The following is a 563,840-nucleotide window of genomic DNA, read 5'->3' as shown; positions in this document are numbered from 1 at the left end:
CCAGAGCCGGCGGAGATTTAAAGGGCCCGGGGTGGTAGCGGCAGCCGGAGCCCCGGGCCCTTTAAATCGCCGTCTGAGCCCTGCTGCCAGAGCCCTGGGGTAGCAGCGGCAGGGCTCTGGCGGTGATTTAAAGGGCCCAGGGCTCCGGCTGCCGCTACCACAGCGGAGCCCCAGGCCCTTTAAATTGCTGCTGGAGCCCCTGGGGTCCTGGCCACCTCCGCTCCCCCGGGGCTCCAGCAGCGGGGCTCTGACAGCAATTTAAAGGGCCCAGGGCTCCAGCCACTGCTGGGAGCCCAGGCCCTTTAAATTGCCACCTGGGGAAGCCAGTCCAGTACGGCGTACCGGCTTACTTTCACCCCTGCATATGACATAAGACAGGTCCCTACTCTTCCAAATATGATTCAACTCGTCTTTAAAACTCGTACTACCTTCTCTCCTGTTCCTTCTTTTCTCTTCAGATAGATGTTTAAACTTTCATTCTAGACGAGCAGGGACAGCTTTCTACTCAATGAGTGAAAGTTACCAAATTTCCAGTAGTCTTGCCTTTCTGAGGTAGTAATAAGCATTGTTCAAAATGAGCAGAGCCAGTACGTGAACCTGTGTCTAGAGTTAGAATGGGGCTTGGAGGGGCTGAAATTTCTCCCAAATCTTGCAAGATTGGGCGAGTCCATGAGATGATTTTTAATCTATTTTTGAAATGAGGTTTTTATCACATCCAACATGGAAACAGAACATAAGCCCTTTTTAAACTGGCTCAATCCCAGAACCAAAATAGGTTCATCTTGAAATTTTGAAGTGGTTTATATCAATTCTAGGTTTTACTCTTCTCTGAAGATGTTATATCAAACCATTCCCAATTCCTTATTTTAAACTGACAAACTCTCTTTTGCAATTATTTTTGGCTGCTATTGAAAACATTGGCAGGATCTAGTGCCATAACAGACCTTTTGTGTGCAAAGCCAAGAAATAGAGTATTTTTCACCCCTAACTTATTCAGCACACCATGAATTCTCCTGGTCGCACAGTTCTGCTCCTCCTCCTCGTCAAACATTTCAAAAAAAATTGATCTCTGCTTTAGTTCAGGTTTAAAGTGTTCTGGATCAGGACCAAGGTTGTGTCTGATTTCCTCTGAATGCCCTTAATTACTCCAAACTCTTTGTGGGTTTTTAGTTGCAACCGTTAGGAAGAAAATGGGGGCAGTGACAAAGGGATAAGGCCATAGAAAAATAAAGGGTTATGGCCTAGGGCAGGGAGAAGTGAAAACAGTCTCCATGGTATTTTTGATGATGGTTATTATTAGTATAAACCAGAAAGTTGCGTTTAAATGAAGGATACACTGACCTGTTATACTTAACCCATCATTCACTCAGTAATACAGTGTGTACTTCCTCTGTACTCACATTCTGCACAGCTAGTTCACGGACATAGCCTGACCACAAACAATGTCCAAAGGTTGAATTTGCTCCTGTTGACGTTTGCAGAAAATCTGTTGATTTAATGGGGAAGCACCAGACCCTAAATGATTAGAAAATGGGTAAGTGGAAACAAGTGTAAGTGTGTGTGTGTGTGTGTGTGTGTGTGTGTAAATACACATACTTATTCCAAAAACACATAAACCAAAACACTTTTTTGTTTTTCTGATTTTTAGGGGTTTTTTTCTACGAAAAGTTGAAACTTTTTGACTTTTTTTTTTTTGGCAAAACTTTTTGTTTAGTCAAAATTGCTGAATGTTTGCAAACAGCGTTACATTACAAATATTTAATAAAGTCTCTTTAAAGTGTTTTTGTTTCAGTGGGAACTGAAATACTGTGTTCCCCTTCAGTTCCATCTTAAAACAGTCAGTCCATGTACAAACTAAACAATACAGGGAATTTCAGCTGACACTGAAATACAGCAGTTATGTGATACTATTTACCTCTTTAAAAGTAGTAAGAGTAGAGGTAGCAATGTTTCAGCTTGAAGGTGCCCTTTGAATACCTTAGCCAAGAATCCCACGGGAACACAAACTCCAATTAAGTTAGCTGCAGAACACATCCATGAAATGGGTATTGTAAGGATTATTATCCCTATTTTATACCTGGGGCAATGAAAACTGTGAGTGGCAGACATGGAGGAGACTGAGGCTGGGATCCATGGGGAGAGGAGAGACTGGAAGCTGGTAAGGAAAAGGGTGGGAAGGGACACTAAGATCAGAGGAGCAGCTTGTGGGAAGGGAGATCAGGACTGGGTGGACAAAGACTAGGGACCAGTGTGGGACAGGGGGGTAAGGGGTGGGGGGGAGGGAAGGGAACAGCTTATGTGACAAAGAGCTGGGAGGGGGGAACTGGGAATGTGTGTGGGGAGGGAGGGGGCGGGGATTCGGATTCTGATAGCAAGCTCAGAGAAGGAGACTAGGACTGTCTGGGCAAGGAAACTGGGTCTAAGATAAGAAGACTGGGGAGTGGATCGTGGGGCTGGGTAGGCAAGCAGAATGGGATGGGGAAAGGAAGAGGTTGGAAGAGGTGGTACACAAGGGATACAACTTGGGAATGGACTGTGCGCACTCGGACACGCTCTCCTCCAGAGCCTGGAATGGAACCCAGGATTCCCAAGTCTCACCATTCCTCTGCTGTCAGCAATGTCTGCGAAACGCACTCTAAGCTATGATTTACATTGATGCCGTTTACCCCAGTTTCAAGCAGGGGTGCACTGCACTGGTGCAGATAGTGGTTTTGCCTGTCTATACAAGGGGTTTGCACTGGGGCAGCTACCTCTGTGGTTGGCCGCCAATGTCTCTGACAAGGACAAATCCTCATATATATCCCTAGACCGTGGTCTCAGGTAAGCACTGTAGGATCGTGGTGATAGTCTTGCGAGCTGGAATCACAGTCCTATCTTCCTTATAGATGTAGGCTTGACAGTGGTGACGGGACAAAGCATTTAGGCAGAAGGATGTAAAGAAAATACTCCTCGTCTGTGGGGTGTCTCAGTGACATACAAGGGTTGTTTTCTGAAATGTTCAGATGGTTTTTTGTTTTTCAGTTTGATTCAGAGCCCTTTGTTCCCTAGAAACTAAATAACAGACCTGACTCAGCAAGAATGTCCCCTGGGCTGGTTAATGAGCGTATTGGTGTCTTGTTTTTGCCATTGTTCAAAACTCTGGCCAGATGTTTTGACAAATTGGTTTTCTGCAGCTTCTCATCATGAGGGGCTGGATGCTCAGAGGGTGTCTGAGTCCAACAGTCAGTTGCTTTACTGGTTAGCTACAAAATACAATCCAAGCGCTGACTAACTGTAAAAGTTGTCCGCCTTTGGCTCTAAATGGGCTTTCCCAGGGCTCAGCAGAAGGAAGCATGGACGGAGTCAGAGATGACTTTGTGCATATCAGTGTAAGTCAGTGGCCTGTATGCCTACAGTGAACTCAGATGTATTGTCATTGATCTAGTTTGAAGTTTTCAGTTGTTTGTATTGCACGTGAGTTTTGTAGCCCTCCTAGCAGGAGGTCTTACAGCTAAAGCATCGGAGTGGGAGTCAGGAGATCTAGGGTTGATTCCCAGCTCTGCCTCAGACACGCTGTGAGCTTGAGTGAGCTCCTTAGGGCTATATTGTGTCTTTAAGTCTCAGCTGTTTGCACCAACCCTGTGGGAGCTCTGGGATGCATTGTGCTTTGAGCGGGGTGGTGCTGACCCCAGTTTCAAGCAAGAGTATTGTACTCCAAGCACAAAGCATCCCAGAGCTCTGTGGGTATGCAGAGGGAGTGTGGCTGTTTGCCCCATCCTCACCAAGTCACAGTATCCACTCCCTTCTCTGGAGTCCTGTCTGGAGGCGGCGAAGGGCAAACCACACTGATGCTGGAGAGGCCAGTAGTGCTAGCCTCACACTGCTGAACTCAGGAGCACACGAGGACCATGCTGTGTCTGGCTTCCATATAGGGATACAAGAAAGAGCAGTTCCTTGTGCCCTTGTCCCTGCTTTCCACACAGCTGGGCACAGTCTTCTCCTTAACTGCTCTGTGCCTTAGTTACTGCACTGCAGATATTTACCGTGCTCAAAGGGCTGTGGTGAAGCTTAATTCCTTAATGTTTGCAGAGGTCCGTGAGGTGTTGGACTAGAAGGGCAAAGCCTTGTTAATATTATTCATTCTTGTGTGTCTGAGATGGTCCTAAGTGAGATAATGGACTCTCTACTGCTATTCATTTGTATGACAGTAGCACACAGAGGCCCTGAATCCAATCAGGTGCTGTATGAACTTTCCCTTTCTGTGTTTGCTCCTCTTGGATAGCTGCTGTGAACTCATGCAAGATGGTGAGTTACCCACCCTAAGCAAACTGCGGAACTGATGCAATACAAACGGAGTAAAGGGTCCACAAAAGAACTAGACCCCCAGGGAGGACTGGTTTGCTTGTACATGCTGTGCTATAGAGCAGGCCAACGCAAGGAGCATGTGTGTGCACACACACAATCACGTGTTGCTGCCGCACGGGTAAGTGCTTTCGTAATGATAGCACAGAAGTAGGGCTGGCTCTCTTTTAGGTATACTGAAGCTATCGAAACATAACCCTTTAAGATCCTACTACTGCAGTATGCAGACTGCAGGATCGAGGAACCATGATCGTAAGCAGTCTAAAATACCGATGTGGTTACACTAGGGCCAACTGTTTTGGAAACACAGAGATGCACTGAACAAGATGTCAGTATTGGAGAACTAGACGATCTTCCTATTATCCCACAAGCTGTCAATATTTGTAGCTTTTTATGGAGGAGACACGTTTGGGAATAGAGCACATACGATTGCCGGTAGTTTTTGTGCATTTTCTGCTGCTAGTTTTTGTGCATCAGTTTAAAGGCACCTTTGACAATGCAATCATACATCTATTTAACTTATATTAATTATTGTATATGTATCCGCCGACAGACCAGCTGATAATGCTTCCACTACTTTCTTCTGCTGCTACAAACCGAAAATTATGCTTGTGCCCAATATTTAAATCCATCAAATGGAAAATATGAAAGACGAGATGGGGGGATAATAACTTTTATTGGACCAACTTCTGTTGGTCAAAGATACAAGCTTTTGAGCTATACACAGCTGCTCTTCAGGTCTCCTGGGACCAACCTGGCTACAACTACACGGCCAACAGCAAAGGAAAATGTGTAATTCTTTAAAGTTTAGCTGTTTGGCTTGTCCAGTATCCTGTGCCAGCACATCAAACAGGCTATTATGCTGGTTTACTGTTATGCTTTGCATTTGATTAATTTTAGTGCTCACAAAAGTGAAAGATTATCAGCCTTAAATAAAGCCAGGCATAATATAGAAAGGTACTATGCATGTTTCTCCATGCTGCATCTCAGTTCTAACCTACCGTGCTCCTATCTATGTCCTGGATATTTTCCCCCTTAGCAAAACCAAATTAAAAGGGTAAATGCAGAACAGAGGCACCACTCATTAACAAGAAAATTTTAATGAATTTTCAAAAAAATGAGACATCTGAGACTGAGCCTATGCTTTGGCCAACAGAACCTTCTTGTCAGCCCCCGCACTGAAGATGCCAAATCTCTCCCCAAGGAGCTATCCGAGTTGGGAAACCATTTAATCAATCCTGAGTGCCTACACCCTGCATCAGAACTGAGCACCAAGTCCTGCAAAGAACGATCATCCTACTTTGCTGAAAAGATCAGTCTCTGCATGTCAGCTCTTGGATGCCTCTCAGAACAACCATGTGAACCGAAAGATTCTTCTTTTTAACAACAGGATGAATGATGGTCACGGGCAGTTTAACTTGCATCTTTACTGTTGGGACTTCTTGAGCTTCCTGTCCTTCCTCGCTGGAGCTTAAGAACAGACAGCGAGCCATCTGTTTTCTGCCACCTTGATGGTGGGTGGACGTGCTTGAAACTGCTGCTGTGACAGTGGCTACATCACTTACCCAACATCTAATTCATTGTTTGTGCCATCAGAAGCCATATGCTAAGAAGAATTGAGAAACAGATGTTAACTGACTTGCCTGAAGCTACACAGCAGGTCAATGGCAGAACCAGTATCCAAACCGAGGAATGTGTGGCACAGGGACAGAAGCCATGTCTTCTAGACCTCACTGCTCATTTAAGTAACAACATAGCAACTCATTTTGCCTGGACACTTTTCCACACAGATGTGAGGAAACGGGTGCTTTATTTTCAAATATTAGAATTATGCTCGCTGAAGGACAGCATATGTCCAAGTTGTATGAATATATATATTTATAATGTACATCTATTGCGCAGTAATTCTGTATTGTGATTCCTTTTTTTTAAAACAAAACCTTCTTTCTAAATGAAAGATGTGGGTCTGAAACCTTTGGGGTGGAAGTCTGCTATTCATCTACGTACAGTGGCAATGCAAGTCATTCCTCAACCTGGTTCTGGAGGGACCTACTTCTCAAGGTGAGAGATTTTCAGTTTCCATGGGCTGCTGGGTCTTTAAACTTTCAGCTGAGAATCCCAACAAGGGTTATGCTGTCCATTCTGATGGCAATTTTTTGTGATTAAAAACACCTAGCATCAAATCATGGCTACATTCATGTGAATGGGAGTTTCCCCCTTTACTTTAGTGGGGATGGGATTTCACCCTGAGTCACTAGATACTGGATTAAGATCTAAATGAAGCTTGCTTCATTTACCATTGAACAGCTGTTGGGTGATGATGACTTCTGTTCAATTGGTTGGAGTGATCTGGTCATGAAGGCCCCACATCCTATTACCTATCTTGTCTTATGAATTTTAAGGGTTAAAGATGAGCACACACTTTCAGATGTGAATTTTTCTCAGTCCCACCCTGAGTCAGAAGTAATAAATCAGTGGCCACTTAGAAATGTCGTGGGGGTCACTATTCTGTGTAGTCCAGTTGAAACTTCAGGCAAGAGCTGGGACCAAACTCTGATCTTCCTGCTTCAAAAGCCCTGCCTCTTCTGACTTCAGTTAAGAGAAGCTGCTAAAACTCTAGTAGTATCCAGAACCTCTGAACTATAGTTGAATATAAATGCCAGCCAATAGGCTAATCACTTTACAGTATGCTGCACTATACTGTGAATATAACCATTTAATTAATGTAGTGGTACTTTTAGACATGCATTATTTTCCAGTGTAAATAAATCATTATATACATACTGCTCCTCTTAAAATGAAACTGTCCTCTCAACCATAGTGCTTATTAAGTACCTCATAATGACTCTTCTCCAGACAGCATCTGATTACTTCTTACAACACACTCAGATTCATAGGACTGGGAATAGATGCGTGTACAATGGATGAGTCCCATTATAATTAATTGCTTGGCACAGCCTAATACCATTAGTAGGCAAAGTCAATTTGTTTTGCCAGTGAGTATGTCCATCAAAGAGATGAACAGTAGTTAATTCACAGTATGGTAGCAATGAGGATAAAAAGGCATCCAGGACATGTATCGGGGAAACAGAGAACATTACTGTTGCCCTTCTTTTATGGTTTGGTAAATGGCTAATACCAAGGACCCGTCCTTGGAATCAGGGCCGGCTCCAGGCACCAGCATTCCAAGCAGGTGCTTGGGGAGGCAGTCAGAAAGGGGTGGCAGAGTTTCTCCATTCCTCCAGCCGCGGCGGCAATTCGACGGTAGCTTCTCTCTCTCCTGCTGTCAGCGACGGCTATTCAGCGGCAACAGGGTTTTTCAGTGCTTGGGGCAGCAAAAACAGTAGAGCTGGCCCTGCTTGGAATGGAGAACACGTAGTGTGACTCAACCCTTTCCATTCTATAGTTAAAACAATGCTCCCCACAAATCTGGTGACTATATCGTGTTAAATATAGTTGTTGCAATCAGTGAGGACAGAGATCTTTTCCCCTAAAAGCCATGTTATTACCATAATATACAACTTGCTCTAGGGTAATCCACAGCACCATTTGGCAAGCATGGCTCTCAGAGAGGTTTTCCGCCATCACACAAACAGGGCTTACAAACACCGTCTGTTTTCGGTATAGAGAGCAATTATGTATTTCTTTCTCTTTCTTTTAGTCTGAGCCCCGCATACCATTTGGTTTCACAAGACATGAAAAGTGTTCCCAGAAAAGTCCTTTTAGTAAAATGAGAGAAACATTATTGCTCAAATATTCTTCCAAGGGAAGCTTCTTGGAATTCAGGAGAGAGATGGTTTTTCCAGCTAGATAGATTAGTCCAAAATCCCCTGGAATGAAAAATAGAAATGAATAAAAATATCTTGGATTTACAGCCATCTGGGCTTGGATTTTTTGGAAATTCCCTTTGTTCCTAATTTTTTTCCTCTTCAGGCACCCGTTTACTTTCTCGGTTTTTGTCTGTAACCAGAGGACACACTGCTCCTTCCCACTGCTTATTACGCTGGATGGAAGTGTAGTAAGTATTCTTGATAAATATGCCATGAGAAGTTGAGCACACCCAATTGTGATTATCTTTAGGGCTTTTCATGCCATTTCTGCTCATAGCTTGACTTTCTTGTCTTTGTTCCTTTTGAAAACAATGACGTTTTAATTGGTCAGTAGTGGAAGGTCTGAACTGTCTACTCATCGCTGTAAATTAGATCTTAGCTAGGAATCTGCAGAGGTGGGTAACAGACTATGCAGTCTTGTACAGCACCTACTGAGGGAGTCAACTGAATATTGCACCAGGAATACTGTAGGTGGGCATGGGGCATTACTGCCTTCAGTGGAGTTACAGCAGGGTGAATTGTGTTTGAGAAGGAGTGCAAGGGCCTGTCTCTGAGTTCAAGTGTCACTGAGTTCAAGGGCCTGTCTCTTTGAGCTACAAAGCAGCCATAGACAGCAGCCCACTTGCCCGATCCCCCGAACCACATGGACAGAACATGGTCAGCATTAAAACAAGAGGGGCCTGATCCTGCTCGCATTGGAGTCACTGGCAAAACTTCTATTGACTCCAGTGGTACGGGAGCCTAGATGGTTGAATGGGAGGGGCAGTACTGGAAGCTTTAGTAACTGAAGGCCAATGCCAATTGTATGTGAGGGTAGCAGAGTCAACTAGAGTCTGGCTGAGCGTTTTGAACAGAGCTGTGTCCTGGGGTTCTGTGCTCCATCTGCACTTCACTTGGAGTGTGCTGTATCTGTTCAGGAGTGCAGCGCCCAACAGGCTGCATTCGGTGTCTGTGGCATTCATTTCTCTCCCTGAAAAGAAAAAATTCTCTGCAAGGGCTGGATTCCAATCTCAGCTATTTGAGTGTAAAAGCAGATCAACCCCCTTGCCTTCAATGTGACTGCTCGTGTGAGTAAAGGCTATACACAGTGTAAGAGTTGCTGAGTCTGTCTGCAATGAGCTGAAGTATTTCCTGAGACGATCCTCTGCTTTACAGTCATCGGAATCCACGTGTTAAGCCAAAGCAGAGAAGCTGTGTGAAAATGCTGCTTACTCTTCAGATCAACTATACAGGCAGCTTCCAAGCAGGGAGGAAGATTGGATTTCTGAGAGCTAGCTTCTGATCTCTGCTATACTAGTGTAAATGCAGCGTGCTTACAAAGTACTACTCAGTGTGAGTCGGGGCAGCAGAATCAGGAGGCCAAATGCTGCAGTCCTCTTTCAGCCCTCCATCTCACAAACGTGCATGCTATTAATTTTGATGTTTTACAAGCTTGGGGCCTTCAAACCACGATTAACTTCCACAGGAGTTCTGTCTGGGGAAGGGCTGCGAGATTTGGCCCTGCAACCGCTCTGGAGACCTAGAGAAGCTGTTAGTTAAGCTAAATCACTTTGTGGGGTGAGCTAAGCAGCACTGTTACCCACAATGGCCTTTATTCTCTGGACACCTGTGTTCAAATACCGATGAGATCACAATTGAAAATGTGTATGCTGGTTCCTCCTACAGCAGCTCCTAGTGATTCACATCACAGAGCCATCCAATAATTCAGCAAAATTGCCATTCTGTGCTCATAGACCCTGGACTTGGGTAGTAGGGCACATTTCAGGTCAGGCTTAAGTGCTAGGGGAGATATTTGGTGAGCTAGGGGAATGAGTTGTGCATAGTTCCTAACTGCCCTATGGCTGGCTCTCAGGCAATTTTATTCGTCTCTTAATCTCACGAGCAACCAGCTCACACATCTACCGAGAGTCCACACAAATTTAGTTGAGGAAAAGGAAGAAAACAGAAGCATCTCCAGGGCTGGTTAGTGAGAGCTCCCCAGCCTAGCAGAGGTGCAAAGAACAGCCCCTCCCCTGCCTGTAGGGGGACTGCTGTATAGGGTGACCAGACATTCTGTTTTTAAAGGAACAGTCCCATATTTAAGCCCTCCTGGAGGTGTCCCGACTTTTTCTTAAAAATGGGCAAATTGTCCCGTATTTTCTGTCTCCTCCCATCAGTACTGGTGGGTCCTGCTGCTGGCCAGATCCCTGCTGGCCAGCTGCCCGCCCACAAGCGGGGAGGGGGTGTCCCGTGGGTGTGGGTGACACTGGGGGGTGGGTGTGCAAGGTTGGTGGTGGGGCAAAGACGCAGCGATGGGGGCCAGCCGCTCTTCATGCTGGTCCGTCAGCCCAGCCCCCGCTGTGTGCCAGCTCTTGGCCAGCAGGGCCCCGGCCCATTTCCAGCCAGCGATGGCTGCGCGATGTGAGCTGCGGTGGCTGGTGAGTGCGTGCGGGGCCAAGCAGCGGCCAGTTACGTGTCGTCCCTGCTGCCCACCCATTGGCCCTTTTATGTGTTCCCCATATCACCCCTGGCAGGGCACGTCCCACTCTCAGTGCTGTGTGGAGAACCAACCCCTGGTGGGAGCGCTCAGTTCACCAACAGCCTGGCAGGCAGGTTTCTTCCTTCCCTCACTGCCTCTGGCTGGGCTGACGCCCTGGGAAAGTCCAAGACCCTCCAGCCTGAGGCGCTGGCCAGGAGAAGCCAAGGTCTGCACGTGCCAAAGCCCACCACAGTGCTGTCATGGGAAAGCCTTTCCGCCCCCCCAGCTAAGCTCTGGAGTGAGGGGGAGAAGCAATTTCCAGCCTGTTCATGCCCCCAAAGCTGCAAGCTCCACAGCAGCCCCCAGGGCAGGAACTTAGCACCCTCTTCACCCAACACCTCCTGGGCCCTGCCCCCAGGGTGCAAGGAGCTGCTCCGTCCCCTAGGCACCTTCCCCTGCTGAGCCTCCTCTCTGGCTGGGTTCGCTGAAGTCCCTGCCGTCAGGTTCCCTGGGCCCTGGTGCACAATGCATCCTGAGGGCTTAACCCCTTCCTGCCTGCCTGCGCTGTAGCCAGAGGTGGCTGGGTTATGTCAGTGCCCAGCAGCAGCCTGAAGGTGTTAGCTGCCTTTTGACAGTGTGCAGGCAGGAAGGGACAAGCTGCTTCCAGCCACATGGGAAAGATGAGCGGGAGAGATGAGCTCTGCAAAGACATGGGCCAGGTCATTTCTCCCCGCCCTTCCCCTGTGGGTGGAAGCAGCTCCTGTCCTTTCCCCCCTGCACAGTACCAAAAGGCTGAGGCTGGCCATATTATGGTGTGAACCCTGGCAGAAATCTGGGGATGGAGGGCATGTGACCCTGTGTGCCCTCCCCCCTACCCCCCCCCCCCCACGTGTTGCCTCAGGAAGACTTAGGTACCAGGAGAGGTGGGTCCACCTCGGGGGCCCTGCTTGGCATGGAGGGCGGAGAGCACCAGGCAGGGAGGATCACGTAAGTTGGTCATCCCCCTCCCCCCCCATGTGAGAGAGGTGTACAGGAGTGTGTGTGTGTCACCTCTCCCCGTGTGGGGGGCGGGAGGGGTGCGTGTGTCACCCCTCCCTGTGTGAACCCTAAAGCCTTAAAGATAAGAAAGTAAATAAAAAGAATCCAACTACGCAGTATTTCTTTTTAACAGGGGCTCAGTCAACTTGATATAAATTTGAATGTTTGTACTGCATAGTTCTGATTGAGTGCCGTTGAACTTGCTTGAATAAGAGTAATTTTAATAGGTGTCCCGTATTCGTATTCAGCATAGGGAATTATGGTCATCCTACTGCTGTACCAACTCTTACCAATCACTTTGGCCAGCATGGACTATCTCTTACTTGCAATCACTTGGGGGTCCGATCCTGCAAGCACTTACATACATGTGTAGCTCCCAGGGATGTCAGCGTAGCTACTCTCAAGGGAGGCTACTCACATGTTTAAGTCTTTGGAGGATTGGGTCCATATGCAATAATATTTAAGTGGCTTCATATAACACCATGGGATAATTTAACCTGAGTGGCTCTTAATGAGCATGCAAAATATGCTAAACTTACAGCGAGCTTTCTCTGGAGACGTGGGGCACAACTACATTGCAACTGGAGGTGTAAATTCCCAGCTCAGGTAGATGACCGCTAGCTTTGATCAAGATAATGCACTAAAAATAGCAGTGTAGCCATGGTGGCATGGGCGGATTGTACTTGGGTGGCTAGCCAGTGCTGCCACCTCTGCTACAGTGACCAGGCCACTATCAACACAGATCGATCAAAGCTAGTGTGTGTATCTGCCAACAGAGACGCACCCTTGGAGTGAAAGCCTGTGCCCATTGAAGTCAATGGGAGTTTTGCGATTGACTTCAACGGAGCTAGGATTTCATCCTTGGATACTATCCTTTCCTCTGTCATAGATGTTCTCTGTGCCCATGAGCAAAATGCTTAATGTCTCTGTGCATCAGCTTCCACATTAAGCTATGAGGCTAAGTTTGTTAATGTTTGCAGAGCACGCCAAGATCTTTGGAAGGAAGGTACCATATAAGTGCAAAGTAGTAGTATATTTCCATGTGTTTTTATTTAGCGGGTAGAAACTAAAAATACAAGCTGTGATGGAACAATAATAATATTAATAATATAATGGGTGATAGATGTCATTAATGCTGTGTCCAGTACAGATAAAATGCAAATTTCAACCAAGATATTATAATCGCTACTTTAATAGATATTTCTGTTTACCAAAAATACATATAATTGTCTGTATCCAAATGTCTTTGCAAAAGAAACAAGGTTCAAGGAAGGGAATTCTGTTCAGATTGTGGTTTGTATTATAGTAGCACCTAGAAGATCCAACTCTGATTGAGGCCCTGTTATGCTAGGCACTGCACAAATGCATAAAAAGGAACAGTCTCTGGCCCAAAGAATGTACAGTTTCAACAGCTGAGAAGTGAGAGGGGGAAACAGAGTTACAGCTGGGGGAAGAGACTAGCCCAAGCTCATGCAGTTGGTCAGTGACAGCGCCAGAAACAGAATCCATTTCTTAACTTCCACTCCATTGGACCACACTACTTCTTGCCTATCACTTTTCTACTTATTTATTATTTTAGGGCTGTCAAGCGATTAAAAAAATTAATTGTGATTAAACATGCTGTTAAACAAGTGCGATTAATCATTAATTTTTTTAATCACAATTAATTTTTTTGAGTTAATTGTGTGAGTTAATTGACAGCCCCAATATATAGCTCTTCAGAATTCCAGTTATTGCCTTGCAAAAACTAAATTAAATCCACTGCTCTAAAGAAATACTTAACCTTCCTGGAAATGGCTGGAAGATACCATTAGAGTAAAGGATTGAATGTGTTCTAAGGAAGTAATTGATTCTCTTGTCATGAGCTTACTGTGGATAAATCTATTCTTGTTAAAGACTCAATCTTTTTTTTTTTAAATGAAAGATCTGTCCTTTTGAGTTTTATGATTGATGCCAGGCATACTACAAAGTAGTATAAGGAAGATCTAGTGATAAGAACAGATGCACAGCTGATCACGCAAAGTACTTAACACAGGGACGGGCAAACTTTTTCTGGCCAAGGGCCACATCTGAGTGGGGAAATTGCATGCAGGGCTGGGGCAGGGGGTTGTGGTGCGGGGGGGAGTGCAGGGTGTGGGAGGGGGTGCGATGTGCAGGAAGGGGCTCAGGGCAAGGGGTGGGGCAGAGAAGCAGTACGCGGTTTAGAGGGGGCTCAGGGCAGGGAATTGGGGTGCAGGAGGAGTGCAAGGTGTGGCGGGGGCTCAGGGCAGGGAGCTGGGGTGCAGGAGGAGTGTGGGGTGTGGCAGGGGGCTCAGGGCAGGGAGTTGGGATGCGGGGTGCGGCAGGGGGCTCAGGGCAGGGAGTTGGGGTGCGGCAGGGAGTTCATTGCCCTAGCCTGTGGATATCTTCCCCAAAGCTCCCATTGGTTCCCTGTTCCTGGCCAATGGGAGCTTCGGGGGAGGTATCGACAGGCAAGAGCAGTGCACAGAGCTCTTTGCTCCCCTCCCCCAGGGGCCGCAGGGACGTGGTGCTGGCCGCTTCCTGGAGCAGCGCGGGGCCCGCGGCGCCACGGGGGTGGCAAAGGCCTGAGGGGCTGGAATCTGGCCCGCAGGCTGCAGTTTGCCCACCCCTGGCTTAACACTTACCACCAAAATCGAGGCCTTAATAACTAAAAGCTCTTGGCCCTCCATTTTCAAAGAATAGAAAACTGGTAAATTTCTAAGCTGTCACTTCCAGAGTAACCAAAAGTTAGTGAGAGGAAATGGAGGGAGAAAGGTGATGGGATTGTCCTGCAATTCTAGTGTGTGTGTGTGTGCGTGTGTAAAATACAGATTTTAATATTGCATTATGTAGGATATTTATAGTCAAAATGTATGGGGGCTGTTTTGTCACTGACACACAATATCAGTTTTTCAAGCATTCATCAAAGATTGCTCTTGAAATTTTTTTTATGAGATACTAATTTAGAAGCATTAGATATTTTAATTAACTTTTAGGGTTGAGGACTAGAATCTCTGCACATCTATTTTGGATACTGATTTGAATCTTTAGTTTCTAGAGAGCATCTACGGTAATGCATTTAAAACATATGAATTAGCTCAAATTATTGATGTGCATGGGATAAAAAATTCTATTACCCCATTATCATCGTCATAATTCTCCTCATCACTAAAGTGTGACAGAATGGATGTAATTAGTATTGATTGTGCAGGAACGGAAGCATAATGGAGGGGGTTTGATGATGCCTCTGTTATATTGAGGGACATCATCTAAATATCGTATCTAGGATTTTTTCTATAGTGCTTCTGTGGTTAGGAATAATACCATTCAGGTTACCATATATTACATCAAATGGTTAACGCAAACAATTTGCAAAGTCAAGCACTCCAAAGTGAAAAAATGCCGGAATTAATTTGCCCCCCTTATGCTAATGCATATGTATTATGATACAGTCTTTAATTATATGATCACATACTACTTTTGTTCCACAGGTCTCCTGCTTCATTCAATGAGTGAGTAGTTTTTCAATATTTCTCTATTATTCTCATTCAATGTGTGGTCCCAGGATTTAGTCATTGCACACCATCCAAGCCCTGCACAGAATGCAAAATTACTAATTTCCTCATGGGGGTTTCTAGAGTGCGCTTCCCCCCTCTGCTTCTATCCAACATTCCCCCCCACATCCCGAGTCTGAGTCCTGCTTCCTTCCCCCTCTGCATTTACAGCCTTCCCCAGCTGGTTTTTGCAATCTCCTCTTCTCCCACTCCTCTTGTCCTACTTCCCTCCATTTCTTACTCCTCTGCATTCAAGTCAGTTTGCTTCCTCCCTTTCTTCCATGCTGCCTGGGGGGCAGTCACGGCAGAGAGAAGGTCTCCCTGCTCTCAGTTCTTGTGCCCAGCCCCAAGATGGAGCAAACTCAATTACTCTGTGGGGATGGCACGTGGGAGTCCCATTTGAGATGTCGGAGCTGAGAGAGCTTGGCACACGCTCCATGCGGACAGAATCTTTAGAGAATTTAGAGGCCCAAATCTAACGTGTCTCTACTGAGAATGTGCAGGTTTTTCAGTGTCTATTATCTTGGCCAAATTTGGGTGAATTTCACAGGGACAGCAAAAGGCACATCCCTGATGCCACAACAACCCACCTGCCAAATTTCATGTCCCTGCTCCAAAGTATAGGGGTTCTAAAGCATCTCAGCAAAATGCATGTAAGAATTGTTTTAACATGGGCAGAACAACTTTGTTTCCCTTAATTTCCTCCTTCAGAACCATTTTAGCTGAAAGTTGTTGTTTTTTTAAAATCCAGCCTGAAGCAGATGACTAGCATGGAAAATTTCAGCCCAAATGGTTCATGTTTGGAAAAGCTATAAGCATCTGGGCCTTATAATCAGAAGGGTCAGGCAACTTGAACTATCGGTGGCATTCCTAGCTCCACCTACAATGAAAATGACCCGGAGGTGACATTTCAACAAGAGGTTTATCACTTGTGATAACAACAGTGCTTGAATAGCGACTTTCATTCAAGGATGCCCAGCTCTAAACAGAGAGGGGGTTTTGGTTGCACAAGTCCTGCAGAATCAGGCGCCCCATTATAAAGCAGTTTTGTACATGAACGAAGTAGTTTGAGTGTAGTTGACACAGAGCCAGATTGTGACTCGTGGTGAGCACCTGCACAGGGGACTATGGATAACAGAGCCTACGGCTTCCTACCTGTATATCCGTGCAAGGGAGAGCAACTTTGGTGGGGCAGTGTCTCGCCCTTCTGGGAAAATGGGTGGGTGGGGATTTGGAATTGGTTGAACCGTTGTCCTGTCCACTCTTCTCCTCGATGTGCTGGCCAGCACAGCTGTACGAGTGTGATTTGCTATTGGCATGAAGCTGAGACAGAATCCCACCCTTCCCCTTCCTCTGCCAGACAGAATGGGGGAAACGGAATTCATCGCGACTGAGCCACAATCTGACACCATGGCTGCTCCACAGCCAACGAGTGTGTCGTACAAACATGGACAGAGGCCAGAATTTTGTTTTGCTTTTAAAACTAACAAAGCAGTTTTGCAATATCCCAGGCCAAAGCCGGCCAAACGTGTTTGTGCTCCTCTGTTTCACGCTAGTTTGCCGTGAAAGTCTGAAACTATTGACATTAACTGATAAACTGTCAAATGTTTTAGTGCTAGGCCCCAATTCTGCAAACACTTATGCACGGAACTTGACTCATGGGAGTAGTCACATTCCATGCACCCAATTCTGCAACCCTGGCTCACACTGTAATTCTGACGTGAGTTCATTGGAAGTGCTCATGTGTAAGAGCTTGCAAGATCAGGTCTTAGTGAAGATGGTTGCTGAGTTTTCTGAATGATTTGCTTGGAAATTGGAGCCTGTGCCATCATTTTACTTTAGAAAAGATTTCTTACATTGTTCTAAATTATTATACTTTCTTTATAAATATTGAGTGAATGAGCTAATCATCCAACAGCTCCAGTAATTTCTGGATTTTATGGGTAAATGGACTCACTGCTTCTACCTGTGGGTTCATTAGTACATGCAAAGTCAGATGAATCTGAATAGTAGTAATAAAATTAATGATTTTACTAACACATGTATTGATGTATGATCCTCATCCAAGGATCTCTAAGGCCCTAGTTCAGCAAGATACGTAAGCAAGTGTGTAACTTTAAGCAAGTAAATATGCTTTTGTGAATCAGGGCCTGAATGCTTTATCAATATTGACCCGATCCTGCAGCTCTTTCTTGTATGAGAAGTCACACTGAAATCACTAGAACTTTAAGGTGTGAAGGGTCAGGAGCATTCATCTAGACTATGCTCATCATCAGTGGGGGAAGTCTACTACAGACACCTGGGGCTCAGTTTTGTGAGGTACTGAGCACACTTTGGTGTCACTGAGAGTTGAGTACACCTAGTGTTGTCTGGCCTTGGAAATATTATTTGAACCTGATGAAGAAAAATGACCTTTTGATGGCTGGTTCCTCAGGACTATTTATTTAAAACCTGACCCAAGATTCCCATAAACTTCAGTGGGTATTGGAGTGGGCCCTTAATTATTATGTTATGGCAAATAGCAATAGATTCTGCTTTTGTTTGGCAGGACACCTGAGGCGTTTGGGGAGGTAACTAATGAATGTCTGTCTGTTCCACTATAAAAATATGGTTTGTGAATCACTGGCTTTAAGTGCGGGAGGTTCTTGCTAATGAAGGTGAGTTATGATCCAACCTTGGTTCTTTAGAGGGTTTTGTTTAGTTTCCAGACTGGACTCTAACCTGGGTATCACTCCTCTTAATACCTAATTCTGTTTTTAAACCTGTATTACATTTTTACACTGTTATTTTCCAAGTTTATTTGATGCATCTTTTATTTATTTTGGTCTTTATGCACCAAGAACATCTATCCTGGGCTCTCAGTCTCTAAACAACTGCTAGAAGCACAATTAACCCCAGAAATAGCAGATTCTGTTCAAAAAGGACAGTCAACCAAAAAGACCTTCCCAAAGATGCTACCTTCCCCAAACATCTTGGCTCTCCCCAGGGCCAGAGTGAATAGACAGGTGAGCTTTGCAGCATGCTCTGAAGATCAGCAAATTCAGACTGCTACTGACCAAGGTTAGCGGTGAATTCTAAAGATGGGGGCCACATAGACAATTACTGCATCCTCATGGAGAACAATTGTGTGGTGTTGTGGAGGTGGCTAATGAAAACTAGCATTCATGATGTTTCTTCCTGCAGTTGCTGTTGGCACCCATTGCTGAGATCAGAGCCAAATCACAACTCCCCGGTATGTTTTAAAAGTTTCTTTATTTCCCTTCCTGGGAGCAGGAGAATGACTGTTCAGACCCAAAGATAGTTTTGAAGGGTATTATTATATTGTGCTACTGTATTCACTCAATAGCAGCACCTTTCTGAGTTCTATCTGGTCCAATGTGTAGCCCATCCCTCTCCTGTTAGCCTTTAACAAAATGTCAGATTCCAGCAAGCTGGTGTCTACATGCCCCAGGAATGGGCACATTAGGAACTGATTGATAGGTTTCTCTTCCAGGCAAAATCAGGTACTGTCTGAGCACTTCCATCTGACCCAGGCATTTCCATAAGCTGCCTTTTGATGGAACTAAGAAAGTATGAACAAACTTTCGTGCCTACATGATCGGCTTTGTCAGCATTTTCAGGGATGGATCCTGTGCTATTCCATATATACTTTCCATTCAAGGCTTGACAGCTTTTATATTATGGATAATTTTATAGTAAGAGTAATAGCACCCGTCAGGACTGAGCTCTTCGACTTGGTATGTTCCCAGCATTACTCTTCTTTTCTGCAATTGTGTGAACAGAAAATATTTTTGCAGGCTAGTTGTGACATGACCAAATCTGCTGTGAATTCTTGTTTGAGTGAGCAACCTCCCCTTTCGTTACTGGAAAGTCTAAATAATATTTGATGTTTGAGCTGAGCAGTTCTGGTCAAGAATGTGAATAGCGGTTCAAAAGTCTTCTGATGGAACAGTTGTCCATCGGACAAAGCTGATTTGATGGTGTAGGCTGCGTGGCTGGCCGTCCCTGTCAGTCTCTGAGGGAGGCACGCAGCCTCGCTGTTGCGTACCTGTAAAGGTGAGCTCAAAGAGGGGAGTTAGCTTCACGTAGTGCTCCGGTCCTTCGGCTAGGCAGAACAGTATGGCAGTCTATGAGCTCCAGGCCCAGTCAGGGTGGGGCAGCAAAGCAATGGGTAGTCTCTGGCCTGCAATCAGAGCAGAGTGGCTAAGCAGTCTGAGTCCCAGTAGGGGTGAGCACCATAAAGTCTAGAGGCTCAGGTAAGGGTGAGTACCAAGAGGGTTTAGGGGCTCTGTCAGGGTTCCCTCCCCAGTCTGAACTCCAGGGTACAAATGTGGGGACCTGCATGAAAGACCCCCTAAGCTTATTTCTACCAGCTTAGGTTAAAAACTTCCCCAAGGTACAAATTCTTCCTTGTCCTTGGATGGTATCGCTGCCACCACCAAGTGAGTCAGACAAAGATTCAGGAAAAGGACCACTTGGAATTTCTGTTTCCCCAAAATATCCCCCCAAACCCTTTCACCCCCTTTCCTGGGGAGGCTTGAGAATAATATACCAGCCAAATAGGTAAACAAGGTGAGCCCAGACCAGACCCTTGGGTTTTTAGGACACTAAATCAGATTCTTAAAAATAGAACTTTATTATAAAGAAAAAGAAGCACCTCTGTAAAATCAGGATGGAAGGTAATTTTACAGGGTAATAAGATTTAAAACCCAGAGGATTCCCCTCTAGGCAAAACTTTAAAGTTACAAAAAAACAGGAATAAACCTCCCTCTTAGCAAAGGGAAAATTCACAAGCTAAAACAAAAGATAATCTAACACATTTCCTTGCTATTACTTTCTATTTCTGTAATTTTTAGATGTATCATTTCAGCAGGAGCTGGATTACTTGCTTGGTCTCTCTCTTTGTCTCAGAGAAAACAACAAAGAAAACACGCAAACAAAACCTCCCCCCACAGATTTGAAAGGAGCTTCTTCCCTTATTGGTCCTTTTGGTCAGGTGCCAACCAAGTTATTTGAGCTTTTTAACCCCTTACAGGTAAAGGAGGGATTTATGCTACCCTTACGTATGTTTATGACATGCCCCCCTCAAATCACAGATGGTGCTGGACAGCCTGCTCCACACTGTCTAGAGTCTAGAGGCTCGGGTAAGGGTGAGCACCAAGAAAGTCTAGGGGCTCAGGCAGAGTTGAGCACCAATAACAGTCTATGGGGCTCCAGTAGGGTGACCTGAGGAGCACAGGCGTCCTGGCCTAAGGAGGGGGAGGACTGTCACTCCAGGGGTAGGATGGCATGGCAGGGTGGGACATGGGTCCACCCAACTCCACTGTGTCCCAGCCCAGGGCCCTAACAATGGCGGAGTGGTCTGCCACTGGATCAGCTGGGATCCGCCCGCAACACGCTGACTTTGTATCAGGCCAGGTCCCAATCAGACTGTTGCCTGGTTTCCCTGCGCTGCTGCTTACTCTTCCCCCTTGGGTGTACCTGCATCTGTTATCTTGGGGAGATCCAGCCAGTCCTCAGGCGGCAGCCCCAGCAACTCCTCAGCGTCTTGGTCGGCTGGTGGTCCTAGGAGCTCTGGCCAGTCCTCAGGAGGCAACCCCGGAAGCCCCGCTGCAAGCTCCAGTAGCAGGCGGGATTCGTCCGTCACCAGTGGTGGCTTCACCACAACTGAGCTGCAGGTCCCGCCTTTTGTACTTCCCCTCCTGTCCTGCCCTTTCGCTTCCGGAGGAGCGGATGAGGCTCTCCTGGTTCAGCCCACTGCGGGGGGCATGTTGTGGTCCCTCCCTGTCACTCTCTGCAGGAGGCCACGCCTCCTCACCACAGATGGAATCAGAATTCTCTGGGAATGTGTGGACTTAGTCAAAACTTTCAGTGGAAACCAGGCAGACAGGCTTGGCGTCCTGGGATCCCATCAACCCACCTGGCATGTGGGTGGGCTCCCTGGCTGTAGCCAGACAGCCAGCCCCCCCTCTCAGACCAGCATTGCTGGGAACACAAGGGAGCCAAAACAACAGGGCACTTAACATAAATTCCAGCACAGCCTTTGAAGCTGTGAGAAGCCCAGGTGTGCTGCTCCAATGTGCCTCTGGGAACATATACAACGATTAGGCTCACAGCAGACAGAGAAGCTGTGACAGACATGGCTCTTAGCCCCTACTAAATAGCGTGATGCACACACCCCAACATCCTAGGTGGGAAAATATTTACCCTGATAAAAGGAATGTCCACTAGTCGACACTTATTGTTTCTCTCCCTTGCAAGTGTAAACTACTCTTGTGAGAGCTGGCGTCGCCCAGACAGACCAGCCCCAATTTGGCATAAGAAAGGAGAAAGAGAATAAAGGAGTACAGAGGTATAAGTATGGGACCTACAGCACCATGATTTTTGAATGCTTTTCACTATCTATCTGCTGGTCAGATAAGTGACAGCCTCCCAAGGCTTCTGCAGCTAAGAGGGTCCCTAAGCCTTGCCCCTTATTCATCTTTCCGCGGAATTGAGTGACCGATCCTGGCCTGGCATCGCTGGAATCGAGAGATGCAAGGAGGGTAAGAAGCACCCACACCTGATCTCCTATCTTTAGTGTACACATATTTTGAAATAGAGCTCTATACTTTGTTTTCTTTCTTTGGGATTGTGGCTTCAGTTTTGTAACTTGTTTGTGTGTGTAACATCTCTACATTTAAATAAGTAGGCACTAGCAATTTTGTAACCACATGATTAGAATCTAGTTTAATAAATTTTGGTAACCATTTGTGCATAAGCCTGACTTGTTTCTCTGGTTTACTGTAAAGCAGCCAACACAATTAAAGAACCTCAGCCGTTTTGGCTATAAAGCCTGACCATTAGGTGAGAGTACTAAGAGCCTAGCATTGAGTTGTGCCGCCTCCACGGGGCAAACTCTTGGGGCACCTGTCAGTCAATCCTGATTGCCCGCTGTGAAGGAGCTCTGAGCTCTAGCAGTTAAAGTCACGGGTGTTTAGGACCTTGGGGCATCCGTCAGCCTAGCCCGGGCTGCCCGCCGCGAAGGGACAGTGCGTCCTAGCGGTTAAAGTCACGGATGGTATAAAACGGGCATAGCTGGCACCTCACCAAACATCCTTGGCCATCAGCTAACACTGGCTCCCTGGTTCACCATGCTACCCAGCTTGCAAGCCAGGCAGGCAGCTGGGGCATGGCCGCCGAGGACATTTTCAAAAAATTCTATTTTGGATCTTCCAAAATGAAAGTTTTTGAAAATTCCCATCCTAAGGGAAAAATTTTCATTTCCAATTTGAAATGCAAAATTTTCCATGAGACAGACATTCTGTTCCCCACATAGCTTGACAGCTGTTTCTGTTGTGAGATAAGGTTTATCTGACTCCAAGGAGGATTTTGTTTGTGTGATTTCATTTGTCAAAAACGACCCCTCACCATGTATCTTCATGAGCATTTCCAGATATTTGGAATTTGTACTGTACTGAGATGCTCAGCTTTCTCAATTTCTCATTGAGTCTGAGAAGGATGCCGTCAGCAATGAAAAAACTCTGGCTGCTTATATAATGAGGGCTAATGTTAATGGGAGTCTATTTTAATTGACTTCATTAAGCTTTGGACCAGGCTCTGAGTCTTGTGTGCTGCATTAAGTGAATGTTGCCGTTCCACGCCACAGGTATCCGCTGTTCACATTGTTTCTCTTTGTCTAAGTAATTTTAGATGCTCAACCCTGTGGTGTGTGAGGGCAAATTGTTTTGGACATTTCCTTTTAGTTAAATTTAAATCACGCATAACAAAAAGGAATTTTCCCCCAATATTTCAGCCCATCCCAATTGTGTAACCATCACCTGAGTGGCAATTGGTCAGCTAATTTTCATTTATCTGTTACATGACTTACAAGAGATTTGTCTGCTGTTTTCTTATCTGTGAACAAAACGGCTTTGCAATCAACAGGTATTGATTTTGTAGGATTTCTTACATGTCTTTGAATGTGTTGCTGGTTGGAGTGTCTGCAGTAAGGGGTCCCAAGCATTTTTATGCTGTGGACCACATTTTAACAGGGGGAAGAAATCTTAAATGGCATCTCCTGTGCCATTCGCGATCAACTTGCTTGTGATTTCATGGATCACCTCCTCTCCCATTGTTAGTCGAATAAGATCTCTCTAAGTAATATTAAGGAAATATTGAATGTATCTTTTTTCAGTACAATTCAACAGCTGGAAACAAGGGACCAGATCCTCAGGTACAGTTAATTTGTATAGTTTGATTAACGTCAGGGATGAGTTGGATCTGGTCCAAGAAGTACAGCCAGCACCATTTGACCACCCAGTCCCTTTCAGACTACCATCAAGTGCTCTGCAGACCACTGGTAGTCCACACACTTTGGGAGCCAGTGGTCTGGAACAACTAAATGTTTGCTCCTACCATGCTTAGGGTAGATCTACATAACAGCTGGAGGTGTGAATGGCAGCTCATGTTGACATCCCTTTAGCCCACACCCTGGCATCCTCACTACTATGTATAGTGAGCTAGCTGGAGTATAGCTAGTGCATGTTTGTCTACACCAGCTGCCATTCACACCTCTGGCTGCAATGTAGACATACCCTTAGAATGGCTGCGTAGTCTTCCCTTCGGCTTCTCTATTATTTGCATAATGGCCTGAGCTTGAAAACCTGTATTTACACAAGCATTCCTCACCCTAAGTGATGCTGCAAATTCAATAGATTGTGAATTGTTTTGGGTAGGAATTAGCTCTATGTTAATGCGTGTACAGCACCTAGCACTGTGGAACCCTGATTCCCGATTAAAGCCTCCAGGTGCTACTGCAGTACAAATAACTGTGCTTTCAGTTAAAGGCTCCAGCAAAGGGAAGGATGAGCCACGATGGTGCGCTTGTGGGGATTAATGACAACTGTTCAGCTCAACAAAACAGCAGAGCAAGTGGGGATACCAAGCCAACTCTAGATTGCTGGGGAGTAAAGCATTGCAGCAGAAATAAAGCAAAACTTGGATATAGAACCAAAGCAATAGTCACCTTTGTGATCACTTTGGGATAAATTCTGCTGTCACTTGCACTTGTCTAGTACTTGAGTAAGTCTTAGTTTAACACTGATGTAAAACTCAAGAGCAAAATGTGGCCAGGTAACTGTTAGTAGCAGATCCTGAGCTGCAAAACAGCCCTGTTAGATGCACATTAGTTATGTCCCATATTTACATAAGTATATCATTATTATTTATGAAAAAGTTACAGTCCCATCCAACTACTTATAAATACTCGTTAATAAATTAATCTGCCACAATGTGTTCACACTTCATCTTAGAAACTTTACATAAAAATAAAATTCACAAACTGTTCCGAATGCATTGGAGTGTCACACCGTAGAACAATTACTTCAGTGGAACCTTCCCAAAACTACAAAGCAATTTCTTTGCTGCTAATTTTCTGTTCACTTTGTCATTATTACTGTGTTTGGATAAAATGTCTGCTTCATAAGCAGTGAAGTCTCAGCCTTGGGTTGCCGACATTGCTCTTTTCCTGGGGTAATGTCTCTAATGTCACAAATTATAACAGTTATTCGTGCAGGATGAAGTGGATTTAATCTCCCTGGGCATTTTAGGTCTCCAAAGACATTTGAGTTTGGAGGAATGTTTTGCTCGCTCACAACACATTTGTTTTTTTATGTGGATTAAGATGGGTATACAGGGTCCAGGGTGGCTTTTGGAGACACAGGCATGGTTCTGTATACCTGAGGGGAGAACTTGGCCTGCAGCGTATGAAAGATACCTGAATTAAACGCTGGATTTTTCAAAGCTCTGAGCTTGTGTAGCTTTCATTGATCAACAGTAAGGAGGACTGTGGTGTGGGTGGGAGATACACAGCTTCTCCAGTTCTGCTAAAAGCTCCCCTTCCTCTCCCGGGCTTAGGTAAACAGTGCTTCCCACAGCTCCCCACCCACCTATCTATCTAGCTACCTACCTGCCACAGAGTTTTGTACTGCCGCACATCACCAGGATGCAGTGGGGGAGGAGAAGAGACAGGAGAAGGAAAGGAAGAATGTGAGCTCTGTGAAAGAGTGAAGGGAATACATTTTACCTTAGCTGTTATCAGGCTTCCCGAGTGTTCCTCAAAGGGATTCAGGTGCAAAACCCATAATTTGCGAAGCTTCTGAGTGTAGGACTCCTTAGCAAAACATCTTAGCAAAAGTCTAAATCGCTATTAGGGAAAGCAAGCCCTGGCCTGGTCTGACCATGCCTGTCCTTGATCACAGAAGTAGGAGTCGTGAGTAGGTTAATTTAATTGACTTTCCTCCTTTATTTTGTTCCCATCAATGAATCTGCTTGTATTTGCGACAGAAATAATTCAATTAAAGGGTATTTTGTTGGATCCAACTCAGTCTAGTGACAGTGAACAAGAATGTGTTGTGCTGTACGTCTCCTAGCTAGCCCAATGCCAGTGAAATTCTGCGGGCGGCCTGGCTCATAAAGTTTCAGTAGACATGGTATTGAAAAATGGTATCAATAATACTTAACTCTTAAATAGTGTTTTCATCAATAGATCTCAAAGCGCTTTACAAAGGAGGTGAGCACATTAACATAAACTTTCAACACATGTCACTGATTTGATGGTATTCTCTACCATGGCTTTATCCTGGTGGGGATGGTGAGTTAAATCTAGTTAAAATTATGCTATTCACTGACTGCAGGCTATGTTAAAAAGGAATATTAAATGGATGCATAGAAATACCAGAACTTCATAGCCAAATGATCACCTCCCTAACAATTTTTACAAGGAAGGATCAATACCACTAGTTCTAACCTTTGCTTTTCTTGGATGAAATACATCAGGCCTGGATATTCGCTGAGCAGATTGAAATAGTTTCTACAGCAGTAAGGAGTTAATCATGACAAGCCTGAGCTTCCACCCCTGTCACCCATCAAATCTGTAAATTATAATAATTGTACAGCATCTGTTTGTTAGTAGTTTTCATGAATCTGTAATTATTTTATTCAAGATATATTTTCCTCCAGAAATTTTGTTTCTCTTACAGATCATTTAAAAAAAAATCAATCTAGTTTACATAGCACTGGTTAGCAAATTTTACAGGTCTCAAAAAGTTTATAAAATCTTCTAGGTAACTGGATGTATCTACCCAGTAATCAGCATCATAATATTTTGAAATGTGGCCTCAATTTATAGCAATTGTATTTATCTTTGAGATAATGGGCCAAATTGAGCTATGTACACTTACAGCAGCTAAGGATTTAGCTCTTTTAGGTAAAGGTAAAGCATATATGTAAACCATGGGACTAGAACTGGGATCTCTAGAGCCTAGGACAGCTGATGTCCCTACATGGCCATTAGAAGGCTTTGTAGAGCCATCTCCAAGGAACACTATGAAGATCAGATGCCATAGGAAGTACCACGCAAAGGGACCAGAGCAATGGCACCCTGTGGCATTCTGATTGGCCTGTGCTCAGTATTTAAACCTGGAGAGTGGCACAGGAAGTTGACTGGGCAACACATTCTGGCTGTTGGCTTGCTCTGACTGCAAACCTCCCCTCGCTTTCTGATCGCCAGTCCCTGACCCCAGCCTGACTCCTGATTCCAGTCTAGTAACTACCTCTGATCTCTGGTTTCTGACTCTTACCTGCTGATCCCAGCTCTAGTGATTACTCTGTTCCCTGCTCACTGACTGCTACCTTGTGGCTGTCCTTGACTTGTGGACAACAGCCCAGCTGTGGCTTCTAGGCCATACTGCCTACACCCTGGCCCCTTACCATATGCAAGCTGACATGGTTATGGTGCTGCTTACACCTGTCTCCTTTCTGGTTTCTCAGTGTGCACTCCCTCAGATGTTTAGCCTTGTGTCCTTATCTGTATGGGGTAGGGGGGAAGATTTTACCACTCTCCCATTCTCAGGGTACATCAACACTTGGAGGAGACATACTTGTGGTAGCTCAATGAAGGCTAAAAATAGTCATGTAGCTGAGGTAGCATGGGTAGTGGTGGGAAGGGCCACTCCCTGTACAAACCTGTCCAGACCCCTGAGTGTGTAGTTGGGCGGCTAGCCTGAGCTGTGACCCATGCTACTGCAGCTATTCTGCTGTTTTTAGCATGCTACACTCATTGAGAGCGTGCACAAGTATGTCTACACGAGCTGGGAATCAAACCCCTAGCTCCAAGTATAGACCAACTCTGAGTGGGCTGTAGGTACAACACCTTGTCTGTGCCTTGTGATCCATGCTATAGAAAGATCAACTGCTTTCAGAAAACAAACACTTTACTAGAGAATGGAACAAAGCATTAGAGAAAATAATTTCAAAACAGCCAACATGTATGGTTAGTCTCCTATAATCTTACACTTCACTCAAAGCTATGTTGGATCGGGCTGCCCTCTTGAGATACAGGGACAGAACAGACCTAACTTGCATTCTTTATCCTACCTAGCCGGTTCTCATTTTGCCTTCCTGAGAATGTGTTCCCCAGTCTTTTTCCCTCCCCCTCCCTCAGGGAAACTCCCTCATCCAAACCCCATCCTCTTTGTGTGAGCCTGAATGCACTTACCACATTGCTTGACGCCATTTTGTTAGCGATGAAGTCTTCCTCTTAGAATCATAGAATATCGGAGTTAGAAGGGACCTCAGGAGGTCATCTAGTCCAACCCCCTGCTCAAAGCAGGACCAATCCCCAACTAAATCATCCCAGCCAGGGCTTTGTCAAGCCTGACCTTAAAAACTTCTAAGGAAGGAGATTCCACCACCTCTCTAGGTAACCCATTCCAGTGTTTCACCACCCTCCCAGTGAAAAATTACCTCAGTGTCTGGATTACCACAATCATATTTTTTTTCTTTTCTTTTTTTTTTTGGATGAGAAATTTAGTGGGAAAATGTTTGAGACCCATTTCCCCCCAACAAGTGAAACTCCCAGTGAGAAGTGGGATTTGGATTCCCTAATCTGAACACTTTCCCTGATTCCTGTTCTGCTGTCTTAACCATAAAAACATTTTTTCCTCTGTACATACATAGTTATATTTCTCCTTCGGGTGAAATTCACCGCTATGCAGAAAGCCAGCCCAACTCCTACGTACCAATTAAGTCCCATTGTTTGTACATTTCAGGTAATGTATCACAACTAAACTAATTGTGAAAAATGTTCCTGCTGCTCCTTGTGTAGTTTTGCTGTCTTGTTTGCTTGCAGTGCTTTGAGAGCTGAGGTTTCTAGGCCCTGGTCTACACTAGGACTTTAGGTCGAATTTAGCAGCGTTAAATCGATGTAAACCTGCACCCGTCCACACAATGAAGCCCTTTATTTCGACTTAAAGGGCTCTTAAAATCGATTTCCTTACTCCACCCCTGACAAGTGGATTAGCACTTAAATCGACGTTGCCGGCTCGAATTTGGGGTACTGTGGACACAATTGGATGGTATTGGCCTCCGGGAGCTATCCCAGAGTGCTCCATTATGACCGCTCTGGACAGCACTCTCAACTCAGATGCACTGGCCAGGTAGACAGGAAAAGAACCGCGAACTTTTGAATCTCATTTCCTGTTTGGCCAGCGTGGCAAGCTGCAGGTGACCATGCAGAGCTCATCAGCACAGGTGACCATGATGGAGTCCCAGAATCGCAAAAGAGCTCCAGCATGGACCGAACGGGAGGTACGGGATCTGATCACTGTTTGGGGAGAGGAATCCGTGCTATCAGAACTCCGTTCCAGTTTTCGAAATGCCAAAACCTTTGTCAAAATCTCCCAGGGCATGAAGGACAGAGGCCATAACAGGGACCCGAAGCAGTGCTGCGTGAAACTTAAGGAGCTGAGGCAAGCCTACCAGAAAACCAGAGAGGCGAACGGCCGCTCCAGGTCAGAGCCCCAAACATGCCGCTTCTATGATGAGCTGCGTGCCATTTTAGGGGGTTCAGCCACCACTACCCCAGCCATGTTGTTTGACTCCTTCAATGGAGATGGAGGCAATACGGAAGCAGGTTTTGGGGACGAAGAAGATGATGATGATGATGAGGTTGTAGATAGCTCACAGCAAGTAAGCGGAGAAACTGGTTTTCCCGACAGCCAGGAACTGTTTCTCACCCTAGACCTGGAGCCAGTACCCCCCGAACCCACCCAAGGCTGCCTCCTGGACCCAGCAGGCGGAGAAGGGACCTCTGGTGAGTGTACCTTTTAAAATGCTATACATGGTTTAAAAGCAAGCATGTGAAAGGATTACTTTGCCCTGGCATTTGCGGTTCTCCTAGATGTAGTCCTAAAGCTTTTGCAAAAGGTTTCTGGGGAGGGCAGCCTTATTGCGTCCTTCATGGTAGGACACTTTACCACTCCAGGCCAGTAACACGTACTCGGGAAACATTGTAGAACACAGTATTGCAGTGTATGTTTGCTGGCATTCAAACAACATCCGTTCTTTATCTCTCTGTGTTATCCTCAGGAGAGTGATATATAATTCATGGTCACCTGGTTGAAATAGAGTGCTTTTCTTCAGGGGACAGTCAGAGGAGCCCATTCCTGCTGGGCTGTTTGCCTGTGGCTAAACAGAAATGTTCCCCGCTGTTAGCCACAGGGAGGGGGGAAGGTTGAGGGGGTAGTCACGCGGTGGGAGGAGGCAAAATGCGACCTTGTAACGAAAGCACATGTGCTATGTATGTAATGTTAACAGCAAGGTTTACCCTGAAAGAGTGTAGCGACTGTTTTATAAAATGTGTCTTTTTAAATACCGCTGTCCCTTTTTTTTTCTCCACCAGCTGCATGTGTTTCAATGATCACAGGATCTTCTCCTTCCCAGAGGCTAGTGAAGCTTAGAAAGAAAAAAAAACGCACTCGCGATGAAATGTTCTCCGAGCTCATGCTGTCCTCCCACACTGACAGAGCACAGATGAATGCGTGGAGGCAAATAATGTCAGAGTGCAGGAAAGCACAAAATGACCGGGAGGAGAGGTGGCGGGCTGAAGAGAGTAAGTGGCGGGAAATGTGGCGGCAGCGTGATGAGAGGAGGCAGGATTCAATGCTGAGGCTGCTGCAGGACCAAACCAGTATGGTCCTGCAGTATGGTTGAGCTGCAGCAAAGGCAGCTGGAGCACAGACTGCCACTGCTGCCCCTCTGTAACCAACCGCCCTCCTCCGCAAGTTCCATAGCCTCCACACCCAGACGCCCAAGAACGTGGTGGGGGGGCCTCCAGCCAACCAGCCACTCCACCACAGAGGATTGCCCAAAAAAAAGAAGGCTGTCATTCAATAAATTTTAAAGTTGTAAACTTTTAAAGCGCTGTGCTTAAAGTGCTGTGTGGCATTTTCCTTCCCTCCTCCACCACCCCTCCTGGGCTACCTTGGTAGTCATCCCCCTATTTGTGTGATGAATGAATAAAGAATGCATGAATGTGAAGCAACAATGACTTTATTGCCTCTGCAAGCGGTGATTGAAGGGAGGAGGGGCGGGTGGTTAGCTTACAGGAAAGTAGAGTGAACCAAGGGGCGGGGGGTTTCATCAAGGAGAAACAAACAGAACTTTCACACCGTAGCCTGGCCAGTCATGAAACTGGTTTTCAAAGCTTCTCTGATGCGTACCACGCCCTCCTGTGCTCTTCTAACCGCCCTGGTGTCTGGCTGCGTGTAACCAGCAGCCAGGCGATTTGCCTCAACCTCCCACCCCGCCATAAACGTCTCCCCCTTACTCTCACAGATATTGTGGAGCACACAGCAAGCAGTAATAACAGTGGGAATATTGGTTTCGCTGAGGTCTAAGCGAGTCAGTAAACTGCGCCAGCGCGCCTTTAAATGTCCAAATGCACATTCTACCACCATTCTGCACTTGCTCAGCCTGTAGTTGAACAGCTCCTGACTACTGTCCAGGCTGCCTGTGTACGGCTTCATGAGCTATGGCATTAAGGGGTAGGCTGGGTCCCCAAGGATACATATAGGCATTTCAACATCCCCAACAGCTATTTTCTGGTCTGGGAATAAAGTCCCTTCCTGCAGCTTTTGAAACAGACCAGAGTTCCTGAAGATGCGAGCATCATGCACCTTTCCCGGCCATCCCACGTTGATGTTGGTGAAACGTCCCTTGTGATCCACCAGAGCTTGCAGCACTATCGAAAAGTACCCCTTGCGGTTTATGTACTCGGCGGGTGCCTGTACATCAAGGAGTATTTCAGGCAGGACTGCACGGAGGGTTCCAATAAGAAATGGTGCACCTAAGTTATCGTTCTTATTGGAACAAGGAGGTTAGCCTGGCCTCTGATTGATACATGGCTAGATTTACCTCGCTGCACCTTCTCTGTGAGTGACTGCAGTGTGATCTAGAGGAATGAGTCCCCTAGACAGGGGAGGAGGCAAATGAGTACAAAACAAATCTGGTCTATTTCTTGTTTTGACCCACTCCATCTATCTTTTACATCTTTGGCTGGCAGCAGACGGTGCAGAAGGACTGCATGCCATCCACATCTCATGGCTGCTCGGCAGAAGATGGTACAGTACGACTGCTAGCCATCCTCATCTCTTGCCTGCCTGGCAGAAGATGGTACAGTACGACTGCTAGCAGTCCGTATCGCCTGCCCGCTCACCATAAGACGGTTCAATAGGACTGACTGCAGGACTAAAGAGAATGACCTGGTCAAGTCACTCCAAATTTAGTCCCTGCACCCATGTCTGCCCAGGCGCTCCCAGCCGACATGGCCAGGAGCACCTCGGACACGACGAGGACGACTACCAGTCGTACTGTACCGTCTGCTGCCACAAGGCAAGGGGTTGCTGCTACTGTGTAGCAATGCCGTACCGCGTCTGCCAGCACCCAGGAGACATAGGGTGACGGTTACCTGAGCGGGCTCCATGCTTGCAGTGGTATGGCGTCTGCACAGGTAACTCAGGAAAAAAGGCGCGAAATGATTGTCTGCCCTTGCTTTCACGGAGGGAGGGAGGGAACGGGGGCCTGACGATATGTACCCAGAACCACCCGCGACAATGTTTTAGCCCCATCAGGCATTGGGATCTCAACCCAGAATTCCAATGGGCAGCGGAGACTGCGGGAACTGTGGGATAGCTACCCACAGTGCAACGCTCCGGAAGTCGACTCTAGCCTCGGTACTGTGGAAGCGCTCCGCCGAGTTAATGCACTTAATGCACTTAGAGCATTTTCTGTGGGGACACACACACTCGAATATATAAAACCGATTTCTAAAAAACCGACTTCTATAAATTCGACCTTATTCCGTAGTGTAGACATACCCTAGGACATTACCTAAAATGTCCCCTCTTATTTCAGTCTTGCTTGTGGTCTTTTGACATCGGGGAGGAAATGCAATTTTAGGTCTTGATCCTATAGCAGGATCAGATAGCACGGACCCCTGTGCTCTGCATGGGTGTGGGGATTGATGTTAATGGGACCTGGGGATCTTTACTTGCATACAACTTAGTGCTGTTCCAGGCATTGTTGTTTGTTTTAATAGCCAGCAGGGATATATAAACAGCATGGACAAAATCAGCTTTGTTCTTTAGCGTTTTCTGTGTTGTGGATTTTACCAGCATCCAGAACCAGTCTGTGTAAGTGTGCTTGCTCCTCTTCAGCTGACAAGGACAGAGGTTTTCAAAAGTTTCTCGCCAAAGCTGCCTAGGAGTGGGTATTTTGTACCACTGCACCAGTAGAATGAGGCTTGGGGCTTATCTGCTGCTAAGTCCCATGGACTTTACTAGGATCAGGACTGCGGTGTGGCCTTTGTCATTCAGTTTACTGAGTCAAGTCCTGTCTTGATAGATTCTAGTTTCTGATAAACCAATCTCTCACTAGCAGGGGGCCCAATCCTGCTCCCATGTAAGTCAAGGTGAGTTTTTTGCAGGGAGCAGGATCATGCCAGTAATTTTTTTTTTAAATTTGGTGTCTTTTCCCAGCCTTTAAGAAGCCCCATCCTGCAACCCTTCTTCACAGATGTAATCCCATTGGGTGCATTAGGACTTCTCACGTGTAAGGGTTTACAGAAGCATCTCTTACTTTATGTATGTGCTTCACCTATTGAGCTAGGTGCTGTGTATATTCATACACAGTGCCTGCCCTAAAGAGCTTACAGTCTAAATAGACAAGCCAGAGAGTGGGAGGGGAAACCAAAGCACAGAGAAAGGAAGTCATGCAGCAGGTCAGAGGCAAAGCTGAGGATAGAACCCAAGGCTTTTGAGTCCCATGCCAGTGCCTTACACTACCTCTTAATATATAGATACGTTCCAGAGTACCTAATGAACTCTATATTTTAGAAGATGTTTGTAAAAGTCCTTCTTTACTCAACAGATTGGAACAGCTCTAAAATTTAAATATGTATTTAAGCACATAATCAAATCACTTGTGTAAATTCGTCGGAGTTGTTTACTGGTTAAACAGGGCAGCCGACTTTTAAATTGCAACAGCTCTGTTCTTTGTTTTCATTTTTTTTTTCAAAAGCGTAAAACTCATTGGACCATGAAATGGGCTATTTGCTTGCAAACTGTCTTTCAAATCAGAGCCATTTTGGAAGCTTACAAGCAGAATCAGCCATCACAACCCGGCCAATTTTTTTTACAATCTTAATTTAAAAATAGACAAAATGTAATAAAAAAAAAAGTGAATCTCAGCTGTAGCTTTTGTTTGCCCAAGTGAATATCTGAGAACGAGTCATGAAACCTGGAAAGTAAAGGCTTCTAATGGCATTACTCAGGTAACCTTAGGTAGTAACATTGCAGAGAGATGCTACAAAAGCTGTAGGGCAATATTAAAGGAATAAGGACTTGCCACTTTCCTGTGTGACTTTCATATAATCAGATGATTTTCATGATCTGTTCAGGCTCATTTGGAAGCATTCAAGTCATTAAGTGTTGGCAATAGGTTGATGTGCCGGCAGACATATCAATACAAGCACAAATGCTGCTGGCAGTTAAAACCTGTCTCAGAGATGGTGTTGACAATTATCCTAACACATCCCTTGCTCCGTTTCTATGTTTTGATAGAATTGTTAATTTTCCTATGGCCAATTGTCAGAAGTAATAATATAGATAAAATTGTGATGTCATGCTCTAAACATAGTATTGCATCAGCCCATATGTAACCAACCACACTTAGATGTTGGGATACAGGATGTTCAGATCGCTCAGCTAGTAAATAAAACATGGTTTTAATTTCCTATCCTAAAGACATAGGAAGTTGCAAGATGTTCACATGGGCTCTTTTGGTTTTTTGGTTTTTTTTTTTTTTTTTTTGGTCATTGCAGTAAGACGAGGTCATCTGAACAAAAACCAGAAGTGCAAAACAGAGAGGAGATGGATATGGATTAAAGAAAGAACAGGTTGAAGCTGGCTAAAATAAGGCCAGATTTAAAAAAAAGAGGAGATTTTTGTGCTTTCAGTATAGATGTGTTTATACATCAGATATTGCCATGGAAAACCCTCCCTTTGCATTTATCTTAATGGCAAATGCTCAGTAGAGCTCGGGGTTCAATCCTGCTTCTACTGAAGTCAATGAGAACAGGAAAACACCTGCATAAGATGACTATGACCCATCCTGAATATAAGTGCATGGGTAACGTGGAGTATTTACAGGTTCCAGATGACTCCAGGGGTGGGGAGAAGAAAGCAGCAGCTCGAAGCATAAGAAGTTTAAATACTAAGTAAAGATGACCCATACAGCTAAGGATCAGCATACGTGCTGATGGGAAACAGTTATACTAGGGTGTTCGATTCAGATCTCAGAGAGACCAATGTGCATGTGGACAGCGGTGAGCTGGGGCCGGTTCGCGCAAACCGATGGTTAAATTTTGAAGCCGTTTTAGAGCCGGTTGTTAACCCGCTTCCCTGCAGGGGGCGCTGAGGGTTTGATGGGCTCCGGCTGGGAAGTGATGTGATTCCTCCTCCGGCCACCGGGGGCGCTGCGGGAGCCACGTGGGCTGCCGCCTGGCCCTGGGCACGAGCCCTGGGGCTGGTGCTGCTGCTCCCCTGGCCCTGGGGCTCCCGCTGCTGCCTGGTGGGTCCCCGGCTGCTCTGCTGGGCTGGGGCTGCGTCCTGCTGCTCTCCCCATGAGCACCCACCACCCTGCCCGCAGCCAGCCCCCGCCTCCGGCCGCCCCCGCCCCCCCGCCCGCAGCCAGCCCCCGCCTCCGGCCGCCCCCGCCCCCCCGCCCGCAGCCAGCCCCCGCCTCCGGCCGCCCCCGCACCCCCCACCCGCAGCCAGCCCCCCGTCTCCGGCCAGCCCCTGCCTTACCTGCACCAGCCCCGCACCCCCTGCCCTGCCCGCAGCCAGCCCCAGCCGCCCCCACACCCCCTGCCCGCAGCCAGCCCCTGCCCACCCCCCGCCCGCAGCCAGCCCCCCGCCTCCGGCCAGCCCCTCCCCTACCTGCACCAGCCCCGCACCCCCTACCCTGCCCGCAGCCAGCCCCTGCCTCCAGCTGCCCCCGCACCCCCTGCCCGCAGCCAGCCCCCCGTCTCCGGCCAGCCCCGCCCTACCTGCAGCAGCCCCGCACCACTGCCCTGTCTCCAGCCAACTCCTGCTGCACTCACCCCCTGCCTGAAGCTAGCCAGCCCCACACCCCCCATCTCCAGCCAACCCCTGCCACACCCCCCTGCAGCCCTGCCCGAAGTCAGCCAGCCCCACATCCCATGTCTCCAGCCAGTCCTGCAACCCCCTGCCCTGCCTGCAGCAGCCCCTACCTCCAGTCAGCCCCTGCCTCCAGCCAGCCCCACACCCCCGTCTCCAGCCAGCTCCGCACCCCCTGTCCTGCCCGCAGCTAGCCCCACACCCCCCAGCCTCCAGCTAGCCCTGGCCCATGCCCCTGTCTGCAGCTGCCCCATGTCCACTGCTGCCCTGCAGTTCCCAGGGCAGTAACCCTGCACACCTGCTTCAATGAGGGGGGCAGTGAGCAGCTGGGACCCACACATGTGCACACCCTAGGGTGACCAGACAGCAAGTGTGAAAAATCAGGACAGGGGGTGGGGGGTAATAGGATCCTATATAAGAAAAAGTCCCCAAAATCAGGACTGTCCCTATAAAATCGGGACATCTGGTCACTCTAGCACACCCCCAGGGAGTAGCGGGGACCCACACATTTGAAACAGAGCTCATTTCTAGTTAAGGCCCATGTTTTTAAAAAAGAACATTTTCACAGCAGATTTGACAAAACTCAAGGTACCGATGTGAGATTTCTAAAGATAGCTACAGCACTCAACCCAAGATTTAAGAATCTGAAGTGCCTTCCAAAATCTGAGAGGGACGAGGTGTGGAGCATGCTTTCAGAAGTCTTAAAAGAGCAACACTCTGTTGCGGAAACTACAGAACCCGAACCACCAAAAAAGAAAATCAACCTTCTGCTGGTGGCATCTGATTCAGATGATGAAAATGAACATGCGTTGGTCTGCTTTGCGTTTGATCGTTATCGAGCAGAACTCATCATCAATATGGAGGCATGTCCTTTGGAATGGTGGTTGACACATGAAGGGACATATGAGTCTTTAGCTTATGTGGCACGTAAATATCTTGTGACTCTGGCTACAAAAGTGCCAGGCGAACGCCTGTTCTCACTTTCAGGTGACATTGTAAATAAGAAGTGGGCAGCATTATCTCCTGCAAATGTAAACAAACATGTTTGTCTTAGCGATTGCTGAACAAGAAGTCGGACTGAGTGGACTTGTAAGCGCTAAAGTTTTACCTTGTTTTTTTTTTGAATGCAGTTATTTTTTGGTACATTATTATACATTTGTAAGTTGTACTTTCAGGACAAAGAGACTGCAGTACAGTACTTGTATTAGATGAATTGAAAAATACTATTTCTTTTTGTTTTTACAGGGCAAATATTTGTAATAAAAAATAAATATAAAGTGAGCACTGTACACTTTGTATTCTGTGTTGTAATTGAAATCAAAATACTTGAAAATGTAGAAAACATACCATTTATTTAAATATTTTTGGATTCTGTTATTGTTTAACTGTGCGATTAATCGTGATTAATTTTTTTAATTGCTTGACAGCCCTACTTCCTATGCATCTGGGCCCAGGAGCCCTGCAGGATTAACATGGCACAGAAAGCCTCATGCTGGACAGCTGCAAATAACTGTGGGTGAATTTATTGCTCCTGAAGAGTTGGACCAGGAGCACTGGCTTGAGCTGTGCACTGTACATCTGCCACATGTTAGCCCATCTCTTTCTATTTTATTCCAGACATTAATTCCACACAACGACTAATCTGGTGCGGGGGGATGAGAACATTATAAATGTGCACCTTGAATTTCTGAGATGCTTTTTGCCTGGTAGCTGAACAAGGGATACTCTTTCCGTGATTGATATGCAGATTTAGCTCAGCTAATTGGTTTTCCCAGCTGTCTCTTAAGACTCAATGTATTATTTCTAAAGTACTGGATACTTCTGCACTGGGAACATTATAACTATAATAACCCTGAAACTCAGTGCATTCTTATCTGCTAATAAGAAGTGAGGCTCCGTGTAGCTCTGACACATTGGAACAAGCCACTGCAATCTGTGCTTATTTGAACTGAAATGCTTTACGGCCCTTTGGGTCGATTCTCACTGGATCTGAAATGCTTTAAAGGCCTTTAGATCTAAACCTGAACGTGGCATGCCGTGTGTGTGCACACGTGGATTAGGACTTTCCCCAAATATGTTTTAAGCAAAAATGTTCCATCCCTGGCCTAAAATGTTAATTTTAATTTGCCAAAAAAACCGGACACATTACTTATCTCCCTAGTCAAGCTTGTAGTATGGGTGATCCACATTCTTACGCCACATAGGAAAATAGCGATTGCTGGGGAAAATAATAGAGAGGATGATTGAAATGGTCTTGATCCTGTGGACCGACGTTTATTTCAAGCCCTCATGCTCGGAATGCATAATTCTATGGAAGTTTCTTGGTCTAAAATTGTTAAAGAGAAAAACAAGCGTGTTGGTTAGAGATGGACTCAAGCTGCAGAATTGTGATCGGGACGCCAATCAAGAAAACGCCAGCGTTTGTATCCAGGCTTTTGGTTAAAACTATTGTAAAGATAGGGACCATTTGTGAAATTCAAATCCATGTCCAGGTTTTGATTCTTCACCCCACTTCTCTCCCTCCAAAGGTTGAGGATTTAGTCAAGTGGCCACCATGGCGTTAACTGGGTTACCCCAGAGTATTACGGGATGGAGCTATGCTTCATTCCTCCCTACTTCCTGTTTCTCAGTGGGAGTCCTCCCCCTTACACATCCCTCCACTACCTCCCAGAAGGCTATGTCTACATTACAAATGCTTCCGTGGCACAGCTGTAGCTATGCCGCTGTAGTGTAAACACTTGCTACAGCTATGGAAGGAGTTTTTCTGCTGCTGTAGTAAATCCATCCCTGCGAGAGGCGGTAGCTAGGTTGATGGAAGAATTTTTCCCTAGCAGGGAGAATTTTTCTGTTGAATTCTTTCCTAGCAGGGTCTATACCAGGGTTTAAGTCAGGCTAACTATGTTGCTCAGGAGTGTCAGGTTTTTCACAACCCCGAGCGATGTAGCTAGGTTGACCTAAATTTTAGGTGTAGACCAGGCTTCAGTTTGTTGCAGGTGGATAAAGCAGCAAATTCCTCAGCTTGGAGTCTTGTGAGCAGAGAGTTCTTTTTGCTGCACTTTACAAAAACTTTGGAGGTGGGATTTTGATATGGTTCCATCTCTAATATAGCACAGAGAATTTGGTAACTGTAACAACTCTCTGATAGCGCTCACTATTTCCACTGATTTCAGTGGGATTGGGCCTCTCAGAAACTTGAAGATTGAGGATCTAGGCAAGCCAGGGCCTATTCTTGCTGCCACTGAAATCAAGGGGAAAAATCCCAGAGAATTATTTGGGGGGCAAGATTGAGACCTGAGTGCTAGGGGAAGGAGGAGAGTATAGTTCTGAGCGTGCCATGGAGGATGTTGTTTCCTGAGCATCAGAGGGATTTGATGCATAAGGGGTTGTTTTTTGATCATATTGTTAATTTGAGTGATGGGGGGGTGATGCTCCTCTAAATCTTGTGCACCAATTCCTTATGCTTTGCTGCCTTCCTTAGAGACATTATTAAAGCCATCCTAGGATGGTGAGCTTGGCAACGTTTTTGCCTTGCCAGGAGGATGTGCAAAATGGAAAAGCAGTATTTAGGCAAAACGTACAAAGAGAGAAATCTCAGTAGTCTTACCCAGCTCTCTACTTCCATCTCCCCAGGCGCTTATATTGGCTTCATCTAAGGTGGATTTGCACAACTCTCAACTTCTGATAAAGCTGCCAGGATAGCAGAGTCCCCATAGCCAGGATCTTTGCTGGTTGGATCTCACCACCAGCTGTAATGCTCAAGCCCAGTGTCCCTGCCTTGCTACAGCAAGTAAAGCGTAATAGCAATTTACACAGACCCCCCCCCCCCCCATCTACTTTGTGTTAGCCTGGTGGTTTTAATGGGTGGAAGGAACCAATAACAAATTGAAGTTATGTGCTCTACATGTACAGTAACCAAGAGTTTAATTTCATCTGATTTGATGAATCAATGCAGGGAATTGCTTGATGAATCAATAAGGGAAGATTAAAGCCTGTTCATTAATGAAAAACGTATTAGAGAGATTTAGAAGGTAGTAAAATGTATTGCACTGCTAAAAAGAAGCAAATAGCCACTGGAGAAGCACATATAAATCTAAGGATGCAACTATTAGATCTAATCTTTTTGGGCAAAAGGTACAAGGGGATCATGAAAATAGAAATACACAACAGATTTATGAGGATTGCTGGGACCTTAATAAATAAAACTATATGGATTGCCACAGACTTCTTCATACTGTCAGGGTCAACAAATGCGTAAAGGAGATATGTAAAAAAAAAAAAATTGAGAAAACAAAATATTTTTTAATCATGAGAAGTCAAATTTCAGCTGGACAGTTATTCCCCCATTTGTGGATTTGGAACCATATGAAGAAACGAAGGGAAGGGAAAAAGCCCACACATTATCACCACTGACACTGCTGAATTTATTTATGAACAATAAATCTACACAGATGGATCAAAAGATGACCGAACAGGTAAAGTGGGAACAACCTTCTGTGTTTCTAGTCTTGTAATCCAGAGATCTAAGAGGCTATCAAGTTATGTGACCATGCTGATGGCTCTCCTAATGGAGATAATGTTGTCACCAACCTGAATTAGAGATGTTCGACGGGCTGCAGCTGTAATTTTATCCAATTCCTTGTCAGGCATTCTGATGATGAGAACAGGGACTTTGGAAACCAGAAACGACATAATAAGTGAAATCGTGTTTCTAACTGTGGAAATAATGCAAGCAGATTTGTGTAACTATAGCACTGATTCCAGCACATAGCAGAATACCTGGGAATGAAATGACTGACAAAGCAGCAAACAAGCGCTAAAAAATGAGGGGCTAGGTATTAACATACCCATAAGTAGTCAAGAATTTAAAAGTGTGGTCCTGAAAGAGCTTGTGAAGAAATGGCAAGAACTATGGACTAAGAAAACAAAAGGATAAAGATTTTATAATATATGCTCAAATCAAAGCTAATGCTATACTCCATAGCCACGATAGAAAAAGTGAAGTAGTCATTTTTAGAGTGTTAACCAGTCATTGAGCCTCAAGTGATCAATTAAACTTATTAAAAATACATGCAGATAGGCTGTGTAATGTGTGCAAAACCAAAGACACCATTGATTGTGTTCTATGGCATTGTGGGTGTGATGAGGTGGCTGCCCCTCACTGGCAGTAAAAGAGTTGAAAGCAGCCCTAGGGAGGCTGCGCTGGAGGCAGGTAATTAGAAAGGGGCTGAGAGCAGCAGCCAATCATGGCCTGACAGGCTCATAGAAGAAGGGCTGCAGGGCAGAGTAGAGTTCAGTAGCTGACTGGAGCTCGAGGGGAGAAGACCAGGTTCCGAGCAAGAGGAAGGAGTGCCAGCACTTGGGACGGAGCAGTGCTGCAAGCAGGGACCAGGAGAGCTCGAGAGAGCTCCCGGCTGGCTGCTAGCACTACAGGCTGTGGCCCTGAGGTAAGGGCAGAAGAGGGTGCTGGAGCCACATGGGAAGCGGCCCTGGGACAATAGGCTGCAGTTGCCACTGAGGGAGTGGCTGGATAGAGATTGCAGATCCCCCAGAAGGGAAGAACACAGAGTGTGGCACAGCCCATAGGGCAGTGTCACTGAAGAGGGCGCTGCAGTCCTGGGAGTGGCGGGGTCCTGGAACAAACGTGAGGGCAACGGGGCATGACCAGAGGAGGGCACCCTGGCAAGCAGAATTAATTCCCATGACAGCCAGCAGGAGGTGCTAGAGTGGTGAGTGAAATCACAGTGGGCAATATTCTAAGGAAAGAAAGTTCCTTTATGAAAAATTGAGTCAGCGTGGAATCAAAGATTTTTTTTTTCACTAAAGGGACTTGTGAAAATGCAGTAATGCAAAAAGAGCCTTGCCAAGTTTTCTTAAGGATAGCAGGCTGATTGAAAGGATATATAAAAAAACCAACCCCCCCCACCAACCAACTGGTTAAAAACAAATGAAGAAAATAGTGCTCATAGCATTCTGTGATGAGGCCGCTGCGTGAAAAAACAAACAGAAAAGGAGGAGGCTGCAGGGAGAAACCGCAATCACTCTCCAGATAGTAAGGAGGAAGAGACGTGTAAGGAACAAGAAGGCTCATAAAGGCAAGGAGAAAGCCAGAGAAATGTTGGGTTGGAAGATCGTCCCGGGAGACAGCGGCAAGTAATCTGGTGGAATGAACCTTGAACGCTTGTCCTAGGATCCTTGGACTAGAACCCAGTGTAGAGGGCAGCCTTGGCTCACTGGTAAGGATGCGTGAAGCCCCTGAGACAAGGATATGGACTAATAAAGGTCTTAGGATGTATGACTCACTGGGCCCAGAATAGAGGGTGGCAGGCCAGATGGAGGGATTCAACATTTGTTTTTGCTGGACTTTGTTGCCCCAGAAGGGATGGAACTAAACATGACCTGGCAGTGGGCTGAGTAGGGAGAGGAGGCAGACCACCGTGGGCCTGGAGAATAACTGTCAGTATGGGTGCTAAGGAGGAGAGAACCTGCTACACCATACCAAGCCACGAGGGGGCTCTCCAGCACTAAATCTGTTCTTCAGTTTGACATGATTTTGAAGAGGCTTGTGACAATTAAACAGTGAAAGTGTAATTTATTTGGTAGTTCAGGGAATAATCCTTTAATCTAATGAGCAAAATTTAGGGTGGGATTCTAAATGCCTAGGGGATTTGGATGCCCTGTTCCCAATAATTTCAATGAGAATTGAGTGACCAAAACCCTTAGCCAGCTTTGAAGATCTCAGCCTTGAACAGGAAATGGGCTGTTACTGAAATCACCCTCTGTCTCTTTTCTCCCCCAACAGTATCGCAGAGAGTGAGTCCATGGCAGAGAGAACTTTTACTACATAATGATAAGGGTGTGGGGCCTGATTCCACACTCAGTGAAGTCCATGGGAAGGGTCCTGTTGATTTCAGTGGCAATGTATAGGGCACATCGATAACAAAGGTACAACGTTAAAAAGCTCCTAAGTCACTTAGCAAAAGTCTCTGTGAATAGCAATTGGACTCTAGCTCCTAATTCACTTAGGCACTTCTGCAAATTTTAGTGAAAACATTAGCAAAAAGTACCAGTATGCGGTTACCCTTCTTATGCACTAGTACCATGTTTGTTTTCTGCCTCCATAATTTTATTCAAGGGCTCTGCAAAGTATAATTCATAAAAACCTTCTTATATTTAAAAAATATTTTGTGGTCTAAGCTTACACCAAATCTCAACTTCTTAATGACTAAGGGTCCAGAGCTGTGTGTTGCCTGATCAGTCTCAATCGTATTATACTTCATTATTATTTACTAATTTTATTTGTATTGTGGTAGCAATAAGATTCCCCAGCCAGGGGTCAGGATGGATGGCTGTGTTTGTGCGTGCGCACGCAGTACCTAACACGGCAATAAGAAAGGAAATCCCTGCCCCAAGGATCTTGGTTTAAACACCCTGCAATGTGATTTAATCTCATAATGACAGATACACACATTGATGCAGTAGGAGCCTTGAAATAATGGCTTTTCTTTTTGCGAATACAGACTAACACGGCTGCTACTCTGAAACCTGTCGTTATGCAAGGCACTGAATTTAGATGTATGGAGTGGAAATCTATCAACTTCATGAAAAAACTCGTACAGATACAGACAGACATCATCTTCCTTTCCAAATGCAAACAGATGGATATCATACCGAAAGGACTGAAGGTAAAAAATCCATTACAATCTACATACCACACCGACTATGCTGACAGCTTGTGCCACACGCTCTCAAAGAAACTGCGGAACCACCCGATCAACATCCTCTACAGCAAACGGGGAAAGATTAAGAATGAGCTCTCAAAACTGGATACTCTCATAAAAAAAATAACCTTCCACACTAACTTCCTCGTGGTTGGACTTTACAAATATTAGACAAGCCATTTACAACACACACTTTACTTCTCTACAAAAGAAAAAGGACACTAAACTATCTAAACTACTACATGCCACAAGGGGCTGCAACAGTGGTTCCCTTAACCCACCCAGCAATATTGTTAATCTATCCAACTATACTCTGAGGACAGATTCTTCTGCTGCGCTATCTCAGGGCCTCTCCTTCTGCCCCTCCACCCCTATGAACATGATACAGTTCTGTGGTGACCTAGAATCCTATTTTCGACGTCTCCGACTCAAGGAATATTTCCAACACACCTCTGAACAACATACTAACCCACAGCGACCTTCCTACCAAGACTACAAAAAGAAGGATTCTGGGTGGACTCCTCCTGAAGGTCGAAACAACAGACAGGACTTCTATATAGAGTACTTCCGCTGATGTGTACGGGCTGAAATTGTGGAAAAGCAGCATCACTTGCCCCATAACCTCAGCCGTGCGGAACACAATGCCATCTACAGCCTCAGAAACAACTCTGACATCATAATCAAAAAGGCTGACAAAGGAGGTGCCGTTGTCATCATGAATAGGTCGGAATATGAACAAGAGGCTGCTAGGCAACTCTCCAACACCACTTTCTACAAGCCATTACCCTCTGATCCCACTGAGGGTTACCAAAAGGAACTACAGTATTTGCTCAAGAAACTCCCTGAAAAAGCACAAGAACAAATCTGCACAGACACACCCCTAGAACCCCAACCTGGGATATTCTATCTGCTACCCAAGATCCATAAACCTGGAAATCCTGGACGCCCCATCATCTCAGGCACTGGCACCCTCACAGCAGGATTGTCTGGCTATGTAGACTCCCTCCTCAGGTCCTACCCTACCAGCACTCCCAGCTGTCTTTGAGACGCCACCAACTTCCTGAAGAAACTACAATCCATCAGTGATCTTCCTGAAAACACCATCCTGGCCACTATGGATGTAGAAGCTCTCTACACCAACATTCCACACAAAGATGGACTACAAGCCGTCAGGAACAGTATCCCCGATAATGTCATGGCAAACCTGGTGGCTGAACTTTGACTTTGTCCTCACCCATAACTATTTCACATTTGGGGACAATGTATACCTTCAAATCAGCAGCACTGCTATGCGTACCCACATGGTCCCACAGTATACCAACATTTTTATGGCTGACTTAGAACAACGCTTCCTCAGCTCTCATCCCCTAATGCCCCTACTCTACTTGCGCTACATTGATGACATCTTCATCATCTGGACCCATGGAAAAGAAGCCCTTGAGGAATTCCACCATGATTTCAACAATTTCCATCCCACCATCAACCTCCACCTAGACCAGGCCACACAAGAGATCCACTTCCTGAACACTACAGTGCTAATAAGTGATGGTCACATAAACGCCACCCTATACCGGAAACCTACTGACTGCTATTCCTACCTACATGCCTCCAGCTTTCATCCAGACCACACCACATGATCCATTGTCTACAGCCAAGCTCTACGATACAACCACATTTGCTCCAACCTCTCAGACAGAGACAAACACCTACAAGATCTCTATCAAGCATTCTTACAACTACAATACCCACCTGCTGAAGTGAAGAAACAGATGGACAGAGCCAGAAGAGTACCCAGAAGTCACCTACTACAGGACAGGCCCAACAAAGAAAATGACAGAATGCCACTAGCCATCACCTTCAGCCCACAACTAAAACCCCTCCAACGCATCATCAAGGATCTACAACCTATCCTGAAGGATGACCCATCATTCTTGGGAGACAGGCCCGCCCTTGCTTACAGACAGCCCTCCAACCTGAAGCAAATACTCACCAGCAACCACACACCACACAACAGAACCATTAACCCAGGAACGTATCCTTGCAACAAAGCCCGTTGCCAACTCTGTCCACATATCTATTCAGGGGACACCATCATAGGGCCTAATCACATCAGCCACACTATCAGAAGCTCATTCACCTGCACATCTACCAATGTGATATATGCCATTATGTGCCAACAATGCCCCTCTGCCATGTACATTGGCCAAACCGGACAGTCTCTACATAAAAGAATAAATGGACACAAATCAGATGTCAAGAATTATAACATTCAAAAACCAGTCGGAGAACACTTCAGTCTCTCTGGTCACTCGATTACAGACCTAAAAGTGGCAATTCTTCAGCAAAGAACCTTCAGAAACAGACTCCAACAAGAGACTGCTGAATTGGAATTAATTTGCAAACTGGACACCATTAAATTGGGCTTGAATAAAGACTGGGAGTGGATGGGTCATTACACAATGTAAAACTATTTCCCTATGTTTATTCCCACCTCCACTCCCCACTGTTCCTCAGACGTTCTTGTCAACTGCTGGAAATGGCCCACCTTGATTATCACTACAAAAGGTTCCCCCCCCCCCACACTCTCCTGCTGGTAATAGCTCACCTTAAGTGATCACTCTTGTTACAGTGTGTGGTAACACCCACTGTTTCATGTTCTCTATGTATGTAAATCTCCCCACTGTATTTTCCACTGAATGCATCCGATGAAGTGAGCTGTAGCTCACGAAAGCTTATGCTCAAATAAATTTGTTAGTCTCTAAGGTGCCAGAAGTACTCCTTTTCTTTTTGAAAAAATGTGGGATTCAAGTTTTCACTGATTTTTAATAATCAGTATATGTGACATCAATACCTGATGGTAATAAAGAGCAAGAGAAAAGCAGGTTTGTGAGGACTTAAAGTGAGTATCATAGCTATCAGTAAAGTACAGCTGAGAGCTATGAATGAGAAAGTTTGCTTTTGGACCATACATGTAAGGTATCTAATGACTTACTGTTTGAGAAACTTTAGAATGCTGCTTTAGCCTAATTAAGGCCAACATCATTAACTAGTCTCCAGATTAACAGTGTTCTTATCGACTTTCCTTTTCCTCTTAACAGCAGCCAGCTAGAGTGGTTACAGTGCAGAATGTTTTTCATTACTCATCACAATTTGTCCCTTCTCCCCACCTCCACACACGGCTCTTCTGATCAATTTGCATCATCATGTTTTATCCTTGTACAATACAAACCCAGCTTGTTCTTCGGTGCTTTCTCCTTTCTTCTCTTAAGCGCCGTCCGCACTGCAACTTGCTCTTTTTAAAACGTTTACTGAAAATTGTTCAGAATCGCACTCCAATAAAATTCCCAAGGAAAATAAATTGGAAAAACCAAACAGATGAGTCAGTGTCAGTATACCCAGGAGAACAGGAGCTCTCTCTTATAGAGCTGACTACTACAGAACTAGACCAAAAGTTCAGGGTTAAGAACCCAGTGTTAGTATAGGGACCTGCTTTTCAGCCCACCCAGAAACATCAGTGCCATCTCTGAAATCAGCCTCATCCGGTTATGCTGGGGCTCTGGCTTCACACTAAAGAAGACCTTAGCAATTACTCAGGATTTTTCTTTTAGGATTGAAAGTTACATGCGTTACCTTGGAAACTGCATTTTTTTTGAAAGCGAGTGTAATTGAGCCATCCAGGATGAAAAAACAGACACTTTGCACTTCAGCTACTTCTCTCCATGAACGGCCAGAGAACAAAATAATCCGTTGCTGTAGAGAATTGACTTTGGAATGAATGAAGAGAAAATTGCTTTGATGCAGCCTGTGTCTGCCAGAATCAAGAGGACGGATGGAAGCCACTCCAGGAGCAGATTCGCTCAATGTGCTTTCGGACACACAAGAGGATAAGGCCCGGTCTACACCTAATTTTGAGCTCAGTCTTTTAGGAGCGCTCTGAGCCCCGAGTTCTGCTCCCACTAAAGCTAATGGGACTCCTGCCTTTGCTTTCAATGGGAGCGCTAGCCGCTCCATTCAGCTGTGCTCAGTGACACCAGAGAGGACAGGAGGAACACGGAATCCCTGTGATGTCATTGAGGGAGTGTTAACGGATTGAGAGTATGAGGGGAGCAGCAGACCTTCACTGGACACCATGACACCCTGAATATTGAAGGGCTTACAGTTATGCTATCATGTAAATACAGAAAAGGAGTGCTCAGGTTATTTGTTTTTTACGGAGCTTGTCAAAGTACAAATGTGTATTATAATTCTTCACAATGTGAGCTAAACAACAACTTTAAGCTTCTTTGGAGCTTTACTAACAGCTTCTTATGTATGCTAACATCACCTCCTCCACCTAAAATATTGTCCTCTCGGTAGACAACGTGTTTAGATGTTTGGCTGAATTTGAATAAGATGCAATTTCCTAGCAGCAAGGGGATTAAGAACTGGACCAGCTTACCAGGGGAGGAGTGGGTGCACCATCACCTGGAGTCTTTAAAATGAGACTAGATATTTTTCTAAAAGAGATGCTTTAATTCATCTTGTGGGAGAAGTTCTTTGGCCTGTGTGCGTGGGCTGTCAGGCGGGATGGTTCTAGTGGGCCCTTGGTATCTGTGAATCTATATATCCCCCTTCTCATCCTCTTCCTCCAGAAGCCATGGGAAGAAGAGGATTGTCTACAGTGCCTTCAGCATGTTCATAACACTTAGAGTTCTGCATTAAGACAATGACTATAATCCAATCTCATGTTCTAGGGCTTCAGCTGGTTGTCTGTAGGGTTCAGGCAAGACATTTTACCCACAATTCCAAATTTGCCAGATGTGTTCTGGATCTTTTCATCTTCCTGTGAAGTAATCCGGGATTGGCCACAGCTGGAGATGGGACACTGGTGGATCAGTGCTCTGAGGTGGGACAGAAAATCCTCCTAGATGCTTGGCTGGTGATCATGTGCTCAGAGTCCAGTTTTGTGGTCTGAAAGGAATTTTTCCTTCAGGTCAGATTGGCAGGGATCTTGGGGAATGTTTTGCTTTCCTGTCCAGCATGGGACATGGATTGCTTGCTGGGATCATCAGGGTATCTCACCTAATCAATCCCCTGCCATTGCAAGGGCCTCTGGCATTGGTGCTCCTTGGTCTCTTCTGTTCTCTGCCTATGGCACTCAGCAGTTCATTCTCTTGAGGAATGATATTCTTTGGTCTAACTAAAGCCAATGAGCTCGATTTAGAGGTATCGCGGTGAACTGTAATGGTTGGTGGTATACAGGAGGTCAGGCGAGATGTCCTAATAGTCCCTTTTGGTCTTAAACTTTATGAAACATAAGCAACACCAAGTCTGGCATTGTTGAAGGCTGCTCCTTGAATATGTTGAGTGTATAATTCTGTTCAACTCCCAAGGCTGTCTTGCGTCATGCTTCCAAATATACCCTTCTCTGTGTAGTGTATTGCCTGCGGTAGCCCAGCCAAATGGCACACCACATCTACATGTACTAGCTGTCCCAGTTACTGGTGTGTCTTGTCAGCTGCAGTGTTTCTGTGCAGATCTCTGTATGTTTCCCCTCTGGCAATGCACAGAAATACCTGCATCACGCTCTGACAGTCGAATGTGAAAACATCAAGTTGCATTTTGCAAGGCGCATTGAGTTATGTGATGTAATGTAGCCCAACATGACTAGCGTACTCTGACATGACCGCTCAAATCAAAATACAAAGTCAGCTGGGAGTTTTTAAAAATTGCATTGGAATTTTTTGCCAATTCTTTGCCAGCATTTTAAAGTCTCCAGCCTGTGAAAGAACATCATTCTGAAATTTCCTTAACTAATTGTTTTAAGAAATTGACTAACTCCTGAGGGATGAGAATTTCTGTATTATAGTGGTGCATACTTGAGATTTACACTTAAAGCAGGGAATACACTTCTCTGGTATGGTGTGTTCTCCCTAAACTTATAGACTCATAGGTGTGACCGGGGTCGTGGGGGAGCCAGCTGAGGTCACTCAATTAGGGTGAACTGCAAAGAATGGAGCAGACAATCTCCAAAGCTGGTGGATATTCCAATACTTAGATTTACCAAGCCAGCACTAAACAGCTTCTATTATATCTTACCAGTTACTCAGAAGTCCAAAACACAGTTCCCTTAAAGTAACCCAGCCTCGGGCTTCCACCTAGTTACCCAAGTCAGATATGATGAGGATTAATGAAAATCTTATTTCATCATATAAAAAAGTTCTACTAGTCCTAAAGGATTGGACTCATTACCTTCCAGGTTAATAAATATTCCAGATCTTACCCAAATAGACACCTACAGCCAGTTCTTATTAACTAAACTAAATTTTATTAAAAAAGAGAGATACTATGGTTAAAAGATCAATATACATATAGACATGAGTCCAGTTCTTAAGGTTCAGATTCATAGCAGAGATGGTGAGCTTTGTAGTTGCAAAGAGTTCTTTTAGAATTTAGTCCATAGGTTATAGTCCAATGTCCAGTATTATATTCAGGATGTACCAGCTTAACTGGGATCTCAATCTTGTGACTCAAACTTCCCCTGATGAAGCTTAAGCAGATCTGAGATAAAAAAGGATTGGGACCCAAGGATCTATCATACAGTTTCAGGCCTTCTTTGACAGGTCGGAGTCCTTTGTCTTACAATAGATAATCAGGGAGACTTTGAAGTAGGTCCCTCACGAGTACTTAGAGACATGAATTAACATAAGGCAGTTTCCTGTTTTTTGACGCTTCGCAGCTGATTGGCTACACATTTCAAAGAGAGATGAATACAGCAACATCCTATGTTTACAGTTCATTTAAATGCTAAGATGTTCTTTTGATCTCTGAATTAACAGAAAACAGCATAGTCAGGGACTGTTGATTACATTGTTGACTACTCCAATATATATGCAAATACACAAACATTATTTCCCCATATGTTTTTAAAGGTTGAATTTGAAGGCATTCATCCTGCAGGATGCTTAACCCTTTCTGGTCATGCATCACAATAGGACTTGGAAGGGACCTCAAGAGGTCTTCTAGTCCAGTCCCCTACACTCATGGAAGGACTAAGTATTTACTGGACCATCCCTGACAGGTGTTTGTCTAATCTGCTCTTAAAAATCTCCAATGACAGAGATTCCACAACTTCCTAGGCAATGTATTCCAGCGACTGGCAGTTCAGAATCTTTTCCTAATGTCCAACCTAAGCTGCCCTTGCTGCAATTTAAGACCTTGCTTCTTGTCCTACCCAAGCACTTACAGCACGATTATGATTTAAGAACAGAATGATTTTTATTTTCAGACTGTTCCAGTAAATCTGTTGTAAGCATTTTAAAGTGACATTGCGATGGGTTCCCTCCCAGGGTGCCACCTGGAACTGGGGTACCACTGTGCCTCCCTGACCCACCAGCCTGGACTCCCTTTACACTGTACTGCTGTGACCAGCCTGCCAAGCCCTCTCCCAGGCTCCAGCCTGCACTTTACCAGTACACATACAGGTAGGGACATACCCAGCTGTAGTTACATACTGTGCTGTGATCAGCTACCAGTTCCTAGGCATGCACCTCCTCTCTGGAGTGTAAACCCAAACTTATACCATCTTGCGCTGCTCAAAGAACTGTAGAGCATAAGCTCATGAAATTCATTTCCTCCCTCCATGTGGAGAGGAAATATACAACAGCTTTCTGTCCCGAGTTATGACTTCCACATGCATTGGTTTTAGACAAAGCAAGAAAATTTATTGACTACAAAAGATAGATTAAGTGATTATAAGGGATAGCAAACGGATCAAAGCAGATTAATGAGCAAATAAACAAAACACGCAAGCTAAGCTTAATATACTAGATAGGTAGGATATGAATTAGCAAATTCTCACCCTGAGTGATAAACAGGCTGCCAGATTATTAAGGCACAAGCTGTCTTGGTTTTGCAGCTTGGGTTTCCCAGGTTTTCATACAGAGGCTAGAAATCCCTTTAGCATGGGACCATCACCTTCCCCCGTTCAATCTTCATTCCTCAGGTGTTTCCAGATGTGGTGTTGTAGGGAGAGTGAGGTCCTATCATGATGTCTTTTTCCCCTTTTTATATCTTCTTCCCACTTGCTAGAAAGCTCTTTTGCTGTGACCTGGGTCAAACAGTTCCCATTGTATAGTGCTATCTCTGAGAGGTTTCTATTGTACACAGTTCCTGGGGTAATCCTTGTGCTTGTGTGCATTTCTTCAGTGAACAATTCACATTATTTGCCCCTTTTTACTGTTGTATCTGAAAGGCTGCTTGTGGGTGTTCTCAACCTCACAACATGTTTCAGTAACACATACAGAGCCAAACTTCATCACTTCACATATGACGATAGCACACACAATCCAACGAGATATTAATGTCTAGCAGATCAAGGCTTTTAGAATGATACCTCACAAGACCTACTTTGTACTAAACGTGTCCTAATTACATGACAGTGGTGAATATTGGGGTGGTAGGGTGTCTCAGACATATTTTTGGTGAGTCAAACCTTGGATTTCAGTGGCAACTAGGTGCCTAAATGACTTTGAGGATCTAGGTGTTGGTCACCATGGCTGCAAGAAAAGCCCATTTAAAAGGCCTTTGAAAAATGTTACCAAAGTACTTCACATATGCACATCCCAGGGGTAGATGAAAATGTGGTTGTCAGAGGTGAGATGTTAGTTCTGTATCCCTAATGCAGTTAGCCCATAGTGGATTTGTGTCTGTTATAAATTTAAGTAGTAGCTTTTGAATGAGAGCTGTGTTAAGGTTTCAGGTGTCTATGAAATAAATGGCCCCATTTATTTCTATTGGAAATAGTCGGTACAAACTTCCTGACCTGATCCTGGAATGAAAGACTGTGTCATATGCATGTAGAACTAAGGTGGCCCAAATCATTTCAGTATGAGAGAGGTGAACCTCTTGTGCTGTGTGATTTGCCAGCTCTCATGTTATTTTGGGGCTTTTCAAGCCTAGTCGGAGTTCCTGAACCCTTTTACTTGGAATCTCAAAGCCATGTTTTATTAAAAAGGGATTCTATTTTTAATCATGCTTTTTTAAATGAAAGGCTGGCTGGGTGCTAGGGATAGCAAACCTTCTGAAAAGTTAGCCTGGTACAGATGAGTGCCCTACAAAAAGCCCACACTGCAGCTACGTGTCCATAAGAACTTTCCTGTCTCCCCAGCTCCTCTGCCATTTTTTCTTGGTCTTTCTCTATTTGTTTTTCACTCCGAAGTTTTTGGCTTCATCACGTTTTTTCCCAATGAAATTTTTCTCTCTGCTTCTTTAGCATCTGATCCACTGACCATTGAAGTCAGTGGGAACTTTTTCATTGACTTTTTAGCAGGCATTGGTCCAGCCCTAAGAAGAACATATGCCCAATAATGTGTGACTTCAAGTCTAGCTTTTGATATTTGCTCATCCCTAGTTACTGTGTAACTTATCACAGTCAGATACTTCAAACATATCTCCCCTATTATCACTAGGAAAATACTACCATATTCTACAGTAATGGTCCAGAGCACTACTGCTGACAATAAATTTATAGTAAGGTCAAAATCCTGCAGATTTTATGTGAAATTCTCCCTAAAATCTAGTAGAGCTGAGATGGTGTAATTATAAAAGCCCACCCAATGATCTAGAAGCTCCAATTATTAAACTTCCCCTTGTCCTCACTAACACTGTAAGAGTTTACCTTCTTACACAGGGCCTGATTCTGTAACCCTTATGCATGTGTATTAGCACTTAACTCACTATTAGTCCCATTGAATCAATTTTTGCCTTCAGTTACACTAGGATAGATCCAGAGCAGCTCCTCTGACCTCTTAGAATATGGGATTTAAGATTCAGATTCAGCAAAGCACTTAAGCACATGCTTAATTTTAAGCATGTACGTAATCTCATCCCTACTCAGCAAAGCATTGAAGCAAGTGCTTAAGTCCCCTTTAGTTCAATAAACCCTCATTTAACTCAATGGGACTATTTCTGTGTGTAAAATTTAAACATGTACATAGGTGCTTGCAGGATTGTGGCCTATTTATAACAAGTTGTGTTTTAGTTATGACTTTGTTTTATGGATAGCTCATGGATGAATTAAAAGTACAGTATGGCATTATTCCTTATAGTTTAATCTCCAATATTTCTCAGAGTCTGGGATTTCTGTGGCTTTCTGAATTGCATGTAGGTTCCATATGTCAGTTAGACGCTCTCAGACATATGACTTTATGTGAGGATTTCTTTTTCTGGCTTCTCTCTAAGCTATTGGGCAACAGCATTTGAAGGATTACTATGAGAGTCTTTTGGAACGAATAAGAAAACTGTCCTTTATTACTTAGGGGCAAGCTCTTTTATCTTGATTATTTCAATGACTTCTGCATCCACTGAGGCTAAAGAAAAACAAATAAAAATTATTCCCTGACTTTGTGAACCAGGAATTAATAGTTAGAAATGCTAAAACAACACAGGGTCTGGGAGACATGCCTGAAAAAATACAGAATGATTAAATATTTACTTAAGGTTTTGTTGCTGTAGTTATTTGATCCACATTTTACATTTAAATAAACTGACAGAAGCCAGGAAATTCGACATTAAGGAAAGCAAACAGTCAACACACTATGTGAAATATGGACAGTTTTTAATCTGAAGTTTAATTTTTTGGGTTTTTTTCCCCCTTGTTGTCGCATTCTTATCTAAAAGACATTTCTGTATAATCACATGGAGCAGGAGTGTCAACCCAGGGAAAGGGGCATCCATGGGGAATTCCTGTGATCTCTGGTTATCAGAATGGCCCTTGGGAGCCATTGTCTATGGTATATAGTAGAGCGCCTCTAAAGGCTGCTCTATGTTGGGGACTGGACCAGTTGTCAGATGGCCCCACGATTAGGAAGTGGGACATACATTTGGCTTTAAGCCACCTTTGGATCCTCTCCTGGGTTGTGTTAAGCATAGCTCAGAGGAATTTGAGCATCTGGCCCATGGTATGGACCTAATAAAGAAGGCCCAGAGTACAGAGAGGTGAAATGGGGGCAAGCAGGCCTGCTGGGCCCTGATCTCAGCGTGGGTGAGGGGCCAAGTTGCAGTTGAGGAGGGATTTAAGATCACCGAGTGAGGGGGGGGGTTGTGTTTGGGGAAGAATTCTGCAGGGTGGGAATTGGAGTGGTAGGAAGCTTACAGCAAGGGATAGAAATTGGATAGAGAATGGGAGCAGGAAATGGGGAGCCCCTTAACTAAAACTTGCCTTCAGCTCAAAGGTTAAGGTTTGATTGAAGAGAGTAAGGGCATCTTAGTGACTTGGATGAGTTCATCCGTCAGCAACAGAAAGGTACACATAATCTGGGGGGATGGGCTACCTCAGAAGACTGCAACATATGGAAAAGTGAATCCATTAAACAGGAAGGAACAAGGCATCTCATTGTCTTATACAAGAAGTCAGGGAGGCAATTTTATCAGCCACATATTACTTGACAGAAAGCCAATGAAACAGTTGCAAAATGGAAGTAATAACCAGATCATCCAGTCTGGTTGAGTATCCTAGTTGAAGTAATCTGAGCCATCTGTAGGCACTTCAGGGCCAAACAGGAAACCCATACAGATACGTGTTTCGATGATCGTAGAATCATAGCATGGAAGGGACCTTGAGAGGTCATCTAGTCCAGTCCCCTGCACTTGTGGCAGGACTAATTATCTAGACCATTCCTGACAGGTGTTTGTCTAACCTGCTCTAAAAAATCTCCAGTGATGGAAATCCTACAACCTCCCTAGGCAATTTATTCCAGTGCTTAACCATCCTGAAGTTTTTCCTAATGTCCAACCTAAACCTCCCTTGCTGCAAATTAAGCCCATTGTTTCTTGTCCTATCCTCAGAGGTTAAGAAAAAACAAATTTTCTTCCTCCTCCTTGTAACAACCGTTTACATACTTGAAAACTGTTATGTCCCCTCTCAGTCTTCTCTATTCCAGACTGAACAGACCCAATTTTTTCAATCTTCCCTCATAGGTCTTTTTTCCTAGACCTATAATCATTTTTGTTGCTCTTCTGTTGACTCTCTCCAATTTGTCCACATCCTTCCTGAAACATGGCGCCCAGAACTGGACACAATACTCTAGTTGAGGCCTAATCAGGGTGGAAGAATTACTTCTTACAACACTCTTGCTAATACATCCCAGAATGATGTTCGCTTTTTTTGCAACAGCGTTACACTGTTGACTCATATTTAGAATGTGGTCTACTATGATCCCAGATCCCTTTCCATAGTACTCCTTCCTAGGCAGTCATTTCTCATTTTGTATGTGTACAACTGATTGTTCCTTCCTAAATGGAGTACTTTGCATTTGTCCTTATTGAATTTTATCCTATTTACTTCAGACCATTTCTCCAGTTTGTCCAGATCATTTTGAATTTTAATCCTTTCCTCCAAAGCACTTGCAACCCCTCCCAGCTTGGTATCATCCGCAAACTTTATAAGTGTACTCTCTATGCCATTATCTAAATCATTGATGAAGATGTTGAACAGAACCAGACCCAGAACTGATCCCTGCGGGACCCCATTCATTATGCCCTTCCAGCATGACTGTGAACCACTGATAACTACTCTTTGGGAGACGTTTTCCAACCAGTTTTGCACCTACCTTATAGTAGCTCCATCGAGCTTGCATTTCCCTAGTTTATTTATGAGAAGATCATACGAGACAGTATCAAAAGCCTTACTAAAGTCAAGATATATCACGTCTACCGCTTCCCCCCATCCACAAGGCTTGTTACCCTGTCAAAGAAAGCTATCAGCTTGATTTGACATGCTGACTGTTACATATCACCTTATCTTCTAGATGTTTGCAAAATTATTTGCTTAATTATTTGCTCCATTATCTTTCCGGGTACAGAAATTAAGCTGACTGGTCTGTAATTCCCTGGGCTGTCCTCATTTCTCTTTTTTAAAATGGGCACTATATTTGCCCTTTTCCAGTCTTCCTGGAAGACAGGAGAGATTCCAGACTTTTCAAAGATAATCGCTAATGTCTCAGATATCTCCTCAGTCAGCTCCTTGAGTATTCTAGGATGCATTTCTTCAGGCCCTGGTGAGTTGAAGACATCTAATTTGTCTAAGTAATTTTTAACTTGTTCTTTCCCTATTTTAGCCTCTGATCCTACCTCATTTTCACTGGCAGTCACTACATTAGACATCCAATCACCACCAACCTTCTTGGTGAAAACCAGAACAAAGAAGTCATTAAGCACCTCTGCCATTTCCACATTTTCTGTTATTTATTCCACCCTCGGCCCCTTATTGAGTAACAAGCCTACCCTGTTCTTGGTCTTCCTCTTGCTTCTAATGTATTTGTAAAATTTTTTCTTGTTACCCTTTGTCTCTCGCTAGTTTGATCTCGTTTTGTGCCTTAGCCTTTCTAATTTTGTCCCTGCTTGTGTTGTTTGTTTATAGTCATCCTTTGTAATTTGACCTAGTTTCCACTTTTTGTGGGACTCTTTTTTGATTTTTAGATCATTGAAGATCCCCTGGTTAAGCCAGGGTGGTCTCTTGCCACACTTCCTATCTTTCATATGCAGTGGGATAGTTTGCGCCCTTAATAATGTCTCTTGCGCCCTTAATAATGTCTCAGTCCCAACACTTGGTGAAACAAATGCCATTGCACCACATCAGTGTTGCATAAATAAATAATGGTTCTAGGACAGCAAACAGATCATGAAACAATAATAGATGAGCCTCAAAAAACAGAATTGGGTTGCTTACTGCATTTTTAATTCTTGGTGGTATTGACAGAGACAAATTGCATACGCTATCACATAAAATTAAGGACTAGAAGTACACTTTGTGCAGGCAGCCAACACTCATAATTTTTTGTTTGTTTCCTTTTATCAACAATCATTCCTTGAAAGAAATTTTGTGGCATCCATATTTTGCTTCTCTGCCAGGCATGATGACAGAAGAGAGAGAGAGTGCCTTGGCTGGGTTGGATGAGACTGAAGAGCACTGAAATGGATCTGGGTGTGATTTGCATGCCAATTATGTGTGGGTTTTTTGTTTTTTTGATTTTTTTAACTGAAAACCAGATGCCAAAGAAAGCACATAGCTAGCCCAAAAGCAGAACCTCTTCATTAGCTGCCACAGGATTTGGGGAACATTTATGGGCCAAACAGGCAATGTGTGTGGAAAGACATAAATCAAATTGTACAAAGAACACATGCAGCCCTTGGATCTACAAAATTCTCTTTTAGGTCTAATGGAATAGAACCCCATCCTTGATCAACTGAATGGAATGTTGCCATAAGGTCTAATAAAAGAAAACATAAAAAACTCCTCAGTCAGTATCAGAAAAGAGATATAATGAAGACTCTCTGCAATCCCAGCACAATATCATGGTCAAATCCAAAGCTCAGATGAATCCTTCAAAGGTAAAATGGCTGTAATACATTGTAATTAGGCAGGGTTAAGACACGTGAGATTAATTCTAGAGCTGGTCATGAATTTTTTGGCAAAATATTTTTTTGTCAGACAATATTCATTTGTTGAAACTGAAAGTGTTCACAGGTTTCAACAAATTTCCTCCTCTTCTTGTTTTTGTTTTGTTTTTAAAAAACAAAAACAACCCTTGAAATTGTCAAAATGGGACACTGAAATTTTTTTGAAATTTGTTGAGACTGGGATATTTTGACATTTTTGAAACAAGTTATGTTTTTTCGTACAAAATGACTTTGTTTTGAAATTTAAATTAGAGGGGAAAAATTAAAGATCAAAACATTTCAAAATTATTGGAACAGTGTTTCTTTTGACCTGATCTGAATTATTTTTGGTTTGTGGGAATTTGGGATTTCAGCTTTTTGTACCGATTTTTGGGATGGGAAAATCTTCTGAAATCTCAAATTCTTGCAAGTCAGGAAAACTGTTTTCCACCCAGCTCTAATGAAATGATCAGTACACACTTAAGCAGTCTATAGAGTAAAATCAAACAAATAGATCCATGTTGACAAGTCAATGACATCAGCTGCTTCAGTTGCCCAACATTCCCACTGTAAAAGATGCATAGGGCCATTGGTAGGTTCAACTTCATTTCAACTTTCATTTAAAAAAAATCAAATTGGAAACTACGTGATGTTAATTGATCTGTACTTTGAAAATGTAAAGTCGATGGAACTGTGTGCATAAAGCATTTAAATCACTGGTTGAGCTGGTACTGCTACAGAAAACCACCTGTTTTATTTGAAATCTGGCCTTCATGAGCTCTCTAGGAGCCTGCATATACTTCAGAAATTGTCTAACTGGTTTTAAAACCGGGTCAACTAAACTCATTTTAAAAGTATTGCCGCCATAATGCAGACCCTCCTTTGCGTGGTTTAAAATGGCATGATGCAATTTCACTGAACTGGCCTCAAGACAGTCTTCAAAGTGATTGTGAAACTAGTTTGGTAAAAATGGCTCAGATCATCTTAAACTGTCAAAAGTCTATACTACAGCTCCAACCCGTCTTAAATAATTCAATTGGAAATGGCTTTAAAATCAGTTAGAAAATTTCCCAAGTCTAGTTAGGCCCTAAAAAGTCAATTATTTTTAGGAACACTTGTCAAGACAAAAGTGATTTTAAAAAAACAAACCCCCCCTCTATTTCTGTTCTTAACAGAAATAAGTGAAACTATACATCTAAAAAATTTTGTTGACTCTATGGAGTGGTTATAGTGTTACTGGTCCTCCACAGTTACCAGAGACGATGTGTTGCAGGAGGAGCTTAATCAAGATAATCAAGCCTTCCCTCTCTTTGTTTTTGTGTTTGTGTCCTCATGCTACACACTCTTCATTTCACTGAGACTGGACAGCAAAACTAGGCTTGTCTTTTTCACTTTTTGTTTATAGGCAGTTTTACTTTCTGATTCTTATGTACTCCTGGCACAATGCTATTGTGTTAGGGCTTCCAAAATTGTAGAGGAATTTTTTAAATTTAAAACCAAATTGTTCTTGCTGATATTTTTATTAATGTTTCATTCAAATATTTCTCTTCGTTCTCTCTCCCACTTTTTTCTACGCAAAACCGTCATGTTATGGTCCTAAAAATCTCATACGATATCAAACTGTGTTTTTACATTTTTGCTCAATGCTTTCCCTTCTCCTGATTAACTATTCTTCCCAGAGGTGTTTAGCTTGTCAAAGCTTTTTTTAAATCAGCTTGTCTTCCTCCTGGCTAATCGACCTCAGTGGTTCACTGAGCCTCAGAAAAGATCATTTTTAAATATGAGTATTTGTTAGCTACTCGAGATCTTTGCGTTCTTGTACCATAACCCGTCTGTGATAATACTTCCTTGTTCATTCTGGGTTTGATATATGATCATCAGTGTGGTACTGTGTGTTAGTGCCATGGTGCCACAATTCTAATGCACAGTACGTCTGCCTGCAGTATTCCAGCAGGGGGGTTCAATACTGAGAACGTGATGTCAATCAAAACATCATCTTTGGAATATTGAAGTGTTGTTATGCTCTGTGATGATGTCGCTGGCCTAGGCTAACATTTTTGTCTTCTCTAAGGATACAGATAAAGCCCACATGAAATTAAAAGGCCTTGACCTGTTTGAGCTTTGGCAAGAAAAACATATGGTTCTTGCTGATATGGTCAAGCTGTCAATTTAACATGCTGTCTGATTGCTTCGATTCCAAAGAGCTTGGTCTACTATCCATGTGCAGTCTTTAATGTTAGAGGCTTCATAGAAAATGAAGAAGAGTAAATTAAAGTAAATTCATGAATCTGTGACATACTCAAACAAAGTCAAGCCACTGAAATGGGGAACCCACTGGGTAATGAACTCAGAGGAATTCTGTTGAACGGTAAATCTCTTACATAGCCTACTGCAACCTCTAGAACAATGTCAGTGATCAACCCATATGCTTGGAAAGTTACGTGTATCTGCTGTGTTCAGCTTTTGAGCTGAAATGTTCTGTGCCTGGCCTCTGCCTGGGTTAATTTTTATTTTAAGTTGTAGAAAACTCCTGTACATTATTTTTTAATTTGACAAAGATGGGAAAGAAATGACCTCTTTTGGGTTTAAAATTTTTTAACCATGGTGAACCACAGCATTACAGCAAGTCCTGGGATCATCTGAATGCTATGCTTTTAATGTTATATTCTAGGACATGCACATCATGGAAATGCAAACTTTGCTATGCTATTAATAGATTCAAGTCAATGTTTGGCTCACTGCTGCTTCTTAAGTCTCTTAATGTTCTGTTTACTAATGACGTTGGTACACACTAGAGCACATTTGTGTTAGAACACTGCAGGAGACTTTTTTTCTGGCTTTTCTGTCACCCTATCTTTTTTCCTTAACAAATGTAGAAAATTTAAATTCAGAGCATTAAAGTTGCACATTCAACCTTAACTTTTCATATTTCCTGACTTCTGCCTTTCCACCTGTGCAACTTCAACTTCCCCTTTGCACGTATGCAGTAAAGAATATAGTCTTTAATGATATCTGTGAGTTATATAGATACACCTATAGGTAAGGGCTAGATTCTGATTCTAAGTGCAGCCCAGGACAATGTGTAAGTTGTATCAACTCAAGATTAGCTTTCCGTAGGCAGTGATCATGTGATAGTTCTAATAGTTTAGAGTTTTTAAAAAATACCTGGTTTCAGAGGAACAGCCGTGTTAGTCTGTATTCGCAAAAAGAAAAGGAGTACTTGTGGCACCTTAGAGACTAACCAATTTATTTGAGCATGAGCTTTCGTGAGCTACAGCTCACTCAGATGAAGTGAGCTGTAGCTCACGAAAGCTCATGCTCAAATAAATTGGTTAGTCTCTAAGGTGCCACAAGTACTCCTTTTCTTTTTAAAAAATACCTGTCGTTTTTTTAATATGATTACATAATAATGTGCCATATACATAGGAAGCTGTGTTACCATATACCTTCAACGTGAAATCTCTCTTTGGAGTGCGTAATTGTGCAACATGAATGTTGCATTAATTTACATGTTTGCATTTAACCTTGACCCTCCTATCTCCCCCAGGAATATCAAATCACGTATTAATGTCATGAATAGCAATGAACAATAACCCCAGCTTCATTCAGTGCTCCATAGTGAATGGTCTGTTTATTGGATGCCCCATGCTGTAGCTACCTGTCCCACTTTTGATATGACCAAGCCTCCCTTTTCGCTGCCACAGAAATACTGTTTCCTCAACATAAGCCTCTTTATTCCTGCAAAGACCATTGCCCCACAAGGAGGCTGTCTGATTCCAAAGCTGATAGGCTGCAGAAAAAAAGAATCGTGCTTTATTTTCTTCCCTGTTTGCTCTCCTTTTTAAATAACTGGCTGCACTTTTGTTCCTAGGCTAGAAGAAGCCTGGAGACGTACTCTCTGCCTGCAGCTTTTGCTTTCTTCTCTCCTGCAGGCAGGGTGATCAGATGTTCCAATTTTATAGGGACAGTCCCGATTATTCAGGGCTTCATCTTACACGGGCGCTTATTACTCTCCACCCCCACTCTGATTTTTCAAACTTGCTATCTGGTCACCTCCCCGGAGCTATCCCTACCCAACATTCTGAACCCTCTTGCTCTCCTGATATGCTAACCACAAATAGCTAGAATGCTAGCTCCGTCTGGGGCAACATCTGATCCACTTAGCCAGTAAACTGAGACCTACTCGCTGTATAGCTGTTTAGGGAAGCATTCCTGATTGTATGACACTCTGTCCGCTCATTTAAATGCAAAAATTCCAACACTAAGCACTACTTCAGCCTATAAAATATTTCACTGACCACGCCATTCACTCTACAGTATACTGTCTAATTACACAGGACACATAAAGAAAAGGAGGACTTGTGGCACCTTAGAGACTAACAAATTTATTTGAGCATAAGCTTTCATGAGCTACAGCTCCAAGATTGTGGAATGGTTTCAGCAGAAGCAAAGACCGGGCTCCACATGCCCACAAGCCTTGATGAAAATCCAGCTGAATTTACTTCATTGTTTATTGGTCCATAAAAGGAGGATAACTGAGAGAGAAAACAAAAATGAGAATTGGTATGGTATGTAAAAAAAAATAAATATACTCAGACTAAAATTACAGCCCGTGGAATGATTCGAGGCTCCATCTCACAAGGTGTTGAGCTTTCTGGCTCCAATGCTGCAAAGCGCTTAAGCACATGCTTAACTTTAAGCACATGAGCAGTCCCATAATGTGCTTACGGGCTTTGCTGGATCAGGCCCAGAGTGCTTAGCACCTTTCAGTATTGAGCCATAGGACAATGGGGTATCGTTGCTTTTCCCCAGGTTTTGGTCTTGTATTAGGCTAACTGCTATGGATGACTAACTTCTGTTCACTAAGATCACATCCTTAAAGGGGTGTAAAGGGGGCCTGAGGATTTCTGGGAGGTTTAACAAAATCAGGGGTTGGTAAATACCCAGATCTAACTAACTCAGCATACTCTGTGTGTGTGTGTGTGTGTGTGTGTCTGGGTGGTGGCAGGAATCTTCATGTTAGCCACCCCTGCCTTCTTAGGCTAAAGTTAGGTCAAGAACTCTGGAGGTTAGTGCATGAGCCTCTACTGCATGAACTAAAAGCCACATGGCCATTAGTTAAGGCTGTAGCAGACTCGTTAATCTCTAGCGGTCTCGGTGCCACAAGAGAGGATAGAACACCACACCCAAGAGGCATGTGGGTCACGTACTTCCCCCAGCTGAGGAAGTGCATCCCAAGCTTCAGAGACCTCCCAGTTGATATCCCAGATGAGCCCCCTACTTGTAACGCTGACAGACCCCAGTGGTTGATGGGCAGGATTGAACCTGGAACCTCTGGATCTTAGTGCATGACCCTCTACTGCATGAGCTAAAAGCCACATGCCACTTAGCTAAGGCTGTAGCAGACTCATTAATCTCTAGTGGTCTCGGTGCCACTAGAGGGACAGAGCACCACACCCAGGAGGTGTGGAGGTTACATTAGCAGTTGTTGATTGTGCTAGGGAAAGTTAAATGGGCTCTAGTGACTCACAGAAGTAGATGACTTACCAACCTACTTGGAGATAAGAGGTAGTAGTGACTCTCTAGAGAGAGGATCTAGAGTATGGACTGAATGGTCCCGATCCTTGGGAGCAGCCAAGCTGGGGGGAAAAATCCAAGCTGAACTTTTTTGTATCCTTGCTTATTTCGTGACAACTAAAGCCAAATCCCAGGAAAGGAGCATGTTTGCTTGACACTGTGTGTGGACTGTTTGAGAGCAGGCTGGAAACAGCACCTGCGCCCAGATTCAAACAAAACCCTAGATTAGAACATGCAGGTCTGAACCTGACCTGAAGTCTGGGGGCCTGTGATAGCCAGCTGACTTCAGACCACAGCATTATGTGTTGTTTCAGGATAGACTAATGGGATCCTCGTGCGCCCATTTAATAATGCTGCTCACACTTGGGGTTTGAAAAATGGTTTTGTTTTTTTTAAAATGCTAGTTAACAGTCAGTCCAATGGTTTCCATTAACATCTTTACTGCTTTTCCTTTACAAGTCCATAACATTACTGCCGTAGTCCTTGTACTTCACTACATGTTATTCGTATTGGGGACGTCTGGGGAATGCTGTGAGAATATGAATCACTTGACGAGGCAGTTATAAAGACTTAAATGGTGACTCTTCTGTCACCATTATCACCTGTTGTCTTCAGTGCTCTGCCACTTAAAGTCTTCAACAGCACAGCCCTGCTTGTCCTCTAGTGACGTGAGCCTTATCCATCCTACCGTACAGCTGCAGACTAGAGGTTAAGAATTTCCAATGCCTCTTCTGTGGAACACTGTTCATATTTTATTCTTGAGCACTGCAGCACGACAATGTCAAGCAGGGACACAGAAACAGAAGTGCTATTAATTCCTTCAATTTACACCTCTGATCAGAAGAGACTTCTAACCACTTGTTATGTAATAGCGGGAATCTTGCATTGTGCCTTCTCTGTCTGTCCTAAAGATAAGGGTATCAATGAGTTTTTCTTTTTTGTCAGATGCTGCTTGTCTCTGAAGGAAAAGGATGTTGACTGGCTTCTTCCTTTCTATCCTCGAGAGATCAGGAGCAATTGCTTCCCTCATCACTTAGAATGACAGACTGCTGGTTGCGATCAATCCTTTGAATTTGCAGTGGTATCTCACTAGGAATTGCAAATAAGAAGACTTCAGCTGCACTTATGGTGACTGACCTCAGTAAAGCCCCAGATGTCCTTTTTTGTATGAAATAGGAACTCTAGCTTACCAGCTAACTCTGCCTGAGGTTCCTCCTTCAATGAAGCCTGGTGAGTATTATGTATAGTAGGTACTGTGAGACCCTAATATTTTACTGCTCCAGCCACTTCGTTTGTAATGTATCGTCTTGTCTTTTCAAGTAGGCTGGGAGTTGGCATGAAGTAGGAATATGAATAGTTGTGAAGGTTTAAAAGTGTATTTCTTCTCTGAAACATGACTGTAAAAATGGCATACTAATGACACTCTGTTTACTGTTTCTCGGCATAATCCATGTCAAAGGTACTCAATTTACAAGTATAAAAATGATTTTTTCCCTCCGCCGTCAACTACCTGCCCTGCAGACTCAGCCTGGGATCTGACAGTCAGTTTGAGGTCTTTCCTTCCCATGTGCAAGATAAAGATCTTGCAGGCCAGACTGGAATACCCAGGCCACCTCATTCCCATCCATCTTTGTACAGCAGTTTTCAGAGCAGAACTGCTCATGAGCAGGACATTTTATAAAAGCTCCCTACAAAACCTCAGGAAACATGCCATTATTATATGACATAGCTAAGTTTTGGTTACGGCTAATCCCCACTAGGCACCGAAGATGGACTGTTATTCAGACGACACAGTGTAGTTCCCGCCTGCCAGTCCGTGGCTTAAATACAGACACACTGATGCATCTCATGAAATCACCAATTTTCAAAACTCCACTTGCTTGCAAGTGTGGATTTCCTCCTGCTAGCTCGACTCCCTTTGAAGTCGATACAAATTGAAAGTACTCAGCACCACGTAGGAGGCATGGATGCAGCACCTGCCCAGACTAGGAACTAAAACTTGAAATTCACTTGGTTGCAGGATTTTTTTTTAATCTGGCATTTATTTTTGTTTCTACACCAGGTTCATTATAGTACCCCAGATTCCATGGGGCAAGTGTGGAGTGTAGTTTAATGAGAATGTGTTGTGCTTCCAAGGATGATAAGAGACTCTCCAGACAACTCCCACTGCTGCTGTTGAAATGTGCCGCACCATGGAGTTAGTTCTAATGAATATCACAATATCCTTTTGGAGCACCTCTCAGTAATTAATTAATGAATGTTCAGAATACCCTCCAGAATAGGTCAGGTGTTATAACGCCCCCTATATAAATGAGAACACTGAAACACAGAGGGATTCAATAATTTTCTTAAAGTCAAACATAACAAATTCGTGGTGGAACTGGGAAGGTAACCTGAGAAGTCCAACTTGGAGTCCCCTGTTCTAACCACCAGAGAACACTCCTGTCTATATGCTTCCTAGGGAAATTTCTGTTGCAATACATAGCATGGTTGGGGATTTTATGGGGCTGATGAATTTACTGATAGAAGCCGGTCTGGTTTTGTTTGTTTGTCAGTTGTTCTGAGCCTACTGTGACGAGTCTGTTTACCTTTATTGATTCTTCCTCTGTGCCTGCATTACCCTGAGGGACACTTATTTTCCTTCTGATGGTGATGCACATGTTTCCATTGTAGCTGGTGTGTTTATTTCCATGGCGTTTCTGCTGTTCGCTTCTGTTTTTCTGCCAAGTTGCAATTTTCCCTTGACTTGCTCCTGCCCTCCTCAGTTTGGGTGGATTTCTGTTGCCATGGCTGTATTGGTGATTCTCTGAATGTAGCTTCACTGGTGACTGTATCCCCTCTGAGGACATTTCATGTGCTGCAGGCTAAATTATAATTATATCCTATTCCTCCTTATTATGTTAGAATGTATATTACGTGCCTGGCGGTCTCAGTCATGATCAGGGTCTCGTTGTGCTTGAGTCCGCACAGGCACATGGTCAGACACTGTCCCTGCTCCTCGTAAGCTTACAATCTAAATACACAAGGAGACATAGAGTAATGAAATGACTTGCCCACACTCACACAGAAGGCCAATGACAGAGCTGGGACTAGAACCCAGGTCTTCTGATGCCTGAATGATGAGTCCACGATGCTTCTCTGTCTATTCCCTTCTAATTCCTCTCCCTTAACACTCTTCATCGATTTGTAGACTGCTATCACACACCCCTTCGCCATAGCTTAGCCCAACTATCTGCAGGGTAATTAATTGTCTTAATCTTTCCTCCAAATCATTCTTCGGCTCTCTGACTAGAATCAGGCCTTGGGACACTGTTGCTTCCTTGGGAGTGGTGCATTGCAGTGTTAGCTGGGATTTCTGAAAGAGGGGACTGCTTGGGTGACCTTTGTGACCGCCTCTGGTAAAGGAGTGGTGTAACTAAAACCGGTCATGCTATGAAAATACCCAGCTGCCACGCCCACTCGCATCTAGTCCCATGGGAGAGCAATCTGCGAGGCCCCCAAATCAGCTACCACTTGGCAAAAGAGCGACAAGGTTCTTTGAGAACCTTTCTCTCCTATCACAGTTTCAAGTTCACATGAAAGTTACAAGCGACTGTGAATCAGTTGCTCGGTCTAAAGAACACTGGTGTTATTAAACGAATAGAGAATTGCAAGCATCCTTCACTAAAAAGAATTGCAAGGGTGCATGGTTTTCCGTGTTGGTCTCGTAATTCTCTTGTTTTGCTTGCATTTAGCATCCCATCATGAAATTACTAGGAAAAGAGAGGTTTCAGCACACCTGCTAAACTAATAACTGTGTATCCATGCAACTCAAAGCCTATCACAAAATGGTTTTAAACTGTCCTCTCTACTCCTGTCAGGTTGTGTAGGTTGCCCACACTCTGTTTTACAAATAATTTTTATAAGGCTTCCTGGCATTTTGCAACATAGTGAAAAATTTAATGAAAAAAGAAAGTACTATAATGATATTCAATGTCCCTAGGAATGGGATTCGGTAGGAATGGAAATCATTACGCTCCAAATGCATTAGTAGTATAGTATAAGAGCTGGATGGAAGCCTATTTGATTTTTTCTGATTTCACCAAGAAATTGTATTTAGCCACTTTTTTTTTTTGCCATGTCTAATCAAAGAATTGAATTGTTTCTGATGGAAGTGGCAGGATAAAATTGGTGTAAGCACAAACATTTCAGTTTTTTCCACATTATACATTGCTGAGTCTTGTTCTGAACTGGCATGGCTGTTCTGTAACCATAGTAGGGCTCTTTTAAACTGTTTCAGAGCTAGAAGCTCAGGTGGTGCAAACATTCCCTTGGGGACAATTCACACTCAGCTGAGAATTTGGCCCTCAGTGGCCATGGTGTCTGGATACCTATAGCATGAGCCCCAGAAGCAGTGGATTTTGGGAGATTTCAAATGGCTACTGAGGCATTGTGGGACAGTAATAGGAGGGATCTTTGAGCCATTTGTGCTATTAGGCCAGCGACCTCCATCCACACTGGTATTAATGTTGTTCAGACTGGAATCGTATTTAAGCCCTGCTGAAAGTAAGTCTAATCCAGATAGCAATTGATCTGCATGTAAACCATTAGAGGCAATTCCATCTGTGGAGACGAGATTTTCTACAGGAGATCTAGGTAGGTGGTTCTGAACCAGGGGCCAGAGCCCCCTGGGGGGCTGCAAGCAGGTTTCAGGGGGTCTGCCAAGCAGGGCCACAGTTAGACTCGCGGGGGCGCAGGGCAGAAAGTCTAAGTCCTACTGTGCAGGGCTGAAGCCTGGGGCCCTGAGCCTGCCACCTGGAGCTTAAGCAGAAGCCTGATCAACTTAGTTTGGTGGGGCACCCTATGGCATGGGGCCCTGGGCAATTGCCCAGCTTGCTACCCCCTAACGCCCTGGCTTTTATATGTAGGAAACAGTTGTTTTGGCAGAGGTGGGCCATGGCGTTTTTATAGCATATTGAGGGGGGCCTCAGAAAGAAAAAAGTTGAGAACTCCTGATCTAGGGGACAAGTGATTCTCAGAGTGACCATCTCTTTAGTGTAGGCAAGCCTGGAGTCTGGCATTAGTACCACAAGTCAAGCTAGATGGGAAGGACAGGAGAATTTTAAAGCATTTAGACTACTTCCAGCAGTTCCGGTTTTTGTGGTGATCTCTTCTGTAGTTCTGTTTACTTTCACAAGCAACACTGATATTATACAACTGTACTCCCTTAAATTCATCTCCGATTATACTTGCTGAATTCTTTTTTTTTTCAGGTTGTCAACACCATCCACCTGAAGCAGTTTGGGGGGATCTATTTATAAAAAGAGGTCTGCTGTAAAGTATCTTGTTCTGCTTAAAATGTGACCAGCCTGAGCAAGCTTCAGACACTCGGCATCCCCAGAAGTTTCTCTGTAATCTAATTCACTGTAGATAGATGGTCATGTGCTAAAACTTTTAGGAATACTTTCCTGGATAGATGCATTCTCAATTTAAATATACAGATCGTGCCTTTCTTAGTACGAGATTGATCTTTCTATTACAATAGTGCCCCAAAGATTGAGTCCCATTGTGCTAGGGGCTGTACAAACACAAAGGGAGGAATGGTCCCTGCCCCCAAAGAGTTTTACCATCTAAGAAAAGTGAAATACAAAGGTTACGAAGAGGCATCGTATCAACCTGTGTAAAGAGGTGGTCATGTGGTAATTGACTGGTCCTGATGCTGTTAAAGCTTCAGGCTTCTTTCTCATGGGCTATGGCATTAAGGCCCAGATCCTCAAAGGTGTTTAGGAACCTAACTGCCATTGATGTCAAGTAGAGTTTAGGTGCCTAAATACCTTTCATAATCTGGGCTTAACTGCTTAATGACCACATAAAATGAGAACAGAATCAGGCCCCAAATCATGGTCTCCACAATAATGGCAATGTGACATAAAAAGGAAGTTGGATCTGGGTTTCTCAGCCCATGGATCATAACCCAAAATTGGGTTGCCAGAGTGTGTTACAGGGTCATGGGGCTGGGTGGGCTCAGGTCCCCTCCACTTCTCAATGCCCAGAGTGGGGAGCTGAGACCCAGCCCTGCAGGACAGGAGCTGGGAGGAAGCAGTTGGTGTCACATTCTCCAGTGAGCACCAGCCCCACTGATATATGCCCTGTGGCCAGGAGACACCCTGTCTTCCATACCCTCTGACCTGACCCCCAGCCTGGGCCTCCCAATCTACCTCTCTTTCGTAGATGGGCAACTTCTCCTCTCTCGTACCACTCATTCTGGCCCCGAGCCCCCCAGATCTTCCTTCCCTGCTCTTCCATCTTCTTCCCCCATCCCTTTACCCTCTGCCTCCAATGGGCCATGTGTGGAGGCTGTGAGTGGTTTTAGGGCACTATCAGCTCGCCATGCCTCCTCCACACCCTGGTGCCCCTATATCCTTCCTCACTACATCCCCAGATCTCCCCACTAGGCCTCTAAATCCCTCCACCCCTTACCTTCTGCCCCCAAGGGGGTGAGGGGACTGTGTTTTTGGGTGGTGTCTTTGCTCACTGCCCCTCCCCCACTTGTTGTTGGGGGGGTTTCTCTAGTTATTCACGTCTGACCATAGTGGGTGGAATGTTAGCTCTGAGGCCCTAGCCAGGGACCCCTGTATGGGACGGGGTGTGGGGGGAGCCCTGGGTTGTGACAGGCCATCAAGGGTTTACAAATGGGTCCCCATCCCGGAAAGGTTGAGAACCACTGAGTTAGACAGTATTATTGTGTTAACAAGTATCATGCCAGTACTACACCTTTTACAATAATTAAAGCCAAACTCAGGGGTAACCATTGCTTAGTCAGTAGCTTCCAGCTAACTCTAGGAGCTGATTTCAGTGGAGTTGCTCCCCACGTTCACGAGTGTAAATGACAGCAGAACAGAAGGCTGGAGGGTTGGGAGGTCAAAGCTAGACTGGGCTGGTTGTGGTAGCAGAGTAACTGACTAATTCCATCAGTACCAGACAGGCTGTGGGCCTGCAGGGGTTGGAAGTCACTTGACAGTGGTCTGGGAATAGAGCTTCCCTGCTGGGCCCAGAGCAGTCCTCAGAGACTCCCATCCCCACTCTTCTTATACTCCGTCATTTTCACTTCTTTCCTGAGCCGAATGTGTCAGCCGCAGCTTGCAGGCAGCATTGTTGTTGCTAGCTAGGGTCACTAGACACACGAGGTCCCATCTGGCATTTTGTGTTACAGAGGCCAGCTGGCCCCAGCTATTTGGACAAATGATCAGTTTGGCAGCTGTAACTTGGTTGGCGTCCAATGATATGTGAGCCTCAGATAATGTGCTTCTGCTTAACCATGCTTCTCGCTTAACCATGGCTGGCATCGAACTCCCCAGTGCCTGGGGCTTCCGGTGAGAAAATTTAAAATAAAAGTAAAAAGTTAAACTTTGTGTCAAGTTCCGCTTCCTTCCTCTTCAGTGTTCGTCTTCATCATGGCAGGCAGTGCTGCTTCATGCTCGCTCTCCACGTTTTGGCAGGCTAGAAAACATCCCTCTCAGCCAACAGTCCATTTGTTCTGCAAATGAGCCCCGGGGACCTTCTCTTCCCAGGGGAAAGGTTGTGTTCTTAACTCAATTTAGCTACCACGAGGTGACATCTAGTGAAGGCACAGCCATTTGTAGTTTTCACATGAGTTAGCTGGTCTAGGTGAACTCTAGGGCCGAGATCCTCAAAGTATATAGGTGCCTAATTCTTGGGATCTGGGCATAAGTTCCTCCATAGACTTTCCTCATGCCTAGCACAGGGGTGTCCCAATTTGGGATGGGCCCTCTAGGCAATACTGCAATATAAAGAATAAAAAATGAAGTCCTGATTGCTGTAGGAAAGAATAATATATTTGCATTTATGACTCTTTAAATGTTCCCTGCTCCATCTCAGCATTGCATTTTTTGCATTTAATAGTGATGAGGATGAGAACATATTCATAAAAATAAGAACCCTAGTGAAATTGCCTTGATAATGATTTATTATAGAAATTTCTGCAGAACCCATCAGCAGTGCTAAAATGCCACTTGATAATTGTCAGCTTAGTAATATTTTCCATGAGGATCGGTTTGCATGTTTGTTTCCCAGTGAATAATCAGAGTTTGGGCTTAATGATATACATGGCAGGGTCTGGCTAATGCAGCAGGACTGAGGCTTATAAGTACATTTTCAGTATGATCTTACATGATCTGCATTCTGGAATCAGCTAAAAATGCTCTTAGATCTGTTTTTAGATCCAGCTATGGTTCTGTAAGGACTAGAATAATGTCTTTGAGGAACCAAGGACATATCTACAGGTCATAAAAGCTATGGAAGAAGGTTGAGACAATTCAATCAGTAAAAAATGTCATGCAAGACAGAAGCTCAAACAAGGCAAAGTTCTGCCTTTACTCATCCACAGTCCATTCAGAAAGGCTATTTTTTTTCTGTAAGACACAAGGAGTAGTGGCGGCCCAAGGAGCATAGCAAGTAATCAAAGTCACCATATTTGTTTCTGCTAAACTCACTGGTTTCCCTGGAATTGACTTTGAGACTTGCATGTATTGTTGCATGAAACCTGCATTGTTTGCTGAAACCTGCAAAGGAGCCAAGCAGGTGGTATGAACTGAACGTGCTGGGTTTGTTTTGCTGGACCTATCTGAATGTAGATCAGTGGATTTCATGGAGCACTACACACTAGACATTCTCTTTCACCTCTTTCAGTGATGAGCTAGCATTTATCACCCAATAAATCAGACACACTCAAAGCATTTCTGCCACCCTTGCTGATGCTGAGTAGTAAGTAACTTACTCTGCAAGTAGTTCCATTGAAATCAATGGATCTACTCACAAAGTAAGGGGAAAGTGTGATAGAATGGGGCCCAGAGGAAATGAACATATACTGTCTCTCTGTTGTGGATACTCCATACTGGATAAGCTTTTTAATGGGGGGGGGGGGACTGAGACAAGAGAACCTGTGTAGTAATCTGGAGAGAGAGATTGACAGCTGCCATTTCAGGCTTAAGAGCCTTTTCTTTAACTATTCTTCATGGGGAAACTCTCTCTCCTTAAGCTAACAATAAAGAGACACTCCCAGCAGCACTGCACTTGCTGTTACGGCTGGAAATTTCAATTTTATGCCAAAAGGATTCCAACACAAGTGTTTGGGTTTTTTCCATGGGAGCTGTCTGTGAGTATGCAATCTACCAGTCTCCTGTCTGTGGGAAAAGAGAGAGCAGACTCAGTGCATTGGCCCGCCAGGTCACTAGCAATGCCACTTAGAATTTATACTGCAATTTGCATCCTTTAAGTGCTAGCTAGGTTTCAAAGATTCCAAGATCAGAAGGGGCAGTTGAGATCATCTTGTCTGACTTCCTGTACAAGACAGGCCATAGAACTTCCCCATTAATTCCTAGAGCAGATCTGTTAGAAAAACATCCAGTCTTGATGTATAAATTGTCAGTGATGGAGAATCCACCATGACCCTTGGTATATGTTCAAATGATTAATTATTCTCACTGTGAAAAATGTACTCCTTGTTTCCAGTCTGAATTTGTCTAGCCTCAACTTCCAGCCATTAGATCATGTTAGACCTTTCTCTGCTAGATTGAAGCACCCATTATAAGATATTTGTTCCCCATGTAGATGCTTATAGACTGTAATCAAGTCACCAGTTAATGTTCTCTTTGTTACACTCAAAGAGCTCAATCTATTTAGTTTTTCATTATAAGGCAGGTTTTCTAATCCTTTAATCATTCTCGTGGCTCTTCTCTGAGCCCTCTTCAAGGTGGTAACATCCCTCATGAATTGTGGTCACCAGAAATAGACACCGTACTCCAGGATCAGTTGCACTGATGCCAAATACAGAGGTAAAGTAACCTCTTTACTTCTACTCGAGATTCCCCTGTTTATGCATCCCTGGATCACATTAGCTGTTTTGGCCACAGTGGCACACTGGGAGCTCATGTTCAGCTGATTATACACTATGACCACCAAATCTATTTCAGAGTCACTGTTTCCCAGAAGGGAGTCCCTCATCCTGGAAGTATGGCCTACACTCTTTGTTCCTAGTTCCATACATTTACCTGTAGCCATGCTAAAATGTATATTGTTTGCTTATGCCTAGTTTACCAAGCGATCTAGCAATGTTTCTGTCAGGAGCGTGGGATGGAAGGGGGTCTATTTCGTTAGACCTTTGACTCACCTGCTTGAGGAAAAATTCCATGTGGAACTTCATGCTGGTGAGCAATGGATCTCTGAACAAAAAGCATAAAAATAATGTTAAGTCTCATTCATTTGACTATAATTCTATAAGGGCAGTGTTTGGACTAAACAGGTCTGGGACACCCATGCGTCTCAGCTCTGCCTCTCCTCTGTACCAGCTCTCTACTTTCATAGCTCCTCTGCTGTGGTGTCGGGGATGTGGCGCTCTTGAGGAGCTAGGCTGAGTGATGGCCAGGGCCACATTGTCACTAGTGCCTAGGGTGATGGTGTAGCTACTGAACTGCAAAGGCCGTGGATACCTTGGGCTGTATTTCAGAGCCATCCCTTTCATTGTCTTTCATCAGCTTCAAGCTGCGATGGTGGCTGGAATGGTCCTGAGATTTGTAGAAAGGCCACGTAAACCCCTTTCATTTCTCATGTGTGAGAAAACACAGCCTGGATCAGCCTTTGTAGAATAAATGGGAAATTAGAGAATCAAACTTAGCTTAAATTTGGTTCAAGAAATATGTGCTGAAAAGGAAGGCCTTGAAGGTGAGTTATATGGCCAGAAGGAATGAAGTTGGGAGGAGGTCTGGTTCAAAGAATAACTGATGAAGTCAGGGCAAGTTTCTAAAAAGGAGACTCTGACCAATAGGGGGTGACTCCAGATGGTTTTAAATAAGACAAAGAGAATCTGTCTTTAAAAAGGGCCGCCCCACATACCAGTGTTATCTCAAAAATTAGGGTTTAGGTGAACTCAGGTGCAAAGGAAAAGCTGTTGGTCAGCAGAAAGGAGGAGGAAGAGATAGGGAGGAATGGTCATGTGGAGAAAGAGGGTTTTAAATCGTATCTGGATTAAAACTAGAAATAAGAGTGAACTGTCTCAAATTGGTTTTTAGCTGAAGTCAGCACTTGGCAATTCCATCACTTGCTAGTTTAAGGGTATGAAAAAGTGAACTCCTAAAGGATTCATTGCTAATACTGCCTGGCCATGCTGGAGCCAACCACTATCACTCTAAGCACCCCTGAGTTTAAAGCCCATTTGTAAGTATCTTGATTAAATGTTTATCAACTTTTTGTTATTGTTTGGATGTAGTAAAGTGCTTATTATTTAGGCTTTTTAGGCATGTTTGGAGCAATTATGTAAATACCATTTGGCCTTTGGATTTAATAAAGGAATTTATGGTTACATTAGTGTTGTGATAATATCCTGCATAAATAATAATTCCAACAGTCTTCCTAGCACATCCAGCAAACGGCAGGCGAGTGCCATGCAGAGTGGGAAATGTCAGCTGGCTAAAGCTTTAAAAAGGTGAGAAAAGATTTTAAAATAGCTGAGGGGTAAGTTGCTAAAGTTTGAAAAAATAGAGGAAGTAAAAAGCAGCCCAAACAACCAGGAAGATAGTTACAAAAGATGTATTCACCTCCAGAATGTTCATGACACTTTGCAATGCCTACTTGTCTGATAATGTCTCTTCCACCTGCCAGCCAAATGGCTTTTTTGGTGTCATCTCTATATTTACTGCTTCACACCACCCTGTGATCTCTATACTGTATCATTACAGCATAAATATTGGAGATAAGCAAACGAGGTAGCACTGTATATTTTGCTAGAGGAGAAAGCTATAAGAGGTACAGTTTTCATAGTGAATGATCTCCTGTCTGTGCTTGACAATCCTAACAGACTAGGAAAAGAGGCAGCATATGTTCAAAGGTGGATTAAAATGGATCTTAGCTTATCAGCCTTCCTAAAGTTGCCAGCTGGCTTTATCAATATGTAGTGAACACAAACATGTCAAGACAAATACTCAGCTTAGACACTGTGTTCCATTCCGGGAAGAATAGAAATGGGCTCCAAAGAGTGACTGTGCTCAGAGCTGGATCAGGGGTAGGTTTAGGCTATGGGTTCAAATCAAGGCCAGAATCCAGGGTTCTGATATGACTGACAGCTCAAGATTTTAGCTGTAGCCAAACCTGTACTGGAAAATAGGCCCTTTCTTGATTTGGATCCAACCTGGAATAAAAATTATGTGGGAGGTGTTTGGATGCAGGGTTTCAAATGTGAAATGCACATACATGTGAGATTCAAAGGGGTTCATGGTTCTTCAGAACAGAAGTTTGCCCTGGGTCTCGGTATAAACCATAAGTTTATTTCCCTCTGTAGAATATTATCTTCCTCTCTCTTTATTTCACAGAATGCTTCTCCCTTCCCATCTGAGTTAATACTGCTTTAGATAGTCCAGTCCTAGCTGTGTGGATCTTCCCTTTGACTGCATATTACACTGAAACAATATTGCCAGAGTGGATTAAGTGTTCTGGGCTCTGACTACAGTGTGTATTCTGGCAAATAAGCTACATTTTCAAGAAGAATTAACTGAATATAAGACACAGGCTCTCAGAACAAATCATTCTGACTATTTTTGCAACAATAAAACCATAGGGTACATTGGAAAATTACCATTCACCAGGTTCTACTCCAGAAGTTAAAAGGAAGGCTCAATCAGTGAATCAGTCACTGGTATTTGTATAATGTCCAGCATGCAGATGCCTTAAAGGGATTGTTGCATCACAACGAGAAAATGCTATCTGGGACTAAACCTGGATCTAAAGTCTGAAAAAGGCTCTAAAACCAGAATCCTGAAGATGACTGGTAAAGCTTGCAAAAACTTAGGGTACATTTTTAAAAGCCTACGTCACATAGGAGCCTACACGTCCTAACCACTTTCCAAGTCACTGTCCTAAGTGCCTAAATCTCAGTTTGAGACTGGGATGTAGGTTCCTAAATCAGGTAGGGCCAGATTGAAGCCCCTAAAGATGTAGATAGGTGCCCAGTAGGTTTGCTTTATTCAAAAGAACCCCAGTGCCTAACTCCCATTGAAATCATGTGACTACATATCTTGCCGTGAGACACTTTTGAAAATTTTCCCTTTCGCCTGCTAGCTGCTTCTGCTGGTGGTGGGCCTCCCTCCCCAGGGGCTCAGCCTATCTATCGCTCCCTAAGCTCCTCCCCAACTCCCACTGCGATTTTCTTCCTCCACGGAAGCCAAGGTCAGGCTCTGGCCCTTTTCCATTGATCTCCTTTAGCACTTAGGAAATCTAGCCTAATTAGACAATCAGGGTAGCTGGATACTTCTGCTAAAATGATCAGCCAGGAAATAGTTAACAATGTTAAGGTTTCAAATGACATCACACTTAGCCCCCACTACTGAGACAAGTGGGCCTAATTCGCACCTCTCCCAAAGCTGTTAGGCCAGCCTTATGTGAAGGCAGGAAGACAGGCTCCTAGCCATTTGCATCCAGAGGGTTTGCTTCACCACTGTAAGGGTTAGGAGCTTCTGCACAAAAGCATACCTTCTGCAGAAGCAGAGGAGTGGCCACTCGTCCAAAACCCAGGCTGTGGTCTGTACACACCACACTTCTAAATGCGTCTGCCTATAAAAGCAGGGTGTTCTCAGCTACATTTAAGAAACAAACCCAAAGGTGATGTCAGTTTGGTGTAGATTTTCAACACAATCCTCAGAGGAATAGATACATAAATCCTATTAGCACTAATTGAAACTGGCTAGCTAATCCATCCACCACACTCACTGCTGAAACTGTGCCCTTTAGTTCACATCCCTTTGCGATGATAACCCTGAATTTGATCTTTATCACTGTAGGGGAAAGAGCTGGACCTTGTTTATACAAAAAGAAAAGGAGTACTTGTGGCACCTTGGAGACTAACCAATTTATTTGAGCATGAGCTTTCGTGAGCTACAGCTCACTTCATCAGATGACATCCGATGAAGTGAGCTGTAGCTCACGAAAGCTCATGCTCAAATAAATTGGTTAGTCTCTAAGGTGCCACAAGTACTTCTTTTCTTTTTGCAAAGACAGACTAACACGGCTGTTACTCTGAAACTTGTTTATACAGGTGCTGCCCAGAAGAAAAGCGTACTCTTTCAAGCCTGGAGAGAAACGGAGTTAGCCGGCTGGAGAGAATCCCAATTTACACTGGGCGCTGCTATTTAATGGAAGAATTAGTAGGTTTACTGTGCATCAGGAATGAATATTTTGAATGAATGGGTTTGGAGGGAAAGGGAGAAGCTAGGTATCAGAGCACCAGTTTTTTAGTGTCAGTTGGTGTCTAATGTAAATAAAATGGGTGGGTTTTATAGAGAAAAATGTATTAAGACACAATGATTTTTGAACCCTGTCTCCCTGCAAGTGCAGAATTATTTAATTTCAAAGTGTGTTCAACATTAGTTATTGAATAACACTTTATTTCTTTTTTTAGACCTGTCTCCTTCTAACCTTGGCCCTATGTCTCCAGCGTGGAGCAGAAATGGAGTCACTGAGTTTTCTCTTCCAAACTCAGCTAAGTTTTAACGAGGTATGTGACTTTTTCTTTTCCTCTTATTTCCTGCTCTCTTTTCTAAAGTCCAGATCCTGTTCCCACTGGATTAGTTAGCAAAGTTCCTATTGATTTTTAATGGGAGTAAAATTGGTTATTCTGGGGCAGGGCTGGTGGTGGAGATCAGGGTTTTTAAAGGACAGGACTGAGGTCCCTGAGGGCTGCGTTTGGAGCCAATCTGCCATCCCAGTAAAATGGTAGGAGTTTTGAAGCCTGAGGCTGCCTCTCAATGGGCCTGATTTTACATGCTGATTAGTACTGACTCATGTGAGCAGTCCCATTGAATCAGCTTGAGTAGGGTTGTAGAATGGAGTCAATGGCAAAGCCTTGTGATGATTCACCAGCACCAAAATCCTGCTGGCCTTACTCGTACACATTAAGTTCACCTGTGTGAGTCATGGTGTACACTTAAAATGTAGGTCAACATTGTTACATTGCTCAGGCATGTGAAAAGTTCACACCCCTGAGTGCTGTAGCTATGCCAGCTTAACACCCAGTGTATTGTTCCATTGACCTAGTTACCGTCACTTGGGGAGGTGGTGTTCCTACAGTGCTGGAAAAACCCTTTCCATCTCCATAGGTTGCATCTATACTACAGGGTTATGCCAGTGTAGCTATGGTGCCAAACCTGCTTTAGTCCCTATGGTGTAGACACGGCCTGAGCAGACCTGTCCCAAGCTCTGACACTTTGCAGTTCCCGAATGGAATCAACTAGTGTTTTTGCATATTCTAACAACTCAGGATTTTTCCCAGGGGCCCCACACAAAGAGGCTCTTGAGATGAATTTAAAAGAAGATTTTATTGACTAGCAGAGGAATCTCCCGGCAGGGTGGTGGATCTAATGAACACAACAGACATGCGTTATTCGCAAACCTATATAGGCATGAGAGGAGGAAGAGAACTATCTGCTTAGGGGCTCCATGAGATAAGCTTGCTAAGTAAGATGAAGGTTAGAAAGACACATGGCTTTCCATGCTTCAGGGAGTCTGCACTTCAATGTTAGAGATTGGAGGCTTGTTTGTCAAGCCAAATGGAAGCTCTGACAATCCTTTTAGAGATGTTTTCTGAAACCTCCAGGGGGAACATACTGAGCAGATCTAACAATCCGGAGGCTATATTTACTTATATAAGGATTTCAGTTAGGCCCACTAGTCCTTGTCCATCTGGGCAAAATTCGAACAATGTTGGGCACATGATTGTTATTGGGTTCACACTCATGTCTATAAGAATTAAAATTCACAAGGGTCAAGATGCTGTTATAGATGCTAAGATTAAGCCTCCAGATGTAGCTGGAAAATTAGATGTTATCTTTAATCTTTCCAATTTATGCCTAGAAAAATGTTCTGACAATATGAATTATTTCAGATGGGAAGGAAATAGACTATTTTCATGATGTGTATATGTAGTTACTGTAGGAGCCCCAGCATCAGGATAGCTGGGGGAGACTGGTGAAGTCTGTTAGAAGTACTATGCAGCTGGGAATTCTTCCTCCCAGGTAGTGACAGTCAGCAGATTGGAGTGGCTGCTTACATTAGGAGCCTATGTACCTGGTTAGACCCTAGTTTGTGGAGTGGCTGGGCCCTGGTTAATTGGGATGTGCCTATCGTAGGACTCGCAGGTAATTATCTCAGATGACTCTCCAGCTCAGGCTCAGGAATGACTGATCATACCCAGTCATTGACCAGGATCTCATTGTGGTAGGCCCTGAACAAACACAGAACAGAAAGATGGTCCCTGCCCCCAAAAGCTTACAACGAAGTATAAAAGCAGAGACAACAGATGAATTCAGACAGATGGGGGAATATAAAGAAACCAATGAGACAATATTGGTCAACATGGCAGGCAGTGGTCCTACCACACCAGGAGCCTAACCGTTACGTTTTTTTTTTTGTAGCTATCACGGCAAAGGAGGGTTTTGAAGGAAAATATTGTGTTTTGTGGGTGTTTCTGGGGAGCTCCTCCCAAGCATGAGGGGCAGCATGAAAGAAAGCACAAAGATGCTGGTTTGAAAATATATCAAGTGGGTGATGGAAATTGATGTCATGAGCCGATTGGAGGTGGGAGTCCACATCACAATAGTGAATGAAAGATGACCAGGGTGGGGGACAGGGCCTTGAGAGTGAAGCTTCTTTAGTCTCACTGTAAGCTTATATTTGATGTAAGAGGTGCCAGTGCGGGAGACGCAAAGAGAGGAGTGGAATGATGCAAGTGACGGGCTAGGAAAGTGATCTTTGCAGCAGCATTCTGAATGGATATGAGTACGGTAAAATGGTATCTGTCAAGGCCAGAAAGAAGGATAGTGCAGTAGTCAAGATGTAAGATGCTGAGAGCCCGGACGAGAGTTTTAGCTGTGTGGATGGATAGGGAAGGCCATATCAGAGATGGTCTACAGAAAAAGGACCTCCAAGATTTAGATCTAGCCTGGATGTGATGACCAAGAGAGAGGTCCAAGTTGAAGATGATGCCCAGGTTATGGGCCTGAGTGGCCAGCAGGATGATGGTGTTGTCCACAGTGATCGAGAAAGGAGGTAGCATGGAGTGTGGAAAAAAAATCAAAATAATCATCAAATGGTTATCAACATTTTTCATGAAATGGAAAAAAAACCTGATAATAAAAAGTTAGAACATTGATCCATATGCATTTGAGATTCTGTGGTTCTAAATGATCAATAACTATAAAGTGGGTAATGGTGCTTTCATGTAGAATGCCACTCCCACTGTTTTACCCACACTATCCTAAACAGGTTGTAACCAGTGATTTTAACATTCCAATTGTGGAACTCATCCCACCAAGTTCCAGTTACATCACATTTCTTCTCTATAACAATTTCTGATTCCCCTTGCTTATTACCCAGACTCCTTGCATTTGTGTATAATCAACGGGAAAATGTCTTCTCTTCATTCTTTGCCACCTCAGTTCAATTTGTTCGCGACACCCTGAGTTTGAGTTTGTACTGCATTTGCACCATTCGTTCTTTCCCCTTGTGTTTTTAGTTTAAAGCACTCCTGGTTACTCAAGCTAGTCTCTAGCCAAGAATAATGGCCCCTCACCTGTGAGACACAAGCTGTCCCATTTGTACAGTCCCTCCACCCCACTGGAATGTAGCCCAGTGTTTCACAAAACCAGAATCTTCAGCTTTATGCCAGTTGTGTAGCCAAAGGTTCACCTCTGGAGTTTTCTGCTTTCTCTTGCTCATGGGACCAGAAGGCTCTGCGAAAAGATAACTTAGACTTTCCTCTTCTTCAGCTCCCTTCCAAGATCCCTGAAGTTTTCAATAAGCTGTGAACTTCCACATGATGTCATATCATATAGAGAATCCACCACATCCTTAGGTAGGTTCCAATGGTTAATTACCATCAGTATTATAAATTTGTGCATCATTTCTGGTCGTAATGTATCTAGCTTCAGTTTCCAACATTGGATCTCCTTATGCCTTTTTAATCATCAGAAATCTCTTCACTGTGTAGGTACTTGTGGACCATGATCAAGTCACCTGTTAACCGTCTTTTGGATAAACTAAATAGGCTGAATTTTTTTAGTCTCACTATAAGGCATGTTTTCTAGAGGCATTATAAAGTAGTGTAATCATTTTTCTAGCTCTTTTCTGAACCTTTTCCAGTTTTTCAACAGCCTTTTGAAGAGTGGATACCAGAAATAGACACAGCATTCCAGTATTGGTCTCATAATGCCATATACAGAGGTAATACGCTTCACTATTACTTAATATTCTCCTGAATATACATCTAAGGATTGCATTTGCCCTCTTAGCTGAGGTTGAAAAGTCAAGCTCTCAAAAATGCAGAGGTATGGTTGAAAGCTCTACCTTAGTTCTTTCCTTCAGCTCTTAAACCTTTAAAATAAGAGATTTTCTTTATCTCATAAGTTATTTGCCGTTTAATAATATATATAATATAATCCTAGTTGGAAAGTTATATAACCTTTCATACAGTGAGTTACAAGGCAGTGACAGCTTGGCTTGATTAAGTTCAAATGAGGTCTTCAAAATGAGCTAAGTCGAAGAAAATTGGTTCATTATCTTTAAAGTTATTAACTAAAGCCCCGATTCAGCCGTAAGAACACATTAAGTGCTTTGCTGAATTGGGGCCGCAAATTCTCCAAACACTCTTGCCACATTCTGGAACTTTCTAATTTTAAACTCCATTGAACTGGAAGCTAAAATCTTGGGCAATGTTACAATTTGGGGAGCATCCAGGGCTTTTACCTCAGTGTTCAATTCTCTCCAGCAAGCTGAAGTTTGTTGTTTTGTTTTTTTAAAGACACACTTGCTAACCAGAGAACGTTCACTGTGAAAGGAAGCAGTGTCATTTAGTAGTTTAGCCTCTTGGAACCAGGAGATTTGGGTTGTAAGTTACAACAGCATCCATGAGTCACAACCTAGAGCTGCCCCAGTCTCCATAGCCTCAAGCAAACCCTCTATGCCAACGTTTGTAAGGAGTGCTCTGCACAAGCCATCCATAGACTGATTTACACAGGGGCATTGGAGGAATTCTCCCAAAGCCAGCAAAGGTTCTTTTACCTCAGCACACTAGTGGAGCAGCATACAGGGGCCATAGTGGACATGGGCATTCCTTCCAAAGTGGGTAAAATAGAGTGATTTTAAAAACTGAAGACCACAGAGTGACAGCCTATATTTATTTGTACTTTGACTTTTCCCTGTTAACTTCTGTTTAATTTAATTAATCGAAAAAAGAATTAAGGGAGGAGATAAGAATAGGGGGAGTAATAATAGATATACAATAAATATACTAAGAGATACAATATAGTATATACTTGTACATCACTGTTTTTCCAACATAAGGAGTCAAAGTATTGTGGTTACTGTGTGCTGGGTAACAAAATACTGAATAAAAATAAATGCTAACTGCCTCATAAAACAGATTAGTTCCATGAAATTAGCCCTTACTGGTAGAGCTGGTCAAAAATGGTAATTATTTTTCATGGGAAATTTTTTAAAATATTCACTTTTTCACCTGTTTCCCACATTTTAGGCTGCTTAGGTTTAGGTTTTTTGACAAGAAAACAGAAACAAACTGAAAACCCTTTCAAAAATGAAAAAAGTTTGGTTTTCAGTACAAAATGTTCATTTTTTGTTTGTTTTTAAATGAAAACCTGCAAAATTTCAAACAACACAAACATTTTCCATGAAAATGCTTTGGTTGAAAAGCCATTTTTCATTAAAAAGATTTATTGATAAAAATAAATGTCACCCAGGTTCACTTATAAATTACTCACCCATGTAAAATCACAAGTGCTCTTAAGTATTTGCAGAAGTATTGAGGCTGTCTTCCAGTTCAGACTTATGTATGTGTTTTAACTTGGGTTCAAAGGAATTACCCAGTGTGTAAAGTTAAACATAAACATAAATCTTTGCCGTGCCAGGGCCTAAAATTTAATTTATTTTGCAACCTATCAATCTAGTGTTTAAAAAAATAATTAGAAACAGATTATTGATGCACAAGAATTAATGCATGCAATTTTTATGCACTCCAAAGGGAGTTCACCTCATAAATTCTCATGCACCAAGACGAGAATATCCCATTTAATTTCCAGTTACTTTATTTCATCTATCTTTCTTTAAGGATAAATATACTTGGCAGAGGTTCTTATCTTGGGTCATTCTGAATTTTTATGACTCCAGGTGGAATACATTTTCCCGAGAAAGACTAAACCACAACGCAAGAGGGAAAATGAATACCGTCAAAAGTAATTTCGTAGTTCAGTCATATATTCAAAGTACAGTGGCCATTATTACAATGGCATCTTTTGCATACAGAAAAACTGTCATTTTTTAACCTCAGTGCCTGCCTCCAAATGTAAAAATGTATAAAATTAACAAAAACTGTGTCATGAATGAGAATCCATGTGAAGCCACAACAGTAAAAAAAGCCCACATGAACCTTTCTCTACCCACAACTCTGTAGCTTTCATGTAATTGCAGGACAATACATGAGAACATATATTTGTAATGTGAGGGAGGTGGTGGAATCTCCTTCCTTAGAAGTTTTTAAGGTCAGGCTTGACAAAGCCCTGGCTGGGATGATTTAATTGGGTATGGATCCTGCTTTTGAGCAGGGGGTTGGACTAGATGACCTCCTGAGGTCCCTTCCAACCCTGATATTCTATGAAACTAACCCTCCTGCACACTTCTAATAGACCCCCCACAGTCGTATTGTTTCAACTCTTGTCCTTCCTTCCCCTACTTGCCTCCTTTGAATTGTGTGCATGTTTGTTGTGCCAACTCTGTTCATATTTTAAATTCTTCAGGGCTGAGATAGCGGTGTGCAGGGACCAGCACAACTTGAGCACTGTATAAATCAAATAATAATACAGATGCTATCACCTTCAGCAAGCCGTCACCATTCATATGAGTCGTTCTGTTCAGCAAGATTACTTGCATGAGGAAGGACTGCTCCTGGGAGTAGGGGTCCAAAGTTATTTACTGTTAGTACAGAGGAAAATTGCAGGGTCTCAGTGTAGAGACTATTGGCAGAAGCTGACCTGTATAATGGTGATCCTGGTAATTGCACACCTGAAGTAATATCCACTCCATGTTCAGGCCATGATCCTGCAGACTCTCACACATGCTTAATTGTATGCACTGTGAATAAAATTCAATGGGACTGTGTGTGAAGTTAAGCACGTGCATAAGTCTTTGCAGGAATGGTGCCTAAATTGTATCTTAATGGAGCATAAAGAGAAGGGAGATTGTAATAAGCAATGCATTTAAAATAGTTTTAGAATTCCTGCACACAACCAGTGTCTCTGAAGGTCTATTTGTTCCCATTTTAAACCCATATTGTAAGCGTTTACAGACACTGTAATGAAAACATGCTCACCATTAAAGGTATAGGTCATGTTTGTTTTTTATTCTACCTATTTGCAATTTGGCAAAAGCAGGGCATTTTCCAGTTAAGGATTATGGTTAACATTTTCAAAAGCACAAAAATGACATAAGCTGCAAAGGATCAGATTTACAAAGGTGTATTTGGGGTCTAAAGATGCAGATAGGTACCTAGTGGAATTTACAAAAGTGCTTAGGGCCTAATTCCCATTGGAGTCAGTGGGAGTTAGGCTTCTAGCCTACTGAAATCCTTTTGTAAATTCTATTAGGCACCTAAGTCCCTTTGTATATGCCCTAAATCACTCAGGTGTATTTACAAACTTGACCCATTGACTTCACTCAATCTAATCTCCATTAGGGGTTTTCCAGTGAGCAAAGGTTTGAAGGGTCAAATCTCCATTCATTAGGTACTGATGGGATTCCCATTTGTGTTTTCCTATAAACCTTATTTGGTTGTAGCTTTGGAGGTTTATTTTTCCTGCACTCCTTGCATACCCCCAAAAGACCACAAGAAATCTTTACTTGATTAAGACTTTATTGAAATCAAAGAGCAGTTGGGGTGTGCCAGGAATGAAAGATTGGGCCCTATGGTTGTACCCTTTTTGAATGGTTATTTTCCACATGTAAAACCTTTAATGCTTTATATAAGTATAATAGATAGTTGTCTCATAGAGTCATAGAATCGCAGGGTTGGAAGGGACCTCAGGAGATCATCTAGTCCAACCCCCTGCTCAAAGCAGGATCAAGCCCCAGTTTTTGCCCCAGGCTCATCATATGATGTCATTTGATGGGAGTTAACTATACTCCTAAGCCACTTTATATTCAAAAATACATATAATGCTGCTTATTAAAGAAACAAGGTGAGTGAGGGAATATCTTTTATGGGACCAACTTCTGTTGGTGAGAGAGAAAAGCTTTCGAGCTTATAATTGGCTTATTAAAGAAATGAGTTCAGGTGTATACTTGCTTGAAAGAGGGAGGTATTTGTCCTCTACAAGTAGAAATACAAAGCTGCTGATCTGTAGTTTGCCTGGCTCTGATACAGTCCCATATGTTTTTTCTCTAATAATGATAAAGTGGTGCAATTGCTACAAGCCTGTCTTCTAGAAGTTGGTAAAAAACAGTGACTAATATGGACGCACAGGGGGTCCACGGATTGCACTTGGATATAGATCATAGAAATCTATCGACTGAAAAATGAGAGCTGAGGAATAAGAAACACATTGATCTCTGGTATTAATCCTAGATTAAATAAACCTGGAGTTTTTTAAATATAAACTTGCTCTAACGTTGCTCTGCTACACCCATGCCAAGATGGCCATCTAGGGGTGGGATCTTCAACACATGTGAGTTACACACTCAACTACTATTGACTTTAGGTGCCTGCTGGGCCTTTGTGACTTTGGATAGGTCTACACTGCAAAAATCCAACCCAACCCACCACAGCAAGTCTCAGAGCCAGGTCGACTGACTCAGGCTCGCAGGGTTTGCGCCTATGGGACTAAAAATACAAGTGTAGATGTTCCTGATCAGCCTGGAGCTCAGGTCCTGAGACCCTTCCTTCACCTCTCTCAGAAGACTAGGGCCCAACCCTGAGAAGTGCAGAGTGTCCTTTCCCAGCAACATGCTGAAAGCTGCCCTCCTGTAAAGGGGTGTTGCGGCTTATTTCCCCCAAAGGGCCAGAAGGGATCAGCTATGACTCTACATCAGGTGTCTTTCTGGGGTGGCAGAGCTATGCAGCACCCTTTTCTCGGGAGTGAGCCTGATGGCTGCACCCAATCCGATGTGATGTTCTGGCATGCATCACGCTACTCTCCTCTCTAGAAGCTTTCCTGGATGTGCCCGACATGTCATTCAGCACTAAGTGTATTAGAAAAGAAAAATCTTTCCCTACGAGTTATGAAATATTCCATAAATTTCCCTCATGTTATGGAAACAGCACGTCCTTGCCAGATCCAATCCACTGCACAAGAGAAGGTTACTACAAAGGTCTGCTAATAAAACAACTGTGGTGTTGTAGCTCAAAACAATTTATTTTATAAAATAAGATTTTTTTCTGTGATAATCAAAAACTTGACAGGCAAGAAATAACTTTTTTAATGACTGTCAAACTATAACCTTGGAAACCTGAGGTTAGCGGCATCATCATGTCCGTCAAAATAGATACCCATCAATCTACCTCTTCTACAACGAAACATGATTACTTTTTGGAACAGTAGTAACAACGCTGAAGAACTGAAAGCTGATGTGGCCTGTTATAAAGTTAATGAAGAACATAAGAACGGCCATACTGGGTCAGACCAAAGGTTCATCTAGCCCAATATCCTGTCTTCAGACAGCAGCCAATGTCAGGTGCCCCATAGGGAATGAACAGAACAGGTAATCATCAAGTAAGCCATCCCCTATCGCCCATTCCCAGCTTCTGGCAAACCGAGGTTAGAGACACTATCCTTGCCCATTCTGGCTAATAGCCATTGATGGACCTATCCTCCATGAACTTACCTAGTTCTTTTTTGAAAGCGTGTCCTGGAACTATAGCTAAAGTGGAATAACCATTTCTACTCAACGTGCTTTAATGACTGTTTCTCAGTTAGGGATGACACAAGTGATGCCTTTATTTTGGTTGACATGCTTCCACTCTGTTACGAATGACTCCAACGTCTCCAAAACACAAAATGAAGCTGAGGGAAAGAAATGAATCTCTTCTTAAACATAGAAAAGAATTTCCTTCCTATATGCTGGTTTGCATTCCACTGTCTCCCTCTATTCCAGCCCAGAATTAGTGGTTTATCTCAGCATCACTAGGTGTAGTAAGATTAATTTGAAACAGCATAAATACAGTTTCAGATAATCTTGTCTTTAGTTTAAAAAACATTTTTTTTAAGTTTTGCTAACTTTTGGGAGGGTTTCTATACTGGTAGAGAGGAGTGTATGGTATAGCTTTATGGGTGGGGAAAACTTCTTGTCTTTCCTTTTAGTGGTTGTCTTTCCGAAGCCTGTTCACGATGAATGGGACTAATGAGCTGTCCCATTTGTCCCAGGAAAGGAGTTTAACTGCTTTGAGTGCCCATCTTCCAAAGAGCGTCTGAACAGTACTGGCAGAGCGAGGACAAAGGGTACAGTAGGCAGCAATCTGGCTGATTTTAATTGTTGAAACCATTCCTGTTAAAGGCTTAACATGCAGCAAGAGCGGTTGCTAAACTTGGCTATGGCAAGTAACACGTGATGGGCTTGAGGCAGCTCTCTGTGCTAAAAGCCAGACCCAGATACCATTCCCATTGGTACACCACAACTGCAGGGACGCAAGGTCTTTTGGCTAGGACCTCTGCTCTCCAAAGGGTGTAGTGCACAGCACAGCCTGGGCAGAGGCTCCAGCTGTTTCTTTTAAAGAGCATCAGTGAGCATCCCTCCATTGTTCTCCCCTGGCAACGATGCACTCTCCTGGCTCTAGTAAGCCCCACGGAGCTCACGCCTCCTGCACTATTGCTGAAAAGCAACTCACCGGGGAGCCCCTTGTTAAAATTCTGCCACCAAACTGAAAGGGAGATGGGGGTGGTTGCATTGCTGTGCTGGAATTCACCCCACTGTCTGAACACTGCTAAATCGTCCTTGCCACTGGTGACTTAACCCTGAGCTTCCTGAAATACTTCTGAAGAGCAACTCTATGACTTTTGGAATGCCTCAGATGTCAGGAATTTGCAACCATTGCCCTAGCGTTTGCCATGCCCCACTTCCAGCATAAAGCTGAGCCCTGAGCTATATGAGCAATATATATGTCAAGAACAGGGTACAAAAATACCAGCGCAAAGCTTAAGATAGGTTCGTGGTGCCCCGTTCTCAATTAGGGCTATGAGGTAGTGTTTCAGATTCAGTGGCTCAATTTAAAAGAAGATCCTTGGTGGAAGGTGCAGTATAGGTACGTATAGTAGGCAGAGAGCCTGAGACATCAGCCCTTCTATCAGAGGCCTGGTAGGAGGCCTGAGCGAAAGTCGTGGGCAAGCTTTGCTGATCTAAAGCAAAGTTAGCACAAGTCAGGCTGTGAGCAAATGACAGGCTCTGCCTGCGTGCAAGTTCACAGCATCGGGCAAGCACAGGGCTGAGGTTGCGGACACACGTGCATTCCGAAGCAGTGCTCAGGGCACAGAGCACTCACGCAAACACATTCCAGAAGAATGGTACCAGAACATCCCGATAGCAAGGATGGTACAAAAACATTCCCTAAGGAGAACAGGAACACACTAACCCCTCATAAAAGATAAGGTCAGGATGACAGTGCGATGAATAGAAATGTTCTAATCGAACCAACATGTACAAGGAGATGGGTAAAAATAACGAGCCTTGTCGGAGGGCAGTAACCAACTATGTCAGAGGGGCAGTATGTAACTTGTTTGTATCAGGGTATAAAGAGGTATCTCTGAGAGTGTGTCTTGGTCAGCTGATAGGGGAATGGAAAGTCCTGCCATTCACTGAACTGTGTCCATTGTCACAGGCATACATGTCTTAGTATCCTCGTAGAGTGTGCCAGGGGCTATTACTGTGCTTTGTCAACAATAAACCTGGCTAGTGCCTTCATACCTTAACAGATCTTGTGGTCATTAGGCGGTTCACTCAAGGTCTGCTGTGCCGGCTGTCTGCACAGAGCTGGGGCAGCACACAGGGAGAATACACACATGCAGCCGAACATCTAACCACACTGGTGACCCACGACTACTGATCTGGTAAGTAAGAAAGCTGTCCTCTGTACCACTCCCGCAGTCCATTTGGCATGCAAACCAAAACAGATACTGGGGAGACAAATTCAGGTTTGCAAGAGCAAGTAACGACCTCCACTCTCCTTTCAAAGCCAGGATAAAAACCAAGGGTGTGAGTTCCCAGCTGTAGAGAGCCATACTCCTTACTTATGGCTAAAGATAGAACCTTCTTTCTCAAATATTTTTACATTCCAGTTAAATTTTCCTTTATATCCTTTCTCAGTTTGCTAAACTTGCTGCTGCTGCCTGTACCTTCTTTGCGATGATGAATGTAATAAGAGCGGAAAATGGACATAGGACAGGAGGTCATGATGTCAAGACATTCTGATTTACAGCCTTGATGTTCTGCTCTTGTCGAGTCCTCTGTGGCTGACTTATCTAAATTTCATCTACAATAATCTTGGAGGAGGAGGAGGGAAGCTTAAACAGAAACTTAATCCATATTGATCATACTTTATTATTACAGCTGTGGACAAACTTTGGATAGTTGGCTGGCAGATGTTTAGAGAACTCTAATGGATACCACCATGCTACGTCACAAGGTCTGCTTTTAGACAGTCCATAGAACATCTTGAGAGTTAAAAATAATTAGTAGATTAAATGATCAAGGTAGTTTATCAAAGAGTGAACATTTTGTGCTGATAGAAAAGCATGAAAAGTGCCAGCCTATTCAACCTCATTAAATCAGTGATGCCTCATTAGGGAGAAGCATTCTTTGTGGGTGATCTCCAGGACTACAAGCCATGTTATTTTTCTCCCTAAAACATTAAAGATCAGCTTAAAAGTCTTAAGTGTATCTGTTCTTTAGAATTCTATTCTGAGGGTAGAGGAACCAACAACACAAATGTGTCTTTATTTTCTTTTTTCACAGTGAAGAATGACACCCGGTGTGACAACAATCACAGTGTGACACCTGGTGTGACAACATGGATGTTGGGGCAGAGTGTGTCTTGAGTCACAATTGTGGGCAAGGGCTGGTGGATAAAGTGGACCACCCCAGGAGTAGCCTGGAGAAAGACCTCGGAGTCAGGATTCCATCCTTGCTGCTGTGATCATTAACTGTTGGTTCTATTCCAGCGCTAAGTTATTACCTGGGCTGGCTCAGTTACCCAGGCCAAAGAAAGGGACCTTCTTGGAGCCAAAACTCGACCCATTCTTTGACCCTCCCTCTCTACTCTCTTCCCACCCACTTTGGCGGGGGGGGGGGTATCCCTGCTGTCTCCACGGCACATGCTCCACAGGTCTGAGTAGACCACAGTGATGGGGAGAATTGTTGCTCCCTTGCAGAGGAGTGTAGTCTGAGTCGCAATCCAGCCCATACAATACATTTAAACGGTACATCCTGTCTATAGAAACCAACAGTGGCAGTTGTTCAAAAAGCTTGTGCCAGGCTTGTGTGCATGTTTAAGAGGACATGCCAGGAATACAGTGTGGTGTATATCCCGAAATAGGTCACTATTGCTAATCCATGTGTGTAGCATTGCATGACTGAGTACATTGCAAACAGGGAGTGAAGCTAAAAAATGAATCTAGGCTTTGCCCCGCCCCCCCACCAAAAAAAGTTCAAAGCAATATGTATACAAATTTAATTCCAGTCAGGCAATTTTAGATATGAAAGTGATGACGTGTCTTATTTACACTTAATGCCACTCTGGCAGCATAAAGGGACCTTAAAGTGGACAGAAATAGCCCCTTGACAGTACCACATGCAGGGTGTCTCCCAACTGGTGTGAAACCAGCATAAAGGCTCTTTGCTGTAATCTGGGAGTAAGGCTAGCAGAGTGGGCATGCTCAGGGTGGGATGGAGGCTGGGAGAGATAGGGAGTGGATGGGTCAGAGTGCACTGCACTGTGGCTATTCTTTGCTTTCTACTGTCCATAGGGACAAATGAGAAGCAGAGCATAAATTAGAAGTGTCACAGTTCAGGGCAACTGTACCTCTATTCCCCATCTGTGGTGCCGCAGGGCACTCACTTTTAGGATCCTGGCTTCTCAGCCATCACCTCTCTTGGGCGGAGACACGCATCTCTCTCCCTCCTGACTGTTATTTCCAGGCTGCGCCATTCCCTGCCTACACTGTGAATTCCCCAGCAAGTCATACTGTCTCAGCCGGTCTGCTTTGCCTTCTCCTCGGAGGCTACAGACAGCATAATTACCCACAGGTAAGTTACCACACCGCCCTTTCTATGCAAGCACATTTGTTCTTATGGTGAAAACATTAAAAACAATAAACTACACACATGCTAATAAGCTTACCAGAGATCCCCCCCAACTCCAACAAGGACTCTGGCAGGTGGTCAGTCCTTCAAACCCCACACAGGGGATTTTATGTAGTTACAAATTCATAACACCTTTTGATCAGAACGAGAGCCTCTGTGAGTCACTCCTTAATACAGTTTGAGTCTCTGATCTTGACCTCATTTAATAGGTGATCAGGTTTCCTCCGCAGGGAGAAGCTTCAAAAGGCTGAGTTCTTACGTAACCAGAAGAGGGTACATTTGTATACACCTTCCTCTAGAGATTTCTTGGGAAACTCACTTAACTTTAAAGTTCATTCTTGTCTGGCTCATGGTTTCAAATAGTTCTTTGAAGTTCTTAACACTTCCCAGTGGTTACTTTAGTCACATCTGCCCCCTGGACAACATTATATACAATCCCACTATAATGAATAAGATTTGCATTTGCGTTTTTAATACAGGTTTCAGAGTAGCAGCCGTGTTAGTCTGTATTCACAAAAAGAAAAGGAGTACTTGTGGCACCTTAGAGACTAACCAATTTATTTGCGCATAAGCTTTATGCTCAAATAAATTGGTTAGTCTGTAAGGTTTTTAATACAGTGATACAAAAATCCTTCAACATAATTCATTAAGCCAGGATATTGTAGGAAATTGACATGTTTGTCACAAGAAGTATCTCTTAACTGTGCATCTTAATTGTTCGCATATGTGTATGATAGTTCCTAGTTCACATAAGGGTTATTCAGCGCTAGACTCAGACATGCATTTACATTTTGAAGGTGCCAAAGTATCAATTACCTTTCCAGCAAAATGGCATGTTAATTTAGAAGGGAAGGAAGCATTTACTTACTAACTTCAATGCAAAAAATGATTTGTACTGTGAAGTCTGCAAAGGATTGCCAGATTGTTCGATCATAAGGAGAAACCAGGGCTGGTGCAGAGTTCCTGAGTGGAGAAAGTTTGAAAATTCCTCCTCTGTAACAATCTATTATATATAATCGTGATGATCAAATTGCTGAGGTTGAAGATGACACTGACCTCCAAAGCCTGCTTACTTCCCACAATTTTAATGGACACTGCCCTTTATTTCTGACAAAGTGGAATCAGGTCTTTATCTATCTAAGGTACTTCTCTGGCCCACTTTTCCATAATATCTGAGCATATTACAATCTTTAATTTATCCTCATAGCACCCCCTGTGAGCTAGGGAAGTACTCGTATCTCCATTTTACCAGTGGGGAACTGATGCCCAGAGAGCAAGGTCCTCAAAGGTATTTAGGCTCCTAACATCCATTGATTTCAATGGAAATGGAAGGTCAGAGCCTCAATTCCTTTGAGGATCAAGGCCTAAGTGACTTGTCCAAGGTCACACAGGAAGGTGATGGCAGAGCAGAGCCTTGAAGCCAGGACTTTCAAGTCTTAGCCTTGACCCTAGCTACTGGATCATCCCACCTCTGTCTCAGTGGATTTACACGTGGGAATTTTTCTGCTTTGAAATTCATTGGGTAATCTCTGTAGGCCAGTATCATACATATGGATTGCTGTGTCAAGAGGGATTTTTGGTTTGGTGGTTCTCTTTTCAATATTGACAATATTGTGTTTGTTTATGCAAACCCCTAGATAACAAGTTTATATATAATATACTAATTGTCATGATCAGCGGTTTCAATGTAACCTTTCCTCCAAAGGTTGTGGTGCGCGCTTGTAAACTACTTCTTGTTCTTCCACTTTGTAGTGAAAAAAGAGACTTCTGGTCTTAAAGGAGGAGAACTGAGGTCCCTATTTTACTACAGGAATAAAGCAAGGACTGAAATCCAGCCTCCACTTGAGAAACGTGCTTGGTCTCCTCCTAGGTTAAAACCTTTCATTACCCAGACACCGACTTTATTCTTTCCGGGTGGGTGCTTCACCCCCACTCCACCCTGAGGCCATGCCCCCGTGCTACCGCTTCCCCTAAGGCCCCACACTCGCTCTACCTCTTCCCTTCCTGCCCTCGCTCCGCCTCCATCCCCGAGCATGCCCCGTCCTCGCTCCGCCTATTCCTGCCCCCACGCCACCTCTTCTCCCAGGACCTACCGAACAGCTGATCAGTGAGCGGCTGGTGGCACCCACTGTTTTCTTTGCCCGTGAGTGATCCAGCCCTGGAGCACCCACAGAGTCAGTGCCTATGTTTCATTATATCAGATGAGTCCTCGTTCTTGAGGGTCAGGTGCCCACATTATCATGTGAAATTAATTGATGGGAATATAAAGGAGGCTCACAGTAATCACTAGGACTGTTTTAAAGTTAAAAGTTGAACTGCATATCTGCACATTGTCACCAGACTGCACATGCTACAGCAACCCGAAGGCCTGATTTCTGTGCTCACCGGCACAGCTTTACACCTGTGTTACTCCAGAGACGTAAGTGGAATTACTTGTGTTGTACACCCAAGTTAATGAGAGCACAATCAGGGTGCACTGAAAGACTGATGTGGAAACCAGGAGGAAAACAGGGCTTTATCCCAAATGTCCTATTAAGTTTATAATACCAGTAAGCTCATTTTTGTTTTACCTACTCAGCACATTCTACAGTGTGCATGAACATTCCTACCGCCCCCTTAAATTCAAGCAAATTAAGGGCACATATAGAACTATTTGTTATTAATATATCAGCTCTACTTTCTAATTCCTAATTCACGCTTGAAATTGATTAAAACTGCTAATCCTTGACAAGGCTGCAAAAATTTATGCTAATTTACTGATGTGCTCTTTTAAGAAACTTTGCGTTTCTTGTTTATAAATTAAATTTAAACAGAACATTCAAGGGCCTTCCTAATTTAGCATGGAGGGGGCAAGGATTTACATGATGAAACGATACATGCCCTTGAGCTTACTGTACAGTAGGGATGAGAAGGGCTGACATTACAGTTTCCTAAGGTTGGGGAAAGAGATGAGGGTGTCATTAAGATTTTAAGTAGGTTTCATTAGCTTCTCTTAGCCTTATGGCAAAGCTAGATACAAGGGCAACCATGACAGAAGGCACAGCAAGAGCAACCTGAATTTCACTGGACAGTGCAGAGAATTGTAAATTTCACCCTCTTTCTCACATGGGGGGGTCCAGCAATTAAGCCCCCTAAGGCAGTGAGTTGGCCTCCATTGGGGGATTCACCAGGGTAAGGCAATGTTAGGATGGCATTTTGGCCTCATACTGCCACAGAAGGGGATCACCGGGAAGCATTGTGGTAGAAGGCCTGGTGCACATGGGGAGGGTGTATGCTGCTATACCCCTGTACGGGGTGCCGCACAGTCTCACACCCCCCACACCATCCTGCATACCCAGCCAGCTCTGCCGGGCAGCACATAGTGGAATGGCCATGGCTCTACCCTCTCCCTCCCTGCCTCCTTTGGCCCTCCTCAGGGACTTGAATTTTGCAGGGGGCTAATGGGCTGTGCAAGGGGGAAGAAAAGCTGTTTACTTTCTCCCATCCCCCCTACATTCTGCATCCCATAAATCCAGGCAGAGATTGGTCTTTCGTCCGTACCGGTAATACTGTCTCATAGCCTATCGTGTCCATTATATTGAAAGAGAATTTATAAATCCCTCAGTCTGCCACCAGACCCACAGGAAGTGTCAGCTGAACAGTGACAATGACACATAATGACAGGTTTCAGAGTAGCAGCCGTGTTAGTCTGTATCCGCAAAAAGAACAGTAGCCCATGAAAGCTTATGCTCTAATAAATTTGTTAGTCTCTAAGGTGCCACAAGTACTCCTTTTAATGACACATAAATGTAACAATCTCTTTAGGTTGGTATTTGCTTCCTGTGCCTTCATCCTGCTACTGTTCATGGCTGTGGGGCACCATATGCAATGAGCACTGTGTAAGCCTACATTGATTCAGATGGTGTGTTAATTGCTAGAGTGAGAAACCCTTTCTTATTCATTTTTGTCTTGTGAATGGGAATCTGCATCAGTTACACACTGCAGGAGCTGGGGGAGAAGGAAACAAGGATGTTTACATGAACGTAAAGTGCTAGATGGCTTTTGCAGCATGAAGGTCAGGGCTGTGCAAAAGTATGAAGGCCCTGTTCTGCCACCATTAGTCTACCAGAGAAGTACATGGAATCCCACTAAAATCAATGGGACTAATCAGCGAGTAAATTGCAACTGCTCATCAGGAGTTAGAGAGGTGGAATCATATTTTTAGCGACTCTGAAAACAAAGAGCCTGATTCTTATCACTGTTACTCATAGTGAGTAGTACTTGCATTTAGTCCTGCACCCACTTAAGTCAACTGCAGTCTTCCCATTCATTTATGGGGGATTTTTCAAAAGTGTCTAGGCAACTTAGGAACACAAGTCCAATTGATCCAACTCACATAAGCATTTTGTAAATCCCTCCCTTAATTGGTGCAGGATCCAGCCCCATGGTACCTCTCAATGTAAGTAGCAGAGACAGACTGCAACATAATATTTTCAAGGTTCAACCCTATGCTTGTTGCAGTCAATGAGGAGTCTAGATGTTGACTTCTGGGAAGTGGTGGACCAGGCTCTGCTTCTGCAAATTTTAAGATGGGTTTAAGCCAGTAGACTCCTGTCATATATTGATCAGAAACACACAGCTAAATCTCCCTTAAATCTTTTCAGCTACCTCCTCCCTTCATCCCTGAATTGTGAAATCTTTGGATGTTCTTTTTATTCAAAACATGTCATCCGCAGAAAAATAAATAACCCAAACATATCCCAACCTAGCAGTGTCTCATGGTTGTTTTTTGGGGAGAAGGAGGAACGTTTTTTAAGGGCCGGTCTATGCTGAAAAGTTACATCGGCATAGCTATGTCTCTTAGAGGAGCGTGAAAAGTCTTCAGCCCGAGAGACTTAGTTAATCCAACTTAACCACTGATATAGACAACACTAAGTCAATGGAAGAATTCTTCTATTGACCTGCCTACTTGCCTACAGTGACAAGAAAGTGTTTCATTTGTATTAGGCTATGCCTACACCAACAGAAGTTGGTCCAATAGAAGATATTACCTCACCTACCTTGTCTCTCTAATATCCCGGGACTGACATAGCTATAGCTACACTGCATACTTATTACGAGGAACATTCTCTAATGAGGTGTCTCAGTACGTGGCAACGTCAACACCAAACCAGTGAGGCATCTCTAGTATTTTGTGAGAAATTAATTTTTAAATCCTTGCATGTTTCAGAGGAACAGCCGTGTTAGTCTGTATTCGCAAAAAGAAAAGGAGTACTTGTGGCACCTTAGAGACTAACCAATTTATTTGAGCATGAGCTTTCGTGAGCTACAGCTGAAGTGAGCTGTAGCTCACGAAAGCTCATGCTCAAATAAATTGGTTAGTCTCTAAGGTGCCACAAGTACTCCTTTTCTTTTTGCGAAATCCTTGCATGTGTTTCATTACTCCCTAGTTTGTTTTAATATAGGTCTGATTGGTTTATATTAGTAACATGCTGCTCTACCCAAGGGTGTTCGTTATCCACTGGAATCTCTCGATTACTTGGCAGTTTTCATGTCCCGGTGTTACTAGCTTCTTGTCTAGGAAGGAACAAATGCCAGGGAAGGGTAAAGAAAACCTATACGAAGAAACAATGTTCTTGTGGTTTATGACCCTGCCCATCGCTATGTTTAAGGTGCCTAGATGTTTCATAGAAAGTGGTCGCTTTTGCTCGTAAACCTCAAAAGGTCATTCTTTTTTGTTCTATTAGTTAGCTATGTTTTCACAACCATAGACTCCCTTCTGACTCTGGGTCTCCCACAGTAATGAGCCTTAGGCACCAGTTGTACGTTACACTTTTACATCCTGTAGATGTGCTGGCTATTTATTATCCTTCTGTGGGAAGATGCCCCCTGCTTAAGAGTGAAGTTACTTGGAAGCTAGTAAAAGCAGGTAACAAATACTTTAATATCTACACATGGCTAATTTTACCATGAGTGCTCTGAGTATGTGGGTTTAGGCCCAGATCCTCAAAGGTATTTTGGTGCCTAACTCCCCTTAGCATAGGCTCTATGACATTTTGAAACAGATAAGGCTTTGGAAGTTGAACGACTATTCACATATTCTGTTTCCATAGTGTTTGATTAGTTCTTGGTAGTGGCAGTATTTACAACTTTGGTTGGTCTAGGTTTCTTTTCACGGCCCATCAAGTTAGCCTTTATGGACTCTCCTGGTTGAAATGTTTACAATTGCCAGCCAACGATCCTCCACAGCCGCAAATGTGTCTCACATATAGTAATAGACTGGCAGGGTTTGCCTGAAACCCCACCACTCTGTTTTCAGGTATTGACCCTTCCAAGGAAAGTGTTAATGGGTTAACCTACAGCATGTGGCTCATTAACTTCTTTGGATATCAGAGAGGTGGGAGTGGAATTTGAAAGAGATGAGATGCAAGTCTGGAGAAGGCTTGAGCTGAATTTTCTTAACATACTGTTTGGTCCTCTGTTAATAAAGCCACATCCCAGAAAGAGGGTGAGTTTTGAAGTGTGCCCAGATTGTGAGCTTTGTTTTAGAACAGGTTGGGAAAGCCCACAGTTGGCATTGTGTAAGTGGGGGAATAGTCCCGCTATTGTGGGGAACTTTCCTGGCTTTTGCACTACCCCAGTGAAGTGGGCTAGCGAAAGGATCTGAGTTCTCGCTCCCACTTTCTTTACCCAGAGGCCTCCCTGCCTTTGAGGTCTCCCCTTCCACTCTCCTGTCTGGCAGAGTCCTCGTAACCCCAACAAGGCTGGGCCCAGGATTCCTGGGGGGCTCGACCCCCAACCCTGCTGTGGTCACCTAGGGCAGGGGCTAGGGTGTCCCCACTCCGGGGTACTCTCTCTGCACTGGGCACTTCTCTGACCCACTGATCATTACATACATGTTAAAGCAAATGCAAGTTATTTAATTAACACTTTAATTTGAAAAAGAATAAGGAAAAATGGGAAAGGTTAAAGGAAACACATCACCCTGCTCTGTGGCAGGGAACATCACACAGCGTCTCTGGAACGTCAGGGCAGTTCACAGTCTGCTCCTTGTAAGTCCCAGGCCTCCTGCTCAGGCCCTGGCTGTGCTGCAGGGATGCTGTGGGTTGGACACTTGCTCTGGTGGTGGCCACACGCTCTCAGTGGCAGGGCCCTTCTACCCAGCGTTGCCCCCGCACTTATTGGAGTTACCAGTCCCCCTCCGAGTCTGGCCTGCAGAGCCTCCTAGCTGAGGCATCTCCCTGTGCTGGGCCCCCTGCCCAGGGTCCCCCCTCAATCTCCCCACCTGCTCACGACACCCGACCCCGGGCTGCTCCAGCCCCAGCTCCAGCTTCTGCTCCATTCTGTCTTAGCTCCAGCTCCACTCTGCCTCCAGCTCCCAGGGCTGCTTCTCTAGCCCCTCTGGCTCTGGTTGCTGCAGCTCTGCTCCCAGGACAAGTCTGCTCTCTCTGGGCTGTGCCTCTGGCTTTGGGGCTGCAGCTCTGCTCCCAAGACTGGGTCTGCTCTCTCCAGATCTGGCACAGCTCTGCTCCCCAGCTCAGTTTGGGCCCCTGCTTTCTCCTTAGCTCAGCCCCACTCTGTCTGACCCAGCCAATTCCAGCTCACACAGAGGACAGGACCTCCCTGGCCTCCAGACTCTCTGATTAGCCTGCTCACCCTGTCATTCAGGCTGACCTGGAGCATTGGCCTCTCCCCATTGTTCCTGGGGACTGTCAGTCTTAGGGTCAAAAAGAAAAGGAGTACTTGTGGCACCTTAGAGACTAACCAATTTATTTGAGCATGAGCTTTTGTGAGCTACAGCTCACTTCATCGGATGCATACCGTGGAAACTGCAGCAGACTTTATATATACACAGAGAATATGAAACAATACCTCCTCCCGCCCCACTGTCCTGCTGGTAATAGCTTATCTAAAGTGATCATCAAGTTGGGCCATTTCCAGCACAAATCCAGGTTTTCTCACCCTCTGCCCCCCCCAAACTCACTTTCCTGCTGGTAATAGCCCATCCAAAGTGACCACTCTCTTCACAATGTGCATGATAATCAAGGTGGGCCATTTCCTGCACAAATCCAGGTTCTCTCACTCCCTCACCCCCCTCCAAAAACCACACACACAAACTCACTCTCCTGCTGGTAATAGCTTATCCAAAGTGACCACTCTCCCTACAATGTGCATGATAATCAAGGTGGGCCATTTCCAGCACAAATCCAGGCTTTCTCACCCTTCCCCGGGGAACACACACAAACTCACTCCCCTGCTGGCAATAGCTCATCCAAACTGACCACTCTCCAAGTTTAAATCCAAGTTTAACCAGAACGTCGGGGGGGGGGGGGGGTAGGAAAAAACAAGGGGAAATAGGCTACCTTGCATAATGACTTAGCCACTCCCAGTCTCTATTTAAGCCTAAATTAATAGTATCCAATTTGCAAATGAATTCCAATTCAGCAGTTTCTCACTAGAGTCAGGATTTGAAGTTTTTTTGTTGTAAGATAGCGACCTTCATGTCTGTGATTGCGTGACCAGAGAGATTGAGAGTGAGTTGGGGGGCAGAGGGTGAGAAAACCTGGATTTGTGCTGGAAATGGCCCAACTTGATGATCACTTTAGATAAGCTATTACCAGCAGGAGAGTGAGTTTGTGTGTGTATGGGGGTGGGGCGGTGAGAAAACCTGGATTTGTGCTGGAAATGGCCCACCTTGATTATCATGCACATTGTAGGGAGAGTGGTCACTTTGGATAAGCTATTACCAGCAGGAGAGTGAGTTTGTGTGTGTGGTTTTTGGAGGGGGGTGAGGGAGTGAGAGAACCTGGATTTGTGCAGGAAATGGCCCACCTTGATTATTATACACATTGTGAAGAGAGTGGTCACTTTGGTTGGGCTATTACCAGCAGGAGAGTGAGTTTATGTGGGGAGGGGGCGGAGGGTGAGAAAACCTGGATTTGTGCTGGAAATGGCCCAACTTGATGATCACTTTAGATAAGCTATTACCAGCAGGACAGTGGGGCGGGAGGAGGTATTGTTTCATGGTCTCTGTGTGTATATAGAAAAGGAGTACTTGTGGCACCTTAGAGACTAACCAATTTATTTGAGCATGAGCTTTCGTGAGCCACAGCTCACTTCACATCTGATGAAGTGAGCTGTGGCTCACGAAAGCTCATGCTCAAATAAATTGGTTAGTCTCTAAGGTGCCACAAGTACTCCTTTTCTTTTTGCGAATACAGACTAACACGGCTGTTCCTCTGAAACCTGTGTGTATATAATGTCTTCTGCAGTTTCCACGGTATGCATCCGATGAAGTGAGCTGTAGCTCACGAAAGCTCATGCTCAAATAAATTGGTTAGTCTCTAAGGTGCCACAAGTACTCCTTTTCTTTTTGCGAATACAGACTAACATGGCTGTTACTCTGAAACCAGTCTTAGGGTCCTGATTTCCCATTGACCTCCCTTTTAGTACTGGGAGCTAGCAACTAAAACACCCCTACTGAATGTTAGTAAGGGGGCAACAGTCCCGTTACTATTGTTTAAAATTCCCTGAAGGAAAGCCAGTGTGTAAGAAGTGTATCATTAATTACAGGTAAGTAGATTTAAATACCAGAGGAGACATGTAGTTGTTTTACTCTTTAGAATCAGGAGGGACTTGTCTTTGTGCCATTAATGTTTAAATGATTTTAATCAGGATAAAATCCCTGCACACTATCATATGTGGGGGGGAGGAATCAGTTTCATTTTTGGAATGTAACCTAAAGGAGAAGCAGGTCATTTCAGTGATGACAAAACTCTTAAATCAGGGTTTTATTTTTCCCATTATCAAGTTCTCCCCGCCCCCGCCCCACACCATTCAGAATTCAGAAGAAGCCATTTAGAGAACAAGCCATTAGATTTTTTTTTTAAAGTGGAGACTGAGACATAATTATCTGTCTTTTCCCCCACCCCCATGAGGCTTTGGGCCGCTTTAGCAACAACTGCAATGCCAGAGCCGTGTGTTAAGATGTATTGTCCTGCACCAAGACGAGGTTTCCTCTTTCCCCTGACGCTACAATTATCTTGGCAAGCAGTTTGTGTGTTCCAGGTCTTCTATGGCTAAACAAGCAGAGCGCACCCACTTTGCAAGATTGGAAATGAGAGAGGCAGCACAAAACCTAATGCATTCCTGTACATCACCATTTGCCAGCGGGCTTCTCATACATTCTTTCTTGCCAGAACAGAGAAGCTAATAACCTTTCAAAACTAGGAGCTGCACCCTACAGGTGTGTGAGGCATATGGCATGGTCCCTATTAGCAATGCAAATTTAATCAGCCGTAATAATATTCAAATAGTATTACTCATCAAGAATCAACAGCCGACAAGCAATTGCTTTGTTCAAGTTCACTTTTCCTGCCTTTGACAAACATAAAGAAGAGCTTTGATTAAAACTTAAGTCTCCTTAAAATATAGATTTCTCTTTGAATGAAAGGAAGTAAGGTCTTCTAGAAAATCTGTTGCTTTTCAGTGATCATTTCCTGAGATAACAGCTTCTTACATCTCGATTTCAGGTACATCAGACTGAGATAGACTTTGACTTTTATTTTCCAGTTTAAAAAAATCAAAAAGCTAAACAGACTGTACAGAAGTTAATGACATGACCAAATTTAGCATGAGCTGCATGATCTCACGTTTTTTTATTTGATTGCAGTCCTGATTTAAGTGCATTGCACAACGCTGTTTGTTGTTTCTAGACGCTTGCTAATGGATTCATATGCTGTGTGTTTAGGATTACATCTTCAGGCACTACCAGATCAGTGGGTTTATAGACTGCCCTGCCCTTAAGGAGCTGTGTGAATAATGGATTTTTCTGTTCACCAGCAATTCCAAAAAGTAATAATAATAATAATTAATAATGTTGGATTGAACAAAGTGCAGTGTCTGAGCCAAATTAAATATTTAATTTTGCTTTTGAGCATTTTTTCACTTTAAAAAATGAAATGAAATTTCTAAACAAAACTCTTTTTTGGAAAAATGTCAAAACATTTCAATTTTGATCGTTTTGGTTTTTTTACTGAAACAATGTAGCAAATTCAACATGAATTTGTGAAAAGCTTCAGTATCACCAATTCTGAATTTTTAACCTTCCGCCACCCCTGTGAAAGTTTCAAAGGAATTTTTTATTTTGCCAACCTCTAATCCTTATTTTAGCAATGATGAGTTTTCCCATATGTCCTATAATCATTAGCTAGTTAATCATCTGAGCAGTCCGGTAAGAGGTGAAAAATTACTATGCCATTTAATGAATGGGGAAACTGAGGCAGAGAATCAAGTCCCCAGAGGGAACCACTGTTAGAGCCAAGATTAGAATTAAGGAGTCCTGTGGCCAGACTACTAGTCCATAATACCTTCTCACGTATTTATCTAGATTAAATAAAAACTCAGGTTATTTCCAGAGGGTGAATCTCATTTCCTTCTATCCCATTTGAGTTATGTCTTGTCTGAATCGCGTGGGCAGGGTAAAGACAAGACAGCTACAGAATAAGAGAGAAATGTTCAAGGTAGAGATTACCTTCTTGGGGACCTAGAAACCCAAACTGTTAGAAATATAGAGAATGGTTATTGTTTATGAATGCCATAACTTTACATTGTACTCCAAAGGCCAAAATTGTGACAAAGGTCACTGTCCTGAGGATGTTTTGCTCGGAGGTTCAGTTGGATCCTGCAGTGAGAACTACACAGGTGGACCCAATTAAGTGAGCTGGACATGGAGAAATGGAAAGCATGGTGTTAATTGGAAAGACTGGAGTAATGCTAGGTGAAATGGGCGTTCCACCAGGGTCTGGAAATGGCAACGTATAAATCATTGTCCCAGAAACTAAGAACAAAAGAGTATGGAAACTTTGAAACCAAGTGGAGGGTTTAATTTTAATTTCAGATAAATGTGTTGGCAGCAAGAATGAGTTGACGTGTGAACCAGCTGGGAACCCAGGTGGTACAAAGAAAACGGAGGCCTGCTATATCATGGGAGAGGACTGTTCTCTAAGATCCTGACTGCACTAGGCAGCTGATCTGTTGCTGATAACTACAGTCAGCAACACGTCCCCTGGAACTGGGGCTGAGAACTGTTTAACTGCTGGACTTAAGCATGCTACCTGGAATGGAGGATGAGCAGGATTTTTGCCCTGTCTACACTAGCAATTAAATAATTTCCAGCACCACTTCAGGGGGACTGGTTGCTAACAGCAAGGTCAATAGGCTTAGAAAAATTTGTGTTTTAACAACACTTAAAAAGCCTTTTTCTCCCTCCTAACTTTTCCTGAATCATTCTGCTAGGCAGTTTTACAAAGCTTTAGGGAGCATGTTGCTATATTTTCGTAACAGTCTCATTAAAAAGTATTTAAAGACCAGTCTGTCTGTCTGTCTTGCACTATAAGGTGGGTAGAAAGTTGGCTAGATTGTTGGGCTCAACGGGTAGTGATCAATGGCTCCATGTCTAGTTGGCAGCCGGTGTCAAGTGGAGTGCCCCAGGGGTCGGTCCTGGGGCCGGTTTTGTTCAATATCTTCATAAATGATCTGGAGGATGGCGTGGATTGCACTCTCAGCAAATTTGCGGATGATACTAAACTGGGAGGAGTGGTAGATACGCTGGAGGGCAGGGATAGGATACAGAGGGACCTAGACAAATTGGAGGATTGGGCCAAAAGAAATCTGATGAGGTTCAATAAGGATAAGTGCAGGATCCTGCACTTAGGACGGAAGAACCCAATGCACAGCTACAGACTAGGGACCGAATGGCTAGGCAGCAGTTCTGCGGAAAAGGACCTAGGGGTGACAGTGGACGAGAAGCTGGATATGAGTCAGCAGTGTGCCCTTGTTGCCAAGAAGGCCAATGGCATTTTGGGATGTATAAGTAGGGGCATAGCGAGCAGATCGAGGGACGTGATCGTTCCTCTCTATTCGACATTGGTGAGGCCTCATCTGGAGTACTGTGTCCAGTTTTGGGCCCCACACTTCAAGAAGGATGTGGATAAATTGGAGAGAGTCCAGCGAAGGGCAACAAAAATGATTAGGGGTCTGGAACACATGACTTATGAGGAGAGGCTGAGGGAACTGGGATTGTTTAGTCTGCAGAAGAGAAGAATGAGGGGGGATTTGATAGCTGCTTTCAACTACCTGAGAGGTGGTTCCAGAGAGAATGGTTCTAGACTATTCTCAGTGGTAGAAGAGGACAGGACAAGGAGTAATGGTCTCAAGTTGCAGTGGGGGAGGTTTAGGTTGGATATTAGGAAAAACTTTTTCACTAGGACTGTGGTGAAACACTGGAATGCGTTACCTAGGGAGGTGGTAGAATCTCCTTCCTTAGAGGTTTTTAAGGTCAGGCTTGACAAAGCCCTGGCTGGGATGATGTAATTGGGGATTGGTCCTGCTTTGAGCAGGGGGTTGGACTAGATGACCTCCTGAGGTCCCTTCCAACCCTGATATTCTATGATTCTATGATTCTCCATTTGTAATTTCTTGGCAGGCAACACAGGTGGGTTGTTATTTCAAAGACAACTGCACTCATTGGTCAGATTTTTCTCTGTGTTAAGGCCCCTTTGCACAATGTTACTAGTACAAAGTGGCCATCAAGACAGTGTGGGCATTCCAGGAAGATCACCCAGTGCAGGGGGACATCTAGTGTGGTAGACACAGCATAGTGTCTCCTTTCTTCATGTGGTTGTGGGGGGCGGAGGGAGAGACACAAGTAGGTTTCTGTTGGGGCTATTAACAGTCATGTAAACTAGAGCAACCTCAGGGCTACTCTAACATGCCAGAGGCCTGGCCCAGTGCTCGGCCAGCCCAGGATTGAGAGAGTCACCTCTGAGTCCCCCTCCTGAATTGTGCTGTTCACTCCTTGGCCACAGCCAAGGAACTGGGCCATTTTGCTGAGGTCAGCGTTCTTCCTATTCTCTGCGTGTATGAACCATGAATTTCAAATAAAATAAAGTTTTATTAATTTAAAGTGAGTGTTTCTGAGCCACCAATAGCATTTACCAGTGTGATCCTCACTTGTGTGGAGAGAGGTGAGAACTAGTTTCCTCCCTACATTACTCAGAAGCAGGCTGTGCTATTTTATATATGATGTTTGAACTGAAGAATTTTTCAACTGCTATTAAATTACTACCACCATTTCTATTAATATGGGAGGCCATAGGGTCTTGCTCCTTCTCCCATTGACTTGAATGAGAACAAATTTGGGCCCACACCTTGGCCACAGATACTCCAGAATTCTAATCCTCACTCTGATACTTACTCCCTTTGAGGCCTTGGATAATCACTTAACCATTATTTGCTTTACTTCCCCTATCTGTCAAAGGAGGAAAATAACACTTAAGTCTTGTCTACACAGTGGTTTAGAAGGGTGTACATTGTAGTTGGCACCAGCATGTCACACACTAACTGGCCTATGTGGACCCTGCTGGCATGCACTTAAAGTTCCCTACTGCGCATTAATGCAGTCCCATTTCAAACAGTACTTCCCACTAACTGATTGCAATAACAGGTTAACCCTTTCTGTTGTCCTAGGCAGAGACTATAAAGGTTGTCTCTCTAACCTGCTCTGCTTAGCAGAAGGAAATAAAAAGCTTGTCCCCACCTTTGAACTTGGCTGTATCTCTGGTAAACAGCCAACGTGTCTAGGACAGTGGTACTGTACCACTACAAATGGGATATAAATATAGATATCCAATTTATAATGACATCACTGTCCTGAACACATTGACTGTTTACCAGAGATAGAACCAATTATATATATTTGCTAGTGCTGGGGGAACTGTTTGTAGTTGTGATGGAGGGAGGGGGAGACTTCATCTGGAAGTGGCTGATGTGCAGAAAACAGCTGGATTTTGTATTACAGAAACAAAATATCAAAGGATGTCACTGTGTCAAACACAACAGCCTGCAGTTGGGAAAAGCTTCCATTGGCTTCCTGGCCCTCAGTAAGGTGAGAATTCAGCCCCTTTTCTGGGAGCTGTGAGTGACTGGATACCAACCATGCTGTCCTGGATGGCTTCACCCTCTTAGAAGAGCCTTTCCCCAATTCCCATCATGCTCTTCTCACAGCTGGGCCTTTAAATCCAGGAGAAATGAGCAGCTGTTGCCTTTAGGTGGCCATTTTGTAGCTGACTTCTGCAGGTTCCAGTCTCCTTGACAAGTGGTATGTATTTTTAGCACCTTATTATTTTCCCCTTTCCTTTTTTGTGTGTCTTGGTGGCACATTCTCACTTTCATGAATGATGTGAATGGATTTTGGTTTTCTCCAGTGTAGTGTTTGTTTTGAATGGGCTGTGGCCTGCATGAGCTTGTTTGCAAACTGTTTATATACCTGTTGCTGGTATCTGACTGCCTTAGTCACATTAAATTGTGTCTTTTCCCTGATCAGATGAATGAAATAGTGCCAATGTATCCTTTCACCCTCACTTTTAAATGCTGGATGTTATCCCTTGCACACTATCACTCTGCACATTTCATCCACCTGCCCCATAGTTTACTAAATTACTGTTTTATGGGAGTATTATGGGGACTCATTAATACACAAGGCTTTGAAGGTGAAAAGTGCTATGTAAGGGTTGGATCCTGCCAACACATATGCACATGCTTTATTTTACATTGTGAAAGTAGAATGTGTAATCAATGCCAAATCAATGTGACTACACGCAGTAGTAAATTTATGGACAAGTGTAAATGTTTGATGGATCGGGCTTAAGTGTTCTTATCAGCGCTGGTTAGAAACTTTTTGACAAAACATTTTTTCATTTGAAAAATGCTGACTTGTCAAAACTGAAGTTGTTTGCAGGAAAGGGTTGGTTTTGATGAATTTCCCATTTCAAAAAAATTCAAGCTTGTCCAACGGTCCTTTTTCAGCATTTTGAAAATGAAAGGTTTCCATTGTGGGGGTTGAAATGATTTTTTGTTTCAAAGTTTAAGTTCATTTATAGTTTAAAAAGGACAAAGTCAAAACATTTCAAAATTATCTCAACAAAACATCTAGCCTGACTCAGTCTGAAATGTTTTCGGATTTGTGGTTTATGAAAATGTTTGAGATTTTGACTTTTTGTCCCAGTTCAGGAGAGGAAAAAATGTCAAAATCTTGAAAATTCTCATAGGATGGGAAACTGTTCCCCACTCCGCTCTAATTATTATGCAAGCAGGATGGGAACTAACTTACTTCATAGTCTCTGGCAAGCAGTTTCCCATGATTTCCTCTGTTCTAGAGTGTGTGGTTGTTTAGTTTGTACTGAGCAGGTGGGACCAGGAAGAGTTGATGATACTGTGTGTACAGACTAGTATATATGTAGTCTTTATTGGTTGGCGTATCAGACCTCCTCTAGAGTGCGTGGATGGTCTGGAGTATCCATAAGGCTTACTACTACGGTATTACAGCTCTTAATAATTTGTTGCACTTATACAGAAACTTTCATTACCCTTTCACTTTTAGTGGAAAGGAGCATTTTGAATCACAAGGCCCTGGATTCTGTGTCCATGAAGGCTGAGAGCTCATGCGGCCATGGATCAGCTGTGTGCATAACATGAACACTAGTTCTCTAAGCTCTTAAAAATACAGGGTTCAATTCTTGCCCCACTGAAGTCCGTGGATATGTCTGAACCTCAAGCTGGGGCTGTGAGTTCCAGCTCGAGCAGATGTACCCATGCTAGCTCTAATCAAGCTAGTGTGCTAAAAATAGAATGTAGCCACAACAGTAATGAGCAGTGGGTGGGGCTAGCCGCCCCAAGTCCCTGCTAGTCTGAGATGCTAAATTTGCATTCGGGGCAGCTAGCCCCTTCCGCTGCTTGCACTGCTGTGGCTATGTTCTGTTTTTAGCTCACGAGCTTGATGAGAGCTAACGTGGGTATGTCTCCTCCAGCAGAGAATCACACCGCCCAGCTCAAAGTGTAGACACATCCAGCATCAAAAACTCCCATTGACTTCAATGGGGCCAGGATTTTAACTGCACTTCTGTCACAACACCTGTAGTAAAGCAGACAAGCCGTCTCTGAAAAAGTGCATGTCAGAATTGTTTTGTCACTTCTTCTTTGAGTCAGATTAGGGAACATGAATAATTGAATACCTCTGTTGCGATTCTGCACTGCAGGAAAGCCAAGCTGTAAGCCCCCTTTTGTGTGCTAGATAAAATTGCTTCAGGACTCACAAGAGTTCAGCAAAGTGCCGGTGGGCATTTTAATTCCCATACGTGCTGCTTTTTGTTTACTTCAGTCTCTAAAAGTGACTCATCTCAGAAATTACTGCTGCACATTTAAAAGTGAGGGATTTGTTTTTTGGTGCCTCTTTATTTCCTTTGAGAAACCATGAAGTAGAATGGTGAGAGATGACACAAAAAACTGAAATCCTTGGACTCCAAAAGCATCAAAGCCTGGATTCTTTGAAAATGTTCCATGGGTTGACTACTGTTAACCTAGGCATTTATAATGCACCCATCAGATAGGGTTTATCTTCCTTTTCTTGATCCTTGTGTCTCTTTCTTTCTTTGATGTGAGCTGTTTCCTGCTTAACTAAATGAGCTAAAAGATACAGAGGAGAAAATCCAGCCTCAGAAATTGGTGTCACAGGAGACAATTGGCTGTACATACAGCTGAGATGCTTAGTGCTGTTGAGTGTATGAGGATGGCTTATGCTTTGAAGCTCCAGGAGACTCAAGAGCTATTTATGCACTTCCTCTCATCCCTACCACCACCAATCACTTCTTTCTCTCTCCCTTCCAACCTCAACTCCAGAACAATTCTTCCATCAAACTCCATGTGTGTGTTTGAATGTTAGGAAAAAAACATGTACTTGTCTCACTAATCAAAACTCACCTCCAGCTCTTTAGACTGGGCCTGGCCTACATAATGAGGTACTTAAAGAGTTAGCTTAAATTCAACACAGATTTTATATTTTTAACTCAGCAAATAAAGAGTAACGCAAATGAAATATCACAGCACCAACAGCATTGGCATGCACTTTATCAATTCAGATATAACAATGGAGCTTGTACAGCGGATAGGGTGACCAGACAGCAAGTGTGAAAAATCGGGACAGGGGTGGGGGGTAAATCAGTGCCTATATAAGACAAAGCCCCAAATATCAGGACTGTCCCTATAAAATCGGGACATCTGTTCACCCTAACAGTGGCGGATCTTATAGATCAGCTTTGTACAATATTTTATTCAGCAGCTAAAGGATTCCATTGCTTTGCACTTAAGTTAACTAGAGCACCATTGGCCTGTTCAATAGATATACCTGGAAACTGTCTCTGCATGGTACATCAATGCAACTAATATTTTCGTTTGCTTCTGTGTTGACTTCAGGCCTTGGTCCTGCAAACCCTTATTCATATAAACTGTCCCACTAAAGGCATTGGGAACCTCATGTGGGGAAGGGTTTGCAGGAGCAGACTCGACATATGATGACATGATCCCATGAGGGCACTCGGCATCTTGCAGGATCAGACCCATGGTTATTTGGAAACCTTTCTTCTCTTTTATGAAAGTCAAGCATCATTGATTCCCTCTTTCTCCCCCTCCCCCCCCAGGGAAGGAGAAACTGAGTTTCAAATCCTGAAGATGTAGTTTGCTCCTTCTGCCCCTTTTCCACAGACTGCTATGTTAATTATAAGACACACGAGAGACACCTTTTATTTACAACATGAGTCAGTCATCAATGTCAAATCATTAAAGATTTGTTACGCACCTAAGTAAGGACAACAGGATTGGGCCCTTGTCTGATCAGTGATTTCCAGAATCTCTCCTGCTGATGGGCTTTAAATATTTGCTTTTAAATATTTTTCAGACAAAATGTTTTCCATTGTCATAATTAAATTATGGAGGAATTTTTTTTTCCTAACTGTGTTCTCCCTCTTATTATTTCCTCCCGACTTTTGATACCTGAGCAAGCCATTTATTTATGTCCAATTCCTTAATTATACTTCTCCCCTGAGATTGCATCCGTGTCAGTGGTTTTGTTTTTTTCATTTACATTTTATTTTTCCTCTTGCAAATTGACTGCAATCAGGATGGCTGCATGCCAGCAGTCAAAATAATGGGATTCAGAACAGAAGTAATGAGATAAGTCTAACTGAGGAATGAAACAGATCCCTGCAAGCAGAGAGGGCTCAGCAAGCAACAAATGCTACTGGCAAATTCTATTCCTTTAACCATGTGCAGTAGCAGATTACTCTGCAGACAGCCCCACTGAACTCAATGGGCCTATTCCTGGTGCATGGTATTATCAGTGGGAGCGAGGGTGGCACAATCCAGCTCACAGCAAAGCCATGGCTTATACTGTGTCATGTTTGGCTTCTTAGGTTCCATTTGCATCTGTAGTCATTGGTAGGGTGACCAAATAGCAACTGTGAAAAACTGAGACTGGGGTGGGGGGGTAATAGGCGCCTATATAAGAAAAAGTCCCAAAAAACAGGACTGTCCCTATAAAAGCAGGACATCTGGTCACCCTAGTCATTGGGCATTTCTGATGGCTCCCCTGCAGGCTTTGCGGGACCCTGGTCTGTGCCCTTTGGACAGAGTTGGAGTGGAGTGGGCTCTAAATGCTGTTCCTTCACTGATTCTTTGTAGAAGTTGAAGACTGGGAACTTCACATCTTGAAGGGGTAAAACCACATGTCTGCAAAAGCAGGAGTTGAAGAAGCAACTCAGAAGATATGGATGGGAATTGCAAATGGAGTTTTGGGTGCGAGGTAGAAAAGGCTCCTGACAACTAAAATAATTCCGGAGCACAAAATGGGCCATGAGTCATTTAGGAAGATTTTGGCCAACCGACAACCTGCGTGGATCGGGAGAGGAAACATAGCAACCAATGAAGTGCCAAACTGTTTTCATTCTGAGCCTGACCTTACCAACAAAATCTGTGGCTGGAGGCTCAGATGCTGAATTCATTCAAAACCTGGGACTAACAGCTATGTGTTCTACACAGCTGATTTTGATGGATTTATTAGTAAAACAGTACATAGATGATTCCAAAAGAGGATTTTTCAAGAAGGAAATTGTTGAGATATGCCCTTTACGCATCACTAGCTAAGTAGTGTTTTTCCCCACTCCGTGCGAGTATGCCAGCTGAATGTCTGCCAGGCTTGAAATGCTCCTTTTAAAGGGATCACTTGTCATGCAGAGTTTTTTTAAATTTTCTATTATTCAGATGAGCACATTTGACTTTTGATTGGTTTCAGGTTGCAAAGGACCCCAATCCTGGGAAGTGCTGAGCACCTTGGTTTCCACAGAAGCCTATAGAAGTTACTCATGTCCTGCCACAGCAGCCTAGTGGCTGAGGGTGTGTGGCACATCACAGGATCAGGTTTTGAGTATTCTAGATGGTTCATTGAGCAGTATGTAGGGAATAACGTTACCATTGTTCTGTGAGGGAACATGAATATCCATAGAAACACTTCTTTCTTCCCAGAAGAGCAGTGCCATGGTGTTGGTGTCCCCTCCTCGCCCAAGAAAAAGCAGACAGCTTGAGACTGTGAGGTAGGCAATTTGAAAACAAACAAGGTTCCTGGGTTTACAGAACTGATGGCATCACGAAGGCCCCAATCCTGCAACTGAGTCCACCAGGGAGGACCACTGGATATGAAGTCAGATTTGTGGTTTATGAACATTTTTGGGATTTTTACTTTGTCCCAGTTCAGGACAGGAAAAAATTTCAAAATCTTGAAAATTCTCATAGGATGGGAAACTGTTTCCCACCCAGAGAGAAGCAACTGGGGCTCTGCATAGGGGCAGAAGTTTGCCTATGCCCCAGCACTTGCAGGTTCGGGACCTAAATCAGCCTGAGGCATGTAAGAACTGTCCAGAGGTCAGAAAGATCGACTGCAGGGAGCTGAAATGTTTGAAGAAAAGTAAGGTGATTAAAAATCAAATTGATATTGTCATGCGCTGGTGCCTTAATGTAACAACATAAAGCCACAACTAAAATAATTACTAATAAATATGTAGCAATGAAGATTTTACATCTTCAGATATTTATGAACATTCACTAACAAATCTTCCTTTATAAGGGATAGAACCGTTCTGACAGTGAGGGAACAATTGCTACCATGTTCAGGGCTCAAGACAGTTTGGGAAGCTGTACAATACAGTAAAAAGAAAAGGAGGACTTGTGGCACCTTAGAGACTAACAAATGTATTTGAGCATAAGCTTTCATGAGCTACAGCTCACTTCATCAGATGCATGTAGTGGAAAATACAGTGGGGAGATTAATATACAGAGAGAACATGAAACAATGGGTGTTACCATACACTCTGTAAGGAGAGTGATCAGGTAAGGTGAGCTGTTACCAGCAGGAGAGCAGGGAGGGGAAACCTTTTGTAGTGATAATCAAGGTGGGCCATTTCTAGCAGTTGACAAGAACGTCTGAGGAACAGTGGGGGTGGGGGGGGGAAGGGGGGGAAATAAACAAGGGGAAATAGTTTTACTTTGTGTAATGACCCATCCACTCCCAGTCTCTATTCAAGCCTAAGTTAATTGTATCCAGTTTGCAAATTAATTCCAATTCAGCAGTCTCTCGTTGGAGTCTTTTTTTGAAGTTTTTTTGTTGAAGAATTTGGGTTAATTCCTGATTTGGTTTTAATTCCTGAATTTGGGTTTAATGCTCAGGAGTTAACGGCGATGGGGAAAACGTTGATGAAAACACCTCTAGGAAAAGGAAGATTACTTGGCTATCAGCTTGTCTTTCAGTGAAATCACGGGGAAAACAACCTCCCCAGATGTTAAGCCCACACAAATGAGTGGTCATCATTCTTCATTTACTATTGCATAGCCCTGCCCCGGCCCCCAAAGGAGCTGCTTTTGACTCAATGCCAGTGGGATCGGAACCTTGGGTAGTAAATACCACACAGTGATTAATGTAAGCAATCTCTGTCTTTTGCCACTGCATTGCTCTCCTGTGCATTGTGTGTACTGAAATGAAAAAACAGCACCAGCGCGCCCCCACACCCAGCCCACCCCGGAGTAGTGAGAGCAGGTTGAATCAGGCAGAGCATATCTAGAAATAATATGTTTGCTCTGAAAAGCCCTGATTAGACAGACTCCTTTGTGGAGATGATCTCATCCCCAAATCTGATTTAATAGTGAAGAGCCCATGCTTTACAGAACATCTATTGTGCTGGGTATTTGCCCTCAGGCACAGAGAAGTGAACAGCAAGTTCCAAATTACAATGAAGGCCATACGTTCCTATGGGCTCTGCAATGGCTTTTGGCCACAGCCCTAAGTAAGGAGTGGGGTACACAGGAGTAGCGTGATGAGGAACACAAGGAGGTACAGTGCCTCCCAGAGCTCTCTGACCTACAGACAGAGCAACCTGCTATTCCAGACATCACGGAGCACAGCTTGATGCTCCCTTGTGCAGCAGCTCTACTGACTGGCACAAAGAGGAGTGGTGTCATGGGCCTACCCCCACAGCCCTCTGCCACTTTTGATGTAGCTTGTGCCCCTTTCCTCACCCCCGGCTTGCTAGCAGGAACCAGTCCCTGCACTCAGGACAAAGCAGGAGGGTGAGTGTGGCTGGCAGCTGGAGAAGATGGGATAAGAGGGAAGAGTCCTAGCATTGTCCTCTACCTCATGCACCCATGCAGAGGCCAGCGGCTATCTGGCCCTAAATCGGCTCCATCCAGTGTAATTCAGAAGCTCTCCCCCACCCCACACACACACTTCTGACTGTTGTTTTGTTTTATCTGCAATTCTGCAGAGACCTATGCGCATATTTAACTTTATGCACATGTGATGGGGGTGTTCACCCCGACACTTGTCCGGAAAGAGTTAATGTAGGCTAAGAAGGGAGCCAATTAACCAAACAGGCCACAGTTGAGAGGAATCAGGTGGCTTAAGCAACCCCCTGACTGTGGGAAGGAGCCCAGTTGGGAAGGAATGAGCTGGGCTGGATTTATAGAGGCAGGAAGCTGATAGCAGAAGGGGCTGTTAGGAAAGTCTGCAGGCACTCCCTGAGAGAAGGGAGAGGCATTTGGGCTGGCAAACCCAGAGAGGGGAGTAAGGTACTAAGGTCTAGAAGGGAACATACCCGTACTGATGGCTAAATGGTCCCTGAGCCAGAACTCAGAGTAGAAGGCGGGCCCAGGTTCCCCTGCCAGCCACTGAGGGGAGTGATACTACAAGGTAGCGAACAGGAAGACTGCCTAGAACTGCTGGTGAGGGGAAAGACTTTGATACCCTGGAAAGGGAAAATGCAGATAGAGAGTCGGCGAGCTCTCACAAAGAAGCAGCAGCAACTTGTGGAACGAGAGAGGGACTGGAGACCCAAAGAGAGAGGCGGAGAGATGGTGTGAACTGGGGAAGAAGCATTGACCTCTCGGGCTATTCCCCAGCATGGCCAGGAAGAGGTGCCATCCGAGCAGTGAGGAGAGCCCCTGTCATAGCACAGGAGAAGTCCCACTGAAGTCAATGGGACACTCAGATGTATAAGATTAAGCATGTGTGAGAGTCTTTGCAGGACTGGGGACAATGACTATAAAAACAAGTCTCTGTGAGTAAAAAGAAAAGGAGTACTTATGGCACCTTAGAGACTAACCAATTTATTTGAGCATAAGCTTTCGTGAGCTACAGCTCACAAATAAATTGGTTAGTCTCTAAGGTGCCACAAGTCCTCCTTTTCTTTTTGCGGATACAGACTAACACGGCTGCTACTCTGAAACCTGTCTCTGGTGAGTGTCACTTGAAAGTTGGCCTGTCTCTCATGAGCTATCTAACTAGACGTCCCTCATCGTCCCGCATCTTCTTGCGATTTTTTATCATGGCAGCCTGTGCTGAAGTAGAGTCCAGGGTGCTGGAGGTTTGGCTGGCAGCCACGTTCTGCTCACTGTTCCACCGGCCTCCATCTGAAATAGCTGCACTGGCGTGTCTCTGCATTTACCCCACAGTAGCAGAGTGGGGTGTATATGGTACCAGTGATGTTTACAAGGAGCGGCATCGTATGTACGACAGCCTCAGAACCCACCAAAATAAGAGGAAAAATAGATTTTTGTAAAGACAATCTGTCTGTCGTCTTCTGCTCTTGTTCACATCAGTGTCACAGGTTCAGGGTCAAACCACGTGTATTTCGCCCCCATGCTCCATTCCAGGCATGCCCAGTCAGGTCTCAGGACTCCAGCTGTCACTTGTCTCTGGGCAGGGAGGGACCCTTCTGACTGGGGTTTTTAAGGCTACACAGCCCCCTGCCATATAGTGGGGTATCCCCACAAGCCAGTCAGCCTAATGGCTAACACCCGGGCTTTGCTCTCTCTGCCAGGGCTATGAATGGCGTACTGCCAGCTGTTACAAGTTACCACACAGCTCTTCCTTGGCAGCATATGTTTATATAAGGACAAAAGCTTCACAGAGGCAACATTAAAAAAAACCAACAGTTCCTCCATGCTTACTAACAAACATCTCCCTTGTGAGGCCCTAGTAGCCACAGTCTCTTCCAACCCTTCCATAAGGGCTGGGATCACCCTGGGACAGAAGGTCTGGTCCCTTTGCTTCCAGACCATGAGCAAGCTGATCCTTTTATGCCTGAAGATCTTCCTCTCTCCCCCAGTCTCCAGATAAGGTTGTAAGGTTATCTTTATTGGAGAACTCTAATTTAGAGAATGAACTTGAACAAAAGAACAGCCATACTGGGTCAGACTAATGGTCCATCTAGCCAGTATCCTGTCTTCTGATAGTGGCCAGTGCCAGACGCTTCAAAGGGAATGGAAAAAATACCAAGGAAATTATCAAGTGATCCTTCCCCTGTTGTCCAGACCCAGGATCTGGTAGACAGAGGCTTAGGGACACCCAGTGCATAGGGTTTGCATCCCTGACAATGTTGGCTAATACTCATTGATGGACCTATTCTCCGTGAATTTATCTATTTCTTCTTTGAATCCAGTTATACTTTTGGCCTTCACAATTTCTCCTGGCCATGAGTTCCACAAGGGTGTTGTGTGAAGAAGTATTTCCTTATGTTTGTTTAAAACCTGCTGCCTATTAATTTCATTGGGCAACCCCTGGTTCTTGTGTTATGTGACTTTCTTATTCACTTTCTCCACACCATTCATGATTTTATAGAGCTCTATCATATCTTTCCTCAGTCATCTCTTTTCCAAGCTGAGTAATCCCAGACTTTTTAATCTCTCCTCATATGGAAGCTGTTCCAGGCCTCTAATCACTTTTGTTGCCTTTCTCTGTACCTTTTCCAATTCTAATAAATCTTTTTAAAGATAGGGCGTGCAGTATTCAAGGTGTGGGAGTACCACGAATTGATCTAGTGTCATCGGGATATTTACTGTCTTACTTATCCCTTTTCTAACATTCTGTTATCTTTTTTGACTGCTGCTGCACATTGAGGTGGGTGTTTTCAGAGCACTATCTTGAGTAGGAACAGCTAATGTAGACCTCATCATTTTTGTATGTATAGCTGAGATTGTTTTCCAATGTGCATTACTTTGAATTTATCAACATTGAATTTCGCCTGCCATTTTCTTGCCCAGACACCCACTCTTCTCAGTCTGCTTTGGACTTACTTAAGTTTGCAGAAGATAGTTATCATCTGCAAATTTTGCCACCTCACTGTTTACCCTGTTTTCCAAACCATTTATGAATATGCTGAACAACACTGTTCCCAGTACAGATCACTGTGGGACCCCGCTATTTACCTCTCTCTACTGTGAAAACTGACCATTTATTCCTACCCTCTGTTTCCTGTCTTTTAACTGGTTACTGATCCATGAGAGGACCTTTCCACTTATCCCATGACTGTTTAGTTTGCTTAGGAGCCTTTGGTGAGGGACCTTGTCAAAAGCCTTCTGAAAGTCCAAGTATCCACTGGATCCCCCTTGTCCACATGTTTGTTAACCCCTTCAAAAAGCTCTACTAGATTGGTGAGGCATGATTTCCCTTTACAAAAGTCATGCTGATTCTTCCCCCAACAAATCATGTTCATCTGTGTGTGTGATTATTCTGTTCTTTACGAAAGTTTCAACCAGTTTGCCGGGTACTGTCTTTTGCTAGTTGCTCTTCAAATTCTTTTTTGGCCCCTGTAATTATGCTTTTACACTTGACTTGCCAGAGCATTATGCTCCTTGCTATGTTTCTCAGCAGGATTTGATTTGATTTCCAATTTTTTTGCCTCAACTGCGTCTTTTTCTTTGTTTAGTTGTGGTGGCATTTTTTGGCGTCTGGGAAATTTTTATCTCTGCATCCCATCCTAAGGTGACATGTACCCAGTCAATATGGGGGTAGTTCAAATCCTCCATTATTGTGGAGTTTTCTATTTTCATAGCGTCTCTAATCTCCTTGAGCATTTCACAATCGCCATCCTGCTCAGGTTGTCCGTGTAATTTGTGAGTGAGAAAATGTTTATCTTTTGGAACTAGGATGCCTCTTTCCAAGGAGGTTAGTTTGGCCTGGATCCAAACCCAGCTGTTTCTTCTTTCACTTCTGGTCCATTTAATATCCATGTCTTTCAAGGGAAATGTGCAGGCTTCCTGGCTTGGGTGGGGAAGGAAGAAAATTCTTGTGGCATTTGCAGTGACCTACCCTGCAAACAACTTGTTCCCAGCATATTTTGTATGGTGGCGTTTTGCCAGTGGGAAAATAATGGACTGGGCAAGGAATACAGAGGGGGAGGAGACTGTACAAAAGAGAATAGAACATTGGGGAGAGAGGGAAGGAAATCTTGAGGGCCTGGAGAATGCAGCTGCAAGGAAGTAAAGTATCAGAGCTAGACAATGTGAGGGGCAGGAAAACAGAAGAGTGTATGGGAGCCAAGGAGCCAGCAACATGGCTGAGATTTAATTAACGGAGACCGTACTACATGTTACACTTAGTGCCTTGCTGAGAGGGTCTGCTTTTGTGCTTGCACAGCTATAATGAACTAAACAAATTCTACTCAGCCAGGGTGATTAATTTTGATCAGAAAATCAAATATTGTTTGTTTTTTCCATCATGGTACAGAGCGAATGAATAGATACTGTGCCATGGTTGGTAATTTGATCATGGTAACTATGCCAACGTGACAACGTAAAGTCTTAACTTGATGAAATCCGAGGTGAGATTGAGTCTCCAGGGTAGAGCTAGGAAAAATCTGAAGGATTCCGTGTAGAGAGGGGTTCACAAACAGAACTCTGCCATTTGGGTCACAGGCGATCCAATGAGTCAACATCTGCAGGCTCCCATGAGGTTTCATGTTCAGGATCTCATCTCCCATGGTGTCCAGATTGATCAGTCCATCACCCCCAGCCACACCCAAGACGTGCCTTCTTACCTTAGATGTCTTGGGGAAGGAAGTATCATAGGGCTGGGAAGAGGTGATGAAGTGGCTATTTAAAGGGATAGGTTAATTAGCGTCATGTGACTGTTGAAATAACCTAGTCCCATGTACTTTTGCACATCAGGGCTGAGAATTGCAAATGCATTGAGCCTTGAATGCAGGACTAAACTTGAGAGGTTTGAGGTTCCATATGAAATATTTTGCACACTTTTAGTAATAATGCAAATTCAACATGAGGGGGAGGCAATTGGCATTTGGATTTTGTTAGCTAGGCCTCCGGCATCTTAGCCAGTAAAATGGACAGCTCTGATTAGGAGGGTGATTTTTTTTTCACATTCCTACCTATAATTCCCCCCTCCCCTCCCATCTTACTGCAAGGAGACTCTAGCCTTCTTAATATCTAAAAAATAAATGAAGCGAAGACTTTCATTTCTTTTTCACAACATGTTCTGATCCCTAGGACTAACTTAAAAATAAAATGACTTTTTAGACTTTGAAATGTGGTGGTGTTTTAACTGCCTATATCTTTTCACTCACATCATGTTCCCTATTGGTCTGCTGCAAAATAGGGGTGTGCAATGAATTCTTGAAGTCATATCTTATGCCCTAGTAATACCGCTGTAGCAGATGGTGACTATAACTGGAGAATCACTGCACACTTTCCAAATGTATAAAACCAGTGGGGCTGCATTGTAGGATCAGGCAATTGAGCAAAGTAAATTAATAGCCTGACTTTCAGAAGTAAAATAAAATGAACTAAAATTATAACTTCTTTATAAAGTTATTTAGCATCACTAAAATTATGGCAAGATTTCTTCCCAGTGGTTTCACATAATTCCAACAACTGCCAATTATACGCTCACTATATGTAGTCCTTATGTCTGCCATTAATGTAAATGAGATCCCTTCTCTATACGGGGCATCTTAAAATGATCTATGTCATTGCATTAAACATGTTAGGGCATGGACATTTCTTTGCAGAAGTTTCTCATCCAGATTTCCTTGCAATGCGTCTATTAAATGTTAAACTAGCAAGAGCTTGTGCAGATCTCTGAAAAAGATTTGGGGGTCATGGTGGCTAATTAGCTGAACATGAGCTCCCAGCACAATGCTGTGGCCAAAAGGGCTAGTGCAATCTTTGGATGCATAAATAGGGGAATCTCGAGGAGGAGTAGAGGTTTTTACCTCTGTATTTGGCACTGGTGTGACCACTGCTGGAATCCTGTGTCTAGTTCTGGTGTCCACAATTAAAGAAGGTTGTTGATAAATTGGAGAGGATTCAGAGAAGAGCCGTGAGAACAATTAAAGGATTTAAAAGCTTGCCTTATAGCGATAGACCAGGGATCGGCAATCTATCGCATGCGGCCTGTCAGGGAAATCCGCTGACAGCCCGGGACGGTTTGTTTACCTGCAGCGTCCGCAGGCTCAGGCGATCGCGGCTCCCACTGGCCGCGGTTCGCTGTCCCAGGCCAATGGGGGCTGCGGGAAGTGGTGGCCAGCACATCCCTCGGCCCGTGCCGCTTTCCGCAGCCCCCATTGGCCTGGAACAGCAACCCGCAGCCAGTGGGAGCTGCGATCGGCCGAACCTGTGGACGCTGCAGGTAAACAAACCGTCCCGGCCTGCCAGCAGCTTTCCCTGATGGGCTGTGTACCAAAGGTTGCCAATCCCTGTGATAGACTAAAGAAGCTCAAACTTTTTAGCATAATAAAGAGAAGGTTAAGGAGTGACTTGACCATAGTCTGAACATATCTATATGGAGATCAAATATTTAATAACGGGATCTTCAAGCTAGCAGAGAAATGTGTAACATCAATGGCTGGAAGTTGAATCTAGACAAATTCAGAGTAGAAATAAGGTGTAATTTTTTAATGATGAGTAACCATTACAGCAATTTACTAACCTGTCGCAGTGGATTCTCCATCACTGACATATTTTAAATCAAGATTGGATGTTTTTCTAAAAGATCTCTAGGAATTATTTTGGGGAAGTTCTCTGGCCTGTGTTATACAGGAGATCAGACTAGATCACAGTGGTCCCTTTTGGCTCTGGAATCTATGAAATCTATTGCATTTTATTAGTAAAAAAAAATTCAACCTTCTCCTTTCTCTAGAATGGATGCTAATGCGTACTATTTCAGCCACTTAAAGCTACCATTGGTTCCTGCTCTTGGACATCAATTTCACACCCGCCAACAGCTTTCTCACTGCCTCCTCCACAATATGGAAATAATTTTCTTCTCCCTTTCCTCCTGGTAGCTCTGAGTCCCCGCCCCCCACCTCCAACTTTTCTTTCTTTCTCTTTCCTCCTTCCCCCCCCCCCCAAGTCATGGTTTATGTAAAACTTGCTAGCATCACCTTTTTTGATGATTCCTAAGACCACTAACATCAGTTGTCTTCCTCTCTTCTACATAACCGCTCCAGTCAAATGAGCTTTCAATGCTGAACATTTCCATGCTCATCAGGTTGTGTTCAGTTCTGTTGGCTCCCTCATGAACATTCTTTGTCATTTATCTAGATGAAACATGGGCCAAAGGATTATTACTGTGAGAAATGTGCAAAAAAAAAAAGGCAGCTAATTTTGCAGAGAAGAAGAATGGTTTACTTTCTCTCAGTGGTTGCCTTTCTTAGTGGTAAAGGGCTTTGACGATAGAATCATAGAATATAAGGGTTGGAAGAGACCCCAGAAGGTCATCTAGTCCAACCCCCTGCTCAAAGCAGGACCAATTCCCAGTTAAATCATCCCAGCCAGGGCTTTGTCAAGCCTGACCTTAAAAACCTCTAAGGAAGGAGATTCTACCACCTCCCTAGGTAACGCATTCCAGTGTTTCACCACCCTCTTAGTGAAAAAGTTTTTTCCTAATATCCAATCTAAACCTCCCCCACTGCAACTTGAGACCATTACTCCTCGTTCTGTCATCTGCTACCATTGAGAACAGTCTAGAGCCATCCTCTTTGGAACCCCCTTTCAGGTAGTTGAAAGCAGCTATCAAATCCCCCCTCATTCTTCTCTTCTGCAGGCTAAACAATCCCAGCTCCCTCAGCCTCTCCTCATAAGTCATGTGTTCCAGACCCCTAATCATTTTTGTTGCCCTTCGCTGGACTCTCTCCAATTTATCCACATCCTTCTTGAAGTGTGGGGCCCAAAACTGGACACAGTACTCCAGATGAGGCCTCACCAATGTCGAATAGAGAGGAACGATCACGTCCCTCGATCTGCTCGCTATGCCCCTACTTATACATCCCAAAATGCCATTGGCCTTCTTGGCAACAAGGGCACACTGCTGACTCATATCCAGCTTCTCGTCCACTGTCACCCCTAGGTCCTTTTCCGCAGAACTGCTGCCTAGCCATTCGGTCCCTAGTCTGTAGCTGTGCATTGGGTTCTTCCGTCCTAAGTGCAGGACCCTGCACTTATCCTTATTGAACCTCATCAGATTTCTTTTGGCCCAATCCTCCAATTTGTCTAGGTCCTTCTGTATCCTATCCCTCCCCTCCAGCGTATCTACCACTCCTCCCAGTTTAGTATCATCCGCAAATTTGCTGAGAGTGCAATCCACACCATCCTCCAGATCATTTATGAAGATATTGAACAAAACCGGCCCCAGGACCGACCCTTGGGGCACTCCACTTGATACCGGCTGCCAACTAGACATGGAGCCATTGATAACTACCCGTTGAGCCCGACAATCTAGCCAGCTTTCTACCCACCTTGTAGTGCATTCATCCAGCCCATACTTCCTTAACTTGCTGACAAGAATACTGTGGGAGACCGTGTCAAAAGCTTTGCTAAAGTCAAGAAACAATACATCCACTGCTTTCCCTTCATCCACAGAACCAGTATTCTCATCATAAAAGGCGATTAGATTAGTCAGGCATGACCTTCCCTTGGTGAATCCATGCTGGCTGTTCCTGATCACTTTCCTCTCATGCAAGTGCTTCAGGATTGATTCTTTGAGGACCTGCTCCATGATTTTTCCAGGAACTGAGGTGAGGCTGACTGGCCTGTAGTTCCCAGGATCTTCCTTCTTCCCTTTTTTAAAGATTGGCACTACATTAGCCTTTTTCCAGTCATCCGGGACTTCCCCCGTTCGCCACGAGTTTTCAAAGATAATGGCCAATGGCTCTGCAATCACAGCCGCCAATTCCTTCAGCACTCTCGGATGCAACTCGTCCGGCCCCATGGACTTGTGCACGTCCAGCTTTTCTAAATAGTCCCTAACCACCTCTATCTCCACAGAGGGCTGGCCATCTCTTCCCCATTTTGCAATGCCCAGCGCAGCAGTCTGGGAGCTGACCTTGTTAGGAACACTTCTTGTGTGTTTGTGGAGGTTCCAGTACGGGGATTTCAACTATTTGTGCTCTTTTGTTTTTGTTTTAAAGGGATTTTTTTGAACCAATAATCAAACAATACTATTCATATCTATTTCAGTTCCTGGATGGTGGGAAACGGCAAGACCACCTAATTTTACATTAGTTGGCCTGATTGACTCCCTGAGGTTACTAAGAAAAGAAACTAGTACAATTACCAAGATATTTGGGTTTATTTGGTTTCTGCCAAATGGCACAATCTAACTCCTTTTTTACTAGCAGGATGGAAATTCCGAGACTTTACTGTTGCATAATTATTTTTTGAGGACTAGATGAAGCCAAAATATCATAGGGAAAAGAAATTTGTATGTCAAGAACAAACAATATAGCTGTGAATTAGTCAGAGCTCTCTACTGCAGGTATGTACTGTATAGTTTTACACTCATAAACTCAATTTAGACCAAGCTACTGGGGCCTGCTTGTTCCTCTGCAAAGTATGAGTAACTCCCATTGATTCAATGAAATTCCCTTGATTGATTTAAAGGGAATTACTTGTATCCTGCAGTCAGAGAACTGGGTCACTGAAGAAAGAAAAAGAGGTTAACATGACTTAATGCAGTAAGGGTCTAATATGATAAGAAAAGCACATGAAGATGTCACAATGCCTAATCTTACTCTGGGAGAGAGGTCATCCAATTAGATAACAGCTAGAATTATACAGATAATGCTTGTTTCACATTTGCACAGATAATAAAACCAAAAGAACAGACATTAAATAGAAACTAAAGAGTGATAAAGAAGCACATTTCAGGAAGCCATGATAAATGTGAGTTTATAATATATATTTGTTGAAATTCAGTAATATGCTCGTTCGATAAGATGCATAGCCTGTCATATTAATTATATGATCAATTGGCCATTCAGCAGGCATAAGAGAGAAGACCTCTTTTAGGCCACTATTTATGCCTGCACTAAAGAGTAGCATTATCTCGTATCAAAGGCTTGCAATGTACTCCTCAGAAGCTGGCTTTTGATAGAACAAAAAGCTTTTCTTCCTCTTAAAATGATTTTATAAGTGAGTTTTTTGTTGAAGAGATATTAACCCATACATCAAAGATTATAGTGTTGTTCACCACCACCGATTGTAAAGGCATTTGGTTATTAACCACAATATTGACTGGCCAGTACTTGTACTGGGCATAAATTGGGGACTTTTGTTCAGGACTGGCAATCTGCCAGCTTGTATCAGCACTAACATCACTTACAAAAGAAATATATCGGACAACAGCAAATTGCTAGAATCAAACATTTTAAATTGAGCACAAGGGGCCGGGCAATTTTCAGCAGGGACCTAGGGGTCACTTAGGCATAACAAAGGGGTGGCAGGGCCAACTTTGAACGACTCAGGTTGCAATGCTACTTGCATATGGGGCGGTCAGACAGGTAACTTAGGCCCCCTCCTTGGCAAAAATTCTGGTTGCACCCTATGATGAAGACTTGAAGTACCACTTCAAGAGGATGTGGAAGTCGGGTTCCACTTCCTTTGGAAGCGATGCTTCCCCTGGGTCAAAGCTGGGTACTGTGGGTGGAAAAAGAAGCAGAAGGGGAGGGTTAAGGCCATGCAACAGGTTAGTTCAACACTGTCCTGCAGACTTTTACCACTGGCTGTGGTACTTACTACCAGGCATAGTCTAATGGGACTCTGTCCTAGATGACACTGCACACAATAGTCCTACAGAAGACAACGATGTTGTGCCTAATAGTATGTCTTTCCTGGAGCATATCCATTACCTAGAAACATTTAGTAGCAAGAATTTAGATTTATTAGAAGCTACAAAAACTGTGTCCTGGATTGTACAGCTGATGTCAGTCAAGATGAACAGATGGTGCTTCTAATGTGTATTGTTACTGTTGTCCCTAATAGGGAGAGAGCATTTCAGGGTGAAAATATACAAACACTTTCCTGAAGATGCTGGGCCCAGAGACTCCACTGGGTTTGTAATAAGGAAAACAATCTGGGTGTTTTGCAACTGTGTTTCCTCCCTTCAGGAACCTGTGACTAATGCTATAGTGACCCTCGGTCTTCTTAAAACAGTATTTTTATTTAGCAGATGAACAAAACAGAGAAAAGGGGATTTTAAAACAAACATTTGACACACATTCAGTCTCATATAAACTTACACTTGATTATAAGCTAAACTAGATAGGCTTTCCACTTAAGTCTGTTCTTCCTGTACCTTATGTTCTCCCAGCCAGAGCCTGATGGTATGTCTACACTGCATAGTAAACTCAGGCTCTGACTCAGATTTACGCCCAACCCCTCCTACCATCCACACACACAGCCTCTGACACTCACCAGAAGCATCTCAGGACAAGATGACCTCAGGTGACTCACCCAACAGTATGGGGCTGAGCCCAGGTCTCACTATGGTGTAGGACCAGAGGGACTCTCCCACTCCAACTCACTCTATTTGGGGCCCTCCCAGGAGAGCCGGCTAGAACCATTAAGGCTGCTATAGCGTGGCCTCCTAATGACTTTCGATTTCAATGAGTTGTAATCACTGACGTTATCACTGTCTCACCTGTGGGTGAAGGTACTGAAGCTGTTTGTTCCCCTACCACAACTGCACCATCCTAAAAGTCTAATGCGCCAAACACCAATTTTGGGACAGAGATAAATAATCCTTACCAAGCACCCCTGCATTCGTCACAGGAACCTAGGGGAGTTGAGTAACTATCTCCTGTTGAGTTTCACTGGGACTTGGGTGCCTAACTCCCTTCGTTCCATTTGAAAATACTTTCTGTAAGGCTGGTATTCTTTCCAAGAGCTGAATGAGTAATTCACACTTAGTCACACTTAGTCAGATGTAGCCTTTTCTACATCTGAAATATCTGCAGGCAAAGACCAAGTCATATGGTGGTCCAAATAATTCAGCAAAGTTTATGAGTCTCTTCATTCTGTGGCTTAATCAAAACATTATGAGAACATTTGATAGTCCAACTATGTTGATTAGTTGTGATTGGCAAGATAAATCAGAGTAATCTTTCTGTTTCCTGACTGGATGAGCTTGCAAACAGTTGTGCGTGTGAATTTACAGTTTGGTGTCTATACGTGCTGTGTATGTGGCTATGGCATTACCTATTGTCAGACATTCATGCCTGTAAAACTGGATCACCCAGATGGTCACAGAAGTGAACAAAAGGGTGAGAAACTGGTCAAAGGTGATTAGTTTAAAATTTAAGCAATTGTGCATTGAAAATAGCTTGCAGTATTTGCCAAGTTGTGTGACATTCTATACCATCTAGACAGCCATGCCCTCCACGAATCTAGGTCATTGCTTCCATGCTGTCACAGAAAAATGTTCGTTTTTTTTTTTATTTAAATCGGTGTACTTTAGATTGCAAACTCCTTGGGGTAAGGACAGCCTTTTTGTTTTCTCTTTGTACAACACCTAGTACACTAGGACCTTGGTCTATGCATGGGGCTCCTAGGTGCTACGATAATACAAATAATAACTGTCACAGTACAGGGCAACTGCACCTGCATTTCCCCTCTGTGTCCAGCAAGGTCACCTACTCTCAGGTTTCCGGCCCCACAGCCCTCACCTTTCTTGGGTGGAGACACGCATCTCTCTCCCTCCTCACTGGGGTATTTCCACGCTGCACAGCCCCTTGTCTACACTCTGAATTCCCCAGCAAGTCAGATTGCCTAAGCAGGCCTGCTTTGCCTTCTCCTCAGAAGCCACAAACAGTGTAATTGCCACAGTTATAAGTTACCACACAGCACATTTAGTCTTAGGGTATGTCTACACTGACAGAGTTACAATCGCCAGTAGTTACAGCACCGCTCAGAGAGCGCTGAAGCGAAACAGCAGTTGTGCGTTCACACTGTCAGCTGCCTGCACAATTGCGTGTTCACACTTGCAGCACTTGCAGCGATATTTGGAGCAGTGCACTCTGGGTAGCTATCCCACCGAGCACCTCTTCCATTTCTGCTGCTAAGAGTTGTGGGAAGGCGGAGGGGGTCGCGGGGCATCCTGGGTCCTGTCCCAATGCCCCATGATGCTTTGCTTCATATCCCAGCAATCCCTGTGCTTCTGTCTGCATTTGGCACCATCTTTCAACAGTTTGTGTACTGCGCACTCTATCTCTTGGATCTGCAGGAATGGATCCTGCACTGTTGACCAATATGTTGCTCACTCTCACTAACACATCATGAGTGTCAGTGGAGTTATTCCTTAAACTACAAAGGCAAGAGGAGTTTGACATTGATCTCGCCACACATAGCAGCTACGACATGAGTGCTTGTGGCATTCATGGAGGTGCTGACCACAGTGGAACGCTGCTTTTGGGCTCAGGAAACAACCACTGAGTGGTGGGATCACATCATCCTGCACGTCTGGGATGACAAGCAGTGGCCGCAGAACTTTCGAATGAGGAAAGCCACGTTCATGGGACTGTGTGATGAGCTCACCCCAGCCCTGTGGCACAAGGACATGAGAATGAGAGCTGCCCTGTCATTGGAGAAGCGCATGGTGATAGCACTGTGGGAGCTGGCAACTCCAGACTGCTTCCGATCGGTTGCTAACCAGTTTGGAGTGGGAAAGTTGACCGTTGGACTCATATTGACAGAAGTGTGCAGGGCCATTAATCAAATCCAGCTCTGAAAGACTGTGACTGTGGGCAACGTGCGTGACACTGTGGATGGCTTTGCACAAACGGGCTTCCCTAACTGTGGAGGGGCCATACATGGCACGCATATTCCAATTCTGCAACCAGACCACCTAGCCACAGAGTACATTAAAGGGATATTTCTCAGTGGTTCTCCAGGCGCTTGTGGATCACCATGGGCGTTTCACGGACATTAACGCAGGCTGGTCTGGAAAAGTGCATGACACACGCATCTTGCTGGCTTGTTCAGGAAGCTGCAAGCAGGGACTTTCTTCCTGGACCAGAAGATCACTATAGGTGATCCTGGGAAACCCTGCCTACCCCTTAATGCCATGGCCTATGAAGCCAGACACGGGGCACCTTGACAGCAGCCAAGGAGTGGTTTAACAACAGGCTGAGCAAGTGCAGAATGACTGTGTGTGCTTTTGGCCATTTTAAGGCTCGCCGGTGCTGCCTATATGGGAGGCTGGACCTGGCTGATGACAATATTCCTATGCTTATAGCCGCGTGCTGTATGCGCCACAATATTTGGGAAGGGAAGGGTGAAAGCTTCACTCAGGGCTGGACTGCTGAGGCTCAGTGCCTGGAGGCTGAATTTGAACAGCCAGAGACCAGCGCTATTAGAGGGGCGCAGCAGGGGGCTATGAGAATCAGGGATGCCTTGAGGCAGAAATTTGAAGCTGAAATCCAATAATAGGAGATGACTGTAATTGGTGCAGACAATGCACTATGAAGGTTTAAGAAAATTGCCTCTTGGTTTGCAGGGCTCTGTTTGCTTTTGGTTAATGGAATAAAGATTGCTTTCAAACCAAAATTCTTTTATTAAAAAAAACCACTTACCAGGGGCCTCCTTTCCTGTTTGTGCTTCGCCAAGCTCCAACAGCTAGCCTCCTCCAGGGTAGAAAAGAGCCTTGTCATAGGCATTCCGCAGCTCCTTCACTTTGACCCTGGACTGCAGTGTGTCCCTTTCTATCATGCATCGTGAAATCTGTCTGTAGGTATCATAATTCCTATGGCTGGAGCGCAGCTGGGACTGCACAGCCTCCTCTTCCCAAATGCTGCTGAGGTCCAGCAGCTCGGCATTGCTCCAAAGAGGGGACCGCCTGGTGCGTGGAGCAGGCCTGGTCACCTGGAAAGATGTGCTGAGACCACTGCATGTGTCACTGAGCAAACAGGAAGGGGACTTTCAAAATTCCCAAAGAATTTAAGGGGTGGGGCTCACGGTTGGTTACCTGAGGGCAGGGCAGCAGCGTTCAAACCGATGACCAGAGAGGCGAGAACAGGCATTGTGGGACACCTGCCAGAGGCCAATTGCAGCGCTGTAATCGACCAGGGTGTCTTCACTGGCACAGCGGTGCTGTAGCCCCAGTGAAGAAAGCTCTACGCCTCTCGTCGGGGTGGTTTTTTATTTTTTTACAGTGCAGCAAGTGTGCAGTTTCTGCGTACTACGTTGCTTGGCAGTGTGTACACCTCGGGAGTTACACCGGAGAAAGTTATATTAGTCATGTCTTCCCACTAGAGAGGTTACATAAAATCCCACAATAACACACACACATTGGCATTTTTAATACAATGACCTCCTAAAATACTTGCATTTAATTCAATCAGCTTTAACTTAATTCAGTAAGGTTTGTCCAGGATATTGCAGAAAATTGACATACCTGTCACAGTAACAATACAGAAGGAGCAACTTAAAAGCCCATGTGACTTAAACTGCTATAAGAAATGCTGTTGGAAAGTGGAGCATGTTGGCAAAGCAAAAGCAAGTGTGCTCGCTCATTGGGATAATAGACTGAACCAGTCCTTCAAGCAGGATGCTGTAACGTTATTGCCTACTACTGCTAGTTCTACTTATCCAAATTCATCTGCATTATGGGTACCTGGCCTGACGTGCATGAAACATTCACATAACCAGAAAAATGTTTCGGGGGCCTCAGTCTGACTCTTCAACTGTCCTTAAGATCTTGTCTGCAAGAATTCCACCCTGGTAATAGATTTGCGTGGATGCCAATGCTAAGCAGATAGCTCGACATGCAACACACTCTTCTAGCTGCTTCTGCATCCAAGTGCTTGAGGAAATAAGGGGCTAGTCATTTATGACTCTAATGTTAAACTTCATGGTCTCAATACTAGCTCTGGAAGGTAGTGGATCTGCAAAGTGCCCAGAAGTCCCAACCAAGTTTAAGACCACATTGTGCTAGGCGCTGTACAAGCATATGAGAGTCCCTGCCCTGAAACGCTTACTATGGTAAATTTATTTTTCTTTCTTTTTCCACCCTCCTGTTTCCTTACTGCAAAGGAAAAGCTTAGAAGATGGTCACTATCCACTGTAATGGGAAGCAAAGTATGTACATAGTGTGTGCAGGGCCAGGGGGAGGGAGAGGTGTTAGTATATACTAGCCATGGAAAGTGAGTCTGATAGCAGAGATATTTCAGCAGAAGAACTTTTCTCTAGCTTCAGAGAAAAATACACCATGTTTGACTGAAAAGTGACTTTCAGGGGTATATGTGCAAGAAGTTGGAGAGAGACCAAACTGGAGGAGAAGAGGGCCTGTTTGTAAAATGATTGAGAAATTAGGTTACACAAGAATCTGATTACATGGAGCAATTGCTCAGGAATAAAACACTAGGGGTTCAACAGAAAAGAATCAAAAAGGTAGCGTGGCTATTAAAAGGTTAATTGTAAAAGGTAAGATAGAGGGATCAAAGTTGCATAGATGTGTTAAGAGCTAAATACTTGCAACAGAGATAAATGGGAGCCAGAGAGAACCCGTTAGGGGGGAAATGAAAACAGAAAAATCTGAGAGAAGGAATCTGTTTGATGAAAGTGTAGGGGAAAAGAATGGTCTGAGTTAAAAGCTACGAGAAAGTGGCTATTGTTCCACAGCTTCCAAACAAAAAATTAAGTTCATATTTTTCACACAAGTCATTTTTGACAAAATCCCAGTTTCCGGCAAAAAGCTATTCATTGAAAAAATGTAAGCCAGCTCTGCAAAACAATGGTAAGCATGTTAGTTTGCACAATTCTCTACCCTTGCATCTATCCCCACCCCCAAGACACACACATACACCTTATCTTTTGTTGTCACATCCATTTGCTTGTGTGTCACCTAGGATTTATATTGTACCCATAGTGTCTCCGCCCCTTTGTTGAGCACTTCACTTGTCTGAGTGCAAAATCTTCTGTAGGGCCTGCTAGCTTGCCTCCGCCTGATCTCTCAATTGTCAGCCCCCCCTGAGATCCTCAGGAATCCATGAGGGGCCATTCTGTCCCCTGGACCCAGCAGGTTCCTGACAGAAGGCGCAACTGGAAATGGTGCCTGCCTGACACCATTTTAACAAGGTCTTTTGCCAGAATGAGCAAAATCTTGACCTTGTAGAAGTCCGGGATCTCCAGCTGTTGCCCTTTTCATGTGTTTTAATCTGTCATTTTAAAATGTCAGTTTAATGACTAAGAAAGTCAGATGTCTCCTGATACCATCTGTCTAAACGTTGCTTTTGCTAGGAAGTCAATTAAGTTATAGTTCTTCCTAGAGTATGATAGCAGCAGCCCAATGAGCAATGTACTTGATAATTTAACAGGCATTTTGTCTTTTTAACAAAGCTTTGTTGTTTTCTGAATGGTTCACTTCGTAAATATTAAAGAAAATGAATAAACCTCAGTAAAAATCTTAGTATATCCATTAATCTGAAAGATGTTTACTCTTTACAAACTAAAAGCGAGTTCCATGAGTTATCTGTGCAGATTATTAGTATCTGAATGATAAAAGTAGTTATTAGTAGAGCTGGTCAAGAATTGCTTGACTAAACATTTTTCTGTCAGAAAGTGCCAATTTGTTGACACTGAAACTGTTCGTGGGATAGAGTCAGTTTTGACGAATTTCCCATATTGAAAATTTTTTGAAAATTGTCAAAATGACCTGTGTTGACATTTTTTTTTAAATTAAGTTCTGGTTTTCTGGTCAAAATGACTTGTTTAGAAATTTAAGATCATTTTACAGTAAAATGTAAAAAAATTTAAATTTAGAAATTATTGAACTGAAGCGTTTCCATTGACCAAATCTGAAATTCGGTTTGGCTTTTCAGTTATCAAAAATTTGAGATTGACTTTTTCCCCCCTGCCCTGATTCAGGTCAAAATTTTTGTAATCGTGAACATTTTCTCACAGGGCAGGGAAACCTGCTCAGCTCTAGTAGTTACACTGCCTACTAGGAGAGTTATCTATATTATTATTATTTATTATTATCATTATTTTATTTATTATTATTATAGGCAGAGCTAATAGTGACACTTAGAGCTAAGGATGACTAGTAATTTCCATGATAACCTGCTGATTTCAGATCCTTATAACTTTGCAACTGTTTGGGCTGAAATTCCGTACCTCTCAGGCTGGATTTTTTTATACATAGTTTGCCAGTGTTAAATATAATTCCAACCATTGTTTAGAGCAGCGGTAGCGTAACTGTGGCTTGGAGCTATAAGATTAATTCTGGGGGTGGGTAGTCAGAGTGATGACTTGCTGTGCTCATGAAAATCTATTCAGTTTAGCTGAATATTAAAACTACAGAAAACGGCCATTTGCACATGTGTAGTAGAACTTGTTTACATTAAGCTTGTGTGGCATCTGCCATCTTGACCAACTCTGGGGACTGAACCAGCTGAAAGCAGAAGTCTCTAGAGCTGGGGCTGAAGAGTGAGATTCTGTAGTCTGGGTCTGTAACAGACTCTCATCCCTATGGCCTAGTGGAAGGAACACAGGTCTGGGAACTTGTTGACCACGGGTTCTTGGCTGCTTGCCCACATGCTCTTCTTCTGTGGGAGCCTTTTCTTCAGGGGCACATTGCAATCCATTCCCTGAATTCTGCCTTTTTAACTGGTGTCTCAGGCCTCACTGACAACTTTATTGCCACTGAAAAATGCAGAAAACATTCTCAAGTTCCCAGGGTATTTGAAAATCCCATTGTGTAGAGGATCCTTCCCTCCAGTCACACTAGCCAAAGAGTAAACATAAAATACCTTGGTACGTCTGAGGCTTTTCCCCATCTTCTAATGAAAACCAGCGGCACGTGGTTAAATTTGTTTTCTGTAGGGCAAGGTGTGTATCTGGCTGAAGGCTGTTACCCATGATAGAGAAGCACTTGGCTGTTAGAGAAGAACTCTTACAGGAGGCTCTGAGAAGTAATAACTATTTAGGTCATATGAGTTGCGGACAAACAGATGAACAGTGAGGAAAATGTAGGCAAACTCTGTGTAAGATGGGGCCTTTGTCTCTTAGTGCCCCTTTGCAGTAGGAAGGGGAGTAACGCCAACCTGACTCTATCCCCCTTATGCCACCGCACTTGAGTCTGTGTTCGTGGAGCCTTTGTTATGACCCAGCCCCTGATAGTCTCTGCCCCAAATAGGGTAATGGCAAGTCAGAAGTTCCCTGGCTTTAGTCGGGGCTAGACAGCCCTAGGTCTCCTGGTTTTAGAGCCTTCTTCTCTGAAGTCATAGGCTGCAGTAGCTAGGGGAATCCAGGGCTGCCTCTGCTGGGTCTCAATTTAGGGCTCTTGGTTGGAACAGTCAGAACCAATCCTTCTCAGTCTCATGCCGCTTCCTAGCGCTCCCCTTCTGTAGGCTTCCCACCAGCCTCTTGCCCTGCCCTCGTCTCTTTGAAGCGCTGGCTTCTTTGGCAGCTTCTCCCCAGTCTGCTGGAGGAATCCTCTCTGGCAGCTTCTTTTCTTCTCCGGAGTTCCCCCTCTGCAGTCTTAACCTTTTATCATGCCGAGGTGCTTCCCTACCTAGTTAACTGCCTCTCAGTGAGTTAACTACTCCCAGGTGAACCTGAGATGTCTCATTTCCCTTCGTGGAGCCTGTCAGAGAGAGGCTGGACCCAGACTCCCTCAGAGGGCCAACTACCCTTTGACACTCTGCCTACGTGAGGGGTGTGTGGTCTTGTGGTCTCTACAATCCGCTGAAATTACAGTAACTAGTATTGTCACATTCAGAAACCAAATGAAACAAGCACAGAACGAGAAATAATGTGGATCATTAATCAGAAAAGTCACATGTGTGGATTTCACAAGGCCTGTTTTGCTTTCCCGTGTTTTAACAATAAATATGTTAACTCTGGCAAGTGACAATAAGCATCCATATGGGGCTACATTTCTGTATTTGCACTAATTCCAAATATGTAGATTGGGAGTCTGTTCCAAAATGGCTAGCGTATCAGAGCCAATTCATTTTTAGACTCTGATAGGGACCAAAGCTGAAAGGAAATATCACAAAAGTGTCCCATCTTTCACCCTGATTCCTGCTGATTTGTATTTGAGTAACACATTGCATATTTCCCTGAAAACATCCACTCAGTGTGAAGCAGCAGCCAAAACAGCTAACCGAATGTTAGGAACCATTAGGAAAGGGATAGATAATAAAACAGAAAATATCATAATGCCACTATATAAATCCATAGTGTGCCCACACTTTGAATACTGCGTGCAGTTCTGGTTGCCTTATCTCAAAGAAGAAATATTAGAATTGGAAAAGGTACAGAAGAAGAACAATTAAAATGATCAGAGGTATAGAACAGGTTTCATCCGAGGAGAAATTTAAAGACTCAGACTGTTCAGCTTAGAAAAGAGATGACCAAGAGGGAATATGACAGAGGTCTATAAAATCATGACTGGTGTGGAGAAGATAAAGAAGGAAGTGTTATTTACCCCTTCACATGACACAAGAACTAGGGGTCACCTGATGAAATTAATAGGCACCATGTTTAAAACAAACAAAAGGAGATATTTCTTCACACAACACACAGTCAAGCTGTGGAGCTTGTTACCAGGGGATGTTGTGAAGGCCAAATGTACAACTGGGTACAAAAAAGAATTAGATAAGTTCCTGGTAGATAGGTCCATCAATGACTATATTAGCTAAGATGGTCAGGGATGCAGCCCTATGCTCCAGGTGTCCCTAAATCTTCGATATCCAGAAGCTGGAACTTGATGACAGTGGATGAATCACTGAAAATTGCCCTGTTCTGTTCACTTCCTCTGAAGCATCTGGCACAGGATACTGGGCTAGACTGACCATTGGTCTGACCCAGTATGCCCGTTCTTATGTAACTCCTTGTAGTATTCCTCATTTCAGTCTTGAAAACATTTATTAGTAGGCATTAGAAACTTATAAAATCATAGGACTGGAAGGGACCTCGAGAGGTCATCTAGTCCAGTCCCCTGCACTCGTGGCAGGACTAAATATTATCTAGTCCAGTGGTGTGCAACCTGCGGCCCGTCAAGGTAATCCACTGGTGAGCTGCGAGACAGTTTGTTTACATTGACCATCCGCAGGCACGGCTGCCCGCAGCTCCCAGTGGCCGTGGTTCACTGTTCCTGGCCAATGGGAGCTGCGGGAAGCAGCACGGGCCACAGGGGCGTGCTGTCCACTGCCTCCCTCAGCTCCCATTGGCCAGGAATGGCGAACTGCAGTCACTGGGAGCTATGGGCGGCCCTGCCAATGTAAACAAATTGTCTCGTGGCCCACCATCAGATTACCCTGAGGGCCACAGATTGCCCACCACAGATCTAGACCATTCCTAATAGGTGTTAGTCTAACCTATTCTTAAAAATCTCCAAAGATGGAGGTTCTACAAACTCCTTAGGCAATTTATTCCAGTGCTTAACCACTTGACAGGAAGTTTGTTTTCCTAATGTCCAGCCTAAACCTCCCTTGCTGCAATTTAAGCCCATTTCTTCTTGTCCTATCCTCGGAGGTTAAGAAGAACAATTCTTCTCCCTCCTCCTTGTAACAACCTTTTATGTACTTGAAAACTGTTATGTCCCCTCTGTCTTCCCTTTTCCAGACTAACCAAACCCAATTTTTTTCAATCTGCCCTCATAGGTCATGTTTTCTAGATCTTTAATCATTTTTGTTGCTCTTCTCTGGACTTTCTCCAATTTGTCCACATCTTTCCTGAAATCTGGCACTCAGAACTGGACACAATACTCCAGTTGAGGCCTAATCAGCATGGAGTAGAGCAGAAGAATTACTTTTCATATCTTGCTTACAACACTCCTGCTAATACATCCCAGAAGGATGTTCGCCTTTTTTTGGAACTGCGTTACACTGCTGACTTACATTTAGCTTGTGGTCCACTGTGACCCCCAGATCCCTTTCCACAATACTCCTTCCTAGGCAGTCATTTCCCATTTTGTATGTGTGCAACTGATTGTTCCTTTCTAAATGGAATACTTTGCATTTTTCCTTATTGAATTTTATCCTATTTACTTCAGATCATTTCTCCAGTTTGTCCAGATCATTTTGAATTTTAATCCTTTCCTCCAAAGCACTTGCAACCCCTCCCAGCTTGGTATCATTTGCAAACTTTATAAGTGTACTCTCTATGCCATTATCTAAATCATTGATGAAGATATTGAACAGAACCGGACCCAGAACTGATCCCTGCGGGACCGCATTCATTATGCCCTTCCAGCATGACTGTGAACCACTGATAACTACTCTCTGGGAGAGGTTTTCCAAACAGTTTTGCACCCACCTTATAGTAGCTCCATCTAGGTTGCATTTCCCTAGTTTATTTATGAGCAGGTCATGCAAGACAATATCAAAAGCCTTACTAAAGTCAAGATATATCATGTCTACCGCTTTCCCTCCCCCTTCCCCCATCCACAAGGCTTGTTACCCTGTCAAAGAAAGCTATCGGGTTGGTTTGACATTATTTGTTCTTGACAAATCCATGCTGACTGTTACTTATCACCTTATTATCTTCTAGATGTTTGCAAATTGATTGCTTAATTATTTGCTCCATTATCTTTCTGGGTACAGAAGTTAAGCTGACTGGTCTGTAATTCCTTGCGTTGTCCTTATTTCCCTTTTTATAGATTGGCACTCTATTAGCCCTTTTCCAGTATTCTGGAATCTCTCCCGTCTTCCTTGACTTTTCAAAGATAATCGCTAATGGCTCAGATATCTCCTCAGTCAGCTCCCTGAGTATTCTAGGATGCATTTCATCAGGCCCTGGTGACTTGAAGACATCTAATTTGTCTAAGTAATTTTTAACTTGTTTTATTCCTATTTTAGCCTCTGATCCTACCTTATTTTCATTGGCATTCACTACGTTAGACATCACCACCAACCTTCTTGGTGAAAACTGAAACAAAGAAGTCATTAAGCATCTCTGCCATTTCCACATTTTCTGTTACTGTTTTTCCCTCTTCATTGAGTAACAATGTCCTTGGTCTTCCTCTTTCTTCTAATGTATTTGTAGAATGTTTTCTTATTACTCTTTATGTCTCTAGCTAGTTTGATCTCGTTTTGTGCCGTGGCCTTTCTAATTTTGTCCCTACATGCTTGTGTTATTTCTTTATATTCTTCCTTATGTAATTTGACCTATAATTTTTTGTAGGACTCTTTTTAGTTCATTGAAGATCTCCTGGTTAAGTCTCTTGTCATACTTTCTGTCTTTCCTACGCAGTGGGATAGTTTGCTCTTGTGCCCTTAATAATGTTTCTTTGAAAAACTGCCAGCTGTCTTCAGTTGTTTTTCTCCTTAGACTTGCTCCCTAGGGGATCTTACCTACCAACTCCCTGAGTTTGCTAAAGTCTGCCTTGTTGAAATCCATTGTCTTAATCCGTCCGGTGAAGTGAGCTGTAGCTCACGAAAGCTTATGCTCAAATAACTTTGTTAGTCTCTAAGGTGCCACAAGTCCTCCTGTTCTTTTTGTCTTAATGTTGCTTTTCTCCTGCCTACCATTCCTTAGAATCCTGAACTCTACCATTTCATGATCATTTTCACCCAAGCTGCCTTCCAGTTTCAAATTCTCAACCAGCTCCTCCCTATTTGTCAAAATCAAATCTAGAACAGCCTCTCTCCTAGTAGCTTTCTCCATCTTCTGAAATAAAAAATGGTCTCCAATACATTCCAATAACTTGTTGGATAATCTGTGTCCTGCTGTGGTGTTTTCACAACAGATGCCTGAGTAGCTGAAGTCTCCCATCACCACCAAGTCCTGTGCTTTGGATGATTTTGTTTGTTTAAAAAAAAAAAACCTCATCCACCTCTTTTTCCTGCTCTGGTGGTCTGTAGTAGGCCCCTACCATGACATCGCCCTTGGTTTTTACCCCTTTTATCCTTACCCAGAGACTTTCAGCAAGTCTGTCTCCTATTTCCATCTCAATCTCAGTCCAAGTGTATACGTTTTCAATATGTAAGGCAACACCTCCTCCCTTTTTTCCCTGCCTGTTCTTCCTGAGGAAGCTGTATCCTGCTATACCAATGTTACAGTCATGTGTATTATCCCACCAAGTCTCTGTATGCCAACTGTGTCATAGTTGTGTTTATTTACTAGCAATTTACTTGTCATCTTTCACCTCAATGCTCTACAGCCAGCTACTCTAATTTTACTTATTTCCCTTGTGCACTTTCTTAGCCCCATTTTGTTAAAATTCAATTGAAGCCCATTCTGTATTTAGTATCTTATGAAACAAACGATAGTCACCACATTAATATATTTAAAAAGGAAAAAAACCCTAAACACTATAAGCTAGAAACCTGTTCATAAATTCTAAATGGAGAAATCTTTGCTCAGATATGTGGGATATTGGCATAGCAATATTAAATCATTTCCCACACATAGAGTAATGTGCAAAGGAAATAAAATGTTAAACACACTCAATCTTTTACAGACCCCATGGAAATTGACTCCTTTTTGAAACTTTTTTTTTTTGATAGCTGCTTGAAGAAACCTGAGGTTTTATATGCTTGCAAATTATTCATTTGTAGGTTATTTGTGATATGCATAGCCGGAGCTCTAGGCACATGTTCAAACTTATTTACAAAGATCAATAATATCAGTATAGTTAATGCCAAACTGAATGCTGTATTCAAGGTGAGGGTGAGCTGCCTGTGTTTATAGTGGCATCCTAACCTTGCCATTACTATTTTCTATCTCTTTCTCAATACAGCCGAACATCATGTTTACTTGCTTTTTAATCAGCACTGGTAGCTGCCCAGTGTATGTTGTAAGATAAATGGAAAAAGGCCTAATACGTAATGTGTTCAAATAATCAAGTGGATGGGTGACAAGGCACTGTTTGTTTCAAAGTCAGAGCATGGAAAACTTGAAATTTAGAAATAAATCTTGGGTAACTCAATGTTATGGTACTGAATAGCCCAAATTTTGACTCATCGCTCACCTGCAGCCAGGAGCCTGTCGAACTCTGTGGTCTGGCCATATTGCAGACATGGAGAAGTGGAATCTAGTATCCTCCATCCCATACAACAAATGCTGATGGGCTGTTCTGCAGCTCCTGGACCCTGTCTACTGTTTCTAAAGGGCAGTCAGTGACTCCATCCCCAGTGATGTACATGAAATGAGGTATTAGAAGTGACATCAGGAGATGGGAGGGGCATGATCTCACTGCCTGAGTGACAGCCAGAGAGACAGTAAAGGAATTGAGCAGTCCCCAGTCTGCAGAGCTGGATGACCCCTGTGAAACTCTGTTGTGAATCAGTGAGCACTGACACATCGGTGCAGAAGGAGGCTCATGTGAATGCAGGAGGAGCAGCACCCTCCAGGACCCTCCCCTATATCCGGTCTCTTCTACAGTAGTCTGTCCCTCAGGCGACAGACAGGGATATGAACTGTAGATGGCCAGTCTGTGAGTACAGGTAGGAACTCTTGCATGAGTTCCCTCCTGCTTTCAACAGCTTTTCAGGTCTGGTAAGTGGAGCTGCTATGGGTCTGCTCTGGGAAATCTTCCAGGTTGAACTCACTGTCTTTGGGATTAGTCAGGCCCATGCAGAGTCTACCCCCCAGCCCCACACACAACCATTATTCCTGCACAAGAGGGTCATGGCACCATGACTGGTGCACTAGAAATACTTAGATTAGATTATATGATAGAACCTGAGCCTGCCTGCTTTATGTCTCAAAACAAGTTGAAAATTACCTATCAGGCAAATTCTGTTCTGTTGCACTGGTGCAAATCAGGATGCAGAATCAGATTCAGGCCTTTAGATGCTTTCAGTAAATGCGGTAAGCCTGGTCTTATATTGTGAAGTATAGAATCATAGAAATGTAGGGCTGGAAGGGATGTCAAGAAGTCAGCTACTCCAGCCCCCTGGGCTGACCCCGGACCAATAAACCTAGACCATCCCGGACTGATGTTAGTCTAGCCTGTTCTTAAAAACCCAGTGACGGGGATTCCACAACTTTCCTTGTAAGCCTGTTCCAGTCCTTAGCTATCCTTATCGTTCAAATTTTTTTCCTAATATCTAAACTAAATCTCCGATGCTGCAGATTTAAGCCAATTACTAGTTCTCCTTCTTTCAGTGGATATGGAGAACAATTGATCACCATCCTCTTTAAAAGAACCCTTAACATATTTGAAGACTGTTACTAGGTTACTTCCCTCCCCCATAGTGAGTTGTTGGTTTTTGGGTTTTTTTTCTTAAGACTAAACATGCTCAGGTTTTTGGGTTTTTTTTTAACCTTTCCTGATTGGTCAGGCTTTCTAAAACTTTTATCATCCTCCGGATTCGCTAAACTTTCTTAAAGTGTGGTGCCCAGAACTGGACATAGTAATCTAGCAGAGGCTTCACCAATGCTGCGTTGAATGGGACAATTACATCCCGTGTCTTATGTACAACATTCCTGTTAACATACCCCAGAATATTTAATCTTTTTCACAACTTCATCACATTGTTGGCTCATATTCAATTTGTGATCCAGTAGAACCCCCAGATCCTTTTCAGCAGTATGGTCTTTCAGTCAGTTTTGCACCCACCTTATAGTATTTTCATCTAGACCACTAGTTTGCTTATGAGAATGTCATGTGTCAAAACCCTTACTAAAATCAATATGTCACATTGGCTGCTTCCTCTCCCCTTCCCCCCCCCCCCATCCACTAAGCCAGTAATCCTGTCAAAGAAGGAAATTAGGTTGGTTTGGCATGATTTGTTCTTGACAGATCCATATTGGCTATTACTTATAGCCCCATTATCCTCTGGTGCTTACAACCTGATTGTTCAATAATTTGTTCCAGTATCTTTCCATGTATCAAAGTTAGGCTCTCCAGTCTATAATTCCCTGCACCTTCTTTGTGTCCCTTTTAAAAGATAGGTACTGTGTTAGCCTTTCTCCAGTTCTCTGGAACCTCACCTGTCCTCCGTGAGTTCTTAATGGTTCCAAGATTGCTTCAGGTAGTTCCTTAAGTGCTCAGGGGTAAATTCATCAGGCCCTGCCAACCTGAATACATCTAACTTACAGTATCTCAATACTCTTTGACTTGTTTTTTCCCCTATTCTGGCTAATGTTTCTTCCCCCTTGTTAATATACATTGTATTAAGTATCTGGTCCCAATTTACCTTTTCAGTGAAAACTGAAGCAACAGGCATTAAACACTTCAGCCTGTTTGATGTCGTCCATTATTAGCTCTCTTTCCCGCTAAGTAGAGGACCTGTACTTTTCTTCATCTTTCTCTTGCTCCGAATGTATCTATAGGACCTATTCTTATGCCTTTTACATTCCTTTCTGGGTGTAATTCATTTTGTTCCTTAGCCTTTCTGATTTTGTCCCTGTATGTTTGTGATATTCTTTTGTACTCCTCCTTAGTAATTTTTCCATATTTCCACTCTTTGTAGGGTTCTTTTTTGATTTTTCAGGTCATTAAAGAACCCCTGATGGAGCCATATTGGCTTTTTATTACTCTTCCTATCTTTCTTTTGCCTCAGGATAGTTTGCTGTTGCACCTTTAATATTGAGTCTTTGAGAAACTGCTGACTGTCCTTGAATTTCATTTTCCCCTAGGTTTTCTTCCCTTGGAGCTAGTTCTCTGAGTTTGTTAAAGCCTGCTTTTTGAAATTCCATTTTCCTTATTCTGTGGCTCTCACTTTTCCCTTAGAATAATGACCTCTATAATTTTGTGATCACGTTCACCTAAATTGCTTTCAACCTTCAGATTCGTTACCAACTCCTCCCCGTTCGCCAGAATCAAGTCTGAAATGGCTGTCCCCCGTGGCTATGTCCTCCACATTCTGAAACAAAAAGTTATCCCCCAATTCATTCCAAGTACTTATTGGACATTTGTGTTTTGCTGTATTTACTTTTTCCAGTAGATGTGTGGGTAGTTAAATCCACTGTTACTGCCAGATTTTATGTTTTAGATATTTGTTGTTTGTTCTAGAAACCACCTTCTCCCCCTGATTTGGTGGTTTATGGTAAATCCCTTCTTTGACACCCTCCTGATTTGATATTCTGAATTAGAATTGTGTTGGCCTGTATGTATCTGGACTGCTGCTGTTCTAACTGAACCCCAAGGCCTCTGAAAAACACAATATAATGTACTAAAATGAACACTGGATGCTCTTTTCAGAAGGCTGAATACATCTGAATGCTAAAGAGAGAATTTATGTTAACATGGTGTCTGCTCAAAATTCCTCTCAAGCATAACTACTGCTCGTGTAGATCTGTAAAAGTGGTGGGTCTTAAACTGAACCCTAGGAAACCTCAAATACAATCAGTGACAATAGGAAGCAAATGGAACAAATAACTACTCCTTACACTGGTGGAATAAGATGCGAGGCAAAAGAACACTGTGCCAGAAAGACTGATTTTTGTATATAAGGCACTGGAGAAAAATGGTACGGTCAATTGTCAGAGACTCCTATTAACCCGAGGCAACAGTACTATAAAGTAACCACAGACGGATATTTGCATTCCATCTTTGCTATTCAAAGTCATAGCATTTAAGCAGAAACCAGCTGGAATTTTCGGGATTTTCACTTTAGTCAACAATTTGCATTCTTATTAGAAAGGTTAGAAATTAGTTGAAAAGTTGTCTGGGTAAGCAGGACTTTGAATTCCAGGGTCTATCTGCAGTACAAGTACTCTCCGTAACATCATAGCTACTTCATAAATACAATTGGCCCAAGTCTTCACATGCAGCTCTCATGGGTGCCAGTGTGAGTTACACCACTTCCTCAACTGTATAACATGGTCATAGTAGTTACGTGATCCTATATGTTGTTTGGCAATTACACTTGTGTCCAAATGTATTTGTGTTATGGTGTAGCCTGCATTCTGTCTTAAAGAGGAGCATTTGCTTTGGTGTATCTAGGTGTTCTCTTTGTATCAAGGGGGCAACGATGTTAAACAGAAGTCAGCCGTTATTGTGTACTGTACTTATTGGACAGCTGTGCTCTCAAGTTTAAAATCCCATTGTCCTTTGGGTCAAGAGGGTGTTTGTTTTTCCAATATTAGCCTTAAGTTATTAGCACTACTGAAAAGACTCTGGAACTGCCCCAATGCACTTTAATTGAAAATTACTTTTTTGCAGAAAATAGCCTGTTAAATGGGTGGAGAAAGGGGCTGAAAGCCACAAGTACTGTGGCTTTATTTGAATAAAAGATGTAATTTAAAGTAGCAGAGAAAGAAAGGAACTTGGGTTGATTGGGGCTTGACACCATCTACAGGGAGATAGTGGCAATGAGGATAAACCTTTCAGATTAGTACCAGAGCTTGAGTTAATGTGCTGGAGCTACATTGTGCCAATGTTTTTTTTAATCTGAACTCAACATTGTTTACCCTGGGAATTTCTGCTTAAATCAATTGTGATGATGACTTTGTTTCCTAAAGTACATTTTTAATAATAATACCTGTCTGACGCCTTTTTGGCTGGCAAACAGCCTTGTTAACTTTTTTTAGGGTAAAATTCACCCATTCAGAGGATTACAAAACACACACCCACTTATTTTAACACACACCTATTTTAATGCTAGCCTTCAGCGCACCGATTAATTTCACTGCTACCAAGGGTTGAAAGCCAACCTACCATTTTAGTAACTCTGATTGATTGATTGATTGATTACATCTGATAGAGATTAATCCACTGGGGGCACATATTAAAGTGGTGTTCAGATGATCAAGTGCAATATCTAATATATCTGATAACTTTAGTTGCAATGATCCATGACCTAGCTGGGCTGGGCAATACTTAACCTGCAGTAGTTTAAGCGACTAGGAGGACATAATAGAATCCACTGTAGGCTCAGAGGGAAATGATTAAATGGAAGTTACCAAAAAGTAGTCAGTAACAAGGTTGAGCCATCAAAGTAAGAATGGTAAGCAACAGCCCTGATGAAATAATCAAACTGAGTGTGTAGGCTTTGTGAGTAGGTGTGGTAATGTAGTGTCACGCTCCCGGACAGTAGAAGCGAAAACAAACGATGTTACAAAGTGTTGGACTTAAATGCACATTGAAATCAACCCAGTTAAGTGGGTTTACAGAACATGTATTTCACAGTACCGGTAGCGTTCTTTGAATATGTCGTAAGGCAACAGATCAAAGCCATGAAAAAGTGGACTGCACGTAGGAGTTCTGTACCAAAAGAGAGATCTAGAATCGAGCCCTCAACAAGCGACCCTTGACTGTCCCACAGACTCTGTGGTTAATAGAAATCCAAAGTCTTACTCTGCTCTCTAACAGAACAGAAGGAAAGAAAAATGTTGACTGTACATCAGAAGATTTCCTGCACACATTGAATGTGTGTGAAACATTCACTATGAAATTTAAAATGCTTAGATTTGGCTTTTTTTTTTTTTTGAGTCTGGGAAGTTTTAAGAGAACGTGCAGTTTTTCATTCTAATTTTCACAATAGTAGTAAGTTTACTGAAGTTGGGCAATAGATGTTAATTTTCACTGTTTGGTCACTGCAGCTTTACATGGCATCAGTTCAAGTTTCAGGATGGCCTGACTGTGTTTTGTCACACTGGCTCCTTGATTGTCTGCACCAACCCCAGGTGCTGTTGTATGGGGTTAACCGAATCTGTTTTAACTAACTTTTTTCTCAGGCTTGTGTGGGGGAAGTAAGCAGGAGACATACCAGAATGAGGTCTGCCATTCACCAAAGCCTCCACAGAGGATGGCAGCTCTTTCCCACATAAGATGCCAAAAGGAGGGACTGGAAGGTCATTTGCTCTGTTGCAGGGCCATCTGGGACAAGGGGGATTGTGTGAGGTCTCCCTACCTTGGGCTAGGTTGACTAAGCACCCAGACTTTGGGGAATATTTTATATGTGGCTTCTAAGGTAAGGCTGGTTTACCACATGCTGTCATGTAAGTGTCAGGGGACTGTTGCCCCCTTACTAACATTCAGTGGGGGTGTTTTAGTTGCTAGCTCCCAGTACTAAAAAGGGGGAAGGGTCGATGGGGAATCAGGACCCTGAGACTGACAGCCCCCAGGAACAATGGGGAGAGGCCCAGGCTCCAGGTCAGCCTGAATGACAGGGTGAGCAGGCTAATCAGGAGGCCAGGGAGGTCCCGTCCTCCCTGTGAGCTGGATTTGCCTGGGTCAGACAGAGTGGGGCCTAGCTAGGGAGAAAGCAGGGGCCCAAGCTAAGCTGGGGAGCAGAGCTGTGCCAGATCCAGAGGGACCAGAAAAGCAGCCCAGAGAGCAGACCCAGTCTTGGGAGCAGAGCTGCAGCCCCAAAGCCAGAGGCACAGCCCAGAGAGAGCAGACTTGCCCTGGGAGCAGAGCTGCAGCAACCAGAGCCAGAGGGGCCAGAAAAGCAGCCCAGGAAGCAGGTCAGTGCTGGGAGCAGAGTCTCAGAAGCAGCCTGCAGAGCAGACCTGTCCTGGGAGCAGAGCTGCAGCAACCAGAGCCAGAGGGGCCAAAGGAGCAGCCCAGGGAGCTGGAGGCAGAGCAGCAGCAGTGCTGAGACCGAGTGGTGGAGCTGGGGCTGGAGCAGTCTGGAGCTGGGTGCGGAGAGCAGTTGGGGAGAGCGAGGGGGACCCTGGGCAGTGGGCCCAGCACGGGGAGACGCCTCAGCCAAGAGGCTCTGCAGGCCAGGCTTGGATCGTAACCCCGACAGGGCGGGGGCGACACTGGGAAGAAGGGTCCTACCACTTAGAGCCTGAGAGCGTGTGGCCACCACCAGAGCAAGTGTCCAACCCACAGCATCCCTGCAGCACAGCCAAGGCCGGACAAGGAGGCCTGGGACTTACAAGGAGCAGACTGTGAACTGCCCTGACATTCCAGAGACACTGTTTGTGATGTTCCCTGCCACAGAGCGGGGTGATGTGTTTCCTTTAACCTTTCCCATTTTTCCTTATTCTTTTTCAAATTAATTGTTGATTAAATAACTTGCATTTGCTTTAACTTGTATGTAATGGTCAGTGGGTCAGAGAAGTGCCCAGTGCAGAGAGAGTACCCCGGAGTGGGGACACCCTAGCCCCTGTCCTAGGTGACCAGAGCAGGGTTGGGGGTCAAGCCCCCCAGGAATTCTGGGCCCAGCCTTGTTGGGGTTACAAGGACTCTCCCAGACAGGAGAGTGGAAGGGGAGTCCTCAAGGGCAGGGAGGCCACTGGGTAAAGGAAGTGGGAGCGAGGACTCAGATCCTTTCTCTGGCCCACTTCACCGGGGTAGTGCAGAAGCCAGGAAAGTTCCCCACAATAGCGGGACTATTCCTCCGCTTACATAAGGCTGCTCTGAAGGCTTTTATGAACATGGGAAGGCTGGCTTGCTGCATGATCTAGTTTCAGAAACATCTGTGGTATCCTGCTGCAGAGAAGGCCAGCTTATCCACTGGTGCTTGCTTGCCATTTGCTATTTTTTTCTTTCTGCGTTCATTGCACAATTCTGAACAAGTCACATTCAGTAATGCACTACCTACGCATTAAACCTGTGGGATGAGATATTGGCTGGAGTCTCGGCTGGTGTTGCCGGGGGGAGGTATCGGTCACACCCTACCCTTTCTGTGACTGCATTTGTGCCACATGCAAGATGGCATGTGTACGTGGCGCTATTTGTCTCTTGGTGGGTTGCATGGGATCAGGCAGCAATTTTCCTCTGAGATTCATTCTGTTAATTCAATATTAATAAAAGTCCATTAAATTGAGTGTAACGAACTGGTTTTGGCATTTTGTCTCATCAGTCACGCTACTCTTTGCCATTCTGTGTTTTTGTTTTTTTTAATAGCATCCTGCTAAAGTAGGAGCTGAATGTCTGTATGCTAGACCAGTCTCTGTGCTAGGATGTCTGGTGCACAAAAAGAACCAGTAAGAGTGACAGGCACAGAAAAAGACTTGGTCATTTATTTTTAATAGGCTGGTTTATACAGTCACCTGCCCCTCGTTTTTAATAAGCTCTCATACGATCAAAGCTGCACTTGGCTACTTGCTTATTTTTATGTATGCTTATAAAATGCGCATATTAAAAATAGAATCATAGAATATCAGGGTTGGAAGGGACCTCAGGAGGTCATCTAGTCCAACCCCCTGCTCAAAGCAGGACCAATCCCCAACTAAAAGAGGATGATCAAAGGAGGAATCTGACTGAGGAAGATTTGACTGTGCAGGTAGCCAGTATAACTGTCCTGCTTATGCAGCAAGCTGTTTTCGTTTAGTTAGGGACTAAGTTTGTATGTTATCTACTGAAGAATCATGACTTGATTCATTTGGTAAATCAAAAGGATTCCTGAAGACACAATCCTTTATTCCTTCTAAAGGAGTCACTGGGAGTTTTGTCTGAGTAACGAGTGAGTAAGCAATGCAGGCTGAGGCCCATATATATTCTTCGCTTGAATTTATTGGTGTTTCACTGGTGAACCGAAAGGTGAATTTGGTGCATGATTTGAATCCCAGGTGGGTAAATTATGTGTATGTCGGTCAATCATTTTAGCAAACCGTCTTCTGTTAAGTACTTGGGTGCAATATAAAATTAATATGGTAATAATAATATATTAATATCAAATCAGAAAACTCCACAATATAAAATGGGGGTTGAGAGGGGCTGTTGTCCAAAACTCTCAGAAATGCATTTAAAGTTTATTTACCAACTTGAGATGTATAAATTATACAGCAGACGTTCTTTTCCCACTTGCACTGAAACTATTAGTCACACAGAAATGAAGTCATTCAATTAAAAAAAATATCATGTGGGAGTCGGTGGAAGAACAGAACTTAGTTTTCATAATGTATGATGTTTGCCTGTGGGAGACCCACTTTTCAGTGTGCACAGTTTTAATAGCAGGCTTTCCGCTCTCTTATTCTGCACTTTTTCTTAGCCTGTCAAAAGAGAATAGTACTGATCCCACAGACCAAGCTTTCATTGTCACCAACAGGAGCCAGCTGGAATCAGTAAATTCAGATGCCATGGTGATGGGCATGTTACAGGTACACAAATACAATAGGTAGGAAGTCTTGTCTGTGTTCGGACTGCTAGCTCTATTTCAGTAGTTGGATAATTTTGGTTGAGGTTTCTGTAATTTAGTTAAATGTGGTCTCATCTTGGAATTAATCCTCAAAACCTATTGAAAAATGTATATTTGGGACAAACTGCCCTAGGTGTCTAATCTGTAACATTCCATTTAATCTCTTGTGGGCAGAAACTAGCTCTCACTCTATACAGCATCTAGAACAATGGGTCCCTGATCTTGGTTGAGGCTTCTGGAATACAAATAATAAATACTTGCTCACACTGTTTTTATATGTCCTGTAAAAATAGTTCATTTTGATGTCTCAGTGGTACACCCTGAGAATTCTGCTTTGAACTTGTTCTGTCTATATAATTTACCTTGTTATCCCATAGCTCCCAACACCATAAGCTCTAAAGGGAAGATTTTCCAAGATGCGTAGGGGAGTTGGGCAACCAATTCCCATTGATTTTTCAATGGCAGTTGAAAGCCTAACTCCTAGGCGCTTCTGGAAATCCTAAATGCCTTTCTGTGCTTCCAATCAGTTTGCTGAGCAAGGTGAATATGGCACAGTCATTAGTGTTCTTCAAGATTAAATATAGACCTATCGACAGAGGTAACAGTAGTATAGGAATCTTAGAATTCGCAAGGACCTTGATATATTGGAGAATTGTTCTGAAATCAACAAGATGAAATTCAGTAAAGACAAGTGCAAGAATTACACTTGGGAAGGAAAAATCAAATGCACAAATACAAAATGGGGAATAACTGGCTCGGGAGTAGTGCTGCAGAGATCAAGGTGACTGCTTTACGAAGAGCAAGCAGAAGGATGCAATGAAGGGCAGAAGCTAAGGAAATAATGGAGAGACTGCAGTGCATGTGAAAGGCTCCTGTAGGGAAGACCCTGAGACCAAGGGAACTATGATAGAGAGGAGCTGCAGTGAGTTCTTGTTAGAGACCCTGCCTGTGAAAAGGGTTTGGAAGCCTGGAAACCAGAGGGCTGACCTCCAGCTAGCTAAAGCTGAAGAGACTTTGAATTTGAGTATAGCTCTGGGAAGAAGGCCTGGTGAATCCCTGTTTAAAGGGAATGAGTGAGTGAACTGGGATTGGTGCCTGAAGGGCCAGTATGTAAAGACTTAATAAATGGGATTTCAGGAGGGGATGTTGTAATTACCTGTGCGACGGTGAGTTAAGGGGCCCTGAAGAAGGGAGAAATTGGTAGCAGAGCACTGCAGAGTGACCTCTGGCCATGAGGGGGCACTCAGGAGGCAGCTAGCCCTGTTACAGGTATAACAGGAGTGTTGTATGTAAAATATGGGAGGTCATTGTCCTGTTTTGCTTGCAACTGGTGAGGCCTCCAGCTGAAGTACTGTGTCCAGTTCTGTGTGCCACCAGACTTTCAAGCTCCACTAGTATGAATACTTGTTAAGCTTGAATTTTTCTATGTTTGCTAAAAGCAAATTTTGAGTTGTGTATTCAGTCGCAATATTCATAGTTTGCACTGATTAGGGACGGCTGTTATCCAATCAAGGAATGGAATCAATGTCATGTGACTTGTGTAAATTGCCAGTGCAGAACATTTCACCAAAACTTGAATACTGAATTTTCACAATGAATTTTCATGAGCTATTCAAACAGGGAAAAATCCTGAAGAAATTCACACATTGTCTTAAATACTGGACATATTCAAAAAGTTTACAATCATCTTACAAATGGAAATTCACTTTTTTCTGTTCATGAATGAAGAATAAAATGTTTGCATATGATTCCCTCAGCTCTAATATTAACAGGTTTTATACAAATGCGTATTTACTTTGTTGTGTCTCATAGTGAAACTTCATAGCAAAATTATGAGATTAATTAGCAGTTCTGCTAAAGAAAATTGATTTGGGACTTTGAATTACATGTCTTGTGTTTAATTCATAGCAGCTTCATTTTGTAACTCTGCATGTAGTTTCTGGGGATAAGAGTGCTTTCTATGGCCTCATCTGGAGTACTGTGTCCAGTTTTGGGCCCCACACTACAAGAAGGATGTGGATAAATTGGAGAGAGTCCAGCGAAGGGCAACAAAAATGATTAGGGGTCTGGAACACATGAGTTATGAGGAGAGGCTGAGGGAGCTGGGATTGTTTAGCCTGCAGAAGAGAAGAATGAGGGGGGATTTGATAGCTGCTTTCAACTACCTGAAAGGGGGTTCCAAAGAGGATGGCTCTAGACTGTTCTCAATGGTATCAGATGACAGAACGAGGAGTAATGGTCTCAAGCTGCAGTGGGGGAGGTTTAGATTGGATATTAGGAAAAACTTTTTCACTAAGAGGGTGGTGAAACACTGGAATGCGTTACCTAGGGAGGTGGTAGAATCTCCTTCCTTAACGGTTTTTAAGGTCAGGCTTGACAAAGCCCTGGCTGGGATGATTTAACTGGGAATTGGTCCTGCTTCGAGCAGGGGGTTGGACTAGATGACCTTCTGGGGTCCCTTCCAACCCTTATATTCTATGATTCTATGATTCTATGGACTGCCTTGCAATTTAAGAAAACCAATTTATGAATCTCTGCTCCAAATATTCTATAACAAAGAGAAGTAACATTTGAGCAATGAAACATTTGAGCAATGAAAGCTTTCCAAGCTATCATCAAAATTCACATTTTTCAAATGTCAAGGTCACCCAGAGGTTCATAAATTAATTCATGCCAAGAGAAATTAATGAACCAGTTAAAAGATTAATACTCATGTCTGGCTCTGTCAACACTTTGGTTAATCATGTCATCACTGAGAGTCAACTAAATATGCTTTAGAATACTCTTCTGAATTTACTTCTACATTTACTTTGAATAAATCTTTATCCAAAGTTCACTGTGGTATATCAAGCAGATTCCTCCGCTGGGTCATCTTGAACATTTTTAATATTTATATTAAGGAATTGGTAGCATAAATGTTCTGTAACCAGCGTATAGGATAGTCACTGGAGTTAGAACAAAGACCTTCTAGATACTGACATAGTCACAATGTAAAATAAGGATATAAATTGTACCCTGGTTCCAAGAAATAAACCATTAAAGACAAACTTCACAAATGTGTTGGGGGATCATCTCCCATGGATCAGCACATGAAAGGTTCTTCCTCCTCTCCAGCTCTTTAGGACTTCTCTCCCCTTTTTTGAGACAGGTGGAAAAATGGGGTCCAGCCACATCCATGGCACCATTGCTCCCTGTCCCCCACCCTTAGGGGCCTGTTGTATGTCCAGGGATTCATACATGAGTGTGGGCAAAGACCAGGGATGGGTATGCCAAGTGAATTGTCCTACCCAGGAAACAGCACTTCTTTGGTAGTTAATGTTAAAGTTAATGTCACTGAAGGCTGCATTAGTTTTCCCTTGCCTCCTTCTGGGCCACGGAGCATGCCTTTTCAAGAAGCAAGTGCTGAGGGCGGCAGCAGGTGAGGGAAATTGATGTCAGTATGGGCCTCGCCTGGAGCTGATAGTGAGTGCAGAGGGGAAGGGAAGCATAGGGTTCACAGCTGGTGTGGAAGCAAAAGACCAGTGTGTAAGAAGGCCCTCTACCTCCACCAGGTCCCTGAAATCCACAAGTTTGTAGCCAAAGGCTCATTCTCTGAGAGGAGGGAATGGGGGGAAACAAGGACCCACACCACTACCCTACTGATAGCAGAATTCAGAAGAAACTTCATGAGGGGACTCTCACAGTGACGTCTACTCTGCCCCACCCACAGACATCTCTCTCGGAAGGGAGCTATCATCCCCAACCACCCCAGCAACAACAAAAAAATAAGTTAGTAAATTGCTGGATTTAGACAACAGCTAGTCAACGATTTCTAAAGCTGATTTCAATGTTGTAAGGCTTCCAGAGAAACCTGACTACAAAGGTTGTGCAGAATGTATATATTAAATTACAGTTCTTTTGCCTCCATTAGTACATTTGGCTTTAATTTACCTGCTTTGTTTATTACGGTCCGATCCAGTTAAAATAATGCCTGCCATGCTAATTGCCTAATAGTTAACCCGGAAGACTTCTGTCAAGGTTCCTTCCCCACTCTGAACTCTAGGGTACAGATGTGGGGACCTGCATGAAAGACCCCCTAAGCTTATTCTTACCAGCTTAGTTTAAAAACTTCCCCAAGGTACAAACTTTTTGCCTTGTCCTTGAACCCTATGCTGCCACCACCAAGCGTGTTAAACAAAGAACAGGGAAAGAGCCCACTTGGAGACGTCTTCCCCCAAAATATCCCCCCAAGCCCTTCACCCCCTTTCCTGGGGAAGGCTTGATAAAAATCCTCACCAATTTGTACAGGTGAACACAGAGCCAAATCCTTGGATCTTAAGAACAATGACAAATCAATCAGGTTCTTAAAAGAAGAATTTTAATGAAAGAAAAGGTAAGAGAATCACCTCTGTAAAATCAGGATGGTAAATACCTTACAGGGTAATCAGATTCAAAACATAGAGAATCCCTCTAGGCAAAACCTTAAATTACAAAAAGACATAAAAACAGGAATATACATTCCGTCAAGCACAGCTTATTTTACCAGCCATTAAACAGAAGGAAATCTAACACGTTTCTAACTAGATTACTAACTAACTAACAGAAGTTCTGAGACTGCATTCCTGATCTATTCCCGGCAAAAGCATCACACAGACAGACAGACCCTTTGTTCCCCTCCTCCAGATTTGAAAGTATCTTGTCTCCTCATTGGTCATTTTGGTCAGGTGCCAGCGAGATTTTCTTAGCTTCCTAACCCTTTACAGGTGAAAGGGTTTTGCCTCTGGCCAGGAGGGATTTTATAGCACTTTTATAGACAGGTGGTTACCCTTCCCTTTATTTTTATGACAACTTCTTAAAATAATATTTCAGGGATTCCATTTCACAGAACTTCCAAAAAGGCTCGCTCTATTTAAATGGCCTCCATGGCCATACCACCTCACAAACTTTAATGTATTTCTCATCACAACACCTCTGTGAGGTAAGTAGAGGAATTACTCCTATCTTACAGAGGGGAAACTGAGGTACATAGAGATCAAGTGACTTTTCCCAAGGTCTGTGTCTTCCGCCTCTGGATTTTGCACAAAACTCCTCTTGACTTTAATCTGTGCACAGAACAATTGCAAAAGATGGTTCCAAATACCAAACAAATTCCTCTTGTCAGGGCTCTGATAAAGCAAATTATTTCAACCTGTTTCATAGTCCAGCACTGCCAAACATGGTCTCGCTCTTCTTACAGCAAAGTGGGAGAGGGCTATTAAGCCAATAGCTTGGTAATGAGCGATTAGAGAACATCTAATATGAATTGATGTTATAAGCAAACAGCTGAATACTGTGCTTGAGCAGCGTTAGTTCTTTAGGGAACTGAAATATGTTCTTTCAACCTCTCTTAGGGGCATGCATTATCTAGTATAGATTTCACTGAGGCAGTAAAAATAATATTGATTAGCTTCAATTTCAAAGGCGTAAGTCCCAAGTTTAGTCTGTTGAAGTTGATCCAACAGGAGTGTAAAGGGCCAAAAACTACGTGGTGAGGGGTTCAATGCACAATAAGTCCCTGATTCTCTAAAAATTTAGTTTTCTCAGGCAAAATTCCCACTGATGTTGGCTCAGGTCCTCAAAGGCATTGGGGTTTCTAACTTCCATTGAAATCAGTGGACGTTAGCAGCCTAAATATCTTTGGGGATCTGGACCTTTGTACTTAATTTGGCCTAGGCTTCACCTAAAACTGAGGTTGACCTACCCACGTCTCTCAGAGCTGTGAAAAATGTTGTGTCCTAAGCTCTGTATTTAGGTTGAACTAACCCCCCATGTAGATGCAGCTAGCTCAATGGAAAGATTCTTCCCACCAACGGAGCTGCCACCTCCTGGAGAGGTGGATTTACAACAATGACAGGAAAAACCCGTCTGTCAATGTAGGAAGTGCTTCTTGTGCTGGACCAACTCAGAGCCCTTCCTGTCCTCAGTAAATGAACATCCAACCTGGCATATGGAGAAATTAAGTTTGTTTGTCTCTTTATAGAGGCGCATTCAAGACTCAGCCCAAAGGTTCATACTATCTTTAACTCAGGCTACACATCCCATCCCAGCCTCAGTCTGCATTCTTTTATCAGGCAAAATTCCCACTGATCTCAGGAGCACAGATCGCTGGTCTGTTTTAAAGCTTTGTGAAAGGAATGATTTAAACAAACAGGCAATGTGACCTCCAAAAGGAGGGCAGACAATTAGGCATTAAGCTGAGTAACATTTTAAAAGCCATTATGAATTTTACTTGCAGATCAGTAGTACCAAACAGACAGCTTTAGGGCTGGAGTGTCACACTCATCTGCTAGGGGAGACCACATTTGAACTAGTTTTTGGTTGCATAAATAAATAGTTTTTTAGCTAAACCATCTAGTGATTTGGATGCTTGCCTGACTGCATCAAAGAAATATTTTAATAATGGCTGCTGATGAAGTCATTTGATATGCTGACTTAGCAGCAGCATCACTGGTGTGATCAGACTAGCATTCCTAAAATATGCTGTAAAAGAAAAGCCTATACGTTAGATACTGTGGGGAGACGGTAGTGCCCACTTCTCATTTACATAAAGGTCTCTTTAATCATTATGGCAGTTAATTATATATGGTTTTAAAAAAAACAGAGTACTATTTAGAGTCCTATGTAAATTGCTTGCCTCTCAATTTCATTCAAAAGTCCCCTTTATTCCTGTGTTATGAGATGATAAATAGGATTACTGAATTATCGTCTTGAAAATATTAATTATTTTGTATACCTCTGTCATATTCTCTGTCATCTGGCTCCTCTCTCCATTAAACGTGTCCCTTTTTTCTAGTCTCTGTGCATCGAGAAACTGAACGATTTCCATCCCCATCTCTGAACTCCCTCTGTTTCTGCTATTGCCTCTTTCGAGACTGGGTGATGCGTGGAAGCTTGGTGCTGCCTGGGCTCAATCTGTTGCTCAGATAAAGAGCATCTGTAGGGCTCAATCTGGCATGTTTCAGCAGCACATTTGCTTAAACAATTTAAAGCAGGAGGGTGGGAGAGTATCTAGCCAATCCTGGGAGTCCCAAGAACCATTAAATGGGGAGTGATAAACTGCCCGATTTGTGCAATAACTGTAGAAAAACTCTCCAGGAAGAGTGGGTGTCCAAAGGCCTACACAGCTGCACTTTAAACCATATCCACAGACAAGTGTTAGCATACAGCAATATCCAAATGTGACAGATAAAGCAAGGGAAAAAATGCACATAAGTTCACAGCCTCTTTCACATTAATCTTTGACATTCAAAATATTTTTTTATTTAAAAAAATACACTAAACTGAGAGCGGCTGTATCTTAAAAGAAATAATGGAACCATTTATGTAAAGAACCACAAGAATTGCTTACTCACATCTCAAGTTAAATATGCCTGGATTCCCTTCATAGGACTGTATAATTATGATGATAAAATTAAAGAGAAATGTAGTTTTGTATTAAAGCCAATAATCTAAACATCTGTGGGTTAATGAGTTAAGGAGGGTTACAGCTGGCGCTTGTGTGTTTTGAGACTAGAAGTGCAGACGTATTGACTGATTAGTTGTCTTCACGTTGGTGTGGTATTGTATTTTTCTTCCACTTTGGCATTTTTTTATTTATTTATTTTTGATAGGTCATAAAGGACTGAATCTGAGTCAGACACTCATCTAAACTGAGCATGCCAGAGTGCACACCTGTCTTTGTATGGGTGTCTACATGTCTGGACTGAGTGTGTGCAGTGATACGTGTGCAGGCTAATCAAGCAGGCTTTGGGAGCAAAAGAGGGCACATACACACTTTTCAACAAAGGCTTCTCTTGGAGGAGGGCTGGAGTTTATTTGGGAGGTTGTGAAGGAGGCAGGGAACGCAGCCTCCAAATCCCAGGCACCTGGAATGAAAGATCCTGCACCACAGTGTGCTGACCATTCAGGAATGCTGCCTGGCTTGCCCTTCCCCCAGGGTGCCATGACGTCCATAGACACTGTACTACCATTGGCTCCTCTTCCTTTATGGGTGATACAACCATGGCACATTAACTTCCACATGGGTATCCGCCTGGATAGCCACTGGCTTCTGGTGGCAGCCTGCCTCAGAGAGTGGTTATTCCCCAGCCCGTCTTTCCAGGATGACTATGCTTGGTTGGTGTGAATAGGCTGCCAAAGGTTCTTGGGGGCAGCATGCAGTGGAGATGTTGCTGCTGCTTGCCCCACAGTCCATGTGCTTGTACCCCTTTCTGTCCATAGAGATGGAGGGGATCATTGGTCTTTCTCCTGTTGAAGCAAACTCCCATGAATCCTTTAGGTTTTATTCATCTGAATAAATTAAAAATAAGCAGGAGTACCTAGAGAATATCTGGCTTAATTCAGGGGATCAGTTGAGGATTGATGAGATCATGCCTATTAAATCCGATTGCATGTTGGGACAAAGTAAAAAACAGCTTAGAAATCAACAAGAGCCCTCCCCTCTTCATGCTTTGTTCTTCTTCCAGAATACAGAACAGTCCCGCTAAGTGCTGTGACAGCGTAGGTGCATGGTTAGGCCGCTGTAGCTGCGGAAGAACATAGCGTCTAGGTCTGCTCTGGAATGGAGATTTCACCGTCGTGCATTTTGGATTCAATACATGGAAGAAAAGAAAAAGGAAGCAAAAATAGCTTGTGCCCTCAGAACATCCCAGCTGTGAGAGCAGGGATGAGTGAGCATCAAGGGCTAGGCATGTGAATCCCTGATTCAGTCTGGCACCTCTGATATGGGTGCTAAGTAGGCATGAGGTAGACTTGTTGTTTGCTGTGTTACAGACCAGGAAAAGGATTTTATGGGCTAGGGGGTGGATGCACAGGTGGACGTGAACCGGGGCCAATGACTGGCTTCTTCTATCCAGTAAAGTGGCAGGTCATATAGTGTCAGCTCTGATTTTTTTTAAGGACTTATAATTTTGCCGCTGAATGAGGTTTCTAGCTTCTAGAACTGATCCGTTTAGTCTGTCTTGACAAAATACGCCTGGCTTGCCATTGTAGCCATGTAGCAAAAGGGAAACAAATGACTATCTTTCTTCCCTCTCTCTTCCCCACCTCCCTCCCCACACCACACCACACCACACCACACACACACACATACACAGGTGTAAATAACCGCACAGAAATCCATGGAATTACATTGGCATAAAACAGATTAAATGAGGGGAGAACTAGGTCCATAATGTCTAGTTTATGTCTAGTTTATGGAGTACACTCATGCAAGGGGAAGATGGTGGAACTACTCTGGGCTGGAGGATCATGCTTTACATTGCCTCATGCAAATTAGCCCTCTTGATTTTTATTTTTTTTTTATTTTTTTTTTTCAGTGCCCTCAGGTTTGGAGAACTACCTGGCTTCACCTCTGTTACCACCTCTGGTCAATACAGCAGCAGATGCCAAAGAAAACAGGAAGGTGCTACTCAGGGTGATGTAGTGACCACTTTACATTAGTGGAGGTGGTCCCAACACAGCTGTAAGTGCCTCCCCCTTTTCCCAAGGGTAGTCCCAATATATAGAGCCTCCCTGAGAGGCATAACATCCACCTCTGCAGGAGCCATGTCTTCTTCTCTCATCCCCTTCCCCCTCCCCCCGCATATGTGGCCCACTGGGGATGTAAGAGGGCACCATTGGGGTGTTCTTACACCCAGACATTTCTCTGGTAGTACAGGGGCCCAGAAGGGACATAGTAGCTGAGTCACAAATTGGGCCTCAGGTCTGCTCTATCCTGGATCAGGAGCTCAACTATGCCTGGGCAGGCCCAAGAAAGGGGAAGCAAAAGCTGCCCTCAGCCTCTGCAGTGGAGTCCCCCAGCAAAAGACGGCAAGCCTGACTCCCTTCCCCTCCCCACACATATCCCCCTAGTAATGTTGCAACAGTGAAAACTTCCAAGAGTAGAGCAAACCTCAGTGCTTTAATTTCAGCTGCTTCCTATTTCTTCAGTTTTCTAATGGGTGGAGACATTGCGCACCTAGAAGGCTAAGAACTATGCCATGAACAAAAACAGTGCAAGAAATACAGTGTTTAGAACTGAGGCAATGGAAAAGATGTGTGTCCTCATTTGGAACTTCTAGAGGCCTTTGAACATTGTCCTCCGCTATCAAACTTTTAAAGTCTCACCACAGCATACAGGTAGCAGTTTGTACTGATGGGGCAGCATAATAAACATCAGCTAAGCTTACAAAAACGAAATACCTACAACTTCCAGCTGTGGAACAAATCAATTAACACAGCTGACCCAGAATAGAGACCAGCAAGCAGAACGGAGGACTGAACATGATATGAATAGCAAAGAGGGATAGGAGATCAGAAACTCATCTGATCTGCAAACTTCCCTTGAATTTACTGTGCAAAGTGTGGCTGGAAATCCATATGATCCAGACACGAGGAGACAAGAAGTCCCATTTGTTTAGACCTCTACTGTGATCAAAAACCTAAGAAAATGGGATAGGAGGGTAGATGGGGAAAGCTGCCAGTCTGTGTCACTTACTGGACCCCTAAATAGTTTAAGAGCTTGGGGCACTGCTGGAAAGCCACAGAACATAAGTACCCGCACATGTGTTGGTGTTATCCAAAGGCAGAAAGAACGCTGAGGGGAGCTATTTTTTTTTCAAATAAGGCCCATTTGAAAACATCTATCAACCTGATGACAATATTTGTACATTCAGAGTGAGAGAGGAGAAAAACTCCACATATTGACTCCGCCCTGCTGCTGGAGAGGTGTGTAATTGTCAGACCTCACTCCAGGGATTTCTCCCTGGGGGCAAGCAAAGGGAGGGCACCATCCCCAGAGGAGCCTTAGGGATGTGCTGTATCAGGAACCCTGGGCATGCCCTCTTCCCAACCAGTGCCACCTACTTTGGGGGCTGAGATGACTAGCTCTGGGCCCCAGGTAGAGCAGGGCTTGCAAGTGCTTTGCAATACTGTGAGTAGCCCTGTGGACTTTCTGCCCTGAGGAGGCAGTGTCTCCGGTAAGCTATTAGTTGTCAGTACTTAGACACCGGATAGTTCAGCTCTTCAGTGGCTGATTTGCAATGGCCAGTGCCCTCCCCCTCTCTCCCTCGCAATAGAATGATGAACAGGAAATTCCTTGAGTTAAACTCAGAAGCTTCCAGGGGTCTTTTTCCTGTATCAGGAATGAACTGCTTCCTGAGCTGAAACATCCATTGCCCCTCGTATTCCTTCTGTAGAGCAAGTACTGAGGGAGGATTGCAGGGCTGTAGTGAGGTAAGTGTTATTGCAGTACCTGAATCTCCTCTACTTCAGAATGGTTGCAGAAGTAGACTGTGTGTGCAGAACGTGAATAGTTCTCTTTTCTCTTGCACCAAGTCCTTACCATAATGTAAGCAGGTTCTGCATACAAAGCAGGTTCTGATGTATAAGCGGGTTCTGCATACAAACAGTAACAATTTGGTGCAACAGAAGGGGCCCTAGGTTTTGCCTGGGGCAGGGGGCGGGAAAGCCCTCTGTGCAGTAAGTGATGTGCAGCCTCAGCATCACCCACACAGCACAGGGATTTGACACCCTGGTGACTGCGGGGCTGTGGGGGAGGGTGTCACATGCTGGTAGGGGTGGATCAGGGAGTTTTGCTTCGGGGAGATTACACCATGAAAGAGAGATTATCAAGAGCCCAAAGAATTTAAAAATGAAGGCAGGCACTCTTGCTCCCGTTATCGGGGGGGGGGGGGGGGGGAAGAATTCCAAAGGGAGCCCAGGCTAGCCGGGACACTAAACTACCGGACACAAGTTCTGAAGTATTAATATCGGGCTTGCATCTGTGCTTTCAAACCATTCGTTTTCTCACTGAGGCATAGGCTCAGCTGTAGGAGAGAGAAGACACAGTCCTACATAAACAAACACATGGACTTAAAATGGCTTTGCAAGGAGAGAGTTTCCTGATATGGATGAAAAGAGGCAGAGGTTTGAATGGCACAGCAAGGAAAACTGAAAATAATTCCTTGTTTGGTTCCAGGCTAGCCTTCATCCCCAGCTGTCCAAACATACATCTTTCTCCACTTTGACTCACATAAAAATAAAACCAGCTATTTCCCAGTCGGTTCTTTTCTTTTCTTATTCTCAGATTCAAATGTTCACGTTTGAAACCCTAAATTCCTGAGGAGGTTATGTGAATCGTCTAGCCACACAAGTGATTTGCAACATGTACCACCGGAATAAACTTCTTGGGTATGTACAGTATTAGGAATTAGTAAATAATAGCAGAAGGAGATATCTTCTGGGGGGGAGGGATAGGTCAGTGGTTTGAGCATTGGCCTGCTAAACCCAAAGCTGTGAGTTCAATCCTTGAGAGGGCCATTTAGGGATCTGAGCCAAAAATTGGGGATGGGTCCTGCTTTGAGCAGGGGGTTGGACTAGATGACCTCCTGCGGTCCCTTCCAACCCTGATATTCTAGGATACCAGCTAAGGGGTAGAGACAAGGGAGGAGGGGCAGGGGAAAGAAGAGGGGAGGCTTGGTTACTACCAGATGAAGAGAGAAGAAGCCAGTCAGTCCTTCCTTGAGATATGATAGAATATGGATTAAGTTGAAGAGTTTTTAAACACAAAGGTACAAATACACGCTCAATCACAACTCAGGTCCCATTTGGCTGCCCCAGCGAATGGCCTACTCCCTCCTCTCCACTGGCTCAGCTGCACCTGCTGGCGTGTTGGGGGAGGGTAGAGGCAGGCTCCATTCCCCCAACCACCAGCATGGGAATGGGAGCAGCCCAGAGTGGCTTCGCTCGCACGCCCACCCACCACACAGGTAGCAGCTGCCTGGGCGTAAGGGGACTTTCTGTGCCCCTTTAGTCCTTTGCACAAGTTCACCGGTCGCAGTCTGGCCTGGAACTTTGAAAGCCGCATTGAGACTGGCACTCCTATACCTGAAAGCCCGCGGGAGGCATTCTCTCTGGTGGCAGAGCTGTAATGACCAGTGCGTGGCTTGTCTCACAGGCACTGAGGACAGTGTGTATGTGGACAATAGCGAAAACACTTTAAAAGCGCTCAGATGGTGCATTGTCACCTGTGGCGCCTCCTCCATATGGTTTTAAAATGGAGCCAATGTGGTGCTCAGAGAAGAACAACAAACTGGACTAACTTTACGCCGGGAAGAGCATGAACAATCGCAGGCCGTGCTGTTCCCCCATCCCAGCTCTGCCAGAGCACCTGAGTCTAACACCACTGCTTTTCCAAAGCAGCCATCTGTTGCTGCATTGTGTGATACCATGTGGTAGGTTTGGATATGTAGGTCTTTAAAAAATAAAAAGACACATTAAAATACACTGTCCATTGTGAGCTAAGTCGGATTCGAACCAGGGTTTCATTCTGATTACTCTTTCTGCACTAGAGGGGTTCCAACACTTGCTGGAATAAAGCTGATTGCATTTGGAGACCATTCCTTGGGCTGAGAGCTGTGGCCAATTCCTTGCTTGACACGGCTACTGGACGGTGCACCCTCATGTACTTTGGACAAGACTTTCATCCAGCAGCTACTGGGTTCATATTGAGTTCTGGAGCACAGTAGCTTAATTGGAGCAAGGTGAGCTTGCCTTTTTCTATTGGCTAGAGGTGCCTGGAGGTAAGCAGAAACCATAGTTGGTGCCTTTGGAATCTCCTGGTTGGACCCTGGTTTTGCCCATTGAGAAGACTGAGCTGCTTCTGAGCCAGAAAGACCCGGTAGGGCCTGAGAGAGGTTGCTCTCTTCCTCTCCTCCCACTCTCCTGCAGCTGGGCTCAAACTCCATGTGGTGCTTTGCCTCTTGCCCGAAGAGGTAGGCTGAGCCAGCAGGCCTGGTGGGGATTAGTGTTCCACACACCAAATAGGACCTTTCTGGTTGCACAGGTCACTAGCCCCAAAAGGAGTGTTTAATGAGAGGTTAGCAGCAGGCCTACAAGACTCTGGCTTCATATTGCTTTTTGACTGGGCCAAATATTGACAAGTGAGTGACAGTAGTAGTATTCATATGTGAATCTGTGGCTTCCTAAACTCCCAAATGAATGAGATGCCTGCACATAGCCCTAATAGTAATATCACTGTTTAAGAGTCATTCACATCTCCTCTTCATGCTGGAGTCAGAGACAGAAGGCAGACTGGGTTCAGGACTATGAAAACCCTATTTTCCTTTGCTGAAGATGTGAATTATTTTATTTAGAGGAATAGTTTAGAAACAAGCTGGTGGGGGGGAACAGATTTTTATCCACTCATGTCTTCACTGTCCTTTTTCTTAAAAATAAGCCGATTCTTTCTATATAAACATTGACATTTCTTTCAATAAACTTCCAGTGGCGGTCTGAAACAGTTGTCTCTCCAGAAAGTTACTGATTATTTTAGTAATTCCAGCATTTGACAGGTATTTATGAGTTAGAAGGCAGTATAAAGTTTAAAGTGAATCCAGGGATACTGGAACAATTTGTATAGTGGGGGTGCTGAGAGCCGTGGAACCAAACTATAAACCCTGAATATGATGGAAATCACTTAAGCCAGGGGATAAAGCAGCACCCCTAGTTTCAGGACCTATGAGTGAATCCATTCTTACAGTGAACAAAATAATACTCCAAAGACTGAAAATGGCCTTGGAATTACTGGTTTCAGAGTAGCAGCCGTGTTAGTCTGTATTCGCAAAAAGAAAAGGAGGACTTGTGGCACCTTAGAGCCTAACAAATTTATTTGAGCGTAAGCTTTCATGAGCTACAGCTCACTTCATCGGATGCATTCAGTGGAAAATACAGTGGGGATTCACTTCATCGGATGCATTCAGATAATTCAGATTATCCCCACTGTATTTTCCACTGAATGCATCTGATGAAGTGAGCTGTAGCTCATGAAAACTTACGCTCAAATAAATTTATTAGTCTCTAAGGTGCCACAAGTACTCCTTTTCTTTTTTCTTAGAATTACTGTTTCTGATTGCTACATTTAAAGTTTTAGTTACTCTTCTATTGTTATGCTTAATGGGTTGGCAATTTTTATTTGTGTGGAGTTGAACCAGGGCAACATGTAGCTATTAGAGCTGGGTTGGTTTTTTGTTTGTTTGTTTGTAGGGGTTTTTTTTTTAAATCTCATCCCATGGGAAATTCTGAGAGTTGGAAACTCCATTTTGCCGCATATCAGGACAAAAAGTAGAATCTTGGAATTTTTCATGAAACTAAATATTTTGAAATACCTGGTGAAGTCAGAGGGGATGGTAAGGGTGTTCTACTCTGGATCCAGTCTTCCCATTGAGAATTTGACTTCAGTTGGCTCAGGGACTGACCCAATGGCGCCGCCTTTGGGCTTCCACAGCCATGCCTTTTTTTTTTCTTTCTTTCTTTCTAAAGGTGTCTGTCTTCCTCCTTTTTTCCTGGGGCCTGACACTGAAAGCCACCCAATGCCATTTGAGTGCTGAACAGCTGTTCAAAATTATTCTGTAAATTGCAACTCCATGGCATGCAGCAGAAGAGTGGATCAGATGGGACATTCCAATGGGAGATTAAAAAATATTTTAAAAAATTTAACCAATATTTTTCCTCATCTTCCACTACCTCTGCTGCCCCCCAGCTGAAGCCTGTGATTGCTCCTATTTTATCCTGCCTTTTAACAGACAAATACAAAAAAAGTAATTCGCCCAAAGAAGGTATTGAGGAAAAGAATTTAATAGGATTCCAAAATGGATTAGACACACTTTTATCCTTTAATATTTTTGTATCTGGGATACCAACCCTCATGCTTCAGGACATAAGGCAACATTTCAACTGTCTGGGGGTAGGAAGAAACTCTGCACCCCCACCCTGGGAAACATGCTGTTATATAGTTGTCTATGTGTATTAAGGAAGGGGACTGTGACAGAGAGTGCTGGAGGCTAACAAGCCAGCCAGCTTTCTGATCACTTACGCACCAGTTAGTTCCCCTGGAGAAGGCTGATTGGTTCATCAGTTAATATTCCCCAATTAGCCATCAGCTGAGGGGAGAGAGGATTGGGTTAGCTGAGTTCAGTATGTTCTGAGATCCCAAGGGAGGGAGTTCTCTGTTCCTCTCTGGCCCTGTGGGGCAAGCAACCCCTGTAAATACTTTGCTGCACAAGATTGCATAGGGGTTGGTGCCAGGAATATAAATAAAGAACATGGAGGTGCCACTCACTGCAGAGTCAGAGGCTTCTGGGCATCAGAGGGCAGGGATGGAGCCTGCCCATTACAGGGACTTACAGCTTCTTCTAAAGCATCTGGAGCCAGTAAGTACAGAAGATAGGCTAGCAGAGCTGTGATCCGGTATGGGGCTGCTACTGTCTTTGGCTAGTGCAGCCTCTTCATAAAGAAAGGGATTTATAAAAGAAATTGAGCCAAGAGGTGACCTGCCTTTTTGTTCTGTTTGTACAGAGCCTAACACAAGAGGATTGTCGTCCAGGAACAGAGCTGCTAGGCACTATGGTAATACGAATCAATGCATAACAGATCTTTGGGTAAAAGTACTGTGTGCTAATCCCCCTAGCAGACAAGGAGGATGAAGCCACTGAGGACAGCTCAGTCACATGGGCTTACATTATGGCATGCACTGGGGAAAGCATGTGAGTGTAAAAAGAACTACCTCAATCAGTTATTTTTGTGGTGCAAACGTCAGTCACTTGTAAATTCCCCCAAACTTTTAAACAGATGGCAATTATAAGCAGATGGTGGTGGGGAGTGGAGAGAGTTTTGTCAGATGATTTTCTAACTGAATTAGTCCATAAATATAAATGAAATCCAGGCTGCATTCTGTTCACCTCTCTTCATCCTCCTACAGAGTAAGGTCTATTGGTTAACTTATATGAATTAGGGACCAACAGATCTGGGGTTTATTCCTGATTCTGCCACTTCCTTGCTCTCTGATCTGAAACAAAATCCTTAACTCTTCTGTCCTTCAGCTTTCCTTTTTGCAAAATAGGGGGTGTTGTAAAGTTTAACTAGTCGTTGTAAAGTGCTTTGAGATTGAAGGTCCTAGAAAAGTGCATTGTGTCTCCATAATAAAGAATCTGAATTAGAACATCTGGAAATGGCTATAGAGTAGACTGCAGTTGCTTGATCCTTCTGTTGTCCAAAAACTTTGCTCAGCATGTGTAAGGGTATATTTTCTATTATAACTATTTGTATTACCGTAGCACCCTTATCATGGGCCAGAATCCCATTGTGATAGATGCTGTACAAACACAGAACAAAAAAAAAGACCCCCCCAAAGGAGCTTACGATTGACGTATAAAACAAGGGACAGACGCATATAGACAAACTGAGTACAAGGAAACAATGAGATATTAGCAGGCAACGGGCTCAGCACACCAGTGGCCTAACTGTGTTGTCAAGGCTTTTGTGGGCCTCATGGCAAAGGAGGATAATGAGAGCTCTGCAGATGTTTGAGGAGTACGACCTCCCAGGCATGACAGGAGAAAGCACAAAGCTAGTTTCCCTGCACTGTCCCCAGTAACGGTGGTACCATTACTGCATTCCATCTGCATTCCAAACAGGTTTCAGAGGAACAGCCGTGTTAGTCTGTATTCGCAAAAAGAAAAGGAGGACTTGTGGCACCTTAGAGACTAACCAATTTATTTGAGCATAAGCTTTCGTGAGCTACAGCTCACTTCATCGGATGCATACTGTGGAAAGTGTAGAAGATCTTTTTATATACACACAAAGCATGAAAAAATACCTCCTCCCACCCCACTCTTCTGCTGGTAGTAGCTTATCTAAAGTGACCACTCTCCTTACAATGTGTATGATAATCAAGGTGGGCCATTTCCAGCACAAATCCAGGGTTTAACAGGAATGTTGGGGAGGGGGGGGTGGTAGGAAAAAAAACAAGGGGAAATAGGTTACCTTGCATAATGACTTAGCCACTCCCAGTCTCTATTCAAGCCTAAGTTAATTGTATCCAATTTGCAAATGAATTCCAATTCAACAGTTTCTCGCTGGAGTCTGGATTTGAAGTTTTTTTGTTGTAAGATAGCGACCTTCATGTCTGTGATTGCGTGACCAGAGAGATTGAAGTGTTCTCCGACTGGTTTATGAATGTTATAATTCTTGACATCTGATTTGTGTCCATTTATTCTTTTACGTAGAGACTGTCCAGTTTGACCAATGTACATGGCAGAGGGGCATTGTTGGCACATAATGGCATATATCACATTGGTAGATGTGCAGGTGAACGAGCCTCTGATAGTGTGCCTGATGTTATTAGGCCCTGTGATGGTGTCCGCTGAATAGATGTGTGGGCACAGTTGGCAACGGGCTTTGTTGCAAGGATAGGTTCCTGGGTTAGTGGTTCTGTTGTGTGGCATGTGGTTGCTGGTGAGTATTTGCTTCAGGTTAGGGGGCTGTCTGTAGGCAAGGACTGGCCTGTCTCCCAAGATTTGTGAGAGTGTTGGGTCATCCTTCAGGATAGGTTGTAGATCCCTAATAATGCGTTGGAGATTTTAGTTGGGAGCTGAAGGTGACGGCTAGTGGCGTTCTGTTATTTTCTTTGTTAGGCCTGTCCTGTAGTAGGTGACTTCTGGGAACTCTTCTGGCTCTATCAATCTGTTTCTTCACTTCCGCAGGTGGGTATTGTAGTTGTAAGAATGCTTGATAGAGATCTTGTAGGTGTTTGTCTCTGTCTGAGGGGTTGGAGCAAATGTGGTTGTATCGCAGAGCTTGGCTGTAGACGATGGATCGTGTGGTGTGATGTAAATACGTTCTGGCTAGTGTTTGTTTGAAAGCACCAGAGATTGTGACACTTCTAATCCAGGTCCCAAGATTTGGAGGAGAGAACTTGGGGCTTCTTGCACAGAGGCATATGGAATCTTGGGGCTTGTAGTTCCTGAACAAGAATTGCGGGGGAGTTAGAAGTCTGCCAAGGTGTTAGGCTCCCTAAATGCTGCAGGATAACAAGACACCACACTCCCTCTCTCCCCTCCCTCTGTGCCAGCCGTGGTGTAGACCCAGTATGGCACTCTGATAAGATGTAGCAATCACCATTCCTGTGTGTGATCCCCAACCACACCTAGATATGTTGTGCTTTCTGCCTCCAGCCATGAACTCCACAAATCTGGCCCTTGGCTCCAGTCATTGCTTGGTGGTGGTAACACATGCATCCATGAATGCAAAACTGCCAAATGAAACCAGGAAGCCTTCTGTTCTTTAAAGCTTCAGCTTTATGTATTGGCCTATTTCAGGTATTTTTAGTACTCAGAGGGCTTAGTTCTTCTCTCATTCCAGGGAAAATCAGAAGACACTTGTTTGAAGTCATTGGCTTATAAGAAGGTATAAATGAGATGAGAACTGGGCCAAATATATTCAAGGAAACATGACAACAAAACTGGCTTTATTACCATCTCTCCCATTTGTAAAATGATGGAACTGATGATACTTTGCTTCATAGAGTGCTTTGAGATCTATGGATGAAAAACAGCACAAGTGCTGAGTATGAATAAATACTGTCCCTCCTGCGATAGTTAAACACCTTAAGGAGCTGTCTTTGAGATAAGGCTTTCTTGCCCACTCTTCTCCAGTAGCTGATATGGAATACTAAGCATTAGCTGAATCAGTATTGCCTTTCTAAGGCTTGTTACATACCCAATCCAAAAAAATCCCATACCAGTTACATACCCAATCCAAAAAAATTTTCAAAATCTGAGCACAACCAGACCCTGTTGTTGAATAAAGCCAATCTGTCCCATTATTAAGCACTCCCACCCAAAAGTGGTACTTCTATTGGAAGTCTTATCAGAGGGAAAGAAGCTGCTCTGACTCCCAGGAAAGGATGGAGACATATTGAAGGAGAAGCTTGTATTTCTGTGTCCTGTACTCCATGTGTTTTGGAGACGGAGGACTCTGTCTCCAGGTAGATGGTTGACCCAGCATCTTTGATAGCGTTTCCGCAGCAAGTACTTTAACTGTACCTTTGATTTGTTGTCAAGTTTGAAACACTTGCCATTGTAATGCAGCAACATAGCTATTCAGTTGAATGCCTGACAAGGAAAGTATTTATTTAATTTATCCTAGTGTTATCAAAGATCTGAATACCATACAGGCATCAGACTTAAACCTCTCCAGCTGACTGCCTCTAAATTGTTCTCAAGCATCTATAATGAGCTATAAGCTCTGCAATCAGAGATTCTCATATAAAACACATTTGCTTTCTAAATACTCTGCTTCAAGTTTTAACACTTGATAGAAATAATGAAAAGTACGTTTTTAAATTATCATATTTGTGTATGATCATGCATTAATATTAACAAAAACATATGCTAAGAAAAGATCTGAAAATACTTGCCTGCAAATCCAAAGTTGCAGCATTTATCTCCTTCTATACTTCAAAATTAACACTGGCTGCTAGCAAATAATAATGTAACACCAATGTATAGAGCATTACTTGCAATCACTAGCAAACACTGTCCTAAGAAAGAATAAAGTTGCTTTGACAGCAAAAATCCTTAGATACTGTTTTTATTATTTCATGTGCCGTTAGCCCTGGATTTGTGGGAGGTGTTGCCTAATTAAACTAGGATTTTTAAGCACCAGACATCACAAAGACCAGCAATAGGCAATCATCCTGATGTCTCTGTCTGACAGATAGAACTTGATCGTATGGCTCTGGGCAAATTTTAATTGTGTCTTTACTACACTTTTCTCCAGCTGGGGAAATAAATTGCAGAGTTATTTATTGCTCTTTTTCCCCCACTCTGAAGTCTGTAAGATGTGTCTGAGTATAAAGCAACTAGAAATACACCGGTGATTTGCCCAGACTGGGAGGGGAGCTTGCAGGAATGTAACTTTTTTGTCTGTTTGACATTCTGGAAAGTAGGTTTGATTATCAACTCTGTGTGCCCCCTGTCTCCCCTCTTCCCCCCCTCCCCCCCCAAGGGGAGGAAGCACACTAGTCTGACGCAGAACTGTAGTGATCCAGAAAATTCATAGATTCCAAGGCCAGAAGGGAATATTATGATCATCTAGTCTGACCTCCTGTATGACACAAGCCATAGAACTTCCCCAAAATAATTCCTAGAGCAGATCTTTTAGGAAAACATCCAATCTTGGTTTAAAAATTGTCAGTGATGGAGAATCCACCATGATCCTTAGTAAACTGTTCCATTGGTTATTTACTCTCACTGTAAAAAATGTATGCCTTCTTTCCTGTCTGAATTTGTTTAGCTTCAACATTATACTATCATCTATCCATCATCTAGCATCCATCCTCTATCTATTATACATTTCTGCACTAGGCTGAAGAGCCCATTGTTAAATATTTGATCCCCATGTAGATTCTTAGACTGTAACATCACCCCTTAACATTCTCTTTGTTAAGGTACATAGATTGACTCAAGGAGCTCAATCACTGCAAGGCATGTTTTCTAATCTGTAATCACTCTTTTCTCTAATTTATCAATATCCTTCTTGAATTGTGGGCACCAGAACAGGACACAGTATTCCAGCAGAGGTCACACTGGTGCAAAACAGATTCCCTTGTCTATGCAAGCTGGAGATTAGATTAGATTAGCTGGTTTGACCTCCTCGCGTCAGGAGGTCATGTTCAACTGATTATCCACCAACACATGCCCCCACGTCTCTTTCAGCATTACTGCTTGCCAGGATAGTCTGCCATTTTGTAAGTATGGCCTACATTCTTTGTTCCTAGATGTATGCATTTACATTTAGCCGTATTAAAACACATTGCTTGTACCCAGTTTACCAAGACATCCAAATCACTCTGAATCAGTGATCTGTCCTCTTAATTATTTAACACGCCAACTCTTGTGTCATTTACAAACTTTATCCGTGATTTTTGTTTTCTTCCAGTACATTGATAAAAACATTAAATAGCATAGGGCCAAGAACTGATCCCTGCAGGACCACACTGGAAACACACCGATTCAATAATGATTCGTCCCTATTTATACTTACACTTTTGAAACTTAGCCAGTTTTTAGTCCATTTACTTTTGATATCCTTCAATGTTTGGGTTTTTTTTACCAAAATGTTGTACAGTACCAAATCAAACGCCGTACATAAGCCTAAGCGTACTATGTCAACACTATTACCTTCATCAGCCAAACTTGGAATCACATTAAAAAAATATCGCAAGTTAGACAGGATCTATTTTCCATAAACCCATGCTGATTTCCATTAATTCCATTACCCTCCTTTAATTCTTTATCCAATATCAGCCACTCCATTATCTTGCCTGGGACTGATGTCGGGCTCACAGGCCTATAATTGCCTAAGCCCATTCCATTTATCCTCTTAAATTGTCACAACATTAGCTTTCTTCCAGTCTTCTGGAACTTCCCCAGTGCTCCAAAACTTATTGAAAATCAACATTAATGGTCTAGCAAGCTTCTTGGCTGGCTCTTTTAAAACTCTTGTATACAAGTTATCTGGAGCTGCTGATTTAAAAATGTTTAACTTTTTAGTAGCTTCTGTTTAACATCTTACAGAGATACTAGTGGAATGGAATGAGTGTTATCACCATATGATGAGACTGCATCACCTGTTTTCCGCCCCTCCCCAAATACAGAACAGAAATATTTATTGAACACTTCTGCCTTTGTTGTAGTCCTGCACTATCAGGTTTCTCTTTGTTTCTAGTATATTTAGAAAATTGCTTCTTATTGTCCTTAACTTTGCTGGCCATAGATTTCTCCATGTGTCCCTTGGCTTCCCTTGTCAACTTTCTACAATTCCAAATTTCTGATTTATATTCATTACTATCAACTTCCCCTTTCTTCCATTTGTTATATATGTTTCAGCTGCTTTCACTTCCACTCCAATCCAGGTCAGTTTTTCAACCAGTATGGCCTTCTTCCAGGATTGTAGCTTTTTGGGCACCTAGTAAGGTGTTCTTAAATAATTTCCAATGCTAATTTTTTCTGATTTAAATTCTTCCTCATGGCTGATTTGGCTGATAACTGTTTTCAACTTTGAAATTGGCCCTGTTAAAGATCCAAGTATATATATTACTGGTCTGGACTTGATTCTGCTTGTACATTATAAATATGATCAAGTTGTACCTAAGCCAGCATTAAATTTTTAGGTTCTGTGGTCCATTTCAAAGTTGAATAAAGAATTCCCCCATCCTCAATGTAACAGTTCTTGAGACAGGAAATTGTCGTCTATGTTTAGAAATTTTAAGGATGTTTTAGTACTGGCAGCATGAGACCTCCAGCTAAAAGTCTCCAGTGATCACACAGCTTTTTTCCTACACATTGTAGATAGGCACATAAGGGGCGATTTGGTGGGCTGTAGCAAACACCAACTAGTACCCCCATCTTGTGCTTTATCTGTTCAGACACTGCTCTATTAGCATTCAAGATCACTTTCTTCTGCGTTATCGGTGACTCAGAAACAGGTAATGCCCTGTCTGACAGAGTGCCACTCCTCCGCCCCTTCTGCACACTCAGTCCTTCCTAGATAGGTTAGGCCATTGGTTTTACAATGCCAACCATATGAATCATCTCACCAGGTTTCAGTAATGCCAACTAAATTGAATTTATGCTCATAAATGAGCGATTCCAGTTCCTCGTTCCCCAGGCGCAACTCCTTGCAGTGGTGTATAGATAATTCACAAACTTCTTCTCCTCATGTCCTTTGGTTCCTTGATTAATTCTGTTCTCAACATCTCAATTTGGGGTTCTTATATTTTTCCCTTTTTACTCTTCCATTCTGCTATTCGTTTAACCCTCTCCTGATGACTTTAGCCAGCCTGTCCCCGAGGAGATTGGTCCCGCTTCTACGGAGGTGCAGGCCATCCAAACTGTACAGCCACTTCTCCCCCTTGGAAATGCACCAGTGTTCCACAGAACCAAACCCCCTGCCCTACACCACTTAGTTAGCCAGTCATTCACTTCCAGAATCTTCTGCCTTCTGTCTCTCTGCTCATGGGACAGGGAAGATCACTTGGACATGCTTCTTGAGTTCCCCTAAGTGATCTACCATCTGCAAGATATCCTTCAATGCAGTGTCATTAGTGCAGATAGGAGCCATCACCAATGGATCCTTGCCTGTTGATTTCAGAAACCTGTTTAATCTGCGTGACCTCTTGTGTCTTGGCTTCAGGAAGGGGGCACACCGTCCCGTTGTCCACCTGTCCCTCACAGAATGTTCTTTTGATTCTTCTGAGTAGTGACTCTCTAACAAGGATAGTCTGACTTTGTTCGTTTAGACCTTGTGCAATCTCAGTTTGAAAAAACCTACCAAGTAGTGTTGGACCGGGTCAGCATTTGGATGGGTGACCAAATACTCTGAGAATGCTATAAGATGTAGGGCTGCCTGATGACCACCAAGGACTCAGGTGGCACCCTTCCCTCTGTACCCATACTGAATCAGTGCTCCAATGGCGTTAGAGCATGCTGATGCTGGAGGTGACCTTTCTTGGATGAGCTGGAAGGCTGAGATCCTAACCACCCACAATCATTGAGATATCAAAGAGCTTTTGTCAAGGATTAGACTGTTCACACAGTTGTCATGGACATATTCCAGTTGGGCAATTGTTTGTGTCTGAGTTACCAATAAAACGCAGAGAAGGGAGTGAGTGGGGATACTAAGGGTTTGATCCAAAGCCCACTTCAATAGGTTTTGGTTCAAGCCCTAACTCAGTGTCTGCATCTTCTTAATAGCCTTCTGTTCCTGCAGTAATTTTTTTCTTAACGTGGCAGAATAGAGGGAGATGTATGGGTTAACTTCTGGATTCAGTTTGTCTTGTATTTTTGTTATTACTAATTTTAAAATCCTGGGAGAGAAGGGAGCAAGATGGCTTGGATTTGTATCAATTACAATGGAACTCTGCAAAAAATAGAAGTGGTTTTAAACCACTTTCATTACATAAAATGTCATTCATGCAGATAGAGCAGAAGATTCTCCTATATTTATGTGGCTGGCATCCTTGTGTCCATTTCATAGTAGCCTCTAAGCCTTCTATTCCATGGCTGCACGCAAATAAAACCCAGGCCAGATCTTTTACAATTCCATAGGGTTAATTCTGCACCAGAAAAACATCGTATTAATGGGTAATTCTATCCGCAAGTGTTCCTTCTAATAATAATTTAGTAACCAACATGTGCCTTCAGTTAGTGGTCATTTAAGATACATGGTAAGACACTAACAACAAAAAGATCCCAAAGCTTTACTCTGAGGAAAAGCACAACTACTACCCTCTAGCAAATTCACACAAGTGTAGCAAATCTTCAAATAATAATTAATCTCCTGTTCCAAATCAAAGTACATATCATACCGTACATATTCAAGACCGTAAATACAAGTAAAGCAGAGTTGAAGTATTACTTATATCAAGGCAGGAGATGCATGCAATTAGGTACTGTAAAATACAAAGAGATCATCACATCTTAAGTGATGTAAGGCTCTAGTTTTAAGAAGGGATTTTAAGTGAGTATAACAGTGCTTTTATATGTTGGAAGATTGTGTTTGTGTGTGTGGCTTCATTTTCAGAGTACAGCATGGCATATTTTGATATTTAAATACCAACAAAATACAGATTTATTCATTTACTTATAGCATTTTGCTTTTCAGTTTTCAGAAGAATGTGCCTAACAAAATCAGATATAAAAAATTTTGTAGCATACTTCCTGCAATTGATAGCAGCCAAAGACAATCCCAAGTTTAGAATTCAGCCGCCAGACAGGAGAGCAAAACCCAGACATGCTCATCAATCAGTTGCCTTGCCAAATCCTTTGGATAAGACTCTCTGCTCACACCAAATCCATCTCAGGCAAAAGCCTCAATAAACAGATGCTCCTTGCACTGAGCCCTGAAAAATTAGACTCTGGTGACCTAAAGAGAAAAGTGCATTGCAAATTCAAGGGCCCTCCATCCACTTGGAAACAAATTCAGTAGCAAGCTAATGCAGCATGCAGAACACATGTGTAATACATTGAACGTCACTTGCACCATTCTGCAAGCACGCTGAATGGGACAATTCAGGTTCTTAAAGCTAGTCCTGTGCTTAAATACCTTCTACAAGCAGAGTACAAATGGTTTGGATGAGAAACTTTCAGACTCTGGGTCATTCAAAAAAATATTCACTTTGTCTTACTATTTTTGCAGCATACAGCGATCATTTCAGCTTCTAGATTGGATGGACGAAACACTTAAACAGGAGAACAGACTCCAACGAGAGACTGCTGAATTGGAATTAATTTGCAAATTGGATTCAATTAACTTAGGCTTGAATAGAGACTGGGAATGGTTGATTCATTATAAAAAGTAACCTATTTCCCCTTGTTTATTCTCCCCCTTATTCCCGCCCCTCCCTTCCTCAGATGTTCTTGTTAAACCCTGGATTTGTGCTGGAAATGGCCCACCTTGATTATCATACACATTGTAAGGAGAGTGATCACTTTAGATAAGCTATTACCAACAGGAGAGTGGGGTGGGGGTGGAGGTGGGGGAGAAAACCTGGATTTGTGCTGGAAATGGCCCACCTTGATTATCACACACATTGTAAGGAGAGTGATCACTTTAGATAAGCTATTACCAACAGGAGAGTGGGGTGGGGGGAGAGAAAACCTTTTGTAGTGATAAACACCCATTTTTTTCATGGTCTGTGTGTATAAAAACGTCTTCTGTATTTTCCACAGTATGCATCTGATGAAGTGAGCTGTAGCTCACGAAAGCTTATGCTCAGATAAATTGGTTAGTCTCTAAGGTGCCACAAGCCCTCCTTTTCTTTAAAGAGGAGAATAACAAATAATCACAAGTAAATGAGCTCATGAAACTTTTTCAGGATTCACAAACATTTTCTGGAATTCCCACTAATCGCTGAATGCTTCTGAATAATGAATAACAGAACCTCTCAAACAGCAAAGAATTGATGTCAAGCTGTTAGGTTTGCAAATCAGTTTTCTGTTGTTTGACCAGTTCTAATGCTAACCCTAGTGTCTTAGCCATGTACCAGTCAGAAGAGTTACAATCTTCCTATTTAATTTCCCCAGCAGTGCCCGTGTTCCAGTGAAGGGTGAAGTGATTTTTTTTGGTATGTCTGGGTTTTTAAGCACTTTGGGATAAACGACACTATATTAGAGTAAGCTGATCCTGTTGTTGTTAGTGGAGTATTACTTCTGAGAATAATTTGAGGCACTACAGTAAATGGCTTTTAAAATATTAAGGGATCTATTTTCCCCTTAGTACAAGTGCTCTGAAAAGAAGCTTAGGATTGCCTCTAATGTATACGGATACTTTTCCTACCACTCCAGAAACTCTGGAGTGCTTTGTGAGAAGGTAACGTCAGAGATTGTTGATAACCTTTTCAGAGAAGTCCCATCATCCAAGATACCCCAGGCCCTCTTGAAAACAAATGTTAATCTTTATTGTATATTACGATAAAGAAGAAAAGCTAAAGGGGAAACACTCAGTTGTAAACTAATGCTTAATGCATTTTTTTGCTCTGGAATTGTTGAACAGAGAATTTCTCTATACTCCATCAGGTATGTGCAGATTTCCTCCTTACTTCAGTAGGGGTTTTGCCATTGTGGGCATTGGAGGACTGGGCCAGAGAGCAGATCAATGGGAATTGAGGGCCCCCTGTGGCTAGAGACTTATTCTGAGCAGAAACAAGCAAGGGAATAAGGGAGGCTGAAATTTCTTATTCCCCTGTGTGACTGGCTAAGGTCTCTGACAGTTTAGCCCTATCAAGGGCGCTGGAACTTTTGTAGAAGTGTGGGGAGGACACTGGCGCTGGGATGGGGGGGCCATTCCCCCACTTTTTAACTCAGGTATAGTTTGGGGGGTAGGGGATGGTGTGCTCCCCCAAACTGTAAGCCTCAGGCAGGCGCAGAGCAGCTTGGGCAGGGACTGCACTATGCAGCAGTGTTGCACCCCCCAAATTATGCCCATGTTAAAAAGTGGGGGATCATGGCCCCCTGCCACCTCCGGGTTCTGTCACTGTTGAGCCCTGTGTATTTATGGGTGTGGGCCCTCAGTGTCCATGCATGGTGTAATTTGTATTGCTGTCAAACAGCAAAATTGTTAGCAGTCCCCTCATTATTCATGTAATGTTGAGCTAGTTTAAATGAATTGTCTGTCTGATCAGAGAGTAATATAGGGAAAAGGCAGATGATGGTAAGTACAGGAAACAAGCTAAAGCACTCTCCAGAAGGCACTTAGCACCTCCCAGGATCAGGTCTATAAAGAGAATGAAAGGAAATCTGAGCAGCTGCAACTCCCACTGAAATGAATTAAAAACTTCATGAGTCATTTAAAAAAAATTCATAATGCAGGCCACAGTGACTGTTTCCTCATCAGTCTCTTGATAACACCTGTAGAACTGTCTTGGGATAGGCCCTGCCCACACTGCTGTCCAGCAATACTAACAACAAGGCAGACTGAGTACAGTTTCAGACCCATGTGGAGAAGGACTCTCCTACCAGGTTGTCGACAACCGGAGGGATGTGGCTGGGCTTCAAGTCATGAACAGGAATGAATGGTGACAGTGTAGCTGCTCCCTGTATCTCTGCAGATGCTCTGGGATGAAAAGGAAAAGAAGAATGGACACCTAAGGTTATAAGCAAAATATCCCATTCTGCACGTCTGGGTATCAGAGCTAGGACCCTGCTAATATCCACCCAGTTTACACATAGATGGAGAGCACAGACTCACTTACTCCTATAATCTGCTTTGTGGAGGTGCCGGAAGACCACCGTTCCTGTGACCTTTCCCCTGCTTCTTGTGATCTCTGCCAGTGTAAAGTTGGACCGGAGCACATTTAAAATGAAGCTGTTCCAGGCTGTGCAGAAAAGAATAGGTTCTTCATTCTGAAACAGAGAGAGTGTGAAGATTTTTCTGGGGTGGATGGAGCTTGAGTTTAGTACGCAAGGCTTTTGAAAGGATTTTGCTAATTTAATATTCTGTTCAATAATCTTGTCTCTTTTACCCTGTGTCAGGGTTCCTTCCCCACTCTGAACTCTAGGGTACAGATGTGGGGACCTGCCTGAAAGACCCCCTATGCTTATTCTTACCAGCTTAGGTTAAAAACTTCTCCAAGGTACAAACTTTGCCTTGTCCTTGAACAGTATGCTGCCACCACCAAGCGTTTTAAACAAAGAACAGGGAAAGAGCCCACTTGGAGACGTCTTCCCCAAAAATATCCCTCCAAGCACTACACCCCCTTTCCTGGGGAAGGCTTGATGATAATCCTCATCAATTGGTACAAGTGAACACAGACCCAAACCCTTGGATCTTAAGAACAATGACAAATCAATCAGGTTCTTAAAAGAAGAATTTTAATTAAAGAAAAGGCAAAAGAATCACCTCTGTAAAATCAGGATGGAAAATACTTTACAGGGTATTCAAATTCAAAACACAGAGGATCCCCCTCTGGGCAAAACCTTAAAGTTACAGAAAACAGGAATAAATCTCCCTCTTAACAGAGGGAAAATTCACATAAAACAAAAGATAAACTAATCCGGCTTGCCTGATTTACCTATACTGGTTGCAATATTGGAGACTTGGATTAGGATGGGTTGGAGAAGATGGATTTCTGTCTGGCCTCTCTCAGTCCCAAGAGAGAACCAACACGTAAACAAAGAGCACAAACAAAAGCCTTTCCCCCCCAAGATTTGAAAGTATCTTGTTCCCTTATTGGTCCTTTGGGTCAGGTGCCAGCCAGGTTGGCTGAGCTTCTTAACCCTTTACAGGTAACAGGATGTTGCCTCTGGCCAGGAGGGATTTTATAGCACTGTATACAGAAAGGTGGTTACCCTTCCCTTTATATTTATGACACCCTGATTTAAGGTTAATCTGCATAGCCATCCAGCTTAGAACCACCATCCCCTGGAAATACCTCTATATTAAAGAAAGGCCAGGTGCCAAGCTAACACATAGTGACACATTAATCTTGTGCACAGGCTTATTAATTAGCTGTAAATTCAAATCTCTCAATATCTGCCCCACTTCTGTGAAATGGAGTTCCATACATTCCTTCCGAACCCACGTTAGGCACCCATCATGTGCATTGTCCATTTTTTCAAAATATGAAACTTATTTAACATATTTAGCATAAATAAACATCTGGATTCTGATTTTCTTCTCTCCTGATATTTACAAGTTCCACTGTTTAGTTCCCTCTTAGTTCCTATTCATGTTCATGGCTACATTTCTTAATCTTAAGCCTGGCTGAGTGTGAAAAGTCTTTGGCGAGTTAAACTTTCATTATAAATGTGACTTAGAAACTCTCCCTTGACTCTCAGCTCTTTCTCTGCATTAGACAGTAGACACCAAACACCAAAGAACAGCTGTTTAGGAATCTCGCCTTGTAATATTTTAAGCCATTCTAACTTTTTTCTGCATTCGCTCTCTCTCTCTTCATTGGGCTGATTCAGACACTCCTGGACTATGGGGAATTTCAGATTTGGGTCCGACATGGACTCAACTAATGAGAAGGTAGAATTCTGTACATGCTGAAGCCCTGGGACTCTGAGAGGCACAGAGCAGGAGACAGTGTGTGTGTTGCAGAAGTCAAGGTGAGAAGTGACCACAGCATAGACTTTTTTCAGAGTAACAGCCGTGTTAGTCTGTATTCACAAAAAGAAAAGGAGTACTTGTGGCACCTTAGAGACTAACCAATTTATTTGAGCATAAGCTTTCGTGAGCTACAGCTCACTTCATTGGATGCATACTATGGAAAGTATAGAAGATCCTTTTTATACACACAAAGCATGAAAAAATGGGTGTTTACCACTACAAAAGGTTTTCTCTCCCCCCACTCCACTCTCCTGCTGGTATAGACTTTGTTAGAGGGAGTTGAGTACACAGGCAAAGTTACAGAGAGGCAGATTTGCAGGCATAGATTCTCCTTCTTTCATATGATATCACAAGTCGATATCTAGATTGTTTAGCCATCTAACTGCTGCATCATCAAGGGCAACAAGGTGTTCCAGTCCACCCTCCAGTCATCTAATCATGCACTCCTCCACCACATCTGACTGTCTGCATCACAGCCCCACAGTCATGCTGTGAAGATGGAACTAAGCCACATTTCTGCATTGTGGCAGCCACTCTAGCCATTCCAGTCACAGCCTGCTAAGCCTTGTACTGGATCTGTGACCCAGGCTGCAACGTGGTGGGTGTAATTTGAGCTTCTGAAGTTCATCATCCACATGCCTGGCTCTCTATCCCAGAGTTGCTGGCGCTCTGTGAGGACATAGCTGTCGGCCCCTGTACACCATTGCAGGCCTTAGGTGATGTGCAAGAAGAAAAATTCAGATCCGAGTATGAAGATCCCAAGGAAGATCCCAGTATGAGGGACCTTGGAGGCAAATGGAATCCTTTCAAAGAGGCTTTCGTTAGTTTCTTAACTGGCAGGTGAGCTTCAGTGGTAAGTGAGAGGAAGAAAACTGCCCATTTAAAAAAAAAACAAAAAACCAGGAAGGTAATAGATGCTCAGTAACTCTCTGATACCACAACTATTAGAAATGGGAGTCCCCTGCACCAATGGGGAAAGTGATCTTCTGCAGAAGTCCTTAGAGATCAGAGGGAGAATTTGGGGGGGGGGGGGACTCACCCAGATAACTAAACATCATTGCCCATAAGCCATACTCCCAGTATCTCTACCCATGGCTGTACAGGGCAATTAGCAATAGACACACCCCTATGGCTCTATGTAGCCAGGGACTGATGGCCCTGAGAATTGGGAGTTATTGGAGCTTCACAAGTGGGGAGCTGATTAGCACAAGCTCTGCCGCCTCCGGGGCAGCTCCACAACTTGTTGATGTGAGGCTGCGTTATTTTTAGAGATCCAGCCCACAGATGCGATTGTAGAAATTGGCCCCTCAAGCTCTAACTGAGTGGGTTGTCACTGTCAATGCAGTTCCAAAGTGAAAACAGCCATGCTAAAAAAAGCAAAACTCTGTCATACAACACAGGGGGAAATATAACCGGGGGGGAGGGTTCCCTTTCAAGTTTTATTTATAAGAACAACACGAGATGCAACAGTATGTGTAAACCTCCTTATGCATCATATGGATTCTGTAACCCTCTTTCTCTTTGGTCACATGGACTGAGCCTGAAAGGTGTGGATGGCCGTCAATTCCAGTTGAGGATGAGAGACTGGAACAGAAATCGTGGGCGTTGAAGGTGCTTAGCAGCATGCAGGTTTGGAGCCACAGGGCTTGGGCACAGGATCTCCAAGCCAACATGCCTTCCACCCTGGATTATTTGCCTACTGTTACCTCCCTGCTTTTCAATCATGAACCTACTGATCTCCTTCCCTGTTTATTGACAGCCTTCCCTGGGAATAAATTGTATAGGGTTTATTATCCTTTTGAGTAACATAGTTCTGTCAGAGTTCCTACTTTTGACTCGTAGGATACCTGCAGTGGTTGCCACTTAAAAAGTCTGTGTTAGCAGTTGCTACACTATGGCATGCAAGATGTTTGTTGCTCTTTCTCTCTGAGATCTTCTCTGTTGATACCATTCCCATCTTTGTGGTGGTGTGGTAACTGTCGATAACTGTTGACTTTTCAATAGTACACACAGCATCGGAGTTTCGTATTTCTGAGATGTTCAGAAAAACATGTCTCTGTCTGTCAACTTCCTGCACGGAATATCTCTCTCTCTCCTCCCCCGCTTTCAGTCCAGATTGTATCCCACCCCTTTGAGTGTGCAAGGGAGAGTACCCCAGGAGCCTCCATTCTTTGTAGCCATAGAGGCTCGCCACAACTGCAGTCCTGGTGCTACCTGAATGTGGCTAGACCGATTAGGTGAGTTCTGGCAACCTACAACACAAAGGTTTGAATGACTCAGAACTGAGTTTTGCTTTGGAAACTAATAGACACTGGTGGTTTTGGTTTAGGGTCACTTTGCATTCTGGGGTTCAGTCTAATCAAGACTAAGAGTGCAGACTCTCAAAAATGTCTACACAAAACCCCGTGAACCAATCCCCGACAGTTCTGTGTCTACACTATATATTGCATTTGCCATCTGCTGCTCAGTCATCTAACCCATCCCAATGCTTTTGAATCTGGTTGCATTGTTTCTCAGCATTTGCTCTGCCTCCAACCTCATTATCATCTGTAAAATTGGACACTGGGCCTGCTTTTGATCTCACTTGTGCCAGTAAAAATCAGGACTAAACATTGCCATAAAAACAACATAAAATGAACTCCGAACCAGGCTTATTGTCAATATCCAGCGACAAACCAAATACCTTGTCCTTGACTTCTTTTTACTCCTGCTCTGATGTCAGTTTCCTACCTGGTACTATTTTAATTCCTACACCATGACTTTACCTTAGCACCTATTATGAACATCCCATTTTCCGAGAACAATGTTTCACTTACAGTAACATACTCCCTAGAAAGTGACACTTAAGAGAGGTCTGTGTAGATGCGTTATTCTTATTAAAGGGTAGGATGGTATCTTACCTTTAAAAGCACATCTACCTCACATAAAGAATAGGCCTTTTTTATGAAAAAAGCTATGTTTCTTATGAGGAAGAATTCATGAAGCTTGTAACTAGATCTTGCTTTTATGCTATGAAAGTCAGTAATAACCCTTCCTCATTCCAGCCTGTGCTTGAATAGAGCTGTACTACCTCCAGTCCGCTCCAACGGTCTGCACTCTTTCAGCCATGTCATCTCGAGCTGCAATCTAATCAGATTTCCTAAAATGAAGCAGGATCAGCGTTGGTTTGTTCTTGGATAGGAGACATCAAAGGAAGAAGCCCAAGTTGTTGCAGAAAGTGATGTTTCCTTTGATTTCAATAGAGAAACACACCATGCTGTTTAAAGGGCACTGTGCTATCTTTTGGATGAGCCATAATGCCACATTGTTCATCATTTGTGCTCATTAAAGATCTCATAATATACATCACTAGAGTTGGGGTTTGAATCCCAATGTCCCGGCCAGGTCGCACTTCAGATCATTACATTCTGCCTTAAATTCCCATAGCAGTTTCTATTGCATATTATGTTATTTCAGTCACCTAACTATTTTGAATTGTTGCTGCTGTGTGTTGTTGTTAGGTGCTCTGTTTTATCCCCAGAGATGGGTGCAATTTAGTGATAGGTGAACTGTTTCCTATCTGCAGCGAGTGTCACTCTTGGATTATGTGGGTTGCAATTAGAGGGATGCAGTTGTTAGCACATCCTGTGTGTTCTTTGGTTCTTAAAATAGGGCTTGGTTCTTTAAAAACCTTCATCCACTGATAACTTTGGTGACAATGTCTTGCAGTGGAAATCCATGTCTGATGAATCCTGCTTTCAAAGCATCAGTGAATTTTGGCTGCCCACTGCTGTGTGCTACAGTAATGAAACAAGCTATTGGTTTGAGGTAAGTGCAGTTACTAGACAGGTAATACAGTTATTCAACTATAAATGAAACTATTGCATTTTTGTAGCACAATGCTCTCGAAACATTTGTGTTTAACTCAGTAAATAGCACATTTCGCTACTATAGATAGATACACAGGCCTACAACCAGCAGCTCAGCTATTACAAAGTAACCCCATAAAGGCCGGAACGCAAAGAGGAGCGTGGAAATGACTGCCAGTCTGTCTGTTGGCTAAATGTTTCTGTGCCACTAGTACCCAGGATTTTAAATGTTCTTTAATAATCTTTAAACTGAAATGCTGTGACTTTCATGGCCCAGAGGCTTTCCATTACGTCCCCAGACTCCCAATTCAGACATATTCTTAATAGAGTCTGATCCGAAGCCCATTAAGTCAATAGAAATACTCCCACTTCAGTGGATTTTGGATCAAGTGTTCAGTAAAGTTCTGCTTACAGAAGTTGCTACCTCCAGTCTTTACCAATACAAAAGAGAGGTAACAGGAAACTGCACTATGCAAAAGGTTCTAGATTACAGAGAGTAAACATCTCTCACAGTGATACAATTACTATACTAACCTGTTGATCTCCCAGTCATTTGAAATGGCATACATTAAGGATGTGGCATGGGATAGGAATGGTTAAAAGACACTCCTCATAATTCAGTCTGTCTAGTGGGAACACGGGGAAGGAAATAGCAACTGTTGTGCATTCCACAGGAAAAAGTCTTCATTGAAAGTTGAAACTAGGGAAATAGCATACTTTGTAATTGTCACCTTTGGATCCAAGGAGAAATTTTTTCTATGGGGATAAGACATTCTCCACAAGGAAAATGTCACCTGTTAGGCTGGTGGCTACAGCACAATGTTGGATTGTTGGCTAGTATATAGATTTCTCCAATACACCTATTATGATATGGTAATCTGTCAATATTCTGAAAAGGCCTGACCCAGAGTACATTGAAGTCAATGGAAAAACTCCAATTGACTTTAATGGGCTCTGGCTCAGATCCTGATTGACGCTCCAGTCTAGTTTGAAGGTACTTTTCACAATATCCATGTCAAGCATTTAGGGACAGATGAGCAGGACTGCTCCATGAATAGTCCAACGTCGTAAGGTACTACTCAGTGTTCGTAAGGCTGGTAGAATCTGTCCCATAACGTTTAACAATTTTCTACTTTCTCTAAAGTCACTTGAGTTATATTTTTTTAAAATGTTTATATCCAAGTGGAACAGCAGGGGAAAGCTTAGAATGTGATTAATCATGTTAGAATTGGTACTGGACACTGACCTTAACAGTCTTGCTCTTGTGACATTGCCATGACGTTTTTAATCAGCACCAGTGCTCGGGACCTTTACTTTTGCACCTCCATCCAGTGTTGATGCATCACTCTTCTTTCGCACTCTTTGCCCTGTTATAAAGAAGTAACTGAGCAGAGAATCATCATTCAGTAATTGAATGGTCCAAGTTTTGCAAGCAAATTGTTAACAAGTATTGTCATGACTTGTAACTGTGCCAGTGTTTAACTGACAGATCACCTGGGAACAAAGCAGGCTGGAACTATAAAATTGTGTCCTAATTCTGTAAATGAAGAATGAATGCCAGGGGCCATAAAAAATGTTCTTCGCAATTTAACTGCTCTTTTATTTAAGATCCAGAAATTAAACTTTTTAGCCCTGGACCTGCTTGTCTACCCCGGCACATTGAAATCAGTGAAGCCTCAGGGACCATAGTACCTGCTCCCAGAAGAAGCAGAGGTAGAAAAAGATCCATCTGGGATGTGAAAGGAATAACCAACTCCTCCTTAGTTGCCAGCTCAAGAGTGCTTGCACAGACTGATCCCAGTAATAACACATGATCAGGCAGAAGGTCTTGGCTACATGACAAATGCATAGCAAATAAGAATTTTAATCCAATTTGTCATAAAAGGGGAAGAAGAAAAAACAGATGGAGAAAACAATTAACTGATGGACAGTTGAACTGGATTAAAATTCTTATTTGCCTTGGGTGAGGACATCAGCGAGGTCTCTTCCACCTCATTGGTTGTTACAAAGCTAAAAAGAAAAGAACTTAGCAGGCAAATCAGAAGATACAGGAGTCTCCCCAAATCTTCCTTAGAGCTGCCTGGCTATTAAGATGGGAGAGTTCCTTTTTCGCCACTTCAGCCATGAAGTGGGACTTGATTTGGATCTAGGAATCTACTTTCAAACCTAGGGGGTTTGATTTTGGACAGAACTGTATATTTCTGAAGTAAAAGTTCCTTTTGCTCTGGCAAGATACGAGTTCTGGGACACTACGTGTTTTTATTTTACAAGCAGAACAAGAATTAGTGTGTTGCACTGCATCGTCTATCTGTGCATTGGAACCCTTTTGTATTTTGATCATCTCCGCCTTGAGGAGGAACTTGTGTCTTACCAACTGGCCTTTAACAACTAGGCTCCAGTTCAGCAAGTTTCTTAAGCATGTTTCACTATGGCAGGGTAAATAATGGGTTTTTCAGTTTGATAGCACTTAAAACAAATCATTTTGGTTGGAACAAATATTTTTGTTTCAATTTCAAGCATTTTTTAAATGTTTTTGAATTTTATAAATAAAATTAAAGACAATTTAAAAAAAAAAAAAGGAAATTCAAACTGAAAAATCAAAACATTTTTGTTTAGATTTTCCAGATTTTTTTTTAACTACCTTTCCCCAAAACAGACACTTTGGCAAGATTGACATGAATTCATGAAACATTTCAGTGTTTACGAAATCTGTTTTATGCTGGCAAAAAGTTTGTCAAAAATTAGCACAGCTCTACACTTAACTTTAAAAATGTAAGCAATCTCTGGCCTTGTCTACACTATGGGGGTAAGTCGACCTAAGTTACGCAACTCCAGTTACGTGAATAATGTAGCTGCAGTCGACATAGCTTAGGTTGACTTACTGCGGTGTCTACACCACGCTGCATCGACAGGAGACCAGAGCACCAATCTGTGGTCGATTTAACGGGTCTCTTCACTAGACCCACTAAATCAACCCCAGTGCATCAATCACCGCAGCTAAGTGTAGACATGCCCCTCTTGACTTCAGTGGGACTAAGCACAAGAATGTGTCTAGCTTTAAGCAATATTTCAGGGATTCTCAAACTTCATTACACTGTGACTCCCTTCTGACAACAAAAATTAGTACATGACCCCAGGAGTGGGGGAACCGAAGCCTGAGCCCACCTGAGCCATACTGCCCTGATTGGGAGGGCTAAAGCTTTAGCCCCAATGTCCCGGGGTGGGTGGGGGAGGCAAAGCTGAAGCCCAAGAGCTTCAGCCCCAGGCAGGGGGTCTGTAACCTGAGCCCCGCCACCCAAGGCTTGAGCCCTCGGGCTTTGGCTTTAACCCTGGGCCCCAGCAAGTCTAAGCCAGCCCTGGCAACCCCATTAAAACGGAGTTGCGGCCCACTTTGGGGTCCTGACCCACTGTTTGAGAACTACTGATTAGTCCCGTTGAAGTCGGTGGGGGATTGTTTACATGTTTAAAGTCAAATGCATGTTTAAATACGTTGCTGAATCAGGTCTATAATCACCCTCACTAGAAGAAAAATTACTCTCCAAGGAACTGTATTGTGTGCATTATTTATTCTTTATTGTTTGCATAGGCTTCCATGTAGAGATAGATGGGTGTTTTTAAAAACAAAAATGTCCTGTGAAAAACAGTTATTAGAACCAAGGAGGAAAATGTTTTGCACATTCTTTTGCCAGACTCAGAACTTTAAAATAAAAATTTCTAGATGCTTTACGAAACTCCAAACTTCTCAACTATGTAAACTGCAAATAGCTGCAGCATTCCTACCAAAAAAGGGTTGTATTTAATCTGAAACTTCCAAATAGTTGTTCCCTGGGTAACTTGTGCAACCTTGATAACATGCATAACAGAACATGCGTGGGTCTTCTATGACAAACTCTCTGTCGCCTCTATAATATAGATTTTCCCCCCTTTTACTCATTTAAATATTTTGCAGAACTCTATCTGGAAACCTAGAAAAGTGCTGTGGGTGAAGAGTCTCCTGCTGGGAACATCCACTCTCTAGCTGCCAGCACATTTACTGGGGCTTATAATTCAGTTAGAAGTCCCTAGTTAAGAACTCCATCAAACTCCTTGTATGGGACAAACCCCAGGGTTGTTTGAGGAGGGAGAAGATTTTGAACCATGTGTGTTCAATTTAACCAGTCACAAAACAGGCATTCTTCAAAGCCAACCTTCCTCACAAGGAAAACAAATAACCTTATTCCAAATCTAGTTAAACAAAACCGACTGCTTGGAGGGAAGATTCTCAAATAGATGACTTGCACTAGTGCAGTCAGTGATGAAAATGTGCTGGGTACCAAAGACTGTCTTCATGCTGCCCACAGTCACATCTCACTCTAAAAGAAAGTGTTTACTTCTTCAGTGAAACACAGTACAGATTCCCTCTTGCCTTACTCTAGAGCAGCCTGAATGAATCACCTGCAAAATTACCTTACCAGACTTCCTTTGAAACAAACAAAGGCAATTTCCACGGTATACATCTGATGAAGTGAGCTGTAGCTCACGAAAGCTCATGCTCAAATAAATTGGTTAGTCTCTAAGGTGCCACAAGTACTCCTTTTCTTTTTGCGAATACAGACTAACACGGCTGTTCCTCTGAAACAAAATCTGATTTATCATGACAGCAAAATGAATTGAAATGTGGGGAATGACTGGGTACCCTTGGAGTACTTTCTCGTTTTAACTCAAAACCCCCCTACAAGCACATGCACGGGGCCCATGGTCTCTCCTGAGACCGGGGAGGGAAACATTTAGGGAGATGAATGTGTCTGTATGAAGTGGCAATCATTTCCTGCTGAGCAGCACCATCTAGAGGGCTTTGTAAGCCAAGCGGCAGCATAAAGCAGGGAAGAGGGATGACAACATGCATGCCCTCCATGGTGGACTCAACAGAAAAGATTTCTGTATTTTAAAATTTTTAAACTTCTCTCGCATCTTGAAAAGGTATGGGCTTGGTCCAATCCTTTATTTCAGTCTCCCTGCATTTCCTCTAAGGGTGGAGCAGGTAAGTTAATACTGACCAATCCCATGGTGTCTGGTTTGCAGGAGATGATGTCACCGTGAGCGGCCTTCTCCCCGTCCTGCCGCCACCTGTGAATCCCAGTTCCCTGGCAGCACCACCAGTGGGGTGAAAGGAGAAAGGTGAGCAATACAGCTGAGATGATGCTTCCCCATTCTGAGCTGGGATATGTGCTCTCCCCTCCCCCCCACCAGTCTTGCTTTTATGGAAACAGAGGGGATGGGCAGGGCCCACAACTGATCTTAAAGCAGACAGACAGCAGTTTAACAGCCATTCAAATTCATGCCTACTGCACAGGATGTGCATGGAAATAGACCTCGGTCCTGGCTTTTGTTAGTAGATAGTAAGGACTTCCTAGCCAGTTTCAAAAGGGTTCATTATACTGAACTGAGTATTTAACGGCTTTTAATACTTAGAGCATAAATCCCCTTCTTGTCCATGTCAGCTTCGTAATAACGCTTGATCCTTGGCATCAGCCACTGTATATGAAAACCTACAAAACTTCTTCTCCGGCATATGGGCCTAATCCTGCACCACTGAAATCAATAGCCAAACTTCCATCAGCTTTAATTATGTAAGATTAAACCTCATTAAAGTCAATGGGAATTTGGTGACAGACTTCAATAGGAGCGGGATCCCCTTTCAAGGTTAAAGTTATGATCAGAATAAGCATTGCCGCTAAATTCTATATACTATGAGTCCCCTTCCCATTGATAGTCTTAAATCATTCTCACACACACACACCATCTATAAACACACTTTTAGGAATTTCACAACAGTCCCATATAAACTGGCCATCAGGAAGTTTAGACTGGAAATTAGATGAAGGTTTATAACCATCAGAGGAGTGAAGTTCTGGAACAGCTTTCAAAGAGAAGCAGTGGGGCAAAAGACCTATCTGGCTTCAAGATTAAATTCAATACGTTTATGGAGGGGATGGTATGATGGGGTAATGTGATTTGGGCAATTAACTGATCTTTAACTATTCATGGTAAATAGGCCCAATGGCCTGTGATGGGATGTTAGATGGGGTGGGATCTCAGTTACTACAGAGAATTCTTTCATCTGGCTGGTGAATCTTGCCCACATGCTCAGGGTTCAGCTGATAGCCATATTAGGGGTCGGGAAGGAATTTTCCTCCATGGCAGACTGGAAGAAGCCCTGGGAGTTTTTCACCTTACTCTGCAGCATGGGGCATGGGTCACTTGCTGGAGGATTCTCTGCACCTTGAAGTCTTTAAACTACGATTTGAGGACTTTAATAGCTGAGACATAGGTGAGAGGTTTATCGCAGGAGTGGGTGGGTGAGATTCTGTGGCCTGCGTTGTGCAGGAGGTCAGACTAGAAGATCACAATGGTCCCTTCTGACCTTAATGTCTAGGAGTTTCCAAAGACTTTACATTAGAGCTGTGCAAATAACAGATTTTTCAGTTCAGTAGCTGAACTGAAAAATCAAGAAAAATTCATTTCAGGTCCAACAAAACATCTTGTTTGAAATGAAGCTTTTTTGTTTGGGGTTTTTAATTATTTTTAATAGTCCTTTGGAATTGAAAAATCAAAAAGTTTCATTTCAAAAATGTCTAAACTGAACACTGATTTTTTTTGGAAATTTTCACACGGAATTCATTAAATATTTGACTCCACTTTGCATTTTTCATTTGAAAAAATATTTTGTCCGTACAACTTCACCCAGCTCTAATTTCGATTCATAAGGCTTTGATAACAGGAGAGACACCTTGTGCTGGGCTTTGGTATTCAATGGGGAGCTATTGCAGAAAATGTAGCACCAGGGATGTTTGTTTGCAGTGACCTGTGTTGCTAAGCATATGGAGTGCTGGGCTCTTCGGCAGATGGATTCGGGGCTGGGGCGGGGGTTAGTTTAATTCCTAGATATGAATTGTAGTCAAACCTAGAAGTCACAAATGTGCCGATCTCTGTGTCTGATAGGTTGGGATGTCATATACTAGCCAGTTGCCGATGGCAGTGGCTGATTTTTATAGCCATGGCTAACTGGAGATCCAGTAGGACTGAGAAGTCAAAAGGATCACAAGGCCGTGAACTGACTGAGCAGTGCAAGAGCTGCTTTTTATAATGGTGTATATTAGGAGGAACAAGCCATTTCTTCCTACCAGCATCCTCTCCACATTGCCGGGGGTTAGCTTCAGCCAGCTCCACTCCATCCAGGTATTCCTCTCCACTAGGCAGTGGGAAAGCTGGGCATGGGTGCTATTTATGTGTAAGCAGAGTCTGAATGAGCTCTCCCCTGACATCTAGTGATGAGCTGTTGAAGAAGACTTCAGGAGCTGATCTCGTTTGCATGGGCAAACCCACCCTGCCTAGGTGTTCAGCATGATGGGATTGCTTGCCCGTGTGGTCGCTTTTGGCTGGTGTTGGATTCCCAGTCTCCTTGTTATTGGGGCAGGAGTAATCCTTGTTATGTGAATCCTGGGCAGCAGAACTGTACTTGGCATTTCCCAATGGAGAGACTCACCCTCAACTAAGCGCCACTCGCTAGGCAGGCGACATGGGTTCCAAAGCCCAGTGAGGAGAGAGATGGTGGGGACAGGTACTTGTACTTGGTGGTGTGGGCCCTAGACACCATCTGACCCTTCTTCTCTCCACTGTGTAATAACAGAGCTAATTTAGTCTCAATTTAGTCTTGTTACACGCTGCAGAGTTGAAATCACTGATACCTAGCTCTGAATATTAGACTTGCTTTGGGATAATATCTCTGATGCAAGGGACTACCCAGTGTGCACCAGCAGTGAGACTCCCCCACTAACAGCTGAAATCACTGAGAGTTGTGTTGAGTGGTGGGCCCTGAAGACATCTTGGCGAGCGGCCAGCAGGTCGGCTGGCAGAGAGGTGCGGTGAGCGGCCAGCAGGTCGGCTGGCAGAGAGGTGCGGTGAGCGGCCAGCAGGTTGGCTGGCGGAGAGGTGCGGTGAGCGGCCAGCAGGTCGGCTGGCGGAGAGGGCCAGAGCAGAGCCCCACAGAGAGGCGTGGAGAGTGAATGCCCGAGCCGCAGAGCGAGTAAGATGCCTCCTTACTCCCCCTCTCCCTCCCCCCCTCCCTTCCCCCTCCCCCTCCCCCCCAGCTGGGAGTTGAATGCTGCAGATGCAACTCTGGGTCTGTGCTGTCCAAGGACAGCAACTGTGAGTGGGGTACAGAGAAGGGACGGCCACATTAAAGGGACTTTGGGTTGCTGGACTTAAGAACCTGAGGGGAAAAGGACACTGCCCAACTTACTTGCAGGTGGGTCTTTCACTCATGGTTTATGTTTGAGCCCTGTTTGCAGTGTTTCCCCAAATTAATGCAGTTATTTCCCTCCTTTTATTAAAAGTTTTTTGGTACACTCAGACTCTGTGCTTGAGAAGGGAAGTATTGCCTTTTAGAGGTGCCCAGGGGGTGATGTGTAATTGTCCCTGGGTGGAGGCTTGAGGCAGTTTTGTGTTGTATTGTTGAAAAGGAACCCCTAGATACTGAACCTGGCCCTTGTTGATGCCAACTCTGACGGGCAGAAGGGTTACATACGTCTGACACACGAGATGTAGAGCTGTATGTCATCACCATATTAATGGTACTCCACCAGCTTCCTGGCTACCTTCAGGTGGATGCTGAATAAGATGGGATACAGAACTGAGCCTTGTGGAACTGCATAGGCAAGGCCCCTGGAAGCAGAGTGGTCAACTGACCATCGCAACCCTCTGAATTTAGTCTGAGAGGAAAGATGCATGCTGTTTCGGGGTATTTCCATACACCTCTGTGTTCTCTTGGGGGTGGGCAGGAGCCTGTAGTGATCAACTATCTTACGTACTGCAGAGAAGCCCAGCAGGATAAGTATGTGTGGACATCATTCACCAAAGCAGTAAGGGCTGTGTCTGTACCATGTCCTGGCCTGAAGCCTGAGAGAGGTTCCAGGGCATTGGAGACTGGTGTTTTGTGTCCCACTCCCCACCACCTTCTTGATTAGGTTGCTCAGAAAAAGTTAGACATAGCACAGTGACTTGTATGGTGAAAAGCACAGAGTGGTGGCTTTTCTAGTTCTGGTTGGACTATTGTGCAGTTCAGGGTAGTCAGGAGGATTCCCTCTGTGAAGGATGTGTTGATGCTATTGTTAAATCTCAGGTGTGTTCTCTTCTCTCTTTCCAAGCAGAAAGGGCAGGTGGTGCCCAGTACCGGGGGTGGCCCTGATTGCGATGACTTCTTGTGCAATTGGGCTGAATTCTCTCAGGGAGGACTTTGTGCCTTTTTAGTCCTTTGTCAGGCTTGTTGTTCCTACTACCCCATGAGGCCCTCTTGGATGGAGAGATCACCTGTATGAAATAAGACAGTTCCACACAGAGTGAGATGTGAGGTTCTGGGGGGCATGGGGAGGCTTTCTGGGTTTCCGAAATGATTTAGTTTGGAAAGGTCCCATCAGTGTTACTATGCTCCCTTTCTGGCAGAGAAGACATTTCAGGGTAAAGACCTACATTTCTAATGCAGAAAAAGGCAAGTCAGAGTCTGAACTGAGCCCTGCTGTCCCACCTTTGCTAAAGCTGCTGAGTGCTTGGCCTGTTCTAGGCTTGCTTTCCTATAATGTCCTTTTCAGTGAATGGACTGAGAGGTTTTGCCCAGGTGCACTCTGCTACAGGACCGTTCGCTGCCTGTATCTTATTCAGGAAGGGTTAGCATCAAAGTCTAAGCATATCACGTCAAGATTTGAAGTTAACTCTCACCCCTAATAAAGCAAATGACTGTGTTCCTCATCCCAACGCCGTAGGTTCTCTTTCCTGGGAACGATTATTCTTGCAGCCAGTGAGGGCTGGAAACATTTCTGTTGAACTAAAGCTTGATTCCAAATCCATGAGTTAATCACATCTATGGGTTGGCCTTGACATCGGTTTTATAGCTAGCCAGTAGGTTTATGATCATGCTATGCTGAAATCAGGCATTTATCTAATAAACTTTGCTGGACTGCTGGCCTCTGCTGTCTCTACTTTTCATTTCCCACATAAGTTCCCCTGGTGCTTTCCCTTTCTAACAATTCTCCCAGCCCTCCTCCCTTCACCAGAAGGCCAGAATGCTTCCTCTGACAAGCATAGTATAGAAGTGCATCCTGCCTGCATTATTGCTAGGTACGTTATAACTCCAGAGGTAAAGTGGAGTGGTTGTTCTATTGTCCCTCCACATAGCTACTAAATGTAAGGAAAATCCTTTCAAGAAAGAGATCTCTTTTCTCCAGCTTTAGGTGGGTGTCACATATTTAATTATTTTCCTCTTGTTAAAGGGAAGAGGAAGGATGGAGCATGAAATCTCTCCCCAAAAGATACTAATTCAATAAAATGTACCTATTGTATACTTAGGAAATAATTACAGTATCACTGGCAGCAGTTGGCTAAACAGAAGCATCAGTCATTGGGCCTTAGTCCACTGGTGAGCTAGTGCTCTGATGTCTGTGTTATGTACACAGTGTACTTAGCAACATACCATTCACAAATTCCTTTGTAGCCTTAAAAAAGTAATCACCATATTTAGGAATTCTTGGGGGAACTATTTCCCTTGTATATTCTAGTGTGTTTGGTTTATACTCCCAAATATCATCACAAAAAACAGACTAATTCTCACCACAAGAGGAATGTTGAATATACTCTTACAAAGCAACCAAATGGTGAATTACTTTGAGACCGGTTTCAGAGATGTCATAATGCTTAAACTGCTAGGGGAAGATGAGGGGTCATGGTTTTAAATATCTTGCAGGGGTGCTAGGCCAAGGGAAGGAGTAGGATGGCGGAGGGATGGACTAGACTAGTGATTTCTCCACCAGTGGGTCATGATGCCTGGTGGGGGGAGGGGTCATAAGGCATTGAAAAATGTATCACAATCTAAATCAAAGAAACTCTTGTTTTTCCCTTTCCCTGCCCACCCTTACCCTTTAAAGTCAAGTATTCTCTGTCAACCATTTGAAACCCCCTCAAACTATGTAGCCATTGCATTGACACTTTTCTTTAAAAATCTTACAGTAAATGTAAGGAGGTTACAAACACTTTTTTGCTTTTGAATAAGGAGCCATCACCACCCCGAGAACGGCTGAAAAACGATGGACTAGACTGCATGCAACATATCCCAGCCTGCTGGCAGGATCTTTGGAGTAAAGATTTACTGATCAGAAGATACTGTCGGTGTGTCCCACGTGCACAGCATCCTGTGATTGCAGAAGAACCTCAGACAATAAGGGACCTTGGGCCTTTTTATCCTCTCTTTATATGTTTATGAATCAGAATCTTTGTGGGTGAAGAAAATTAGCAGTGACGGGAGATTTTAGTGCTGACTAGGAGGTCTCTGATATTCTGTGTGGGGAAGTTGGGGGGGCTTCACACATTTCTACAGTGCATTCTCAGGAAAACGTGAGCCAGATCTGCACTGGGAAAATGTTGGGTGCATCTGAGGAGGTGGGAGGGGCCTTCTGCCACCTTTCCTCTAAACCCATAGATCCTGGGGGCACAGGTGAATGCAGCCTTAAGGCTGCTCTAATTTGTGCTAGATGCAACAGGTTCCTATGTATGTTTCACAAGCTCAAGATCTCCAGAGCACAAGGCTCTCCAGCCACACCCCTGGACCGCTCCCTAAACCAGGGCACTAAGAACCTGTGGCATGTGGGGTGTTCTGGAGATAAGTTGGTGGGAGCAATGGAATGAGGAGGCATTACTTGTATAAAGTGCCTATTTTATGCTAAACCAAGCATTAATGCAAACACTAAACAATATTACAAACTCTAACCAGTTCAAGTGAGTAAGTTTTGCATATAGACATTCAACTATGTACCTTGTCTCAGCGTCCTCCTGAACGCTGTTTCACCACGCTGGGAGTGCCCGTCGCTATTTTGTTTTTCGTGGGGGTCAAAACAAAGTTCTGTGCTTTGGTGAAAAACAAAGAATTTAGTCCAAGGTTCCTAGAATCTAATCTGGAATGAGCCACAGATTCCCTTGGTGGCCTTTGACAAATGACATTGCCCTAGGTCTAGTTGGAAAACAGAGTAAAGAAAGATTTCCCTGAGGATAAACACGCCCCCACACCCTCATTTAAAATGATGGAGAACTTCTGAACATTGCCATGCAGTGAGCCAGATCAGTGTGGCTTCTGGTGAATTGGGTGCATGCATCTGAATGCTAAATTTGGCCGCCTAACTGGATTTGGGGTACACTTTGTTGTGCTTGTAGAGCAGTAAAGATTTATGCTGAGGAAACTGACCTTGGAGATTTCCTTCAGCTGATTCAGGTGCAGAATGTAAAGGACAGAAGTAAAAACAACCCCCCTCTACTTAAAACTAAGCTAAATTATTACTAAAGTTTGGAAAGCATGGTTTGTCATCCCCCCCATCGCTATATAAATGTTATTCCTTTTATTGGATAGTGCATATAATATAACTCTCATATTGATGAATAGCTTAGCACAAGAGGACAGGGGAAAGATGACTTTTTTTGCAAAAATTTGCATATTGTGACTGAATTGGCTCAGTATGCAAAACCCCTGTACCACATTCAAGGATACAAGATATGAAATGGAATCATCCTGTGTGTAAGTTTTAATGAAAGTAAAACATTCTGGGGAGAGATTTGTTTTCACGTAATTGAGGAAAATAATTTTAAGCTCCTCAGAAATCCTTAATTTCTAGCTGTTTCGGCAAAGAAACTAAAGATTTTTAAATATAATATGATCACACTATATTTGTATGTTAATGTGTTTGTAAGCAGTGTCAGGATGAGCTCCACCCTGACATCTGGTGGTGAGGTGTGGCAAGTCGTGGAAAAGAACTTCAAGGGCCAATCTCATTTGCATAGGCACACCCACCCCGCCTAGAATGAGGCCATTGCTGCCCAAATGGTCACTTTGGCTGCTGTGGGATCCCCAGTGTTTCTGTTATTGGGGCAGGAAGAATAAATTGTTATTACCCTGATTATGGGAACTGTGCTTGGAACTGTACTTGGCCTTTTGTTATGATGGAGGGACTCGCCATCAACTAAGTGGCATTCTCTAGGCAAGGGTCATGGGTTCCAAAACTCTGTGAATTGAGAGTGGCTGGGGACAAGTATTAATACTTGGTGGCATAGGCCCCTTGGTGAGGGCCTTACATGCTAATTGCACTTCCTCCTCTCTCCACTGTGGAATATCAGAGCTAATTTTGATTTCATTAGAAGTCTAGTTACAGGCTGCTGAGCTCACTTTGGGCTAACAGTGCACCAGCACTGAGGCTCCCCTACTACAAGCTGAATTCACCAAAGAGCTGAACTGACTAAGAGCTGAAATCACTGAGCGTTGTGTTAAGTAGTGAGGGAGCCTGAAGATATATTGTGGAGCAGTTTGCGGGACGGCTGGAGTGCCTTGTGGACAGGCTGGTGGAGCAGTTCGTAGGACGGCGGGAGCTGCTGGTGGGACGTGGAGCAGTTTGTGGGACGGCGGGAGCTGCTTGTGGGCCGCGGAGTGGAGAAAGCTGAGCAAAGGAGTTCTTGGGGCGGCTGGCGGAGTGAAGGCCTATGGAGCTGTGGGGCAGTCAGCTTCAGATCATGTAAGGTGCCTCTTACCCCCATCCCATCTCCACCCAGGTTGGGAGGTAAAGCTCCGCAGATATACTTTTGAACTCTGGGGCTGCCCTCAGGGACAGAGACTTTTGGGTCATTGGACTTTTGGGACTTTGGGTGATTTGGGGTTGCTGGACTCAAGAACCAAAGGGAAAGGGGCATGCCCCAATTTGCTTGGGGTGGGATTTTTTTGCTCATGGGTTGTGTTATGAATCCTGTTGGTGGTGTTTCCCCAACATAATGCCACATTGTTTCTCTCTGTTATTAAAAGGCTTTTTGCTACACTCAGACTATGTGCTTGCGAGAGGGGAAGTATTGCCTCTTGGAGGTGCCCAGCGGGGGTGGTATATATTTGTCCCAGGTCACTGGGTGGGGGCTCAAGCCGGTTTGCATTGTGTTATTGGAATGGATCCCCTAGATATTGAACCCGGCCCTTGTTGCTGCCAACTCTGACAGGCAGAAGGGTTACATGTTTAATTGTTATGGTTCAGTGCGACTGACCTACAAGCCCTGCCTGGCTTTCTTACCTCTAGTTTTATTTATAACACGTTTTTTTAAATTTACTAAACAACTTTTTTTTCGCTTACCTTGTGAGTTTCTTGGTCAAGCTGTACCACATGAGTGCAGAAAACGTTAAGCAACGACAGCTAATTTGAGGGTGCTGTTTCTTTTCTCTTGGGCTTTGGTGCTTTCATGGGTGAGGTCTGATTTCATTCACAATTGGAGAGCGCTTGTCTCACAGAACGCCAGAGCCTGAGGAATCTGGAAGAAGCTGAGTTCCAAGTTTCTGGCCTCTGTTCTGGGGGTGAGGCACTCGATCTAAGTTATTGTTTGCACACGACAACTATCAAAAGCAGGTTCTCCACCAGTTCAGCCAAACAAATAAGTTTGCCCGTATCTTCTCTACTTGCCAGTTCTGCCATCTATGCAGCCTATGACATGGCTTTTGGTGGTTTTTAAAATGCAAAAGTTAGTGACCGGGGCTGATTTTGAGTATAGTTGAGGTTCTCTCTGTCCCAGGTTTGCATCCACAGGGATGTTGTGAGAATAAATACACTAGAGATTGTGAGGCCATAGAAGTAGCACAGATCGAATCAGTCCAGTCTCCTTGCCCCGTCCATTCCTTGGCCTCCCTATTAAGACTTCCAGTGAGGGACTAAGAAGTTTCATTCAGTGTGGTGAGTTTGTGATGTTGACCCTCGTCTGCAGAACTTGAACAAAGACCCAGCAGCTGTGTGGTCCCAGACCAAACAGATGGGAACACATCTCTCCCTGACGGTGTCTAGTTGGATCCTGTGACCCTTGGCACGTTATTGCTTAGGCGTGAAAATAAAAAATGGAGCTCTGTGACGCCCTTTCCTGACTGCAACAATGCCTTTCTTTGGGGTGCTGGATAATACTCAGCACAAGTGGGATTGGTATTCATGTCGCTGAATGGGCCTTGGAAGTACTTTACCTCTGTGTTGGCCAGGCAAGGACTGTACATCAGCAATCGCAGGCATAATTATATTATTCTCAGCCTGCCAAGAACGGCAGCTTTTTTGAGGTCTGTGGCTCTGGTGGTTACAAGCTGGTATGCGGTATTTACAAGGAGCTGTCTGACTGGGAGCCAAGTTGACAAGCCTTTCGTCAACAGGCTACACCATCGGTTTATAACGATGGTGGAATGTACATTGCCACAGTTGCTGCCGTAATTTGGGAAGTGTCCATGTGTCTGAATAATAGAAACAGCATTTATCTGTCTCATCAGCACTTTTAATCCACCACTGCGCATCGCAGTTAGCTGTGATTTTCCATTTCCAAATGGAAATTACCGAACACACTGGAGTTATTTTCTGAAGTGGGATAAATTTAACATAAGTACTTCCTGATCCTATGAGGTGCTGAGGCCCTTTGGTTCCCTTGAGGACACTCAGTCCTGTGGAGGACCGAGGGTTTTTTCTCTCTCAAGGGCTGTGCCCAGCTGTAGCACTGTGTACATAATGTAACAGTCAAGCTATTAATGTAAACTCTTTCATGCTATTGTTTTAAACTATATGTTGGGTGGCGTGGGGATGAGAGCAAATTGTGGCTGATTTGCCGCTGTGACTGAGATCCACTAGGTATAGCAGAAGGGAGGGGATGTAACAGGACTGATTATGGGTCCCTGGATTAGCCCTGGCCCTGTGTAAACTGGTGCAGGCTGAGAGCTTCTCTAGCATACATAAATTGGCAAAAATATCTTTACCAGCTGAGGACAGTTAGGGGACCGGAGGGAGAGATCACAGCTAGAGAACTGCTACACTCTATGTTGGGCTGGGGGATAGACTGTGTAAGGAGTTGACTATCTTGCCTTTTTCTTCTTTCTTCCCCTCCCTATGCTCTCCCTCCTCCCCCTCGAGGGAGTTCTCAGCTGTCTGGATATGACCCCTTAGATACGAAAGGGCTGGAATGGAGGAGGGAAGCTGGTTACTTGTTTTATTCTCTAACTATAATGTTCATCTGGGACATACTCAGCTTACAGGTCAAAGGATAATGTTTCTAACAGCCAGGCCTGAGAACTCCACCTGGGATCTGAAAGTTAAGCTGGGTTCGTCTCACCTTTGATGAGATCCCCCGTTTAAAAAAAAAGAAAAAAAGATGTGGGTGAAACTTTGCTGGTAATTCTGTGTATGCGTCACGAGGGCAGAATTGAATCCCATAGATGCATTAGCTCTGCAGAGCTGAAGCATAAAATTATTATTTAATATTGGTATTACTCTAGCATCTTGGAGCTAGTATGCGGTAGTCATGGACCAGAACCTTACTATGCTAGTGGGTAGTTTTTGTTTTACAAAGATTATCACATCTGTTGTGTAAAGACGTGCCCTTTAACACAGTCATTGTTCTTACTAAAAATAACACCTTTAAAAAATGCCTGACATCCTGTAGTCTCTAAAGTGTGTCTTTAAACAAATGATCTCCATTAACACACTGCTCCAGCTGTTAGATTAATTTCTTTTTAAAAGTGGGACACTGTAATTCCTTGCAATGCTTAATGTAGGAATGAAATTCCTGGAAATAGTAAAGCATGTGTACTTTGACCAACCTCTGTAAAAATCCACTTATTTCCTTATGGTTGGTGAGCCAGATCTTATACTGATTTGGGTTGCCAGGGGTATAAATCAATGGTTCTTTGCCAGTGCACAGTTGTTTTACAGCAGTAACAATTGAGACCCTGATCCTGCAATTGACTGTATATGGCACACCCCTATTGAAGCCAGGAGAGCTTTGAATGGATGCTCTGACCCAGGATCAGAACCTAAATTTGTAATTCTACCAATCTCATATCATACACACGCCTAAAACTGTATTGTATCTGGCACATCCTACACTCTATAAAGTGTTGCCCGGGTGTATGCTTGCAAGTCAAGGTCTCCGCTCTACACAACACTCAGGCAAACCATCAATCACTATATTCTAACTTTTGTGTTGAGTTTCTTTCAGAGGTGGTAGTCTACAAGCCCAGGCAAATCAGATACCCGGGCTGAAGATCTAACATGTGAAAAGACCAGGGTCTTTAAAGTGAGTCCGGCCTGTCTACTTAACTTCATGATTTGGATGTAATAGAAGGAGTCCTTTCTCTCCTTAATCCTTGCCTTCTTTGTGGCACTCCCAGTGGTACTCGATCAGTACTCCCCTCGCTGAAACACACTTTACTCCTGCTCTGTGGTTCCCCCAGTTACTTCCCTATGTGGCAACACCATACTGCTTCAGAGGGAATGCTCACACAGAGAGATGGAGGGGAGAGGAGTGAATAATGAGGGGGCGCGGACAGAGGGTGAAGATAAAGAGCAGAAATTAAAGAGGGGAAGGAGAGTCAGAATGCAGGAAGATGGGATTGATTGACAGGTCCAAAGGATGGGTTCCAATACCAAGAGCTTGGCTGGAAAACTTCATAGGTGCAAGTTGTGCTATGCTAACTGCAGCAGTGAAATGTTTCCCACCATTCAAATGTGTGTATTTACTTCTTCCTTCCTCGTGTGTTTCGCAGTGCAAGTGATGGCGCTCTGTGTCCATTATTGGCCCGACAGTGTGGTGCCCTTCAGGTGTTTCCTTTGCAAACCCAGAGGAATAATATTGGGAGTGAGCTGTGGCCGCTGAGTCCACAAACTACAGCCACCCACTAGCCAGGAAGAGAATGGCAGCTCCTAGCTGTGACTTATCACGGGGCCTGTACCAGTGGCCACAGAATTGCGGGAAGATTTCACCCCGCCCGCCATGGAAGTGGCCTAACCCTGTGCATTAATACTACTCTCATTCACATTCTGTTTGTAACATGGTGATCTGCCTTACATTTTATTCTGAGATTGGCTATATCCTTTGGTGATAGAGGAGAATGGATCAAATGTTTTTTTCTTGTGGGGTGGAAGTTCTGGAAACAAATGAATACATAAGTCTGTAATTCAGCCAATTACAAATGCTGCTCGTTTTTCTTAAGCAACTAGTTAATATTCCCCAGGATGCATATTAAACATATGACAAATGAATAATAATAATAAAAGAAGACATGACAGGTTTCTTGCTTTCTGCTAATGCTCTCTGAAGCTCATGCTTAGTATTGGCCTCTCCAGAGCATCCTTCATCCTCTGAAACCTACAAGCCTGAAATAAAAATCAGTGGCTCTGTCATATGCTCTAAGAGCTCCCCAAATGCAGTGCTTTCTCCCCTCAGCTGCTCAGTCTTACCCAGCGTGATGCTGTAGAACTGAAAGAGACCATTTGTATCATTGTTGCTACCACTGTTCTACAATTGCAACAAATCTTGTACAAAGTATGACACGGACGGTGTGTGACTATCATGTTTATATGCAGGTATCATCTCTGCATCTCAAGTTATGAATATTGGCCATGGACTTGTATCTTATACATGCGACTGTATTCCTGGGTAACATCCACACTGTAGTTTACATCCAGTCTAGCCAGCCCATTGTGAATGGACTAGTCAAGGTTGATGGCCCATTGAGGACACTGCACTCTAGCAATGGGCCATCAAAGAAATTCATCCCGCCCAGCAAACTTGTCTACAGAGCCTTTCCTGTGGATGCCTTAGAAAGTATATGGGTAATAGCTGCTCCTTGAGTCACTCGTGTGACCTTGGACTTCATCTTAAAGGCCAGTAACTTTCCACAAGCTCAGGCTGTGAGCTCTGTCTGAAACAGAAAATTTCCAGGCACATGGCAAAGGGTATAAAAGACCCCGTGGAATGACTCCATTTTTGTCTCTTTCCTGCTTTGATTCTCTGGGAGACTTACAGCTAAAATGAGCATATTATGGACTGAGGACCTTCCAATCTTTTGGAAGTTACCAGAGATGCTAGAAGCCAGCAGTTCATTCCATTACTGCTGCAAACCTGATCTAAGAACTTTGCAATAATGGAATGTATATGATCTATTAACCATTTTAACTCTCTTCTTTTTCTCTTATAAATAAACCTTTTGCTTTTAGTTACTATAGGATTGGTGGCAGCGTGATTATTGGGTAACATCTGACTTATACATTGACCTGGCTTAGTATCTGATCTCTTGAGATCAGAAGAGCCCTTTGCTTAATTAAATTGGTTTTTGGTAACCATTCCTCATAAAGTCTAGTGTCTGGGTTGTGAAATAAGGGCTGGGAAGCCTAAGGAGACTGCATTTTTGACTTCTTGTTAACCAACATGGTGAGACAGAAGCTTACTTTTGTTACTAGCTTGGTATATCGAATGGTAGAATAACCACCAGTTTGATGGGGAGTCTGCCCTGTTTCTCAGCAGTTTGGCCTGAATCTGGTATTCTGAGCTGTGAGCCACTGAAGCACAAGCGCACCCCATCAAAAACTTTTTTTCCCCTTTGAAAATCATTTTGAACCATGTAAAAGTGTTTACAAATTCTAACCAAACAGTGCCAACCCAGCTGCCTGCCTGCCTGCCGCAAGCTGCTGGGAAGTTGCAACCTTGAGCATATTCTGCACCTCACAGGAGGCACTTGACAACTCTGCAGTATAGGGCCCAATTTTGAGTCTTTTCCTGCCTCTGGCATCCCTTCTAGCCATTGCCTCCTTCCCCTGCTCCTACCTTCTTCCCTTTTTCAGTAAATTTCCATGGAAACAAACCTTGATTTTATCCATATATATATTAAATCCTCAATTGTCAAGGTTCCTCCCCCACTCTGAACTCTAGGGTACAGATGTGGGGACCTGCATGAAAAACCTCCTAAGCTTATCTTTACCAGCTTAGGTCAAAACTTCCCCAAGGTACAAAATATTCCACCCGTTGTCCTTGGATTGGCCGCTACCACCACCAAACTAATACTGGTTACTGGGAAAGAGCTGTTTGGACGCGTCTTTCCCCCCAAAATACTTCCCAAACCCTTGCACCCCACTTCCTGGACAAGGTTTGGTAAAAAGCCTCACCAATTTGCCTAGGTGACTACAGACCCAGACCCTTGGATCTTAAGAACAATGAACAATCCTCCCAACACTTGCACCCCCCCTTTCCTGGGAAATGTTGGATAAAAAGCCTCACCAATTTGCATAGGTGACCACAGACCCAAACCCTTGGATCTGAGAACAATAAAAAAGCATTCAGTTTCTTACAAGAAGACTTTTAATAAAAATAGAAGTAAATAGAAATAAAGAAATCCCCCCTGTAAAATCAGGATGGTAGATATCTTACAGGGTAATTAGATTCCAAAACATAGAGAACCCCTCTAGGTAAAACCTTAAGTTACAAAAAAGATACACAGACAGAAATAGTTATTCTATTCAGCACAATTCTTTTCTCAGCCATTTAAAGAAATCATAATCTAACACATACCTAGCTAGATTACTTACTAAAAGTTCTAAGACTCCATTCCTGGTCTATCCCCGGCAGAAAACCAGCATATAGACAGACACACAGACCCTTTGTTTCTCTCCCTCCTCCCAGCTTTTGAAAGTATCTTGTCTCCCCATTGGTCATTTTGGTCAGGTGCCAGTGAGGTTACCTTTAGCTTCTTAACCCTTTACAGGTGAGAGGAGCTTTCCCCTGGCCAGGACGGATTTCAAAGGGGTTTACCCTTCCCTTTATTTATGACATCAATAAACAGGATTTTAAAGACAATCAGTCTTTGAACATTTCACTTCTTCCCTCTTCTCCACCTTTTTCTTTTTCCTTCCTGGTCTTTTGAGATTAGCATCTCTCTCCAGCACCCACTAGATGGTGTACAGAAGGGATACACCAACTTTTATTGATCTGTATCTTTTCGGGAGAAGATGAGGCAGAATATACATCCATTGTGATATCAGCAGTAAGATAAAATGGTTTGGTGAGAGGAACTTCTGGCCGGGGTAAATATAGGCAGAACAATAGCTAAACACGCACACTGTAGAATTTGTCTTGACATTTGTCTGTCAAGTCTGGCATCCATTCCTAGCAAGGGTCAGTATTTGATGCTTCAGAGAAAGGTGAAGATACCTAGCTACTTTCCCATTGCTCTAGGTGGTGTTGGGGAAACTTATTCTGATGTGAGATCTTTACATAAATGTTTCTTAATACATAAGCAACCAATCTCCAAAATAGAAAAAAGGGAAGAGGAAGAATCAACCAAGAACCAATCCGCAGCCAAAGCCAAATATTTGCAGCAAATGAATCAGGCAATTCCTATCTTTTCATGTGCTGTAATATATATACTGCTTACTGTATTTTTCACTCCATGCATCTGATGAAGTGGGTTTTAGCCCATGAAAGCTTATACCCAAATTAATTTGTTAGTCTCTAAGGTGCCACAAGGACTCCTTGTTGTTTTTGCTGATACAGACTAACACAGCTACCACTCTGAAACCTATTATATCCTTATCCATCCAGGCTGGTCCTGTGGTTACAGCACTTCCCTAAGACTTGGTAGACCCAGATTCAATTCCTTGCCCTGCTACAGATTTCCTTTGTGACTGTGGATGAGTCACTTAGTCTCTCTGTGCCTTGGTTCCCCAGCTGTAAAATGAGGGTAATCGTATTTCTCTGTGTCACATGGAGTATTGTGAGGATGTTTAGATTCCACAATAAGAGGATCCATATAATTACCTTAGATGGAAAGGAGTGAACACCTCAGAGATAGAAAGCATTTATCATTTATCAAAAAAATAATCCATGAGAAAGAGTTTGCTGGGCATAGGAGCCAGAGGTTGGACAGTAGGCATTTTAAGAAAAAAAAATACAAGCAGGATTGTGGACGGCATAGCAATAGCAGGGCTTCAGCTAATGGTATTGTATATGTTATGGAGCAACACTCGTTGCTCCATAGTTAGAATTGCAGCAGAGTTTCTGTGTAAGGGCAAATTTTGCATTACCTCTCCAATCCATAAGAGATGGCAGAGCTGCCTGAAATTTGGTAAGCCAGCTCAGGCGTAAGGGTAGTTTCATGCGCAAAATATGAAATAATTTGACAAGGGGTTCCCAAGTTACGGTATCTTTGACTGGATTTTGTTTTTTGAGCAGCTGCTTTTACAGTAGCAAATGTTGAACATGTTCTTGCACATCTGTTAAGCATCTCTGTAAGAAAATCAGTTAAATAAAAAAATGATTCAGCAAAACTTTTATAAGTCTAGCTAACAAGACTTTTGCATTAAAAAAAAAGATATGGGCTGGTGCACCTCAAGTGATTTGTTGCCTTTTAATAATGGATATAAATCTTCATAATAAATGTATGATATGAGCCTGTTCCATTTTTAAGTTTCTTTGCTGTTATAAAAATGTTTTGTGTAGTTACAGTTTTCACTATAGAATCAACCAGCAAAGTGAAACCAGAGGCAAAAGAAATATCCTGTACTTAGAGATAAAATGAGGGTTGAGGGGGGAGGGAATCAAGTGGGTGCTTGTTAAAGCCACCTACTTGTGTTCATTTATTTTAACCACCCAATTTAATTCTTAACACATTCCTCATGAGCAGGATTGTTAAAAGGCCGGGCAGTATTAACTACTACTTACTTTACATTTACAAGACTCATGTACCTCATCCTTTGCCCATGTAAAATATTCCACCGATCAGGAGAAAGTTGTATTTAACATGAAGCCTTGTTGTTAAGCTTCTCAAACACCAGCTTTCATGCTTCCTCTTTAAACTAGAATGTATATACCAGAGAAGTAATGAGACATATTAGGACAAGCACTTTTGCCCTACTGATGGTAAAATCTTTCATCATCTTGTCTTTATAGCTTGTCTCTTTGTTTTCTTGTTGGGTAAAAAGACCAGGAAGGCCAATTGGGTTGTGTTCTTCATCCTCTCTCCTGAACTCTCCTCCCTGATTCCTAGCATGCTTTTTCCGCTCACTCCATCTCAAGCTTGTAGGGGATCCCTTGTGCGGCGCCAGAAAGGGAAGCAAGAGCATACAGTTTTGAGGGGGCAGAAATCAGATATTGTTTGGGGGCAATGGTGAATTTCTCCCCTGTGATCATGACCAGTTAAGGCCTTTGATTTAATATTTTCTGGGGGGTTTTGGCCCATATCCCTAAAAAATGGATGGATTTCCATGACCCCACCTCCACCGCTAAGATCCCCATGGATACTTCAGCAGGGCTTGAGGCAGCAGAGGGTGGACCTAACCCTTCGGACAAAGTCGTGGACAAGGAGTTTGAGTTGGAGGATGATGTGAAACACTTGGCAGAGTCATCTGGTGGTGCGGCGCATCAGGGTCTCTTTTCCAATAAGACACTGGCGGTGTCCAGCAGTCCATCTCCGAAGTGCATGATTTCAGATCTGAACGCAAACTTTCCCCAGGTGTTCGGTTTGGGTCTCTCTCGAATGATGTTATTCTACTATCATCACTAATCCTTAGGCCCCTATACTCAGCCACATGTGTGAGACAAAGGGCTGCCCCGAGGAGCTTACAGAGAGAACCTGGGTGCTGCTGTTGTAGGAAATGTTGGGTAATGAGCCCAGTATAAATGTAAAGGGACTGTTCCCCCTTACTAACATTCACTGGGGGTGTTTTAGTTGCTAGCTCCCAGTACTAAAAAGGGGAAGGGTCGATGGGGAATCAGGACCCTGAGACTGACAGCCCCCAGGAACAATGGGGAGAGGCCAATTCTCCAGGTCAGCCTGAATGACAGGGTGAGCAGGCTAATCAGGAGGCCAGGGAGGTCCCGTCCTCCCTGTGAGCTGGATTTGCCTGGGTCAGACAGAGTGGGGCTGAGCTAAGGAGAAAGCAGGGGCCCAAGCTAAGCTGGGGAGCAGAGCTGTGCCAGATCCATAGGGACTAGAAAAGCAGCCCAGAGAGAGCACACCCTGTCCTGGGAGCAGAGCCATGCCAGATCCAGAGGGATCAGAAAAGCAGCCCAGGAAGCAGGTCAGTGCTGGGAGCAGAGTCACAGAAGCAGCCTGCAGAGCAGACCTGTCCTGGGAGCAGAGCTGCAGCAACCAGAGCCAGAGGGGCCAAAGGAGCAGCCCAGGGAGCTGGAGGCAGAGCAGCAGCAGTGCAGAGACAGAGTGGTGGAGCTGGGGCTGGAGCAGTCCAGAGCTGGGTGCGGAGAGCAGCTGGGGAGACCGAGGGGGACCCTGGGCAGCGGGCCCAGCACACGGAGACGCCTCAGCCAAGAGGCTCCGCAGGCCAGGCTTGGATCGTAACCCCGACAGGGCGGGGGCGACACTGGGAAGAAGGGTCCTACCACTTAGAGCCTGAGAGCGTGTGGCCACCACCAGAGCAAGTGTCCAACCCACAGCATCCCTGCAGCACAGCCAGGGCCGGAGAAGGAGGCCTGGGACTTACAAGGAGCAGACTGTGAACTGCCCGGACATTCCAGAAACACTGTTTGTGATGTTCCCTGCCACAGAGCGGGGTGATGTGTTTCCTTTAACCTTTCCCATTTTTCCTTATTCTTCTTCAAATTAATTGTTGATTAAATAACTTTGCTTTAACTTGTATGTAATGGTCAGTGGGTCAGAGAAGTGCCCAGTGCAGAGAGAGTACCCCGGAGTGGGGACACCCTAGCCCCTGTCCTAGGTGACCACAGCAGGGTTGGGGGTCGAGCCCCCCAGGAATCCTGGGCCCAGCCTTGTTGGGGTTACGAGGACTCTGCCAGACAGGAGAGTGGAAGGGGAGTCCTCAAGGGCAGGGAGGCCACTGGGTAAAGGAAGTGGGAGCGAGGACTCAGATCCTTTCGCTGGCCCACTTCACCGGGGTAGTGCAGAAGCCAGGAAAGTTCCCCACAATAGCGGGACGATTTCCCCGCTTACGGAGGGCTCGATCACAGGATGGATACAGCTTGACAGAGGCTGTCACGTTGCTCTTGGGGCTAAGGCACAGGACCTAGCGGGCCTCACGCCCTCTTGCCTCAGTCGGGCCCCAGCAGCGCCGCTGACCTCCCCGAGCCTCAGTTTCCCTATTGGTAAAATGGGGACAGGGAGGTTTCCAGGTGCTGTATTAGGCGGGGTGCTGTGGCAGCGCTCGGGGGAGCTACGCACCGCGCCGGGGGGGCTGCAGCCACGGCCGGGGCTGGGGAGCGCAGACCGCCCAGCGCAGCCCCGCCCGCAGCCGCTCCCCTGTGGGGGGGCGTGGCCTGAACAGCCCTTGGAACGTCCCCGCCCCCCCGCCCCCCCCCAGTGGGCGGTGCGAGCCTGAGAACCAGCCCCCGACGGGTCACATGATACACGCGCGGGGTGGGGGTCAGCTGACCGGAAGTAGAGCGAGCGGAGGAAGGCGGCGGCTCGCTGCGATGGAGCGCTACGATAAAGCGGCGCCCCCGGAGCTCGGGCAGTGAGTACGGAGCGGGGAGGGAGGGGAAGCCCCCGGTCTGGGCGAGTCTCGGGCCGGGGAGCTGCAGGCCCGAGCCGGGCTCGCCTCTGGCCCAGCGGCTGCCGGCGGCGTTGGAGCCCCCTGCCCTGGGTCCCGGGGTGTCCCCGGGCCTGCCCGGCCCCGCTGGGGTCGCCTGACCGCGCCCGGCCCATGCCCAGGCTGGGGCGCTGGAAGGGAGGGAGGAGAAACCTGGAGCTCCGAGTTGCTGCGTGACCCGGGGCAGGGGCAGGAGTTGAGTACGAGGCACCAGGTGCTTCCCTTGGGGCAGGGGTCGCAGCGTTGCGCGGAAAGCTGGGGCGTGTGAAGGGTGAGTGCTGGGAAGGTCCGACTGTCCCGCCCTTCCACGGGGCGCGCAGCGAGGGGCCTGACCGCATTCCAGCCCAGAGAGCCCGGCTGTGACCCACTGCACGCAGGTGGGTCCGGGGCCTGCTGTTTGACCTGGGGCAGGCTGCTTGAGCTCTTCTCGAGGCTTCTGTACACTACAATATTTGGCTACTTTCAATATACTGGGGTAGTTAAAGCAGGGAGAATCCCCCTTGTTTGGAGGCATTTATACTAATTTAGCTTATCAAATCGGAATAAGCTCTACTAGTGTAAGGCACCTTTATAACCAGTATAATTGCATCTACGCTAGGGCTTTTACTGGTATAATTATGTTGGCAAATTAATGGAAACTTAAAAAAATAGTGTTGAATGGCAGTGATATTGGGATAATAAAAGAGAACTTGAGTTCTAGACAATTAAGGGTTGAAAGTTGTTCTTAGGTACTATACCTGCCTATAAATCTCCTTGTCAATTTTATGGTCCTAATCATATTTTTCAGTCTTACAAACTTTTTTTCTCATCTCTACTTGTGGGAGAGACCCCCCTACTATAAAAGGGGGGAATGATACATAGTCAGCAACATGAACTGATTTGTCTAATGCTTCAAGTAAAAAAGCATTGATAAGAAAGATTTTTTTTCTTGATAAAGGTCCCTTTGATGCTTTAGCAGGCATTATTTTTTTAAAATATACTAAAATAACTTTATTTCTTGTTATAACTGTTTAATGGCAGAATTTGACCCTGAAATAATTCTGAACAAAAAGATGCTCAAATACCAGCTTTGAGTACAAAGCTTAATTTCTGGTATCTTCCAAACAGCAAATGCAAAGAAAGTCCTTTAAAACCAACAATTTGTATTTCTCCCCTTGAAGGAAATCTGATGCACTATGTTAGATGTGTTATGTGACTTTCTGTATTGTTACAGCTGTTCTTGTTCATTTCAGAAATGAGGGCTCCTTAACATCAACTCTAAGAACGCTTCTGTTCTTCACAGCTCTGATGATCTTATTACCTATTGGGCTGTACTTCTCTTCAAAGGCTTATGTATTTGAAGGTAATTCTGTTCCTGCTAAACAGAACGTTTTTAAGAGACAAAGCCTCAGACCTAAAATCCTAGTTTTTTGTCCTTTCTTTCTCTAGTACCCTTTCTTTTCACAAACTGAATGCATTCGATTAGATAGAGAACCCTCTTGGAATATGGGGCTGGAAATGTTAAAGGTTGTGATATTCAAAGTTTTGGGTGCAAACGAGAACAAATTTATTTCAGTGGCTTATGCAGAGTGTAAAATCTGAGTTTCAGCTGTGTAGAGAATACTTGAAAGGCTGCAGTGGTGATGCGCGTGGAAATTGTTCTGTGAAGCTTTTCTTGTAACAGCATAAGCCATCAGGTGACATTCAGAATGGTATAATTCTGTCCTTCTCTAGCTCCATGTCTTTGATTTTTTTTTAAAAAAAATCGCTGAGTATGTTTATAAATATAAACATTTCATTCAAACCCTAAGAGCTTCAGATTTTGAATTCTGTTGCTTGAAGAATTTCATTCTCTCCACCTTCCTGAAGGTTGAGGATGAAACTTGCTGTGGAGCCAGGGCTCCGTTAAATTGCTGATAACCAACCAAAGCCTGTCTCTGATTCTGCAACAGGAAAAATGAACAAACCAGCAGAACTTTCTGATGCTGCATAACTGTCTTTCTGAAGACACAAATAGAACTTCCCTCTTAAGACAAGAGCAGCTGAGGAATATGTGACTGTTTAAAGGCCTCCCAAAAAACACATTGTTTCCTTCAATCATTGTGGTTGTGAATAGAAATGGAATAAAAGATTCAGCAAAAACTGTTTAGTTTCCTATTTTCTTGATATGTTGACTTTTCTGAAGACATTCTTTTCAGTTACAACAAGCTCTACCAACAATGACACTTTGTATTAGGCTGGAAAGAATGATGTATTGGAAATAGCTCTGATATCTTAAATCTTGTATTATATGGGAACCATTCATATAGTTTCCCACTTATCTAATACACACAGTACTTCTGATGAGGAAGCATGGTTTGTCTAGTGGCCTGAGCATGGAAGTCAGGAATCCTAAGGTCTAATCATGGCTGTACCATTGACTCTGTCTGACCATAGGCAAATATCTTAATCTCTGCTCCTCAGTTTTCCCCATCGATAAAAAGAAAACAATACTCAGTTGACAGGGATGTTGAGGTCTGATGTTGGAGGATGGCAGAAGAATATGTGTAGAACATTTAAAGATCTAAAATCCTGTATTTCCAAAAGTTAACTGGTACCTCAAAGGAAACAGGTAAAAAGCAGTTTCGTTATCTTGCATCCCAATTGTAACATACTAGCCAAGTCTCATTAATAACTGTAAATTCTGACCTATTGCTCTTTGTCTATCCTACCCTTGATATAATAATGTAATAAATTGAGCCTCTTTAAACAATTGCAAGTTATTGTTCTGCCTTAATAGAAACACTCAGAATTCCTTTAAATTAGTGTGCTCTTTTTGTCTGTCTTCTCAGGTACCTTGGGAATGTCCAACAGAGACAGCTATTTTTATGCTGCCATCGTCGCTGTAGTTACTGTTCATGTGGTACTTGCTCTCTTTGTCTATGTAGCTTGGAACGAAGGGTCTCGCCAGTGGCGTGAAGGCAAGCAGGACTAAAGCAAGCATCACCATCTGATATCCACAGACTGGAGACTGGATATTTGTGGATGGAGTGAAAAACATTCTTGTGCAAAATAGAAGTTAATGCCTCTGGGCTCTGAATGCCTGTGTGTGAATAGTCCAAGATTCGTGCTCATCTCCGCTGAATACTAGTAATGTGTCGAAGGGTGACCATTTATAATTTAAATCAACCTCAGCTTGGCAAACTTGGAGAAGCCTTTACCTGAAATTGGAGTGGAGTGACTAGAAGGAATGTGTATTTTGTATGTGTGCAACAAATTTTGGGGTTTTTTTACCGTTCTGACCTGCTAACAAGACACAGAGAAATTGAGACACACATCGGTCAGTTATGAAGCGAAATTATGTATTGCTAATGTTAAGTTACCGGTTTAAAAGGCTGAGTAACGTTCTAGTAGGACTAAAACAGAGTAGATTTGGTTCCCACTTGCTCTGGGTGGATGCTCAGTTTTAGAAACATGGAATCAAATTGAGCAGCGCTTTGTGCTCCTCAGCCATAGTCGCATGAGTGTACAGTTTACATTTTTAGTGGAAGAATAGGAAGAGAATGTTTCATACATAATCCTAAAAGGCAGCTCTTGAGAGCTAAAGATCTTGCATATTGGAGAGTGGCTTGTTAATGTTTTATGGGAACTGTGAGCTATCAGAACAGAATAGAGGATGCACTCTTAAAATTTCACTATCAGACATATCTCAAGCTCCCTGAAAATCATTAGCTTGTATCAAAACATTTTCTGACTCTTACCATTCATTTCCAGGAAAAGTTATTTCATAAACTACAAGGAACCATGTAATATGGTGTCTTACTGCTTCAGTAAGCTATGGCAAATGCGTTTGAGGGATTCTGCTGCAGCTGGGGTGGTGTACTTAAGGCTTAAGACCAAATAGATGAAAGTAACCTCCCAAGAAATGCAATAAATCTCCTACAAAGGCATGTTTGGGAGTAATGTCATAGCAGCTTAGCAAGGTGGTCAGAAAATTCAGTTGGTGTCTTCTATTTCATAGTGAACAATTTTTAGTTTTGTCATTTTTAAATTTTGGCTTGTTGCATTTTTTTTTTAACTGACTTTTCTCCCCACTGACATTTTCAATATCTCTAGAAGATTTCGGTAATCCTGACCTGCTCATCCTTCCACTCTTACTACCTTGAAGCTTTGTTGCAAAGGAGAACTGCCTATTGTTTTCTTTCCAATGACCATACTAAATTGCAGTTGCTCCTAAACAAGTCTCGCTTTCAGCCACCTCCCACTGCTACTTGAATGTGTTGGATATTTCTTATGGTGCAATCGTGGACAAAATACATTGAAGAGTGTGTTTGGGAGATGTGCTGGAGGAACAAGTGAGATTTAAGGGGAGAAAGCCAGCTAAAGCAATACTCTTAAAACTTTTGTCCACTATTAAATAAAACATAATGGTGACCATGTTTTGTCATCGCTACCTCTTCCATGACAGATATCCACTTTGCTTATTTTGTTGAATCATGAAAGAAATGAATTTGTTCTAATTTTCTATCCTCTTGGAAGGAAAGGGGCTTTACCTAAAGTCACATCAGGATGAAATATGTCTAACAGATCATTATCCTGAGTTTCATTCTGCTTTTGTATTAACTATATTTTCTGTGTGGAGCAGCATTTTTCCTAAGATTACGGTAATGCATAGCCTTTCCTATACTTTTTTTTTAAAGGCGCTTTGTGACTTTGCTTTTCCTGTTTCACTTGTATCATGTTCCTACAGTTTCAAAGGGATTATTGGTTGATGTGGGAATTGGATAGTTCGTACCCACACTTGTGGTCTGCAGACCACGAATATGGTAGATCAACTATTTGGGCTTATGTGCACAATAGATACAGAAGTATATTAAGATAGACTGTGACCCACCCACCCCTATGTACTAATGTTCAGGAGCAAGCCCTAAAAGTGAAGCATACTGCATGTTAGCTTCAGGTTAGCCACAAATCAATTTTTAAATCTCATGTCTGAAACATTAACTTTTCCAGTCTGCAAGTCCAGTGTTGCTGGCACACTAGAGAAGGATACTGTAGTTATTTGAAATGCAGATTTATTTTGTAAGATGCCATTCTGAGAGATCCCCATTCCCCACTACATGTACCCCCATGTTATATAAGAGCCCTTTAATAAAGAATTATCATTCACTGAGTTCCAGTACCGAGGCTTAGTAAATGTGAATACTTTAGCTGAATTATTTCTCAATCATCGTCCTGCTAATGCTGCTCATGTAAGATGATTTATAATGAACAGATTAGGTACAGCAACACACAGAATTAACTTTACTCCATTTATAACAGTCTGAAAACGAGGGCTCTGCTGTGCTTCATTGATTCTGTGTACAATGTTATATCCAGGTGTTTGTACTGTCAGGGGTCACTAGACCCTAAAATTACATTTCCGTGGAATTATAATTGCTTACCATACTTGGCTAGTCACAAAAAAGTAGAGGTGCTGAAAAGTTCCAGAGGACCATAGCTTAAATATGCTTCAGCTATTCATAGTGAAAATGTGAGGAGTCCGTTGATAAGACTTTTACTTCCTCATAAGCAGAACATCTTGGTTTTTAAAAGGCCTCCTTAAGGAAAGTAAGACCAGAGTTTTGAGTATGGGGACAGTGGAAACAACTGAGCAGAGCAAAGCAAAGAAGCTGAACACCCCATCTAGGCACGTGACACTGAAAAGAGCAATATTGAAAGAAGGAAAATAAGAGGTGTAGAACCTGAGAAGTTACAGAAGAGCTTAAAGAATATAGCCCACATCCATAGTGGGGCTCAAACAGACTTAATGAGCGCTGTGTTAAACTCACTGTAAGAATTGACCTGTTTAATGTGTACAAGGCCAAAAGCATGTTAAAAATGTATAGGCTGCTGCTTTCAAATAGGATCCTCGCCCAACTTGCCCCATTCTGCTTTGCATGGCCAGACTTTTAGAAATCCTTTTAGCTGTTTATATTTCACTGGTGGTTAGGAACCTGGGATCACACTCCGCTAGGCATTGTACAAATGCAGAACAAAACAATGGTCTGTGTCCCGAACAGCTTACAGTCTTAGGATGCTATGCCTCGCTTTGGTTTTAAAGATCAGTGCACTCGGAACAAACGGAGACGCAGCAATACACCAATAAGAGCTTATTCTGTGGATGGATACTAGTTTGTGCATTGTGTGTACAAGAATTATGCTAACCAGCTAAAAGAAAAGGAGTACTTGTGGCACCTTAGAGACTAACCACAAGTACTCCTTTTCTTTTTGCGAATACAGACTAACACGGCTGTTCCTCTGAAAGCTAACCAGCTAGGTACCTGGACCTGTTTGGCTACAACAGGGTTCAAAAAAGAACTAGCTAAGTTCATGGCAGGCAGGTCCGTCAATGACTGTTAGTCAGGATGGACAGGGATGGTGTCCCTCACCTCTGTTTGCTAGAAGCTGGGAATTGGTGACGGGATGGATCACTTGATTACCTGTTCTGTTCATTTCCTCTGAAGCAACTGGTATTGGCCAGTGTTGGAAGACCAAATACCAGGCTAGATGGACTTTTGGTCTGACCCAGTAAGGCCATTCTTATGTTCTTAGAAAATATATACTGCACTAGATACCCTACTGGGAGCCTTCTTGTGCTTCAGCAACATGAAGTTATATTTTAAATCATGGTAGGCTGAGTTTGTATTACAGAGTCCATGCTCATGTCAGAGTAACATCCAAGCTAATTTGTTATCGTGACACAAATTGTCAGTGTATAATAGCCATAGACCCTTTTCTTGTTTAAATAATGCTCTGTAGGCTTTGAAATTATCCTGAATTGTAGGATTAGCGCTTTCCCTTTCCTTGTTTCCTGATTATTTGTGTAAAACTAAATCGTGCAACAAGGGAATATTTTTAATTGGCATTTAGAAGTTTGCCTTAATTTTTTATATTAATGGTTTTCAGTACTTAAACAGGGGTTTGAACAATTGCTGATGAACAACACAATTTACAGTTTTACACAGGACGGTCAAACTAGAGCTGATTAGATAGCATGAATAGATATTTAAGACCAGTTGTTTCTCTAAATTTTCAAAATATTCCCCAGGTCTCTAGCTATGTGGCTCATTGAGACAGTTGGGAATTATGGAGTCAAAAACCCAGGAACTTTCCAAAATTATTCTGTAGTATTACTTGGATAAGTCGACTTTCCTTTCTTTTGTGTGTCCTGCACAGGCTAAATTTTCATCTGATCCTTCCTTTTTAAAATGACTGCAGAGGTGTATGAGGGACACTCAGAAATTGGAATAAGCAAGCTTAATTGGGGTTCAGAACACTTCATTTAGTTTAGACCGAGAATTGCTAAAAGAGTGTCGAGACATCTACGCAGGAAGATGTCAATATTTGGGTTTATCAGTTGTCATTGTTCTTAGACTTGTTCTTTCCCTCTTGTCTGTCATCCCCTAACGCTGGCTGATGTAAATAAGCTGTTAATATGTGGGCAGCACCGTCTCTGTATGCTGAAGTTGGGGGGAAAAAAGTGTAAAATGTTTGTGGGGTGGGTAACTTTCATTTTACTTGAAACTGCTAAAAACCACTTAAATGGACATAATACAAGCTTGTATGCAGTGCTATAGCAGTGTTGGTCTCAGGATAGTAGATATACAAGATGGTGAGGTAATATTTGAAGAACTGAAAGCTTGTCTATCTCACCAACACAAGTTGGTCCAGTAAAAGATATTACCCCATCCACATAGTACAAGATTGTTAGTAAACAGTCTCCAGTTTGTCATACTGCACTAGCAGAGTGACTGACTGGATGGCAGGTTTTTCTGTCTGAAATTCGGTGGGGGGGGTGTGCGTGCGCTCCATTAGCTAGAAAATGGAGGGGAAAATTATATACTTCTCACTTGGTGAACTGCTGGACAGTAAGTGTTTGGGGTTATTGGCATTTTGCTAGCTTTTACCTTGACTAGCTTGGCAGCTGTTTGCAAATAAATTAATCTTGTTATATTTGGTTTGAGGTAGAGTACTTTCAGAGCCTTCCCAAAGGGATGTAGCTGACTCAAGTAGTTTTGTCCAAAGACAGGCAAGGTGTATGTCACAAAGGGTCTTTTCTGACGGCCTTCAATGTGGACACGTGCAGTTTAGTTCAGGGAGGCTGCTTCCTGTATAGGGAGCCCTATGGAAAAAGGCCCAAGGGTGATTGGGGGAAAAACTGACAAGTGGGTGCATGAATGAGAACTGGAATATACCTCTTTTACTGCTCTGTACATGTTGTCCTAAGCTCTTTCTGGACAGCATTTTATGGCATATATTCAATTTTTGAGGATCAGGCAAGGTACCAATGCCATTGATCTCGTATTACATGTGAGTCGTGCACAAAGCAGCAAACCGGCTCTGATTTTATATTTTTAAAACTTTCAGTGTAAATCTGGAAGCAAAAAAGTTCACAGCTTTACATCTTTGTGCATGATTTCACCAGGCATTTGTACGCTCTAGCATTGGATGCATGGGGCACATAGAAACAAGCAGGGTAGCTTTTCCTATAAAATCCCCAGTGATGCATCTCTAAGGGGTGGGTCAAGCCTCTGAACTATATATCTTAAAATCCCACAGAGCAATTGGCACTCTGTTTAGCCCTCGTTATCTCTGATCTAGTACTTGTTTACATACATAAAATCAGTATTTTCAGTGTTAGGTTACTGAATGCATCTTCGCCTATATTGACACTTCAAGAGCCAGCATTAGTGAAGGCCAAATTAGACTTGAATGGTGCATACAAAAAGGAAATATTGCCAAGTGCTGGGGTCCAAATCCAGTCCTGTGTCGGTCAGTAAAGACTTTTCTGTACTAATGCCATGAATTTCTGGTGGTGTGTTCTGCTGTTCAAGGGGAAAGCTCTGAGAGAATTGAAGCAGGAGAAATGGACTATGGTGGTCCTATATGTAGCAGAACTGAGGTTGGGGACAAAGATGAACCTTTAGAGATTTGGTCCTTCCTGTTCCCTTAGAATGATGTCTGGTTGGGATAGAGGAGGTAGGAGGGATGTTTCCAGGAGCATCAGTCGCCGCCTCCTAGTGGGGGTAGAGAAATGCAGTGGCCTTCCATTTCTGGAGGGCAGGGCGGTTGATTGGGATGCTTTTTGATGGGAGGGTGTCCCAGTTTGGGTCTGAGCGTGAAAGGTGGGGGAAAGAATGCTGCCTTACCTGCAAGCTAAACCCACGCCTCTCATACCTCAAATTGAAGTAGAGATGCACATAACAAGAAACACCGATAACACTTTCTGAGACTTACCTAGAAGCGGTTTGATATTTCACATATCTTGGCAGCATTGTAAGTACAACAGATGGAACAGACGAAGACGCTGAAGCCAGAATAGTGATAGCCAGATATGCCTTTGTAACTCTAAAGCCAATTGGGAGAAACAGAAATCTTGCCCTCCAGACTAAACTTAGAATGTTTAGCACTATTGTAACGTTGGTCTTACTCTGTGGTGCTGAAACTCGGAGACTTATTAAAACCTTACTATCTAAACTCCAAGTTTTCATGAACAGCTGCCTTTGACAAATCCTGACTGTCAGATGTCCAAAAAAAAAAAATCACAATTGAATTCTGGACGAGGACAAAATAGAAACTGATAGGTCAGGAAATAATGGAATGAAAATGGAGGTGGGGTAGGACATACATGGAAGGAGGACCTGGAGCACCTAAGACAAGTATTGGACTAAAAGCCCCTCGACAAGAGGTGATGAGGTAGACCAAGGATAACATGGAAACACACAATCGAAGCAGGACTGAAGCTAAAACTGCAGCGGGAGACCAGCAAAGATGGAAGGCAGTGGTGAAGGCCATATATTCTGCATGGAAGAGAGAGGTACTTCAGCTCAATTCCTGCTCCACTGATTCTCTTCCTGTTTGAGACTGAGGCCCTTAGCAGAAGCAATTGTCTGTTTATAAATTTTGGTGCTGGGACTGAAGCTCTCTTTCACAAGAGAACAGACACAGTGTATGTGGTGGCAAAACGCACTGCCCTACCAAAGTGCATCAACCCTGAATTGAAGGGGAGGAGAGCTGTATACCTGATCAATCAATATGTGATCCCTGTCCCCTCTCTGCTCAGACTACCAGCAAAGATGCCAGTTGTGGAAATTCCACCATGTGGACACCTCATATTGAATTATGTGGCCACTGAACCACCATGAGGTGGTAATGACTTTTGGTCATTTTTGCTCTGAGCTAGAATCAAGGAGATGTAATGCTGTTTCCAAGCTATACTGTGATCTTCTACAGTGTAGTCTAATATAATTGATTTCTTGTCTATTTTGAGTGGGAGCCTGAAACCGAATGGAGCAACTCTCTAAAAGGTGTAACTTTACAACAATAAAAAGGTAACTGGTTAAGTGCTATTTTCATTCTGTGACTCACCTGTACTTCTGACAGAAGACAACGCATCAGACTTGTGACCTTTATCTCGATAATGTGCCCGCAAAACAATAATGAAAACAGTGACTAAGCAAGGGAACAAATTCTCCTTGAAAATTAACAGTGGGTTGTCTTAAACTTTGTGTAACCCCCTTCAAGCTCTGTTGTACTTCTTATTCGTTGCTGGAATAAATACTATTTTTGTCAAGTACCATTGGCCTACTGGATTACCAATGTAATAAACAGTTTTGATCTTGTTTTCTTGAGATTCAAGCTTGTGCCTGAAGTTTGTCTCCTGTAGATACTATGCGTTTATTCATTTGTTCAACTAATGCCTACCATTGTGTTACTGTAATAACCTTGCTTTTAAAAAGTACATCTTAGCTGACTTTCCAGGCAGATACTGTGACAAAGTGCTGATTTGATTACTCTTTACCTGAATTATGGTAATGCTCAGAGTCCCAATTGAAATCAGTGTCTCCATTGTGCTTAGAGCTGTGCAGACATCCAAGATGACTACCCCTAAGAACTTACAATCTAAGATCCCAAAATGACAAACATGTACACCAGTGGTCCCTAAACTTTTCAGAATTGTGCTCCCCCTTCCTCACACTCACTCACTCGCTCCTGTCTGCTCCGGGGCTGGGCGCAAGGCTGGGGCCAGGAGCGGCGCACCGGTCAGGTGCCGGGAGTGTGGGAGCAGAGCTGAGTGGTGCTGCTTTTCCCTCCTTCCCCCATTTAGGTTGGCCTGGGCCCCAGCCAAGCCCCCCTCAATGGTCCTCTGTACCCCCCCCCCAGTGGGGCAAGCCCCATAGTTTGGGGACCTCTTGTGTACGTGTTTCACTGTGAACCCAGGAGTAGCCTTTAAATGTTTTCAGGGTCTAAGACATGGTGCATCAAGAAGCTCTAACAAATGCTAGGAAGGAAGGCAGAAGTAACTGATGATCACTAATCAAAGTTGATATTCTTGTCCCTTTTTAACCCATATGGCTAGTCAAAGTTCAAGGCACTGGGGATGTTCCAGCTAGGAATGGAAATTGATGGAGTCTAGTATGTTCGATGCACTCTTGTTCATTTACAAGGAATATACAAAGTCCTGTTTCCTGGAGAAACCAAAAACAAAAGAAGCAGTTTCTTAGATAATAGCCCCAAACCTCTGTAACCAATGAGCCCAGAATCTCTTTTTCCAGGGTCACATTGTGCTCATCAGCTACTACTTGGCTTTCTTGCTTTTTATCTCTGCTTCTCTGTTCTTGTCTGATCTCAGTTTCTATGTTCTGCTTCCCTTACCCCACGTTTACTTAGCAAAAGTCCTCCACACACTCAGTCCAAGCTCCTGGGCAGGTTCACAGCCCTCTTATGTTATAGGTTGGGGGGGAGAGGGTTCTGATTAACTCATCCTGACAATTATGCAAATTGTCCTAGAAGTACGAATTGAATGCAAGTAGATGATACCACAATTTTCTCCAATTTCCTCTGCCATTTTCTCTAGAAAAAGGTTAAAATGAGAACTAGTGGTTGGCATAATGTTCCAAATGTTGGCCATGTAACCAGTCTTTTTTTTTTAAATTTAGGTTAAATCTCTAAATTGGATTCCCATGAGGAATTTTACTCTGTGGATTTCATACTTCTAAGAATGCTTAATAGGATATTTCCATGACGGTGTTTAATACATATTGGTATAAAGAAGAACATGGAAATGAATCCAGTATCTAGGAAAACTTTTAAAGTGATATATTTATTACTTCATAGCTTATGCCTTTGCAAAATTAATGAAGACGGGGCCTACTTGTTTTCAGCTTAAAATGAAACAGTAAGAGCATATGTTTTTCACTGGTAGCTTCCATGTTAACTTTTATAATTGCTAACAGATAAACCAGTTCCTTTATAATTAACAACTATATGTATGCTGTTCAAAATTTAATTTAAGAAATCAGTCACTGTTTACATAAATTCACCGAGTGCATATGTGGCTTCGATGGAAAGCAGTGTTACATTTCTGTTAGCAATGTGTCTGTTTTATCCTGTTGCTATATTAGATTTATGCTTCTGTCATCGATGAAGTACAATTGCTATGCTTGAAAATCTGCTTCTGTGCAGCTGAATATATCAAATCCTACAATGGCAGTTAGAAGGTTGCATTTTCCAGAGCATAATAATGAAGCACACATGTCTCAGTCATGACATTAAAGCAAGCAACAGAAAGTTGCCCATTTGCATTTTTAACAATCCCCCTCCCCTCTTCCTCCCCCAGCTCCACCTTCAAAAGTGATTGTCAAGTACTTTACAAAAAGAAAAGGAGTACGTGTGGCACCTTAGAGACTAACCAATTTATTTGAGCATAAGCTTTCGTGAGCTACAGCTCACTTCATTGGATGCATAAACGTGGAAAATGCAATGAGGATGTTTTTATACACACAGACCATGGAAAAAATGGGTGTTTATCACTTCAAAAGGTTTTCTCCCTCCCACACCACTCTCCTGCTGGTAATAGCTTATCTAAAGTGATCACTCTTCTTACAATGTGTATGATGATCAAGGTGGGCCATTTCCAGCACAAATCCAGGGTTTAACAAGAATGTCTGAGGAACCAGGGGAAGGGGGTAGGAAAAAACAAGGGGAAATAGGTTACCTTGCATAATGACTTAGCCACTCCCAGTCTCTATTTAAGCCTAAGTTAATTGTATTCAATTTGCAAATGAATTCCAATTCAGCAGTCTCTTGCTGGACTCTGGTTTTGAAGTTTTTCTGTTGTAATATCGCAACTTTCATGTCTGTAATCGCGTGACCAGAGAGATTGAAGTGTTCTCTGACTGGTTTATGAATGTTATAATTCTTGACATCTGATTTGTGTCCATTTATTCTTTTACGTAGAGACTGTCCAGTTTGACCAATGTACATGGCAGAGGGGCATTGCTGGCACATGATGGCATATCTCACATTGGTGGATGTGCAGGTGAACGAGTCTCTGATAGTGTGGCTGATGTTGTTAGGCCCTGTGAGGGTGTCCCCGGAATAGATATGTGGGCAGAGTTGGCAACGGGCTTTGTTGCAGGATAGGTTCCTGGGTTAGTGGTTCTGTTGTGTGGTATGTAGTTGCTGGTGAGCATTTGCTTCAGATTGGGGGGCTGTCTGTAGGCAAGGACTGGCCTGTCTCCTAAGATTTGTGAGAGTGATGGGTCATCCTTCAGGATAGGTTGTAGATCCTTGATAATGCGTTGGAGAGGTTTTAGTTGGGGGCGGAAGGTGACGGCTAGTGGCGTTCTGTTTTCTTTGTTGGGCCTGTCCTGTAGTAGGTGACTTCTGGGTACTCTTCTGGCTCTGTCCATCTGTTTCTTCACTTCCGCAGGTGGGTATTGTAGTTCTAAGAATGCTTGATAGAGATCTTGTAGGTGTTTGCCCCTGTCTGAGGGGTTGGAGCAAATGTGGTTGTATCATAGAGCTTGGCTGTAGACAATGGACCGTGTGGTGTGGTCTGGGTGAAAGCTGGAGGCATGTAGGTAGGAATAGCGGTCAGTAGGTTTCCGGTATAGGGTGGTGTTTATGTGACCATCGCTTATTAGCACCGTAGTGTCCAGGAAGTAGATCTCTTGTGTGGACTGGTCCAGGCTGAGGTTGATGGTGGGACGGAAATTGTTGAAATCATGGTGGAATTCCTCAAGGGCTTTTTCCCATGGGTCCAGATGATGATGACATCAATATAGCGCAAGTAGAGTAGGGATATTAGGGGACTAGAGCTGAGGAAGCGTTGTTTTAAGTCAGCCATAAAAATGTTGGCATACTGTGGGGCCATTCGGGTACCCATAGCAGTGCCGCTGATTTGAAGGTATATGTTGTCTCCAAATGTAAAATAGTTATGGGTGAGGACAAAGTCACAAAGTTCAGCCACCAGGTGTGCCGTGACATTATCGGGGATAGTGTTGCTGACGGCTTGTAGTCCATGTTTGTGTGGAATGTTGGTGTAGAGGGCTTCTACATCCATAGTGGCCACTTTTATGCATCAGATAAAGTGAGCTGTAGCTCACAAAAGCTTATGCTCAAATAAATTTGTTAGTCTCTAAGGTGCCACAAGTACTCCTTTTGATTTCTAGTGTATGCCTGGGGCAGCGGGGTGTGTGTACTGAATCTTAATTCTCAGTTAAGAAGCTTGTTATTTTGGGGAAATACAATCATGCTTGGCTAATGCTCTGCATTTGTTCTCCTGCTCTCTGCCCCTCAAGCATTGTGCCATATTAAGTGTTCTATTTTTCCCATATTTAAATGTATTTAAGCACCAAAAAACTACTTTCCATTTTCATTTTTTTCCAGAACAATCGTTGAACTGTTTTTATTAATTGCTTTCATCCTCGAAGAGCCCATATCTGCGACACACAATAGAAGCAAATGAATTGATGTTTTGAGACAAGGATGCTCTTTATCCTACAGAAACGATGACTCATGAGATTCCACAAGCCTCATCTCTATTCCTCCCCCAACTAATACGTTTAATGTAAGTTTTGTGTTTATATTAAAAGGCAGCCGGTGCTTACCTCACCAAGGAGCTTGTTTGAACATTGAGTTCCTGAGGAGAAAAAATTCCCTACCACAGCGAAGCTGCATTTCTAGTACTAATGCAGCCTTGCAAACTTCCCTAGGCAAATAAAATATCATCGGAGATTAACTCCTTGTGGTCGTCATAGTAAGTGTGAGAAGCTAGCTGGTATGCTGGTAAATGTTCAGGATATTTAGGAAGTCTTACTTAGGACTCCACAAATAGATGGCAACAGGCCTGTGCAGTTTCACGTCCAAGACTTGCTATCTTACTGCAAATCAGCATGTAAAATAAATGCCCCTCAGGCGCCATTGTTGTGTTGACTCGAAGGCCTAGCAGTTGGGGCATTTTAAAAAGGAAGGAGAGAGAGTCCTGCGCTGAGTGTTTCTGAGAGTCCTTCTTGCCAAATCATTCTCTCAAACCACAGTAGTCTCCCAAATACATGACTACTGTTCCGAAAAAGCAAATCCTCTTCCTTCCTGTGCAGCAGTGAAAGTTCACTTAGCGGTGGAACTGGTCTGTGTTTTTTTTTGTTTTTTTTGCTGTGTATAAGGGGACCAGGATTGCAGGGGTGCTCACACATGGCACATAACTTGATTCTGCAGGGACCCCGGCATGATAGCCTGCAGTAGCAAAGCACAGGTGGGCGGGGCAGGAGATCCATCACTGTACACATCCTTCCATTTTTACCAGCACCGCCATGAGGGAGGCTATCGTAGAATATCAGGATTGGAAGGGACCTCAGGAGGTCATCTAGTTCAACCCTCTGTTCAAAGCAGGACCAACCCCTACTAAATCATCTGAGCCAGGGCTTTTTGTCAAGCTGGGCCTTAAAAACCTCTAAGAATGGAGATTCCACCCAGGGTCACCCAGAGGATTCAGGGGGCCTGGGGCCTTTGGCGGCAGGGGTCCTTCCGCTCCAGGTCTTTGGGGCACTTCATTGAAGACATGGAGCGGAAGGACCCTTGCTGCCGAAGACCCGGAACGGAAGAAGCAGTGAGGGTCCTTCACTCTGGGTGTGTTTGGTGGCACTGAAGGACCTGCCGCCGAAAACTCTCGTGGGGTCCCCTCCAGGGCCTGGGAAAAATTGACCCACTTGTCACCCTCTTCCCGCCCGCGCCCTGGGCGGCCCTGATTCCACCACCTCCCTAGGTAACACAGCTTAGTGTCATCTGCAAACTTGCTGATAGGGCAATCCATTCCATCATCCCGATCATAAATAAAGATGTTGAACAAAACCGGACAGACTCCTAGGGCACTCTGCTTGATAACTGGCTGCCAACTAGACATCAAGCCATTGATCACTACCCATTGAGCCCAACAATCTAGCCAGCTTTCTATCCACCTTTATAGACCCTTCATCCAATCCATACTTTCTTTAACTTGCTGGCAAGAATACTGTGGGAGACTGTATCAAAAGCTTTGCCTAAAGTCCAGATATATCATGTCCACCACTTTCCCCATATCCACAGAGCCAGTTATCTCATTATAGAAGGCAATCAGGTTGGTCAGGCATGACTTGCCCTTGATGAATCCATGTTGATGGAGGAGAGGAAAGTGCTCAGGAACCAAGTGCTTAAAAATGGATTCCTTGAGGACCTGCTCCATGATTTTTCCAGGGAATGAGGTGAGCCTGACTGGTCTGTAATTCCATGGATTCTACTTCTTCCCTTTTTTAAAGATAGGCACTATATTTGCCTTTTTCCAGTCGTCTGGGACCTCCCCCAATCGCCATGAGTTTTCAAAGATAATGGCCAATGGCTCTGCAATCACATCAGCCAACTCTCTCAGCACCCTCGGATGCATTAGATACTGACCCATGGACTTGTGCATGTCCAGATATTCTAAATATCTGTTCTTTCACCACTGAGGGTTGCTAACCTCCTCCCCATACTGTGCTGCCCAGTGCAGCAGTCTGGGACCTGACCTTGTCTGTGAAGACCAAGGCAAAAAAAGCAGTGAGTACTTCTGCTTTTTCCGCATCATCTGTCACTAGGTTGCCTCCCCCATTCAGTAAGGGTCCCACACTTTCCCTGACCACCTTCTTGTTGCTAACATACCTGTAAAAACCCTTCTTGTTACCCTTCACATGCCTTGCTAGCTGCCACTCCAATTGTGCTGTGGCCTTCCTAATTTGGCCCCTGTATGCTCGAGCAATATTTTTATACTCCTCCCTAGTCATCTGTCCAAGTTTCCACTTCTTGTGAGCTTCCTTTTTGTGTTTAAGCTCACCGAAGATTTCTCTGTCAAGCCAGGCTGGTCATCTGTCATATTTGCTATTCTTTCTGCACATCAGGATGGCTTGTTCCTGCACCCTCAATAACGCTTCTTTAAAATACAGCCAGCTCTCCTGGACGCCTTTCCTCCTCATATTAGCCTCCCAGGGGATCCTGCCCATCAATTCCCGGAGGGAGTCAAAGTCTGCTTTTCTGATGTCCAGGATCTGTATTCTGCTACTTTCCTTTTTTCCTTTTGTCAGGATCCTGAACTCGACCATCTCATGGTCACTGCTGCCCAGGTTGCCACCCACTTCTACTTCCCTTACCAATTCTTCCCTGTTTGTGAGCAGCAGGTCAAGAGGAGCATGACCCCTAGTTGGTTCCTCCAGCATTTGCACCAGGAAGTTTGTCCCCAACACTCTCCAAAAACTTCCTGAATTGTCTGTTCACTGCTGTATTGCTCTCCCCGCTGATTTCGGGGTGATTGAAGTCCCCCATGAGAACCCGGGCCTGTCATCTGGAAACTTCTGTTGTCCAAAGAGAGCCTCATCTACCTCATCCTCCTGGTCTGGTGGTCTATAACAGACATCCACCACGACATCACCCTTGTTGCTCTCGCCTCTAAACTTAACCCAACTCTCAACAGGCTTTTCTCGTTTCATACTGGAGTTCTGAGCAATCATATTGTTCCATTACATACAGTGCAGCTCTACCATCTTTTCTGCCCCATCTGTCCTTCCTGAACAGTTTATGCCCATCCATGACCGTGCTCCAGTCATGTGAGTTACCCCACCAAGTCTGTTTTTCCAATCACATCGTAGTTCCTTGACTGACTGTGCCAGGACTTCCAGTTCTTGCTGCTTGTTTCCCAGGCTTCTTACAATTGTGTACAGGCACCTAAGATAACTAGCTGATTGCCCTACTTTCTCAGTATGACTCAGGAGGTCACCCCTGTTGCACCCTCCTCCTTATGTTTCCTCCTGGTATCCCACTTCCCCACTTACCTCCCCGCTTAGGAGGGAGTTCCTGACCATCACCACCCATCTCCTCCTCTTGGGAGTGGTGGTCGTGGAACCCCCATGATGACTCTTCCAAACTGTTCTCCACCATAGTACCTGTGCAGAGAGCCTGAAAATGGTTTCTTACCTCTATATGCATTGGGGGTACATGGGTTCTCCTTTCTTCTTCTGGAGGTCACATGCTGCCAATTTTCTTCCCCATTCTGCACTACCCTCTCAGATTCTTCAGCATGCTGTGCCTGCAGTACCAAATGCTGACTTCTATCCAGAAAATTTTCTCTGGTGCAGTGCAGGGTTGATACTTGGCTCTCTGGACCTTTAAACTTCTCTTGCAATATGGAGACCAGCTTGCATTTTGTACAGACAAAGTCACGTCTATCCTTTGGGAGAAGTACAAACATGGCACATCCTGTACAGGTCACAACAGCTGATCGCTCACTATCCATATTGTCTTCCTTCTAAGAGCCTCTTCAGATGTTGTATTTACTGCTCACAGAAGCCTGAAAGGCAAAAATAAAAAAAACTCTGTGGGAACTCCTCTCCCCAGGCAAATTCCCTCTGTTTGCCTGTCCTCTGTTTGCTGCTGTATGAGCTCTTGGGATGGAGAAGATCCATGGAGAGGTTCTGTATTTGGGTCTGTAGCCTCTATGAATCGGGGCAGGCGGACATTTTGCTCCTTAAAAAAGCAAATAAAAAAAACCACTCGGGAAGGCAAGAGGTGAGAAGCGGTGGTGGTGTATATATCAGACCTTCCCAGGGACATCTGGTAGTCTTCTATTTGTTTTTAACCTACAGAGGTTTTTCTGAACTCTCCTCATCACTGTGCAGGGGAATGTAAGCTGTGTTTAGCCTGTTCTTACTCTAGCAGGAATAACGAACCCAAAGCTCACCTAATGGTGTATTTTTGCCTTTAAAACCTGAGCAACTCTGTCTCTATGAATCTGGCTTAGAGTTTTTGTGAGGACTTTCTATCTACCTTGGCCCTGATATTTTTTTGTTGCCTCTTTTAATACTGGCTTTTCTGTACATTGTGATCGGCTTCAAAGTTGCTTCCATTTCTGAAGTCCTCTGAGTAAAGTGCACTGGGAGCTGAGTAGGGTGACCACATGTCCCAATTTTATAGGGACAGTTCTGATATTCGGGGCTTTGTCTTTATATAGGTGCCTATTATCCCCCACCCTGCCCCGACTTGCTATCTCTTGCTTCCCTAGCGCTGAGACAGTTTGGGGTGACCAGCACACTCTGACGTCTCTGGGCAGAGTATGACTTGGTTTTGGCTCAGGTATCGTGATCTTTTCTTCAGAACCTGAGATTCCGTTTTGCTGGAAGAGTGGGGACAATATAAGAACCAATTGTGATTTGCCCAAGAAGAATTTGAGGAATTCTCCTCCTAGCCCTTCGCTGTCCCGAAGAGTTCCTTTGGCTTCAGTGACCTCATGATATATGAAATCGTAGGGCTTTTAAATGAGAAGTGTTTATTAAACAAAAGACCTACAGCTACAACAAACGAGCTTCTGCACAGCTTGAGTTCCAGCTTTATCTCCTTTTGTTTACCAAGGAACACACCCTACCTGGAGATCAATACAACATAAAGATGACCACTGGCTGAATAATATATAAACCTATAATTAAAATCAGGGCCGTTTACACGGGAGCTGCAGTGTTGAACCTATTCTTTTAAAATAATAGTCTCCGGGGTTGTTATAAAGTAATTGAGCTATGTTGTCTTTTAATAAATGTGATATATTATGTAGGTGAACTGTCTTTATTTATAGGGATAGGAATAGATAATTCCCACAGTGCTGTCTTACAACAGCATTACAAAGTTATGCAAGAACTAATGAGTCCAATGCTTGTCACTTATATTGGCAGGAGGGGTGGAGGGACTAAGACCAGCAAAACAGAAAAGCATTTGGAGATAGAGCACTGTTCTTGCCCCATAAATACAATCAACCAGAGTCTGCAACTGGATGTTCTGTTTGTAACAACCTCCTTCTGGCCACTGTGTGTCACTCTTGAAGCTCACTCTCAGATGCACAAGAGCATTGATGTCAACAACAGTCTCTTCTCACAGAGGTATCCCCACCTTCTCCGGGAAAGAGGCGAAACCCTGGAACTTGTCAGATGAGGTGAAAGGAAACCAAAATCAGGAATGAACTGGAAGTGGTGTAGACCATTGAAGATCAAAAGGGATTCTGCTAAAATTCCCACAATGAATGAAAAAGGTTAAGCTTAGTAAAGGAGAGACAAGTGCAGAGCTGTGCTGAAATCTGAATCCTACCAAAAAAAAGAAATCTAGTGGGCCACGGGGGGTGCGAGACATCACATGGTGTCAATTACAGCTAAGGAAAAGGTTCCGGAGAGCTGCATGGAGACCTCTGTCCGCATTGCCACATAATCTTCCAACAGGTGTGGCATCCTGTCACCAGCTTCAGGCCAGTGCATTGTAACCACCTCTGGGATGAGCCATTTGAGGCAGTGCAGTTCTTGTGCAAGTTCTTCTTCCTCAGAAGCCAGCAGGCTGTCTTATGGGGGACCTTGTCAGTTCTCTACACTCTGGGCTAACTTGGAATTGCCTGGATGGGATAAGAGTATCTGACATAGTGAGAATGGATTATTTAACCCTGTCCTAATAGTTTATACACAGTTGGGTCTAAGAGTTGTGCCTGATATTTTCTTCATTATTTTAATATCCTAATTTCACTAGGTCAGCTGAGCTGGAAAACAATTGGATCCTATGTTTGCAATTATTTTCATTTTCTTTCCTTTGCTCCAGGCAGTCTGAGCATTTATTGATATCTGTGATAATTAATAAGCTCTTATCTAGTGCTTTACGTTTGCAAAGCACTTTGCAAACATTAATTAGATAATGTCAACTAATGCCTGAGGTTTCTTTGGCTAAAAGCGCAAGGGTAATACCTCCCGTGGACCCTTTCTTACACATTGGAAGGATTTGTATATAGTTGTGTGCGCACAAACCTGTCTTAATTTTTTTTCATTTGAAAGTAAATTTGGTGATTGTAAGAAGTGCCTGATGCTCATAGCTGGAAGCTGCCAGCTATTCTCTGCTCCAGTCCTTTTGTGCTACTCTGATGGTGCAAGGGGAGTGGAAACTTTCCTCATGTCCTCCCACCCTCTCCACAGTGTGGGGAAGTCCTCAGAAGAGCCAGCACCTATGCCTCCCAACCTGTGACCTGCAGTAGAGGGGCTGAGGAGAGTTGGGTATAGAGAATATGTTCTGGCAATCCACAGCTGGCACAATTTAGAGCGGACCTGAGGCCGCTCTAACCTTGGACCAGAGAGAGAATCAGGGAAGTGTAGGCTCTGTGACAGTCCTCCATCTCTGCTGCACCCAATGAAAGCTGGATGTACCAGAGAATGGGCCCTGAAAGTCTATTTGCAGAGGTATGTTATGGTCTTCCACTCACTACACCTTAAACCTCTTGGAGCAAGAGGGGATTTCACCCTCTATTCAGTCCCCAGCAAAGATACCAATTATTGCCATTTGCAAAGGCAGTTCTTTTGTTTCTGGATTTTTTTTAATGTAAACATTCATCAACTAAGAACAGGACTAAACCGCTCATTCACACTGCAAAGGGTGCCAAACAGCTGTCTGGTGACAGCAGCTTTCATTGATTGGTACTGACTGGGCCTCAGTGGAACCGGCGACATGGAGGTGAATTCTCAGGCACATGGACTCTTTCTTTCTCTCTTCCCAGTTGTTTGTTATTCCGTGGTATTAATTCCAGAAGTGAGTTCAGTACCTTGCGTCATTCTTTCTTGTTACTCCAGGGTTTCAAGGCAAGATGAAAATAGTCAAGGAAAGAAAGGAAAAAATTATGGTCATGATCAAATGCAAGCACTAAAGATAAAACTTCATCCCCGCCCCTTCATAACTGTCCCAGGCTTCATACAGTGGTGAAGTTGTGTGTGTTGAAGTGGGAAAGTGAAAATTAGGGACCAACCAGGAATAGTAAAAACTCTGAGCCAAACTATTGTCTTTTTTTGGGGGGGGGGGGGGGGGCTGATTACCCCGCTCTGCTGCCGACAAAGGCTCAATGCAATTGCCTGGACTACCAAATATGCATGCATGTGATTGACTTCTCTGCTCTCAGTTGGCTACATAAGCACCTAGATGTGTGTTTTGTTTTTTTTTTGTCTAGAAAAGTCGAGAGATAAATTTAGTAATGCACCTGCGTGATTGTACCCAGACCTTGTCCAAAAGCAGGTCCTGGTTATCCATTGAATATTGTACAGTAATTTTGTATGTTGAACTATTTTTTAATGGAACAATGCATATGGAATTTGTATTTGTCAGCAGGACTTCTGATTTGCTAGCACTTTATGCCCACTTTGCACAGGGGTAAACAACTGCACAAGTACCTGGCAGTGGAGAATCAAGCTTAACAACCTTCTAAGCAAATTGGTTGAGTATGTTGTACAGCAAAACGATATGTTAATTGTGCTTTGTGTTAGGGCACCCTGTGAAATACCACATACAAGAATACCAATTGAAAACCAACTTAGGTCATAAACTTTTGTTTTCAAATGCACAAATGTTCCCGCTTCCATGGAAGGAGGTTGACAATACAGTTTCCACTATCACAGAAACCTTGGGAAGAAATCAGAGTATCTGTTTATAGGCCGCAAGCCATGACAGGCAATTCATGTTCCGTGTTGGATCAGTTTTGTGAATTTCTGATCAGTCACAAGTCAAAGCACAATGAGTGCTACTTAGGAGATTTGTCTCCATTGAACTGCTCTACTGTTTGCAGGAAGCATATTCTAAATTTGGATCATTGAATAACTCTTTAAAAAAAATTCTTCATGTATCTTTTAGTTCCTCTCTTCTGCCGTGAAGGCAAATCTGAGTAAAAGGAAACCTCATCCGTTCAGTCGGATTTATTATTGCCAAAAAAAGCTCTTCCTCTTCTACTTGCCTTCTGCCATCCCTAAGAATAATGGACCAGATCTTCCACTGGTGTAAATTGGCATAGCTCCATATACACATGCCAGTTCACACTAGCTGAGGAACATCCAGGGTCTGAACCTACAGGCTTTACCCAAGCAAATCCCCCCTCTTGTTGACATCAACAGGAGTTTTGCCTGAGTTAGAATTGCAGGAGTGGTCTGTTGGTTTGACAGGGTCCTATGTACATGGTGAATGTCGCATATTGTCTTGGACATATCACAGTTCAAAGCACAGTGTGTTAATCAGTAAAAAGGTCCGTAAATATTATTGCTATCCCTTTCCATGATGGCAAACTATTTAATATTGCTGTCTTTTACAGTACCCTAATGATGAATATAGTATTAGCATGTTTGTATATAAAACCTCTCTTTTCAGATACAGTTGCTGTTAAAGTGCAGATTTGCCAGCTTCTATGGTGCTCGGTACTATGTGGAAGTCCCTAAGTTATTTTCCCAGCATGCATTCATTATAAGAATTTGTATGGTTGTGTCTTTTTAACATTGCATGCAATAGAGGTTATTTAAAAGCTTCTAAGGGATGAGCATCTGTATTACGAGCTGGGAATCCTTATAAGTTGTTACAACCTTAAAACATAAATGGATTAGAAAATAAAGATTTTGAGAAGAGTGATAATGATTACAGAACCACGAAAATGTACTAGAAACCTAACTAGTAGTATAATCCTTGAGGGGGAAATTACTTCCGCATTCATTTATAATAATGTGTTTGGCTTTGTTTTAGTCAGACTTGGAGTCTGACTCCATGAAAACCTCTTGACTCTCATTCTGAAAAACCATCACAGATGGGGGTGGGGTGAGCTTAATTTAGGAACATTGATCTATTCACTCTAATATGTTGCTGGTGCCCGTTTCTGTGACGAGGGAGGGAGATAGATATCACAATATTTGGTGGAATAATGTGAGGAGGCAGTTGAGCAAGCCCCCAATGCTTCCCCTTTGTGCAGCTTCCCCTGTCCTTCAGGAAGTGTGCGCAGGTGTGAGAGACATCTGCTTCCACAGCACTGTCCTACTCTGGCCTGCACTTCATAGCCCTCTGTGGGGTTGGGGATATTTAGATGGGGAGTGGGCCAGAAGAGAGGGATGTACACCAAACCCCAGGGAAAACCCAGTGTATAATTGATACAAACTAAAGCTGCCCTTCTGCCCTTGGAAACCCACTCTAAAGGTGGGAGGTGCTCTTGGGGTAGCCGTGGATGCCAACTCCTTGGCAACGTGCTTCTGTGGCAACCATGAGGCCTTATAACCAGAGAGGAGGCTGTGGCCCCCCAGAAGCACAAGTCCTTCATGGGGACATCCCTGGCCTCTCGGGACCAGGGAGGGACACAGGGGCTCTGGTGGAGGCTCCCCTTTTCTCTTAGGGGAAACTCTGCCTGGGAATCACCATGTTCTCCTTCTCTCAGAGCTCCTTCCTGAATTTCCACAGAAGGGAGCAATCCAGGCCAAAGCTAACTTCTGAGAAGCAGAGAGGTGGCTGAGTAGGTTAATGCATCTCCAACGCCTCGGGAGCCGGGGGTTAACTTGAGTTTGTTTGGTTTTGTTTTCATATATCTGTATCCTAGTGTCCCCAGCATCACGAGGGGATGTTTTAAGAGAATAACAAACCAAAAGCCTTACCCCCGCATTCCACGTGGGCAGAAGCCCAGCTCTGAACTCCTTCCTAGGCAAAACTCCCACCTCCTTGCTCCCATGAATGATGCTCTTCTCTAGGAGGTGAGAGGTTTCCACCACTCCCGTGCCCTGGGAAAGACAGGGGATGCCTGTGGGCGAGGAAGGACTCCATCCAAGCCCCAGAGGGTGCTGCGGGATTGTCATGTATGCAGCCTGCCTGCCTGGGAGGCACACAATGTTTGTGTCATGATGTGTAGGAGGAGAAAGAGGGTGTGGGAGGGAAAGAGAGGGGCCCTGGGCAGGACTCCTTGTTCTCGGTCCTGGATACCAAACTTCAGTGCGCACAACTATCTTGTCAGTTACTCCTGCAAACTGGTAGTGGTAATGGTAGATAGGCAGCCCCATGGAGCAATGCCACAGTGTGCAGGTATGTCTCCCTCTTCCGCCATTTCATCCATTCCTTGGAGAATTTGCCCTCTTTTCTTCTATTTCCAAGGATCCTTTAACCTACCCAGGGGCCTGTCTGACTGTAGCTGGCACAAGTATGTCTGATGAAACAAACAAAAGAAGGTGAGGAAGGTAAACTAAGGAACAGACAGAGCAGGAGTGAGGAAGGGCAGTATGAGCCAAGGCAGCCTCTGTTTATGTTCATCTGAAGCATAATGGTGCCAATGAATCTGATCAGAAGGTCTTGTAAATACGGCCCAACATTTGTTGTCTAATGTACCCCCCTCATTTGATCTCATTACACTGCCATCGTTGTCGCTGTCAATAATAGCTGCAAACTTAGCAAGATCGTTATATGTGTTAGGAGTGGGCCTGTAATTTGTGTCTAGTAAACTATCTTGTAAAATGGTAATCCCTTTACACACAATGTGCCAGAGCAGAGAGGCTGCAATATATTAACTGTGTTACAGCCTCTCAGCCATCCGCTCCGTTGCCACGGTCTGACAAACACAGGGAAAATAAATGACTGGGATAGAGCAGCTGTGGTTTGGCAAGGTGTACGGGGTTGAAATAAGAAAAGGAGTACTTGTGGCACCTTAGAGACTAAATCAATTCTCTAAGGTGCCACAAGTACTCCTTTTCTTTTTGCGAATACAGACTAACACGGCTGTTACTCTGAAACCTGTCATTATGCAGGGTTGAAATAAGCATTCAGAATTGCATGGCAGTGTAGTTAGAGATGGCCAAATACTAGCTCCTGTGTGATAAGCAATTCTGGGGCATCAAAACCTAACTGTGGAATCCCAGACACGTGCTACCTTTTTCTGCTTAGGTGCTTTTTTTGGTAACAGCTTGTCAGTCATCTGTCTCGTTTGTTTATATTTGTCATAAATATAAACAGAAGGGTAACCACCTTTCTGTATACAGAACTATAGAATCCCTCCTGGCCAGAGGCAAAACTCTTTCACCTGTAAAGGGTTAAGAAACTAGGATAACTTTGCTGGCACCTGACCAAAATGACCAATGAGGAGACAAGTTACTTTCAAAGCTGGAGGAGGGGGAAACAAAGGCTCTGTCTGTCTGTGTGATGCTTTTGCCGGGAACAGATCAGGAATGCTCTTCAGAACTTCTGTTAAGTTAGTAAATCTAGCTAGAAATGCGTAGATTTCCTTTTGTTAAATGGCTGGTAAAATAGGTTGTGCTGAATGGAATGTATATTCCTGTTTTTATGTCTTTTATAACTTAAGGTTTTGCCTAGAGGGATTCTCTGTTTTGAATCTGATTACCCTGTAAGGTATTTACCATCCTGATTTTACGGAGATGATTCTTTTACTTTTTCTTTAATTAAAATTCTTCTTTTAAGAACCTGATTGCTTTTTCATTGTTCTTAAGATCCCAGTGTTTGGATCTGTGTTCACCTATGCAAATTAGTGAGGATTTTTATCAAGCCTTCCCCAGGAAAGGGGGTGAAGGGCTTGGGGGGGATATTTTGCGGGAAGACGTCTCCAAGTGAGCTCTTTCCCTGTTCTTTGTTTAACACGCTTGGTGGTGGCAGCACAGGGTTCAAGGACAAGGCAAAGTTTGTACCTTGAGGAAGTTTTTAACCTAAGCTGGTAAGAAGAAGCTTAGGGGGTCTTTCATGCAGGTCCCCACTTCTGCACCCTAGAGTTCAGTGGGGAAGGAACCTTGACAATACTGCTCATTGGAGAGGAGACTTTGTTTTTGGCTGTACAGGGCCTAGATTTGCAGTGCAATCTAAGTAAATAATAATAGAGCATAAAGTCTGTCCAAGCAAAAGCATATCAAATACTAAATGGGTGCTGTATTAGGTATTTATTTAACATGTATAGCTCACACCATAGGCAAACATGGAGCATTATAAAGAGAATAAAGAAAACACAATCCCTGTCTTAAGGTGCTCACAGGTAGGTATGCTTGATCTTAGACCAAAGGTTGAGGAGAAATGCCTTCCCACCTTTCTCGATACAATTGCCAGCTGTGTGGACTTTGGAGGTGATCCTGCAAGGTATTGAAACCCCTCCACCCCATAGAGAAGAAAAGAGAGCACTGAAAAGCTATTCAATGTCCACTCCCCTGTTTCTGGCTGCTCTGTTTGCCAAAAGATTCTCAGTCAGCTGTGCTGCTTTCTCTCTCACTCTTTTCCATTATGGGATTGGACAGGCTAGGAAGTGGGGTCAGCCATATTTTGTTTTAACTTTCATTAAAAGCCCTTCAACATTTGGGCGGGACTGTGACAAAGTGAAGTTTAGTGCCCAATTCCCCTTACTCATGTCACAAAAGTACCTACGTCCATGAGGAGACTCATTGAAATTTGTGGGATTCCTTGCTGGGATTGTGGGATTCCTCAGCATGAGTAAGGGTATCAGGATTTAGACATTGAAGGGGAAGAGTAGGGCAGCGGACTGGGATAGAGAATCTGTGAAAGGAAGGAGCGGGATATGTGGTGTGAGGGGGACGGGATATCGCCCAAATGGGACAATGAGCAGTGGAAGCTACTTTTCAGAATATTAGACTTTGTGTTTTAGATTCTACCATATGTGCTATGTACGTTCAATAAGATGAACCTGGTAAAAATAAAGCGCAGGCATCCCTTCGAGACCCACACATTGGATTATATTGACCTCCATTTGTTAAATTACAAAGAATTAATTAACTAAATTCAATTGTTCTGACTAGACTCTCTCCCTTCTATAAGGGTAGCTACCTGGCAAGCCTTTTATTACACCGTGTTTTGTGCTCATTGTGATGCCACCAAACCAATCCAAAGATGAATACGTGGCATTAAAAATAGTCAAAACATATTGTTATAACAAGGAAAATCAACACTGTAATCCACAGAACATATTGCTACAATGTATTTACTGTTTTAATAGTGCTTTAAATCAGTGCTTCTGAACCTGTGGTCTACAGTCTAAGGGAGTCTGTGAAAGACTTGGACTGAAAACTGACTGAACAGAATTCAACCACACACAAACACACGCACACGATTTTTCAAAAGGGTCCACAGCTCCATTTGAAATTTTTTAGGGGTCCGCAAATGTAAAAAGGCTGAGAACCACTGTTTGAAATATTTTGTGAAGTCATGAATATTTGTTACTGCCATTTACTGTAAGAGTTGCTACTGTGTTTATAAAAACAATGAGACTAGGTGGGTGAGGGAATATCTTTCACTGGACCAACTTCTGTCGGTGGAAAAAGACAAGCTTTCCAGTTACACAGGACTATACAAACAGTAGCATTTGAATGATCCAGATATGCTACAGTGTCCTTCACTAGTAAAATAATTCATTAAGAAATTTCCTAGTGCTAGGGGAAACTAGGTGTCATGTTAAACTATACTCTGTCTTACGTACTGCTGCCATTTCTATATGGGGTCTAGTCAGTCAGTGCCCACTGAAGTGAATGACACTGTTTCCACAGATTTCAACAGCTGCTGGGTCAAACCCTTGGTGTTAAAATCTGTCTAGGTGGAGCATTATTCTAATCAATTACCTTCTTGTTCTGGAAGCCAAGTTCAAATGTAAGGTTAGTCCTACAACAGAAATGAGTTTGCTGTTCTCTGTCCCAGGTAGTGAGTCTATTTTTTTCCCCGCTTTTACATCCAAAGACTAGGACTGATCTAAAAACAGAATAAAATTTTAATGAACATTTTCACAGAATTTTTTTTTCTCCCTAACATTTGAAATCCCGTTGGAATTTTTCAGTCAGCTGCACAACAAACAAGTTGACATTTTTTGCGAAACTTTCTCCCCCCAAAATGTGACCCTTTTTTTAGTCAATGAAACTTGAAATTTTAATTAAAAATTAATCAGAACAGCAAACTTTTAAAAAAATGTTCAACTAGCCCTACCAAAACTCAGTATGATCATAGCTCTTGGGGGTGGAGAAGCTCAGAATTGGAATTAAGGAGAAAGGGGCCTTGGCTTTTAACAATCTTACATATATGCTTTTGGTGATATTCTGGACCCATTGAAGTCAATGGGATATCTATACTGCCAAAAGAAAAAGCCTGCAGCAGCAAGCCTCAGAGGCCAGGACAATTGACTGGAGCTCATGCTACAGGTCCAAGATAGCAGTGTAGATGTTTCTGCTTGGGCGGCAGCTCTGGTTCTGAAACCCAGCCAGGGGAGAAGGGCTCAAAAAGCCTGGCTCCAGTCTGAGCGGGAACCTCTCCACTGCTATTTTTAGTCCCATATGCAAGCCCTGCAAGCCAGAGTGTGTTGACCAGGGCTCTGAGACTCGCAACTATGTATTTTTGTTCTTTTGTTTGTTTGTTTTTTCCCCCTCAGTGTGGCCAGGATTTCATTCATAATTTCAGTGGCATTGCTCACATGAGTACAATTGAACCCACTCAAGTGTTTTTGGGATGAGGGCTCAACCCTGCAAAAGGTCACCTGCGAAAGCATGCAGCATCGACCTAGTGTGATGGTTCTCAGGCTGCCCATCACTGTCACCTCCCCTGCCTCCAATGAGCGAGCCACTTGCTGATGCTTAACTGGATGTCCACTCCCAGACACCAGCCTTTTAGCCACCCAAACAATCTCCTCTAAGCTATGCCCACCCTATCTTTCTCTTGCAGATTAACAGGTATACCCCAGTCCACAAACCCCTTTGAAACAGCCCCTGGTAGCGTTCAACCTCTTATCCACTCTATGCTCATAAACATACCAGATTTGCTGTCCCAAAAGGAACAATGTCCACACCAGCTTGTTGACTCAACTCCGGGTCAGCTCCTATATGACATCATAGCGCAGAGAGAGACAAAACAATCTTAAATTGATGATCAAAGCTCAAGATTTAAGAGATAGTGAGTAAGGATAATGGAAACAAATGTTATATATAAAATAAAATCTTATCATGCTTGCTAGAGACTAAACTTAACTTTAGCAGGTTAAGCTTCTATCTAAGGAAGTTTCTCACCCCAAATGTGTCTTGCAGCTTTTCAACCGAGGCTGTTTGAGATCCTGTTTTCATGAATATGAACACGCTGTCCATTTACTACTTTGGTGCAATATAAAGGGGTGTCTCCTTGCTTTCTACTTATCTCCCCAAATTTCATTGTCCATCTTCAGAGATCATCTGTCACTCATCTTTTCCCCTACAGGCTCCTTTCCTGTTGATTCTGTTTCTAAATGGGGCTTCCATTGTGTTAGCTTACAGTACTTACTTAATTTACGTTTGACAGAAAGATGCGTATCTTACCTCCTGTCTGGAAGAAACCTGTTTTTCTGTTTGGTTAGTGACAGATTTGAAAACAAATTGTCAGTACATATACACCACTCCTTAAAAATCATCCGTACATGTTTCTCGTGGTGATGATGGGGATTGGTATAACATGAGCTTTCAGCAGAGACCTCACATAATATCATTTCTGGATAAATACCATGAAAGCAATATTCTCGGAGTAGTGAGTTGTGTTAGATGATGTTGTTACACAACAGTGAACCTTTTGCCAATTGGCACTGAGAGGTTCTTAAGGTCACACAGGGTTCTGACTTCTTAGTCCATGAAAAGAAAACTTGAATTCATGCCAAAATTGACACACAATGTAGGGGGTAATAAAGGAGTTAATTGGCATATTTTAAACTCGCACAAATACAAAAATAGTACTGATTGGCACTGCCAACTCTTGTGATTTATTGCAAGTCTTGGTTATTTGATACTTTTCTTAAAGTTCTAGATCTAGTTATATAATTACATGAGAATCTTGGCTTTTATGGGTGAGAAAAGTAAATTTTTTAGCTCTCATGGCTGCAGAGAACAGTTTGAAAATGTGACCTTGAGTTAAAGGCTCAAGAGCCAGAGGGCAAATAAAAAGGAACCCCAAATTCATTATTTGTTAATAAATCTGTTTTTTTTTCTTTCTTTTGAGATCTGACCCTGATTTCCAAAATGTTTGCGGTTGGCATTTCTGAGTTAATATGTCAGCACAAAGCAATTACCTTTTCTGAAACATCTCAATCTCTTCAGACTAGCATTTCAAACTCTAAATTGAGGAGCATGTGCCCAGCTAGTGACAGTTTCGTACCCTTTAAGTAATCATCATTATGGTCCTACAGGATTTAAGCACTACCCATACTTCTCTGTGTAGCCAGGAAGTGATTAAACACCGTGTGGATTTGTTTTATAGCATCCTTACTTTTACGCTTACATTTTTATTTTATTTTGTTTGCTTTATTTTAATCTTGACCACCTGCAGGGGCAAATCAGTAAATAAACAGATCTGCACTCAGGGTTTTAACTTAATTTCTTGTTCCCTCCCTGGAAATTTATTACTTTAGTTTCCTTTGGGAAAAAAAATCTCTTTCATAAGGGTATTAACATTGTAATTAATGAGTTGTATAACAGTACCTAATTAAATGCTGATCTTGTAGTGTAAATTTAACTTGATTATTGTTAGCCTCAGTGAACACCACAGGAGACTAATACTAATGACTCAATCGGTACAGAAAGCAACAGGGTCAGTTATGAGAAGAATCCAAATATTAGCTTACACTTAGACCTTGTACTTTTGAAGCCCTGCAAGATAGCAGCGTATTTACAAAGATAACCACAGGTGTCAGGAAGAGGATTACATTGCAGCTGGAATCTCACAATTTAAAAACTGGCCCAAACCCGTTACAGTGCCAGCAGGCTTCTGTGGCGTACCTCTTAAACTCACTGAATAAGGAGTCTGTGAGAGGATTATGGCTTACATAAGAGTTTTATGTCTGTTAGCGCTACAGGGTCTATATGTAAGTGTACTGGATGCTGTGTATGGCAATAACTAATATATATATGACACTGTCTGAACAGAAAGTTACCTTTTGGTATATCTGTGGTTTCAAATACAGGACCTGATCTTGCTTTCATTGAAGTCCATTGGAGATTTTACCATTGATTGCAATGGAAGCAGGATTGTGTGGAAAAATATAATTCTATGAACTCAAAGTTAAGGTACAGAATTATTTCCTCCCTAGCCTTAAGCTAAAGAATTCTTCATTTCTCCTTGATATCTTGAAATATTAAAGTGACAACTGCATCTTCAGGGGAATGATCCTTTTCCCCATGCTTAGTCAAAAGTACAGGATTTTTCAGATCAGTCGCTCATTAACCACTCCTGACTGTTAATAGTTTTACTGATCAGATGGATTCCTGCACCACTATGATTTTAGACCAAAAGACCCAAACGACACCACTGAAAAGGTCTTTTGGATGCGTCATGTATTTCAGAGAGAACTGCTTAATTAAAAGCAAAGAGGAACTTTCTTTCTCCTGTTTGCATGAATGGTCACTTATCAAACCATAGAGGGGAATCTAGGCCAAGCTGCTTTCAGCAATCTAGGGAACATTAAACTACTGCACTGTGTGCTCTCAAAATTTCAGGGACCTTTTGAACTTTCTTTGATACTATTAACCTCCCTCCTAAGTAGCATAAAAAGCCCACCTTGCCCCTCCCCCTTCGTCATTGAGTGGCTGTTGTTCTCAGATGTGTCTGTGTGGGATGGGAAATGAGAATTATCTCTGAGTGGAAGTGCAATTGGTACATACTCATTGCCTACAGAAATGGTGCCAGTTATATAACTATCTCTATGAGTAATAAGGCAAAACTCTGTCAACTCTTCTGCTGGAGATTTCTGAAGCTTGAGCACTTCTGGCTGATCCCAAGGTAAGTTGGGATTTTTATTTTCTTTTGTGGTGGTTACCAGTGTGTGTGCTTTATATTCCTGAAAAACCCCTTCAAAATGACAGGCTGGCTTAGATGCACTTGCAATCAGCCATTTAAGAGCTGCAGGCAATCAAAATAATTTTCTGTAGATACATGCCTCCCCAAACTTAATTCTAAACATGCTTATTTTAGGACATGCACGTTTCATCCAAGAGCTAAATAACCTCTGTTTTAGTACAAGACTGGCTTCCTGCATGATACCATGTATCTGGAGCATGTAATTGAGTGTTTGCTGCATTTGATCTTTCTTAAGCAGCTATCCCTTAAATGTTACAGTAGTAATACTTCCAGAGAGCAGTTTGTGCCTAGTGGGTAAAATATTGGCAGGCAAATGTTGCAAGGCAGGGAGGGCGTTTAGAATTTAATCTGCCAACATTTTGCTATAACTCTTTGCATCTGTGGAATACAGGAACTTTGCAATGCAAGTAATATGATTTATTGCTTGATCCAGGGAAATGTTAGTGTTATGACTAGTGAGTGCAATGTTGGATAACTACAAATGTTGCAATTTTAGGGTGCTATATAAGCTTGGCTCTGCATGCATGCATGCTGTTTACTTTTGCACTGTTAGAAGCAGATAAGGTAATGTACAATTAGGGTGACTAAATAGCAAGTGTGAAAAATCGGGACTGGGATCGGGGGGGAAATAGATGCCTATGTTAGACAAAGCCGCAAGTATCGGGACCGTCCCTATAAAATTGGGACATCTGGTCACCCTGTGTACAGCCCATGCATTTTGATAAGCACTCAGCAATCCTTTATTGTAGCAAGATGTACATAAGCTTGCAATGAAAGGAGCTCTTGCAATTCTTTGTGTTGCTGAATAGCTTGCTGCATAAACTATGTGTATGCTCAAAGTGTGTGTAAGCTACTGGAAAAATCAATGTGTATTTATCCATGTTGGGATTTTTGTAATGGGATGTGAGCCCAGGTGCATAGCCACTTAAGTACAATCTCAGAAGGGTCAGGAACAGAGGTGAAGTTTGCACCAAAAAGCAAAGGCATCTGAATTTTTCACAAACAAAAATATTTTCACAGAACAGTCAGCTGCCTGAGTTTAAAGCAGCCTCGGGCTACGTTGATGCCACTGCAGGAGCAGTATGTGTCCTGAAATGAACTGCACAGCAGAAAATTCTCGAAGTACCAGGCACAACCATGTGTTTTATCAGGACTATGCATCTTCTGTACCCTTACCTTTTAACTTCTTTTTCTTATTGTGAAAGCCATTTATTTATTGCCAACAAAAGGAAAATTCCCTTCTCCTTTTGTTTTGGTGTGCATTCCCCAGCATCATTCATACAGAATAACAGAACAATAACCCAGCACCTGACCCTATTTAAAATTCAACACACCAGTGCTTTGAATCCCCCTTTTCACTCAAGGTCTTGTTGGGTGACCACCTGTGCTAGTGGTTCTGTAGATTGGGGATTTAAATGAATTTTTGTCATTCCGGGCCCAATCCTAACTAATGAAGAGATTGTCCTGGGAGGAGCCTAGCACCACCAACTCCCAGTGTCAGTCGCTGTCTGCAGTAATTGAGTGAAATTCACCCCTGTGTAGATGGCCAGCCCCAAGGGCTCTGCATCAAGTTAAAACCATTTAAGCCCTATCAGGACTTAATTGGTGAGTAGTCCTTGAGCTGGGCCTGTGATGAAGGGGTGGATTTCACCTGTAACGAATATGCTTCTGGCCACTCACCCAAAATGGCCACTTGCATCAACAGCAGGGAATGTGAAGACAGCAGCTTTACTGTCTGAAGAGACTGAGGCATTTAGCAAAACTAACCCACTTTTGAATCACTGGGCATGGGACTGCTTGCAAGATGTTACATATCCCCAAAATGCATCTCAAGAGCGATGCAGCAATGGGAGATGGCAGACATTCTGGTGCTGTTCCCAGAATTCACACCTGCTGGGGATAAGGGTTCTTTCAAGATCAATGTAAAGTGGTGATCTCCTCTTCCTCTGGTGTAAAGTCCCTGTAGGGGTATGGATGGGATCTCTGCAGGCGTTTTACCTCATCAACCTATTCATGTCTGGACTTGTATGGGAATCCTGTGAAAAGCAAATATGCATCAAAAGTAAACTTCTGATAAAGAGGAATGTTTGATCGAGGAGCCCTATCTTTGACCTATTTCCAAAACCTCCTGTTCCCCAAATCAGAGTAGCAACAGTTCTGGGCTCTTATGTCTTTTAAGATAGCTCACCGTTATCACCAAAGATGTATTTGACCCCCCTCCCCCCTTTTGCCCTTGAAGAATGACAGGAAAGTGTCAATTGCCTTCCAATTTCATTTACTTTAATTTTTGACTTTTTAATATTTGCAGCATAAGAAAATCCTAGAGAAATGTAACTTCTGGTAAGATCAGGCTACTATAGAAATGTCACCCCCCTCTTTGAATCCCTCCACTGACTCTCCCTTCTCTATTGCGTCAAACATAAGCCACTTGTCTTCACTTTCAAGGCCCTTCGCAGTCTATCACTACCCTACATATAATCTCTCCTTCACTATTGAGATGTCGACTCCTGCCTCCGACTGGCCCATGAGCTAACCTCCATCACCCACTTGTTAAATTTTCAAGCCAAAACCTTTGTGCTTTTTCCCATGCTGCCCCTCATGCTTGGGAGGAGCTCTCTATAAACATCTAAAAAGCTATTTCGTTATCTTCCTTCAAATCCCTCCTTAAAACTCCTCTTTGCTCGGACGCCTACAAAAAACCTGGCAGCTAGAGCCTACTGCCTAGCATACCGAACAACATTCTCTCGTACCTCCTCAACCATCCCTGTACGTCTGTATCCATTTGTTGTCTCATGCCTAAAACTTAAATTGTAATCTCTCTGGGGGCATGGATTGTCTTTGTTCTGCGTTTCTACAGTCCCTAGCACGAGGGACCCTAGACCATGACCTGTTGTCCTAGGCACGATGGTAATAACCAACAATATCGAAAATGCAGCATCCTTGTCATCTGTGGTTTAATAGGCCTTCAGTGAACTGCAATGACTCAAGTGACAGCAGCCCCAATAACACTCAGACTTGGTGGGGGGAAATCACATGACTGGCGAAGCTGGCAAAAAATGACATTTACAACCCTTTTACCCAAAATAAAAGTGTAGTTCTGTTTCATCTCACATAATTTTTTGTCATCATCATAGTGAAAAGTCCTTTTCCACTCTCCAAAAATTACAACGTCGGGAAAATAGCAACATTCAGTTAGTTGTCTGATTAGCTTCTGGCCAGAAGTCACTTGTTGCTGAGGAAAGTCCCTCTGCATTGGCTCATGGAGCAGGTTAAAACTCCACCTTTGAGAGAGTTTGCAATAATCTGGAGGAAACTTGTGAAATATTTCAGCTTCCCTCAGCAAAAATGTCCAATGAGACATCTGGGATTTCACACATCTCTGCCTTCTGTGACCACCTCAGATCCTTTAGCAGGATGCTACTACTGGTTTCATAGCTCTTTTAAACAAATAGCTTGCCTCACTTCTAGTTCTGGATTTAGACTTTCAGCATGGCAATCCAGCCATGCTTCCAGCCCACTAATCAAATTCTGACTCAGCAGCCATTTGTGATATGACCTTGTGTATGGCTGGCAAGTTGGTTTTTCAAAACCATTGTGATTAGAGCAAGAATCTGTATGTTTAGAGAACAGACATTCAGACCTGTGATTTAATATTACTATACTGAATCGCAGTGACTCATCGGACAGTGGCCCCAGTAACATGCAGGACTACCCACTGCACAGAAAAAATGTGTACACCGACGATGGTCCTGTGTTCAAGGCACTAGACTGCTTCCCAGATGACATGGGTTCCATTGCAGGCCCTGCCATAGATGTGGTGCGTGACTTCGGGTAAGACTCTTCCCCTCTCTCTACCTCAGTCACCCATCTATAAAATGGGATTAATAATTACCTTTTGCTCACCTTCAGTCACGTCTGATTAGACTGTAAGGTCTCTGGGGACTGTCTCTTACTATGTGTGGATTCTCAAATGAGATTTGGCGCCTTTGGAAGCATTCAAAAAGTACAAAGGGATCACAGATCTCATGCAGAGACCTCCCTTGTCGGAGGCGTTTTCTAGATTGGGTCCTGTGTCTGCCACTCTGTGCTCCCTCGTTATCAAGGGCAGGCACAGGGCAAGGAGGGGCCCTGGCACACCTATGCTATCCCATCCCTATGCGTTTGTTCAATGAGAGCCCCAGTCTCAGCTGGGGCTTCTAAGCACTGTCATAGTTCAAATAAGCAGCAATTGTAATACCAGCAAAATATTGAGGTGGTGAGGTTTAATTAACCCCTTTATTGCTCTTAAACTGTGCACCCACAATATCTTAAGGGTAGTTTTCATGGGTGTATCAAGAAGTGCCAGCAGCATAGGATGACAGTGAAGGAGCATGAAGTCTGGAAATACTTAGAGTATCATTTAATATAAAGGGGAGGGGGGTCAGTAAAAATCTGTAACCAATAAGAGGTAAAAAAGCTGTCTTCTGAACCTTGTGTGGGAGTTTTACTCTGCCTTATCCCCATCAGGAGGGCTTCTCTAGACAGAGTACCACTAAAATGTCCCATGTTGTAATAGGCCTCTTGAATTCTGTCTTCAAATTCAACTCTGTTCCATGCAAATCTAGGCTCGTGATTTGGGAGATTGGCCCTGAGATTAGTATTTGAACAGAGAGCAATTTGTCTGTGGAGGGCCAGTTCCTGTCTAGCCCCAGTCACTTGTGTACAAAAAATGCTCCCGTATCTGCAAGTTATTTGTTAGAATAAGTCCACATCCAGAGGGCAAATGTCTGTCACAAAAATAATCATTGTAATTGAGATTAATTGATAGCCTTGTTGGTCTCTGTGCTGAGGCAACCAAGGACTAAAGGGGCCGTGTAGACTGTGCTCCTCTCGTATCTCTAGAGGTGGTTCCTGCAGCACTGGGCTCAGGAATGCTGGCTTGGCAAAATGGCTGTACTTCCACTTGTGATACCTACGCTGTCTGTCTTCTATGAATAGTAGAAATACAGCACCTTCCATGAGAACCAAAATCACACACACAATAGTCTGGGGTGCTTTGGTGCACCGTCACAAAATGTGTGTGAAGACATGACACAAAGTTGCCATACGGATGAAGGTGTAGGATTCATTAACAAAGTTGCTATATGGCTCCAGTGCTGTAGGCCGCCTTCCACCTTGGGCTCATATGTTCATTATGCCAGCTGCAGTCTTGGGAACAAATAGAGCCACACGCAACTAAACTTATGGTTGTCCCAGCTGCAGCCCAGAAAGCGTGAGTTCCAGTCACAGCCAAGAAAGCTAATCTGTCCTGCTCAACCCTGAGGATGCTAAAACCAGCCAGTAATCCATCAAGATCCAGCCAGGTTCTAATCAGCAAATGTAAGAACAATGCCCTATTTACAGGGTTTGACCAATTTTTTTTTTAATTCCAAGTAGCTGAGATACTGTGATTCAATCGCTGGTGCTAACTTCCATTGCTGGCTAATTTGATGTAAACTTATCCAGATACTTTAGGTGAACTATTGCTGTTCTCTGGGTGGCTAGCTACTTAGTAGTCAAATTTGCATTGCCTTGAGTGCTGTTTGTTGATGACTTCTCTGGATCCTGTGGATGACTGTCTGGGGCTTTCTTAGGCCTTCCCTGCACTGGGGATGTGGGCCACTTGCAGCTATCAGTAGCCACATGCCAGCATAACTGTACAGGTGCAAACCTCTCAGGTAGAAAGGCAAAACTACTATTTGCACCAAGAGCTAATGCCAGCTTGAAGCAAGGCTGCTTTGATATAGACAAAGTTAAGTTCTATCAGTGCAAGTAGCAGCTTTGCCTCTCTCCACTAAGGGCAAATCCCTGTGTAGACAAGGCTCTGGTTGGCTTCTCTAGGTTGTTCTTTCTCATACTTCAGTTAGATCTGTGATAGCCTCGGTGCTGAGCCCCGTGCCTCTTGGCTTGCTGCAGCAGTTACAAAACTAAAAAAATTGCTTGAGCCCCAGCACCTCTTTCGTGACAAATTTAAGCCCTGGATGGCTTTGATGACCACAGACACTGGTAGGCATATATAGTGCTGAACTATTTTGCTACTGTTACTATGGAGGTTTATTAATTAAATGCCATCTCACCAAAGGTACTTGAATTGTATCATTTTTGACAATTCCTCAGTTTTCCCTTATTTTCTTTTAAAAATGACACGATGGTGGATACTAGTGGAACTGAAACTTCGACAGTCCGCTCCCCATCTCTTCTGAGATGCACAGGGGCAGACCCTCAGCTGACTTAAATTCACACAGCTCTATCAACATCAGCCATTTCTACCAGCTGGGCATTTGGCTCACAAAGTGCAGTCTCTGCCAGCTGTCCATACTTGGAGTCTAAATTCTTGTCTGTCTTCATTTTGGGGGGTTGACATCAGCCATGTTCAGTGGCATAATCCAGAAAAATGGGACCTAAGGGCCCTTGTTGGCTTGTCAGAAAAGTAAAATCTCCCCCCTCCCCCAACTGGAAAGTTCCAACCATTTCTAAATAATAAACTGGGCAACTCTTTGGAGTGATCAAGCTGCACCAGAAAGACCGGTGCTGCCCATGTGTACCATTACCATCTATTGAAGAGAATCCTTTACTACATGACTGTATAAACACCAGGCTTTATACTGCTAAAAACTAATGGAGAGTTTCCTTTAGCTCACAGTTAGAATGCATTAAACCAAATGTCAACAAACTAGATCCACTACATAGGTCAGTGCATGACATCATCCCATGTTAATAGGGTTTTGGTCCCGCTAAGCTGGACTAATTAGAACCAGAACCCAGAAATGAAAGATTGCATATCCCATCAGCACTAATCAAATTATAAAAATAAGTGTAAATATGGGACTGTGCAAAGAAGGGAATTTATTTCCCACTGGTCACATGTAAATGGCACAAAGAGAGGCCCATTTTACTTTGGTGTGTGTCTGAACCTGTTCTGCAGCTCTGCTCTGCAGGAAAACATAAGCAGCTGTTATTACGTGCATTTTTCTAGGACAATTAGCACTAGCTAGTACTCCAGATTAGCAGAACATTATATTGTCCATGGTAAACATTCTAATAACCTTAAGAACTTTGGCAGCGTTAACCCAAATCCAAGGTTATAAATAACCCTTGAATGAAGGCATCAGTGAGGAAAAAATGGGCCAGAGAAGAGTCTTTAAGATAATGAGGGATGCTTGTTCGTTTCCTGTTCAGACCTTGACATTTTAATGCGTTTTCCATCCCTCTCTCTTCAGTCTTGTTGCCTGCCTGTTGAATTCTAGCACTGTAAATCTTTGCACCTTAATTGCCACATGGGCAGATTAAGACAAGATCCTTCAGAGGGATCATTGTTGGAGGAAGGTGTGGGATGCCATGTTGATTCAGGCTGGGAGTGAGATGGGGTCTGCCTCGGCTGGTGTTGAAGGAGGAAGTAATATGAAAAGAAAGGAAATAAAGGAAACCTGTAGAGATTTAGAGCATTCAGAAACGAGCACCATCAGAAAAATTCCTATGTAAATCAAGTGGACCATGATGATATGAGAGTGCTCTATGTCTGTACAGAGGTAGATAGCTAGCTAACTATTAGATAAAGTGCAGATAGATGGCACTCAATTATATATAGCATAGTGCCTGGGTTTTTGTAGGACCTATAAAACTTGTGCTGTAAATTACTTATTTTGTGATGCTCTTAAAATGTGATGTCACTGCTGATAACTGCTAGGCTTTTCTAATGCAACAGAAAAGGGGATGCAGCCAAGAACATCAGTGTGACTTCTAGCCTTTTTCCCTTATCCTCTTTACCCATCCTCCTTGGAGCATCTCTGTGGCCAAGAGGGTGGAGTCTGGGGGCACAATCCTTTCCCCAAGACTTCTTCCTTTCCTTCATTCTCTTAGTCCATCTCCTGCCTAATTGTTTCATCTTGTTTCTCTTCCCTCCCATCCGCTCTATTTCTTGCTATTGGCTCCTAGCACCTGCATCAGAAAGATCGTGCCTGCTGTATGTGCTTGACAGTTGTATGGGAGTGCAGCTCCCCTACGCACCCTCATCAGTGTCAGGCCTCCTCAGAGCTGCTCCGCTCTCGTGCGGGGAGGTGGCTCTCATTTCTGGCCGTTGCCACCTTTGGCATCCTCCTGGAGAGTGCAGCTACCAGAGCAGGTGCATTGCTGGAAGGGATGGGGGAGCATGACCAGGGACAGCATGGCTGGGCAGCATGGATATCCTAGGTAGCAGAGAATGTACATCCACAGCAGGATCGTTGCCAACTGAGGAGCTAAAGAACAGGAGTGGAAGGGCGTGGAGGACACCATGGCTGGGAGCCATTTCTGGGGAAGAGGGTATGGTCACAGGCATGGTGGGGCAGCAAAGAGGCCCTTTGGCTGGTGAGGGGGCAGGGAAGGGCAGTGTCTCTTTTTGAACGTAGAAGAGACCTGAAAGGAAGAATGGGCTCGGAAGCTGGGAATCTCTGCGCCCGTCTGTCCCTCCCTTTCATACGTGAAAGCTGTGCTGTCACTTTCCTCTTCTGTTCCACCTCTCACACAGCCCAGTGGGTCCTGCCTTCAAATAAACCCTGGAGCAGGTACCAGGACAGTCAGATCCACTCAAGCTTGTAGGAAGTGCTCTGAGCTGACGAGCGCTCAGGTCAGGTACTGTTTTACCTCAGGCTCAGTGTGGTTTGCGCCTTCAGACGTTAGACATTTTTACATATTTTCCCCCGTGTTAATGTCCTTGGAACAGGCTCTGTGCGCCAGTCCAAGAAAACCACTGAGCTCAGCAAGAACCACCCCGCAGCTGCTGTGAGAAGCAGCCCTTGACCTCTGTAGGGCTGATACTGCTGCACGAGCCTGCAGCCACATTCCTTCCTCGAGCAAATCACAAACGAACGCTGTCAGGGGAGTGCATGCAACAGTTTCTCTACAGTGCGGGCCACAAGAGAGTCCCATGTGCAAAGCTCAAGTAAGCACCCTCTGCGAAGGGGCCCTACTCTGCCCTGCCTCCAGCTTGGGACAGGTTAGCTAGGTAGCCACTCCACAGCTGCTACTACAGGCCATGGGCTGTCACACCAGCTTCTGCCCCTACATGGCTCCTACAGGGAGGCTTTGGCTGCTGGATTCATTTAGCTTGTGGATTAAATAGGTCCCCCTCCCCCACCAGTCCCTTAGCCCTCCTCTCCTCTGCCTTCATCCATACCACCTTGAGGGCCCAAGGAGCGGCACAGAGGGGTACTGAATTCGCTACCTAGCCTGTATCAGCCCCTTTCTGCTGCATTTGGGGTCTTGTGCACCCAGGGAGGGGAATGAGACATCATTTGGCCCAAAGCAAAGTAGGTTACAAAGACAGGTGCTGAGACAGGGACCCCTAAACAGACACCTTCTGAAACTCCCATTTTGTCCCAAACACGTCTTTACTCTCATCTGTGAGTTCCCCAGGGCTGGGGCCGGTGGCCTTCTCTGTTGGCAGAGAGCCAAGCACCTGGCTGGCACTTAGTGAATATTACCAATAGTCAGAGTCAACAGCTCAGCTCCACAAGGCTTGGGTGGGACCTGCGCGCTTCACGGGGCTTTGCACCAACCCTGCCCCTTCCTCAGTTGATTGACCTTGCCACCCTTGTCAAATCAGCAAGGCATCGTCTATTGCCCTCTAGTGGTGGGTTGTTAAAGCAGCCCAGCAAAACCATGAGAATCACGCACTAACTCTCGCCCCTGGGATGATGATAAAGTGATTTTAGTGCTGTTTTACTCACTTACCAGAAAAAAAGACTCAGGGAAGTATAATATTTTCCAGACTGCATTAAAATGGGCTTAAAAGTTTGCTTTAATTTAGAAGCAGCCAGCAAGGTTTTTGCCTGACAGCTTGGCCTCGCATTGTAATTTCAGATTGTTGGGGTAAGACGATGCTGGATAATTTTTCCTTAACCTTTATCCACTTCCCACTACCCCAAGCAGCCTCAGCTGACCTGAGCCATGGAGGGTGCCCTGCTAGAGGCATCAGTGTGTGAAGTGGTTTACTCTAAATTTGGCTCTGTGGCATGACCATATTGCAACTTTCCTGAAGAAGGGGAGTGTGCTCCTGGCTGGCAGCATTACAACAACTGTGCTAAAGGACAATCTGTTTCAAGAGCTAAAACTTTTTTTTTAGGGGCTGATTTTCTTAAAGGCCCATAAAAACTTAATCCAATGAACACTGAGTGTCCTTCTGTTTTCCTGTAGTAGCTCTTGGAACATTTCCCAGAATCTCTTTAAACCTGTTCCTTACAGGTGTGTGTTAAAATAAAAGAACTGTGTTTCTCTGCTTTGAGAGATGACTGCAGAAATGATAGATTTCTAATTTTTTATTTGAATCTCTGCAAAGACCTCCATTGCCTTAGTGAAATCATTCTCCAGCAAGGTGTTAAGTGCTATGTCCATGCAGAGGTCTGCAAGCTCAATTATTTATACACTAGGGAAAGAGACACGTGTTGACGGTAACCGTTCAACTTGGTGTTTTTGCCCAGATATTTGTATAGATCACTGTTTCATGTGACTTTCATTTTTTTTAACCCTCTTTGCTGAGGAAATCAGACTGGTTACATTTCAATGAAATTGGACTCTTCTCTGCTTTCTGAAATAAACCTTGTGGATACTTTTTTAAACCAACGTTAGCCTTTCGCAAACATGGCTTTATTTGCTTAAATCCCAGTGACTCGGCTAGTGTTTTCTGCAGTAAAATACACATACAGGAATTAACATATCTAATTACTACCAAACTTGTTTTAACATTACACGGGAACATGTTTACACAGCAAGCATAGATCTCAATGTGTGTCATCTTTTGATATGTAGATGTGCAGCAAGGTCCTCCTATTAGCCTTGAGCACCTCATTACAGATGCTGAGCACCTTCAACCAGACAATGAGAGCGGAGGGTGCTTGGCAGCTTGCAGGATTGGACCCTAGACCCATACAGAGGGGAACTTTTAAGGCCTAATCCAAAGCCAATTTAATTAATGGGAGCGTTTCCATTGACTTCAGAGGACTTTTGCCCAGATCCTCACTGTCTTCAGGATCTGGCCCTGTGGAAGCGAGAACTTGAATAAGGCGTGTGCAAGGCAAGTGCTGGACATGTTTCTCTAGGCTGGTCTGCCAGCATAGCCACCGCTTTCCTGACATGCTGTTCCACCCAGTTTATATGCACTTTTGATCTCAAGTAAGCTAGAACCTGAACTCAAGTTTCCAGAGGCGAATGGTTCAGGCAGCTGGCTGCTGTGCCACATTAGCCTTCTGTATAATAATTTCCCAGCTGGGCATTATGAATAAAGCTGATTCAGTAAGTAGGTGAAGCACCGTGTCTGAGCAGCAACCCTTAGACGCCAGGTCTCACTAATGACACAGAGCAACTGTCAGTTTGCTAAACCTGCCACATCAAAAGAAGCTGATTGCAGCACGCATGTGAGTTGGGCAAGTACCCCGCCAACCCGCCGTGGTCCTGGCTCAGAGCTCCCACTGACGTAAACTTTGGGGGGCTCTTTCTAAAGAGCCAAACTGTGTGATTACAAACCTCCCGAAAGAAGTATTGTTTGAAGACATTGCCCCGGCAGTTTCCAAACAAGCTGACGTACCTGACTCAGCCTGAGTCTGTGCCTGCAGCTTTGTGGCACAAAGGAGAGTGACAGCACCTCAGCTGATGTCCCTGGCCGTAGTTCCATGGGTGTCACTGGAGCCAGGACAGCTGCCACCAGCTGAGGATCTGCCCCACAGAATTTAGCCCTTTGCCTGTCTGGTTTGTGCCCACAGCTCAGCCTGTCAGAGTGCTACATTCTAGCATTTATGACAGACCATTTTTGAAAACCTAGCCCTTAAAATATAGGGCTAAATCATGGCTTTGCTACCACCCCTGAGCACATGGCAGCGTGTTCTTGCACTGCCCTAGGACTAGGAAGCCTATTCTAACTCTGAGTCACCGTATGCTTTCTAGTTTCACCCTTGCCGCGGCAGCGATGTTCCTGAACCAAGTCCATCCCTGATGCGCTGTATGTTCCTCCAGCACAGCTATGCTTGCTGGTATATTAGAGGGGGTGGGGAAAGAGAGCCCATTCTCCTGCTTCCTACTCATGTCTACTCCCATACTCCGTGGAGGTCACATCTCCCTCTGCATTGCTACCTTGGCTTGGGTAGCCCACACAGGGATGTTTGCCTTATTCCTCATTGCTCCCCTGCACAGCTGTGAAAGCCAGACCAGCCTCCCTTCTCCCAAAATATAACCTGCCGGCCAGTCCCAAAATATCACCATTGCTAAAGAGTATCTCCCTTCCAATGCACAAGAAGAGGGAAGGGGGTCCAGTCCAGCTTTAAAGGCTTATCCTGCAAATCCACTCGGTGCTTGAAACTCCTACAGAAGGCTGATGAAATCTGAGGCGCTTGTCCTTGGAAGACATCCCATAAAGCAACTGCTTCCTCAACAACATTACCTCCTCATTCGCCGAAAGAGAGTCACTGGTGAATTTCAGAAGTGATTTCCCTCTTTTTAGACCTCAATTCAGCACGTGACTAGTTCCACTGATTGAGACACTGATGTCAATGAGGCCACTCACATGCTTAAAGTTAGGCACCTGCTTAAGTGTCAGTGAATCGGGGCCTTAAATATTTATTGACTAATGTGCACCAGCCCGTTCTGTTATGGGAGTGCTCTAGTCCAGTGGTTTTCAGCCTGTGATCTGCTGACCCCTGGGGGTCCACACTCAATGCTACACCTCCATTTGAAATATTTTACGGGTCCACAAATGAAAGGTTGAAAACCACTGCTTTAGTGTATATGGAAATAGTTACCTAACAGGTAGGTTGCCAGTAGATGGTGCTCAAGACTGTGTTGCATAGCTCCTGGGTTTGAAGGGCAATAGCACTTGGGGTTTTGCATTGCAAATGGCTTCCTTTGTGCAGATCTTTACATTCTGCCTGTGTGGCAGTTTAACAAGGGTGGCCACTGATGCATTCCTGGAACACCAGACTTTCCGACACTCCTGGGAATGACATGGGCCTGCCCCAGCCAACGTGACACCATCTCCATCACTGGGTCAGTCACATGGGGGGCACCATTTTGAAGATCATGTGATGTGGCTCCTAGCCTGCCAGAGTGCGAGGTCTTGCCAGTGGAGGTGGAGCGGTGTGCATTTGAAACCGGACAAAGGTTTTCTCTGAGTACCAGAGAGGGACAAACCCTAGGAAAGCAGGACAAGTGGCCAGCCTAATTTTAACAGTTGGGAGTGTGGGGTTATACTGTATATTTTATGATGTCTTTAAATTGTGTTGTCCTGCTGTAGTCTGCGCAGTGGCCAACGTGGAGTATTAGATGTTATTGTTTGCTGCTTGTATTCCAGTCCAACTGGAGATCCCAAATGAGAGTGGGCCCCAATTGCTAGGTGCGGGATATACACACAGTAAACAACAGTCCTTGCCCAAAGATCTTACAACTGACAAGGTACATAAGTGCTTAATATTACACACTTGAATAGTCCCACTGAAGTCCAAGTTATGCATACACTTAAGTAACTTACTGAATCAGGGCTTAATTAGCCAAGACAGACAAATGAAATATTATCATCCACAGTTTATAGATGGTGAACAAAGGCACAGATAGATTAAATGCTCTGTGTCTCCTGGGGTAAATCTAGTATTTGAACCCAGACTTCCTGAGTCCAGTGACATAATTATAACACCACCATTCTTCTCTGATAGCAATATACCATCATCATCATGTTTTACAAGACTTTATAAACAGAGGTCTTGCCTGCTCTGCACAGATGTTAGGGGCATGGGGCTACTCACAAGAATATGGTAAGTACAACTCAAAGTGAGTAAGGGTTGCTGCTCTGGCTTTTAGGTAATTGCAAATAGAATTGTACCATGTCAGATGTTCACACTTCACTGTCATGAGGATAATAATGTTATAGCTTTGGGGTGGGGGAGATCTCTAGAGAAACATGAGATTTCCGATTTGTTTTGGGGTTTGCAGCAACAGGACGCCCTTCAACTGCTGAACGTTGGAGAGAGAACTTGAATCCCACATTACCATTATTCTGAATCTTAAATAATTTACTCCTGAGATTTGTGTATTTTATTTAAGATTGGTTCATTGGTTAAACTTTAAACCAGGTTCAATATAGAGGCTGTTGTAATGACAAAGAGTTTCTTTTCCTACTAGTATTTTTATTTTCTTTCAAAAGGAAATATAATTTAAATGAATTTTTACAAGAGGATTTAATGCCCCATAAGGAGGAAGAGCTTTTTTAAAATAAAACATTATAAACTTGACTTCATATGGATGAATTAGGCAGTTTGCAGTATTTTGGGGACAAGCCAAGGATGAGAATGATCCTGGGGGTGGGCAAGGATCAGCACATTTCATTGCCACCTCGAGGATTTGAGTTCCGCTTCCGGGCTGCATTCTTCATGCCTTGGGCTACTGGATCTGGGAGTGCTCCCAAAGCAGCATGTTCAGCCTCTGCATGGGGAGATCCCCTCTAGCTGATGCTGGAAGATGCCATTGATGGGTTTTGGAGAGACCCAAACAATCCTTCCTAGGAGGGACTTAGGCCATGAGCCTGAAAATGCTTACTCACTCGCTTAACCATATGCACATGAGTAGACCCATTGACTCTGACGCATGTGTAAGAGTTTGCAGAATTGGGGCCGTGTAGCCCTAAGAAAGAGAATGAAAGGGGAAGAAAGAGGGGTACCAAAGAATTCCTCATGGATCAACTCCCACAGAAGACAAGTGTCCCATTCACTGCCATGGAGGTGAAATGGGTTTCATTCCTGTAAATAGGCCTCTTGTCTATCTAAATTAGGTACTTTATATGGCCCCCATCTGACCATCTCAGTCTTTAATGTATTTACGCTCCAACACCTCAGTCAGTTAGGGATGTGCTTTCATTCCCATTACAGATAGAGTACGGAGAGGCTAAGTGATGCAAGAAGTCCATGGCAGAACAGGGAAGTGAACCCAGTCTTCTGGGTCCTAGGTTACTGCCCTAACCACTAAGCCATCCTTCCTCTTGCTCCCTAGAAGAACAAGGCTTCCCCAAAAATTAAGGGTGGGAGATCTGCTGTTTTGCCTTACGGAAAAATTCTACAGTAACATTTAATCGGGATTAAATTGATGTGGTTCTATAAAAATATAATAGCGTGCTATAGACATTACTGGTTCAAAAACTGGGAAATAATTTTGCAAGCAAAATTCAAAATTTCCATGTTTGTTTTTGTTTTGCTGGGTTCAAATTTGGCTCATTTTTCCCACTAAATTTTCTGCCATATTTTTTACCAAAATTTCACTGAAAATTTTTGTTTAACATGGTTTTCGCTACATTAATTATTTTGATTTCAGAAATGATTTTTGGGAAATGTTGTGGTCAAGCAGATCACAAAGGCATTGTCAAAATAGATACTTTTCAATAATGTTGAAAAGTTTGGGCAAACAGTTTCATTTTTTGAAAATAGGCCATTTTTCAATGAAAAATCTTCTTGGATGAAACATTTTGACCAGCTGCAATAATTACCTGCAGAACTTAATAGAGAATGAGCTGATTTGTACAGAGTTTTTGAAGCATCCAATAGGCTTGGTGAAAGGAGATATAATTGTCTACTAAATTCTACAGGATGACCCAACAAATCCAAAGAAAAATGATCATTTTCTATTAAATTCTACAGGAATTTCAAAAAAGGGTTACTTTGAGACCATTTCTTCTCATGTCTATCATGAATTATTCTACTGCTATTTAGTCCTTTGAAAATGTTTGTAAATACTGTTCTACCAAAAATATGAAAGAAGCAGTGTCCGGAGGTTTACTGTGCAGATCACTTGGTTGCACAGTAATAAGGAGCGTATGCAATGCTTCAGCATGAGAGAGAACAAGGTGCAAGCTTCAAAGAACATTAGTAAATTAAATTACCTCACTTGGAAATCTGGCATTACACCACTAAAAATAGCTCATCTCACAATAAGGTGGCACTCATGGCACCACTATTTCGCCAAAAAAGCAAACTGTAGCCAAGACATTCAAAAGAGTCGAGTGACTTTGGGCGTCCAACGTAAGACACTTTAAGATTTTTTTTTTCAGAGGAAGACCATTCAGTGTTTTCTGAAAATTAGGCGTCTTTCGGATGTTTCAAGTTAGGCACTTAAAATCACTACTCCATTTAGGCCTCTAACAACTCCAAGTGCAGCATTACTGATACAAACCAGTATTGGTGTTTGCAGACTGGCAGTTGGGTACTGACCTCCCCTTTGATGGTCACTCAAAGGAGGGGTTTTATATGTGCAGTTTTACACTCTGTGTTTATCCTTCTCCTTTAATTATAAACTCAGATTAGAATCCTCCAACGTTTCATTCAGTGGGGGATATCCTTCCTCTCCTCCTTTAACTGTAAACTCATAATTGAAATTGTTATTTTGCTTCTGCATTTCTGGACTCATGAGTTAGTTGTTGCTCAGGTGGCATTTTTGCAGCTTACGCTACAAACTGGAAAACTTAGCCTTAGAAACAATATGCATAGCCTTTAAAATAAAACAAAGTTTGTGAAAAGCAAAGTCTTCCGCATCCACTACAAGTGCTTTGCTAGCCAGGGATGGACTGAGTGCTTTGCAGAACTGAGACCTATATGACATGCTTGAGGCCACATGGCTAGTGGCAGAGCTGGTCTTAGAATTTAGCAGATCCCGATCTCCAGTCATCTAATAATCTAGTAAATACACCATGTTGTCACTCAGAATGAAAGATCAAATGGATGAATTCACCAGTTTTAAAATATAGTTGACTAAAAATGGAAGTGGCACTGATCAGTAGTGATGTACCAGAGGACAGTGCTATTAAAAACAGAAAATAATATCAGGGTCCGGAAATTGTTCTCTTCTGCAAACAAACAAAAAGCCCTAGCTACACATACTTCATTGTAATGATGGATACAAAGCACTGAAACATACCACAGACTAGAAAGAAAGGCATAATGAACTCTACCTTTGTTGAATGTAATAAAAATTATGTGTAGCAGATATGCTTCCCCTCAAGTTTATTTATCCTTTCCTTAGCATTAAATTGATGGGAATGCTTCTGTCTTTCCTAAGCAATAAGGAAATTGGCCTGGAGATCATTTTAAAAGTGAAACCTGGAGCAATATAATGTCTATTAAAAGTTACTGCTGTGCATGCTCTTTGTTTCTTCATGTCACAAGATCTAACTGGCCGTCTAAAAGCACTTTTGCCACAGTGATGTTTGGAAAGTTTAAAAATCTGTGTTGTGTAATTGTAAAACAAACAAATAAAAAAGACTTTCCCTGAAGTAATGCAAAGAGACTGTTTAAGTTACTTTGCAACTTTTTCAGTAAGGTCTGTATAATTGGTATGGTTCTTGTAAGTCATGATGAGAAATAATGTGTTATAAAACCTTCCTTTTCAGAGAAGGGTGTCGGGGTCTGAGAATAGCTCCCCTACAAAATAAACAAAACTGCATTTATTTATTAGACCTTCATCCATGCAAACTCAGCCATTCCAAATCTAACCCATACTGGGGCTAAGAGGCTTCTTCAGCATGGAGAATGAAGGGTTAACAAGAGTCTGAGAGCTCAATTAGCCCACCTGGCTGCACCTGGAGGGCTTGTCAAGCTTGAGTTGTTATGAGACCCAGCTGGGGAGGATCTGGGTCATCTCCCTAAAGGAAGGAAGTGAAAGCTCTAGGCAGGACACCAGGAGAAAGACCTGGGATGGAGTGCCTTGCTCTAGGAAAGGAGACAGTCACTGAAAAGTTGTAGAAGGGGTTACATTAGATGGGGTTGGTTTGTTTGGAGTCTTCTGCATTGTGTTGGGAAATGCCAGGGGAAAGCTAATCTGAGGCACAGGGGACTGCAGGGGAGCCTGGGATGGGCAGACTCTGCTGGGTTGATTACAACTGGGTGAGCCTTGCTTGAGTGGGACATTCACACCCTTGCAGGGGGTCGGACTTTAAAGTGACCTGGCCAGAGGGCTGAGGTAGACCACCACAGGCGGAAGCAGCTGTCAGCAGGGGAGCAATAGAAGAGGAGATCCTGCAATGCCCTGCCGTAAGGGGATGCCCCAACAATGAGTCTCCTCTTCTACACTGGTTTTATTTGAAAAATTGCTTGTCCTAGAATCTTCAAATAAGGCTTGTTTGAAAGCTCTTGGTGAGATCTAGTGCACAGGACCAGATCTGTGATGAGGAAAGGTGTATTTTGCAATTTATTCTCTGGCATGTCAAAATTACAGTGAATTTCTACACTTATTAAAAAAAAAATCCTAAATATCTCTAGGTTTCACCTTCACTGCATTCCCATGGCTTCCAAGGTTGTGTTTTGAAAACTGCAACATCCTTGCAAGTTGTTGGCTTTAGGGGGAAAGGGTGGAGAAGGTTTAACCTTAATTATATCAATGTTCAACCTTGATGGTTGTTTAGGATACCCCTCTCCTACTGCCAGCATGATCCCAGCATAGCTGGCTTCCTACCATTCTGAGAAACCCTCAGGGCAGCATTAAGATCACTTTGTGTCACTCCGGTGTAGCAAAGAGACCTCTCCGTGAACCAAGATCAGGCCCAGCATGTGGGGTTTGGATTAAAAAAAAAAACAAAAAAACAATGCAGTGCATGTCTTAGGTACTTGAGAGACCTCCTCTCTCCTAATGTTCTTACTGGGTAGCTGAAATCAGCTGGGGGTTCAAATGGACAGATCCTAGATTTGCACATCTGGAGGCAGAGGGCTAGCAACTGAAGGTCCTAAACTCCTTTCCTCCCACTTAGTCTGACAGAAGATTTTTTGCTTTCCGTGCATGTTGCCTGGCAAATATTTGCTGAGTGGATGGAGGAGAGTTCTTATGGTACTGCTGACATTACGTCAGTATAGACTGATGTGTTTAAATGTTTAATGGACATGTTCGGTGCACTATATACACCCTGCAAAGTAAACAATAAATACATTTCATATACAGCAGAATAGAAAAGTTCCAGTGAACTCTTTTTAGTGTACTCCGTAAAAGGTAAGGAGTTCTTGTGGCACCTTAGAGACTAACCAATTTATTTGAGCATGAGCTTTCGTGAGCTACAGCTCACTTCATCAGATGTAGCTCACGAAAGCTCATGCTCAGATAAATTGGTTAGTCTCTAAGGTGCCACAAGAACTCCTTTTCTTTTTGCGAATACAGACTAACACGGCTGTTCCTCTGAAACCTGTCAGTAAAAGGTGGAATTCACCGCTGTGCCAAGGGCTAGCACAAGATCTGAGCATCATTTAACCCCAAGGTGTGCCCTCAAAATAGAGCTGAAGGGAGTGGTGCACAGATCTCCTGCTGAGCCTTTAGACAATGCGTGAATTTCAACCTAAAATGAATACAGTGCAAATGAGAGACCAAGTGGGTGAGTCAATATCTTTTGTTGGACCAACTAATATCCTTGGACCAACACAGCTATAGCACTGCATACTACAGTGCAAGTGAACAGGTCTGCAGCAGATCAGACTGGAGGACCTATTGGTCCTTCTGGTCTTACAGTTTGAGCCTATGAATGTAACATAAGAATGGCCATAGTGGGTCAGACCAATGGTCTATCTAGCCCAGTATTCTGTCCTCCAACGGTGGCCAGTGCCAGGTGCTTCGGAGGCAATGAACAGAACAGGTTATCATCAAGTGATCCATCCCCTGTTGCCCGTTCCCAGCTTCTGGCAAACAGAGCATGGTTTTGCATCCTTGCCCCTCCTGGCTTGTAGCCATTGATGGACCTCTCCTCCATGATGGAACTTGTCCAGTTCGTTTTTGAACCCTGTTATAGTCTTGGCCTTCACAACATCCTCTAGCAAGCAGTTCCACAGGTTGACTGTGCATTGTATGAAGAATACTTCCTTTTGTTTGTCTTTAAACCTGCTGCCTATTAATTTAGTTTGGTGACCCCAATTCTTGTGTTATCAGAAGGAGTAAATAACACTTCCTTATTTACTTTCTCCACACCAGTCATGATTTTATAGATCTCTATCATATCTCCTCTTAGTTGTCTGTTTTCCAAGCTGAAAAGTCCCAGTCTTATTAATCTCTCCTCATATGGAAGCTGTTCCATACCCCTAATCATTTTTGTTGCCTTTTTCTGTACCTTTTCCATTTCTAATACATCTTTTTGAGATGGGGCGACCAAATCTGCACACACTGTTCAAGATGTGGGTGCACCATGGATTTATATAGTGGCAATATGATATTTTCTGTCTTATTATCTATCCCTTTAATGTAGTGCAGTGCCCTGATGAAGAGCATTTCAGGTGCGCAATCAGACTCCATTTTTCAGTTTTATTATCTTAAGCATTTTTTGTATCAAAATTCCCCAAATGAACAAGATATTCTGAATGTATTTTTTTTAAAGCCCTTCCAGGCTGTGCACTTTCCTGCCAACTGAGTTGTAAATCTCCGCTAGCAGGGGGTTTAATAATAGGAGTCCTGAGATAACCTTTGGTAGAGAATCACAGATGGCAACCATATGAGAAGGCTACTGTGCCTTGGATGCCGTCTGCATTCTAATCACCCCAGTAAAAGGGCCTTATTCAAACACTGGTATGTCATCCTGTGACATCTTCTCAGTGATGGTGATTCCCTGCCCTTGATCCACATACAAAATTCCTACTAAGGATAGCCCTGAGCATAAAGAAGTGTCCTCCCCACTAGCATGCTGTGGGCCTGGACTTAGAAATCCAAAATCCAGGCCCCATTACACATGCCAATCCTGCAAATGCATACTTCGCTTTAGGCAGATGAGCGAGGAGTTCTGTTGGCTTGAATGGAATTACTCGTGTGACCAAAGTGAAGTATGTCTGTGTTTGCAGGACCTGGGCCATAATATAGGGAGAGCATCTCATCAGGTGAATGTCTTCCGCACAAAGCTTCTAAACAATGAAATCAGTGTGTCCACCCTGCAGCCGGGAGCAAGACTTGTGCTGGCGGGGCTCATGCGAGGGCCCTAAAAATAGTTGTGAGGACCCTGCAGCACCGGCGGAGGCTTGGGCTAGCCATGGGAGCTCAAGCTCTCCCTATTTCTTGGGTCCAAGCCCTGCCCGTGCCGCAGCGTCCACACAGCACTAGCTCAAGGGCGTCTACCTGGGCTGGGAGGTTCGCTTCCAGCTGCAGTGTAGACCTGCCCTATTCTAATGTCCCAAATGCTCATCTCTACCTTGGGTGCCTTAATTGTCAGATCATCTGTGATAAAGAAGATCATCGTCTCTACTTCATGTGCTGTAGCAAGAGCTTTTGTTTGCTTCTCAAATGGCTGAAGAGTGTATCTTTTTTTCACAAGGTGGACAGAAATAAGCCCAGTGTTCGCTAGTGATACTTGCGCTCCCTGCTTATGTAGTACCCTCTTCTCCTGCTGTGCATTGACTAATGGGTCTTGCTATAAATCTGTCTACACCTGATGTAACCCCAAACTGATTTGTTGGCAGTAACCACCCGTTCTTTGATACAGCTCTCCCAGTGCATCTCCTTTCTCTGGATATATTTGGATGGCTCCCTTCATCTGCCTCATGACTTTCTCTGCCTTGTGAAAGTTCACTCCTTTTTGGGAGGGGGCACATATGCCTGGTATCCCATACGTTTTCATGACAATGACTTTTTCATTGGCAGGGTGCTAAAATTAAGTGAATTTTAAAACCTGATCATGCCCGGATTTGTGTATAAGTAGTAGTTAGTTATAATTTGTTATAAGTGCATTTTTGGATAATCCAGTGTGGATTGTAATATTACAACTTCAGAGAGCTAAGTTATTCATTGTAGTGAAGAAAGATGACTTTAAATGTTTATAATCCTATATCCTGTGCTGTACATAGGTCAAAAAGAGTGAAATGTTTCCAAATGATTTTAAACTTAGTGATGGCTTAAGGCTATTAGTTGTAGAGCTGGTGGGGGGGGGTAATGTTCCCATTCTGTGAGAAGTTTTGAGATTTCAAAGAATGGCTCCTGTCCAATGAGGACAAAGTAAAAAATCTTACTTTTGCAAACTGAATTTTATATATATATTTTTTTAAAAAAAGGCTTAGGTCAATCAACACGCTTCATTTTGACTGTGACTATTTTTTTACCACAATTTCATTTAAATTTCAAAGCAAAAAGTCTTTTCAAATCAGAAGACTAGATATTTTCATTTAAATGTTGGAATGGGACACATGTCAACATCTTTGAAACTTAAAAAAAGAAAAAAAAAGGTCGAGAATTTGTCAAAACCAACCCTTTCCCATGAAATGTTTTGGTTTTGATGAATTAACATTTTCCGACACAATATTTAATCAAATTTCTGATTAGGTCTAGTCAGTAGCTTACCTTACTGATTCTAATACCCTAGTTTCCTTCATTAAAATTTTGAATTTCAAGCTGCCTTTTTTTTTTTTTAAGGGACAATGGTTGTCATTAACTAGTGCTTGCTGAGAATATTCAGGGAGGCAGATGTATTTTGCAACTAAGTTTGGGTTTCCACATTCTCCAATTTTTACTTTCCTATCCAAAACTGCTTGCAAGTTAGACCCAACAGTGCCAATCAAATTTCATCTGAAGTCAATGGAAGAACTCCCAGTGATGTCAATGGGACTTGGGTCAGGCCCTAATGCCCCAGTTAAAGAACTTAAGCGCGTGCTTAGCTTTAAGCAGTCCTGGACTTTTCACCTGCTTAAGTATTTTGTTGAATCTGAGCCTAAGAGGTTCTGTCTTGTCATAATACACAATGTCTTAGTCTCTTCACTGTTTCTTGGCAATACGTAGTTTAGAATCTACACTGTGATCTAAATTCTGATCTCTCTTACCCTGTTGTTTGTTGTACAGCTGCCAAAATTTACATTTGGTTCCTTACCACAAGAAATACTTAAAGTAGAGGATGATGTGAAAACACGTCAACCTTTGTGATAGGAGATTCAGAAGACAAACCAGAGACTCTCTCACCAATGTTAGGTGTCTACACCATTTGTGGATAGCAAGTGTCGAACACAAACTCTCTCTCATTCTGGTTGAACATCAGTGCCCACAAACAATCTGGTATTCTTGTCTGCAAATTGCTAAAACTATATTCAGGTACACTTTTGCTTAAAGTGTCTGGTTCTCTTCCTTTGAAAGACTTTCTTAATTTTACAACAGGATTCACCCTACAGTTCCTGTCCCTCAGTGTCTGAGGAAACACTTTTAAAGCAGTCACACAGATATTAGATACCTGAAATCCTTAGGAATAAATTCTTCCTTCCTTTACCCCCTCATTAGCCTGAATTAGGGGTTACAGGAGGAACTGAAGGCAGTGTGTGGTTGGCTAAGGTTGTAGATAGGTCATGTCCCCATTTCTGCAGAACCTCTGCTGAAGTCCAGTGCAGTGATACTAAAAGTCAGAGTGATACCTTAAACCATCAGTTCCCCTCTGAAGTATTAGTCATGAGAAAGGATGGTTTTCACATCTAGGTCACAGATTCAAATCCATCTTCCTAGCAGTGGTTCTATCCCCCAAGAAGAATGTCAGGGGTGGGAGGCAGGTAGGGTCGGGGGTAACCTGTTATGTACATAAACGGAGGACTTTGGTGGGGCACAGCATAGGTGCTTAGGGTTGTCGGTGTAGCAGCTTTCTTTACATTTGTGCTAACAGTTCCTTGCAGTCTTAATTCCTTTAAAGACTGATCAGTATTATTGCCGAATAACTGGCTTCCATCAGACTTCACTGAGAGTCTGAGTGCAACTGGCCCAGAACAAGCCTTCTGATAAACACCTTTACTCCAGGAAAAAAACAGACCCCGGCCTGCCTTCCCTTTTCTAGGACACCACCCCTGGCTAGTCTGCAGAGAACACATCAGTGATTCAGCTTTTGTGACAATTTCAAACATCACTGATTGGATCGCACGTGTTGCAGCAGTAGCTCTGAACCACTTGAGGTTGGAAGCCACCCTTCATGTTCCTGTCTAGCATCAAAAGATTCTGTGGGCAGAATCGAGTGCATGATGACCACATCTCATCTACTTCTTCCTAGCCAGACCCGCTCTTTGCCTCTGAGAGGTTAAGTAAGAGGTGACGTTGCAGTCTGAGCTGGGGGTGGTTTTAATGTTACGTGGTGCTCAGAAAGTAGGTTACTGGGTCAGGAACAGTAAGTTCTGACTATTTGCCAGCTAGTGCTTCTTTCCCCCCCCCCCTCCCCATGTTTATACTGCTGTGACTTGCCATGCTAAAATGAGTCTAAAATGAATGCAGGCAGTGCTTGGAAACTGTAAGATGTCTGATTGAACTTGTCCTTCTGTACTTGTGTCAGATTATCCATTTGCAGCATGTTTGCTCTGTGCTGGCTTCCTTTCTAGAAAGGAAAAGTAAATCTCAGTGGAATCCTATTGCCATAAAAGGTACTGTTTTTTTTTTTAAACTACTAGCTTGAAGTCCATTTAAAGAAAGAAAGAAAGAAAGAAAGGGTAGGGGCGGGGGGGAAGCTAGTGTCTGAATCAGTTCTTTGATTCAGAGTGATGGGTTGAATCAGAATTCCGACCTGGATTTCCAGCACTCCTAAATTTGGGGATGCTTGGCATCTGGGGCTCTTGTTTCAAGTGCCCCCAACCTTTACAAAGTTTAGATCCATACCTTGGTCTGGATTTTGAACTTCTCCAGAACTGTGGCGTTGTGGAATAAGGAGGGTTTGAGTCAAACCCATTTCTATGTGACACAAACATCAACTGCCTATATTGCTCAGAGTCTTGATTTGGAAGAAGGGAATAGAGGTTTCCCCTGTCATAGGTGCACTGAGATGTAAAAATCCATACAGCGATGGCTGCTGGCTTTGTACTGTCATGCGTGCAGCTCCCAACAGGATCAGATTTCCTAATGAGAGCCAAGTGCCTAGTTCAGTGTGGGAAATCAAAGGGGAGCAATTGTATAAACTTTTGAGCAAAAGAGAGCACTAACTTCGGCAACGCTTCTATCAAATTTTAAGGGTGACATTCACTCATGCTGTGGAGGGTTTTGCACCAGTCCATGGTCAGACCACAAAGGACAAACTCCTGTCCCTATGTCTTGCAACAGGGAGCAACCTTCTGCTACTAAACAAGCTGGGTATAATTGAGAGTCTGGAAAAGAACAATGGGGCCATAGGCTGTGGTGGATCTCATCACCTCACAAAGGGGATATGGCATGACAGCAGCCATTCTTCCTTCCTATGGAGTGGAGTCTGGTCTACCTGTCTAGAGATGCAACCAGGCTGCCTGTGAGTTGGGAGGGTGAATTCTAGTACCTGATCCAACACCTGTTGTTGTCAATGGGAGATTTTTCCACTGATTTCAATGGAAGATGAAGCCATTTACTTGGAATCTCTGCAGAGAGGGGAACTTCACAATTAGATCTTGGCAGCAAATCAAAATCAGCCCTTGGCATTGATCAGTGCCTTTCATGCATGATTTTAGGGCCTGATCCTGCATTCTTTCTGCACCCAGCCACACACCGCAACTGATTTAAATGCAGGGTTTGGGGCTCACAAGAAATGCAGGATTGTTATAAATAGGCATGAATAATACGACCAATAAAATATTCTTTAAACCCCATTTCTAGTACTATGTTCAGTGGCTCTCTGCCAAAGCTGAGTGAAGGGGAAAGCATGTGGACCATTGGGCCAGATGAGTCATCCAATTTTCTGTGCTTCTGGAAACTTGTCTAAATAAAACTTTATTAGGTCATCCCTCCTGAAGCCTTTCCCTTCAATCAAACAGTCAGAGAGCTTTCTGAGATCAACCCAGACATGTCAAGAAAGAGGACAGTACGGTGTCAATGACTGGTCTTTGCTGAGCTCCGATGCCACCGAATCACAATGCATCAGCGCCACGCCATGTAAATGCTTTGTGTGGCGTACAAAGCCTGATCTCAGCATTCTTTACATGCCTCTTCACTTTTCCTGCTCTGGACCTGAAAATATCTTGCTTTCAGTAGCTGTATTTTTTTCGTAATGTACCCTGCCTTGTTCAAAGATGGGTGGGGTGGATAATTTGCCAAGAAAACATATAACTCTGTGTTTCAAAGGGCTGATCTAGCTTGTGCCCTTACGCTTTTCTCTAAAGGGTATCAATTTGCATCATCTGTTAGAAGCAATGTTGTTAATAAAAGACTATCAAACTGTCCTATAGCAAAGTTTCTCTGCTGTCCGTGGCTCAGCAGGTACTGGTTATCCCTACTGACTTAGTTACCCCTCTGCTGGCAATCAGTCCAGATACTGAGAGAGAATGTGTCAAGTCTGACTCTACGGGCCCCATATCTCTGAGGTGCTGAGTATATTGGGCGAGGGGCTGGATTGCAATAGGCAGTGAAGAAGCAAGCAACCGCCAGGACCGGGCCCCAGTTCATTATAATGGTGGGCCACATTCTCAGCTGGTGCAAACTGGCATAGCTCCATTGAAAACAGTGGAGTTCCACTGACCTATACAAGCAAAGGATTTGGCCCAACATAGTTATTTTAAAACCTAGAGCTCTGAAGCTTCAAGCAGAGGTGGCACGTCCGTGTGTAGATAAAATACAGCCTGAATCACATTCCCTCCTGTTGTACGTGCTTTTATTCTCCTTGATTTGAATTGATGCAACTCAGAAGAATTTGGCACTACAGAGATCACAGGAATATCGAATATGCTTTGACATGTTTTAAGGCCTGTCCCAAGTGGATAAGGGAAGTAAAGCTATAAATATAAAAGCAATTTTGCTTGTTATCTGTTCAACAAGAACACCGAGGATTCTCTAGAAGAACATTTAGAATAAAAATAACACCCAGCACCAGCTGTAGAATTAAAGTCAGCCTGTAATAAAGTGGAACCGAATTATTTTGCTGTATCATAGGCACCCACCCTTCTACTTTGGAAAACAATCTCTTCCCTGGAGCCTTTCATTCCTGCAACAATCCAGATCTGTTTTCTCCATTTGACCCCCATGTTCCAGTACATTTTCCATCAATAATTGTACATAGTTCACTCCCGGTCACCACACTGCTGATGAATAGGGGTTTATTAAATGGAAGTAAGGAATGGGAATAGTTTCCAGTGTTTAGAGCAAGGGACTAGTGTCAGGAGAATTGGATTCTCCACTGGCTTTTTAGTTCCTCTTAAGAAAGTTGCCTACCTGGTCTGTACCTTGATTTCCCTATCTGTGAAATGGAGACAATAGTATTTAGCCACTTCTACAAAGCACTTTTTATTTTTAATGGAAATCAACATATAAGAGCAGGGAATTATCATTGCTCTTCATCCCTGGAACACTTAATCCTCTCTATTGTGGGATTCTCAACACATCAATTTTAAAGGAAAACTATCAACCCCAGTGGAAGGATGCTACCTGGGGACTCACAAAATATTATTGATATACAAATGTCCTTTATTTTATTCTTTCTCCAGCCAAAGGAAAAAATATATAGGATTCTGTACCATAAATGTAGCTATACTCTTAAGATGTAGCAGTTGCTCAGGGGATTGATAATCCCCTGCATCTAGTCTCTTATCTCTGTCACTCATTGAAACCCAGACCAGGTCACTAGCAATCAAAAGTTGTTACCATCTGATGTCTCTTCAATAGCCTATGCAAAATGAGTCTCAGTCCAGTAACCAATGGACAAGTGTTTATATCCCAAAATCCTACCCCTATAATCGGCACTCCTTAGCAGTCTCTTCGGAGAGCTCAGGCAAGGAATTAGCCGTGTGTGGAATCTGTATGAGCCTCTTCCCACTAGAGGTGTCCTTCCGGATCAAGGTTGAAGCATATTACTGGGGCAGTTGGTAGGGATGCCAGCACTGTCACTACTTTAGTTGTATCTATTTAGGGGTAAAATAGAAGGCTTTGCTCTCCTGGGCTGATAATGCAGCAACTCCTAATAATATTACATAGTTCTTAGATGCATGACATAGGTGTGTGCACAGGTGCGCCGTCTCTCTCTCTCTCCCATACAATATAAAATCATCAGCTTCAAAGAATATGGGAGATGATAAGAAATTGTGTTTAGTGCCATAATCTCATCCAGAGGCTAGCATGGTTTTTATTCCTTTAATTATGCTTGACGTTTTATTTGCTTTTTACTTTTCAAGAAACCATCCCTCCCACCTCAATGCCATAACTGCCATAATGCCAAGTCCTGTAGCTACCATCCACTCACTCCAAGCCTGGGTGAAAAGGGATTTTTTTTTCTGTAGTTTAGGCCGGACTTAAGTGATTAGTCCACTTGAGACAGTTCATGGAGGCTTGGGTCTGAGACAGTTAAGCAGAGGCAATTCCATCAGTGTTGGACTTGAGCATGGGGTCAAGAGCCAACCTCCCTTGGAGCAGAGCAGTATTGAGATCCAGGTCTTTGACTGAGGCCATCTCTGGTTTTCATGATACCTGTTTTGCTTATTCATGCTGCTCTGCACTCTGAAAACACCAAGTGCCATAAAATAAAACTAGCCAGTTTCACACTGTTCTGAGACCTACTGCCACTAAAAGGGGGATGGAGGGTAATTCATGTCTATTAGTATAGCAAGTGTTTATCCTATCTGCCTTCTCAGCCACCTGTTGATAGCGTACCACTGACCACCTGGTGCTCTTCCAAACGGTCTCCCCCGGAGGAAATAATCACTGGTGTCCCCTTCATGGGCTCCTCTTTAAAGCATTTAAATGGGGGAAGCAAAATCATTACTTGAACTGGAAACCCACTAGAGGACATATAGTGCAAAGAGCATAGGATCTGGGGTAAAGAGAAGCTGGAGAGGTTGTCAAAATCTCTCAAGCCTTTGGGGCAAGTTCCAGAATTCCTGAAAACCAGAGTAGAACTTAAGAGCTATTCCATTGAATTTATTTTTTGCTGAAATCTAAATGGAATGAAAACAGATCCTGTGTGGCTTTAGAGTCTGAGTTATAAATGATGGGCCTTGTCTTTGTATGGAAACATTGCAATAGACGAGGGTTGTCTCTTCCTTCCAGATGAATGGGGGAGGGAGGAAGGTTCATAGGTTCTGTTTTGTTTTTTTTTTTTTGTAAAGAAGGCCCTACAGCTGTAAGTAGGAGTTCTCTTGGGCTGTACTAAATAAGTCCCACAAAGCGTGTGAGTTGCCAAAGGGCACACTGGAATAGTCCTGACTCCAGTTTGGTGCTAGGAGTTCCCTGGGGGAAAAGAAGCTTTTGCTATTGGGGGTGAACAAGAGTGAGGAGAAAGACTGTGTGCAAATGACAAGGAAATACAAAATAGAATTAAAGGGCCAGATCGTCAGCTGGTGTAAAGCACTATAGCTCTAACAAGTAGAGCTATGTTGATTTACACCAGCTGGCCCTTGGCATGTGTTTAATACACCAGTGTTGCAGGTAATATCTTTTATTGGACCAATTTCTGTTGGTGGAAGACAAGCTTCTGAGCTCCACAAAGCTGGTCCAATAAAAGATATTACCTCACCCGCCTTGTCTCGCTAACACACGGTGACATTCAAAAACCTGGCAAAACGACTTCTTTCTGTCTTTGTGGGTCTGACGGAGACTCTCCTATGATAACACGAGAAAGTAATAAATAATACAGAAGGTCCAGGTAGAAGGCAGTTTGTGGCAATGAGCTCTCTTAGAGCTAGCTGAAGAACTGACTTGGTCTTCCATGAACATTTCTTTGTTACAAAAAATGTTCTGGTTTTGTCCAAAATATTTTTGGCTGAGCTTTTCTGCCCTGCTCTAGAGCCTTCGCTTTTGGGTAATTGCAGTTCCTTGAGAAGCAAAGTCAAACATGTGCTAAAACTCTCATTCCTCACCAAAGGATGAGGCTTCCAGTATGGCCCAGAAAGCTCTCTCTGCTCTGAATGATGGCTGAGCGTAAAGGCTCAGCGTAAAGGCTGAGCGTAAAGGCTGGAGCAGAAATGCTGCAGGCTGCTTAATACAAGCAGTACAAGCCTCACTCACCAAAGGCCGGTAGGCTAGGAGCATGAAGCTCCTTCCTTGCAAAGCCTAGAGAAAAGGACTTGGGTCTTTCTGTGTTTTTCGGGCTCTGGGTGAGTGGGTCGGTGAATGTGCTCACAAGCACTGTGGTCTCTTGTTTAGAACAGGACTATCAGCAAGGACTACTAACTTTTCCTGTTGAAGACAACAAGATTAGTCCCTCTGTCAGCTACTCATTGTGTAATCCTGGGCAAAACACTTAAATCTTCTATGGAGGATTCATCCGTGTACCAGTGTAGAACCACTTTCCTTTTAGATGCAGGTGATGGCTGTTTTGAACCCTAGTACTGGTTACAGCACCAATTGCCATGCCCCCTATATGTCTTGTCTTCTCCTGCCACTATACCTCACTGGAACACTCCTCGCGTGCCCCTTACGCCAGGAGGACAGTGTTGTCCTGGGGGAGGTGGTCCCTTGCACCAGGGATGGTTTTTTTGTTTGTTTTTTTGGGGCGGGAGACTTACAGCTCCCTTGTACCTATGTGGCTCACTGCCCCCATCTATGTACAGAGGATAACAAGTCTTTCTTGACTCTCAGGGAGCGTGAGGCTTCATTAATATACAAGTAGAGCAGTGTGAGATCTGTGGATAGAAGTAAATGTATGGTAGGGTTATTTATCACTAGAGGCCGCACAGGAGTTGTGCTAGTAACGAATGACAGCCCTGGTGTCTCTAGTCCTCTGTCAATTCACAGCAAAGCAACAGGAGGTTGCAGGGAGCCAGGTCTTACTCCTGTGTTCAGTTAAAGAGCAGTGCTTAGGCCAGATGTTGCAGCCCCCTGCAGTAATGTTTGGGGAGCCCTGTCTTACACTTATGAATGGCTTATGTATGATTGTTCTGCTCCATGGGAGAGAGTTATCACTGCTCCAAGAACTATTAAAAAAAAACAGGGTGGGGGAGTGATTGCCTCTCAAAGAGAGGTTCCACCCTGGGGCTGATTTGCATATACTGGTTCAGGCTGGGTTTTCCAGCGAGCAGGGGACAAAGAAATGGCTTTTGGTATAAACGGATGAGCTTGATCTGATAAGTGATTTGATTCAACAAACTGACAGGACCTTGGGTCCGAGGGAGACCCTAACCCTTGCTGACGGGTTGGAAAGGCAGACTCCTACCCATGCTGGAGTTGGGAGTAACCTCCGGTAAGCTTTTAGTATGTGTGTAGAATCTCTTGGGGGGGGGGGGGGGAGCGTGTTTCCTTTCTAGTGCTTTCTTTAAAATTTTATACTAAGAGTAAATGTTCTCTGCAGAGAGAGAGAGAGCAAGAGAGCGCTGTAGGGTCACTGGTAAACACACTCTCATGTTTCAGAGTAACAGCCGTGTTAGTCTGTATTCGCAAAAAGAAAAGGAGGACTTGTGGCACCTTAGAGACTAACCAATTTATTTGAGCATAAGCTTTCGTAAGCTCATGTGAGCTCAGCGTGAAAGCACACCCAGGTGCTGGCCTCTAGGCAGACTGGCTTGCTGGAGCTATCACCATTTATGGTAGCTGGTTAGAAGGGACTGGGGACCCGGCTTCTTGCTCAGAGACAGGTGGTGGCTGGAGACCTGACTGGGTCCTCCTGGACCACAGAGGGGGAATATAGGTGCTTGAAACTGACGGGGTGCATTTAACAGCACTTTGTAAATGCTGCTTATTAATAAGCAAGATGACACTACTGAGACCCGGTACATTTGCGCTGATTCCAAGATAGAGGGAAACCTGATCAAGTGAGGCAGTATGACTGAAAGGTCAGCGCTCCTAATAAATCGCAGACATGTGGCAAACTGGGAAACAGCCCTAGTTACAAGAGAAGAGCTGTGCACCTGTTCAGATTCAAAGTAAACAGACTTATTTACAGATATGGGAATAAACCTGGCTTCCCCCAGCTCCTCAGGAGCATCAACGCCCACAATATCACTGTGTCGGTAAACTGCCACCTGAGACAGAGCCTGCGATTCTGCTGCTTGTGTGTCCCTGCTTCAACAAAACCACACTAATTGGATTAATAGAGATGTGAGTCAGTCACTGCTCTTACCTGACTCTTCGCATGGGAAATGCAGTTCTATTGATCAAAAGCTCTGTTAAGGCCTGTTTTTAAAGGACTGCATTGTAACTAGGACTGGGTTTTTCAAAGGAGCTTAAGGGTTTTAGGCACTCAGATCCCATTGATTTGTCACAAACCTAATTCCCTTAGGCTCACCAATGTCAAACACACATCCTGGGATTCGCTTGGAGTTCAATTCAAATGAAACTAATAGCTCACCCACTCCTACTTAGCTTCACATGGCTTTGTCTGATGAGAGTCCTGACCAGGTTAGCATGAGCCTGGGCCCACGTTTATTCTGGAAGTTCAGGGTCCTTTGTAAGTTTCTCAGGGGACTTCAGGTTTGTAGCACAACTGAAGTTGGCAACGTGTTTGTTATTGTTGTTTTCCCTATGGTTTTGGCCTCTGATGTGAACCGTTTTGAAGCTCTTTGGTTAAACCCCAATTTAAACAGGAGGATGCTACTGGCAGGTGTTAGCCAGGAAGACTACTTGGCTGTGATCTGTGCTTCCTTTGGTCATCAGAGTGCAGGTATGGTCTGGGCATGTGGCTCAGTCAGTTTCCCCCCCCTGTTGTCTGAAGTAGGGATGAGTTGACGGATGGAATAGCTGGATATGTTGGTTCATTTGGGGCGGGGCCTCATAAGGAAGTGTGATTTTAATATGCTCATGATTAGAATTTTTGACTGAATTATATCTACTTTTGCCTTTTGAAAAGTGCCAGGGGCAGGAGACTGGAACTATACATTCTGAGTAAATTATTGTACTGCTCTCTCTTCTCATGTGCCCTACTTGCCCATCCATCTCAGACACACCTAGAGCTGCTCCACTTCAACTCTTCCATTTTTTGTTTAATGGACTAATCTGGGCTAACGATGGGCAGAGATGCCACGGGGTTAAGGAAGCCATTGAAGGACCGCAAGCATTCGCTTTGGAGAGCTTTGATCGAATGCTCTGCAAAGATAACGATGGAAGCGAGCAGGATCTTGGCAGAACCCAGAGAGCCCTCCTCTGAGCAGCTCCCCAACTGCTCTTCTGCACAGTTCTGTCTTCAGACTAGACCGTTAGCTGCTGCATTGTATTAATTGTACCACGGTATCCTCGTTTGCCTGTTCCTTAGGAATAGAGCAACTCACATGAATTCCACACTAGCCCCTAAGATTGTGCTGTGGGATCATTAACCCTTTAATTACCATATTATCACAGTCTGCCAAGCCCATAGCGGACAACCCCAGTGCTCGGATGGTTACAGCTGAAGCTTACCTGAATTTTTCTTTAAATCTGCAATGCTGATTGGAAATCTTGCCAGCCAGCCTTTCTGGGCATATTTGAGTACTCCTTTGTGCTCCCTCTTGACTGGAATCATCAAGGGCCCAGCCCTGCAAGCTGAAGAGCCAATGGCTGGCACGCAGCACCACATTGGCACCTTGCAGGATTGGACCCTAAGTGCAGAGGGGTGTGGAAAATACTTAACACTTGGGTAACTCCTTCCCCTTTATCTAACCTTAATAAAAGGTCAGGTTGAGATTTGAAGGCTGGAGTCCATTTTTTAAGTTGTCCAAACAGGTTCACTCATCTCTCTAATTGGAATCCAGTCCAATGGACCTTCACTACAAGCACCTCCTAAAGGGCATGTGGAATAGCTTGATGAACACTGAGTGAGCTTTCAACATGCACGTATTCGGGAGGGGGGGATGCATGCATGAGTAATAACTGCATACATGAATCTAGGTAGGTGTTTTCACGCACCCAGCTCATATGCGTGTATTTGGGGATTTGCATATCTAAGTCAGGCATGTGTAGGCCCCCATCTAAATATATGGACCTCGGCATCCTCTTCCATGAAAGGGTTACTCTGCATCATGCTTTGTCACTACTGATTTCATTGTACAGCCCAACCCTACAGTATACAAGATTCTTACTATGTGGTAGTTCTTTTAACAAGTAAGACATGAGAACCGTTTTTTTTTATATACCAATAAATCTGTTTAGTCTAGGAGAGGCTTTGACAGCAGCGTATGGCATTTTCAGAATGTGTTTAACTGTGGCATTGTACATTATGTGAAATGTGATAACTGGATTGGCAGGCTATTTATCAGGCTTATGATGACTTTTAAAGATAGCAATTTCTTTTCTAAAAAATCAAATCTAAGCAAAAAAAAGTGGGGATCAGAGATTTTGTAAGATAAATACTCGACAGGACAGTCTGAGTTCCCCTCCTTTTCACTAGGATGTGAGTAGGTGTCAGCTTTGGGGGTTTAGCCCTCGGTGACTAAGACAACTTCATAGGAGGGCCAGCAATTCTCCAGCTTTCCAGCAGATCTTTACAAACTGGTCTGCACAGCTGTGCTCTCCTAGTCCGATGCGCAAGGCATTTGGGGGTTTGTTGTGATGAGGACGCCTCAGAAGTGTCTGCAGCTGAAAAGCTCAGCAGCACCAGGCCTAGAAGAGAATTGGCAAGTGGTGGCTTTACCACAGGGTCCAATCTTAATGACGGGAAATTCAGGAGCTGATGGTGATGCTCCTGTGGTTATGGAGGGGAGGAGCCTATCCAGGTGGTGGATCTGAGAAGGTCCTTCTGCAGTGCTGATGTCTCCTAGAACAGCAATTGGCTAGACCAGCTAAACCTGCTGAAGAAGGGTGGGCAGAGGATGACTTTATTTTTTTGCATGTTTTATAACTTGTTTCTAGTGTTCTGATGGTGTTACCGTTGTGTGTCTAGATGGGTTGCTTTGAAACATTTGACTATTATCTCTGCTAATTAGTTGCTGGAGGATTCTGAACTGAAGGGAGCTTGTTACATCAATGAAATGTCTGCTTTCAAAAGGAATAAATGGGGAAATAAAAACACTTGATCTCCGTTCCAGAACATCCGCTAGGTTGAAGGGTGTGTGTACACTACATCTTAAAACCTGTGGCAGAGTCTCAGAGCCCAGGTCAACAGAGCTTGAGCTCAGGAAACCCCTGGGCTTCAGAGCCTGAGCTCCTGCCAAAACCCCCATGTCTACACAGCACTTTTAGCACTGTAGCATGGGCCCTCGTGTGTAGACCCAGGCTGTGCCATGGATTTTAAAACACAGCACAAACATCCCTCCAGGGAGCATTCACCAAGCTCTACCGCCATAGCAGAGCTCTGCATCCACACAAAGCTTCTTGCAGGGTCTGGACCTGCACTCTTAAGATTGGTTTATGGCATCTGGTAATCAGACTCTAGACTTGCCATGTACTACAGCTATTTAGGAGTCTAATCCAGCTCTCCCTGAAGTCCAATAAGAGTCTTCCTATTGACTTCAGCGAGCATTGAGTCAAGCCCTTCCTAGCAAAGATGATGATGTGGTAAGATCTGGCTTCATCCTATGGTACTAGAGGGAAGAGAGAGCGAGAGGAGTTTCTTGTGGTTCCCTCTCAAGCTAAGCAGGGATGAACTGAGGCCTGTGCTTGGATGGGAAGCTTTCAAGGAACACTTAGATGCTTTGGAAAATGGTGCCTGCGAACAACTTCTGAGTCATTACTGAGCCAATTTCATGGTGTGGGGCAAGGCAGCTCTGTGCTGCTGGAAGTGCTCTTTTTTGAGCTGAGATGTAGAGTCATTTGCAGGATTTTTTGCAGGACTAAGGGCATTAACAGGGTTTCGTGGCCAAATCCCAATTTCAATAACTATGCACTGCCTTCCTAAATATCCCCCTTCAATTTTAATTGAATCTGGTATTCATTTCCTGTCCTGAATGGTTGGGGCAGTTCAGTGAACTCACACCTTTCACCCCAGAGTTGGCTGCATTTCATTCACAAATGAAACCTTCCCTGTGTACCTGTACATCAGTTTATGTTTGCTTTTGCCCTTTGGGTTCTTTGTGTTGAAAGGCACTATTTAAATTTACTTATTACATTACTCTCTCCTTTGTGGCTTGGGGTTTCCAATAAGTATGGCACTTGCTATCACTTCCTCAGCACAAGCTGCCAGTGGTTATTTAACTACCCACATCTCTCTAAAAATAGAAATCTATGGCTCCAAAGTACTTACACATTTTCATTACCATATGAACTGTCTTCTCCTGGTTACCCCATCCTATTAATATCCTCTCAAGCCTCTGGTTTCTCTAAGTGTTTAGCAAAAGTCACTTTTTCCAGACTGTGGCTGTTGATATTTCTGTACTCTGAGATCAGAGCTCCTATCCCATCCACCAATGGACACAGGGAGTGCGGATATGGGGGTGTTGATCAGATACACGCATCCATCTTTCTATGGAAACTTATGGCCTGGTGTGATCTGTGGAGTATGAATGCATTAAATATGCCACTCCTTGGTTTGGTTTGTTCTAGATCACTTGAGAAAAGACACAAAAGAGCAGAATCTGAAAGTTCAGGAAGATAGTGGGCTGGCTGAAGTGTAGGAAATGGCAGAATAGATTAAAAGAGAGGGAAAGATACCCTTTTTTTTTTTTTTCATCCAAAAGGAATTAGAGCAAGAGTTGGCTTTCAGAAAACACAATACCCTCCTGCAAAGTAAGGATTCCGGTTATGAAACTCTTTGAAGGTTTTGAGGTCAGAGCTTCTTCTGGCACAAGGAAAGAGACCGTACAGCAGAGATGCTCTTTGAAAATCACTGTTATTGCCAGGTGTGGGCTGTTGAATTAGAAATCCACTGACTAGGTTGTTTCTAATCTTGTACACAAGGAGTCTGTAGGCCTGGAGGTTGGATAATATAATAGTTAGCCTCCATTTTACATAGAGAGGGCCAGATCCTTAGCTGGTATAAGCCAGTATAGGCCCATTGGGGAGGCCCCTTTGTGTGGCCTAGTCACTGTACAAACCTGGGGTGATGTCACTGCAATTTGACTGGGTTCCTATGCAAAGGAATTTTTCTTTCACTCCATTTCCCCACCATGTTCTAGTGGAGTGGTTCTCAACCAGGGGTCTGGGCGCCCCTGGTAGCGCGGGGAAAGGGGGGCGCAAGCAGATTTCAGGAGCCAGCATTAGATTCGCTGGGGCCCAGGACAGAAAGCTGAAGCCCCGTTGCATGGGGCTGAAGCCCAGACCCCTGAGCCCTGCCACCTGGGGCTGAAGCCAAAGCCTGACCAATGTAGCTTCATAGGGGGGCCCCTGTGGCATGGGGCCCTGGGGAGCGACCCTGTTTGCTACCCCTAATGCCAGCCCTGGCAATGGAGTTTTTATAACGTGTTGTGGGGGGGGTGGGAGGGTGCTTACAAAGGAAAAGTTTGAGAACCCCTGTTCTAATGCACCTTCCGCAGAGCATGCCACAGCATGGGCCCTATAGTTAGGAAATAAAAAATTTCCTCATGAAATGTCTTGTCTCCTCTCAGGTCCCTGCTAGGAGAAGAAAGGGGTGGGCTGCCACAGAGTTTGGTTTCCTAATGAACTGCTAGAAGATGCTGTGTCCATTTGTGTTGGAATTAATTCATGCCATGCTCGGGCTACATGTACTCTTTCTGTTTACATTTGTATGTATGTTTTTCTTTCCATTTCGACACATTAATCTTTTTGTTAAGATTCTAACCCACTGTGAACAAACAGGAAGCACAGATGGCTAGATACAGATTTTTATTTTTTTTTTACTGTTTATTTTCCACAGTCCATTGAACGTCCGCAACATTTAAGTTACATAAACCTTAAATATCTTATTTTAAATGGAGATCAATTACTGAGCCTAACCTCCACTAATCACCTTGCATTCAGAATGTTTCCTCATTTGGCTCTAATGAGGAAGAGAATGTTTGTACAGTGCTATAGAAACGCATAAGGTTTGGCTGAAGTAGTAAAGACTATTTGGCCCGGCAAGACTATTCTAGGATGCCATTAGAAATTCTGCATCAGACAGAGGATCATGGGAGTCCATTAAAATCCAGAGGTAACCTTCCCATAGTATGTACCTGTAAGTAGGGGTTGTCAGATTACAGACAACGTAAGATGCCGCTCAATCTTTGGTGTCTGAATGAGCTGACGCTAACAGGAACATTTTCCTGAGGTCCAACACTTAAGTTTGGGTTCTTTGTTTTTACTAAAATGGGGGGGACGACACCTTCTTACAAGATCAGCCGTATGTTTCCTCAGTCCTGTGGTTGAAGTGACTGCAACTCTAGTGATGTGTAAGTGAGTGGAACTCCATTGACCACATCTAAAATTGGACCCATTACTTCGTTAGAACAGGGTTCTCAACCAGGGGTGCACTTACCTCTGGGGGTATGCAGAGGTCTTCCAGGGGGTACATCAACTCCTCTAGATTGGTGTTTCTTAACCTGGAGGTTGTGACCCCTCCCCCCTTCCGGGGGGGGGGAGAATCACGGGATGGATTTAGGGGTGTCACAAATGCAGGGCTGGTGTTAAGGGGTGGCAAGCAGGGCAGCTGGCTGGGGCCCCATGCCATAAGGGGCCCCGTAAAGCTAAATTACATGCTTCACCCCCAGACAGCAGGGCTTGGGCTTAGCTGGAGACTCCTGAAGGAGGTACAGTAGTCTGGAAAGGCTGAGAACCACTGCATTAGAGTAGGTGCCAGTGAAGAGATAGGAGGGGTTACCACCAGTACATTATAGGGCTGGGCTTAGCCTTGAGCTTAACAGTCTCACCTCCAGAGAAGGAATTATAATTACCTCCTTGTCCAGTGAGGGACATGTCATGGAGCCTTGGGAACAACAGACCAGTAGCAGGCACTATCGAGACTGCCATAATGTAGCGTGTCAGGGAATAAAGGTTAATGTGCATTGAAAAAGGACAGTCAGTCAAATACCGTGTCCTGTCCCATCAGAGACATTTCCACTTGTAGGCTAGGTTACCATTATCTAAAACTGAGCAACCAAAGTCCAGATTAATACCTAGTTACCTGCCCATTGCTGCTTTGCTACAAAGAGGTGTTGTCGCTTTAAACACAAATATTTGTTCAGCTAGACCCACCTACATCCAGTTTAGCCCATTTTCATTTATCAGCTCGGTGTATCTATCTAAGTGTGCCTGCGTGCTTTATTGTTTGCCTGATTACAAGTTTTTCTTTGAGCAACTGTCTAAGCCTTCAAGTCAGCCACATTATACAGTGACATTATTCAGAGTGGAGGGAGCCTAGCTTGACCTTTCTTTTAAAGTTGTTCTTTAATATCCATTTATGTTAGACTGTAAGTAGTATTTGGGACTGATCCACTGTATTTTAAAGGTCTGATTCATAATATAGATCTGTCAACATCCATCTTCAGTTACTAAACTTCATAACTGACTGTTTTGACTTTTTGTCATAGGTTGGGTGCAGGGTTTTGTGTTGGGCAGTTCCGTTAGTGTTCCCTACGGGGTCTGATTTAAGTGCAAAAAGGACATGATGTACTTCCAGTTCAAAAGAATAATTTACATGTGTAAGTGGCAAACCAAGAAGGTGAGGAGATAACTCTGCCAACTAAACTGTCCTCACTTGCCTTCTTGAAATTCAGACCCGTTTGTCCATGACTATTTACTATAGCTTGCAATAACATGGAGTAGTAACTGAACTGCTGCCAGCTGATGAAGGCTCTGAAATACAGATCACTTCAGAAAATGTAATTAATAGTTGACAGTCCATACTTTCAGAGTTTCTGTTTGTATTAAAGGAACAACCAGCTAAGTTACATGGGGGAAACTGAAAACCTCTTCACTGATGTCAAAACTACTCCAAATTTACACTCTTGTAAATTAAAATGGATTCTCTCAAAATGTCTTTATGGAAAGCTGGCATGATTTCCTTGTTTCTAGATTATTTTTCTGTTCTTTCAAGATAAAAAAAACAGATTTGGGAAAGTGGAATTATTATTTATAGTAGCACCTAGAGGCCTGAACTGAGAACAGGGCCCCACTGTGCTAGGAGCTATCCAAATATAGTGTGAGGGACTGTGTCTGTTCCAAAGAGTTTACAGCCTAAATAGACAGGACAGACAGTGGGTGGGAGTGAGACAAAGGCATAGAGGGGTCAAGAGGCTTGCCCAAGGTCTCTCAGGAGATCAGTAGCAGAGCAGGGAATAGAACCCAGATCTCCTAGTGTCCCAGTTTAATTAGCATATTCATTGGAGCAGGCTGTGGCTTTGGAAGATAGCAGGCAAAGAAGGGTCCAGGATCAGTGTCTGGTTGGTTCATTTGTTGTCTTGCTCACCTGAGACTACCATAAATGCAATAGCCATTTATTTTGCAGAGGAATGATAGGTGTAAGTACCGTAAGTGCCATTGCTTTGGAAAGCATGGTCATTTCTTGAGGGCAAATAACTGTTAGTCCAAGGTCTGCGAAGAAGTCCTGCTAACCTGGATGTTTGCTGTTCATACCTGACTTTATTTACCATGCGTGAGTCACTGTTATAGCCTTGTGAACATAATTCACTACTTTGAACGTCCGTCACAGCCTTTGAGTTCCCTGTTCCTGCTTTTGGCCTATATCAATTAGCAAAGGGCCAACATCAGACCCTGTGCTCTATGGGACTCCACTTACCAAAAATCCACCTATATACCTTGTGTGCCAGAGCCAGAGTTCCAGAGAAATGGATCAGGTACGTGGTTTGTTGGTTTAATTCCCCAGTTGTCTTACCAACATTCTTCTATTAGCAGCATTTAAAACTGGAACTTCTTTAAATACTAAGGGACAAATTCCACCCATCTCTGTGCATATACATCAAATGAGGCAGCAAAGAAGGCAGTAACAGCTGTGCTGCTTTCTGGGCCTCAACTAAAACCCAGAAGTTAACTCTCCTGCAGGTCCTCCACAGCTGGAAACTGGCACAGTTGGTGTGTTATAATGCAAGTAGTGTCTGATCCAGCTACCTCACAGAGAATGCAAATTACTTCTGACACTAGCAGCAGGAATCTACACCAGGGGTTCTGTGAGTTGATTGGAGGGGGAGGTGCTCGGTCAGAATATAGATCTACTGTAATTCTGCTTTTACTCTTTCCCCATTAATGCTCAACATCTGTGCCATAAAATTTGATTAGAGCTCAAATTTGGCCTGAAGATTTATTGTTTGGTTTTGGAGTGGAGCCACACCCACTAGAACCTGAGTCCTGACTCCGGCAGGGATTAAATGCCTGCTCAGATTAATTGGCTGCTGCCAGCTCTCTGCCCATTTAGCATACCTCCAGCTGTACACGCATTTCAGTGGCTATTATCATCAGTGCCTGGTGCTACTGTCCACTGTGGGATTGCCTGAACACGGGGCACTTGCTGGTAGCATTTCCTTTTTGCATATGTTTTGATACCCCAGGTGACCTGTCTCAGCTGTTATGATAGTCTTCATGGCAGCCAGAAGCACCTCTGAACTCTGCTGATTCCTTTCCTCCTCTGAGTTCAGATATTCCTCTTTTGGCACACCAGGCAGAACAGCTTCAATCGAGTGTGAACGGACATATGGTCCTGATGTGCAATGCTGTTGAAGAGGAGGGACTCCCAGCAGAAGAAATGACCTTGCCGTGGCCTGCAGGCTCTCCTTTATGGGATGCATCAACTGCCCCTCAAAATGGGCATTGTGGCATCTGTACAGATCAGCTGAGCAAATCCCACATGATCAATTTCCTGCCCTTCCCAACTTCTAATGGACAATGTCTCAGCCCTGCAATCTCCCTCTTCCCCTCATCGACAGAAGATCTGAGACCACGAAAGCTTATGCTCAAATAAATTTGTTAGTCTCTAAGGTGCCACAAGTACTCCTTTTCTTGTAGCCACAGGGTTGATCCCTTTTGGCTCATGCTTTTAACTCTGGAGGTCCTGCTATCAGATAATCCCGAGCTCAGTCCCTGCTCCTAACCAAGATGCTGGCCATCCCACTTAAGGCCATGTTCTTCTTCCCATCTCCAGGAGCAGAGGAGGTCCAAACTATCAGAAATCCAGCCAGAAGGCACAGGAGGGGAATGCTGGCTTTCCCCTTTTTCCCCAGGCACCTGGCTGAAACCCCTCTGTGTGAGAGCTCAGGGATGGGATGCAGGTGGGATCAGAAAACAGGCCATCCCCTTGTGGTATGAGACTGGTGCAGCATTAACTCCGACTGAGTCCCTTTTATAGCTGCTGCTGCTGAGCTTTGAGGGAATCGGGCAATGGTAGCACCGCTCCTAAGGAGGCACGAGGCACTGTGAGAGAGATCTACTTGCATTTTAGGAGGCTGACGTCCAAGTGCAAGGGGGAACTTCTAGGGTTTCCTCCCCCATATATAGGGGAGAATATGGCCCTCAGTCTTTCTGGCAGCTCCTGTTGCCTGCGGGGGTGGGGGCTAAGGACTGCAGGATTGGGCTCTATATCAGCTGGTAACTAACGCAAAAAGACATGGATGAAATATGTGTTTAGGCCACGCTTTCCCAAGCGGCTAGCCAGAGCTTTGCCACCCACTCTTCTCGGAGTGTGACATCACTAATCTGGCTCTGAGCTGGATTAAACTTTCAAAAATAATAACAAAAAAGGCTTTCACAGCTGCATTTGGGAGACTCCTACTTGTGTTGACGGAGCGGTTTGCTAGCTAGAATGGTGAGCTGTTCTGGGGAAGCTTCCACTCCTATTTGTGGAGCCGTGAGCTACTTGTTTGCAATGAGCTCCCAATAATCCCCACTTTCACCTTCTACAATCAGAGGCTCTCTGCTTCTGGCCACTTTGTATGTCTCCAGTTTTTTGGTATTCTCTCTTCAGCTCCTTTCCAACTAGTTTAGTCCACTAGTAATTTGACTGCAAAATTATTCTCTGAGAATCTATAACTTTTAAAGGAGAATTATAATGTAATGAGTCCCTGTTTGTTCTACAACAGTAAATGTATTAGGGGCCTCATTGTCCAAGCTATTGTGTATGTATATAGCAGGGTTTTCTCTGCCCGCAAGAGCTAAGAGTATAAAGCTACAAGGATTGGAGAGAAGTCATCATTGTGCACATTTGACAGATGGGGAAATTGAGGCCCAGGGAAATTAAAGGACAGAGTCTCAAATGAGATCCTTTTGTTCAAGTGGCAAAGAAAGGCCTGATTCTGGCCATAAATGGTCCGTGTGGAATCTTCTTTTTAAGAGAGCTTAAAGTGGGCCGGGACTCAGAACATCTCCAGTCTTCATTATTTATGTTCATAGTATATTAGAAACAACTTTACTCTTAAAAATAAACCATAATTTGCGTTTTAAAATAAACACTAAATCCGAAATAACAGAAACCAAATTGTAATAAATGGGAAAATGTACTTTAGGACAAATCCCACAGCTTCTTTCTAGCCTTGCAAATTTCCCCTGGAAATATTGGAACATGGAACTGGAGGGGATCTCCCAGGTCATCAAATCCAGTCTCCTGCTATCAGATAATCCCGAGCTATAGTCCCATTCATAAATTTATCAAATTCCATCCTAAAACTAGCTAGCTGTTTGCCCTGCTACTCTTCATGGGAAGCTGTTCCAGAACATCACTCCTCTAATGGTTAAAACCTTTCTTCTAATTTTCAGACTCAGTGTATTCAAATGGGGATAAACTGGTCATATTTTTGGGCCAGCATTATACTTTAGCTTAAATAGTTCTTCTCCCTCTCTGGTGTTTACCGCCCTGGATGTGTTCACAGAGAGCATTCCCCTCCCCCTCAGCCTTTGTTTTGCTAGTGTAAAAAAAGCCAAGCTCCTTCAGTTTCCTCTAATAAGATTGGCCTTCCTTTCCCCCTGACCATGCTGGTAGCTCTTCCCTGTACTTTTTCCAGTTTAGATAAATTAATCTTGAACATGTGTGACCAGAAATGTGTACAATATTCCAGATGAGCTCTTACCAGTCCCTTGGGACAATGTCATTAATCCTTCTCTATCTCTCCTGCAAATACCTCACCTGATCCATCCTAAAATTGCAATTCCTTTTTGTTTGTTTGTTTTTTTGTTTTTTAAATGACTGCATCACATTGGTGGCTCATGGTCATCCTGTGATCCACTAATACATCACCCTACATATGTTCTCCTCAGTCATTTCCAACTGCTGAGCCCCCACCTCATAGCAGAAACTTTTGATTTGGGGGTGTGTATATGTATGTATATTATCTAATTTAAAAATTTATTATTGGAAGTGCACCATGGGACAGACACAATAAAATTCAACTAATTTGCAATATAAAATGCATCTTCAAATGAATAGCAAAATACTGCCTAGGTACAAGGACTGTGCAGATAATTAACTAAATAAACCCCACTAGCAATTGTCCTCTTGCTGCAAATGCTAGTACATTTTTAAGCTACTCCCAAGCCTGTTAAATAACTGGCCATCTTTTAAGCTCCGGCACCCAGGAGCGTAGGAGGTGAATGATTCACAGAAGGGATTTAACAGTTATGTAAAATAATCTAAAGCCATCTCAGTCGCTCCAGAACTATTATAATTAAGCAGTTTTTAAATGTCTGCTATCATCGGCTGATTTTTCTTTTGTAACAAAAATCACTTCTGTTCCTATTTTTTCTAGAGGTAGTCTCTATTCCACTCCTATCTGTCATTAAGTGGGAAAGATGGATAACATGCCATTAGGATGTACTGGTAGAGTACATTCATGGCATGGCACTATTTTTTTCAGTATTTTATTATTCTATTCTGGCTAAAGTTTAAATGTTGCTGGGATATTTACAAAAGAGTTGTTTTGACTGTGACTTGTAACAGATAAAATTATGGTTGGTGACAATCAAGGAAAATTCAACATGTCTGTTTCAAACAGGGTCACTGTTTAAATCAACACTTACATGTAGAGCTTTTTCACTGTTCCTGCTGTTACTTTTCAACCTGGCCAATTAACCACACACACAAAATTGCTGTGCCACAAAACTCTGTTTCCCTCGTCTACAATAGGACAGAGTATGCCCTGGCATTTGTTGAAAAGAAAGTCTATCGGCACACATGCTTGCCGTTCCATGTACTATACATATTGATTTAGCTTTCCATGAGATTTCATTAATTGACATCCTTGTGTTTGAATCTACTGACATCAGAACTAAACCCTCAGCTCATGTTTAAGCTCCTAAATAAGGCAGATAAGCCACTGCATAGCTGACAGTCTCACGCATTCACAGAGGTAAATGGAAATGACACTAGTGGAATGGAATGCAATGGAACATATCAACTGGTACCCAATTTTGTTATGAAGAGGGTGATGTTTATCATGCCTGAATATGTTGCACTGGGTTTTTATTACATTGTAGCTAAGATCAAAGTCTCCAAGAGCCTTTTGACTATTACTGCACTGTGCCAAGATAGAGTGGTTTAGTGCCTTACAATATGGTCACATTTTCTGACTGATGTTGAAAAGAGAAGCAGGAAGGGTCAGCATGATTCTTGCTCTGCATGTGTGTTTGTCCATGGTCTCTATTCCTGAATGGCTGATTCTCTGTTGTATTTAGTTGACCTTATCCAACCAGTCCCCTCCTAATTAAAAGAATTCCAGAGCCTGACCATCAGCTTGATTAGTAAATATTCCAGGTTAGTGAAGATAAGAGGCTTTAGTTTGGGGGCTGGGGGAAAAGCTGGTCCTTCTTTTCAAAAGAGGTCAGTGTGACTTGAGTAAAAGTGGTGTTCCTGAGACTGGAGAGCAAGGGAAGGAAATGAGCTAGCAACAGTGCAGCAAATGTTACTTACATAACTCTAGAAAAAAACATGTAGGACAACAAATGGAACCAATCGGTTTTTATGTAGGAGAGCTTGCTTCGTCACTCACTGGAAATTTTGTGCCCGTTTCTTTTGGTGAAAGACTAGTGAAAAGAGTCTAATTCTGCTAATCTGCTTAATTGATATGTGATCCATATTACTGCCTAACAATGGACTGAATTAACTAAGCAAAGACTGCACATTTAAAATGAGAAGAAACATGCTATTTGCTTTTCTTGAACTGGCCATTTATTTTCTGAGTGTTTCTCACTTAAAATGAGCTTTCATGTGGTCAGTGTTTGACTGTGTAAATAGATCAAGGAGTTTTAGGTGTATTTCCAACTTTTTTTTTTAACCCACTCTCCTTACCCATTCACACACAAGCCAAATACTTTTTGATCTAATAAAAACATTTTCAAAGTTGCCTAAGTGACTCAGGAACCTGAGTTCCAGTTTTTTAAGTGACCTAGGTATTTAGGAGCTTGTTTCACTGAAAGCTATTGAGACTTAGGACCCTGTCATTAGGTACTTTTGAAAGCTGTAACTATAGTTACAGGGTTTAGAACATTTTATTTGTTTATTTACCCCCTTTCTTCCTACTAATGGAGATTAAAATAGCTGCTTATAAATGCCAGTGACATAACCATAACCATGCATCCAATGAAGTGAGCTTTAGCTCATGAAAGCTTATGCTCAAATAAATGGGTTAGTCTCTAAGGTGCCACAAGTCCTCCTTTTCTTTTTGCGGATACAGACTAACACGGCTGCTACTCTGAAACCTGTCATAAAAATAAAGTCACACTGCTGAGCCAACAGAAATTAAGATGAACATATAACCCTAAACTTGAACACCAGATCCATGCATTTACATTAGTAATAGCAGTTAGTGATACTGCATTGTCTAGGGTCTCCAGTCAGGAATTGGGGTCCCATTATGCTAGGCACTGTACAAAAACTGAACATAAAGACAGCTGTGCCCCCAAAGAGCTTACATTCTATTAAACAAGAAACAACTGGAGGATATAACAAACAGCATGGGGAAGTACAAGGAACCAATGAACAGCGTGGTCACAGCATTACCAGCAGCCGACCTTATAACTCATGATGCGGTAGCAATTTAAAAATCATTTCTGGAAGATGTTGCATCATGATAGGCAATGAGGAAAACGAATAAGATAATAAACGAGGACAGTGATAAAACAATGCATGGAAATCTTAATGGACATTGTTTTTTGTTTTTTTAATGTGCCTCTTGCTCCTGCTTGCTTCATTTTGTTCATTGGTCTTTGTTATTTTATTTTATTTGGGGGGAGTGGAGTTTGTTTTTTCACCCTTTCCTCAAATTTGTGAATTTTCCTATGGGTACCTTTTTAATGAGCCTTCCCTGACATCTGAGGACTTTTTCCATTTCCTTCTATAAATTCCCCTCATTCCAAATCCTGGAGTATTTATATATATATTGTTTCATATTCTCTGTGTATATATAAAGTCTGCTGCAGTTTCCACGGTATGCATCTGATGAAGTGAGCTGTAGCTCACGAAAGCTCATGCTCAAATAAATTGGTTAGTCTCTAAGGTGCCACAAGTACTCCTTTTCTTTTTGCGAATACAGACTAACACGGCTGTTCCTCTGAAACCTTTGCAACACAGACATTTACAGTGGATAGGCCCAGTGAGTCTGAGTTTTATTAGTTTGGAATGCAATGGCCACATAAGATAGTAATCAGTGTGGGGTAGGGACCTTCCTTTTGTTCTGTTTGTACAGCACCTAGCAGAAAGGAGCCTCAGTCATAGACCAGGGCCCCAAGGTGCTGCCACATGAATTAGGACTGGTTTTCACTTATTCAAAACAAAGGCCAAAATCTTCAAGTTTCTCCAGGGAAAAAGACCACGGTCAGTAGGGAAAGATTTGACAGCCCCTATCTCCCCGCCCACCCCCCCAAAAAACCCCACCTTTGAGCTCAAACAATAGAAAATCAAAATGGGAAAAGCAAATACTACTGGCAATGAGAGCTGGCTGATTACTTTTTAATTTCAATAGTTTGACAGTCATCGAAACTTGAAATTTTGATTGGGGGAAAAAATGGGATGGAAAACTGCAATGACTCTTATTTTAAAAAAAACAAACAAACCAAATAGGATTCTATTTTCTCAGCCAAGAAGAGATTTCTTGAAAATATTCAAATTTCTAGCATGTAAAATTGGCCAGTTTCAATGTAAAAGTGATAAATTTTTGAAGATATTTTTGTAGTTTTCCCTGTTTTCAGCCAGCTCTTGTAATGTTAGACTGGACAAACAGTGACCTGATTTTTCAAAGGTATTGAAAACCCACCAGGAGCAAAGATTTGCTCAGCATTTCTGAAAATCAGCCATGACTAATTAAGCCTTGTGAAATACCCCTGTGTGGTTGGTAAGCAATATTCCAGTGCTGAATTTTACAGATTTGGGGGGAGGGGAAGAGAAACAGGATGTGACATGCCCAAGGCTACACAGTTGGTCAGTGGCAGGATTAGAACTCAGAAATTCTGTGCTCAGATCACTAGGCCACACCCACACACACCCCTTTCGGTAAATCAGGGATCTAAACTATTTTGTAATAGTAACTGGTAGCCAAATGCTATGGAAAGAGAACACCTTCAATACATTCTTAAGATCTAACAGCTTATTCACAGTTTAGGTGAGCCAGGCAGGAGCACACCCTGCCTTTAATTACACTGGAGAGAGCTTGGAGATTCGCTGCCCTACATAGGCATTAGGGAACACATGCACTGAATTACTATAAATCAAGAGCTTTGCAGTGCTCACAAGCCCAGTGGGAATCTGACTTTCTCAAGGAGCTTAATTAAAGAGTGCTTATTGTTAACTCACCCTTGTAGGCCATTAAGGCATGGCAGAGGCTTCTGTTCTTCAGCATCCTTTCTAAAACTGGGACAGACCTTGCTTCTAATTCTAAGGAAGCACTAAGTTCAAGTTCATAATTTTTTGCTTACATGTCAATATTGTACATCTGACTTTATATTCATGTTCGCAATTAGCTGTGGGTAACTATTCACAGTACAAATCTAGCACTAGCTTATCCACTTATATCTAGCCAGACTATTAAATGTAGTATCAGCACTTAATTCTTTCATCAGCTATAAATCTCAAAGTGCTTTACAATGGTAAGTCAGGGTTACTAGGTTACATTTTCAAAAGTGCCTAGTGACTTAAGCTCCTAAATCACTTTTGAAAATGGGACTTAGGAGCCTAGTTCTTATTCAAAGTCAATGGGACTTTAGATTCCAAAGTCACTGAAGTGCTTTTGAAAGTGTCATCTATTATGTGCCTCTTACAGATGGGGAAAATGAGGCACAGTGAGGTTAAGTGAATTATTTAAACTGTAAGCCTGCAGGGGAGGAGCTGTCTTTGTTTGCTGTCGGTACACACAGCCCAACGCAGTTGGGTTGGATCCTGAGTGGGGCCTCTGGGAACCACTGAAACACAAATAAACCCCCCATGAGTGGAGTTCAGGCAATGGGTCAATGGCAGCGGCAGGACTATTACTGTCTGGGCTGGATTCTCCACTGCTTTGCACTTTGTGATTTACACCTGTGCAAAGGGAGGGACTTGTTCCCATGCTGATTGGGTAGCATGTTACACCTGCTTCTCTCACTTTACATAGGGGTAAGTGACTATGCAACATGCAAGGCAGCAGAGAATCAGGCCCCTGTTCTCTTGATTCCCAACTCTGTTCTGAGTCCACTTGACCGTGGCGGCTCCTTATGTGCTCTGAGCTGCAGAAAGATGGTACCTGTCCCTGAAGGGGCTACAGTTTGCTCATTCCTGGAACTCTACAATGAGTAAAAGTCAAATGGAAATGGTTACTGGGTGGCATAGGGGAGTGGTCTGTCTGGGTCTGGAGCCTATCACAGATTCTAGTCGAACCTAGGTTGGTGATGACTGAGTTGTTACCACCTGGTGGTTCTTTGAAAGCTTGGGTGGTGATGTCTGGGTCTAATTCCAAGTGGACCTTTGTTCACATTGCAAAAGTGCAACTGGCCATCTCCACCCAAGACAGGCTTGGCAGGTATTGCAGCCTGGAAGCACTTTGCAGGGCTCTGCTGGAAAGCTTGCACAATTCCTAGCTCTTGCTGACCTTTGTCAGGATTAATGTATGACGTTATTGATATGAACTGTGACCCTATAGATCATTGTTGCAACCAAGGTCCTATAGTTGCACCAAATCTTGTACAAAGGAGGTGAAGTAAGGTGTCTATAGAAAAGTTGTAATTTTCTGATTATGATTATTGGCTATATACATGTATCTCAATGTGTTTGACTCTAAGTAGCTTCAGTGAAGCATTTGGTCAGCTTCTTGAGAAAGGACTGTTCTCAGTGCCCAATCAAGAAACACTTGACTGACAATGGACTTTGGGAGACGCCAGTCCACATCTGAGCTTTCCTGGGAATGTTCAAACTAACATGTAAACAATGGCATTGGCCTACAAAAAGCTGAATCATTCATGGACATGTGACTTGTCCAGGTGGCCACAAACTCCATCTTGTTGCTGTGATTTTGCACAGAAGAACAAAGGGGTTTCCACCCACAAGAGAATATAAAAGGCCCTGGAAGCCTCTCCATTTTGTCTTCAGCCAACTCAAGAGATGGCCTCTCCACCCCAAAGAGATGCCTGAAAGAAACTGGAACAAAGGACAGTAACTATGGGGGTGTGAGTGATTGCTGGAACCAGGCCATAAACTACAACGTTGATCTGAAAAGGATTGGTCCCAGACTAGGAAGGAATCCAGTCTGTAAAAGAAGCTTATTGGAATGTCTCTGAGGGTGAGATTTCATCTGTAAACAGTTTCTTAATGTATCAGGCTTAGACTTGCGTGTTTTTGTTTTGTTGTGCTTGGTAACTTACTCTGTTCTGTCCTGTTATTACTTGGAACCACTTAAATCCTACTTGTTATACTTAATGAAATCACTTTTGTTTATTAATTAACCCAGAGTAAGTAATTAATACCTGGGGGAGCAAACAGCTGTGCATATCTCTCTATCAGTATTGTAGAGGGCGGACAATTTATGAGTTTGCCCTGTATACATTTTATACAGAGTAAAACAGATTCATTTGGGGTTTGGATCCCATTAGGAACTGGGTGTCTGGGCGCTGGAGACAGGAGTGGTTTTCAGTTAAAGCCTGAAGCTTTTGGGGATGTGGTTTGCAGCAGGGTCTGTGTTTGCAGTAGGCTAGCGTGTCTGGCTCAACAAGGCAGGGATCTGAAGTCCCAAGTGGCAGAGAAAACGGGCTCAGAGGTAGTCTCAGCACATCAGGTGGCAGTCCCAAGGGGGTATCTGTGACCAAACCTGTCACATAATGATTTCATATCTGTAAACTTCTAAGTTTTATACCTCGGTACGATTATCAACCCATCCTACTTCAGAGTGTCAGTCTCAAGATGGGAGAAGTCAGACATTTGTGGGATGTCACAATATGTTTTGGGACAAACACACACACCCAAAGTGGCCTGGGGAGAAATCCCAAAGACCTGCATGTTGTCCTTCTTTTGCATCTCTCTGTCCTCCCATGACCTTATTCTGGTCCAAAGATTCTAGACTTTATAGTTGATGGAAGCCCGGAGGCATCCGACCACCTCCAACTCACCTAAAACTCTGGGCAACTGAACACTCTTGAGAGGACAGAGCATGGTACAATCCTCAGTGACCATAGTGAAGAAGAAACCCCAACCACCTATAATGCCCATCACATTCCACCTACAGCCATCTAAGAGTTGGGGAAGAGGAGTTTTGGGGCGTTATAGCAAAAGATGCTGAAATCAAGTGTGGCTTTATTCCTCGCTCTTCTACCCTCCCATGCGGGTACCATATGCCATATTTCTTCTTAGAGATCATCACTGCCCTTGCAATTGCTGCCAGCTCTCTCCCCATCTTGCTCCTGATATGCAGGAGCAGATTATTGCAGGATCCTTGACCAGAGCCCTGCATTGGCAACAGCACAGGGCAAAGTGGCTGGCTGCCAGGGTTGGCTGGGCTGTCTTGTTTGGGATGAAGGGCTGTGGGGTGAGAGGAAGACAAGAGTCTCTGTAGAGACAGGACAAGGGCTGGGAAAGATGGTTTTACTAGATTGTGATTTACTCTAGTATTTATGCAAAATATGATTCCATTTTGTAGGTTCTTAGGCAAAGGCCATTCTACTGTTCTCAGAGAAAGAATTGAAAGAGGACAGGAAGTGGAGAGGGTTAATTTCAGACTGAGTTGACTTCTGTAGAGAAGCAGCCTCTTATATTGGCACTTAATTACTGCATGGGAGTGGCTTCTTCAAAATGCATCCAACAATGGGAGTTTATTACAATAAGTTTGTCAGCTCATTTGGTTATAATAATGTAACTGGGCAAACAGCCAACCAAACCAGAATGACTTTTTTTTTTTTTTTAAATAAGACCAAGCTCCCCGTGTTCTACGTGAGGTGCTCCTTTTGCTAATTTTTTTAGTTGGAAGGATGGCCTCTCTTGTGCCTAGAACAGTTCACTACTACGAAGTGCCCTGGCAGGCTTCATCTTGACTTTGCCACAACATGGCCTCCTGTTGTTACTATATTTCAGTGAGTTTTTAATTGGTTTGAAAGTGGTAGCAGGCTGTATCTCCCTTAAGCTGCTGAAGCCAAAATATGGGATGCAATGTATGACTAAGACCCAACATGGTTGAGACACGACTATTAATGTGAGAAACCTGTAAGATTTTTCCCCTCAAATATATCCCCTTCCCACTTTATAGCTTCATGAGTCTTTATTTGATATAACTTTCAATAATGAAACTGAAGAGACACCAAATTTTATGTGGAATGCAGGTTCATTTGGGACTAAAATGAGTGACATCTCAAAGGGACACTTGAGACATAACTAGTACATTGGCTGCCTTGGATACTTACAGTTTTCAAGAAACATAGAAGCTTTTTGGATGAGACCAAGCAAATAGGAATGAAAATCCAGACTCTTTTTAGATATCTGAACTTTGCCAATCCTTTGGTCTGCATTCTCCCAAGGTTAGTAGTGGGGTATGTGTTTGTTTGTTTCCTCCTCATTGTAGCACCTGTAGTATCAGAGACTGATCCTTGCTTTACAGGACCCCTTTTTTGCAAGTAGAGGGCAACATTTCATAGCTGCTGAAATACAGAAGTGATGTAGGTCAGTGTTGTGTGCATAATTGCCTTCCTGACCTATATATTTTGTGAATGTTGTTAAGTGTTAGTCATTGACATAGCAGATGTAACCCAGTGTTTATCAGTAGAAGAAGTGTACTTGTGTGTCACTGGGTTATACAGAGAAGAGAGCTTGAAATGCAAAGAGCAATAATAACATTCGCCTTACCTCTCTCGTTTGAAATCTGCATGAAATACACATTTAGAAATGCACTCATGTAAATAGCTACGGGTGAAAATCACTGATATTGGGTTGAGCTCAAGGATGCTTCTGTTATCAAACTTCCATTTCAAAAGCAACTAATAAAATGAATGTGCATAACTATTCACCCACTATGAAAAGAATTGACTAAAGCATTAGCTTAGCACAAATTGATTAAAATATTATTAATGAGAGCCTCTAGCCAGTGGAGGGGTTTTAAATAGAACATTCTTATTGTCCATCAGCCCTCAGATATAGATCTCTCTCACGCGTACACACACACACACACACACACTCTGGTAAAGGTGCCCGAGAAAGTCCCCCTTGAGTTTGGCACAAGTAGTATGGAAGCCCATCCACAACCACATCTCTCTGCTGTGGAAGTTAGGCTTAGTCTAAACTCAATTTAAACTGCCAGAGCTATGTCTGCAAGGGGTGTGGAAAAAACCACACACCCCAGCAACATAGCTATGGTGACAAATCCCCCAGTGTAGACTCAACTGTGCCAACAGAAGAGTGTTTCTGTAAGCGTCGCTAATGTTGTCTGGGGAGGTAGTGCAGGAACACCAACAAAAGACCCTCCTTTTCTCAGCATACACGGTCTCTTCATTGGGGAGGCTATATCAGCGTAGGCTCTATACTGTAAATGTAGCCCTACTCAGCTGTCTTGATGAGAGAAGAGACAATGCAGTTTCTAATAATACTGGGCCAATGCCTGAAGTGCTTATTTCCTTGTCCTACAGGGACATACTACTGAGTAGAAAATTCCAGACTCGGCCCAATGATCATTCTAAGCATGTAGTTAGTTATTTCCATCTTCCAAGTGCTTTATCAATGTTAATGAATTGCTCTTCACAATTCCCATGGAAGGGTAGGTAGGTAATTATTATTACAACAGTGATAGTGATGGGTAGAGATGGATGAATTGCAAAACACAATTCATGAGTACTTTCACAAATAAGCACTCTTTGGCTTTCTATGATTGACATCACTAGGTTTTTTCCTAGTTATAGACTTCTGCTTTATTGTAGTGTAAATACAATAGACTGAATCTGATCTAATAAATGCGTGTTTCTCCACAGGCAATAACAATGTATGATATTTATCATTCTACAATGCCTGCTGTACTCAATACCAATAGAGAATATTATTCTGCTGCATTTAGACTTTGTAATGCATCCTCTTGCAGAAAGGATAATGACAGGCTATTCAAGACTTATTATTAGACTTACGAATGGAGGTGCTTTTTGTGTCCTGTATTGAATATTATTGATGAATTTTTGACAATGCTCAGAATACTCATTCATTACCAAAGCATTACATACTTTTCAAACATCTTGTGCAGTAACAAGCCCCGAACTACATAAGAACAGCCACAGTGGGTCAGACCAATGGTCCATCTAGCCCAGTATCCTCTCTCTGACAGTGGCCTGTGCCAGATGCTTCAGACAGAATGGACAGAACAGGCAACCATCGAGTGATCAAACCCCTGTCATCCACTCCCAGCTTCTGGCAATCATAGGCTAGGGACACCCAGACTGAGTTGCATCCCTGCCCATCTTGGCTAATAGCCATTGATGGACCTATCCTCCGTGAACTTATCTAGTTGGTTTTTTTGTTTTTTGTTTTGTTTTGGTTTGGGTTGGGTTTTTTTGCCCCTCATTATAGTTTTGGCCTTCACAACATCCCTGGCAACAAGGTCCACAGGTTGACTGTGTTGTGTGAAGAAGTACTTCCTTCTATTTGTTTTAAACCAGCTGCCTATTAATTTCATTGGGGGACCTGTAGTTCTTGTGTTCTTCTTCTTTACATTTGCTTATTCCTTATTCACTTTCTCCACATCATTCATGAGTTCTTTAAGGATAAGTGTGTTTTCTTCCATGGAACAAAAAGCATTGGCATATAAAAAGTTAACACAATGGTAAGATGATAAATTGTGCATGATACTGATTTGTATGCATAAACATGGTAGCATTAAAGTTAGCTAGAGCAAAGCATGATATCTTAATGCCTGATCCAAGGGCTCTCAGGGGTGTGTCTCTTGACTTCAATAAGCTGTGGATCAGATCCCAATTGAATTTAACTTCAGAAGTCTTGTTTTCTTAAGCCCTCCTGACCTCTCCTTAAACATGAATATCCTGGAAGCTTACACTAATACTCTTCATCTATACCCAAACCTACACTTGACAGGGTTTTCTTATGGCATGCTAGGGTAAGAGTTTTCTTTCATTTCTAAACATTAGTAAGAATTACATTTTTGCACAATCACTTGCCTCTGCAAAAACCACACTTCCAGGCTAAAAATATTCTACTAAAAACCACAAGCTGGACATCAGTTCTAGCATTCTGCCCTATCTGCATGCATTTACAATTGTCTGCCACTGACACCAGTGCATGAGGGAAGGCAGAGGCAAGAAGAGAATTATGCCCTAAGATTTCTATTGTAATTATGCTCTGCCACAGGTTATGTTTCTCTAACTTCTCCCATTTGTAAATTGTTACACTATTAGGCACAAAATGAAAACCATTCTCTTGCCCTGAAGCCATAGTTGTACCTTCGGAGTACAGGTGTCTTCTGACCAAGCCCTGCAGCCCCCAAACTTGTACCCAGTGTTTCTACATATGAAGTAGAAACACACTTAGCACATATTTATCACCCTTGCACTTCTTAGAAAAGAGAACTTATGGTCAGGAGAATTCATCTCTCTCATGGTATCCATTATATCTTTGTTCTATATTTTAGGAGGGAATGGGAGCAAATCTCACTCTTTTTGGGCTTTTTCAATTGTTTGTTACCATAAAACGGCTTGTTTTATGACACACCTGGAACTAGATGTCAGCCTCATAATAAAGAGCAGTGAAGTTTGTCATGGGTCACGTCAGTGTGTCTGAAACTATGGAAAGGGCAGCATATAACATTTACAAGGCAACAACATACTGTATTCCAAAAACCTATGCAAAAAATTTTTGTATAAGAACTACTTGCTTAATCTTAATGGAAATGTTAAGTAAACCAGTGTTGCATATTTGGCATCCAGTGACCAATTGATTTTTGCCTTGTCGAATTTATGGCTTTGTTTTTAACATTGCATTCATATCTGTTAAATCAATCGGCATTTTAATTTGTTTATATTCCTCATGTAGGGAGAGGTTCCTGACAGAAATCCGTTATGTCCTTCTGTATCTGCAAACAACAAAGGGTCCACATAAAAGGCAAATGCCTCTTTCAAAATACTATTGTACAACAGTTAGTTAGATAAGCTTCATTTTAGAGTCCACAGATCCATCAACTCTGCATCAATGCTGAGACTTCTGTGACAATCCCAATCTCTAGTATGCAGTTCCTAAGGGTGCAAACATTTCTGCCTCTCCTCTTGTATTACGCAGTGGTCCTCACAAACGCATCATGTCTGAAAACATTCAGGCCCGTGTTTCAAAACCTTTAACTTGATTAGCTCAAAGAGAAGCTTTAATTTGCATGCATGCAGTCACCATAGCATAGCTATGGGTCCTTGATGTTTCAGTTTCAAATTGGTTATGGAGACTGCAAACTTCAACAAGCAATGTCAGATTAAATAACCAATAAGAGAATTGGAGCCTAAGGCTGTATCTTCCCAGGCCCACTTGGCATACCTCAATTCTGATGTACACAATTTTAAAAGCGAGGGAGGGGGGAGCAGAAACCTCCATATTCTGTAGTTACATTTCTCAAATAAAACCTCTAAAGGCTAGTGAGAACAGATCTTGCAATGAGACCTGAGGGTCAACAAGTTTGGGCTTTGGTGAACTGATGGGGACAAGTATGTTCCAGAGTCAAGGATCTGCTTCCTGATTAAACTGAGAGCTGTTAGCATTAGCACCTTAATTGATCTCAGCTGTGGTGGTTTCTTATGAGAAGTAACAATACAGGTAACCAGGACCTGAACAACCTGAAGCTATATCCATTAACACTTTAAACGGCCCCTAGAAATGAACTAGAAGCCAGAGAAGATCCTAGAGCTCAGGTGGAATAGCCTAAAATGAATAGCAGCTGCATCCCCTCTCAGCTAAAGGGATCATGAGGAGTAGACGATCCATACAGAATGCACCCCACTATTCCATTCTTGGGGTGTAAAGGGGGAGATTGGTGTGGCAAGGTCTGCATTGGAAACAAGTAGTTTCAGCCTTCTGGGCTAGAGTTGCTGATGATAAAGCATTCTTGGCTGCTACTCCCTCCTGGATGCACAGAACCCAATCCACTTAAGTGCCCTCAATGAAAATCTGAACAACAAAAAGCGAACTCCTATGTGGGAAAGATGTTGAAACTTCACCAACTCACCCTGTCTTCCCTAACCTACCAGCATAACCTTAGTCTTACTTGGATTGAGTAGCAGCCAGCTTGCCCCGATCCTGGCAAGGTTCACACTAGATTAACCACATTAGTCAGCTTTGATGAAATAGAAATGCACAGCTGAATGTTATCTACATATTGGAGGATCGCCAGCTCCTTCCCTGGGAGGAGAAGAGGAATGGAGCCATTCAAAAATGACTCCATCCATCCCTGCCACAGTCCACAGCTGTGTGAATGCACCTCTTGGTCACTGGTATCAATAGCGGCTGATATGCCTAAAAGGATTATTGTGGATGTGCTATTTTTCCTGCTGTATGCAGGAGATCATCAGCCAGCTAAGCCTATACAGTCCCCCGTAGCCTAACTAGACCTAGAAAAAAACTGACCGTGGTTAAGAAAGATGGAGAATTCCTGGTACTGCCAGAACCTTCCCAAAATAGGTTTCAGAGGGGTACTATGCTATAATGAGCAAGATTATCCATGTCAAGATATGGTTTCTTGCATGAGAGTCTAACAACTGCTTTTTAAAGAGAAGCCAATACCCAGACCTTCTTTGGAAAGGTATTGACAATGCTCCTTTGACCCGCTGATTCGCTGAAAGATTTTACCTGTCAGAAGGGTAAAATCAGCTTGCAGGCAGTAGTTTGAAGCTGCCACATCCCCACCAGAAGCTCAGTGAATGCCAGCTGAAACTCAAGCAGAGCAGACCTCATGGCTTTCTGTCTCCGTTTCTTCTGCATAAACAACTTGGTTCTGTTTCTTTGTTTTATGCAGTATTGTAGCTGTGTTGGTCCCAGGATCTTAGAAAGACATGGTGTAATATCTTTGATTGGACCAACAGCAGTTGGCCAGAGAGAGAGGCTTTTGAGTTTTCACAGAGCTCTTCTTCATTCCTTTGACTTTTAGCTTCCTTGGAGTGTCCAGTTTTACAAAAGGAACTAAGTCCCTGCCCAGCCTAATTGAAAAATGTGGAGAGATGGCATGCTTGAGGAGCAACCACAGATATCGAGGTTAGACTGCTGTCTTATTGGAATCGTTAGGCAGGCAGGCTGCCCCAAGTCAGATGCAAAGAGTAGCCCAATGAAAGATCACATCATTCATTTGTAATGGCTTTTAACACAGTCATCCCTGAAGGCCTGATCCGATGCCCATTGAAGTCCATGGAAAGACTTCCATTGACATCAGTGGGCTTTAGATTAGTCTCAGAATTTATTGACTTTTTTGCACAATATAGCACCTTTATAAAATTGTCATGAAAATTTACCAGTTCCGGCAAAGATATCTATTTGCCCACTCTAGTGGGAAAATCTTATGTGCTTGGGGGTATTTTATTTTGCCCATCAAAAAATATTCAACTGTGGTAGTTGAGTGGAATTTTGCAAGACTGTTAAGAGGTATGTTTGCTCCTTGGAAAGCATAGTGGATCATATATCATCAGAAATGGCAAATAGCAAAAAAAAACAAAAAAAACAACACTTTTTTATTTTTTCCCCCTCCCTCCCTCTTCTCTTCAGATGTGTGTGGGACACAATTTTGTTTATGAAATAAACATTTGCTAATCAGCACTGCCAAGATGGCAAATACATTTAAAATGAAAGTTTGGTTCAGTTTTTTTAAATTTATCTGTAGACAGAATATTTGTTCTGAACAGTAACAATTATGGAAATCCCCAGAAAACTGTATCATTCACATAAGCAGTTTTTGCAAGATTCACATGTAATTGACATCTGCATACATTAAACAATGGGGAAAAATCTGTCAGTATTTTCCTAGTAGGAAAACAGATACAAAGCTAAAAGAAACAACTTCTATGAGGTAATGTAAAGAGCGCGTTCACCTTTAGGCTAAACTTTACCATAAAAATGTCACTTGCAATGCATTTGAGAATGTTTTGTCAGCAAGAAGAGGTAAATAGCCAAGGAAACTATGATCTGTGCTGGTAATGGTTTTCCTACACCTTTAATATCGGTTTCAGAGTAGCAGCCGTGTTAGTCTGTATCCGCAAAAAGAAAAGGAGGACTTGTGGCACCTTAGAGACTAACAAATTTATTTGAGCATAAGCTTTCGTGAGCCACAGCCCACTTCATCGTTTCAGTTTTATTGATAAATCTTGATCACAAGCCACTTTCTTTAACTTACGTATTTCAAGAACAAAAATCATGTGGAGAACTTCTGAAGTTCATTAAACTGCCACTGCTCAACAGGGCTCCTGTAAACTCAAAGGTGTCAGAGTAGCCGCCGTGTTCGTCTGAATCCACAAAAAGAAAAGGAGGACTTGTGGCACCTTATTTGTTAGTCTCTAAGGTGCCACAAGTCCTCCTTTTCTTTTTGTTAACCCAAACACATTTACAGTTGTCTATTCTAACCTTGCAGCTGGTCATTTGCACTAACGGTTGGAATCTGTGACTGCAGAGGAAAAACCAAGGCCCTTTAAGCTAACAAGAGAGACTGTGCGTAGGACAGGGTGTGCTCCAGTACAACAAAGTCCATCTGTCAAAGTGAAAAAGGGTTTGCAATGTGCTCAAAGTTGTATATTGCATGGTGTACGCTGGTCAATAATTTCATATGCTTTTTCGTCATGAGCCAAATTTTGCCGTGCATGCAATTCTAATGGCTTTTAATGGGGGAGGCTGTGCCATTACATCCGGTTCTGAGTTAGGGGAGGTGCGTAGCTTTGGTTCCCTGGTAGCAGCCCCTGAAAAGAATTGCTACAGGGATATTTAATCTGCTACTGCCTTTACCAGCAAATTACTACTCTCCTCCCCCAGCCCCACCCCCGTTGAGGGGGGTTGGCTGTGTGAGCCAGCATAGCACTATCTATTCTCCTCACATCTCTGTGAAGGGGTGGGGGTGCTGGGTAGTGCCCCAGGGAGCCAGCTGTTCCCCACCCCACCCCACCCCACCCCTGGCACATGCACACTGGTGATTATAAATAGCTCGTGCGAGGGAGCAAAGTGGGGCTATTAATGACACCTTTCTTTGCTAGAGGGATGCATAGAGCAAATCACAATTTAAACAGGTGGTGCACCTATGGTAGTGAGCAGAATTAGCCCCCACAGCTCTTGTCTTCATCCTATTGATTTCTCTGAATTACACACGGGAAGCAACACATGTTGGAACAGAGGAGACCTGATAAATTACGTTGCCTCTGCAAGCGTTGCTGTCATCTCAGTTTCCCAGGGACAACAGCTAGCTCACGTTTTTTCCAAACGAAAGTAAAGTCCGGGTCGATATAAGGCAATATTACGCTCCAAATCGTCGAAGAATTACCACTGGTTACGCACAACTCTCTGAAAAATTGAACGAATGGATGTAACAGGTGCCCATTTCTGCCGCACAGCTGAGTGGGAATGTTTCTTTAGGACGGGAGATAGCCTGTCAGCCACAGACTGCTGCAGTTGGCATGGCAAGTATTCATATTTCCCATAGCAACTGAAGCAGTAAATAGTTGTAGAATAGCTGTGTAAGTGACCAGAATACAAGCAAACTCTCCCATGGGCATCCTTCGCGTGTGCATTTTTCTTTCTGTCTTCAAAACAGTCTGCCAACTTGCAGAATGGTCCCTCGTCACAGCTGCAGTGTGATTAATGCAGTGGCAGTTACGCTACCTGGGTAATCTGTGTAGTACCTGGATGGTGTCTGAACAAACAGGTTCCAGAGGAGCAGCCGGGTTAGTCCGTATCCGCAAAAAGAACAGGAGGACTTGGGGCACCTTAGAGACTAACCCATTTATTTGAGCCTGAGCTTTCGTGAGCTACAGCTCACTTCATCGGATGCGTTCAGTGGCTGTAGCTCACGAAAGCTTACGCTCAAATAAATGGGTTAGTCTCTAAGGTGCCCCAAGTCCTCCTGTTCTTTTGAACAAAGAGAGGGTGACAGAGGACCAGGGCTGTAGCTGCTCTTAGAGAGCTCAGACAACTTTTTGTGCCGCTGTGGTCTCAGACAACTGGCGTCCTACAAGGGGAAAGACTGCAGGCCGATAGGAAGTACTGCGCATCATTTGAAATTACTCTTGGCCTCTATTTTAGCACCAACACAAGCACTAAGGACAGGAAGTGGAATTCAACAGAAAAGAAGGGAAAACCCAATACACAACAAAATGCTCTTTATTAGCGAGGCTTAGCTAGTACCACTGTTTTGTGACTGCCACTCCAAAGAATTACTGTGGCTTTTCACTGGCAGCAAAGGCAATATAACATGCCTGCCAGCCCCCATGTACAATATTTGTCAAGGGAACTCCTCAGGGATTTGCCAGAGTGGTTTGCAGGAGGTTGGTTGCTTGCTTGTTCTCTATGCTAGATGACCTCCACATTTGTGGCAGAAGGTGGACTGGATTTCTATCCGTGGAGGAACCCAGAGGGAAAGAGATCGGTCCTGGCCCTGATTCATGCAAAGGTGTGGAAAGACTGGGATATCTGCAGTCACCACCACAACAAGAAAGATGTGGGCATTTCACACAAAACGTTGTCTCATCTTAAGGTAAAACACAACCCTTTCCTGCGGGTCAGTCTAGCGCACACAGTGCACGTAGATTATAAGAGCAAGTCATTGTCACCATGTAAATTCAGCTGCTCTTATTTCAACTCCAGCCCTTCCTTAATAAACTCTGATCAAAATTGCTTATCCTGAAATTCCTGTTTAGGTGGAGAAATGCTAAATAAAAAAACTTTTCTTGGAAATCCCCTTCTACATAGAAACAAAAGCTGTGTTTATCAAAATGTAAGCAGTTGCTTATTGTGAATGGGGTTTGTATAATACACTTTTAGCAGTGTTTTTGTGTGTTTTGTTTCTGCTAACTTATACTGAACCTGTAATGTTGTTAGGAGAAGAGAGATGTCGGCTGACAACAGGAATAGCATTCTACTCCATTTACGAATGCCTTTCAACACCTGCTCTGAGCACAGAGGAATGGTATGCATTTCTGTGCTTGTGACTGCTGTAACATCCCACGCACTTCTGCATATTCCCAGATACTGGGCACATGTAAATACTCTTGAGGTGGTTAAACAAAGCAGGTTTGGGCTCCCTGGCAAGGTTAGTAGGCCTGACCTGCTTTTTATCCACTTACCTGAGCATAATAGCAGTAGAGCGTGGTCAGCTCCTCCCATGAGGCCATAAGGAAGGCATTGCAATCAGCCCCTGTAAATTCAATCGGATTCCCAGTTATGCCCATAGCAAAATTCCTACTGACTTCTGTTGAAGCAAGGTCAGGCCCTTCACTTTCCTACTAATCCATAGATTTCAACTCTTCTGTATGTCTTATTTTAAAATGGAAAAAAGCCTTGGAAGCACCCCAGAAATTATAGGGCCCATTCAAGTAGTGGAAAGATCCCATTGACTTTAATGTGCTTTGGAAGAAGGCCACAGTTGTTCATAGGTGTATTTTAAATTCATGTTAAAGGTGGTGTTTGGAGAACTTGTCCCACAATCTGTGCTCTGGACCCATGTCCTTCCTGACTGGCACTAATACAGATCCTAATGTCTCCCTTGTGGAGGGCAGGCTATTGAGTATGTCTTGTGTTCCAGAGACCCCATGCATCTCTCAGAAGCTATCAACCTGTGCCTTTTGTGGGTGGCCAAGATTATTCAACAGTTTGTGGTGGAAAAGTTCTCACAGTATCCGATTTCCTTCCCTGGGTGAGGTAGAGACTGTGCTTGGTCAATGATCTCCTGGCAATGGATGCAGATAAAGTTCCATGTTGGTATTAAGTCTATCAGCTGCCTTCGGTATGTTGATCACGAGGTGTTCTTGGCTCATCTTTGGACCTAATGGGAAGTAGACATTTTCCCCCAGAGTAAACCCAGAGAGCAACACTGACCAATTGCTTCTCTTCTCTAAGGACAATGTTATATGGTGGTGCTGCTGCAGGAGTTTATCTCATCCTCTGTCCTGCTCAACATGTCTGAGGCTGCCTGGAGGATTAGCCAGGAAGTATGAGCTGCGATGTTTGCAACAGATGATACCCTTCTTTATTCCTCTATCATTTCCAGCTGCCCAGTGTTTGGATGAGACCAAAGCATAGATAAGAGCGAGCTGGCTGTAGGTCAATCTAGATAAAACACCGGTAATAGATGCTAGCAGCTTGGAGGAAAGCAACGGGAAGGTATGGAGATTATTATAAGTGTTTTTTGGCTGGGAGGTTGTCTGTCTGCCACTATTTACTCATGTTTGCAACACGGGAGTCTGGTCAGATTCCCAGAAATTATAGAAAGATCAGATAGCTGGGGATTTGATAGCTGCTTTCAACTACCTGAGAGGTGATTCCAAAGAGGATGGTTCTAGACTATTCTCAGTGGTAGAAGATGACAGGACAAGGAGTAATGGTCTCAAGTTGCAGTGGGGGAGGTTTAGGTTGGATATTAGGAAAAACTTTTTCACTAGGAGGGTGGTGAAACACTGGAATGCGTTACCTAGGGAGGTGGTAGAATCTCCTTCCTTAGAAGTTTTTAAGGTCAGGCTTGACAAAGCCCTGGCTGGGATGATTTAATTGGGGATTGGTCCTGCTTTGAGCAGGGGGTTGGACTAGATGACCTCCTGAGGTCCCTTCCAACCCTGATATTCTATGATTCTATGATTTCTGCAACAGCCAGGGCAGCTTTCTCTCGTTTGTGTCTGGCCTGTAGTATTACTTCTTTTTTTTTTCTTGCTTGCAGATTTTGCTATTCTGATTCATGTCTCTGCCACTGAAAAAATCATCTGAAATCTTTTAACTTCTTGTTTGGCTTGGTTAGTAATTGGCCACTTAAAGCATCAATCAAATATAAATAATGCAATGACTGACTGACCTGTAGAACTCATTGCCACTAAATACTGGGGTGGGTAATTAAGTAGAATTTGAAAATGTAAAACATTTCTATGAATAAGAATAGCCTCAGCCGAAACATTAGGTAGTTAAAAAATGAAAAGGCTTCTCATTCTGGGTTCAGGTCATAAAACTAGTAAGTAAGATCTAATGGCCTCATAAGTCACGCACATTCAGACTTTGGCCAATAATTTTGCATCATCATGGACATACAGCCATCACCCTGTTAACTTCCTCTGTGTTTGCACCAGGATGCTGTGCTCCACATTGTGTCTGAGACTCTAATAATCTCCAGGCACAGACTCTCTAGGCCTTGTGTCTTGCCTTTCAGTGGAGTAACAGTGGTTCCTTTGCATGTTTTGGCTTCTCGCAGACTTTCTGTGCCCAGGAGGTTATGGCCTCTTAACATATTTTATTACTAGATCACTTATTCAGAGTTCTGTTTGTAAAGCTTCTCTGTGGCTAATTTTAGAATAATTGGAGATGATTGTTACCTCTGGCTATTCATGCCCACTTACCCCATATTTAAAGATAGCCGTTTGAATCTGAGATAATATTTGTGTTTAAATCAGCTGGAGACTGTGCTGAACCCAAAGTGAATATAATGCGCACACATACCTACCTCACCCTAGAGTGCTCTGCTATTTGCTCAGACTCAAAAGACTGCGAGTCAAATCTTCACTGTCAGTGGGTGCTCCTGCACACGTAAGGAGAGAAGGATTTGGCCCCATTTTAGCTTGGGTGCATTTCTTGGCCTCGATTTATTATGAGTTAGGATATTGGCTTGAACTGCATCACAAGAATGCTTATCAGAGAACATTTTTATTACCACAAATCTGGCGTGCCAACTCCTTCATTGCAAATAAGATCAGCCACCTAAAATGTGTGTGTTAGCCAGAGTTCTAAGTAGCTTTTTGCAGCTCACAGCTCTTTGTGCAGGAGGCATTCAGCTGTTCCATGCATGATTGCAACCGTGCCACTTGTTCTCATTAGGTGCCACCATTGCATTTCTTTCCCTATTCTTACCCCCCACACAGCAAAAGGCAGGGTTCTCCATGCCCAGAGGGACTGGGCACAGCTATGGCCCCTAAGACTTCTTAAACTGAGTTCTACATGCGTAGGGATATCAGATGATCAGAACTGAAATGTTCTGAGGGATCTGAGAGGAGAACTTTGCCCTAAGTGGTGACTTAGTCCTTTAAATTCCCACGAATTCTGAGTGGTCATCCAAAGATTCTCATCAAATGGGTGCATAAAGATATTACACACGTGGGAAGAGGGCAGAGGCAGCCTTGTCTCCCTCCCACAAAGTAGAAATGTAGGACTATAACCAGGGGAGAAATCATGGCCCTACTGAGGTCATTGGAAGTCTTGCTGTTGATCTCAATGGGGCCAGAATTCCACACCAAGCATTCAAAAAATCAGTGAGTTGAGGACCTTGTTACTGGCCTGGCGCACCATGGCCCAAAGGGTTTAAGGTCAGTCCCTTTGTCCCCATGTTCATATTCCAGCTCTAGATGGTAGTGGATTCACATGCTGCAGCATTAAAGTGTACCCTGCCAATGTCCCTTCCACCCTGGCCCTGCCATGCAAACCTGTCCTACACTGGCATGACCTAATACTCTATTTCCCCTCCCCTTTATGAAACTTTGGGCTGTAGATAAGTAAGGGCAGGCTTTTGCCCAGCTTCTCACATCTTAGCATGTATTAACATGTTAAGCTCACACTTTGGCTTTAAAAGAAAAATGCATGTGACATGATCAGAAAGCACCAGAGAAGAGAACCCCCTCTTCCAAATTTAGGGGGATTGTAATAATTGTAGGCTGTTCCTAAAAGAGTAGATCTAAATTTTGGACAAACTGTCCTTGCAGTGTGGCAGAAATGTAAAAATGTCCTACTGTCTGTTTGTAAATAAAATCAATGTGAAAAAAAATCAATTGATCTTAATAGATTACATTGTATTTCTCACTCAGTGAACTTCCCTTCTTGCCTGTGTAAAGAATCTCTCAGAGGAGAAAATCCAGTATTAATTCTGGGACTTTACGTGATGTTTTGGAATTCCCAGATGCCATCTGTACCTCAGCTCTTAGTCAAGCACTTTCAGGACAGATGAAAAATGTTTGGACTATCATGGAAGTCTCTCAAGGTTATATGTTCCATACAGTCAAACTCTGAGTGTGTGACTAGTGAAACTGACTTGAAAATTCCAGAACCTTCAATATTATCCATAATTTAGAGGCAAGAATTAAACCTATGGGAAATTTTGTCTCTGGAGAATTTCAAAGTGAATGTCCCCATCTGTGTTGTGTACATATATCTATATTCCCTGATCCTGCAAAGACACAGGCATGTATTGAACTTTAGACATTTACTTTAACGGGTCCCTTATGCTGTATAAAGTTAAGCACATGCCTAAGTCTCTGCAGGATCGGGGCCCACGATTTTGCATAGATTTCAGTTCTTGAAAACTGAGATGAAAATGAGTTGATTACAAAAAGTCAGCTAAGGTACCACTGTACTATAATACAAATATATTTGTTCCCTCAAATCCACTAACAAATTCAAATTCAAGATTTGAAATGTCTATAGAGAGATGTGAAAGGTAATGGTGTGCAATAGATTCTAGACCACAGATATGTCCCTGTTATCAAACACTTTAGAATAAATGCAGGGAGCGTAGGGCACTACAGTAACAAGGATAACTTATTTCAGAGGAGCAGCCGTGTTAGTCTGTATTCGCAAAAAGAAAAGGAGGACTTGTGGCACCTTAGAGACTAACCAATTTAAGGTGCCACAAGTCCTCCTTTTCTTTTTGAGGATAACTTAAAATCTTAACTTGACATGCTGTCAACGCAATGATGTTTTGCAAAAATAGTGCCAACCCAGTTAACTCCATGCGGCTGTTGTGCTTTCTAGATCTTCTACTAGCATCACCATTATGTGTATCATTGAATGAGCTCATCCTCCTGAACTCTACAGTAGCAATCATGTCCAGGGGTTAGTGAAGAATGCACAACATTGAGGGCATGTCAACATGGAGACTTAGCCCTGGCCTACACTAGGGGGGGTATCGATCTAAGTTAAGCAACTTCAGATAAGTGAATAACATAGCTGAAGTCAATGTACTTAGATCGACTTACCGTGGTGTCTTCACCGCAGTGAGTCGACTGCTGCTGCTCCCCCGTCGACTCCCCCTCTCACGGAGATGAAGTACAGGAGTTGACGGGAGAGCGCTCGGGGGTTGATTTATCGCGTCTAGACTAGATGCGATAAATTGATCCCCGCTGGATTGATCGCTACCCACCAATCCAGCAGGTAATGTAGACATACCTTAGTGCACAGTAAGCTGAGTGTGAATCCAGGGTGCACTTGCACGCTAGCTGGCCTTGTGGTCCCTACTACCGAGCACAAGTTGAAAGCACACTATGCAGCTTTTAGTGTGTGGTAGCAAGGTCCAGACCACACGTCCAGTTAGTGCATGGCACACTAATGCACTGTAGATTCACACCCTGCTTTGCCACCCACTAAGTCTACATGTAAACAAGCCCCAAACTTTTTAGATGGAGTCAAAGGTACTTTTTCTCCTCTCTCTTATTCTCACTTTCTTTTTTGGGTTTGTTGTCCCTACTCACATGACTAATATTCCTTAATATGCTGGACCCCTCAGAGAACTCACTACAGGCATCCAGTATCAGTAGCAGGAGTTGGTAGGTGCATTGTCCTTCCCCAGTATCCCCATGAGGAACTGTCTAAGCTGGTAATGTTTCAGGCTGTAAATAAGTCCTGACCAGAGGAGTTCCAGGGTTTGAGTGTCATAGGAGAATTCCTGGTAGTGGGGGAGAACAGGTGATCTGGCTATGATTTACTGTTAAATACAAGAAGCTCTGGCCCCAACTGACATTAACAGGACTGTGCAGGGATCCACCCATGTGGTGTTCATTGTAAGATCTAAGGGGCCTATTGATTGCAAAGGCCTATGTCAAATTAAGGTTCCATAAATCACAGAAATTCACAAAATGCAAAAATCCTCTTCTATGTATTTCATACTCAGACATCTGGTATCGACAGTACTTCAGGAGTATCTACACAGTAAGAATTTTTGCACTGCCTGACTTTTTGTGTGAGTGTGTGCTTACAATTTAAGAGCTAGTTTGAACAATCCCTTACTCATGTGAGTAAGTACTTGCTATCTAGTTGCACAATTTCGCCCCTAACCGCCTTTTTATTTCCTTGTTTACAAAAGAAATTCCCTGTGCTTAATTACGTTAGCCCTTACTTATCCAAGTGAAGCTGTGAGGCTCACGGGCCTTTGCAGTGAATGGGGTGAGGATGGGTGTGTGGTTGCTTTGTTTTGTGCTCTGTTTGGCCAGAGACATTTTTCTATTGGTTGCTGTTTGTTTGTCACAGATGCATCTTTGCAACACAGCAACTTTTTCAAAAGAATAAAATATAGCATTTGCCAAACTTAAAATGCAGCAACTGCCCAAGATCTGCAACACTGACACGCATGGGATTTCCCTCTTTCTCCTCCCTCCTGCCCCCCAATCTGATATTTGTTGCAGGATTTAAAATGGAAGGATTTTGCTGCTGTTTTAAATTGAGCTACTTACAGACACCGTCATGGAAACAGTCCCTGTCTCTACCCAGCTTAGGGATAGCAATTGCCCCTCTTCCTGTCCTGCCAGGTTCTGTAGTAGGGCTAGTCAAAAAATGTTGAGTGAAAAATTTTCTGGTTGGAAAATAATAAGGTTTTGCTGACATTTACATTTCTGTGAGGAAAACACTGACTTCTGGTGAATTTTCCATGGAAATTGAAATGAACACTCATTCTGGGTTTACATGAATCTCTGTTTGCAGTGTTGTTTTAGCCATGTTGGTTCCAGGATGTGACACACACAAGGTGGGTGAGGTAATACCCTTTTTTTTTTTAAGTGGACCAACTTTTGGAAGAGACGGAGCTCTCTTCATGTCTGGGAAAAGTAATCAGTGTGTGTCAGCTTAGCTGCATACAAGGTGTGACAAATTTAAGCATAAGGGGTTAACACAGGGGTGGCCAACCTGAGCCTGAGAAGGAGCCAGAATTTACCGATGTACATTGCCAAAGAGCCACAGTAATATGTTAGAACCCCCCCCACCCCCGCCATCAGCTCCCCTGTCCCGCTCCCAGCACCTCCTGCCAACTGGCAGCCCTGCTGATCAGTGCGTCCCGCTCCCTCCCCACACCTCCCGATCAGCTGTTTTGTGGGATGCAGGAGGCTCTGGGGGGGAGGTGGAGGAGTGAGGGCACTGCAGGCTCAGGGGAGGGGGCGGGAAGGGGTGGAGTGGGGGCAGGGCCTGTAGCAGAGCTGGGGTTGAGCAGTGAGCACCCCCCGGCACATTGGAAAGTTGGCACCTGTAGCTCCAGCCCCGGAGTCGGTACCTATACAAGGAGCCGCAGATTAACCTCTGAAGAGCCGCATGTGGCTCCAGAGCCAAAGGTTGGCCACCCCTGGGTTAACACATCTCACCTTGTATGCAGCTGTCAGAATGGTAGCCATGTTAGTCTGTAGCAGCAGAAACAACGAGGAGTCCTTGTGGCATCAAAATTGTTGGTCTCTAAGGTGCCACAAGGACTCCTTGTTGTTTTTGTATGCAGCGGTGACGCTCAGATTACTTTTTCCTAGACCTGAAGAAGAGCTCGGTGTAGCTCAAAAGCTTTTTCTTCCATCAAAAGATACGGGTCCAATAAAAGATATTACTTCACCCACCTTGTGTCTCTTGTACCCTATGAATCTGACTGCCTGAGCCACAGCTGTGACTCATGGGAGTTGTAGTTTTGCATCCTCCCCATGGGCCATGCTCTCCTGGCAGGACTAGATATCCGATGATGCCAGGTGGGATGATCCACCAACTTGCTTGCTTCATAAGAATCCCAAGTAAACTTATAGGGGAATAAGCCATACCAGTACAGTATAAAGCAACAGTGTAACCTGGGCAGTTGCACCAATTTATATACCATTACACTGATGTAGAGTGGTACACAAACTATGTTGACATGTCTGGCCTAAGCTCTCTTCAGTGACACCAATGAGAGTTCTACAGGAGTAAGGCTAGCAGAATTTGGCCAGCAGTTTTTCAATTAACCCATCTTTTTGGGGTTAAACAACTGTTTGTACAGGCTTTCAAAATGAAAAGCTTATAAGGTAGATACTAAGCTTCAGAATGACAGGATAGGGTCCTCCCTCCCCCACCCCCCCGCACTTGTCCTCTTCTTGTTCTGCTTGATTGAACCACTGAATCTAATGTGAATTTAATCTGATCAAACTCGGATCTGATTCCTGCTGGTACCCTGTAATTATTGTCCTTTGAGCCTATCATAATGTCTATTGTTTTGCAGTCTCTTCTCAGTTCCACAGCAAATAAGTAGTTATCCTCAAAATCAGGGATATGTGTTCATAGCTGCAAAAACAGAACCCACTTACACCATCTTTTCAGCATCAGATGTCTGCCTCACTGAAAGGTGTCTATGGGGGAGGGGGGAAGCATTTGCAATGGACGTCTCTCCAAATGACTGCATCTGGAATATGACAGGTTTCAGAGTAACAGCCGTGTTAGTCTGTATCCGCAAAAAGAAAAGGAGTACTTGTGGCACCTTAGAGACTAACCAATTTATTTGAGCGTAAGCTTTTGTGAGCTACAGCTCACTTCATCGGATGCATGCAGTGGAAAATACAGAAGATGTTCTTATACATACAAACCATGAAAAAATGGGTGTTTACCACTACAAAAGGTTTTTTCTCCCCCCACCCCACTCTCCTGCTGGTAATAGCTTATCTAAAGTGATCACTCTCCTTACAATGTGTATGATAATCAAGTTGGGCCATTTCCAGCACAAATCCAGGTTTTCTCCCCAGTCCCCCCCCCCCAAACCCACTCTCCTGAATATGATTTTTCTTTTCTTTGAAGCGATTACTGACTACAAGTGGCACTTCAGTCTGAGCAAACTCACTGCAAGCAAAGTGAAAGCAAAAGGAGACAAACTCCTCATTCAATAGCTGTTTGTACATGGAGTGAAAGAAAAATAGAGGTTATTCTGGAATGGAATAGAAAGAGATGCCCTAGTTTTGCTTGGTCAGGTTTTTGTGTAGACCAGACCTGATAGGATCCACTCTTACAGAAGTGAGAACCAGCTTTGCCAGTTTGTTCAATGAGAATCACCACACTGTATTTTTAATCTCTAACTGGGTTTTTTATAAGACATTTTTACACTTGAGAAATTGAAGAAAATGCTGGGGTACATCTTTTGTTTCTCTATGAGAGAGATTAGCTGACGTGGGAGGTTTTCTTTCTCTAGTGTGCAGTAATAATGATCAGTATCACTAAGGTTTCTTTATTAGAGTAGTAACTTCACTTTTTTTCTTTAGGGCCAATAGATTTTTCTTTTCTTAAGCCATACTCTGTTATAAAACATTCCGTCTGTCACTTTTGGGGTCTGATTTTTTTTTTTATATTCATTAGTCTGCTACCCAGCCTTGTGTGTTTTTTTCTTGGCACAGAACTATTGACTATATCTGTATACAGGTAACAGTACAAATATTACTAATTGATTAGTCACCTACATAATTACTTGTTGGACATAACATCTGTGAATGTATCTAGGTCAGTGAGGGTTATTCACGTCTTTAGAACAACTACCTGTAATTTTACCTTACCACCCAAAAGAAGTAGGGAATGACTGTGACACCCACAGGGTTACAGTAGAGTAAAGCTGGTGTGAGATCAGAATCATGCTCCTAGGGTCTACCTCTCATTCTCACAAGTGATGGCTGAATGCTATTTTTGCACCACTGTAATTCCATTACTTTTAACAAAGATGTTTGTGCTTTACATAAGTAGATGTGAAAAAAAGAATCTGGCCCATTGACTTCACTGGGACAACTAATGGGAGTAAGAATCACTCTCAGGGGTAACTGGTTGCATGACTGGCCTTTAGCTCAGACAACAGAAAGTTACCCAAAGCCCAATCCACTGAAGTTAATGGGGTTGTTGCCTCAGCACTGATGCCAGGATTTGGCCCAATGTTATGAAATTTGCTTCAGACCAGTACTTTATTCTGATGTGAGGACAATATAAATGGCCACACCTGCACCCTCAAAAACATTCCCTTCTTCATCATCAGTATTTTTATAGCAGTTTTTCCTGCCCTCCCTTCAGTGTGTCTATAATAAGATAATAAGAAAAGGAGTACTTGTGGCACCTTAGAGTCTCTAAGGTGCCACAAGTACTCCTTTTCTTTTTGCGAATACAGACTAACACGGCTGTTACTCTGAAACCTATAATAAGATAGTATTTTATCATGACAGCCAAAGCCTTAGCTCCCATAAAACCACCCTGAGCTGGTACTATCCTTATTTTATGTTTACTTTGCATAACAATTTGGCAGTTTTTTTAGTTACTCAGTTCTTATCACCCATTCTAGTGGCTAATATGTACTCTTGATAGGTGGCCATAATATGACTTTCTCCCATTGATAGTCCCGAATAGTGATAGCTTAAGGCCCCCCTCTTACAAATACAAACATGATTAACCTTTAAGTACATTGAATGAGGAGCCTTAACATGCATGGGTGACCTGCTGCCTAATTTGTCTTTTCAATTGATGTTCTCAGTCATCATCCTCCCTCATTTCCTAACCTTTTGTTTATTTCTTGTAGCTGTTGTTTCTTGTCATAATCCTAGATTATGAAGGCTTCTTTTTCTGCTTGTTTGTACAGTGCCTAGCACAATAGGCCCCGATGTTTGCTAAGGTCTTTTAAGTGCTATTGTACTATTAAAATAACGGCATGAAAAACATTTCCAAAGGTTTCTACTTCTCCACTGCAGAGGGGAAGGTGGAGGCACCCCCTTCCCTCGGACATTTGGGGAAGGGTGAGGAGTAAAATAGAAAATTTTGTTGCCAAAGCTTTTGGGCTAGAGTGCTTCCAGAAATAAGAGGTAACAAAAGCAGGGGTAAGCAACCTCACCTAATGGAACAGGTCGAAAACCAGCTCCGCCTATGAGAAAAGGAGAACTTGTGGCACCTTAGAGCCTAACAAATTTATTTGAGCATAAGCTTTCGTGAGCTACAGCTCACTTCATCGGATGCATGGATCCGCCTATGGATCTCCAAACACTCTTGCATGGCTTGGGAGAGCCCTCTGGTTTTCCTGAACCTTCCCCCCCCCTTTATTTAGAGGTAAATGTGGAGTCCTGTTGTTGTGAAAGTGGGAAGATGTCAGATGGGGGGCGAGGGGGGGTCCTACCAGGGCCGAGGAGGGATCCTAGGAGGAAGGCTCTGCTAAAGCACATGTTAAAGCAGTGACTCATCCCCTGCTATGAGTAATCACCGCCTAGAACAGCTTGTTTCAGGGCCGGAATATGCGCAGCGTGTCTTGTCACGGGAGCAGAAAGGTTATTGTGACTTAGCTGGGGGGGGCAGTGTTACCGCCTTAGATCCGCAGCCCTCTCTCCCTCCGGGGGGGGGGAGGGGGCACAGCTCTCTGCGGCCAGGCCAGCGCCCCTCCAGGCTTTCCATCAGGTCACCGAGGGACAAACGTTGCCCACCTGCGCTGCGCCCCTGGAGCTGCTGAGAGCCCCAGGCCCCGCTCTTGCTGCCAGGGGAGGGAGGATGGACAGGCCTCGCCTGGCAGCGTGACTTAATTCTGGCTGGGACCGAGGAAATGCCAAGGGGTCCCCCCCCCCCCAGTCCCAGCAGCCCACAGAGGAGAGGCTCCAGGAGCGGGCCCCTGGGCTCCCGGGGAGGCAGCGCGAGGAGAGGGACCTGTCAGCGACGGGGCAGACTCCAGCCCTCACTTCTGAAGGAGGGAGCCGACTTGCTATTGCTAGGGATGGTGTTAGGCGCTGAGCGTCCTGGCTGACCTATTTTCCGTGCGAGTTCCCCACTAGGGCACTGGCGCTTCCAGCTCACCCGGCTGCCCCCCACCCGCCGTGCCCGGGATCCCTGCACCCTCAGCTACCCCCCTACCCGCCCTGCCCGGGATCCCTGCACCCTCAGCTACCCCCCTACCCTCCCTGCCCGGGATCCCTGCACCCTCAGCTACCCCCCTACCCTCCCTGCCCGGGATCCCTGCACCCTCAGCTACCCCCCTACCCTCCCTGCCCGGGATCCCTGCACCCTCAGCTACCCCCCCCACCCGCCGTGCCCGGGATCCCTGCACCCTCAGCTACCCCCCTACCCGCCGTGCCGGGATCCCTGCACCCTCAGCTACCCCCCTACCCGCCCTGCCCGGGATCCCTGCACCCTCAGCTACCCCCCTACCCGCCGTGCCGGGATCCCTGCACCCTCAGCTACCGCCCTACCCGGGATCCCTGCACCTCAGCTACCCCCCTACCCGCCCTACCCGGGATCCCTGCACCCTCAGCTGCCCCCTCCTACCCGCCGTGCCCGGGATCTCTGCCTCCCCAGCTGCCCCCACCCGCCCTTGCCCAGGATCCCTGCCTCCCCAGCTGCCCCCCCTACCCGCCCTGCCCGGGATACCTGCACCCTCAGCTACCCCCCCACCCGCCCTGCCCGGGATCTCTGCACCCTCAGCTACCCCCCTACCCGCCCTACCCGGGATCCCTGCACCTCAGCTACCCCCCTACCCGCCCTACCCGGGATCCCTGCACCTCAGCTACCCCCCTACCCGCCCTACCCGGGATCCCTGCACCCTCAGCTGCCCCCCTACCCGCCGTGGCCGGGATCTCTGCACCCTCAGCTACCCCCCTACCCGCCCTACCCGGGATCCCTGCACCTCAGCTACCCCCCTACCCGCCCTGCCCGGGATACCTGCACCCTCAGCTACCCCCCCACCCGCCCTGCCCGGGATCTCTGCACCCTCAGCTACCCCCCTACCCGCCCTACCCGGGATCCCTGCACCTCAGCTACCCCCCTACCCGGGATCCCTGCACCCTCAGCTGCCCCCCACCCGCCCTGCCCGGGATACCTGCACCCTCAGCTACCCCCCCCACCCGCCCTGCCCGGGATCTCTGCACCCTCAGCTACCCCCCTACCCGCCCTACCCGGGATCCCTGCACCTCAGCTACCCCCCTACCCGCCCTGCCCGGGATCCCTGCACCCTCAGCTGCCCCCCCCCACCCGCCGTGGCCGGGATCTCTGCACCCTCAGCTACCCCCCTACCCGCCCTACCCGGGATCCCTGCACCTCAGCTACCCCCCTACCCGGGATACCTGCACCCTCAGCTACCCCCCCACCCGCCCTGCCCGGGATCTCTGCACCCTCAGCTACCCCCCTACCCGCCCTACCCGGGATCCCTGCACCCTCAGCTACCCCCCCACCCGCCCTGCCCGGGATCCCTGCACCCTCAGCTGCCCCCCCCACCCGCCGTGCCCGGGATCTCTGCACCACCAGCTGCCCCCACCCGCCGTGCCGGGATCCCTGCACCCCCAGCTGCCCCCCACCCGCCCTGCCCGGGATCCCTGCACCCCCACCCGCCCTGCCCGGTCCAGGCACCAGAACTGCTGCACATCCCGCTCCCTGGAGCCGGGGTCCGTGTAAACCCGGCTCCATCCTGCAGCGCCTAGCTCCGCGCAAACCCCTGCGCCCCGCTGCCTCCCGCCCAGAGCCCGGGGCCCCGATCCCGCGGGCCCCGCAGTCCAGGAGCCGCTTTGGGACCTGAATCCGGGCCCGGGCTCGGCTGGCGGGCCGAGCGCGCCCCCGGGGAGCAGAGCCCCAGTTTCCCGGCGCATTCCCGCCATTCCCTCAAGGCGCGCTCCCGGCCCCCGACTCCCAGCAGGCGCGCTCCCGAGGCGCGGCGCGCGCCGGGCGAGCGGCTCCCGCCCCCGAGCTGGGCGGCGCGCGCCCGGCTCGGCAGGCGCGCGCCCGGCTCGGCAGGCGCGCGCCCCGGTGCCAGGGACCGAGGGAGGGGTGGAGGGAGCGCGCCGGTGCAATGCCAGGGGGACGGGCTAAGCCCGCCGCCGAGTTACACAACCGGCCAGGGCAGCTCGCCCTGCAAATGTGAGTTTCCCCGAGTCAGCCCGGCTCGGGGCAGCCCGCCTCAGCCCAGCCCTGGCCGAGCCCCTGCCCCCTGCTCTGGCTGCGGCGGTGGCTGGAAGAGACTCGCGTGACATGTTCCCTCTGGGCAGGGGCACCGGGTGGCTTGTGGTGACCCTGGAGGCGGGGAGAGCGCCTGGCATGGCATTGAGCCCCCCTGCCCCTGGCAACGCATCCTCCTCCTAGACGGGGTAGGTACAGGGCGAGCTGGGGCGGGGGGCGGGGGGGCTCCTGGCATTGCGGGGCGCAGGGCGGGGGGGTTGCTCTGCAGGGGTAGCCGGAGAGCGAGGGAGATGCCGGTGCCAGACACTCATCCCCTTCCCTAGAGGTGTGTGTGTCACAGGAGTTTCTGCAGGATGGAGGGAATTAGATCAGCCTGGCGGCCAGATTCCTGCTACCTTCGGGCCTGTGCTCCGCTGAGAACACCTCCAAGGCACCCCCCAAGACAATCGTTCCCTTCGAATCAGGACTTTTCGGAGCACCAATCCTGCTTAAACTCCTGCTGAAGCTGGGCACCTTCAGTCAGCCCACAATTAGCTTTCAAACATGTACGTTTCAGCCATAAATTAAACTCTTATTTAAAAAATATAAAAATCCACAGAGTGAAAATGAGAGAACCACACCGGGCATGGAGTCGAGTTTTTGTGAATCAGAGAATATATATATATATTTTTTAAGTCATTCTGGTAGTTTTAAGCTTAAATTTGGCAGCCATGGAAGCAGCAGAGGAGACTCATAACTTACCTGTGGACGGTTTTGGGGTGAAAGTGAGTGACCGTATGAGTTCCAAATGCCAGGCATAGTTGGAATGACAGTGTGTCATGGTGCTGCGAAATCATTGGAGGGAAATAATAAAAGAGCAAGGTTTATGTTATGTTTTGTTTGTTTTAGTGAAAGGAAAATTGATCTGCTCTAGGATTTCTTTCTATTTTGAATTTCTATAATTCTGTGAATCTGGTAGTAGTAACATGCAGCAGGAAGAAAAATTAAAAGCCAAGTCATGTTCCTATATATAGAATCTAGAATCCAGGTTAAAAAGTTACTCCTCCCAACATAGATATTGTGCTTTTTGGTTTTGCAAACTGTTTACATTAAAAGCAAGGGAATGTGAAGATCCAAGTATGTTTGAGAATGATGACACCTAGATGTATTGTTTCTAATAATTGAAATTGTAAAGAGATTGCTCTGGATGGTTTATATTTGAAACACATTTTGAAGCTGAGGTTATGTGACTCACATGGTGTCATACCTATTTTATAGAACATTTGCCCTTTGTAAAATTCCACAATCCTGTGTAGAATTGGAGCCACTGCACTTCCAGCTTTGCCAGTCATCTGAACAGTCTTCAAGGTAGATCCCTCATAAGTAGATTTAAGAGCAATCCCATAGTCCGATATGGGGGCAGAACTGACACTTAAATTGAAGAAGGCTTTATTCTGATGGCAGTTGTATTCCTGAGCTGGGGAGTAACCCCAGAAATTATATGGCTGAAGTCAAAGCCATTAAAAATTTACCATCCTTTATCAATTTACCAGGGTGTGGTTATTTATTACCCTGAATTTTTATTTTGTCTTGGGCAGTGAAAGCAGAGGTATTGATCTAATTAATGAGATGAGATGTTCTATTTGTGTAGATGGTGAAATGTCAAGAGACACTTCATTTCTTAAACAAAAACTACTGAGTCACCTGTGCTCTCCTCCCCTAATTTCACTGGATTGTACCTACTGATACCTGGAACTTTGGTATAGCAACGTGCCTTATGTTGGATACTGTTAATGATAAGTAGGACTTATTCTTTGTAGAGTCATACAAACACTAGGTAATAGTCTTGCTGGTAAATCCACATTTCTAGGTTATACTGTAGAGACCGTTTCAAATACTGAAGAGCCTGAAATGGAATTTTTGTGCGTAGATTATTGTAAATTGTATGCTTTTTTTAAAAACACAAACTACAGATCAGAGTACTTTGCAGTAGTTACTTGATCAGTAAAATCAGTTTGGGCTCTGTGTACATGAGAAGAAGAGGCATTTTATAGGTACACAGCACCCTGTGGACTAATATGCAGTAATAATGATAACACTATGGACTTCTTATCAGACCAGGCTCTGACAAATATAGTAAACTGTAAAGAGGAGAAAAGTATTCATCACCAGTAAAAGAGACGTAATGCTAATGGTTATTAAAGAAAAACCAGTTAAGGTAAAACGAGCCTCCATTAGAATGATATTGATGTGAATCTTTCATATCTCTCCGGTTAACTCTGTTTACAGTTGAAGCTCTGAAAACTGCTAGGAGTTGAAACCATGGAAAATATATAAAGGATCAGAAGAATTTATTGGTTGTTCTGTTTGTTTTACTTATTAAAATATATCAGTTTGATTGATTTTAGTTAGTATAAAGTTAATATGGCTTTTGAGTCTAAAGTGAGTTAGTGTAAGTGAGTAAAGCTGGTGAGACATTCTGAAAATAATTGAAATTTCACTGAAAAATGTTAAAAAATATGTGCCGGATTCTTTTCCTATTTTCCAAGCAGCTCTATATATGACTGTGTAAAATGATTTTACCAGTTTAAGACTCATATTGAGCGTCCACATATTCAAAAGCAGCTCAGGGTTAAAGATTACTTTTGGCATGTGAGTAGTCCATAATAAAAATCGCATGGTATTGGTAGCAAAATCAAGCAGCAGAGATATTGTTATTAAATCCAGCTTCTTCTCAGAAGTGGCAACAAGAATTTGGTAGCAATGCTTTACTATTCAGACTTCAGGCTTGCATACACACACACAAGTTGTACTGCTTTAACCAAACTGGTATAGTTAAAGCAGCGCACCCTCCCTAGTGTGGACTCACTTAGACCGGTATAAAAATACTTATACCCATACAGCTTATTCCTATATGGAGGGCCCTACCAAATTCTCGGCCATGAAAAATGCATCACGGACCGTGAAATCTGCCCCCCTCCCCCGTGAAAACTGGCCTTTTGTGTGCTTTTACCCTATACTATACAGATTTCACGAGGGAGACCAGCGTTTCTCAAATTGGGGATCCTGACCCAAAAAGGAGTTGCAAGGGGGGTCACAAGGTTATTTTGGGGGGTTGTGGTGTTGCCACCCTTACTTCTGCGCTGCCTTCAGAGCTGGGTGGCCGGAGACCGGCAGCTGTTGTTCAGGCACCCAGCTCTGAAGGCGGCACCCTGCCAGCAGCAGCGCAGAAGTAAGGATAGCTGTGCCGCAACCCTCCCCCCCCCATAACCTTGTGACCTCCCCCACAACTCCTTTTTGGGTCAGGACCCCTACAATTATAACACTGTGAAATGTCAGATTTAAGTAGCTGAAATCATGAAATTTACAATTTTTAACATCCTATGACCGTGAAATTGACCAGTACGGACCATGAATTTGGTAGGGCCTTATCTATATGGGATGAGGAATAAGCTATACCTGTGTAAGGCACCTTTATCCTGCATCTATGCTAAGAGTTGTACTGGTATGACTCTTTCAATTAAAAAAAATTACCCCATAGCCAAAATAGCTATACCAATACAAAATTGTGTAGACCAGGCTTAAGTAGTGTGTCGCGTGTTATTGAAATGATATACCGCTAGATCATTCTACTTCCAAACATCTGGTAAGTCAGTAATGCAGAAATTCACTGACATTTATTCCCTGTGACCTGATGAGACCATTCTTACATCCCTATTCATCTGACACACATTAGGTCAAATTCTGCTGTTTTACATATGTAACCTCACTAAAGTACCATTGAACCAAATTCTGCTCTCATTTTCATTGCTGTGACCTCAGTGATTTCAACTGGATTGCGGTGTATAAATGAGAGCAAAATTCGATCCAGGGAACTCAGTTGTGCCTTTAAGGCCCAAGTCCGTGTCGGTGATGGTGCAGAGATACACCTCCCGAGGGAGAGGTCTGTGAGGTATGTGCCTCAGAGAGGTGCAGTGTTACCCAATGCACCCCAGCATGCAGGGGGAGCACAACCATAACTCTTCCCCATCGGGCTAATATTTATACCACCTTCATCACCATAACATCTGAGCACCTTGAGGGGGCGCAGCATACACTCCTGTCTGTGGCCAGCTGTCAGGGTGATGCTGTCCATTTCAGATGAGTGCAAGGATTCAAGTTGTGGCTGGCCCCTGTTTAGGGCAAAAAGGTGATAGGCTCCCTGTATCCTGCACTTTGGATGAAATGCACGTCCATGCAGTGGGCCCACACAATGCCTATTTACCACTTAAATCCCACATCAACCCTGGTTTTTAGTGGGTTGTCCCTCTGCACAGACATGGTTCACTTGCCGTGCATCCACACAGCCCACTCCACAGAAGTACGTGGAATTGCATCGACTGGCATGCAGTTCATAACAGAATTTGACCTACTTTATTTCTCATTCCAGAGCTTCGGCCTTGTCTATGCACAGAAGTTGCACCAGTTCAACTTCAGTCAGTTTTTAAACTGAGGTAATTTAACTGGTCCAACTCTTATTTGCATTTAAAAGTGGCTTATTTGGGTTTAGTTCAAACTTATTCCTAAGTGGCTTAAATGAAAGCAGAATAACCCACTATTACACTGAAATGAAAATGTGCACTGGTTTAACAAAATTGGTTTAAAAATCACACCTGTATTGTAATGATGCAACTTTGTCATGTAGACAAGCCCTTCTACAGAGCCTGAAATAAGGTGTGGATGAGAAGCAAAATGTAGTATTAACAAAATACAGTGTAACTATTAAAAGGTCCTCAGGAGACTGAACATGATTCATAATATAGTGCAAAGATGGTAAATCGTGGCACTAGATTTAAAGTTACCCCTGCTCCCATTCAGATCCAACCATGTTAGCAGACCTCTTGTGGATTGTATGTAGGGACCTATAGAAGTATTAGAAGATTGCCAGCTGCAAATTATAAATTATCATTCTTCACAGGAACAGTTTTGACATAGGAATATTGAATGCGTAACGTAAGTCATGTTCCACTAGAAAAAAGAAAGCCGCCTGGATGAGCCTGAAGCAGCGTTTGCAAACTTGATAAATTCTCTATTCAAAGAGATTCAAATATTGGAAAATGGCAGCACAGATGAGGATAATCCTGAGATAGTAAAAGAAGAAGTATGTTAACCAAACCCCAATGAGTTGTTAAAGTGCAATTTTGCCAACACAATTTTATTTAATTTTGTAGGCGCTTCTATGGTGCACATCACTGCAGTAACTGAATGTCTCATTAATATTTGTGATATAAAACACTGCCAAACATCTTCCCTATGCGGGGGCTTGAAGGATTGGTAATGACAGTAGATTACTGGTTTGAATCCAACCACAGTCACGCACTGTCCAAAGTCATTGCTATAGGATGGCTGTTTAGTGAAGTATATGTAATGAATCCAGTTCCTAGTGAACTGGTGTCACCAGCATATAAACTGCCCTTAAAAACAGTGCTCATTGGTCATCTCTACACACAGGGCAAAAACTGAACAGCCTTCTTGTGTGCTCTCTCTACTGAAGGTCTAAATACTCCAAAACCATCACTCAGTGACTTTTCACAAGCTTTAAATTCATATGGAATTTTATACTCAATGCCTAGAGCTTCAGATTGTAAGTAATATCTGTATTTGTATTTATAGTCTGCATCTGACTGTCGTCTAGCTCTAGTTAGGCACCAGACTGCGATTTAGGAGATCTGTTTCCAGCTCCGCTACAGATTCCTTGTGTGACCTTGGGCAAGTCACGTAAACTCTCTGTGCCTCAGTCCCCCCAGCTGTAAAATGGGAATAGTAATCCTTCCCCATATCACAAGGGTGTTGTGAAAATACATTCATTAATATATGTGAGGTGCTCTGATGAATGCTCTGTGTGTGTGTGTGTGTGTGTGTGTGTGTGTGTGTGTGTGTGTGTGTGTAATTTTGTTTACAAACAGTCTGAGTTCAGTCAGGGTTTCAAGTATGTAGCAATGTAAGGAATCATATCCACAAAAATGCTGATCTTCTCCCTTGTTGCACCTGCTCTGCCTGTAACACACACACACACACACACACACACACACACACACACACACTTAAATTAAATTAATAAGGTTTATTTGTGCTGAACATTTTCTGGGACCTGCCCACTGTAATCTCACCTTAAATCATGGCAGTATTATTGCACCTTGCTTTAGGATAATAAAGTTTCAACCATAAATAATACATTCAAGTGTAAACCATTAAAAAAAAGTAGATAGCAGCACATACTGCCTTTGACTGTTCTGTGGGTGTCTGAGAGAGAGCATGATAAATACACAATGGATTTTAAAATTAATTCAGATTAACTAGAGCAGGGGAGAGGGATGGAATCCTGGCCCCATAGAAGTCAATAGGAAAAAGCCCATTGACTTATTTCGGACCAAAATTTCACTCAGATATAAAGACACATACTGGAATCATCTGAACTAGTAACAGCTTCACTAAAAAGTCCCTTTGAAGCATCACTTAGTTTTAGTCTCTTGAAGAATACAGAGTAAACCCACTGCAAGTCAGTTTTTATTATGGGGGGAGGGTGTTGTGTGATTGGTCCAGTGTTTGCTTGCCAGCAAACGTAGTAATTAAGGAGGTCATAATAATTAAGGAGGATCACACCCCATGTTTAGGAAGTATAGGGCTAAACCTGTTTAGCCTGTCTCTGATTCTAATATACAATAATGTGATTTACAGTAGATTAAAAATTCACTCTGATCAAGCTGTTTTGAATCAAATCGTACACAGTTAGGGGGTTCAACATAAAACTAAAGAAGACTTCAGCCCTCTTTTTTGCCTTTTCTGTACACATTACAGTTTAATATGCATGGTATATTTGTGGTTGCCACTGACGAACTGGAATCAGGGCTATTTTTTCATTCCCCTTCTAATAGTAAGTGGATAGTAGGGGATAGTAAGTGGTGTTAGTGAAACAAACCAAAACAGGATTTCTGCTATCCCTAAACAGATATATTTCATATTTAATCTTACTTATTGCAGAGGGTTGAGTTTTATTGTTTGAGAAGACACTGAGTCAACATAACCAGTGACTTGTTTTTATTGTCTATCAGTCAGAGTGATAACCTTTGGCAATGGCCTCCCAGCATTATTAGACTTTATGTTTGCATAGGGGGCATATTCACCCTTGGGAGTCATTCCTGGGACAGGCGGTTCCTGTTGTCATTGATGCTGCTGCGGTTAAGTACCTTGCCCTATAAGGGCTGTCTCAACAACTCTTGGAACTTGGGTTATCAGAAGCAAGATCTTCTGAAATCTTCCTCCTGGGTCCCATTAGGCTTGAGCTAAAACCTTCAGCTGAGGGACCCCATTGCTTGGGGCAATTTGCAGAACTCAGTGTCAGCTCCTCCTTTCCTTGGTTAAAACATGGGATAAACCTCTTGCATGGTAAGAATCTCAAAAACCAACAACTTCAGAATGGGACAGGGAGCATGATTTTGCAAGAACCTGAGCAATCTCCCCTTCAACTTGGTGGTAGAGCAGTCTTGGGCTTCACTGGGAGCAGAATCAGGTCTCAGGTGTAATGAAGTAATGTTTAAATTGACCCCTAAGCCATTTAGAAATTAGAAATGGGTCTGAACCAGAACTCTGTATATCAGAGACCCCCAACCTTTGGGGGAAGTTCATATTCATATCCAAATCTGGATCCAGACTCCCCTGTTTGGGCCCATTCGCCATGGAAAATGCAGTGAGAGTTTAAAATGATCTACAGTCATGTTTGTTGTTTGTTTTTGTAGCAGTCTCTAGTGAACAGGAGTGTAGAATCGAAGTTGTCACTTGAGGGACAGAAGAAGACTAGCACAAAGGGGACAGCCTCTCTGGTCTGGTTCTTTTGAATGGAAAGATTTGAATATATGTGTGATCCAGCTGAAATAGTGTCTGAGCTGAAAGCTGTCCTCCGATGAAGTCTCTAATGTGCTCATATGCTTGATCCCACAATGAGTGAAGTTTTATAAGTATAAAATGTCTTTTTATTTCAAAAGCTGTAGTGTTTGTGGAAACTGCTGTGGGATTTTCTAACATAGTCCTGTTGATTTATTTAACTGAAGAATTATCAGCGAGTAGATCATTAATTTTGCATAGAAGGCAAGAATCTGATGAAGCAATATTATGATGTATTGAAGCCCCGAAGAGATACGAATTTTCCAGTTAACCTCTGTTGGATTGTTGCTGAAGTCTCCCCTTTGGTGAACCAGGGCTGTCCTTTTTAGTGCTTACCATTCAGACATTTTAAGGTAGATTTTCTTTGTTCTTATGTGATTTACAGATTCACAAGGAACTTTGTAACAAATGTTTGTTTCATGTCATACACTAATGGATGCAGATGTTTGTACTTGATTCTTTGACCTTGAAGTAAATATTGCAGTGATCAGACATATTTTCAAATGGACATTGCCAAAAGACTTATTTTAAATGATCCAATATTGTCAAAACTTTCAAAACATTGCATTGTATTAGATGTGCAGTAGTAGTAAAACCCGTAAGACAAATATTTTGTTTTTGTCTTTCGCAGGTAGGGTGACCAGATGTCTCGATTTTATAGGGACAGTCCCGATTTTTGGGTCTTTTTCTTATATAGGCTCCTATTACCTACCACCCCCGTCCTGATTTTTCACATTTGCTGTCTTGTCACCCTATTCACATCCCTGGCACAGTGTTTAGAAAGTCTAGGGATGAAATCCTGACCCTATTGAAATCAACAGGAGCTTTGCCATTACAAGGATTTCATGGCTCTGTATAATAATGTGGAGAGCTTGGAATAATTATTGCAATAATTACCCCTTTACAAAAAAAAAAAAAAAGAAAAGAGTATGTTTTACTTGTATATTCTTGCAATATAGTTACTGTGGAAAAGAGGATTTGGAGGAATTAAATCAGCTTAGCTAAATGTTAGATTTATCTTTAAAATTTCCAACAGGTCACTGAAATTGAACATTTGACCATAAAATAGTTGTTTTTGAGCAAAACATTGAATTTATTTTTGTGCATTTCCTGACATCAGTTTCAGATTTTCTTAGGCATCATCTCAGTTGACATTAATGCCTGATTCTGCTTCTAGCCTGGCAAAATTCCTAGTGGCTTTGATAGAATAGCATTGAGTCCCTGATTTGGGAATTTTGTTGGCACATAGCCCCACTAAGAGAAAAAATGGCATCACGTGCTTCGCTCTTAAAGAACAGGGGTTCTTAAACTGTGGGTCGGGACCCCAAAGTGGATCGCGACCTCCTTTTAATGAGGTCGCCAGGGCTGGTGTTAGACTTGCTGGGGCCTGTGGCTGAAGCTGAAGCCTGAGCCCTACCACCTGGGGACGAAGCCAAAGCCCAAGGGCTTCAGCCCTGGGCAGTGGGGCTCAGGTTACATGCTACCTGCTCGGGGCTGAAGCCCTTGGGCTTGGGCTTTGGCGCCCCCCTCCCGTGCCTGGGGCAGTGGGGCTTGGGCATTTGGCCCCCAACCTGGGGCAGCAAGCTCAGGCTTCGATCCCCACTCCTGGGGTCGTGTAGTAATTTTTGTTGACAGAAGGGGGTCGCGGTGCAATGAAGTTTGAGAACCGCTGCTCTAGAAGAGAAGTGTTGTTATTCTACAAAAAGGAAGCAAACATCTGCAAGATATTAAAACTTTTGACATTGGCAGAAAAAGAATTCTCAAATTGTGGGCCAAATTCTGCTCTATGTTCCCTGCCAGTCCCACTGAGCCCTAGCTTATAAGGTTAAATAAATTAATTGACTGATTGTACCGTATTTAACCTGTATATGCAGTACACTCAAATTGCAATCCAGGATATCATCACCAGAAATGGATATTCTCTCATTGCCTTAAAGAATGACTGCTTCTAAACCATATTAACATGCCTGTCTGGACTGGATATGGATCAGAGTAGTCTTAAATAATTTTCAGAATGATTGTGTAATACTTAATCAGTTATTTCCTAAGGGAAATGTGTTTGATTGCATGAATAACTGTAAATATTTCATTCAGCAATTCTAATACTACAGTAAAGATAAACAATCCACTGAGATTGAAGGGAGCCAGTTACTTGTTCTGTGCATTATTTCATATTCACTTTAATGTTCGTGTCAAAATGAGGGGTTTTGATGCTCTTTGGTTTTCTCCTTTTGTGACTGCACTAATCGTAACCAAGGGGACCACTTTAAATAAACATTAACACAGTTTAATGCTGATGAGAGTTGCCAGATTGAGAGTGTTTAAACTGCAGCCCTCTGTTTATCCATAGAGAAGGTACAGCCTGGGAAGCGTAGTGCAAATTTCCCTACTCTGCCCAGTGTGCCTTAGCCTTAACATGGGGCTTCAGACTGTTTCTAACTGGGAGACAAACCCATTCATTCCTTGGCCTCTCTGCTGGGATGCCAGGCTTTTGGGACGTGGACATCTGTCCACTAGAAACTGGACCGACACTCATTTCAGACAGGCCACCAAATAGTTGGCATTCTTTCTTTTTAAGACACGAGCCATATATGAATGATAGATGAGGACCCTGTTTTGCTTTGGCGTGTGCTTTGATCTACTCAGCTGTTCATGTAATTTAAAAACCAAAAAGTGTAATGTTACTTTCATGTTAAATTGGGCAGGGTGAAATCCTGGCCCTGCTGAAGGCAATGAGAGTTTTGATTTCAGTGGGGTCACCGTTTCACCTGTCCTGATTCAACATTCTCCTCCCAGAATGTGGTCCACATCCTAGGAAAACAACATTTGAAGTTCACCTGCAATTTGTGAGAGACATGCTCAAAAACGTTAGAGAAAACGGGAAGAGGGAGGAACAGGTTATAAGTACAAATTACTTTCTCCTCTCCAACACTGTGTGTGAAGTCTTGAAGAAACTGGGACTGTTATTTAAAGGTCACAGAGATTTTTAACTACTACTGCTGGCTCCATGTTACCATGCAGATTATCCTCAGAGATCTCATTGATTTGACAGAATTATGGGGTCACATTTTCACAGAAATGAACTCTTTTTGAACCATTTTTGAAGTGCATTCCTACCCACCATCTGGCTGGAATGTAGATCTCCTCTACCTACCTAGTTTTACTGAGTTCTTCAGTGCCTCATTTTACACTGTCTCAGGACAAAACCTGGTTCCATATGGTTGCTGTTTGGTTGGAAACTCTCCTTTAAGTGAAAACTGGTGCCGTTGGTTGTTCATGTCCAGCTCATCTGTGAGTGTGGGACTCCTGTACCTTCAAACGTGGGATCTGGCTGTAAAACTGCAGTGTCATGCAGTCAATTAGGCCTTTGCTAGCATTAGTGATCTTCTTGGGGGGAAGGGTTTATTTCAATTTTTGGTTTCAGAGTAGCAGTCTTGTTAGTCTGTATCCACAAAAAGAACAGGAGTACTTGTGGCACTTTAGAGACTAACAAATTTATTAGAGCATAAGCTTTCGTGGGCTACAGCCCACTTCATCAGATCCATAGAATGGAACATATAGTAAGAAGATATATATATATACATACAGAGAAGGTGGAAGTTGCCATACAAACTGTAAGAGGCTAATTAATTAAGATGAGCTATTAGTAGGAGAAAAAATCTTTTGTAGTGATAATCAAGATGGCCCATTTATACAGTTGACAAGAAGGTGTGAGGATACTTAACATAGGGAAATAGATTCAATATGTGTAATGACCCAGCCACTCCCAGTCTCTATTCAAATCAAAGTTAATGGTATCTAATTTGCATATTAATTCAAGCTCAGCAGTTTCTCATTGGAGTCTGTTTTTGAAGCTTTTCTGTTGCAAAATTGCCACCCTTAAGTCTTTTACTGAGTAGCCAGAGAGGTTGAAGTGTTCTCCTACCGGTTTTTGAATGTTATGATTCCTGATGTCATATTTGTGTCCATTTATTCTTTTGCATAGAGACTGTCCGGTTTGGCCAATGTACATGGCAGAGGGGCATTGCTGGCACATGATGGCATATATCACATTGGTAGATGTGCAGGTGAACGAGCCCCTGATGGCGTGGCTAATGTGATTAGGCCCTATGTTGGTGTCACTTGAATACATATGTGGACAGAGTTGGCATTGGGCTTTGTTGCAAGGATAGGTTCCTGGGTTAGTGTTTTTGTTGTGTGGTGTGTGGTTGCTGGAGAGTATTTGCTTCAGGTTGGGGGGCTGTCTGTAAGCGAGGATTAGTCTGTCTCCCAAGATCTGTGAGAGTGAGGGATCATTTTTCAGGCTAGGTTGTAAATCTTTGATGATGCGCTGGAGAGGTTTTAGTTGGGGGCTGAAGGTGACAGCTAGTGGCGTTCTGTTATTTTCTTTGTTGGGCCTCTCCTGTAGTAGGTGACTTCTGGGTACTCTTCTGGCTCTGTCAATCTGTTTTTTCACTTCAGCAGGTGTGTATTGTAGTTTTAAGAATGCTTGTTAGAGATCTTGTAGATGCCCCAATCTTACCAGATTTCTTCCACGCACACCAATAAAGCTCTCCCACTGCTTGCTGAGCTATACTCATCCCTTCCACCATCCCCTGACAAATCCTCAAATATCATGCAGATATTTAGCATGTGCCCTTTTTTTTACTTCCTAAGTGAATGCACTGGCAGAGACAACAGTTTTTAGGACATGACAGTGAAAGCATTAGGAACAATACTGTGCCTACTTTCTTATTTCCCTGTGCATACGTGCTGGTGGGAACTGCCTCTTTGTGGCCACAATAGTGTAGAAAGTATGTGTGTCATATTCAGACAGAGCAACATCCAGCAGCTCCCATTCCTTGAGCACTCAGACCCCAAGTTCAGTGGGAAGGGGGTGTTTGCAATTACAGGAGTGATCTGGGAAGCAGAGAGCCTTCCAAACCCCCCATGCACATTGTAGAGCCAAGCTCTGTAGCATCCATTTCCGGGGAAGAGCGTTAGGGGGTTTCTGGCCTGACGGGGGGAATAGCAGAGGGGATGGCCAATAACTCTTCAGGGTCAAAACTTTGCTCTGGAGGGGTGCATTGGGCCACAGCCATTTATAGCACATTGCTGGGCTGGTACTCAATGCTCAGGGTCTAACCGATCACCATATTTGGGGTCAGGAAGGAATCATAGAATCATAGAATATCAGGGTTGGAAGGGACCCCAGAAGGTCATCTAGTCCAACCCCCTGCTCAAAGCAGGACCAATTCCCAGTTAAATCATCCCAGCCAGGGCTTTGTCAAGCCTGACCTTAAAAACCTCTAAGGAAGGAGATTCTACCACCTCCCTAGGTAGGAATTTTCCTCTGAGTCAGATTGGCCTTCCTCTGCAGCATGTGGCACGGGTCACTTGCAGGTTTAAACTAGTGTAAAATTGTGGATTCTCTGTAGCTTGAAATCTTTAACCATGATTTGAGGAATTCAGTAACTCAGCCAGAGGTTAGGGGCCTATTACGGGAGTGGGTGGGTGAGGTTCTGTGGCCTGCAATGTGCAAGCGGTCAGACTAGCTGATAATGATGGTCCCTTCTGAGCTTAAAGTCTATGTGTCTATGAGACATATCACCAGGGTAGTGGGGAATAATTCCCCTCTCTCTTAGCCCCCATGTAGTTTTCTATCCCAAGCCTTTTTTTACTTAGGCTTTGTATGGGTGGGGCACATATTTTCCAGCCTTATACAGTTAAAAAAAATCAGAATCCCAATTGTGAAATTGACGTTCTGTGTGTGCTGAGTCATATATTTTGGTTATCTGAGATAATTATCCATCTAGCCATTGCAAATGAACTGTGGGGGGCAGGAGGGAGATGTGTGTGCATAACTTAAACAAGGCGGATTAAGGCCTTGGGTATTTGTATGTAATACTTACGACAATAGCGACCTCCTACGAAAGAGCTACAATGGATGGACGTGTCACTAGCTTCAAAAAGTTCCAAATGGTCAACACAACAAAGTCGCAGAGATATTAAGACATAGAAATGTTGATCTTTATCTTCACTTTCCACTTTCTGAAAAAAAGTTTGGCTTTCTCCCTTGCGTTCTAACAAATCCACATTGTATTTCCAGTATAGACTTGGGTTATTTTGTAGAATGCTGCAAGTTATTACATTTAACAATTTTAAAATTCTAAGGTTTTGAACACAAATGGCCGTCTCTATGAAGGTTAGTTGCAAACTGGTATGTTTAAACAAAGAATTCTTTAATGCAGTGGTACAAAAAAACAAACTGTGCATCAGAAGTTAGGGTACTTTTTTTAGAAAGAAACCTATCAACATTAGCAGGTCCAAGTATATAAGTGGCAGCAATTCATCTTGCAGAATTTTGTAAGCTTCACTGGGTCAAATCTATCCCTGAGGTAACTTCAGTGGACTTACATCAGGGATGGATTTGAGCCAACATCTCTTTCGGTTCTTGAGTCTTCTAGAATTATGTGACCCACATATTACAGATGAGTATTATTTTGTCCAAGATGTATTCACTTACTATATTTATCATATGTCTTATTCATAGTAAACAAGAGAAGACATCTGCGGAGAAGGTCTGGTAGCCACAGAAAAATATTTTTCATCATACTCACTAACTTGTATCATTATTAACTGTTCTGGGCTCAAAGTGCTGTTCTCCAAGGAAGTTGAAAACACAGGCATATATTTTAGCCTTGGGACTCCTTGCAATCATACAATATATTTATAATGCAGTGGAAGTAAAAAATCTGTTTCATGTGGCTGTGGATGGAAAATTGCCACTTTATGACAACTGCAGGCAATTATGGAAATTCTGAGTAAGGGGGATGAGTTTTCTTACAAAAATGCTCCAGTCCGATGCTTAATCATACATTTGAAACAAGTGGGCTTGGAATTTATGAAAAATGTTTACTTATTCAGATGTAAGGCACAGGCCAAGAAATAACTTGATGGAGTTAGTCAAGTTTGAATAGAAGCAGCAGTAAATAGAATCAAGTGAATGAGAACCACTGTAACTAGAAAAACATCTCACGCTTGCAGTTGTGGTGCTCCATCCTGTGAGATGCCGACATCCTCAGCTCCCCTTGTTTGAGGGTACTCAGCAGATTGCAGCATCGGGACCACAATTTCCATAACTCAACTCTGTTTCCGTCTTAAATCCTTCTCTTCTCTTGTGACAGAATAGTTGAATTTTTTTATGTCTCCTCCTCCTTGAAAGGATCTTCACACGTACAGGGAAATGTTGAGGTTTTTTCTTAGCTTTAAGATTGCAGCATCGGGACCACAATTTCCATAACTCAACTCTGTTTCCGTCTTAAATCCTTCTCTTCTCTTGTGACAGAATAGTTGAATTTTTTTATGTCTCCTCCTCCTTGAAAGGATCTTCACACGTACAGGGAAATGTTGAGGTTTTTTCTTAGCTTTAAGATTGCAGCGAAGGCAGCACTAAGGTCAGTGGGGCATGAACATGAGCTCTGCTGGAGAACAGATGTGAGCAGATCATTTAAGGATTGCAGCAGTAGCTCTCAGAGCCAAAGAAGGATAAGGCAAATTTTGAAATGTCAGAGCTTTATTTAAATTCTTTTTGATTTATATGCACATTATACCTGGAATGGAGATGTAATGCTCCAGAGTCAAACATACCAAGGAGATAGAGAAGTTGCTTATACTTGAACTAGGGAGCATAAAGCCAAATCTATAGAGTGAGGTCAGTTAGCTTAGCTGCTGTGAGTCCTTTGATATTCATTTAATGGCTAAGTAGATAAAATTCAGAGTCTCACATGCGAGCGTACTTAGAGTTTTAATGACCAAAGCTCTTTATAATTCTCCCACAGCTCTTTCTCCCAGGGCAGGTGAACAGCTCTGCAGCACACAGTACTGTTCCGCCTGGGTTCCACACCCCTCCTGAGCTTGATTTCTCATTTACTGTAGCTGTGAACCAGAGATTCTGATTTCCATTCTGTTTAGAGGGAGGGCTGAGCTGTGGAGTGCTAAATATGAGAGCCCCAAAATTCCAGTGGCATTTGGATTTGTGGTTCAGGCTTAAGTCAAGAAGTTTAGATCTGAATCAGGAGCTGAACTTCCTTCAGGGTCCGAGAGGGTTTCATCAATCATGTGTCTGGTTTAGGCCCATCCTGTTGCGATGCTGTTGCCTTTTCAGAATAGCTTCCTGATGTTGCTCTGAGTTTCAGAAAGTCCAGCGTGGTGACACACTGAGTGAGCACTCAAAATCGGACCACTTCCCTGAAAATTTTCAGTAACTACTCTCTATGCTGGGTTTCCTTCTCAATTAAAAGCAGTTGTTTACAGGGATATATGTTTAAGGAACATTCATGTCTATGGTATACTATCTGAAGAAAGCTTGTTTTAGGAGAGGCAGGATTATCTGAGGATGTGGGTTCAATCCTGAACACAGAAAGGAGGTCCTGGTGATGTCAAAGAACTATGACGTGATCGGAATAACAGAGACTTGGTGGGATAACTCACATGACTGGAGTACTGTCATGGATGGTTATAAACTGTTCAGGAAGGACAGGCAGGGCAGAAAAGGTGGGGGAGTAGCACTGTATGTAAGGGAGCAGTATGACTGCTCAGAGCTCCGGTACGAAACTGCAGAAAAACCTGAGTGTCTCTGGATTAAGTTTAGAAGTGTGTGCAACAAGAGTGATGTAGTGGTGGGAGTCTGCTATAGACCACCGGACCAGGGGGATGAGGTAGATGAGGCTTTCTTCCGGCAGCTCACGGAAGCTACTGGATCGCATGCCCTGATTCTCATGGGTGACTTTAATTTTCCTGATATCTGCTGGGAGAGCAATACAGCGGTGCATAGACAATCCAGGAAGTTTTTGGAAAGCGTAGGGGACAATTTCCTGGCGCAAGTGCTAGAGGAGCCAACTAGGGGGGGCGCTTTTCTTGACCTGCTGCTCACAAACCGGGTAGAATTAGTGGGGGAAGCAAAAGTGGATGGGAATCTGGGAGGCAGTGACCATGAGTTGGTTGAGTTCAGGATCCTGACACAGGGAAGAAAGGTAAGCAGCACGATACGGACCCTGGACTTCAGGAAAGCAGACTTCAACTCCCTCAGGGAACGGATGGCCAGGATCCCCTGGGGGACTAACTTGAAGGGGAAAGGAGTCCAGGAGAGCTGGCTGTATTTCAAGGAATCCCTGTTGAGCTTACAGGGACAAACCATCCCAATGAGTCGAAAGAATAGTAAATATGGCAGGCAACCAGCTTGGCTTAATGGTGAAATCTTAGCGGATCTTAAACATAAAAAAGAAGCTTACAAGAAGTGGAAGGTTGGACATATGACCAGGGAAGAGTATAAAAATATTGCTCGGGCATGTAGGAATGTTATCAGGAGGGCCAAATCGCACCTGGAGCTGCAGCTAGCCAGAGATGTCAAGAGTAACAAGAAGGGTTTCTTCAGGTATGTTGGCAACAAGAAGAAAGCCAAGGAATGTGTGGGCCCCTTACTGAATGAGGGAGGCAAACTAGTGACAGAGGATGTGGAAAAAGCTAATGTACTCAATGCTTTTTTTTTGCCTCTGTTTTCACTAACAAGGTCAGCTCCCAGACTGCTACGCTGGGCATCACAAAATGGGGAAGAGATGGACAGCCCTCTGTGGAGATAGAGGTGGTTAGGGACTATTTAGAAAAGCTGGACGTGCACAAGTCCATGGGGCCGGACGAGTTGCATCCGAGAGTGCTGAAGGAACTGGCGGCTGTGATTGCAGAGCCATTGGCCATTATCTTTGAAAACTCATGGCGAACCGGGGAAGTCCCGGATGACTGGAAAAAGGCTAATGTAGTGCCAATCTTTAAAAAAGGGAAGAAGGAGGATCCTGGGAACTACAGGCCAGTCAGCCTCACCTCAGTTCCTGGAAAAATCATGGAGCAGGTCCTCAAAGAATCAATCCTGAAGCACTTGCATGAGAGGAAAGTGATCAGGAACAGCCAGCATGGATTCACCAAGGGAAGGTCATGCCTGACTAATCTAATCACCTTCTATGATGAGATTACTGGTTCTGTGGATGAAGGGAAAGCAGTGGATGTATTGTTTCTTGACTTTAGCAAAGCTTTTGACACGGTCTCCCACAGTATTCTTGTCAGCAAGTTAAGGAAGTATGGGCTGGATGAATGCACTACAAGGTGGGTAGAAAGCTGGCTAGATTGTCGGGCTCAACGGGTAGTTATCAATGGCTCCATGTCTAGTTGGCAGCCGGTATCAAGTGGAGTGCCCCAAGGGTCGGTCCTGGGGCCGGTTTTGTTCAATATCTTCATAAATGATCTGGAGGATGGTGTGGATTGCACTCTCAGCAAATTTGCGGATGATACTAAACTGGGAGGAGTGGTAGATACGCTGGAGGGGAGGGATAGGATACAGAAGGACCTAGACAAATTGGAGGATTGGGCCAAAAGAAATCTGATGAGGTTCAATAAGGATAAGTGCAGGGTCCTGCACTTAGGACGGAAGAACCCAATGCACAGCTACAGACTAGGGACCGAATGGCTAGGCAGCAGTTCTGCGGAAAAGGACCTAGGGGTGACAGTGGACGAGAAGCTGGATATGAGTCAGCAGTGTGCCCTTGTTGCCAAGAAGGCCAATGGCATTTTGGGATGTATAAGTAGGGGCATAGCGAGCAGATCGAGGGACGTGATCGTTCCCCTCTATTCGACATTGGTGAGGCCTCATCTGGAGTACTGTGTCCAGTTTTGGGCCCCACACTTCAAGAAGGATGTGGATAAATTGGAGAGAGTCCAGCGAAGGGCAACAAAAATGATTAGGGGTCTGGAACACATGACTTATGAGGAGAGGCTGAGGGAGCTGGGATTGTTTAGCCTGCAGAAGAGAAGAATGAGGGGGGATTTGATAGCTGCTTTCAACTACCTGAAAGGGGGTTCCAAAGAGGATGGCGCTAGACTGTTCTCAATGGTATCAGATGACAGAACGAGGAGTAATGGTCTCAAGCTGCAGTGGGGGAGGTTTAGATTGGATATTAGGAAAAACTTTTTCACTAAGAGGGTGGTGAAACACTGGAATGCGTTACCTAGGGAGGTGGTAGAATCTCCTTCCTTAGAGGTTTTTAAGGTCAGGCTTGACAAAGCCCTGGCTGGGATGATTTAACTGGGAATTGGTCCTGCTTCGAGCAGGGGGTTGGACTAGATGACCTTCTGGGGTCCCTTCCAACCCTTATATTCTATGATTCTATGATTCTATGATAAACCGACTTCCTGTGTGACCCTGGGCAAGTAACTTAGGCCACAACTTAGTGTTCACCAATTTTGGTTGCTGTGGGTGCACAGCACTTCTGAAAAATAGGCTCAAGTTTTTTGGGTTTTTTTTTTTTTATGGTCATGGTGAACTAAAAGTTCAGTTTATTAGCATGTTGACTTACACATGCAGACAGATTTTATAGCTAACACGGAGAGGCTACATTGCACATCTGCAGACCCATGACCTTGTCTTCACTTGATCGTTTGTCCATACAGTTCATCACAGGGCCAATCATCTTACTCCTTTTTAGGTTTCACTATTTTTATAGTGGTCATGGCAGCTTTTTGTGTTGTTGGGCAACCATAAACAGAAGCAGGCTTTTAATGTCTCAAACTCAGCTTCCAAAAATAGAAGGATCCCAAGTAGTGGACAGTTTTGAAAGTATTGGCCTCAGTTTCCTCACCTGTATAATAGGATAATCTTACCTCCTTACTGCCTGTGTGGGGAGGGTGTGTGTGTGGGGGGGGATTTGTAGGGCTTAGCTGATGTCTGTAAAGTACTCCGATGCCCTCTGATGGAAAGCAATGTGGAAGAGAAAATTATTATTTCATCAGTTTACAGTGAGCCTGTCACAAAGTGTGTAAACATTGTACAACAGAAACTAAAGTACAGGGTGTCACATCGTAGAACAAAACTCCGGTAGCTCCAATACCTAGGCTGACAAAGCAAAGGAATCTGGTGGCGCAGAATGGGGGTAGCATATAAAGAAAGAGGGCCTGCCAAGGACATTAATGCCAGTGTTGCATTTTTAGATTGATGGAGTAATTAAAACATGAATAAAAATATATGCAAAATATATTTGCCATCTCATGTCATGCACCTTATGCCTTTGAAAAACTGCCCCTATATTTAGCATAGATAAATAGATCTGTCTGTATCCTATATGTTACAAGAAGGAAACTAAATATCTGATCAGAAATCTGTTATAGCAGCCTAGTTAGGATCCATTAAATAACAAGTCCCAAAATGTAACAAAAATCTGATTATACAGGAAATAAAGAGGCTTTGAGGATTTTATGTATTTATATCTGATTTGTTTAGATTGGGTTGTAGATTGGGTGCAACTCATTGTATTGCTGATGACTTGTTCTCTGGCCTTTAGTCTTACAAAATGGGGATGTGGGCATCTGATATGATTACATGCCTAATTGTGCTTTATTGTTGTATGGCGAGGAATAGCACAAGACCTAAAAATAGTGGGACTTGAGTGGTGCATAGATATTGTGCTGGGTCTCTGCACAAGGGTGAATTCCACCTGTAGTAAATTAGGTAAGGACAAGTTACAAGAAATGTCGTTCAGCACATCAGGACAGCACGTCAGAAGGGGAACCTTGCCATGTAGACAGAAGTATTGATGAGACTTAAAAAACAACCCAACCCAAGAGAGTGGCACAAAAAAGATTTATAGAAGACAAGCTACCTCTCTCGTTTTAATGGGAATAATATGCAGTATCTGCACAGTCTATTTTCCAGCTGCCTCCAGCACCTTTAAGAGGTTACAGCCACTGAGCCCTAAAAAGAGAGCACATTGTGTCAGAGGGCAGAGAGGAGTATCTGACAGTGCTGCAAGCCTGACGTAGGAGGAGATAACACTACTGACTTAGTTGTGAAAGTTGGTTTCCTTTAGAAATGAACACAGCTCCCAGCTGCTTTGTTATTCTAGCATGTTAAGAGTAGTCTGAGCTAGCAAACTGGGAGAGAGATACTTTAAAAATATAGATATACATGTTGCATTCTTGGATCCCAATAAACAACGGTCGGGTTGTGTTCTTCCATGAAAAACCAAGGGTTGGAATTAGTGGAAATATATCCTGAAGTTCCATCAATATAATTATAAGCATAATTTGGCCTAGTGCATCAATATCTTTGTCTTTATTCAGCTTAGTTGAGCCACTTTTCACCGCTATTATTTGCAGTGTTAACCCTTTGCTGCTGTTAGTTTTGTGTTTTGCCAGCTCAGCTAATGTAATAGAGGAGTGCTCCAACGCACAACAGAAAACCACAGCACCCTTCTGACCTTCTTATCATATTCACGTAGTAGGAATGGTTGTTGAATTTGTGTGGTCAGTAGGTCAGCTGTGTAGGAGTCCTCCTTGAATGTCACCAGTAGATATTGTGCTGAATATTTCTTTTTCCAAATTGCCCTGCATGAAAAAATCTGTTTTTGCACAATGGGGTCACTGTTTAAACAAAACCAAATTGTTACAAACAGTAGATATTTTGTGGGAAATTTTGCAGAACATCCTATTTAAGAAGAATTCTGCTCATTACATTTTCAATGTTGTTTTTCTCTCTTTTTTTTTTTATACTGTTGGAAACATTTGTATGAAAACCCACATGCCCCAGTTCTCTCTAAAGGATATAAAGAATTTCCTATACTGCATAGAAAACTCGGTAAACCATTCCATGTAAGGAAGGAAGCTGTTTGTATACTGCTTATTTTCTGAGGACATTTGTATGACAGACACCTGTTTCTGCTTTCACTTACATTGGTTTTACACTAGTGTAATACCACTGACTTTAATGGAGTTACTCCTGATTTACACCAGTGTAAATCAGAAGAGAATCAGGTCCAACTTCTTTATTGCGTAATAGTTTATTTACTCTTGATGCTAGTTTTCAGCCTGGTTTTGTAATACTTCATTACTGATATCATGGTACACTATGGAGGAAATAATTGTGTTAGTATTATAATATCTGTTTGGAAATAGGCCACAAGAGTAGGTGAACTCTGAGGCAACCAAGATTTTGTTTCATACAGAATGTCCTCCGAAAAGATATAAGCAGATTTATTTCTTACGTATTCCCGACTGAGGGCTGAGGAGCGGGGGAGGTTTGTGTTATTAATCTTATGAAGAGATTAATAAAATGGTTCGTCTCTACAAGTGTTACCTTGAGGCTAGGATTGCCTCTTCCTGCTGGAGAGAATGGGCCAGGTTCTCTGCTGAGAGAATTAGAGGGTTAAGCATGCGGCTCAAGATAAGTATAATTAGTAGAACTGTGTGGAATGCACTCGGCCAGCGGGCACCACACTGGTCATGTTTGGCGAAAGCATGAGAGCAAAGGTAGGTTGCAGAGGCAGCGTTGCCTAGTGGCTAGAACACTGAACTGGCACTCAGAAGACCTGGACTCCATTCCCAGCTCTGCCCCTGGATTGTTGGGTGACTTTGGGCAAGTCACTTCCCCTCTCTGTGCCCCAGTTTCCCCTCCTGTCCCTGGGGAGTTTACTGTGCTGAGCTTGAACTTGGCTGTCATTACCCGTCCAAGAATCAAGATGTGAAGACTCAACTTCCTATTGAAGTGCTGACTTTGGAGAAGTGAATGTTTGTTAATGGTGCCGTTGCCATTATCATCTGATAGTGCAACATAGATGTACCATCTCGCTGTCAGAGTGGCCTCCAGTGAATTGAGGAGCTCATCTAAGGGTATGTCTACACTATGAAATTAGGTCGAATTTATAGAATTTGTTTTTTTAGAAATCGGTTTTATATATTCGAGTGTGTGTGTCCCCACAGAAAATGCTCTAAGTGCATTAAGTGCATTAACTCGGCGGAGCGCTTCCACAGTACCGAGGCTAGAGTCGACTTCCGGAGCGTTGCACTGTGGGTAGCTATCCCACAGTTCCCGCAGTCTCCGCTGCCCATTGGAATTCTGGGTTGAGATCCCAATGCCTGATGGGGCTAAAACATTGTCGCGGGGGGTTCTGGGTACATATCGTCAGGCCCCTGTTCCCTCCCTCCCTCCCTCCGTGAAAGCAAGGGCAGACAATCGTTTCGCGCCTTTTTTCCTGAGTTACCTGTGCAGACGCCATACCCTGGCAAGCATGGAGCCCGCTCAGCTCACTGTCACCGTATGTCTCCTGGGTGCTGGCAGACGCGGTTCTGCCACAACCTCATCATCATCATCATCTTCTTCGTCCCCAGAACCTGCTTCCATGTTGCCTCCATCTCCATTGAAGGAGTCAAACAACACGGCTGGGGTAGTGGTGGCTGAACCCCCTAAAATGGCATGCAGATCATCATAGAAGCGGCATGTTTGGGGCTCTGACCCGGAGCGGCCATTCGCCTCTCTGGTTTTCTGGTAGGCTTGCCTCAGCTCCTTCAGTTTCACGCGGCACTGCTTCGGATCCCTGTTATGGCCTCTGTCCTTCATGCCCTGGGAGATTTTGACAACGGTTGTGGAATTTCGAAAACTGGAACGGAGTTCTGATAGCACGGATTCCTCTCCCCATACAGCGATCAGATCCCGTACCTCCCGTTCGGTCCATGCTGGAGCTCTTTTGCGATTCTGGGACTCCATCATGGTCACCTGTGCTGATGAGCTCTGCATGGTCACCTGCAGCTTGCCATGCTGGCCAAACAGGAAATGAGATTCAAAAGTTCGCGGTTCTTTTCCTGTCTACCTGGCCAGTGCATCTGAGTTGAGAGTGCTGTCCAGAGCGGGCACAATGGAGCACTCTGGAGGTCAATACTGTCGAATTGTGTCCACAGTACCCCAAATTCGACCCGGCAAGGCCGATTTAAGTGCTAATCCACTTGTCAGGGGTGGAGTAAGGAAATCTATTTTAAGAGCCCTTTAAGTCGAAATAAAGGGCTTCATCGTGTGGACAGGTGCAGGTTTACATCGATTTAACGCTGCTAAATTCGACCTAAAGTCCTAGTGTAGATCAGGGCTAAGAGGGCTGGGGGGGCGGGGAAAGGGGGCACAGTTTGCACATACGTTTCCATCCTGTGTCAGTATATGCCAGTGGAATTACAGTATAGTTTTGTGCTACTCTAGGAGTTTGAACCAGTGGTTTTGCCTCCTGACACATTTTCAGAATTTTAGGAAATTGATAGAACTAATCAAATAAATACCAGAAACCTTGGAAACACTTTAAATGATTGCTCCAGTATTGTAGCTCTACCAAGGCTTAGTAAATTAGTGTAGCAAAAACAAGGTTGCCCGGTTGTTTTCCCCAGAATCTAAAGTCCCCCAGAACTCAGTGCTCCTCTAATCTTCTTTTCTTTTCAAGCGTGTCTGTTAGTATTTCTAGTCTCTTTTTTCTTTTTATTGTCAGACAACAGCATATACTGGGATAAAAACCCACAGTTCTATATCTCCGTATCTTTCATTTCAATTCTATTTTGAAACACTGTGTTCCAAAACAGCCTTTGATTGTTTTGTCTGATCCATTTTCTTTGGTCACCTCTTAGAAGCCACTTCAGAGTGTTATTGTCATAATGAATGTAGCCAGAAAGCTGTCACAGGTAACAAGTTAAATTTAAATCCTGATCAACCAGAGAAGAGTAGCAACAGTTCCAATTACCCCAGTTACGAGAAACTAACAACAGTACAGAATCAGAACTCATCTTACTTGTTTTTCATGCAACATGAGTTTTGCATAGATGTTCATTCCCCTGCCCCCTACATTCCTACTCATGCTGATATTTCTTATTGAAATAGCTCCATTGATGTCATACAACTGAATACTATGCCACAGATTAGATCAGGTGTTAGACCCCACAGAATAGAGTGAGCAGGACATCAGATGCTTTTTTAGTTGGGTATCTGTCTCAGTCATCCGGGAATGGAGATAGATGAAGAAGGAAGATACCCAGGAAAAGGAGGAGAGGAGAACAAACAGAAAGACCGTGAACCAAGAAGAAAGTGGGAGAAACCACTGGAGGGAAGAGGGCAGGGAGAGACAAGAGCTAAAGGGAGCAGGGAGAGAACACCATATAGGAAGGGGCAGTACTGTGGAATTTGCTAATAAAATGTTTTTACAAAATGTGAATACGAGGAAGGATAGGAATAGTGGAAAAAACAACAGATGGAATTGAAGAGAAAGATACAAGGAAGCTGAAGGAGAGAATGAAATAATGATAAAAAAAGAAAGTGGGTGCCTCTGTGTTCCATTTCATTTGGATTAGTGGTGTTCATTTTAATCCTCCATTTTTTTTTTGCCTTGCATTTCAATGTATCTCTCTGGAAAGCATCCCACAGTTCTGTTGGGGCCAGGAGGAGAGGCCATGGGGTAAAGTTTCTGAGGAAACTTGTGTCAAATTGCTACTTGCTGGTGGTTGTGGTACTAGGTTAGGGAGCCATGTGCTTTTTGGAATTGAGTGTCTCAGTGACAGGTGAATGGTTTTTGGAATGTGAGCCCTCCTAGTGAAAAGAGAACGAGAGAGCCTCCTGCCCCTACTGCTGCCCCGGGTAGGGAGATCTCCACTTTGGCCAGCCCTAAAAGTCATTTGTGATTGGCAAGAGGCTGGTTACAGCTGCAAGAATCTGCAAATGGCAGGCAACCAATTTTAATGCTCTGACATGTAAACTCCATAGTGATGACTCCTTTTTGTGCTAAACAACCATAGAGATGATGAAGCACTGTCTGGTTTTCAAATGTCATTGACATTCACATGGCATAATTGAATCTGTACTTTACTGAAAAAGTTAAATTCAGCCTTTTAAAAATTAAATCAGTTGTTTAGCTGTCAGCCACAGTCATTCCCTCCAGTTGCCTCAAGAAGAATGAAACATTAGCACACAGAAATATAAAACCTATTGCTGGAGAATGCCATCAACTCTCTTATTTATTGTAGCGTCACACTGTGCTACAAAGCTCTGCATCCTGAATTTGAGGGCAAGCTCACAAAATATATTATTTACATGTTTGCTGTGTTGGTCCCAGAATATTAGAGAGACAAGGTGGGTGAGGACCTGAAGAACTGCTCTGTGTAAGCTCAAAAGCTTGTCTCTTTCACCAACAGAATTTGCCCAATACCAGATATTACCTGTTCCACCTTGTCTTTCTATTATTTACATGGGCACACTGTAATAAACAAAATCTCTTTCTACAGTGTATATTTGAGAATGCTAATGCTTCCCTAACCTGCCAAATACTACCTAAGGTCCTGATCCTGCAAAGATTTACATAGGAGCTTAGCTTTACACAATGTGAATAGTGCCATTGAAGTCAAGGAACTACTCACAATGCATACAGTTAAGCACATGCAGAAATTTTTGCAGGATTGGGCCCTAAGGTAGACTTTATCATGAGTTCAAGGAAACTAACTCAAGTCTGGTCCGATGTTGGACTCTCGGGCCGTCAAGCCCTTGTAGTGCACAGGAACAGGCCAAATGGCCAATGATTGTTATGGCCGACCATTCAGCTAAGCGTTGAAGAAGAAGAATAGAACTAATCAGGTGCTTAAAAGTAAGCACATGCATAAGCATTTGGTGGATCAATGCATAAAATCCCAACCAGAAGATGTTTGTAGGGACATCCTTAATTGACCTAGTGTTCCATTAACAGGAAACAGTAATTTTCAAGTTGATGATATACTTTGTCCTTGTGGGTTATATTAATTGCTGATTTGCGGTAGACTAGTAAATATACATTTCTGCAATCAAAGGCCCACAGATCCAGATGTCTCCTGAATTCAGACAAGCAGAGATTTTTTTTTACTTTTGCGAAGCAAAGGGATGTTCTTAATTTTTTTGGGCAGGGTGGGGAGGATTTTGCCAGAATATGAATGCATGAAACAGCATTTCAATTATTCATTGAGCTACTGAGTCCCTTTATCCTGTTAAGACTGTCATACCCCATTCCCCTTTTTGTAACCCTTGAAACTACTTTGAACACTCTGAAGATTGACAGGTCTAAAATGCAATTTACCCTTAAAAATGCTATGTCTGTTTTTTTAAACTCTCCTGCTGATATTGGGGAGAGACGACTCGGGCTGGGGGACCTTCTTCCCCTCTGAGGGCTGCAAGACTGATGAAATCCACATTTCTCTGCTGGGTAATTTACCAGCACATACCTTGGATGGGGAAAAATAACAAATAGTTGGGACCGATGACAAGCTGTTCTATCTCTTTGCTGCATTCTTGGAATCAGGCAGGATACTGAATGGTTCTAGAATCTTTCTGAGTGTTTCAGGAGAGGCTATTCAGTTGGCCATCAACAAATCTTGATTCCTCTGATTATTAATACAGTTAAAGTAAAAGATGTAATTGTTCTATCTGTAACTATTTAAAACACTCTTATATGCAAACCTACTGCTGCTAGTCTACCCCCATTAAGAGTGGCCACAACCCTTATGATATTCTGAGTACTATATTTAGCTCCATCTTACAACAAGACAAAGAGCATTTAGGACTAAATTTAGCTCTGAAGTGCTTAATCCAGTTAAGAATATTTTGTCTTTAAGTGTACCCTTTATGGTAGGTCTTTTTATAGCTCACCATTCTGCTGCATCATGCGAAAAGCTTTTGTGTGTGTTTGTTAACATTCATTCTTCCACAGCCTTGACAGTTAAGACATTTGTATTGATCTGTAGACTCTATTTTCTTTCACCGTTTGCTGCCCAAGTCTCTTGTTGATTCAAACGATCTCTCATCATCGTTGGCTGTATCCCATAAGGATAGGCACATGGAGCCTAATTCTGGCAGCTTGTGTAGTCATTTATGTGTGTGCAAGGTGGATATACAAACCTAACTTGATAGATTTGTCACCTCCACTTTGTAGTGGTATAGATCAGCGTGCATGATTCCTAATTCAGGCTTGATAGGTGTTAACAGACAGTTACATAAAGTATCTTGGGTAGAGCACTGCACTTGGACTGGGAATACTGGGAATGGGCGACGGGATGGATCACGTGATGATTACCTGTTCTATTCATTCCCTCTGGGGCATCTGGCATTGGCCACTGTCGGAAAGCAGGTTACTGGGCTAGATGGACCTTTTGATCTGACCCCATATGGCCGTTCTTATGATTCATGAGTCTTATGACTCATATTCTGTGCCTCTGGCCTGCTGGATGACTTTGGGCAAGTAGCTTCTTGCCTTGTGCCTCAGTTATCCCATCTGTAACATGGGGATAAAGATATTCATCTCCTTTTTAAAGTGCATTGAGATATACTGATAAAAAGTGCTATGTAAGAGCTAGGTATTATTGCTGATTAAGAAGCTTCTCTTTACTTAGCTGTTAAGGCTGATGAGGAAGATGGCCACCTGTGTAGGCTGATGAAAACATCTCCATAGAGATAACTGACGTTGCAGAGAATGGCATTCAATTGCTCATCAACACTGTAGTTAAAGTTATGGGTCAGACTTCCTTATAATCCTTTGGTTTGATTCATGACTTGGGAAAATTCTCCATTTTGGCTGAATTTTTCTATTTGTGGGCTCAGCCCAAAGTTACATTTTTTGGAAAATTTGAATAAAATCCACCATCACCCTATTCCGACCCCTTTTTTTGTTCTCCTAAGTTATTCAAAGGGAATAAAAACTTTTCTCGCTAATAAAAACAATATGCACATATAGCTCCAAAATGCTTGAACTTCAGGAGAATTTCTGGGTGGCTTATTTTTCCGGAGGACTAGTCTCTAAGCAAAAATAAAATTAGTGGAGGTATAAGCAATTTCAGCTAAGAGTAGAAGTCCCAGTACTATTTATAGATCAGCAGGAGAACATAAATACTTTGTGGTCTCATTCTCCTCTCATGCCAGGACAAATCAGGAATAATTCCATTGAAGTAAAAGCAGTTACATTGGTGAAAAGATGATGTAAGTGAAGATAAGGAGTGCCGGACCCATAGCGCTGACACGTGTTATGTAGGTGGTGTTTTCAGCAGCAGTTCCACTGCTATTTCATCAGGAGATGCATAAAGTTTTGTCTGTGTCAATCTGGAAGTACATGTTTCAAACTGGAAACAGTAATAAAACTAGCCTCCGTTAAATTATTAAAGCACTTCGTACTGAAAGAACTCAGCGTAAGCCTTGAATGGTTTTCTCGTGCTCTCCTATTCTTCAGGCGGTCTTTGAGTCCTCTTGAGATGTAGCCACAATATTACAAGTTCACTGAGCTAAATTCTCAGTGCAAACCTAGTGACATAAGTGAATTTGGCACCAATGAACTGGAACTTGGCCTATTGCCTCAATTTACTCATAGACGACCCTCCCCCCCATTCTATGCATGCCCACAGTATCTTAATATCATTGGCTTTCTGTCTGTGTCACTCATGGTATTTAGCAGCGGCCCCCTATTTTCAATCCCCAAATCTTTCTCGTCTGCTTTTTTCAAGGTACTTGCTTTACACTCACCTAAAATAGCAGCCGTATCAGCACTCGGACCAGCCTCATAGTTGTGTCTCCTTCTCGTCTAAGTGCTTTTAATTACTATGAACCACGAACAAACTGCTAGTTTTTTCACATACCCAACATATAGACATCGTCAGTCATTCACCTTCCTTTTTTGCCAATTTATAGTGAATTGGTAATGTCAGGAGCTTGTTAGTGCGTCTCAAATTGATTCTCCGGGCTCAGTGATAATAAGATCAACAGTAACAACCATGAGGCTATTGCACAGAGCTGTCAATTTGAACAGCGTGGTTGGATTAAATATTCTTTAAATTTGGTAAGACAGCAAATGATCATTGTCGATGATGACCCTGAAATTATCAAGAGTTCCGCTGTACTCATAGGGTTGTTGGTTTTGTTTTTTTTTCATGAGAACGTGTCCTTTGAAACAAGAAAAGTCTCAGCTCCTAGTACTCTAGAGACATTAGTGCTCCTGTTGTGGGGGCTATCAGTGGGCTCGCAGAAAGAAGAGAGAATATGACAAAATTGGGTAATTGAGAAATGATGTGCCTTGCAGAGGGACAATGAGACGGTCTGGAGAAAAGAAAAGGGTCGGGAGAATTGAAGTAATTAAAATCTGTGATTTAAAAAGGAGCTCAGAGAGCTCATTAGCATTTATCTCAAAAGCAATTGGAGAGGTGATAATAATGTAAAAGGAATAGCAAGCAATACTGGAGGGGTCCAGTTCCATCTTTGGATGATTATTTATCGCTCGCGTTGACTTCAGTCAGAGATGAACATGGAGATCCGAGGGCAGAGTTTTGGTCTGAAGAATGAGTGAAGCAGATATAAAATACACTTGGAGTCGTACAAGAACACACCATAAACTGTCTTGAACTTCACTGTTTTGGTGCAACTTTTTCCCATCCTGTGGGTCAGACAGTTTAGCTAAAAACCAGTCCAAACAGATTCCTCAGGAATCCCGGCCCATGACCTCTGGGGAGCATCTTTTCAGTCCCCTCTCCTTCCCGCCTCCCATATCTTCCTATATAGTTACAAATACAAATGTGTCTCTGGCCAGTAGGAGAGGGGAAAATCCTCTTTCCGGTTCTGTGTTTATGCCAGTGGTTCCCAAACTTGTTCCGCCACTTGTGCAGGGAAAGTCCATGGCGTGCCGGGCCGGTTTGCTTACCTGCCGCGTCCGCAGGTTTGGCCGATTATGGCTCCCAGTGGCCGCGGTTCGCTGTTCCAGGCCAATGGAAACTGCTGGAAGCAGCGACCAGTACGTCCCTCGGCCCGCGCCGCTTCCAGCAGCTCCCATTGGCCTGGAGCAGCGAACCGCGGCCACTGGGAGCTGCGATCAGCCGGACCTGCGGACACGGCAGGTAAACAAACCGGCCCGGCCCACCAGAGGCTTTCCCTGAACAAGCGGTGGAACAAGTTTGGGAACCACTGGTTTATGCTGTTTTACTGGTCAACAGGTAGGAAGCAACTGTCCCCTTCTTACATGTCTAAACTCTCCTCGAACCCAGGTGGGAGCCGGTGAAGAACCAAGACCTCCTGTGCTGCTTCCAGCTGACCTCTGCAATCATTTACCTGAGCTTTAGTCATGTCGCTTTGGTAGAAAAGAGAGATTCATCGGAAGCACCAACTTGCATAAAAATTCTGTCGAAACATAGAAAAGAAAAAGATTAATGAGACAGTAAAGGCTCATGCACTGAAGTCCCACGTTCGATCCTCCCCGACGAAGACCAGAGTCTGTCGGTGTTACAGGTGGGCACTTGTAACGCCACCAGACCCCAGTCATCGACAGGCGGGATTGAACCTGGGACTTCGTGCATGAGCTAAAAGCCTGCAGTAGGAGGAGGAGGCTGTTAGCTAAGGCTGTAGAGCAGACTCATTAATCTCTCTCTGAGTGGTCTCGGTGCCACTGCATGGGACAGCAGAACACCACACCCAGGAGGTGTGTGGGTTACAATTACATATAAGTTAGTGGTTGAAAGAAAATGGCATAGTAACACTATTACACAATCAGGAAACACAGAGAAAACACATGCATTAAAAACTTAAAGCATGTGTGCCTGTGGGTACGTACGCGAATACAAGTGTAATTCCATTAAAAATAGTGGGCAAAGGGAAGATCAGTGGTGTCCAAATCCAAGAAATGCTATTGCAAGAGGAGCTTATTTTGAATATGTCGCTGAAAATGTATTGAATGTAAAGGTAAAAGTATATTGTAATATAACATGGTGCTAAATTCTGCAGTGCTTCCTCCCTTGCCGTCCCTTCCAGCCAGATCCAAAGGCCTTTGAAGCCCATGGAACGACTCTGAATAGCCCAAAGTGAGTGTTTCAACAGCCCAAGTGACCCATGAGGTTGTATGGAACAACCAGGCCAAGTTCTGCACTGCCTTCCACTCCACTGGGCTTAGTGGAGTGGCATGTGGTGTAAATCAGCCCAGAACATGGCCCAAAATCTTTAGAGGCTTTGCTGAGCTTGGACAGGTTAACAGAGAGCACATTCTTAAGTAAGTGTAATAGGGTTTTTCAGCTTTTAATAGCGGTTGCTTGCTAGTCTGAGTACAGTTGTGGGTTAATTAAAATTTGTTCTCCCTGTAAGGATTAATTTTGCCCCATCTCTATTTACATGGTGATAAGAAGTGCTTACCTTCCCCTGTCAGTCTGCACTGATGAATCTGAGGAATAGAGCAGGTAATTTCTGATTCGGTTATGTGCGCTCAGGTGCACTATCTGATATGGAACCACTCCCTTCCTTTGATGTGCCCTCACCTTTTGGGAAGAAATGAATCCTTCAATTCATTTCCTTTGCCCAGTTTGCCTCTTGCGGTGAGGTCAGGAGCGAGGAGGCTAAGCAGAGTTGGAAAACCTCTGGTTTGCCTTTAATTTAGGCATCATCTTTTGAAAAGCCAGCCATGCTCTTTTCCTGTCCACTGTGGGCAGCTCTATTTCGTGCAACTTTTAGAGCTATTAAGTCATTTGGGGTTGGAGCTGGCATGCAGCAGCAGGGGAAATATTTGGATCTGTCCAATCAAGAATGTTCCTGGGGCACTGGGTGTGTTGCCAAGGGCTTGCCAGCGAAAGTGCTCGTTAGCACCATGGACTCTGATTGGCTGCTAAAGTTAATGACAGGAGTAGATTCCAGTCAATGTGGGGACTGGTTTTGGAGCTCTCTTAGGCGGGCTGTGACTTGGCAAGGCTGGCTCTGGGAGATTAAGGGTGTGGGATGATTGTGGCTGGGTTGTCTGCCTCTGCCCGTTTGACAGATCTGGAACATGACTGGATCCGGATTGGCCAATCTGAGTCACAGAGGGTAAATTGCCAGTTTAAGAAGTTACCCTTGTTGTGTTAAATTTTCCATCACTTTACTGGAATCAAGAGCAGAGGGCTCTTGATGGGAGTTGTCATCCACTGTTGCCCTTACCTGTGCAGTGAAAGAACTTAGAATAAAATAAAGACTGCGGCACTGATTCACCTCAGCTGGTGCAGAGAGGTACCAGTTACACTTCCCTGTGCCCCAGGGAGGCCGCGTGCTGTTGTCTTCCTCTCCCAGGTTTACTGCAGGGTAAGCAACAGCTTTAGCTTACAGCTACTTACCGTGGCAGGAGGCTGCTGAGATGATGCACGAGGAGCCTGATCCAAAGCCCATTAAAATCAGTGCGAGTGTTTCCATTTACTCAATGGCCTTTGAATCCTTTGGCAGGCTTCATCATATCCTATTGTTGCCGAATGCTGCTCCCTTCGTGGACAACACTGGCTCCATATTCCCCTCTCCCACCCTTCCGCTGCAAGGGAGGTTTCCACCACTGCAGTTACATCCTGGTGGATTTACCAGCAACAGGAACTTGTGCCAGCATAGACTGGCGCAGACCCTACTCTGAAAATGGCTCTCCTTTTTTAAGTTTGCAAAATAGAAGTTTATCGATTTCCCCCCCATGCGCCTTGCACCCAGATAAACATGCAAGTCGCTGGGCAGAATTTGCCTTATAGTGTGTTTCATCATTTTTCCATCACACAAAGGTATTACTATATATTTTGAGTTGATAGCCAAACCAAACATCACTTCTAAATGCTGAATATACAGTGTAAAAAGAAAAGCACCATTAAGTAGGGGAGGGTGGGGAAAGTGAAGATAGAATCAAAATGAATAACCCGGATTTTAATTGTTTTGTGCATTAGAGTCAACAGTCCTGACTTGTCAACGTCAGTGTAATTGGACAATGTTTCCCAGGTCTTAAAGGAGGTAAACCCTGCTTTTTCCTTCCAGAACCCTGAGTTGTGTAAACGAGCTGATGGATGAAGATGAGAAGGACAGGGCAAAGAGGTATGGATGGACATACAGAGCACTGGAAGGGTTGTGTGTTAAATCTCTCTCGTATGTGGAAATGGGACACGATTTGCTTGCCTTGTGATTGGAATGCTTTTTTGGGGCCCCATTTGGCTACTGTGGGTTTCAAAGGCAAAACTCCCATTGAGTTCACTGGAGCAAGATTTCATTCTTTATATGTCAGAGTTGGCACAGGGACAAATACGCAGCCTTTTTCATCACCCGGTGGTGCAGCTGACACCTAAGAAAAGGCGAATCAGCTCTCAGAGTTTGCTAGGTTACATTGTCTTGCCCTCAGGATCATTGATCACCCAATTCCTGTTTGATATGATGATTCAGTGCTCCTGGTTGGGAATTTCACTGGTTGGATTTAGTATCTTGTTGGAGGATGGTTTCTCTGTGAAGCTTAGAGGAGGTTCCAGTTTAATCCTGGGTGTGAATTCATTTCTCTTAATAAAACTCTTACCTTTCTAATTTGTCTTTGGACTTTCACTCCAAATACAAATGGGCCCAAATGAAAACACTGGGTCTGAGACACCTCGCCCCCACCCTCTGCACATCTGGTGTGGGGTTTCAGAGTAGCAGCCGTGTTAGTCTGTATTCGCAAAAAGAAAAAGAGGACTTGTGGCACCTTAGAGACAAACAAATTTATTTGAGCATAAGCTTTCGTGAGCTACAGCTCACTTCATCGGATGCATTCAGTGGAAAATACAGTGGGGAGATTGATATACACAGAGAACATGAAACAATGGGTGTTACCATGCACACTGTAACCAGAGTGATCACTTAAGGTGAGCTTTACCAGCTGGAGAGCTGGGGGGTGGGGTGGGAACTGCTGGAAATGGCCCACCTTGATTATCACTACAAAAGGTTTCCCCCTCTCCCCCCCCTTCTGTTGGTAATAGCTCACATTAAGGTATCACTCTGGTTACAATGTGCATGGTAACACCCATTGTTTCATGTTCTCTATGTATATAAATCTCCCCCCTGTATTTTCCACTGAATGCATCCAATGAAGTGAGCTGTAGCTCACGAAAGCTTATGCTCAAATAAATTTGTTAGTCTCTAAGGTGCCACAAGTCCTCCTTTTCTTTTTGCGAATACAGACTAACACGGCTGCTACTCTGAAACCCCACACCAGATGTGCAGAGGGTGGGGGCGAGGTGCCTCAGAGCCAGTGTTTTCATTCGGTAATTAACCATTATTAATGCAGGTTGGAAGTTGGTGTGTGGTTTCTTCGTACATCACATTTCTACTCAGTTCAGATTTTTAAACTATTGTGTGGCCTCAATTTTGTGCAGTTTTTTCACAGCCAAGTTTTTCTGAGCACAAAACTTGTGTATGCATGTTATACTTGTGTGCAGAAATCAGGAAATAGGTATCTCACCCATTTTGGCACACACAATGCAAAAAACCAGTCTCGAAGCAACTACTCGGAAAACTATAAGCATACACAGTCGTGGCTGCAATTTCAGAGGCCAGGTGGAGAGCCCTTTGAAAATAATGCATACATTAGAACTGGGTGACATTTTTCACATGAAAGTTTTTTGTCAGTGAAAAATACGGATTTGGTGACATCAAGATGTTTTGTAAGTTCATATCAATTTCATGGAATTGTTTCAGTCAAAAAAACCCCAAAATTTGGAGAAAGTGAAACATTTCAATTTTTCAGTTTGAAACGACTTTTCAAAATTGTCTTTGATTTTATTTTAAACAACAATTTATTTTTATTTTTAAAAAAGGTCAAAATTGAAATGAAACATTTTGATTTTGTCACAACAAAAATGTTTGGTTCAACCTGAAAATAATTTTTTTTTCCACTTTTCGATTTGCTGCAAAATTGAAACAATTGTTTTTGGTTTGACCCAAAGCAATATTTCAAATATTTCTTTTAGATTGGGCAGCACACCAAAAAATCCGCTATTCACACAGCTCGAGCATATACCAAATGACCACCTCTTTTCAAAAACCCCCACCCAAAACCAACCAACCAAAACCCTACCTAAATAAATAAACATATTCACTCCAAAAAATATCCATTGTTTTTCTCACCTCCAGATGTTCCTTGTTCCTTGTGAGCTTGATCCTGCTGTGAGATGCTGAGCACTCTGGCCCCCATCCAGCAAAGTTCTCAAGTGCATGCTTAGCTTTAAGCATAGGAGTAGACCCACTGAAGCCAATAGCACTGTTCAAGTGCTTTAATTTAAGCATGTGCTGGGCCAGAGCCTCTCAGTGCTTTGCAGGATCGAGACATACACCCCTTGCTTTCCTTAATGGTGCCTGTGTTTTGATCAACCAGGGCATCACGCAACAAATCTGAAAAGAAAAGGCGAGACCAGTTCAATGTCCTCATCAAAGAGCTCTGTACGATGCTTCAGGGTCATGGCCACCCTCTCAAGATGGACAAGTCCACAATATTGCAGAGGACCATTGACTTCTTACAGAAACAGAAAGGTATCGGATAGTGCTCGGCCCGCTCTTACCGCCCTCCAAGGGGAGTGTGAGAATCGCTAAAAGGGTCAGCGGAGGAGCTGGCCGGCACTTTATTTCTGGTGGGAACAGGGACACAGAGCTGCAGAACGGCAGAGTGGTGGGAGCAGTGAGGAGAGGAAGGGCTAATAGCCAGAGTCGGCCTTCAGAGGAGGTTGAATTCTCTGATGCAGGGTTAAACCACAAAGCGCTTGAAAAGGGGAGTGGTTGTAAAGTGCAGCTCTAGGCTAGAGCCTAGTCATGTGTCTAACTACAGATCTCTAGTCCCACCCGTGCCCTCCATATTCCCTTGCATCTCTTGGGTTGGTTTGCTCTCCCTATCTCTTGCTCCCCACTGTACATTTTCTAATTCCTTGCTCCCCTCTGGGCCATCCCGTTGCCTCTTCTGCTCTGCCTTTAATCCTCTTTGCTCATCTCTCCCTCGCTGCTCTGCCAGGTTCTGTTGTCCCAGTTCTCCATCTTTCCCCTCTTTCCCAGATGCCCTGGCCCTTACTATGTGATCTGTTGCACAGTCTCTCCCCACAACCTGGCTCCCTTGGTGCCCATATTTCTTCCTCCCCATGGCCCCTTTGGTGTTTGCTTTCTCCTGACTCCCACCCCTTTCTTTCATTCTCCTGCTTCCCCACAACCACACCCCCCAGCAAAGTCTCATTTTTCCTGAACCTGCTTCTCTGTGTTGATAGGGAGGGGCACCAGATGACTCGCTTCAGAGCTATCTCCTGGTTCCTTCACGCAGTGTAAGACATGCCCCCACTCGTGCAGAGCGCAGGAGCTGAGTGGTTGCACACAAAGCAGAGTTGGTCAGTGGCTACCGGGCAAGGGCAGCAGAAGAGCATTGTGTAGCATGAGGGAAAGGTATTTCCATATTCTGTTGCTTGGAGCCTCATGGAGCATGTCAAACACCCCTATGAACAAGGGACAGCTGGTGTCTGGCCACACAAGTGCTAAGGGATGCTCCAGGTGGCTGCCTATGTTGCACGTGCCCTGAGCAGGTGTGCATAGCACCATGAATTGAGTAATTCCCCTTCCTGTGGGCTCTTAGTAGGTAATTTCAGATTTGAGGTCAAATATTGCTGTCTGTGATGCCACTGTAAATCTGGAGTAACCCCATGGGTTCTGAGGGGATTACTCTAAGTTTACACTGACTTAACTGACCGCAGAATTTGGGCTCCGATCTTCTTTTTAAAATTATTCTCGTACCTCCTTTTCCGCCTCCTTTATGTCGTCCCCTTTTCTTGATCTTCCCTTCATACGATGCTGGAGCTGAGACTTCCATATGAGGAGATTATTCCTTGTGAAAAATCTATCTCTACCTCAAAAATGAAAAACAATTCAGCTGATGTGGGTCCTGTTGCTTTTCTGATATTTTCTCTTTAAGAAATCACAGCACAGACCGAGGCCTGTGAGATTAGACAAGACTGGAAGCCTTCGTTTCTTAGCAATGAGGAGTTCACGCAGTTGATGTTAGAGGTAAGAAGAAGTGAAAGATTTCTGAGCTTGGGGGAGTGGCGGGCTCAGGGGTACAGTGCCTTTCATCTCTCGGTCATTGCATCCATTAGCACTGAGACTACATAGCTCGTTCCTGGAGAGCATCGACTGCCATCAGATTATTACTATTACTGTTATTGCTTATGTTATGGCCTGGGAGCCTCAGTCATGGGGCAGGTCCCCATTGTACAAACCCAGAATAAAAAGATGGTCCCTGCCCCATACAGAGTTTACAGATGATAAACAACTTTCTGTTACTATCCACCTGGTCTGGCTTTGAGCAGGTGGCAAATCCAGTGTGGGGAGAAAAGGGCAGGAAGCCACCTCACAGAACAGCCACCAGAGCTGACAGATGACAAAAGCTGAATGGACCTGGAGATTGAGCGACCCGCTCCCTCCCAGGTCTAGCCTGAAGCCTGTCAGCAGGACAGGGTGAGAAAGCCCACAATGCTGTTGCATGCCCTGTGCTGTACCTGTTTTGTGGCTAAACAGAGAATAGTGAATCCCACCCCATCTGCCAGCAATGCCTTTGCATGAAACATGTAGAGGAGAAAGGCCCTGGTTTTCGCATACAAAAGTTCTTAGCAGGTGGAGACACATCCTGCAGAAGAGCTGAGATTTCTGCAAGCCTTTCTTAGAGAAGGCTGCTTCTGATTCCATGTGGCATGCTACCTCGGCTGTGAGTTATCCCATCGGTTGAAAGCAATTGCACCAGAATAAGGGTGTATGCTGGGCAGCATTGCAGTGTCTTGGTTATTCCTTTTCATCAGGATGTGATGAGTGACCTCCTTGGAAAAGTCTGTTCATTCTTTCCAGGAGTTGCTCTCACCAAACAAGTTAGTTCATTCGGGTTTAATCAAAACAGACACCAGCCTGAGAGAGATGGCAGGGGGAAGGGAGTTTGTAATAGCTCTTTCTCTGTGTGACCGTATCACACCGTGTCCTGGTTTGGTTTTTAGTCACAAAACTAATCTGGGCTGAGACAGTTTGGGACCTTTATTTTCAAGTCTCTATTGCTCTTCATGCTTGAGCCAGGGCTGAGTGAGTGAGGAGGAGAGGTGATCAGGGAAGGGGGAATGGATGGTACCTGCACCACCCATCTCTGCTGCCTGTGAACTAAACTACAGAGCATCATTAGCTTTGGTGTTGGAAGAGATTGCTTTGTTTGTTGTGCTGACTGGAGATAAAACATTCCTGAACTTGGTAGCTGTCCTAGAAGAATAGGGTCCTGGGCTAGTCATACAGGAAGGAAACACACTGACTCGGAATGAAGGGAAAGAGAACTTCAGCTCCAATGCTGAGTTCCCCATCGTGTAAGCTCAAATGCTTCAGGGCCCCGCTAACTCTGTGGAGTTTACACATGCTATTTATACATCAGAGATACAGTCATCCAGCAAGGCAGAAGTAGGGGCAGCCATTGTAGATGAGAAAAGAGAAACCAAACTAAAGTAAAAAACAATAATTTCTGTAATCTGTTAAACAGGTGTAAGTAAAATAAATAACTTTTTAAATCTCGTTGGCTTTAGCTATAAATTGGTAAATCTGTATCTGTCTGTCTGTCGTTTCCATTCTGTGCTCACCGTGATGGTATGTGACATCTCTGTTAGTCAGTAGGTTAACAATTGCGTAAATTGCTACATATAATCGGAGTCACTGAAGTCAGCAGGATTGTATGGGTGGTGAATGAGGAATCTGACATCCTATATCTTGCTTCATGTTAAATCAAGACTCCGTGGATGCAAAATGCAAGTTAAATTAATGCTAATGAGAAAGAAATTAGCTAGAAGGACTCTGAATGAGGCACCATGTTTAGTAATTACTTTTATTCTTTCTATGCTGAACCACAATGGATTTATGTTGGTTGCAGAGTGTTAGAGGCGTCACTTTTGAAAACAATTACCTCTATATTGTATTTGAAGTACAGGTACATTCTTATTTTTCTCCCTGTCTTTTATCATTAGGCATTAGATGGATTTCTCATTGCACTTACCACTGACGGGATTATTATTTATGTGTCTGATAGTGTCTCCTCTCTTCTTGGACATTTACCGGTAAGTTCTAACAACATAACGCTTGGACGCCTGGTTTTTAATTTAGAATGTTCAGATTGTTACACGCCTGAGACTCGACAACAACATCCCTCTGTTTGTGTAGCATGCACACTCCCCCAGCAAGCTCAGGGGTTGTGTACAGAGAGCCTTCACAGAGCTCCATGGGGCTGTGTGATATAGCTCAGTTACATCGTACAGGTGGCCTTGTGCCTGCCATGCACAATCTGACCCGAAGATTGTTATAGAGGAATGAATTCTGCCACCCGCATTGAAATCAACATCAAGATTTCCATTGACTTCAGTGGGGTCAGAATTCGGCCCTGTGCAAGAAATAGCTTTCTGATGCAGCTGCAGTGTCCAAGTGGCTTAGCCAACACAAGTGTGCATGAGGAGGATATATAGTGTGACTGATATTTTCCCTCATTTCTCAAATCATATCTTCCTTTCAGGTTAGTAATACTGTATACCTGACTAATATCCACTGCCACATTGCGAATTGGGAGTTGCAGCATTCCCCACGTGGGGCCTGCTGGGCTGTGAGATGCTTCAGCTGGAGAAGCACTGTGTGACTTCACTTTTACTGAGAAACCTGTCATGTGCTGCAATACACTCACACATCTGGTGTAGTCAATTTCCATTCAGTTGTGCTTTGTCATACACAATATTAGCCATATTGTGTCTGTCATGGAGGCAAGAACTAACTGGATGAATGTGATGCCTTCCTTGGCTTATGTCATAAATATAAAGGGAAGGGTAACCACCTTTCTTTATACAGTGCTATAAAATCCCTCCTGGCCAGAGGCAAAGTCCTTTTACCTGTAAAGGATTAAGAAGCTAAAATAACCTTGCTGGCACCTGACCAAAATGACCAATGAGGAGACAAGATACTTTAAAATCTGGAGGGGGAGGAGCAAAGGGTCTGTTTGTCTGTGTGATGCTTTTGCTGGGAACAGAACAGGAATAGAGTATTAGAACTTGTCAGTAAGTAATCTAGCTAGAAATGCGTTAGATTTCCTTTTGTTTAAATGGCTGGTAAATAAGCTGTGCTGAATGGAATGTGTATTCCTGTTTTTGTGTCTTTTTGTAACTTAAGGTTTTGCCTAGAGGGAATCTCTATGTTTTGAATCTAATTACCCTGTAAGGTATTCACCATCCTGATTACAGAGGTGATTCTTTTACCTTTTCTTTAATTAAAATTCTTCTTTTAAGAACCTGATTGCTTTTTCATTGTTCTTAAGATCCAAAGGTTTGGGTCTGTGTTCACTTATACAAATTGGTGAGGATTTTTATCAAGCCTTCCCCAGGAAAGGGGGTGTAGGGTTTGGGGGGATATTTTGGGGGGAAAGACGTTTCCAAGTGGCTCTTTCCCTGTTCTTTGTGTAACACTTTGGTGGTGGCAGCATAAGGTCCAAGGGCAAAAGGTAAAAGTTTGTACCTTGGGGAAGTTTTAACCTAAGCTGGTAAAAATAAGCTTAGGGGTCTTTCATGCAGGTCCCCACATCTGTACCCTAGAGTTCAGAGTGGGGAAGGAACCTTGACAGCTTATGAACCCAACAGACCCTTAGGGAGTATCCCAAATTGTGTAAAATCCCTCAGTAATAGATTTTGCATTAGGATCTCTGACTTAGCTTAAAAAAAATGCAGAATCATAGTAGCCACAGCTTTCTGTACATCTGAGGCCGCTTATGTGTGTTGTTTGTTCCACCAAATGTCTGGAAAATATTGTGGTCATGGAATGTGCTCTTGATAATGCTGTTTTCAAATAATGTACAGATGGTGTGAGGGCTAAATCTCCCCACTTTTGATCAAACGCACATGGACATTAGACGTGTCTGAAGCCTGAGGTTTCTGGGAAGAATGTGTTACACTAGGAAGCAACAATTTGGTACAGAAGTTGTTTCTATTCCCTCAGAAGTGTAGTTAGTTCTACTCTTTGGTTCCAAGCATGTGCATATATGATAGCATGTCTACCTCTGATTTTTTTGCCATGTTTTAACACATTAACTGATATGATTGTAAATGCTAGTGTAGACAGGGCACAAACACATGTTGCCTTGACTCTGACTCTGGTCAGCAGGTCAGAGAAGCTTAAAAGAAACCACATTCCATTGGACTATGCAGTTCCATTCACCTTGAAGTGCTTTGTGAAATCGGGTTGATTTCACTGGAATTTTGTATCAAAAGAAAACCAGGGGAAAAAGTTCTGATGATGTTGAAATGATGTTTCAGCACTTTTGCACCAAAACGTTTTGGTTCTGAATGTACTTTTTGTTTCCGTTTTCAAATATTGTTGTTATGTTGCATTATGCTATACAAAATATATTTACAAGTTGAAATTGAAACAAAACATTTCAATCCACCTGCAACAAAAGACATTTTCAGAATTTTCCTTCCTGGAGAATTTTGAAATGTTTACCTTTTTTTCCTAATTTGGAATGCAGCCAAATTCTGAAATCTTGAAATCCTTCTTGAAACAGAGCTTCCTTTCTCCACACAGCTCCACTTCCTGTTACAAAACTATCAACAAATGCTTGTTTCCTGGAACAAATGTGTCTGTAGTGTGAAAAAGGGGTAATTACAATCCCCTTGGTTAATCCAAGAAACAGAAAAGCCCTGTGTAGATTCCGGACTTGACACTGAGCTACGGTCTGAAGAGATTTGACATCAGAAATTCACTGACAAACACTGTTAACTTTGAGTTATTGGACACCTGAATGTGAAATGAAGATGTCCGTGAGGGGCTGTACCACAGCCCACTCCCCGTGTGTCTGTTGCTTGATGGAAAGCTGAGGTAAACCCCAATAAACTCTGACACCATTCCTAGCGTAAGCCTCTTCCAAGCCTACTCCTTGGTACGCTTTGATGCAGCTCTGGTGTCAGAGTTTATTGGGGCTTCCCTGGCTTTAATCCTCTGAGTGATGGGGAGATCCAGGGGTTATATGAAAGTCTTTCCTTTGGAGTAGCACAAGGTTCCCCATGTAGTTGTTTAGCTCAGCTGCATTTTACTACAGAGGTTATGATGTGGATAAAAACCTTCATTTTTTTCCATATGGACCACTGATTTTTACACAGAATCCCCTATTTATTTCCGTGGGGAGTATCACGTGCAGACTCATGTCAGGATATGGCCACTTCACCTTGAGTGGTCCCTTAGAATATGCGCTCACTACATAGGTTAAACTATCTGCTCATCCTTGTATTTAGCTGTGACTCTCTGAGTACCTTTCCCTGACCTGAAGAAGAGCTCTGTGCCACTCAAAAGCTGGTCTCTCGCACCAACAGAAGTTGGTCCAATAAAAGACATCACCTCACCCAGCTTGTCTCTCTAATATCCTGGGACCAACACGACAACACTGCGTGCTTTCTATTTATGTCAGACAAGCAGAGAGTAAGATGGATTTTTTCCTGTACAGAAGAAAACACAGGATTAATGTTTCTGCTTATTTAGGATGAGATTGTATCTTTACTTCCTTCTCTCATTAGGGGTGTTGGGAGGATAAATATATTAAACGATTGGGAAGTGCTTTGAGATCAACTCAGGAATAGCAGTATATAAGAAATAGGTATTATTATTATTATAATTATTACAATCTGTCCAAGAGCAGTGCAGAGAATGAGAACCACAGTTCCTCTCTCTGTCTTCCCTGTACCGTTGTCTAATGTAACTTCCTCATGTTAAGTTGTCCTGTTAAAATGACTGCGTCTGCCCCACCGTTCTACCCATTGATCAAAGTGTTTGTGCCTCTGGACGGGTTAATGCTGTACTGTTGAACATGACAAAGCATTCTTTTGTATCAGTCAGATTTGGTGGACCAAAATATATTAAACTTTCTGCCTGAGCGGGAACAGAGTGAAGTGTACAAGCTCCTTTCTCCACATGTGCTCATGAAAGATCCTGTTGCAGCTGATGTTCTAAACCGTAAGCATCTCTCCAGACTATGGTTAAGGGGAAGATTCTAACCAGCAAACGGCTCCCAGGGAGAGTAACGATGCTGGCTTCTCTATTAGATAGTGCCGGTTCTCTTTCACAGGTTTCTAAAAATTCAGCACATCATTAAATCTGGTATTTGCCCTTTGATGTGTCACGTAATTTTTGTTGTTGTTTATTTCTGATCACAATCGAAAAATGAAATGACTCCCTTAGATTACTCTCCTGGGGTGAGATTCGGTGGTGAGCCTCTAAGGCGTGGAATTCACAGCCCAGAGGGAGAGCTGGCTTTAGCGGGGGCTTTTGTTTCCTTTTGATGCTGAGAGCATTGGAGAGGCCCTGGGTGGCTTGTCTATATTACGCGCCTCAGGACTACAGCTCTGCACACTACAGCCCTGTCCCCAGCTTGTGAGGGGATCCTCCAGAGTCAGCCTGATGACTGGCTTCCCCAGTACCTGTGCTGGGGGAGCCCTTCCTCAGACAGATATGGGATTTTCAGGGTCTTTGTATGCTGCTCTTGCCCCTTTTTATGCAGATTGGGGGCCGGAGGAAGGCAGGGTGAGTATATCACCCTCGGGCAGAGAGCCAGCATATGGCCTAATCAGTCCCCACTTAAGTATCATTTAAGCCCTCAAAATAAGATTTACCTGGAATTTCAGCGGTGCTCAGGCCTTGTGCTCATCCTGTGCACAGGGGAAATGTCACCCTTGCTGGAGATTATATAATCCAGGGAGTTTGTGCCTCAGAATATTCATTTGTAGTAGAGCCTGATCAAAAGCCCTTTCAAGTCAATAGAAAGATCCCCAGTGCCTTCAACCAGCTTCACTGGGGCTTGTGTACGTGGCACAGCAGTGTGCCTACAGGGAGGGGAGTGATTTCTAAAGCACGCTAATGTGTTGCATGCTCATTGGTCTGTGTAGACCCTGCTTGTGTGCACTAAAAGTTCCCTAGTGCCCTTTAACATGGTGCTGTTTGAGAGTGGTTGTATGTTAAACTAGGAAACTTGTAGTGAGCACCAGCAGGGTCATGGATCAATTAGTGTGAAACAAATTAGTGGGCTTTAGAAATCACACCCCTGGAGTGCGTACACTGCCACACTGTGTAGACAAGCCCTAAGGGATCTTGAGTGCAATCCTGGTCGCAGGATGTCAATAGCAAAAGTCACTTTGACTTCAGTGGGCCCAGATGTTCAGTCCTAGTACAGCAATATAAATAGGAGGCTATAGAGAATAGGGTGGGGGATACTTTTTCTTAGCCTAGCAGACAGATAAGTTTCTGCAGTTGCTGTTTATTTACTTTGGGATATCGGGAGCATCCCAACAGAATGTGCTCAGATACCACAGTGACGGAGTCTGTATAAAAACCTAGATAGATTAGATAGATGGAGTGTGTGAAAGTGCAAACATAGGGACTATTAAAAATGTTCTTTTCTCTCTCGTTTCAGCTGAAAAGCAAATAGAGTTTTGCTGCCATTTAGCAAGGGGAAGCTTAGATCCAAATGAGCCCCTAACATATGAATATGTGAAATTTGTAGTGGATTTTAAATATTTTACTCATGGTAAGTTATTGCTTCAGTTTACTCTGTCTCTGCCTCTCTCACTTACCCTCCGTCTTTGACCAGAGCCACCTTAAATGCCTTGTTGCACTTTAAAATGACATGTAGGCAGCAGAATGGACTGTGCTACCGATGTGGTAAGAGTCGTTTTCCAGGTGACAGCTGGGGTGGTCATTGGCTGTAAGGGTGGGGGTGGAATCCTCTGATTGTTTTAGTTGATTTCCAAGAGACACTATCAAATAGTTCAGATGCTACATTTGGCCTTGTGGTGCTACACATTTTTGAAAACAGTCCAGTTCATTCAAAAACAACCTAAAATGCTCTGGTTCGCTCAAAATGACACTTGGGAATGTTATTTGTTACCCTCAGTCTGTATAGGAAATCTGCAAAATCTTGAACCTTCCAGGATGGTGGATGCAAAAATGGCCATTTCCTGGAAATAAAATAAAATGAAGAAAGAGAGAGAGAGAGCGAATTTTCTGGATTTAATGTTGAAAATGCCCACATGAAAATGTTCTGCCTGGCTCTAATTCTAACATATAGTACAAGCTGCAGTCCTGTTTACTCGGCAAAATGTTCAGGGTTCAGAAATGGCATCAGTCATCCTTTCTTTCTCCCACTTCCCTTCTGTTCTTCACCTGGTAATTTTAATAGCCGTCATACTTTTGAAAGCCTGTCATAGCATGCTCGGTTCTTGCTGCCAGATTCCAAAAGGACCCCTATTATGAACTACTCTACATCAACAACCTTGAAACAAGCCCTCCTGTCAATCATTTCGAGATACAGGGTTTCTGTGCTGAATTTAAATGAATGGTGTTGTGTGTGTGTTGGTAATGGCATTGATTGCATAATATGTATGAGAAGTTTTGTTCACCATCTTTCCCATGATAGGCAGCTCAGGAAAGCAAGCGCTGTTTGGTTTACCACTCTCCCTCGGGCTGGGCCACATGCAGTATTTCTAACTACCAGCAAAATTAAGGCAAAATTCTCCCCACTAAGCCACACTCCATGTCTCCATTGTATAGTCTGCATCCATTCCTGGCAGTGAACTTCCAGAGATGTCCACATGGTTTTTCTGCATGGAACAAATGCAGAATATGATCCTCTGGATCAATATCATACATGTAGTGCAGCTAGGAGAAGAGAATTTGGCTAATCCACTAGTGAATTGTTTGCAAGTAAACTAAGATTCGTGTTTTCTGCTGTTTTGGTCTGTCATGGTAATTCGAGCTGAGATCTACAACGAACAAAGATCTTTTTCCCTAGTAGGAATGCTAAAGAGATTTTCCACCTAACAGATAGTTGAAAAAGCATAAACAAAATGTAACGAAAGTAATAAACAAGAAACCAACAGCTGAATTTCACTGTCTTTGTTTTAATGAACCTTGCAGTGCTTCTTGCCTTCTTAAGGTGCTTTCAGCTGGCAGGCTTAAGCGCATACACTTCAGTTGAGCTGAAGCTGTTACAAACAGGTTTTCTGCAAAGCCGAGGATTAGTAGTTGCACCTGTGTAACCTTTCCGATGTTTGAGCCAAGAGAGTCTAGATATGGACAAAGAATCCACCAAATAAGTCTTAAATGATCATCATTTGAACAAGTTTTAGGGGGGCATGTCTCTGATTGGCTCTGAGCTGTGCGTAGAAGGAGCTAAATTGTTCTGTTTTGTTGGTTACTGTATCTGCCTTGACATTTTCTTCTTGAAATGCTGATTTGGCTTGTGTTTTGTTGTGTTTGTCTAGTGCCTACACCCTCCTGCAATGGCTTTGAATCAGCTATCGCAAGAGTATTCAGGTCAGCCACAGAAGAGCAGATTTGCCTTGTAGCAACTGTTCGTCTTGTTACGCCGCAGTTTTTAAAGGTGAGAGCCCTCGGGCCATGTTTCCCTTTTCACACCAGGGATCTATAATCTATTTTAAAAAAATGATGCTTTCACCACAAGCGAAGTGAATGGATATTCAAGTCTGCTCATTCCTAAAGGAGAAATCTTGCAAAAGGGCCTTAAATCCTGCACTTTGAGAGCTGGACAGTGAATTATTCAGAGCTGAGGACCTGTGGATGAGGGCTGGGGATGGGAATTAGTGTCTGTAGTTTGCTTAAGAATAGCGGAGAACAAAAGAGGCTCTCTGCGCATTATTGCATTGCCCAGCGAGTGCGGACTTGCATTTGAGAAGAACCATCGATGATAGCACGAGAGGGTCCTCCTTAAGCCATATGTTCAAGAAGTTACAAGGAAACACGGTTTCCAGCTGAACCCCGGGAAAAGCTGTATCTCCGAAAGAAACTTGCCAAACTCACCGACTGTGTAAGAATACTGCCTGCTCTTTTCTGACCATGGGAACCATACTTTTTTAACCCACTGTTTATCCACAGAAGGGCACTATGTATATACTGTAATAAAGATAATAAAATTCAGTTGTGGCCCATTAACTGCCAGAGTGGTAGTTAGCAAAGAAATAACCTGCACCATTGGTTTATTATTATTTGTTTATTTGTATTAAAATAGCACTTAGGAGTCCTAGTCATGAATCAGGACCCCATTGTGCAAGGTGCTGTCAAACACAGAGCAAACAGACAGTCCCTGCCCCAAGGAGCTTACAATCTGCTGGACTTTAACATTGCCGTCCTTACTCAGACAACTCTCATCTAAAGGCTGGTGTACACTGAATGTTAGGTTGACCTGGCTGTGTCACTCAGGGGTGTGAAGAATGCCTTCCCCAAGAGACATAGTTGAACTCACCTCAGCCCCAGAGGAGACACCACTCGGTTGGCGGAAGAATAAGTCAGTTTATTCTCCAAAGAGTCCTTGTACGTGTTATAAAGCTGTGTTGTCACACAAGCCATTTTCCTAAGAGTGAAATATTAAAATGCACCCACTGTTCTGCAGGAGGTGTGCAACATTGAAGAGCCATGTGAAGAATTCACATCGAGACACAGTTTGGAGTGGAAGTTCTTATTCTTGGACCACAGGTGAGAGGATTGTTTTTCAGATATAAATACAACATGTGGTGATTGGAGAATATACAAACCATGGTTTAGAAAAGGAAAACTGTCCAGCAAATGTTGTCTGAGCCCCCAAGCAGAATATTTCACATTAAATGAGAACACTAAGGTGACACTGGTCAAAGCCTACACTTCATGCCTTCTTAAAAGCTTTGCTCTCTTTCATATTTAAGGGCAGTAAGAAACTGTGTTCGTCTTCCATTAATGTGAGCTGGAAATATAGCACATATAAAAATGTCCAGGTTCATTGTGGTACTAAATAAGTTATTAACATAGAACCACGTGGGCCATATTCTCCGCTAGTGTAAATAGGCAGAACTCCATTGATTTCAGTTGGCAGCAGCTGAGAATCTGACTCTGTTCTTTGCCCTGTTGATTTGCATCTTGATATAGAATTAAAGTTTTTTTTTAAAAAAGAAACAAATTAAAAGAATGGATAGTTGTAATTATTGACTTATTTTGACTGAATGGAGATAAGATACTACTGGGGAGTGAAATAGACTGGAGATCACTTGGTAAAACTTTTTTAATTATAAAAGGGCAAGTGTCCTTCAAAAAAAGCATAAAGCCTTTGTACTCTTGCTTATTTGTGTGTGCGCATGAATACCTAACAGTATTACACACGTTCCCTTCTTCCATAATGCACAATAGTACTATCCCCGGAGAGCGCAGACTCTAGCCATGTACTTACCACTGGAAAACCAGGCTGAGAAATAAAATTCCTTTGCTGAAGGCTTATTTTCTAAAGAAACCCAAATACCACCCTGTACATTCAGAGAGAGAGGGGAGATATTGCAAGAAATGAAAATGAAATTAATATATTAATCAGAATAACTACCCTGGAAATCCTGTCTTGAGGTACTGATGAGAAACCACTTCTGCTGCAGTTTTGTTTGCATGTTACTCATGCTGTCGAGGTCTAATTAATGTAACTTTATAAGAATTGAAATTGGTATATGCAGTAGCCTAAATTTTTAAAAGTGGATGTCTAAAGTTAGGCTAAGTCAATACTGAGATATCTAAAGCAGCGACTGGTTCTCAAGGGGCTGAGCACCCAGCAACTTCTGTGAAGAAAGCTACCAGGAGCTGGCCTAAGAGCTTTAGTGAAATATATCCAAGTGCCTTGTGATGAATCTGGGATGTGACTCAGAGAGGAATTTTTCTATTTCAGTCCTGGTGATATCCCCTGTGAGAAAACCATTGTTCCTGAGCGTAAATTAAGCTAACATAGGCGTTTAGCTGGAGTGTATTGCAGTGCCTGATGTCAGCAGTGAACATGGAGCCAGGAGTGTGCTTTCACTCGTTCAGTCATTGGTTCAATGCACAATTTAATAGAATAGTAGGGGCACCGCGATTCTTTCATAGAATATTGTCAGCTATTTCTCAAGGATTATTTTCCACTTTTGCGGGGCTGATCCTGAAAGGTGCTGAGGCCATAGGTGTAGCTGGTGCTGAGCTCTACTCAGAACCAGGGCCTCGTTCGCTCAGACCTAGCGTCTGCAATGGAGCGCAGAAGCAGGTTAGGACAGTTCTGCTGAGCTATATAAACATCGACCAACTAGAAACATCTGGAGCCTAAAATTACATAGAGACATCATTTAAGGGAAAAAACAAACCGGATGCTTTTGTATTGGTCTGTTTCTGTTCCATATTCTACTCCCTCCTCCATCGTTTGTTGCTCTAATTACAGTATTGTTAAAGGATCTTCTCCTGCAATCCCTGCACTTCAGTGATAACTTGAAGTCCATCCCTTTAGCCTTTCACACTGCATGCAGTCACTGATCTCCTACTCAGAAAACTTGAACAGTTCCTTTAGCACAGGGAATTGCAGACTTCCTTAGCAGTGACTAAGCTAGCTAAAAACTTTCAGATTGCTCAGCCAACATGCCGACTCCTTCTCCAATCCCAGGTTAGAAACATTTTGTGGTTACATTCTCAATTAAAGAATCAGTTCCTCTAAATTATGATGACAAATCTGAAAGCATTGCACTTTCCTGAGCTGCTTAAAATGTTTGTCTGACGTTCCTCTGAAAGAATTATTGTCATGAAGATCAGTATGTTATTTCAGGCCCAAAAGACATTGGCTTGGTGGCATAGACAGACAGAAATAAAAGCCAGTTTAATAAATACACGTTCTGTCACATTTAATAGAAATCTGGGTCAGATAAAGAAAAGGAGCACAATGCTCTGTAAAAGATATTTTGGGTAAATATGACTCTCTTGTTTCTATTATTGTAGGGTCCCCTAGGCACTTTCCCCAGCTGTCCCAAAGAACTCACGATCAGAGAACGCTGACATTTGCTTCCCACAGATAATTAATGATGTAGGAGCAGGTTTTCAGAAGTGCTGAAAACCCGTGATGAGAGCTTGTGCTGCCTCCTAATGGCCACAGGAGACCGTTATGGCATTTGGGTGTAAGGGTCTTTGGCCACCCCTCCTTTACCCCAGCCAACCTCCTTTTGCAGGTGCAGGGAGTGTATAAATTGTGACAGCCCTAGGTGATCCTCCCATGGCTGGCTATGCTGTACTTAGAACCACTCGGTGTGGATGGAGTAGTGCAAATTGTCCCTAAAACGGGGGAGAATCTAGCTCTACTCTGGCCTGGTTTACTTGTGTCATGTGGATGTGCATTTGGTGCATTCGGTATGGTCTGAATCTAGTGCAGTGGTTCCCAAACTTTAACAGCCCACGAACCCCTTTCACTAAATTGTGAAATCTCATGAAATCTCATCCTAAAAATGAATATTTCCAGGGATTTAAATTTCCTCCACACTCCGTGAGGCTCCTGCTGCTGGACCCCGTTGACCACCCCAGTCAACTGAGCTCCACTGAGCTCAGGCTGCAGGTCCCGCTGACTGCCGGGGCTCGGGCTGCCAGCTCCAACTGCCCAGCCCCGCTCTCCCTGGGGCTCGGGCTGCCAGCCCCGTGTGGAGCGCTGGGGTTCGGGTGGCCAGCTCCCCCGCTGATGGGGGCAGGGTTCGGGCTGCCAGCCCCAACTTCTCGGCCCCGCTCTCCCTGGGGCTCGGGCTGTCTTCTCTGCAACCGGGTCCCACCTGCTACCTCCAATGCCCGGGGTCCTCTGGCCACCATGAGTGAAATTTTTCTGGCAAATCCCCTGTAATGTTCTGCGAACCCCAGTTTGGGAACCACTGGTCTAGTGGTTGATGGCATTTAGCTCAGGCAGTAGAGGCTCATGCATTAAGATCCAGAGATACCAGGTTCAATCCCCACTCCTGACAACCCCAGTGTTATATTCACCCCCGATCAGAAAGCTCTAACGTTGCTTAAAGGTGGCAGCTGCATTTTGTTTGCTGTCTCATCAGCAGGTGCTATTTATCTCTGAGGGCCAAATCTATCCTCCCTTGTGCCAGTGCAACTGTTCACTGGGAGGAGCTGAGAGAAAACTGTGGCCTTTACTCATTTTCTGTTTCATTATTTCGTCTATTTCGTTAACATGTTAAAAAAATCCAAACTTTAAAAACTGAAACAGTAAAATCCCAACTAGCGCCATATTCTACTTCTGCCTTGGGAGTGTCCCCTATAATGGGCTGCAACCCGCTGTCATGAAGGCCAGTGTGAGGTTTGCCATTGATTTCAGTGTGAACAGGATTGGACCCATTAAGAATGTAGCTGTGCTGTGCTATTGTGTGGCTTGCTCTGCTATCCACGTGAGTGTTTGTATCTCTTTATGAATGTTCTAGCTTAGAACCATAGCAGATGACAAAGATCTATGAAGTTATTCTGGCTATTCCCTTTCCAGGACTGGTTTGCTTTCTAGAACACTTCCTAGTCCTTTGCCATCCTTACGTCCACAGAGTAACAAAACTCACTCTCAAGATGTTTTTCCTGATAGTCACTCTATGTTTCCCCTTTCTTAATTTCTTCCCATTGCTCCTACTGATAGTCCCCTGTTAGTAACAGCATCCTCAGTGATTCTACTCCTTCCTTGACATTTTTGCCTTTCGGATGTAGACAGTTACCATGTTGCATGCCCACCTGGCTTCCTCATCTTTTAGTCGTCACTTAACCAGTCTACACGTATGTAGCAGTTGTAATCTTTTCTCATAAAGCTTAGTTAGGTTTGTTTCTGTTCTCTGAACTCTTTCTAAATCTGTTTGACCATGTGGTGTCCAGAAATGAATGCAGATTGCAGTGGAGCTGTATCATATATCGACCAGGACTGGATCTTTTTCTAAAAGTTACGTTATAGCTCAAGGAGAAGTTATGGGTTTGGTGCAGAAATTACTGTACCATGGCAAGTGTTTTGCAGAGGGTCACACTAGGTGGTCTTACAGGTCTCATCTGACCTTAGAATGTCTGACTCTAGAGAGAGCCCAATCCAGTGCCATGCGTGTCAATGGGAATCTTTCAGTGGGCTTGGATCAGGCCCACAGAGAGGGTTTACCTCTTGGCTCTGTGATGCTGGGCATACAGCCCAAATTCACACATGCCTTTTTCGTGTCCGCTTGCACTGCAAACTCCTATTGACAAAGCGCTGTCCACTCTCCCTGCGGACATTACTGGTTCCCAGGATTCTCCCTCCTTTTAAATCCAGAATCTCTGGTTTGGATTATTCCGCCTCCCCCTGCAGCAGATTAGCTTGCATTTTTCCCAGCTGAATACATTTTGTTATTTCAGGCCCATATTTCAAGCCTATTTTAAGGTCACCTGGTGGCACTGGCCTTCCGCAGAATGGTACTAAGACACACCAGCATAGAGGAGAATGGTCCTCTCTTTTTATGCCTTCAGCCTGTTCCTATGACGTTTAATTTTAAAACATTAACTATTTTGGGAATATATTGCCGTGTTTACTCTAGAGGAGTGAACTGAAAATGCTGCTTGTCATAGTGTTATCACACCCAGCAGCCAAGTCAAATGCACAGTGAAGCAAAGGGAAGGGTAAGAAGCCAAATAAACAGAATACGGCCAAATTATGACTTCCAAAGCAGACACAGTGTTCCCATTGAAGTACTGGGAGTTGCACATATGCAGCCGAGGGCAGAATTAGGCCTGTTCTTATGTGCAATAGGTGTAATAATTAATTATATCTTTGGTCCTGACTCGCAGTGTTGTGCGATGAGAATTATTTCCCAGGTGTTACCATGGCCTTGTTCTAGTGCAGTTCATTTACCACTTCACTATTGTAATTGCACCTTTTAAAAAAGTTCTCATTTTCAGCTTGAAAAGATGTAATTTAGTATTGGATTTCTAAACGCTGAATTGGAATTGGAAGCTTAAACCTGGTCCTCATTTTGTTTCCTCCTCCGTTCCCTGTTCATCTGCCATAGACATCAGAGTCCTGGAAACCAGCTCTACATCTGTTCAGAAGGAAAATCTTTATTCTATAGAATGCACAGAAATCATTTTGCTGGTTTCAGTTCCCCAAGCCATGCCACGGGAATAGATTACTTCTCTTATAACCAAGCGTGTCCCTACATCCACCGGAGAGTCCTGCTTAGGGCTTGTCTACATGAACACTTAGATTGTGGCAAGCTGGGGTGTGAATCTACCCCATGCTAGTCTTCTGTGCACTGAGTGTCCATGGGGACCATGCTGCTGGGCACTAAAAGTTCCCTAGTGCGTTTAATCTACGCTCATTGCAAAGCAGTGTAGATCAAAGCACACTATGGGACTTGGATTGCACGTCAGCAGGATCCACACGGACAGTTAATGTGCGGCAGGCTGCTGCGGGGTAGATTTATGCCCCAGTTTGCCACATACTGAGTGTTCATGTAGACAAGCCCTTACTGTTTCTTCTACAGTTCTTCCCCAGATGACATTTGCACCCTGCCTACTGGATAATTTTACACAGTCTCCAGTGTATTATGCACACGAACATCCATAGCATTTCTTAAGCTAACAAACATGATTAATGAATGAGTCACTTGCATACATACGTGCTTTTCCATACACCCACATAATGAATAGACAAGGAAACAATAAACAGATACCTTCTCATTTACTCAGTTTTGACATGTTTATCTTTATTTCTCACTCAGATACAAAGAAATCAATATCACTTCCAGCTTTCTGGCAAGGAGATATTTGGTTTTTAGTTTGCTAAAGATCTACCAAATGGTCATCCCATCAGGTTTTGTATTTACGTCTTTCTCTTTGCGTTTATTCTAGGGCCCCGCCTATTATAGGGTATTTACCCTTTGAGGTTCTGGGAACGTCAGGTTATGATTATTACCACGCTGATGACCTGGAGCTTCTCGCTAGGTGCCATGAACACTGTAAGTTCCTTTCTCATTGCTTGCAGGGAACTGACAACATGCACTTATGACACTTGTGTGAGCAATAGCTCACGAAAGCTTATGCTCAAATAAATTTGTTAGTCTCTAAGATGCCACAAGTACTCCTTTTCTTTTTATGTTTATTAGGGAAATTCTTTCCTATTCCTGTAAAATATGGCTTAGTTCATGCCTAACTAGGAAAGATGAATCCCTAGGACTCTGTTATTTTATCAGGGCAAGTTTTATCAGTGAGAACTTGCCAAACTGGCAGATATCTGTTGTGTTTGGGTGCTGGAAGTCAGTTGCCCTAGCATATGGTTACTGCAAAACTGAGAGCCAGAGCTCTTGTCCTCCTTTCCTGACTCTGCTGTTGTGTTGCTGTGCGAACAACCTTGATTCTTGGGTTTTTGCTGATTGTCACAGCTGCTGAGCACTCTCCATTCCCATTGTCCTCAGTGGAACTATGCATACTTAGCACCTCTGGAAAACAGCTTATAATTAAGTTCTGAAGCAGGTTATAATTAAGTTCTTTGTGCCTAGATTACCCATCTGTAAAATAAGCATAATAGTGCCACCTCATTAAGTTGTTGTGATACTTAATTACTTACTATTTGTAAAATGTTTCTAACATACTGAGATGGTTTCTCAAGAAATATTGTGCACAGATTCCCTGTTGGCTAAAACGGGTGGTATCTGTCAGTCAATCTCTCTCTCAAATCAATCCGAGAGGAAGGAGTAGTTTTATCAAAAGTGCAAAAGAACTAATTCTATAGGGCAGGGGTGGCCAAACTGCGGCTTGTGAGCCGCATGTGGCTCTTTTACGGTTGAAGTGTGGCTCCCAGAGCGCGCCCCCTGCCCCCATGTCCTCCCTTTTCCACCTATCAGACTGAGGCGGGGGGAAATTCGTGGCTTCTGCCCTGCAGCAGACTGATGGGGCAAGGGGCTTCTGCCACAGATGACTGATGCCTGCTGAGGGGAGGGGCACAATTTAAAGGTTCTCCCCCCCCAAAAGCTTGAGTCATGCCCCACCAGGCACGCTTCCCCCTCAGCAGCCCGTCCCTGCAGCTCCCAGGTGTTAGCTCCCCTTGGAGAAGCAGCCGCAAATAGCTGGGAACTGCAGGAAGGGGCTGCTACTCCCAGCTGTTTGCTGCTGCCTCTCCCCATGGCCGCAGCTCCCAGCGTGCCCACGCCAGCAGCTGCCATGCAGGAAAGAGACCCAGTGGCACCATGTGACCTAGCAGGGCCAGCAAACCCTCTGGCAAAAATCTCAGGGGGTGTGTGACCCCATGTTCCCCTCTCCCCCCAGGCATCATCTCTGGCTTCTGCCCAGGGGGAGGGGGTCTCGGGGCTTCAGCCCCATCGGGCACGGCTGCCAGGGCTCAGGCCTTCAGCAGGAGTGGGGCTTAAGTTCTGAGCCCCAGCAGGTGCGCCCCAGCTCTCGAACGTCTGAAGATCGTTGTATGTGGCTCCGAAGGTCAGTAAGTTTGGCCACCCCTGCTAGGTATAGTTGTACAATAAGGAACTGATGAGGGTGTATGTGCAACCCCTGCCCTCTGCTGGATAGAATCAGAACTGCTCAATGGTGTGTCACCGTCCTATATCGCAGGGACAGTTCTGAGGTTATGTGGACCCCAGGGGATCTGCAGCTGCCCATTGTCATCTGGGCAGAAGCTCTGTGTCTGCACTAACTCTGGAGCAATTAGCTAGCTTCCAGGTGATATGGTGTCATTGGCAAGATGTGGGCAGCTTCTGGCTGGATACCCTGTGGGTGCTCATTCCCACCCCGTTTCAGATCTCTGACCCCACAGAGGACCCTCTGGGGTTGGGGATTAGAGGGTTGGTGCCGAATAGGCAGGGACAGATGCTGCCCCACTCCATATCCTGCACAAGAAGATCAACCCTGCACTGATAACTCTGGGGAACAATCAGGCCCAGTGTGTATGCGAATGTGCCATGTGTGAATGCCATTATTGGGGCAATAAGGTAACAAAAATCAAATGGAGCTCTGCAGGCAAGTTGCCATAGCCCTTGTGTCACACTTCAGGGCAACTGCACCTGTATTCCCCCTCTGGTCCAGCAAAGGCACCCACTTAGGCTTCTGGTTTCCCAGCTCTCACCTCTGATGGGTGGAGACACAAATCTGTCTCCCTCCCGACTGGGGTATTTCCAAGCTGCACAGCTCTGTGAATTCCCCACCAAGTCCGACTGCCTAAACAGGCCTCCTTTGCCTTCTCCTCAGAGGCTGTAAACAGCATAATTGCCAACAGTTAAGTTACCACACAGCCCTTTGTAAGCAAGCACATTTATTCTTAAGGTAAAAGCAGTACAGAGAAAACATTAAAAGCAGTAAAAGAAGCTACACGCATGCTAATAAGCTTACCAGAGATCACCCCAACTCTACTACCAAGGGCTCTGACAGGGGGTTAGTCCTTCAAATACCACATAGGTGGTTTTCTGTGGTTACACATTCATGATGCCTTTTGTTCAGAATAAGAACACCCAGGAACCCTTTATCCAGCCTCGGTCTTTGATCTGGGAGCAAGTACTTGATAGACAATGGATTTCTCCTCAGGGCATAGCTTCAAAAGGTTGGGTCCAGAGGTATAAATTTGCATTTCCTTCCTCCCAAATATTTCCTGGGAAATCCCACGCAACTTCTTTTATCCCAAACATTCCTTCTTGTCTGACCCATTGTTTAAAAGAGTCCTTTGATGCTCAAGGGTTTACATTAATTATGCAATGAACTCCTAAAATACATAAACTGAATTCAGTAAGGTTTGTCCAGGACATTTCAGGAAATTGCCATGTATGTCACAGTCTGGTATTACTGATTACATTTCATTACTGGTAATAATGTGTGCTGAATGTTCTCATTAGCCAGATTAGGAAGAGCACTCAACCTGCTGCTATCTACCCAATGGTTTGCTTTTAAATTCTTCAGGGACTATCCATACCATGGCTGGCTTGCTCCCCGCTACAATATATCATGCTGCTGTTACTACAGAACTCACTGGAGCTTGGAGCTATTCTAAGGAGGGGCTGGGAGGAGGGATTGGGTAAATGGGGTTGTTTTACTACCTGGTGTGGGTTTGTAAAGCTTCTCTGTTATTGTTTTATGACCCCATATTTTTTTCATTTCATCTGAACCCTATAGGACCTGAACCCCTATAAACCAGCTCTCTTCTCCAGCTGGCTTGTGCAGGTGGTGGGAGCATGCTCAGCTACCCCATTGGGGACAGCCAGCCATGACGGGAATGCACACTATAGAACCTTAGATGAAAACTCAGGTTTTAAGTTCCTTCTTAAGCACTCAATTCCCAGTCTCAGCTGCTTCTGCTCTCATCAAGACGGAGCACTATATACAACACTTGTAGCTTCCATGACAGCCATGAGCCTCACATTGTAGTGTCCAAAAGGGTGCATTTTTGACTTTACTAGCATTAAAGGCTGTATACATAGGTGCCGGCTTCCTCCAGGCCCGGGTGGGTGCTCAACCTCCTGCTCCACCCCGACCCCTTCCCCCAAGCCTCCATCTCTGTCCCTCCTCTTCCCGCCCCTGCTCTGCCCCAGGCCCTGCCTCCCCATCCCATCCCCCAAGCCCCCGCCCTCACTCCACCTCTTTCCTGCCCAGTTCCACCCCCTCCCCACAGCGTGTCCCATCCCCACTCCTCCCCTTCCCTCCCAGAGCCTACAGCATGCTGTGAAACAGCTGATTGCGGCAGGCGGTAGGGGCTGGGAGGGAGGGGGAGCGGGGCAGCAGGTGGGCAGGAGGCACTGGGGAGTGAGGGGGAAGCTGGCTGCCAGCGCGTGTTGGAGCACCCATGGTTGTATATGTAATGCAGTGTATGTGTGCAGGTGGGTGACACCTTCCAGTACTATTGCCCCAAGACTGTAGATGCAATTATAGAATTTGGAATTGAGTCAGTTTCCAATTGTGAGTTAAGAGTAGTTTCCGGTGCTACATGTACTTCTCGGTCCCCCCGCCTTATCTTGTGTTTTTGCATCCCGTTTTCCCCTTCCCTCTTGCTGTCAAAAGACCCAGACAAACAACAGGGGAACTGGTTCCAGAGTAGCAGCCGTGTTAGTCTGTATCCGCAAAAAGAAAAGGCGGACTTGTGGCACCTTAGAGACTAACAGATTTATTTGAGCATGAGCTTTCGTGAGCTACAGCTCACTTCATCGGATGCATTCAGTGGAAAATACAGTGGGGAGATTGATATACACAGAGAACATGAAACAATGGGTGTTACCATGCACACTGTAAGGAGAGTGATCACTTAAGGTGAGCTATTACCAGCAGGAGAGCGGGGGGGCGGGGGACGGGACCTTTTGTAGTGATAATCAAGGTGGGCCATTTCCAGCAGTTGACAAGAATGTCTGAGGGGGGGGGGGAGGGGGGAGATAAACATGGGGAAATAGTTTTACTTTGTGTAATGACCCATCCGCTCCCAGTCTCTATTCAAGCCTAAGTTAATTGTATCCAGTTTGCAAATTAATTCCAAATGTCCTTATGTTACCATGTGCTTGCAGTCAGGGGCTTTTTACCAGCCATAAGGGTGAGTGATGGAGGGGAGGGGGCAGAGAGGAGTGAGTGGGGGTCAGGGTCTTGGGGGGGAGGGGCAGCGCAGGAGCGGGGCCTCAGGGGAAGAGGCAGTGCGGAGGCGGGAACTCGTGGGGATGGGGTGTCGTGAGGGCAGGGCCTTGTGGGAATAGGTGGTGGGAGGTGAGGGGAGAAGGGGTCAGGCCTTGGGGAGAAGAGGTGGTGCGGGGGCAGGGCCTCAGGGGTCGTGCAGGGGGCAAGGCCATGGTTCAGCCTATTTAGATACCTAACTCTACTGGATCTGTGGGTGGAATCTGATACTCAGGCATCTAATCTACCTACTTAGTTACTTATATTCCCCATCCCGATATTTTCTGAGCACCTCACAAGTGCTACAAAAGTTATCTGCTCAGCTACCCCAGCATGGACAGGAAGTGTTGTTATCCCCATCTGGCACGTGGGCAATCTGAGGAACAGACGATTAAATGACTTGACTCAGGAAACTCAGGAAAGGTACTCAGGAAATCTGCAGGAGAGCTAGGAAGTGAATCCAGCTGACATGGCTCCCAATACAATGCATTAACCACAAGACCATCCATTCTTCTCTGTGGGCCTCATCTAAAGCCCTTCGAAGTCAATGGGAGTCTTTCCATTGAGCTCAGCAGGCTCTGGATCAGCTCCTGAAAGAGCTCAGTTGTAGGCAGAGTGAATTGCTGGTGCAAAATTGTGCCTTTAGTTTGGGAAGCCCTTTTGAAAGCTTGGTCATTAATATTACATTTTAGTAAACAACCCTTGTTAAATGGTATTTTAAAAGGGAGATGTAAGTGGTTAACTTTAGGCACAACTGGGTCTCAAAGAAAGACTTGGTTCCATTCATATACAGTCTAATCTGTGGACATTTCAATTAGCAGTTAAACAGACTTTCCACTTTCAGATCAGGGTTCTTCTATTATAAGCTTCCTGACTTTAAGCCAGCAATGTCTGAAATGCATGCAGCTAGACTGATAAAGTGCCAATGTACTGTTCGGTAGATGTCATTTATATGTACTGTTTGCTGGCAAAAAGCAGAATCTCTGCCTGTGCCAGCTATGACCATTTATAAAAACGAACCCCAAATCTTGGAGCACTTTCTTTTTAAGTTAATAACCGCAAATCAGATTAAAACTCAGCACCTGGTTGAAAATGTAAGCAATGTTGAGGAAGAATTGATAGCAATGTTCGCGCTGTTAGACGGGACAGAGCTATTCTTCTAATCTCAGTCACAATCAGAATGTAACTGTTATTAACCAAATTGTTTCTTTTCGTTTAACAGTGATGCAATTTGGAAAAGGAAAGTCCTGTTACTACAGATTCTTGACCAAAGGCCAGCAATGGATATGGTTGCAAACACACTATTACATCACGTACCATCAGTGGAACTCCAAACCTGAGTTCATTGTTTGTACACACCTTGTAGTGAGGTAGGAATATGTGCTTAACACTTTCTGTTCATCAGTGTGCTCATCTATTCCATTTTCCATTCTTTTATGTGTTAGCCAAATATTTGTGGTGTGATTCGACTCACTGTGATGATACATAGTTACATAAAATTATTATCGGTGAGAACTTGGAAATGGTTTTTAATGTTTTCATTACTCACTTTTTGGCAACCAAGCCAAAAAGCCTGGAAGCAACATTTGGCTGAGTATATTGTGTTCCACTTCTGTCCTTAGCCATGACACAGATCCATCAAAAATTTAAAGCTGTTCATAACCAGAATGCTTTATGGATGTCAGTGCATCCATACACTTCTTACAAACCTTTTTGATCACAACTTTAGATAGTTGTTACTTGGAGATAGCTGTTTATGAACTGTAAAAATTAGCATATGACACCCCCTAGTGGTGGTTCTGTTGTACTCATGGCATTAAATGGGCTATAAATCTTGTACAGTCTTGTTCTAGTTTTGGAGGTTTGTGATACACAATTATTGGGTTGGAATCTGCTTCCATCTGTGTCAGTGGTAAATTTCCATTGCTGGTTCAAACAAGACTGAGTGTATACTTAGAATGGATTTAGAGGAGGGTTTTAAAAAGAAATGACATACCAGTTTGGGGTCAGCTAATTTTAGTAAAAATGTGAATTTATCCTTGTCTTCCCTGTTTGAGACTATCAAATATTTGGAGAAAAGCCCATTAGTAACCAGTTTTTCTGTTTAGATATTTTGAAATACAACCTTAAGAGCATCGTATCCTAATAAGTAGGCATATGTGGGTAGAATTTTATATGCTGGTATAAACCACACCCTGAGAGCTGTTTTAATTTGAATGCGTTCATGACAGTAATTACATATCTTGAGGCTTGTTGATTCTGCCTTGTTTTGGGAAATTTTTAGACCTTTCTGTCACCTAAGGTTCCGGCCTTATGGAGTGTGAGTGAACGTATTTTTCTGTCTCTGTCTCTGGTACATGCACATCCTAAAGTCCTAGACACACATCAAATAGTTCAGGTTGAACATACATTTTACTTAGTAAAATAGAAAAATTAATAGAACCTTGGATTTGAAAGATGAAATAAAGGAAATTGGTGGCTAAGGAGCCAGATTCTGAAGTGGTGTAAATGGGCAACTCCCAATTGACTTCTTAATGGATCTGTGCTCATTCACCCCCCCTTAGAATCTTACCCCAGCCTTAGTTCTAACACTGTACCCTTGCCCACACGCCATATACATACTGGAGAGTCTCTGAAATATCTCCTGGATTTTAAGAACTCTCATAGTTAAATCTCAGGTCTTATAAATCATTAATGTTTTATTATTTAAGAGACAGTTAGTAAGAGCTGCAAGTGAGCTTACTCTGAGGCACATTCTCCAGGGGACTCAATGGGCTTTAAATTTGGCTTATCACTTACCATCATTCCACATGCACAGCTTCCATTGAAGTCGGTAGGTAGATTTGTATTCCAATCTGTGGTGATGGCTGCATGCTTTGAAAATGTGCCACCCCATGACTGAGAGGAAGGTTCCCGTGCAAGTGTGATATTGTTCAGTTACAAAAACAGGGGTCACAGCCATGCAGGCCTTCCTCAGGCAAAGCTCCCTGGGGAGTAGCTTGAGTCCCATTGAGCGACTGTACCACTGTTATTAAGACACACAAGAAATTGTCTACAGGCTGGAAGCGGTGTGTACCTCCTACTACCACTTACCTGCATCAGGACTGTTTCTCTGACAGGCTGTGGAGAATGGGGAGTTCCTCTGTGAAGGGAATTGTGGTAAGGATGAAGAGGCTCTTTTTCCCTGCTGTTCACGAAGGAACACAGTCACAGAGCTTTGCTTTGAGTATTGTTTTGCTGTCAGACATTTAGGGCCAGAATTTATAAATGAGCATCTCAGTCGGTGCCCCAGATTACATGTGCAGCTTCTTGCATCTGCTCTGCAGTTTTGCATGTGCAAATGGTACATGTGCACCTGTAAATCAGCAATTAGAGTGTAGAATACTGTACCTTTTGCCCACGAACAATTGTGTGTACAAAGCTGGAGGTACAAAATAAGAGGTCCTCAGAGAATTGTATGTCAGCTTAGCTGTCATTAAGGAAGCAGTCATCGTTTTTATTTCACAGCCTATTTTTTACTTCCAATAGGCAATAAGAATTGTGTTCTAAATCTCTCTTTTTCCCCCAATGTAGTTATGCAGAGGTTCGAGCCGAAAGAAGGAGAGATCTTGGCCTTGAGGAGTCATCAATCGAACTGGCATCTTCTTCTTTGAAGGTAGTGCATGCTGAAGGGAGCGAATAAAAGGAACTCATTAATGTTAGAAATACATACGGACTACACCTTCCCTGTTTCCCTTTACTCACCTCCAAACCGAATAGTTCTTTATCTTTCAAACCCACCAGGAGGATTTCCACACTGCTTTGCACTAAAATAGCTCGTTTATAACAATGCAAACTCAATAATTGCATCGTTATTAAACTGTTAGGTCAGATCTCCCGCTCTCTCTGAGACCTTTACTCAAATTATATCTTAAGCCACCTCAGTTCAGCAGAAGAAAAGACGCTATTTTACAGAGAGCAGAATGAAGTTTATTAGATAGTAAATGATATACTAACTCTCAGTAACACCGACATACAAGGCACTGACTACAGATCAGTACCACAGTGTTTGCCGCTTTTATGCTGACTCACCATGGGTAATCAGACAAAGATGGGAAGTGAAGGGAAAAGCATGATTTATTGATTTTTGTTTTCAGGTCTCAGCCATGTTTGCAAGGTTGGGCAGAGCTGTGATCATAGCTATAATTTCCATTGTTTGGATCAATCGGGCATCGTCACTCATGCTCAGTTAACAGGGTCATTTCAGTTTCGTTTAAATATATCCACCGAATAGCTTCAAAACAAGACATTGGAAAGTCAAAGTCATTTCAAGTGGCTCATTTGGTAATCGTTTGGGGTTATCAATCCGCTAGCTTTCTAACTCTTCAGATATTACTTTAGAGAAGCCAGTTCAAGGGAGGTGCAGGGGGGCTGATTATATAATAATAAATCTTTAATACACTGTGATCCTTACATGGCAGACTGCTTGGGCACGGTGGAGCTGATTGCTGAGTATGTGTGTGTACGTGAGTTAGACTGGTTACAGACCATGGTGTATTTTGGAAAGTTTGCTGTCTTAAAGAGCCTCTGTTGCATTCAAGCAAAGACTCATTCTAGCAAACAGCTCTCACTGACCTGCCGGGGCACTGCTTTCCTGCCTTTTCTTTCCCATCCCTATTGATTGCCAAGACATTACTACCCAGACCTCGAACTCGACCTGGCTGGCCTCGGGTGGCAGGGGGGATGAAAAAAGGACAAGCAGCTCTGTCTCTCCCATTGCAGGGAGAGCAGGAGGAGGAGGGGTGCGAGGTTAGCATGATTAGCTCCCTGGATGGGTGTGGAAGGCTGGCAAACAGTGCGGGGAATGTGACTGGCTTGGCCGTCCTGTTGCATGAGAGGAAGGCTGTTTTGCCCTCAGTGTACGTAAACAGTGTGCTGGGTGGCTTGTTCGTGTAAAACCTCGGGCTCCTGTCATGATTGTGTAGGGGGCAGGGATTAGGCCAGTCCCCTCTCCAAATATTTTGCCAGACCCACTGCCTTACTTGCTAGAGTAGCTCCATTGGAGTCAGTGTGACTACTCACATGGGTAAGGAGAGCAGGGATCTCAGCTTAAGCAGACACTCGCCACCTGGCATTGGTTATACAAGCTAATCAGGCTGCGGCCGATATCCCCCAAAATTGGTCTGTATCTCCTCCCAGCCCCCTCCCACCACATCTGCAACAAATGAAATGTTTCCCTTTTCCAGCCAGCCGGTTCCTCCTGCCACGTTCACTCGCTCATTCCCCAGTCACTGCCCAGCGTGTCCGAGCCAATGAGCTGGGACATCCCTGGAGAAATTGGGCAGAAGGAAGCTAATTATAAAAGCGCGCTTCTATTTATACACCAATCAATTGGCAATCAGCAGCGACGGGAAAGGGGCGTGAGAGGACAGCTGTAATGCAGGAGGGGAGTGTGTACAGAGGGTTGGGGGTGACGTGGTGCCCTTCCCATCCAGCCGCCTCCTTCCCCCTCCCCATGCTGATTCTCACAGGCATTGGCTTAGTGTATGGGGTCCAGCTGGAGGTTGAGGTGCCATAGACAGGCACCGAGTATTATTATTAGTCGCTATCTATATTACAGTGATGTCTGGAGGCCCCGTTGTGCCAGGCACTGTAGATACACCTGGGAAGAGACAGTCCCTGCCTCTAAGCATGTACAGTTTCAATAAACCAGAGGGAGTGCTGTCTCCGGTTGACGTGGTGGGCGATACCGAGGTTACCCAGACAGTGTGTGATGGAGGGAGGAGTTGAACCTGGATCTCCTGAGTTCCCAGCCAGCATCTTAGCCATGAAGCCACACTGCACCTGCCCTCACACACACAGTATTAGGCAGATCTCCAGCGAGGGGGCTGGTGAGGAATTTCCCTCTGTGATGCGATGGCTTTGCCACACTGGAGGCTGGGCTGAGGGTGGGGGAGTGTCGCCTTCCTGTGGTGCATCTCGCAAGGCTCAGAAGGGTGTACGTTGAAGCTAGGCTCCAGGAAGAAGACATGGTGCCATAACTGTGGAGTCCATTGCTATCGCCTCTAGGAGCTTGGGATGGGTCCGTGTGATAGCAGCCAGCATCATCCCAAAGCCTGAGACAGGTCCAGGGTCCCGGGAAGGCAGAGGCAGGAAACCGTGAGTGCCCATGCAGGTGTTATGCCAGGCGCAGGCAGCAGGTGCACCCAACGACGAGCCCAGCTCTCACTCGGGAATATGGCTAGGTGAGCGTCTGAGGGTCACCTCTCCAATGAGCTTCCAGGGCTAGTGCTTAGGGCCTCCAAGGCAGGATTGTAGCACAGGTGGGCACACCTGCGTGACCACCGCTAGAAATAACAATATCGGTGCAGCAACACGGGCTTCAGCCCTGGCTGTACCCGCACGCCAGGGACCCTGGGCGTGCACTCTCCTTGCTGGTCCATGCTGAAGACCGGGCTGCTACATCTGCACCTCAGGTGCAGTGTAGACATACCCTAAGGAGTATCTAAGGGTCTCTTTTGGGGCAAGCTGCTGGTTGTTTCCAATCACCCAAATTAATATTGTAGCTGCAGCTGTGGCCCTTTAAGAACCAAAGACCGTTTTTGTCGGAGAAAGAGCCACGATCAAGATTCCAGGGGGTTCAAGCTGATGTTGCTTTTGTGCTGCTAAGGATGTTGCTGTCTGTGTTTTATTCACTGCAGAGTCACAATAGTTACATAGACATCAGGCAATGTGCAAACAACCAAGAAACCAGCAGGGAAAGAGTGTCTGTATCCTCTCCTAGCTCCCGGCGATCTTCGCACACGGCACTCTCCGACTCAGCATGTACGTATCCTAGTCAGCATCAACAGATCCCAGCAAAGGCTGTACTTATATATTGGCAAAAGCTTGGAGCCGCTTTAAAAAATCCCTACACCTCAAATCTCGGTTGGAAGTTTTAAACTATATTGACAGGTTTCAGAATAGCAGCCGTGTTAGTCTGTATCCGCAAAAAGAAAAGGAGTACTTGTGGCACCTTAGAGACTAACCAATTTATTTGAGCATGAGCTTTCGTGAGCTACAGCTCACTTCATTGGATGCATGCCGTGGAAAATACAGTGGGGAGATTTTATATACACAGAGAACATGAAACAATGGATGTTACCATGCACACTGTAACCAGAGTGATCAGGAAAGGTGAGCTATTACCAGCAGGAGGGAGGAATTATAGAATCATAGAATATCATGGTTGGAAGGGACCTCAGGAGGTCATCTAGTCCAACCCCCTGCTCAAAGCAGGATCAATCCCCAATTTTTGCACCAGATCCCTAAATGGCCCTCTCAAGGATTGACCTCACAACCCTGGGTTTAGCAGGCCAATGCTCAAACCACTGAGCTATCCCTCCCCCACAATGTAGGGGGGAACCTTTTGTAGTGATAATCAAGGTGGGCCATTTCCAGCACTTTACAAGAACAGTAGGAGGGGAAATAAACAAGGGGAAATAGTTTTACTTTGTGTAATGACCCATCCACTCCCAGTCTCTATTCAAGCCTAAGTTAATTGTATTCAGTTTGCAAATTAATTCCAATTCAGCAGTCTCTCGTTGGAGTCTGTTTCTGAAGGTTTGTTGTTGTAATATTGCCACTTTTAGGTCTGTAATCGAGTGACCAGAGAGACTGAAGTGTTCTCCGACGGGTTTTTGAATGTTATAATTCTTGACGTCTCATTTGAGAGTCCTAAAAAACTGTGAGGGGACAGTCTGCCGGGTGGCTAGTTTATATCTGTCACACCCGTCTGAACCTAGAGTAGCCCCCTTTGGCATCTTTAGGGTTCCCCGAGCACAAGGATGGGACCACGCTTGGCCTCTGAATGCACCAGCCTTTCCCAGCAGCTGAACCACGGCAAAGCTGACGGGGTTAGTGAAGGTCACCGCCACGGCTGTGTCTTTGCTGACAAAGAAACAGTGTGTTTTTACCATAGGACAACTACCGCGGATTAGTCGCCTTGCTGTGAAAGCAGAATGCAGACAAGGCCCCTACAGTTTTACCATAGGCGGGGCCAAGCCTGGGCGGGAGTTTAGCACGGGCCTTGCCTCGCTCCTCACAGCAGTACAGCGCCTCGCCTCCACTGGGATTTTACAGCGAGGTCACTAGCCCACGTTGGTTATCTCGCTGTAAAACTGCCTTTTTTAAGCTGTGAAGACAAAGCCCAAGAGGCCAGTGCTTGTGAGGAGTTAATCGAGGGAGGAGGCAAGGCCTTCTTGGTGGTCCTCCTTTGTCCTGCGAAGATGCCTAGATACTGCAGCGGCAGGCGCATTGGAAATATACATCGTCTGTGCAGCCAGGCAGGTGGGGTTTGGGCTGTGATCGGGAACGGGACGAGAGCCAGTGAGTGCAGAGATAGGGGAAGGTTGTGCGAGGAGAAGGCTCTGATCCCAAACGTGGCTGGGTCAGAGAAGGAGATGACTATTAAATGAGTAGAGGGGGTGGGAGGGACCAGCCCAGGATGTGTCTACACTAGACATTTGCCCCTAAACTTCCCCACTGGTACAGTTCCACTGGGCACTGTAGCAACTGTGGGCGCTCGAGGGTAGTAGACCAGGGCTCGAGGGTAGTAGACCAGTGCTGGCATTTTAATAGCTGTGTCGTTTACTCCCTGCTCAGGGCAGGTGCAGGTCACACTGGTTAAAGCCCCGACAGCTGTCAGCCCTTAGCACCCAATGCTACTGCTGCTCCAGGGGTGACAATGTGGGGAAGTTTAGGGGGGAAATGTGTAGCTTTTTAGCCTTCCTACTGAGAATCAGACTAGATAGTCATAGCTGGAGCAACAAGATACTGGAGTTCAATGTGACCTTTCCTTGAATGCCCTTAAAAAATGCATCCGTTTTATCCCTTTCAGTAGAAACTGCCTGTCTGTCTGCTCAGCTCATCATTACTGTCTTAGTTTGAGGGCTAAGTACTGCAGAGGCCGCATGTGCAAATCTAACCTGGTCAGACATTTAATGTCTGAATGGAGGCGAATCAGAGCCCAGGAAGATCTGGGAGACTGGCCTCCTGATATGAAGAGCGACGTGGCTGGGATCTCACCTTGTCACATTTGGGCTAAGGACGAGGACTCACAGGGATGTTACATGCATATAATGCACTGGGGTATTGAAAACAAGCCCAGTGGCCCTGTTCGTGCGGTGGAATATTCAGAGTGGGTTTCAGTGCAGAGGTGGTCTGGCTTCGTGCTCTCGTGGGGAAGCTTGTGTATCTCTGTAGGGCTCATGTGGTGTGGCTCATCTGGAGAAACACCCTAGAGAGAATGTTGAAATTATTACCAGAAATGGGCCACCCTGCCCAGAAGGAGAAGGGTAGATGATGGGTAAGCAGGTCTGGGCAGCAGTTCATGGTCATTAATTGCTACCCTCTTGCTTTCTTTGCCACATTTAGGCAATTGTTAGAGCAGATATTTTTGTGAGGTCCAGCAGTGTCTTGGGGCGCTAGGTAGCAGCTGGAGCTGCCATGCCTCCACTCTCCTCCACTCCTATTAGAATAGGAGAGCACGTCTGATGGCCTCATCCCGTTACTTTGTCTAAAAGGAACTTCTCTTTTGCAGCCACCTCATCCATGCGGCATACGGAGGCCAGCACTCCCACCAGGCAATCCGTGCCAATGGGTCAGCAGGAGAAGGCATCGCTGAGGCTGGCCTCAAGTGGGAGCGCACAGGTAGATAACCCTGCGAGCGATGGCCTTTCTAGCGTGCACTTAGCACTGAAAGGGAGACAGTGATTTCGGTGGTGGTGGGTTTCATGTGTGGGTTTTTGGGGAGGGGACACTGCAGACTTACACCCTGGTCTCGTGGTGCCTGGAGTTGATTATGCTTGCCCAGATCCAGGCGAAGCCCAGTTTTCTCAGGTGAAGAGGGTTTCATCCGGAAGAGGCCAGATTCATCCGTCCAGCTGTGCTGACTCCAGAGGAGTTACCTGAGGGCTCGCTCTGTCCCCAGGTAACTGGTCGGCACCTGTTTCAATTGGTAAAACTGTTAGTCGGTCGCTTATTGCAGCCCCACATGGAGCCGTCTCTCAGGTGGTAAAAGTGTGGTACAGGAAGGAAGTGAAAGATCTCTGAAATGCGAGGAATTCAGCCAGGGAGAATGGGCGTGTCCACAGGCCACGTGAGAACGTCTTCCCTTGTGTCTGGCCAGCGCTGATGCTTTGACAGCGGGAGCCCCTCGGGGTAACACATTTGCTCCTGCAGTAGATCTGGCACTCAGTAACTCTCTTGGCCCTCACGTCAGGTGCGCTGTGGTCTAAACCAAACCGTTGTTCTCTTCCCAGGCAACAGTAACTCCTCAGGCACCCGCTGAACATCTCACTCTGCACCAGGTGGGCCAGCCAGCAATTCCCTCGCAGCAACCTGTGACGGTATGTGGTTTGGTTTTGTTAAGATCATGTTAGCTCTTGCATGACCAGCAGATGGTAACATTATTGTAGCAGAAGGGGAGGTCTGAAATCATTGCCCAAGAGACTCAGCTGGCTTGAGTTAGCCATGCTTTACCTCATTGCTGGCTGCACCAGGTTTGAGAGCGGGGGATCTTTGTTCTGGTTCCAGAAACAGCATTCTCCCAGGTTATTTTTTCTGTGTCTGTGCCATCGAGCGGCCCATCAGAGAAGCACATGCAGGCAGGCCCCTCCGATGACGGTTCCTGAGTGCTCTGTGATATGAATGATACTAGCGTTAGCAAGCTACTTGGCTCAGAAACAAGAATTTGACGTGCTCCTAGTTCCACCATTTGCATCCCTTCTTCTTCTTCTCTGGCTCACTCAGGACTAGATCCTGGGATTCCCCTGGGTAAGGGGCATTGTGTACTTGCATTGACCCAGGAGCAGCCCAGGGACCAAACTGTGACTCAGAGAGTCACAACCTGGGGTCCTGTTTCCACCTTCGCTCTAGAGGGAGGAACGGCTCATCAGCTCTTGACCCTGCACACAGGCTGCTGATGTGGGTAGCTGCACAGGGGTGTCGGGGGGCACCTTAAAGCCCCTTACTCCTTGCACGTGTATAAGGTGGCTCATGACTGAGGTCATATTTAGGGCTCAGTATTTCCATTGACTTTTCTGGGAGCTGCATCAGGCCTGTAGCCCATTCAGAATAATTTTTAGAGTAAGGTGCCTTCCATAGTATAAGGCTCATGGCAAGCTCCTGCCATTTAGCCATTCTGCTTTGCAAGGAAGAAATGGAGCAAAGTAATAATAACCAATAAACCTAGGGATGCAAGGTTTGATAGGAAGAGTAGACAGCTTCCTAATTCACCTGACCTTTTCAATACAAGTAAAGAAAGATAACCAAAATCTGATTCACCACTGGGTTACTCCACATCTATGCTCGGTGGAGTAACACCAGTGGGAGATTCTAGTAACGCAGTGGTGCATTGGCTTACAAGTGTCCAACGTGTAATTTTTCAGTATAGTCATCTTTTCCATGGGGGCAGCTTCCCATATTTTGAGAAGCAGTCTGTCCTGCATGAGAGCATTCACTTTTCTGCGGTCAGCAGCAATATTAGTCCATCCAGCTCGGGGCTAAGCGTGAAGTGTTTTCTGTTCTCCGCAGCCAGTGTACCACTTCCCAGCCCAGTTAGGGATGATGCATCAACTGAAAGAACAGCTGGAGGAGAGGACTCGCATACTGCAAGCTGACATCAAGACACAGCAAGAAGAACTCCATGTTATCAAAGAGCAGCTCCAACTAGTGCAAGATTCCAATCTGCAGGTATATGAATCTGTTCCAGTGTCCCCCACCCCCAGTGGTGAGCTGGAGCCGGTTCGCACCGGTTCGCTGGAGCCGGTTGGTAAATTTAGAAGTGCTTTTAGAACCGGTTGTCCCTCGGGACAGCCGGTTCTAAAAGGGTTTCTAAATTTAACAACCGGCCAAAAGTGGCGCCTTAGACACCACCTCCGTGGGTGCTTCGGGGCTGGAGCAGCCACGGGGAAAATTTGGTGGGTGCAGAGCACCCACCGGCAGCTCCTCGCCCGGCCCCATGTCAGCTCACCTCCGCTCCGCCACCGCCTCCTCCCCTGAATGCACCGCCCCGCTCTGCTTCTCCACCCCCTCACCCCCCCCCGGTTTCCTGCGAATCAGCTGTTCATGCAGGAAGCTGGGGCGGGCTGAGAAGCAGGCGGTGGCTTCGCACTCAGGCCCTGGGAGGCAGAGGTGAGCTGGGGCGGGGGGTGCGAGGAGGGCCGCCCGTGCCGCAGCAGGTAACCCGGGGTGGGGGCGCGCAGGGGAACCACAGGGGGCAGAGAAGCAGAGCGGGGCGGCGCGTTCAGGGGAGGAGGCGGAGGCGGAGCAGAGGTGAGCTGGGGCCGGGCGAGGGGCGGGGAGCTGCCGGTGGGGGCTCTGCACCCCCCAAATTTTCCCCGTGGCTGCTCCCCCTGCTCCCCCACTAGCTATGCTAATCTGCCCCTAGGAGCCAGAGGGACCTGCTGGATGCTTCCTGGGAGCTGCCCCAGGTAAGCACTGCTGGGACTCCCCACCTCGCCCCCCGGCAGGTCCCTCTGGCTCTTAGGGGCGGGGCGCGGTGGGCACCCACTACGGTGGCCCACAAGACCCTTCTGCCCGGTTCTGGGGGCAGTCAGGGGACAGGGGAGGGGGGTGGATGGGGCAGGGGTTCTGGGGTGGGGGTGTCAAGGAACATGGGGAGTTGGATGGGGCAGGAGTCCCGGGGGGTGGGGGCAGTCCACAACCTCCTCGTGGGGTGAGGAGGGAACCAGTTGTTAAGATTTTGGCAGCTCATCACTGCCTGCCCCCATGTCTGATTCCCTGGGCCCAAAGTATCATCTGATTTTATCTTAAGCGTCAGGACATTCTAGACTGGTAGGAAAAGAGCCCAGTGGGGTGTTTTATCTCCTGCCACAAGGAAAAAAATGAGAAATGAATCCTGTCAGCAATGTATTCCTAAACTCTTGAACTGCTGAACCGTGATCATTCCTGAAAGAAAGGATGGTTTAGTGTTTGTAGCAGCAGGGCTGGAGGTTCTTGCTTCCCTGTTGTTTAAATATCAAATTGGTAATTGTGCCAGATCAAAAAATTCCCAACGTTTATGTCTAATACAAAGTCACCTACTCAGGAAGAGCTTGGAGTTTTAACGATGGGGTAAGACTGCAGAAACTCAATAGCAGATTTCCACCTAAAACTGACAGGGTTAATAGGGTTGGGGTGGCCATGGATTCCACCTCACTATTTGGGCACAAGCAAACATTTGATTTTCTGCTATTCACAGTTCACTATCTTATTGTATTTTATGATTCTGTTGCAGCTGCTTTATGTGTGTTGACTGACACAGCGTATGAGTTGGAGACACTGGGGCCCATCTAACACAGACAATCGAGGCCTCAGCATTCTCTCCCTGGGTGTGATTGTTATATACCCCAATGTGAAATATACAGGGCCAGGCTGCCAGAAATTGGGGTATAGGATTGCAGAGGGGAAAGAGTAGAGAGAAAGAAGGAAGGGAGAAGATTAAAGCAACAACCCACACAGCCCAACATGCGCAGTGGGAACAAAGGAGACTGTGAGAATGTTGTTGTTTCATGCTACCTTCAACTGTTGTATGTCACTTAAGTACCACAGATAGATAGTGCATTTGTGGCTAAAGATTACGCACCATCTAGTGGCTATTCCAATAATTATGGTAGTTGGCACCAGTAGGTTCTAGCCATTGTAAAGACCTCAGGCAGGTTTCCTCCAAAAGAAATCCATTCATGTGCTGTTAAAGGTCAGCAAGTGACTAACTTTATTCCAGTTAGAAGCTTTCACAGAGGAAACTCCATCACTGAACGCCTCAAGTCAGGGATGGGGAATTTACAACCTTACTGCCAGAGCTACTTTTTCTTAATTTGTTATTTAATCAGAATTTCTGTCTCTTAAAGTGTCTGGAATAAAATTACCTTGTTGCTCCCCCTAGTGGTTCATTACAGTATGAAGCGCTACAGTGGACAGTGATGCCATTATGGAAAATAACATATGCTTTGCTGTTTGAGAAAATACAATATTTGTGTTCCATATTGGCCACAGCATAAAATACACACAAGTTGCAATAAAAGTATCATTTGCACAGACCCATCCTGCAGTAACTCGAACAAAGCAATTCACAACGTTGCACAATCCCCCGTATCCTTAGCTGCCAGACAATTCCATAAAACAAGAGACCAATTTTTAGCTTTGACACGAGCATTTCTGGGTGAAATGAAAGAATTCTGTATCACACTATTCACCGGCCCTGAATGGTCACAGACTCTTGGCAGTGTTTATTTGGGAAGCCAGGTAACAGGGTTTTATCGTGTTATGAGATTATCAAAGGTTGGTTTTCTGTTCTCTCTTAATGTTGTGTTTGAACAAGATAGGATTAGAAAGCAGGCCCAAATTCCTCCTAAGGAATTAGAGGACATATATTGTTAATAGTATTACACAGGATATGTCCTGCTAGTGAAAGCTAGTGCATCATAATTGATGCCAATTTCTGGAAAAAAAACTTCCTCTAATTAAGGAGAGGTGGCTATTCGAATCAAATACGACACTAAGGAAGGCAATAATCACTCTTTATCTGTTAGATTACGCCATGAAAGAAATAAGTAGATGTGACACTAAAATTAATGACAGCGCAACATGGGAAAGCAAATGCTCTTCAGATATCCTGAGCTTGGTGACACTGGAATAACTGAGTATGCTTTAATTCTGGAAATGGAATGTTCTCCAGAAATGATCTACCCAGGAATTTTTGGGGTATCTATGGACTGTCCTGTCATCCTTTTTTTTTTTCTTTCTTTTTTTTTTAAAGAGCTAAATGCAAATCACCCCTTGTGTAAAGTTGTTTTGTGACATCAAAGCACACATGCAGCATAGATCATTTTGTATTTAATCCGTGCCTTGGATTTGTCACTGATTATAACACACTGTGGTGCAGCTAGAACAAGAGTGAGTGCATCCATTTCCTCCTTTTACCCAAAAGTCGACAATACAAATATACTGAAAAATAATCCATTTGTACAAACCAAGAGCTGAACTTTACTGACAATAATCTGATCAGATTTGCTATGCATCACTAACATCACTTTAATTTGCACACACTTTAATTTAAATGTTCACTGTCCTCTAGTCAAAGTAGCAGAGGCTGGAAGAGAGAAAAGTACAATTGGTCATTCTAAGTGGAAATCATTCACCAATGATTCAGTCAAATATGGACCGTGGGCTGGTAAAAATTCAAACTACAGTGCCAAAAATATAGGATTGGGGAATAGCTGGGAAAGGATTGACACAAATTAGATCTACTCCTTAACAAATACGTTACGGGGGAAAAATAAAAACCAGCTCTGTATATTAACCACTTCACTGCTGCAGAATGTACCAGATTCCACCGGCAAACATGGCCTTGTCCATAGTAATATTGGTTTCGTATGCTGAAAATAGCCACATGCACAGAAGCCCATGTAGGGCTTTTTACTGGTGCACGTGGGAATGCTGAGTGAGTAAAGAATGCAGGCTCAGCAACTAGAGATGGTGGTTTAGAAAAGTGTCCGTGTTCCTTTAGTCCTCCTTCTCTGTTGAAGCTGATCCCCTGTGGTGAGTTTTGTGATATAGGCACCCCCAGACCAACATCTGGACTGCAGGTTCCAATTGTTTTGCAAAAGCCATCAGACTCCAGTGACTTTCAGTTTTGACTTGACTAAGCTTCATTAGAACTAGTGAACTAGAGGTGAATCTGTCTGTATCTCAATACCAGGTTGCTAAGCCACGGCAAAGGACCTTGTTTTATTGGATATAGGGAATCCAGCACAGTTTATGTTAACATATCAATTTAATAGATCCTTGGGAACGCTGTCTTTTGCACTAGCAATATTGTACGTTGCATTAGAGCTTACTGTAGCACAGTCAGGTAGATGCATTAAAAAATTAAACGCATAAACTGCTGTACCAGCTCAGGTATCTCTTTTTTGCAGATGTTGATGCAACAACCTATGCCCATAGTCTTTAACAACGTACAGCAACAGAGCCCAAGAAGGCCATCTCAACCACAGCAGCCTGGGGCGACCAGGCAGACCACAGCCAAGAAGTCTCAGCAGCAAGGCCTTATGGGATCCAAACACTACAATGCCCCACACTTACCGTCACCACATCAATTCCTCAGGGAACCTTGTGTCACTTCCTCACAGGTTGCTAACTTCTTGGTTTTCTTCAAGAGCAATTGAATGTTCTTTATAAATAGCTCTTGTAATTATTGTGTGTCAGCTCGTTTAGGGACAGATCCGTCCCTAGGGCAACTCCACGTGGAGTTGCACCAAGGATGACGCTGATGTCCGGGCCGTGTGGCTCCCTCCACTTTAGCCCCCGCTAATGAGCACCATTCTCCTCTTGCCTCCTGAGTCTAGGTTTCATGCTGTAGTGAGTGTGACGTGCTTCACTTAATCAGCTTTAAGATGTTACTTCGTTTCACGTGATAAATGTAGATGACGTCACTCTGCTGTCGTATTTAGAGATTTAATGGCCTAACAGTATTAGATCTAAGGGGGCCAAAATCATTCCTGGTAGAATTCTGTTGAAGTTAGTGGAGATCTTTTTGGTCCTGTCATTCCAGTTCTGCTCTTAGTTAGACCAGAGTCTATCTGGAGTAGCTCAGTGTAATCAGTGGGAGTTACACTGCTATAACTCAGGGAAGAAGGCATATTCTTAGAGGAAGTACAAGAATCCGTTAGTGTGGGCTGCAGATTTTTCAGTCACCTTCTCCCGACAGATCTGCTGTCTGTCTCCTGTTGTATTCAGAGAGCAGAAAGTGCCATCGTCACACAGCCTGCCGTCTGACTGCACGTTAGAGGTAGATGGTCTCTACCATGGAATTGATTTGTCTCATAGGGGACAATTTTTTTGTCTCAGGTACAGCAGCAACAGCACTTAATGCGAGGCTGCCAGGCCCAGCCCACACACCTGCCAGCGCAGACAAGCATTTCGATGCCCCTCTACAACAGCCCCATGGTGTTTTCCCAAACTCATCCCATCACTGTGTCTGCTCAGATGCCGACGGAAATGAGTGAACGGCAACAACCGTCCAACTACAGCCAAGATAGGAGTCTCAGGTAGGAATGAAGTCAGTGCTGGATCCTGATGAGGTCTGAGTGGGAGGAAAATATCATTGTGCACAAGACTGGGTAGCAGTGAAGTCTTGGCTTTCATTCTACACGTCAGGAGCTCTGCTTTACTAAAGCTTTACTCATGCCTTCGTACATGTGCCTCCCATATAACTTAACAGCTTTTTAGGCACGGGATGTACTATATACCCTGCTTCAGTCAGAGGGCGCTGAGCTTTTGGTTTCAGGGGAATAAAGAGGCAAAACTAGCAGTTCCCATAGTTTTCTCTTCGTTGCCCAGGAACTCCAGAATAGCCATTCTCCTGCCAGGATGGATGCCCTGGAAATAGTCCTTTTCAGTGCAGTCCTGCTAACCATCCACATGCAGAACTCCCGTGAAGTCTCAGCAGACATTGGTTATATAAAGGGCTCTCAGGATCAGTCCATTTCAAAAGTGCTTGCAGGATCGGGCCCCTTTAAAATAGGTTGCCTGGAGGCCTTTCTGTCTAAAAGAGGTTTTTAGATCATTGAACATGTTAAGGTCAAATTCCCATGTAATCCAGGGTGGAATTTGGCTCGACTATCGTTATTAATTTTTATGTGCTATGCATTTTACAGACACAGCCCCATCACCACCCAACCCAGCTCCCTAAAATAGCACGCAAACACTTTAAATGTTAGTATGCGTTGTGGGGCACCTGGAACTCTTCTGTGGGCAGATGCCAGCTAAATGTGCATTCGTGTCCAAAGCAAAAGAAAGAATGGGATCCTTAATTTGCATGAGGTGGGCCATGATAATGTTAGCAAGATCAACTGAACATTTGTGATCTGAAAGGCTTAGCCATTTCAGCTCAGATCTGTGGTCTCTTTAAAGCTGATGATAAAATTGTGATCTTATATTATATGCACACAAGTATTCAGGTCCTTAAACTTGGACGGAATGAGTTAGTGAAGATTTGAGAGCTTTCACACAGCTTTTACGGGGATAGGGTACTAGAGATTGACTGTGAAGAATCTGAACATAGGAAAAAACAAATACCTTTTCTGACTGTGCCATGTTTTCATTCTTCTGTAGAATGTTGTTAGATCAGCCTGTCCAAGCCTTGATGCCCAGTGCTAATGGCAGTAATCAGTCATCACAAAACACTGCTGGCAGACAGCAAGCAAAGTAAGTCTTCCCTGTAACTATTGTACACTATCTTAGCAGTGAACTTTCTCTTCAGAGGCTTTGTCCATGTGTAAGATCTTATTGGGGTTCTTTTCGGGGTCATGAAAATGATCAAAAATGTTGGTTACCAAAAAAGAAAAAAAAAATCGGGGGTAAAGAGATAAGTAACTAGTTGGTTGGGGGAAAAAATGAAGTTGGATTGTTTTTTTTAATGAAAAACATCCCTTCAAACAAATTTTTCCAAGTAAATTTCAGTTCTCATCCAGATTTTTCAGGGTTTTATTGAAAACTAAAATCTGACGTTTTGTGGGGGTTGGCAATCATTTTCTGCGTTCAGTTTCAGAAAACTGGCAATAGTCAGGTTCTGGTTTTTTGCCATCCTCCCCAAATTCAAAGTTTTTGATAGAAATGAAATCTTTGTTCAGAAATGTTCACGGGAAATAAAATACATTCCCTGTCCAGCTCTACAACTGACTGTACCGCTGCCCATTGGCGTAGGTAAACTCTTTGCTGTGTTCTTGTGCTCTAACCAGTCCATCTTAACAGAGCTGCACACCTTTCAGTGTGTGCTGGCGCAGAAGTTTAGTACTAATCACCTTATTTCTATTGTTGTTTCAGTTGCACCCAGAGATGCCACCCCAATTGTGCTAGGCACTGTACAAACATACACCAAAGTATTGGTCCCTGCCCCAGACAGCTTTAAATCTAAGTATGCCGATGGATATGGTTGTTTCATTGATCAAAGAGCTGCATCTATTTAGCTTAACAAAGAAAAGGTTAAGGGGTGACTTGATTACAGTCTGTATGTATCTACATGGGGGAAAATATTTAATAACAGGCTCTTCATTCTAGCAGACACAGGTATAACACAATCCAATGGCTAGAAGTTGAATGCTAGACAAATTCAGACTGGAAATAAGTGTAAATTTTTAATGGTGAGAGTCATTAACCATTGGAACAGTTTACCAAGGGTCATGGTGGATTCTCCATCACTGACAATTTTAATATCAAGATTGGATGTTTTCCTAATAGATCTGCTCTGGAAATTATTTTGGGGCAGTTCCCTGGCCTGTGCTATACAGGAGGTCAGACTAGATGATCACAATGGTCCCTTCTGGCCTTGGAATCTATGAATCGATGAATCTCTTATTTAAACAGGCCAAGTCACAAGACTCGTGGTTTCGGTGGGATGGGGGGCAACCATACAGCAAAGCCTTCAGCTTCTCCAAATCAGATACTCTTGTTCTCACATGTGGAGTTCCAGTATGGAATTCCACTTCATTATACTGATAAAGGACATGGGAGACATGGGTGGCCGGTGACCCAGCCACTGGGGGAGGCTAGCCCCCACCTCTTGTGCCTGAGGGCCCCCGGCACCTGGTGGTGCAGTCCCAGTGCCGGCTGGGCAGCACGAGCCCAGTGCCAGCAGCCCTGAGTTCTTGCGGCAGGCTGGCCAGCCCTAGCCCCAGCCAGCCTGGGGCATGGCAAAGAACTGCAGGAGGGGATCTGGGGGCAGAGCGTTAGCGGGGCCCTGCCAGGCTGTTTGGGGAGGCACAGCCGATGCTACCCACCACCCATGATGGGAGATTTTTGCAGCTAGTCTGGTATGTTTTCCGGGCTGTTTTTCCGGACTGTATTTGGTTTAGCGAACTGCATTTTGCTTTGTTTCAATCAGCATAGATCTCTGGCATTTATTTTCATGCTGATTCATTGTTTACCTTCTATTAGTGTTTTATTTTCCTCCTATTTACAGATTTGTTCCAGAACAACAGATGCTGCCTCCCCCATTACAGATGCAGCCAATTACATGTAGCGCAGTCAGGGCTCCTGCCCCTTCTCCTGTATTTACTCCTTCAGTCATGATTCCACAGGCCAACTTCACTTCCCACCAGACGCAACTTCCAGTTCATCTCCACCAATGGCCACCCCAACAGCAGGTTCAGCAGCAGCATCTCTACCTGCAGGTAGCATACTTGGGCGGGGTTTGTAAATGTCGATCAGACAGTTTAGAAGGAAACGCTCTTACATGACTTGAATCTGTCTGTCTTATCTTACATGACCCCCATCCCCACTGTACCTGTACGTACCTACAGCCTGCCCTGTATCACCGGAATTTTCAAAAATGGTCAGCACAGTTGAGACTATGTTTTCAGAAGAACTTAACTCTCATTTAGGCACCAAAATAAGTGGCCAGATTTTCACATGCAGCTCAGCACCCAGTGCCTGGAGCTTTGTGAAAAATCTGGCCGGGAATGTTAAACATTGGGAGTTGCTGGGTTCAAAGCACTTTTGAAAATCTGGCTCCATCTGGCCTGTAGTATCTGAGCAGACTGTGTTGTTGTTTTTTTAAAACCAGCCACGTGCTGCTCTTTATTCAAAGAATTAATTGGGCCACCGAGCAAACCTTTCGAGAAGACAGATTTGATTTTCAAGAACAAGGATCGTGCCCAGCTGATAAAACAGTTAGTGGAAGGAATCACTGAGGCTAATTAATAATTGAAAATAGTTTTCATTCTCTCAAAAACTGAGTGGGTTTACAAAAGCCGTAAGTTTAATGGTTAGTCAGTGAGAGGAGGTATGTAGCAAAGTAATAGGAAGAGATCAGCTACAGGTGGAATTAGTTATGCTGCAGGGCTGGTTGAAAAAGAAGTGATTACATAATAATCCCCTCAAGATGTGGAATAAGACAAATTCAGCACAGGCACAGATACAGCGTTTTACAAGGGGTAACTCCTGAATTCATCCTCAGAGCACTTGTGTAAGGGTAGGTGCCTTCATCCACATTTTGTAAAGACAGCAAAACGGAGAGAGTGAGAAGTCAAGTGATATGTCCAAAGTCACAGCAAGTCAACAGCTGCCTCACACTCAGTCCTTTTGGTTGCCTTGCCGATCACAGACCACATTTATTTTCCACGCCCCATTTGTGTGTCACGCTACAGGGCTGGGTATTTGCTTACAAAGATGAGAATTTCTGTCCATTTTGAGATCAAACTTCAGCACCACCGGGAACTTACCGAGGTCTGGCTATGCTGCAGAGGCCAGGTAGCATGGCTGGTCAAGCCTTATGCCCCGTGGAACCGAGCCACCGTGTACAGGGGGATGGGAGCAGGCTCCTGGAGCTATTGCTATGTGGATTTCCCAGCCATCGCTCCTCGCAAGAGTCTTCTAGACTTCAGTAGTAGCCATTGACAATTGCACTCACCCAGACTGGAGCCTTCCCATATGTTTTCCTGTGGGTTTGGCAATAGTATCTCTAGCCCCACAGGTTGGGTACTTGATTGTCGGTGGTTTAAGGCGTGCAAATAACTTTGGCATCCAAACTGAGTGCCCAGAAACTCGCCGTTATGTTGAAAATTGAGGCCCTCGGGATAAAGGAACAGGGCCTGTATTTCACTCCCAGGCTCTGCACGGTATGTTCCTTTGATAGCCTCTTCCAGAATCAGACCCACCCTTTCCAGAGCACTGCATTGAACAGCCAGAAGTAGCTAGATCAGGGCACAAGGAGCATCTGCATTTGTTGGGAAATCAGTCTGATTGTATCACATTTTCTTTCTACAGATGCAAGCCCCTGAGTCGGTCCAGGGGAGTCAAAATCAGCGTATTTTCCAGCCATCTCATATACCGCAGCAGAATACCATGGGCTACTTCCTCCATCCACAGCAACAAAGCCACCATCCGCAGGGCCAGTCCTGCAACTTACAGGACCTGCCTGAAATGCAGCTGCCGTGAAAGCCAGGTCATGACGAGAAGGTGACGAGTCGCAGCTGCTGTGCTGAGCAGGCGTCGGGGAAGGACGGCGAAATTCGAGGAGAGAAGGCCCTCCTCATGTGCCAGAGGGGTGAGGGTTAGCCCAGAGGGAAACATGGCAGCGTGGAGGAAGGTCCCAGCAGGAGAGCACGATCGCCATATGGGTACCTTGTTGATTACCATTTTTATATATTCAGTCCTTGATGCTGCACAGTGACAGTATCAAAGCAAAGTCTGGAGTCATTAAGCAACGGGACTGTTTGACTAAACACAGTTGAACTGTGAGCAACTAGAACTCCGGTTCATGTACATCCTGTCAAGAGCGGCTATTAAGTGCTAAAAATACCTGGAGGCTGAAATCAGGATAGTCGGAATTGGTTGTGGAGCTCTTGCCTGCCAAAGCTAGTCTGCAAAGGCGGTGACAGACTTGCTGAACAAAAATGGTTGACTTAAGCAGGAAAATGATCGCTGAAGAATACAGTCATATGTGGCTGTTATTGGTCACTAAGCCATACAGCCTTACACAGCACAGCATTGCAATTCCTTTGGACTGCAATCTGGATTTCTAGCTGCAGGCATGCTATTAATCAGGTCAGTGCAAAGCTCGCTTTGCAACTGAGAAAATATTTTCAATTCAGGACATCAGTGCTCCTTTTAAATTTTGCTGAAACTCATTGTGAATTTAAGACCAGTGTTTGGAGCACGGAAACCTGTGAGAATCAGCAGGGTCCCATTTAATTAGCATCTACATCATTTGCTTTGTTGTAGTAGGTTCATTGTGGATTTTGGTTTCCTTTTTCCCTATCCCTCAATCCCATAATTTGTTTTTTCCAGATGATTGAATAATGCTGCTAATTCCTGTACCACCACTCTTGCCTAAATTTCTTACGGTTGTTTTACCGACTCGCGTCGCCATCAGTATGCTACGGGTGCAGATGAATTGCTGTGGTTTTAGTTCCTGGAGCCAAGTATTTTTCAGGGTGTACAGGCAAGGAGTCCTTACATTCCCCAATGGACCTTGCTGTACATGTTTCTTTACACCTGAAACTCAGACAAAGGCAAACTTTGTGGTTTTGCTAGTTCATGTTTCAATTTGGCAAAGCTGAAATTTATACTAAGTGATATTCCAAGCCCATAGGGTTAGCAATAAATTGTATTTTTGTAAATTGTCACTTTTTAACGATGTGTTTATATTTATTAACTGACAAACTGTCTATTCCTCAGTGGGTATATAGTAAAGTGTCCCTACTGTTTGTGTCTTTCCAAAGGAAAATGAATATTTAATCTTTAGATTTTTTTTTTTTTTTTTTTTTTGAAACTGAGTGTTAGATTTGGGTAATGCTTGATCCCAAACTCTGAAGACAATTTAATACCAGCTTTCTGAGACAATGCTTGGATACTTCCTTAAAGGAAAAAAGTGATGGCAAAGTCATAACATTGTGGCTGGCACTCGAAATAGAGTTTAGGGAAAAGTTATTGTCTAACCTCGATCTAACCTAATCCATCTGCTCTTTCTAGGCCCTTTTGGGACCCCTCCGTCACCATGATCGCGGGGTGCCTCCCTCTAGTAGTTGAGATGAAACAGATGAGGCTGAAAGCGTGGTGAGGTCAAGCTGGATCAGTGGAGCTGTGCTCAGCACTGCTTGGAAAAGGTGACTGTAAGTCACCATTGGTCTGCTCAACCTCTCACCCCTGTAAAGCCGGGCACATGCGGGAATGCTTTATTTTAAGCCAGCTCCCAAAGGCACCATGGACTCACTGGGCGTAGGGCCACACATTTCCCCCTCCCCTTCCCCAAGTTGCAGCCCTGTGCCACAGCGGGATTTCCCGAGGCACCCTCAGTGAGGCAGCTCTGCTGGTTTTCAGCCACTTTGCCCCAGTGGCTGCTGCGGTCCAGCCAAGAATCTGCGTTATGATGTTTCTTTGGACACTTTAAAGGTGCATGTTCGTTTCCAAGCCCGCCTGGGCGTGTTTGGTGCCCAGCCACACTCGGCTATTGGGCGCCAGCTTGCAAAACTGTGACCATGGCCTCTGAGCAGAGAAGGGGCTGAGCATGCTTTAAGCGGGGTACCTGGCTTTGCCTAGCAGGGGTGTGGAGCAACTGGCCGGCTCAGGCTCACCACGGCTGCAGTCTGAGTGCCCTGCTGCTGGAGGCAATACTCAGAGTACATTTGTTTTCACATTGCGTGGGGTATTGAGAACCATGTTAATTAGATGTAAAAGTTTTAGCATGAAAACTCAAGTCACCAAAGAGGAGTTCTGTACAGCCATGCCGCTGGCATCAGAAGAGACGTGTGTTATCTATTTTCATAGCCTAGTTGTAGCACAACAATGGCAGGGTGGCGTAAATAGAAAAGAAGGGCGCTTAGCAATGAGAGGTCAAGGAGGCAGAGGCTGCTACACCCCCCCCCCCCCGGCACTGTACGACCTGGGGCAAATGCATGGTGGGCTGGAATTGTGAAATGTGCTGGCTGGCTCAGTGAGTGTAGCTCAAGGCAGCCAGGGGTTGCAAGTTGGGTACCAAAGATTAGCTGGCAAGACCAACATCACTGAGCTGCTGTTTAGAGTGTGTTTACCCCTTCAGCTGCCAGAGATATGTGAATGAGATTGTTCCCCAACAATTCCTTGTGACTGAAGCGTGTTGTAATGTCAGGGACCTTGGCTGGAACAATGATGTGCAATAGTAACCGACTTCCCAGTGACGTCCTCAAACTTCTACTTAGTAAAGCGTTGTTTGTTACTGTCTTTTACCTACAAGTACAAGGGGCAAAAATTGTGCCCAAGGGTGATCCCAGCCATGGTGATAGGCCAAAAAGTGGCCCCACAAGAGGACGTGCCTCCTTGGGAGCCATTGGCTGACCCACAGAGGCAGGCCATGTAGGTGAGTTGAGACACTCGCACTTAGCAGAAGGGTCCAAAGCAGGGGTGGGTAAACTATGGCCCGTGGGATTGCCCCTCACCCCCAGTGGTGCCTCAGGCCCCATGCCGCTCTCAGAAGCGGCTAGCACCACATCCATGCATTGCCCATGCCGCCAGGTACCTTCGCCCACAGCTCCCATTGGCCGGGAACGGGGAACTGTGGCCAATGGGAGCTTTGGGAGGAGGTACCTGGAGGCGTGGCAAGGGCAGCGTGTGGCCAGCCGCTTCCTGGAGCTGCATGGGGCCAGGCCCTCCCCCCCCAACTCCCTGCCCTGAGCCCCCTGCTGCACCTCAACCCCCTCATACATCCCGCACCCCTCCTCTGCCCTAATCCCTTGCCCTGAGCCCGTTCCTGCACACTGCACCCCTCCACTCCCACAGCCCTGCATACACTTTTCCCACCCAGCTGTGGCCCTCAGCCCAAAATGTTTGCCCACCCCTGGTCTGTAACTAAAAAGCACATTGAAGTTAGGGTGTGTTTTGCTCGAGTTCTGCTTCGGGCCCATAAGAGCCTGGTAAGTGAATTCCTGCCTTGTGTCCATTCCAGTAGTGTGTCATACTACAGCAAATGTGGCTGAAAGATTTACTTACAAAGCTAAGGCATGGCCAGGTCACGGGCCATGAATTTTTGTTTATTGCTCATGACCTGGCCATGACTTTTACTAAAAATGCCCAGGACTAAATCGTAGCCTTGGGATGTGGCTTTGGCTAGGAATGGGATTCCACGGGAGACGTTTGTGCTTTCAAATCCTGCTTGATTAAAAAGGGCTGGGGGAGGGAGGAGCCATTGGCATGCAGGGTCCGGCTCCACCCAGCTTGAGGTGAGGTGCACAGTGGCAGACTAGCTGCTGGACCAATGGGACATGTGCCCAGGGGCCCCAGCCAATTAGGATGGTCCCTTGAAAAATGGGCACCTCCACACACACAGACCACTACCCGCTCCACCACCCTGGCTCACCTGCCTGTTGGGGGAAGCCCCCGCATCCCGATAGCAAGTGTGAAAAATGGGGATGGGGGTGGAGGGGGTAATAGGTGCCTATAGCAGACAAAGCCTCAAATATCAGGACTGTCCCTATAAAATTGGGTCATCATGCCAAGACGGGGTGGTCTACAGGCAGAAGGGGTGGGGAGGCCCAGGGCCCCACAAACCCCCCACCGCGGCCGCTCAGTACCTGCCACTAGTTTTGTTAAAATGCTAATGTAGCCTTGGCTGACTTCTGGCCACTTTGGTACAGTACCGCACTGGTGGACCTGTGCTCTTGGCATGTGTTTCACTGGGGCCAAGACATGGACAAAAAAAGTGTTACAGGAAACTGGCCAGTTAGTTATTATAGAGATTAATCACGTTCAAAAAAGAACTAGGTAAGTTCATGGAGGATAGGTCCATCCATGGCTATTGGCAAGGATGGTGTCCCTAGTCTCTGTTTGCCCGAAGTTGGGAATGGGTACCAGGGGATGGCTCACTTGATGATTACCTGTTCTGTTCATTCCCTCTGGGGCACCTGGCACTGGCCACTGTCGGAAGACCGGATACTGGGCTAGATGGACCAATATGGCCATTTTTATGTTCTTAACGCTTGTGGGCTTTCACACACTCTCCCTTGCTAAAATTAAGGTGGTGGCAATACAGGTGAACCCCTGTGACTATAGCCTTGTAGCTGAAACCATCACTGTAAATGCCCTACCAGTCACAGCTCCTTTGGGGGTTTTTTAGCCCGTGTCAGACACGCTTTTGCCCGAAGCATGTTGGTGGTGGACGGGGGCGGGTGCTGCAGCCGGTGTGAAAGCAAGGTGTGCCTAAGGGACTGGGCTGCTGGCTTCAAGTAGCAGCCACACACTCGTCTCTCCATCAGCGACTGCCTGAGCAACCCTTTCAGCAGCTGTTTGTCCTTTGATTAGGTTGGCCCCCAAAGCCGTTCCTTTAACTGGAAAATAAAGTGAGCTGGCAGAGAAGAAAGATGGGAGACGGGCTTGTGCAATGTAAAAAAAATAAAAACAAGGCCCAAAAATTCATCCTCACTCTTTGTGCAGCTGGGCTGCGGTCTCTGCTTTGGCACTGTAAACCACTCTCACTTCTGCTGCAGGCAGTGGGGGGTTCTCTCTGCATGAGACCAGCAGCTGGCTCCAGGCTCTCCCCTCAGGCACGTTGTAGCACCGAGAAAGTCTGTGTTTTATAGAGATATCTGAGGCTGAGTCATGCAATTGCCTTTGCTTATGGAACACAGCTCTGGCCAATTGTCCCGCTGAGACTTACATGGCTACTATGTGCAATATGGCCATCCTTGGCCAGCTCGTTGCAGTTGTGAATGGCTGGGAGCTGTGACAATATGGCCTTGAGGGTAGCCGCTATATGTGGCTGGGGAGATTGGGGTGGAGAAAGGAAAGAGGCTAAATGGTGGCCCTAGAATGCAGGGTTTGGGCCCCTTTTTCGGATTGGCCTTTCAAAAAACATGCACTTTATTAAGAAGAAAAAAAACCCCACCCTTCCTTTCCACTGTCTATCACCCCTGTTAGTGCAATTTGGCCAAAAGAGTCACTGACATATGTTGACAAGTCCTGGCTAACACTGGCCAAGTCACGCTCACGCCTGTGAAGAAGCAGCTTTCATGAATGCACATTCTTTCTTGCTGCCTTCAAGCTGCTCCTGGTTTTCAGACAATCATGAGCGCGCCAAACTGCTGAGGTCCTTACTCAGGTTTTACTCAGTTTCTGTTCAGTCCTTACTCAGGCAATCTCCTGTCAATGCAACAGGAGCCCAACCTGTGTAAATACTGAATCCAGACCTCAGCCATTGGCCCTGAGCTCTCTCAAAGCAATCCTCTTCAGGTTACCGTTGATTTGTTTACCTCTGTGTTAGCTATGACCTGTGTTTTTGTGACCTGTTTGGAATTGCCCATTGTCAACTGGTTTCGGTAAGCAGGTGGGCTTGTCCACTTACAAGGGGATGCACCTTCTACCAGTAGTAGACTCTGGGCTTATTACCGTCCTTTGGACTGTAGGTATGCAACAGAGTGTACCCAAAGATTGGTGCCAGCTCAGAGCGATACCTCCTAAGTCATAAACGTTGTCCAGCTTTCGAGTACACCCGTGTATACACATTTGGCCACACAATTCCAGACCTCTGAAAACACAGGCAGCTTTAATTCAAGTCTTGCACTTTTAGCATATTTGTACATTAAAGCCTGGTACATTATAACCAGGCTGGTTTGACAAACATAGTGAAACATTCTTGTACATATTGTACTATATCCCCTGTAAAAACTTAGACTTGAGTATGAATATTAGTTTATTTTATATGATGTCAAATATAGATAAATTTATAAATGTTAAAGTATTTTGTAATGGAAAAAAGGAAGTGTCTTATGAAGACAGTTAGATTTTGTCGTCGTCTTGCATTACGCATCTCTGAGCAGCTCCATTGGATAGGAGCCGTCGCATCTCGACAAGCTTTAACAGATTGTACATAGTATTTTGGAAGAAAATAAAAGTATACTTTTAAGACCTCTTACACGTATGCTTGTGTTCTTTGCTTGGTACTTACAGCACAGTCCTGAAACTGAAGTTTCTAGGTCTCAATCGGGGCTGTGGCATGTGGCGTAAGAACGCAGCAACTGGCTGATCGTATCAAATTGGGCACACAAAAGCAACAGAGGTGGGTGGCTCACAACACTGGCTGGGCCTGCTGGGTGTAGAGCCCAGAAGCCGTGGGGAATCCTCATGAATGGAGGATAGCAGAAAGACAGACTGCCTGGCTGGAAAAGAAGGGAGGAGACACAAATCCCTTTGGGAGAAGGATGGGAATGGGGTAGTGGTGGGAAAGAGAGAGACAAGTTGTCATAAATATAAAGGGAAGGGTAAACCCCTTTGAAATCCTTCCTGGCCAGGGGAAAGCTCCTCTCACCTGTAAAGGGTTAAGAAGCTAAAGGTAACCTCGCTGGCACCTGACCAAAATGACCAATGAGGAGACAAGATACTTTCAAAAGCTGGGAGGAGGGAGAGAAACAAAGGGTCTGTGTGTCTGTCTATATGCTGGTCTTTGTCAGGGATAGACCAGGAATGGAGTCTTAAAACTTTTAGTAAGTAATCTAGCTAGGTATGTGTTAGATTATGATTTCTTTAAATGGCTGAGAAAAGAATTGTGCTGAATAGAAAAACTATTTCTGTCTGTGTATCTTTTTTGTAACTTAAGGTTTTGCCTAGAGGGGTTCTCTATGTTTTTTAATCTAATTACCCTGTAAGATATCTACCATCCTGATTTTACAGGGGGGATTTCTTTATTTCTATTTACTTCTATTTTTATTAAAAGTCTTCTTGTAAGAAAACTGAATGCTTTTTCATTGTTCTCAGATCCAAGGGTTTGGGTCTGTGGTCACCTATGCAAATTGGTGAGGCTTTTTATCCAACATTTCCCAGGAAAGGGGGGGTGCAAGTGTTGGGAGGATTGTTCATTGTTCTTAAGATCCAAGGGTCTGGGTCTGTAGTCACCTAGGCAAATTGGTGAGGCTTTTTACCAAACCTTGTCCAGGAAGTGGGGTGCAAGGTTTTGGGAAGTATTTTGGGGGGAAGGACGCGTCCAAACAGCTCTTCCCCAGTAACCAGTATCTGTTTGGTGGTGGTAGCGACCAATCCAAGGACAACGGGTGGAATATTTTGTACCTTGGGGAAGTTTTGACCTAAGCTGGTAAAGATAAGCTTAGGAGGTTTTTCATGCAGGTCCCCACATCTGTACCCTAGAGTTCAGAGTGGGGGAGGAACCTTGACACAAGTTAACGGGATTCCCAGCCCTCAACTTTAGAATTCTAAAGGTAAGGATCATACGTTGGGATAAATCAATCCCGGGATTAGAAAACTGGTCTCCTCTTTGACTGCAACTTTCCATTTTCTCCCAGCTTTCTCTTGTTTCTATCTCTACCTGCTGTCAATGACAGGCGGAGGATGGCTTCTTGTGCCTCTGCTTAGTCATGTATTTTGGTTATTGGTTTAGCAAGGACTGTGTAAAAATGGACTCGCTTTTAGTGGCTGAACTGGATCTGCTGTCTATAACTGCTAAAATCCACATGGCCCTGGGAGTACTAGGGTGACCAGATGTCCCAATATTAGGGGCTTTGTCTTATATATGCACTATACCCTCCCCACCCTGAAAAAAAAAAAAAAGGGTCCCGAATTTTCACACTTGCTCTCTAGTCATCCTAGGAAGTACATACCATCCGAGGACTGGCTTCCTGTTTTCCTCAAGGTGCTGGGGTAACATTTAAACCCCAAATGGTCTGGGACTTGACCTTCTCCTTGCATTCCATCAACCGAGTGGTTTTTAGTTCTCAGTTCCAGGGGACACAACATTCTCTGAAGACTGAAGGCAGAGCCTTCTCAATTAGGGTCCCACCTTTGGAAAGTTTCATTTCATTCACTAAGGTCCTGAACCTTGCAATCTTTGCACACCCACAATTCCCATTTCCTGCAGAAGGGTAAGGCTGCCTTTCGCAAAATCCAGTAGTTCACTGCGGCATTCACTGTTACTACTGTAAATTCAAGCGATTCTGCTTTTAGTAAGTCCTAAGGATGGGACTGGCCTTTGGGATCCCGAAGGCACTTTTGAAAATCCCATGCTGGTTAAACATTACAGGAAACCTGGAGCTCAGTGCAAAGGGAACACCATGCCTCCAAAGCAGATTTATTTTTCTTAAGTGAAACAAGTTTATTGACACCTCATTACTTACAGTACTTTTACTGCATACAGTACATTGTATAAAAAGCCAACGTGCCGGCACATAGACATGGTTTGCATTCTTGGTGATATAACTGTAGCAAAAAGACAAAATATCATATTTCTCTGGAAATAAATTGGAATAATTCTGTTAAGAAACTCTTTTACTCAAATAACATTTACAATTAAATATAAGAATTTTGTATAGTACAATTGGATGGAGGCTCTTTTATTAATGTAAACAAACATATCCCTTTCTTAGTTGCCATGCTGGCAAACTACTAAAAACAAGATCAGTATGTTATGGCCATCTACAAGTACTGAACAATTACTGTGTTGGATGGAGTGAACCTTAAGTGCTTTTTAGTACCATATGACTGTGCTCACCCCTAACTTCTTAGAAAACATTCAAGTGCTCGTCTTTTTCAAACAATTACAATATTGGGTTCTGCTCTTCCTTCACTCTGTAAAGGTAACACCCAGTGATTTTAGTGGGAGCGCCCCAGTGAATTTGCCATTCCCAGCTGAAACTATTAAAAAGTCACCAGTGTGTCCGGAATGGTGGTCAATCCTGCCACAGTCCTGACTGTGCTGCTGAGGTAGGTGAAAAAACACCCTAATGAACCTGTTTAGTTCACTTGCCTCAGGGGCACACTACCTTTTTGTTAGCTGTTCCCTTGGATTGGTAGTTTGGCTTTTCTTCACTCATTTTAGAGAGACATTTTATATGCCCAGTAAGAGTGCCCGAGGGAGGGAGGATTACGAAGATCATCCTGATCGCTAAAAGATCATCCTGACCTGCTCTCAGTACCTGACATAGTGGGGTAACCATGTGATTGTATCGTCTTTGAAGTCATGCTGATGTTTTCACATACCAACTAATCCAATTTAAGAAATGAAAATGAATAAAAAAACATTAATATTAGCAAACTCTACCCAGATAAACTTCCCCCAAAATCAATGCCAGTTTTATCTTGGATGCAATATACATTTCCCCCCCAAAAAAGCAGGGAACTTTTTTTTCATGAAAATGCCTGGCCATGTCGGGTTGTGTGTGTGTGTGTGGGGCGGGGAAGGATATTATGGGGCCCTCCCTAGGGTAAAAATCACCTCTAGCTGCCGACCCTTACAAAAGTTACTGAAGATTCCAATGGGAAGTTCCTTCTGGGCAGTGGCTGAGTAGGTTCTGCAACTGCCTGGATCTTTGCCAAAACCTCTGCTCAGGCCAATACTCATCTATATCTGGCAATTGGGCTTATTCAAAAGAAACCAGGGGATGTGCAGTCTCCCACAATATCCTAACCCAGGAGTGTGGGTTACTCTTTGCATCACCACAGAGAATTTTAAAGGGGTCAAAGCTCCCAGGTGCAGATATGCCTGCCTGCTAACTCCGCTAGAGCACTTGTAAGTAGAGTGGTTAGCCCAGCTATTATTCCTTTGTCACCTTAGAGTAGGGACTCCCACAGCAGAGAGTCAATGGGGAGGAGGAGGAAAAGGGTTTTGCCTCCAACTAAGTTTCTATATATTTTGTTAGCCAGGCCATCTCCACAATGAATGGGGTAGGAAAGAGACAGAGGGCCGGATTCTAAACTCACTCAGCACTGTGTGAAGCAAAATCCTCTCCCTTGACCTCATGCAAACCTCACCCACGTGCTTCAATCCTACACTTGAATACTTAGTACTAAATATTAAGGATGTTCCAGATCAGGACTAAGAACTGGTGTGAGAGGGATCAGAAGCTGGTCCGCAGCCTCCAAGCACCTGGAGTCTCATGAGCTCTTCCCACTAGAGCAACTGCGCAACACCGTGCCATCCTACAGAAAGATGATTTCCTCGAGGAAGCTTTGCCCTGCAAGACTGACCCATCAATCATGACTATCTAGAGCTCACATGGCACAGAAGGTCAAGGCAATTTTTTGCTGGACCAGAACACAGGTGTATAAAGGAATGACAAAAACAAACATTACATTTTCTTTGTTCAAAAATCTATAATAAACAAACAACTAAAAAGAATCTCTTAGGATAATAAAAAATAAACGAATGATTACAGCCCTAACTTTTAGTTTTAAACAGATTTTACATGTATGCTGGTCATTCTGTGTATAAACATGTGTGATAATTATACTTTAGATGCAGGTACAGAATTGATATATAATTGGCTTTCTGTATGGTCCTTTTTACTAATATTAAATAGAAAGTGCATGACATTTGTAAAAAAAAGTGCCTATTTTTGCATAACAGCCATTAATATCACATCTACTACATTTTGCAGACTTCTTTAACACCTTCTTCCTGCATCTAATTTAACCTGCGTCTAACTCTTTTTATAACTTGTTTCCCTGCCCACTACAAAAATTCAATAAGCCTTTAACTTATCTTGCTTGGCAAATACGCCATACTTGTTAACCCACAATGAAGCCTGAAATTAAAAACATATGGCTTGATGCTGCTCAGCCTTTCCCACAAGTAGCTGCGTTGACTTCCATGGGGTTGCTTGCACACTGTTTACTCACGTGAGTAAAGGTTTGCCTGATCAATCAAGCCCTTGCCCAGAACATCAAAAGTTACCTGCTTTTTGTTTTTAAAACAGTGAAAATATGCAGTGAAAACAATTAGTAAATATAGATATACAGATCCATGCAGTAGTATCCATCTCTGCCTTAGAAATATACATGTGAAAGGATATAGGATTTTCACACTTCAATCCATGATATACAAATCAAAATTATATAACCTCAAGCCACATTTAAGCTTCTAAAATAAGGTGCCTAATTTCACTTGCTGTATATATTATCATCCAATTTTTTACATTAGTCCTTCAGTTGAGATCAATTTACATTAATTCCTGAGATTAGGAAGAAATGGTTATACACATTCATGGATATTGACCAGGAACAAAACTGTTTCCAGCTTCTTTCAAGGAGGCATGATAACTTTCCTCCCACTCACAGTGACAGAATTTCAACATTGTTTTGCAATATACAGCCAAGTTCAGAAATCTTACTTTTGTTTCTACTCTGTGTAAGCAACATAGAAAAAGCACCTAATACTGGTACCACCTCTTGTCCTAATTCTTTACAAACAACACACACCTTATAAAAACAGTGCTGCTTTTCATGAAAGACTGTAATTCATGCCTTAGAAATATGCACTTTTAAGCAGTTTACTACGTAACAACATTTGCAGCTTATCATTTTTGTAAAAATACAAGGCTTTCCCCCCCCAGTTTCTTCAAACCCACTTTAATGCACGCTACCCAGTGGTCGAGTCAACACTTTTTCTCCGTAACAATTGGCAGAGCTTGCCTCAAAGGATCCTTACAATAAAGAGATAGCTCTTTCGTTGATGATGACTCAAAAAAGTTGCTTTTTTCCAGCGGACATTAAAAAACCTGACTTTCAGACTCCGAAGGATTTTGTTGCTGCTATTTGTCCCGATGGATATAAACTATTACAGTGGTAATAATCCAAAAGGAAAAACCAATGGCAAAAGATGAACAATTACAAGCTTGAGCTTAGATTCAAAGGTAACAAAGCAGCATCTGCTGCAGCAGGTCAGTAACCTGGCTCAGCAGTCATAATTCAACTTATTAGGAGATGGCTATTGATGGCTACTATTGGGTTTTGAGACAAACAAAATCACGTATTTCTCCAACACGGTCCAGATGAGCAAGCTATCCCTCCCCTGCCTACAAGTGGATACAGATAAAATTTTAGTGCTTTACATCACATCCTAATTCCTTATACAGAAATAAAGGATTAGTCATTGTCTGTCAGTTTCTTTGCGACTCCAGCAAGTACACTAGAATACATTTGACTGGAAGTTACACCTTTTGATGATCCATGCCCAGCTTTCTCACCCTTGTTCAACAGGGGAGCCACAAGAGCATCAGTTAACTCCCCCATTCTTGCATCTCAGGGATACAGAATGTTGGCAGGGAGGGGTAACCTACTTATCTGGGTTGATGCAGGAAACTACTCAAATGGAAATCACACCCGAGCTGCAAAATCTGGGTCCCCAAAATCCTAGGGCATACAGATCCAGTGTAGAAATGGTGCCATTTGGGAAATCAGAATTCTGGTCTGAATTTTGCATAGATTCAGGCCCAGCTCTGACACCAGCTATTCACTAGAAGCCAGTGGGGTCTGATAAAGAAAAGATTAACACTACAGTACAGCAACAAGTAAAAGAATGGAAACTTCCTTCTTTATCAACAATGCTCCTGTGACCATCAAGGCTACCAGTCCAAAAACTCTATTCCTCTTAGTACTGAGGCTTTTGCCCTGGGTTGGTGAGTTTACATGCAGATTTAGAAATGGTTACTTAGAAATTAAACCAGCCTGAAAGTAAAACATTTAGATGTCAAGTACTACTTATAAATGAAGATGGCAGAAAATCATCATATTCATCACAACAATGAATTAAGACATATGCAACCAGTAATAGTAGTCGGACAGAAAGTTTTGCAATAGTGCCCTCTATGGGTCACATTTGCTATTCTTTAGTAATATTGCATATTTTGTATAATAGGGTAAAAATTCAGTTTACTTTTCTGTCGTTTTTGAACTATACTGAAACTTATGAACAACACAAAGATGTGATTGTGCTTCAAAGTGTTTTTAATTACTTTAAAACATATTGTTATCTGGTAGTTAAAGCTAAATCCTCAAATCTCATTCTCAATATAAACAATGCTCACTTTCCATAACAATGGCCTTTGTGTTACACAGGGTGCAAAGGTGAAAAAGAACTATACTCTGGTTCTCACTTTTAATTGTGAAGTTTTAGCATTTTCTACTTTGGCTTTTATATCTAGAGGTTTCTCAAAAAATCTCACCAAAGCTGGTTCGTTTAACAAGGATGCCAGGATCTGCTCAAAGGCAAAAGACCATTCATGGTCATCTCTGCGAGGGCTTTGTACACTCCTGCGCTCAGTCTGTTGGGGTGCACTGTCTTTCTTCGGTGTGCTCTGGCTGTCAGTGCCAGATTCTGCTGCAGAAGCTGGGCTTTTGGCTGGTGAGATGGGGCTTTGTAGTCTTCTCCCAACTTCTTCCATCTTCAGCAAGAGGCTGGTGACAGTTGCTATAGCCCAATATAACAACTCCTCTTCAGGGTCCCCGTGGAACAGATTGTATAAAGTCTTTGAGAACTGGATGAACTGGAACTAGGGAGAGTTAAAGAGGAGATTATTCAGAGAACATCAACTCAAAGCCCTAGCAACAGGCTTTTCTGTTTAGCTGGTATTCTTTATTTCCACCTTCTTAAAATAAAACTGATCATGGAAAAGCATCCTCTAAAAGCACAATGACCATTCTCCCTTTGAAACATGCCTAACCTTACACAAAAGGGAGAATGGACCATTATTACATCCATCCAAGAGCTGTTTTGTAATGGCGCTAAAGTCATTCCTATAAAAGGCTCCTAACGGGTAAGTGATTGCCGAGACACTCTTCTAGAACCAAACAAAGGGTCCTAGTCAGGAAAAGACTGACCTTTTTATTCCCCTCCCATTGATGTTAGAATACGTTAGAACCAGGCTGAGTGTTATAAACAGGAATTAAGGTCATGTTCAGAGAACTCTTGCAAACACTTAGTCAAATAACTGAGCATGGAAATGGAATGAAGATGGCAAGATTTGTCTTTTGTCTCAGACAAGGATTAAACAGGGCATTTAACATGCAATATAACTGAAGTGAGCAGTTACCATAGTAACTCTCTCATCTAGACCACCAGAGAAATGGTGACCAAGACGACAACTACTTGATCACATGCTCCTGTTGCCCTGTGCCCTTCTCCCGCCATTAAGTATAACTTCGCATCACCCACTCATCTTATGCTAACTGCAAAAGTAACCTGAACAATAAAAACGGTCTGTATGAAACTCTCAGTCAATTGAGAAATACTCATATAAACCTTTGGGAAATGCATGGGCACAACTCAGCTCACAGGATTGTCCTTAACTAAAGAAAAACTTTATGGAGGTTCCCCTTCTGGTGTGTTTGCTACTGCGATATTTAGAGTTCTGTATCAGGAACAACAGATGAACCCTGTCGTATAACATTTACCATGTGGCACAGCAATTCTGTGAGACAAAACAAGAACTTCTGTCATGGTTAAAGTCTTGATTATGGACTGCAGCTGTTTTAAGAATCAATAGCGATGATTTACTATGATTGGTGCTTTGTACATTGGGGCGGTGGTTTTACAGGAGACATAAGAACATAAGAATGGCCATACTGGGTCAGACCAAAGGTCCATCCAGCCCAGTATCCTGTCTACCGACAGGGGCCAATGCCAGGTGCCCCAGAGGGAGTGAACCTAACAGGTAATGATCTCTTTCCTGCCATCCATCTCTGCCCTCTGACAGACAGACACTAGGGACACCATTCCTTACCCATCCTGGCTAATAGCCATTAATGGACTTAACCTCCATGAATTTATCCAGTTCTTTTTTAAACCCTGTTATACTCCTAGCCTTCACAACTCCTCAGGCAAGGAGTTCCACAGGTTGAATGTGTGCTGAGTGAAGAACAACTTCCTTTTATTTATTTTAAACCTGCTGCCCATTAATTTCATTTGGTGCCCCTAGTTCTTATATTATGGGAATAAGTACATAACTTTTCCTTATTCACTTTCTCCACCCCACTCATGATTTTATATACCTCTATCATATCCCCCCTTAGTCTCCTCTTTTCCAAGATGAAAAGTCCTAGCTTCTTTAATCTCTCCTCATATGGGACCCGTTTCAAACCCCTAATCATTTTAGTTGCCCTTCTCTGAACCTTTTCTAATGCCAGTATATCTTTTTTGGGATGAGGAGACCACATCTGTATGCAGTATTCAAGATGTGGGCGTACCATGGATTTATATAAGGGCAATAAGATATTCTCCAACTTATTCTCTATCCCTTTTTTAATGATTCCTAACATCCCGTTTGCTTTTTTGACTGCAGCTGCACACTCGTGGACGTCTTCAGAGAACTATCCACGATGACTCCCAAGATCTTTTTCCTGATTAGTTGTAGCTAAATTAGCCCCCATCCTATTGTATGTATAGTTGGGGTTATTTTTTCCAATGTACATTACTTTACATTCATCCACATTAAATTTCATTTGCCATTTTGTTGCCCAATCACTTCATATTTTGAGATCTTTTTGAAGTTCTTCACAGTCTGCTTTGGTCTTAACTATCTTGAGCAGTTTAGTATCATCTGCAAACTTTGCCACCTCACTGTTTACCCCTTTCTCCAGATCATTTATGAATAGGTTGAATAGGATTGGTCCTAGGGCTGACCCTTGGGGAACACCACTAGTTACCCCTCTCCATTCTGAACATTTACCATTTATTCCTACCCTTTGTTCCCTGTCTTTTAACCAGTTCTCAATCCATAAAGGATCTTCCCACTTATCCCACAACAAGTTAATTTACGTAAGAGCCTTTGGTGAGGGACCTTGTCAAAGGCTTTCTGGAAATCTAAGTCCCCTATCCCCCTTGTCCACGTGTTTGTTGACCCCTTCGGAGAACTCCAATAGATTAGTAGGACATGATTTCCCTTTACAGAAACCATGTTGACTTTTGCCCAACAATTTATGTTCTTCTGTGTGTCTGACCATTTTATTCTTTACTATTGTTTCAACTAATCTGCCCGGTGCTGATGTTAGACTTCCCGGTCTGTAATTGCCGGAATCACCTCTAGAGCCCTTCTTAAATATTGGTGTTACATTATCTATCTTCCAGTCATTGGGTACAGTAGCTGATTTAAAGGACAGGTTACAAACCATAGTTAATAGTTCCGCAATTTCACATTTGAGTTCTTTCAGAACTCTTGAGTGAATGCCCTTTGATCCCGGTGACTTGTTACTGTTAAGTTTCTCAATTAATTCCCCAAACCTCCTCTTGTGACACTTCAATCTGTGAGAATGCCTCAGATTTGTCACCTACAAAAGATGGCTCAGGTTTGGGAACTTCCCTAACATCCTCAGCCGTGAAGACTGAAGCAAAGAATTCATTTAGTTTCTCCGCAATGACTTTATCGTCTTTAAGTGCTCCTTTTGTATCTCGATCGTCCAGGGCCCCACTGGTTGCTTAGCAGGCTTCCTGCTTCAGATGTACTTAAAAAACATTTTGTTATTACCTTTTGAGTTTTTGGCTAGCTGTTCTTCAAAATCCTTTTTTGCTTTTCTTATTACGTTTTTACACTTAATTTGGCAGTGTTCATGCTCCTTTCTATTTACCTCACTAGCATTTGACTTCCACTTTTTAAAAGATGCCTTTTCATCTCTCACTGCTTCTTTTACATGGCTGTTGAGCCACGGTGGCTCTTTTTTAGTTCTTTTACTGTGTTTTTTAATTTGGGGTATACAGTTAAGTTGAGTCTCTATTATGGTGTCTTTGAAAAGTGTCTGTGCAGCTTGCAGGGATTTCACTCTAGTCACTGTACCTTTTAATTTCTATTTAACTAACCTCCTAATTTTTGCATAGTTCCCCTTTCTGAAATTAAATGCCACAGATTTGGGCTGTTGAGATGTTCTTCCCACCACAGGAATGTTAAATGTTGTTATATTATGGTCACTATTTCCAAGCGGTCCTGTTATAGTTACCTCTTGGACCAGATCCTGTGCTCCACTCAGGACTAGATCGAGAGTTGCCTCTCTCCTTATGGGTTCCTGTACCAGCTGCTCCAAGAAGCAGTCATTTAAAGTATCAAGAAATTTTGTCTCTGCATATTGTCCTGAAGTGACACGTACCCAGTCAATATGGGGATAAATGAAATCCCCCACTATTATTGAGTTTTTTATTTTGATAGCCTCTCTAATCTCCCTTAGCATTTCATCGTCACTATCACTGTCCTGGTCAGGTGGTCGATAATAGATCCCTACTGTTATATTCTTATTAGAGCATGGAATTACTGTCCCTAGAGATCCTATGGAACATGTGGATTCATTTAAGATTTTTATTTCATTTGATTCTACATTTTCTTTCACATATAGTACCACTCCCCGCCCCCCCTCCCGGCACGACCTGTTCTGTTCGTCCGATATATTTTTGTACCCCGGAATGATTGTGTCCCATTGATTGTCCTCACTCCACCACGTTTCTGTGATGCCTATTATATCCATTTGGTTTCAGAGTAACAGCCGTGTTATTCTGTATTCGCAAAAAGAAAAGGAGTACTTGTGGCACCTTAGAGACTAACCAATTTATTTGAGCATAAGCTTTCATGAGCTACAGCTCACTTCATCAGATGAAGTGCATGCATCCGATGAAGTGAGCTGTAGCTCACAAAAGCTTATGCTCAAATAAATTGGTTAGTCTCTAAGGTGCCACAAGTACTCCTTTTCTTATTATATCAATATCCTCCTTCAACATGAGGCACACCAGTTCACCATCTTATTATTTAGACTTCTAGTATTTGAGTACAAGCACTTTAAAAACTTGTCACTGTTTATTTGTCTGCCCTTTTCTGATGTGTCAGATTCTTTATGTGAATGTTTCTCGTCTGATCTGGCCCATACTTTGTCCTCTTTCATCCCCTCCTCCTGACTAAAACCTAGAGAATCTCTATCAATAGACTCTCCTCTAAGAGAAAAGTCTCTGTCTGATCCACGTGCGCCTCTGCAGCAACTGGCTTCCCCCATCTCTTAGTTTAAAAACTGGTCTGCAACCTTTTTAATGTTTAGTGCCAGCAGTCTGGATCCACTTTGGTTTAGGTGGAGCCCATCCTTCCTGTACACGCTCCCCCATCCCAAAAGTTTCCCCAGTAAATCTAATAATCTAAACACCTCCTCTCTACACCATCGTCTCATCCACGCATTGAGACTCTGAAGCTCTGCCTGCCCACCTGGCCCTGCGCGTGGAACTGGTAGCACTTCTGAGAATGCCACCCTAGAGGTCCTGGATTTCAGTCTCTTTCCTAGCAGCCTAAATTTGGCCTCCAGGACATATCTCCTACCCTGCCCTATGTCATTGGTGCCTACATGTACCATGACCACCGGCTCCTCCCCAGCACTACACATAAGTCTATCTAGATGCCTAGAGAGATCCGCAACCTTCGTACCAGGCAGGCAAGTCACCATACGGTTCTCCCGGTCATCACAACCCCAGCTAGCTATGTTTCTAATGATCAAATCTCCCATTACTAACACCTGCCTTTTCCTAACGACTGGAGTTCCCTCCCCCGGAGAGGTAACCTCAGTGTGAGAGGATACCCCATCATCATCTGGAAGGAGGGTCCCAACTATGGGAAGGAGACCTGAATGAACAGCTTGCTACCTGTAATGGACCCTTATGGTGGAACTTTCAGAAGTGCCCTTCAAGTGACTTGTGCTCCTGAGGGCTTCCCCTTATACAAAATTTGTACCGTTTAACTATAGCGGTTCAGTATGAGGTATGCATCCATTCTTGGGGTTGTACTGGAATAACTATTGGCAAAAGAAATCAAACACCTAATTGACACAGTTATGCTGACACCACATGTCGACCAGGCCTAAGTCACTTAGACATAGTGCCCTTAACGAATACTAGAGGCAATGAAAACATTCAGCCAGGATTATAACAGTTTAGAAATACAGTCTAGTGGTTAAAGTATAGGACTCAAAGTGAAGAGACCCTAAGGAACACACTGCATTTTAGCTATTATGCTGATCTCAAGGATAGAGAAAGTGAAAAACTAGACTGACACAGGAGTCAGAGAGACAGTTTTACCTGGTTCATTCTAGGCAAATCCTTAATATTTTCTTCTTTTTTAAGCAGCTCATCTTGCCATTGCTTCAGATAGGCCTGAATATCAATCTTCTCTTTACCTGCTTGAGAGAAAAGAATATTTCAGAACTAATGGATCTCTGACACATTCCACTTGGGAACATCTTCTGCTAAGAAGTCACATGTGTCCTGGAACATTTGGCTTATATTTTCTTTTGGACATGAGCATCATATATTAAAGGAAAGAAATATAACCAGGGCACAAGTTTCCTATACAGAACTATGAAAACACATGGGCTGAGATTTAGGCCAAGGTTTAGGTGAGAAGCAGAGTCGGGGCTAGGGTTTATGTTCAGATCTGACAGTGCCAGTGAGAGGTGCCGAAATCTTGTGAATTTCCACAATCTCAAAATGGTACAGATCTCCTGAGGTCAATTTTCCTTGTGAGATTTTGGCTGTTTGCCAGCCAAGCTCGGGATCCAATTGAAGGGGCAGATTTTGGTCTGAGAATTCAAATCCAACTTCTCTCCAAAGCCTTTATGGAGTTCAGGTTGAAGTACCAATTTTGGCCCATAAGATGAGCAGTATTTTTGCAAAGAGTCAAGGTGATATGTTTCCTCATGAACTTAAACAATGTCTAGTCTGAAATTACTTGACCACACAATCTGTATCAATCCAGTAATAAATGTTCATGGTTTTTCTAAAACATGAATTAAACCATGGGAAGGGGAAGAGAATCATATGATGTCTCAGCTGGTAATAGACGCAGATGTTTCTCCTCCAAGTTATCAGTTCAAATCTACACCAGGTCAGACAGAAATGACAAAAAGTCAACAGGTGAATGTTAGTGACTTATGTGAAATGAGCTGGTACCCTCAGTCAAGTTCCTACTCAACAGTCTTAGTCAGACCAAGGATGAAGTGGCATCGAGATGAATATAACCCCTACCTGTGGACTGCCCTGAGTAAGCCCAACAATACAAAGAGATTAGACATTAATGCTATCATGCAGGAGCAGCCATGCAGCAGAGATGCTACATTTCTCTCTCCGAAAGGCGACACCGGGTCACTGAATGTCTGACTTCGCTGATCGAGATTCTTTACCTTTTTCTGGGCTTCTCTTCAAAGCATCAGCTTCTTGACTATCCACAGGAGAGGAAACTACATTTGAAGAGAAGAAAAAGTATTTGGTGTTTCTTTCACAGATTGAGTTTATACTGTGTTTCCCTTTATCAAAATTCCCTTCTTCAAGGATATTTAAGACACATGCTTGCTTGTATATTGAACTCAGTTGCGTCAAAGAAGCTATATGGATGCACCAAAGAGTAAGAGTTGCTAACCATACTGCAGAGCTAGCTAGAGACTGCAAAAGGAGCTAGAGTCAGCTGCATAGTCTCCGATTCTCCCCATTTCCCCTCTGCCCCCAGGTGTTCAACACTGGTGGAGGCTGGTGGAATGTTTACTGCAGATATTGTACTGCTGCTGTGGATTTAAACCTCTCACACACAGCTTATGAAGGAGAAAAGGGAAGTCAACTCCAAGGAAGAGAAATGACTGAGTTTCCTAAAGGCAATGTTCTGTATAGATCCCCAGCAATTTGGACCCGCCTCTTTTTGCATGGGACTTCAGAAATGGAGGAGGACGTTTCTGAAACCTCACAAGACGCCTCAAGAAGATTATGGATTTAGATGTTAAACTCCCTGGGCCAGGGAGTCTTCCTTTGTTTCTGAGTATAGCGATAAGCGTACAGTCAGCAGTTAAAGAATAACCTAATAAAGATTAGGCTTCTGGTGTGCTGAGACTACTGCCTATCACGCTGACCAGTATTTTCTCATTGTTCCTGTGTTTTCCCATCTGTCTGTATCTACCTGCTGTCTCCTGTCTTAAGACTGTAAGCTCCTTGGGTCTTTTTGTTCTGTATGTTTCTACAGCACCCACCTCCATATCCCATGACTGGGGCTCCTAGATGCTATCATAATACAAATAAACACATGAAATAATAATTAAGCACTGGTTATTGTGGTATTCCACAGAATCTAGCCATTAACCAACTTTTCAGCCTGAGGCAACACATAGTGATACAGAAAAAATAACTCTGAGAAGAGAGTAGGTGGATATTTGTGGAGAACTTCTACACTGCCTTGTGGGATATATATGATCTTCAAGGGTGGGGCTTTTGTAAAAGATTCTTGTCATCGGGGGGTACATTTTACATAAGCATTCTTTGGGGCAGGAATTGTGTCTTCATAGGCATTAATACAGCACCTATTACAACAGGCCCCAGTTCTGATTAAGGCGGCTGAGCTCTACTGCAGTAGAGCTAATAGAATATCACTAATTCTTTGTACTAATCCAAGCATGCTGGGGCTTACCATTGAGTTGACTGAAATGAATCAGCTCTTCTTTTGAAAGATCATCACCTTTGGAAGGGCTTAGAGATTCCACTTCAGTAAAAGCTGCAGGAAAAATTAGTGCAATCAATTGAAAGCGGACATAGTGGTACCTGGGTCATCAACATACTGGAAAGGGCAACATAGTGACAGCCAAGAAACTTTCTTATTGTTTCTCAGTACTACATGAACTGAAGGAGGGGGCAGGGGAGAGAAAAAAAAGGAAACAACAGTAAAAAGAAAAGAATATAGAACATTTAGCACACTCTTCAAGTGCTTGGAGATGAAATTCCTCAGTACAAACCCTACTGCTGGACTAAGTTGTACTCAAAACTAATGGCACCAAAATGCTCAGCAAACAGCCATTAGTAAATGTTTCTGAAAGAACATGGAAACACAAAACATTTTTAATTAATAATAAACAAACCGCACTGATTTAGGCCCTGATACTGTAACAGAATCAGTGCAGGTGGATCCCCACCAGAGTCAGCAGGGCTCCATACAGGTGCAGGCATCCACTCCTCTAGAGATCTGCAAACTTCAGTGGGGTCTGCCTGTGCAGACCCATTTGCAGGTTCAGGGCTTAGTACTTTTCGGCTGAGGATTTCAAAGTGCTTTAGAAACATAAGTGAGGAAAACTCACTATCCCCCTGTGAGGTTAAGGGAATTGCCCAAGATCTGGCAGAGCTGGCGAAAGAAACCCAATTACTTGACTCCCAGACTGGTGGCTAAGCTCCCAAAACATCCCACCTTTCCTCAGAACATTTTCCACATTAAGGCCCAAATTTAGCAAAGCGCTTAAGCATGTTCTGAACTTTAAACACGTGCTTTAACCCCACTGAAGTTACGACAATTAATCACGTGCTTAAGTACTTTGCTGAACAGGGTCTTAGGAATGGGGTTTGCAACTCAGTGAAGTTAATGGAAAGACTCCCATCGATTTCTGTAGGCTTTGGATTAGGCCTTTAGTGAACAAATGTCTCTACAAAAAGGTGCATCTTTAGATGGAGACCTCCCTTCCTAGACTTCACCTGGGCTTTATCATTTGGATTAAGTACTGTTTCAAGTCCTACACCTCTAAAATCAAACCAGATTTTGCATGTTTCCATGTCATCTCCGTCCAGTTTTTCAAGGCAAAACACTGACAAGTCAATACAGAGCTAAGATGCAAATTTAGTAGCAAAATCAGTGTTTGAAAATAATAACGTGAGGCTTCTGAAGAGTGGCCAGAGTATAACAGAAACTCAGTGACAAGTGCTCTTTGATAGTTCAAACAACATATGGGTAAGTCTGTCCCTGTGAATAAAGCAGAAGTGCTCTAGGAACATACTAGCTCCTTCCTGGTCCAGTGGAATACACCACACTGGGTAAAGCAGACCCTGGGACTACAGCTGTGGGTCTGCACTGTGCACTTTGTCCTAGTTAAACAAGAAGGAACATGCAGGCCTGGAAAATCAAAGAATGAAAAAGAGGGATGGAAAGAGAGTAGTAGCCCAGAGAAAAACCCTCAAACACTACTACAAACTTACCTGGGGGAATGTGCAGCTTAAAAAGCAGCTTTAGTTTGTCAGTGAAACTTCCATTATACATGACATCTGTTAGCGGAGAAAGGCAAGACATTCCATTCAATTAGTTCAAAGCTTGGAGAAAAAACCCTACTAGCATGAACACAGAAACATGACTGAAGTTAGACATGTGAGAGGAGGCTGAAAGAAAGTACTATCCCATGCAGCTGAACTTGGGTTTGTCTATACTGTGAATTGAGTGATGTTTTACAACATGTTAACACATTTTAAACCTCCTCTTAGTAACTAGACAAAGAGTCATGTTTATTTAGCTAGAGAATCCTTCCCAGTAATGGTTAAAATTGGAGGCATGGCAGCCAGAAATTTAGGCAGAGCTGAATGCACAGAACAATGTACTTGCCATATAAGGAAATCACATCACACAGTGCTGATGTTGTTTTTTTGATTTTTTGTTAAATATTTATTCCTACACAACAGCATTCTAGAATATCAGATGCAAAAAAAAAATTTTAATGCAACATTAAGATTGCATTTAATTCACAGCTAAATTAATAAAAAGTCAGTAAAAATTATGTTAACTTGGCTGGGATGCATGTACTGTCTGTGTGATGATACATAGCATGCAAAGTATTTTTCATCAGTCAGACAGGTTGTGCAATATGGACAAGTTAACGCTTTTCGAAACGTGAACTTCTGAACTTCCTAGTTTTCGGGAATTTCATACTTAAAGTTGCATTAATATAGACCAACCATGGAAAATTTCAGCCCAATATTTCAGAAAAATTACTAGCATGTGAAGTTAGAGGCTAACAGAAACTGCTTTGCCCACTTTATATATAGATAGCACAGCCAGAGAATGCGCTAATCATTTTAAACCGTTGTCAACCAGCGTACACAACTCCCACATCTGAAGTTATAAATATACTCTGTAAGCCAGGTGGCTCAATTTAGTCCATAGTTGGGCCTGATCCTGAAGATACTGAGCGCTCTCAGTTCCAATGGTTAACAAAGGAATTGAGGGAACCCAGCACCTCTCTGGATCAAGCCCCTTGTCAATACAGTGTATGTATTCGATATTCTCATACCAAGTGCACAGACAAATTCTTTGAAGTTTATAAGGCAATCGGAGTTTTCGTCCAGCAATCTGAATGTCCACAGTGCAAGAGAGTCCCTGTTTGCACAATGTGCCCATGGACTCAAGAGGTGATAGAGGACCCTGAACTGCTGGCAGTCAATCCGATACTGGTCCAGATATGGCAGACTGGGGTCATGGTGTCTCAGGACTGGGCTATTTGCACTCCAGTAACAAGACAGAAAATGCTCCTTCTACAAAGAAAAGGCAAAGAGTTAAACCAGGAGAAAGGAAAATTCTGCTTGGGCAAAAAAAATTTGAATTTGTTTCCAGTGTTATTTGAAGATGACATTGTAAAGTGTATATATTAAATCTTCTTTTTCATTGGGTTGGATCTGTGACGTTTCCTTATTAGACCTGACCCTAAATACAGACATTTTGCAAATGTGGGCATTAAAGAAAAACAGCACGTTACCTTGAATAATTCATAAAGCTCTTCCAGGTCACTAGGACTGAATTTTACATCCTGGGACACAACACGCAGCTAAAATAAATTAAAATAAAAAAATTAAATGGTGACTTTCACCCTCTTTGCTCTACAGTCTTATTCCAATGCTCTCCAAGATTTTAGCTCACATTAAGAGGTTGTTTGAATTTTTCTACAGATTTTTTGCAGCTTACAATTAATTAGGGAATGAGTACAGAATCTCGACTGGAAATAAGTCAAGGACCACATATTAACCCAAAGAGGAAAGAATAAACTCAAATCACATTGCACGTGGGTGTTGATCTTACACTATAGAAACCATAAGCCAACTCTTATATACCAGATTATTTATACTAATGCAATATATGGCTTCATTCATAAGGGACAAATGGCACTTTCAGTACATGCAAACAAAGAGTTTATTTTTCATTACAGAGAATTAGGAATTCAAGTAAACAACTCCTTAATGTCAAGGACAGCTGCAAGACCAGCATCCGCATTCACAATATGTTAACCATACAAAATAAATACAACAGTTATGGTCTCAGTGCTCACAATAGGTTAGTGCAGCATTTACAGTGACCATTTACTATACAAAGAGATATTAGTCTGGTCTTAATGTTATTTACTAGAGGTCAGCCACTGAAGAAATAAGCAAGCAAAGGAAACCAACTGCATTTAATTTCAGACAGGGGAACTATGCAAAAATTAGGAGGTTAGTTAAATAGAAATTAAAAGATACAGTGACTAGAGTGAAATCCCTACAAGCTGCACGGACACTTTTCAAAGACACCATAATAGAGACTCAACTTAACTGTATACCCCAAATTAAAAAACACAGTAAAAGAACTAAAAAAGAGCCACCGTGGCTCAACAGCCATGTAAAAGAAGCAGTGAGAGATGAAAAGGCATCTTTTAAAAAGTGGAAGTCAAATGCTAGTGAGGTAAATAGAAAGGAGCATGAACACTGCCAAATTAAGTGTAAAAACGTAATAAGAAAAGCAAAAAAGGATTTTGAAGAACAGCTAGCCAAAAACTCAAAAGGTAATAACAAAATGTTTTTTAAGTACATCTGAAGCAGGAAGCCTGCTAAGCAACCAGTGGGGCCCTGGACGATCGAGATACAAAAGGAGCACTTAAAGACGATAAAGTCATTGCGGAGAAACTAAATGAATTCTTTGCTTCAGTCTTCACGGCTGAGGATGTTAGGGAAGTTCCCAAACCTGAGCCATCTTTTGTAGGTGACAAATCTGAGGCATTCTCACAGATTGAAGTGTCACAAGAGGAGGTTTGGGGAATTAATTGAGAAACTTAACAGTAACAAGTCACCGGGATCAAAGGGCATTCACTCAAGAGTTCTGAAAGAACTCAAATGTGAAATTGCGGAACTATTAACTATGGTTTGTAACCTGTCCTTTAAATCAGCTACTGTACCCAATGACTGGAAGATAGATAATGTAACACCAATATTTAAGAAGGGCTCTAGAGGTGATTCCGGCAATTACAGACCGGGAAGTCTAACATCAGCACCGGGCAGATTAGTTGAAACAATAGTAAAGAATAAAATGGTCAGACACACAGAAGAACATAAATTGTTGGGCAAAAGTCAACATGGTTTCTGTAAAGGGAAATCATGTCCTACTAATCTATTGGAGTTCTCCGAAGGGGTCAACAAACACGTGGACAAGGGGGATAGGGGACTTAGATTTCCAGAAAGCCTTTGACAAGGTCCCTCACCAAAGGCTCTTACGTAAATTAACTTGTTGTGGGATAAGTGGGAAGATCCTTTATGGATTGAGAACTGGTTAAAAGACAGGGAACAAAGGGTAGGAATAAATGGTAAATGTTCAGAATGGAGAGGGGTAACTAGTGGTGTTCCCCAAGGGTCAGCCCTAGGACCAATCCTATTCAACCTATTCATAAATGATCTGGAGAAAGGGGTAAACAGTGAGGTGGCAAAGTTTGCAGATGATACTAAACTGCTCAAGATAGTTAAGACCAAAGCAGACTGTGAAGAACTTCAAAAAGATCTCAAAATATGAAGTGATTGGGCAACAAAATGGCAAATGAAATTTAATGTGGATGAATGTAAAGTAATGTACATTGGAAAAAATAACCCCAACTATACATACAATAGGATGGGGGCTAATTTAGCTACAACTAATCAGGAAAAAGATCTTGGGAGTCATCGTGGATAGTTCTCTGAAGACGTCCACGAGTGTGCAGCTGCAGTCAAAAAAGCAAACGGGATGTTAGGAATCATTAAAAAAGGGATAGAGAATAAGTTGGAGAATATCTTATTGCCCTTATATAAATCCATGGTACGCCCACATCTTGAATACTGCATACAGATGTGGTCTCCTCATCCCAAAAAAGATATACTGGCATTAGAAAAGGTTCAGAGAAGGGCAACTAAAATGATTAGGGGTTTGAAACGGGTCCCATATGAGGAGAGATTAAAGAAGCTAGGACTTTTCATCTTGGAAAAGAGGAGACTAAGGGGGGATATGATAGAGGTATATAAAATCATGAGTGGGGTGGAGAAAGTGAATAAGGAAAAGTTATGTACTTATTCCCATAAGAACTAGGGGCACCAAATGAAATTAATGGGCAGCAGGTTTAAAATAAATAAAAGGAAGTTGTTCTTCACTCAGCACACATTCAACCTGTGGAACTCCTTGCCTGAGGAGTTGTGAAGGCTAGGAGTATAACAGGGTTTAAAAAAGAACTGGATAAATTCATGGAGGTTAAGTCCATTAATGGCTATTAGCCAGGATGGGTAAGGAATGGTGTCCCTAGTGTCTGTCTGTCAGAGGGCAGAGATGGATGGCAGGAAAGAGATCATTACCTGTTAGGTTCACTCCCTCTGGGGCACCTGGTATTGGCCACTGTCGGCAGACATGATACTGGGCTGGATGGACCTTTGGTCTGACCCAGTATGGCCATTCTTATGTTCTTATATAAGTACACATGTTAAAAAGTGATCCTTTTTATATTGCAATACAGTTATCCCCTCAGTGGTGTTTCATTGGTGGTTTATTGGTTATTAGTACTTTTCTCCATTTCTTCTTTGCAAAACAGAATGCACAATTAAATTAAGTTATTAATTGATTATTATTTTAGTGTTCAGCGTTTCATTGTGTCACTAAAGGCTTTTTACACTACCTTATGTTTTTAAGGGAAGTGCACTAACAATTTAACAGCAGCACACAGAAATACAGGTCAGCCCGTTCTGATCAGTGCAGAGAATCACAGAATGTAGTGCAGAGTCCTTGGAAGCCTACAGTGTTACCAATAACTAGAGCAGCAGCTCACATTGTGATTTTCAGATTCAAAACATCTTGGACCAAAACCCCCATTTACTACAAACACCTATCACAGAGGGATTTCAGCCTTCAAGGAGTTATTCAGTCATCCGTGGATATTCTAGGTCATACTCATTCATTCGTTTGCATCTTCCAAAGGGGAGGAAGTCCGTCAGAGGAAAGGCAACAAATGCTATTGCACATGGTTCACAGCTTCTGTCCTTTCAGTTCACTTACCACATTCTGTTTTGTAGTAACTTCTAGGGTCTGGATCACATACAGCCTGTTCCTGCAGCGCATGCTCTCAACATCCTCATATCGAATATCACCATATTTCTAGGGAAAAAAACCCAAACTTTGTGAAATTGAATTTCAGCTACTTCCAGCCACAGAGCCGCTTATATACGTGGATATTTTTGCTTTTCCCGCCACTAAAAATAGCAGCAGGACCAGCCATATTGATACAAACCAAGCCTGTGCTCTGGAAACTCACTGATGAATAAAGGTATATCTACACTACAACTAGTCACATGCGGCTGGCCTATGCCAGCTGACTGGGCTCGCGAGGCTCGGGTTGTGGAATTGTTTCACTGCTGTGTAGGCTTCCAGGCTTGGGCTGAAGTCTGGTCTCTAGGGCCCTGGGAGGGTCCCAGCACTTGGTCTCCAGCCCAGGCCCGGAAGTCTACACAGCAGTGACCCAACACTGCAGCCTGGGCCCCATGAGCCCACGCTGGCTGGCACCGGCCGCTGCAGGTTTTGCTTTGCTGTGTAGACGTACTCTAAGAGACGGAGGGCAGGACTGTCCTTTTCTCTACACACCAGCACAGGGGATTAAGGGGGTGTAAGGTGCCCCCTTACCCACCCTGCAAGGGGGTGGGTCCTTGCATGTGTGGGGAGGGGGAGGAAGAAGTCATCTCTGATGAGGTGTTACACCCCTCCCACATAAGTGAGGAGGCAGGGGTGGGTAACGAGCAATCCTCCACATGCTGGCCAGCATGGTTGAACTGATGATGGAAGACCAGTAGTAGATTACGTCCTTCCTGGAGCAAAAGAGGAATCAGGGAAGGAATTTCAACTCAGTCACAACAAGGTCCCTGGTCTGTTCCTCTGGCAGGGCTGCAATTCAATGCCCTTCATTAGGGGTAGATTGTAAATTTACAATCTAATCCTGAATAGATGCAATACATTAAGAACTACAGACTCTTCCATGTACAAACTAAAAATTGCTTCTTTAGGATTTAGCCTGAAAAGGAACGAACCTGGGAGTCCACGCCATAAAAGGACACAAACAAAACATGGCTCTCACACAGCATTTTTCATCTTCAGACATAGCCTCGCTCATTTTCACAACACCCAGTAGAGGCAGTAACCACCGAGGCATATTTTCTAGCCCCTTAATCAGAGTTAGTCATTAGAACTGGCTGCAGTATGACAATTCCCTTTTGCAGCAACTTTCAAGGTTTCGAAATCTGGGTTCGTTCCACTTTGGAACAAAACCACAAACTTCTGTGGAAACAATATTGTGTTGAAATAGGCTCTTTCATCAGGAGTGTGGGAGGGGAGACCCTCACCCTCTGCAGCCTGCTGGTTAGGACATTGGACCAAGATGTCGGAGACTCCAGTTCAAGTCCTTATTCTGCTGGATTGGGAGTGATCTGGAATACAAAACTCAGCTCTGAATGAGGTAAAGCAGGGAGTAGAAACCTGGGTCTCCCGGTCTCCTACATCCCAGGCTGGTACCCTAATCACTAGACTATAGCAAGCCTCAGTCTCTCTTTCTGGTCCTTCTTGGCAAAAACTTCACTGGAACACTTTTGTGAAGCAGCATATTTTGATGAAATTTCATTTTGTCAAAAGCATTGCACCTAGCTCTACTAGTGATCCTTTACACAGAGTATTCCCACTGACTTCTATGGCGCTGCGTTCTATGAGCAAGACAGGCAGTCAGGCCTGTAACAATTTGCACCTCTGGTGCTGTCCTTCCAAGGATCTCAAAAATGCTTTACAAACATTAATAAATGTTACCTCTGCTCACCGGAGAAAGTTGAAACTAGACCGATATCTCCATTTCTCAGGAAGGGAAAACTGAAGCATAGATACATTATGCGATTAGTTCAAGAGTCAGAATTAGAAGTAGAATCCTAGCTCCTAGCCCTGTGCTCAGACCACAAACCCATGCCTCTCTTCCTAACAGGAATCGAAAGACTCTGAATTTTATTCTAGCCTTCTCCACAAATTATACCACGAGCAGCTAGCTCCACATCCAAGCTAGTGCATTTCTTCAGAAGCTGCTCTTCAGCACAAAACACTCCACCTTGCTCTCCAATACCCTCATTAAAAAAATATGCTCTAGGCCTTTCACTGGCACAATAACCAGAACTGGAGTCAGAAAGGGTGTCTCAGATCCATGGAAAGAAACAGGGAAAGAGAGAATGTGGATTACTCTTTTCTCTCGTACAGTCTTTCACCATAGATGGGCTCAGCAGAAATTGAAAACAAAAAAAGTGCTTCAAAGCAGAGATTACAGCTTAGTTCCAAATCATCCCAAGGAAGGAAATGCCTCATACAAAATCTGTGCTAGCAAGAAGAGAAAACAGAAGCTAAGTCAATTTCCTTCCCAATCCAGAGAGCCACAGACCAGGAGAAGTTGAAGAAACCAAACCTCATACAGGGAGGGGGAAGAGGAAGTGGTAAAAACCTAAATAGCAGATCATGGTCAATTCTGATTTGGGTATTTCCTCCCCACCAATGTCTATTTCACTGCTGTTCCAAAATACAGAGCATAGGCAACTCCTTAAATTGGCAGCTGAGAGCAGAATGTCAATTTCCACCACCTCTCGCAATCCGCAGAAGTCAGAGTCTTGCATTTGTGAGTTTCTGCCTCTGCCAATTTGCCATTTGACACAAATAATGACTTGGGGGATGCTAGCCCAACTGACTGCTTTGCCTGCCATGTGCCTAGAGGACTCCACTCCCCAGGACTGCCAGCCCAATACATTTCAAGTACAATAAAAAGAAGTACCATAGCCTAGGAAATAAGCTTGGACAAAGCTCAGGGGACAGTCCAGCACTGAGAGGGACTGGACTAGTGATCTGAGTGGTCTGCTGTTTCTCCAGCTTCTATGATTTTGTAACTACTTCAGCTGATGCAAAACCACAATTTTTAAAAAGGGCAAACAAGAAAATGCAAATACATGACACAAAACATAATACACAAAAGAATACACACTTCGTTTGACTCTCTGATCAGGTCAGTTATGTCCACTTTTGGGTGGTAACTCTTTGTATCGTTCAGGTTTGAAGCCTGCTGCACAGCTTGAGGCAACGGACTGTCCTTGTTAGTGACGCTGTCGAAAAATCTGCACAAAAGTGACACAGACATAACGTTAGTGAGATCCAACTGTCAAAGCGAAGTGAAACCGACAACATCTCTGAGTCTAATAAGCTGGGGAAGAAAAGAGTGGATGGAGAGGGAGCACTTGAAAGAGAACATCTGTCTGGGGGCAAATAAAGGCTGGGTTATTTACGTGGGAAAGGAGGACTAAGATTATGGTGAATTGGGACCCTAGTCAGTCTTATTTAACCCACAGGCCTCTGCTAAATTGGGTCCTGATCTGCATGCATTCATAATTTACACATATCCTCAATAAACACTCATGGACAAGGGTAACCATAATCTACAGAGAAACAACTCCATAGAGCAATCATTTCCTATTTGCTGCAAATTACCGTGAGCCCCTTTAAAATGTATTGGACTGCTGCAGGCTGGAGAAATTGTGCAAAAAAAGACCCGTTACAGCTAGGCAAAATTTTAGAAGCTGCAGTTCAAAACAAGTTTACAATGTTTGTTGTTTATCTTTAAATGACAGTTAAGCCAGCATAACAGCAGAGTTTGGTTCCAGTTGAACTATGTATGGATATTGAGGAAGAAGGGATTTCACATTGAGCTTGTGAGTTAAAAACCAAACTCCAACCCGTTCTTTATGCGTAAGCTTCAATAAACATAAGCTGTAAAACTGTCCTTCGGTTACGAGTTTAATTTAGGTGTTAAGAATTTAAATGAGCATAGTTCGGTTCTGAAGTGACTGTTAGCCTATATGGTTTGTTATAACAATAATTAAATTCTCCTTGCTAAAACAGTCAATGGCTTCTAACACCATTTAAACATATAATATGCTTAAGCTCTGGCTGAAACCATCAAAAGTCAGGACATTCATAACCATAAGTCTCCCTGCCATTGCTGTACACTAAATAGGTCTCATTTTTCACATGGTACAGCGTGTGCACTGTTTTACTACTCTGAGGCACACTGACAGAGAAGGATGTCAGCTAGGATATCTGAATTTAGGAAGATGTTCCTGCCTACAGTGTGTCAGTTAAGAATGCATTTTAACATGCATATTTAGTGACATAAATACAATACAGAGCAATAGGGCAATTATCTTGCCTTGATTGTTTTCCAGGTAAAGATTTTTTTTGCCCCGATTGAAATATTAACTCTTAACTATGGAGGAGCCCGTAGGCATTGTTATAAGAACATAATTAAAGGGTCATATTGTTACTAACCTGATGTCTGAATTATCTGAGACACTTTAGTATTCTCTGGGTTGCTTGGATGTTGAGAAAAGACAGGTCTGGAGGGTGTTATAAATGCTCAAGTGTAGGTTTTGTATCCATTTTAAACAGGACAAAGTGCTTATGGTTTTAGAAGAGGAACAACTAAAGCTGAACGAACGAGGAGTCCTTGTGGCACCTTAGAGACTAACAAATTTATTTGGGCATAAGCTTTCGTGGGCTAGAACCCACTTCATCAGACATACTTGGATCGACTTACCATGATGTCTTCACCACGGTGAGTCAACTGCTGCCGCTCCCCCGTCGACTCCACCTGTGCCTCTCGCGGCGACGGACTACAGGAGTCGACGGGAGAGCGCTCGGGGGTCAATTTTAATCGCTGCTCACTGATCCGGCAGGTAGTGTAGATATACCCTAAGATCCCACAAGGACTCCTTGTTGTTTTTGCTGACACAGACTAACATGGCTACCACTCTGAAACTAAGGCTGAGATTTTCAAAGGATCCTAAGGGAGTTGAGCACACAAATCCCATTGGATTTCAGTGTGAGCTGAAGACTTGGCTCCTTTGAAATTCCCAGCCTAATGACTTCTCAGCCATTTTCTAAGAGGCAAATCTACCTGTAACTACATATCTTTCTGAGTTGCATTTATAAATGATGAACACACCGATACCTGTTTAGAACAGTCACTGCCTCTGCATCATCCTTACACGTAAGCAGCTTGTCCATGTTGTAGTCCAGTACTGCCAGACCCAGCTGCAAGATTGCCTTTATCCCATCGTAGAAGAAACAGTCCACCACACTGACTGCACTTTCAATGGGCAGCACGCTGATAAAGAGGGTAAGAAACCAGGAGAGAGAGACAGACGAGAAGAATGTCATGTCTGTCATGTAGTCCGTCAGCTGAGACAGGTGATCCCTGATAAGTTCCTCAAACACTGCCTGATCCACCAAGGCCCCTGCAGGAGGACAACGAAACAGCCACCCAAATTGTAATATAGGAAGTAAAGCAGCAGACATTTCCAGGAATCAGGCTCACACACAACCATACCTTCGTTATAAAATAGGTCAAGCTGTTGCCATGGCATGACATAAGGAATAACATGAACAGGTCTGGGTGAGTGGCTATACCAAACACCTGCATGACCCGAGTATGTTAGGAGCCATCAAGACAACATGTGGGTATCTAGCATGACTGCACACTAAGTAGTATGTTATTGCTTTTGATAGTACATAGTCAGCTCCATTGCTCCTCCCGTGTAGTCAGTGTCCCTTGTTTGCAACAAGAGAGAGAAAACCCAAAAAAAAAAAAAAACAACAGAAACCACCCACGAAACATTGGCCAGCAGAATCAGGGAACAGTATAGGACCTGGAAATATTTTTAATTAAATGTTTTTTATTAAAACTGATTAGCTTTTCAAGTTAATAGTGTGCCTTTAATATACAAATCCAGGATAACGGTAATATGGTACAAGTTACAGTATTTCCTGAATAGTTTCTCTCTACAGCAATAGCCCAGGAATAAAAAGCTACATTAATTCCTGCACAAACAGGAACATTCCTCTTTATTTTCAACTCTTCTTTCTAAACTACAACAGTGAACTAAATCCATCATTTTTTTCCCCCATCCAAACTTTAGCTAGTTCTTCACTTCTGTTTCAGGATGTGATTGATACATTTATTTTTAAAAAACTGATAGACGACAGAAAGATATTACCAATGATTCGACGATTGAAATAATCTGGTAACATTCTTTCACACACAGCAACCAATAGCCAGAAAGCTTCTTCTTCTTTAGCGTAAAGTAGCAGCACGGATGTCAAAATATTCATTGCCTACAACATTCAATCAAGGCAAGAGGTGTTGGCAAGGAAAGACTGTGAGAGCATGCAGTGCATTTCAGGTTTGCTGCATGTTATAATTATATATATTTGTAAAGCACAGTTTACACTGTATCATTTTAAAGCTCAGTTGGGGTGAGCTGCAACTATATCCTGAACCAGACTTCTGCTGCACCACAGTTAAAATGCCTAGTATACCATTTAAGCTATCTAAGGTAGATTTATAATGTCAGCCTAGCATAAATCCAAGATTTACAGCAGATAAAATAATGTCATAGGCACGGGCAGAACTTGGTGACAAACCCTATATAAAAGTCAGTGTTGTATAATGTTTTGAAATTTACACCACAAGTAAACCACTGAAGCAAGAAATCCCCAGGGATTTATGTGACGAGTTTATGAGGTGTGGCATCACTATACTGGTTCCATATATTAGTGTTATGGATGTTTAGAAGACCCATACACATGATCTCAAGAGCATTCTACCTGACAGTATCCAATCTTGGGATTCCTGTACGCATAGGCTGTAAGAACTCTCCTGAGTGCAGAAATACCAGTGTCGCTCTGAAAGGCTGGATGCTCAGGCAGGGAGCGACGCAAATCTCGTTCAATTTCATCAGTAGCCAAAGTGCATGTTCCTAGGGACTTTTCCACCAGTTCAGTGTAATAACCGGGGTTTGTAGCCATGTCATTAACGGCACCTGCCAATATGTTTTATTGCACAGCATTAGAAGACAGAAATAGTGGAATATCTAAATTATTCTTTGCAATATGTATAATAGCTTTTAGTATTTACTGAAGTTTATGGCTTATGATGGAGGCTTGGGGGCCAATTCCCCAGGCCATTACTCCAGTATTATATCAGAGTAACACTTTTGAAATCAATAGGGTTACACTGGCTTTACAGGAGTAGCAAAGTAGAAAACTAGGCTCAAGGTAGTTAAGGTTGTAGGTTATTTCTATTATATATCAGATTTTGACCCTGACCTCTCTCTTGATTTCCACAAAAAAGTCCCCATTCCATCTGTAATTTTACAAATGTTTTCTGATAGAGTCAATATTTTTCTTCCCCTGAAAAGTTGGTAGTGGACTGGCCAAGCCATTTATGAGACACACATTTTCAAAAAGTACTTCACATTTGGATCATTCTAAAATTTTCATGCCATCACATACCATAGGTGCTCAGATACAAAACTGATGAGTGAAGAATAAATGTACAGCTAGATACTTCAACAACAGTTAGCAACTATAAAGAAAAGGAGTACTTTTGGCACCTTAGAGACTAACAAATTTATTTGAGCATAAGCTTTCATGAGCTACAGCTCACTTCATCCGATGAAGTGAGCTGTAGCTCACGAAAGCTTATGCTCAAATAAATTTGTTAGTCTCTAAGGTGCCAAAAGTACTCCTTTTCTTTTTGCAAATACAGACTAACACGGCTGCTACTCTGAAACCTGTCAGTTAGCAACTATAAATCTCTTGCATTCACAACTACTCAGCATGAGCTAAAACATGCTAGATAATTTTACAAGTAATTTGTAGTCATAAACTGAATCTCTAAAAGAGTTGCAAAATCACCTCTGATATTGGGGTAAATAGTCTTGTGGTCAAGGCACTGGATGGAAGGTCAGACAGATCTGTACTCAATTCCTGGCTCTGCCACAGACTTCTTATGCAACTTTGAGCAAGTGATTCGGGTGACTCATAGATTCATAGATATTTAGGCCAGAAGGGACCATTATGATCATCTAGTCTGACCTCCTGCACAATGCAGGCCACAGAATTTCACCCACCACTCCTAAAAAAGACCTCACATCTATATCTGTGCTATTGAAGTCCCCAAATTGTAGTTTGAAGACCTCAAGGAGCAGAGAATCCTCCAGCAAGTGACCCGTGCCCCATGCTACAGAGGAAGGCGAAAAACCTCCAGGGCCTTCCAATCTGCCCTGGAGGAAAATTCCTTCCCGACCCCAAATATGGCGATCAGCTAAACCCTGAGCATATGGGCAAGATTCATCAGCCAGATACTACAGAAAATTCCTTCCCGGGTAACTTGGATCTTACCCCATCTAAAAACCCATCACAGGCCATTGGGCCTATTTACCATGAATATTTAATTACCAAAACCATGTTATCCCATCATACCATCTCCTCCATAAACTTATCGAGTTTAATCTTAAAGCAAGATAGATCTTTTGTCCCCACTACTTCCCTCGGAAGGCTATTCCAAAACTTCACTCCTCTGATGGTTAGAAACCTTCGTCTAATTTCTAATCTAAATTTCCTAGTGGCCAGTTTATATCCATTTGTTCTTGTGTCCACATTGGTACTGAGTTTAAATAATTCCTCTCCCTCTCTGGTATTTATCCCTCTGATATATTTATAGAGAGCAATCATATCTCCCCTCAACCTTCTTTTAGTTAGGCTAAACAAGCCAAGCTCCCTGAGTCTCCTTTCATAAGACAAGTTTTCCATTCCTCGGATCATCCTAGTAGCCCTTCTCTGTACCTGTTCCAGTTTGAATTCATCCTTCTTAAACATGGGAGACCAGAACTGCACACAGTATTCCAGGTGAGGTCTCACCAGTGCCTTATATAATGGTACTAAAACCTCCTTATCCCTACTGGAAATACCTCTCCTGATGCATCCCAAGATGACATTAGCTTTTTTCACAGCCATATCACATTGGCAGCTCATAGTCATCCTATGATCAACCAATACTCCAAGGTCCTTTTCCTCCTCCGTTACTTCTAGTTGATGCGTCCCTAGCTTATAACTAAAATTCTTGTTATTAATCCCTAAATGCATGACCTTACACTTCTCACTATTAAATTTCATCCTATTCCTATTACTCCAGTTTACAAGGTCATCCAGATCCTCCTGTAGGGTATCCCTGTCCTTCTCTAAATTAGCAATACCTCCCAGCTTTGTATCATCTGCAAACTTTATTAGCACATTCCCACTTTTTGTGCCCAGGTCAGTAATAAAAAGATTAAATAAGATTGGTCCCAAAACCGATCCTTGAGGAACTCCACTGGTAACCTCCCTCCAACTTGACAGTTCACCTTTCAGTAGGACCCGTTGTAGTCTCCCCTTTAACCAATTCCCTATCCACCTTTCAATTTTCCTATTGATGCCCATCTTATCCAATTTAACTAATAATTCCCCATGTGGCACAGTATCAAACGCCTTACTAAAATCTAAGTAAATTAGATCCACTGCGTTTCCTTTATCTAAAAAATCTGTTACTCTCTCAAAGAAGGAGATCAGGTTGGTTTGGCACGATCTACCTTTTGTAAAACCATGTTGTAATTTGTCCCATTTACCATTGACTTCAATGTCCTTAACTACCTTCTCCTTCAAAATTTTTTCCAAGACCTTGCATACTACAGATGTCAAACTAACAGGCCTATAATTACTTGGATCACTTTTTTTCCCTTTCTTAAAAATAGGAACTATGTTAGCAATTCTCCAATCATACGGTACAACCCCTGAGTTTACAGATTCATTAAAAATTCTTGCTAATGGGCTTGCAATTTCTTGTGCCAATTCTTTTAATATTCTTGGATGAAGATTATCTGGGCCCCCCGATTTTGTCCCATTAAGCTGTTTGAGTTTCGCTTCTACCTCAGATATGGTGATGTCTACCTCCATATCCTCATTCCCATTTATCATGCTACCATTATCCCTAAGATCCTCTTTGGTCTTATTAAAGACTGAGGCAAAGTATTTGTTTAGATATTGGGCCATGCCTGGATTATCCTTGACCTCCACTCCATCCTCAGTTTTTAGCGGTCCCACTTCTTCTTTCTTTGTTTTCTTCCTATTTATATGACTATAGAACCCTTTACTATTAGTTTTAATTCCCTTTGCAAGGTCCAACTCTACTTGACTTTTAGCCTGTCTCACTTTATCCCTACATATTCTGACCTCAATAAGGTAGCTTTCCTTACTGATCCCTCCCTTCTTCCACTCCCTATATGCTTTCTGCTTTTTCTTAATTACCTCTCTAAGATGCTTGCTCATCCAGCTTGGTCTACAACTCCTGCCTATGAATTTTTTCCCCTTTCTTGGGATGCAGGCTTCCGATAGCTTCTGCAGCTTTAATTTAAAATAATCCCAGGCCTCCTCTACCTTTAAACCCATAAATTCTTCAGTCCAATCCACTTCCCTAACTAATTTCCTTAATTTTTGAAAGTCAGCCCTTTTGAAATCAAAAACCCTAGTTGCAGATTTATTTTTGTTAATCCTTCCATTCAGTTTGAACTGAATTAGCTCATGATCACTTGAGCCAAGATTATCCCCTACAACCATTTCCTCTATGAGGTCCTCATTACTCACCAAGACCAAATCTAAAATGGCATCCCCTCTAGTCGGTTCAGCAACTACTTGCTGAAGGAATCCATCAGCTATCGCATCTAGGAAAATCTGAGCCCTATTATTATTACTAGCACTCGTCCTCCAGTCTATATCTGGGAAGTTAAAGTCTCCCATGATCACACAGTTTCCATTAGTATTTACTTTATTAAAAACATTAAAAAGGGCTCTATCCATATCCAAATTAGATCCCGGCGGTCTATAGCACACCCCAAGCACTATCCCAGGGGAGGCTCTAATAGTTTTCTTCCCCAATTTAATTGTTGCCCAGACAGACTCGGTCATATCCATTTCATTGCTTCTTATTTCTTTACATTCTATCTCATCATTGATATACAGTGCTACTCCACCACCTTTACCTTTATTTCGGTCTTTCCTAAACAGCACATACCCTTCAATACCTGTAGCCCAGTCATGACTACTATTCCACCAGGTCTCTGTTATACCTATAATATCTGGTTTCACTTCCTGCACCAGTAACTCTAGTTCCTCCATTTTATTACCTAGGCTCCTTGCATTGGTGTACAAACATCTTAATTTTTGCTGTTTGGCCTCACTCACATTCTGTACCCTATTAGGCACGGTTATTTTACTACCAGTATAACCTATTAGACTTGTATCTACACTGCCCTTCCTCCTACCTACAGCTGTATCCACTCTTACTTCATTTTCTTTCCACTCTATGCTAAATTCTGGCGTGGAGATTACCTGGACATCTCCCAACCATCTCCCCCAAATTCCTAGTTTAAAGCTCTCTTAATCAGTTGTGCCAACCTCCATCCTAGAAGTCTATTTCCTTCCCTACTCAGATGAAGTCCATCCCGAGAGAACTGTCCTCTATCCATGAATGCCTCCCAATGACCATACATCCCAAAGCCCTCCTTATAGCACCACTGCCTAAGCCATCTATTGATAGTCATAATCTTGTCACACCTTTGTTGCCCTTCTCTAGGAACAGGCAGAATCCCACTAAAGATCACCTGAGCCTCAGCATGAGCTAAAACATGCTAGATAATTTTACAAGTAATTTGTAGTCATAAACTGAATCTCTAAAAGAGTTGCAAAATCACCTCTGATATTGGGGTAAATAGTCTTGTGGTCAAGGCACTGGATGGAAGGTCAGACAGATCTGTACTCAATTCCTGGCTCTGCCACAGACTTCTTATGCAACTTTGAGCAAGTGATTCGGGTGACTGTCTCATGCACTGAAGTCAATGGGAGCTGCAGGAGCTCAGGGCCTCTAAAAATCAGTGACTTAATCGCTCCAGGCTTCAGTTCCCCATCTGTATAACACAGATTATAATACTTCCCTATTCCGTAAGTGTGCTGCTGGGATAAGTTAATTAGTGTTTGTGAGGCATTCTAATACAGGTATTACACCACAGGGATGAAGGCCATAAAAGTACCTTTGTAACTTTCACAAGAGATCACGTGCATCTTTATAAACACTGCAAGTGAAGCACATGATGTCTGTAAGCTCTGTACTTTGGTTCAAGGGGCCTAGTCTAGAAAACAGTTGCAAAGATGGGGAAAATTCTCTGCTACAGAAACTTTATTGGTTTGTAAAGCTGCCATCCCTGACAAAAGATTTAAAACCGGTTTAGCAAATATGTTTTTCCTGCTATGTGAGGACACAGTCTTAAAGGGTACATCTACACTGTATCTGGGAGCGAGTGTCCCAGCCCGGGTAGACAGACTCATGCTAGCAAAACTCAAGCTAGTGCACTAAAAATAGTAATGTGGACATTTCAGCTTGGGCAGAAGCTCAGGCTCTCAAACCCACCCTACCCGATAGGCACCAGAACCCAAGCTCCAGACCAAGCCAGAATGTCCACACTGCTGTTTTTAGTATGCTATCTCAAGCCCTGCTAGCGAGAATCTGTCCACCCAGGCTCCCAGTTGCAGTACATACATACACAGAGAGGCTTTTCCAACTTAACTGTCCCCTTGAACTTTAAGGATATAGCATGTACCTTATCACCAAGGAAACAAACATTTTTAGGACAATTTTAAAAGCAGTTCGAGTCTGCAGCTCTGATTTCCAACTGTAAAGACTACAGATTTGGTTTGGTTTAAATTCCCTGCATAAAAGCAAGATCCTTATCTATTTCTGGCAGAGAACAGCACTTTCTGAAGCAGTCTGTTTGATCATTGACTAGAATATTTCTGTAGTACAACTCCGTAAAGTTAATTCATGCTAATTACTATTCAATACCTGAGAAGAGCAGCCAGAGCTCTCCTCGTAAGGTCTCTGGGATCCCTCTTAAAACTAGATCTCGAGTCTTCTTTGTCCGAAACATGCTAACGCCACGTCCACACTCTACAAAGAGGATATTCCAGGACTGCTCTTTCATTTTTTCTTTCAACTATCAAAACAAAAACAAACGCCCATTAAGCATAATGAAAAAGTCTGCTCACACATTAAGAAGTATAAGGTTAAATTTTGCTCTCAGTATTACTGATATGAATTGGGAGTGACAGAACTGATATCAGTGGTGTTACTCTGGATTTACACTAGTGTAAATGGAAACAGAATCTGACCTACTGAATACAGAGTAACTTTATGTAGACTTTTTCACCCCCTTAAAATCTTTGGTCTATATTGTCTGATATTGCAAAAAGTTTATAAAATCAACATGCAGATAGCCCAGCCTGTTTCTTCATCTTTAACACTGTATCAATAAAGTTCACATAATTCTCAAATGTACAGGAAGTGGTACAGTTCCAGAAAGGATTAACAGTGCAAGGGAACAACACAGCTAACCAGTGTGTATGACAATGCAGACAGGTGCTCTGAAAGCCTGCCCACAAAGTTCTCCAAACGCTCCAAAAAGCATTGTCAACACAACACGTAGGCCACCACTGCCATTCCAATGCTGGACTTCAGAATGGACTAAATTGTGGTGGTGGTGTTGTGATGTTCACAAGGGACTAGAATGAGACCAACAAACCTGTGAGATTCTGTACTTGGTCTCCAGAGGCACAAATCTAGTTTGTTAACCTACTGTGTACTTCCTTAGCCCCTTTTAAAATTAATTTTAGCCCATTAAATCAGCTGTTTGGATATTTTTACAAAATAAAGCAAGCTCTCCTATAGTCTATTCATTTTCTGTCCTGATGGAAGCGGCTAAGTCAAAGCTGTCAGAATAGAACAGCTAAGAACAAGCAGAATCTTAAAGGCTATGGTTATAAAGTAACTATGCACTGGCTGCTGTTGAATGTTTCAGGTAGATTTTGGTAGAAAGCACCATCTGTTTTGCTTCATGTGTCAGGAATGTCCTAAGGGTAAGACTTTGTTGATTTCAACAGAAACTGATGGACAAGAACAACAGAAATGTGTAGCAGAGGATCAGAATCCAAAGGATTAAATAGCAGGGCTAATTAAGAAACATGATAAATTATATCAAAGGTGTTTCTCATTTTAAAATAATCCTTTTAGAAATAAATAGTTCTTTCTAGCATTTTTGTAAATAAAAATCTTTACAAGGGTATGTAACACACCCCCTGGCTGGGCAGTCACAGCTTGATGTAGTGGGTGACCTATTTACCTCATTAGGATACCTCCTGCAACATTTTCTCATACTTGCAATGTAATAACATAGGAAGATAGAATGTCCCTTTTAAAGGCCATACCCAGTACAGACACTGTGACTATGTGATCATTGGCCCACATCTTCCCATTTGACATTGCTATACCAACAACCTGCTGGTGCTTGATCCTTCACCATTCAAATCAAAGGGAAGCTTTTCATTGACTCAGATGAGAGCAAGATCAAGCCCTTAAGCGCCAGCAGTGCAGCCAACAACTTGGGTCCCCACTCATGCTCTTGTGGGACCTAGCAAACTCAAAATTCTCAGCATTGCCCAACTTCTTTCTTGGCAATGACAGAGATGGGGCCCTCTCTCCAACAACTCTCTGGCAGATTAGATTTTGCAAATTTTAAGGCTGGCCTTGGCTACAACTCTATGATGTCATGAACAAAGCAAGACAAACTGGAGAAATTTAGCTCAGCTCAATTAATTTTGGACCATCCCACACTAATGACACTGGTGGACGCTCTAGTGGTGATGAGTGGCTTTAAACTCCTATTGGGTGCGGCACTGTACCTTGCAATATTGAAAATTTAAGTTTCAAAAGAATTATCTAATTATGGTGTTGCTCCTATTGAAATCAGTGTCACACTCCCATTTATTACAATGAGAGTAAGTCTGTACCTTCCATGTTAATTCAAGGATTGCCATCCTGCAGCCAGAAGACTCTGTACATGAGACTGCTGCTAACATATAGTATTCTCTAATGATGATCAAACATGCTGGATTTTAACAAAGAAGAACAAGCATTTTCAGTAGAAATAAAATATAACCAAACCCACAATGGAGAACAAGCCACTTAAGTAACTAAGCTACTAGTAGAATACAAAGCTTCTGTAATTTGTTAACTTTATCTTCGTTTCATTTCCAACACTTACTTGAATGATTGCGCTAAAGCCCTTTGAGGGTCCTCTGACAGCAAACTGCCCCAGGAAAGATTTGCCCCTGGGAAAGTCTGCACTGTGTGAAGAGACAGACAGTAAAAAAGACTGAATAGAGGGCCAGGAAAGTTTGCTGGGGGGGGGGAAATGTCAGCATTCGCTAGACTCTGCTATGAAGAAGCCTGCAGGAAGAGTATCGTCTACCACCAGTATGTTTTCACATCAGCCCATAGGGGTGATGAGAGAATTTAATATTTAAACACAAGGCAGTGATCTCTGTGTTTAAAAGTTAGATGCTCAGTATAGCTCCCTCTGGAATTCTACTGCAGTTTTCCATTTCTCAAGCATGTCTCTCTACGTAAAAAGTCATTGTAACTTGGGCTAATTTTAGAACACCTCACACTATTTTTTTATTAGATCTCACCGAAAAATAAGAAATTCTTCTCAGGGGAGCAATTCAGTGGAATGAGATTTATCTTGAGGTAAGGAAAGGATGAGGAAAACAGGAAGTCAGATGAGAGAATGAGAAAATAACAAGGAATCGGAACAAGAAAAATGGGAAGGAAGAAAGGAATGAGGAAGCAGAAGTAGGATTCAGATTGATCACAAGGCATTACTTGCCTCCAGTCTTAATCTTTTCTTTGTGTAATGAACCTAGTTAAAAGGTTTGAACAAATTGTGGAAGGTATACTGAGGCTCTGATGCTGCAAAGTACTTTAAGCATGTTAGTAGTCTCACTGAAGTCAGTGAGGCTACTCATGTGGTTGAAGTTAGACACTTTACTCTTGGGGAATTCTGCGCCACTGCACAATGCAGAATTTGCACAGAATTAATGTTCTCCGCAGAATTTCATGTTTCTCTTGCAGAACTGGGGCTAGAGCTGCCAGCCACCAGTAGGTGGCTGCTGTACTCTGAAGAGTCTGGCTCTCCAGCACACAGTGAGCGGATCACCCAGCCTGGCGGGGATGGAGGCTCTGCATACTCTGGCTGCTCGGCTTGATCCTCATCTGTCCAGAGATGGGAGAGGGCCGAGGAGACCCAGCTCTGGCAAGGGTGAGGAAGGGCAGGGCTCTGCTGTGTCCCCTGGAGGGACAGTAAAGAAGCTGGAGGGAGGTAACGGCTCTGGGCGGAGGAAGGTACAGGTGTCTGGACCAGGGGTGCACCATGGCTGGGCGTTGGGGAAAGAGGGGTGCAGGTGTTTGGGCTTTGGGGGGACCCACACAGCACTCTCCAGTATCCCCCAACTGGAACTGGGTTATCACAGGGGTTTCTTTAACTCTCTACTCCTTGGGGAATCTTTTTTTTTTGTTTGCATTGTTGACATATTCATTTAAAATAAATTACCCAAATAATTGAAACGGGAGTGATTATATTGTGTTATTTTGACAAATCAAATACGCAGAATTTTAAAATATTGTGCGCAGACTTTTTAGGCATAGAATTCCTGCAGGAGTAGCCACTTGCTTACTTACATCACTAAATCATGGCCTATTTGCTTAAATCATTTGCTTTCAACGTACCACAAACTGTTCCTTACTTACCATAATAATAATCATATTTAGCTCTTACATAGATAAAACAATACGTCCTACAAACCTGGCAGGCAAAACAGGTTGTTCTGATTTTCCCATTTATCACCTTTTGTTGTGTTATCCTAGTTTGACAGATCTGGAACAGTGTTGGGAATGGGAGCTGGAAAGCATGCCAGAGGTACAACTCAGGCACCAATGTCTTTATCATACTGTGGTTTCTTGATCTTTCCTGTCCTCAAGTTTATTTATTTATAATAAGTGTTTTTCAGTACTGAACTGTTTTCAATAACAGTTACAAATAAACAGTACTAAAGATGAATTGATAACAAGAAAATATAAAGCAGGTGGAAGTCTGGGCTAGTTTGAGTAGCTGAACTGATGGCTGAAAATTTTTAGCTCCATATAAAATACAGACTGGATCAAATATTTATCTGCCACGCAATTGGAGAACAATTTTGTACATTGGCTACTTTCTGTCAAAACACAAGGATATATTTCTACTGAAATCCAGTTGAACCTCAGTACCACATGAGTAAAGACTATTTGCATGAGAAGGAGTTGGCAGTTTCAGTTCCTTACTCAGGCAGAACTGAAGTGACGGGGTAAGTAAGGAGTGCTGGATATGGCCCTTTGAAAAGCACAAGACTTACACACTACAAATGAACTCAGTTATGAACACTGCAAACTTAGGGGCAGAGTGATTAATGAATAGGTAACCCAGTACATCAGCTCTTTCCATGGTCTGGGGAAAGTGGTTGCAATGTCGCTGCATTTTGTATAAGCAGCACTGAGAATTTATCCTTTTAAAGCACTTAAAAGTGATCTGCAAAAGGGAAAAGAAACAGCAACTGAAGAGTTTAGGTTCTCTATATCCCCCAGACAAAAAGTTTTTTTCTTTTCAATATCAGAAATGCCATGTATGGTCTTCCCTGGTTTGTGAGGTCTCTCCCCTAGTAAAGGCCTGATCCAATAGTCACTGAACCCAATGGAAGAACTTCCATTGGGTTCAGTGGGCTCTCAATCAGCCCTAATTGAGGAAGCAGGGATGTTGCATCTTTAACAAAGATATCCTTTCTCCCTTTATTAGACATTATGGTTTTATAGGTGAAAATACAAAAAACGGTTTTAAACAGTGACTAAAAACCCCTTCCCCTCTCAATTGTTAAAGTTTTAGCCTCATCTCCTGCAATGTTGTAATCCGCTGGTTCTCAAGCCATCCATAGAGCTCCACTGTTTCCAAGAACTGGATTTCTTATGTGAAAAGCAAAATAATTTTTTAAAAATAAAACCTTTCAGGCCTTCTTCATACTTTATAAAGAAGTTACCAAAAAAGGGTGAGTGGATTTCCCACAAACCCACTTTGTTTCACCTTTAACAAAATGATAAGCTCTGGGCTATGAGAAACTTTTTCTCCAAATCATAATGTTGTGACCAAGAAGTCAGGAGACTGAAAAAGGAGGTAAGCAAATGAAGCTGATGTTGGATCACAATTTTGCTTGTTCTCAAACCATTTCTAGTGGTTTTAAGTCTTGACAGTTCAAATGAATGTGAAATTAAGTACTTGCTCACTGTCACAAAACAAACAGGCAGTTCTTCCCTGAGGAGGTGGAGGAGCAGAAAGAATTTTGCTGTGGGAAGATAAAGCATATCATTATTAAACAAGATGATCAGAAAATTGAATACAGCAATGCATAAGGCCCCTGTGGAAATGTAGAGTAAAATACAGAGTAGGCAGAGAAGAGAAAATTGCCAAAGCCGTAAAAGAAATCAGCTGCTTTCTCTCGAATACGTTTCAATTTTACTTGAATCCTTTTTCATTGGATTCAGAAAGCTGTGGAAAGTTGTTTTCCTTCTTACCATTTTAGAGTCAAGATTATCAGCATCCTGAGGGTGGAATACGGTCATTAGAGCTTCTGTGCTAACAGTCGTGCTGCTGCCTTTCTGACCTGCCATTAACGGTCCTTCATAATAATCCGCCAGATTGTCAGAGTTAGAAGTAGTGGCAACCTGCAGAATGCATTAACAGCTGTCAGAGGTGCTTAAAAAGTCCTGCAAGAAACCGCACTGATAACAGTTGACGTTTCATCCGCAAGCACCACTTGTTATGCACCTTTCAAAATTACAATAGTCTTCAGATGCTTTGTTGTTATTATTTAAACTTTAAACAGCATTAACAAATCTGCCTGGAATCTTACAGAGCAAATAAGATCTGAAGTGGTCCATGATCTGTAGAGCTTCCTATTTACATTTAAGCGGCAGCACTTGGAAAAAAAAAAAAAACCACACATTTCTTTATTGCCACAGCAAGATATTTATTCATACATTAACGAAAACGATAGCTGCAAAAAATATGAGGGCCTGATCCAACTCCACTGAAATGAAAAGAAAGACTCCAATTGATTTAAATGGGAGCTGGATCAGGGCCATGGACAGAAACTGTCAAGTATTGTACTGGCAGTTAAATGAACTGTGTGCTCTCCTACCACAGGATACTACTAACAGGATTTCAGAAGCAAGGTTTGGAGCTTAGTGGGTAAGAAATATTCTACTTCAAAATCTATAAGCAAAACAAAGTAAAATGCCAAAATGTACTGGGTTCAGCAGCTTTGCCGTTCGACATGTTCCCTTCCGCATGCATATGGAGCCAATTATCTTTTTCCACCCTAAAAGCACAGCTAAGGAGGAAAATAGACAAACTGATTATTAGTCAAGTAATGCAGACAAAGGCATGTAACTGGGCGTGTGTGGCCACTCCAAAGATGAATGCTTTTGAGAAGGCATAGCTCAGCACCCAAACATCACAGAACTGTGCTGCACTCCTAGCTAGGGAGCATTTCTGTTCAGGTTAAACCATTTTTTCCCCCTTGTTGTTCACCCCAGCTTCTAACCCTCAAGAATGGAACCTTGAGGATGAGCCTTCCATGACGCACGGTTTTTCTGTGCTGAACCACCGTACAACCTGCATAAGCTCACAGATACTATTTCACAGGTTATTCCAACCGACTCTGCTCCTCTACTATCGATGTTATAAACTACTAGAGCTGACTGCATCAGAGATGGAGGCCCATCTGAACTGTGAGGAAAGTTCTTAACTCCACCCAGCTGCTATACTGTCAGAATATTAGGTTTAGAACTAAAGTTATAGGCAACCACTGGGATAACAGCAACTATCTGCTCAACTCTGGCTCATGTTCCTGTATCCAGGGGAGTATCTGGCAGCATGCCCCTCTGGAAAGGGAAGGAAACCATCCTTACTGTCCAAAAGTGTGTGTTGGAAATGAAAAATGGTACATAATCTCCTGAACAGCTGAAGTACCAAATCCTGGTTGCCATGCTCACATATGCATGCTTGTCGATAGGAGGACTCAGAAGAGTAAATGTGTTGTCTCTAATTGGTAAAACTATAAAGCTTTGCCAGGGTCTACATTTGAGACTTTATATGGTCAGTGATAGAGCAAGCAGAATTACCCAGCATTTTTCATTTGTATTCCTCTCCAACACACATTCAGTTAAGCCAAGGTAGGACTGTCCTGTCGGAAAGTCATGTCACCCCAAAACTAGGGTACGGCAAGGTTAAAGCCTAGCAGACCATGTTCTGTATTTGGCGTCAGACAAAGCAGATGATTACCGATGAAGGGGTTTTAGGAGTTAGCTTACTAAAAGTCAAAAGACAGAAGTCCCATCAATTTCAATGAGAGCAAAGCCCTAAATGCAGAACCCTAGAGGGAAAGTATGCAGAAGCACTATTAAAAATTGCAAGTTCCACATATCTGTTCTGAGGGATACATTCTGAAACTGAAAAGCCTCATACACGACACTATTTGCACAGATCTGTCCACATCTAATAACAGCCTCACAATCATCCTGTAAACATTATGAGCCACCTGGTTAAGTTTACGCAGCTCCACTGACTTCACACTTGATTTTACACCAGGTGGTGTTTTTTGGTTTCTCACGGGAGAGATTATGAAGGGCTTTTTTATTTTTTAACCAAAAAGTCTGACTGTTTGCATTGAAGGAAATGGATCTTAAGTATTTCTATGGTCCCTCTCACCGTAGTATCTGAGCACCTCATAATCTTTAATGTATTTATCCTCACATCTACCCCAGGAAATAGGGAAGTGCTATTATCCCCATTTTACAGATAAGGAACTGAGACAGAGAGACTAAGTGATTTGCGCAAGTGGTAGAAGAGAAAATTAAATGTGGGTCTCTCGAGTCACAGGCTAATCCCCTAAACACAGTACCATCCTTACTGTTCCATTTGGTCTTCTGAAAAAGCAGCTATGATAGGTTTGGGAAGGAATACCTCAAATTCCCTGTGATGGGATTTCTGTTTTTTAACTACATCTAACACAGCTCAGTCCTGTTGGACTCAGAAACAGGAAGTCTATCAGGTTTATTTATTTATTGCTCACCAATCCCAAACCTGATCTCAAACCAGAAAACCTTCCCAGGAGGAAAAATTCTCTTTCCTCTTCCCCTTCCCCTATGAATGCAAAGTCACCATGAAAAGCACATTTATTAGTATGTGTGAACAGTCTGTGTGTCCAGAGAAGCACCCAGCTCACATTTTTGTTCAGTCCTGATGTGTGCCAAGCATTACTTCCTTGAAGCACTACACGAGTTTGAATGATAGGGTAAGTCACTCTTTTGCTATGGGCTGATAAGCTCTGACATGTGCTTATAACTTCCCCTTTGTTATGCATTCAGCACAAACTGTACAGTAGATGAGGCACGGAATGAAGTCTTGCTCAACATCAGACTGCCCCATTGCTATGCAGTGCCCTTTCTCAGAATCTCCCAGAATTCCTGCCAGCTGAAGCAGTGAGAGTCCCAAAGAAACACTTCAACTGGATTTGGGCCCAATTTATGCAAATGAGATCCACCTTTTCAGATTTCAGTATTAGAGTTAGCTGTGCTGTTACCTCCGTACTTGCAGTGTGATGAGGACTTGAAGTTGTACCACTTCTGATCCTGAGCTTTGCTACCAGGTGTTCAAAATCCTTAACCTCAGTAAAACGAAAAGCTCTTTTTCCTTTAGTACTAATGCTGATTCCTTTGTTAGCTGGATCAGCCTTCTCCACTGCTATCACCTGAAGAGGCAAGGACACAGGAATTAGTAATCTCATCTTCCTACCCAATTTTGTCAGCTTGGCTTGCAAAAAAGAAATTCTATTGAGAGTGCATGTGACACATACTGGAAGCTATCTGCATTATTCTTATGAATATTAAGTGTGACGTGGATTCACCATTCAATTTTGTATAGCTGCCTGCCTGAATGCATAGAGTTGAACTGAAGCAGGCTGTAAAGAGAGGTTGTTAAACAGAGCAGGAGAGACAAAACAAAGACACAAATAAGGCAGCCTTAGTTGTACAGCTTCAAAGGAGCTAAGATAACAATGGCTGGGACATCAGTTGGGGAAGAAGCTGCCTAGCTGGCACCATCCTTTCCACCTTTCCTAGGCTGAGCCTAAGATCAAAGAGTAGACACTAAACCCCTATATAGAGGCTAGGCTGCAGAAAAGGAAGGGAGGCTCCCCAGGGTATGTCAATGAAAAAGCTGACAGGCTGGGAAGACTCACTCAGAGACAGAAGGAGCCAGCTGCAAGCGGGCAGGGTGTTTCTCCTGACTTAGAGATGGGGAAAAAGCTGGACTCATGGATAGAGAGGTTAAGCTTAGGTAAGAAAATATGCATGTAGGTCTCTTTTTGTTTTATTCCTTGGCTCTAAGGGCTTTGTATCTTTGGGTGAAAGAATAAACAATGCTTTGTTTTGGAGAAACTGAGTCACTTTAATCAGCTGCTGTCAGAGGCTCCCAAAGGGAAACTCCTCCCAGTTGGACCTACTGAGTCATAGTTGATACCCAAGGGACTATAACCCAGGTCCTGGTTCAAGAGTGGGCAAATTGTGGAATTCCAGCCTGTGGAGATGCACTCAGTGAGACCCCAAAAAGGGACAACAGTGCAATGAGCCTGGTAACCATGACAGCATGCACATACAGATAAACCTGTGAGCAGCATGGAGCGCAGTGGACCATTGTATAAGCAGAATTAACCACACAGACAATTTAAACTATCATTGCACAAAATGGGCTGTTGCTATTCTGGCACAAGACAATGGACTGACATGTTATCCCCATAAAACCTAAACTTCATTATAGGACAGATTTTTTTTTAGAAAAATTAACATATTGGTGCTAAACGCTTTCCAAAATCTGGCCTCAAGTGCCTGCTGAAACGGGTGCATCTTACACAGTTTTCCGAAAGAAGCCAGACTCTGGCTCCTGCAAATAACCACGTGAAGCAGAATTCATGGGAAGGATACTCCACTTAGAATACCCTCCTAGACACATCTGTCACAGGAAATGACAGCTGAAGCTGATCTTAATTGCGATGATGGGATAGTTAGGATTTATAGTGGTAAATACATTTTAATAATATAGTGCTTTTCAGGAAATAATAAATTAGTAACATGACTGTGAACTGCTAGACTGACTACTGTTGCTGCTGCCTTCTGACCAGCATAGGTGAAGGATGAAAACCAGCTGACGTGAAACAACTCTACAAGGGCCTAACAACTCCTAAGAGAGCATTTGGAATTAAGAAGTCAGCTCCTTTAATTCAACCTGTTATGCTTTGTTATTACAGTTTGCAACAGCCTCTGTTTGCAAGACTGCCAACAGAAAAATCACATGAACTGCAATATCTAAGCAGCGTGTGCCAAACATATTCCTGTTGTATGCCCACTGAAGTCAACTGAGTTACATGAGAAATTAATTTGGACCTTTATTATATTATGGCTTTTAATACTTTCAAACACTCAGTTCAAGTGAAGAAGAAATTTGCCTAGGTAATAATGCATGCTCTAATAGCACACAGCAGAGCAGATTTTCAGCTGGAGTAAACTGATATAGCTCCATTGACTTCACGTAGCTATGACAATTCACACCACAGGAAGATCTGTCCCAGCATGTCTAGTAAGCTGCATGCATGTATAGCACACAAAAGTATTAATCGATATCTTGGTAATTTCCAGTGTATCTATTTCATGAACATATCTGGGACTAGTCAGAGACAGACAATGTTAAAGAGACTGATATAAGCTCATTCCACAGAATACATGCCGCATGGAAGGTATAGGGTAATCTTCCCATGCACTTCTCCACAAATGCGTCATCTCTGTCCTAGACCCTTCAAAGCTAGGCTGTAACACAGGGCTAGTCTACACCGGCAATGCTAAAGCACTGCCGTGCCAGCGCTCTAACGTGTCTTGTGTGGTCACAGAGCAGTGCTGGGCGAGAGCTACGAGTGCTGGGAGCTTGGCCCCCGGTGCTGGTGCACTGTCTACACTGGCGCTTTACAGCGCTGAAACTTGCTGCGCTTGGGGGGCGGGGAGTGGTTCACACCCCTGAGCGAGAAAGTTGCAGCGCTGTAAACTGCCAGTGTAGACAATCCCACAGTCTCTATTACCTTATGATCCTTAGTCTGTCTGTTAAGGACGCCAATTGTAATGGTGAACTGACATTTGTCCACTAAGGACCAGACACTATCAAACTCATTTCACATAAGCCTCTGAACAGTTGGTACTCATTAATCACTGTCCACAGTGATTTAAGCTGGTGACCTACAGGCGAAAGACTCCAGAATCCATAACCAATCACTCCAAAATATTTAGCCCCTCCAATTCTTTGCTTTTGACCATAAGCCTCAGGCTACGAAGACAGACTCCCAGTTTAAGTACAAGTTGTGAGACTTGTGCAAGCTGAGACACTAAAAGTTCCTCTGCTCACCCAGAAAGAACAGAGGATAAAAAAAAGAGAGGGACTTGAAGGTTTTCTTTGAGCTGAAAAGTGAAAGGAGTTCTGCACGCAGTGGGATTTAGCTTAATACAGCTGGCACCAGGAAAAAATGACATCATATAAATTGAATAAAAATAGATTCAATTTTCTAATGAGAAACTTGACTAAAAGAAAAGTAAATTGCTAATTACTTTAATCTATACAAATTATAAAACTTTCAGTGTAACTGGCTCTGAAAAATATGCAATTTGCCATACCTCTCTTAGGGGAATGATTATGCTGCAGAGACTGCCATCCTGGCTAGCAAAGCAGATGTAGTTCTCTGAAATGCACATTTTTCCCAGTGTGTTGAAGTGGTAGAAAGGTACCCATAAGAAGCATTCATGCACTTCCTTCAGGGTCTCTTCTTTGGGTAGCCTGAAGAATGCACTAAACTGCTCACTGTGGGCTCTGTTCTCCAGGCCTCTAATGGATAAAAAAAGGGAGGCAGAGAAGGAAAACCAAAGTTATTTTAATATCACTTTACATTTATTAAAACTGAGTTGTGTTGGGATGGGACTATATTAAAACTTTATATCCCACATTCTCAAATACATTACAGGCTCAATCCTGGAAGGCACTAAACGAGGTTATGAACACAATCAATTCCCAAGGGAGTTGACAGTGCTTACACCCTATTTTAGCAAAGTAATTAAGCACATGCTTAAAACACATGCTGAAGTCTAGTTTCAAGTAGTGTGGATTCCACAGCTTTCAGTGGAGGGATTTCCAAGAGTCCAATACATTTCAGTGTTAGCATCATTCTTTTTTCCTCTTAATTTCATTTCATTAATTGCATTACTCCTAGTTGTTATACGTTGTGCCCTAAATAACAAATCCCTCTCTTTAGTTGTTCATCACAACACATATCAGGGGTGGCCAAACAGTGGCTTGCGAGCCACATGCGGTTCTTTTACCGTTGAAGTGTAAACAACTTGGAGTAATAAAAGGAAATTAAGAGAAAGAAAAATTATACTAACACTGAAATGTATTGGACTTCTGGAAATCCCTCCACTGAAAGCTGTGGAAGCCACTCTACTTGAAAAGAGACTTGAGAAAGCACTTCCAAATACGCTACATGGACCAAGCCTCTACTGGCCCAGGAGACAGACTTTAACCCAATGGATATTTTAGATCTGACATTTCATGTTACCCAAAGCAATTCAATAGTAAGAAAACCAGTCACCAGCCTCCAACACATGGTTGCTTATATCATCCACTGCCAATGACATCTGGCTCATGCATTTGTTATCCAATTAACATATGCCGAAAAAATTGTTTGTTGTTCTTCCCCCTCCTTTCCATTCTTTCATCAGCAAGCTACTCTTCAGTGACATCACATCATCACTTCTTGTTTTTTATCCCCACTTGCTGCTAAGACACTACATTTTTTAAAATGAATTTTGCTGTAATGTTTTTCACAAAATATTTCAGAACCTTGAATACAATTATTATCTAGAAAATGTAACCTCTCCAGAGATCTTATTTATACAGGACATAAACAAATGTAAATCCGGGGCTGTAAACCCACTGATGAAATCACTTTAAAGCAGAGAATAAAGCAATACGATTTTCCTCCCTTTTTCTATATTAATGTATTAAATGGTTCTCTCTTAAGGAACCTATCAAGAAACCTATTAATTATTATTATTATTAAACAGCTTTGGTTGTATGACAGTACTGAATAATGCTTTCTGCATTTTTCCTGTTCCAAATGTGCCCTCTGTTTTCTGTGTAAAAATAATAAAAGGTACAGATTTAAAGCCTTGAATTACAATTAATTCTGGCCTATAAATTGTGAAAGGATTTTATAAACCTAAGCCATGAAAACCAACTTGTCAGCTTTAATGATTCGTTAAAATACACTCAGAGAAACTAAGCTTTACCATAGAAGAGCCTCTGAAAACGAAAAACATGCAAATATGCTATATAATAATGCACACTTGGGGCTATTATTTCAGTTACAGCTGTACAAATCCAGAGCAATTCCACTGCCTTTTGTGTGGATGCTCCAGATTTACACTTGTATATCTGAGATCAAAATCTGGCTCTCTAGACTTAAGCCTGCATCGGATCTGACAAAAGTGAATGAGAAGACCAAGTTCAGAGAACTTTCCTACAGAATTTACAATGAAGGCAACAAGCTCCTGCATTTAGTGTACATTCCCTGTTTGAGTAAATGTCATGTAGTGTTCAGTTTTGTTTTAAAGAAGGAGAACCCTGTGCTATTAGCACAGGTTTGGTCAATTTGTGCCTTGATGTTTATTCTGAATGGTGTTTTTGTGAATCTGATTAGCCATGAAGAATTTGAAACAAGATGAGATACCCACACAAGTATTTGTGAATAAAGCTGATATTATTTCTTATAGATCATATTCATGTGATTTCTTCCGATAACTATCAGTAAATTATAACATCGTGCATTACCCAACGTCTAACAGGACACTTGGGTAAAAGACACAAATGTTAGCAAAGCTGTTATTGTAAGCTCCTTCAGACAAGGACTGTCTCTTCCTGTGCCTGGAACTCTACTGAGCACACAGCTGACATTCTACAAACAATAAATTACCTCTTGGTGATTTGCAGAGGATCATGGAGGACTAGGTCACTTTCAAATGTCTCTTTGTCAAAAAGTCTCCTTACTGCGTAGTTTGCCAGCTGCTCCATAAGAAGGAACGTTTCATTAATGTGCAAAAACATGGAAAAGTAGTGATCCTCCCCACGGGAGCACACATGAATACTCTCTGTCAGGATCACATTGGAGGTCTTTTCAAGTTTTGAGATTTCATCCCAGGAGATAACGAGTTTTACTGAAAATATGAGTATAAGCAGGTGTGAGTAACTTCTCACTGCTCGTTAGTCGCCTACACTTTTTCCTTAACACGAAGGGAACAAGCAGTCAACAGCTTTGATAAAATGCAATTAAACAGCACAGTGAAACCACTATTGAGTAGGAAGGTCTAACATAGCCGAAAGCATTAGAATGAGCCACTGAACAGCCTTTATTGCATGTTTCTCAGAAAAAAAGAAGCTTCTGTGTATTTCAATAAGGGCCAAACTGTAATAATCCTTTCTCCTATAGAGTAGTACCTTATTCCACACCTACTCCATTAGCTTCAGTGGAACTACTTGTGAAGTACGGTACTATTTAAAATGGGTTCTATAATCTTGCCTGATGTAGTTGCTTTCTCTGTTTTATAGCCCAATCCTTCCATGTGCTGAACGCACTCAACTGCCATTGACTGCAATGGGAGTTGAGGGTGCTCAGCTCCTTGTAAGACTGGGCCCTCAGTCATTTGTTCTCCTTCAAAAATGAGCGTACAGAAACACGAACTACTGCTATTCCACAAGTACAAAAAAATTACAGGTTATCTTCAGAGTTACAGGAAGCTTGCCAGGTAGAATTTCACCGTTAGAAATACATCAAAAAAGTGCCACATATGTTAGTACTACATTACACTTTCTGTTCTTTGTTCCAATGCAAACCTGCAAATGGCTAAATGAACTATATCATCATGCAGGCTGCTCTGTTTTAATAGTGCATTTAAAATAAAGCTTCGTAAAGCAAGCAGACCATTTATATCTAAGGGGCCTGTGTCTTTCTGATGTACTGCTGTGCCTCCTATTAGCAATCATGAATACTACATGCATGTACTGGCAGGAAAATATATAAATGCTTGTAAGTCTATGCAACTTTCTTCATATTTTCTAGCTTTCAATCACAGAGTTATTACTCACATAAATGCATACTTTTAAATGAGCAATCAAAATGACTTTACACACACAAAAAATGTGTGAAAATATCAGCAATGTATAATGCCTCGATTTGGGAAGATTATTTTTGTTTTAAATTTGTACATGCGACAGGAATTGAACCAGGAGCCTCAAGAGTTGAAAGCATGAATCTCTACAGCATAAGTTAAAGACCCAGGATTTTCAGCTAAGAGCTGTACCAGACCTATAGTCTCTGTGAATCCAGGACAGAGAAAGACAAGTAGCACACACTAGTGGGTTACACATGTACATGCAAATAAAATATTTATAAATAATATATTCCAAATGATTATTTTGATTGCTAATTTTTTCTACACTCTGTTTTTATTTGATGCTCATGCTCCAAAATAACTAAGTTTCATTCTCAAAGGATTATGGGTGTGACATATTACTTCAAACTTGAAAAATATAAAATAAAATGGTGATGAGTGACTGGGCCAACTTACTTTCTGCTCCCAGCAAAAATGAGTAAAAACTAAGAAAGTTGGTACTAAGATAAAGCCATCCCTGACAGGGCACTCGCCCCCTCCAGTAGCTGCAGGAGTAATAGGTCACCAACTTCTCCTGCTCTGCTAATCCAAAGCACTTTTCAAACTTCAGAATAGCTTCACGAAACTTCTCAGGATCTTCTTCTTTTATGAAAGAACCTTTCCCTTCTTCAGCAATCAATCCCTAAAAGCAAAAAAACAAAAAATGATTAAATTATAATTATAAATTATATATAATTTATATATATAAAATATATATATTATAATTTAATCATTTTTGTTTGTATATATATAAAAACCATGCAACATATTTTGTGCTGCCATATGTCAGGGAAAGAATGGTCTTGTGACCAAAGCACAGGACTGAGAGTCAAGAGGCCTAAGTCTATTTCAGACCCTTCTACAGACTTCCTGTATGACCATGGTTAAGACACTTACCTTCAGTTTCCCCGTCTATAAAATGGGAATAATGAGGTTTCCTTACCCCATTAGGGGTGTTGTGAAGCTACATTCATAGGTATTTGTAATGTGCTTTGTCATCCTTTAATGGAAAGTGCTATAAAAAAAGCTAAGTACTGTTACTAGAAGGTCACACACTCCATTGCTTCTGAAGGCCGAGCTCATTGCACACACCAGGGGCTCACTGCATTCTTTCATTACCCACCTCCCCCACAAGCTCCCTGTGTGCCACCCTTCTATCCCCCTCTATTTCAGGAACTCTCTGCAAGCCACCCCTCAGGTCACCCCCATTCGCCACTTACCTGCTCATGCCAAAGTCTCTGTGTGACAGCACATTTCCCCCTTGTACCACTGTCCCCATTTCTCTCCCAATCCCAGGGACTCTCTGTGCCCCCACTCCAGGAGCTATATGCCCGCCCATCCCCCTGTACCCCTCAGACCAGAGTTCCCCATTACTCCCCCCCCCCCGCCATTTCCCCATCATTCAAACATTCTCTGAAATTTTGGAATTGATCAAATGCAGCATTCAAAAGTTATCACATTTGTGACAAAGGGGGCATTTTCTATAATATTTTTATGAATCCTAGGCATGCCTCAGTTTTCCTCTGTGCACAGTGGGTGCAAAAGGGTTAACGCTGCTTCTGGAACAGCGCTGGGGACAGGAGGTGTGTGCACTACCTTGATGCCTGGGTGGAATGACTGAGTCTTTAAGGATCTGGCTGAAACCAAACCCAGAATACAGTAAGACAAAGAGGCCCTCCAGTGACTGAACAATCAACCCCAAACAACAAGAATAACTGGAATAATGGCTTCAGTTTTGGAGGGACTCAGGAGTTCTGACTTGGGAAGCCAAAGAGAACAGGGAGACAGAGCAAGGGATAGAGTCCATCACAGCTTGGCTGATGGCATTGGCTTTGCCAGGATGGACCATGGCATAACATCTGCTTCTGTGTGCCAGACTAAGGACTTTCAGCTTCTGTAGCCAGGTGACCAATAAAGAATTACTTTGTTTTGAAGAGGCTGCCTGTGTTCCTATAAATACGCTGAGTGCTCGGAAGGGCTACAGTCCAAGCCTCCTGCAGGAGTCTACCTGGGCTGGATTCGCTGCAGGGAATCACGGAGAGAGACAGGGAGTGCTGGTGCTGAAGGCCCAGTCTCAGAGTCTTGGCGACTAAGGGCCTGCCCATGTGGAACTGTGTGGATCTTTGGTGCCCGGCACACTAAAGGGGTCCCTGGTTACAGGCTGGGGCACAGAGAAGATCCTGTGTATCTCTGATAGCATTGCATACAGACAGATGGGGAAATGCCCTCGAGATTAGTGTAAGGCCTCATTTTGCTCTGTCAATTATTATTACTATAGTTGTAGAATATTCTTTTTCCACAAGTTTTAAACAGTTAATTGAAGGTAACTGATACATTTTGCTTACCAGCAAGAACAGAATGTGTCTCTATCAATTTTACTTAACTTTGAAGTGAAATAGCTTCACCCCATTCCATTGCTCCTATCTAACTGCAATACAGTACTACATAAAAAGAATTACATTGCACCACAATGTTGTCCCCTAATGTCCTAAAAAAAGGGAATGTTATTGATATATTTCTGAAGAGTGAAAAGTCATAGCTTTCCTCTGTTAGATCACCTACATGCTACTTACTCTTATCTTCCCCTGTACAAAGCTAGTAACATCTTCATTTGAATCAAACACAGATAAGGTCTTCATAAGATTGTGTTCCAACCAGTCCCAGTGTTCTGTTATTTCTTCTCTGCTGGCTCCTGATAAAAGAGTAACAGGTTAATAAAACTTAAGAAATAAACTTCACCTAAACAAAAATCACAAAGGCCTTGTCCACACTGGAAAAATAATCATAACTGTAGCAGTTAGCACAGTGATCATAGTTATTAGTGTTTCCCAAACATTGGGTCCCGACCCATCAGTGGGTCATCAGAAGGTTCTAGTTGGGTTGCCATGTCCAGGGACAGATTAACCCATCACAGGGTCCTGGCCTAGGCAAACATGCACTTCTCCTGGCCCAGTGTGAAGGGGAGGCTGGCAGGTTTGGAGAGTGAGATGTGGCCAGGCCAAACCTGAGTGGTGCTGCGACCCCACGCACCAGGTCACAACATGTGGAGTGAAGAGCCAGGCCCTGCCTTGCGGGATGGGAGCTGCAGGATGAGTGTGGGCAGGTTCGCTCTCCAATCATCCTGAGCCAAGAAGGTCTGCTCTGCACCAGGCCAGGATTAGGGCTGTGGTGCCGGGGCAGAGGGTGGGTATGCAATGGTGGGTTGCGAAAAAGATTAAAAAAATAAAATGCAGTTGGTGAGTCTCCCTAGTAAAAAGTTTGGAAACTACTGTTCTAGATATAGCAAAGTTTCTTCCTCTTCAGATATATTCTATAGATATCTATGTTGTCTAAATAACTCTATTGTAAGGCAGGACCTGATTACCACCTAGTAGCGCTCAACATGGCTATGTCATGCTTCGACCTTGTGATGTAGGACCCAGTCACATTTTAATCATATTCCTAACCATGTTAAAGCTTTGGTGACCACAGTTCAGGAAGAACTGTAGTTCTGTCAACACAATTCAAGTCCCATCGACGCTGCAAGATCAAAGTGGGTACTGTTGTGCTATACTAGGCTTCCACAATTGTAAAGAAATCATATTCCATTCAAAATACAGAATATATGCGGAAGCTACTTCCTAATGTAGAAACCACTGCCTTTCTGATTCATATAAACTGCCTGATCCTTGAAATGTCTTTGAGCCCACCCAGCATCACTGGTCTTTCAGTCTTGCACTTCCTGCAAACCCAATGTACTGAAGCAAAAGACACTTTCTTCTCCTTCTCTGTATGCATGTATGAACAGGAATAATTTGACAATCAGTGTTTAGAAAGAAGTAAGCTGTACAACCAGGATGAAGCTGATCATCCAAAATATGAAGGGCATATAAATGCAGTAATTAAATCATAGAAATGTAGGGATAAAAGGGATCTCAAGAGGTCATCTAGCCTTGCCCCCCAGTGCTGAGGCAGGATTAAGTACACCAAGACCATCCCTGATGAAAAATGTTTATCTAACCTGTTCTTATAAATGACACGGATTCCACAGCCTTCCAAGGTAACCTGTTCCAGCACTTAACTATCGTTATAGTTAAAAAGTTTTTCCTAATACCCAACCTAAACCTCTCTTGCTGCAAACTAAGCCAATTACTTCTTGGCCAACCTTGGTGGATTTAGAGAACAATTGATCACCATCCTATTTATAATAAACTTAAAGATTTATAAACTATTTTCCTACAGCCTTCTCTTCTCTACACTGAACATGCCCAATTCTTTCAACTCCCCTCATCGGTCAAATGGCAAAGTCAGCCTCATTACCTCATTTCCCATGTATTTTTCTGGTGAAAATACTTAATCATTTTATTCTTGATCTCCCCACAAGGATTTTGCTTTCAGAGAGCTGTCACCCATCGTAGAAGGAATGTCATAACAACTTTACAAGAAAGAGAAAGAAATCTGCCACAATGAAACACATGCATTTTCCAGTTAGGTATTTTGATTAGCAGTTTAAATTTCACACAAAAGAAAGGTATTAGCTGCTAGCTAGTTTTCTGATGTGTGAAATGTCAGTCCGTCAAAATGGTTTATGGTATACGCAAAGACTAGGCCCTTTTATACACTCGGTTAGGAATTTTGCCAGGGGTAATAGCTAGTAATCCACAATCTTAAGACTACTGAAGTAAAGATGATGTTTATGAAACAACAGCATTGAGGATTCAGCTGAGTGCAGTACTCGGACTATTCTTAGGGGTTAGGTGGTTTTTCCATAAGGTGGCTTTGACTGTGTAAGAATTTATTCAGCACTTTTGGGTAAGCAGATTCTACAATATAAGAGGCTACAAGTTTTCATACAATACAGGAATTGCTTAGAAATAAACAGGCCCAGTACATGAATGCACTATCATCACTTCCCTCCTCATCAGAAAGCTCCATTGACCACATCTTTATCGTTTTGTTTTATGAAGACTGACACCTTAAGCAGGTTTGAGTGGTTTTCACGGGCTTATTTAATACTGCACTGGGACTGAATAGAAATTCCTCTAGGTACAGTTAAGAAGCTGGACATTTATGATGGAGTTGCACTAGCATTTCAAAAAGGTGAAAATAATGTCAAGAGTAATTAACGCTGCAAAAATAGGGCAAAACTGATTCTCTACCAGACTACGCACTAAGAATCTAGGATAGTTCTCTAAACTCAGGCTCAAAGATTTTGAGGCACCAGATGCAGCCAGATGAAGTATTCTGATGGAGGGATTTTTCTTAAAAAAAGTGTCACTGGCTCTTAACTTACTAGGCTCTTTTGAAAACTCCCCCTTAGAGCCCAGCATTCTGAATGGTTTTTCTATGAGCATTCATATCTGGTACTGTCAAAAATATCTTACAGTAGGTAAAGTGAACAGGAATATTGAAAACAGTTTTGATTTCTTCTCCAGACTAACTGGAAACCTGGTTTGAGAAGTTAGGACTTGTGGATTCTATTCCCATCTCTGATACTGACTTGCTGCATGGTTTTGTGCAAGTCACTTAACCTCCCTCAGTCTCTGGTTACCCATCTGCAAAATGGCATAACACGTATCTACTTCACAGGAGTAATGTATTTTAATGCATTTGTTATTGCAAAATGTTTTCAATTTTCAATAAAAGTAGCCATGTCAAAGTTTTTTGGATACTCTGCAGTATTTAGGTTAAACTACCTTAGCTATCTTTTGAGAATACAGGCCAGCAATTCCAATAGGTAACAGCAAAACTACATATCACTTTTTTCATTTACAGTTATCATCCAGGGTTAATTATGCATGCTCTATTTTTATATTAATAAATTGAGAAGAAGAATTGTGCAGACTCCAGTATTGCAGCATTTACTCAAGTGAGTAGCTCCCTGCAGTCAACAGGGCTAGTTGTGTAAGTAAAGGCCACAGGATTGGTCCCCAATAATTATACCACAAGATTCACAGAATAGGTCACTTTTTGACTTAGTTTGCAATGTCTTCTTACATGTTTCATGAAGTGCTTGTGGAGCTATGTAAATAATAAAAGTGAAGACTTTGATTCACCAACTAGTTGATAAATTGACAAATAAATATTCTTTGTTGGGTCTGTCCCTACCAATCCAAATTCTATACACATTTTCTAAAAAATTCAGACTTTCCTGAAGAACGCCTACTCTCAAAGAATGAGAACTGGCATCTGTCTTTTAAAGAACTGCATCCCCAAGGTGTTTTTAACAGTTATTAAATCTCACAAAAAATGTAATGGGAATAAAGCAATGCTTTATACTGAGCCAATAAATACTGTCAAATACTGAGTTTTCCTGCCAAAAGTTCCCCAACAGTTGCTTTATAATTGTTTGCCCAATTAATGACATCATTATCTCCCCTGTACACTCATGCTGAAACACGAGAAGAATGGTCTTTTCAATAAAATATAAACACAAACACACACACACACACACAATATTCTGAGTACTGCCATCCTACTACCCATCAAAACACCATGAACATAGGCTCTGGGCTTTGTTTCCCACTAAAAGCCTGTGAATACACTTTCTCCCTGGATTACTGTAAATTCTCTGATGGTGACAAAAAAATCTTTCTGACATTACAATGTTTAATTACTCTATTTGATAAAACTGACCACGGGTTTTATGCGAATAACAATCTTGCTCTAAACAAGATTACAGTGAAAAAAACAATAAGACTATCATCATTTGTGTGCCTACCAGGAATCAATTATGCACAAGAAGGGTTACTGTAATAGCAAGTAGGCCTCAGGCAAAGTGAAAATCCCGAGAAAACCTGGATTTGTGCTGGAAATGGCCCAACTTGATGATCACTTTAGTTAAGCTATTACCAGCAGGACAGTGGGGTGGGAGGAGGTATTGTTTCATATTCTCTGTGTGTATATAATGTCTGCTGCAGTTTCCACGGTATGCATCCAATGAAGTGAGCTGTAGCTCACGCTCAAATAAATTGGTTAGTCTCTAAGGTGCCACAAGTACTCCTTTTCTTTTTGCGAATACAGACTAACACGGCTGTTACTCTGAAACCTATCATTAACACACCGGTTTTCGATAATTACAATGTAACAATGGGAAAGCAATTTAGTCTCTTGTTTTTATTAACTGGATACTACCTCATGGAAGGAACAGCCTATATTCGTGCTTTGCATGACAAAGCCATTATACAGCTTTTTAGATTAACTCTTCTATATGTAATACAAAAGTGATAAAATTTCAAGTACTAGCAGGCAGATCCCCTTTTCCTGCTTCCTAAGGGTTGAAGTCATGGCAACAGAATTCTCAAGAGTACATGTTTATTTTTATTCATTTATAGGTATTTTTACTGCACTCATCAACTGAGTATATTTTATGGCAGCCTGTAACGACTTATTATTTCCCCAGGAATATTCCTACGATTTTACTTACCAACAGTTTACAGATGGCTCATTTTCTAGGAACTTCACAATGTTTTCCCCTGTTTTTAAAAGTGCTATGTTTTAGAATGTGATACTCTACACATTGTCCTTTGGACAATACACTATATCATTCGGTCTCTGATTGAACATTATCCTCTAGGGACATCCTTGAAAAGCACGCACAGGAGATTAGATTAGATTAGATTAGATTAGATTGCAGGGGGAGAAGTTTCATATTACAACATAGGGATATGGTATTAATGTCTTTTTAAAGCAGTTGAGGCTACAATAGGATCTGATTCCTTGTCTAACTGAAGAAGAGAAAATTCCGATACATATTGGATACCAAAAATCCATGTGACTATAGCACAGCATTTAACAGTGGAATTATTTGTGTGTAAGTATTTGTGGGATCAGACTCAATAAGGTCTGAAGTATTAGGGGGTAGCCGTGTTAGTCTGTATCCACAAAAACAGCAAGGAGTCCAGTGGCACCCTAAAGACTAACAGATATATTTGAGCATAAGCTTTTGTGGGTAAAAACCTCACTTCTTCAGATGCATGGAGTGAAAGACATAAATATACTGACACATGAAGAGAAGGGAGTTACTTCACAAGTGGAGACCCAGTGTTGACAGAGCCAATTCCATCAGGGTGGATGTAGTCCACTCCCAACAGTAGATGAGGAGGTGTCAATTCCAAGAGAGGCAAAACTGCTTTTGTAATGAGCCATCCACTCCCAGTCCCTATTCAAGCCCAAATTAATGGTGTTAAATTTGCAAATGATTTTAGTTCCGCTATACATACCTACATGTCCCCAGCTTCCATCCAGGACACATCACATGATCCATTGTCTACAACCAAGTCCTAAAATACAACCGAATTTGCTCCAATCACTCAGACAAACACCTACAAGATCTTTATCAAGCATTCTTAAAACCACAATACCCACCTGGGGAAGTGAGGAAACGGATTGACAGAGGGAGAGGGATACCCAGAAATCACCTACTATAGGACAGGCCACATAAGGAAAATAACAGAACACCACTGGCCATCACGTACAGCCCCCAGCTAAAACCTCTCCAGCACATTATCAAAGATCTACAACCTATCCTGGAAAATGATCCCTTATTCTCACAGACCTTGGGAGACAGGCCAGTCCTTGCTTACAGACAGCCCCCCAACCTGAAGCAAATACTCACCAGCAACTACACACCACACCACAGAAACACTCACCCAGGAACCAATCCCTGTAGCAAACCTCGTTGCCTACTCTGTCCCCATATCTACTCTAGTGACACCATCAGAGGACCCAACCACGTCAGCCACACCATCAGAGTCTCATTCACCTGCATGTCTACTAACGTTATATATGCCATCATGTGCCAGCAACGCCCCTCTGCCATGTACATTGGCCAAACCGGACAGTCCCTACGTAAAAGAATAAATGCTTTTGACACGGTCTCCCACAGTATTCTAGTCAGCAAGTTAAAGAAGTATGGGCTGGATGAATGGACTATAAGGCGGATAGAAAGTTGGCTAGATTGTCAGGCTCAATGGGTAGTGATCAGTGGCTCCATGTCTAGTTGGCAGCCAATATCAAGTGGAGTGCCCCAAGGGTCGGTCCTGGGGCCGGTTTTGTTCAATATCTTCATAAATGATCTGGAGGATGGTGTGGATTGCACCCTCAGCAAGTTTGCAGATGACACTAAACTGGGAGGAGAGGTAGATACGCTGGAGGATAGGGATAGGATACAGAGGGACCTAGACAAAGTAGAGGACTGGGCCAAAAGAAATCTGATGAGATTCAACAAGGACAAGTGCAGAGTCCTGCACTTAGGACGGAAGAATTCCATGCACAGCTACAGACTAGGGACTGAATGGCTCGGCAGCAGTTCTGCAGAAAAGGATCTAGGGGTTACAGTGGACGAGAAGCTGGATATGAGTCAACAGTGTGCCCTTGTTGCCAAGAAGGCCAATGGCATTTTGGGCTGTATAAGTAGGGGCATTGCCAGCAGATCAAGGGATGTGATCGTTCCCCTCTATTCAACATTGGTGAGGCCTCATCTGGAGTACTGTGTCCAGTTTTGGGCCCCACACTACAGGAAGGATGTGGAAAAATTGGAAAAATTCCAGCGGAGGGCAACAAAAATGATTAGGGGATTGGAACACATGACTTAAGAGGAGAGGCTGAGGGAACTGGGATTGTTTAGTCCGCAGGAGAGAAGAATGAGGGGGGATTTGATAGCTGCTTTCAACTACCTGAAAGGGGGTTCCAAAGAAGATGGCTCTAGACTGTTCTCAATGGTAGCAGATGACAGAACGAGGAGTAATGGTCTCAAGTTGCAGTGGGGGAGGTTTAGGTTGGATATTAGGAAAAACTTTTTCACTAGGAGGGTGGTGAAGCACTGGAATGCGTTCCTGAGGGAGGTGGTGGAATCTCCTTCCATAGAAGTTTTTACGGTCAGGCTTGACAAAGCCCTGGCTGGGATGATTTAGTTGGGGATTGGTCCTGCTTTGAGCAGGGAGTTGGACTAGATGACCTCCTGAGGTCCCTTCCAACCCTGATATTCTATGATTCTATGACACAAGTCGGACATCAGGAATGGTAACACACAAAAGCCAGAGGGAGAACACTTCAATCTTCCTGGACATTCTATAACAGATTTGAAAGTAGCTGTACTTGAACAAAAAAACTTCAGAAACAGACTTCAAAGAGAAACAGCAGACCTAAAATTCATTTGCAAATTTAACACCATTAATTTGGGCTTGAATAGGGACTGTGAGTGGCTGGCTCATTACAGAAGCAGCTTTGCCTCTCCTGGAATTGACACCTCCTCATCTATTGTTGGGAGTGGACTACATCCACCCTAATCGAATTGGCCCTGTCAACACTGGTTCTCCACTTGTGAAGTAACTCCCTTCTCTTCATGTATCAGTATATTTATGTCTGTATCTGTAACTTTCACTCCATGCATCTGAAGAAGTGAGGTTTTCACCCACAAAAGCTTATAATAAGGTCTGAAGTGTCTCTGGGAATGCTACAAAGTTTATCTTTCCCTAAAGGCATCTAAAGGAGGGGCTAGAAATTGGAGGAAAATTTAACTGGAGTCTTACGACTCAGTAGAGTGTCTAGTTTTTGTTAAATTCTATTAACTTAAAAGGTTTAATTGGGGGAAAAGATGATGAACTAAAATGTGACTGTTAAGGCTGAATCCCCACTCTGTCACTTTGAGTATGGAAGGTGGGGGGCCCATAAGGATTCTAAAAATTAATACTTGCCACTCCAGGCTTGTATTAAACTCCCAAGGCTACAGCTTTTTTCTAACCTTGGCTTGGTAAACGCTGCCACCATCCAAATGCAAAAAAAAAAAAAAAAAAAAAAGCAGCTTTGGACCCAGGAAGGAACACTTGGGAATTCCTCCCTGTGGGGTACCCTCAAGCCCTTTCTCACTCTCACACACACACACAGCCCCGCCCGGGGAAGAGCTGAGAAAGAAAACAAAGGAAATTAGTTGTGCTACCAGCTAATCAAACAACATGCACAGACCTCTTAGGACACCAAAAATTCAATCCTTTTCTTAAAAAAGATACATGTTATTAAAAAAGGAAAAGAATACATTTGGAATTTAGGCGTTCGCTAGATTTCAAAAGAGCAATTCCAAAAATTAAGCACCCAAACTAGCTTTCTTGGGGGTTCAGCTTAAAAGTTACAAGCAAACAAAAGCATCAGGGTTTAGCACAGAGGAGATCCCCAAGCCAAAATAAGAAATAAACCTGACTGTGCTTAACTAAACATTCCCTATCCAAATAATTTCTTCTAGGTATAGAAGATACTTTTTTATACCTGGTTCAAACTGTACACAGCATTTTTGCTTATAGCATTGCTGCTCTGTGTCCCTGCAGCCCAGAAAACAACGGACAAAGGGAAAGTTTCTTTCCCAATTTTTAAAAGTTCTAGCTTTCCCATTGGCTCTTTTGGTTGTTGTCCACTCCTTTTCTTTTACCTATGGGCTTGTTAATGCTTTACAGGTAAAGCAAGCAGAGAACAGACACCAAGAGGGTCTTTTTACAGCTAACTGGGTGGGCTGGGTGTTCATAGAAGGGAGCTACCCCCCACACTTAATTTATCACAGTAACACTGCAAAATTTTAGATTTTAACTGTGCATTTTTAATTTTTGGAGGTTCCCTGAGTTCTAGACAATGTCTGAGAAACCAAATAAATATATAAACATGACATGAGTCGCAATTAGCATTATCTCTTAACTGTATATTTACTAACTGCAAGATAAATATAGTGTGTCTAGGAAATATTCAGTACCGTCAGCAGGGCTCTGAGCTTCTGGAACTGAGAGACTAGACATCTAGACAATTAGAGACTGAGGAACTCATAAAAGAGACAAAAGTTTGGTCTCCTGGGGAAGATGCTGAATGAATAAAATGTGCCCACAAAACGGTATGCTTAGAGAAGGTAGACCTTGCTCTGAAGATCAAACACTGTGCCATCAGTCAGCAGGAAAAACAACACAACAGGAAGGAATGAACTGGTACCTGGAGTGAAAAGGTGGGAGGAGAGGGAACTCAACTTCTGCTATAATCAAGTTTACTTTTACAAGCAAAAGATAAGTTAGAAAAAACACAATTTGTGTTTTCTGTTTATTCCCACCCATGTGGCCATCAGACTTCTTTGTGGGCAAATTTATCATCCTCCTCCTGAACTCTGTTGAGCTGCATGGACCATGCACAGCTTACACAGGAAAAAGCTGTGTACTTGTGCTCTAGGGAGAATAATACCAAAGCAGTTTCATAAAACTAGAAAAACTGAGATGCACTTGAAAGCAGGGAATCTATCTGAAGCCACAATACAAATGCTGCACAGCAGAACCACCGAATACTGGGTCATAACTTGTTTCCTTATCCCACTATTGGAGCTACACGGGAAGGGACTGGGGTCGCATTACGTGTATTTGCCCAGCCCAAAGAGTCAGGGGTAGATTTTCAAAAGCATAAATACCAGTTTTGTACACAATTCCCATTGTACCTCTGAAAAATCTTCCCACAGACCTTTCCCCCCAGGGGCTTACAACTAACAGACACAAACAAACCCAGGGCTGGGGCCAGGGATCTAACAATTGGGATCTAATGATTGGCACAGTTGTGTTTTATTTTGTTGATGGTTTTCTCCCTCCCCCCCCCGCCCACCCCACCCCCTTTTTAATTCAGAGTAGGGACAATTGAGGAAGAATAGCAGGAATGGAGGAGTCAGTACAAGTATGACAGTGACAGCTTGTCACCCTCCTAGATATGATAGCAGGGAGGGTTTTGTGGGGATCATGAAAGAGGCGAGTCTGAAGGAGGGATGTGAAGGAGGATGAGATAGCGTGCCTTTGAACATACTTGCCATTTTTACCTGTACTATACCTGAACAGTTTGTCAGAGTAGCTGCCTATTGAACATTACTGATATTTAGTTATGGAGGAGTTCTCCTATGTTAATCCAAAACTTATTGGAACAGGACAATTGGAAAGTGACTACTGTACTGCTTAAGCACCTGACATAGTTCCAGTGCCAACCCCACCCTAGGAAGAGATGAAGGCTGTGGCACCCATAACTCAGCTTCCATTGTCTCTATATGCTCCTGAGAAAGGCTGTTCCAAGTATGTTTGCATTGAAATAGAAACCTCAGCTATAACATCTATACACCCATAGAAGCCAATGGGAATCTGTCTATTGACTTCAGTGGGTGTTGGATCAGGCCCGAATACTATAAACTCTTTAGAATGTCAGTACTTGTATAGGTGTGTCTATTTGCCTAGGACTGTCTGTAACTAACTGTGTCAATACACTTGGATCTAAATGGTTTAAGGATAAACCGAATGAATGCTGAAACTGAGGTGAATATTAATTTTACTTTAATCCACTAGCAGAAATCTGCTGCTGGCTAAACTCCTGCTACAAAACTCACCAGGAATAAGGGGACAGCTCCACATTATTTTCTCAATACTTTAGCTTTATAACCTGTTGGAGCCTTTTTAGCTGATTTATGCATTTTAGCTATTTTAAAACAAATAAAAGAACAAAGTACTGAAGGGAAAAAGTACATTAATATATTTCCTATAATACCAACAAAATTTAGCTCTTTCATGATAATTAGTGAGTTTGTCAAAGGTTACATTGAAAAAAATTGCCTTCGTGCCTATAACCTTTTATATATGATGCTTTTTATCATGACATCTCAGAGATAAGTAGATCTCAATGTTGAAGTGAAGTGCTGTTTGTACAAACCTGTACTCATTATTTAATAAAAATAACTAAGAGTATAAGCCATGATTTATTAAATGCAAAATCTCTGGAACAAAATGAGACTCGGTATTTGCCATCATCTGTCTGCATGGAAGGTATGTATCTCCATTCTCTGTGATCCACAGACATTCTTAAATTAATAAAAAGGAAAGAAAAAATAGGCCACAGAAGCAAAAATCAAACACTTCATGCTGGACTTTTAAATGCCCAATCCTGCATGGTGCAGATTTTCTCCAACTTCCATTCAACTACTCAGCATTTTGCAGGGCCCTAAATGAGCAACTGCTGGCAGGTTTTCCATTTCCTCAATGTAGGTGAGCAGATTTACTGTTAAAACCTGATGGGGTTTGAGGGAGGAGAGAGAGAGAGAATGATCTTACCAGATGTTTACATGCGGTTCTTAGGTATATTGGCATTAGGGAAAAGATTTGCCACTTTTTAAAACTATTTAGCCTCTCAATAAAGAATCACACTTACCACATGCAATGGACCAGTAGATTTGAGAATCCGGTGTTTGATGCAGGATGCGAAATGGAGCCACCTTTGATGTAGAGTCCAAGACTGCATCTAGTGTCCCCATGAGAAGGCCTGTTGTATTTAAGACACAGTTTTAGACAGTTTATTAAACAGAGTCAAAATTAGGATTTTGTATCATACATTCAGATTCTAATCCTGCATTCCTTACTCAGCATGGCTGAGTAACACACACTTCCACACCAAAAGTTTATCTTTTAGTGGCTATTAATTTTTCAAAATGATTCTGCTGCACTTCCTATCAAGATAAAGCCTCCCAAAGAAAAATACAAAACAAGAGCAATTAAGGATCAGTAAGTAATTTATGTCAAGTAAACTAATCTTATCTTTCAAACTGTAATAATTTTGTAGAATGTAATTGAGCAAACTCACATTTTCTGCTGTTGTAAACCAGCATTTGACAGTTTATACTCTCTACATTGAGAACTAAAATGCTAAATAGATAATGTTTATATTTGTTTGATGAGCTTTTGCTTATTGAATTATTCATAACACTGAGCTCGTTTTACACTTGACTTTGACAGAGCAGATGTTTTGATTGTTAATCTCTCTAGCTATTCTCCCAGTATCCTTGTTTTCGGATATGATATATGGCACAAGGGTATATTTGCAAAGTCACCACTTGCAAAGACTGATGCAAGCACTCATCTTAAAAGGTTTCAGAGTAGCAGCCATGTTAGTCTGTATCCGCAAAAAGAAAAAGGAGTACTTGTGGCACCTTAGAGACTAACCAATTTATTTGAGCATAAGCTTTCGTGAGTTACAGCTCACTTCATCTTAAAACAGTAATTTTATGATATTCTGCTACAAAACAGCACTGCTCCAAATGCCAAAACATTCTCAATATTCACTACAAAGGCTAGCAACATTTCACTAGGTTTTAAGGTTCAAGAAACTAGTGTTGGGTTGATCTCAGTCATGTTATCAGTCCCCAAAACGAGCAGATACAGAAAACACATTATTAAGATCATCATCATAAAGGGGAATTACGGATGCAGGCATAAACTGGCTGAGGGGCAACCAAGTTTCAGCTCTTCAAAAAAAAAAAAAAAACAACCCTACAGTGACTGAAGTCAATGCCCAAAAATCACCTAATCTGAAACCACCATCAAATGAAGATTCTTTGGAAAGCATGGAGGTAAAAAGAGAAATGCAGCAGTTTCTCGTGATGGTCTAGGGTTAAATAATTGGATTGCTCCAATTAGGAAGCCAGCAGACACTGGGTGGGGGAGGGGTTAGGTATGTCCTAGATTAGAGTCTAACCAATTTATTTGAGCATAAGCTTTCGTGAGCTACAGCTCACTTCATCGGATGCATCCGATGAAGTGAGCTGTAGCTCACAAAAGTTTATGCTCAAATAAATTGGTTAGTCTCTAAGGTGCCACAAGTACTCCTTTTCTTTTTGTCTAATCTAGGACATACCTAACCCCTCCCCCACACAGTGTCTGCTCGCTTCCTATGAGCCGCAGGTTTGCCCTGGAGCAATCCAATTATTTAACCCTAGACCACCATGAGAAACTGTTGCATTTCTCTTTTTACCTCCATGCTTTCCAAAGAATCTTCTTGATTTGATGATGGTTTCAGATTGGGTGTTTTTTGGGCATTGACTTGAGTCACTGTAAGGTTTTTTTTTTTTTTTTTTTTTTGAAGAGCTGAAACTTGGTTGCCCCTCAGCCAGTTTATGTCTGCATCCGTAATTCCCCTTTATGATGATGATCTTAATAATGTGTTTTCTGTATCTGCTCGTTTTGGGGACTGATAACATGACTGAGATCAACCCAACACTAGTTTCTTGAACCTTAAAACCTAGTGAAATGTTGCTAGCCTTTGTAGTGGATATTGAGAATGTTTTGGCATTTGGAGCAGTGCTGTTTTGTAGCAGAATATCATAAAATTACTGTTTTAAGATGAAGTGAGCTATAACTCACGAAAGCTTATGCTCAAATAAATTGGCTAGTCTCTAAGGTGCCACAAGTACTCCTTTTCTTTTTGCGAATACAGACTAACAAGGCTGTTACTCTGAAACACATTCTAGTTTCTCACAAACAAGGAGGGTCCATTTACATTTAAAAGGCATGTGTACCACAAACAAGCACAACATTAAAAACAATGTCTTTTACCTGCAGAAAATGTAGTGGCCAAAAGACAAATTATTTTTAAGAGTTGTCCTTGTGCTCATTAGTTAACTTTAGTAATGCAATATTGATAATCATTTACTTAATGCTGCTATTTTTGTTCACTCCCTGACTTTGGACCAGACCAACCCCTAAACCGAAGAGAAGACAGGAAATCTAGCACAACAAAACCCCAAGACCAAGTAGGGCTCTGGGCACAATCATAACACAACTAAATAATGAGGAAGGGCAAGAGACATCTCACAGGCAAATGGAATAGCTTTTGCCCAACGCAAATTCAGCATCCAGAAGGATGCTCAAGTTTATTTCAGGGACTGGTTTAGCATCCGGCCAGCCGAGTATTCAGCTGAGGGGCAAAGGTGACTTAAAGTTGACCCCCAGCTGAACTGCAATGTGTGCTTCTCCACTGCAGCCAATTTAGGAGCATCTGTGCTGCAGAGTTCATCCCTTCTCTCTGTTTATTCTCCACTTGAAACTGTAATTCAGTTTCTGATGACAATTTTCCCAACAGTATATACCATGATGTCACTAACAGAGGAGTGTAACTTCAGACAAGGAAATAAAAGCAGGTGAACCTCAAAAAACAAAGATTCCATTTCATGCAATTATCCCAAGCAAAGTATGAGGGGAGAGTAATACTTCAAAAACAGAATACACGACTAAAAAAGCAGAGTGGCCCAAAACATATTTTTTCCCCCAAAAAACATCCGTAAGAAACACTCTGCCTGCCAGCACTAGCTGCTGAAGCATCAACAAAAAGAAACAAGCTTTCCCAATAGCCTAAAATAAACACTGTCTGCAGTGTTGTTGTCGCTGTTTTGGTCCAAGGATATCAGAGAGACAAGGGGGGGTCAGTAATATCTTTTGTTGCACCAACTTCTGTTGGTAAAAAGACAAGCTTTTTCGAGCTACACAGAGCTGAAGAAGAGCTCTGTGCGTCTCCAGCTTGTCTCTACAATTTTGCTCTCACTCAAGAACTCCAGATGCCATGTGAATGAATGCATGAGAAATCAAGGGACTTTTAAAGTTTCTGTGAAGTAACAGATAGAGAGAATAATTCTGATTAATTTAAAAATAGTTTTAAATAACTCAATTAAAAATAGCACTTTACAACTTTGTAAGACCCTGTTTTCTCCAACCTTCAAACAGCAACAGCAACTGAATTTACTAAGTCCTGCTTTACATCAGACTTAGTTCAGTGCTCCTTATAATAGGAGTATTGGTATCATGTCATCTTCTGTTGAAACAGGTAATGAAACAGTGAGACGTATTTCTAAAAACTGCTTAGAAAATGTATCATAACCTACACTATATTATTATTTATATACTGCAGTGCCCAATATATTTACAGTTACATCATGTTTTAAGTATATTGAGCAATTCAAGTATAGTCTCAGGACTCAGGTTATAATCTATTATTTTCACGTTCATATTTTCTGCAAAAAATGTATTGCCACTGAACTTCATCTCAGCTCAGAGGTGATTTTAAGAGGGGAGCTTAAACAAACCCTTTCAGCTCCTTTGATTTATGTGAATGTAAAATAATAGCCACTTACTGTTTTCTGGAGCTTTCTTGTTCACATATTAGAAGCCAAAATCCTGGTGTATTTGGACTTATAAATACTTTAATTTACACAAATAAACCAACTGGTGAATCAGTCCGTCTACACTACTCCAAGTTAGGTATAAAAATCAGCTTTAAAAAACACTGACCTCATAGGCTTATATACAAGTATTTGTGGTAAGAAGCTGGGATTGGAAGTTGTAAGAAGTTCTGCCTAAAACAAATAGGCAGGAAGACTAGTATTTGCTCCAGAATTAGTGAGTACGAGCAGCTTTACCAGCAGCTCCATTAGACAGAAGGTCTTGACTACAGCTTCAATTCTGAAGAGCATTTAAGCACCACAGATATCACAGGTCCTGCATCTCTCTCCTCCTGTTCAGCTAACATGCTATGGAACAAGGAAGATACTCTAGTCCTACAGAGTGCCACAGGAAGAGAGAGCCTCCAAGACTCCTGCAGAGAGTTTAAGAACTTCTGCAGGATCAAGGAAAACAACGAGGTCCCAGGAGAATACAGAGATGATTAGCTTTCCAGGACTAGAAAAGGTCTTGGTTGTGGCAGCTCTTTCTGACCCAGCAGAATTTAGGAGTTTTGCAGTCCTCCAGGGAGCTCTCTCTGCTGCTTGAAGATCTTTTAAATGCTATGGGGCAGCTTGCAATGTTCTTAGTAGTGCAAATATTCTTAATGACCATCTCCAAAACAAACTATACCAACTTCTAAAACAGGTTTCAGAGGAACAGCCGTGTTAGTCTGTATTCGCAAAAAGAAAAGGAGGACTTGTGGCACCTTAGAGACTAACCAATTTATTTGAGCATGAGCTTTCGTGAGCTACAGCTCACTTCATCAGATGCATACAGTGGAAACTGCAGCAAGGGACAAGATCTCAGTGATCACTAATGAATAAAACAGACAAAGATTCTAGATCATGTCATTTTTGCAATAGCACCTTTTAGTAATCCCTCTGAGGACTTGCTCCAACATGCCTCACCAACCTCACACCCAGCCCCCTCACTCTGCTCCTCCTGCTTTGCCCCCCCCCCCCCCCCGTTCCACAACACCTCCCATAACGCTCAACAGCTTGAAGTCACTTCCAAAGTGCTGGTGCTGCCCCCCATGTAGCTAGAGCAGAATACGTTGTCTGATGATTCAGGAAGTGAAAAACGCTATACCTTACTGGTCTTGTCCTGGTCAAGGTTTATATCTTTTGCACTCCTGTTTTTAAACATGCTTGAAAACAGAAAAAACTTAGCACTACAAAGACTAAATACTATGTACTCCTCAAGCAAAAGTGGTGCTGCCAGTCACACAAATATCTGCATTGAAAAACAGTATTTCCTTATAACTCCCAAGGCTAAATACTGCACAGATCACACAAGACCCTTATCAATGTAGTACGTTTTCATCCTATTTTCTACCACAGTTGGAAACTTGCTGCAAGCCAGACATTTGAAAGGTTCAGTCTAGTAAAACAGCAGTTGGTAAAATCCTTTCTACCATACATTCTGTTACTATACATTTAATACTGCAGCAACATCCATCCATTGAAGTGTTGAAAAGCAGCCATCCCCCTATTACATACCAAATCACTCATCTCCTGTGCCCTGCCAATCATGCTAAAAAAAAAATTCCCAGTAAGATTAAGCAGCGATATCCAAGTACTTCTGAATAAGTCTAAGAGGAATCCTATCAAAGACACGTGCATTGTCACTGAAAAACATTGCCTTTCATTTCCACTAGATGATTACACTTTAAAACATAATTTTCTTTTGATGAAATCACTAGGGGTAAAATCCATGTTCACAGAGGGACAGGAGGACAACACTTCTCCAGCTCATGCAGATAAGTCCAGATCTGCAGCCACTCCTTCCATGTTTCTGGGGTTGTGGACTGTCCAGGAAAAAGAGACAGCAGGGTCACAATATGGATCAACAAGCCATGGCCCCTACAGAACAGGCTACAGCAGTAAGGACTACTACAGACTCAGGACTGCAGTAATGGCCATTAAATAGATCGACACTGAAGGAAAAAGATAATTCCTTTCCCCACCTCCAAGGAACCCCCTTTCTCCAAGCCTGGATGCTCAGGTTCTTAGACTCATATGAGACTCATGACTTAGTGTAGGGAGCAGGGAGGATTTGGTTCCAGAAATGTATATTATCCACATAATCTTTTTTTCTGATTATTCCATCTTGTCTAAGTACGTCAAGTTGAAAGGAAAGCAGCATCCACTTGAGACAGCCAAAGAAATTATATCAGCAAATAAATCATTTTACCTCTTCATTGAATGACTGGTATTTTGTTACAGTGAGTTCTCTCATGTGACTACTGCAGGGATACTACTCTTCTAAATAAGGTCCTGCCTGCATTACAAGTACCACCATGTCTTTGTAACCAGGTCAGGACATTCTCATCTGACCCCAGTTACAAGAAACACTGCTGTATATACCTTGCAGCTTTGCTGCCATCACAACTGTGTTTTTGCATTCACATCTGCCACTCTGACTAAATAGATCTGTTAACAGTGCGTTTTGGAAAAATCTGAGCTGCGATCCCACAATGCCTCTGCAGGGGGCAGAACAGACAGAGGATGAGGACACAGACTGGCACCTGAAGCCCATAAGGCAATGCGTATCCATGTCCTACTGTGCATGGAACTATGAGGAAGGACAAACAGCCAAACAAGTTCCAAGGCATGCTGCATGATTAGGGGGAGGAAGGGGTCTCATCTAAGAAAGGTAAGGAAAAAGGGAAAGGAAAAGAGTGTTCACCGAACTGATTACATAAAGACAATCAAATACCCGCACAGGCCTTTGGCTTCTCACCTACCACGGTTACTAAGCAAGTATTAACCATGATGCTTGTAGAAACAAACCATGATTTAGAGCCAACCATGTCACCAACTGGTTATAAACTTGTGCCCTGATCCTGTAATCAGACTCACGGGGGTCACATACACAAATTTGATTGTAGCACTGGGGTCCTGCTTAAAAGGTGTGGTCTAGAGGAGGCCAATAAGTGGAGCAAGACTGCACTCTGACCCAGGGAGATGTTCACTGTGTTTGATTAAGTATAGCTTTTAAGTGTACGGCACCCAGCAATATAAAGATCTAAAAACTAGACAAACAAACATAGCCAGTTATCTTAATTAACACCTTGAAAGTATATATTTTATAGCTATGAAAGCATATATAACTGCAAACTTCTATTTCACAGACCATCTCTTTCTAAACCTCATTATATAAAATGTTATTTTAAGAATATTCTGCAATTTTATCCTCTGGCCACTCAACAATGACATTTTTTTAAACAAGAGTTGCCACGATACTAATGGTGAAAGAGACAGGCATCAACTGTGTAATGCCACAAGGATTAGGAGAAGGACAGTAGGAATATATTTGGACATATGTCCTTCCATACTGATGAATACCATCAAGGACATGGAACTAGTCACAGAGATGTCACCTTCAGAAAAGACAAGGGCTCAGAACATACACTCGGACAACTATAAATAAATATACGTTATTTAGTGGAGAAAATTCATCTTTAAAAAAGTGAACTTTTAATTCTGGAGTCAGCTCTACATTTTGTAGCAATGAGATTTTTTAAATAAAGAGCAGCATACAGAAAGATAATCTTCGGGCCAAGTGAGTGACACTGGGTAGGGCTTACTTTCGTCTCCAAAGATGCCAGATTCAAAACAAGGATGAGAGAGGGGCCAATGCACACACATGATTTACCTTCCCTCGAAAAGCACTTAACTGCCCAGCAAAAGCAGCAGCTGCCACCACCTCTGCTCAAACCAGTCCTTCCCGGAAGAGTTGAGTTCATAATTAAACAACCAGTTTCAGAGTAGCAGCCGGGTTAGTCTGTATTCGCAAAAAGAAAAGGAGTACTTGTGGCACCTTAGAGACTAACCAATTTATTTGAGCATAAGCTTTCGTGAGCTACAGCTCACTTCATCCGATTAAACAACCAGACACTTTTACAGTGGCGTTTATGACCAGAATCACCCTTGATTCCTAAACCCAAACCTGCTTTTCTCTGTATTTCTTAGAAATCTGTTGCAGCCTTTTTGGAGGTTTATTGGGTTACTAATGATTCCTTTCATACGTCCTTTCTTCCCTAAAAATGACCTGTGTGCCCAACCCTACTGAAGTCTCCAACACAAGGATGGCATATCCAGACCCACCAACGTTCACTGTCTCACAGCTTGGATAGTGCATCTTTCCCCACCAGGATGGAGGATTCTACACTGGTTTTCAAGGAGATGATTAAACCCTCACGTGCACACTTCTAAAAATCTCTCTGTCATTCACAATGCCACAGCTGGAGACTGCCTTGTATAACCCAGAAAGGAGTGACTCGTCCAGAGCATCCTAGAACTAAACCCTCCCAGACATCCAGGGCATTTCTCCTGGGAAGGGGAAGCAAAGAGAAGCCACAATTTAGTAAGGAGGGAATTCTCTGTTTGTACAGCACCTAGCGCAACGCGCTTCTGCTCCATAACAGTAGCACCCAGGAGCCCCAGTTGAACAAACAGATAATAATGAGTAGAGATCAGATTTTAGAGCCTGAAATGTTTATAAAGTGAAGCTTGTTACGTTGAGGACAAAGACCTGTTATCCCCCACAGCCAGTCCAGAAGTGATGTGGGGGGGGGGGAGACAGGAGGGGTCATAGAATCATAGAATCATAGAATATCAGGGTTGGAAGGGACCTCAGGAGGTCATCTAGTCCAACCCCCTGCTCAAAGCAGGACCAATTCCCAATTTTTGCCCCAAATCCCTAAATGGCCCCCTCAAGGATTGAACTCACAACCCTGGGTTTAGCAGGCCAATGCTCAAACCACTGAGCTATCCCCCCCCCCCCCCAATGTCTGTCATGTACCCCTTCAATTTCTGCCAGGGTTTATATGCCCAGCCCTGAACCCTGCTGCACCAGAATCTTTAAATCAGAGGTTTTCAAACTGTGAGGCGAGCCCCCCTAGGGAGGTGCAGAGGATCACTGGAGATGCGGGGAAGCGGCGATGCCAGCTGGCTTGGGCTTTAGCCCTGCACGGCAGGGCTCGGGAGCGCCACCTCCACCCCACAATTCACCTGTTTTTGTATGGGGGTAGGGGGGAAACGCAACGCAAAAAATTGTAACTCAAAGGTGAGGGGCTCAGCTCAAAAAGTTTGAAAACTGCTGCTTTAAATTATGCCCCGCCCCCACTGTCAACAGTTACCCGTCGTCGCTGCCAGCCACCATCTCCTCTGCAGGTGACTCGCCAGCCCCGGCCTGCTACCCCTGGGCAGCAGCTGCCCTAGCAAACTCCCCAGGAGAAGGGACCCAGACATCGCACCCCAGCCAACCCTCCCAAGAGCTATGCCCGGGGCAGGCTGGTCAGCCCCCTCCCCTGGGCGTGCCCGCCTCTGCCCCTGCCCCCGCCCCCGCGCTGCCCCCCGAGCAGCCCGCCCGCCACGCGGCGAACCAACCCCTCAGCCCATCCCCGCCCCACCGGGCTGGGGGGGCTCCTAGGAGCGTCGGCGGCCGCTTCTCACAGGAGCAAACCGGGACAGGGGCGCCCCTCTTCCCCATCGCCCCGCCCCCCGGCGGCGGCCCCAGAGACGCCGGGGCCGGCCCGGCACTGCGGCCCCCGGGGCCGGGCCGCTCACCTGCCAGCCCCCCGCCGTCCTCCCCGTAGCCTCGCCGCCGCTGCAGCACGAAGTAGCGGTTGGAGCGCTCCAGCACCCACAGCTTGAGGGCGCTCTTCAGCAGCACCTCCTCGGGCTTCAGCCACATCTCGCCGCCCGCCTCATGCCCCGCTCCGCTCCCACGTCCACAGCCCGCCGGCCAAGCTCCACCGAGCGGGGGGCGGCGCCCGCGCCGCCGCCGCCGCCAAGCCCGCCGGGAGATGTAGTTCGCTGGCGGCCGGCGGCGGCGGCCCGAGCTCCGCCCTGCACTACCAGCCCCAGCGGCCGGCGCGCCGCCGTGAGGGAGGCGGGTGGGCGGATGCTGAGCGCCGCGCGGGGGCGGGGTCGTTTGCCGAGGGGTGGCCGCGGCGCCCGCCCACTGAGGGGGGCTCGGCTCGGCTCGGCTCGGCTCCCGCTCGTCGCGCGCGCTGTGTGACAGGGCGGCGGGGCGCCCCACGGCTGTCCGCAGCTGGGAGAGGTGCGGGCTTGGGGCCACGCACACCCCCAGCCTGTCCCCCCCCAGCCCCTACACACACACACCCAGCCTGTCCCTGCCACCCCAACACACACACAGCCTGTCCGCCCAGCCCCAACACACACACACAGCCTGTCCCTGCCACCCCAACACACACACACACACACAGCCTGTCCCTGCCACCCCAACACACACACACACAGCCTGTCACTCCCACCCCCAACACACACACACACACACACAGCCTGTCCCTGCCACTCCAACACACACACCCCCAGCCTGTCCCCCCCCAGCCCCTACACACACACACCCAGCCTGTCCCTGCCACCCCAACACACACACACACACACAGCCTGTCCCTGCCACCCCAACACACACACACACACACACCCAGCCTGTCCCTGCCACCCCAACACACACACACAGCCTGTCCCTGCCACCCCAACACACACACACACAGCCTGTCCCCCCAGCCCCAACACACACACACACACACAGCCTGTCCCTGCCACCCCAACACACACACACACACACACACCCAGCCTGTCCCTGCCATCCCAACACACACACACACACAGCCTGTCCCCCCAGCCCCAACACACACACACAGCCTGTCCCTGCCACCCCAACACACACACACACACACACACACACAGCCTGTCCCTGCCACCCCAACACACACACACACAGCCTGTCACTCCCACCCCCAACACACACACACACACACAGCCTGTCGCTGCCACTCCAACACACACACCCCCAGCCTGTCCCCCCCAGCCCCTACACACACACACCCAGCCTGTCCCTGCCACCCCAACACACACACACACACACACAGCCTGTCCCTGCCACCCCAACACACACACCTGTCCCTGCCACCCCAACACACACACACACAGCCTGTCACTCCCACCCCCAACACACATACACACACAGAGCCTGTCACTGCCAGCCCCCCCAACACACACATGCAACCTCTCCCTGCCAGCACCCCCCCATCCTGCCAGCCCCCCAACACACACACAGTCTGCCCCGCCAGCATCCTGCGTCCTGCCAGCGCCCCAGCATAGACCCACAGCCTCTCTCTGCCACCCCCAACACACACACACAGCCTGTCCCTGCCAGCCCCACCCACCCTGTCCTGCCAGCCCCCTCAACACACACACAGCCTGTCTCTACCAGCCCCCCAACACACAGACACAGCCTGTCCCTGCCCCCCACAACCAGTCCTGCCAGCTCCCCAACCTGTACACAGCCTGTCTGTGCCCCCAGACTCTGTCCTGCCAGCCCCCAAACACACACACACACAGCCTCTCTCTACCAGCCCCCCAACACACACACACCCTATCCTGCTATCCCACCAACACACACACAACCTGTCCCTCCCAACCCTCCCCAACACACATACAACCTGTCCCTACCAGCTCCTCCCACCACACACACCTCCTGACCTTGCTAGACACACACGCAGCCTTTGCCAGACACACACACACACCCTGCTCCTGTCAGCATGCGCACACGCACTTGCAGCTCCTGCCAACACGCACACACTGCCTGCCTCTTACAGCCACAGACAAGGATTGTGCATGCAATCAGTGACCTGGCATGAACCATGCATTCCCTCTGCAATGTTATTTACGGACACTGCAGACGCACAGGAAGAACAAATCCATGTCCCCAAAGCACTGTGACAATCTATATTAAAACAGAAGACAGAAAACGATAGAGGCGAAGGAAGGGCAGTTGAGGGTTAACAATAATGCCTGGCTCTTATATAGCACTTTTCATCCGTAGATTTTCATAGAACAGGGAGGGGGACATAGAACTTCCCAGCAAGTTAAAGTATGGATTGGATGAATGGTCTATAAGGTGGATAGAAAGCTGGCTAGATTTTTGGGCTCAATGGGTAGTGATCAACGGCTCAATGTTTAGTTGGCAGCCAGTATCAAGCAAAGTGCCCAAGGGGTCGGTCTTGGGGCTGGTTTTGTTCAACATCTTCATTGATGATGGGATGGATTGCTCCCTCAGCAAGTTTGCGGATGACACTAAGATGCGGGAGAGGTAGATACGCTGGAGGGTAGAGCTAGAGTCCAGAGTGACCTAGACAAATTGGAGGATTGGGCCAAAAGAAATCTGATGAGGTTCAACAAGGACAAGTGCCAAGTCCTGCACTTAGGACGGAAGAATCCTATGCACCGCTACAGACTGAGGACTGACTGGCTAAGTGGCAGTTCTGCAGAAAAGGACCTGGGGATTACAGTGGACGAGAAGCTGGATATGAGTCAGCAGCGTGCCCTTGTTGCCAAGAAGGCTAACGGCATATTGGCCTGTATTAGTAGAAGCATTGCCAGCAGATCGAGGGACGTGATTATTCCCCTCTGTTCGGCACTGGTGAGGCCACATCTGGAGTATTGCATACAGTTTTGGGCCACCCCACTACAGAAAGGATGTGGACAAATTGGAGAGAGTTCAGCAGAGGGCAATAAAAACGATTAGGGAGGTGGGGCACGTGACTTATGGGGAGAGGCTGAGGGAACTGGGCTTATTTAGTCTCCAGAAGAGAAAAGTGAGGGGGGATTTGATAGCAGCCTTCAACTACCTGAAGGGGGGTTCCAAAGAGGATGGAGCTCGGCTGTTCTCAGTGGTGGCAGATGACAGGACAAGAAGCAATGGTCTCAAGTTGCAGTGGGGGGGGGGGGTCTAGGTTGGATATTGGTAAAAACTATTTCACTAGGTGGGTGGTGAAGCACTGGAATGGGTTACCTAGGGAGGTGGTGGAATCTCCATCCTTAGAGGTTTTAAAGCCTGGATTGACAACGCCCTGGCTGGGATGATTTAGTTGGTGTTGGTCCTGCTTTGAGCAGGGGGTTGGACTAGATGACCTCCTGAGGTCTCTTCCAACCCTAATCTTCTATGATTTTATAGCAATTCACAAAGGAGGTCAGTATTAGTATCCCCATTGTACAGATGGGGAAACTGGGGCACAGAGAAGGGAAGTGACTTTCCCAGGGTCACCCAGCAGGCTATTAGCAGAACCACGAATAGAATCCATGTCTCCTGAGTCCCAGTTCAGTGCTCTAGACACTAGGCCACGCTGCTCCTTGCATGTTTAACATCAACCATGTGAAAGCCTTGCATTCTTACCCACACCAGGTGCCTTAAAGCTGCAGCACAGTGTATTTAAAAAAAGACACTAATATGGGTCACTGGGGGACATTGGAGGGGAAAATCTCTCCCCTCCCTTCTTTTATGAAGGAGGCTGGCTGCAACACTAACAGATTGCACACCAATATCAGCAACAATAGATCTTTAGGAGTAGGGGGTGCTTCGGACCGCTCTTTAAATGTAGTTTACATTTAATTTAAAAAGTGGGCTAACTAACGCAGAAAGGTTTCTTTGGGGATGGGTTGAAAATTCAAATTTAATAGCCAAAGAGACCCAGAAATAAACCTTTATAACTCACATAATCTGTAATTCAAATTTTATTACTTTTTTTCAGAATATATACAAAAAGCTGAGCGTGTCAGCCATGAAGAATACATATGGGAAATGGTAACACTTGTAATGTGCTCACATGATCGTATCAGTGCCTGATTTATACAGACCTCTGTCAAGATGATCTTATAGGCAGTAGAAATTGCTGTACCTGAAGGTCAGTATAGCAGATCTACCTAAAACAATAGATCAGATAGGAAGAGGGAGGAGAGACAGTAGTTAGAAAAATTTTAAAAAGGGAAAAGAAACACCAAACAAAGGGGGTGTATGTGTGTGTTTATGTAATAGTAATAACAGTTCTTTACACTTATTTAACACCTTCCGCCTGTGGATCCCAAATAGTGAAATTTGGGGCTTATCAAAGTCAATGGCAAAACTTCTATTGACTTCAATGGGGCCATGGTTTCACTCAAAATGTTTTATAAACTTTAAACAGGGTGGTCTAATTTTTTTAAATTTATACTTTTTTCATTTAAATTTTGAATTCCAATGAAAAGGTCAGTCCATATATGAACATTTCAATTAAAAAAACTGAATTTTTGTGAAAATATCATTCTGTTTTTTGAGTAGCTATAGAGCTGGTAAAAATTAATTTAGAAATTTTGGTTAATTAACTTTCAAATGTCAGCCAGACGGGACTAAATTGTCACAAAAATGGTGACATATTTTCAACCAGCTGTAAGATTATTTAATTAAGCCTCACAACATCTCTGTGAGTAGGTAGATACTACTTTCCCCATCTTACAGACAGGTAAACAGAGGCACAGAATGAATAAGTGATTTTCCATACACAAAAAACAGTCACAATTGGGAATGGACTCCTGGCTTCCTGCTCTAATCACTAGATCACACTGTCTTCGGTGTTTCAGATTTGTTTGTTTTGTTTTAAATGGAATTGGTGCTCCAATTACTGAAATTTGTTGGTGGAACAGTAATGCATCATCAGTTGTGTGTTCTATGCATGAGCAGTGTCTCTTTGTTTAGGATTAATATATGACAGGTACAAAAGAAGGCGCTTCCCACATGCTTGTGGCAATAAATAATTTATCTGACAAATTTTGTCTCTTTGTGAATTGTCTGTGAACAGCTCAGTTTCCCTCACATATGGTTTATTCAGAATTATTCACCAAAGACCTCTTGGCTGTGGTTTGTTAGTGAGCAGTTCTGATTGGTGGAACAGGTCACATGGTACTGCATGTGATTTTATTCTCTGATCTGACCAGTGTAACTCTTCAAATCCAAAAAGAAAAGGAGTACTTGTGGCACCTTAGAGACTAACCAATTTATTTGAGCATGAGCTTTCGTGAGCTACAGCTCACTTCATCGGATGCATACCGTGGAAACTGCAGCAGACTTTATATACACACAGAGAATATGAAACAATACCTCCTCCCACCCCACTGTCCTGCTGGTAATAGCTTATCTAAAGTGATCATCAAGTTGGGCCATTTCCAGCACAAATCCAGGTTTTCTCACCCTCCACCCCCCCACACAAATTCACTCTCCTGCTGGTGATAGCCCATCCAAAGTGACAACTCTCTACACAATGTGCATGATAATCAAGTTGGGCCATTTCCTGCACAAATCCAGGTTCTCTCACCCCCCTCCCAAAAACCACACACAAACTCACTATCCTGCTGGTAATAGCTCAGTGTGAGTATTCATTATGTATTCAGAAATCAGTTTTGGCAAATACACTCCAGTATGCGACTTATTAAGTGTCATCCTGTCCAAGAACACTCCTGCCAGTAAACTCAGTCTCTAGAGCATATGTGAGCACAAATGCAGTCAAAGCAAACGTCAGACAAACATTCACAGAAAACGTCTGGTGGTGTTTGCCCAGCCCTAGCTGCTTGCCCAAGCACAGGTGACTGAAGCTCGGGATCAGTGTAGATGCAGAATTTGGGAAGAAATCAGGTTTAACTCTTATCAAGGGCTTGAACTGGGGTAAACTGCGTGGGTGTAAAGTATTTTTAAACTAGTGCTTCATGTCTACCATAGAGGGGCTGCACTAGGGCAACTATAGCAGTGTAGCTACATCACTGTAAGAAACTCCTGAACAACCATGCTTGAAGAGAAATCCATTCACAGAGTTCGACTGGGTTTAACCCTAAAACAGCCTCAATTTACCCCAGTGTGCCTACAAATGGGGTGCTAATTGACCTGTAGGATGTAGCTTCCCCTTGGAGGTTTGTCACCAGTAGGGGTGAAAAGGTGCGTTTGTCATGTTTTAGCCAATACAGGGTTACTAACAACATAAAATGCTAATGAAGATATCAGAATTGTAGTTTTATATACACATTAATGGTAGGATGTAAAATGTACACTGATATAAAATAATTTATCCTACCCATTTCCAGTGTGGATACACCCTAGGAGCGATTCATACCTGCGGGAGGTTAGGCCAGGCCATGTTTGCTTTTCCTTGGGGGTGTCTACCAGGGGAAGGCAGGTGAAAGTTGTAGGTGGCTTTCCATAGCAACCCTGCAGCGAGAGAGGGCACATGGATGTGCTGAATCCATACATCCTCCAACTGCTATAGCCATGCGCATGCCCCAGCCAGTGCCACCAAGTTTGGGCCTGCCCTGACCAGCTGCATGGCTTCACATGAAGGTAACTTTAGGCATGAAGAACTAAAAAGTAGTCACCTGTCTGAAGTGTTTGAGGATCTCATGGAGAATGATTAGGCCCTCAAGGACATTATGGACTATTTCCTGGAGTGTGACAGAGTGTGTTGAACCAGGAGCTGACTTTTAAAATCCCCAACAGTATACATTAATTGGGACCTGATTGAATGACAGTCAATTGGCAGAGGTGGCTAATTAACTGAGTAGCGGTACAGCTGAGGGGCTAATTGGATTAAAGTAAACATCTCCCCCCCACCTACCTCTATCCCAGAGCTGGGACTATACAAGCAGCCAGGATGCACTGGGGCTAAAGGAAGGTAGGATTGGGGGTGGCATTAAATGATAAGTATACTGTACATCCCTAGAAATAAGCAGGGAAGCTGGCTAGTGACTGTAACTAGTATGTAAATAACACTCTAGTCTGTGGCCTCTTAAAGGGCTCTAATAAAGTGCAGTGGTGGTTCCGAGCACCTGGCATTCAGGTCCTCAGTTACTTAGTCTAGACGTTGGTAATCAGCTATTTAAAAAAAAATTACAATCATATTTTTACAAAAAGCAGAAACCGTTGTTCACCCCTAGCTAGATTTATTTTGTTGTTCAATATCTATTATTTCTTTCACATTCACTTGGAAGTGAATTATGAACTACAGACTGAAAACACACACAGCTATTCTTTGGCAAGTTAATTTATAGAGATTTAAATTTTCTCTCAATGTGTCATTTTCTTAGATCTTTATGAAGGCTGGTTATGCATTCTAATCAATGCATTCAATAGAAAGAGATAAAGCTTGATCTGAGGCAGGAGAACATTTGTTTCAGTGAAAGAATGGTTCTGTAGCAATAGCGGGTTATTCCCTTTCCATAACTGTGATCACTGACATATTTTGGTGCTGGCGTCTCTCTGCATAACCGTTTGCACAAGTGGCATGGCACAGGGGACATCATTTTTGAAGTAAAGTCACGATTTTAGCACCGTGGGGCGGACTTAAGCTAGTATGATCTTAAAGTGGATTTAAACACTTCTGAGAAAAAGCATAGGGAGCTTCAACACCAAGCCCCAGCCTTACGTGCCCTTTAAAGGGCCAATCTTACATCAGTGATCTGAAGCCAGTAAATGCTCATTTATTTTAACGGGAGCAAGGGCTCACGGAAACAGCAGTGATGCTGCTGACCATTGCACCTCTCAGTGAGTGCCTTGCGAGCAGATCAGCATCTATCTCTATGTGAGGACAGCCTGCATTTAACCAGGGAGGAAAGAATAGGGCCAACTCCTCAGCTAATGTAAATCAGCACAGCTCTGCTGAGTTCAGTGGAGCTACACCAATGTTCACAGCTGAGGGTTAGCCCTGTAAACTTCATTTTGGAGTGGTTGGGATCAAGTTGAAGCTGCAGACACCCCTTTCTACCTCAGTTCTGTGATGCCACAGATCCCTCTCTTGTGCTGCTCGGATCTGAGAAGAAGAATCCTTCAGATATTGTTTCCTTGGCCCAAACTATTTGTACAATTTTGCCGTCCCTCAACATGGATCCTGTGTATATCTAGAAAATTCACACTCTGATAACTACATTGTTACAGTTACACTAAGGAAAGTTTCTTTAACATAAGCAGGACCTTAGATCAGTGGTTCTCAAACTTTTTTTTTCCATGGACCACTTGAAAATTGCTGAGGGTCTCAGTGGATCACTTAATGATCTTTCCAAATGTTGTTTGTACCGTTAGCTAACTATTGTAAAACGCTTTGGATAAAAGCACTATATAAAAAAACTTAATTATTAACTTTTTTTGGTTCTACAAATAAAAGCACACAACTCATATTTTAATATCAGTAGTCTTACCTTTCTAATGCGATGGATGTGCCCTCTCTCCCCCGCCGCAGCAGCCCCTGAGCTGGGGCTGGAAGGAGGGCTGTCTCTCCCTGACAGCCGTAACCCTACAGCTGGGGAAAGTTGCCTCTTTCTCTGGCTGCTGCAGCCCTGCACATCCCAAATCCCCCCCTCCCACCTACCCCCTATTCCCCCCATCTCACATGTCTGTCTTCTCCAGGATTCAGGCACCTAATTAGTGCAGCCACACCTGCACAGCTCCACTAATTAGGTGGGTGGCCCTTCAATGTCTCATGTGCGGCCGCCTAGATGCTCACTTTAGAGGGATCTATCCACGGACCACCTGAATGGAGCTCATGGACCACTGGTGGTCCACAGACCACAGTTTGAGAACCTCTGCCTTAGATGATAAATAAATCCGTTCAGATGTTTAGGAACAATACAGTACTCAAAATCTCACTGCTGAAAAGTCTTGGGTTACACACACGACAGTTCACATAATTGACCTACTTTGCCACATCATCTTGTTGAGTAGAAATCTTTCCAGCATGATTTCTTGAAAAGAACTCAAACATGTCTCTGACTCAAGCCTCTTGGGCAGAATTTCTTCAGGGAGTGGAACCACAGGAGCATGAGTGAACCTAATCTGCTCTGGTTCCTCTTGGCGAGCAAAATAAAAAAGGAGATATCCAGATTTCCCAGTGGTAACCTCAATGCTTCTATGGTAGTCATTATAGTCATTACCGCCATTACCATTTGCAAGTACCACAGTATTCCCTGAACTCCGTATTTGCAAAGATTTTAATGGAGCATGCACTATGTACAATGAGAACAAATGAACTGCAAAATAAGACAGAAGCCCACAGTTTTTTAGGACTGTGTGTCAGTTATTGTTCTCTGGCAGCAGAGGACCAACCTCAGGCACATTGTTATTAATAAAAAGGGTTAAAGGACCAACCCTAGCCCCAGGCAGGTTCCTATTTTTAGCTTGTCTGGAGAGCCACTCCTATCACTGCTTGTAAATTACATACCTCCATAATGCCAAAGAATATTTATGTAAATACAAAGTGGGCAGTTCAAAATTTATAAGGGTGTGTACATCAGAGTTGCACAACTTCATAATGTCACAGGTCAGGTCAGTTAACGACTAACGAGAAAGGAAATAAAAATGCAAAGCCTTATGAATAATACAAATACATGGACTATGATGCTGGTAGGGTTAGAATCACAGAAACAGAGGGCTGGAAGGGTCACCCCCCTGCGCTTGGAGTGAGGACCAAGTATACCTAGACCATCCCTGAGAAGGTGTTTGTCTAACCTGTTCATAAAACTCTCCAGTGATGGAAATTCCACTGCCTCCCTTGGAAGCCTGTTTGTATTCTTAGAAAAGTTTTTTTTGTCTAATATCTTACCTAAATCACCATTGCTACAGTATATGAAAATTAGTTCTTGTCCAACCTTCAGTGAACATGGAGAACACTTGATCACCATCCTCTTTATAACTGACCTTAAGCTATTTGAAGACTGTTATTGGTCCCCACTCCCTTTCCTTCAGGCTTCTTTTCTCAAGACTAAAGTTCAGGTTTTGTTTTTTTTTATTAACCTTTCCTCTGAGGTTGGGCTTTCTAAACCCTTTCTCATTTTTTGTTGAGCTCCTCTGGACTCCAGGCAAAGTGAAAGAAAACAGAAAGACCATTGTTTCTCAAAACACATAAGTTAGTGATTTACAGATTGTTGGGCATATGGAAATATTTAAGGATGTAAACATTGTGCATGCGTTTAACAAGAAATGTGCAGAGCTAGAGTATTTACAAATGGACTTTAGCCAATGCAAAAGTGTGTCAATGCGATATTAAAACTAGCCTATTAAGCAAAGGGAGGAAATGGGGTGGGGGGAGGAGAGAGAGGGGGAGAGTAAGCTTGCACAAGTTTAACTCTGCCCTCGTGTGCACATGTATTACAGTAGGAATGCCACTAGCTGTCACCTTCAGCCCCCAACTAAAACCTCTCCAATGCATCATCAAGGATCTACAACCTATCCTGAAGGACGACCCATCACTCTCTCAGATCTTGGGAGACAGGCCAGTCCTGGCCTACAGACAGCCCCCCAACCTGAAGCAAACACTCACCAGCAACCACACACCACACAACAGAACCACTAACCCAAGAACCTATCCTTGCAACAAAGCCCGTTGCCAACTCTGTCCACATATCTATTCAGGGGACACCATCACAGGGCCTAATCACATCAGCCACACTATCAGAGGCTCATTCACCTGCACATCCACCAATGTGATATATGCCATCATGTGCCAGCAATGCCCCTCTGCCATGTACATTGGCCAAACTGGACAATGTACAAACTGGGGGGGGAGGGATAGCTCAGTGGTTTGAGCATTGGCTGCTAAACCCAGGGTTGTGAGTTCAATCCTTGAGGGGGACATTTAGGGATCTGGGGCAAAAATTGGGGATTGGTCCTGCTTTGAGAAGGGGGTTGGACTAGATGACCTCCTGAGGTCCCTTCCAACCCTGATATTCTATGAGTCTATGACAGTCTCCACGTAAAAGAATGGACACAAATCAGACATCAAGAATTATAACATTCAAAAACCAGTCGGAGAACACTTCAATCTCTCTGGTCACTCTATTACAGACCTAAACATAGCAATTTCTTCAACAAAAAAACTTCAAAAACAGACTCCAACGAGAGACTGCTGAATTGGAATTAATTTGCAAACTGGACACCACTACGTTAGGCTTGAATAGACTGGGAGTGGATGGGTCATTACACAAGTAAAACTATTTCCCCATGTTTATTCCTCCCCCCCCGCTGTTCCTCAGACCTTCTTGTCAACTGCTGGAAATGACCCACCTTGATTATCACTACAAAAGGTTTCCCCCCGCCACCACCGCCCCCCTGCTGGTAACAGCTCACCTTACCTGATCACTCTCCTTACAGTGTATATGGTAACACCCATTGTTTCATGTTCTCTGTGTATATAAATCTCCCCACTGTATTTTCCACTGAATGCATCCGATGAAGTGAGCTGTAGCTCACAAAAGCTTATGCTCAAATAAATTTGTTAGTCTCTAAGGTGCCCAAGTCCTCCTTTTCTTTTTGCGGGTACAAACTAACAGCTGCTACTTCAGTCCCTGGAAAAATCATGGAGCAGGTCCTCAAAGAATCAATCCTGAAGCACTTGCATGAGAGGAAAGTGATCAGGAACAGCCAGCATGGATTCACCAAGGGAAGGTCATGCCTGACAATCTAATCGCCTTTTATGATGAGATTACTGGTTCTGTGGATGAAGGGAAAGCAGTGGATGTATTGTTTCTTGACTTTAGCAAAGCTTTTGACACGGTCTCCCACAGTATTCTTGTCAGCAAGTTAAGGAAGTATGGGCTGGATGAATGCACTACAAGGTGGGTAGAAAGCTGGCTAGATTGTCGGGCTCAACGGGTAGTGATCAATGGCTCCATATCTAGTTGGCAGCCGGTATCAAGTGGAGTACCCCAAGGGTCGGTCCTGGGGCCGGTTTTGTTCAATATCTTCATAAATGATCTGGAGGATGGTGTGGATTGCACTCTCAGCAAATTTGCGGATGATACTAAACTGGGAGGAGTGGTAGATACGCTGGAGGGGAGGGATAGGATACAGAAAGACCTGGACAAATTGGAGGATTGGGCCAAAAGAAATCTGATGAGGTTCAATAAGGATAAGTGCAGGGTCCTGCACTTAGGACGGAAGAACCCAATGCACAGCTACAGACTAGGGACCGAATGGCTAGGCAGCAGTTCTGCGGAAAAGGACCTAGGGGTGACAGTGGACGAGAAGCTGGATATGAGTCAGCAGTGTGCCCTTGTTGCCAAGAAGGCCAATGGCATTTTGGGATGTATAAGTAGGGGCATAGCGAGCAGATCGAGGGACGTGATCGTTCCCCTCTATTCAACATTGGTGAGGCCTCATCTGGAGTACTGTGTCCAGTTTTGGGCCCCACACTTCAAGAAGGATGTGGATAAATTGGAGAGAGTCCAGCGAAGGGCAACAAAAATGATTAGGGGACTGGAACACATGACTTATGAGGAGAGGCTGAGGGAGCTGGGATTGTTTAGCCTGCAGAAGAGAAGAATGAGGGGGGATTTGATAGCTGCTTTCAACTACCTGAAAGGGGGTTCCAAAGAGGATGGCTCTAGACTGTTCTCAATGGTAGCAGATGACAGAACGAGGAGTAATGGTCTCAAGTTGCAGTGGGGGAGGTTTAGATTGGATATTAGGAAAAACTTTTTCACTAAGAGGGTGGTGAAACACTGGAATGTGTTACCTAGGGAGGTGGTAGAATCTCCTTCCTTAGAGGTTTTTAAGGTCAGGCTTGACAAAGCCCTGGCTGGGATGATTTAACTGGGAATTGGTCCTGCTTTGAGCAGGGGGTTGGACTAGATGACCTTCTGGGGTCCCTTCCAACCCCGATATTCTATGATTCTACTCTGAAACCCGACCACAGGCTGTTTCTCAATGGAATAAATTTTGCAGCCACCATGTATACATGCATACTATCTTTATTCCCCTTAATCCAGATCTTTCATCTTTCTACTGGTCCATTCTCCTCTGCCCACACCCCAATCTCATGCCTTATGTATGCTAGACACTTTGCAAAACATAAGGCACACCATCCCTACCCGAGAGCTTACAATCTCAGGAAAATCATTTCAACATTATTTTCATGCACACTGACAATGGGGAGATGCATAGCAGAATATTTGCCCCACCTACATGCCCCTGTGGTCCAGACTCTGCCTTTTATATTACGAGCAGAAAGAGAAAAACGTAATTATTGCACTTCAGAGAACTGTAGAATGTTAAACAGGCTTTAACACTCTGTGTTCATATGGAGAAACCCAGTTACAAGAGACAGGAGCAGAAATAGGAAATGTAAAATATATTACTATCAGCTAGACTTCCTGTAGTTTGATGAGTCAGTTTGGGCCAGATTTTGCTTCTATTGAACTGTAGCCAGTGGAAGTTTAGCTACTGCCATAACAGGGAGGATGACGGAGCCCTTAGATAGCAGAGCTGTCATTATTCTCTGGTGCATTTGTTTCAGCTTGCACAACTCCCTCTCCTGACCAGCATCCACGTCATACTGACTCGCATCAGGCTGCCCGCTCTCTATGCTTGTCACATTCCAATCCTTCATTACCAGTGGAGACCCAGTTAGTGGAGACAGCACGCAGAATCTGATTCCACTCAACTTCATTCACAGGTTGAGCAAACAAGATGACTAGTGCTTTCCAGAGCAGGGGTTCTGAAACTGCAGTCCGTGAGCTCCATTCAGGTGGTCCGCGGATAGTTCCCTCTAAGGTGTGAGTCCGGGCGGCTGCGCACACAATAATGAAGGGCCACCCACATAATTAGTGGAGCCACGCAGGTGTGGCCTTGGGGTGGGTGAATAGGTGGTGGATGGGAGGGGGCAGTGGGTGACAAGAGGGGGTGGGAGGAATTTGGGACATGCAGGGCTGCATCAGCCAGAGAAAGAGGCGACTTTCTCCAGCTCCAGGGCTGCGGCTGCCAGGGAGAGGGCCTTCTTCCCAGCCTCCACCCTGTGGCAGGGGAGAGATTCCCCCCTCCTTCCAGCCTCAGCTCGGGGGCTGCTGCAGCGGGGTAGAGAGGGCACATCCATTGCATTAGAAAGGTAAGACTGGTGATATTAAAATATGAGCGGTGTGCTTTTATTTGTAGGACAAAAAATGTTTTTTTTGTTCTACAGCGCTTTTATCCAAAGTGCTTTAAAACAGTTAGCTAACGGTACAAGCAACATGTGGAAAAATCATCAAGTGGTCCGCTGAGATGCTCAGCAATTTAAGTGATCCGCAAAAAAAAATAAAAAAAAATTTGGGAACCACTCTTCTAGAGCTTGCAGATTATCTAGTAATTCTTGCAAAAGCAAGCTGGGTTACCTAATAATGGACTTTCTAGGAAGTGTGACATGTACACAGACTGGGTATGTGTTTATCATCTTAATACTTTATTTTAAAAGGTACAGTAGTTCTTAAAGTTATATGTACCATTGAACAGCCACATGGAATTTTTTAACACTTCTGCCACTGTATTTCAAGGTGTGCAATATCAATTTAAAACATTGATGAAGGGTGCAAATCACCAACATACCGGTTCTCAAAAATAGCATGGCTGCTACATTTGCATATAATCTACAATTGGAGTTAGAGCTTTACCGATCCCTTTTTAGGTTATCGCATCAACTTTTGTTTTTGCTCTTGAAATACCAGCCTTGATTGCCTGTTTCTCCTATGCCACCTCTTTTGTAGGCAAGCTTGTCAAAAATCCTTAAAGCCACTTCCCCCTTCATCAACTCCCTTCTCAAAACTCCTCTGCTGTGGTGCATGTAGAAAACAGACAGCCGCTAGGCTGTTGACAGAATTGTTACAGCTAGCCTATGAATTAGGTATACAGCTAGCCTATGCAATGCATCATACCCCCACCCTCTTTCTCCCCCCCCAAACTCTTCCAGCTTGTTCCATGCACCTGTTGTGGTTTGTCTCTTCAATTGAAAGCAGAGACTATCATTTACTGTACTTGTAGAAAGGTTTATAATGGTTTAGGCCCTCAGCGTGCAAACAGTAAACACGTCAAAACAGTATTACCTATTATGTTATGGGTGATAGGTAGTATGCATTAGTACCTGATATTTAGTAATGTTTTTGGTCTTTGAAACACCATTCGTCTCAGATAGGGACATGAGGGGAAAAAACCCAAACAGTTTTGCGATTGTGGATGGAAAAAGGAATGAGAAGCATTGAAATAGCTGGAAGAAAAGGAGTACTTGTGGCACCTTAGAGACTAACCAATTTATTTGAGCATAAGCTTTCATGAGCTACAATTTATTTTGAGCGAAGTGAGCTGTAGCTTATGAAAGCTTATGCTCAAATAAATTGGTTAGTCTCTAAGGTGCCACAAGTACTCCTTTTCTTTTTGCGAATACAGACTAACATGGCTGCTACTCTGAAACCTGAAATAGCTGGCTAAGTTTCCACCAAGAGGAGGAATTTAGTAATAAAAGTGGTTATGTACAAACATAAATAAGTATCAGACAGGCAATTTGAATATAGTTTTATTTACATTTTCATATTCAAAGAAATTCAGTACAAATCATGAAATATTTACAACATTTTTAATCATACTACACAGAAGTAAGAAAATGCATTGTTTTCTCCCAAGAGATTCAAACAGTAGTACATTATTGCTGTTCTTTAGACTAAATTCTGTTAGCATTAGTATTAGGAACAAAACCACAGAATAAAGAATAAAGACACAAAATAAAAATAAAGTGCATTTATAGATGTACTTAGTTAACTTTGGTGGATGAGGCTTTAGACTTTGTACTAAGGCACCCTTGTGTTCCACTCCCCCCAAATATTAGAAAATTATCAGCCGTAATTTATAGATACATTTACAGGACATCAGTTGAGTCATTGCAATTTTATCCAGTTTGCTAAACTATGCACCCCCCGATACTCAGTAGCATTCTTTATCACCTGTTGCCTTACCATGTTCTAGTTGATGTTTGTAGACCTTCACCCTCAGTTGACAGTCTTCAGCATTTCAGACTCCCACAAAACGTGGACTAGCAAACATTGCTGGTGTTGCAGCTATTTAGACAACCCCTGAGCCATAGGATAGCCTTCAGACTCCATTTAAAAGTTAGAAGAAGTTTGAGAAAGTGAATAGGTTTTTTTTTCTTTTAAAAAAATACAGCACTTCTGCAATTGTTCCCTTTACAATATTGTGCAAGTCAGACTTGACCTGTTATTTAAAACCCTTCAAATAGGTTTAGGAATATATGTTGCATTATATGACTGATTAGAACCTTTAGCTCATCTGAAATAGGTTTAATATTCCACAAAAATATTTGGGGAGCAGGGGAAGGTTGATAGGCATTTAGTTTGTAATTCTGTCCTACTAATTTGGAGCAGTGACAGTTAACATGAACACTGCTTTACATAAAACAATTAAGTATCTATAAGTCCAGATCAAAATTGATTTGGTTGTAATAGAAATCCATCTTTATACTAAATCTGTAAGCTCCAAATCAAACAATTCCCAACAGAGACAGCTACTACAGGAGCATCCGCTTAGTACAATATTTAAAAAAGCAGTATACGTTTTCACAGGCTGAATGGAAAGGTCACTGCACAAGACTGGCTGGGTTAGGAAGGTTTGGTTCAATGTTAAAATCAAATGGTTTTCTTCATACGTTCTTTTGAGACAGTTTTATCTGAAGAATACTTAAACTAAATTCCAACGGAAGATAAAAAAGGTTTAAATTAGCAGAAGGTTAAGTTTTCAAACCATGTAATTGTGATCTATTAAAAAATTTCATTTCATCCCAATATTTCCAATGCAACATTGCTGCTACAGAGTAGTTCATTTGTTACACAGTTTGACGTACCTATGACCACAACTGGCAGTTTGTTACAACAGATTCAGATTCCGCATTGCTTGACAAATTTTTAGGATTTGATTTCTTGAACGCGGGTTTCATCTGCTTCAAAGCTTGGGTTGTCAAGGTGAGGAAGGACTTCCACTGCTGGAGACTGGGACTCATTGTTTACGAGATGCAGATTGTCATCTTTTAGAATGAAACAAACGAAAAAAAAACAATTAATAAATACGTTTTGGGTCACTTAATTATCCTGAAGTATATAACACACACTAACTTTTCCTCTCCCGAGCATCATGCTCTCTACACAAACAGACCTACTTGCCATACACTAACATGTTGCAACTGAAATGTTGCTCTGTACCCCTACATGCAGTACAGACCCTTCTGGGCTGCAGTTTGTCGCCCTCTCCCCACTACTTCACCATTGGCACCTTTGGAAATAAAGGGTAATGCCAATTACACTTTTGTGTTAACATCTCATTGAGTACACCCAATATGGGGCAGAGTGCCAGGTTATAGTTGTGTGGTAGATCCTGGATGAGAGGGTGAAGACAGAAAGAAGCTTAACAAAATGTATCAGGTATTGTAGCCTCACGCTAGTTACAATACACTAAAACTTAAAACAAAAGAAAGGGAATATGAATGCATACAAGAGCTGGGAGGAAATGTAATAAATATTAAGTGGCAAGAAGAGAACAAGACGTTCAATCATTTATGTAAATACACTAAAGTGACATACGTTTGGGGGAATGTAAAAAAAAATGTAGCCTTCAAGAATTCTGAATGAAAGAAAAGATCCACTTGTCTAGTTTGAGCAGAGCACACTTGCTCTTGTCTGAACAATTCTACCTGCATTTTCCAGGGCAAGACACCCAACAGGTGGCAGCAAATACCATGCTTTGCGATTGTTTTAATTATTCATTTGAACCATTTCCTATTACACACACAAAAAAGCACTCTGCTTGTTGCCTTTATCATCATCATTCTGGAGTTCACTGGAAAAAAAAATTATTTTTTCAGGTGGGAAGAGCCCAGATAAAGCAACAGCAAAAATACTGAGCCATTTGGGGAAGTTGAATTTAATAGGAAGATTAAACTTACAAATCACATGAAGGATACAAGTACAGAGCAATTTTGCTACATTTTCTATATCTGTTCTAGTTTATAGACAAGAGATCGATAGCTTACTTCTGATAGGAGAAAGTATGTTATTAATTTGTAGAAGAGACTATAAGTACTTCAAAGGATATTTATAAAGTCATGTTTTCTGTTTTCTATTCAAGTTTGGGAAATCTGAAATTCAGTATGATATTTACCGTTTTTAATCATACTGCACTGCATCATTTAGAGTATTACACTACTCTTCATAAATCTTCCATAACTAGTGCAAAATTTCAAGAATGTAGATTAATCTAGTTATATTGTAGAAACTACATTTGACATGGAAAGGTCTCACTGCCCTTGTAACATGGGCTAATCTAAGAAATTCCTTTGGATCGCTGAAATCCATAGTTTACCAGTTAAACTTACATTCTCTTTTCTTTGACCTTGTTCCTCACTAGGATCAGAAAAGACTAGTTTCTCCTAGCTCTCTTAATGCAGCACAAATGCTAGAAAGCAGGAAACCTGATTGACACCAATGGTAAATTAAGATTTTCTTCTTCATAAGAGTCCTGGGCTTAATGCAACCAAACACCATTAAACTTTGTGGCCATGAACAGATTTTCATATAAGTTACATATTCAGTTCTAATGTTAATACTAAAGCTTGTCAAGCTCCTTCCCAGAGTTAATACACATCTAGTATTTCGGATCCCACTCAGTGCATGGTTTCTTAACCTTTGCTGCACAGAGCATTCAGGAAGGGGAGCAGATGGGTTTCCCTTATACAGACTTCCAGCTTATACGAACAGCCAGTTATTCTGCCCAGCTGAATTTGGTGAGATGGCACCTTGGGCATGGATCTAGGCAGAAGTTCAAGTTGAATCCACTGGTGTTTCCCTTAACTTTAACTTCCGCCTCAAGAATGGAGTCCTACCTTTTGTTTTACTGGTTAAGGGCCTTTTTCAACACTCACAAGACCTATATTCCTATCAGACTTCTTTTTCTAGGAAGAAGATTTTTACTAGACAATAGCCTTTGACTACTAGCCTTCACTAGAATTGGTTGGCCTGAGTGCACTCTGCTTCTGAGTAGGGGCAACTTAAATAGCCATACCAAAACAAAACTTAAGTTGTCCTGCAGCATGAGAACATGCAATGAGGGGCTAATGGAATTTGTATAAACAATTACTGACAGAGACAGGGATCACTGAATACTTACGCTCTGAAGATGCATGTTCCTCTAGAATCGGCTCATCTGTTCCTTGCACTGAAGCATATCCAGATGATGCAGTCTCACTACGATTATCCTCTTCGTTAAGTGAAGCTCTATTTGATGCTTCATTGGACACCGTGGTCTGGAAAGACTCTGCTCCGTCTTCTATATCCACCTTTTTAAAGTCAAATGATTTAAAATAAGGTGCAACTCTAGTTGTCCACTTTATCTATGAAGCTGTAGCCTGCCCAACACAGCTGTCATATTAAACCTTGTGTCTACAGGGCAAGTGGGGCAACGTGCCTGCTGCCTTCTTGGAACAACCCTCCTGAGTAGGGCACAGTGAAACTAAAAGAAGATAAAATATGGAACACAGGCTCATGGGCTAAGCAACAATCCGCTCGAAAGAGCCACCTTCCACAGGGGCTCCTTTCAGGGCCAGTACTGCAAACCCTGGTGCTAGGCCTAGTTCTCAAAGGACAAGTTAAATATTTTTCTACACACCCAGCTGAGCAGAAAGCTAACCTGAGATGATCTAGTGAAGCAAACTGGAAGAGGTTCATATATTTATTACCTTGTGTATTCCTGTTCTCTGCACTCTCCATTCCCCCTTCCTCCAAAACACACAATATAGTACAGTTGATTTCTCAAGTGTCTCACTCTGACACTTCCCTAGGTCAGAGGTGCCTAATAATAAACTGACAGTCTCTGATAAACACAAGCTCCTTAAAAGTATGTTATTAGAAGCCATCTGCTGAAGGGAGGAGAGTGATCTCTGCCAGCCTTCTTGTCATCTAAAGACTCCTGGGGATTTAATTAAATAGCTGCAGGGGTGGTGGAATGGAGAAAAAGTGGTAATTACCTGAATCTGCCAAAAAATGCAGGCCAACCCCACTAACATAACTAATTTATTGCAAGAAGAGTTGCAACTCTCAAATGCACACATCTGCTAGCCTGGCCTGCTATAAGACCCATCCAAATAAGTTTGCTGTTAAAAGCAGCTACTAACTCTTTTTTATGACACTTGTAATCTACAACGGAGTATGTCACGAAACATTTTAAATAGTCAATGAGCAGCTACTAAGCCATGCCAAGTCAGCAGCAGTTTTCACCAAGAGATTAGTCTTTGCTGTTTTAAGTGCCACACAGAATATCGTACTATGGGAGAAATTCACGAAGTCTCAGCACTTATTCTCTACATTCTAGGAGTAGCTAAAAAAAAAAAGTCAGCTGATTCATTATACTAGCACTAACATTTCTGAAGTCATCTGTCACTAGGAAAGCATGTTAACTCACCTCAATTCCCAAAGCTTTGAGTATGTCCAATTTGCACATAGGACATGTCCTGTGTTCTAATAACCAGGGATCAACACAAGTCTTGTGGAAGAGATGGCTGGTAGGAAAAAAGTTAACCATCACTATTTCAGTCTTAACACCGTTTGGTCATCATAGAGCTAATTATTTTAGTCAACCCAACATTACTGAATATCCCAATGGCTCTCATAGCATCTGTTCAATACCATAGACTTTTAGTGCCCCATAATACACTGCAAATGTTTAAGATAGACTTACATTTGTTGCTGCTTACTTTAGTTACACCAACTACAGGTAAGGGAAGATTTAAAGGTGATATTCTAATTTTGAACAGTAATAGCCTTAGAAAGTTTAGGAGCCTTTATATTTTTAAGGTGCAACTAATGAAGAGATAATGCCATATTGGATGGATAAGACCTAGACTATAAAGAGGAGAAATTAATGGAGTGTTACAAGACAGCTAACAGGCAACACAGCTTTCAGTAAAGCCGAAGTAGAGTGTGTGTCCATAATAGATAGTTAAACAGCTCCACCAATGAGTGTAGAAAGAAAAGGAGTACTTGTGGCACCTCAGAGACTAACAAATTTATTAGTTAGTCTCTAAGGTGCCACAAGTACTCCTTTTCTTTTTGCGAATACAGACTAACACAGCTGTTACTCTGAAACCAATCAGAGTAGAGTAATTTGTGGTTCTGTTTATTCAAGTTCAAAATAAGCTTTTTGAAGATTGTCTCCCACAGGTTTGGAAAAGAAATGCTTACATATTAACAGATATTAAGACTAGTTAAGGACAAAATTAACTCTTCCAAGACATGAGAGGTATTACACATGCATTGTGTTGCTTCAAGTTACATAAGTAGTTATCTGAACCAGTTGTTTCTTATGACTAATATATAACTGTTTAAGCCTGTAATTGCTGTGTCTGGTGCTTTCGTTAGTTTCTCTGTTTAAAACAAACAAAACCACACCTTACTAGAGCAAGTCAGCATGTTAGTTGTATCACACCCTTTCTTAAAGCTTGCATGCGAGCACTAATTTCCCCCAGTGGATAAACATTGAACTTATATAAGCCAAGTTAACAACAAAGTCTATACATAACACCGCCCCCCCCCCCACTTGTTTCTGTGAAATCTAAAAAACCTCAGTTATTATCATGCCCTCATCCTGATGAGGAAGACTGCATCCCCACGTGCTTACTGTCAGTACACACTGGCTGCACAGGCATACCAGTACATAAAGTGGGTGCATACACAAGGAATACGTACAGTAGAACCTGATAGTCATGAACTGACCGGTCAACCACACTTCACTTAGAACCAGAAGTATGCAATCAGACAGCAGAGAAAAAAATACAGTACAGTACTGTATTAAACATAAACTACTAAAAAAATGGAGGGAAAGTTTAAGAAAAGATTTGACAAAGTAAGGAAACTGCTTCTGTATTTTTCATTTAAATTAAGATTGTTAAAAGCAGCATTTGTCTTCTATATAGTAAAGTTTCAAAGATGTATTAAGTCAATGTTTAGTTGTAAACTTTTCAAACTACCACAGCGTTTTGTTCAGAGTTATGAACAACCTTCATTCCCGAGGGGTTCATAACTGAGGTTCTACTGTAGTACACTACATGTCGCATGACTAATACACAGGCATGCACATAAGTGCCTACCACATACATATTGAATTGGTGATGGATCTGGGTAAGGAGACGGGGAATGGGGACATAAGAAAAATATATGTATGATTTCATATTAACTGTAGTCTAGCTATAAGTGATTGAAGGTTGAAAGGACAACTAATTTAATCTGGAGTGGAACTAGGTAAGGAAAAGGGACAGTCTAAGAGTACTGTACAGTGCAATCATAAGGTGCAACTGCAGCTTGACTAGACATAACTGAGCTTGCTTATGGACATCGTCTCGTAGAAGAGGGTAGCTGACTTTTCAAGTTACCAACTTAGATGTGTCTAAACCCCTGACTAGATGCCTTTTTACTCTGGGAAGTTGATCCACTGTTAAATACCACTGTCAGCAAGAGGTCCTTTGGACAGTTGCTGAAAGCTATTTAACTGCTAACACATTTAGTACTAATGAAAATGTTAAGTGTTCCTGAGACGTGCTTGCTTTTGCTAACAGTTGCACTGTGCTCAGCACTGGACAAGGGAGATCAGTTGATAATTGCTTTTGTCAACTTCTTGGTGTCATCAAGTCTTAACATAGAGCTCCTATTACATGGTAGTAGGGCATAGAGTGCTTACACAAATACTCACTTATATAAAATTATATATAAGATTCCAGCTTGTATTAGATAATATATTTGACAGTTACATAACACTGTCTCTTCAATGTGGCTATCTTCCTGTTGTTGATGAGAGATCAACAACTTTGGATTTGTCCTATCTTCAGAACTTATTTCTCAGCCTAAACACGGGATGAATGCTATTTTTTGCACGCTTCTTACACAAGAATTATGTTTCCAGCTTTCGAAAGCAAACTCTATCTTGAACATTTAGCCTGATCTCTCTTGTTCCAAAGTTTTCAAAGTTCAATTGCTAACGTGGACCAAGTTCAGGATGCCTGTGTTGAATTCAGATTTTTTTTTTTTTTCAAACTTTACTTTAACCTGTAGATCAAGAGCTGTACAAACCCAGAAAAGCTTCCAGATTCAACTAGTTTAGTTATTAGAACACTAATTTTAGCTTTAACTCAGAGAGCTGGATTATTTTGGCCAACCCTTCCCAAAATGAGAGGTTTAGGCAAGTTATGAGAAAGGGAAGATGGGGGGGATGTTATAAATCAGTTTTAATTATAGAGAAAGTAAGTAGCACACACTGAAGTGGCGTTGTGAAATACCAACAGGCATAATGAAGCCAAAGAAAGTAAGTACTAAAGTACTATTTACACCGAGCTTCTGTAGGGCGTAGAAGACTAGGATATGTAGGGGACATAGGAGATACTGATAAATATTTTCTGCAGAGATCTTATTTTAGTTTGGTCATCACCTTATCCTGAGAGTGGAGGAAGTGGAAGCTATTCCATAACTAGTTTTAATGATAAACTGCAGAGGAAAAACACACTGCAAATACAGACTACACTCAAAAGTGCTGCCCATGAGACACCATAAATCTCAGCAAAAAGCCTTGTTCATTTATACTTTGACAGCCTGGTTTTCAGAGGTGCCAAGTAACCCCAAATCCCAGCAAAACTAGTGGGAGATGCAGGTGGGCAGAACCTCTGAAAAGGAGTCACACCATAAGACCGAGGAGTTTGGGACCATACAGTTTTATACACTAGCATAGAAGTGTTATGCCAATTTGATGTTTAAAAAGACTAGGAAGTCCTTCACACAAGCTATGTGGTAAAATTCTTCGACCTTAAGAATCCATTCATCCTCACTGAAAGTTATTACATGGCAATAAACAACCTTTATTGCACATTTCCACAATTTTTAATGTTTATCTGAGAACCTGACAGTGAGGTTTAAAGGCTATTTTGGTGGGGCAACAGCTGTAGTAAGATTAGACCCCCTTGCATCCTTTACTGTCTTTTAACAAAGGTTTTGGGAAGTATACTTTAGCATTTAAAATATACATGGCAATTTAGCAGAAGATAACCTACTTGCAAGTTAAAATACGCACTACATCATTTGGTTTGTATACTTCAATGCACACTGCACAGCTATCGCCATCAGGACCAATTTCCTAAATGAAGAGCACAAGTCATTAGTTATCCTGAGACAGATTCATGATTGAGAGTTGCACACAGATTTATTCTGGAAATGAATCTCAAGCTGAAGTATTCCAGCCAGAGTAAACTAGAACAGGTCTCAAATACAAATGATGAATTACCAACTCAGTAGGTTTGATATTTAACCTGAGGCATTAAAAAGCAAACCCATGACTTAATCAACAGCAAAATATCTTGTTTAATCAGTGGGTGGGTGTTTAAAACTTTAGAGAAGCCAAAAGGAAGTAAGGGTACGGCTACAGTGAATGTAGTGCAGTGAAGACTACAGGAGCGTGAACTGCAGAGCGCTCCTAAGTGTTGCACTTTAAGCGTCCAGTGTTTGCGTTAACGTAGTCCTCTTTGAAAGAGGACGACGTTTTAACAGGACTAAATTAATGCAAATTGAGGTACCTTTTAGTTCACTCCAGCAATGTCCATACAGGGCAGTTAAAGTGCAACACTTCGGTGTGCTCTAGAATTTGCAACCTGCACCCCAATAGCTCACACTGCGGTGCAGTGTAGATGCTCTCAGTTCCACTAAAGAATGACTTCTGAATCTTAAACCAAAACAAAAAACCCCACACTGAACTAAAATTTAGTTGTCTGCACTAATGCCCAAAGATCAGGAGCATTTGGCACAACTAAAAAACCCCAACCTTTTAAAATGAAGCAGCTGACTCAAGTTACCCCTGCCAACTCCTTTCTGTGACATGGACATTATTGCATCAGTTACATCTGCCAAAATTTCACAGTGAGAATGGAGTGGATTTTGCTATAGGCTACAGTTTTGCAAGTTATATGCCCTTTGGAAGGCTTAATCTCAAAACTGATTTGAGTTTGCACTCCGTTTCATTTGACTTAAGGCAGGAAGATTTTAGGATATTTACACAGCCAACTTTATTAAAAGCAAGAGGAGGAAAGTCTGGACAATGCAGTGTCAGATTACATTTCAAAAGAATGTAAGGAAATTATTTTGTCAATTATACCTTGTCCCCCTGTTTTAATGTGCGCAGTTGTAGCTGTCCAATAGCTTTTTTGGCATCTGCTTTTAATTGTCTCTGTAACAAAAAGAGAGAAGTGTAGATTAAACTACAGTATTAATTTTCCTATAAATAATGACTAAAAAACCCTAGTGTAACCAGGTCTCCCTCTATAATCCATAGGTATTCAATGTGGCTTTTGAAGAGGAAAGTTTGCCTATTTATGCATCAGAAACATTAAGCAGAAAAAACAGCTGAAGCTTAAGTTTGATACTTTATGCAATTGTGCTTTTAAGGTACATACCACATGCTTTCCCCAAAGGTATTTTAAAAGGCTTTTCATTGAGAATACACAAAACCAAGGATTTTCAGGTTTGTAAACATACACAATTGTATCTTGATTAAGTTACATCAAATCTAGCCGTGTCAACCTAAACCTTCAAATTAACTCAACCCAGAAGAGGGAATACTGTAGAACCCAATCACAGGGAGTTAATATAGCCAATTGCTGTGAATTTGTATTGTGACTTCCTAGCACAGACCGCCACTTAGGCGTATCTTAATAAAAGCAAGGTCCTTTACCAGTCAGCTCCTCAACTACTCTCAACATGCCCTCTGAACCAAACCTTTGAAATGAGTTCATTTCATAATGTATACAAACCGCTTAGGAGCCTAGAGCTTCCTAGCACCAACTGCAACTGTACACTGAGAACAATTCAAACAATTTTATCTGGCGACTGACCCATGTTAGCATATGCAATATTTGCATCTTTGTGAAAGCTAGTTTTTAATCTAAGCCTGTGGACAGATTAGGTAGAATCTGTAGACTGTTCTATCAAAGACTAGCCCTAAAAGACTTAAAAGGTAGCTACAATGCCAGCAAAGAAGTGGGACTGCATTCCCCCTCCTTGCCCACCTTGTCAATCACTTGATCTAATTTTGTCAGGCTGCCAAGAGACAGAGGCACACACAAATGGCCAAAAAGTGGAAGCTTTAGCTTGCCTAACAGCTACTGTTAACCAGCTGGTACCGCGGAGGGTTCAATGAGCATGAAAGCCAATATTTCTGCTTAAAATGTCACAAAAGGTTTATCTTCAGTAACATGATGAACCTCTCCCTTCTATGCAGGTAATTACTGCTTCAGGACATGAAGTCATAGCAGGCAGAGCCAGCTACAGTGCTGCAACACCTCAGTGCAGCAATGATAAGGTTCGTTATAGCCCAGGCAAGGTGGATCAAAGTTCGGCAGCAAACTAGATATTCTGTTACAAGTTAAAATGTTGAGTTTATCAATGTACGAATGTAAACACAATCAACACAGAATCAGGGCTATTAGTTTTGAAACTTTATCCCTTCCCTACATTTTCAGTTCTTAACTGAACTAAGATTTTGGTAGTGACAATACATAACTATTGTAGAAAGTCAGGAGGAGGAAAGAAGTCGCTTGAATTTGACAGCTGAATGGAGGGGCACTTGCAGGTTTTGACACGTAGGCCATGTCTACACTAGCGTGGCACAGCTGTGCTGATGCACTCGTGTAGCTGTTCCATACCAATGGGAGCGCTCCCGTCGACATTAGACCACCTCCAACAAGCAGGACAGCGTCTCCCACCGACATAGCGTTGTCCACGCCACCACCTGTCGGTGTAACATATATCGCTCGGAGGGTTTTTTCCCCCACACCCCTGAGCAACAAGTTATACTGACAAAAGCACTAGTGTAGACATAGCCTTAAAGAACTGAGACAATTTGCAGCTGTAATACGAGCCCATAAACAGTCTCTTTATGCTAAAAAGTTATCAGCAGCGAACAAGTCAACAATTTTAAAATGTGTTGTCTTTAGGTTTCACATGAAGCAAACAATTTATACAAAATATGGGCAGTTCATGCATCAGAGTTGACGACTCAAAGGCAACAGGGCATCAGTTTGCATTCCAGTCCCATTTTCAAAGTTAACTTTGCAACAGAAAGGGGGTAGAGGCTTAGTACAATTCTACAGCAAGATGTAAATTTCACAACATATACAGGGGCCATGAACTCAGCTAGAACAGACTGACAAGTCAATTTCATTTTGTTCTTTAAAACAAAAAACCTCAAAAACCACCACAAATTGATTTAAAAGTTTTTTTTTGTTGGTTGAATTAGAACCCCCAGACAATGCCACTTTGCTGTTTCCATTTGAATGAAGATTAATTCCTAAAACGTTAGGCAGAACAAAATCAGATATAATTTTAAGGTGTTTGAGGTTGAGACTGTGACATTTCACTCTGTATGATTTTATGAGAGTATGCTGATGAGCGTGAATATAACTAAAATATACTTCATGCAAAAGGTCTCTCGTAAGGTCTCACTACAAAACTTATAATCTACTGAGTGTGGTCATCCTATCTGTATAAATGTATCACTCTTGTATCTGGAATTAGAAATATGAAATATAATTCTGAGGTCCCACTGTAGTTATGCAAAGTGTGGGCCATTCACGGTGGTTTGGAATCTTGATGGCTCCCGTTAACCAGGACAATTGACTGTAGATGGCTCTGTTTTACTTGTAAGTCTTCCTGTATACCTGTGTGCTGGCAAGTGAGTAATGAAGTCTTACAGTGACATGTGATCATGTCACCTGAACTGGAATCTATCTTTAACCTGGTGCTTTTAGACTGAGAAGGAGGGGGTGGGAACCCAGAGGGACAAAGGATTCTCGCCTTATACCAAAGATATATGAGTGGGTGGAACAGAACAAAGGGAGCAGCCATCATGAGAAATCCTCTAGCTACCACCTAAGCTGGAACAAGGGCTATACCAGGGGAAAGGATTGTGCCCAGACTAGGAAGGTGTCCAGTCTGTGAAAGAAACTTATTGAAACATCTCTGAGGGTAAGTTTTTAATCTGTATTCAGTTTTATTACCGTACTAGACATAGACTTGTGTGTTTTATTTTATTTTGCTTGGTAATTCACTTTGTTCTGTTTGTTACTACTTGGAACCACTTAAATCCTCCTTTCTGCATTTAATAAAATTACTTTTTACTTATTAATTAACCCAGAGTATGTATTAATACTTGGGGGGCAAACAGCTGTGCATATCTCTGTCAGTGTTATAGAGGGCGAACAATTTAAAGCGTATACAGGGTAAACTCATATACAGGGTATAACATTTATTTAGGGTTTGGACCCCATTGGGAGTTGGGCAACTGAGTGTTAAAGACAGGAACACTTTCTAAGTTGCTTTCAATTAAGCCTGCAGCTGTTAGGGGATGTGGTTCAGACCTGGGTCTGGGTTTGCAGCAGGCTAGCAGATCTGGCTCAAACCAGGCAGGGCACTGAAGTCCTAAGTTGATAGGGCAGGAAAGCAGGAGCAGAAGTAGTCTTGGCACATCAGGTGGCAACCCCCAGGAGGTTTCTGTGATCCAGCCTGTCACAGAGACCACGTGGAAGCATTCTCTATTGTGGTCTTATGAGTCAGTCTGTATAACTAACAAATAGATGAAGAGCCCCAAGAATGACACACACTGCCACAGCATTCTCATGTGGAGTATGGTACGATCAATAGAAGATATAAGTATATAGCAATATCAATATTGTCTATTATCTATTGGCCAGAACAGCATATATCCAGTTTATAGTTCTCTGAATCATAACAACTGAAGAAAAGACTATGTAAAATTCACACCAGCATCTAATTCACATGGTTCATGTCAGGGTAGGCACATTACATGAGTTTTGATTGGCTTTATTAGTCATTTTAAAACAAAACATTTTGCATTTGTCTAAGCAATAATGTTTGTTAAACTCACAAACTACACTGACAGAGTCAACTCTAACATCAACATTAACAGGAACAGTGGGCATATGTAGGGAGCTAAACCACTAAGTAACGACCATGTTCTCGAGAGTTCCTGCTTAGGAACTTGCATCTAGATTCTGTGCCTCCATTTTCCTGCCTGGATCTCCAGCTCTGAGCCCTGCCTCTGGATGCTTCACCACTAGGTGTAGTAGTTTCAGTGCTCCCATTAAGATAGACCCTGCCCATGGACTGTTGATCAACCAGAGAACGATACCAGAGAAAGAAGCGGTTTAGAGGCTTAATCTGGAAATATGTTGATAAAAACAGCCACACATGTTCAGACAATTTGTAGTTTAGACCTGGTATCAATGTATGATACCATGTACCATGATAATCAATGTATCAATTTCCAGCTTAGACCTGGTATCAATGCCACAATTCCTAAACAGTAGTTCATCAGCAGACTTTAAATTTAGAAACTCCACAGTCCCTTACTCTGACAATAGTCAAAAATATTTCCAATTGTGCTGTCAGCTGTGCACAAGGAAGCTGCACCAGTGCTGAGAGCTGCACCAGTGAATTACTTCAGACACCCCTTCCCACTGAGCTAGTTTACCTTCTAGCGTAGACATTTTTCTAAGGAGTGTCCACTTCTGACCAAGCTTCAGTACACATTCTCTCTGCTAAGATCCTGTAGGACAGACACAGCTGTACCCTGGTTCTTTCATAAGAACGGCCATATTGGGTCAGACGAAAGGTCCATCTAGCCCAGTATCTGGTCTTCTGACAGTGACCAATGCCAAATGCCTCAGAGGGAATGAACAGAACAGGTAATCACCAAGTGATCCATCCCATCACCCATTCCCAGCTTCCGGCAAACAGAGGCCAGGGACCTGGCTAATAGCCACTGATGGATCTATCCTCCATGAACTTAGGGCTCAAAAAAGAACTAGATGCTATGGACTTGGCCATCACAATATCCTCTGGCAAGGAGTTTCACAGGTTGACTGTACGTTGTGTGAAAAAATATTTCCTTTTGTTTGTTTTAAACCTGCTGCCCTGTTGTAATTATTTAGGAGTTTGTGAAAGAGCAGGAAATAGTCTAGAAATTGTTCTATTACACAAGAGTCCTGAACTTCCGTAGCCTTTGGAGAACCGGAGTTGTGTCACTGTCTGCAGTTACAGTATTTGAGTTTGAAATGAAGTCTGCCTCACATACAGCTCTGAAGTTTTCATACTGTCATTAGAGGCAGTGCAAGTAGAACTACCTAAGATTAAGACTGCCCAAGGTTTTCCATTGTGAGTTCCTTTTTTTAGCTGCATAACTTCGTCACCAAGCTTAAAATGGTGTGAGAACTTACAGCCCACACACCAAGTGTCTGCTTCAGGCTGATTTTTGAAAATTTCAGGAAGAACTATTCAGCCATTTCTTAGAATAACGTTAGGGCAAAACATTTTTCCCTACGTTAAATTAACAGCATTTTGTTAAGCAGCTCCTGTAACTCCATGCTTGGAAAAGGGACTTGAAATTTCGTATTGTAGCTGCCCTAAAGTCAGGGCCTTTTGCTTTTTCTTTGAAAGAGTAAGTTATGGGCCACACATTGGTCAATGAAGATAAGATACTGAATAGTTGCTCATTCAGGGAGTACCACCTATTCTATACAATGATGGAGGCAGTGGTTGTGTGGAAGAGCATGCAGTCCTGTATTTCAAGGCTGCATCATAGTGCATATATAAGGGGGTTAAATTAAGGTTGCACAGGCAACCTTAAAGCTGTTTTCCTAACTTCAGTGCTTGCCTACTTTTTTTTTAAAAGGTATTTTTATGTGAAAATTTAATTTAAGACAAAGTTTATGAACAAGTTTTAAGGGCTTAAATTGACTGTCAAGCTTCAGCAAAAAGTATTTTCATGAAGGTAAATGAATTTTTACCTGGGGTGGGAGAGAACAAGAAGGAGCCAGAGACAGGATGAGTCTGTCCTGGCTTCCATACACGTTTTGACAATTCAGAGTTAAGAATATGCCACAGTCTGCAAGACTATGGATTTGCCATTGCCTGGTCTAAACAGGAGTCAGACCCAGATGGAAGGAAGAGAGGGGAGGAGACAGAGTGGCTTTTATTTCTGTCCCTCCATTCTGGAAGGTAGCACTGATGCTGTCAAGTTCCTTTCCCTGCTCTTCCTCTGAGAGGATCACCACCACTGCTTGGAGATGAAGGAGTTTCAAACAGGTCTGACACTCCTTATGTTCCTCCTATAATCCAAGACAGACATCTGCATGACACGCCGAGCTCCACTACCCTGAGGCGCAGAGATTTAATTATTGTTCCCATGAACTTGAGCATTGCCCTGATGCAGGTCACCTTGCTTCCTGTATCACATTAAGTGGGTCACTTCTGAGGCATTATGTAATTTGTATGACGGCATTTAAGTTTAAACTTTGAACCAATTATGGTGAACTAAGTACTATCACTAGTTATTTCTGGGTGCCAGTAAACTAAATTAGAATGGACTAGATTTTGAAAATGTTAATGTCCTACACTGGTCAGCATCCTGCTAATTAGTACTGGGACTTCCCTCATGGGTCTTATGTTTCATTCTATTTGCCTTTGACAGATTAATTTACTATTATTTCATACAATTTTAAGTGTAAGCAGCCCTCTTCAATTGTTGGAAGTGGTAACATCCAGAAATGCCATCCTTATTATCCTTGCTTACGGATTTGCTGATCAGGCAGATTATTCCTTCTGCACACTCACTGGGCCCAATTCTCATTTACATTTAAGACCCCTTTACTCTGTCAGAGTGCTGTAGAGTCTCCTTGGCATAAATGAGAATCAAATCCTCTCTTAAAAGTCTATTTCTCCAGTTTTCAGATAACAGAAGTTGTCAAGTTTTGTTTTTAAAGGTAGCCTTTTAACGTCTCTCCCGCCCCGCATTAACTATAAACCTCCTGAAAGAACAGTAAAGGACTCTGCAGGGTGAGGGAATCATGTGGTTCATGAGAGATTGCAATGTCTTTTTCTAGTCTTTTCTTTGCTATCCAGCTTTCTACAGTCACTTAGTTTATTTGCTTATTCTGTTAAACTGCTGTATTTACTTGCATAAGAGTAAAGATCGCAACGAGACAAAGATGGACCTCTGCTACTGCACAGAAGAAAAAGAAAAAGAATCGGACCTCTCTCTCTAAACATTAAGGTTAGCATATATACCATTAAGATATCAGTTTGCAACAACTAGGTTCCTGTTTAGATTTAAATAAACTACACAGCTGAAGTCAGTAAACAGAACCTCTTTTTTCAGATGTTTTATTACAAACTTGCAAGATGGACCTGAAGGCATTTTTAGACTATCATTTAATAAATACTGATTCACTAGGCAGACAGCCAAACCCTGCTTTTCCACCAAGGGATGTTCTGATAACTAAGTACTATAAAACAGGTTCTGTGGTGGACAGAAAACAGAAGTCAAGATCAGAGTGTGGGGAAAGAGCAGAGGCCAGCAGGAGACCAGTTCCAGAGAACTACAATTATATGAAGAGTTAAGAATAATCTAACCAAGTAGTCAAAAATGATCATCAGACAAATAATAAAACAGTTTATTAAACCGACTACTCAAATAAGTTCATGGGTACTTCCCTGCTAAGTCAGTTTGGATAAGTCTATGCTAACTTAAAATTATATCCTTTGCCATTTGCTTGGGGGAACTCCTCAATGTTTCAAGGTTTGAAAGCTCACTTGCTTAGCACAAGATGTTAGAATGCCTTCATCCATCCGTCCAATATACAAATTCATTCCAGTTCTTAAAGACCTTCTCTCGAACCCTTGCATAAAATTCAGCTTTTCTGCTTAAGCAGATATTGGAATAAAGACTAGAGTCCAGCAAGAAGGTAGATCTAATGGTGCAACAATATTGAAGGCAAAGACTGTTTACCATCTTCAAAATGACTAGGAGCTGCTATTTGAAGTTGATATACGAAACGGTCTTTCCAGTAATCAAAAATCTTCCATTTTGGTTTGGGAGTTATTGACCACTACTGGGAAAGCTGAAGTTTGGAATATTTAATGATCATCACAAAACTGACTCAATCTCCAAAACACATGTTCACCTAGAGTACTGAACAGTTCCTACCATAGCTGGTATAAAGAAAAGCCATGACATTTCCAAGGCAGAGTCCAGTGAATAATGTAAGTCAAAGTTTTGGAAGTGTTTAAAGATCATTGCTAGAACTCCACGTTCAGTAAGCAAGTTTTTATTTGTACTGTTCAGCTAATGTTTAGTGTTTTCAAGAGCTAATAAAAACTTAAACAAAACTAACCCCATTCCTGGATTTTGTATTTACATCGTAAAGCCATTCAGCAAGAACATTCTTGGGCACACACCAAACAATAATAAACGAGGGATGTTTTGGTTTTCTTTTTAAAAAACATGCTTTGCCAGCCTATGTTCATTGAACAGAGATCTGCCTCATGATACCACTTTTGTAGCTAACCACTAGTTATGCTAAAGCTTCAAGTAGTCATGATTTGGGAGGAAAATAAAGAATATGTTTAACTGCTCCTCTGGGTTTTGGCATGTTTTACAAGATAATTACCCTTTGCTGGCATATAGTAGAGAAATGACAATCTGAAATCTCTAGATTTGAAGGTAAGTTTAGTGACTACTTCCTTCTGCTGCACTGTTTCAGCTCCTTATATTGAACAGATCAGTTGAAGCCACCTTACAAGTGACATGCCAGTTCCTCCCAATGCTAATTTTCAGCTTGAATCTAAATTAGCTGTACATGATTTGTGCCGGTTTGTAGAAAGAGTAAGCATTACTTATGTAATTCAGCTGCCAAACTGAATAAAAATAATGAAAATAAAAATCATAGTTAAAAAGCTAGAATGCAATTTAAGAAATGTGAAACCACACGTTCTAAAGAATTGGTCAGATCCCAGTAGAATGCAGTACAGTAAGGAATCCATCTGACCATGTATTACATCCAACAGGTAGAAACTTGTTCAATGTTCGAATTCAGTAACTTCAAAGGATGCATACAATAGCTTCAGAGTATTCCCCTACAGCTCCCTCACCTTGCTTTCAACATCTATCTTTTAAAAGGGCTTGATAATGGAGAGATTTACAGATGGCATACAAGGCATAAAGAATTCAACTAAAAGCAAGTTTATTCCCCAGAGGCTATTGTGAAGGCCCAAAGTATAACTGGGTTCAAAAACAACTTAGACAAGTTCATGGAGGATACGTCCATCAATGGTTATTAGCTAAACTGGTCGGGGACGCAACCCCATGCTCTGGGTGTGCACGGGCCTTTGACGGCCAGAAGCTGGGACAGGATGACAGGGATGGATCATCAAGTGATTGCCCTGTTCCATTCATTTCCTTTGAAACATCAGGCATCGGCTACTGTTTGAAGACAAGATACTGGCCGGCTCAGATGTAACACTGGTCTGAAACAGTATGGCCACTCTTATGTTCTTATGTAAAAGATTAAGACAAATGTCTGTCTTATGTCTGTTCTTATGTAAAAGATTAAGACAAATGTTTGAGTAAAACTAACAAGCGGTCTAGCACCTTTCACAGATATTGTGCCTGAACCTTATCTGCTATTTTCACCCAGTGCCTCATGGAAGCAGTAGATTCCCTGACATTCCCTATAGACATGAGGCTTGGAGGTACTGTATTAGAATTAATATCCATAAGTAAAGAGCTCAAACTTACAAACAAGAGGTTCTCAAAATATATACTGAAAACTTAATTGAGCTAAAATTCTACAGTAATCATGCTATAACTGATGTTCAGCTGTCCTGGCTAGATTCACAAGAAACATTTTTATGTCCATCTCTCTAACCTTATAGCCTACCAGGAATGGAGATCATAATGTAGGTTAACTGGAGTTGGGCTACATTCCTAGTGAGTCAGTTTACCCACTCACTAGGTTTACAAGTTATGACTACGTTTGCTACCACAGTGACACAGTTATGACATTCTCAGGTTTCTTTTTTGAATTTTGAGCTATGGCAGTTTGTTTCAAGCAGTCCAGTTCATGGACTGGATGAACAAGCGTACTTAAGGGATTAGGTGGGAGGGTTATCAGTGAAATCATCTGAGATGAAGGGTAGGTTGTTTTATCAATCACAAGTATCCAAGCACCAAATCGGTGATTTGCTCTGAGACAATCAGAAAGTCACCTCGTACTTTGAGTGTCTCTTTACTGCATTATGGGTTGGGGGAGGAAACTGTTCATCAGATCCTCTTTTCAAAGCTCCAGAAGACTGGGGCTTTACCAGAAGCCCTGGAAAGAAATCTGGAGAGAGAGAACAAAGTCACCAGAGAGGATCACATGTTCTGGTAGGCTCCTGAATGATACAATAAGGACCATATAGAAATGGCTGTTCATATTTGGCACACTCAGCCCTTCTGCCCACTAGTGACTACAGCCATTGGCCTAAGCTTTCCATGGGGAGAAGAAACGATAGGATTAGATTCTCATACCAAATTAAGGCCCATCAAAGATTTGTCCCCAAGATTTTAGGAGCTCTTTGTGACTAGACTATCTACTGTAATACAGTCAAACTGGAGACATAATTTGTATTAATTATATTAGCTGATCATAAATTACCGCATAGTTGATGAAGAGTTACTAATTAGTCAACAAGTTTCCATGTAAATCCCTGCTGGTGCTTTAAAATCTAAGATTACAATTTTATATGTCAATATCACACCAGTGCTGCTTTTGACACCAGAAGTTGAAATTCAGTAATTTCCTCTGTTGAGGAGTGTCTTATTAATGTTCAGTTTCTAAAGCAATTTTCTTCTCTGCTAAAAATCCTAAAATAGCAAACTCCTGTGTGCACCTGGCTTTGAAGACTCTTGAATGTCTCTAGGGTTGTGTCTTTTACCACAAAACTAGGAGACAGGAAATGCTAATAGCCAAAAGTTTTATCACCTGATCTAATATCAGCATTATTATTAGGTCACAGCTCTAGGGATAATGTTTATTATAGCTGCTGTACAAAACAAGCAGTTGGAGCAGATGTTTTGTTAAGTGTTCCAGATAATCAAAATTGGCTTTTTGTAATTCCTTAGGAGGAGAGTTTTGGGAATAGAATATTTGGCATTTTAAAGACACACAACATCCTCAGACTGGGAAGTCCCACCTAAGGAAGCACAAAAGTGACCTTAAGCAATGCATTTAAAATAACTTCTGCATTTGTCCATTCAGTGTTTTATAATCCTCTCCAAGGAGCACTGTAGAACTTGCAAGACTAAGCTTTTAGAGAAAAAGAATGTTTTCTGCTGTTTCAAGTGTCACTATATATTCTGGCACTCCCCTGGAGCAGCAGTAAGAACTTTTACTTAAAGCCATGGTGAACTTACTATAGCAGACCATTACTAGTATGCACTAGTGATGGGGGAGGCTCATTACAAGTTACCGGTTTTGCAAACAAATGAACCCAAACATACACATCAATTGTACTTTGCTCCTTTATAGCACACATTTAGTACAAGCTTCATGAAGTATTCTGTAGTGTCATTTTGCAGAGTAACTATTGCATCTACTACTAAATCTGAGGTAGGGAAAAGCTGTAGTTTTTGTGCAAGTTGGAAAGGTTCTACTGTATACCTAAGCTTCACAGTAATAACACAAGAACAACTGGAAAGCACATGCACTACATCTATGAATTTTAATATGAATGTTCAATTGCTTCCAGTGGCGAGAAAACTGATGCCTATTAACATCCTACTGACAGTTTATGAACTAAGTAACTTTATTCTATTTTTCCACAACTGAAGCAGATGACAGTTGGTTTTATGTTCACTGGGAAGCCAACCTATTAGAACTAGAAGCTTTTGATACACTGGGGTCTGTATTATAATAGCATATTAGGTGATCATGGGTTAAAATAAATACATCAACAAAAGACTGAGCCTTCCACTACTTGCATGAATTCAGACAGTTTATCAGGAGTATGGAATTCTGTAAAAAACCCAAATCTCAAAATTTCACAAACATTTGAAGGGAAGGGAACCAGCACTGGTTCAGCTGGAGAGGTCAACGATAGCATAACCAACTGGGAAAAACAATAGTGTCGTGCCCCCAGGTCTGGAAATCACTGCTACCAAGTTTCACGTTAACTGCAATAGGACCATTATGAAGAGGGAGCTTTGTTTCTGTGAAAGTAACGTAGAAAGCTATCACAATGCATAGTTTCCAAGGGTATGTCTGCACTGCAGTGTAAGCCCAAAACTCCCCTTCCATTTACACGTCTGTTGGGCTTGGACCCAGGCCCTAAGACCCCACAAGCGTGGACATTTCAAGCCCAAATAAAGCCAGGACCCAGGGTTCAAGCCTTATTTTGCGTGACAGATGTAGCCCCAGAATTCCCCGGGCCAGTGGAAAGATGCAGTGGAAAGACCCTGCAGGTAGAGCTACAACCACCACCATCTCCCAAAACAATATGCAATGTACAACATAAATAAGCAAGAGTCAAATATATGGGAGAAACTAACCTCTCTCCTGTTCTGAGCTCTTACAACCCTGAATCTTCGAGCAGAATAAAAAATGAAGTAGCCCACAGTTGCTGCTGTGACAATGAAAAACGACACTGAGACAAAAAAGATTGAATAGTGATTCATCCAGGGTGCATGCTTTTTCCCTACTTCAATAACCATAGTCACTTGAAAGCCCTTCTCAATCCGGCGTACAATGTCCAGGCCTTTCAGATTGCTGATCATAATTGCAACAATGTCTCCTGCCCCTGTAAAGAGAAGAGGAAGCTGTTTTCAGTTTCAAATTATTGTATAGCAGAAAGAAAAGGAGTACTTGTGGCACCTTAGAGACTAACCAATTTATTAGTGATTGAGTCAATTATTTCAACAGTGGTTTTTACGTTGCTTTAGCTCAGATACTAAAAAGAGTAGAATGGCAGTCTCCAACTGAACATTTCTACACTTGACCTGTTAGCTAGCAGTTGTTTAGTGTTACATTTTAAACTTTATCTTCATATATAGTGTTATAAAGATACAGCTAAGGGTAGCATAAAATTCCTCCTTTACCTGTAAGGAGTTAAGAAGCTCAAATAACCTGGTTGGCACCTGACCAAATGGACCAATAAGGGAAGAAGATCCTTTTAAATTTGTGGGGGGAGGTTCTGTTTGTGTTCTTTGTTGTTCTCTCCGGGACAGAAAAAGACCAGGGCAGGAAAAACACATCTCCTAAAACCCGACCTAAAATAAGCATCTAAGATTACAAATTGTAAGTAATAGCAAGGAAATGCGTTAAATTATCTTTTGTTTTAGCTTGTAAATTTTCCCTATGCTAAGAGGGAGGTTTATTCCTGTTTTTTGTAACTTTAAAGTTTTGCCTAGAGGGGAATCCTCTGTGTTTTAAATCTTATTACCCTGTAAAATTACCTTCCATCCTGATTTTACAGAGGTGCTTCTTTTACTTTTTTCTTTATTATAAAGTTCTCTTTTTAAGAATCTGATTGGTTTTTAGTATCCTAAAAGCCCAAGGCTCTGGTCTGTGCCCACCTTGTTTACTTATTTGGTTGGGATATTATTCTCAAGCCTCCCCAGGAAAGGGGGTGAAGGGGTCTGGGGGGATATTTTGGGGAAACAGGAACTCCAAGTGGTCCTTTTCCTGAATCTTTGTCTAACTCACTTGGTGGTGGCAGCAACACCATTCAAGAACAAGGAAAAATTTGTGCCTTGGGAAAGTTTTTAACCTAAGCTGGTAAAAATAAGCTTGGGGGTCTTTCATGCGGGTCCTCATATCTGTACCCTAAAGTTCAGAGTGGGGAAGGAACACAAAATAGATTAGCGTTTCAAGATATCCACTTGTTACCCACAAACTAGGTAAACAACTCATTTCAAATAATCATTACATAAGGCACCTTTCGGACATGGAATGTTTAAATTACTGTTATACACCTGGAGCAACGCTATGTACTACGGAAGGGTACATTTTGATATGTTCCTTGGAACCACATCAGTACGAAATCTTGGTTTACATCCCAGGGAGTCACTATGATAGCTACCTATTTCTGAAGGACTAAAGTTTGCATTTGTATGTATGAATGTATGTATATAGTAGTTTAAAAGCTCTATCATGAACACAGTATTTCATAAAGTACCATTCTAAGACCTTGTTGATTTCCTTGTTCTGACGCTGCTTTTCTTACACCTCTTTCCTAAATTTGGCAATCCTACTGAACAAGATTTATTCAGACACAAAATAATCTGTTAAACAAAAGAAAGACTTGGATTCTATATTTTAAACAGGAAATTTAGCATGAATTTGACTCTAGTGACTCCATCCAGGTCTCCTCTGAAAGATAACTGTTGCTATTGGTTTCCAAGTTTCCCTCAATGGCTACATCTACACTATGAACTATGGTGTGACTCCCCCACTGGTCTACACATACTGGTGCTAGCTCTTATCGAGCTAGCGAGAATATAAACAGCACAGGTACCGGCAGCACGGGTAGCGGCAGTGGAGGCATGTAGAGTACAGACCCCCAGGAAACCAGTGGGTATGTACTTGGCATGCCTCTGTTGCTGCTACCCATGCTACCACAGCTACACTGCTATTCATACTCTCAGTAGCTTGATATCTGCCCACCAGCAGAGGAATCACATGCCTAGGTCACAGTGTAGATGTAGCCAGTGACTACCATATCAAGTGTTTGCAATTTACAAGTAACAAGACATGTAGAAGGATCAGTGTTGCAGAATCAACCTGGAATTTTAATGTCAGGCTGTGCTTCCTAGTTTACCCATCACAACAAGTCAATTAACATGCGTTTCTGATGTAATGGCTGAAGTTCCTTTTCTACAAGTCTGGTTAGTAGGTATGAGCCAGAACAGAATCTCCTTCACTGCAAGTGACCAGGAATGCCAAGAACAGCCAGAAGTACCTGAATGGTTGTCTAAGTGTCCACAACTTTTTTATAATGTAAATGAACTCCTAAAAGGAGGAGTGAAGCAAATGTGGGACAAGCAGCAAATCACCTTAACTTTACCCAGCTCAATCAGTCCTCCCCTCCACACCATGAATAAATCCAGGTAGAAACTACTTTAAACATCAGCTAGAAAAGAGTCTCATGGCAGAGCTGTGTTGGTTCTGCGGTGCTATTAAACATTTGTGTCAGTAAAGTAAGTAGATATGACTCAGAATGTCCTCATGGAGCAGGAGTGGTTAAGAAGGTGCCATATTTAGTTAGTCTTCTGATCACACACTTTTATTACAGTTGTAGGAGACTACCATTTAATTAACCTCACCCAAACTTTGATGATTCTCATTTTCTTATGATAGAAATTTAATAAAAGGAGCTTTCTTGGTAGTCAAGCCACTCTCTGCACTACAACTGATATACTGCTTTTGTTCCAAACTACTAAATATATTCAGCATTGAGTCTATCTAGCACAGGGGTCGGCAACCTTTCAGAAGTGGTGTGCCAAGTCTTCATTTATTCACTTTTATTTAAGGTTTCGCCTCCCAGTAATATATTTTTATGTTTTTTAGAAAGTCTCTCTAGAAGTCTATATATTTAGTCTATAACTAAACTATTGTCGTATGTAAAGTAAACAAGGTTTTCAAAATGTTTAAGAAGCTTCATTTAAAATTAAATTAAAAAGCTGATCTTACGCCGCCGGCCCACTCAGCCTGCTGCCAGTCTGGGGTTCTGTCCACTGGCTCCTGTCAGCCAGGGTCCCAGCTGCCAGCCCTGCTCAGCCTGCTGCTGGTCTGGGATCCCAGCCTTGCCCACACAGAGTAGGTACCTACCTTCTCCCTGGTTCTAGCCCATTCTCTTCCTCTCTCTCTGCACTGAGCTGAGGGTGGGAGTGCACTGAGCACAGGGCTGGGGGTGAAAGAGCAGGCTGGGGGTTGGGGTGTAGGGTCTGGCCAGGAGCTAGAACGAGGGAGGGGGCTCAGGGTTGGGGCAGGAGGTTTGGGTGTGGAGTGCTTACCTGGGCAGCTCCCATTTGGTGTGAGGGGTGCAGGAGCTCCCATTTGGTGCTCAGGGTGGGGGTGGGAATGTGGAGGGTGCAAGAGTCAAGGCATGGGGGGGCTGGGTATGTGTGAGGGGTGCTGAAGTCAAGGCTGGGGTCGTGCAGGGGTCAGGGCAGGGGGCTGGGTGTGTGGGCTAGGGTCCTGGGGTTGCTCCCAACCCCCTGCCCAGAATGGTTCATGGCAAGGGGCTGGAGGGGATATGCCCTGATTCCACCCTCCTTCCCCAAGGCCCCGTCCCCACCTCTTCTCTGCCTCCTCCCCTGAGCTGCGCGTACACTGCAGCTCCACTTCTCCCCATCCCTTGCAAGGGCCATCAGCTGATGAGTGGCATGGAGGGAGAGGAGGAGGGGCAGGAACCCAGCATACTGGGGGAAGAGGCAGGGGAGGAGGAGCTTGCCAGCCCTACAGCAGCAGCCAGCAGGACCAAGCTTCTTCACCCTGCCCCCCGGGGGGCAGAGAAGAGTGAACTGGGGCGGGCAGGATTTTTAATGGCACGCTGCTGCCTGCTGGGGTCCTGGCGTGGGTTCGGCAGCCAGCTGAGTGGGGCCGGTGGCTAGGACCCAGCAGGCAGCAGCGTGCCATTAAAAATCGGCTCGCATACTGTCTTTGGCATGTGTGCCATAGGCTGCCGACCCCTGATCTAGCATCTCCCATGCGGCTAAACTATATTTTTTTCAAAAAATGTTCTATGATGAGAACTATGCACCATGGTTGGTTAATATTAAGTCACTCCAAACTGATTCAGTGTCTAACATACCACGAGTTTTAATTAAGTGTTACAAGTAGATACAGTGATTAAGTACAGGTCAAGTCCCTCACAAAAAAAGAAAGATCGCTGCTTTCATAAGTTCAGCTACAGAGAGAATGAGTAACAACAAGCTATGCCAAAAACAAATCAAGTCAGAAAGCTGTTCGGAGTTAGTTTTGATCCTTATTTGCCTTAGTCTCACATGGTTTGATAGAGATATCCCATAGGGGAGGATCTATTAACCAGGATTCTCTATATCCTAGACAAAAGGAGAGGATAAAAATGGATAAAGTACAGGTAGGAACCGAAGAGAAACAGTTAAATGAAAAAAAGAGTTCCCATTCAATTACATTACATGAAGGCAGACAACCAAAAAGTGACAAATTTTATAAGTGCTGTATACAAATGTTAGAAGTCGAAATACCAACATGGGCGAATCTGAGTGCCTGATATTAAATGAGGATATTGACATAACAGCCATGACAGAAACTTGATGGAATGACAACAATCAATGGGACACATAACAGGGTACACAATATATAGGAATAACAGAATAGGTTGTGCTGGTGGGGGAGTAGCACTATATATGAAACAAAACAGAGTCTAATATAGTAAAAATGTTAAATCAAACTCTACCATAGAATCTCTATGGACAAATTCTATGCTTGAATAATACGAATAGAGCAGTAGGAATACACTACTGACCACCTGACCAGGATGGTGATTGTGAAATGCTCAGGGAAATTAGAGAGGCTATAAAAATAGAAAACTCCATAGTAATGGGGGATTTCAACTATCCCCATATTGACTGGGTACATGTAATCTCAGGACAGAATGCAGAAATAAAAGTTTCTAGACACCATTAATAACTGCTTCTTGGAACAGCTAGTCCTGAAACCTACCAGGGGAGAGGCAATTCTTGATTTAGTCTTAAGTGGAGCATGTGATCTGGTCCAAGAAGTGAAAACAGCTGAACCGCTCGGTTATAGTAACCATAATATAATTAAATTTAACATCCTTGGGGCTGGGAGGGTGTGCGAATATCAAAGAAGATGACCATAGTAGCATTAAACTTCAGAAAGGGGACCTACACAAAAATGAGGAAGCTAATTAAATGGAAATTAAAAGGAACAGTCACAAGAGTGAAATGCCTGCCAGCTGCATGGAAACTTTTAAAAAACATCATAAGAGGCTCAAATTAAATGTATATCCCAAATTAAAATGAACTGTAAGAGGACCAAAAAATGCCACCATGGCTAAACAGAGTAAAAGCAGCAAAAAGGCATCCTTTAAAAATTGGAAGTAAAATTTGACTAAGGAAAATAGAAAAGAGTATAAACTCTGGCAAGTAAAGTATAATTAGGCAGGCCAAAAAAGAATCTGAAAAGCAGCTAGCAAAAAACTCAAACTAACAGCAAATTATTTTTTTAAGTACATCAAAAGCAGGAAGCCTGCAAAACAATCAGTGTGGCCTCTGGACAATCAAGGTGCTTAGGGAACACTCAAGGAAGACAAGGTCATTATAGAGAAGCTAAATGAATTCTTAGCATTGGTTTTCACTGAAGAAAATGTGATGGCCTCACATAAACCACTCTTTTTTAGGTGACAAATCTGAGGGACTGTCCCAGGTTGAAGTGTCAATATAGAAGGTTTTGGAATAAATTGATTTACACTTACCAATTGAGGGAGGGAGTTTGGGCACAGGAGGGGGCTTGGGGCTGGGCATTGGGACATGAGAGGAAGTGCAGGATGCCAGATCCGGGCAGTGCTCTGCAAGCAGCGACATGTCCCTGCTGCTCCTAAGTAGAGGGATGGCCAGGTGGCTCTGCACACTGCTTCCACCCCCAGGTGTCACCCCTGCAGCTCCCACTGGCCCTGGTGCCTGGCCAATGGGAGCTGTGGAGCCAATGCTCGGGCCAGGGGCAGTGCATGGCGCCCCTGTGGCAGTGCACTGAGCCCCCAAAGCCACTCTTCCTCCTAGGAGCAGGAGGGACATGTTGCCACTTGCAGGGAGCGACCCGAGGTGAGTGCTGCCTGGATCCGGAACCCCGAAATGCTGGTTTCTAGAGCTTTCCAATTGGCAAAGTGCTTGATAACACAGCTTTTTCTGTATGTTGTTATTCTGTTTAAACTTCACCCAGTCTTGCTTTTGTAATGACTATCCCTTTGAGATACTTTCTGCTTTGCTAGGCATATTTTCCCTCGAGAGAAAAGAGGGAGTTGCTATAGCCGTGTACTTTCCATGCTGAAGTTTCTATGCTGAAGTTTTGCCACACTCTCTGCAGGCTTCTACAGGTTGAATCCAGCACATTTCCACTTCCAGACTGTGCACCCAATTTAACAGCAGGAAACAAGTCTTTCTTGTTCTCCTGATAACTGAAAAGCTTCATGTGTGTCTAACATCTTCCTTACATGATTGTAAATAGTTAAAAGTCAAGTTTGTTGTTGCACTTTCAGGTCTATTCCTTTTGCTGTAGGATGCTGAAATAAGATCTAATTACCACCATTTAGCTCTCAAACAGTGTTCCTATAACATTAATCTTTCTGCATTCATTCATATGGATAACTTCAGTACATTATGTAACAATTCTATGGAGCTTCATGACAAGTATTAGAAAAATTTAACTCCCAGAGAATTGTCAGAGATAAATGTTTCCCTAATGACTTGAAAAGTCAATATATTCTCCAGCAAATATTTGCTATCTGAAACATTCACTTTAGTTTTCCTTTCAGAAAACCTTTACTGAAATGGTATGTTTTTACTCTTCATGCATTCATTAATACGTACAAATCGCAGCACTGCTTATACATGAAGTTTTTCCATGAGAGAGTTGTGGTTGGGGCAGGGAGGAGAAGAGGGAAGATACCCACCTATTAACCTCTCAGGAATAGCTAATCAACATTCCTACTTCAGAGTTACACACTTTATTTTTGGTAGCAGCATAATAAGTTAGTAACTTTACTGCATTAAAAAATGCATTAAGATCTAGAAATTAAATTTGAAAACGTACTGACAGTCACTGAACAACAATCATACCTTGTATTTCTAAGGCTAACCATGGAATCATTAGCATTAGTATGTGTTCCTAATATAATGAGGAGAACATAGATTCTAAGGCCAGATGGAACCTGACAGGCCATAAAACTTCCCCAAAATAATTCCTAGAGCTCTCTTTTAGAAAAACATCCAATCTGGATTTAAAAATTGCCAGCAATGGAGAATCCACCATAACAATTGGAACAATTTGCCGAAGGCTAACCCAGGAAACTCAAAATCACTATAAAGGCATGTTTTCTGATCCTTTAATCATTCTCATGGCTCTTCTCTGCACCTTCTCTGATAAACAATTCTTCTAGCACTGATGACACCAGAACTGGATACAATATTCCAGCAGCGGCCACACCAGTACCAAATACAAAACTAAAACAACAGTGCTACTCCTAATCAAGATTTCTTTGTTTATGCATCTAAAGATTTCATTGGCCCTATTGCCACAGCATTGAACTGAGTTCACATTCAGGTGATTTGCCACCACCTCCAAATCTTTCTCAGAGTCTCTGCTTCCCAGGACAAAGCTACCCATCCAATTCAACATCTTTGAGGAGAAATTAAAAGGCTAAGATTCGGCTGGCACTCCTTGATATGCAATACTCATGGATAACACTACAAAATGCATCTGAATACTCAGGGGATGATACCTGTGTAAACTCAAAAGCTTGTCTCTCTCACCAACAGAAGTTGGTCCAATAAAAGAGATTACTTCACCCACCTTGTCTCTCTAATATCTTGGGCTACACCACCACCGCACAGAGTATTTTGATAAATCAAAATAAAAAATAAAACTTTGATTTACCCAAAATGCAGCTTTTAAAAGTTTTTCTTTGGAGAATTTTGAAATTTTGGGGTCTTATTCCAATGAAATGAAGACAAAGTTTTGAAATACTTCACAAATGGAATTGTCATCTTACAGCCAAATCTTCTACTGATAACTACTGGTTCCAGTAATCAGTGTCAGAAGACCGCTTTTCCTTGCACCACATGGTTAACACACTACAAAGTGACAGCAACTTATTTGTAAGTGCTTCATTAAATTGTTTCTGCATCCTCAAAGGGAAAAAGTGTAAGCTTTGCTTTTGCCCTAACCATATGGTGAGAAGTCAGATATTTGATGGAATTCTCAAAACGTCAAAATATTTTTGATGTAGCTCTCATTGTTAATATACATATTCATATTGATTAAAATTCTAATCTGGTATGAAACTCTCCTGTACTAATTTCAGCTTAGGTCTCAACTCCCTTTAAATACTTGTATATATTCAGCAACAGAACTAACAAGTTAAGCATTTGCACAGTTCAAGTCTCAAGTACCACACTTTAGCAAAAAGCTTCAGAGAAACTATTAGCGTAGAGATATTTAGGAAAGTCATCTTCCTGTACATGTACAATGTCTTAGGCACTACCAGAATACTAATAGCTAATGCCTGAAAGAAGCTTTTAATCCTGTAGTGAGAGTGTGTCTTGGAGTTCAAACAAGCTAAGACCCGCAGAATGTAAATAATTTAATAATAAAAGGTCTCCTTTTTGTGAAGTGAATTAAATGCAGCCAGTTTGGAAGAAGACCAATCAAATGACTCAATTGTCACAGCTCTGAGAGCCTTCAGAAGTGGACTGTAATGTTTTCAAGAATTTATTTATTTGAGCCAGCAAGTGTTTTGCAACAGTAGATTAAGTACTGTAGCATGATTATTGGCAGAAAGAGGGACTTCTAATCTAGAAATATAGGCCCTCTAAAATTAAATTAGAGATATTCAGAGAATGTAGCTACACAGGAAACCTATCTAAGCTACTAAGCCAACAACCCATCACTTCACCCAGTGCTAGTATGCCAATGAAACTCTCAATCATAAAGCTGTTACCCCAACCCGCCAGCCAAGCTTTTTCTACCATCCAAGCTGCGTGTATGAAATTCTCCACTGCACTGAAGGCAAGGTAAGGAAATGACCAAAGAATTTTTTTTCACTCTAGAACTAAGTTGTGTCACATGCAAATGGAAAAGTCAACACAGTTGTCAGTGCAGTTTGAGATCTTTGCTATTGTTTAGGCAGAACCTCTTACTGCTAAGTCACTGTATGACATCGCTTTATAAAGCTTTTGGCATGAGGTCAAAAGTGTGATGGTCTCATCCTTGTCCCTAGTGTACACAGGCTTACAAGAACTCAACACTGCATTTTCAATCCACAAGACAGGTAACCAATCTGCTCAGGAGCACTACAGAATGGAACAGAATGGAAAAACACCAAAAGGTAAACAAGGATAACAGCACAGCACACATGCACAATATAGCTGGTCTTAGCCAAAGTAGCACTAGTACTCACCTCAAGCACGTAGTGACCTTGTTAAATCTTATTCTTGAAATCACTAAGTCTGAAATGTAGTCTAAGCTGGGATACCAAATAGGCAGGCCCTGGGCCAAATCTGGACTGCCAGACGCTTTTGAACAGACCCCAAAAATCTTTATTTACTTATTACCATTGATTCTTTCAAAACTATTTTCTCCAGAGTCTGGACCCTGAATATACCTTGACCAAGAAATGTGGACCTTGACAAAAAAACTGACTGCCCCTTATCTAGCTGATGTAGCTTGACCAGTGCAGCTCCTAATGCAGGTGCCCTGTATGTGCTGTTTTCCCAAGCCCTGATTTTGACAGATTACTTTAGTCTATTATATGGTTGATCTTTATTGGATTAAAATCCAACAGTATAACCAGACAGCACTAGAGGCCAAACCAACATTTTCTGCACTTACAAGGAAGAGACATCATAAATTACACAGCAGAGTCAGCTGAACCTACTGGCAATTCCCCATCATATCACCACACCTGGCTGTCCAGGCATGCAAAAAGGGTTTGTTATACTCTCCTACAGTTCTAAAATGCAAGCCATTACATCAGTCCCAAATGCTGCTCCTATATATTCTTGCCAGGTCAAAATAAGAAGAGCCATACTGGATTCTTGTTGATGAAAACTAGAATAAACCACATCAGGCAATCTAGAACCAGCCTGTAATGTTAGTTTTAGCAGAAAGAAAGGTATCCAGTATCACAGGAGAAACAGGCACCATCTTGTCAGTATCGCTGATTTATCTTGTGTTCAAATCTGGTGCTGTAAACAGACACAGAAACTTAAGTTCCACAGGTCATGAATCTCCTCGTGACAGGCAAAACAGGAAGCTTTTTTGGCAAGGTATCCAAGTTACTCAGAATGCCATACGTTATTTCACCTCTGCACACGCTTGCCTCCAATTCACACATCATCTGAGGCAGAAGCTGCTTAATGAAGGAACTCTTCATAATGCCCCCTCATCCTGTTTACAAGGATGAGAGCCTGAGGAATGGGAAACATTTCCGTTTTTCTAGTTTAGTCAGACTAAGGTGAGACAGTGACACCATTTCAGATGTGACTGCTATCAGATAAAAGCTATGATGTTGGTGATGCAAGGAAACGGACCAAAACGTGCCACAATCTGGAAGTACGCCAAGAACCCCACTCCTAGAATAGTGTCCAGGTTTTAAACAAACCACTTTGTGAAAAGTATTTCCCAGCTCACATGCCACCTAAGAGGACTATAATTGAAATATAAGGGAAAAAAACCACCCCATTTTCAGTTAACTTTGTGCAGTAAATGGCACTTTGCATAGTCTGGTTCCCTGATCCTACAAGTCGTTATGGATCAAGGACAGAAACATATTTAATGGAGAGATGCAGTTATTTAAAAAAAAACCAACAACAAAAACCAAAGGCTAGCAGGCGGTCTCAAGAGCAAGCTGCATTAACTGGAACCTTTAAAAAAGGAAACATATGTCAAGTTAGTTTCCCTTTAAAGATAAGGGTACCCCTCAGAAGTGAAATACTCAAGTAAAAGGAGAGGATCAGGACTATTCACTGGTCAGTTGCTAGTTGAAATCCTCTACTCCAGGTGTGTGGGAAGGAGAAGATTTTATTATACTTTTCTGTAGTAGAACAGTGCCCTTGCAACTGCAGAGGTGTCACACCAAACTGCTTAAATATTAACCCCACCTCCACCATTCTTCTTATGCATTAATCATTACTTGCAAGCATGAAAAGGGAAGAAGAGAAAGGGAACAGTACAGAATGACTGCATGACATGTAGCATTCAGGTAACTTTTCTAATTACAGCATTGCCACTAATAGTGGCAGCAAGAAAAACGTCAGAAATTAAAGAACTGATAGCAACAGTGATCTGATTGACGTCCTAGTCTCCCCACCAAGCAAAGGCATCCAAATATCAGTAGTCCTGCTCTATAGATTATGAAGACAGGATGACCACTGAGATTATCTGCTCTGACCTCCTGCATAACACAGCCCACAGGCTTCCCTGAATTAATTCTTGTTTGAACTACAGCATCTCTTATAGAAAGGCAATCTAGATCGAATAACGTTTCCAGTGATGGCTAATCAACCACAACCCATGTTAAAGTACAGCATATCTTAGATGTAGTACTTGCTCGGAATGCAAGAGTCACCATCTCTTTTTAAGTCACTTCATGCAGCACATGATGTACACAGAGGGAGAACAGAAGAGTTTGAACATCAGCTGGATGACCTAGGCTAGAAATTGGTCGCCATCTGGGAACAGGAAGCAATCCCCTCCAACAATGGTATAGTATTAATTGTGAGATGCGTACTATAGGGTTTTAACCTTCTTTGCCAGAAGTAAGGTAGCAAACTCCGAGTACAAGTTGGTTTCACTCTGATAATTTCTGTGCTTTGAAACAGGGGTACAGACTGAAGAGAAGTGTAAAGAAAAGCCAGATCTGGAGACCGGACAGTCATCCTACCAGAAGCAATACTTTCCAGTAAAACAAGAATGGCTGCCACAATAAAGGGTCAGGTGTCACAGCCAATAGAAGATGTGTGTAAAAAGGAAAGGAAAATACAATGGCATTAAAATGCTTCCGGCTGCACCTTTATCTAGATTTTTCCTCAACTAGGACCCAAGGCAGAGCCCCACATCCCTCAATGCCTTGATATCCTTCTTCCTCTGTGCCTTACAGATTCATAGATAATAAATGCCAGAAGGGATCATCATGATCATCTAGTCAAATCTCCTGCACAAAAGCCATAGAATCTCACTCAGTAATTTCTGCATCAAGCCCAGAGCTATAGAGTTTGTCCCCTTATTTAATTCCAAGTTCTCTCTAGCAAGACACTGCAGTTAAAGAGCACAGAGGCAAAGCCTAAAAAGTCCTTCAGCTCGTTTCAGAAGCTGCACAAGGGACAATCCAGTGAGCACTCAAAGCGCAATCGAACTGGTTTGGTGAGGGATCTTTTTGAGTCAGCATTCTGTAGGAATGGCATACACGTCCTGTGTTTACGTCCTGCATTTTAATCCTACAAGATTTCAATGGGTACAAACAAAACTAACTTGGCTGGAGCATATATTATATATATTTGCTGTTGCTGCTGCCGCCGCCACCACCCTTGTTTGTCTAGAGAGATTATTCTGCTAGGTTACCTTCATAGCCCACCAATACATTGATTTACAATAGGCAGGGAAAGTCACTTCCACAAGTGCTGAAAACATTGACTGAAAGCTCAGCATTCAGAAGAGAGAGACGGGGATACGCCATGTTCTGTGATTTTCCATAGTCTCCAACTGTACTTCTCAGATTTGATTAAACTGAACTATAAGTGATCACTTGTGAGATGAATCTCACAATTAACAAAATCATCTCATCTCTCAATGGTATGTTAATATAAATGTTACTATAGTTTGACACAAAGAGCCAGGGCCTAACATTTACTGATGTTTAAAATGTCATCCTTTACTGCATTGTAAGAATAGTATTTTAGCTACAGATTTCAAAATCTGAAGACAGGATGTTCTATAGACAGCTCATTGCCTTTTCTTCAGTGAAATTTACAAGGTTAAAGCATTGCCTTTCCTGTCTAATGAAGAGAATTTAAAAAAATCCTCTGGAGAAACTTACAAAGTTCATGGAGCCTGTTCAATACTCCCTTCTGATCGCTCTTCACTAACCAACTGTGAGTAGTTTTGGCTTTGTAGAAGATGGATTTATTCTGTTCAAATGCGATTAAGTTCACCACCACCAATATTTCTTCCTGACATTGTACTGTGATGGGCTACATATACTTCAGTTACTGGATCAAGCTTTCATTCAACCTAAATATTATCTAGGACTCACAGAAATAAGCCAGATTGTTTCTTGTGTACCTCTTCAGAGAAGCAATTAAGAATTCCACTACGAACAACAAATCACTTTTGTTGTTTTCTAATAAATCAGTACAGTAACTGAATTGTCTTGAATCCCCTCTGGCATACTCCTCCAGGAGTTATTAGCCAGAGACAAAGTTTGCTTTGTCACAGTGAGCTTCTCTACATCCTTCAGCACCTAGACAATATGCAGGTTCAACGGGAATGGCTTCCCAAGTCTCTTACTATAGAGAAACAACATTTGCTTGCTGGCAAGTTCAAAACTATATGCAGTGTTATCAACCTGTTAGGCTCTGTAGGATTTGCAAGGTATGAGCCAACAATGATGCAGATGGCGAGAAAGACCAATATACCCTACCACTAGGTTAGTAAATACTTACAGTAACTGTTACTTCGTTACATTTTTTATTTCATCATTTGTCATTGCAACAGTTTAGTAAATCCAAAGAGCAACCGTTTTAGACATAACTGTTTTAGTACAGCTAAACCACCATAACCACACCTTGGGCAGTACCAGTGAATTCAAAGAGTCTGAAAACTCATGCCATAATAATATCCATCAACTGTGCTGGCTACAGACTCCTTGGGGAAATTTCCCCAAACACAAGGCACTGCACTGGAACAGACAGCTGAGAACCTACTACAGCTGCATCATTTTGGCTCATCCATGCTGTGGAAAAGCCACCTTATACTGTACTTGGCTCAAACATTGTAATTAATATTTATATGACAGCTACCTGTGGACACAAGAAGTTACAAGCTCAAGATAAGTGAAAACTTTCACAAGTGAGCTTTTACTTGGTGCAGAGATGAACTCAGAGTTCTGGATCCAGTTGTGTTCTTTCTGAATCAGCTGTGTCTGGTATGAGCACAGAGGCATGCAAAGAAACTACATCAAGCCATGGCTGAGGCAGATGAGGGTAGTCACATTTGACATTGACAGACAACTCCATTTTCCAAGTCTCTAGGGTATTCCTAATATTGGTGCATAACTGGTTGAAAGACTGTACTTGAAGAGTAGTTATCAATGGTTTGCTATTAGATTGTGAGAATAGATCTAGTGAGGTCCTACAGGGATCTGTCCTGGGTCCGGTACCATTCTACATTTTCATTAGCGTCTTAGATAGTGGACCGGAGAGTACGTTTATAAAATCTGCAGATGAAAGCTGGGAGGGATTGCTAGCACTCTGGAGGACAGGATAAGAATTCTAAATAACTTTGACAAATTGGAAAAATTGTATGAAATCAGCAAGATGAAATAAAGACAAGGGAGAAGTACTACACTTAATTAAAAAAAATAAATGCACAACTACAAAAATGGGGAATAACTAGCTAGGCAGTGGTAGTGCTGAAAAGGATCTGCAAGGTATATTGGATCACAAATTGGTTATGAATCAACAGTGTGATGCAGCTGCAAGGCAGACCAGTATCATTTCAGTGTGTATTAACAGGACTGTCGTATGTAAGACATGGAAGGTAAGGCTTGGCCTCGATGAGGCCTCAGCTGAATATTGTGTGGTTTTGGGCACCACAATTTAGGAAATATGTGGACAAAGTGGAGAGAATCCAGAGGAGAGCAAGAAAAATGATAAAAGATTTAGAAAACCTGACCTATGAGGAAAGGATTAAAAACTGGATATGTTTAGTCTTGAGAAAGAGGATCGAGGGGGAACCTGATAGCCTTCAATATGTTAAGGCTATTATAAAGAGGATGGCAATCAATTGTTCTCCACATTCATTGAAGGTAGGACAAGAAGTAATCAGCTGACTCTGAAGCAAGGGAGATTTAGGTTAGATACTAGGAAAGACTAACTAATTACTGAACAGGATTTCAAGGGAGGTTGTGGAATCCCTGTCATCGGAGGTTTTTAGTAACAGCTTAGACTAACACCAGTCAAGGAAGGCATAATTATAAGGCATAAATATAAGGCATAAGGTCCTGCCTCAGCATGGTGGGTTGACCAGATGACATCTCAAGGTCCCTTCCAGCCTTACATTTCTATGATTCTGCTCTTTCAAAAGCAGCAAAGGATTGTTTATTTACCATTCACAAATATAGTGTTAAAAAACAGACTACTTTAGGATATACCAATCATAATACTTACCACAGATCTCAATCCTTTTCTCTTTTAGAGTTTAGTTTCCTTTACTGCTTGTTTCTAAAAACCATGCTTCATAACAAGCCTGAACAGGACACAGCTAGTCTTCTTGCTGACTACTGCTTCCTCAAGTAACTTAAGAGACGGTATGCTGTTTTTGCTGGTGGCAATTAATCCCTTCAGTACAAGTTTTACTATTGGCATTAAAGGTTTTAACCTCACCAGCTTCTTTTTCATATATTGATCCAAGTTTAGACTCTCAGATCCTTTTTAATCCTAGTTTGTTAATATAGGATACCCTAGAAACTGTGCCTCTTGACTTCTGCGCTTCATGACAGCAACACCCCTGCTTGGCTAGTATTCTTTCCTCGATACATTTGTTGGTTATTTTTAGCCAATGTCTGCTCAGGCCCTCTCAGGTATAGCACTCACAAAGCCAGATGATCTGTCATTCAAGGCCAGCAGAGTCAAGATCTGAGCATTGGAAGAAGGAAGTTTAAAAAAAAAAAAAGATCACATTGTACTTTCTTTGCAGATCTTCAAGACATATTACTCTTAACACTTAAAGAACTTCCACAGCTATTAATGTACCCTGACAGGAAAACCACTTAACATTCTGGTTCGCTCAAGTCTATTAAAGAACTCTTTAAAGCTAACTGAACTCATTTTATGTACTTTGGTCTTGCTCTGTTTCAATCTTTCCCCAATCACATGTTTGCTTTTGAAGGCCAATATATGTTACAGAGGTCAGCAATTATCAGCCCATAATATTATACTTTGAAACCATGTTCAGCCTGCCACAGAAAGGCACCATCATCTTGAAATGAGTATAGTTAAAACTGATGTTTACTTGTCGATAAGATATAATGCTTACAAAATTACTAAATAAATATGACATCAGACTCCATTAAATCCTTGACATTTTAGATACTAGAAGGTATTAGGTAGGATATTATATCTGATTTGGCTATTTTTGTATTGTGTGTGTTTTTAATGGTAATTTTGACAAACTGATGTACCATTAATTTCTAGACATAAGACTGATGCGAACAAAACAGAATTAATCTAGCCCTCTCAATGTGTGCACAGTAATTAAATAATGCAAGCCTCTTAAAGTGAAATGACTAAAAATAAGTTACTTAAATGTACAGGAACGTTTGAGCCTCTAAATAAGAATTCTACCTCAAAAGATAAGTTTGATAATCATACAAAAAAATACAGTTGTTTATTGCACGTCTAGAAGATAAGCCTATATTAGGAGTTGGAAAGCTTCGTAGCAGCAGAGATCCTGTGAAGGAGAGAAGAGTCAACATATTTTACATTACTCATGTGCAAGTCCATCCAAGAGGGCTTTTGTTCTTTGTCTGGCAGTACATGAAAGCTTCCATGCATAACCTCTTAGTGGACAGGAAGACGGTTTGCATATTCTTGCGTCGGCAACAATATTTAACTTCAGCCCCACCTGTTTTTACCATCATTTCCTCGGCTGAAATCTATTCCCCCCACCTGCTCCAATTCTCCCTCAATGTGGCTGCATTACTGCCCTGCACCAATGTCTTCCCAGAAGTGCGGTCTCCAATAGTCTATTTCATGCTAGCAAAGGCAGATTAAGATATTTCAGTCACTGTTCCATGCAGGCCTACAATAAATTTAGAATCAAATCAGAATGTGTGAGCTTTTAGTTTCAAATATCATGGAGCTGCACTTCTCCAATTTACTATTTATTTAGGTTTCATCAAAAAATGAGCTGAAAGTTTACTTACACAAAGTTGGCCTTTGGAGAAGCCCCAGATGACAGTGGGCAAAATCCTGGTAATCTCTACACTAGGATTCCCATTGTTACTCCCTCTGGAGGGAGTCACACCAGTGATACACAAGGTGGGAAACTATGAGGTAAAAATCCTAGGACTTAGTGAGTAAGCTATTTCTGTACATGTTTTTCCTTCCCTGTTTCAGTCTGTCTTCTTGCTCCAAGTGTGATTCTAGATATAGCATTACCGGGTCCATGTTCAGGTTGGTAGTATTTCATATGAAATATACTCGCTTCATTTACAAGTGTTTTTTCCAATTGTCAGACCCAGAAGCTGGGCCCGGAATAAGGGTCAAACTGGTTTCTTTCCTTCCCAAGCACCGCCACCTGTAATAAAGGTTCTATGGGTCAGATTGTGCCCATAGGATCATTAGTAGGCATGGATAGATAGCTGACTGAACTCAAATTATTCTGTTAGTGATGAAGTAGAAGGAACAAAATCTAGTTCCTTCCCTGTACTGCTGTAAAGCGCTAACAGTTGCAGATTTGTCCCCCAAGTCAGCAGACAGGACTGACTACATAGAGGGGTAAGAACCATTAAAATACATATATTTTTTTTTTTAAAGAAAAGAACTGCATTTTAATGTCTTAACTTCACTTCCCCTTTACTTTTCTGCTATACTGTCCCCAAAGAACGAACAGTGATGCATTGCCATCCCCATCCTCTTTGCAGAGGACACTGCTTCTTCTGTTGCCTTGTCAGCAAAGTTTCACTGAACCAGACAGAATCACCAGAGCTTCATGCACCACTTCCTCCACATTCCTACCCTCTGCTAGGGGACAGACAAACATTCACTGTCCCTGGCAAGCAGGATAATTGGGAAGAGAAGAGAAAGGCCAGCACTGTCAGGGGCAGACACACAGGAAATACAGCAGCTGGAAGACAGATAACAGAAAAAGCAGAGGAGAGCACTGGAGGGTAGGGAGAGAGAAGAGATCAGAAGACTCAGGAAAGGTAATGAAGTAGAAACAGCGAGAAATAGGAGACAAAACAGTCAGACAAAGCACACAAGAAGAGAGAATGGCAGCACCACAAATTAGGTGCCCCAATTGTCATGGCACAGTGCAAGGATTCATGAGGTACCATAAGGCAATTACTACAGAGGGACAGCTTCAGACAAAAAGATTGGAATCCATTGGTTTAGAACTTCCTGTTCTATTTTTTGTCCATGCTTGGGCTTGGAAGTTGCAATATACCCCAGGGCACATAATGAATCATGCTGGATCACCACCTTGAACAATTGTGGCATGAGTCCCTGGGCCTAAAACTCAAAACTACACCCTAGGGGCAAAGGGGAGGGAGAAGATCTCTGAAGCACAGCACACACCATGGAGAACAGCAGCTTGTTCAATTAAGCTAACCAAGTCTCCATCAACTGGGATTTTAAGAAAAATATGGCACGGAGGAAACTGGCTGGCTAAACAGTTTGGTAAGGAGATGCTCCTATCCCTGGGACACTAGTTTAAGAGGTCAGCAGTGATCAAAAGTAGCTGCTCCCTGATGGCTGTTCAGTGATTTAGGTGAACAATATTCGAGGTGCAGGTACTGAAGAACCAAAGTTCTCTTTTCAAAGCTAGTGACAATCCCTTCAGGTCAGAACCCAGACACATGGTTGGGATGCTTCATTTCAAGAACTAGAAAGCGCCCAAAGTCCATGTTTTGTTGTAAGGTTACACGTGCAGTAATCGAATAGCAGACAGTTCTCCTTATTTCACTTTCATCCTCATCTGCCACTAAATTTTATTGTAAGTTCATGTTAAACATTCTTCACTACCTTCTCTTAATACTTCTTGCTACAGATATAAGTAGATGCCAAACTAAGGGTGATCTGTTAATGACTGCTACTCTGTTTATGCCCAGTCTTAAGAACATTGCCTTACTTAAGCCCATGCTTTGGCAAGTCTGTTTGGGCCACATTAGTCTTTACACCAGAGGTGGGCAAACTACAGCCTGCGGGCCACATCCAGCCCATGGGACCATCCTGCATTTAACTCTTCATCTCATAGATGTTTATGTGGATTCTGGGTGTACCAAAAAGATTCTTAAGAGGACTTTTGGAAAACCCTGAGTCACCAGTGTATTTGTTGAGTTAAACAGCTACCTGCACATGCGCACACACTCTTCACACACACACACCCCAACTTCATCTGTAGATCACAGAGGATAAAAAGCAGGATGACTGTATTTATCTTCTTTAAGTCCAGGAACTTGCAAGACTGAAACCTCAAGAGTGCTTTATGAAAAACACACAGGAAAAAGCCACACAAATGCCATTTATCCTTAACACTTTAAGAGTGAAGAAATAATCTTTCCCCATTTTCACCAGGTCTTTCTCAGGTCTTGTTTTAAGCCTGCAAGTTTTAAGCCACTCTGTTTTTGTTTCTGTTTGCTAGATTAGTTAACACTTTACAATATTAGGTTCTTAAAAGAACTTCCTTTGAAGTGTCTACTTTTTCCATTACTAGAGTCTTAATGTCCACTCTGGTGCTCAAACTTAAGATATCTTCCCATGAAATATTAGCTTGACTGTACTACCATGACGATCAAACTGTTAAGTCTTCATTTGAAAAATGAGGAGTTTTGAGGGGAAACCCCCCACTCACCAGTGGCAAACAGGAAACTTTCTGTGGCAAGTGGAGGGAACCTATGTCATCAACTTCTGCAGAAGGTAAATTTGCTTAAAAAAGGCTTGATACTTGTACTGGAAACACAACTCAACCTGGCAAGGGACAAGTTGTGAGGCATAAAATGATTTTACATGAAGATCAAAGGGTGGGACCCACACTAATTCCATTCAGAGTTGATTGTTGTGTGGGATGCAGGGAAAACTGTGACTAAAAATAGAAATGTCTGGAGGAGACATCAGCCTCTCTCTCTGCCCTTAGGTATACTGACTGAAAAGCAGACTCTGAGCACATTTAACTAGATTGGTAGCAAAAAGAACCAAACAATTCCCACCCCGAGTCCATATGTCTGAACACATGCTGCCATATGACAGTGCACAACTCTCCCAGCCCAGGGAACTCAGGCAGCAACCTACTCAGGTTTAAGCTGCAACAGCTTATGTATTTAACACTTATGTATTAAATCAGAAATTCAACAAAATGCCTTGAACAGCAAGCTATGTTTAGGCTGATAAATTGGTATAAGTTCAGGAAAGAGTAACAGACATGTAATCATGAGGACTTCCTGTCTTTTGAAGTAGATCAAAATCACTCGAAGGGACTAAACTAGCCAGACTAAAGATGCCATCAGTCCCTGGCCAACACCCTTCTGAAAACCAAGTGTTGGCCAGGGACAGCTTTTCACTCCGCTACAGGTTTGGGAAGTTCTGAGCAGTAAGCACTGGAGCCCTCTGGAAACTCAGGACTGCAGTAGTTTGTGTTCAGAAGATCATTTTCAAAACCAAGAGCTAGAATACTAGTTAAACATCTCTCCAGCTTCCTCCTTTTCCCCTTACAGCACCACCACCACCATTCCCCTATGCTTGCAGTCTTGGCAATACCTGGCCATCATTACTCTACCCCAGCTTCCCCCCCCCATCCAACCCTCACAATTCCTACTCTTACGTTGTCCCCCAAAACTCTTCCATTCTATCTTATTGCTGAGACAGTAGTCCATCCCCCCATATGTCTGGCTTGTCCCACTCATCCTTTTCACTTTCAGTCCAAGCCACAGCTGCCAAGATAGCCTTCCTGTCCACCCTACTTTAGTCTCTGCAATGACTCTTAGCCTTTCTATATCAAGGTCATGCTCCTACTTGCCTCCCAAGTTCTCCCAAACTCCACCCCTGCTCCACATGGTACCAATCCTTAGAATCCACTCAAACTACCACTTAGTGCCCTTTTGACTCCCTGCACACACTGCCGCTGAGTGGATTCTCCTTCCCATTAGCATATGGCAAACTCCCTCTGTTCAGACCTTAGAGAAACTACTGAAGACCTCGCTCCCGGGGAAGGGCGAAAAATTCGAGCTCTACTGAAGACCATTCACTTTTAGTGGCTAGCTGTTTGTTCATTATGACAGCAAGCAACAGCAGGTTTGCTGCCTGCTTAGCCACATGCATTCAGCTTGCAAGCCCCACTGCCCTACACCTGCACAGCACCACGCCCTCTTCGGGTCCTTGGCGTGAATCGCAAAACGCAGCAGGGACACTCACCCCTGGAGACCTAGCCCTGCCTCGTGAACCGGGAAGCCATCGGCCCCCTCCACGGGAGACCTTTCTCCAGAGGGCAAGTCTCGAACCGGGCTTGCCCCTGAAGCTCTAGGGCAGCAGCATCGTTGCCATGCGATAAGGAAGCCCGGCCAGAGCCTGGGGCGCAGAGCCCAGCCCAGGGGACAGGGAGCCAGAGCGCGCTAGAAAGGACAGGGGGCGGTGCCCGAGAGTGGCCGGGGTGGGCAGCGCGCCCGGCGGGGACCGGGCTGAGGAGGGGACGATCCCCCGCAGTCACCGAGGGCCGAGCCGGGAGGACCCTTCCCCCGGCCGGGGCCGGGGCCGGGGCCCGCGCGTCACTCACCCGGGTGCGACATCGGCAGCGCCTCGTTGCCCGTGCCCCGGTAGTTGTAGATCACGGCCCCCGCCGCGCCGCGCTCGGCCGCCAGGCGGATCTTGTCCGCGAAGGTGCAGCCGCCGCCGCGCTGGATGAGCGCGAGCCAGGCCTGGCCGGCGCCCGCCTCGCTGAAGTTGGTGAGCGGGCTGCAGGCGTTGAGGCCGTCGGGCCCGTCGGGCTGCACCAGCAGCCCGGCCGCCCGCTGCAGCGGCGAGTCGTGCCCGAAGAAGCCGCTCTCGCTCGCGTTCCAGCCGCTGCCGTTCCCGCCGCCGCCGGGCTCCCGCCACGACACGTTCAGCCAGGCGGTCCACACGGCCTGGGCGGCGGCCGCCCGGCCCGGGGGCTGCGGGCCCAGCCACAGCAGCGCGCCCAGCGCCAGCAGCGCGGCCGAGGACAGCATGCCACCCGCACGGCCTCGCGCCGCAGCTCCAGAGCCGCTGCGCGCCCAGAATCTCAGCACCTTACTGCGCCGCCGGGCCCGCCCCCGCGCCAGGGCGGGCTCGTGCCGCCCCGCCGCGGCGCCGGGCCCGCCCCCGCGGGGATGGACGGACAAGGAGCTCGGCCGCTGGACTGGGAGTGCTTGTAACGTACGCCTCCGCCGACACAGCCCCATCACCCCCCCGGGAGGGGGGGGCTGCACTGATACCGCTCCGCCACCGATACCCCATCACCGGGAGGGGGGCCTACAGTGATACCCCTCCGCCACCGATACCCCATCACCGGGGGGGCGGCTACAGTGATACCCCTCCGCCACAGACACCCCATCACCTGGGTGGGGGCCAGCTACAGTGATACCCCTCCGCCACAGACACCCCATCACCGGGGGGGGGCGGCTACAGTGATACCCCTCCGCCACAGACACCCCATCACCTGGGTGGGGGCCAGCTACAGTGATACCCCTCCGCCACAGACGCCCCATCAGCCGGGGGGGGGCGGCTACAGTGATACCCCTCCGCCACAGACGCCCCATCACGGGGAGGGGCGGCTACAGTGACACCCCTCCGCCACAGACACCCCATCACCGGGGGGTGGGGCGGCTACAGTGATACCCCTCCGCCACAGACACCCCCAACACCAGGGGGAGCGGCGACAGTGACACCCCTCCGCCACAGACACCCCATGACCGGGGTGGGGGCCAGCTACAGTGATACCCCTCCGCCACAGACGCCCCATCACCCGGGGGGGCTGCTACAGTGATACCCCTCCGCCACAGACACCCCATCACCCGGGGGGGGGCGGCTACAGTGATACCCCTCCGCCACAGACACCCCATCACCCGGGGGGGGGCGGCTACAGTGATACCCCTCCGCCACAGACACCCCATCACCCGGGGGGGGCGGCTACAGTGATACCCCTCCGCCACAGACGCCCCGTCACCGGGGGGAGGGGGCTACAGTGATACTCCTCCGCCACAGACACCCCGTCACCGGGGGGAGGGGGCTACAGTGATACTCCTCCGCCACAGACACCCCGTCGCCGGGGGGAGGGGGCTACAGTGATACTCCTCCGCCACAGACACCCCGTCGCCGGGGGGAGGGGGCTACAGTGATACTCCTCCGCCACAGACACCCCGTCGCCGGGGGGAGGGGGCTACAGTGATACTCCTCCGCCACAGACGCCCCATGGCCGGGGGGCTGCACTGATCCCCTTTGCCACAGACACTCCATTATCACCGGGGGAGGCAAGACAGACTGCGCCAATACCCCTCTGCCCAGAAACCCCATCACTGGGGGTGGCTACACTGATACCCCTCTGCCACAAATACCCCACCATTGGTGGGCTGTACCGATACCCCTCAACCACAGATATCCCTGATACTCCTCTGCCACAGACACCCCCGTCACCCTTGGGTGATGGGGGCTGCACCAAGGACCCTCGATCACAGACAACCTCTTCTGGCGAGGGGGCTGCACTGGGATCCCTGCTCCACACACATTCCCCCATCGTAAGGGAGTGGGGGGCAGCACTTGGACCCCTCCACCACAGGCACCCTCTCTCTGGCTGGGGGGCACTACACTGCCCCCCCCCCCAACAGACACCTCCCTGCCAGTGGGGAGGCAGCAGCACTGAGATCCTTTTCCAGCATGGAACCCCCCCACACAAATAGTTAGCAGGAAGCAGCATTGAAACCTGTTAAAGAGGCTCCTCCCTTAGGGATCCCCCTAATAGCCAGGGGAAAAAAACAGTTCTGGAGCATGCTCCCACCCAGACACACTTCTCCATGGTCATACCCCAAGAAAGGTCAAGCAACAGTCCCTGGAATTCCCCAACTAGGAAGAGAGTAGCAGATACCTTTCCCCATGAGACTTCCCCACTGCCCCCTTCAGGGATCCAGCAGCAGCCCAGGGAACATCCACAGGGGTTGCTCTCCTGGGGGATTCCCCCACCATCTTAGCCTGTCCTGTGGAACAGTGCCAGATCATTCTACATTGTCATTGCTGCCACCAGGCACACACTGTTTATCCACATGCTCATTCTGCTTTGCATTACTGAGCTGTTTGCAGAGCACTTGGTAAATGTAAAGTGCCATATAAATGCTCCCTAATATTAATTATGTATTTGCACTGTGTAAACAATGTCCACTCACTGCCTATTGTGCTCTGTCTTAATATTTTACAGAAAACCATCACTTTAACCAAATATTCATGTACTATTAGTTCCTACATTATTTTTATTTGATTTATATGGCACATAAATTGCAATGCAAATTAATGTGCCTTTTGTTTGTTTCTCTGTAGTAGTATATTACTTTCTGGTTTTGTTACTATAGGGGCCTTATTCTGCCAGTTCATAGTCATCTGGGCCCCAATCCTCAGATTTACACATGTATTCAACTTTAAGCACCTGAGTTGTTCCACTGATCCCATGTGCCAAAGAGCGTGAAGGGTTGGGATCTTACAGAGTCCCACTGATGGGCTAAGCAACTTGCAGAATTAAGTCTTAAAGGGACTGGGGAGGTGAAGTGAGGGGATTCATTTTTCTTGATAATTGTCAATATGTTAGGCCTGGATCCTGCAAGCTGCTCCAAGCAGATGGACCCCTATGCCTTCATGAAGCCTCACTGAAGTTAATGGGCCTTCACATGCACAAAGATCCCCCCCATGCAGATTAGTTTGCAGGATCAGGGCCTTACCTTGGAAATTATTGTTCATATACAGAGAACATGTGTCCAAAGACTTGGTGAGAGGCACATATTTGATAAAGATAACATACTGTAAATAAGAATGAACAGACATTTCTCCAAAGATGATCACATAGGAAATCTTTCAAATGTGGAAGAGTATATTCTATTTGTTCTTTAATTATAGAGTTTGGGCTGATCCTGAACCTACTGCAGCTGATAACAAAACTCTCACTAATTCTAATGAACCAGGAAAGGGCTCATGGGGCCTGTTTTTCCACAGTCTTCCACCTTGTGGAATCATTTACACCCATGCAAAATGGGTGAAAATCCTGCAAACACATATGAGTAATTCTACCATGTGAATTGTCCCAATGGATTCAGTGGAATTATTCACATGAATAAAGATACTCATGTTCAAGTTTGCGGGATCAGGCCCTGAGTTTGGGAGTGTTTTATCACCACTTTACACAGATGTGAGTAACTACATAAAGGGTGGATTCAGAAGGAGCAGAGATTGGCCAACATTGGGTGGGATTTTCAAAAACATCCAAACTGTCAGGCAGTGAAGACTCATGCCTGTGAGCAAGTAAGATTCAGAAGGACATACTACAGAATTAAAAATATATATATATTGCATGTACCTTATGCAATGTCTAGTAAATTTTAATGTTATGCCCCAAAGATCTGTAGTTCCTATTTAACAGAAGCTGTAACATAATCATAATGCAAACAATCTCTTATTACTAAATTAACATGAAGCTTGTGACACACACATATACACACAGCTCTTGTTTCTTTCCTTTAATGACTGACTGAACAAATTGGCCCACCTTTCCCAGGACACAGCATACTTGTCTTGTTCCATCCTTGCATGAAAGCTGATCATTTCCAGCCAGGAACCATTCCAATGTTCTCAATATTTCTGTGGTGCTCTAATTTATTTGCCACATTCAGTACTCCAGGACCAGGAGTAAGATATGGTGAAATAATGGTTAGCCCCCTCTCTGAACCTTGTGAAATTGGTTTAAAGGGGCACAGTCAAATTGAAAGTTAATTCCTTCCCTTTCCTCCCAAACAATGAGAGTTAAAAAGAATACCAGGTACTACACCTGTCTCTGAATCCCCTTACACTTTGGGTGGTTTTACAATAACATTTTTCTATTTTCAAAAATGTTTTTTTCTTCCCTAGTTCTATGCAAAATACTCACACAAGCAATAAGGGAAACTAATTGGCTGTACAGCAGAAATAGTGAAATTCACTCGACAAAAAGTGCTGTCAAATACACAAAACAAACAAACTGAAAAGTATAGAGAGAATTCACCCCTCCTGCCCCTTCTCTGATCTGTTCCACTTGTAGTGATCTTAATATTACAACAGCAGGTAAAGAAAACAGAGATAGAAGGGTAATTTTTAAGTTAATGCTGTCCCTTTAAAACAAAACTCTTTACCATACCTTTTCACCTTGCTAATACTGTGATTCTTGAAAGTACATAAGGATTTTTCTCCTGATCCAGCAAATGTTTATGAACATGCTTATGCTTATCTACATGCTTAACTTTAAGCATATAAATAGTCTCAGCAAAGTCAATGGGTTGAATCCTGGCTCCTTTGAGTTTTACCATTGAATTCAATTGGGCCAGAATTTATCCCAGACACTACTCGTTTTATTCAAAGTGTTTGCAGGATTGTGGGCTAAATCCTAACACAGTTACACTCTTCTCCCGGTAAGGAATTCAGCAGTTTGTATGCTACTTGTGATTAAAAAAAACCATGAACATTTACAGATTTTTACAATATTTTGATGCAAGGATACTAGACGGGTCAGAATGAGGGGAAACCTGCAGTTAAAAAAACAGAAAATATGACTCAATGCGCAAAAGTACCCTGGTCACTTCTGGTTGACACATATTTCTGCCAATCAAATAAGTCTGTGACCTAGAGCATCCTCATTTATGTACATGATTGTGTGTGACATTGTTCACTGGCTTTGCCACAGACCAGTGTGGCTGGCTGGCTTGGTTTGGTTTAGACCCATAGTGAGACGAGAAGACTTTTTTCGTTGTTGGCGGTGAAAGGGTAGTGAACAGAGTAGGTACTGAAGCCCTGTTATATGTCTATATAGAGAAGTTGAATATTGTCCTAAAGTTCAAGGAACATTTGAAGCTCACTGAGCAAATCCTTTTCTTCTAAACTATGCTAACCAAATGTCTCATTTCTTATTACACATGAAAGCATAGAATCATAGAATTGTAGGACTGGAAGGGACCCTGAGAGGTCTTCTAGTTCAGTCCCCTGCACTCAAGGCAGGACTCTAGACCAGCATTCTCTACCAGAGGTCTGGGGCCCTCTGGGAAGCCAAGAGTAGGTTTCAGGGGGATCCGCCAAGCAGGGCCAGTGTTAGACTCGCTGGGGCCCAGGGCAGAAAGCCAAAGTCCCATCATGTGGGGCAGAAGCCCGGGCCCCTGAGCCCCACCACCCAGGGGCTGAAGCCAAAGCCGAAGCCTGAGCAACTTAGCTTTGTGGGACGCCTTGTGGCGTGAGGCCCCAGGCAATTGCCCTGCTTGCTACCCCCTAATGCTGGCCCTGGATTTCATATGCAGAAAAACATTTGTTGTGGCACAGGTGGGCTGTGGAGTTTTTATAGCATGTTGAGGGGGCCTCAGAAAGAAAAAGATTGAGACCCCCTGCTCTAGACCATCCCTGACAGGTGTTTGTCTAACCTGCTCTTAAAAACTTCCAGTGATGGAGAATCCACAACCTCCCTAGGCAATTTTTTCTGGTTAAAGCAGATCAATTATTTCAAAATTGAAGTTTCAGATAAAAGCAATAGTCTATATGAAGGTAATCAACATGCCAAGGCCCGACCCTGCAATCAGTTCTGCATGGGAGCAAAGATCTGCTCATAAAGATTAGAAAAATCTGACAGGGCCTTACGAAAGAACATTAACAGAGTTCCAGGCTTTTTCCAAGTTTTGGGGATAATCAGATTTGGGTATTTCATAATGATAGGAACCAGCTACAAAACTTGGTCAGGGGAGTTTGGATCTGATCTTTTGGTCCACATCCAGTTGTCCTAAGAGCACCCCTTACATCAATTTTTAATTTGATTCTAAAAATGTGATTGTGTGACTAGAAGATTGATTAAATCCAGCTTTTAATGTTATTTTAGTCAGTGTTGTTATTTTGTGTGAACAACGTTCTTGTGAAATACAGCAGAAAGTTAGGAGGGAATCTTTCACAGGGACTGTATGGCTTTGGAAACTGACAGTTGGCTATTGCACCCTTTACTTGTAGGTCACCAGTTGAAAACTAGCTCAGCTTGGTAATAAACAAAGTTATGGTTCTTTGGCAACTTATGTGAAATGAGTTTGTGGTCTCAGTCTGGCTCCTGGTGGCCAAATATCCACAGCACAAGTCCACCCGCTTTACCAACTAGCAGAGGCTTGAGGTACAGCACTGTTACTTGAGCTCTGCCGCATGAGCTCTCTAAGATAGTCTTTATGGCTATGATTACAGACATTTCACAAACATTTATTTTACTTGGGGCCACGTGATTCGCTCTCTGCTCAGGCAACATTCCCCTGATTTCAAAAGGGCAGGGTAAGCAAAGGCTAAGCACAAATAGAAACTTTGTTCATATTGTGTGGGGAACATATTTCAGCTTAGTGATCATTTGCGCTGGAAAAGGGGGAAGGAATATTGAAGCTGATAACATTCAGTCCTAAGTAGTATTTGTTGGAGGATCTCAGCACTGCTTGGAACTTAGAGAGTCAACATTGCTACCCACCAGAAGCCTGATTCTGCATTCCTTGTACAAAACTCCTACAGGGCTGATTCTCCACTCCAAGATACTGGTGTAACAGAGTGGAGAATCAAGTCTTTAACCATCATTTGCGTGTGCAAGGAAAACAGTATCAGAGCACAGAAGGACATATTTCTAGCAGTTAAAATTTTAAAAACATAATGCACAATTTAAATTGATAACTTTAAAAAAGTTACATGCCTAAATGTTAGAAACCTTCCTGTTCGCATTTCATGCTGAATTAATTCTCCTTCCATTATGATGCATTAATAAACAGATCTGAAACCTTACTAAGGTGTGACCCCCCGCCACCACCACATACTCCCCTTTTGTAACCTAGAAAAATAGCCTCTACATTGACTGTCAGCCCAGTTACCATCTATCCATAACCAATAAAAAGGATAATTGCCCAAAGCAGTAGCTGAGACCTCTGCAGTACTATAAAGGAGTTCTTTGGTACTATTTCCCTTTCCACAGAAAGGACCATTTTGCATGTTAGAGGGAGCTCGTCTAGTTGTTAGAGTAGTAGATTGGAACTCCTGACTGTGACCTCGGTCAAGAATCATAACCTTTTGGTGCCACAATTTACACATCTGTAAAATGGGTCCAGCAATACTTACATACAGGGGTAAGCTAATACCTACATGGCAGGAGAGTTGTGATGATTTGTTGAAAAAGCCTTTGAGCTGCTTAGAGGCAAGGCACTGTAAAAATGCAGTATCCCATTTTACCATTGCATAAGCAAAAATGATGTGGCAAGTAAGTACTGGTAGCATTCAGAAGTCAATTCATTCTCCAGATCTCTCTCTGACATTGGTTTAAAGTTGGTTGAGTGTGCTATAGAAGGGCTTTTGTCCTAACTCTGTATTTGTTTGACTTCTTTGTAAGATTTATTAAGTGAAGGATTTAGTCTGTGTAACTTTCCTCTTCCCCTTTTTTTTTTCTTGGAGTAAGTCATTGAGAAGGTTTTATAAAGTGTGCTTTGACTTTCAGTTAAACAAAGTGAAATCCTGGCTGCAGTGAAGTCAATGGGAGTTTTGCCACTGGCTGGGATTTCATCCACACTCTTTATCTGAAGCATTATCTTACTGAAGTAAATATTTAAGCCCTTTTTTTCCCAACATGTGCTTGCCAAATAGTGATGGCGCTAATGTCAGGACAGCCTATTTTGGTGAATTCTTCCTCATATTTGTTGTGTGGATTTGACTATGTCATCATTTGAAAACCTGTAGTTTGTGTTGTAAAAAGCCTTACTATGGACCACCTTGATGTTCTTATCAATAGATCCTAGATAGACCAAAAACCTTAAATCTAGTTCTAAACCTCTTCAAACTTCAGAGTCAGATACCCAGATGTGAATCCACCCCATTCATGCCGTGCTTCTTTAGGCCAAAATTTTATGAGCCCAGTTTGTGAGGGTTCAGTGTCATTGCATCTGAACGCAGCAGCTCTGTATCCGTTCCTTGCAACCTTAGCCCCTCTCCACTGAATAACTTTTAAAAATGAAAAAAAAAAACCAAAAAAAAAAACCCCACAGTGATCAAAATTATAGTCATAAATGAAACTCAGGACTGAAGAAATGAGATAAACATCCAGGAACAAACACTGAAAAAGACGCCTTCTAACAGACAATAAGAGTTGCACCAATGTGGGGGTGGGGGAATTTTCTCCCATTGTCTAAAACTGGAACAATGCCTGGCGTAATAACTGCAACAATTTCACAAGGAGTCAGAGAGGATCAGTAATGCCACAGCAATTCCATACTTTCACCCGCAGCTGTGCAGTTATTTAATCAGCTTCCTACCATCCTATACGAATAAAAGGCAGGCCAAGATTCCACATTTGTCCTGCCTGCGGGACCCTAGCTTAGGTTTTCCATTACCCTAGTGCATTTTGGGGTGTCACCAAATACTGTACGGGGCGGTGTGGTTAGCAGGACCAGAATTTAGGTTTTGGAGTCTGCTGCTGCTGAATGGGGATGGGCAGGCAGCTTGCTCTGCTGAAGATGATTTCTAGGCATTAAGCTGGAGAGGGGGCCATATCTTGTGACACCCCTCATACAAGTTTTAAGATGGGAGAATGGACTAGACTGTTGTCCTCAGTGACCCCACATGGAGGCCAACTGGTCAGGCCTGAAGACATCAGGGAGGATAAGGTAGAGGTTGCAGTGCATCTTGCTTGTCCCTCTTTTCTGCCCAGAAGAAAAGTCTCCGAGGTGCCGGGAGATTTGAGGGAAAGGGACATCCTGGCTCACAAATTCACACAGAAACCAGCTGACTTTCACTGCTTTAGCATTTGTTTGAAACTCAAATAACTTGGAAATGAGGTTGAAATTCTACATCAACTGGAATGGAAAAAAGTGCATCAGATCCCCCTGCAAGTTGAAACCAATTAGTTTTGCTCAGCTCTTGCCACAAGACAATGAGATTTCCACAAGCGTCCTAGGTACCAGTAAAGCAAGCATTATTTTTAGCTGTGGTTTTGGCTTAAGATACCAAGGGAGTTTAGGTTAGCTCTTTGCTATGACAGCACTCGACGTGCCTGCTACAGGCCAGGCAATATGTTTTAAACGTTCTGTCACCCTGACATATGGGCAGTATGAGATCATTACAGTCGTAAATGGATGAGACTTCTCCAGCATGCTTTCTCCCTTCTACAAAATGTGTGACCTCAAGGGATTACATTTTCTGCCACTTAATCTCAGAGGAAGGGGTCAATAAAAAGATCCACAGAGCGACTGGGAGAAGCAAGTGACTTAAACTGAAAGCTGAATCCGTGACACCAATTATAAGCTGCCTCTAGCTAGGAAAACATATGTAACACTAACTAATCATATAGGAGCTCTTATAAAGACATGGCTAAAGAGGGCCAGATCATGCAACATACCAAGTGCCCTCCATCCTTCTTGACTTCACTGAGATTTGGGGACCCTCAGCACTACACAGGATCAGGCCTAAGCCCCCTGATTCACTGGGGTCTTTCCTCAGTGGTAGGGGAGTTTCCATTCATTGGGATTGAATCAGTGCAGTTTACTTCCCTCTTTAGTAACAGATTGTGCAAGTTCCTGCCCAGTCTGGGATCTAGAATTTCCATATAATGCATCTGTGACACTGAGTTCAGCAGTTAAAGGGCACCAAGGGACTGAAAATCTGATTGTGTCCTCATGAGCAGAAAATACTGCACATGGGGGCCCTCGGAAAAGAATGAATGAGGTTTGAGAACAAATGAATAAGGTACAAAATGGCATCACTTTTGGGCCCAATTCAGACACACCCATACATGAGCGGCTGGACCAGCAGCTGGAGCTATATGCATAGTCAAATTCCGGTCTCAGTGCAGATATTTCAGATACAAAATGGACATAACTCAGCATTGCCTCACGCCTTGTGAAATCACAATTGATTTCAATAGGAAACCTGTAGGGACTTAAATGTGTGTAGCTCAGCACTAGTGCAGTCCTGAGATTTTTATATAAAACGCTAAAAGCTGAAGAAGGGAACTTTCATTCTGAAAGCAGGTATTTTAAAACATATGACCGCAGAAGCTTAAGCGCTCAAGCTAACAGCCCACTTTCCTGGCATAAATGGGATGTGGTTGGTTCCAGAGGGTGAAATTCTGGCCCCTCTGAAGTCAATTGGCATTTTGCCATTGACTTCAATAGGACTGAGATTTCACTGGTCCCAGAGTCTTTAACGTGGGAACTTGTTTTTCTCTTTGGCCCACCAGACCAAAGATCAGGTGACACATTGCAAGATGTACCTATTGTACCAGCATATCTCAGTGGAAGTAGTGGTGGGAGCAAGGGACTGGTTAAAGGATTACCTGGAGAGGATGGAGAAGTTGGAGAAAGCAGGGATGGGAAATGCTTTCTGGGGGGGACCTTATTTTCCTTTGCCCAGATTTACATTTATATCCCTTGCAGGAACATACATTATAATTTTATTGAAATTCTGATTTAGGTAGCAACATTGTCCACCACCTAGACTTTTAAACAGGTGCAGTTAATAAATGCAAATAAATAAAAATGTATATTTGTCAGTTGCATAAGAAGTATGTGCGAAGCCAATCCATCACTAAAGTAGGAACCATGACCGTTTCTAATGGCAAGTGACCACGGTCCAGAACAGCATATGGGCTGCTGCACACAGAGAGGCAGGGTCACTGAGTTGTTTATAGAAGGCATCCTGGTTCAAACAGAGGACATTGTCAGCATCACGGAACACAAGCAGCTGGCCGTGGCACACAGCCATGCTTAAACAGCGTTCTCTCTCTTTGATAATGCTCTGGAGCGGTCTAAATCAAAGACCCATTTCAGACTAAATGATTTTTGTTACACATTTTTGCTGACTTACGAAGGAATGTTATTTCAAACAGTGACAGGCCCAAGTTGCAATGTTTGGGTGTGTATAGCCAAATTTTCCAAAGGCCAACCTGACCTGGATTCTGGAAACGTTAATAGAACCTTTCTTAAGGGACCTTTGTACAACTGAGATATAAGAATACAACTTCTGAATGGATACATAAAAGGATAATTAAAAAAATTAATCACAATTAATCACTATGTTAATCAATAATAGAATACCATTTATTTAAATAATTTTGGATTTTTTTTACATTTTCAAATATACTGATTTCAATTACAACACAGAATACAAAGTATACAGTGCTCACTTTACATTAATTTCGGATTACAAATATTTGTACGGTAAAAACAAAAGAAATTGTATTTTTCAATTCACCTAATACAAGTACTGTAGTGCAATCTCTTTATCATGAAAGTTGAACTTACAACTGTAGAATTATGTAAAAAAAATAACTGCATTCAAAAATAAAGCAACGTAAAACTTTAGAGCCTACACGTCCACTCAGTCCTACTTCAGCCAATCACTCAGACAAACAAGTTTGGTTATAATTTGCAGGAGATAATGCTGCCAGCTTCTTGTTTACAACGTCACCTGAAACGTTCGCATGCGCTATTGTAGCCAGAGTCACAAGATATTTACGTGCCAGATGCGCTAAAGATTCATATGTCCCTTCATGCTTCAATCACCATTCTAGGGGACATGCGTCCATGCTGATGTTGGGTTCTGCTAGATAATGATCCAAAGCAGAGCAGACCGATGCATGTTCATTTTCATCATCTGAGTCAGATGCCACCAGCAGAAGACTGATTTTCTTTTTTTTGTGGTTTGGGTTCTGTAGTTTCTGCATCTGAGTGTTTCTCTTTTAATACTTCTGAAAGCATGCTCCACTCCTCATCCCTCTCAGATTTTGAACAGCTCTTCAGATTCTTAAACTTTGGGTGGAGTGTTGTAGCTATTTTTAGAAATCTCACATTGTTACCTTCTTTGTGTTTTGTCAAATCTGCAGCAAAAGTGTTCTTACAACGAACATTTGCTGGGTCATCATCCGAGACTGCTATAACATGAAATATATGGCAGAATGCGGGTATAACTGAGCTGGAGACATACAATTCTCTCCCCAAGGAGTTCAGTCACAAATTTAATTAATGCATTTTTTTTAAATGAGCATCATCAGCATGGAAGCATGTCCTTTGGAACGGTGGCGGAAGCATGAAGGGGCATACGAATGTTTAGCATATCTGGCATGTAAATACCTTGTAATGCCGGCTATAAAAGTCCCATGCGAACACCTGTTCTCACTTTCTGGTGAGATTGTAAATAAGAAGTGGGCAGCATTATCTCCTGTAAATGTAAACAAACTTGCTTGGCTTAGCGATTGGCTGAACAAGTAGTAGAACTGAGTGGACTTGTAGGCTCTAAAGTTTTATAGTGTTTTGTTTTTGAGTGTGGTTATGTAACAAAAAATGACATTTGTAAGTTACACTTTCAAGATAAAGAGATTGCACTACAGTGCTTGTATAAGGTGAATTGAAAAAAACTGTTTGTTTTTAACAGTGCAAATATTTGTAATCAGAAATATAGAGTGAACACTGTACACTTTGTATTGTGTGTTGTAATAGAAATCAATATATTTGAAAATGTAGAAAAACATCCAAAAATATTTAATAAATTTCAATGGGTATTCTATTGTTTAACTGTGTGATTAAAACTGTGATTTATCACAATTGTTTTTTTTTGAGGTAATTGCATGAGTTAACTATGATTAATCGACAGCCCTAATAAATACTACACTACTTAGAGTTCATTTTTGCAGGTGGGTCTGCGCCAGTCCTGGAATTAATGGAGCTGTGCAGTAACGGTCTGCTCTAAAGCCCAGTGAAGTCAATGAAAAGACTAGATAAGTTCATGGAGGATAGGTCCATCAATGGCTATTAACCAGGATGGGCAGGGCTGGTGTCCCTGGCCTCTGTTTGCCAGAAGCTGGGAATGAGCAACTGGGGATGGATCACATGGCGATTACCTGTTCTGTTCATTCCCTCTGGGGCACCTGGCACTGGCCACTGTCAGAAGAGTGGCCAGTGCTATGTTTGTAGGAGAAGCTCAGGAGCTTGGTTAATTCACACCTACTGCCTCTCATGGTGGGGGAGGGGGAGGGCTGGAGTAATTAAGTTGACAGGAGAGAGCTCTCCCGTCGGCTTAGAGCGGTTACACAGAGAGCTTACAGCAGCTAGCGCAGCTGCACTAGTGTAAGCTCTCTAGCGTAGTGATAGCCTGAGTTTCCCAGACCTAAAGAAGAGTTCTGTGCAGCTGGCCCAATAAAAGATATTATCTTACCCCCCTTGTCTCTCTAATATCCTGGGACCAACACAGCTGTAACACTACATGCTACAGCATGGGAAGCAGGGGCTAGCCACTCTTCTGGACCATCTGGGGATAAACTCTCAACACACAGGACCCTTGTTAGCTTCGTGCTTTGCCATGTGGCCGTACTAGCTCTTACCTCTGATTATGAAAACGAGTTGTGTCTTTTGGGATGCTGTCCACATGGAAAAAAGCAGCTGTTTCATTGTAAACGAGGCCACTTATGCCATTTTCACTGACAAGGGGGACAAATGTCATCCCTATTATGACTTTGTTGACCTCAGGGATGAATTTGGCCCCTGGTTTGTAAAATGGGTTGTTGCACTGAAACAGGATTTAATGAAAATGTAAATCCATCAGCTGAATGTTGTATACCCTTAGAGGGTGAGCTGTTCAAACTGCAGCTGTTCAAAACAAGAACACAGCAATTGGCTGTTACTCCGGTGAAAGCTCAGATAATCAATGTATGTTGCAACATATACAGTACACTGAACATTGGAAAGTGGTATTTTCCAGAAAGGGGAGAATAAGGGAAAACTCAGTGAATCAGAAGATAAGTTTATACTAGCCTTCAAAACAAAAGACAAAACAAAAAGTCCAGTGGCAGACACTCAGTCCACAAGTTTCTAGCACTGTATCAAAAAGCGTAACAGCCTTGTTTGAATGAATCTCCGAGAGAACACAAATTAGCCTTTGAGGCTGCAGAACTGTTCTGAATGCAAAGTTTGGGGAGGAGGATGGGGAGGGAAATCAACACCAACTTTTTCAAGTACAATTGTAGATTAGGTGAGCTGTGTGAACTGAGGGAAACGTACTGCTGCTAAATATGTAAGATACGTCGGCCAGAGTGTGATTTACTTTATTAGTATGGGACGCATTAACTACTACAAAATTTAGTTTTCATAGACTGAGGCTTAATGTATCTGCCACAGCAAAACATTTCAGAACACGGTAAGTACCTGTACCGTAGCCAACATATTTGAATGATTTCACAAGTGAGCAATACAAATTCTCTGATTTCCTGTTCTATATACATGTGTCCTCCTATTCTATTTTGAAAATGAAAAGGATCTTTGTAAAAATAACTGGAAAGATAATCAACACAAGAGCTTAGTACCCTCTGCTGGTCCCTGTTCACAATGCAGGAGAAGTGTCCATAAAGGACTATTAATGCTGGTTGAATTTCATGGAGTTGTTTTGCAGCCGAGTGGTATGATCTTGTAAGCCTATTTTGCCCTGAATTACCAAGAAATGCTTTTATCTTTTTTATTTAAGAAGTAGCATCCTCCTTAAATCCTGGTATGTTCTTCATCACCTACTCAAAGCACAAGCATGAGAATGACTCCATAGCCTAGTGGTTGGAGCACTCAACCAGGATGAAAGAGACTCAGGATACAGTTCCCACACTCCAATGATTCTTTCCTTATTTATCCACAGTGCAACAGCTTCAACAGAGACTGAGGGACTGCTTACATCAGAATACCCCATCTCCCAGTGGTTAGAGCACTCACCTGAGAGGTGGCAGATCCCTGTTCAAATCCCTTCTCCCCCTAGGTGGAGGGAAGACTTGAACTGGGGATCTCAGATGAGTACCTTAACCCATGGACTAAAAGTTATGAGGGAAGTCCACCTCCCCCTGCCCCCCAGCTGTTTCGTGGAAGTTCATCTATTAGGCATGCTTCTGAGTTAGGTGGCCAAACATCCATCTACCACTGATTTGTGAATCATTCTGGGGCTTAGGCAGGAGATAGGCATCTGGACACTACAGGGAGGCAGAAACACAGGTGCCTACGGAACATTTACTGTAAAACAGAGTTTAGGTGCTTACAGAATTTCAGCTGGAGTTTTGTGGATTGCAGGGATCTCGAAATTAAGACTCTTATACCTAAAACAGGGACTTCGGCACCTAATTGATTTTGAGCTTTGAGCCCCAGGTGCCTGAGTATGGATTTAAGAACCTAAAGGGAGCCATTTTTGAAAATTATTACAGAAGATAATATATTCAATGGATTGTGCTGAAGAGAGAGAGAGATCCTACATATATATCTTTCTTTAAGCAAGGGCTCCTTCCCTGTGTAACTGAATGTTAGTATAATTTTACACAAATCACATACAAAATTTGCCTGTAGGATTTCAAGACTACACTACTATTAACACTTCCTGCCCTACAATTAGTGAGTCTGGTAATCAGACTGGGGACAGCAGAAATGCTCTCTCATTGTGATACTAAGCTTTTCCTTCTTAACAGCAGTGAGTGTACTGGCTTCACTTTACATCTATGTGCTCTACACTGTCACCCTGGCGTTAATGCCCACTGACAAATGAAATTGACGAGGAGTAGGAGGGAGCTAGCAATGGATCAGAGAGGGGAACCACTTCCCCTCCCCACCAATTTAAATCTGTTATAAATAAAATATTCAAAGTGCTTTACAAGGGGCAGGATTCTACTGGCACCTGTTTCAGTTAGTGGGTCACTCAGCAGACCATACTACACTATGGCACTTTCTCTAGCACAGGAGATGTATTCTACCATAAATTCCATTAACTTAATGGAAAAGTCAGGGGGATGTAAGAGGAGGAACTCAAAACCAGCAGCAGAGGTCTAATAAATAAATGAGCTGAGTAATTCTAATAATTATTCTCAGGTTTCAGAGTAGCAGCCATGTTAGTCTGTATCCGCAAAAAGAACAGGACTTGTGGCACCTTAGGGATTAACAAATTTATTAGAGCATAAGCTTTTGTGAGCTACAGTTCACTTCATCGGATGCATAGAATGGAACATACAGTAAGATACATATACACACACACCCCCACCCACACACACATACAGATAAGTTGGAAGTTGCCATACAAACTGTGAGAGGCTAAAAGAAAGGGAGTACTTGTGGCACCTTAGAGACTAACAAATTTAATTGAACATAAGCTTTCGTGAGCCTGTGGCCACTCAGTAAAAGATTTAAGGGTGGCAATTTTGCAACAGAAAATCTTCAAAAACAGACTCCAAGGAGAAACTGCTGAGCTTGAATTAATATGTAAACTAGATACCATTCACTTGGGTTTGAATAGAGACTGGGAGTGGCTCGGTCATTACACATATCGAATCTATTTCCTTAAGCTAAGTATCTGATGAGGTTCAACAAGGACAAGTGCAGAGTCCTGCACTTAGGACGGAAGAACCCCATGCACAGCTACAGACTAGGGACTGAATGGCTCGGCAGCAGTTCTGCAGAAAAGGACTTAGGGGTTACAGTGGACGAGAAGCTGGATATGAGTCAACAGTGTGCCCTTGTTGCCAAGAAGGCCAATGGCATTTTGGGATGCATAAGTAGGGGCATTGCCAGCAGATCGAGGGACGTGATTGTTCCCCTCTATTCGACACTGGTGAGGCCTCATCTGAAGTACTGTGTCCAGTTTTGGGCCCCACACTACAAGAAGGATGTGGAAAAATTGGGAAGAGTCCAGCGGAGGGCAACAAAAATGATTAGGGGACTGGGACACGTGACTTATGAGGAGAGGCTGAGGGAACTGGGGATGTTTAGTCTATGGAAGAGAAGAATGAGGGGGGATTTGATAGCTGCTTTCAACTACCTGAAAGGGGGTTCCAAAGAGCATGTCTATACTGTTCTCAGTGGTAGCAGATGACAGAACAAGGAGTAATGGTCTCAAGTTGCAGTGGGGGAGGTTTAGGTTGGATATTAGGAAAAACTTTTTCACTAGGAGGGTGGTGAAACACTGGAATGCGTTACCTAGGGAGGTGGTGGAATCTCCTTCCTTAGAAGTTTTTAAGGTCAGGCTGGGATGATTTAATTGGGGATTGGTCCTGCTTTGAGCAGGGGGTTGGACTAGATGACCTCCTGAGGTCCCGTCCAACCCTGATATTCTATGATTCACACCTTCTTGTCAACTGTCTAAATGGGCCAACTTGATTATCACTACAAAAGTTTTTTTTCTTCTGCTGATAATAGCTCATCTTAACTAATTAGCCTCTCACAGTTTGTATGGTAAATTCCAACTTATCTGTATGTGTATCTATCTTACTAGATGTTCCATTCTATGCATCCGACAAAGTGAGCTGTAGCTCACGAAAGCTTATGCTCTAATAAATTTTTTAGTCTCTAAGGTGCCCAAGTACTCCTGTTCTTTTTGCAATTATTCTCAGAGGCCAGTCACAATGCACAGTAACAGTAAAGGAATCACAAAAGCGGATTTTTGTAAAAAGTTTGGTGTTGGTATCATCCTGATTACCTTGGAGGTTGATGTTCTTTACTTATCCATGAACAGATACATATCACAAGGGCAGTGTAAGCGTCCTCACACTGTCCTGCCACTTTAGATAAGCTATTACCAGCAAGACAGTGGGGTGGGAGGAGGTATTGTTTCATATTCTCTGTGTGTATATAAAGTCTGCTGCAGTTTCCACGGTATGCATCCGATGAAGTGAGCTGTAGCTCACGAAAGCTCATGCTCAAATAAATTGGTTAGTCTCTAAGGTGTCACAAGTACTCCTTTTCTTTTTGCGAATACAGACTATCACGGCTGTTACTCTGAAACCTGAGGACTAAGAGTAGATTAGCCTTCATGCCCATGCAATCCTTTAGGTGTCTTCATAGCTGGCCATTTCAAAAAAAGGATTTTTTCCTCTCTTTTATAGATAACTGCCCACTGGGAACGGGAAGGAGAGCATCAGCTCATTTCATACAAGCCAACAAACAGCAACAGGTCTTGGGCACCTCACAATACAGAACACTTTTTGATTTTGATTTTTGTTTTGGAAGGAGGAGTTTTTTAATTTAATTTAAAAATACATGTATCTACACACACAACGAGGGAAAGAAACCAGTTGTAAAGTATACAGAAAGAAAAGCATATCCTAAGCTTATGCTCAAATAAATTTTTTAGGTTCTAAGGTGCCACAAGTACTCCTTTTCTTTTTGCGAATACAGACTAACATGGCTGCTAATCTGAATCCTAAGCTGATGTTATTGTACTTAGCCCTTGCTGTATTTAATGTTAAATTTGAAAATTACATTGATTTATAAACCTTCATTATCACCACCAAATACACATTCTTTTTATGTTTTATTGAAAAGAAATGCTAAAAAAAAAAAATATCAGAACTTGTCTTCTGGAAAAGTAAATGCAATGAAGTCCAAGGGCTGTGTGGATCTCAGAGCGAATATTATTCAGAGAGTTCTGCTCCTTTCCTGTTTTGTTTTTTATAATGTATTTTTATCTTTTTTAAACTACCAGAAATATCTGAATGAAAATAGGATCTGCTTTCTGCTTCATCTTACTTCAGCTCCTCTTTTCTTTCTCAGAATGCTGTTTGTGACCTCCCCACTATACTGTATATGAATGAGGACTGTCTCCGGGAAATGCTCCATGCTCAGACCTCCCCACAGACTTAAATGGAAATGCCATTCAAAGGGCACATCTATACTTACCTCTGGAGCGATCTATCCAGCGGGGGTCGATTTATTGCATCTAGTGAAGACATGATAAATCAACTGCCGAGCGCTCTCCCGTCGATTTCGGTACACCGGCGTGAGTAGCGTACGCGGAGTTGACAGGGGAACGTTGGCAGTTGACCTACCGCAGTGAAGACACTGTGGTAAGTAGCTCAAAGTACATAGACTTCAGCTACGCTATTTTCGTAGCTGAAGTTGTGTAACTTAGACCGGTTTAGCTAGCCACCCCCCACCCTAGTGTAGACCAGGCCAAAGAGTGCTTCAGAGATTCTGGCTGGCAAATCTAGCTCTTGATTTCACTTCAGATGAATTAGATCATGTGGCCCCTTGGGGTCTCTATTGTTCCATTAGAAATTGAGCAGAAAACATTACCTACAGCTAAACACAATAGACAAGTCAACAATCTGTAAGAAAAATATATCTCCAAACTAACAAACAAAGCTATACAAGATCCTTTATATCAGTACCAGCCAGTTTTTCTAGATTGATTAGATAAATCACTTTCCCGTAACAATACAAAAGAAAATCTTCAATTAATTGGCCATATTTTCATGTTAGGTTAAATATTTTAAATTCCAACTGTAAACACTATCATAATATTAGTAGCATGTAAGGGAATTATATACTGTATTATAAATATATATTATGTAATTTGCTTTCAACATCATATACAATTAATCTTCTATTGTATGACAATACAATACTTATGCCAAAGAGAGCACTTCTCCCATAGGTGTAAGTATTCCACCTCCCCAAGAGGTGTTAGCTATGTAGCTATAAGAAGCCCTCCCATTGACATAGTGATGTCTACCCTGGGGGTTAGGTCAGCATAACTATGTCGCTCAGGAGTGTGGATTTTCCACACCTCTGAGAGACGTAATAATACTGACATAAGTTTGTAGTGTAAGCGACACCTTGGAAACAATTTAACGGAAGTAGTACATTATTCACATTAATTAGATTATCAAAACATGCCATCTATAAAAGTGTCTGACAACAAAATCTAGACACAAACAGGACCTGATGCAAATCTTTCTGAAATCAATGGAAAGGCTCCCATTTGATCCAGGTGGTACTCCTGAGGGCATTCTGCGCCCCAAAAATAAAAATTCTGCACACAATTTTAGAATTCTGCAAATTTTATTTGCCAAATAAATGTGGAGGCTCCAGCACGGCATTTAGGAGCCCAGGCCACTGCCTGCACAGAGGTGGGAGATCACGGTGTAGCTCTCCCCCTCCCCCGGAGGACATGGACTCAGCGGTGAGGCTGCACCCAACCCTGACACAGCACAAGAACCTGGCCTGCCCCAGAAATACCCCAGGGCTCTGCCCCTCTGTGTGAGGAGGCAGGCTCAGCAAGGCAGGATCCAAATGTGGAGAGGCTTAATGTGGGGGATCCAGGTGTGGATTGAGAGGGTTCTGTGTGGGGTAATCTGGGTGCAGGAGACTCAATGGGGGATCTGGGTGGAGTGACTCATAAGGGTGGTCCAGATGCAGGGGGAGTGGGGTTCATTGTGGGGGTTCTGATTGCAGGGGCAGTGAGGCTCGGTGTAAGGGTGTGGGTATGAAGAGGATGCACGGGGGTTGGGTGGATGAGGGAGCAGCTCCCTATACAGAGATCTCTCCCTCTGCAGCTGAGGAGCAATGGGGTGCAGGAAGCAAGGGGGAGGGAATGTTTGCAGAGCTTCCTGCAGCCAGAGGAGAAATTTGGGGGATGGGTCTGACCGGGCCCCAGATGCCATGCAGGTGAAGAAGCAGCCCTGTCCTCTCCAGCCCCGACGAACAGCTGAGCTTGGCGCAGTGTAGAAGCCACCAGCCAGGTCTTTCCCAGTCCCGCCTCCTACCCCACAGTGATTTACTTCTCTGCCGGCTGCCCTGGGCACCCAAAACATACTGCTGGGGAGGGTTGCATGACCGTTCTTGTGGCTTCCCTTTGCTTCCCTGTCAGAAAGTCATTTTTCTGTCAGGAAGCAAAGAAATTGCAGGGGACATAAATTCTGTGCATGTGCAGAGGTGCAGAATTCCCTCAAGAGTAGGGTGGCTTTGGATCATACTGTTAGTCCTCAGAAGAGAGCATACAAATTGAGTGAAATCTATGAAAATGCAAAAGTCCTGGTGCCACAAACCCTTACTACTTAATGGGACTTGTCTGGTAAATAAGAAAGGCTAAGTTTTGCAAGTAAGGACTTGCAGGGATTGGGTCCCAAAAACTTCTCCATAAAAATAGCAACCAACCAACAGAAGAACAGAAGATAAACACATGAAATACTTTCAACATGTCAGGTTGCCTTCAGTGGAAATGGCATATTGAACTGGACAGAAATTAGCAGGCTCCCAGAGTTGATTATTGTAGCACTCACCAGAGTGTGCCATACGGATGGGATAACTGCCACTCTCTGGGGCATTGTAGATCACAACAGCTTCAGCACCCTTTTTGGCCGCCAGGTGAATCTTTTCTGAAAATCTGCAATTGCCTCTTTCAATCAGTGCAATCCAGGGTGCTTCCGTGACAGTGAACTCCGTGTGAGAATCACAGGCTTGAAGGTTAGCAGATTTAGGAATGCCCACCAGCCCCGAAGCCGTACCCAGAGGAGAGTTTACTCCAAACTCACCACATTCACATTGCTCGGTCACAGTGCTGTTGCTAGTAATGTTGAAATAGAATAGATTCACATAGGCTGGAACAGTCTCTGCAGCTCTGAATAAAACAGCAACCACCAGGAGGCAGGAATAGCTGGATTTATTCTTCTCCTTCATTGCTTATTAATTGAAGCATACAATTTAAGAGGTCTATAGATATTTTCAACTAACAATGACCACTGTTAGTCCATTGCTTCCCTAAGGAATTTGAAATTTCAGGTCAAAGTAGGTAACTGATAGCACCCACAGAAATATAAGTCCTCAGTGAGTCAGCTCTATTACAACTAGCTTATCCAGGGAAAAAAATCCACACCTGGTTACTGTTACTATGAGTGCCTGGAAATGTAAACTTTGGCCCCATATTCCTGCCACTCCTTATGGTCCATCAGCTTTTTTCATTTCTCTACAGGCTTCCATCTGTATCTTGGTGGCACTTCGTAGGTGGCTGCATCAGCCCCTGAGCAGTAGCCAGAGGACAGTTTAATTCATACAGACCACATTCACATCCAGGATAGGCTCCTATTTAGTCTGAAATGCTTCTTGCCAGGGGTCAGAAAATTTTCTTCCCTTCAAGGATATAACAGAGTGACCTCGTTTCAAAACAATCTGAGACTCTCATTAAAAATAAGATTTAACAAAGAAAGGGTCTGCATAATTTTTCTAATCTTATATAGTGGAAGAATTAAGTGAGATAGAATTAATCCAAGATTAACCTAAGGCCAGGTCTACACTAGTGAGCTCATGTAGCTGTTCTATGAGGACAGGAGAGAGCTCTCCCGCCAATGTAGTGCTTTCCACACCAGTGCTTCTGTCAGTGAAACTTATGTCGCTAAGAGGGGTGGTTTTTGCACACCCTGAGTGACATAAGTTATACCGACAAAAGTGCAAGGGTAGACACAGCCTTAGACTTGCATTTCTCCCTTTCTCCTTAGCCTGTCCAAGATACAGGGCTTGTCTATATTAAAAAGCTGACACTAGTAAAACTGGATTGATTTAAAAAAAAAAAAGGGAAAAAAAGGTCAATTTAGTTGCAACAGTGCAGACAACTAATGTAGATGTACTGGAACCAATTTTTAAAAATCACTTATTCCTCCTTTAAACCACAATCTCTCTCACATCCTTGTCATACCTTATAATTTTTTGTGTGTCTTGCTTTTTTTTTAATCATATCAGACGCCACTTTCCTATGTGGTGTGCTCCAGGGTTTGACTAGCCATAGTACTTAGGGACAAAGTTCCCATTTTCCAGTTCCAATCTCAGGGAGTATTCACCTGCCAATTCTGACCTCAGATAAATCTACGTAACTCCCTTTGAAGCCAATAGGGGATGGAGAAGTACTGCATGTATAATGGGGGGGGAGGGGGGCCAGAATCAATGCCACCCACCCACCCAAGTCATATGAATTACAACAAGCAGTTATGTATATATCCCACGCTCTGCTCTCCAATGGGGATTGCCTCCATTATGGGAAAATGCATGTATAAACGATTTTAAAAGTGCTTTCTTCGAAGGGTGGTCTATTGGAAAATGAAGGCAATGAAACCGGAGGAAAACAGATGAAGCCACTGGAACTCATTGCCAAAAAAAAAAAGTTTAGTGTTGCAGGCCCAGAATGGCTGCAACAGGATGCCTTGCATATTCTGAGGCAAGCGAGACTTAAAATTCTGCTGCAAGATCATTGGGTTATGCCGCACTCTGGTGGAAATTCTTGAAGTTCTGCAACAGCTTCAGATACATTTAAAAAACAGATTGTTTTATTCAATTATACATAAAAATGAAATAAAAACAGAAGCCTTTGTATTATTTGTTATTTCTTTTATTTAAGCTGTCCTCATTTTCAATATCCCACAGACTGTAGTCTAAGTTTCAGAGTTAACCACACACAGATAAATCTGAGCAGTTTACACCTGTTAGAGTTATTGTTTCAGGCTCTCTGTATATTCATCACTGCGCTGGTTTACACTCAACTGTCCTTTCTATGGTTTTCTTTGAAACTACGATGGGTAGAAACATTTATAAAAGAAAATAAGAGCTAAGATTCTGGAGTACAATACTTTGACAGGGTGTGAATTCCAGGATTAGGGAATACACAAGGCTCTGGTAACAATCCACCTCTGCAATGGCTGTATTCCAGTGGTGGATGAGTGATCCCTATAGTATGAAAAGATTTTACAAAGCCCTGTTCTTGAGAATGAGAGACATAACAAAATGTTATGTTTATCAACAGGACCTTAGTTTCTTAGCATTTTTAATCTTACAGTTAGCTATGCTTCATGAAACAAAAGAATGAATGGATTCTTTGCAAAGAATGGAATTTACTCATTTTTGCCAGTATATATATTATATACTTTTTTTAAGTTGTCTTTTGATACATTTCAAATAGCACAGATATAAAATAAAATGGGATATAAAGACCAGAGTCTACATAATTCTGAATTTGCTGTTAAGATTTAAGACAGCAAGCATCAAGGGATAACAACAATGTTAAGTATACACTGCTATGCAGTGAGATAAAGCAGGCAGAGCCATTGCTGGGTTTTACTACATGTAATGGGAGCACTGAGAAACAAAACAAAAGGAAGAGGGCTGAGTGACTAGAACAAATAATAAAATATGGTAACTCTGTACAAGTGTCTGTCATTTCTATTACAAAAACATAATTACCTTACACATTTAATCTTGAAATGCTGGTTTCCTTAAAATTAAGCTTCTACCTGAGGTATATCTACTTTAAAATATCTGCTGGCATAGTCAGCATGGCTCAATTTGGAATAGCAAGTACGAGTGCCAGACTCTCTTATTAGACCCTGGAGCCTATACCATATCATACATTTAAATACAAAATACAGTACAGAAAGATATAAAGGACAAATGTTTTACGGTATTAACTTTCACTTATCAGGACATTTACATTAATATTCTTCTATTAGTAAACTGTTAAAAATTGTGAGACACACCAAAACTTTACTGGATATCTATGCAGAAGCATAGAATGACATTCTAAGTGACCATACAACACTCAAACTTTGGCCCTGTATCCAATAATGCTTCTAGAAAATCTAACACAAATAATGCAGAGAAGTGCCTTGTTTTTTAACTAATTTAATGTTATGGAGCAGAACTGAAAGCACTTAAAACTGAAGGCTTCCGTTCACAGAACCTTCTGTGGCTTCCATTCACAGTATGCCACTGGCTGGGCAAACTTTTCCCCACCAACAGCCAATGCGTCTCTCAAACTGCTCAGAGGGACTCTTCTATAAAGCAGAGGATAGTTCTCAATCTATTGAAATTAAGTCTTTTGGCTCTACTGAAACTACAAACAAGGGAACAAGTGAGGTGGCAAGTTTCTGTGATGCAGCCATGTTTTCTCTAGAAACTGGACTGAGACCACCATTTTATTTCACATGACCTTCCTGACGAGCTGTCAGATGGCAATGATTTTAGGTTACTACCAGCTAGAGAGACAGTCACACAAGTGACTTACAGCCAAATTCTTCCCATGCATATATGCAGGCAACTCTCACTGACAAAGAGGACAGAATCTGGCTGCACATTCCATTCCCCATCCAGTCTCTTTGCTTAATGATGGAACACGTACAAAACACCTGACACTTGGGAGCTGCCTGCAGCACTCAATGCATTACACTAAAGCAATAGAGGTATAAAAATAATTAGCACTCAGCCATATTTATAATACTCTGCTCCAAAGCCTTCAGATATAAAGGTAATGAACCTTCCTTGTCAATTGTAAGGACTACCATTACAATTGCTCTATCAGAGCACTTCATAACACTGGATATGCTGGCTCTATACGCTCTAGAAAGTGGCAATATGCAGAGGGTGTACTGTAAGTTACGAAAGGTTTTTTTCCCCTCCCTTCCAACAATTAATGGATAACGTCAATAAAACAAGCTATTAAATTACACAAGGTTCACCACATCAGTCTCCATTATCTTATAAATTTTGTTCAGAAAAACTTCCACTTTATCTTCACCTAAACGACAGATGTCCAGGATACAGATGACATGTTGTCTGTCTAGGTCAACTGCTGCTTTTACAGTTTCATCTAGAAGCCAAACACAGATAGTTCGTGTGTGTGTAGCAAAACAAATATTTAACTAGCATTTTGTTTTACATGCAGTATGCTATACATGTTCACCTAGGATAAAAGAGAGTTCTCTTTTCTGTAACTGGTGTTCTTCGAGAGGAGTTGCTCATGCCCATTCCATGTAGGTGTGTGTGCTCGCCACATGCACTGGTGCTGTAAGTTTTTCCCTCTACAGTATCTGTAGGGGACTGGCTCTGGTGCCCTCTGGAGTGGTATAAGGCGCGCTGCCAGCTCCCCACACCCTCAGTTCCTTCTTTCCGGAAACGCCGACAGTGGGGAAGGAGGGCAGGCTGTGGAATGGACATGAGCAACACCTCTTGGAGAACACCAGTTATGGAAAAGGTAACTGTCTTTTCTTCTTCGAGTGCTTGCTCACGTCCATTCCACATTATGTGTGACTCCAAAGCCGTACCCCTGGAGGTGGGCTGGAGTTCATGGACGTGTAGATTGCAACACAGCTCTGCCGAACCCAGCGTCGTCTCTGGCCTGC

General features: G+C 43.4%; 5 protein-coding genes and 2 long non-coding RNA genes across 13 annotated transcripts in view; 4 read left to right on the top strand and 3 right to left on the bottom strand.

The window, feature by feature from the left end:
- The first annotated feature begins 64,402 nt into the window (after positions 1–64,402).
- LOC142073302 (uncharacterized) lies at positions 64,403–81,718 on the top strand. Its single transcript, XR_012670105.1, has 5 exons — positions 64,403–64,683; positions 77,534–77,642; positions 77,897–77,992; positions 81,261–81,346; positions 81,634–81,718. It is a non-coding gene; the product is annotated as an uncharacterized LOC142073302 (long non-coding RNA).
- Positions 81,719–157,501: 75,783 nt separating this feature from the next.
- Positions 157,502–196,437, top strand: LOC125643073 (uncharacterized). 2 transcript variants are annotated; one of them, XR_012670017.1, is made up of 8 exons: positions 157,502–157,743; positions 160,348–160,451; positions 161,612–161,803; positions 164,616–164,666; positions 182,421–182,519; positions 187,622–187,717; positions 190,305–190,625; positions 193,641–196,437. It is a non-coding gene; the product is annotated as an uncharacterized LOC125643073 (long non-coding RNA). The 2 variants fall into 2 exon arrangements; XR_012670016.1 differs by lacking the exons at positions 157,502–157,743; positions 164,616–164,666 and adding an exon at positions 159,393–159,494.
- An 11,319-nt stretch (positions 196,438–207,756) lies between these two features.
- Positions 207,757–213,086, top strand: VMA21 (vacuolar ATPase assembly factor VMA21). Its single transcript, XM_048863559.2, has 3 exons — positions 207,757–207,879; positions 209,187–209,296; positions 210,765–213,086. The coding sequence occupies exons 1-3, from the start codon at positions 207,767–207,769 to the stop codon at positions 210,905–210,907; spliced, it is 366 nt and encodes a 121-aa protein (XP_048719516.1). The 5' UTR covers positions 207,757–207,766; the 3' UTR covers positions 210,908–213,086.
- Positions 213,087–240,543: 27,457 nt separating this feature from the next.
- PASD1 (PAS domain containing repressor 1) lies at positions 240,544–404,289 on the top strand. 2 transcript variants are annotated; one of them, XM_048864438.2, is made up of 21 exons: positions 240,544–240,804; positions 350,451–350,507; positions 352,810–352,964; positions 354,379–354,470; positions 356,450–356,539; positions 360,338–360,458; positions 361,912–362,025; positions 363,761–363,879; positions 364,906–364,988; positions 371,151–371,257; positions 377,110–377,257; positions 379,461–379,542; positions 382,568–382,691; positions 385,447–385,556; positions 386,168–386,254; positions 387,441–387,599; positions 391,826–392,038; positions 392,757–392,956; positions 394,023–394,115; positions 395,869–396,079; positions 397,674–404,289. In XM_048864438.2, the coding sequence occupies exons 1-21, from the start codon at positions 240,647–240,649 to the stop codon at positions 397,842–397,844; spliced, it is 2,694 nt and encodes an 897-aa protein (XP_048720395.2). In that variant the 5' UTR covers positions 240,544–240,646; the 3' UTR covers positions 397,845–404,289. The 2 variants fall into 2 exon arrangements, with proteins under 2 accessions (XP_048720395.2, XP_048720396.2); XM_048864439.2 differs by lacking the exon at positions 240,544–240,804 and adding an exon at positions 316,827–317,130.
- Positions 404,290–406,451: 2,162 nt separating this feature from the next.
- On the bottom strand, positions 406,452–478,190 carry TBC1D8B (TBC1 domain family member 8B). Of its 2 annotated transcripts, none has more exons than XM_048863888.2 (21): positions 477,991–478,190; positions 468,582–468,692; positions 456,980–457,098; positions 454,824–455,049; positions 453,173–453,413; positions 450,822–451,029; positions 447,692–447,859; positions 444,621–444,770; positions 438,975–439,125; positions 432,869–433,083; positions 432,259–432,376; positions 431,214–431,499; positions 429,195–429,324; positions 426,203–426,301; positions 422,649–422,717; positions 422,187–422,427; positions 421,105–421,170; positions 419,558–419,641; positions 418,290–418,346; positions 417,190–417,290; positions 406,452–411,649 (listed from the first exon to the last, which is right to left on the bottom strand). In XM_048863888.2, exons 1-21 carry the CDS (start codon positions 478,115–478,117, stop codon positions 411,236–411,238), a joined length of 3,381 nt encoding a protein of 1,126 aa, XP_048719845.1. In that variant the 5' UTR covers positions 478,118–478,190; the 3' UTR covers positions 406,452–411,235. The 2 variants fall into 2 exon arrangements, with proteins under 2 accessions (XP_048719845.1, XP_048719846.1); XM_048863889.2 differs by having other exon boundaries at positions 417,190–417,287.
- Positions 478,191–493,540: 15,350 nt separating this feature from the next.
- Positions 493,541–559,359, bottom strand: RNF128 (ring finger protein 128). 2 transcript variants are annotated; one of them, XM_075132551.1, is made up of 7 exons: positions 558,963–559,359; positions 515,513–515,760; positions 503,225–503,296; positions 502,131–502,213; positions 498,500–498,596; positions 497,210–497,378; positions 493,541–495,074 (listed from the first exon to the last, which is right to left on the bottom strand). In XM_075132551.1, the coding sequence occupies exons 1-7, from the start codon at positions 559,357–559,359 to the stop codon at positions 494,956–494,958; spliced, it is 1,185 nt and encodes a 394-aa protein (XP_074988652.1). In that variant the 3' UTR covers positions 493,541–494,955. The 2 variants fall into 2 exon arrangements, with proteins under 2 accessions (XP_074988652.1, XP_048720751.1); XM_048864794.2 differs by lacking the exon at positions 558,963–559,359 and adding an exon at positions 537,450–537,945.
- A 1,677-nt stretch (positions 559,360–561,036) lies between these two features.
- RADX (RPA1 related single stranded DNA binding protein, X-linked) overlaps positions 561,037–563,840 on the bottom strand; it is a 34,488-nt gene continuing 31,684 nt past the window's right edge. For all 3 annotated transcript variants that reach the window (XM_048865375.2, XM_048865377.2, XM_048865378.2), the window contains one exon: positions 561,037–563,308. In XM_048865375.2, the coding sequence (XP_048721332.2) occupies positions 563,163–563,308 (146 nt within the window). In that variant the 3' untranslated portion in view covers positions 561,037–563,162. The remainder of the gene's footprint in view (positions 563,309–563,840) is intronic.

Source organism: Caretta caretta, chromosome 9 (assembly GCF_965140235.1).
Source record: "Caretta caretta isolate rCarCar2 chromosome 9, rCarCar1.hap1, whole genome shotgun sequence".
Classification (NCBI taxonomy): Eukaryota; Metazoa; Chordata; order Testudines; family Cheloniidae; genus Caretta; species Caretta caretta.
Note: the sequence above shows the minus strand (reverse complement) of the source record. Positions and strands in the feature narration are given on the sequence as shown.

What these genes read in the sequence shown, in the direction of transcription:
- VMA21 (XM_048863559.2), top strand. Translation starts at nt 207,767, where the DNA reads ATGATACACGCGCGGGGTGGGGGTCAGCTGACCGGAAGTAGAGCGAGC. An exon ending in GCGCCCCCGGAGCTCGGGCA is followed by an intron (nt 207,880 to 209,186) that starts GTGAGTACGGAG and finishes TGTTCATTTCAG; the next exon opens with AAATGAGGGCTCCTTAACAT. An exon ending in AAAGGCTTATGTATTTGAAG is followed by an intron (nt 209,297 to 210,764) that starts GTAATTCTGTTC and finishes CTGTCTTCTCAG; the next exon opens with GTACCTTGGGAATGTCCAAC.
- PASD1 (XM_048864438.2), top strand. Translation starts at nt 240,647, where the DNA reads ATGAGAATTATCTCTGAGTGGAAGTGCAATTGGTACATACTCATTGCC. An exon ending in GAGAAGGACAGGGCAAAGAG is followed by an intron (nt 350,508 to 352,809) that starts GTATGGATGGAC and finishes TTGATCAACCAG; the next exon opens with GGCATCACGCAACAAATCTG. An exon ending in AGCAGCATCTCTACCTGCAG is followed by an intron (nt 396,080 to 397,673) that starts GTAGCATACTTG and finishes TTCTTTCTACAG; the next exon opens with ATGCAAGCCCCTGAGTCGGT.
- TBC1D8B (XM_048863888.2), bottom strand. Translation starts at nt 478,117, where the DNA reads ATGTGGCTGAAGCCCGAGGAGGTGCTGCTGAAGAGCGCCCTCAAGCTG. An exon ending in GCAGTGACTGTTCTAAACAG is followed by an intron (nt 429,325 to 431,213) that starts GTATCGGTGTGT and finishes ACTTTTGTGCAG; the next exon opens with ATTTTTCGACAGCGTCACTA. An exon ending in TAAGCTGCACATTCCCCCAG is followed by an intron (nt 419,642 to 421,104) that starts GTAAGTTTGTAG and finishes TTTTTCCTGCAG; the next exon opens with CTTTTACTGAAGTGGAATCT.
- RNF128 (XM_048864794.2), bottom strand. Translation starts at nt 537,882, where the DNA reads ATGCTGTCCTCGGCCGCGCTGCTGGCGCTGGGCGCGCTGCTGTGGCTG. An exon ending in GCTGCCGATGTCGCACCCGG is followed by an intron (nt 515,761 to 537,449) that starts GTGAGTGACGCG and finishes TTCTCTTTACAG; the next exon opens with GGGCAGGAGACATTGTTGCA. An exon ending in TCAAAGCTTTGGGAATTGAG is followed by an intron (nt 497,379 to 498,499) that starts GTGAGTTAACAT and finishes GACTTTAAAAAG; the next exon opens with GTGGATATAGAAGACGGAGC.